At 42.7% G+C, this 471,173-nt stretch overlaps 4 protein-coding genes and 1 long non-coding RNA gene across 9 annotated transcripts; 2 read left to right on the top strand and 3 right to left on the bottom strand.

Annotated features, from left to right (window-relative positions):
- The first annotated feature begins 129,024 nt into the window (after positions 1 to 129,024).
- NREP (neuronal regeneration related protein) lies at positions 129,025 to 162,771 on the top strand. Its single transcript, XM_084833862.1, has 4 exons — positions 129,025 to 129,712; positions 130,968 to 131,030; positions 147,544 to 147,615; positions 159,429 to 162,771. The coding sequence occupies exons 2-4, from the start codon at positions 131,028 to 131,030 to the stop codon at positions 159,552 to 159,554; spliced, it is 201 nt and encodes a 66-aa protein (XP_084689988.1). The 5' UTR covers positions 129,025 to 129,712; positions 130,968 to 131,027; the 3' UTR covers positions 159,555 to 162,771.
- Positions 162,772 to 165,308: 2,537 nt separating this feature from the next.
- On the bottom strand, positions 165,309 to 209,366 carry LOC146352343 (uncharacterized). The gene is made up of 3 exons (XR_014787685.1): positions 209,218 to 209,366; positions 183,246 to 183,400; positions 165,309 to 167,769 (listed from the first exon to the last, which is right to left on the bottom strand). It is a non-coding gene; the product is annotated as an uncharacterized LOC146352343 (long non-coding RNA).
- A 6,113-nt stretch (positions 209,367 to 215,479) lies between these two features.
- Positions 215,480 to 228,664, top strand: STARD4 (StAR related lipid transfer domain containing 4). Its single transcript, XM_084833861.1, has 6 exons — positions 215,480 to 215,807; positions 217,661 to 217,778; positions 218,685 to 218,734; positions 220,125 to 220,251; positions 221,782 to 221,896; positions 223,762 to 228,664. The coding sequence occupies exons 2-6, from the start codon at positions 217,674 to 217,676 to the stop codon at positions 223,986 to 223,988; spliced, it is 624 nt and encodes a 207-aa protein (XP_084689987.1). The 5' UTR covers positions 215,480 to 215,807; positions 217,661 to 217,673; the 3' UTR covers positions 223,989 to 228,664.
- Positions 228,665 to 230,928: 2,264 nt separating this feature from the next.
- On the bottom strand, positions 230,929 to 373,320 carry CAMK4 (calcium/calmodulin dependent protein kinase IV). Of its 3 annotated transcripts, XM_084832089.1 has the most exons (12): positions 372,670 to 372,881; positions 312,190 to 312,268; positions 299,298 to 299,351; positions 296,413 to 296,475; positions 295,731 to 295,813; positions 280,672 to 280,744; positions 255,351 to 255,441; positions 249,627 to 249,701; positions 245,130 to 245,205; positions 239,137 to 239,263; positions 236,949 to 237,101; positions 230,929 to 236,621 (listed from the first exon to the last, which is right to left on the bottom strand). In XM_084832089.1, exons 1-12 carry the CDS (start codon positions 372,879 to 372,881, stop codon positions 236,406 to 236,408), a joined length of 1,302 nt encoding a protein of 433 aa, XP_084688215.1. In that variant the 3' UTR covers positions 230,929 to 236,405. The 3 variants fall into 3 exon arrangements, with proteins under 3 accessions (XP_084688215.1, XP_084688216.1, XP_084688217.1); XM_084832090.1 differs by lacking the exon at positions 299,298 to 299,351 and having other exon boundaries at positions 372,670 to 373,320; XM_084832091.1 differs by lacking the exons at positions 239,137 to 239,263; positions 299,298 to 299,351 and adding an exon at positions 239,294 to 239,360 and having other exon boundaries at positions 230,935 to 236,621; positions 372,670 to 373,177.
- Positions 373,321 to 400,593: 27,273 nt separating this feature from the next.
- On the bottom strand, positions 400,594 to 470,965 carry WDR36 (WD repeat domain 36). Of its 3 annotated transcripts, none has more exons than XM_084833859.1 (23): positions 470,652 to 470,965; positions 456,611 to 456,642; positions 454,454 to 454,554; positions 450,797 to 450,914; positions 450,563 to 450,695; positions 448,625 to 448,679; positions 443,877 to 444,009; positions 443,533 to 443,708; positions 442,231 to 442,351; positions 441,652 to 441,717; positions 440,638 to 440,721; positions 435,185 to 435,339; positions 434,623 to 434,737; positions 427,999 to 428,164; positions 427,479 to 427,587; positions 426,688 to 426,767; positions 420,958 to 421,065; positions 420,229 to 420,326; positions 414,841 to 414,983; positions 413,914 to 414,033; positions 412,983 to 413,064; positions 406,175 to 406,362; positions 400,594 to 405,682 (listed from the first exon to the last, which is right to left on the bottom strand). In XM_084833859.1, exons 3-23 carry the CDS (start codon positions 454,508 to 454,510, stop codon positions 405,533 to 405,535), a joined length of 2,457 nt encoding a protein of 818 aa, XP_084689985.1. In that variant the 5' UTR covers positions 454,511 to 454,554; positions 456,611 to 456,642; positions 470,652 to 470,965; the 3' UTR covers positions 400,594 to 405,532. The 3 variants fall into 3 exon arrangements, with proteins under 3 accessions (XP_084689985.1, XP_084689986.1, XP_084689984.1); XM_084833860.1 differs by having other exon boundaries at positions 456,615 to 456,642; positions 470,652 to 470,944; XM_084833858.1 differs by lacking the exons at positions 456,611 to 456,642; positions 470,652 to 470,965 and adding an exon at positions 455,242 to 455,321.
- Between the last annotated feature and the right edge of the window lie 208 nt (positions 470,966 to 471,173).

Below are 471,173 nucleotides of genomic sequence, written 5' to 3'. Positions count from 1 at the left end.
AATGAGCGCAATTGTGCGGTAGTTTGAACACTCTTTGACGTTGCCCTTCTTTGGAATTGGAATGTAAACTGACCTTTTCCAGTCTTGTGGCCACTGTTGAGTGTTCCAGATTTGTTGGCATATTGAATGCAGCACTTTAACAGCATCATCTTTTAGGATTTTAAATAGCTCAGCTGGAATACTGTCATCTCCGTTAGCTTTGTTGTTACTAATTCTTCCTAAGGCCCACTTGACTTCACTCTCGACGATGTCCGGCTCAAGTTCAATGACCACACTATCATGGCTATCAGGGACATTCAGATCTTTCCTGTATAAGTTCTTCTGTGTATTCTTGCCACCTCTTCTTAATCTCATCTGCTTCTGTTAGGTCCCTGCCTTCTTTGTCCTTTATCATGCCCATCTTTGCACAAAACGTTCCCTTGAGATCTCTAATTTTCTTGAAGAGATCTCTAGTCTTTCCCATTCTGTTGTTTTCCTCGATTTCTTTGCATTGTTCATTTAAGAAGGCCTTCTTGTCTCTCCTTGCTATTCTCTGGAACTCTGCATTCAGTTGGATATATCTTCCCTTTCTCCCTTGCTTTTCGCTTCCCTTTCTTCAGCTACTTGTAAAGCCTCCTCAGACATCCACTTGGCTTTCTTGCATTTCTTTTTCTTTGGGATGGATTTCATTGCTGCCTCCTGAACAATATTACGGACCTCCGTTCATAGTTCCTCAGGCACTCTGTCTATCAGGTCTAATCCCTGAAATCTATTCCTCACCTCCACTGTATATTCATAAGGGATATGATTTAGGTCATACCTGAATGGTTTAGTGGTTTTCCCTACGTTCTTCAATTTAAGCTGAAATTTTGCAACAAGAAGCTCATGATCTGAGCCACAGTCAGCTCCAGGTCTTGTTTTTACTGACTGTATAGAACTTCTCCATCTTTGGCTGCAAAGGACATAATCAATCTGATTTCGATATTGACCATCTGGTGATGTCCATGTGTACAGTCGTCTCTTGTGCTGTTGGAAAAGAGTGTTTGCTATGATCAGCGTGTTCTCTTGGCAAAACTCTATTAGCTTTTGTCCTGCTTCATTTTGTACACCAAGGCCGTGCCTGCCTGTTATCCCGGTGATTTCTTGACTTCCTACTTTAGCATTCCAATCCCCTATGATGAAGAGGACATCTTTTTTTGGTGTTAGTTCTAGAAGGTGTTGTAGGTCTTCATAGAACCGATCAACCTCAGCTTCTTCAGCATCAGTAGTTGGGGCATAGACTTGAATTACTGTGATGTTGAATGGTTTGCTTTGGATTCGTACTGAGATCATTCTATCGTTTTTAAGATTATACCCCAGTACCGCTTTTCCCACCCTTTTGTTGACTATGAGTGCTACTCCATTTCTTCTAAGGGATTCTTGCCCACAGTAGTAGATATGATGGTCACCTGAATTAAATTCGCCCATGCTTGTCCATTTTAGTTCGCTGATTCCCAAGATGTCGATGTTCAATCTTGCCATCTCATGTTTGACCACCTCCAGCTTACCTTGATTCATTGATCTGACATTCCAGGTTCCTAAACAATATTGTTCTTTACAGCATCGGATTTTCTTTTCACCACCAGACACATCCACAGCTGAGTGTCCTTTCGGGTTTGGCCCAGCCGCTTCACTCTTTCTGGCGCTACTTGGAAATATCCTCTGATCTTCCCCAGTAGTATATTGGACACCTTCCGACCTGAGGGGCTCATCTTCCAGCGTCATATCTTTTAGTCTTGTGATACGTTCCATGGGGCTTTCTTGGCAAGAATACTGGAGTGGGTTGCCATTTCCTTCTCCAGTGGACCACGTTTTGTCAGAACTCTCTGTCATGACTTGTCCGTCTTGGGTGGCCCTGCACGGCATAGCTTATGGCTTCATTGAGTTACGCAAGCCCCTTCGCCACAACAAGGCAGTGATCCATGCCCTCCACCCATGGAAATTGGGGGGGGGGGTGAGTCCCACCCAAGTAGAGAATACCTATAAAATATTCCATTAAAGGGATAATGAGACTGTTCCATCTGCCCTATAGAAGAAGATTCATGCTACTACTGAGTGTGAACTATTTGGTGTAGTTATGACATGGCAAGATTCAAAGGTGTAAACTGGGGGGGGCTGCAGGGCAGCTGTGGGACTCACCCCCCCCCCAATTTCCATGGGTGGAGGGCTTAGATCTCACACATACCCAGCTGCCAGTGCCAGGCAGCATTGGAAGGCTTATGTGCTGGGCCCAGTCTACTTTTCTATCTTCTCGCAATTTCAACAGCAGCTACAGAAAGGACAGGATGGCTCCACTTCAGGGAACTAGTGGAGTTTGCATGACACATCAATTCATTTAGGATTCGCCCTGCCACAAAGGGAGTTTCTGAAAAAAAAAACGCAAATTCTATCCTCTCTACCGCATGCTGTCTACCAAATTCAAGGGATCTGATTGGCCAGTGAGAGACCCTGAAGGGAAGCCCACCAAATGCTGAGTGTCTCTTTGACCTGGTTCGCGTATCATGGTGGCAAATCATGAATTAATTAACCCACGATTTGCTGGGACACATGGAGCATGCAAGAGCTGTTTCTGCTTTGAATAAACAACCTACAATACCCCATTCATAGGTTGTTAGTGTGATGTCTGAACCCAGACACTCTGGGTTGTTTATGGTTTAAACAATGCAGCGTTAACCTACGAATTATTGTTAGGTTAACTCTGGCATTTTTAAGCCATAAGCCCAGAATGTCTATGTTCAGACACCACACTAACTATCTATGATCGGGACGTTTGTAGATTTTTTATGCAAAGTAGAAATGGCTCGTGTGCAGCATGCATCCCAGCAAATTGTGGGTTAATTAACCCATGCTTTGCCACAGTGACATGCAAATTGGCCCTTCCTCTGTTGTCCAGATAAACCTAGCTTTGTTTATCCTTCCTACCCTTCTCTGCCTTGATCCTCCTTCTCCTCCTCCATGTTTGTTATTTTGAACCCTCAGTTCAAAAGTAGTCAGGGAAGGGGACATCACTAAAAGTCCCCTTTCCCAAACCTATGCTCCAACCCATTCAGGCCAGTCAAAGCCTGATGAAGCAGAAGGCATCCTAATCCAAGCAACCCTCCCCCTGAAGAATGGTCCTTCCTCTGCTGTGTATGCCTAGACATGGGAATATCTGGATTTAGTTCTCAGTCTTTTTATCCATCAACTTTATTTCCCAGCCCTTGCCACTTTGCAAGGAGTGACCCCTTTGCGCACAGGTCTCCATAGGTTATGCTATTCCTGTCTTACTGGAGGTCGAAAGTAACGGTCCTTTGATTATTTTGACTAACCTAACTAAGGGTTTTATAGGGATGCATCTCTTTCTCATCCTACTTAAATATGTTTGTTTTCTTTACCTGCAAAAGTGTGGGTGTGATTAATCCACCCCTCCCCCTTTTCTAGAAGTGTTCCTGAACAAAGGACATGCCCAGATGTGGCCATGCAGCCATAGACACCACAGTCTGTATGCCTACACATTGCAGGACCACCCTTCACCTCCTCCCATGACTCAGTGTTATGGTGGCTAGATACCTGAGGAAATCACCCGGAGATGTATCACCAGGGGCTCCACAAGGCAGTATCCCAATGTACTGGTTCATATTACTAAGGCTAGTGGACAAATAAGTTGGGTCTGTTGTATTCTGTCTCTTTAAAGGCTGCCAGCATGAGCAGGCCATGTAGGTGAACTGGAAGAAACAGATTCACTTTTGCAGCAGAAGCCTGAATGGGTGGTTGGGCCTGTATAATCTCTTCAAGGGCCAGAACAATCCTGGGCCTGGATGGAACTAGGGACAATTCTTAGTTAAGCTGCACTTGTTTCTTTTTCTCTAATCTATTTTTTTCTGCCCTGGGTATTCCCAATGAGTTGCAATATTAATAGGGAACTTTTGGAAGAAGTCTGGTGCATGCTGCTGATCTCACATATACAATGTGAGTATATTGAAAACGGACCTGGCTTTGGATGGGTTGGGAAGAGCCCTTAGCTTGATACAACAAAGCCTTACATGCCTGTCAGAGATGGAGATGTTGTGCCTGCCCCATCTGAGTGAAGCCATGCCCACTGGAGCCCCTGGCATGGCCTCTGCCATGGAGTTACATATGCCTTGTATTTATATTACTTTTCAGCCAATTTCAGTTTTTGTTTACTAATTACTATTTTATAGTGCTTTTTGTATGATTAAAATTTGCTTGCTGCAGTGCTGAATCGTCATGCCAAGTTTGGGTGAAATCAAATGGCATTGAAGCTATAAATATTTAAAAATTTCAATTGGCCGCCATTTTGTTTCAAGATGGCAGACACAATTTTGTATGGTTAAAATCTTGCTGCAGTGCTGAATCATGATGTGAAATTTGGTTGGAATTGATCAGCTGGTACTGAAGCAGTAAATCTGTTAAAACAAATTTGATTGGCCACCATTTTGTTTCAAGATGGTGGCTGAAATTTCCACTATGCCTAAAACAATCCCAGATAGAGGTAGAACAAATCCTAAAAGTTTCATAACAATCGATCAAATGGCATAGAGGCAGCAAGTGTCCGAACATTTTGGGCTGCCATTCTGTTTCAAGATGGTGGTCAAAATTCTCACTATGCCTGAAACCATCCCAGATAGAGGTAGAACAAATCTTGAAAGTTTCATTATAATCGGATGTACGGTTTTTGAGTCCATCAAGAACATACAAACACTTTCTTTTGTATATAACATTATAATAATATAATATAATATAATATGAAGATAGCTTTTATATATATAGATCACTCACCATTCACCTTCAGGGCGATGGCTTTACTGAGTCAAATAGGAAGCCTATTCCCAGAATTCCCAGCAGGCTAGCTAGAATGCTGTAGTGCTCTTTGGCAGAAGACTGTGAATTGGGACAAGCAATAGGAAGAGGGATGAGGATTAGACCCCAACTCTGCTTTGAGCTCTTTGCAGAAAAAAGAACCCCGGACTATAACTGTAATAATAAAATGCTCAGTTGCATCTCCACATCATTGCATCAAGTGAACATATATTTAGTAAACTGAAAGTAGTGAAGGACTGCCTAAGATCTACTACAGGCCTCAGTCTCTTTTGACTGGTTGTGCAATGAGCCCTCTGTCTGGAAGCAGCCAAAGTGGAGGGCCTGTTTCCTAAAATGCAGAACATAAGAGAGAATGTACTGATTTATTCATCTCTATATGCAGTAAATTGGACTGAATGTTATGCCTGGATCAGTGGTGCAGGAATAATTTGGGGTGGGGTTGGGGGGTTGGGAGGAGGAGTTCTGGCAATTTATAATTCATAAGTACAAATAAAAAGTTCATTATTTATTTATAGCATGCAGACTTTGGGGCTCCATCATGCCCTAAAGCAGCTTTATTTTTCTCTTCCCTTCCTCCAAAGCTCTGTTGTTGTTTTTACTGAGCTTCCAGCCTGAACAATAATTTTGGAGAACTTGAAAGTTTGCTCATTACTAAAAAAGATGCACTCTGTACACTTTTAGTTGGTCATAATAAAAAGGCATTACACTCCTATGGTCTTTACCTGTCAATGATGTGCATCCTGATGGTATATATGTTTACTTGGAATTAAGTCCCATTGAGTTCAATAGGACCTACTCCCAAGTAGGTTTGTGTAGGATTCTTGCCTTAGAACTGCACTCTGGAACTTTCAGCCTAAAATGGATCATTTTCAGATGGTAATGGCTAACTGAAAGAGATCAAGCACCATCCTGATCTGTATGCTTCAGGTTTTGTTGAGAAACCACCAGGTGTCTCCATAAGTCTAATAATTTCTATAACAAGCAAAGAAGGTTGTCAAGTGTTTTAAGGGCAGCTTTACACATGACTTTTTTTTTTCTGACATGACGGTAGGAAAAAATGTATCAAAGGTGGACTCTTATCATGTTGTGAAAATCATGCAAGACAAGAGTAGACTGTGCAGCAATTACGTTTATTTAAAAGTGCACTGGTTGTGCTCTGGAAAACAAGTGTGTTAGTGGTGGAAAAGCCAGTAAGTTGTCATTAAGCACTCCCAATTTTGATGTGATCCCAACTGCTGGTAAGAAAGTTTTAATTTTTTTTTTTTTTAAGTGGGAGGGATAGGGCACTTCAGTGGGCATCAAGAAAGGTGTCTGGAAGTGCACCAGTGCTCACAGGCACCACTATGCCCACCCCCAAAGTATACTGTCATTTTTCCAGGAATCACATTCAGAAAATGTGAAATCCTGATAAAAAGAATGTGATGGTGAGGAAAGACACAAGGGCTTTGCAAATAAATGTGACAGAAGCAAATGTACATTTATTGCATGTCAAATTGATTATATCTCCTGAGAAGTATTACTAATGAAAAAAACATACCTTGAAATCATTTAGTAGACGAAGAGCAGATTGTCCGCTGGGAAAGTCACTGAGTTGGAATGTCAGCCTTTCTGGTTTGTTTCCAGGCCCAAATTCCTGACGGGCATACCATCATGGGGGAAACCAGATGAAGCCGCTCCTGCTTTTGTCATGCAAAATATGGTTGGTTTTAACTGTGAGAAAATTACACACAGTTGTGTTGTCTACATTCTATCTGAGCAACATTTTGTAATTCACCATGGTAAAGTACTGCAGAAGTGATCTTACGCTTATCCCTTCTAGGACGCTCACCAAATGGTGGGAACAGGACTGAAAATGTGGCCAGGACTGAGTACATTCTTTCCTAGCTGGCTGGCTCATCTTTCATAGAATCATAGAATAGTAGGGTTGGAAGGGGCCTACAAGACCATCGAGTCCAACCCCCTGCTCAATGCAGGAATCCAAGTCACAGCATCCCTGACAGATGGCTGTCCAGCCTCATCTTGCATGCCTCCAGTGTGGGAGAGCCCACTACCTCCCTAGGTCATTGGTTCCATTGTCCTATTGCTCTAACAGTCAGGAAGTTTTTCCTGATGTTCAGCTGGAATCTGGCTTCCTGTAACTTCAGCCCATTATTCCGTGTCCTGCATTCTGGGATGATGGAGAAGAGATCCTGGCCTTCTTTTCTGTGACAACCTTTCAAGTACATGAAGAGCACTATCATATCTCCCCTCAGTCTTCTCTTCTCAAGGCTAAACATGCCCAGTTCTTTCAATCCTTCTTCATAGGGCTTTATTTCCAATCCCCTAATCATCTTTGTTGCCCTCCTCTGAACCCTTCCCAGCTTGTCTGCATCCTTCTTAAAGTGCGGTGCCCAGAACTGGACACAGTACTCCAGATGAGGCCTAACCAGTGCTGAGTAGAGGGGAACTAGTACTTCCCGGGATTTGGAAGCTATGCTTCTATAAATGCAGCCCAAAACAGCATTTGCCTTTTTTGCAGCCAGCATTTGCCTTTGTTGGCTCATATTCAGCTTGTGATCTACAACAATGCCAAGACCCTTCTCGCTTGTAATGTTGTTGAGCCACGTATCCCCCATCTTGTAACTGCATTTGGTTTCTTTTTCCTAGGTGCAGAACTTGGCATTTATCCCTATTAATAGTTTTCTGTCCAGTGCGCCAGTCTATCAAGATCACTTTGAATTTTGTTTCTGTCTTCCAGGGTGTCATCTATCCCGCCCAATTTTGTGTCATCTGCAAATTTGATCCGCGTTCCCTGCACCTCCTCCTCCAAGTCATTAATAAAAATGTTGAAGAGCACTGGGCCCAGGACTGAGCCCTGCGGTACCCCACTCGTTACCTCTCCCCAGTTTGAGAAGATCCCATTGATAAGCATCCTTTGAGTCCGATTCTGTAGCCAGCTGTGAATCCACCTGAGAGTTGTTTCATCTAGCCCACTTTGAGCTAGTTTGCTCATCAGGATATCGTGGGGCACTTGGTTGAAAGCTTTGCTGAAGTCGAGGTATATTATGTCCACAGCATTCCCACAGTCCACAAGGGAGGTTACTTGATCAAAAAATGAGATCAGATTCGTCTGGCAGGATTTGTTCTTGACAAATCCATGTTGGCTTCGAGTAATCACTGCATTGTTTTCAAGGTGCTAACAGATGGATTGCTTTATCATCTGCTCCAGAATTTTCCCAGGGATTGATGTCAGAACGACTGGTCTGTAGTTCCCATGTTCCTCCTTTTTACCCTTTTTGAAGATAGGGACAACATTAGCCCTCCTCCAGTCATCTGTTACTTCGCCCGTCCTGCATGATTTCTCAAAGATAATAGATAGTGGTTCTGAGGGTTCTTCTGCCAGTTCCTTTATTACTTTAGGGTGCAGTTCATCTGGCCCTGGAGATCTTTAATGAGCTTCTTTAATGAGCTTCCGCCGTGCATTAAAAACATGGTTGTTCAGGCAGGCATTTGGGGTGGGTTAGGGTATTTTAGAAAATGTTTTTATTGTAGAATTTTATTGTTTTAAACTGTTTTATTGTATGCTGTACATCGCCCAGAGTGGCTGGGTGACCAGCCAGATGGGCGATTAATAAATTTAATAATAAATAATAAATAAAAAATCTGAACTCATTCAAAGTAATTAGGTGTTCCTTGACCATATTCCTATTGATCTCAAGCTGCAGTCCTGCCCCTTCAGCCTGTACTTTGCCTTTGCCAGGGAGGTCATAGACCCTCTTTTGGGAGAAAACTGAGCCAAAGCAGGAATTGAGCACCTCTGCCTTTTCTTTGTCATCTGTTATTGTTTTGCCATCCTTATTTAATAGCTGAACCACCATTTCTTTCCTCTGTCTTTTACTATGCACATAGCTGAAGAAAGCATTTTTGTTGCTTTTAGCATCCCTCGCTAGCCTCAGCTCATTCTCATCTTTAGCCTTCCTGACGCCATCCCTGCAATTCTGTGCTACCTGCCTGTACTCTTCCTTTGTTGCTTGGCCTTCCTTCCACTTCCTGTATATGTGCTTTTTTGTTTTCAGGTCATCTCTAAGGTTTTTGTGAAGCCACATTGGCTTCTTCTGTTGTCTTCCACCTTTTTTTCTTGTTGGAATGGTTTGTAACTGTGGCTTGAGAATTCCCTTTTTTAAAAACTCCCACCCATCTTGGACTCCTTTTATCATTACAGTTGCTTGCCATAGGACCTTACTTATCATTGTTCTGAGTTTGTTAAAATCAGCTTTCCTAAAATCCAGGGGACGCGTTTGGCTACACTCAGCTTTTGCTTCCTTTAGAACCAAGAATTCAAGTACAACATGGTCGCTTTCCCCCAGAGTTCTTGTAACTGCTACTTAATCCACTAAGTCATCTCTGTTGGTTGGGATCAAGTCAAGGATAGCCGATCCTCTAGTTCCTTCCTCTACTTTCTGTAGGAGGAAGTTATCCGCCACACAAGTCAGGAATTTCCTGGAGCGGCCATGTTTTGCAGAATTTGTCTCCCAACAAGTATCGGGAAAGTCCCACATTACTACTACATCATGTTTCCTTGAAACATTGGCTATTTGCTTTTCAAAAGTTCCATCCTCGTCTTCTCCTTGATTGGGTGGCTGGTAGTAGACTCCGACCACCATGTTCCTTTTATTCTTTGCTCCATTTATTTTAACCCAGATGCTCGTAATGGAGCTACCAAGCTCATCCTCCTGTATTTCTGTGCAGAGATATGTATTTTTTAACATATAGTGCAACCCCACCTCCCCTTCTGTTCCTCCTGTTCTTTTTGAACAAGTTATATCCTTCAACTGCTGTATTCCAGTCATGAGAGTCATCCCACCAAGTCTCAGTTACACCTTTCAAGTCATAATTTCCCTCCTGTATTAAGAGTTCAAGTTCGTTCTGTTTGTTTCCCATACTCTAGGCATTAGTATATAGACGTCGAAGACCATGTGCTTCATAGTCTGGCTTTCTTCCTACATGTTTTTGAACACTATTATTGGGTGCTATTAGAGCTGTTCTCTCCATTGCAGTGCATGAGCTTTTGTCCATTGTTACCCCCAACTTTACATCTCCCTTCCCCATAGGATTCAGTTTAAAGCCCTCCTGATAAAGTTCTTCATGCTGTGGCAAAACACATTCTTCCCAGCCCTTGTGAGGTGAAACCCATCCCTTGCCAACAGTCCATCTTCCAGGAAGTATAGCCTGTGGTCCCAGAATCCAAATCTCTCTCGTCAGCACCACCTTCATAGCAGTCATTCACCCAGAGTATTTTTCTTTCCCTTTCTATCCCTCTTCTAACTACTGGAAGGATGGATGAGAAAACTATCTGGGCCCCAAAGTTCTTAGTTTCCTTCCCAAAGCTTCAAAGTCTGATGTGATTTCTTCGTAGCTCCACTTGGTGGTATCATTTGTTCCCACATGGATGAGAAGAAAGAAAGAGATACCTGTCACTGGGCTTTATGAGTGCAGGCAACCCTTTGGTCACATCTCTAATCCATCCTCCTGGGAGACAGCGTACCTGGCGAGTCCACAGGTCTTCGCGACATACTTGGGTTTCGATCCCATGCAGCAAGGAGTCTCCCACTACTACCACTCTTCTCTTCTTCTTGTTGTAGGCCTTGGTTTCATTGCCTCTGCTTGACTGACCTTCAGCCTCTTGCTCACTCTCATGCAGATCCCCCTGTAATTCTTCCTCTGCAGGCTGTCCTCCAGTCTCATCCTCAAGTACCTGGAAATGGTTCCATAGCTCCACTGCTTCCACTGGTGCAGAGTGGCTTCTAGTTCTTCTGCTCCTGTCACCCTTTTCCAAGGAGTATCCTCTACTGCATTTTACCTCACCTCAACATTTCCCACTTCTGCCTCAGCTTGGTGTTGCTCTTCAAGCTTCTGTTCTTCACTTTGCTGCTGTAGTTCCACCATTCTGTCCAAGAACTCTTCGTGTTCTCTTATTCCCTGGAGGGTCAACAGTCGCCGCTCCAGTCTTCTTACTTTTTCTTCCAGCAGCGTGATCAACTTGCACTTGTTGCAGGTGTAGGCCATGTTGGTCTCAGGCAAGAAAACAAACATTGCACACACCTTGCAGGTCACCACCACTGGAGAGTCTTGTCCTTCCATAGTCTCTTTTCTCTTTTTGTGTCTAGCTTTCTGATTGTTCTAGAGTTGCCTGTGCCTGGTCCTCTACTCACTGGAGGTTAAAAATAGAGTCCAGTGGTATGGAAGGGTGTGTTACAAGACAAATAATTTTTTTAAAAATAAAAAAAAGTTTTCAAAAAAATGTTAGGGGCCTCCCCCTTGACCTCCCCTGCCCAACTCCTGTGCGTTCCACCTGTTCACTCGCTCTGATCGTTCGCTCTCTGGGAGCTTGCTTGCTTCTTTAGTCCCTAGACCAGCTGGAGCAGCTTCCTCTGCTCTGCTCTGCTTAGCTGGGAGGCAGGAAACAGACTGAAACTTCCTGCCCACACAGCTGCTGGAAGTACTCAGCCCCCCCCCCCCCAGTTCAGTTGGAGCTCTCAGGAGCTTTCTTTCCCTATAACTGCTACTTTATCTGCACCCTTCCTCAGAACCGGGGAAGGTCAGTTTTGTCCCCCACGCTGTTCAACATCTACATGAAACCGCTGAGTGCAGTCATCCAGAGTTTTGGAGTGCGTTGTCATCAGTATGCTGATGACACGCAGCTCTATTTCTCCTTTTCATCTTCTTCAGGTGTGGCTGTGGATGTGCTGAATCAGTGCCTGGCTGTGACAATGGACTGGATGAGGGCTAATAAACTGAAGCTCAATCCAGACAAGACTGGTGGGTGGTTCTTCTGACTGGATGGAGGGTGCTCAACCTGTTCTGGATGGGGTTGCACGCCCCCTGAAGGATCAGATCCGTAGCTTGAGTGTCCTCCTGGAGCCATCTTTGTTACTTGAGACTCAGGTGGCCTCAATGGCACTGAGTGCCTTCTACGAACTTTGGTTGGTGGCCCAGCTATGCCCCTATCTGGACAGGGATAACCTGGCTTCAGTTGTCTATGCTCTGGTAACCTCCAAGTTAGATTACTACAATGTGCTCTACAGAGGGCTGCCTTTGAAGATGGTTCGAAAGCTGCAGCTCGTGGAAAATGCAGTAGCCAGATTGATATGCAGTAGCCATATCAGTGGCTACTGCAGTAGCCAGATTGAGAAAGTCTGAACATATAAGACTGACTCTGGCCCGCTTGCACTGGCTGCCTATATGCTTCTGAGCTCAATTCAGGGTGCTGGTTTTAACCTATAAAGCCCTGCACGGCTTGGGACCACAATACCTTATTTATGTATGTATGTATGTATGTATGTATTATTAAATTTATTAATCGCCCATCTGGCTGGTCACCCAGCCACTCTGGGCGATGTACAATATACAATAAAACAGTTTAAAACAATACAATTCTACAATAAAAACATTTTCTAAAATACCCTAACCCACCCCAAATGCCTGCCTGAACAACCACGTTTTTAATGCATGACGGAAGCTCATTAAGGAGGGGGCATGACGGAGTTCCCTAGGGAGGGAGTTCCACAGAGTGGGGGCCACCACAGAAAAGGCCCTCACCACCTGACAGCACGCCTCTCCCAGAATGACCCTACCCATATGCTACGTTCAGCATCTAGGGTCCTCCTCCGAGTGCCTCCTCCAAGGGAAGCTCAGAAGGCAGCAACGAGAGGGAGGGCCTTCTCAGTGGTTATCCTCCGTCTGTGGAACAAGCTCCCTGATGAGGTCTGCCTGGCACCAACATGATTATCTTTTCAGCACCAGGTTAAGACCGATCTCTTTTCCTAGGCATTTGGCAGCACATGATGAGTTTTAATCAGACCTGGATGTGTCTTTATTTGTGACTGACAGTTCAAAGTTGTTTTTAGTTATATGTTGACTTTGTGTATATTGTCTGTGTGCTTTTATGTAAATGGCTTTTAAATGATGTATACTGTATTTTAATGTTTTAACTTCTGTAAACTACCCAGAGAGCTTCGGCTATGGGGCGGTATAGCAGTATAAATAAATAAATAAATAAATAAATGACGTTGAGAACCCTTCCACTTGCCATTTCTTTGCTGCATCTCACCCCCTCACAACACTGCTTTGTACAGGAGAAGTGGTGGGTGTGCTTTCAATATACAGGGTGGCTCTGCAGTGTGTTGTTCTGGCCTACATCTATCCCACTGAAGTAAGTGGGACTTGAAAATGTTTAATTTTAGCTACATCTAAAATTAGCTGCACCTTACGCAGGACTGGCATCAAGGGTAAGCTTGGCTGAGCACTTGCCAAGGACCCACATCCGCAGGGGCCTACTGACCACAGCCCCCTGGACTTGCTCCTCCTCTTCACCATTGCAACCTGTTTGTTCACCTGCCTCTTGCTCCGGCCCAGACAACGGTGGTGGTGAGAAGGAGCAGCAGCAGATGCCGCTGCCTCCTTGCTCACTGGCTCTCTGCCTGTCAAGCAAGCAAGTGGTAGCAATGATGAGAAAGAGGATGAGGGGCAAAGCAGCTGGTGACAATGGCAATTAGAAGTTAGACTCACTGAGGGAGGGGTACATTGAGGGTGTCTTGGCCAAGGGCCCTCAGAAACCTGGAGCCAGGACTTATCTTATGTTTTAACCATTTACATTTAGTAAAATAAATGACAGCTGTGCCTGTTCAGTAAGTTGTACATTGTGACTAAGGTCAGTTGTCCATCCTCTCACACTTTTTTCATCCCTTGGTGGAATAACATACAGTATCATCAGCACCCATGTGCGAGCAGGAAAGAAAAGAACCCAGCTTAGCATTCTGATCCTCAATTATGTTAGCAGAGATGCCAGATGACAATCATAGTTTAAGAACCTGGCTTTCTGTAATCCTGGTAACCATAGTTTCCTGAATTGGATGTGAAAGGAATTAATGATGATTAATTGAAGAGTTTCTGGGTTACTCTCAGTACACTGAGGAGGGAAGGGGTGGTGCGAGGATGGAGCATGCAGGCACAAGACACGTTGATATCTCAGCTAATTTGTTTGAGATATGTACATTCAAAGAAAGGCGCAATATAATATAATAAACATAATAAGATATACATGTTATAAATAAACTGATGGCCATCAACTTCATTTTTATTGAAACAACATTGTATTACAATTGATTTAAAAAAATTACAGTGATACTTTCAAAAACATTGTGAACTTTGTTCTTTGCGACTTACATACCACAGCCGAAACATTATCCACATTATATCACAGCTTTGCTTTCATCCGGTACCCTCTGGGAAGGCCCAACAACGCCTTTACCAACACCTTTATATGGCATGAATTGCTGTTGTCTTCTTTTGTAACATGTTTGGATACCATACGGCATCTTAAACCACTTCTTAGGTTCCTGTTGCCTTGTCCATCTGTTGTTTTGGCATCTACCATATAATATCTTCTCTGTGTGGAAGTGGAAGTCAGTGTCAATAGGTTTCTGTTTAAAAAATAAATAAAAATAAAGAGGCATATGGCATTCCTGGGATAGAGGAAGAGATCTGTGGGGAAAGTGAGAGAGCTTCCATGCTTCTCTGTTAACTACCTGTTACAGGAACTGACATCATCTTGCAAGTGGAAGAGTCCTAGTGCTTTAACAGATGGGCATGCTGTAAATAGCCGAGGTGGGTTGTACAATGTAAGAACCAATGTGCAGACGGGGTGCATAATTCCCTGGAAGAAATGTGACAAGTGCTGTCATTAGGAGACCTTGTGTGAGCAGATGGCGGCTTCAAGGTTGTGGAGAGATTACTTTTTGTGAAAGGATACCCAAGTACTTCTATATTTATTTGACTACTTCAGAGTTGCTGGATTAAAGGGACATTCATTTTAAAAACTGGATATCCTGCAGCTTTTGTCAAAATGAAGCAAGCATCACTCTACCAGAGGCCCTTCTCCAGGCTCCCCTGCCTCATGAAGTGTGGCGGGTAGCCACTAGGAAAAGGGCCTTTTTGGTGGTGGCTTCCCAGTTGTGGAATGCCTTCTCCAGAGAGGTTTGCTAGTGCCTATGTTGTGGTCTTTTCAGTGCCAGGTGAGGACATTTTATTTTCCCAGGCATGTTTTTAGTGTGTTTTCAATCTTTGGCACTAATCATTTTACTCCATGCTAGTTTTTAGGATGGTTTTATACCATTTTTCTGCTGTCTTGTCCTAGTTTTTATGCTGAGCTTGGTAAGTTTTATGCTGGTTGTATTGTTTTAAATCTATTTTGATGATATTTATTTGTACTTTGTATTTTATTTATTGCATTTATATCCTGCCTTTTTTCCTCCAAGGAGCCCAAGGTGGTGTACATAATCCTCCTCCTCTCCATTTTATCCTCACAACAACCCTGTGAGGTAGGTTGGGCTGAGAATCTCTGACTCACCCAAAGTCATGCAGTGAGCTTCCATGGCCGAGTGGGGACTAGAACCCAGATCTCCTGGCTCTCAGCCCAACACTCTAGCCACTACACCACATTGGCTTTTGTTGACTTATATGTTTTGTAAACCGCCCAGACATCTTGGTTGATGGGCAGTATACAAATATCAAATCAATTAACTATATATAAATTGTTAATTCCTTTTGTGGAATTAGTCACGTCTATACACTCTGTATAACATTTAGAGATGAAGGATTTTCTGTCAGAAGCAATGGTTATGTCTTCTTCAGCAACTTAGCTGAAAAGGTTAGCTCTAGCTGATTCTCACTCTACAAACTTTTTGAACTGGTTTGTTTTGCAGGTACTTCCAACTTTTGTCACCTCTTGTAACATACCTTCAGCCAATATAATTATTAGTAAAACTTATTTGGCCAAGATCCAAAGCCATGCCTATGCATAAAACATAGCTCCAGGTACAGCCCATCCTTTATTTGACTTTGTTCACCAAATGTGTATGGTCCATGAAAGTACTTACTTCTTAAACTGAGCTGCAATTAAATATATGCAACCCAATTTACTATTAATCATTTTCTTTCAGCTGTACCTATTTCTGCTGTTTGGCAGGGACAGCTGATGCAACTGGCTTAATAATATATGTTGTAAGGGTAGAATCTGATTCTTGTTAATCTATGTTTTGTTGTAATGGCAATGTGAAGTCAGCCTTCTGGACTTCCCACCCTCTAACTCTGGAGTGTCCAATGTGGTGCCTGCCAGACTCCCAAACCCTTTTGATTTTTTTTTAATTTCTTAAGATTTGTTAAATTTAAATTTGTTTTTAATTGGGAGGGGGCTATGCATGCTGCAAAGCAAAGGGCTTCCCTCCAGTTCCATATTTGTTTGGGTTCAAAAGTTTGGTTCCCTGTTTTGGGGACCAGACCCCCACCTCTGCCTTGTATTTAGGTTCTTGGGCAAGTTACTTTTCATTAGGGATGTTGGAGAATTCCACCACCGATTCCAGTGAGGCCGGATTCTAAAGAGTCTGGCGGGCACCCTGGAGTCCGTGGTGGAACGGAGCAATCCCCACCACCACCCCGCAGAATCCCCCCAGGACGGCGGCTCCAGTGGCGGCGGCTCCAGCAGCTCCGGGTCGTCTTCCATCTGCTGCCGGGCTGCAGCCGCCATTTGTGGCCCTGCCAAGCCATGATAGGCTAGGCAAAAGGCAGGGACGCAAATGGCGGCCGCTACGCCATTTGTGGCCTCAGCCTGGCAGTGGCCGGAAGTCCGGCTGCGGCTGGCCGGGCAGGATTCTGGGGGGAGGGACGGATCACCTCCCCCCCACCACGGATGCCCCTCAGCGGAGCAAGGTAAGGGATTCGTACATCCCTACTTTCCATTAAAGGCTTCTCGACATCAGGTTTTTTATCCCGCAACTTTACTGGGGCTTCTGCTTCCAGATTCTTTGTGGGATTGAGCTGGGCTCCTTTACACACACTTCCTGGGTTGTTTTTGTTTTTGGAGGATTGGCTTTATCTTTATTATACAGCCACTAGATGGCCCTGTTATTATAGCGCCACGTCCTCTTTACATGGACAAATTCACCAATTCAAGCTGCTGCTTCTTATTAGCTCATTATTTCTGTTTCAAATTAAGCTGCAGAAATGGTCAGAAACCACAGGAGAGGCAATGGGGGTTGACAGTGTCATGTAAAGGACCAACAAACGTCCATGAGAAAGACCCACAAACTTCCATGAGTAACCAATCTCAATCGCAGGATAAAAGCCCCATGTGGAGAAGCCCTAAGTCTCAATAGTTTGTCTTTTGGGAAATAAGTGTTTTGTGCCTGGCTATACTCACCATTGGAGCCATTTTGTGAGAGTGTCCACAACACTGTCTCAACATTCCAAATGTGCCCACCAACTCAAAAAAGCTGGGGACCTCTGCATCTAATTTGAGTGCTGGTCCACGCATAACCGTTCCCTGTTTCCAGCCCTCTCCCACTTCATCAGCAGTTCCCCTGTAGGTAAAGGGCTATGCTGTGAACCTAACACCATGCATAACAGACCATTGGATAGTTACTAATTATAGTAACTATAAATATTATTGTAATGGCTTTTGGATTTCAATATATTTAATCAATTCATTGATGAAATAATTATGCTTTGCTCTTTATCCATCATTTGTGCATTAAAACAATGTTGTAGAGTAGTCCAGTGATAACGCATACTCAAGACAGAAACTGAAATAAATGTTAATCTGATTTCTAGTGCTTTTAAATACTGTCCAGTCTCATTTGTATAGAGATAATCATGGACCTACCTTTGTAAATCAGTAAGTAAAGATGTGGTGCAGTTATCACAATGTGTTTTTTTCCCTTTTGAGAGAGATCGTCTTGTGTGGTTAATAACTGGTCTTAACTATAATCCCTTTTGTGCTTGGATAGTCACCTGCATTCATATTTTGTACTTCTTTTTTATTTTGTTTAGTGCGGCCTCTGATTAAGTATTCAGCTACAGATTTCAGAGTATTTTGAATTAGTTATTATTTATTCGCTGCAGTCTTAACAAGTCTAGGTAATAAATAGGGCATGTTGTCATGGAAACATTAATCTAACTAATTTATTCAGAGGTGGTTGTATGCATCAAGTTGTACTGTGAATCCTTGAACACACAGGCGGTCAGCACATACAATAGCCTCATGTGGTGGATATGAATGCATTCCTGCCTGAATGTGCAGTGCTGAGAGGTGTCACATGCAGTGCATGCACATTGTTATGCAGATCTGGATGTGCATTCTCATGTGCTAAAAAATAATAATGAAACTTAGGCAGCACCAACAGAAGCATAGTGTCTAGAACACAAGAAGTGAGTTCCACTCTATTCTCTGCCAGTCAGACTGCATCTGTGTTCAGTTCTGGGTACCACATTTTAAGAAGGGCATTGACATGCTATAATATGTCCAGGGGTGGGTGACCAGGATGGTGAGGGGTCTGGAAACCAAGTCCTATGAGGAATGATTGAAAGAGCTGGGTAAGTTTAGCCTGGAGAAGGGAAGAGGGCTGTGGCTCAGTGGTAGAGCACCTGCTTTACATGCAGAAGGTCCTAGGTTCAATCCCCACCATCTCCAGGTAAGTCTAGGAAAGATTCCTGCCTGAAACCCTTGTGTGTTGCTGCCGGTCAGCGTCAACAATAGTGGGCTAGCTGGAACAATGGTCTGACTTGGTATGAGGCAGCTTCCTGTGTTACTATGATAGCTGTCTTCAGCTGTCTGATATCTGGCACATAGAAGATGGAGCAGACATCGGGCAGGACTAGAACTGATGAGTAGAAATTGCAAGGACGCAAATTTCAGCTAAACTTTAGGCGAGACGTTCTAATGGTAAGAGCTGTTAGAAAGTGGAGCAGGCTACCTCAGGAAATAATGGACTTTGGGCTTCTCTACACCAAGCTTTTATCCTGCAATCGAGATTGGCTACTCACAGAAGTTTGTGGGTCCTTTACATGATGTCATCAGCCTCCAGGGCCTCTTCCGTGCTTTGTGACCATTTATTTGTAAGGGGAAAATGCAGTATTTTAAAATGGCAGTTTGACTTGATCCATGTCATTATGGAGTTGCACTATAACTGCAGCTATACCACAGTTCCATCTAGTGGCTGTATAATGAAACACATAGAACTTGCAGAGAAAGGAAATCCCCGGGAAAAAAAGGGGAAAGTACATGTAAAGGGCAAATCTTAATCCTGCAAAGAATCCAGAAGCAGGAGCCCTGGTGAAGTTGTAGGATAAAAAGCCTGGTGTAGAGAAGCCCTTTATTTTGCTTGGCGGTATTTAAGTGGAGGCTGGACAGCTGTATGTCAGGGATGCTGTGGTATCCTGCATTAGATACTGCACTGAGCAGAGCTTGGACTAGATGACTACCAAGGTCTCTTCCCACTCTATAATTCTATGATTCTATGACCATGTTTTAGCAACTGTGTGCATCATTGCTGTGTATCAGGGGATTCATGCTCACAGTACCCTGATGCACAAGAAGATCCTGATCAAGCAAAGATATCTGTGCATGGAAGCCTGCTTCTGCTCATTCTTCTGCCTCTTAGAATCAGGTCAAGTGCTTTTAACATTCAGTTGAGGCTAATATTCTGTATCATGCAGGGCCAGCCTCACAGCATAAGTAACCTGAGTAGTTACTTGGAGTAACATTTTTTTTTAGAAGAAGAAGTGAGCAACCTGCCAGGTGCACCTGAGAATCCCATGCAATATTCCAATGGATAGCAGAATGCAACATAGTATTGCATGCTTCATGAAGAGCCCCGGGGTTCTGTTTGACATGAGTCAGTAGATGTAGGGGATTGCGCAGGAAGCAGATTGTAACACTTTCTATGTGGGGCTACCCTTGAAGACCCTTTGGAAATTTCTGCTAGAGCAGAATGCTGCTGTAAAAATGCTGACCAGCCCTTAATTTTGGGCTCATGTTACTCCTTTTCTATATCAACTGCATTGGCTGTCAGTTTATTCCCAAGTTCAATTCAAGGTGCTAGTTATTGTCTTTAAAGCCCTAAATGGCTTGGGACCAAGTTATCTTAAGGACTGCCTCCTCCCACATGAGTCTGCCTGTTCTCTAAGGTCATCTGATATGGTTCATTTCCATGGCCCACTGCCTTCTCATGTGGCACAGTTGGTGGCAACATCTGACAGGGCCTTTTCTGTAGTAGCACCCAGTACGTGGAGCTCTCTGCCTCAGGAGATTAGGCTATCTTCTTCTTCACATGTGTTCTGAGATCTTTTGAAAACTTTTTTTAACAGCATGCTTTTTATTTTTCTGCTGCTTAGATTTGTAATTTTTAGTCTAGCTCTCCAATGATTGTTTATTTTTTTTTATTGCTGTGTTTGATCTTTTGTTTTGATATATTTTATGGTTGACTGATGCTATCCATTTGGAGTCTCCATTTGGAGGGGCAAAGAAGAGTATAAGATCTACTAAAATAAAATGAAATACTGTTCACTTCAAGATGTATTATGTAGAATTTTATTTCATGGCTAAGTAAATTCATTTTAAATTAATCACTTTCACTATAAATGGTTGTTTCAGTGGAAGATGATTTTTGGCCAGTTCCTTGTGGATTATAGGCAGCTAAACTAACGATAGACTAATTAGTTGTTTTAACAGTAGAGTTATTCAAAGAGCTTGTTTTTAGAAAAGTTGAAACTTGAAAGTGCAGGCATTGCTGTTAAATGGTAAAAATTCAGTGTGCGTAGGTTGTATTGCAAACTTCTGTGTAGGAGTATATTTCCTCTGCTTAGTATATTTACTTGTGTCTTAAAATAATATTTAACATTTTTATTATTGAATGTGTTATTTAGTTCATATCCTTAGAAACAGTATTCTTATTCAAGCATCTAACCTGGATTGGTGTGTGTGTGTGTGTGTGTGTGTGTGTGTGAGAGAGAGAGAGAGAGAGATTGTAGACAGATGATAGATAGATAGATCACATTATTAATATGTTCTATTCCTACTTACCTATTAGTAAGCCCCACTGAACTAAACTGAACTTACCTGAGAGTAAGCCACACTGACCTTCTGAACAGACATATATGTTTAGTAATTAACATTGCACTGTTAATTATTTGAATCTATATATTTTCTGTTTTTCAAAGAAAAAAATATTCCTACAGCTATAGACATGGGTCTCTTCATTCTTTATTTGGGAGTGATCTATTAATGATATTCTACTTTCAGCTGTTTGGATCAATTGAGCTTAGTCATATAAAACCTGAGATACCAGTGGAACCCGCAACAAAACGTTTCAGTGTGAAGGGCTCCTGTTCAGGATCAGCTAGCCAGCCATGCCTTCTTCCATGATACACCGTTCTTGTACGAGTATATTTACTCTTGTATGAGTGTATATTTGCCATTGTCAACATCAAGATACATTTTTGAATTGCAATTACTTGTGAGGTAGATGCACCTTATTTTTGTTGACCATGATCACTTATTTCTGGATGGTAGATGTCACACCATTTGTATTCCCTAAGTTTGATAATCACCTATTATCATTTGAGACTCTGTGTTTGCAGTATTGTTATGTCTATGTTCTTTCCATTCTTGCTACACAGAGTTTTTTGCAGTTAAGGCCGCAATCCTGTGCTTGTTCAGACAGAAAAAAGCCCTACAACTCTCAGCATTCCCCAGCCAGCCAGCCCTTTTTTCTGTCTAAACATGCATAGGATTGCACCCAAATTGTATTGCTACCACACCTCGTTGTACTTTTCAGACACATTGGTCCAATGTCTACTTGAGACCTTGTGCTTCCACTCTCTACAGCAAGTTTTGTTTGGTGCAAATGTGCCTACATTTTTAATATATATATCAAGCTTATTCTCATCCTGAGTTTTCTCTGCTTGTTGCCATATTGAGGGCCCGTTGATCCGTTTGGTGCTCCTACACGATGCACCATTACATTCCCCCTCCCCTAGTTTTCAGCTTCTCCTCCCAACAGTCTGTCAGGATTCCATGCCAACTGAGCACGCTCAGTCTTTATTAACTTGTTTGGGGTTTCTTTCCCCACCTTTAGAGTTCTTTCTTTTAAATAAAGATTTTTTCGTGCATCTGGGAACCTTCGGCTTCCCCCAACAAGCCTGCTGATACCTGCATCTTGTGTGTTGGTGGTGCCATTTTGACTACATAACAATTGGAATGTGAAGAATTGAGTTCACTATTAGTATATATGATGTCAGTTTCAGATTTAAGCTACGTTTACAAAATAAATATCCATTCAATAGTGCTCTTCAATATAGACATCAAGAATTCTTGTACATCAAGAGAGTATGGATCCATGTCATACCAGGATACCATAGTATACCCTATTATACCAGAATACCAGGATATTCCGCTGCTTATTTATTGCCTCACCAGTTCCAAATGGTAGCCATCCCTGGGCTGGTTGGAATGATACTTCAGAGGTCCAATCTGGCCATATGAATGCAGTTGACTGTGTGATTTTGACTGACATACGCAGCATTTTGCAGGTGTAACCCTGTGCAGTGCCATTGGATCTGCTGGCTCAGGCTGATGGGAGTTGCGGGCCAAAACATCTGGAGGGCCACAAGTTGAGAAGCCTCAACTTGCCTTCAGAAGAGAAGACTGAGGGGAGATATGAGAGCGCTCTTCAAGTACTTGAAAGGTTGTCCCAGAGAGGAAGGCCAGGATCTCTTCTCGATCATCCCAGAGTGCAGGACACGGAATCATGGGCTCAAGTTGCAGGATGCCAGATTCCGGCTGAACATCAGGAAAAACTTCCTGACTGTTAGAGCAGTACGACAATGGGACCAATTACGTAGGGAGGTGGTGGGCTCTCCCACACTGGAGGCATTCAAGATGAAGCTGGACAGCCATCTGTCAGGGATGCTCTGACTTGGATTCCTGCATTGAGCGGGGAGTTGGACTCAGTGGTCTTGTAGGCCCCTTCCAACCCTACTATTCTATGATTCTAAGTTGCCCATCCCTGATTTATTCCCTTTTTGTCACTTAGGAGGGTGTACTGAGGCATGTACTGACAAGCAATACAAAGTTGCCAAACCATTAAAGCTAATGAGGCGTCTCTGCCCAGCTGCCACTGAAGCAAGAGGCAGGCAGCTGTACTAATGCTTTGACGTGCTTCTGAAGGCCCAGGATGTGCCTGCTGGGACAAAGCAAAGCCTAAGGGTGTGATGAGCTCAGAATGGGTCTGAACCACCTGCTTCACTCTTCAGACAAGTTTATGCAGCACGTCCCAGGGGGAGGAATAAATGAGTCTCTCCTACTAGTCCTGCTCCCGTATGCAAGCCTCCTCTATCATGGGAAGCATTCCTTTAAAATGCTGAAAGTCAGCTGTAGCCAAGGTTAAGGATCATTGGGAAAAGAGAAAACAAAAATGAAAGGCCAGAAGTCTAACACCTGGCATACAGGTGATCCTGCCAGGGTGTTAGCTTTCCATTCAAGTTCATGAAAGATCTTCAGGTCTTCCACAGAGGCAGGTTAAGACATGACATGAGCTTTTCCTTCTTAACAAGAAAGTTTCACATCAAATGCACATGAAAATGTGTAGCAGTGCCATCACTGTGTCTGTGAGTGCTTCCAGACAGAGGGCTTCTGGTGCTACCAGTCAAAAGACCTATTCCATCTTTTTCCTCCTTAATGGATTTTTTCATGGAAAGAAAAAAAAGATGGAAGAAGTAATGGGAAAACATGGGAGGGTTACAAGTGGAAGACGACATCGTCTAGAATCCCCATAAAAGTATGTGAATGAGGCAGTTCAGTTGCGCAATAAAAGCCTCATCTGGAAGCATTCCATGTCCACAATTATAGTGGTAGAAGTGATAATTTGCCAGTGCCTAAGCTCCATCAGTACACTCCCTAATAAGTTAAGTCATGCTTTGGGTTCACAGCAGTAATGATCCCATTATTACATGTCCAGTTGTTGTAAGCATTTAATATGATATGTTAATACACATTTAAATCTTTATTTTAAATCTCTGCATTGCTGCTAGGTTTTATTCTGGTTGTATTTTTATATTGTGGTTTTAAGCTTTCATATTTTATATTGTTTTATGTTGTACTTTATGGTTCTACATTTTGTGAACTGCCCAGAGAGCTTCGGCTATTGGGTGGTATAGAAATGAAATGAATAAATAAAAACAATAAATACATAAATAAATAAGGATGAAATATGCGATGGGAGACATGCTGAGAAATGGATTTACAAGCTATAGTTGCTTGATCATAGAAAGGTAATACATGTTTTCATAGTAGAAAATTTTTATTCCCCCCTAACTAAATCCAGTAGTTTGAGCACATATTAACAGTAAGTCTAAGGGGCAATGGACTCAGAATGATTAGAAAATGCATGATCATATTAAGGCTCTTTGAACTATGTGTAACACAGCACTTATAAATAAATAGCAACATTATACATCGGGGCTGAATTCAGTTTGGGAGATGTTCTCCGAGTGGAACATTCCATTCCAGTGATGGGTGGGGCTAAAGGCAAAAGGGGCAGGACCAAAGTACCAGCGTATTTTAGCTTAAAGCGCTTGTTGCCAGCAACTCAGCCTTAGGAGAGGCATTTCTACCTTTTACCCTGGGGAAAAACTGCACAAAAGCCAGGAAACCACCAAACAACGATGGCATGGATCAGGACCCTGAACCCTCATTCTCAGAGGACTCCAGCCGTGAGGACACTTGCAGACCACAGCCACATCGTCACAGCTTGAGGCTGCTAAAGCAGGCCAGGCTGCTTTAAGAGATGAAAGGCGCAAGCCTGGCTGGATCTACATGGGGCTTTCAATCTGACTGCACCACAAAGTTGATAGAGTCAGATGGCACATGCCCTTCTCTGTAGCCAGCGTGCTGCTTCTAGCTCTAAAACCCAGTGTTTCTGAAACTGCTTTTCTGATGGATTATCCCGTCGCTGCATCTTCACAGCACTTTTCAAGGTCTGTGTGAGCTGAACTGCCCTTGCTGTGCGCTGATGGCGTGGCGCTGATTGACAGAAGGGAACATGGGGGTGGGGTGGGCACGGGGACAGCAGAGTCATCTCTACCCTGAAGTAGCTTCAAATTGCACTTTGCCGAGTGCAGGAGCAGAGGGGTCAGGAGAATTCCTCTGCCTGTTGTTATAATATTTATTGAGTGTATGGATGTACGAAACACTTACCTTGTTCCACTGGGGCCATCCGCAGTGGGGGGAGAGGATCTCCGTCCCCCTCCCGGAATCTTCCCCGGCTGGCTCTGCTCCGCCATGACTCCACGGAGCCGCCAGCCGGGGCCGTCCGCAGCCAGACCTCCATCTGCTGCTGGGCTGTGGTCGCAAATGGCGGCCGCTACGCCATTTGCGTCCCTGCGTTAGCTGTGATAGGCTACATATATATTTATGTAGCCTATCACGGCAAAAGACAGGGTCACAAATGGCGTCCCTGCGTTAGCCGTGATAGGCTACGTAGATACTTATGTAGCCTATCGCGGCTTGGCAGGGACACAAATGGCAGCCGGCCGAGCGGCCGCCATTTCCAACCACAGCCCAGCAGCAGCCAGAAGATGATCTGCTGCAGCTGCCGGAGCTGCCGCCAGGTAGGCTCCGTCCCGGGGGGACTATGTGGGGGGGCAGGGAGGATTGCCCTGTTCTGCCACGGACTCCGAGGGGGGCGGATTCTAAAGAATCTGGCCTCACTGGAGTCCGTGGCGGAATTCTCCAACATCCCTAAGCGCAGGAATGGGAGTGGTGGAGAGCAAGCCTCAAGCCTGCCATTTTAAAACTACGCATCCCTACTTGGAAATAACTCGTCCTCTTTTGCAGTTCACCACCCACAAAGAGTGGGGGGAGAGTGGTGGAGAGCAAGCCTCAAACAGTGGGAGAGGGAGGGAATGGAAGGAGTTAACCTTCCGCTTCTCCCTATCTGCACCTTTGAATATGAATGCCCCCCCCCTTCTCTCCTTTCTCACTTTTTATTTCTTTGCCTCAAGGAACAAGGAGCTGGCATGAATAACCATGTCTACTCAGAAGCAAATTTGACTCACATTTTTTTCCAATGAGGCTTATTCCTGAGAAAGTCAGCAGGTTGCTTTGGGTTCCCTTTGTAAAAATAAATAAATAAATAGAAAAAATCTCCATGCAGCATCATAGTTTTACACTCATTCCTGCAATGCCCTTTTCCTCCCCGCTTCCTGATTCTCAGGTACACAGAGCTTTACTGATTTTAAGAGATGATGGCCCCCAAATGACCCCTAATCCCACCAGGACCATTATTATTATTATTATTATTATTATTATTATTATTATTATTATTATTATTTGCACTGCTGCTGCTCAGTCATTCACAATATTGCTTTTCCAGAGGAGTGTTGTTACGCACCTTTGCATTATTTCACTGGGACTTAGGGGCACCCCATACATAATAGCAGAAGTCCAATTTTTCCAGAATGGCAACCTGAGATGCCAACAAATGAGTGAGATCCATACTGCAGTGCAGTTAGCTTGACCATTCTAACTGCTTACTACAGCTACACTGTCATGTTTGGCTCCATGGTGGCTGGTGTGGCTTTAAAATGCTACATGACTGCTTCCTCACTTCTTTATTCCATTTCTGTGTCTCATCAGAGTTCTACAAGTTGACATGAGGCTGCATCTGATATGGGTAGTAGTTCTTGGCATAGCATCAATCTGTGCTCTTCCATTAATATGGGATACCAGGTTGGCTCACTATATGGATGCAGTGTGTTATAGCAGGATGGTATGGGTAGTCCTCAGTCCTTATTGTGAGTACTTATTTTCTGGTGCACTGGATCTCAGGATCAGCAAGCTTATATGCAGATGACATCCAAATGCTTAACGTTCTACTGAATAAAGCTGCTTGATAGCTTTTATTAAACAATAGCATCATATGTGCTCCCTAAAGGAAGGAAGGAACTCCCACCAGGAAGAAATGAACTACTCCTTTCTGCAGATGTATTGTGGGGATTGTAGCCAACTTACTCTGCAATCCTATAGATGTCTACTCTGAAGTAAATCCTATGAAGTTCAATAAACTTCCTCCCAGGTTAAGGTATATGCAGGGATCCCCAACCTTTTTGGGCCCAAGGGCACAATTGGGGATTTGAGAAACTACTGTGGGCACCATTGCAAAGTGGCTCCCACAGAGCATATGGCTAGTCACATAATGGTTGCCTCTGGGGGGCTGGCTAGTCAAAAATGAGCTAAAGCGGGGGGGGGGAGAAATAGTGAGCCTAGAGGCTGGGAGGAGGGGGGATAGAAAGAGCAAGGTTAGAGACAAGGAAGGGAGAGAAATACGAGGAAAGGGGATTGGAGGAGAGAAATAGCGAGGCTAGAGGCTGGAAGTGGGGAGAAAGTGAACAAAGGGGAAGGTCTGTGTGGGAGGAAGATTGTGGGGGGCAGAAAGCAACTCTTTCCTTCTCTGCCTGCCTGCCAACAGCTGATCTGAAGCATGTTCAGGAAGGAGAACCTGGAGCCTTCATGTTTTTCAAGGTTTTTTTAAAAAAATGTTTTGAAGGAGGCATGGAGTGGATTGCTCCCCAGGGGCATGTTGGGGACCTCTATTGTATAGGATTGCAGCTTCAATGTGCTTTTAAACTTTTTCTTCTTATTACTAGTAGCGACAATGTAATTGTTCTTCTAGGTAGCCATTCCACATCTGAAACCTTCACTAAATGTTATTTTATGTAATCCAATTAAAAGTTAAGAGAAGCAATGTATTTGTTTTACCACCCTGCAAAGTCTCGCTACGTAGGGTCATGTAGAGGCTAGGCAGGTTAACTGAATTCTCAAGCTCACGTTGCTGATAAATCTTAAGGCTTTATCTCCTGTCACATGTGAAAGCCTTGGATGCATTTTCATAAGGCTAAAAATATTGTCACACGCTCCCCACCTCCCTGAATGGTGAGATATTCCAAGGGCAACACTTACTTGGGTTTGGTTCCAAAGAGAGATCACTGGAGTCTTGAGGCATTTCTGTAATATGTGACTGTATTTACGAATACACAAGGTATGTATAGGCGGAGGCAAAAAACATGGCAATTCTATAGCCAACACCCCCACTGTTTCCACATCAGATACCCAGAGTGCCCCAGCACCTTTCTCTTCTTCCCCCTCTAGCTCAACCTGCAATTTTTTTTTGTTATTTTACACACCGCCCCCATCCCCAGATGACATCATACCCTTTCAGATTCCTCAAGGAAGATCCAGCTATTTCTTTTGCTATTGAGAAAATATCCACTGGCTAGTGGCCCATCAGCCATGCCACTTGCCTGGCAAAGGATCAGACCACTACAGATGAGGACTGTCCGTTAAGGACTTTAAGCAGTCCTTCTGACCCGGTTAACCTTTTTCTGTTCAAACCCAGACTCCTTCACAGCAATTGGATAGTAATCTTATGACATTATGTTCAGATATAATTTAGAAGCGTCACACATTTGGGGCTGTTTCAAACATGCATGATTGCAAGTGATCATCAAGTGGTGAATTCAGGGCTGGCCTATGACCTTTTGAAACCTGATGTGGAAAATCCAAATGCTGTCACCCCCACTAGCAAAATAAATAACCTTATAACCGACAAGTTGCTGCACTTTAATGGCACTCTGAATCTACTGCCTAAGGCAGCTGCCTCACTTTGCCTAATTATAGGACCAGCCCTAGTGTGTGACTTGCATGTGTGAATGAGCCATCGCAGCTCAAACACGATAAAACGTACGTATCATCTCACATCACTTCAAAACAAACAACATCTCTTCTATGAAGCCAGTTTACCCTTTCGGCTGTTAGTCATCCGGTGCTGTATGTGCATATATGAAACAGTCCACAATTAACACCTTTCAAGGCTCTTGCTGTTCCTGGTGGGCAATCTTTGATCTTCAATCTATTTTTACGTATTTTTGATCACATGATATTGAGCCACTGGGATGGCTCTAAACAGTGCACCCACCATGGTTGAACAGCATGGACATGTAATTCTGCTGTAATGCACACTGCAGAAACTTTTGCCTTTGACGCAGGTGTGAGCCACTGTGGCTCAGGATAAACAAAAGAAAATACTTATTTGCACAACATATAATTAAATTATAGAACCCAGAGACATAAGATCATAGAACAGTCATAGAATAGTAGGGTTGGAAGGGGCCTACAAGGATAGTTTAAAAGAGCGATTAGACAAATCCATGGCTATTAGCCATGACAGGTAAGTCGGACCTCTGTGTTCAGAGGCAGTACAGTTGTAAATACCAGTTGTTGGGGGGCAAGCAATGGAGCAAAGTGACTGCCTTCATGCTCTCCTTGGGGCTTCTCAGAGATATCTGGTTGGCCACTGCTCAAAGATGCTGGATGAAATCTGTCCTTGATCTGATTCATCTTGTGTTCTCCCCCCAACCCCACTACTGATAACATCAAAACCAGGGGCCAATCTACATGAGATTCCCCACCACCACCTCGTTGTAATGCCTGGCTCACTTGCACGGCCCCTGGCACACTCCCCAGACCATTCTTCTCATGCTATTTTTGCCTTATCTCCTGGATTTCTTCAGACTATTTTATGACATTAAAAAAAAAACACCTAACAGTTTCCATGAGGTATAAGTTCCGGTGTGTGCTAACCTCATGGTACTGTAACTGATGTTCAAGTATATGGGAGTAATTTCAGCCTAGGGAACCTGTTCAGCAACCTCTCTTCCTGCTTTACCTGCTCACCTTCAGTGGGGTGGAAATAGGGTTCTGTCTTCCAATTCCTGACTGTTGTTGATGTGGAAGCACCATCAGCCATTTTTTTTAACAGTATTTGTCAATGCTCACCTACAGAGATCCACAGCTGTGAAATGACAAGTTTTTCCTGTTAAATTGTTCCTGCACAGGTATGGAGCTTTGTAGCTGTGCATTGAAAAATATTTTTTTTAACAAATTAAATGGCTGGCTGTGCACTTTTGCAGTCCTAGAAGCAAAACAGCAGCAGCTTTGAGGATTTCTTGGCAGCTTCCCCACCTCCTCACTACTGAAGGGCTTTCTCCTCCTCCTCTCTCTCTCTCTCTCGATCTCTCTCCCCCTGCTTTGCCCACTGAAAGGGAGAGTGGAATGCTGCTTCCCCCCATGCAAATTTTGATCCACATCAGACCCACCACTGTTTCTGCGCTGCATCTGCCTAATACTCTCTACTCTTCAGCATAGAGAGGTACACATCAGTAGGGGATGATATGGCTGAAGAGGGACTATTCCCCCTATTCCCACTTTACTCACTTTGTTTCAGTGTTTCTGGATTTGGTCAAAATCTGCCCCAGAAGAAAATGTGATTGTGGTTTTCATGCTGTGCCTGTTCTTCTCTCTCTTTTTAAAATAAAAATGTTGTTTTTTAGATGAAAGGCGTGGGGTAAACAAATGTGCAGTTCAAATCGAAGTGGTGGGGAAGATGAGTTTGGGAACCAGAAGCTGTGCCCTCACATTCCCTGGAGCATCCCAATTTGTGTGTGACCCAGGTGGCAATAATGCAGTGCAAATTTCTTCTGCCTTTGCTGTAACATTGCATAAAGCAGAACTGGAGTTACTGGGAGGGTGCTGTTTCACTCGTGTCCTGCTTGTGCGTTTTCCACAGGCAGCTGGTTGGCCACTGTGTGAACAGAATACTGGACTAGATGGACCCTTGGTCTGATCCAGCAGGTCTCTCCTTATGTTCTTATGTCCTTTTACTGAGTGTGGTGCTTATACTTTTGTCGCTTATCACCGTTGATAGGGTGTTGGCTTGGCTAGCGGTATCTCTGATCTCCTCTGCTGTCTCATGCTACCATGCACCCTCATCTAGTTCAGCATTCCCTCCCCTGGTGCCTGCCAGGTACCAGTTACCTGGCCTCACCTATTGGCCTTGCTGGCTGGGGCTGATGGTGGTTGTAGTCCAATACATCTGGAGGGCGCCAGGTTAGGGAAGGCTGATCTAGTTAATATTTATGGATTGTTTAATTTATGAATCTGTCATACTGTTCAGAGTGTTAACAGCAGAGGAACTTTCCATATATTAGGAACATAAGAAGCTGCCTTATACCAAGTGAGACCATTGTTCCATCTAGCCAAGTATTGCTGGTTGGCAGCAGCTCTCCAAGGTGTCAGGTAGGAGTTTCCCCTGCCCTATCTGGGGATTGAACCTGAGACTGTGTGCATGCAAAGCAGGCCCTCTGCCACTGAGCTACAGACCCTCCCATTGGGACCAGTACTGCCAAAGTCCCTTGGGCAATGAGGATTTTCCCAGGTATAATATATGAGACTTCCATCTAGGAACAGTATATTATCAGTATATGAAAGCTGGTTAATGGGCAATGCCAGAGATTGAACTTGGGAGAGTCCCTGAGCTCCACTACTGAACTGGCTCTTCATTGTAGTTCCTTGACTGCTAATTTGGAAAGCAGGAAACAGAGATCTTACAGAATGTCTGCCTTTAAAATGCAATCTTATGCATGTCTTCTAAATCCCAATCCTATACACACATATCTGGGAGTAAGCCCCACTTAACCAAGTGGGGCTTACTTCTGAATAGTCATGCATAGGATTCCCCTGTAATGAAGTTGTGCTAGTTTCTAAACTGCCCTGGAAGCTCTGCTGAATGGTGGTCTAGAAGTCTTTTAAATTAAAGAAATACATGAATAATTTTTCTTCTTAGCTGTTATAAAATGAATCAAACCATTTTCAGGCTTTGATTTTTCATATTCTGACATTTTCCCTGCTCCAAAAAAACTTGCGGAAAGTGCTGTTTAAAAACAGGCGTGAAACTGGAGGGTCACATCGCTGTCTAAAGAACCTATAAACAACCATGAGTAGGGAATGATGAGCACACAATAAATGCCTTGTGTAGAAAACTCTACTTTGGCTCTGTTCTATTCTCTCCAGGTAGTCGGTTCTAGTGATCCACTTGCTATCTTTGCTGTCCTGTCTCTGGAACTACCGTTGCGTGCTTGCCTAGCAGCGAATAATAGGGATCCTTATGGGCTCTATTCATGCACAATGATTTTCTATGCAGATGATACTTTGGTACTGGTAAGAAACATTTATATTGTCATGGAGAATAAGTGCACATGCTTTTCTTATATGGAATTATATCCGTGTAGATGTGAAATGAATGTACACTTTAAAGAACATCACCAGGGCTCCATCGGTCATGGCAGACATCATGACTGTAGCTCACCTGACTCCTTTAAAGATCCCATTCATGTTTAGACAGAGAAAAGTCCTACAACTCCTGGCATGTTGGGAGTTGTAGGAGTTTTTTTTCTGTCTAAACATGCATAGGATCATTGTGCCCTAAGACTGCAATCCTAAACATACTTACTAGGCAGTAAGCCCCTCTAAACAAAGTGAGGCTTCCTTCTGAGTAAGCATGCACAGAATTAGATAGTGGTTTGTGATTCAGGCTGCTTCCATGACTTAGCACTGGGGCCTCCAACATGGTGCCTGTTGGCACCTCCTTCGGTACCATCTCCCTGCCCCTCCTGTGTTTTATTGTATTTAAGATTTTTATACTGTACTTATTTTCTTAACTGGGACACTGGTATGCTGCAGAGCAAAGTGCTGCCCTCCAGCACTATCTTTATTTAGATTCAAAAGAGTGATTTTGTATTTCAAAGGACTGCACCTCTGTCCTGTACTTGGACAAGTAACTTTTCTTTTAATCTCACCAATTTGCCTTCTGGGAAATGAGTGTTTTGTGACTGGCTGTATCATTTTATAAATAGGCGCACATGCACACACCCACCAGCAGCCATTTTTATGACAGCACCCATGACAAGCTCTCAACGTTCCAAATGTGCCCACAGACCCAAAAAGTTTGGGGAACCCTGTCTTAGCAGTTTCATCTCAAGCTTTTCCCCCCTTTTTTGCAAAGAAGTCCCTCAAAATAATTCCAGTATTTAGCTAGGTCATCTTACTACAAAACTCAAATCTATATTTATATGATATGTAGATTCAGCTGGCAGAGTTCAGTGAGGGCAGATCCACCTGTACACTGTTCATTAATGATTCAGAATCAATTGTTTCCCTGTTTGAGAAAACAAGAGAAAGAAGTACAAAGTACGCACTTTAGGGTCTGAGGGCTTCGCCACATGGGGCTTATATCATGTGATTAAGATTGGTTACTCATGGATGTTTGTGGGTGATTTACATAACATCGTCAACCTCCAGGGCCTCAGCTGTAGCTTATGACCTTTACACCACCTTGTAAAGTGCTAGGAAAGTCCAATTTTTCTCTAGGAAGCCCTATGAAGTGCTTTATTGCTGAGTGTACTTTTGGAATGGTGCTATAACAGCAGCACCATCTAGTGGCTGTAAAATGAAACAGATAGAACTTGCTGAGAATGAAAACAGCCTGTGTTAGCCTGTGTAAAGGAGCCGAGCTTAATCCTGCAAAGAATCTGGAAGCAGAAGCCCCGGTAAGGATGTGGGATTTTAGCCTTGTGTGGTGAAGCCCTAAGGCTGCAATCCTAAAACACTTACAAGGGAAGCCCTATTGAATATATTGGGACTTATGCCTGCATAAGATTGTGTTGCAATCAAGACATTCAAAAAAAGAAAAAGAAAAGCAAAGGTATACAAGGCCCAGAAATATTGCCTTTGCTTTGCAGATTTTGTCTGTCCATAGTTGTTATTCATAGGTTGTGCTCTCTGGCTGTAGTTCGATACTGTACCCAGGGCAGACAATCCTGAGTGTAATATATTCCATCTGTTATGAACATTTGGCTCTTGGTCCTGCCAAGTAAGCCTGTGTTTGCTGCCAAAATGTAGCATGTTTAAAAGGAGTGAAAATGGTTGAAGTTCATGATTCTCTGAGGCCTCAGAATGTGGCTTTTGGGAAGTGACTTTTAGAATAGGAAGTGTTTTGAGCAATTCTTCTCTACTTTTTCTCCTCCTTTCCTTGTTCAAATATCTGAATGGTTCCAAGAATAGCCCAAGGATGTTTGAGTGCTTGAGGTGGGAAATCTAAAAGGCATCCTCTAATAATTAAATCATTAATTATATATTACATTAATAAAATAGATAATAACCTAATGGCTATATGCGTGTAGTCTCTCTTCAGACTTTCAAATGGATAAACATTGGTTAAGGGTGGGGACAGTGCATACAGTTCCACTCCCCCTGGGCATGTTCATTATGTTGTCTGAAAAGGGCCATAGCATTTTGTGATATTGGGCAAAAGCCATCAAGAAGGTCTTCCATTGAAATGAACGGGAGCTACATAAGACAACTGCCATGCTCTTATTCATTTCAACGGAGATTGCACCAAAGAATGGTTTGCAATGTCTTGGTTTTTCCCTTGCTTTCTTTAATGGTTACCATTATCAAGTTTAAGGGCGCAATCCTAACTAGATAGGCGGCAGCTTCCAAACTTGGAGACTACCTATCCAAAGCAAGGCAGGAGAGGCGGGGGGGGCGGGGGGAGACCATTCTTTCCGCACCTCTCCTGCCTTGCTGTTTTTTGCTAGTCAGCCATTTTCGGCAATCTAGCGGCAGGGGGCCCAACTGGGAGAGGAATGTGTCATACACACAGCTCCGCTCTCCCCGCCCCAGAATGCCCCTTTTCAGTCGCTCCACTCTCTTCTTACGAGCGCGGAGGATGGGGCTTCTCCGCGCTGCCTCTGAGGCAGCATGGATGAGAGGGGAGGTTGGTTTTCTGAGAACTGACCTTGGAGCGCAGGCTCCAAGGTCGGTTCCTGGAAAACAGCATATCCTATGGCCCTCTAGACAGTGTCTAGTGGCCATAGGATTGCTCCCTAAATATCAGGAAAAATGCAAACAGAAAAAAGCAAACAGTGATTCAAAAGACAATAAATGTTTAGTACCATTTATAAATGATTCTTAGGCATATGGTTAACAGGCTGACCTGAATGAATGTACAGTGACATAAAATATGGAAAATATTTGTGAACATGTGTGAATAATTAGATTTTTTTTGGTATCTGTTATGAATTGAATTCTGATGCTCTACATTTGATTTGGGTTGGCCAAGCCTTTTCCTCCCTTTCTCTGTTGTCTGCTACATGGTGTGAGGAATGACAAAACTGCTGTGCAGAGAATAGCTGCAGTCCATTTTATAATGAAAAGACGTCAAAGTTGAATGCTACGGGATGGTAAAATAAGATGTTATTGAGCAAGTGCCGGCTCCTTTTAGTTTGGTTAAATGTGGAAACTTACAAAATACAGTGGATAAAGAGTTTTTATAGGTGCAGAATTCTGTTTCGTGATTATCCCCGTAGAAATACTGCAGGAAATCATATCTAGACTTTGAAATGCAAAAAGCGATTCTTGCTTTGGATGAGAACCAGAAATGATAATTGCCCAGACTTGATAAGCAAAGTAAAAATGGCACATTTTATTATTTTAAAACAATTTGTCATGATTGAGATGATATATCCCAAGGACCTGTTTCAGATCTTACAGATGTTGCAGGTATGCATGAAAATAATTCACAAGACTATTATATTATGTTTTCAACATATATTGACTCATGTTTGCATTTAGCATGAACACCACTCAAATCATGGTAAATTAATTATATAAGTGGTCATAGAAACAGAACATATTGAAGAAGTCTTTCATTGCCCATTTAGAAAAGGCCAAATATGAAGTCCTACAAATGCTAATCGAATGAGCAAAAGATATCCCGATAAAAAAGCCTTACCATTCCGTCAAGTATATATGTGGGAGAAGATGTACAGACTATTTATACCAGTGCAATGTCACAAAACATCGTATTGTGTTGATCTTGCAGGGATGTCACTGAGACGTGGCAGGCAGAGATGCCAACACAAATGTTCCGGATCAAGGATTCCTGTTTGCAATTGGTTGCCATGAAAGGTCAGCTTCCATCAAGTGCATGGTTACATGTACAGGAACGTCTGAAAGATAGTTCCAGAAAAATGATGAAAAAACTCTCAAATCGTGTATAAATATTTCATACTGAAGTCATGGATTCTGCAATGGACCCAGTGCTTGGCCAGTAACTGGTGCCATAAATAGATGGTTGGAATGTTCTAAGGAAAGGTTTGCATGAATAATTTTGCTTTAAAAAATGGATTAGAGGGAAGGTATATAAATTACTGAAGTTGTCAGTGAGGGGAACAACACAGTGTCGGTTGTTTCCCCTGCCCCCGCGCGCAACTGGGATTACCTTAATTACCCACACCATGTCACAGGTTGCCATGTTGTCTGAACCCTGCACGTGGTGCGGGAGTAATGAATTTTCACCCACCCTACAACCCCCACTGCAAGCCATGGGTTGTAGAGTGGGTGAAAATTCACTACCCCCACCTTGCGTGCCAGATTGAGACTCAACATGGCAACTTGCAGCATGGGTAATTAGGGTAATCCCAGATGCACAACCAGCACGTGCAGGGCAGGGGAAACAACTGATGCTGCATGGTTTCCCTCACTGATCGTCAGAATCCGGTCAGTATCTTGTAAAGTCAAGAATTTGGATTGTGATCTGTACTAGCAAACAACCACGGCTTTCAAACACAAACATTTAGGGTGTAATCCTTTGCATGTTTAGGCAAAAAAAAGAAGTGTTAGGACGATTTTCTGTCTAAGCATGCATAGGATTGTAGACCCTTTAAAACATTTCAGAAATGTCCATCTCCTCCCGTATGAGACTGCCTTCTCATTAAAATTGGTGGGAGAGGGTCTCTACTACACCTAGACCGTGGAACTCCTCTCCCTAATATCCTTCCTGCTAGCACAGAATCTTTACAAAATCTTTCCTTTTTTGGCAGGCAAATGGCTTCCCACACTGCTGACATTTTAAACTCCATTTTTTGAGTTGCTGATCTCTTTTTCTGGTAGTTTTATATTGTGTATTTCTTAATTTAATAATTTTCTAACTTGCCTTGAGCATTTTAATGGAATGGTACCTATTTCTGCTTCATTGACTACGCTAAAGCCTTTGATTGTGTGGATCACAACAAACTGTGGCAAATTCTTAAAGTGATGGGAGTACCAGACCACCTTACCTGTTTCCTGAGAAACCTGTACGAGGGTCAAGAAGCAACAGTAAGAACCGGACATGGAACAACCGCGTGGTTCAAAATTGGGAAAGGAGTACGACAAGGCTGCATATTGTCACCCTGCTTATTTAACTTATATGCAGAGTACATCATGAGAAATGCTGGGTTGGATGAATCAGAGGTCGGAATTAAGATTGCTGGGAGAATTATCAACAACCTCCGATATGCAGATGATACCACCCTAATGGCAGAAAGTGAAGAGGATCTCAAGAGCCTCTTGTTGAGGGTGAAAGAGGAGAGTGCAAAAGCTGGTTTGAAACTCAACATTAAAAAAACTAAGATCATGGCATCTGGCCCCATCACTTCCTGGCATATAGAAGGGGAAGAAATGGCAGCAGTGACAGATTTTACTTTCTTGGGCTCCAAGATCACCGCAGACGGTGACTGTAGCCATGAAATTAAAAGACGCTTGCTCCTTGGGAGGAAAGCTATGGCAAACCTAGACAGCATAGTAAGAAGCAGAGACATCACCTTGCCGACAAAGGTCCGTCTAATCAAAGCTATGGTTTTCCCAGTAGTAATGTATGGCTGTGAGAGCTGGACTATAAGGAAGGCTGAGCGCCGAAGAATTGATGCTTTCGAACTGTGGTGCTGGAGAAGACTCTTACGAGTGCCCTGGACTGCAAGGAGGTCAAATCAGTCCATCCTAAAGGAAATCAACCCTGAGTGCTCATTGGAAGGACAGATACTGAAGCTGAAGCTCAAATATTTTGGCCACCTAAAGCGAAGAGAAAACTCCCTGGAAAAGACCCTGATGCTGGGAAAGACTGAAGGCAAAAGGAGAAGGGGACGGCAGAGGATGAGATGGCTAGATAGCATCACCGATGCAATGAATATGAACCTGAGCACACTCCGGGAGAGTGCGCAGGACAGGAAGGCCTGGCGTGCTATGGTCCATGGGGTCACGAAGACTCGGACACGACTGAACGACTGAACAACAACAACAACAACAACAACTGTATAAATATTTTAAAAACAATGTATCATCATAAAATAATCCTCTTCCTCCCCCCCCCTCCTTTTTGGCCTCTTCAGTGAAACTGATGAGAATCTAATAGCTGCACTCTTCTGTTCTTCCTCCTCCTGCCCCCTCAAAAAAGCCAGAGTTTTGGGGGTAGGGAATAAGATGGAAAATGATGAACTTCCGGCAGGCTTTAAAAACCTAGATGTTCAGGTGGGCATTTGGGATGGGTTAGGGTTTTTTAGAGCAGTCTTGTTATGTTTTATTGTTGTTGTTCAGTTGATTATGTACATTTGTTATTAGTATTGTAAACCACCTACAGTGGCCGGGTAGCTGGCCAGATGGGCGGATAATAATAAATAAATAAATGGAAAAACACTTGGAAAAACATGGGAAGATAACAAATGGATGACTACACCATGTGAGTGAACGAGGCATGGTGATCCCACACCAAATACCTATCATGGGAGCTGCCACTGATGCTGTTAATCGGCTGTTAATCTGCTGTATCTACTTTCAGTTTCATCACAGAATTGAGATCCAAGCACTACATGAGGAGCATTTCCTTTCCTGCTACATAACCTCTAGGTAGCACTAGGGTACAGCAGAATAGCAGAAATACACAAGAGGAAATCGTGCTTTCTTTCGCTTTCACAATTAAGTGTTGCATTCCCATGCTGTTAAAAAGAACTCACCAAAAGTGCTGGTTAGGCACAGAAGTGAAACTTGAGATTCATGATGTGGTCTAAGGGAGCAATCCTATGGCTGCTAGTCTGCAGCTAGACAGCCATAGGATATCTTGTTTTCCGGGAACTGACCTTGGACTCTGCCCTTTGAGGTCAGTTCCCAGACTCCAAGGTTGGTTCCTGGAGAACCAACCTCCTCCTCTCAGGCAGCGTGGAGAAGCTCTGTGCTCTGCACTCACAAGAGGAGCACGGAGTGGGCAAAATGGGGCATTCTGTGGACGTTCCGGTGTGGGGAGGGCAGAAATGCCTGTACGACACATCCTACGTGTCGTATGGCAACCTCTTCCCCTGCTCTGCCCTCCCATGGCTAGACAGCCAGAAGCAGAGGGAACGATCCCCTCCGTGCTTCTCCTGCCCTGCATTGGATAGGCGGTCGCCTCCTAGTTTGGAGGTGGCTGCCTATCTGCATAGGATTGTGCCCTAAAGAACCATAAACAATTGTGAGTAGGGAATGACGAGTGCACGATAAATGCCTCATGTAGAAAAGCTCCCAGTCTAGGCATTTATATCACTCCACTGACTTATAGAGTAGTAGGGGAAGTGGCTGATAAATAGAAATTAAGGGCACAATCCTATGCATCTTTAGATAGAAAAAAGATGCTGCAGCTCCTGCATTCCCCAGCCAGCCATGCTGGGATTTATAAGACCTTTCTGTCTAAACATGCCTAGGATTTCACCCTAAGAAAATGAAGCAGTCTTTCTTGTTGGACCAAAGGCATCTCTACACCAGCCTGAAATCCTGCATTTAAAATGGGGCTTTCTGCTTCTGTTTTAAATGCAGGATCACAACTCTCCTTTTCACGTGCTTCCTTTCTCCCCACTCCTTCTCCCCGTATCTGAGTCTTCCATTATCTTTCATTGATCTTGCTCCTCTTCTTGCTGCTTTTACTCTTTTCACGGACAAAACTGAAGTGGAACACAGTGGGGTAATTTGATAGCTCATTATCTGTGATCCATTTAAAAATGGAACAAAGGGTATTTAGTGCAGGAGACACCTGGGATGATCACGGGGTCTTGTAAAGAGCCTGCAAACTTCTGTGAAGGAGCAATCTCAATCGCGGACAAAAGCCCTGTGTGAAGGAGCCCCAAGGCTCCCCACTTTCATTTAGGGGCAATCTACATTACAACTTTAAACTGGTTTCAAACCTGTATTTAGTGATTACGGCTACCAAATACAGGAATTCTGGGAATTGTAGCTCTAGGAAGAGGGGCCACATGGGCAGGGGACAGGGGTCTCTAGCAAAGAATTCTCAGTACTTTCGTGAAACTGCAGAATCCCTTTAGATAAAATGGTTTGAAACCAGTTTAAAGTTGTAATGTAGATTGCCCCTTAGACAGTTCTACTGATGAGGGATCAGAGCTGGTGCCATGTTAGCAGTAAGGTGGATGTTGCTTCTTCTCACATAATAATTACTTGTATACAGCCATTGAATAGCTAGCATTTGGGCACCAATTAGGATCAGATTATATCAGTGACTATTATTTATTTATTTGTTTGTTAAATTTATATACTGCCCAACTGGCAAATACCCTTGGAGTGGTTTATAATAATAAAAAGCACCCAATAAAATAACAAAAGAAAAATACATTTATAAACATATCAAAATGTTTATGGGCTGAAATGTCATCAGTATGAGGATGATACTCAGCTCTACCTCTCGTTTCCATCTGCACATCCCAGGGATGCTGTGGAACTCTTGAACCAGTGACTGGAGGCTGTTTTCGGATGGATGAGGGCGAACAAGCTGAAACTTAATCCAGACAAGACGGAGGTACTGTGGGTTGGGAAACCAACTACTTCAGATGGAGGTTTACAACTGGTCTTTGATGAGGTTGCCCTCCCTCTGAACAATTAAGTGCGCAGTCTGGGAGTCCTCCTGGACTCTGAGCTAACTGGGGAAGCCCAGGTGGCTGCAGTGTCCAGGCGTGCTTTTTACCAGCTTAGGCTGGTACACCAACTGCGGCCCTATCTGGAGAGGATGGACCTTGCCTCAGCTATCCACGCACTAGTCACGTCCAGGCTGGACTACCATAATGCGCTATATGTGGGGCTGCCTTTGAAGACAGTTCAGAAACTCCATCTTGTGCACAATGCAGCTGCCCGAGTGTTGGTGGGGACGAGGTGCTTCGATCACATAATGCCTATACTGTGCCAGCTGTGCTGGATACCGGTGTGTTTCCGAGCCCAATTCAAAGTGCTGGTTTTGACCTTTAAAGCCTTAAATGGTTTGGGACCAAGTTATTTGAAGGACCACCTTCACCCATATCAGCCTGCCCCACTTTAAGATCAGAAAGAGAGGCTCTTATCATTTGCCCACCTGTGAGAGCAGTCAGGTGGGTGATCACATGTGAGAGGGCCTTCTCTGCAGTGGCCCCACAGCTTTGGAACAAACTACCATCAGAGGTGCACCATGCGCTGTCATTGCAGGCTTTTAAGAAGTTCTTAAAAACATATTATTTTATTCTGGCCTTCTCTGACTGCTATTGTTGCTGTTACGGCTGTTAACATTGTCGCTGGTTTTATTGTTGGCTTTTATTGTTGTTTTTATGTTTTTATCACTTTTATTATTTTAACTGTTTTTATGTATTTTATTGCTGTAAGTTGCCTTGGGAGGGCTTCTGCCCTGAAAGGCAGCCAAGAAATGTTTTAAAATACATACATACATATATACATACATACATACATACAATATTAAAACATTAAAAATATTAAAACCATTAAAGAACCAGCAGTAAAATTAATAATCAGAGCATCAGGTTACAGGTTGAATATCTGCTGGAAGAGGAAGGTCTTAACCTGATGTCTAAACGTATACAGTGGAGACGCCAGGCAGATTTCCATGGGAAGCGCATTCCATAGATGGGGGGCCACTATAGAGAAGACACTTTCCCTGGTAGCCACCATTGTGGGCAGTGGCACCCAGAGAAAAGTCTCCAAAGATGATCTTAGCAACTGGACAGAAATGTATGGGAGATGGCTGCTAGTCATGATGGCTATATATTACCTCCAGTATCAGAAGCAGCATGCCTCTGAATACCAGTGTGTCTGGGGAACATGAGTGGGAGGGTGATATTGTACTCATTTCGTGCTTGTGGGTTTTCCATAAGCATCTGTCTGGCCACCATGGGAAAGATGCTGCTGGACTAAATAGACCTTTGGTCTGATCCAGCATGGCTGTTCCTATGCTCTTATGTTCAAGTTCTTAACAGTGAGATTTTCTACATGAGGCATTTTTGTGTGCTCGTCATTCCCTATTCATGATTGTTTAGAGGTTCTTTAGACACCGTCATGACTCTCCAGTTTTGCTTCTGTGTCTAACCAGCACTTGCCTTGAGTTTTTTTGGAGCAAGAAAAATGGGGAATTATGTCTGATGGTGAAAGAAAGCGCAATTTCCTCTTGTGTAGTTGTGCTATTCTGCTATACCACAGTGCCCCCTAGAGGTAATGTAGCAGAAAAGGAAATGGTCCTTGGTAGTGCTCAGATCTCAATTCCGCAACAAAACCAAAAGTAGATGCAGCAGATTAACAGCACACCTGTGTTCAGTTCTTGATTTACAGGAACATTCCGGTAAAGCAACAGTCTCAGCTTTAAATTAGCATGAGGACTCATCTTGTTGATTTGTCATCTAGAAACATCAAATTAGTGATTAATTTACCTTCATCAGGATGTTTGTGAAAACTTGATCAGAAAGAGCAGTTGTAAAATATTAGTTTTGTAGTCTCAAATCAAGCTAATATCATTCTTTTGAATTATTCAAAGCAATACTGTTGTATTTCTAGATGGCATGTAAATAAGTGAGAGCTTAGTGTTCCATTTCTCATGAAGGAAGAAAGCATTTTTACAGGAATCATGTGACTGAATGTGATTAGACTGAATACATTTATTGATGAAAGGCCTTGACACAATCTTTGGGCAAACAATGGTAGAGAGGGGCCACATTCACAGTGTGTAAGAGGGATGGTTTTTATGTTCCAGATTATTTTTCATTACATCCAAAAGAATGAAACTGCTGGTCCAAGCAGTTGGACCAGCAGTTGCTCCTCCCATCTCTTTAATAATTGTGTGTGGCAGAGTAATGTTCAGCAAATGTGGTTTTCCTGTAAAAGAAAAGCAGCAATAGGAGAAGCCACACCACCTGTTGAACATTTCACCTGCATCATTTTGCTGCATTGAATCTTACCAGAAAGGCAAACACGAAAACAGCAAGAATGCTAGCGGCCAACAGAATTGGCTAACAGAATTAGTGTCAGAAATTCATCCAAGCTACATCTGGACAAGACATCTACCTTATGCATTTTAAAGTGGTTTAAGGCTGCAATCCTATGCTGGCTGGGGCATGATGGGAGTTGTAGGACTTCTTTCTGTCTAAACAAGCACAGGATTGCAGCCTTAGTTCTCAGAGCTATCCTGTAAGGCAGCCTTCCTCAACTTGGCGTCTTTCAGATGAGTTGGATGGACTGTGCCTCATGCCAGGTTGGGGAAAGCTGCTGTGAGGAAACGTGGGAATGGCTGTGTTTTAAGGCATAAGTTGATCTCCCATGTTACGAATAGCAACCTGCCGGGTCAGGCACTGGCAACACAACCATGCCTGCAGTCACAAGTCCCCGCCCCCTCCCTCTCCCATTAATTGAATTCTGCCCCAGAAGTGCAGCATGGTATGAGGTTCACAGTCAGTTCCTGGCTGATCAGTTAATGTGTCCCCACAGCTGGCAATATTGTTGATTCATCTATTTATGTTCTCCTCTCTCTATGTTTTGAATTTTGTTCATCTTATTTCTCACCTGTCCTAAATTCTTATAAAGAGTGACATGGGGACAGATTTGCCTTATGTCTGGCCTCTACATTCTCAAAAGCCCTTTGCTCATGCTACCTAGAAAGTGTGCAGAGGAGGAGCAGGAACACCTATGTGATCCAACCCTCCCCACCACGTGTATTCCATGTAATGTAAAAAAGGACTATAGAGAGCTTTCTCTATCACTCTCTTGTCCCAAGAGGCCTTTATATAATTTAAACCTTAGCATATGGCTGGCCTGCTGCTTCCTCTTCCTCTTAAAAGATCTGCAGACAAGGATACACTGTAGTAGCAATGTAGAGGGTCAGACTAAGTAGCCTCATGCCTCATGTTCTTGCTGAACTCTTGCTCCCTGAAATATAAGTTTGTAAGCTGAGGAGACACAGGAATTTCTTATCTTGTCAACAAAGGCTAAGGTCATAGAGTTGTATATCATGTTCTCTGCTGTTCTCTGCTTATCATGCCCTATAACCCATTTCCTGGGATATAAACAATGGTGCTAGGAGAAGAAATGTTGGGACTGCAACCCCACACAGGAGGGAGAGGAGGAGCCGTTTCCTATGTGTCACAATACCTATAAAAACAATTTGCTGATGTAAATCGGGGCTTCTGGCTCTTTGGAAGTGATTCCAGCCTTAAGCCCGCGCGTTAAATAAAGAAACTCTTTTTCCTTCACTCCGTGGTCTCTCTGACTCTGAGTTCTGCAACATAAATGGTGCTGTGACTCGGAATGTGGCAGGCACTGAGACAGAGAGGTGGCAGTTGCCTGCTCTTAATTGCCACACCGGGAGGGAGAGCTCGGCGCACGCCTCTCTTTCGTGGTGCCACCGACCTTTTTGTCGGGTGAATGGGAGAAAGCCTGTGCCGGGACTGCCCGAACAGCTGTGCGCGTCAAGAGAACCTCGGGAAGCGGAGGAAGGAACTTGAGCCCTGCCCGTATCGCAGCTGCAATTAAGTTTAAACCCACATTGGAAGCCTTTGGGAGAAAGGCAAGTATATGGAATAAAAAGAGGGCCCCACCTTCGGAAGTAAGGTCAGTGTTAGTATACGTATACAAAAGGTGACCCACCCGATTGGGGGTGGAAGGGGGGACTTGATCACTCCCCCAAGCAGGCACTAATACTCAGCAAGGCGCTGGGAAAGCTGCTTCGCTCCAGTGGAAACGTGGGAAAAGTGGGTGGCAGGGACATATGAATGAAGTGATGAAATTGATGATTGTGTGAGTGGCTACTGTGGTTTCTGTTGCATACCGTTGACCGTCCGGGTGCCCAGGCCAGTAGCAAAGTGCGTGGTGTGAAATTCCTTTTGTGTCGGTCAGTGAGACCCCTTACTCACTGACCAATCCCCTTCCCTCTTTGTGTCCATCTTCATCTTAGGAGGGAGGCTATGGGAGGTGGGGGAAGCAAGACTTGCACCCCCTTGAGATGTATGTTAAAAAAAAAGGAAAAAGATTTTTTTTTTAAAGGATTCAGAATAGAGAGAGGAAACAGCAAAAAGCTCAAGGTCGAGCTGAGAGAAAAAAAACAAGATCTGAGGCTGTTAATTAGAGAAATGTTGCAGGACAGCCTGGTTTTTAACGAAGCGTGGGAGTGTGAGGCCGAAGAAGTAGCTGTTAGCCTAGTGCGCCGAGGGGGGGGGCAGGAAAATTGCCCACAACGTTCTGAGTTGTGCAACATCATCACCTCGCCTGGTTGGGATGAAATCCCTAAGAAATGGAAACTGAAAATGAAGACCCAGAAGATAAAGGCGCAAAACGGAGAATAAAGGTGAAGAATCAGCCCCCAGGGCACAGGCTAGACCCCTCTTCGAGTGAAAAGTGTGCCATAAGACTGTCCCAAGGCAGAATGAAGTGGAAAGACCACGATGAAGATCTCTGTCAAGGTAGCCGTGTTTAGCTTTGAACTGTCCTAGAATTTCGTAGAGCCTGTAGACCATCAGCTATATGATTTCTGAAGAGCGTAACCATTAAGCTTTTGCTGTTGGATTCCCTGCAATGAAGAAATCTCACTAATTTGAGTGTTAGACTGCCTGAGTGTGTGTGCTGAAGAGACCGAGAAACCAGACAGCATGTTCCTGGCCAAGCCAAAATCACGCTACTACCATGCTCCTGGAAGCTGCAATAAACTGTGTAAGCTGGAAGACCCAACCTGATTGAGAAGAAAAGAAGATATTAGAGTAACTGTCTTTAAAAAACAGTAAAATCTGTGTAGCTGGCTAGCTGACGCTGTCAGTAATGTTACAACTTTAAATGAAGACTGTTTTCCTGTTTGAGACCCCAGCGAAGAAAGCTGACCCGAGTTATTTGTTGCCCGTGCCAAAGCAAAAATTTAGCTGCCCTGTACCTCATCGTGTCCTGTTTTGAGCTTGGGATTTACAAATACAAACAAACTAAGAATCTTGCCCTTGAAGTCCTGCAAATCACCCCACCGCCTCCCCGAAGAAGATTAATGACTGCCTGAAAAATGCAAGTATAAGGCGATGCCCATCACCCCCCAGCGTCCTGAGTTTCAGCACTTTGCTTTCGTGTACCAAGTTAAAGGGGAAGAGAAGAAAAGAGGGGTGTGTGTGTGTGATATTGTAAATCCCTGGCTAGCTTGTCTAGTGATAGATAGCCCCGAGAGCTTCCCCCTCCCCAATTGCTGGATCTGCTCCATCATGCCTTACCATGCAAAAAGTGTTTTCCATTCATTGTGTTAAATTGCAGAAAAAGTTTGTTGTGTATATTTTATGATTTCTTAGATATCATAAAATATATGTGATATTTGCAGATTAGTGTTAGTTGCAACTCCAAATGATACTGAGTGTGGTTCCCAATGGATGACAAGAGAAAAGACAGAGACAAGTAGAGAAAGACAGAGGCAAGTAGAAAAAGACAGAAATGGAGAAAGTGGCAGACAGATAGAGAAGGGAGAAAAAAAAAGAAGAAAGAGAAGGCAAGAGGCAAAGAGAAAGAACATTTGTAGAGAAAAAGCTGGCCATAGTTGCCCCCAGGGTGAATTAGAAGCAGCTGATTATGCCTGGAGCTTATTACCTGGGGTAAAGTAGCCACAATAATGTAATAGTTCTTTAAGATGAGAAAATGTAACTAGAAGGAGAAGAAAAGCCTATCCCAAATGTGTGTCATTGGGACTAGTGTAAGGCAGAAAGGTTTAAGTAAGTGAGTTTAACTTGAAAAAAGACAAGTAAAGAGACAAGGCTGGTGCATGGAGTAGAAAGTTTTATATAGAAAGTTTGAAACATGATCTGCAATACAGGCAGATCAGCAAACGAGAGAAAAAGCAAGAGAGGGAGAGAGATTTCTCTCTCCCAACACACAAGCGGGGCTAAAGCGCCTCACCCAGTATCAAACCCTGCTGTTAGAAGCCATGAAAGCAAGTATGAAGAAGTCAATTAATATGACTAAAGTGTCTGAAGTGCTGCAAGGTGCCACCGAAGCCCCAGAGCGTACTTGGAGCGTCTTTTAGATGCCTACCACCAGTATACCCCCCTCGACCCAGAGGCCCAAAAAGACATGGGCGAGGAAAAGAAGAAGACCCGGCAGAGGCAGAAGATTCTTGAGAAAGAACCAGTGTGCCCAGTGCAGACAAGATGGACATTAGTGGCATGAATGCCCAAATGAAATAAATCAAATACAAAAGAGAAAACCAAAGGAGCCAGAACGGGCGAGAGAGAAGACAGCTTGAGAGGGGCCGTGACATTGACTGTGAGGGGCCGTGACATTGACTTCATGATTGACACTGGAGTGGCATCAAGAGCAAGCAAACGTTAGCCTTAAACAAGAAGTCCAAACACTGGGCAAAGTTCTTCAAGCCCAGCATCACTTTGTCTTAGAAAATAAGCCCCCAATTCCCATCACAGAAGTTCATCCTTTCCAACCAGGAAATGAAGTATGAGTTAAAGAGGGAAAAAATGACCCTTTAACTCCCAAGTAGAAAAGACCGAAAACTGTTATACTTTCCACCCCCACAGCCGTAAAGGTAGCTGAAATTAAACCCTGGATACATTGGACACGAGTCAAGAAAGCAAAGGGGAAAGTGGACTGTAGCTGAAAATCCTTTAAAAGTCATTCTAAAGAAACAGTAAGAAAACTCAGGCTAGACCCTACTGTGGGCGCACCTGGAGACCGCTCACCTAGCATACGGTCAGACCTGCAACTGGAGAGAATTGAAGAAGGGGACTAGACCCTACTGCAGCTAGCCAGGTGATAGCTGCCCAGCGTATGGTCAGATCCCAAAGAAAACAAAACATGCGGGTTGTAGTAGTAGTGTTGTGTTTTTTTTAATAACGTGTACTAACGGGGGTCTGCCCCTGGAGGGGGAAGTCTGTCCCAGCGATTCGCTGATAATTACTGGCTTCACCTGGCTAACGTCACGGAAGTAGAACATTTTTGTTTGCCAAGAGATATACCTACAAACAGGCTTTTTTTATCTCTTTCTCCTCCATCATTTAAGCTGTGAAGTACACCAAATGCTTTGTTGTTTTAATTTGACTGATAATAGTAATGCTGTAGATGTTCAAATCAATAATCTGCATAATATAGTAGCTGACATAACAATGGGACAAAACAATTGGCTAAATTAGTTAACCTTTTGGCTCCCAAATTTTAGCTGGCTTAAAGCATTGTTCATCCTAATTCTACCAGTGTTGTTCATAGGGGTACTGTTATGCCTTTGCATTCCTTGTTTTATGTGCTGTTTAACCAATCTGTTTTATGTCTCGGCTAGTAAAACTGCCGCCCTCTACACTCTAATAGCCCAACAAGAAATTAAGTAATATGTCTGTTATAAAAAGTTTTGTATTGTGCTTTGCAGACTATTATGAGCATTCGCTTATCAGAAATGCTATAATTGTAATAAAATTATGCATTTAAGGGGGGAAATGTAGTAGCAATGTAGAGGGTCAGACTAAGTAGCCTCATGCCTCATGTTCTTGCTGAGCTCTTGCTCTCTGAAATATATGTTTGTAAGCTGACGAGACACAGGAATTTCTTATCTTGTCAACAAAGGCTAAGGTCATAGAGTTGTATATCATGTTCTCTGCTGTTCTCTGCTTATCATGCCCTATAACCCATTTCCTGGGATATAAACAATGGTGCTAGGAGAAGAAATGTTGGGACTGCAACCCCACACAGGAGGGAGAGGAGGAGCTGTTTCCTATGTGTCACAATACCTATAAAAACAATTTGCTGATGTAAATCGGGGCTTCTGGCTCTTTGGAAGTGATTCCAGCCTTAAGCCCGCGCGTTAAATAAAGAAACTCTTTTTCCTTCACTCCGTGGTCTCTCTGACTCTGAGTTCTGCAACAACACTGGGCTTACCTTCTATTTTCCCCCCTTTAAAAATGGGTTTTTAAAAAATTCAGCCTGAGAAAGAGTTCTGTGATTGTATATTGTATTTGAATATTAATTAGTCCTAATCAAAGGCATTACTTAAATGTGCTAGATTAAAATTAAATTTCATAGCATTAAAAAAGCAAGTACCATGATTGTTTAAGGATGCAGTATGTAAATGCACTCTTTACATTTTGTCTTATCCTCTGTGTTGTTACAATCTCCTTGAATTGCACTGACTTGGCTATGAACCAATAATAATTCCAGTACATCCAAAATGACATCAGTGTAGAATCTAAGTACACAATATGTACAATTTGTTCCTTATAATTTGGCCCCTTTTGTGAGTTCCTCTTATACATCCAAATGACTAAACTCAAGCACATGCCTGGCAGTACTGTGCGTCTCTTGCATTTTTTTTTAATTCTTGCTGATTTTTTTCCAGCATTATTTCATTCCTCAGTGCTTTCTCTCTCCCCACACCTCAGACTATATCTGTTTTTACAAGCATCCATCATATTCAGTTCTAAATTGTATCTGACAGCTGTTCTTTATCATAATTGCCAATTAAGTTTAATCTCCGTCCTGGAAGATCACGGTAGAAATAAGTATCTAGAATTCCTGACGGCACTGAGCACAAATGATGCCCAAATAAATCTTATTCCACCATAGTCCTTGTTTATCTGAGTGACAGAAAGAAGTTTTGTCTCTTTCATGGCAGACATCTAATAGGTCAACAGAAAAAAAAGTATTTGATGAATTTTTAGTGATCTGTGCTAAACTGCATTGAGTAGAGAAAATTTGTATTGGCTTAAGTGACAGACTCATGTGGGCGGTTGTTGTGATTGTTACATTATGGAAGTATACAGCAAACACAATGTATTCAGAACACAGGAGCTCTTCAAGACTGCCAGCTTTTTACACACACACACACACACATATACATATATATATATATATATTTAGATAATGTAGATATTTAGATAATTTATCAAATATGGATAAATTATTTCTCAGCATGTAAAAAACCCATATGTTTGCTCTCACAATAGAGATGTAATATCATGTGATCCATCTTTTTTTACTTGGCACTTAATAATTTCACCCACTTTGTTTTGAAACATGAGATTGATGTGACAGTTTGTTTTGCAATATCCCATTTAACACACATTTGGCCTTACTCACACTTTTGTTGTGTAATACAAAATCAGAGCAATCACACAGCTCTGGCTTGTTAAGGAAATGGTGCTAGCTAAGGGATGATTCGCACAATGATTCTGGCATGGCATTCTGGCATAGCAAGTGATGAGCATTAAATATGGACATGTGTACAACCAAAAACAAAACAAAACCCCAGCCTGGCCCTATGAGCCTTTCTACACAAGGCTTTTATTGTGCACTCATGCTTGCTCACTCATGGTAGTTTGCAGGTCCTTTACATTATGTCATTATCCTCCAGGGCCTCTTCCATGCTTTGTGACCATTAATGCATTTTTTTTTTTTTTAACAGGGAAAGTGGCATTTTTCCTGAATGGCCTCTATTACACCATAGAAATCTCATGTAACTGTAATTCTATTATACCACAGCACCACCTAGCTGTTGTATACAAAAAGCAGAGAAAGAAAAACCCAGGGGGAAAAAATGTGTAAAGGAGCTGTCCTTAATCCAGCAAAGAAGCAGAAGCCTTGGTAAAGGTGTGGGTTAAAAGCTTTGTGTAGAAAAGCTCTGAGTAGAAGATCAGTTTAAATTAAACCTGATGTTGTGGGCAAATGGTCTGTTCCATACAGGGGTCAGACTGATTTTCAGCCTTTGATGCTGGGCAAAGTAAGCACCTCTTAGAATGAAATTCAATTTGGTCATGCAGATAATCATAGGGGGCACGCAGCTAGCCCGTTATATGTGTTGGATATGACCTTGATGCCTGGGTTGATTGTTGGTTGTGTGACTTGGCTTTGAGTCCATGTACCAAGATTGTGGTTCAAATCCTCAAACACATTTTCAATCAGTAAGGTGAGCAGCAATGAAAGTTTCAGGGTAGAGCCCTCAGATGACAGTTTTGGTTTGGACTGAGCATGCAGAATTTACCCAGTAGCTCACACTGCAGCATGGCCAAAGGGTGATGTGAATCCTCTCTGAGACGTCCTTCACTGCAGCCTGCCTGTTGAGTGGAGGATAATTTGCCCTTTTTACAAGCCCTGCCCGGAGCATCAATTTGCCAGCCATCAAGTGCATCTGCTGCCAGTGTTGTTAAGGTGCTTAACCTTTTCCCTGGCCCCTGCTGCATAGGCAGACCCACTCTTGTGGAAGGCAGTGATATAGTCAGGGCAGAAACAATGATAAATAAATCTGACTAAGAATTTAGGACATTTAGAATTTAGAAATTTAGAATTTAGGAATTTAGAATTTAGAACCTGAAGGACAGGTTCAGGAGAGGGCAGGGAGGAAAACAATAACCTGGAGGTCCCACCATCAATAGCCTCCAAGCCTTTCAAGATGACAATAGGGAATTTCCTCTCCTTCCCATACACACACTTGTATACTGCCAAGCCATCCAAATAAACACTTGCTTCTTTTTGTGTGCAAGACGTACATTTTTTGCAAGAATTTGCTCCGTGATCATCTGTACCATGACATGTCCCAACACTGCAATAGAGACATGTTCTTAAAGCTGGAGTTTTTTTGCAAACCCCTTGTTCAGGCAAGTTCCATAATCAACTAGTGGAACTTACAATATTTGTATGAATGTATAAATCTTCTTTATACTGAGGCTACCTTAATGGAAGCATAGTGTCAACATCACAAGAAGTAAATGTTCTACTCTGCTCTGTGCTGGTCAGGTGCAGCTGGAGTGCTGTGACTGTGCTGAGTAAAAGCCTTCTTGTAAGCAAGGTCCTCCTCAAGAGTAGACTTCTGGCAAAATGGCTGTGATGACCTGCAGCTGAGCCTTGGGTGGGGCTCTGGGAACTCAGGCTTATCAGCTCTCAGTTGAGACCTGCTAGAACAATGCTTTTATTTCAAGTCCTATCTTGCTTTTCCTTTGATTGATCAATCTCTCATGCTGCTGCTGATCTCTGGAGTCATGATAAAGCTCTTCATTTGGCCTGCCCTTTTTCTGTACAGGCAATGCTGTGCTTTTTACCTTTCTGTTTACCTTTGACCTTGCGGTATGGATTTGCACAGCCATAGCAGGACATGATGACCCTAGAATGTTCAGTCTATTTTTGTAATAGAATGTTCATTTCATTATTGCAGTTAATTGGGCTTACTTTCCTTACATTTCCTTTCCTTTTTTCATTATCAATATTTTTGATTTTTAGAAATAGCACAACAATATCCAGATGGTATACTCATTTTTTTTCTTATTTCTTGCTGCTACCTCCTGTTGCTAGCGTACGGCGAACATACAAAAATAATTATCCTAGGATGGTTGCCCAATTTCCACAAAGGTATACCATGCCTTCTGGACTGTCTGGCAGGGCTGGGCCTTGGGGGTGCTGTTTTGCAGTAGCTCTGGTAGTTTCTGTCAGGTTGGGTCCAGAAGGTGATGCTGGGGATTACTATTTGACTCCATGGCTGTTTGCCTATGGTGTCCCATGGGGATTCTATCTTGTCCCCCATATTATTTAATATTTACATGAAACCACTAGGAGAGGTCATTCAGAGCTTTGGAGTAAAGTGCCACCAATATGCTGATGACACCTAGCTCTATTGCTCTTTGTCACCTAATACCAAGGAAGCAAATGAAACCCTTGAATGTTGCTTGGGTTTGGTAATGGGCTGGATGAGGGTGAGCAAGCTGAGATTAAACCCAGACAAGATGGAGGTATTGTTGGTCAGTAGGAAGCCTGACTCTGGGACTGGGGTTCAACCTATTCTGGAAGGGGTTGTCCTCCCCCTGAAGGGTCAAGTGCATAGCTTGGGAGTGCTCCTTGATCCTACGCTGTCCCTGGATCTTCAGGTGGCAGTGGTGGCAAGGAGTGGGTTTAGACAACTGCACTTGGTGCACCAGCTGCAACCCATCCTGAGTTGGTCTGACTTGGCAGCAGCTGTTTATGTCTTGGTTACATCATGTTTAGATGACTGTAATGTGCTCTACATGGGACTGCCCCTGAAAAGTGTCCAAAAGCTTCATTTGGTGCAAAATACTAACTTCTGTGTGGCATTGGAACAATATTACAACTGTCTTGAAAGCTCTGCCTGCCAATTGCTTTCCAGGCTCAGTTTAAGGTGTTGGTTTAACAGTTTAGAGGATCTGGCTATCTAGGGGACCACCTCTCTCATTACGAACCTGTCCGGTAGTTAAGATCTGCAGGAGGAGGCCTTTTGAGGACACCTCTGCCCACAGAGGCCCATCTACCAGGCACATATGAAAGGGCTTTCTCCTATGTCTCTCTCACATGATTGAATGTATTCACTCAAGAACTACAACTGGCCCCCCACTCTCTTGGCTTTTAGAAAGGGTGTGAAGATGCGCCCTTTTAATTTAGCCTTCTAAATTATGACTGTTTTAATGTTTTACTGTTTTTAATATTCTTTTTTTATTGTGTTAAGGTTTTACTGTTTTAAATTGTGCACTGCCTTGATGGTTTTTAGCAAACAAGGCAGTTTATAAATGTTAATAAATAAATGAATTTTACACTCTACCATCATAAGCTTATCACCCACCTGTAATAAGCTCTAAGAAAATTGTTTCTGAGCCAAATTCAGTGTTCTGGTGATTACCCTTAAATTTCTAAATTAATTGGGCTCAGGATATTTAAAGAACCTCCCCCCCTGCCCCCAATTAAGATCATCTGGAGAGGCTCGGCTGTGGCTTTCACCTCCACCTGACATTCCTCTGGTGGGTATGCAGAACATGGCCTTCTCTGTGGTGGTGCTTAGGCTCTAGAACTCCTTCCCCAGGAGGCCTGTTTGTCCCCATATTAACATAGTCTTTCAAAGAAGTATGAGTTCAATTCTTTTTTTAAAAAATGTGTAATATTTCCTGTTTTATTATGGATGCTGTGTATTTTATTTAAATGATTTGATGATCTGATCCTAGTTTGATATCCTGTTTTATAGGGATCCTTTAAACCAGTTTCCTGGTTCAGACATCATGGGAAATGGTGCTTAAAGAACCTGGGAAGCTTTTCCAAAGCTAGTTATGCAAGGGGCAAGGAGGAAAATTGTTACCAGTCCATTAAGCCATATTTTTTTGGACCTGGATTGTTGCATCCAAACCGGGCCATAATCATTATAATACTAAATGCCATTTGGTCTAATTATGACTGCTATAAAAAGTTCTTGCTTTGAATGCACTGTTGGGCCTATGGCTGCTAAATAATAAAGCTGATAGGAAAGTGCCTTTAACTGAGATTTTAAACTGGAATAAGTGTGAGGGCAACCTGATATATCATTCTATACCAGTTCAGCCTTTGTTGGCTGACTGATTTCATCCATAGTCCATGATTCTGAACAGCTGATAATTTGGAAGTATCAGCTGAGAGATGCTGACCTCATCCTTCTGTCTGCACTCACCTTGTATCTTTTGATTTATGGGGCTTCATTTCAGTGAGCGATTCAGGGAATGAGATCTTACTATACCAGCATCATGAATATGAGAAAGAAGTAGCATCTATAGGTTACTGTATTTTAAAATTTGAGCCATTTCCTCTAGGAAGATATAATATGATGCTTTCTGAACATAATCCTAGATCATGGACCTTCTGAATTTAATTAGCACAGTGCGCTGCTTCTGCAGGAAAATGTCTGTTTAATCAGTCATAGCTCAGGATTAATTTGTCATGGATTATCATGCCCCTACAATTCAACTCTTTGGAACTGCCTCCTATACAAGTCAAAATGTATGTAACCAAGACATTTAGAGCTTTTCTACACAAGGCATTCATTATGCGCTGGTCATTCTCTACCTATGGTTGGTTGTTTATAAATTCTTTAGATGATGTCGTGACGCTCCAGTTTTACTTCTGTTTTTAAAAAGCATTTTCAGTGAGTTTTTTTAGAGCAGGAAAAATGCAGTGGTATTGTGAAAGCGAAAGAAAATGTTTTTTCACTTGTGTTTTGGTGCTATTTTGGTATGCCACCCAGCGGTTATGTAGCAGAAAAGCAGGAAAGGAAACACTCTTTGTGTAATGCTTGGATCCACAGTGCATTAACAGCCTTGTGTAGAAAAGCTCTGCATTTCCTTTATTGGTTGGATTGTGTGCCAAAGCAAGGGCTTCTCTGGGTCCTTATTATTTACACAGTGATCATTGATGCATGCTATTTCCATTAGTAATTATTTGATTAGGCTAAGCTAATGGATTGTTTTATTGCTGTGCTGCATTTTTGAAATTATGTATGAAGATGTCTGAATTTTGTGGTGTTCTTTTTTGTATGTCACCCTGAGAATTGCTATAAGGCAACTAACAAAACACATACATATAAGCTCACAAAGACAACATTTGTTTCATGGACCGCATCTGGCCATTTTGTCTCAATGTGCCAGTCTACCTCCCAACTTCTCTTGCTTTCCAAAGTCTGGAAGATGAGGATTGGACTCCCCTGTATGGACTGGCAAAAAAGCCTTGGCCAGTTATATATATGTTGCAGGCCATGGAATGCCTGCCCTTGATTGATATAAGTGCAGGCACTCTTGGAGGATACTGATTATCTAGACCCATTTCAGTCTGGGTTTCGTTCTGGTTACGGGACTGAATCAGCCTTGGTCGCCCTGATGGATGACCTTCATCGAGAGAGGAGCGGGGGGAGTGCAACCCTGTTAATTCTGCTCAATCTCTCATCGACTTTTGATACCATAGACTGTGGTATCCTCCTTGATCGACTCCGCGGGATGGGTTTTGGAGGCACTGTGCTACAGTGGTTCCGGTCCTACCTACGGGGTCGATTTCAGAGAGTAATATTGGGTGACTATTCCTCAGTGAGTGGTTCCTGGGTCTGGGAGATAGGCTCATTGCCTGTTCTGGATGGGGTGGCACTCCCTCTGAATGATCAGGTCTGTAGTCTGGGGGTACTCCTAGATCCATCATTGTCGCTGGAGGCCCAAGTGGTCGCAGCAGCTCGGAGTGCCTTTTACCAGCTTCAGCTGGTTCGCCAGCTATGACCTCTCTTGGACAAGGATAGCTTGACCACAGTGGTACAGGCATTAGTAACCTCAAGACTGGATTACTGCAATTCGCTCTATGTGGGGCTGCCCTTAAGGCTGGTCCAGAAGCTGGAGCTACTGCAGAATGCAGCAGCTCAGCTGTTTTTGGGAGCTGCCCCCTTTCAGCATGTTAGCTCCTTTGCTGAGGGAACTGCAGTGGCTGCCTATTCGCTACTGGGCCAGGTTTAAGGTATTAGTACTAGTGTACAAGGCCCCAAACAACTTGGGACCAGGATACTTGAGAGAGCGCCTCCTTCCTTACCAACCTGCCTGGTCACTGAGGTCATCAGAGGGCATGTTCCTGGTGGTTCCACATGGACCCTGGCCTGGTTGGAGTCCACCAGGAAAAGAGCCTTCAGTGTGGTGGTCCCCTTCCTGTGGAATTCCCTACCTTTAGAGGTCAGGCAGGCGCCAACATTGTGTTCCTTCCGGCGCCTCGTGAAGGCGTTGTTCTTTCAAGAGGCCTTCCTTGCATGACCAACCGTGGTTTGTTAAACTCCACTTTGTTGGGGCTTGTCTTTTTTAAAAAATGTTTTAACTCTTTCAACCATTGTTTTATTCTTTTATCACGTTGTTCACTGCTCCGAAATCTTCTGATGAGGAGCAGTATATAAATATTGTAAATCAATCAATCAATCAATCAATCCATGTATCCTAATATGAAGGTATCTTGGTCAAGAGCCCCTTAACATACTGAGATAGTTAACTTCATTTAACTCTCTTCAATCTCTTAAGGGCTGTTTCATGCATTACACAACAACAAACACAGGTTTGCCACAGGGTGCTGCAGCAAATCATGGTTTTCTGAACCCCTACTGCCTGAGGCCTAGACAGTGGAGGAAAGAAGGTAAGAAATGCTCCTGTGTTCAGTGTATGGAGTTTGGAGGCAGGGAGCTATACAAAATGAAGTTCCCACTTTTGTTAACTGAAATCAGTGCCAAACCCTTTCTGATTTTTTTTTTTTTGGCTTTTAGCATAAATTGCTTTTAGCATTGAGTGAGTTTTTCTGGAAGTCATGATGTCTAGAAATTTGAACGACCCTGTCCTAGTTACCTAGGGGTCATCTACACATCTGATTTAGTGCAGAAGGAGAGCACTTCAGGATCATTCATGACACATAATGTTGTCACCACCCCACAGCAACCTTGCTGCTTCCCCTTTGAAAATACGCATTTTCTGAAAGTCATTTTAGTGTGTGTTTTTCCTTAAATGCGGCCCCTGTGCACTTCAGCTGCAGTGAGCCTCGGTCACCCAGATTAAATCCTGCATACTGGGTGTTCCTAGGGGTGTGTCTGTGCCTGGCTGTGACCTTTGGTCAAGAGGTGGAGCTCCCCCCCCCCAATTCCTTATTTCCTGCCATGTGGCATCTTGAAAGGGTGGATGCAAGGCTATGGCTACTTGGATGTAACTCACTGCCTTCAGGTGCACTTTGCTGAGTATAGGAGCAGAGAGCAGTCAGGAAAATTTCAATGTCCAGATCAGCAAATGTGTGCCGACGTCTCTTGCCACTTCTGCCTTTCCTCAGCTGCCTGTCTTTCTTTCCAGCATTTAGACCACTGACCAGAGGGTGGGGATTGGAAGACTTGTCTTCTCCCCCTGCCCACCCTCATCCCCAACAGTTGGCTAATAATTCCCTGAAGTCGGTTGGGCAGTGGCAGGGGAGGGAATGCCACACACTCTCCTCTTCTCCCTCCTCTCACCTCCCTGCCTCTTGGCAGTTTCCTCCCTTCATTGCTGAGAGATCCTCAAAAGCATAGGGGGGGTGGGCAAGGCTGTTGCTTCAAAGTTCCACTCTTACGGAGCTATGAAAGACAGTAATGCCTCTTGGCAGTCTCAGTCATTCAGAATAGCCTCTTTTTCTCATCCACACTATTGGAGGAGCGCTGTTTAAATAATTCAGAATAGAAAAGTAGTTTCTTTACATTCACAGTAGCACTGTTGAGCACAGGCTTCTTCCCACGTAGCACTACTTCCCATTCACAAGCTGCTTTACCTTCTGAGATCATGTAGCAAAATCTGCAGTTTTGCTGTTCCAATCCGTCAGAATACTGCAGCAGCAGCTTTACTGATTCACAGAATGCAGCCTATTTTCCCATTCATAAACACCTAGTTTTAATCTTTAATCTTTCACAATATCTCAATGGTGGATGTGAGAGGAGAGGTGTGGGGTAAACTATGGGAGCTTAATTCAGTGCTTGCAGTAAACTTCCCCTGAGCAGAGGAGAGTGGACAGGGGTGGGGAACAAGCCTCTCTCATTCGCCGAGCAGAACCCACAGGGTTGATAATGTTCAGTTCTACTCTGCCCGCTGGACCCTGAAGTATGGGGGTTTCAAGTGCTGTGGGACCCATGAAAGCGGGTTTTTAGGTACTGTATACTCCACTTTTCTTGCTTTGAGTGCCCCTGACGGACCAAAGCAATTTCATGAAAATCCCACTATAACAGAAGTGCTTGTCATTCTGTTTCCATGTAGATCTGGCCCAGATTCTGTACAGGAAGGCATGCTGTGTAATTTACTGAAGAATCACAGCCACAGACTTTTTTGGCCTGCTAGATAGTATGTGCAAAACAACAGTAATTCATTCCTAGCAAGATGTTACAGTAGTAGATAAGCAGACAATCATTTAGTATATTTTCATTAATGAATTTGTTTGGTCCATTTAAAATAATGAAGGGTTAAAAAATTAGAAGTGGATATCATCAATGGAAATGATATTTTAATCATTCATCTACCCAGCTGTTGCTGAAACTATTCATAAATAAGCATGCATGGTTCCTAATTATTCCATCTGTCCTTACAAAATCTTAATCTGTAATTAAAATCTATTTTGATATCAATAGTAATTGATGATCTTAACTAGTATTATCAATGCAACTGCTATGTTTTCATTCCGTAAATATGAGATGACTAACAAGTCTAATTCACAAATGAGCTGGTGTGCTTGCATGTGTTGGTTTATAGCATAATCACTTGGCACTGTGGTCCCAGAGCACCTAAGCCTGTGTGCCTGAGTCCACTGCGGTTTTGTGCTAGTACAAGGAACTGGTCCAAGTCTTGTGGAAATGACTGCAGAAAGAGCTTTGCATAAAATGCTAAGTAAATTATGACTATATTAAAATGATGGCAAGCATAAGAACCTGCTGAGGTCAATAGAAGTTTGCTTGAATAAAGATAGAGTGGAATATCAACTATTTAATTAGGCTTTGGTCCTTGATTGCCACCATAATCACAAGAATGGTGTGGTAAAATGGCCTGAATCTACCCATTTCTATTAATTGAGGGAAATTCTAGATTAGCCATAAGAAATATATGGAAAAAGCAGTGAGAAAATATGGGGGCGGGCTGAAAAGTAGAAGACATCATTGACCTGGTTCAGATGATCATCATAGGCTAAACAAGTGACGGTGGCTAAGCTGTGGTGCATACTGGGTAGAGATGTGAATGCCGGCGGGGGAAAACAGCTTTTTCCCAAGGACCATTTTTGTTTTTTGGAAAAATTGAACAGCTTTAGATTATGAAATATTTTCTTTTAGAATTTACAACATGGTGTTTATATATTGTTACCCAGCCTTTACTCCCTCCAAAATGATTTCTAAGAATTGTGTAATAAGAACACTTTTATAGAAAGACTAGAGATGAAAAACGTCTGGAAATAATGAAGCCATGGGGAAATTTTTTTTAAAATCCTCTCTGTAAGATTCCTAGCATAGGTATTTCTTCCATTCCTTATTTCCATTCCAAAACTAAGTATTGCTTATTTTTCCATTTCCCCCAGAATTTCAGTTTCTCAAAAATAAACCCAGGACCCCCTCCCTCTTGGCTTCAACATTTCCAGAAATTTTACATCTCTAGTGCTGGGTGTGATTTGAATAATCACTTGCCTAGCCACAGTTGTCGGGTCATCTGAACCCAGGCAGCATGGCTTGTTGAGGGAGAAACAACCCTCCAATAACCCAACAAGCCATGCCTCCCAGATTTGGATGACCCAACAAGCTGCAGCCGGGCAGGTGGTTATGTAAATTGTGCCTGGGATGTGCTGCGACTTAAACAAGCCACCGTAGCTTCTTTAGCCCACAATCATTGTGTGAACCATCCCATTCTCTGGACCCTTATAAAACTCTGTGAATGAGGCAGGGTGATGGCATGATAAAAAAAAGTGATACAATATCACTCCTTACTGATTTAAGGAATTTTCTGGATGCTTTGCTACCCTCTAATGACCTACCAGAAAGTAGGTTAAAAGGTCATATGGCAGCACTCTGGCTAAGCAAGCTCTATTTGGGAGCAAGGGCACAGTGTGTGTAAATGCTGTCACATCAGTTTAGTCTTCCTTCTATTATTATTATTATTATTATTATTATTATTAAATTATTATTATTGAATTTATTAATCGCCCATCTGGCTGGTCACCCAGCCACTCTGGGCGATGTACAGCATACAATAAAACTGTTTAAAACAATACAATTCTACAATAAAAACATTTTCTAAAATACCCTAACCCACCCCAAATGCCTGCCTGAACAACCATGTTTTTAATGCACGACAGAAGCTCATTAAAGAGGGGGCATGACGGAGTTCCCTAGGGAGGGAGTTCCACAGAGTGGGGGCCACCACAGAAAAGGCCCTCTCCCTCATCCCCACCAGTCTAGCTGTCCTGGCTGATGGGACAGAGAGAAGGCCATCCGAGGCTGATCTTGTTAAGCGGCCTGTCTGGTGCTGCTGGAGGCGCTCCTTAAGATAGGCTGGGCCGGAACCATATAGGGTTTTAAAGGTCAAAACCAACACCTTGAATTTGGCCTGGAAAACAACTGGTAACCAGTGCAACTCCTTCAGCACTGGAGTGATGTGATCTCGCCGGCAGCTGCCTTTAATCAGGCGAGCCGCCGCGTTCTGTACCAGCTGCAGTTTCCGAACCGTCTTCAAGGGTTACCCCACGTAGAGCGCATTACAGTAGTCTAAAGGAAAGGAGACCAGGGCATGTACTACCGATGGGAGTAGATGGTCGGGAAGGAAGGGGCGCAGCCGCCGTATCAGATGGAGTTTCTACAGTCAGTGACAAATGCAGTTGAGTTTCTGAATTCCTGGAACGCTCTGAGAAAGCACAGTGGACATACATTTGCTAGTGTCAGCGTCTGACCTGAGTTTTTAATCTATCATCCCACTTTTCCGATATTTTCTCCCACAGTGGCTCACAACATGTAGGGCCCCTTCTCGCACATGTTGAACACATGGCTGTGGTGTGGCTGGGGTATCCACTGCCATTAGGGAGAAGCTGAACTGGCTCTGCCTCAGGAGTTCTTTGAAGATATGAGGAGGTTCGCCTAAACTTTCCTTGTGATGGGAAGGGGCGAAGTAAGCTTCTGGTTTCTGGCTGAGGCCAGCCTTGTCTCACTCTTGCTGTGGTGTTCTAGGGAGGAAGGGAGTGTAAGCTAACTCCCACAGTAGAATTTTTCTTTCCACAGCTTACATTTGTCTGGGTATCCATCCATTCTGGGTAGCTCGAAGGAACTGATGTGTAGATTAGTAGCTGTTTCATTCCTTTTACAAACTACGTTCTTTTGGAGTCTTTCCCAACCTGGGGCTGTTCCTGTGCTCTTAAGAGAAAAGGCAGCCTTGTTCTAATAACAGCTGTTCAAATAAGACTCCAGTATTTACATAAGTAGCATGATTCCTAACTTCTTCACAGATCTTTTATGTCTGTGTAAGTTTACAATGTTATGGGGTGAGATTGTAGCGGTACAGAAGGCACTCTTACTCAAATATCCTTTTTGCAATAACACCTTGCTTACTGTGTTTGGTCTAAAGTGCAGGGTTAGGGGTGTCTTGAAATATGCACCCTGTGCCTTTGTCCCTACTGCCTGCAGCCTCAGACCATTGCGAATTGAGCAGAAAGGTTTGAAGGGCAATCAGCTTAATACATATTGTCAGGCTCCCTGTGTGTGTGTGTATTTTGTGCTTCCTTTTTCAGTGATGCTTCATCATAGGGCTACTCAGATGAACACACATCATGTGTTGATGGGGGGGAATGGGGTTGTGGCAGCTGGTTATGCCCCCCAGTCTGTGTGCTGACCATATCTTCAACCAGCTTTGCGTACAGCGTGTTTGAGAGAGATCCCTACATTAGTCAGGTTACCAATGTATAGTACTGTGCAAAAGTCTTAGGCCACCATCAGATTTGTTGTTTTAGCAATGGTATAATGACCATATATAATTATTTCTCAGTCTCTTCATTAGAATACAACCAGAAAATACAGGAAATTTGTACACAGTATTCAACAATAGAAAAAAAAATCAGAAAAAACAGCTTCCATAGGCTAAAGTGGCAAGTATTTAGTGTGACCTCCCCTTACACTAGAGTAACAGCAGGCGCCTGGCCAGGAATGGTCTTCATGGAAGGGTAGCAGCCAAGAAACCACTTCTGCGGAAGGGGAACAGGGTGAAAAGGCTAAGATATGCTAAAGCTCACAAAGACTGGAATGAGGATCAGTGGAAAAGAGCATTATGGAGTGATGAATCCAAGTTTGAAATGTTGGGGTCCAATCGTTGACAATATGAGACAAGAAGAGTTGGAGAGAGATGGATGAATGAGTGCTTGCGGCCTTCAGTGAAACATGGTGGAGGGTCTGTCCTGGTTTGGGGATGCATTTCTGCCAGTGGTGTTGGCGATCTTGTCCGTATTGATGGGATCATGAATGTTGAAAAGTACAGGCAGGTTTTAATTCATCATGCCATTCCTTCTGGAAAGCGCCTGATTGGGAATGGTTTCATTTTTCGGCATGATAACGATCCCAAGCACACTGCTAATGCAGTGAAATCATATTTAGCGAGGAAAACAACTGATAAAACACTGACAGTCATGGACTGGCCTCCACAGAGTCCAGACCTGAATATTATAGAGGCAGTATGGGATCACCTGGACAGAGAAAGAAATAAAAGACAACCTACATCTAAAGAAGAACTCTGGGAAGTGCTGAAAGAAGCCTGGTATAATATACCAGAAGATTACTTCAGAAAACTTCAGGACAGTCTCCCCAAAAGAGTTCAAGATGTGCTTAGAGCCAAGGGAGGTCACACTAAATACTGACTTTTGCCTGTACATATTTCCTGTATTTTTGTTTGTATCTTAATACAGAACCGAAAAATAATTATGGATGGTCATTAAAACTTTGCTAAAACAACAAAGCTGGTGGTGGCCTAAGACTTTTGCACAGTACTGTACATCCAAGAAGGCTTAATAATGATAAATGTTTTAGAAAAAGGTTTGAGCACAGCCAGCAGATTCCCTTAGCAACTCATGCAAACACAAATAAATGTAGTCTTGGAAAACTAATATTTTGTAGCACTTCAGGACTACAACAAAATATGTTCTCATCATGAGTAATACAAAAAAGTAATTTCACTGATATAAAATTATGAAGGTTTTACTGTGAAATGAGCATAGCTAACAAACAAATGTATACCAGTAATGGTTACCAAAATGTGATTTTCTGTCAGTGAGATTTTAGATTTTTGTCCAGGAGAACTGAACACACAGGAACTCATTGGATATTTATTTAATATTTGTATATTTATAACATTGCTATCCCAGCTTATTCCCAAGGCCTCAGGGCAATGTACAATAATAAAAAATAAAATAGTACAATAGAAACAAGAGTAAAATGGTCCAAGGCATAAATAGATAAAACACAAAAAGTAGTTAGTTGAAAACTCAGAATAAAATATTAATGAACTGCAAAACTCAGAATACAATATCAACAAATAGAATTAAAAGGATATCAGACATTAAAAGCCATTAAAGCAAAAGGGGAATAGGGTAGAATTTGCCTGGCACCTAAAAGATAATAAGGAAGGCGTCCAGTATACATGTCTAGGGAGGGAGGGCCACAAGAGAGCTCCGGCTTTTGGGTGGTATAGAAATGTAACAGTGTAACTTAGGGAGCAATCCTATGGCTGCTAGTCAGAGGCAAGATGGCCATAGGATAGGTCGATTCCCGGGAACTGACCTCCACCCCCTCCCATGCTGCCTCGTAGGCAGCGCAGAATGGCTCCACACTCCGCGCTCAGAAGAGTGTGGAGTGGTGAAAATGGGGTGTTTCTGGGGGCGTGCCGGGGCAGGGAACTTGGAAATGCCGATATGACACATCTAACATGTCATCCGGCCGCTGCTGCCCTCGCTCCAAGGCCCCACGGCTAGACAGCTGAAATCGGTTGTCTAGCCACGAATGCAGGGCAGCTGAAGCACGGAGGGGACACTCCCCTCCATGCTTCTCCTGCCCTGCACTGGATAGGCAGTCGCCTCTGAGTTCAGAGGCGGCCGCCTACCCCAATAGGATTGTGCCCGAAATAAATAAAGTTGGGCGCCACCACTGAAAAGGCACCTGGAGAGAGGCCTCTGTGCAAATCTCAATTGGTGAACCGGTTGCTGTGGAAGAAGGCGGTTCTCCAGATACTCAAGTGCATTTGGGGCTTTAAAGGTTAAGAGACCATCAGCCTGGAAACACTGGTGTTGCTATGGCTGGACCTAGGGGGTGAAGACCTGTTACCAGTTGAAGATGATGCCTTCTGAACCCTCTGCAAAATTCTGTAAATGAGGCAAGGTGATGGTAACATAAAATCCTTATCTCAAAGCACCTGCAGTCCCTTTTAGCGTGTTATTTTCACATCCTAATTGCTCTTATGGTTAATTGCTAAAAGCATTTTAAACTCTTGTTTCCTCCCCTAGAAATTACATCACAAAAGCTGTGTAATTGGTGCTTTTCAAAACGTTGAATAAATACTAATTATATTGGTATTTTAACCTTGGGGATATGTGGGTATTTCTGATATAGGGCAGCCTGCACATCTAACCATGGGAGTCAGTGCAAAAGATTCTCTTCCGACATTAAGGAAGAGACACAGAACCTTTTGCACACAGAACCCTTCTGTGTGCAAAGAATGTGTGAGGGAGCTGCAGAACTGCACAGACTAGCCCCACCCCCTTCTGCACCCTGCGGTCATGCTCACCTCTGCCATACACCTGTAATGGCCCCAGGCCTGTAACCAGGTGACCAGTAGTTTTAGAGGGGCCTAGAGAGCCATAATGCTCTCTGCTTTGTCTTATTAGTGCAATTCTTCCGCAAAAGTGGAAGACCTTCCGCAAAAGTGGTTTCTTGGCTGCTACCCTTCCACAAAGACCATTCCTGGCCAGGCGCCTGCTGTTACTCTAGTGTAAGGGGAGGTCACACTAAATACTTGCCACTTCAGCCTATGGAAGCTGTTTTTTCTGATTTTTTTTCTATTGTTGAATACTACATACAAATTTCCTGTATTTTCTGGTTGTATTCTCATGAAGAGACTGAGAAATAATTATGTATGGTCATTACACCATTGCTAAAACAACAAATCTAATGGTGGCCTAAGACTTTTGCACAGTACTGTATTCTCTTTTATTTACTCATATTTTTTCCTATCTACTTTATACACATTTAGTGCCTTTTAATATGTCCTCCCTTCCTCTCAGACTAAAAGTTCATGTCATCATATTGCATTTCAATGTTTTTACCCTCTTCAGGTCACATAATTTGGAAATAATTCCTATCTTTCATTGATAACATATTAATCTAAGATTTTCTTGTGCTAGAGAGGCACTTGATTGGATTTTGTTGAACCATATGAGTCAAGCAAGAGTGGGTTCTCCAAGATTTCATCCCTAAAGACAGCAACAGCAGGGAGAAACTGACTACACTGAGCGGATTGCAGGATAGGAGATGTTGGTGTCTGTATCATATTATGGTGGAATGTGTAGCTGGATAGGCACCAACAAAATGTGGGCCAATGTATGTGCAGAGACATGGAGGCTTGGGCTCTTGGAAAGAAGAAGCATCACTCTCAGATTGGCAATTTTTTACTTGGGAGGGGAAAAAAGAACTAAGGCAGTTGGCTCATAGACAACTTGGAGCGAATTCTTGCATTGAGGTAAATTAGGGTCACAGAAGCAATAATGCTGGTTAACTCAAACAAAAATTAATTGTTGAAGTCCTAGATGAATAAAACTTGACCTCAGGGTAAAAATAATAATAACCAGAAAGTAGAGCTGGAAAGTTTCTGTTTACTTTGATTTCTTATGCCATTTTGAATACAAATGTTGGTGCTCCATGTTAAGCTGTGTTCCTTTATGAGGACTTTTGGAGAGAGATGTTTGGCTCTTGAAATATAACTAGGGAAGCAATAGTGGCAACCTATTGGAATCCATGTTAGGCCAGATTAGAGGCTGAGGAGTAGGACTTCATGCCAAGCAGCAATGTATACTCTTGCATCCTGCCTCCATTTTCCAAACAAGGTACATAGCTTTGCATATCTTTGTTTCTCGATGTATGCCAACATTCATGTGACTCCAAGAATCAAACACAATGGCGATCTCTGCTTCTAGTATGTGCTGTAAAGCCTATATGTTTACTTAAGATCCTAAGTTTTAAACACACTCCCTACCAAGATGTGGGGGAACCCAGAAAAATTGTCAGTGAAATTCAGTGATGATGCCATAGCACTCTACCATCTTACATGTTTAGAGTCAGCCATTTCAATAGCAAACATATAGATAATGGTCTAGAACTGTTTTCAAGATGGCCCTGTCATGTCTCTATTCCAAGCATATTCTCTATTGTATTTCAGGGGTTGGATCCAGATTTACTCTGGATCAACTGTGCTGGTGGGAGTGGATTTCCCCACTTGCTCCTTCCCATGGCAGCTTCTCTAGCCCCCTGAAACTGCTACACAGGGTCAGGAGAACCTGCTGAATGGGGTGAGCTGTGGTTCAGGGGGGAGGGCCCCCAAAATTGGGCACAGAGACCTAGAGCAGGGAGACCCCCCCCCATAAAAGGCCCATTCTTCTTGCAGAAGGCAGTTTCTGGTTCCAACTCCAAATGTATTTGTCCTTGAGCGCCTATGCATGAATATAAAGCAATAAATTTAATTCCATTCTTTTCCCTCTGAAGAACGTTTAAGAAAATTCAGATGCTACCTTTTTGACTCGCATTAGTTTAGTCAGCCACAGTACTGAGCAGCATGGTTACTACTTCCCTGTGACTACATCCCAAGCATCTCCAGAAATGTATACAATGAAGAACTGTTGGAGGGCTGGGTCATGTGGGAATTTCAGACATGAGCATCTTATCCAGTTGGGACAGTGGCACTGATCTAGGGACTTTACAGCCGAACCACTCCTTTCATGCAGTTTTCTCATTTCATATGTTATCAGAGCACCATAGGATGCATGTTGTCATGCTTGCTGGCTGACCTTCATTAGGTGAATTGCTGCTGCTCAGGGTAGTAGTTGGAGAATTATCAATGGGAGCGAATGATAACGGGTGCCTCTTGATAGCTGGGTCCCTGGCTCTCTCAAGTATTTGGAATGAAATGCCCTTCAGACCTTTGAAAAGGTGACATTCTTCCAGATGAGGGAAGAGAGCAGTGAAACAGAACCACCATCATCCCAAGTAATTTTCAGTTATGAATGAACAGAAGCAAAGAGAAAGAGCTGTACATTTTCAGCAGGAGCCATGTTGGAGCATGGCCAGCCCAATATGTTTTACTGCCTTAGGCAAAGCAGCAAATGCCCACCCATCCAGTCATGGTGCATAGTACCTAAGAGGATGGCCAAGTTATTTTGGCACTGGTGATGGAAAATCACCGAAGTGCCTCACCCTGGGAGTAAAAGAAAATATAATACAAATTACTTAACTAATGATTTGCTCCATTTTCATGATACCCAAAATCAACTGCCTGAGGCAGCCACCTCACTCTAATGGTAGAGCTGATCCTGTTTCAGAGAGCAACACAAGTTGCTCTCTGGGGATACGATGAAGGCTGAAGAAGTGCCTGTTGGCTTCCATTAGAGCCTGCTTGTATTAACCTGATAGCATCTTGCCTGGAATTTCTCACTGCTCAGAACTGGGAAGTGTGTAGCAATATGAGTCTGCTGAAAGCCATAGATGAGCTGGGAAATAGATGAGCTCAGAATTCATAGAACTGGGTTGTGTGGGTAGCAAGTACTTCTATAAGGTATCTTTCTGTTTCTTAGGCCCTTGTGCAGGCTCACATTTAGATCAGGCTTGTGGAAGAGAAGAAATAGGATGTGAATGAGCCCTTACTTTTTTCACCTCATGAATGATTCTACTGTTGCTCCTTTAAAAGTTTTTTCTCGCCTTTATTTCCTCTCCCTCTCTCCCTCCCTCCCTCCCACACACACACACACACACTTGTGTACTGCTTGTATACTGTTCCCAGTTAATGAAGTAATAATGTTAACAGCAGGTGACTGAATTTCTAAAGAGTTCTGGCACTACTGGGCTTACAGCAAATCATTCAATAGGGCATGGAACCTTTAGGCTGAAATCCTACACACCGAGGGTGGGGAAAGTGTGTGGCCGCCCAGATGATGTTGGATTGCAACGCCCATCAGCCCTAGCTAGCATAGCCAATAGGGAGTTGCAATCTGACAACATCTGAAGGGTGTCACATTCCCATCCGTGCTATACATACCTAGCTGGGAGTAAGATCCATTGAACTCAGTGGAACTGAATAGACATGCAAGGATTGCTCAGTTCATAAGCTATAATATTGCCTGTAGAGAGTAGTAACTATATTTAAATGTGAACCTGTATTGATGCTCCAAAAAAGATAGGAAAATTACTATTATACAAATTGCTAATAGAGAGGAGGGGCAACACCAGAGAATGAAAAAACAAGAGAGACAGAGGTTCAAACTGGTTCTCAAAAATAATAATTTATTAATACATTGCCAGATTTCAATACAAAAACATATTAAGAGCAAAGACATCTTAGTATATTTACAGTGCAGTCCAAATGTTGACATATGTCAGCTGGACAGGGATAGGATACAAAGGGTGCAATCCTATATGCACATATTAAAAACTCAGGCAAATGGGACAGATTTAGCCAGGACACATAGTTCATGCACTTTAAATACCTACCATCAGGGGCTTGTAGCTCACACCCCACCATCAGGTTCCTTGTACTCCTAAAATCCCCATATAGCAGTTTTACCATTATCATATTGCAATGATAACTACTGGTGCACAGGACACCAATGGGCACCAATAGTTATCACTGCAGTATGATAATGGTAAAACTGCTATGTGTAGATTCAGCCCTAGTTGCCATGAGTTCCTTCTCCATGCAGCTTTTCCAGAACAATAAGACATATTGGACAATGTGCTAGGGAGATAGATGCCAACAAAATACATATTTAAAAGCCACATTCGCTGAGCCTCTCAGTAACACCATAGTGTTGGCCACTGTTAGAAGAACCAGCAAATGCCCCCCTGCCACAGTAGATCACCCCATGCAGCCTCTGCCACAGGAACTAACGTTCCCCATAAAGAAAGCTATGCTGGTCCACAAGGGGAAAAAATCCACAGTTGGGCAATATCGTTTTTAAGACTAAGCAAAATTCCATAAAAATGTGCAAGCTTTCAAGTTATCCAGAACTCTTAATCAGGCAGGAGCTTTTATACACAAGGCTGTTAATCCACTTTATCTACTTCCGGTTTTGATGCAGAAATGAGATCCGAACACTATATGAACAGCATTTCCTTTCCTGCTTTTCCTCAACTGCTAGGTGACACCATGGTATAGCAGAATAGTGCAAATACACAAGAGGAAATCACGCTTTCTTTCACTTTCACAATTAAATGCTGTATTTTCCTTGCTCTAACAAAACCTGCAGAAAGTGCTGGTTAGACACAGAAGCGAAACTGAAGGGTCATGATATTGTCTGAAGAACCCATAAACAACTGTGAGAAGGGGATGATGAGCACACAATAAAAGCCTCGTGTAGAAAAGCCCTAGCTGGTACCTGCAGCAACTACCACAGTCTCATTCATTTAACTTGCAAATCTCCATTTTGAGAGTGGGTTTATCTAAACTAAAGACCTCATAGCCACAACACTTAAAATAGTTTTATATATACGTATGTTGTCTGTGTGTGTGCTGTCTGTTTATATGTTTTTATGTAAATGATTTTACGCTTTGTATAATGTATTTTTAATTGTTTTTAGTTTTGGTAAACCACCCAGAGAGCTTTGGCTATGGGGCGGTGTAGAAATGTAATAAATAATAATAATAATATTAATAACACCTGGCCAAATGGTTGGACTTTTTTGCTTCTTTCCTCCTCCCCTGCTTTTTATACCACCCAGCCTGTTGAAGAGTTCTGGAGTGCGCATTTTTGTGAAATTTTGTTTGGTTCCAATAAAGGTATTACCCAACTGTGGACTTTAGAGTGATGCTCCCCATGCATTCTTGTTTTTAATAAGTTTTATTGTCTTGTGGTGTGTGTCTTGTGCACAGTCCTTGTTGTTGAGATTCCTCTTTTGTGGGGGGCAATCTGGTATTTAATGCTGCCTTCAAAGTTCACTCCAGTGACATGCTTTGTGTTACAGGTCACCATGACACATAGTTGCCTCTCTTATCCACAGGTTGCAAAGCCCTTAACACAATGGAAGTCATTATCAGGGTTATCTTTGTCAAGCAACTGCAGAACTCACTGAATTACAGGGAGGTGGGAGACACCCCCACCTTCTTAGCAGGCTCCACTTGAAAAGGATGTGGGGGAAGGAAAACATCATAATCACTTTGTGACTGTGTTAAAATTCTGAATGCTGACAACAAAGATCACAATGACACATTTCATTTTTTTTTTTATGTATTGCATTTCTACCCTCTTTTCTGGAACCAACCAAGGTGTGTTACAAAAAGTCAGAAAACAAAGATCACAAATAGGGATGCTGGAGAAATTTGAGATGGACTAAAATGGGCTTGGATTTCTAAGAATCTGACCTGTGGAATCCACTGTGGACTGGCCTCCTCTGGCCATGCGGAGTCTGTGGACTTTCAGATATGTGGGGTTTTTTTTACTTTCCCAAAATGTATGCAAATTCATTTGTAGGAAAATATGCAGGTTTCTGCTGAGACTGGTAAATATATGCAGGGAAAAGTTGAATGGAATGGGGGACAATATGCTAAATGTTATGTGCTAACATAAATTACGTAAATTGTTTCAAACCCTCTTACGGAATTATTTAGATATTTTTCTGCATAACGGGGAAAAGAATTGAATCCGTCTGTGAACAGACGCTGGAATGAATGACACCGCACAATCCACAAAACACACACAAGGCACACTTCACAAAATCCATACATCCCTAATTACAAACAAATAAAAACATAGTAAAACATTAAATACAACTTTAGATCATATCAATGATTCTTAAGGGTGGGGGAAAGGTTTTCCTTCTCGCTCTCCTCTGTGGTGGTATACTGATTCTGTTTCAGAAGCTTCATCCCTAAGGTACTATGATGTAGTGTAGAGCAGGATGAAAAGAAGGTAGGTCAGGATCTACTGGTGGTTCTCCGAATGATCCATAGTAGATCTGCAAGGGTTTCTGACTGCCAACTGTTTAATAATAGCAACAAAAGCCTTTCCCTTTTAAATTGGTTGCTGAAAAAGAATGCTTGCGGGAAACCAGGAGTGGATTTATGAAATGACTTCTGACCTTGATTCTGGTACTGATCACAAATGCCTCAGCTGAGTATATGCTCAGAGGTACCCTGTTCCTTAATGTTTAGCATATGTCTACTCACCTGAGCCACTGTTTTGGTTAGTGGCTCTCAGGGCTCTAGTAAAAAACCGAGTAGATCTTTCAGACATTATGTCTGCCCACCCCTGGTGTAGAGAGAGGTCACAGGAAGAACTTTTTAATGTGCTGGGCATGAATGCAATGAGCTAAAATAATCTCTAGTGTTACTTAGGATTTTATGTAACTGTAACTGTTGTGAAACTTGATTTTGCATTACACCATACATAGTTTTTCTAAGATTATGTGGACAGCACAAATATGAGGCATACGTTTCATGGCCAGGATTAAGCCTCAGGAGACCCAGGTCTGCAAATCTGGGAAGGTTATTTTACCTGTGACAGCATGAAACTGTCTGAGCAGCCGTGGCTTGTTCCTTTGTTAGGATCCGCTCTGCAGAGCATTCCCATTTCTGGATTGTCCTGTGGCAATTATAATCAAAATTGTCTGTGCATCTCAGCATGATACTTTCCAGTTACGTTGTTTTCCTTTTGCAGTCTGAACATTGCTCAGATGACAATCTTGAAATGAAGTGCTTTTTTATCTGTAACCCCTAAAGCTTTGGTCGGCTAACTCTCTTTGCGAGAGAGGGGGTTGGGGAGTGAACTGCATGCTATTCTGCCTCATTTTTTAAGTTAAATCTTCTCTGAACCTTGGCTTTGAAATATTCATTTGAGACATCTGGGCTTTCTTTTTCCTTGTTTGCTAACCAGTTCTACAAGGAAGACAGAAAACAATCCATTGCCCCAAATGTGTAAACATAAGCAGAACCTAACAATGCCTTACTTTTTGAGTCTTTTAAAGCTTAAAAGAACCAGAGTTCTTAAAAATGAGGGGGAAATGGCAATATCTGTGTAGGTTCCATAGATGCTTGGAATGGGAGGTGGGGGCGGGGGGAGGAATTCAGTACAGTTTTGGTGGTTGTATTAACCCATGCTCCTGTACTGGTATAACATCAGTGCAATGCCGCAAGACGTGATATTGTGCAGTGTAACCATCCTTGCATTTAACTCTACCCACTTGTCAGTGCAGCAGTGGATAGGATCAGTCCTTTTTCCCATCTGAGAGACTCAGGGCTTCTCCACATGGAGTTTTTATCCTGCTATTGAGATTGGTTACTCACAGAAGTTTGCAGGTCCTTTAGATGATGTCGTCAACCTCCAAGGTGTCTCCTGCACTAAATGATCTTTATTCCATTTTTTAAAATATCAGAGATAATGAACTATCAAAATACCATGCTTGAGTTCCACTTGAGTTCACTCATGAAAAGAGGAAAACCAGCAATAAGAGGAGCTAGACCACAGCGCCATCTAGCAGCTGTATAATGAAACATATTGAAGACTCAGATAAGGGGGAAAAGGAGGGGGAAAAGGGGCGGGGGAAGCACATGTAAAAGGAGTCCATCATGATCCTTCATTTAAAATAGAAGCAGAAAGCCTCGTTTTAAATGCGGGATTTTAGGCTGGTGTAGAAATGCTCTTATATCTGAGAGTAACTTCAATAGGAGGTCTCCAATTATTAGTACATAAGGCTATAGCTCATGGTTAGAGTACGTGCTTCACATGCAAGAGGTTCAATCCCCAACTGCCTCTGTTTGCAGGGTTATGGAAATCCTCTGTTTGAGCCACTGCCAGTCAGAGTTGGCCAAGGTGACCCGGTATAAGGCAGCTTCAAATGATCTCTGTGTTAAATATTTTTGCTCATATGCTTGAGGAAGGCCATGGCTTAATTTAAGCCAAGAAACAGCCCTCTTGAACTGTTTCAGTTTCAGAGTACAGGACAGTATCCAGCACTGCCCATGCACTAATGGTACTTAATGCTATTATAACGGGAAGTTTGTAAATACACTTAAAGTACTCCTGTTCTCATGCCTTAGGGCAAGACATCCTCAGTGGGACCCCTCCCTCAATGAATCTGTCTACTCACTGCTGTTGCCACCAGCTGCTATTGCTTCTCATTCTTTCTCATCATTGCTTGATTGTCAGGCAGGGATTTGGTGTGGAAGTCAGTAGTGGCATCTACCTACAGTACTTGCTGGGCCCACAGTGAGAGTCAGGTGAACAAGCAGGTTGCACTGATGAAGAGGAGCAACTCAAGGGGGCTCTTGCCAATGGGCTGCTGTTGGGGTGTGGGTCCTTGGCAGGTGCCCAGCTATGCCTACCGCTGATGCTACCAGCTTAGTTATGCTTAACAGGCATTCTTGGTGAAAACTGGAGAAGGTGAGAGCAGAAAGTTCAGCGGCACTTAACAGTCACCAAAACAACCACTCAGCCCTTATGCTTTCACTGCATTGGGGATATGGCATTGGAACAGAAATTTATAACATCCTAAGCATGCAAAAACCGTACAGAAGCTTAAAAGCATCCATCAAAAAAGAGAAGACATATCACGAAAAAAGACAGTAAAGAGTACATAGATTTGCATCACATATATATGCTAATTTATATGTATACATGCACATTCTCAAATAATTACTATAATTCAAATAGAAATACAGTCTGCTATCCAGGTGCCAATTGTTGATAGGTAACATCAAGACCCCTGCTTCTCCCTTATTTATTTATTTTTACTTTAAATTGGAATTGGACTGGTCATTCCATCAAACAGAGGATGCCCCCAATAGAGGGCTGTCCTCTTTAAAGTAGGATACATGGCCACCCTATTCAAGAATTGTGAACCTAGAAAAAAAAAAAGGCCAGTGTTTGAGAAGTACCAATTTTGATGAGGCAGTGGGAATCTATAACTTCATTAATGAACTACGGCAGATTTATAAATGAATTGTCACTGTACTTTAGATAAGAACTACACATGCCTATGGAGAAACCACTACTGATACAGGGTATAAGCAAGGAGCAAAGCACGCTTTTTGTTCATTTGGCACTTCTTCTTCTGTTTAGGGCTTTTCTACATGAGGAATTTATTGTGCACTTGTCATTCCATACTCACCAATGTTTACAAGTTCTTTAGACAATGTTGTGACCCTCCAGTTTCACTGCCGTGTCTAAGCAGCACTTTTCATGACTTTTTTTTAGAGCAGGGAAAATGCAGCATTTAATTGTGAAAGTGAAAGAAACCACTTTTTTCACTTGCATATTTGTGCTATTCTGGTATACCACAGTGCCACCTAGAGGTTATGAAGTGGGAAAGCAGTAAAGGAAACACTCTTCGTGTAATGTTCAGATCTCAGTTCTGTGACAAGACCAAAATTAGATACAGCTGATTAACAGCCACGTGGAGAAAAGTTCTAAGTGTGGGGTGTCTGATGGGGCATTTGTGCATTTGGAAATTCTGCTTGGGATACTGCCCTCAGTTCTTTTTGAAATAATAAAGATGACAGTGTCTTTGAAGATGTGCAGAGTGCAATTAGTTCTTCACTGAATAATTACAACCAGCTTGTAGCTATTTGGGGGTGGGGGTGGGAGAAAGAGCTTTCAGGCCATAAGGCAAGTCTGATTCAGAGGAAGGGATGTGGTACATCACATTGATATGGAGGGCGGGGGGCAGTGGCAGACTTGAAAATGGTTACAGGAGGTTGCTGCTGGAAACCCTTCAGCAAAAGTCTTCCCCATGTAGAAACTGGAAACCTTATGCATCAGGGAGATGGTCTCCTAAAGGTTCCTATGGATGTAAGCGGAATTTAGAATGCCAAATGGTAGTCACTATGCAAAGCTGTAGTTTAAAATGCTTCAGCATATCTTTACTCTTTTTTTTGTTCATTCCTCTTCTCAGCAGCACAGAATGACAGCCTGCTGTGCCTTTATATGCTAAATGCCCAAATGGATTTGGACAGCCGGTCAGCTCTTTCTACATGTACTCTCGAGATACTTCTTGGAAACAGGTGCTATTTCTGAACTGAACTCTGCCCTTTTATCTCTCTGCCTTTAACCTTTTGATCGCAGCTACTAGTTAGCTAACAATGTCAGGTCTTGGAAAACTCTATGGCAGTGGTTTCATCTGTGATGCTAGGCAGGTCTATTTTTTTGTCTGTCTAGTCTAATTTTATGAAGTATGCAGATGCCTATTTTAGACACTGTTGACACAGTAAATTCTATAAATAAAAGCTACTGTGTCAGTTTTTATCACACCATCTTCAGTTTTCTTCCAAACCCATCATACAGAAGTTGGCGCTAAAAATATAGCTTATGGAAAATCTGGCATTCTAGGCACATCGCTATATTACAAATTTAAGTTACACTCAATCCTGTTTAACTACCAGATCATGAAACCTTAGCAATTGTAATTGTCTGAAGAGATGCTTCCATACAGATGGCTCCTTGTGCTAATAAATCATTGCTCTTCCTCTGTAAGCTACAAGCAGAATCACAACTTTCCACAATATCAGGGAACGTTGTGAATTTTCTGTGTGTTTCATCTACACCTGGGCCCTTAGCACTATTCTTCTGTCTTTTTTAAGGGGTGTAGTTTCGATAAGATAGTAGCAACTTATTGGGCAGCTGAACCTATCACAGCTCAGCACACCTTGGGCCAGTTCGCACGATCAAACAGTTTGCACGATCAAACAGATTGCACAATCAAACAAGCCACCGTGACTTGTTTTAATCAGCAGTGCATGCCAGCCACCATTTCCCTATTACCTGCCTGGGTCATGTTGTCCAAACAAGGGTGGCATGGCTTTTTTGAGGGGGAAACAACCCTCAAATAACCCTACAATAGGCCATGGATTTGATCATGCGAACTGGATCATTCACTGCACCCTTCATAACAGGCACCATTTTTATCATTTCAACTGTGCTAAAACACTTTTCAAGCTTTTAAGAAAATATTAAAATAGTGAAATGCCACTTATATGAAAGAGTGTTATTGTGCTAAACTGCTATAATATTATAATGCAAATGCCTAGCATATGGTGGTGTTACATAGATGACAATTTTGTCATCTGGGATTATGGAAGAGACAGCTTGGACATTTTTACTAAGTTTATCAACACTACCCAGCCAACGATAAAATTTACCAGTAACACTGAAAATGAAAACTCAAAATTACCTCCCTGTTATCCCCTTAATCACTGAAAACCATCAAATTGTCACAGACTTATATTGTAAGTCCCACCTGTACCTTAATTTCCAGTCATGTCATCCAAACCATCTAAAGAAGAACATTATATAAAATTTGGCTCTTAGGATAAAACACATTTGTAATAACAAATAAAACTTATCAGGAAGATGTAATTAACTTAAAGAACATCTCCAACAATGTGGATACCCTAGTCACAACACTTGACTACAACATCAACCGAGCATCAGTAATATCCAGGGATACCCTTCTTTGTGATGCAAAGGCTAACTCTTTGAAAGAAAATTGCATTCCATTTGTTGTCGACTGCTATCTCTGGAAAAGACCCTGATGCTGGGAAAGACTGAAGGCAAAAGGAGAAGGGGACGGCAGAGGATGAGATGGCTAGATAGCATCACTAATGCAATGAATATGGACTTGAGCACATTCCGGGAGAGAGCGCAGGACAGGAAGGCCTGGCGTGCTATGGTCCATGGGGTCACGAAGAGTTGGACACGACTGAACAACAACACCATCCTGTTGCCCCTAATTACCACAAGATAATTAAAGATAGTTACCCTATTATATCCTATTGTGCTTGTTTAATGGAAGCCATTACTTCTCCACCATGCATTTCATTCAGAAAACCACCCAATCTGCATAAATTGTTAGTTAGAGCTGCGCTTAAACAAGATACTTGCAACTCAGGATCATACCATTGTAAATGCCCTGTATTACCTGCAGTTACTCCCAAGAAACCACTTCTTTCAGGAGCACAGTTACTAACAAATCTTATTGCATTAGGCACTCATTAATATGCACTCCTACTAATGTGATTTATTTAACTGAATGTAAAAAAAACAAAAACAATGGATGTCGTATGCAATATGTTGGGAAAACCACAATGGATCTAAGAACAAGATTCCATAACCAAAACCTGCGATTCTTACCAAAAAACCTGGAGTAGCCTGTTGCAAGACATTTCAACTCACCTTCACATAGTCTCTTGGATTTACATTTGCTTCCAACGGAACAAACAAAAGACAATGACATGCTCGACAAAAGGGAAAACTTCTGGATCTACAGACTCAGAACTCTTAGAGTATTTCTACACCAGCGTAAAATTCTCCATTTAAAATGGGATTTTCTGCTTCCATTTTAAATGCTGGATCACCACTGACTGTGGTGAAAAAAATTCATGCTTGCCTGGGCTTGCCCGGGCAAGTGTGTGGAGCAATCGGGCTGGAGAAGCTACGATTCTTTGAAGATTAGTTTCTTTGAAGATTTGAAGATAATGCCTTTTTTTTTTTTAAAGCCAAAGCAGGGGATAGAAGGAGGTAAAACTTAGTGTCATTTGAAGAAATAGAACAACCCCTTGATCAGTAGGAAGGCTGATTCCCAGGTGGTCTCCCATGCAAGTACTGACCAGGGCTGACCCTGCTGAGCTTCCGAGATCGGACAAATGCGCGCACATCCAGCCCTCTGCTAGTTGGTGATAAAACTTCCAGTGCTGAGGAAGAACAAGATCTATCAGTAGCAGAAGACCGCATGGGGGCATTGAGAGCTGTGATTGGACAGGAGGGGAATATGAACTCCGCTGTATATGGGCAGGCATGGGTGGGGACTATGATGTTATATGGTGATGAACACGGAATAGCAGAGCACATGAATGGGAAATACCGGAATATCAGGTTATTGAAAGCAGTAGCAGGGAAGCGGGAAATTGCAGTTCCAATACAAACTGGGGACGGCACAATGTGAAAGGCAACGAAAGCTCATTGGAAGCATAAAAAAAACTTAAGTGTAGATCAGCTTGATGTAAGAGGATGACAGATGATGACTCAAAGTTTGTCTGTTTCATTTCATTCACCTTCCCGGATCAGAATAAGCTTTGACTGTCATACAACTTTTTAGAGGACCACCATAATATTCTTACTATATGTGAGTGTATTTAGTTTGTCTCAGCTCATGTGAATGTTGCCAAAGAAAGCTAGCTCCCCTTGAACATCTTCTAGAGGCAGAGGCAGGTATATTTCCACCACAACATTAGCATTTAGGTGCATGCCCAGGGTTACAGGTCTGTGTCTAAATATGGTGGTAGTTTTTGTAAGAGTCTAGGTCCTTTGCGAGGAATCTACATAAAACATAGAGCTTTCGATTTTGTCGCAGAATTGAGATCCAAGCACTACATGAGGAACTTTTCCTTTCCTGCTTTTCTGCTATATAACCTCTAGGGCTAGATCTACACTACTGCTTTATAGCGGTATTGAAGTGCACTGATAACTGTTGGGGCACATTACACATTCGATATACCACTTCTGTAGTGTTATTTCCTGCTTTTTATTTCACATTATCCAATATACCACAACAAATGTCACTGTGTGTCCTACGAGGTATAAATGTGTAAGAGGAATATAGCTCCCATGATGGGAGCGTAATGATATGACATTAGGTGTAGATCTGGACTAGGTTACACTGTGGTATAGTGGAATAGCACAAATAAACAACAGGAAATAGTGCTTTCTTTCGCTTTCACAATTAAATGCCGCATTTTCCATGCTCTAATCCCCCCCCCCCCGAAAGTGCTAGTTAGACACAGAAGTAAAACTGGAGGGTCACAATGTCATCTAAACAACCATGAGTAGGGAATGATGAGCACATGATAAATGCCTTGTGTAGAAAAGCCCATAGGCAGGAAAGTAAAGATTTCTGTTACGGTGGGGGATATGGTTTTGCTGTGCAATGAAGGTTCCATCTTAACATTTTCCTCTCTATTGGTATAGAGTATTAAGAGTATAATTTGACCAGTGGGACTATCAACAAAATGTTGCAATCTGTTCTCACTGTCTAACAACAACGATCCTATTAAGGATGTTAGCCAGCCAGCCATATCCTCCTTTAGGACAATCCATTCTACTCCTTTGCCCTGGTTTTCCATTTCTTTTCTAACTGGCATGCAATAGACCATAGCTACTGAGCACACCCAGTTTGAATTGGCTGTTTTGGGGGGAAGGTTTAACTCTTTAGGTTTGTTTTTTTAAACCTATTTTTATACTTCTGTGAACCCTGGGATTTACTGATACTTCCCTCTTGTTTCTTAGTTTCTTGGCTACAATCCTGTTGGCACTCACCACCTGAGTTCAACATTAGAGGGAATGATATATGATGTTGTATGCATTTGTTTGGCCAGAAGTGCTTTCGCCCAGCTTAGGCTGATTTGCCAGCTCACCCATTCCTAGAGCAGAGGATCTGGCCATGTTGACCTATGCCTTAGTTACATCATGATTAGATTATTGCAATGTGCTCTGTGCGTGGCTGCCTTTGAAAAGTGCCCAGAAACTTCATATAGTCCTAACGTGACAGCTGAAATGTTGATTGGAGCTGGTCTGGGGAGCATGTGGACTTCCCATTCACAACAGCTTCACTGGCTTGGTCCATTTCCAAATGCTTGTTATTACCTTTAAAATCATAAACAGTTTAGGACCATGGGGTTACATCCAATGGGTTGTGGCTAACCTAAGTCCCATTAATTTTCCATAGGTCTACTCTAAGTAGGATTAACACTGGATACAACCCATGATGCCTGAAGGACTTTCCCTTCCAAAATGTACCTGTCTTGTTGTTAAGGTCAACTAGAAAGGCTCTCCTTTGTGACTTGATAACACCTGAAGTGTGATTGGATGGGGCATTGAAAGATGCCTTCTCTGTGGTTGTGCCTAGAGTAGATTATAGCGTTCCCTGCTGATGGAGGCCTGCCTTGTGCGCTCTCTCTCTCTCTCTCTCTGATGATTTCCTACCATCTTGTGAACCCCTTTCTTTTCTTTTCTTTTGATAAGCATTTGTCCTCTTGGACTGTTAATTGTTTACACTTCTTGGAACATGAGGCTTTTTAAAAATTGTCGTATGCTGTCTCTAAGTCTCTTTTAATTTGTTTGATTTTTGTTTTGTTTATTGTTCTAAATGTTTTCTTCTAAGCTGCCCTGAACAATTTTTTTTTAAAATGAAAGACTAGGAGTTAAGTCCAGGGCATTGTGCAAATATTCCATCTTTCCTCCTTAATTGTTTTTTTTTGTTTGTCTGTGTCTGTCTGTCTATCATCTATCTATCTTTCTAAAATTATTTCTAGGGTTAAAGGTGCCTTTAAGGGTGGAAACTTTGTAGTAAGAAAAAAGATAGAAGAAGTGGCAGCAAAAACAAAGGAGGGTTGCAAATGGAAGATGAAAATGTCTAGATCCTCATAAAATTCTGTGAATGAGGCCTGGGAAGTGTCTCTATGAGTGATTTACTGCAAGTTGGCTGCATTTGGAGGTCATTTGGGGCACATGATGTTGTGCCCATCTTGCAGCCATCCCAGAGATTTTCATGGAAAAAACAGTTTCTCTGAGACTACTTTTGGTCCAAGTGCTTTCCTTAATTTGGCTTGTCTGTGCTTCTGTTGCAGTGTGTACCAACCCTCAGCATTTACATCAGCATGATAGCCCTGACCAGAGGTGTGACTTTCACCTGGCTGTGACCTCACTGACCCCAGTCAAGGGGTGTTGCCCCTCCCTGTGTTTCCTCAGTTTTTCTGCTGTTTTGCAGCTGGCCCTTCAGGAGTTCTGAGCTACTTCATGGTATTTACTTTGCCTTGCCTACCACTAACCTCTGGGAGCCATGCCCCTGAAAGCATAGGTGTGCTCTGCTCAGCAGCTTCTACCTTAAAAAAAAATTCCCCTTAAAAGTGCAATGTCAAAATAGTGCATTGCTGCTCCATCATGAACCCAAAGTAAGCACTCTAGGTTCACCAACCACAGCTGCCTGGGCGGAAGTGGAGCCTGGTTTCAATATTTAACATTCCCCCCCTTCTGTGCATGTTTACTCAGAAGTAAGAAATAACTCTCACTCCCCTGCAGTGAAAGGGTAAAAGTCTAACTGTAGTAACTAGCCCTAAAGCACTCTTTCGCTTCTCCGTTGCTCTCTTAAATCGCGATTGTGAAGTTGTGCTTCTTTGATGTTCTGTAGTTTCTCTGTTATGTAAAATCACTTCTCCGCTTGATCGCAGTAACAATCTTGCCTTCTCATTGCAGGGGGAAGGAGAAAGAGAGGGGGGATGGAAGCAGTAGGCAAAAGTGCACACATGGGGAAAAATGGGATGGGGAGCAGTAAGTCCGCAGCAGGTTGCTGGGATGTGGCAAAATTGGGGTGGATTGGGGACCTAGAAATGGGGAACATTGCAATCCTTTGCATCTCTACTCAGAAGTAAACAATGAGAAGGCAAGATTGTTACTGCGATCAGGCGGAGAAGTGATTTTACATAACAGAGAAACTACAGAACATCAAAGAAGCACAACTTCGCAATCGCGATTTAAGAGAGCAACAGAGAAGCGAAAGAGTGCTTTAGGGCTAGTTACTACAGTTAGACTTTAACCCTTTCACTGCAGGGGAGTGAGAGTTATTTCTTACTTCTGAGTAAACATGTACAGAAGGGGGGAAATGTTAAAGATTGAAAGCAGGCTACCTAAAGTGATTTGAGTGTCCCACTAATGCGGTAATGTGAGGGGTCACATTTAGTCCTGTTGCTATTGTGCTATTGAGGTTTTGGTGGGTACATACATTTTTAAAATGGGTGAGGGTGGGATCAGACATAGGTTGGGAAGGGTGAGGTGCTAACACACACACTGATCAGAGAAAGCAGAAGGGGCAGAACCAGGTGAGAGTGGGAGGGTGGGAACAGGCTCTGTAAATGATGACGGGGACCAGACTCCACCCAGTAGCCACCCAAACAATTTGCAGTAAACTGCATCTGACCTGCCTATTGCCCCAGGCCAGCTTTGGGATAATCCGGATTTTTGACCCCTGCATGTCCCCAGATGGAGCTGATTTGATTCCAGTAAAAACCACAACAAAGTGGGGAGCCAACTAAACCCATTGCCGTGGAGATTCCCCCCTGGTGACTGTACAATGAAAGTCTCATCTGGAAGCAGCCCTGATGAGTAAGAAACTTGATGGACAGTTCCTAAGTTTGAAAGTATATATTGATATTTACAACTTTATATTTGAAGAAACAAAAAATACTATATCGACTTAAGTTAGCTATACTGTGAATGGTAGCTGCAGCCTCTTATAATCCACTTATATTTATTTTGTGCATGTTGGAGGCCTATTTGAGACTGTAAGTGTAACTTTCAATTTGAGATGTCCTTCTTTGCAACTATGCAGCAATGCATCTCTTTTTGTTTGTGAATGTCTTTCCCATGTGGTTTATCACTGTGTGTCAAGTGGGGGTGGGGGACCGTGCAGCTGCTTTATAGGGCGCTCTACAAAGCTATTACGCTAGAGTTATTGAGTGGTGGTCCATTGGTCCACCAATTGGCTTAAAAGAAGATATCAAAGGACACTATGAGGAAGGAAATAACCTATCTTTGTCATATATTGCTTTCATTTATGAAACTTTCAATGGAAGCATGAATTGTTTATTTATTTATTTATTGCATTTATACCCCGCCTTTCTTCCCCCTCTTGCAAGGAACCCAAGGCAGCTTACATTATCCTCCTCCTCTCCATTTTATCCTCACAACAACAACCCTGTGAGGTGGGTTGGGCTGAGAGTCTGTGACTGGCCCAAAGTCACCCAGTGAGCTTCCATGGCCGAGTGGGGACTAGAACCCGGATCTCCCAGCTCCTAGTCCAACACTCTTGGCACTACACCACTTTTACTTCTTAACCAGCCTTCTCCAACCTGGATGTTCGGGACTACAGTTCCCATCGAACCAGCCAGCATGGTCAGGGAAGGCTGTTCTTAACCATTAGCTTGAATGAAAACATAGTATTTCTAAAAAACTTTCCTGCTCTGAAGAATGAAGGGAAACCTTCATTTGTGGTTTTAATGTTCTATATATTTTAAATTGTTTTATTGTGTGCTGTTTGGTTTTAATTTTTGTGAACCGCCCAGAGAGCTTCGGCTATTGGGCGGTATAGAAATTAAATAAACAAACAAACAAACAAACAAACCTTCTACAGTCACTGCATATATGTGTGATTATGCACCCTGTGCTCTCACATCCAAGGGAAAAAGGGGGAGAGGAGGGAGTATTACATCCTGTACATCTGTTTCATTCTTTCTCAACAGCTGGACTGACTTGGATGTCAATGCATTCTTACATTATTTCTTTTGATTTTGGACTTAGGAAATATGCCAAGGAAGAGCACTTTCTGTGTATTTTATAACATTTGTCCCTGAACTCTTTCTTAGCAAATCTGAGCAGAACAAGCAAAATCACATTGGTGCCTGCACAGATATGAATTGTGAGACTTTCACAAAAATGTGCAGTTAGTGGGTTTTTGGGGCAGTGTGGAGGCCTGCAAGGGGGAGGAGAGGGAGAAACTCCTCTAGCACTACATGGGATCACCCTCTGTGTTATTAGGATCCAGTTCTTTCTTTCTTTCTTTCTTTCTTTCTTTCTTTCGATCAGCTTGACATGTGTTGGTTGTAAATATTTTGATGATCTGTGGGCCTAAGATTCTTGATGAGGAAAGCAAAATCCTTTGAACTGTCAAGAGAATATGCCTGATATTCCATTTGTTTGCATATATGTTTGTCCTTCCTTGCACTCATTCTGGTTGTGTGTGTGTGCGTGTGTGTGTGTGTGTTTAAGCATATATATCCATTTTGGAATTATTCATGGCCAGATGTCACTGACTGTTATTAGCAGGCAAGAAACTAAGAATGAAGCTGGGCCCTTACTTTGTGTCTTGCAAGGGGCTACCCCAAATCAGAGGGGACTGGGCTGCCCCAAGACATTTTGCTGCCTGAAATGGAGCAGCAAATGGTGCCCAATGAGTTCAGATGCATAGTACCCAAGGCCAGTCAAATTATTTTGGCACCTGAGGCAGAACATCCCAGAAATGCTTCTCTCCCTCCATGCCACAAAAAAGATATCAATTAAAGATAAATAAAAACTAACCATTTGCTGTCCTTTCATGACCCCAAATCTCCTGCCTAAGGCAACTACTTTACTCTGAAGAGTGTATGGTAATCTGCCACAACAAAATACAATGAGGACCACTGAAGCTAGGTCTACAAATGAAGTAGAAAGAAGTAAGAATAAGGTGGTATATAATGGATTGTACCATTTCAGATGACAGGTGTGGAATACCAATTTTGAAAGTTCTCTATATTAAAAAAATAAACGTTCAAAAATGCCACACCCACCTGCAGGCTGGAGTGATACCAGGCTTCCCCACATGGGGCTTTTATCCTGCAATTGAGATTGGTTACTCCAGGCAGTTTGCAGGTCCTTTATATGGTGTCATCAACAGCTTTCTGGCCATTTCCATGGCTTTATTTGAAATGAAGATAATGAGATAATTAAAAAATGCATGTCCGTGTAAAGAGGGAGTTGTGCTATAACAGCAGCACCATGTAGTGGCTGTATAATGAAACAGATAGAACTTGAAGATAAAGGCAACTGCCGGGGTGGGGGTGGGGGAGAAGAAGTGTGTGTGAAGGAGCCAACTTAATCCTGCAAAGAATCCAAAAGCAGAAGCCCTGGTAAAGTTGCGGGATAAAACACCTGGTGTGGAGAAGCCCACAGTCCATCCAACCATGTCATTCTGTTCTGATGAAGGGCCAGCCCTACCATTAGGCAGAATGAGGCAGCCACATCTGGCAGCTGATTTGGGGTGCCATTAAATGGTAGCAAATTGTTAGCCCTTTAATTTATTGTTGTATTTTTACTGCCAGGGAGGAGGAGAGGTGCTTATGGGACTTTCTACCTCAGGTGCCAAAATAACTTGGCCAGTCTTAGGCAATATGCATTTTGACTTGGAGAAGTGGTGCCATTTGTTGTTCCACCTTAGGCTGGTCCTGACTAAGATGCAATATCTGTACATTGCTTCATAATTTAAATCCTAAGAGAGCATCCTCTAATATTCACTTGTACAGTCCTAGACTCAAATTCCTACTGCATTTAGCTGTCACCCACTCCTCTGGCATTCTTCCCACAGCAACATGGGACCTATTCCACAGGAATTGTTTCCCACAATTAAGCGGCACCAACTTAGCACTGGAGATAACACCACAAATTGGCAGTACACATTAGTAAGCCATTTTCTCTCTTCTCTGAAGTACATTTATAATCAGAACAATAAACTTTGGGAACATTACAAATCATTAGATACACACTGACTAGGCCAGCCAGTTTGGAACTGTGCACACGAAGCAACAAAAATAGCCATTTAGAATGAGATTCCTAGTTCTGGTTTTTGCAACTTCGTTAGCAGCACAAGAATCATTCGTGATTTTTATGGTGTTTTTAGAAAACTAGGAGCATATTTTGCAAAACAAATTAAGTGGGGGGATCAATATTGTAGGCCTGCTGGTAAAATGTAAATGTTTAAAGAAGGCAGTTTTAGCCTACTTTAATAAAATGGGCAAAAGTGTAGTATCAGCCCCTGTTAATGTTTTCACTATTTAAACAGAATGCATTCCTGTGTTAGGGGTGGAATTGTAGGGTACTGATATGCCAACATGATAACTGAACATGTGGTTAATTATTTTTCAGAAGACCTTTGGCCTGCCAGAATCCAAAGAACCATAATTCACCACAGGTCTTTTCACCCCGGCCCTACCCTCCACTACAGTCTTTCAGACTCTGAAAATGTCTTCTGAAGACTGGAAAACCCTCCAGGGGAGCATTTGCTGCATCCTGAAGGAAGAACCCATCATCCCCAGCTATGCTTATGTGTAAAAGCACTGTCCACGTATCAGGAACAAGTCTCCTTGTATCCCATCTTTTGTCACCACAATTCCATAAGCAATGCTTTTATTTGTTTTTTAAGACTCTTGTGGCACTGAAGATGAATAAATTTATTGTGGCATAAGCTTGTCAGATGTATCTAATGAAGTGGGCTCTGACCTATGAAAGGGCCATAATAAGTTCATTAGTTTTTAAGATTTCACAAATGGTTTTTGATGGTTTTGCTGCAAAAGACTAATATGGCTGCCTCTCTAGAATTTGCCAAATCACTCCCCTTTAATGCTGAACTCAGGTGTGCCATGCCAATGGCTTGGCATCCAAAACAGTCCCAGCACAAAACAAGAGGGAGATTGCATGCTCAGGAGACCCCTGAGATTTGCAAAAGTATATAAATTTAAATATATAGATGTACACAATAACAACAATAACATGGATTGTGTATGAGGTCCCAAACTTAATGGGTGGTAATGCATTCAGTGTATTGTTCTTACAGTGGTTCTTGCATGGTGCTCATTATTTCTGGGGGCTCTGAGTAGTCAACTGATGGATGTACTGTGAGGCTTCATTAGACTGAAGCCAGGTGGATAGATTTACTGCTTTCCAGAAGTCCCATGCCTGCTGAAGAGCAGGTGGAACCACTCCTTTAGTCTGTGACAGTAGAGGAAAGCTTGTATACATCCATATCTTATGGCCTGAGGTGAAGGAAATGGTACCACTGCCCCAGTTGCAGAACTCAACCACGGTGATAGCTGAGTTGTACTTCAACACTGATAATGGGATAGCATCCTCCACCACACCCGAGGACAGCAAGGTAGCTTAGCGGCAGGCTGCATAACGTCTATAGCTCTGTCCTTCAGCACCCCACTGCTGCTCCCCCAGCATCTGCCACCTGAGACTGCTGCTTCACTTTACCTAATGGTAAAGCCAAGCCTGCTTTAGAAGGTGACACTACCAGGAGAGAGTGATTGAATAGGCAGGGAAATTGTCTGAAGTTGAAATAGACAGAGACGAGAGCACAGAGAGGAAGAGTGGAGAGTTTCACAGCAGTTAGCTGAATTAGGGGAAATGAAATTCCTCCAGTCTTGGAGGAATGCACACAAGTAGATCTCTGAGAATCTACTGCCTGTTTGCTTCCTGTTTGCTTCCTGCCTGTTTGCTTCCACTGGTATCTGCTTGCAATTTTGTATATAAATCAAATATAATAAGGGCAACATAAGTCTTCAGGACTGTCTCATCCAAAGGAAATGAAAACCTGTAATTGATCAGATGGTTCAGATATCAGGCATAAAAACACCAATTTGTCAATATATGATCAATATATAAAAATGGATTCAGATCATACAGCTTCTGTATTGAAGCAGATAACATTTTTGCCTTAATTGGCATTATATTTTATCACACTACTCAACCTAAACTTGGAGTGCAGCGACAAGGTTAAGAAACAATCTGATGACATCTGTTCTAAAAGAGAGATGACAGGGGATTCCCTGTGAGGAGAAACAGCAAAGAGTCTTTTGGCACCTTAAAGACTAACAAATGTATTCTGGCAGACGCTTTCATGGACATTGTCTGCTTCATCAAATTAACCTCAAGTTGACAGATTTATATACACATGCTTTTGGGGGGTGGGGGGAGTGGAATAGTGTCCCTGTGATGGAATGATAGTTGTGGCACCACTATTTATGGAATTCTCCTTATATATACCTCTAAGCCCCAGCTAATCCCATTCTTGAAAATAATGTCTTTGTAGAAGGTGAAATTCTTTACTTGAAAAGGCTGACCTTCTCCTCTGGTTATCTTTTCACAATAATGTATTATGCATATCAGCCTGTTGACTAAAATATAATCATGCGAAGTATTTTTGCAATGTCTCCAGCTGTCTGCTTTGAATGCTCTTTTAAAGTGTAACCGTTGTGCAAACTGTTCCATGTTTGCAGTACAGTGCAGTCCAGTTTTTGTCAATGAAGATAATATAATGCCCCACAATAAACAAACATCCATATGGCTATTGTATCTGCTGCCCTCATGAGCAATAGCAGCTGCAAACAGGAAGTGTAGCAGGAAGTCCCTGTTAAAGAGGAGATTCTTGTTGAAGGTTCTACAGCTACTGTTACTGCTTTCAGTATGGTGGTAGCTCTGTCTGATTTTTTGCTAGCCCATGCGGACTAAGCTTGATCAGAATCAAACCCCCAAACATATTGGGCTGGTTCGCATGATCACCGCAGCCCACCGTGGTTTATTTAATTTTTGTGAACCACCCAGAGAGTTTCGGCTATTGGGCGGTATAGAAATGAAATAAATAAAGCCATGGTGAGTTGCAGTGCATGCTGGCAGCCATTTTGAATATTCAACCACCAGTGGGGGTTGCCATGCTTTGTTGTGTCATCTGAACCATAGAATCATAGAATAGTAGGGTTGGAAGTCCAACCCCCTGCTCAGTGCAGGAATCCAAGTCAGAACATCCCTGACAGATGGCTGTCCAGCCTCATCTTGAATGCCTCCAGTGTGGGAGAGCCCACTACCTTCCTAGGTAATTTGTTCCATTGTTGTATTGCTCTAACAGTCAGGAAGTTTTTCCTGATGTTCAGCCAGAATCTTGGCTTCCTGTAACTTGAGCTCATTATTCCGTGTCCTGCATTCTGGGATGATGGAGAAGAGATCCTGGCTTTCCTCTCTGGGACAACCTTTCAAGTCCTTGAAGAGCGCTATCATATCTCCCTTCAGTCTTCCCTTCTCAAGGCTAAGCATGCCCAGTTCTTTCGGTCTCTCTTCATAGGGCTTTGTTTCCAGTCCCCTGATCATCTTGGTTACGCTCCACTGACCCCTCTCCAGCTTGTATGCATCCTTCTTAAAATGTGGTGCCCAGAACTGGACACAGTACTCCGGATGAGGCCTAACCAGTGCTGAGTAGAGGGGAACTACAACTTCCTGGGACTTGGAAGCTATGCTTCTATTAATGCAGCCTGTGCATTATTTGAGGGTTGTTAAACCCTCAAACAACTCCTGCTGTCTGGGCATGCTGGGAGTTGTAGTCCCACACATCTGGAGGGCATCAGGTTGGGGAAGGCTGGTCTAGACTGTGTGATTAATTCCTGGGTTCCATCTGGGTTACTTAATGCACTGTTTGAACAAATGTATATTGGATTTCACACATACATATGCCATTATGCCCATATCTGGGTGTCTGAGGCATTGGAACAGATGCACCAAGTTGGTTCTTAGTCCTCAACCATACAGTTGGATAAATGTATTGTCTGATCTGGCTCCTTGATCATAGTCATAGGAGTCTTTCTCTTCCTACTGCTAGTTGTATAAATTCAAACCCTGCCTGGAAAACTCAAATCTAGTAATTCAATCTATCTTAATCAAGTTTCCATTACTATGCATTTAGATGTTACTGAGATAATAAAAGTGCCTGAATGTTGATATCATGTTTTCTGTGCTGGCTACGCAGAGGTTGGTTAAATGCCATAAGAGTATTCAAGACACAGGAGTCTTTCCTCCCATTAAACAAAGAGAGCTGAGAATAAAAAAGCTTGAACGGATGAAACCTTGAACGTTGTAGTTTGTATATTATACTGCTGCTGTCACAGTGTACATGAATGGATTCTCACTGCCATTATTTTCAAAGTTCAGCACCTTTGTGGGAAATTTTAAATGAGTCTGCTACAAGGCCAGCACAGAAGAACTGTGTTAGCTATACCATGGACTCCAGCTTGTTAAGAACCCATTCTACAACATGTTCAGCCTAATGGTTTGGCTTGGCTTCTTTTGGAACTGCAACATCAAATCTGAAATATTTGCACTGTTAATGTAATTTCTAGTATGCAAGCTGTAGCTGATTTCACCTATGGTGAAATACCTAGAGATGCTAGCCTTTCGTGATTCTGGAATTCTTACAGGAATTCTGAAATCAGAAAGATTCTAAATATTTTCAGCTCCTTCCATAAACTGGTTAAGGAGGAAAGTGTGGCCTCAAAAGTGATTTACCACACTGAATTAAACTGAATGGTTTTAACTTAAGCTGCAATTCTATGCACACTTATGTGGAAGTAAGTCCCATTGAACTTACTTATGTGGAAGTAAGTCCCATTGATACAAGGCCATCGAGTCCAACATGGGGGTTGGACTCAATGGCCTTGTAGGCCCCTTCCAACCCTACTATTCTATGATTCTATGAACTTAATGCGTAAGGCTGCAATCCTATATATGTAAGTGTGTATTTATGTATGTATACTTGCTAGGAGTAAATATATACACAGTGGGGCTTATTTCTGAGTAAACTGATCAGGATCAGACTGTGTACTTAAGAACTCAATTGATAAGTGGATTATAGTCTTTCTAAATGGGTTAATGGTTTCCTTCCTTCCCAATAACACTACCTGATTAATTCAAAACATGAATTTACCTTCAGTTACAAGGTAAAAGAGAAATGGGGCTAGACACCATATGGTTATCCCCTCTTCTGGTTCTTTCCCCAACCTGATGGTTCCTGGCAGCCTTACCAGTTTGTCTTTGGGTCTGGTGCTGCTGCTGCTGAATGCCAGGTCGGTCCAAAATAAAATCTCCCTCATCCATGATTTGATTGTGGATGAGGGGGCTGACCTGGTATGTATTACTGAGACCTGGGTGAGGGAACTGGGAGGGGTTACTCTCTCTCAGCTGTGGCCTCCTGGGTACTCAGTGCAGCACCAACACCGACTCGAGGGTTGGGGAGGGGGGGTTGCCGTGGTCTATAGGTATTCAATGCCTCTCTCTAGGCATCCTGCCCATTCAAGTGCAGCTCTTGAGTGCTTGTACCTTGTGTTGGGTACCCTGGACAGAATAGGGATTCTGTTGGTGTACCGTCCACCCCGCTGCCCATCAGACTCCCTGCCTGAGCTGAAGGAGGTGGTCTCGGACTTGCTGTTGAGGACCCCTAGGGTGATGGTCCTGGGGGATCTCAACTTCCATGCTGAGGCCGCTGTATCTGGGGCAGCTCAGGACTTCATGGCCGCCATGACAACCATGGGGCTGTCCCAACATGTCATCGGCTCAACACATGTAAAAGAACACACGCTTGATCTGGTTTTCTCGACTGGGCAGGAGGACGGTGATCTGAAAGTGGAGGAATTAACATCTGTCTCTTTCTCATGGTCAGATCACTTCCTGTTGAGGTTTATACTCTTGGCAGACTTCCCCCTCTGCAACTGTGGGGGACCTATTAAAATGGTCCGTCCCCAGAGGCTAATGGATTTCGATGGATTACAGAGGGCTCTGAGGGATTTTCCTGCTGGTATGGCTGGTGCTCCTGTCGAAGACCAGGTCATTCTGTGGAATGCAGGGATGACTCGGGCGGTTGACATGATCACGCCCAAGTGTCCTCTCCCTCTGAGCAGAGCCCGGCCAGCTCCTTGGTATACACCTGAGTTGAGGGCAATGGAGCAAGAGAGGAGACAGCTAGAACGCAGGTAGAGGAAAACTCATGCTGAGTCTGACTGAACACAGGTAAGAGCTCATTATCGAGCTTACTCTGTGGCAGTGGGGGTGGCAAAGAGACAGTTCTTTTCCACCAGCATTGCATCATAGAATCATAGAATAGTAGGGTTGGAAGGGGCCCACAAGGCCATCGAGTCCAACCCCCTGATCAATGCAAGAATCCAGTCAGAGCATCTTCTCATTGTCATCCAGTGGAGCTTTTCCAAGTGGTTCATGGCCTGTTACATTCTGGACCAGGGAGAGAGACTGTGGAACCCTCAGTTGCATGCTGTGACAAGTTTGCACGGCACTTTGAAGACAAAGTCGCTCAGATTCATCCTGGATTGGACACCATGATTAATGCACTTCCATTGGTAGAGGCGTTCAAAGCACCGTCTGGTCCAATTTTATTGGATGAGTTTCAGTTATTGAGGCCTGAGGATGTGGACAAGGTGCTTAGCCAAGTCTGATTGACCATTTGTGTGCTTGACCCTTGCCCTTCATTGCTTATTAAATCAAACAAGGAGGGGATGTCCGGCTGGGTCCAGGAGGTTGTAAATTCCTCCTTGAGAGAGGGAGTGCTGCCGGCCACTTTAAAAGAGGCAGTAACCAGACCACTCCTGAAAAAGCCTAACCTGGACCCACAGGATGTTAACAATTATAGGCCAGTGGCCAACATCCCCTTCCTGGGCAAGGTGCTTGAGCGGGTGGTTGCATGACAGCTCCAGGCACTCTTCAATGAAACAGATTATCTAGATCCATTTCAATCAGGCCAGGATTGGGACAGGGGGAGTGCGACCCTGTTGATTCTCCTGGACCTCTCTGCAGCTTTCGATACCATCGACCATGGTATCCTTCTGGATAGGTTGTCTGGGTTGGGAGTTGGAGGCACTGCACTGCAGTGGTTCCGCTCCTACTTGGATGGCCGATTCCAGAAGGTGGTGCTGGGGGATTATTGCTCTGTGCCATGGCAATTATGCCATGGGGTTCCACAGGGCTCTGTTTTATCCCCCATGCTGTTTAACATCTACATGAAACCGCTGGGGGAGGTTATCTGGAGGTGTGGGCTGAGGTGCCATCAATATGCAGATGACACCCAGCACTACCTCTCTTTCTCATCAAACCCAGGTGAGGCAGTGGCTGTTCTGAATCAGTGCCTGGGTACGGTAATGGGCTGGATGAGGGCCAATAAACTGAACCTCAATCCAGACAAGGTGGAGGTACTGTTAGTGGGTGGTTTGTCTGCCCAGCTAGGTGATATTCAGCCTGTTCTGGAGGGGGTTGCACTCCCCCTAAACACGTTTGTAGTTTGGGGGTGCTCTTGGATCCAGAACTATCACTCAAGGCACAGGTGAACTCAGTGGCACGGAGCACTTTTTATCAGCTTAGGCTGGTATACCAACTATGCCCTTATCTGGACAGAGATAGCCTTGCTACAGTTATCCATGCTCTGATAACTTCTCGTCTGGATTACTGCAATGCATTATATGTGGGACTGCCTTTGAAAATGGTCCGGAAACTTCAGCTGGTCCAAAATAGGACAGCAAGATTGTTAACAGGGACTGGCCAACGAGCTCATATTACGCCAGTACTTTTCCAGCTGCACTGGCTGCCAGTCCATTTCCAGGCCCGATTCAAAGTGCTGGTATTAACATTCACAGCCCTTAACGGCTTGGGGCCAGGTTATCTGAAGGATCGCCTCCTCCCATATGTGCCTGCCCGGACCTTAAGATCATCCTCAGCAGTCCTTCTCCATGAGCCCCTGCCAAAGGAAGTGAGGTGGGTGGCTACTGGCTACTAGGAGGAGGGCTTTTTCTGCTGTGGTACCCCGGCTGTGGAATGAGCTTCCTAGTGAGGTTCGCCTGGCACCTACATTGTATTCTTTCTGGCACCAGGTGAAGACCTTTTTATTTTCCCAGGCGTTTTAGCATTTTAGCTTTCTAGATTTTTAGCTTTGCTGTTTTAAATCTGTATTTTAAATCCCTGCATTGCTGCTAGGTTTTATTCTGGTTTCATTCTGGTTGTATTATTATACTGTGGTTTTAATGTTTTATATATTTCATATTGTTTTATTGTATGCTCTTTGGTTTTAATTTTTGTGAACCGCCCAGAGAGCTTTGGCTATTGGGTGGTATAGAAATTAAATGAATAAATAATTAATAAATACATTACAATTCACATTATGTGTCACCACTGCAGCATTATTTTTCCTTCAGAAATTACTGTTGACTTCTGTCTTTTTATTGGGGAACATTTATGTCCTGTTCTTTTTTTTAGACCCGAGGCTCATGGCGCAGCTAACAATAATTAAAAGAACTGTTGTACAGGCTCATGATTGCCTGTATAATTTCCTTACCCCTTATTAAGCTGGTGTGGCTTTACTAGCTTCTAGCAGAATAATATAAGCATTAAAGGTTATTTTATGTTTAGTTTCTTTAAGCTAATCCTGCTTCCCATAGTGGGAGACCCAGTAAACTCAATAGGGTTTTTGTGCTGGCTAAGACCTTTGGATGCTGGAGCCAAGATCTTGCTTTTTTCTGAACATAGGGTTAGAGGGGGTAGGTTGACAGCATACGTTACCTGTTCTTGCCCCAGCCTCATGCTGTGTATTCCGTTGCTGTACCAGGTTGTTCACAGCAGCCAAGGCTTCCTCAGGCCCCATCTTTATACACCCAGCAGCCTTCTGCTGCCCTTTGTGCTCTTGCTATGAGTAGGCTGTGTGCTGGAGGTTTAGGAAGGAGCATGTGAGGTCCAGGCACCTTAAACCAGGGACTCTGGCAGAAGGGCCCAGGTGCCTTACTCCTTGCACCACCAGAAAGACTTTGAGAGACAGGGAACTACTGGCCTGACCTTTGCTGTGCTGCAGCACCACCTGGAAAACAGCCAGAGAGAGGTAGTGCAGCTCATCAGTCTGGTCAAACCAGGTGGTTTGGACAGTAAGTAGAGACCTGGGGGCTTTCTATATCTATTGCTTCAGGCTTGGTTCCTAGGGTGGCCATTGATGAATTGCCAAAAAATGCATCACCAAAAAAGAGGACAAAAGAGGACTGTGATTTGCATAACATTTCATATGCTAATTTATATGAATAGATGCAAAGTTAGAAATCATTATAATTTAAATAGAAATACAGTAGATCTCACTATACCACAGAAGACTGTGATCAGATGATCTGTGTGCCTTCCTATTCAGTCTGCTAACCAGGAGCTAACTATTGATGGGCGACAGATCTTGTGGTTCTTTATCTTTAAACTGGACAGCCCTTCCAGTAGAGGGCACCTTCAAATAGAAGATGGTCCTCTGGCAGCCCTTCAACTAGAGGTCTGTTTTCTGTAAAAGAGGACACCTAGCCAACCTTCAAACTACACATATTTCCCTTCAGTCATAGCCACATGGGAAGTGCTGTGGCTGGGGAGAGAAGGGATGAACCTCCCCTCCCCATGGACTTGTTCAGTCGTTCAGTCGTGTCCGACTCTTCGTGACCCCATGGACCATAGCACGTCAGGCTTTCCTGTCCTCCGCTGTCTCCCAGAGTGTGCTCAAGTTCATATTCATTGCATCGGTGATGCTATCTAGCCATCTCATCCTCTGCCGTCCCCTTCTCCTTTTGCCTTCAGTCTTTCCCAGCATCAGGGTCTTTTCCAGAGAGTTTTCTCTTCGCATTAGGTGGCCAAAGTATTTGAGCTTCAGCTTCAGTATCTGTCCTTCCAATGAGCACTCAGGGTTGATTTCCTTTAGGACTGACTGATTTGACCTCCCTGCAGTCCAGGGCACTCGTAAGAGTCTTCACCAGCACCACAGTTCAAAAGCATCAATTCTTCAGCACTCAGCCTTCCTTATAGTCCAGCTCTCACAGCCATATGTTACTACTGGGAAAACCATAGCTTTGATTAGACGGACCTTTGTCAGCAAGGTGATGTCTCTGCTTCTTACTATGCTGTCTAGGTTTGCCATAGCTTTCCTCCCAAGGAGCAAGCGTCTTTTAATTTCATGGCTACAGTCACCGTCTGCGGTGATCTTGGAGCCCAAGAAAATAAAATCTGTCACAGTTTCCATTTCTTCCCCTTCTATATGCCAGGAAGTGAGGGGGCCAGATGCCATGATCTTAGTTTTTTTAATGTTGAGTTTCAAACCAGCTTTTGCACTCTCCTCTTTCACCCTCAACAAGAGGCTCTTTAGATCCTCTTCGCTTTCTGCCATTAGGTGGTATCGTCTGCATATCGGAGGTTGTTGATAATTCTCCCGGCAATCTTAATTCCGACCTGTGATTCATCCAACCCGGCGTTTCTTATGATGTACACTGCATATAAGTTAAATAAGCAGGGTGACAATATGCAGCCTTGTCGTACATGGACTTAGATCCCCCCCAACTGCCCCACTGCACCTATAGAAAGTAAAGAAAATCAGAGGACAAAGCTGCATGCTATGCAGTAGCTGTAACATGTAGTTTGGCTGTACAAATGCCTATATGTTCTTGTCTTGCTTCACCTCCCATTCTCTTCCCTTGGATTACCACCTTTTGAAACCTAACAAGCCACCCCTGAGCTTGACTATGTATTGTCCTCTGCCCCCCCCCCCCCAATCTTTGTTCACTGTTCTGGACCTTGACATTGGCCTAACCTGGACTATATACTTGCCTCTGGGACTTCCAACTGACTGTTTGCAGACCTGTCCTTGCAAGGCCCTGGCAGAGTGGCCCAGCAGATGCTTCAAGGTGTGGAGGGAAGTTATTGGCTTACCATGCCTGGATGTTGTAGTGTACCAAGCATAGCAGTGGCATGCCCAGTATGGTAGGAAAGGGGTGGGGGTGGGGGGACACAGGAAATTATGCTGCTGAACTTTGAGGAACCCCAGATGGTCCTTACTTCATGTCTCAATAATTCCTCAAGTTTGATGCCAACAATATCAGCTATGTTACACAATTTTTTATAACTGAAACGTAAGATATAATTTGTGTCAAAATTACAACACAAAGAGTTGAAATTTAGAAAAGGAAAGCTACTTAACTAAACCATCATCTTCACATTCGCTCTGTAACAAGTAGTGGCTATTTGCGCAGATAGGCTTTATTTATTTCATTTCATTTCTATACCACCCAATAGCCGAAGCTCTCTGGGCGGCTTTTATGTATGCAGCGTAAGCTATCATTCAGGCTGAAGCATTTCAGTTTAGTCTCTCGTCTCCTCATGAAGGTCTCTTGTTTTCCCACAGAGGATTTGTTTTAAAATAAAGTTAGTGAGCATGATATGCTTCCAATTATTTCTTGAGATGACTGGAACTGAAGGAATCTGACATGCTACTCAGAGAAATAGTAGCACCCACATTACCATTCTCATTAGGCCTGTCACTAGTTTAGTTGTGCTGTCTACAAACATTATTGGCTTATGTCACCGTCCTAAACAAGTTTAATCATTTCTAGACTTCTATAGGTAGTTTACTCTGGTGGAGCCGTAATGATGTATATGTCAGGAGCGCCCTAGCGGCCTCTTTCAGTAGACTCCAATAGCCAACTCAAGACACAGACAACAGGATTCTTTTCCAGGCTTTAATCCTTTTACAACTTAATGACTCTTTCAGATGCTAATCACCAGCGACTAAGCAAGGAACAGCAGAGTAGCCTATGCTCCGAGTAGGCAGTTGATCCCCGTTTAAAGGAGAGTCACTTGAAGACCCTGAACTTATGGGCTAGGGAGAGATCCCCCCTCTTTCCCTTGTGTCCACGGGAGGCGGCCATTGCTTGCGCACCAAACGGGCGCTACGCCTCCTTTCCGCGCCCTCCATCGCTCATCGCTCCCTGCGTCTGCGTCGAGCGTCTAGCAAGTCCCGTTCCCGCACTTTCTCACTGCTAGGATCACTATCTATCTCAGGAATGCCGGCAGGAGGAATCTCTGCCAGCTGCTGTGCCTGTGAGGGATGAGCTGGCTCCTCTCCCATGGATTGCTGATCCTCCTCAGAATCAGAACTGCTCTGGGGTTCTATCGGCTCAGTGTCCACCCTGACAGTATATCATGCACAAATGATTGTATTTAAGGTTGAATCTTGTTGTTCACTGGATGTTATGGTGCCTGCTGCAATTTCATCCAAGCATAGTAGATTTATTGATGCTGCATGGCAATGGGGCACAGTGCAGAGTGGTAGGCGGCAGTATTGCAACCGAAACTCTCTCTACAACCTGAATTCGATCCCAGCGGAAGCTGGGTTCCAGGTAGCCGGCTCAGGTCGACTCAGCCCTCCATCCTTCCGAGGTCGGTAAAATCAGTACCCAGCTTGCTGGGGGAAAGGTAGTCACGACTGGGGAAGGCAATGGCAAACCACCCTGCTATAGTCTGCCATGAAAACGCCAGCGCAAGCGGCGTCCCTCTAGGAGTCAGTAATGACTCGGTGCTTGCACAGGAGGAACCTTTCCTTTCCTTTCCTTTCCTTTCCTTTCCTTTCCTTTCCTTTCCTTTCCTTTCCTTTCCTTTCCTTTCCTTTCCTAAATCAGTGCTATGAGTGATCTGAGCTGTGCCATGGGTGTCTTTACTTTACTACCATGTGTGAAAGGAAGTGAGGGATCTCACAAAGAACAGATAAACTGAAAGGCAAGACTTAAAAATGCAAATTAATAGTAGTCCAGAGAGATGAATAATTTCTTATTCGAAAGTTTAAAAAATACATCATCCCAAGATTCTAATAATACTTTAGGTTTATTTTGCAAAACACTGAAGCTAGGCAAAGTAATTGCAAAGACTGGCTTCAAGATCGGTCACATTTTTAGTCCTTTGCAGTTATCATTCCATTGTATCTTTGGAATAGTCATTATTATTCCAAAATGTACGCCTTTTTTAGCAGTATGAAAAAAAAAATCTGCTATAGAAAAGTGACTGATGTGAGCTATTCAAAGGGACATATCTCAGCAATGGGTATAATCAGACACAGCTCTGCTGAAAGGTCAATTCAGCCTGGCTTTTCACAGTATAAAACACATAAAGCTATTCGACTTTCTAAATTGGGGCAGGATCTTCCCCCACCCCAAAGATTGCATTCCTTCAAAGATTATTATGTCTCGGACCACATGCTAGCAGTGTCTGGGGCTGTAGCCAAACATAGGAGTGGCCAGAGCCCAAAGTGGGCATGACCACCTCACACTTTTTCTCTCTCTCACACACACACCACCCCCATCCATCCATCCATCCATCCATCCATCCATCCATCCACACATGCTGACACACAAACAAGCATACCCATTCACCCATCACCCATTAGCAACAGTGCCCAGTCCATCTAGCCCAGTATTGTTGACACTGACTGGCAGGAGCTCTGCAGGGTTTCAGGCAGGATTGTTTCCTTGCCCTACCTGGAAAAGCCAGGGATCGAACCTGGGCCTTCTGCATGCAAAGCATGTAGCTCCATCACACTGAGCTATGGGCTCCTCTTTTTTCTCTCTCACGCACAACTCCACCCCACCTCCATTGGGGGAAAATATCTCCCATTTGATCCAATTAGATTTTTTTTCCCTCCGTCCAAATTGCAGGTGCTGGATTGGGAGCCTGGCGGAGGGATAGAGGGGTTTTAATCTCCCCCCCCCCATGATCTGATCCAGATTGGTCCCCCACACCTGCACTGTGCACTGGAAAAAATGCCACATTGGACTGGAGTGGATAGGTTTTTTCCCTGATCCAAACTGCAGGTGCAAGGCCTCCGGTGAGAACTGGGCAAAGAGTTGAAGCCCCCTTCTCCCTTTGCCAGAGCCCCGATCTGGACTGGGAGTGCAGTGCCTCTAATTTGCTGCTTTTCCGTGCTGGCTGGGGAGGAAGAGAAGCCCCTTCCTCTGCAGCCAGCATGGAAGCTGAGGAGGGGGGGGGGTTGAGGAGGAGAGGCCCCACAGGCCAAATGGGAAATATCCAAGGGGCCAGGGTTTACCCATCCCTGTTCTAAGCTAAATAATAATGGCAGATGTTTAGAATGCTCATGCTACCGACACTGAGCTAATTCCAAAGGACTAAATAGAAATAGGCACTCGTTGCTGTTGCTCCGAAGTGCTTTCTCACCTATTCCCATTAACATGCACAACACATGATGTGACATTATCATGCTGTGTTTGTGTGTGTCTCTATCATCAGCACCCCCAGCCAACTATACATGTATGTGTTATACTACATGTTACTGGGAAGATCTGAGCCCATTATGAGCATTTCTATATGAGGCTTTTATTGCACACTCGTGATTGGTCACTCACGGAAGTTTGCAGGTCCTTAACACCATGTCCTAATTCTCCAGGGTGTCTCCCGTGCTTTCTGACCTTTATCCCACTTTTTAAAAGATTGGCGATAACCCGATAAGGAATGTTAATCCAATATATCTGGTGTGTGTAAGGATGGAGTTGTGCTATAACAACAGTGCCATCTAGTGGCTGTAAAATGAAACATATAGAACTTGCTAAGAACTTGCTGAGAAAGACAGTCCCGAAAAAAAACAACAGCCCATGTCCACCCATGTAAGGAGCTGATCTTAATCCCGAAAAGAATTCAGAAGCAGAAGCCCTGCTGGTAAACTGCAGGATTGGTGTGGGGGAGCCCTATGTTTCGGATTGAGATGCAAGTGTGCTGATTTTCTAGCCTAATAACTTCTAAAATCCTGGTTACATTCATTCATTCATTCATTCAATTTATATACCACAGTGGTGGGAAATCTGTGGTTCTCCAGACGTGGATTAACTACTATCCGGTATCTGCATCATCCCTCACCACTGGCCAGGCTTGCAGGGGCTGATGGAAACTGGAGTCCAGGAACACTGGGAAAGCCACTGGTTTCCCAGCCTCATGCACCACTTACCTACCATATCTAAAAAATATATTGAAGCAGTTTACAAAATCAAACATTAAAATATATCATAATAATAAATACCAACACTCATCAGTTAAAACCTTTAAAACCAAAAACTCCAAACAGAATTATTAACAAAGAAATGGTTGCACTTATCATATGAAACGTAGCTACATGTCAGCCACGCTCTGACTGCTGAGCATTCTGAAGACTCCCCTGAAGAAAGGCAATAAAAGCTGGAGAGGATCATAGAGCTAGTGGTGCAGCTTTGGACTAAAGTCTAGAGCCCTGCAGCTGGGGGTGGGGGCAAATGACCACATAAAGTGCAGCAGGTGAAGAAGCAAGCCCCATTTTATTTCTGTAGTCATGATGGTGTTTTGATTTAAGTCACGTGACTTTAAAATCAAAATGTCTCAAGTGCAGAGTACTTTTAAAAATCAGGGTTGGCAAACAGTTTTGTTGTTTGTTCTATAACATTAGGAATGTAGAAGCAGTTTTAAACCATGGGATGGCAGTTGGAGAAGGGGCTAGAAAAATGTTAATGGTGTGCTTCACAACTGAAGTAAAACACATCGCTATCTAAAGCCCCAACCCCCCCTGAATCCATTAAGTCTAGGGTCTAAAATTACTTAGCTGCACAAATGCATAGAGCCGCTGCTGACCATCTTTCTCCCTAAGGGTTGGGAAGGGGAAGGAGCAGGAACACTAAGCTGCTAAGAGAACACGTAAGATAAGCATGCACAAACAAGCACAGAGAAAGGTGGCCAGAAACTCTATGGTCTTGTTAGATTTCTCTTCCTCTCTCTAGGTTACAGGGGATACTTTTGGAGCAGGATACATTTATAGGAGCCCACCTGCAGCAAGTTAACTTTGTGATAAATCCCAGAGGAACACATTTTTCTCAGAATTCTCAAGCTACTGCGAAAAAGAGAGCATTCAAACACCTTCGTATGCTCAGGTTCATTACATCAGGTGATACATTTCCTGAACAGTGGGCCATACTGCGTGGATTAAGACCAGCTTTCCCCAACTTGGTGTCTTCCAGATGTGTTGGACTACAACTCTCAGCATGCTCCAGCCAACCATGCCCCCAACACATTAATTGTTGAGGGAATGTGGCCTTCATTAGGTGTGGTGGGGAGGTCCTGCCCTGGCTTAGAAAGTCCAACAGTAGACCAACACATCTGGAGGGCACCAGGTGGGGCAAAGCTGGTTTGACTTTATACCTAGTAAGATGCCCACCAAATTCTGACAATGGTAGGGAGCTGTGGCATACACATGTGAAGGTCCTTGTGTAATATGTTGCTTTTAAAACATTTTTTAAAAACCCTTCTGTTGCTTGGCTGTATCCCTGGATATAGCCCTGCTGCTCCACATGCTGTGCTGTCACTCAAAGGTGTGTGGGGCCCTTTACAGACTGTTGCTTTCCAGTGCATGTCTATGTTCATTCTTATAATTAATTTCCATCTGTATTATCACAGCAGCTGAGCCTTTTTGATCCGAGTCTCTCCAACCATTACCATAGATATTTATTTTCCATTTCCTTCTCTTGGACATTGCAGCAGATCGATTAACTATTTTTGTATTTTTATTTTTGCATTTGCAGCTTAATTTTGTTATGCTTGTATTATGTTCTCCTTTGGATGTCATGGGACTGGCCACATGGTTGCCCTCAGAGAGGCTGCAGCAAATGTTAGCAGCTGTATCTGAGGTGAGGTTGAAATGGATAATAGAATTAGCATAACGAAACACACAGCAGCTGCTTGATAGCGTTGGAAGTTGTAATTATGCAAATAGATGTGAAAGGGTGGAGGGGAGAGATTAATGTAATGGCTGCTGCTATCATAATGGCAAGACACCTGCCTACAGAGATCACCCTCGTTCACAGTTTCTGCTCTGTAGTTCCTATAGGGAAGAGACATTTGGAGAGATTTCTTACAGGTAGACCAGATCTAGCCTGTAAACCTACCCTCCCACTGAGTTTCTCATGTATACTTCTCCTGCCTAGGCTGGTGAATCAGTTCAGGAGGAGAAAATGGTGCACAGAAGTTGCTCGGTCAGGAAAGAATGTTCAGTATTTGTTCTCCCAACCACTCCTGTTACCAGTGGGCAGTGCTCAGGCAGGAGAAGATTGTTCACAGTGGTTCTTTCCAGAAGCTGGAAGATTGATTTGGGAACATCACCCTGTAGCATGACCAAGAAGCAGAACCCGGGACAAGGCATTGCAGAGAGGAGTAGGGTTGATTCTCAGTGGTTGCAGTCAGCAAAGACAGGGATCAGGTTTAGCCTCTACACCAGTAGTGTCCTTGAGTTCACCCCCTTTATTTTCTCCCATGTTCATCAATGGTTGGTGTTCATCCTTACTGTGAAAAGTACAATGATGCACATGGAGATACAGTGCAGTATGGGCAAAACATGTCCTCAGTCCCAGAACTGGCAGGCTTGACTTCCTGGTCTAGGGGTTTTCTACATGAGGCTGTTAATACAATGTATCATCACAGAATTGAGATCTGAGCAGTACATGAAGTATTTCCTTTTCTGCTACATAACCTCTAGGTGGCATTGTTATATAGAGGAATAGCACAAATACACAAGTGAAAAAGTGTTTTCTTTCACTTTCATAAATAATACTGCATTTTACCTGCTTAAAAAAAAACTTGTGGAAAGTGCTCTTTATACACAGAAGCAAAACTGGAGGGTCATGACATCGTCTAAAGAACCCGTAAACAACCATGAGTAGGGAATGATGAGTGAACAGTAAATGCCTCATGTAGAAAAGCTGTAGGTCCAACCAATGTGTTTCTCTGCACAGAGCATGCAGGGCTCCTTGCAGTGCACCAGCTGTCCCTCAATGGATTCCTGACCCAGCACAATGACAAGCATTTTGCTAGTTATAAAGATTAGTAATAGTTTGAGTTTTAGATTCTGACAAAAATAAAGGCATTTCTTTTAATAAAATTGGTAAAGTCTCTTTAACGTATTGTTAGTGCGCAGTAAGTTAAAAGATTGCTTTTTATGTATTGTTCAGATTTTGGTTGTAAAATAACAACAACAACAACAACAACAACAACATTTCACAATGCCTTTAGGGCAAACCCTCACAGACCTTCAGACTTTTTAATATACCTCAGGCGCCTCTTCTCATAACCCCACCCCCATAAAAAGGGGGAGGTGTTTCCTAATGAACCTCTCTATTGTGGGGAGAATGAAAAACACACTTCGTACATTATCAGTGTGATACTGTTACTTATGCAGCTGAAATCATTTTGAGCTGCTGTGAAGTCTAGACTTGACAAGAAACCCAGACATTCTAGAGCTTTAAAGGCTTTGATAGAAGTGGAATTGCAAGTCCTGTAGAGAAATCAAAACAGCTAAACCGCTTTCCCTTTTTTCTGAAGCCATGGAAGCTGCTGTTTGTGTTGACCTTTTGCTGTCCCCTTGAGAAAGACATAATGGAAATAACTGTTTCCATTTTAAAACCTTCTGTCTAACAAAGTTTAAAACTTCCATCTAATTAAGTTCTTCAGCAGCTGCTTCCTTTTATGGTTTCCATGGAAAACATCCATGAATCACTCATGGGGAGAAGAAAACATCCCCCCTTCCCCACAAGAGCCCTGGTAAATACACACTCCCCTGATTTAATACCTATTTATATAAGTTAATAAAAGTGTGATGTTACAGACTCTGGAGAAGCCTACAGAGTTGGCGATACCTGATGTAATCCACATCCACCAGTCTTATACATTAATAAATGGGGAAGGGGGTATATGTCCTGGCCTGTTTTTGATGTGGACAGAGATGAGCCAGTCTTTATAACGGCCTTTACCAGGAAATCCTTTCTAGTTTAGTCTGCCTACACCTTCTGCATAACTTGGGGATTTCTGAATAAGAGTGGTGTTGAATTTTTTTCTCCTTACCTTGAACTCTTGGAACATTCTTCACATAGGATGCCTTGCTTAAATAGAGCAAAAATCTGATTGAAGAAGCACAAATGAGACTGATGGGCTAAGACCCAAATGGTTCCTAGTAAGTCATTGAGCCCTGAACTGCAGTGGTCTACCGAACCTCTAGTTCAGAGGTTCTGTAGACCACTGGGAGTCTACAAGCTTCATTCGGGTGATCTGGAGAAAGGTTGCAGAACAGTCAAGAACATCTGTACTTTGCACTGCCACACACACACCCTTTTTTTTCTTTTATTTTTTTTTACTGACAATGGAGATCAATGCTATTTTGACCAGGGCCCAATTATCAAACAGGCTAATAAAGAGCTTTTCTATGCAAGGCTGTTAACTCTCTGTATCTACTTTCGGTTTTGTCACAGAACTGAGATCTGAATGGTACACAAAGAGTGTTTCCTCTCCTGCTTTTCCACTACATAATGTCTAGGTGGCACTCTGGTATTGTGGAATAGCACAATTACACATGGAAAAAAGTGTTTTCTTTTGCTCTCAGAAACAATGAGCTTCTCTACACAAGGCTCATGGTGAGCTCATCATTCCCAACTCACAGTTGATTATGGATTCTTTAGACAACTTTGTAACCCTCCATTTTCACTTCTGTGTTTAAAGACCAGTTTCAGTTAGTGTTTTTAGAGCAGGGAAAATGCTGTATTATTTGTGAAAGTGAAAGAAAACACTTTTTCACTTGTGTATTTGCGGTATTCTGCTATACAACAGTGCCATCCAGAGGTTATGTAGTAGAAAAGCAGGAAAGGAAATGCTCTTCAAGTAATGCTCGGGTTTCAATTCTGTAATGAAACTAAAAGTAGATACAGTGCATTAACAGCCTTGTGTAGAAAAGCCCAATTATGCATTTTCCCTGCTCTAAAAAAACCTGCCAAAAGTGCTGTTTAAAAACAAAAGTGAAACTGGAGGGTCATGATGTTGTCTAAAGTATCCATAAACTGTGAGTGCACAGTAAATACCCTGTGTAAAAAAGCTCAAAGTCCTGGCCTAGAGCCTATGGTTTTGATAATATGGTGCTGGTTGTGACAATGATGCCAGCCTTGTAAAAAAAAAAAGTTATGTTTTGAGTTATGAGTCATGTATGTGCTTTGATTTGTAGAACTTTTTTTTTTTTTTACTAAGCAGTTCTCTAAGAGCCCAAGAAATTTTCAAGTGGTTTCCAGGGTGAAATATCGACTGACCTAATGGAACCCAGAGACTTTACACCTGTTAGACAATGCTAAGCTTATTTACACTTTTTTCATAATATGCCTCAGATTAGGAATGGTGTGCTTTCCTTTGTAAGGATGCAGTCCTATCAGGATGGTTTGGAGGCGGCTGACTATCCAATGCAGGGCAGGTGAAGCACGGAGGGGATCCTCTTCTCCGCAATCCGGAGCATTTGCAGTTAGATAGCCAATTTTGGCTGTCTAACTGGGGACTTCAGTGCAGGAAGGGGGGGGCATGTGGCACATAGGAAGCATCATAATGATGCTTCCGTGGTCACCTCCCATCCCTGCCCCCAGGAATGCCCCCTTTTCACCTGCTCTGCACTGCGTTTATGAGCGAGGAGATGGGGAAGAGCTGGTTTGTGGTAACTGGAAAATCCTATGGCAATCTAGACAGTGTCTAGTGGCCTTAGAATTGCTCTCCTCATATCCTTGTTATAGGTTTTATAGGTATATACCGTGTTTCAGATATAGGATTTCAATAAATGAACCCAGCAACAAACTGTGGGTTATGACTCTGGCTTGTCAGGGGACAGAGACAAGTCAGAGTTCCTGGTTCACATATAATGCTGAACAAACTATGGACAGAAGGTCTGTGGTTTGTTTAGCCACTCCTCCTTACAGTGGGAGTGATCGGGCAGTGTGTGCCACCACGTTGCCTCATTCACAATAACTAGCAGTTTTAAAAAACTGTGCAAACCAGGCCAGGTTCCCAGAGCATCTGCTTACAAAAGTCAGCTCTGCTGATGATATCCTGGTCTGATCTCTATGATGACTACATATAAGAGTTTATGACACTTGGAGCTGTCATAAGAACATAAGAAGAGCCATGCTGGATCAGACCAAGGGTCCATCTATTCCAGCACTCTGTTCACACAGTGGCCAACCAGCTGTTGACCAGGAACCCACCAGCAGGGCATGAATGCAACAGCACCCTCCCACCCACGTTCCCCAGCAACTGGTGTACGTAGGCTCACTGCCTCTGGTACTGGAGGCAGCACATAGCCATCAAGACTAGTAGCCATTGATAGCCTTTTCCTCCAGGAATTTGTCCAAACTCCTTTTAAAGCCATCCAAATTGGTGGCCATCACCACATGCTGTGGTAGCGAATTCCATAGTTTAACTATGTGCTGTGTGAAGAAGTACTTCCTTTTATCTGTCCTGAATCTCCCACCAATCAACTTCATAGGATGACCCTGGGTTCTAGTATTTTGAGAGAGGGAGAAAAATGTCTCCCTATCCACATTCTCCATACCATACATAATTTGTACACCTCTATCATGTCTCCCCTTAACCTTTTTTTCAAGCTAAACAATCCCAGCTGTTGTAATGTCTCACAGGGGAAATGCCCCATCCCCTTGATCATTTTAGTTGCCCTTTTCTGCACTTTTTCCAGATCTACAATATCTTCTTTTAAGGTGTGGTGACCAGAACTGTACACAGTATTCCAAGTGTGGTTGCACCATAGATTTGTATAGGGGTAGTATGATATTGGCAGTTTTATTCTCAATTCCTTTTCTAATTTTGTCTAACATGGAATTTGCCTTTTTTTACATCTTCATTGAGCTGTCCACCACAACCTCAAGATCTCTTTCCTGGTCAATCACCGCTAGCTCAGATCCCATCAGGTTATACTTGAAATTGGGATTTTTTGCCCCAACATGCATCACTTTACACTTGCTTACACTGAAGCACATTTGCCATTTAGATGCCCACTCTTCCAGTTTGGAGAGATCCTTTTGGAGCTCTTCACAATCCCTTATTGTTTTAACCACCCTAAATAATTAGGTGTCATCCGCAAACTTGGCCACTTCACTGCTCACTTCTCATTCCAGATCATTTATGAATAGGTTGCAAAGCATTGGTCCTAATACAGATCCCTGTGGGACCCCACTATTTACTTCCCTCCATTGGGAGAATTTTCCATTTATTCCTACTCTCTGCTTTCTGTTCTTTAACCACTGATCCACAAAAGGACCTGTCTTCTTATTCCATGATTGCTAAGTTTGCTCAGGAGTCTTTCATGAGGGACTTTGTCAAAAGCTTTTTGGAAGTCCAAAGTAAATAATGTCTACTGGATCACCCCTGTCTACATGTTTATTGACACTCTCAAAGAACTCTAAAAGGTTAGTGAGACAGGACGTACCCTTGCTTAAGCGGTGTTGATACTTTTTCAGCAGGGCTTGTTCTTCTATGTGCTTACTAATTTTATCTTTAAAAATGCGTTCAACCAATTTACCCGGAACAGACATTAAGCTAAGTGGCCTGTAATTTCCTGGATCGTCCCTGGATCCCTTTTTGAAAATTGGTGTTACATTGGCCATCTTCCAGTCCTCTGGTATAGTGGCTGATCTTAAGGACATGTTGCATATTTTGGTTAGAAGATCAGCAATTTCATATTTGAGTTCTTTGAGAACTGTAGGATGGATGCAGTTATTTGTTTACCATTTATCAATACGGTTGAGAACGTCATCTTTTGTCACCACTATTTGCCTCAGTTCCTCAGACTCCCTTCCTGAAAACATCAGTTCAGGCACAGGTGCCTGTCCTATATCTTCTGCAGTGAAGTTGGATGAAAAGAATTCATTCAGCTTCTCTGCAATCTTCTTGTCCTCCTTCAGTACTCCTTTAACTCCATTGTCATCCAGTGGTTCAACTGCCTCCCTAGCTGGTTTCCTGTTTCTGATATATTTAAAGAATTCTTTATTGTTGGCCTTGCTATCATTAGCAATATGCTCTTCAAAATGCTTTTTTGGATCGCTTATTGTCTGCTTGCATCACCATTGTGCGAGCTTGTGCTCCCTTTTGTTTTCCTCACTTGGGCAAGATTTCCATTTTCTGAAGGAAGCTCTCTTTTCTCTAATAGCTCCCTTAACACTGCTCGTTAACCATGGCAGCGACCTCTTGGACTTGGTACTACCTTGGTGCTGTGGCATATATTTTAGCTGGGCTTCTATTATTGTGGTTTTGAGCAATCTCCAAGTATTTTGAAGGGATTTAAATTCCTCTTGACTCCTTTTCACCAGTTCCCTCATTTTAGAGAAGTTTCCTCTTTGAAGTCAAATGTGACTGTGTTGGACTTCCCGGGCAATTTCCCACTTAAATGTATAATAAATCTAATAGCACTGTGATCATTGATTCCAATTGGAATTCCACTAAATACATAACAGTATTTAGTGAACTTGTTCTGTGCATATATCTTTGAGCCTGATCACCACCTGCCTCATTATGTAGCATCTCCACTGACTTCAAAACAATTTCATGACTTCATAGTCTTTGCTTATTTACATGTTATATTGGTGCAATGTCTGCTTTTCTACAAATTATCAGCAATGAAAAATGTAATCTGGCCTCTAATTCTCTGTGTGCAGGGGCCTCTTCACCACAGATTTGGAAATGCTGCTTTTCCAGGGTTCCTGAACATGGAACTCACGCTCTGTACATGTAGGAGGGGTGAGGACTGATGGGGAATCATTATTACACAATCCCCCAGGTTTCCATAGTTGCCCAGCAACAGGAGCTAGCCACAGCGAGGGCTAGCTGAGCAGAGGGGAGGGGAATCAGGACAAGGGCTCTTTAAATGGCTTAAGGGCTGGATCTACACTTACCACCTTTTTTTGCTTCCAATGAGGTTTCACCGCCTGCCTTTCACACTACGCAGTACCCACCTTGAATTGGAACCGGAATTTCCCACTTCTGTGCTCCCACTTTCAATACCCTAATATCTCCGTATTTCCCCTTAATACGCTCTGATTTTCCGCCTTCGCTATCATGCACTACCGTGGTTCCGCTCCTACTTGGATGGCCAATTCCAGAAGGTGGTGCTGGGGGATTATTGCTCTGTGCCATGGCAATTGTGCCATGGGGTTCCACAGGGCTCTATTTTATCCCCCATGCTGTTTAACATCTACATGAAACCGCTGGGGGAGGTTATCCGGAGGTGTGGGCTGAGGTGCCATCAATATGCGGATGACACCCAGCTCTACCTCTCTTTCTCATCAAAACCAGGTGAGGCAGTGGCTGTTCTGAACCAGTGCCTGGGCACGGTAATGGACTGGATGAGGGCTAATAAACTGAAACTCAATCCAGACAAGACGGAGGTACTGTTAGTGGGTGGTTCGTCTGCCCGGCTAGGTGATATTCAACCTGTTCTGGAGGGGGTTGCACTCCCCCTAAAGGATCAGGTTCGTAGTTTGGGGGTGCTCTTGGCTCCAGAACTGTCACTTGAGGCACAGGTGAACTCAGTGGCACGGAGCACTTTTTATCAGCTTAGGCTGGTATACCAACTACGCCCTTATCTGAACAGAGATAGCCTAGCTACAGTTATCCATGCTCTGATAACTTCTCGTCTGGATTACTGCAATGCGTTATACGTGGGGCTGCCTTTGAAAACGGTCCGGAAACTTCAGCTGGTCCAAAATAGGGCAGCAAGATTGTTAACAGGGACTGGCCTGCGAGCTCATATTACGCCAGTACTTTTCCAGCTGCACTGGCTGCCAGTCCATTTCCGGGCCCGATTCAAAGTGCTGGTGTTAACATTCAAAGCCCTTAACAGCTTGGGGCCAGGTTACCTGAAGGATCGCCTCCTCCCATATGTGCCTGCCCGGACCTTAAGATCATCATCAGCGGCCCTTCTCCGTGAGCCCCTGCCAAAGGAAGTGAGGCGGGTGGCTACTAGGAGGAGGGCTTTTTCTGTTGTGGCACCCCGGCTCTGGAATGAGCTCCCTAGTGAGGTTCGCCTGGCACCTACATTGTACTCCTTTCGGCGCCAGGTGAAGACCTTTTTATTTTCCCAGGCATTTTAGCTTTCTAAATTTTTATCTTTGCTGTTTTAAATCTGTATTTTAAACTCCTGTACTGCTGCTAGGTTTTATTGTGGTTGTATTGTTATATTGTGGTTTTAATGTTCTATATATTTTAAATTGTTTTATTGTGTGTTGTTTGGTTTTAGTTTTTGTGAACCGCCCAGAGAGCTTCGGCTATTGGGCGGTATAGAAATGAAATAAATAAAATAAAATAAATAAAATATCTGGTCTGTCCATATGCGGCGGTGTTTGTATTTCCCTCCTGTCCAATCACAGCTCTTGATGGCCCCATGTCTTCTTCTGGCTACTGATCACATAGCTTCCTCAGCAGCCCCCATTTCCTCAGCAACAAGCAAAGGGCTGTATGTGTGTGCACTTGTCTGATTTTGGAAGCTAAGCAGGGTCTGTCTTGGAACTCTTGGTCAGTGCTTGGATGGGAGACTACCTGGGAATCAGGCTTCCTGCACTAAGCAGGAAGCCTGATTCCCAGGCGGTCGCCCATCCAACTACTGACCGGGGCCGACCCCACTTAGCATCTGAGATCAGACAAGCGTGCGCAGGAAGACAGCAGGAAAACAGCACAGCACTCGAGTGTGAACCGAGCTCACACATTCGATGAAGCTCTGCAACGGGGAAAATGGGTGAGTGTGAATAATCACGTTTTAATGCAAGAGCGTTTAACCTGACGGGACACCGAGTTCATTGCAATGGCGGGCGCAATGTAGATTGGCCCAAGGAACCTGAGGGAGCAGGAGGAGGCATGGCAGAAGCAAAAGTTAAAAGGCTGAATGCTGGAAGTATGGAGGGGAGAGAAGAAAGATGACGCAGGAGTAAAGACGCTCAGGAGGAGTGGCTGGAGGGAGTAACAGAAAAGGAACATAGACCAGAAGGTACAAAAAGTGTTAGTAGGAATGGAAAGGCACCAGCTGGCCAACTAGAAGGGCTGAAAGGGACAGAGTCAAAAGGAGCCAAAAAACAGCACAAGGAAGAAAGCCAAGTGGGAGCAACAACAGGGGAAGTGGAAAAGGCCAAGGAACTGAAGCAAATGACTTGATGCTAGGAATGGTAAGAGAGACCTTCCAGTGCAAACAAGAAAATACAAGAATGAGTCAAAAAGAAAAAAACTTTCCCACTTTTACAGCAAATTTTTATACTCACAACAACCTTGTGAGGTAGGTTACGCCAAGAGAGGTGGATTGGCTCAAGGTCAAGCAGTGAGTTTCATGACTGAGTGGTGATTTGAACCCAAGTCTCTCCAGTCCTAGTCCAAATCCAACACCATGCTGGCTCAAGTTTTAAATTCCTGTCCTGCTTAATTCCCTTCCTACTTTTTCCTAGGTACTGAATGTTTCTTCTTATTCTTTCAGTGAATACTTGCCTAGATCCATGTCTAATTTTTCTTTTCCCAAACACTAATATCACTCCAAAGCATCGTGTTTTCGATGAGAGAATGAACATGATAGATAAGGCAAAGATGCTCCATGCTAAATTGCTGAAATATTTAGCATCCCTGATGTTCTTCTTGATGGACTTGCAGTTGCAAAGAAGTCATGTTCTGTCAGAGGCACCAGCTACTCCTGTTATAAATGTTCAAAGGAACTTTAACATGCCCAAGGAAGCTATTTTAATAAATAAAATGTAGAAATGATCCCAAGTTGGATTGTCCTCTTTACCTCCTACGCTGCTATGATTTAGATGCAGTTTTTAAAATGTTTACAGGTTTCTGAGACTAGCTTTTAGAGATGAGTTTGCCATCATTCTTGGAAAGATTGTGATGTCCAGGTTCACTCCTCTAGTATATTAAATATGTTGATTTTCCTCATTTTCTTGCATGTTCATTTTCTTAAAATAGTTTTTCTAGGATGGGAGCATCTCTGAGGCAACAAACAGAAAGATATGAAGTGCTCCCCAAAGGTCAATGCAATTGTCTTGAACTTCCTCCTGAAAAGTTTATGCCTCTTTGCTGAGCCAACAACTGTAACAATAGCAACAAACATTCTGGTAAACAAGGCTGCTTTCAATAAAGGTGGCATATGAGTCAGCAACATTGCTATAGTCTAATATTAATGATGGCCCTTGCTAATATGACCTGAGTAACTGTGAATAAGTTCATCCCAAGTTCTACAGTGGACCAAAACAGCAGAGGACAAAATAGAAGAACTAGGTAATGGCTTGACTCTAGGTATACATATGTGACTTGAGATTACACTCAGGGCCAGAAATATTGAAACAAGGATAACTGTTTTGGCAGTTGGCCTCTGTATACCACCACACTGAAGTTGAAAGGAAACACACTCAGATGGCAGCGAAGTCAGGACTTTCAGCTGTAATTCAAGGGGTTTGGCAAAAGTGGGGCACTAACCATTCAGGAAGGACAGCCAGTGGCATACACACACACACCCATCCTTGGTGGCTCATAAGTAATGGAACAAACCAACATCATTTCAAACTGAAGGATCGCCTTTAATACCTGGATGAAAATCCTTTGCAGTCAATGACTGCCTGAAGTCTGGAACCCATGGACATGACCAAATGCTGAGTTTCCTCCCTCGAGATGCTTTGCCAGGCCTTTACTGCAGCTGCCTTCAGCTGCTGTTTGTTTGTGGGTCTTTCTGCCTTCAGTCTTGTCTTCAGTAAGTGAAAAGCATGCTCTTTTGGGGTGAGATCAGGTGACTGACTTGGCCATTGACGAACATCCCACTTTTTTGCCTGGAGAAACTCTTGGGTAGCTTTTGCTGTATGTTTTGGGTCATTATCCATCTGCAATATGAAGCGGCATCCTATCAGTTTGGCAGCATTTGGCTGAATCTGAGCAGAAAGTATAGTCCTATACACTTCAGAATTCATCCTGCCGCTTTTATCAGCCGTCAGGTCATCAATAAACACTAGTGACCCGGTTCCATTGGCAGCCATACATGCCCATGCCATAACACTGCCTCCATCCTGTTTGACAAATGATGTGGTATGCTTTGGATCATGAGCTGTTCCTTTCCTTCTCCATACTTTACTCTTCTTATCATTCTGGTACAAGTTAATCTTTAATTAACTTCATCAGTCCAAATAATCTTATTCCAGAACTGGGCAGGCTTGATTGTAGATGTTGACAATGACATGCCTACCTCCTCAAGGGCGGTCTTGACCTGATAGATGTTGTGAAAAGGTTCCTCTTCACCATGAACAGAATTCTGCGGTCATCCACTTTAGTTGTCTTCCGTGGTCGATCCAGGCCTTTTGCTGTTGCTGAGCTTGCCAGTTAATTCCTTCTTTTTCAGGATGTTCGAAACTGTTGTATTGGCCACTCCCACTGTTTTTGCTGTCTCTCTGATGGGTTTATTTTGTTTCCTCAGCCTAATGATGGCCTCCTTCACTCGCATGGACACCTCTTTGGACCTCATGTTGGGGGTTCCAGTGAACAGCTACCAAATGCAAATGTAACACTCAGAACCACCTCCAGGCTTTTTTTCTGCTTGATTGGTCATGGGGCACCCAGGAAACAGGCCACACCTGGCCATGCAGCTGCTTGTCAGCCATTTGTTCCATTACTTATGAGCCACCAACGATGTGTGTGTGTGTATGCCACTGGCTGTACTTCCTGAATGGTTAGTGCCCCACTTTTGTCAAACCCCTTGAATTACAGCTGGAATTCCTGACTTCGCTCCCAACTGGGTGTGTTTCCTTTCAACTTCAATGTGGTGGTGTACAGAGGCCACCTGCCAAAACAGTTATCCTTGTTCCAATATTTCTGGCCCTGACTGTATATAGTCAGGCTTTTCAGGCTGCTATGATACTCATTTACCTGGGAGTAGGCAGCATTGAAATTAATAGGACTTACTTCTAAGTAGGCATATATAAGGATCAAGCACTGTCAAGGATCAAATGTCAGTGCCTACTATATGTAATGGCCCCACTGTACAGGAACGCACCACATAATGGGCTAGTTCACACATCACAGTAAGCCACAGTGGATTGTTTGTTTGATCACTAACCCATGTTACTCCCAACAGGCGATCATGTGCTCTGTGGCTTGCTGTGGCTTGTTTCCCCCTGCCCACTTCTGGCACATATCCCATGGGCCTTTGCAGCACAACCTCAATAGCCTACTCCACTACTCTGCTAATGAGTGCAAATGCACTCATTAGCATAGAAGCTTTTTTGTTGAATATTTTTTTCATGTTTTTTCATGATTTGTGCATGTTTAACGTTTTTGCCCCCAAATTCAGGGAGATTTGTGCAAATTTAACAGTTTTTAAAAGCTTTGGGTAGATTTGTGCAAATTTGTTAAAGCACAGTAGTTACTGTGAATAAATGCAATAGTTACTGAGTTACTGCAAATTTGGGCAAATCTCCCCAAAACTTTTTTTTTTTAAAGTTAAATTTGTTAAAATTGAAAAATATCAAATTTGCACAAATCTCCCCAAATGTGGGGAAAAAAGGTGTCACAGTCTAGGGAGGCAAGGAAACGGAGGAGTAAATTGACAAGTGTCATTTCAAGATGTAATAGGAAGGATGGAGGCGGGAGGCAGCACTAGCAAGATCATGAGGAGTGGGTTTTTTGCCTTTCTTACCAGGCATCTCTGTAGCCCTTTCCAACAAGCCATGCATAAGCCACCCGCCAGGTTTGCACATTACAACAAGCCAATCTGGAAACAAGCCACTTCAAACAACTGAACAACAACCCATGGGTTCTCAGCGTGACTTGTGCGTGATTAACAAACTACACTGAGGAAACTGTGCTGGGTTTGGACATCACGACAAGCCACCCTGAAACAAACAAGAGTGACAACCCATCATGGGTTTCTGTGTCATACAAACCAGGTCACAGAAAGTGATAGAAGCATTCATGCTTTGTGTAATACAGACACACACACACACACACACACACATATATATATATATATATATATATGTCTGTATGTATTACACAATATACCCCCTTCATGGATCACTGCCTTGTTGTGGCAAAGGGGCTTGCGTAACTCAGTGAAGCCATAAGCTATGCCGTGCGGCGCCACCCAAGATGGACAGGTCATGGTGGAGAGTTCTGACAAAAAGTGGTCCACTGGAGAAGGAAATGGCAGCCCACTCCAGTATTCTTGCCAAGAAAACCCCATGGAATGTATCACAAGGCTAAAAGATATGATGCCGGAAGATGAGCCCCTCAGGTCGGAAGGTGTCCAATATACTACTGGGGAAGAGCAGAGGGAATGTCCAAGTAGTGCCAGAAAGAGAGAAGCGGCTGGGCCAAAGCCGAAAGGACACTCAACTGTGGATGTGTCTGGTGGTGAAAAGAAAGTCCGATGCTGTAAAGAACAATATTGTTTAGGAGCCGGGAATGTAAGATCAATGAATCAAGGTAAGCTGGAGGTGGTCAAACATGAGATGGCAAGACTGAACATCGACATCTTGGAAATCAGCGAACTAAAATGGACAAGCATGGGCGAATTTAATTCAGGTGACCATCATATCTACTACTGTGGGCAAGAATCCCTTAGAAGAAATGGAGTAGCACTCATAGTCAACAAAAGGGTGGGAAAAGCAGTACTGGGGTACAATCTCAAAAATGATAGAATGATCTCAGTACAAATCCAAGGCAAACCATTCAACATCACGGGAATTCAAGTCTATGCCCCAACCACTGAGGCCGAAATGGCTGAGGTTGATCGGTTCTATGAAGACCTACAACACCTTCTAGAACTAACACCCAAAAAAGATATCCTCTTCATCATAGGGGCTTGGAATGCTAAAGTAAGAAGTCAAGAAATCACCGGGATAACAGGCAAGCATGGCCTTGGTGTACAAAATGAAGCAGGACAAAGGCTAATAGAGTTTTGCCAAGAGAACATGCTGATCATAGCAAACACTCTTTTCCAACAGCACAAGAGGCGACTCTACACATGGACATCACCAGATGGTCAATATCGAAATCAGATTGATTATGTCCTTTGCAGCTAAAGATGGAGAAGCTCTATGCAGTCAGTCAAAACAAGACCTGGAGCTGACTGTGGCTCAGATCATGAGCTGCTTCTTGCAAAATTTCAGCTTAAATTGAAGAACGTAGGGAAAACCACTAAACCATTCAGGTATGACCTAAATCATATCCCGTATGAATATACAGTGGAGGTGAGGAATAGATGTAAGGGATTAGACCTGATAGAGTGCCTGAGGAACTATGGACGGAGGTCCGTAACATTGTTCAGGAGGCAGCAACTCAATCCATCCCAAAGAAAAAGAAATGCAAGAAAGCAAAGTGGCTGTCTGAGGCGGCTTTACAAGTAGCTGAGGAAAGAAGGGAAGCGAAAAGCAAGGAAGAAAGGGGAAGATATAGCCAACTGAATGCAGAGGTCCAGAGAATAGCAAGGAGAGACAAGAAGGCCTTCTTAAATGAACAATGCAAAGAAATCGAGGAAAACAATAGAATGGGAAAGACTAGAGATCTGTTCAGAAAATCGGAGATCTCAAGGGAACATTTTGTACAAAGATGGGCATGATAAAGGACAAAGAAGGCAGGGACCTAACAGAAGCAGATGAGATTAAGAAGAGGTGGAAAGAATACACAGAAGAACTATACAGGAAAGATCTGAATGTCCCTGATAGCCATGATAGTGCGGTCACTGAACTTGAGCCGGACATCCTAGACAGTGAAGTCAAGTGGGCCTTAGGAAGCATTACTAACAACAAAGCTAGCAGAGATGACAGTATTCCAGCTGAGCTATTTAAAATCCTAACAGATGATGCTGTTAAAGTGCTGCACTCAATATGCCAACAAATTTGGAACACTCAGCAATGGCCACAAGACTGGAAAAGGTCAGTTTACATTCCAGTTCCAAAGAAGGGCAATGCCAAAGAGTGTTCAAACTACCGCACAATTGCGCTCATTTCACATGCCAGCAAGGTGATGCTCAAAATCCTACAAGCTAGGCTTCAGCAGCATGTGAACCGAGAACTACCGGAAGTACAAGCAGGGTTTCGAAGAGGCAGAGGAACTAGAGATCAAATTGCCAACATTCGCTGGATCATGGAGAAAGCAAGAGAATTCCAGAAAAACCTCTATTTCTGCTTCACTGACTACGCTAAAGCCTTTGATTGTGTGGATCACAACAAACTGTGGCAAATGCTTAAAGAGATGGGAGTACCAGACCACCTTACCTGTCTCCTGAGAAACCTGTACGAGGGTCAAGAAGCAACAGTAAGAACCGGACATGGAACAACCGATTGGTTCAAAATTGGGAAAGGAGTATGACAAGGCTGTATATTGTCGCCCTGCTTATTTAATTTATATACAGAGTATATCATGAGAAACGCCGGGTTGGATGAATCACAGGTCGGAATTAAGATTGCCGGGAGAATTATCAACAACCTCAGATATGCAGACGATACCACCCTAATGGCAGAAAGCGAAGAGGAACTAAAGAGCCTCTTGTTGAGGGTGAAAGTGGAGAGTGCAAAAGCTGGTTTGAAACTCAACATTAAAAAAACAAAGATCATGGCATCTGGCCCCCTCACTTCCTGGCATATAGAAGGGGAAGAAATGGAAGCAGTGACAGATTTTATTTTCTTGGGCTCCAAGATCACCGCAGATGGTGACTGTAGCCATGAAATTAAAAGATGCTTGCTCCTTAGGAGGAAAGCTATGGCACACTTAGACAGCATAGTAAGAAGCAGAGACATCACCTTGCCGACAAATGTTCGTATAATCAAAGTTATGGTTTTCCCAGTAGTAATGTATGGCTGTGAGAACTGGACTATAAGGAAGGCTGAGCGCCAAAGAATTGATGCTTTCGAACTATGGTGCTGGAGAAGACTCTTACGAGTGCCCTGGACTGCAAGGAGGTCAAATCAGTCCATCCTAAAGGAAATCAACCCTGAGTGCTCATTGGAAGGACAGATACTGAAGCTGAAGCTCAAATATTTTGGCCACCTAATGCGAAGAGAAAAGTCACTGGAAAAGACCCTGATGCTGGGAAATATTGAAGGCAAAAGGAGAAGGGGACGGCAGAGGATGAGATGGCTAGATAGGATCACCGATGCAATGAATATGAATTTGAGCACACTTCGGGAGAGAGCGGTGGACAGGAAGACCTGGCGTGCTATGGTCCATGGGGTCACAAAGAGTCAGACACGACTTAACGACTGAACAACAACAACAAATATATATATATATATATATATATATACACACATACATACATACACACACAGAAGGGACAACTATGTTCTACATGTCAGTGAAAATAAAGGAGGGTAAATACTTTCCAACTGAAAGCATATGCACTAGCATATTTGACTGTGATGTTATTGTCTCACATACATACACACACACATGATGTGAGCTTAAGATATTTATTGTGGTACTGAAATGGTATTGCTGTTGGTATACTCTAGGAATAATGCACTAGTACAGCAAGTCATATCCTAAATATCCTAAATCATATCCCTGATGAATATACAGTGAAGGTGAGGAATAGATTTCAGGGATTAGACCTGATAGACAGAGTGCCTGAGGAACTATGGACGGAGGTCCGTAACATCGTTCAGGAGGCAGCAACGAAATCCATCCCAAAGAAAAAGAAATGCAAGAAAGCAAAGTGGCTGTCTGATGAGGCTTTACAAGTAGCTCACAAAAGAAGGGAAGTGAAAAGCAAGGGAGAAAGGGGAAGATATACCCAACTGAATGCAGAGTTCCAGAGAATAGCAAGGAGAGACAAGAAGGCCTTCTTAAATGAACAATGCAAAGAAATCGAGGAAAACAACAGAATGGGAAAGACTAGAGATCTCTTCAAGAAAATTGGAGATCTCAAGGGAACGTTTTGTGCAAAGACGGGCATGATAAAGGACAAAGAAGGCAGGGACCTAACAGAAGCAGATGAGATTAAGAAGAGGTGGCAAGAATACACAGAAGAACTATACAGGAAAGATCTGAATGTCCCTGATAGCCATGATAGTGCGGTCACTGAACTTGAGCCGGACATCCTCGAGAGTGAAGTCAAGTGGGCCTTAGGAAGCATTAGTAACAACAAAGCTAGCGGAGATGACAGTATTCCAGCCGAGCTATTTAAAATCCTAAAAGATGATGCTGTTAAAGTGCTGCATTCAATATGCCAACAAATCTGGAACACTCAACAGTGGCCACAAGACTGGAAAAGGTCAGTTTACATTCCAGTTCCAAAGAAGGGCAACGCCAAAGAGTGTGCAAACTACCGCACAATTGCGCTCATTTCACATGCCAGCAAGGTGATGCTCAAAATCCTACAAGCTAGGCTTCAGCAGTATGCGAACCGAGAACTACCGGAAGTACAAGCTGGGTTTCGAAGAGGCAGAGGAACTAGAGATCAAATCGCCAACATTCGCTGCATCATGGAGAAAGCAAGAGAATTCCAGAAAAACGTCTATTTCTGCTTCATTGACTACGCTAAAGCCTTTGATTGTGTGGATCACAACAAACTGTGGCAAATTCTTAAAGTGATGGGAGTACCAGACCACCTTACCTGTCTCCTGAGAAACCTGTACGAGGGTCAAGAAGCAACAGTAAGAACCAGACATGGAACAACCGATTGGTTCAAAATTGGGAAAGGAGTACGACAAGGCTGCATATTGTCACCCTGCTTATTTAACTTATATGCGGAGTACATCATGAGAAATGCCGGGTTGGATGAATCAGAGGTCGGAATTAAGATTGCTGGGAGAATTATCAACAACCTCCGATATGCAGACGATACCACCCTAATGGCAGAAAGCGAAGAGGATCTAAAGAGCCTCTTGTTGAGGGTGAAAGAGGAGAGTGCAAAAGCTGGTTTGAAACTCAACATTAAAAAAACGAAGATCATGGCATCTGGCCCCATCACTTCCTGGCATATAGAAGGGGAAGAAATGGAAGCAGTGACAGATTTTACTTTCTTGGGCTCCAAGCTCACCGCAGACGGTGACTGTAGCCATGAAATTAAAAGACGCTTGCTCCTTGGGAGGAAAGCTATGGCCAACCTAGACAGCATAGTCAGAAGCAGAGACATCACCTTGCCGACAAAGGTCCGTCTAATCAAAGCTATGGTTTTCCCAGTAGTAATGTATGGCTGTGAGAGCTGGACTATAAGGAAGGCTGAGCGCCGAAGAACTGATGCTTTCGAACTGTGGTGCTGGAGAAGACTCTTACGAGTGCCCTGGACTGCAAGGAGGTCAAATCAGTCCATCCTAAAGGAAATCAACCCTGAGTGCTCATTGGAAGGACAGATAATGAAGCTGAAGCTCCAATATTTTGGCCACCTAATGTGAAGAGAAAACTCCTTGGAAAAGACCCTGATGCTGGGAAAGACTGAAGGCAAAAGGAGAAGGGGACGGCAGAGGATGAGATGGCTAGATAGCATCACTGATGCAATGAATATGAACTTGAGCATGCTCCGGGAGAGAGCGCAGGACAGGAAGGCCTGGCGTGCTATGGTCCATGGGGTCACGAAGAGTCGGACACGACTGAACGACTGAACAACAACAACAGCAAGTCAAGCAACTTAGGAGGAAACAAAATGCTTTGGGAGGAAATTTTTTTTGGAGAAATATGTTGACAGTTTTCTAGTGTTATTTAGTTATTTTATTTATTTATTTAATTATATGGCTGCCTTTCATATTTTCTCTGAGCAGCTCACAGAAACAAAGAATGAAATACAATCTTAAAAAATATAATAATGAAAATACAACAACAGATACAATAAATGCAGTATAAACACTTTCCTTCAGTAGCAAGAGGATCAAATAGGGTGATAATTTAAGCAAATATGTCTTCTGCTCCATTGGTTATTTCTGGGCACAGATATGCGTGGAAACTAGAATAAAACATAAAGATAGACCACAGCAATCCAAGCAAATAAATATAAACAATTTTATACAATCATTCTTTGCATAATATGCAACATTATGATGAGGTTTTACAGAAATGACATTAGTCATGATACTCCACCCAGTGTTGTGAATAAAGCTTTGTCATTGGTTTCACAAAGGAACAGAACTCAATGAAATTATTATTCGTATGGTGAAGCGAGAGATTGTTCAGAATCAATTTTATGACACTTGGCACCCTCAAAAGCAATCCTTCTCAGAACTTGGGCTAAAATCTTAAGCAAAATATTATTAGTCTTTTATCATTTATATGGCCCTTTTCTTTAAGCTGGGGACCGCGGTGGCTTAGTGGTTAAGACGCTGAACTGCAGACCGGAAGGTCGGCAGGACAGCAGGAGTGCTGCGTGACGGAGTGAGCTCCCGTCTTCAGACCTAGCTCCTGCCAACCTAGCAGTTTGAAAGCAAGAAATTGCAAGTAGATAAATAGGTACCGCCTCGGCGGGAAAGGTAACAGTGATCCGTGTACCTCAGTGTTTAGTCATGCTGGCCACATGACCACGGAAGCATCTTTGGACAGCGCTGGCTCTTCGGCTTAGAAACGGGGATGAGCACCGCACCCTAGAGTCGGACACGACTAGTTGGGGACACCTTTTACCTTTTTTCTTTAAGCTGCAAAGGTCTATGCACTTTGTTCTATGTTCTGAACTCCATGTTCAGCCTGCAATAACCCAGCTAAGAGGCTAACTAGACATGGCATTAAATTTGTCTTGGCATTTAACACACAGGTTTTTAAAAATGCAAATAGCAATGACTAGGGGATGGATGATAATTATCAGGATCAGAGAAGGTATATGAGGATTTAACCCTTTCCTCTCCTGCTGCAGTCCTAAGGAAAATCCCTCCCCTGAAACTGCTATTTGCAATGAGAGGAGTACTCACACCCATAGCTTCAGCACTGCATCAAGAGAGGTAAAAGTTAAATCCCACCCCCACTCCCATGCACCTGCTGCAATCCCAGTAACTATCAGCTTCCCCCAGCCACCAATCATTTTGTGGTTTCCTGGCTTTGGGCAGCCCCCCCCCCCCCCGGTGCCCTATTATAAAATTATAAAAGGGTTATAATTATAAAAATTATAAAATTATAAAAGGAATGTGGCGCCCAAGAGCTTATCTGAAATGGAATTCAGCCCTCGAGTTGAAAGAAGTTCTGAACCCCTGGACTAAATTAATGATGGCAAATTATTCATTCTATTATTAAATACACTTGATCAGAAAAATCTTATTTTAGAACAGGCATCATTTAATAGAAATTCATACACCGGGTCATTAATGTATGTAAAATTGTGCTAGCTATGTTTTCTTGGTCAGAGTACAGGAAATAGCTGGGGTCTTTTGTATCCTTAAAGCATTTTTGCCAATAAGTGGCAGGCAGAGAATACATAACAGAACTGCATTTTGGAGGCTTGGATTCACTGCTGTTTTACATAGCAAACTAACTCAAAGCAGCAGAAGCAATTCCCTTGTTTGGAATATTATATTAACAGACAAGAAGCAACAGATGAACAAATACTCACATAGAACTAAACATAAAACATCTGCAGGAGCCCAGAGAGAGAGAGAGAGAGAGAGGTGCAAAAAAGGTACAGCAGACTAGATAGATTATTCATTTCATTGCCCTTCATCTTGAAGGACCTCTGCTATGTGTTTATGCTATAAAGCAGTGCCTCTTTCCTCCAGTGATAAGTCCATATGAATCAGAATGTACACAATCTCATCTTGCTGAACTGAGCAGATCCTAATTTCCTGGCATGCAGAAAATTCCTGGAATGTTTTTGGCAACCAATCTGTACAAGTAAAGCACTTATCAACTTCATGGAGAGTGCAAGCTCAAAGCCAGAGAAAGTGCTCATCGTTTAGTTATGTGGCTCTTCATAACTTATGTGATTATTGAACTTCTTTCTCAGTTTTAAAGGCTTGACCTGCAATGCTAATAATTTAAGGGATTACAGTAATGAAATGTTGTTGCTGTTATGCATACCAGAAAGAGCTATGAAGTCCAAAGGGGTATTCTTCAGGCCAGACTAAAAGTTCTGAGTGAAACATAGGATTCCTAACTTCACATTTCCCTTGTTATGCTTTTGCAGGAGTGAGGTGGGAGGAAGAACTTGCTGGGGAGAACTGGTGGATGGGAGGAAGGTGCTTAATCCTTCTCCTGTTGATTCTCCCCTGCAAATCACACCCTTACCCCCTGCAATTATTATTTTTTTCTCCTCCACCTAGAATCTGAAATGAATCTGCTAGAGAAAAACAGGGCAGAACCGGTGGGCATTTATTTATTTTTTATCCTGCCAAACATGGCACGGGAGGCATTATGTGGCAACTGTAACCTGCAAATATCTCTAGCCCCTATATTCTGGCTATCATAGCAAATGTGCATTTGGGACCACACACTTGCCAGCAAAACATCTATTTCTGCTCTTCTTCCCACCAAATACTGTGAAAAATGACTTGACAAAGTTTATTTTGAACCTAGTCTCAGAGCATGCAAATGCCCAGAACTAGTGATAACATTATTATCTGGCCCAATCCATTTGAAAGACTTAAAAGTAGGTAACACTTTATTTATTTACACAGAGCCAATTCTGACATCTGGTCACATCCACCCATCCAATTGTCTCAGGAACAGATGGAACTAAAAATGGAACCATTTTGTAGGCATGCAATTGGGTCAGAACCATGACCTCAAGCCAGTGGAGGAGGGTGGCTCCAATTTCAGTGAAGCTGTGAATCTATTCTGGGTTTCAGTCAAAACCAGCCAGAACTATAAAAGAGCTACCCAAGCTATCCTAATAGATTCAGCACTTCGGATAGCTCCTTTAGAATTCTAGCTGAAACCCAGAATTGATCCACAATTGGAGCCACCAGCCTCCACTGACTCAAGCATGTTGTACACGTAACTAAACCCTTTTTTATGATGGTGCTGGTTCTTTTTGGTGGTGACCACATTTGCCACCTCCTTGTAACACCGTGTGAAAACTGGGAAAATCACAGAATTAAGGGAGTGCATGTCACTTGCCCTCTTCTTTATTCAGGATCTTATCAAGGCTGGAGCAAGAGATGGGGCCTGTTTCCCTAGAGTTGGCCTTGCTTTATAATCATTAGGAGAGGGAGTTGGGGAATATAGAACAGGCAAGGGAGATTATAGTGAGTGTGGGCCATATCACTATTGATATCTCCCTGAATCTTCCAGTCTTTCAGGTCTTTTTTTTTTTTTTGACATATCCACCTGTATTATTTCAAGAACATTCCTAGGACATTTTGTCTTCAGTTAGGATGTGTCCGAAGGTAAATAGTTTGAGCAGTGGAACTGCTTTGGAAACACACTCATCACGTTTTGATTATACATACAATCTATTCCCTAGGACTGACCTCAGGGAAAACCTCTTTTGCAACTGCCTGTTTGGGGCTAGCAGCCCAAGTATGCATTGTGTTGGTTGGTCATAAACTCAACTCCCTCTTTCCCTTGAAGCAATTTTTCCAACTCTTTAAAAAAGGAGGGGTTTTGTTTTTTTTAAGGCAGTGCTTTAAAAAACAAAAAAGCGGACAGCCTGCCGGAAGCATGCTGATTCAGTGTTCAGTTTGCTGGTGTCTGGCAAAAACATTACAAAGGCAAAGGGAAGTTGGGCTCACCCTGTAGGAGAAAAGCCATGGTGAGCCCACTTTTTAAGGTATGTGTGTACATACCTTTACATCACTAAAGTTCTTGTCCATGCTACTGTTTACCTTTTCCAATTCCCTATATTACACATTGACCTTCGGAGAGGAGTTCAAAATGTCACCTGGTCCTTGTTTGCCCTTTGTTGCCCTTTATTTATTTATTTGGAATATTTATATACCACTTTTCAATAAAAAGATCTCAAAGTGGTTTACAGAGTGGGAGCTTTTCTACATGGGGCTGATAATCGGCTGTTAATCAGCTACACCTACTTTCAGTTTTGTCACAGAACTGAGATCTGAGCACTCCATGAGGCGTGTTTCTTTTCCTGCTTTTCCTCAACATAACCTCTAAGCGGACTGTGGTATAGCAGAACAGTACAAACACACAAGAGGAAATTGCACTTTCTTCCACTTTCACAATCAAATGTTGCATTTTCCCTGCTCTAAAAGAACTCACTGAAAGTGCTTGTTAGACACAGAAGTCAAACTGGAGGGTCATGTCATCATCTAAAGAACCCATAAACAACCATGAGTAGGGAATGACGAGCACACAATAAATGCCTTGTATAGAAAAGTACTAGAAGGTGGCTTACAAATGTCTTTCAGTAAAGTTGCTTACAGTCTCAGCAGGGGTGGGCTTTAAGATGAAGACTTCCATCCTTGAACAAAGAAACTGACTCCCTCAAAAGCCCTATTCATGTGTTTCTAAGAACACGTGAGGGTTCAAATTGGGGATGAGGATGGGGCCATGCATGCTGGCCTTGCTCCAACATCCCAGTGCACACAGGCCCCCACCCTTTTGCTCCCTGACTGAATTGAGGTTCTACTTACTCCACACAGAAGGTTGGATAATGGGTGGGTGGGGGCCAGTGCACAGAGAGACATTGGGAATGGGCCAGTGTGCGTGACCCCATCCTCATTCCTACTTTCAGCTCTCACATGTTCTGCACTGACCCTGATATCTACTTAAGTTCTGGTGTCTTGGAAAGCAACTCATCCCAGAAACATCTGTTCCATCCCCAAGACCAAATTCAGGAATGATCAGATAACATCCAGGAGAGAGGACAGGGCTGGCCCTGATGTCAGCCAGTTCTTCCCTCAGACGCTGAGCTGATGGCCTTCAATTGAATTTCCTTCATCATTTCCCAACATTAAATGGAATTTTATTGTCCCACCTTTTTGCAAGTCTCTTTTCTCACTCAGAATAGTGTTCTCTTCTCTAACAAGTACATTTAATTTGCCATGTCATTGGTTCTACAGGCACAAATGAATTAGAGACACTTCCATGCACCCTAAAATTTGATACTCTGCCTTTGCCTTTGTCATTTCTATCTATTAGATTCCTAAGAATCAGTACAAACTGGCTACAAAATACATTCTTAGTCTTCGAATGCCATATTTAAAGGAAGAGAAAGAAGATTCCTCAAACTTTCAGGGGTGGACCCATAGTTGAGTGGCAGTTCTGTATTGCATGTAGAAAATCCCAGATGCTGTTCATGGCATTTCCAGTTAAACAGATCAGGAATCTGATGATGGGAAGACTTCTCTCTGCCTAAGATAAGGGTGGCTGCCAGTCAGAGTAGACAGTACTTGGCTAGATAGACAAATTGACCTGATATAAGGCAGCTTCCTCTGTCCTAAAATTAAACATATTCCTAAATTCCAAGCTGAAGGCCTTACAGTTTATTTATTTAGGGCACAATCCTATGCAAGTTTGGACAAAATAAAGTCCTGTAAAAGTTGTAGGATTTTTTTCTGTCTAAACATACATAGGATTGTGCCCTAAATGTATTAAATGTTTCATAAAATAAGTTTCTCTAGGCATTTTACAATTTAAAACATGGTAATAATAATGATACAAATAATTTTCCTGTTATGTTAGTATAACTTAGCTTTTTTATCCTCTGATCATTTTCAGGGCCTACATCCAGAAATGGCATTAGCAGGTGCATCCCATTTAAAGAAAGGTGTGTCTGTACCATTTGTTTTCCCCAATATTTATCCCATTAATCACCTGATATTTATTTTGCTTAACCCCAACACATTTGATGTTTAGAATGGTATGTTAGTAAATCTAACATTTACTTATTTGTGAGTAAATCTAAATTGTAGTTTTGAGTAGCAAGGTAACAGAGAGTTGCAGTCTGAACACTTGCAAACAATTGTCTAACCACCTCTCCCCCTGCCCCACTCTGTGGTTTCTATTCTAGTTAATGTCACTGCTGTGTGCGAGGAAGGTTTCCGGCCTCCTGCATCAAGTGGCAGACGCCAGGCCCTTTTAGCCAGCAGATCTACTTGTGAGGAAGTACCAAAGCTTGCACATGATTAGGCAAGATGGGGGCACTTGGAAGTCATTCCTGTGCTGTGTTTCTTGTCTATGGAAGCTTATGCCACAATAAATCTGTTTTGAAGGTGCCCCAAGATGAGACTTGAAACTAGGACCTGGAGTGCAGCTTTTATATCCACTGGCTCTCACGTGTTTTTCAAAGGTTATCAAGGTTGCGATGGGAGGGGTGGGCAGCAAAGGCCGCCCCAGATAGGATGCTCATATTTGAACTTGTAGCATGTCCAAAGGGAACTCTATAGTTGTCATGCCCCCCATTACTCTTTAACACTCTTTGCATTACTTCAACTGAGCCAGCATGGATGGGTGTGTATGTGTGTGTGGTTCCAACGTGATTCACTGTGCCCTCTCTTTGCATCTTGCTGTTGGCAGACAGACAGGTGACGGTGTTTCTTTCAGAGTTGAAGGCAGTTTGAAAGAGGGCTCACTGTGCTTGGCATATACACCCTACTTTAGCCTCTGATAGACAGGATTTAGTATTAAAAACAACAAAGAGTCTTGCGGCACCTTAAAGATTAATGAATTTATTCTGGCACAAGCTTTCACGGACTATATCCCACATCATCACATGCATGGGGTATTACAGAGAGTTTCAGATTTTTATATAGTACATATGTATTAAAGTAATGCAGCTACTACCTTCTGGGAAGGATTATGTATTTCAAACACATCTTTGACTAGAGGGGACAATTGGACATAAAAGTATATGTGCATATGTGGGCATGTGCACATATAAAGGGAAGCCTCTTTGCATTCAAACTTCTCTGAACTCACAGGGCCTGCTCTACCATTAGGCAGAGTGAGGCAACCATAGAGGAACTGATTTGGGTTGTCATGGGAGGGCAGCAAATTATTTTATGTATTACTTATGTATTTTTACTCCCTGTGAGAGAATCTTGTGTGATATTCCACCTGAGGTGGTAAAAGAAGTTGGCTAGCCTTCGGTACTGTGCACCTTCACTTGGGGGCAGCTGAAGGGAGGACCCTTCTGTGTTCCTTCCACAACAGAATGCCAAATGCCTTGGGCCGCCCTGTCTCCAGCCTCTGCTGGGTTTTCCCCGGCGTGATCTTCACCCGCCGCCGGCCCGCCCGCCCCCGCTTTCTAATTGGGTGTTTTCTGTCCGCGCCTCTTTCTGTCTGGGTGTTTCCTAGCTGCTGCGCCTCTCTGAACGCTGTGTGCGCGGTGAGCAGCAGCGCCTCTTATCTGAGCGTATTTAGGGGTGTGTGCGTGTGTAAGACAGCCCGAGTGACTCTGTGTACGCAGCCTCCCAGGGAGCTCTGTCTGGTTTTCTCGGCTGTACGCACCTCACTCCCCCTGTCTCTCTTCTCCGGCCTCTGTGTGTGTTTCTCTGTCAATGCGCGCGGTGTCCCCTCTCCCCGCCTTGTGCACCATTTTCTCTCCTCTTCATGACAAGCAGAGAAACAGGCAAAACGGTGCAGCGGATACTGCCGCCGCCTCCCGCCTCGTCTCCTCAGATGCCCTTTGCTGCCGCCGCCGCCGCCGGTGTATTATTACAGTATGTGGCTGCTCTCCACAGCCTCCTTCCCCCCACCCCGCTCCACTCAGGGTTGGCGCCGCGCCGCGGCTGTGCAGATCCTTGGCTGTGTTTCATGCCTGGCATCCCTCCCACCAGCGCTGCTCTTTATTATTTGTCTGGAAAGCAGCAGCAGCAGCAGCAGCAGCGGGTAAGGGGGTGGTGGAATAGGCGGGTGACCGACGGCTGAGTTCACCAATAGCTGCCCTCCACTTGCCCAGACTTGGGCTCGGACGGAAAGGCAGTGTAGCGCCTCGGGCACAGAGCAGTGACAGGGGAGGAGAGAGGGGTGGGGGAGACCAAACTAGCGCGAGCCCTCCGCTCCCCCACCCCCTTGCCATTCCTGCCGCTGGGTTTCCAGCATTCCCCGGCCTGCGCCCAGTCATTGGTCGGGTAGTTCTCCGGCTGCTAGACGGGAGACGGGGGACCGGGGGGGGGAGGGTTACTTTGAGCTACAGATTATTGCAGACTAAGCAGTCTGGCTCTGCAGCAGCAAAAGGGAAGGGGGAGGGCGTGTGCGAGTGTGTGCGCCAGCGCGAGGAGGGGAGAGGGGAGAGCTTGGCACCCAGCCAGCTACCATCAGAATTAGCTCATTGTTCAATATAACTAGCACAGGCAACCAAAGCCTGAGAGAGGGGGTGGGAGAGAGAGATTCCCCCCTCTTGCTGCTACCTCCACCCCCTTTCCTTTTCTCTCTCACTCTCTCCCCCCACCCCGTTTTCCGAGGCTGCACTCTGAAAGAGTTGCAGTCATTCCTCCCCACACCCCCCGTTACCCAGCCCACTCTTTCTCTCCCCCCCTCCCCCCCTCTATAAATTCTCTTCTGTAGCATGCTGCCCTTTTAAAATTCACATTTGTGTTCCAGATCATGTAGCAAAGAGAGAAAGTGAGAAGGGAACAGGGGCTTTTGTCTGTAAGTATATACATTTCCCCCCAATGCACAGCCTTTTAAGAAGATTTCTTCCCTGCTCTTTGTTTGGTTTCCTGTCTTTTCAGTGTTCCCCCTCCCTTTTCTTCTTTTTCTCTTCTTTGCTTGGGCTCTGCTGTAGCAGAGACGCTGGGATTTTTCCCCCCCTTTCATTCTTCTCGCTTGCTTCATGTTTCCAAAGAAGGCTGTGTGAAGAAGGAGAAAGTGCAGGAGAAATATGTAGACTTAACTCTTTGTCTTTCTGCGCAAAGGGAGGATTTTGAAGCTTGGGATATTAATGGTTGCCTTGCCTTGGGTGTATTTTTAGAAACAGACATTCTTCCTGCAACAGCCTTGCACAAATTTACATGTACAGTAGTTAAGTCTGGAGTGGATTTTATTTTTTAAATTATGCGTTTTTTGTGCATATTCTACAATCTTTGTTTTGATGAAATGTGGTTTGCATTGTGTAAAAATAAAAATTATTATGTAGTATATATTTTTAAGTGCATCCTTACATTTATTTGCTCATACTAACGTTATCCCTATAATCTTTTGCTTAATGAAACTATGCATATGGGAAAATAGATGCTTCAGACTGTACATTTTTTAAAAAAAAGCAGAATCATTTTGAGGGCATTGAAGCTACATTTTGAAAACAGTAAATCAGTTGATTCTTTTTGCAGGAAATTAAATTGAACTCTCTGGCAAAATTTTGTTAAAGTTAATGCTAGTTTCTCAGAGAAGAGGTGTGAGCTTGTGTTTTGTGCTTGAGAGAGCTAGAGGTTATGTAATGCAGTGCCATTTCCAAAAATATCCCTTCTCTGGGCTATTACGTTGTGCAAGTGTGACTGTAATACTGCTGTCTTCAATGAGGACAAGAAAAAAACCCAGCTGGTAGTATGTCTGAGAACAATGGACAAACTATGCAGTTGGCATAGAGTGCACTATTTTTTGCCTTGTCTGATTTTTAAAGTGGGTTAGTATTAGGTATAGTGCACTTCAAAGAGCTAAGAATAGCATGGAGGTTTTCCAGATTCAGGTATTGGGGATTCCTTTGTCCTATATTTAAGCCTATAGACCACTGAAATGCAAAGAAAGTGATGGATAGAGCACATGTGGGTAGATTGATTTGCAAGTCTTTGATCTTGACCATCAATTTAATTTGTTTGACTTCCAATTTGGCGAATTGCCCTTTGTATTTTGTGACATGATTTGAGTTCTTTTTTCTTTTCTTTTTTTAATTTTTAATCCTTTGCAGAGTATTCTCTTCACGCTGCCAGAGAAAAAGTGCAGTCCTAAGTCTTAATAGAATCTGAGAATGGTAAGAATTATTTTAGCAAATTAAAAAAAATCCGTTAAAATAATTTGACATGCTTATTCCAAGACATGTTCACAAACGTGATCTTTAAAATTCATCTATTGGGATTTTGGGGATCTGCCATACAGTGAATAATGCACTTGAAAAGTCCTTGTGAGTGAGATTTTCCATTTTCAGGCCTTTTGAATGGAAACCTGACGTCTCTCTTCCTGAGTTAAGGATTACTCAGAACAAAAGGAATTCTTTAATGTAGCATGTACATTAGAACATGCAAAGATTAAACAAACAAAGAAGCAAAATAGCAGGCCAGCATATAGTATACGATACTTTAAAAAAGTCATTATAGCTGGCTGAAGAAATATTAAATATTGTGTATGATATATTTTTGCTACACATCAGCTTAATGGCTTAGTCTTTTGCAAACATTTATTTTGCCATTCTTTTAGAGAAAGCAGTTTTAACCCATGAAGTTACAACAAATGACCCCTGCTTATTATCTGTAGTCACTGAATTCGTGCACAACAATTACAAAGTAATGTCAGTTTGTTTCTCTTTTCACTATTGTTTATGACATTAGTATTTCTTATAGTCTTATATTATTTTTTCACATTAAAGAAATCTGTCATAATAACCTCTAATTGTAATCTTTGGTGGCTAGATTCTAAACAGAGGAAATGGGATGGGGGTGGCCCAGCAGTTGGTACTACGTATACCCAATGCAATGGGAATAGGCTATTAAGTAATGAAAGAAAGTCTGAGTAAAGTTTGATGGGCCATTGTTGAAAAAGTTGGAAATCATGACAGGTGACTCTTTTGTTATATTCCAACCACCCCCACCCTCCCACACAAAGTTATTCATTATCAAAGGAAGAAACAGAATTAAATGACTGCAAGCCTGTCAGTTTAACTAGAGTTACATTGTATTTATATTGTTACAAAATTTGATCTAAAATAATAAGTAACAATTAGGAAAGATTTTGGGAAGGTTTTTGATAGGTATTTGCATGTGGGGAAACAATGGCACTGCAAACCTATGCATACTTAATTCTTTTGTTATCTATTTTTATCTATTTGAATTTTGTTTTTAATGTGATCAGTGTATTTAACTGAATTTTGGGAATGTATGTTAATTTTGTTGTAAGACATCACAACTGCAGAAAAGAAGGACATAAATAATAAATTTCTTGCTTACTAATTACTTACAAGGAATAAGCCCCATTGAACACATGGGCCTTGCTTCTGAGTAAACGTGCACTGGCTTACACTATGAAACAATTAAACTGAGAAACTAAGAAACAATGGTACTTTCTCCAAAACGTAATGGGCCTGTTCATATGACCAAATAAGCCACCATGGCTTATTTAAGCCACAGTGGGCTGCAGCACAGGTCGGTGGGTGTGGGAGGCCATTTTGAATATTCAAGTTGGGGCTTGTATTGTCTGAATCCAGGTGGTGGGGCTTGTGCAAGGATTAAACAACCCTCGTATAACCCATGGCCTGCTGTAGGGTTAACCCTTGCACAACCCCTACCGCCCAGGTTTGGACGATATGACAAGCCATGGCCACAGCTTGAATATTCAAAAACTGCCTTTGTCGCAGCCCACCATGGCTTAACCAGGCCACAGTGGGCTGCAGTGATTGTACGAACCGGGTCAGAGGGTTATATCCAGTTTTAGCCATACTTAAATTACACCCATTAAAATTAAGTCCTATTGATTTCAGTGTGCCTACTCTTAAGTATGACTAAACCTGAATCTAACCTAATGATTAGTACTTTTCAGAACCTCCTGTAAATGCTTTTTCCATTATCTATGAAGCATTTTTCTCATCTTTATTAAATGATTATACTCAAGAACTAAAAGCAGAAATAATCAAGAAGTCTGTGAATATTGTTTACTTTAAGGATAATTCAGTTTATATAGCTGGAAGTTATTCCATTAAGCACACATTATTCTTAGTTTACTAAAACCTAAAAGAAAAGCTCACATTTTATAATAAGGAAGATTACTTCTCAAGTAGCAAACAACTGGTTATAAATGTCAGTTGAACCACATATGTAACAAAACTAACCACAGCTATGCACCTGTCACCACAACTGAGGACACCGAAGAATCATCTTGTGTATTGGCCAATGCCACACAGCTTTCTTGAAGCTGTAATTTGTCAAGCAATTTTCCCTTTTAAATCAATCAATAAATCATACTCTCATGTTTTAAGCATATTTACTTGGAAATAGGGCTACTGATTACAGTGGAATTTGCTTCCAGTTAAGGTACAGTGCAATCCTAATCATATCTACTCAGAAATAAGCTCTATTGAGTTCAGTGGCACTTACAATGGGGAGAGGTAACGAGCGGGGTACCGCAGGGCTCAGTCCTGGGCCCAGTGCTCTTCAACATTTTTATTAATGACTTGGATGAGGAGGTACAGGGAATGCTTATCAAATTTGCAGATGACACAAAATTGGGCGGCCTAGCTAATACCCTGGAAGACAGAAAAAAAATTCAAAGTGATCTTGATACGCTAGAGCGCTGGGCAGAAAACAACAGAATGAAATTTAATAGGGATAAATGCCAAGTTCTGCAACTTGGAAAAAGAAACCAAATGCACAGTTACAAGATGGGCGATACTTGGCTAAACAATGCTACAAGCAAGAAGGATCTTGGAATTGTTGTAGATCACAAGCTGAATATGAGCCAACAATGTGATGGGGCTGCAAAAAAGGCCAGTGCTATTTTGGGCTGCATTAATAGATGTATAGCTTCCAAATACCGTGAAGTACTAGTTCCCCTCTACTCAGCACTGGTTAGGCCTCATCTGGAGTACTGTGCCCAGTTCTGGGCACCACACTTTAAGAAGGATGCAGACAAACTGGAAAGGGTTCAGAGGAGGGCAACAAAGATGATCAGGGGACTGGAAACAAAGCCGTATGAGGAGAGACTGAAAGAACTGGGCATGTTTAGCCTTGAGAAGAGAAGACTGAGGGGAGATATGATAGCGCTCTTCAAGTACTTGAAAGGTTGTCCCAGAGAGGAAGGCCAGGATCTCTTCTCCATCATCCCAGAATGCAGGACACGGAATAATGGGCTGAAGTTACAGGAAGCCAGATTCCAGCTGAACATCAGGAAAAACTTCCTGTTAGAGCAATATGACAATGGAACTAATGACCTAGGGAGGTAGTGGGTTCTCCCACAGTGGAGGCATTCAAGATGAAGCTCGAAAGCCACTTGTCAGGGATGCTTTGACTTAGGTTCCTGCATTGAGCAGGGGGCTGGACTTGATGGTCTTGTAGGCCCCTTCCAATCCTACTATTCTATGACTCTATGATTCTACTCCCAGGTAAGTGTATGTAGGATTTCAGCATAAGTGTATTTAGGATTGCAGATTAAATCTACATCTTCACAAATGGCATCTATACTATTACTAACTGTCTTAAACATGAGACTTTGTTCATACCCTTTCTAATTCTACATCTATCACAGACACTCCCAATTACTTACCACTTCATACAAATGCTGAGTGAGATCCAAAGGGCTCAGTAGGTCATGGAGCCCCTGAGGCTCCCTTCCTACATGCCACCTGATAAACTAGTCTTCCCTAACCTGGCGCCCTCCAGATGCGTTGGACTACAACTCCCATAATTCCCTGCCAGCAGCCTGGGAATTGTATTCCAACACATCTGGAAGGCCCCAGGTTAGGGAAGGCTGTATAAACCAGTCCTGAAGTCTATGGGGTTTGAGGAGCAACCTCCAATATGGTGCACAGACCTGTATATCGGAGCTGGGGATGGGTAGGAGAGGAACCTGGGGAAGCCCCGGTGCACAGGTAATAATTATTGTGTATACCTAAGGAGCTCATTGTATACTTGCCCTAGTTTTTCAAGTTAAGTTTATAAAACTTACATACTTACATACTTATAACAACCTGCTTGTACTTGGCAGAGGCATTCGTATCTTTAACCAAGGTGTAGCTTTATTGAAGGAACTTATCCTGAAATATTGGGCTGACTTTATTATATTTGCCTTGGAACAGCAGGTGTACAGACACCTTTAAGCTACTCTGTGTCCTAGGCCTCACCTTTGATCTGCATCTTGCCCTCAGATGTCATGCTGGCTTTGCTCCAGATCTTAGCTCCTCTCTTTGACCCTCTTCTCCAATTACTCAGCTGTGCTTCGCCCTGTACTTTGGCTTTGGTCCCTGGATTCTTACTCTCTGGCACTGGTATTTGTCTGGCTAGTAGTCTCTGATTATATCTTGTGCCCTAACTCTGCTGTTTGACTAATTTTTGTGCAGCCCGGTCATTCCCATGGTTCTTGGTCCTTCATAGGGCTGATTTGGAGGGGACCCAATGTAAATCACGACTGATCATATTCCGAGGATCTAATAGGAGGGGGGAATGCATATTGTGCAGTGCCCCTCTCCCTTCACACTGCTACTACATTCCATTGGTCTGCTGCCTGCCTTGTTGTGGAGCCAAATCTGCATTCAATGGCATGTTAAATGCTGAGGCATGCCATTGCCCATTGAGATGGTTTGGTATTTCTTATGGGCTGGGGCACAGGGTGATGAGATGCGCTAATTTAGCACATCCATTTCCTAAAAGTCACATGGCTTCTCTGTGGCACCTCTGCTGAACCTTTATGCTTTGTGAGGCAGACTGGGGAAATGGCAGGATAAATGAGTTCAAAGCCTTGCAGAACCTGGTATTTTCTTTTGAAATGCTGCTTTTCATGCTATATAAGAAATTCTGTAGCAGCACTGTGCTGTATAACTTCAGGTTGTGAAGCAGCTCTGCCTGGTGGTTTGCTCCACCACTCATGAACCTGAAAACGTTCTTAGAGCTTTGCACAAAATGAAGCTTAAGCTGTTTCTTTGACATGCAAACTGAAGGAGTTACTCATCCTGTTTCAGGAAGAGTGACCTCTACATGGAAACACTTTGGCAAGTTGATCCCCTAGTTGGCTAGGGTCATGCATCCGGTACCCTATGGCTGCTTGCACATGTTGGATTAGGTTCTCACACACACATCCCCTTACAGTTGGATTGTGCATTTGAAATGCCTTTATCTATTTGGGGGATGGAGAATCTCCAGCCCACTGACCTAATCCAGGCCACAGTGGTTCCCCATCCAGCCTGCAGAGCCACCTTGGAATCCCACCTGTTATCTCTTATCACTGACTGGAGATAACAGAAGGGATCCAGCTTTGCATGCTGTTTGATTTTCCATTCAGCCCCCACACCAAAAGAGATTATCTTTGATCTAATTGGATGGTGGAGGGAACTGAACCCTGTTCTCTTCTCAACCAGATGCTCTTCAGCATTATCAGAGCCTATTTAATGGATATGCACAGATCACAAGATATGTGTGCTCTGTGCGTGCGTATGTACAAGGGCCTTTGATTTAGAGCCATTTTATCAAAACAAAACATCATTTTCATTCATATATATATATATATATATATATATATATATATTCTTTTTGTTGGATCATGGAACACTGCATAATAAATGCACTACACTTATAGACCAGCATTTGGTGAAATTAACATCTATAATATCTGAAAGGATATATTCAATAATCTATATGAACATATGAAGCTTCCTTATACTCAGTCAGTTTATTGGATCATCTAGCCTGGTATTGTCTACCCTGATTAGCAGCAACTCTCTAAACCTGGATGCAGACAGAATTCTTTCTCAATCGCTGCTAAACCTAATCCTGGCTGTACTGGAAATACCAGGGATTGGATTTGGGATCTTTGGCTTGAAAATCACATGCTCCACCACTGAACTACAGCCCCTTCCCTCAAGTTCAGTGTTTGTGTAGAAACTTGTAACAAGAGAAATTTTCACTTACCGATCCTAATGGACCCCTGCAAGAAAGTTTCCTAACATGGGCCAGTTTGTTGCAAGTGTTATAGAACTGATATACTGCAGAAGCAGTTCATTTAAACCAGGGGTGGGGAATATTTTCTGATGGAGTAGAAGACATCAGGGGGCAGGGTCTGCCCATAAAGTCCCTCCCCTGGCATTATCTGGCCCCACCCATTTTACCTTTCGCCCTGCCTCTGTCTTCATGGAAAAAGAGACTTTGCCAGCACTTGGAGGAGCAATTCTCATGTCTAAAATAGATGTTAAAAAGCTGTAATCAGAACATGCACCTGTAATCTTTTGACTGCAGGGCAAAAATGCTGCCATGTCATGGTCACTTCAGCTAAACCAAGTGTATGGGATTTTAGTTCCACCTACAGATTCAATATGTATTGACAATGGCTACAGTTGTGGATAAGAATAACTTTTGGTAAGGGCACACAGACTGATGTGCTGTAGCCTAACCAGGATGGCATATCTTGTAAAGAAAATCACCAGTGGAAATCACTTTGGATGGCAGACCTACACATATGTACTCTGAAAATAATAATACTGAAATTAATGGAAACATTTGGACCACAGCCTAAAATATTTTGTGGGGCTCACTGATAATGGAGTAGATAGCTTAATGTCCTCTAAATGTCAGTGTGTTGAATCATTCCAGGGAAAAAAGTGGCATGGTGGGAAGGCTTGTTGAATGAATCTAATTTATTTCTACAGAGTGAGGAGGGTGGTGTGTTGGGGGGGGGAGCAGGGAGGGTGTTGTAATGGGGCAGGGGGGGATCTATATGTTCCATTTAGGTGTTTCCAGTCTGGTAATGTTTAGTGACTTGAATAATCAGATGTAAGGGAATAAAGAAAAGCTATAGAAGAGTACAAGTGAAAATGCAGTGTCAGAGAAGATGGAGCTCTGGAAACAAGAGAGGAATTCATCATAGGGGCTTTAGCAATGATATTCACTGTTACCAGCTCTCCTTTACTCCAAAAATCACTAGCCACACACTGCTGGGCATTGATTACTACTATAAACTAGTCAAGTTGAGCCAAAAAGTACACTGGCCTAGGTCCAGAGAGGAAAACTACAGAAAAGCATACTTGTCCACAAATCGTTGAAAGCCAGCTGTCAACCCACACACTTTATACATTTATCCTGGAATCACAGACACCTCAACTTTTGCTTGCTTTGCTCTCTAGTGATTCTGGCCCTCTCCAGTTGCTTAAAACTGAACCTTGCTATACTAAGGAGTGATCCATATAAGATGGGTGCTGTGTGTTGGAAAACCTGCTGATCTGAATAGAGGTAGGAGATGGGTTTTGGATGGGGTTGCACTTCCCACTGAAAGACCAAGTATGCAGCTTGGGGGTTTTCTTGGACTCGCTGTTAACTAGGGAGGCACAGGTGGTATTGGTTACTAGGAGTGCCTTGTAGTAGCTTTGGCTGAGTTGCCACTGCACCTCTATATGGAGAAACCTTGCTGCTGTCATTTCTGCCCTGACTACATTCAGACTAGACTACTGTAACACACTCTACATGGGGCTACGTTTAAAGAAGGTTTTATTTATTTATTTATTTATTTAATTTCTATACCGCCCAATAGCTGAAGCTCTCTGGGCGGTTCACAAAAATTAAAACCAAACACACAATAAAACAATTTAAAATATATAGAACATTAAAACCACAATATAACAATACAACCACAATAAAATCTAGCAGCAGTGCAGGAGTTTAAAGTACAGATTTAAAACAGCAAAGATAAAAATTTAGAAAGCTAAAAATGCCTGGGAAAATAAAAAGGTCTTCACCTGGTGCCGAAAGGAATACAATGTAGGCGCCAGGCGAACCTCACTAGGGAGCTCATTCCAGAGCCGGGGTGCCACAGCAGAAAAAGCCCTCCTCCTAGTAGCCACCCGCCTCACTTCCTTTGGCAGGGGCTCACGGAGAAGGGCCGCTGACGATGATCTTAAGGTCCGGGCAGGCACATATGGGAGGAGGCGATCCTTCAGGTAACCTGGCCCCAAGCTGTTAAGCGCTTTAAATGTTAACACCAGCACTTTGAATTGGGCCCGGAAATGGACTGGCAGCCAGTGCAGCTGGAATAGTACTGGCATAATATGAGCTTGCAGGCCAGTCCCTGTTAACAATCTTGCTGCCCTATTTTGGACCAGCTGAAGTTTCCAGACCGTTTTCAAAGGTAGCCCCACGTATAACGCATTGCAGTAATCCAGACGAGAAGTTATCAGAGCATGGATAACTGTAGCTAGGCTATCTCTGTCCAGTAGTTAGTATACCAGCCTAAGCTGATAAAAAGTGCTCCATGCCACTGAGTTCACCTGTGCCTCAAGTGACAGTTCTGGATCCAAGAGCACCCCCAAACTATGAACCTGATCCTTTAGGGGGAGTGCAACCTCCTCCAGAACAGGTTGAATATCACCTAGCTGGGCAGACGAACCACCCACTAACAGTACCTCCGTCTGTCTAGATTGAGGTTCAGTTTATTGACTCTCATCCAGTCCATTACCGTGCCCAGGCACTGATTCAGAACAGCCACTGCCTCACCTGGTTTTGATGAGAAAGAGAGGTAGAGCTGGGTGTCATCTGCATATTGATGGCACCTCAGCCCACACCTCCGGATAACCTCCCCCAGCGGTTTCATGTAGATGTTAAACAGCATGGGGGATAAAATAGAGCCCTGTGGAACCCCATTTATTTATTTATTTATTTATTGCATTTATACCCCGCCTTTCTCCCTCTCGCAAGGAACTCAAGGCGGCTTACATTATCCTCCTCCTCACCGTTGTATCCACACAACAACAACCCTATGAGGTAGGTTGGGCTGAGAGTCTGTGACTGGCCCAAAGTCACCCAGTGAGCTTCCATGGCCAAGTGGGGACTAGAACCCGGATCTCCCGGCTCCCAGTCCATCACTCTCACCACTACACTACACTGGCTCTCACAATTGCCATGGCACAGAGCAATAATCCCCCAGCACCACCTTCTGGAATCGGCCATCCAAGTAGGAGCGGAACCACTGTAGTGCAGTGCCTCCAACTCCTAACCCAGACAACCTATCCAGAAGGATACCATGGTCGATGGTATCGAAAGCCGCTGAGAGGTCCAGGAGAATCAACAGGGTCGCACTCCCCCTGTCCCTCTCCCGGCAGAGGTCATCCCACAGGGCGACCAAGGCAGTTTCCGTTCCAAAACCATGCCTGAAGCCTGATTGAAATGGATCTATATAATCCGTTTCATTCAACAGTGCCTGGAGCTGTCATGCAACCACCCGCTCAAGCACCTTGCCCAGGAAGGGGATGTTGGCCACTGGCCTATAATTGTTAACATCCTCTGGCTCCAGGTTAGGCTTTTTCAGGAGTGGTCTAATTACCGCCTCTTTTAAAGTGGCAGGCACCACTCCCTCTCTCAAGGAGGAATTTACAACCTCCTGGACCCAGCCAGACAACCCCTCCTTGTTTGATTTAATAAGCCATGAAGGGCAAGGGTCAAGCACACAAGTGGTCGATCGGACTTGGCCAAGCACCTTGTCCGCATCCTCAGGCCTCAGTAACTGAAACTCATCCAATAAAACTGGACCAGATGGTGCTCTGAACGCCTCTACCAATGGAACTGCATTAATGGTGGTGTCCAATTCATGACGAATCTGAGCGACTTTATCCTCAAAGTGCCGTGCAAACTTGTCACAGCGTGCTACCGAGGGTTCCACCGTCTCTCTCCCTGGCTCAGAATGTAACAGGCCGCGACCCACTCGGTAAAGCTCCGCTGGACGACACTGAGAAGATGCAATGCTGGTGGAAAAGAACTGTCTCTTTGCCACCCTCACCGCCACAGAGTAGGCTCGATAGTGGGCTCTTACCTGTGTTCGGTCAGACTCAGCATGAGTTTTCCTCCACCTGCGTTCTAGCCGTCTCCCCTCTTGCTTCATTGCCCTCAGCTCAGGTGTATACCAAGGAGCTAGCCGGGCTCTGCTCAGAGGGAGAGGGCGCTTGGGCTCGATCGTGTCAACCAATCTCTGCATTCCACAGAGCGACCTGGGCTTTGACAGGAGCACCAGCCATACCAGCAGGAAAATCCCCCAGAGCCCTCTGGAATCCATCGGAATTCCAGGTTCGGGAGTTTCAGCTGATGCAGAATGCTATTGCCCAGTTATTTGCAGGGGCTAGGCAGTCAGAGCACATACCACTGATTCTGTACCAGTTGCATTAGTTGCCAGTGCAGTTCTGGGCTCAGTTTAAAGTGCTTGTGATAATCTTTAAAGCAGTAAATGGTTTGGGACCAGGTAATTTGAAGGACTGCCTGGACCTGTAGGAACCTGCCTGGGCCCTAAGACTGGCCCTGTTCATGTGCCAATGAACTCTCAGATCTCTCAGGTTGGCAGGCACAAGAGACAGAGCCTTTTCTGTGATGGCCCTATTCTTATGGAATGCCCTTCCATGGTAGGTACGCCACACTCCCTCCCTGGCTACTTTTAAATGGGCCTTAAAGGCCCGAATGTTTCAGCCTGCTTTTAAGTGATGCCAACCCAAATTTCATATTCTACATTTTATAGTGTACTGTTAACCTGCTACTTATTTGTATTTGTATTGGGATGGCTTTTCAGTGCTACTTTTAAAAATGATTTTATTTTGTAAACATCTTGAGAAGATTTAATCTTTGAGAATCTTTAAAAATTGTATAAGAATATTGTAAATGCTAATCCACATAACTTTTTATCTATGAATAGATTTAGGTGGAGTAAATATTTATACCTTATGGCATGCAGACTGGTGAAGTGGGAGTGATCAAGCACCAGTTTACTATGACACCAACTCAAGTAAAGATTTACTTCTATGCACAGTGGATCATATGAACTGGCCTTCTGGAAACAATACAGGTTGTCAAGTGATAACACTTGGTACAGGATACCTCTGGCCAAGGGTGTTTGTTCTTGCTACCAGCTGGGCACCCTCCGCATATTCAGCCTTGCATCTTGCTCTGTGTCAGAACATGTCTTTGTAGTTCCCTGTCTCCCTGAGCATCTAGTTCTGAAGCTCCAGTGAGAGGCTATAGGGGCCTCTGTAGGCTGACAGCTAGTTCTTCTATTTATATATTTAGTAAGATGCAGCAATCAACTGGGACACTAGAACAACAGCAATTTCTGCCATGTGGAGGAGACATAGCATACATCTTATTGTTTGGAGAATTCTACAAATCCATTTTGATTGTACTTTATTAAACAAGATTTCTATCATTACTCTCCATGCCTGCTACCCTGCACCCTGGCAAATGTTGGTTTCCTTTGTTACCTAGCTAGTTTATCCATGTAGAAAAGTCAAGGAGGTTGTCATGTCTGACTACCTGTTAATGACGATCACAGCCTTTCCCAACCTAGTGCCCTCCAGATGTGTTGGAATACATCTCCCACCACCCATGAGCATTTGGCATGCTGGCTAGGGCTGATGGGAGATGAAATCCAAATCATCGGGAGGGCACCAGGTTAGGGAAGCTGAACTATGAGATAGAAAGGAACGGATGATTTTAATTGTTGTCATGCCAAGCTAGTTCATCATCTAATCCATTGTATCTGAAAGAAATGACTAAGGGACCAGACTGAATGATACATGAAATACATTTAGCATTTATGTAGGGGTGTATGTGTTCAAAGTTGAAGGGCAACTGCAGGACTGGGACTATACTATGCCAGGAGTTAACCCTTCTCCTCAGGTTCCACACTCCTGGTGAAAGTCACCCCTGAAGCTGCTTTTTGCCCCAAGAAGGAAGCTTTCATTGGCACAAAGAAGCATGCGTCCTGGGCACAAGGACTCGTCCTTTATCAGTCTCTGAGTCTGGTTGTATTAAAACGGGTGTTGACCCTCAGGACCATGGGCCAAACCCAGCCTACCTGCAATCCTATTCTGGTCATCCGGGGGTCCCCGTATGTCCACACCCCCTCCCCCGATTCCTGATCATTTGTTATTTTTCTGGCTTTTGCACACACACACACACACACACCATTCTAAAAGGCTGAAATGCCTCTCTAAAGGCTTCGTTACTGGCGGTAAGAGCTTTGAGCTGAAATATGCTGGTGTTTTGACCCAACCCCTCTTGCCTTTGGGCACTCCCACCAGTGGAATGTGGCCTCTGAGAGCTTTTCCAAGATTCAATTTCACCCTTGGGATGAAAGAAGTTTGCATTAAAATTACCTTTAACCATGAATAAGCCATACTCAGTGTTTTTAACAGAAGACTGGCAAGTGAAAGGTACGATGGGCTGCCTTACATTGAATTATGTCAGTATTTTTGTTTCTGTGATTTAATTGTTATGACTTGCCTCAACATTTACATAAAGCACATGTAATGAATGAATGAATGAATGAATGAATGTATGTCAACGTCAATGCACTCCAGCCATGGTAGGGCTTCATATATGCAACACATCTACTTTAGCTATAGCCCGTCATAAATATTACACTTTATCTTGACCACGTATCCTCCTGTACCGCCTGGAGGGGTTGGGCATTGGAGACACCATATTGCAGTGGTTCCGGTCCTTCCACTCCAGCAGGTACCAGAGGGTAGCACTGGGAGAGGAGGTTTCAGACCCGTGGCCACTCACTTGTGGGGTGCCACAGGGTTCCATCCTCTCCCCGATGCTATTTAATATCTATGTGAAGCCGCTGGGGGCTATCACCAGGGGTTTTAGGGTGCGGTGTCATCAATATGCGGTTGACACGCAGCTCTACCTCTCGTTCAAATCTTCACCAAGGTTGGCTGTAGAATCCCTGTCCAAATGTCTGGAGAAGGTGAGTGGCTGGATGGGGAGGAATAAGCTGAAGCTGAACCCTGACAAGACCGAGGTACTTTTGGTGGGAGACAAGAGGAGGCTGGGGGATGTTGACCTGGTGTTGAATGGGGTACGGCTACCGTTGAAAGACCAGGTCCACAGCCTGTGGGTCATTTTGGACTCCCAGCTGTCCATGGAGGCTCAGGTGTCAGCTGTGAGCCGGACAGCGCTGTATCAACTCCATCTGATATGGCGGCTGTGCCCCTTCCTTCCCGACCATCTGCTCCCATCGGTAGTACATGCCCTGGTCTCCTCTTGTTTACACTACTGTAATGTGCTCTACGTGGGGTTACCCTTGAAGACGGTTCGGAAGCTGCAGCTGGTACCGAACACGGTGGCTCACCTGATTAAAGGCACCCACCGGTGAGATCACATCACTCCAGTGCTGAAGGAGTTGCACTGGTTACCAGTTGTTTTCCGGGACAAATTCAAGGTGTTGGTTTTGACCTTTAAAACCCTATATGGTTCTGGCCCAGCCTATCTTAAGGAGTGCCTCCAGCAACACCAGACAGGCCACTTAACAAGATCAGCCTCAGATGGCCTCTCTGTCCCATCAGCCAGGACAGCTAGACTGGTGGGGATGAGGGAGAGGGCCTTTTCTGTGGTGGCCCCCACTCTGTGGAACTCCCTCCCTCGGGAACTCCACCATGCCCCTTCTTTAATGAGCTTCCGCATTAAAAACGTGGTTGTTCAGGCAGGCATTTGGGGTGGGTTAGGGTATTTTAGAAAACGTTTTTATTGTAGAATTTTATTGTTTTAAACTGTTTTATTATATGCTGTACATCGCCCAGAGTGGCTGGGTGACCAGCCAGATGGGCGATTAATACATTTAATAAATAAAAATAAAAAAATCTTTCCATAAATTGCTAATCATACATTTACATGGGATTAATGGTTTTGGGGGACGCATTTGCAGTCTCCTTACTGTTAAAAGTTGGCTAAAAATTCTTTGTTCTTCAATTTGCATTTTCCGTTTGATCTCTTGCCATGCTTATATTCTCCCTAAGAGATGTAGGCTTAGATGCAGGAAAACACAAGAATTCCTCTGTATTTATTTATAGCATTTTTCATACCATTCTTCAGCTGAGAAAGTTTCCCAGAGTGGCAGACAAAGATCAAATATAATACAGTCCCTACCCTCAGGGTAGCAATCTAAAAGAGAAAAAACCCCAAAGGAAAATGAATTGGGAAGGAGGAGAAAAAAAGCACTCAGCCACTAGTTCTTCATGACAAGTTGATAGCAAGAGTTTGCACTCTCCATTATACTACTTATTGTGTTGGAAATTCAGCCAAAATAGCTTTAATGTTGATAAATAACATAGAAAGCAGGCAGAATTATATAGATGAAGAATATAGAAAAAACAGTATGGCTGCTACCCATAAATGCACAACTGAACTGTTATAAGAGATTTACCCCCAGAGTGATGGTGGTGGAGGACTTCACAGAACGATAGAGAAAAGAGCACCTCTTTAGGGATAGCTCAGTTTGCCTGAAAATGCCAAACTCTTGTTCAGGCAGTTTTTGTTTCTAATTTGAGAGCAATGGAAAATGGCAGTCAAATACAAGTAGGTAGTAAGTAGTGTAAGCAGTGATGAAAGAGAAGGGAATAAACTGCACTGGAAAGTATTGTCTATAAAGGTGTGTGTATCTAGGGTGGTGAGGGAATCATGATCATGCCAGCTTGCCTTTGTCCTTTCAGTGTCTATGGATTGTATAGCTTGTGTGCATTATGGCCTATGGAGATAGGCCCTGACCAGGCAACCACTACACTGGGGGGAACTGGTATACAGTTTGCACAGCTGGAACGTATGTGGCAGGGGTGGGAAACCTTTTTCAGCCCAGAGGCCAAAATGCAAAACTGGAAAGGTCTTGGGGACCACATTCCATCTGTGGGCAGGGCCAGAAGCAGAGTGGGTTGAACCAAATGTGATTATTGCCATTTTAAGCCTACTCAGAAGTCAGCAAGACAAGGCTGCTGCATGTCTACTGTAAAGTAAGCAGGACTGAATCACTCAGTAGCACTTCTAAATGGCACCCCATGTACTAAGACTGCATGTCTACTCACAAATAAGCAGGTCTCCTGCTTGCAAGATGTACACCTCAATTCTGTGTAACAGCTCTCCTGACTGCAAAATGAATAGTTTAAAATTTTTGCAACAGCTCAATTCTTTGTAGGGTATTTAAAAGATTAATTCAAAGGTTAATCAGTGATCTGAGATAAGAAAAGAAGCTTGAGGAGGGATGAGGCTGGGGAGGCGCATTCAGCCCTTGCTATATGGGTTGCAGTCTCCACTCATAAACTACTGTATGTACATGCTCTCCCTGGAGGTCAGGTGCACCAAGGGTCCCACCTCCCCCCATGCATAGATTATGCCATCTGCACAGGTCTCTCCTGTTGCCTAGCTTATGTGATAAATAAAACTTACTACACAAAATATCCCTTTTCTGAAAGCATTGGAGACTACTTTGAACAGTTCTGAGATCTTAATAATAGGCATGGAAATCTTCCTAGATACAGTGATTGAAAGGTAATAGTTATTTCATGAGCTAAGATGCTATATGCTTCATACATATTTGAAGTTGCCCACAGCATGACTGAGATTGTAAAGCAAGGCCAAAATTTATCATATTGCTCCAGTTTATGTTACTTTTATATGGTAAATTCTGAACATGCACCAAACACAACTGGTTCTCTTAAACTAACTATTCAATAAATAACAAGAGGGAATAACAAAGTTGGAGGCTTCTTTCATACACGCAGACCCATGTAGACTGAGGGCTTCTATATGTTTCTGTCCCATGTATCAACACAGAGGCAAGAAGGATGAGTTCACAGAATAGTGGTTGAGGTCATGGGACTTGACAGCGGTTCACTGTGGATGGTGGTGGTGTAGCTCTAATGGGCCTTCCACTAAGACTATTTGCTGACCCAAACAATCTAACCGCTCTCATAGATGGCAACAAGCAGAATCAGTTCTATAAGATGCATACCTCATTCATAGTGTTCTAATATATCAGTCAAAAGTTCTTAAAAATAAACTTAGTTTCAGTATCGGCAGAAGTGGTATTAGAAGTGATCAAAATAGTGCATAGTTAACACATAGAAAACACTACTGGAACATATGAAGCTGCCTTGTACGAAGTCAAATCTAGCTCAGTATTGTCTACATCAGGGGTAGGCAGAAGGTAGATCTCCAGATGTTTTGGACTTCAACTTCAAGAAGCTGCTGCCACCATGGCCAGTTGTCAGAAATGTTGGGAGCTAAAGTCCAAAATATCTGGAGATCTACTATCTGCCCACCCCTAGTTAACCGGTAGCATCTTACCAGGGTTTAAGACAGGGACCTTTCCCAGGCCTACCTTGAAAATGCATGGAAATGAACCCGGAACCTTTAGTGTGGAGAGCTTGTGCTCTACCACTGAGCTGTGGCCTTTCCCTAATTACAGATTAGTGCAGCAGTAGAGGAGAATGGAGAATAGGATACTGTTGAACGGTAGGTAGTGCAGGGGCATTGGGATTTGTCTCCATGAAGAGAGACAGGGAATGTGAGGAGTGGAAAGACCGCCAATCTAGGAGATTCCTCTTAATGTCTCTGCAGATGTTGCCTTCATCCCTTAAAGTATTCTTTGTAGTCAAAAGAACTACAAAGTTCCTTTTTAAAAACCCCGGGAATCTCAGGACCTGGGTGGATCAGCTGGGTGCCAGTGTGGACCCTGTTTGCACTCTGAACCCAGTTATACACTAGGTTCCTGCAAATGATTGCAATCTTATGATAAATATTTGTTCTATTCTCTTAATATGCCTGTAGGTTTATCATCCAAGACTGACAGCCAGCCAGAAACACATTCCAATCAGCCATGGACATGGAGGATTTCTTAAGGTATAATTATTTACATACTTTAAAAAAATCTCTCAAAGGGGCTTTTAAATATAGAACTAATGGGGATTGTTTTATTATTGTCCAAAGAATGAAGGCAGAAAAATAAGTCACTATTTTGAAACCTCTCTCTCTTTGTCTGTGTGTGTATGTACACTTAATCTTAGGAACTAACTGCATGTTACACGCAAACATGTATAACAAAATCCCCAAACCATTTTATTTTAATTGCAAAAAGGTTTGGGAGAGTGGAAGAACAAAATTGTGGCTCTGATGCATGCAGTTGCATCCTCTAAGACAGGAGTAGGCAAACCGGTGTCCTCCAGATGTTTCAGAGTATGACTCCCATAATTCCTAACCATTGGCCATGCTTGCTGGGGCTAATGGGAGTTGTAGTCCAAATCATCTGGAGGGCAACAGGTTGCCTATCCCAGATGTAACAAGTAGTTAGCCCCCCTCTGGTAGTATATGTTACCTGTGTTTAAAGCCTCCAGTGGAATTAAATACATGTTTGTGGTTGTACTGTAGATAAATAGTAATCATAGTGTTAAAATGACTACCGATATGTTGGTCTTCCTGGCAAGTTTAAACACAGTGGGCAGTATCCAGTATTGCCGGTGCATGCCCACCATTACTGTTGCACTGGTGGGACCCATTGCTTGCATAACAGGAACTAGTGCTTCTGCTAGTAATTCTGGAAATGAGTGGAAATGCTAGTTTCTGGAATAGGATGGGTCAGTTGAGCTCCATTCTGAAAGCTCCACTGACCTGCCCCGTTCCAGAAACTAACGTTTTGCTCATTTCCAATGACAGAAGGGTCTGCTAGCTTCCTGTTGAACTAGTGGTTGGGTCCTGCTAGCATGCAGTAGTACTGGTAACTGCCCTTTATTTCTGTTTTGGTATGTCCAAAATGGGACATGACATTTGCATAGAGTAAAATACTTTTTCCAAAAGCCACAGAACATACTGGTTTCATTTCCTTATCCCTGTTTACTAATGACTCAAACATTTGGCAGCTAAATGGGCAAGTAAGCAAAATAGTGGACCAAGTGCAAAAGAGTTTCAGTACTATGCCTAGAGCTAACTTAAGAAGGTTCCCATGAACAAATCTGTAGTTCAGATAGTAGCACATTTTCTGTACCCTTTATTGAGAGGAGTTTCTGAGCAGCATACTTAAGAGATGTCAGTTTCTTTTACAACATTTAGAAGTGGTCTTGGTTTTACAGTAACATGGTATTAGGCTAAGCTGAAAACCTTGGGTGCTTCCAGACGAGGCTTTTATGGCACCGTAGCCTTGCCTTATTCTTCGAGGTTTACAGTGGGTCCAGATGTCTCCAACTTGCAGTCCTCCCATATTTTATTACTGCTTCTTCCATATTTTTCCTTAACACAGAACATCCATTAAGGAGAAAAAGACAGAACAGCTGCACAATGCCTTCCGATAGCTAGGAGCCCTCTGTCTGGAAGCCCCTTCATTATTATAAGCCTCACACAGAATGGTGTCAATAGTTCAAATGATCTAACACATCAAGCTCAAATGGAAATTAGTGTAGTACTTAATTATAGTGAATCCCATAAGTACTATAATAAAGTACTATAATTATTCAGGTATGACCTAAATCATATCCCTTATGAATATACAGTGGAGGTGAGGAATAAGATGTAAGGGATTAGACCTGATAGAGTGCCTGAGGGACTATGGACGGAGGTCCGTAACATTGTTCAGGAGGCAGCAACTCAATCCATCCCAAAGAAAAAGAAATGCAAGAAAGCAAAGTGGCTGTCTGAGGCGGCTTTACAAGTAGCTGAGGAAAGAAGGGAAGCGAAAAGCAATAGAGAAAGGGGAAGATATACCCAACCGAATGCAGAGCTCCAGAGAATAGCAAGGAGAGACAAGAAGGCCTTCTTAAATGAACAATGAAAAGAAATCGAGGAAAACAACAGAATGGGGAAGACTAGAGATCTCTTCAAGAAAATCGGAGATCTCAAGGGAACGTTTTGTGCAAAGACGGGCATGATAAAGGACAAAGAAGGCAGGGACCTCACAGAAGCAGATGAGATTAAGAAGAGGTGGGAAGAATACACAGAAGAACTATACAGGAAAGATCTGAATGTCCCTGATAGCCATGATAGTGTGGTCACTGAACTTCAGCCGGACATCCTCGAGAGTGAAGTCAAGTGGGCCTTAGGAAGCATTACTAACAACAAAGCTAGCGGAGATGACAGTATTCCAGCTAAGCTATTTAAAATCCTAAAAGATGATGCTGTTAAAGTGCTGCACTCAATATGCCAACAAATTTGGAACACTCAACAGTGGCCACAAGACTGAAAAAGGTCAGTTTACATTCCAATTCCAAAGAAGGGCAATGCCAAAGAGTGTTCAAACTACTGTACAATTGCACTCATTTCACATGCCAGCAAGGTTATGCTCAAAATCCTACAAGCTAGGCTTCAGCAGTATGTGAACCGAGAACTACCGGAAGTACAAGCTGGGTTTCGAAGAGGCAGAGGAACTAGAGATCAAATCACCAACATTCGTTGGATCATGGAGAAAGCAAGAGAATTTCAGAAAAACGTCTATTTCTGCTTCATTGACTATGCTAAAGCCTTTGATTGTGTGGACCACAACTCTGGCAAATGCTTAAAGAGATGGGAGTACCAGACCACCTTACCTGTCTCCTGAGAACGAGGGTCAAGAAGCAACAGTAAGAACCGGACATGGAACAACCGATTGGTTCAAAATTGGGAAAGGAGTACAACAAGGATGTATATTGTCGCCCTGCTTATTTAACTTATATGCAGAGTACATCATGAGAAACGCCGGGTTGGATGAATCACAGGTCGGAATTAAGATTGCTGGGAGAATTATCAACAACCTCAGATATGCAGACGATACCACCCTAATGGCAGAAAGCGAAGAGGATCTAAAGAGCCACTTGTTGAGGGCGAAAGTGGAGAGTGCAAAAGCTGGTTTGAAACTCAACATTAAAAAAACGAAGATCATGGCATCTGGCCCCATCACTTCCTGGCACATAGAAGGGGAAGAAATGGCAGCAGTGACAGATTTTATTTTCTTGGGCTCCAAGATCACCGCAGACGGTGACTGTAGCCATGAAAGTGAAAGACGCTTGCTTCTTGGGAGAAAAGCTATGGCAAACCTAGACAGCATAGTCAGAAGCAGAGACATCACCTTGCTGACAAAGGTCCGTCTAATCAAAGCTATGGTTTTCCCAGTAGCAACGTATGGCTGTGAGAGCTGGACTATAAGGAAGGCTGAGCGCCAAAGAATTGATGCTTTTGAACTGTGGTGCTGGAGAAGACTCTTACGAGTCCCCTGGACTGCAAGGAGGTCAGATCAGTCCATCCTAAAGGAAATCAACCCTGACTGCTTATTGGAAGGACAGATACTGAAGCTGAAGCTCAAATATTTTGGCCACCTAATGCGAAGAGAAAACTCTCTGGAAAAGACCCTGATGCTGGGAAAGATTGAAGGCAAAAGGAGAAGGGGACAGCAGAGGATGAGATGGCTGGATAGAATCACCGATGCAATGAATATGGACTTGAGCACACTCCAGGAGAGAGCGGAGGACAGGAAGGCCTGGTGTGCTATGGTCCATGGGGTCATAAAGAGTCGGACATGACTGAACGACTGAACAACAAAATAATAATATGGTCATTTTTTCATGACATGATTTTGGCCATATCATCGGTATCTGTAACAGAAAAGTTACCCAGTGCACACCCATGTTGTTCTAGCAGTACATTCACATGAAGAGCATAGCATGGGGTCTCTCTGGCTTAGGCAGCTGGAGGGAAAGATCACCAGTGTGACTATGGAGAGTCCCAGAGCTCCTTCCTTCTCAGTCTCCCTCTTCCTCTTAATATGAGGATCTTCCCTTATGAACAGGCCTTGCTCCAGGTCAAGATAATTGCTTGGGCTGTTATAGTGGGAGTGCCTTGCTCCCTTGCTGCTGGCCCAGCTGATGGGGTGGTGAACTGGCTGGCTGCTATGGCAGCTGGCAAACTATGGCAGTGTTGCTGTTCCCCTGTGATTCTTCTCTCTGTTCTCCCGCCACCCACACACACACCTTCTTCCTCCCCCTGAGTGGTGGACCCCGCTTCTGTACCTGGGTGTATCGGCAAGATGGAAGTGCCCCCTCGGCTGTAAAGCTGAACAAGCATTGACGCAATGCTACAGTAGTGACAGCTCAGTAAGATCGAGTTGTTGGTTAACTTCCATAATGAAGGTTTTGGTTAACTGTTTGGGCTTAAAAAGTTTTTCATGGACCACCAGGCTTTCAGCCTCAAAAGTAGTGCCTCAGTTTAAGGGGGGTGAATGACAAGCATGTAGTGGAGTTTCAAATCCCCCCCCATCACTTGCCCCCCCCCAAACACAATTAAAGAAGCCACCTCTGAAACTTGGGAAACTTCAGAAGCAACCTCCTTGATTGCAGCTATTTGGTTCAGACTCCTTCACACTGAGCTTTTATCTTGCGATTAAGATTGCTCCTTCAAGGAAGTTTGTGGGCTCTTTACATGACGCTGTGATCATCCCAAGCGACTCCTGCACGAAATGCCCTTTGTTCCATTTTTAAATGGATCACAGATAATGAGCTATCAAATTACCCCGTTGTGTTCCGCTTCAGTTTCCTCCGTGAAAAGAGTAAAAGCAGCAAGAAGAGGAGCGAGATCAATGGAAAATAATGGAAGACCCAGATACAGGGAGAAGGAGGGGGGAAGGGGAAGCATGTGAAAAAGGGCTTGTGATCCTGCATTTAAAATGGAAGCAGAAAGCCCCATTTTAAAAGCAGGATTTTAGGCTGGTGTAGGGGTTAGGGTTTTAAAATACAACCCCTTCCCTCACAGAAATGAAGGAAGAAGCTTCCGGTGCACACCTACGCATGCTTTCTTGGAAGTAGGTCCCACTGTGTCCAGTGGGACTTACTCCATATTAAGTGAGTTTAGGGTGCTTTATGCACTTTATTAAAGACTTTAAATCAGTTCAATCTGTCTTTCTGGATATTATCAATATAAGCTAATGTAGAAACAGTGAACCTTTATAATCCCATTCTTACATCAGTTTAAGACAGTCAGATACAGCAGAACATCACAGAAGACTGTTGAAAAGAGCTCAGTCTTTCAGTTTTATGAACTCTTCTTGCTAATCCAAAACAGCCTTATATAATGAAGGAGCAATAAAAAATGAACAGATTTTTGAATTAAGAATTCCAGACAAAAAAGCCCTGTCTCTTTCTCACAGACTCGGCAAATGTAAATGGCTGCATGGAACAGAGAAATGTATTAGCAGATCCTAGAATGGTCACATGGGATTTTTATCTTATGATTGTATGGCAGAATTTCAGGGTTGAATTGTTTTTACAGCTGAAAAGGAACTGCACAACACAATGCTTTTGGCACCCTGCCCAGAACTGTGTTGCTTGCATGTTTAAGTTTTCAGCTTTCTTCTTATATCCTCTAAGTTAGGGGTAAGCAACCCAGTGCACTCCAGATGTTTTGTACTACCACTCTTATAATCCCTGACTATTGTCCATGTTGTCTGGGGCTGATGGGAGTTGTAGTCCAAAACATCTGGAGGGCACCAAGTTGTCTACCCAGGCTCTAAGAGTAAAGAAACCATGGCAAGGGTGGTGCAGGGGGAAGCAAGAACAAAATAATAATTAAAAAACCATTAAGGAAATTCTTGTCGTACTGCAAGGGAATGTCCCAGTGTTTTCTAAATATAAAAAATGTAGATTTTAATTCTCAGGTTCTCAGACCAAAGTCTCATAAACTGTATACCAAAGCTTTAACTTAAATGTATATATTCTTTTAGGTTTGAAATTGGTCTGTGGGTTTTCATCTCAAGGGTAGAATACTATATCAGGAAACTTAGCCCTCAGGGAGCCTTAGTGAGTGAGAAATTGCTCAAGGGCATTATGTGCCTACTGTTTTCATTAGATTCCATGTTCATATTCCTTTCTCTCTCTGTTCATTTTCCCTCCTTCAGAGACCTGCCCTGGTGAGACAGAAATATCTGGAATAAGAAGCATAACTTTTGGGCAGGGGAGGTGGGGGGAGGGGGCATTGCCTATAATTGTGCAACACCAGAGTGGTTTTGAGTTAGTGGTGTAATGATGGCAAAAAGAATCCTCCTAGGTTGTGCACCAGCTGATGATCTCCCTCCACCAGCACTATGTGATTGGACTGGGCTGTTCCCTGTTCTCAAGTGTGTGTGTACTGCTGCAAAGATTGTTTGAACTGATGGTATATGACAGTTGGATTTGAGCTTGAAGCTAGCTTTGCTTCAACAAGCTTAGTGGCAGAACCACAGAAAAACTGAATTCTTAACACAGCTGAAAATGCTGACTGTGGAAAGTCTTGAATATATGAAACATGGTTGTGGGCTTTTTCTTTGTGCTTGGCATAGAACATAGGAAAATATTTTGTAGCCTGTGTAATTATTTTTTCCCAGTCAGGAGACTATAGTTATTTCTTAAATCAAAAGTTTATCGTTTTTCAGTTAAAAAAAAGAAGATGGGAAACAAATTTGGATGAGGGGAATCTGAAACTTATTCTAGACAAGATGGAGGTGCAGTTGGTTTGGAGTGTTGCTGATCAGGATGTATGTATGCAACTTATTCTGGATTGTTGGCACTCCCCCCTGCTCCGAAGAATCAAGTACATAGTTTGGGGATTCTCATGACTCCAACATTTTTTCTGGATGTGATGGTGGACTAGGGACTTCTTCACATGGAGCTTTTATCCTGCTATTGAGATTGGTTTCTCATGGAGGTTTGCGGGTCCTTTAGATGACGTTGTGAACCTCCAGGGCATCTCCTGCACTAAGAGACCTTTATTCCATTTTTTAAAAGATTGGAGATAATGAGCTATCAAATTACAGCACTTGAGTTCCACTTGACTTCCCTTGTGAAAAGAGGAAAAAGCTAGGGTTGGCGGAGAATTTCTCCCTGAAACATCGGGGGGCCGAGCGCCAACGTGTTCGGCCCCCCGAACAAGTTTCGGGGAGAAATTCTCCGCACACACCCCGCACCCCGCCCCCCCCCCCGGGACGGGACTTACCTTTGCCGAATGTCCCTCCCGGCGGCGGGTCCGGCCGGCGGTTCGTCAGGTCTTCGTCCGGGGCGGGAGCGGCAGCCGGTCTTTCGACCAGCTGCCGCCGCCACCATTCCAATCAAAGAAAAAAAAAACCAACGCCCCCGTGATAGGCTACGTGATGATTAACGTAGCCTATCACGGCTAGATTTGCAAAGTCAGCCGTGATAGGCTACATAAATCGTCACGTAGCCTATCACGGGTGACTTAAAAAAAAAAATGCGCGTACGGATAATGGCGGCCCCCATAGGGAGCTGCCATTCCCGTTCCTTATTTGGTCGCTGTAGTCTACGTAAAGATTTACGTAGACTACGGCGAAAATAAGGGCAACGCTATTTGCGTTGCCCTTATTTTCGCCGTAGTCTGCGTAAAGATTTACGTAGACTACAGCGACCAAATAAGGAACGCGAATGGCGGCTCCCTATGGGGGCCGCCATTTGCCTACGCGCTTTTTTTTTTTTTTTTAAGTCACCCGTGATAGGCTACGTGACGATTAACGTAGCCTATCACGGCTGACTTTGCAGATCTAGCCGTGATAGGCTACGTTAATCGTCACGTAGCCTATCACAGGGGTGTTTAAAAAAAAAAACAAAAAAACTTTTTAGTTCGTGGCCAGGCGAGGCGAGGCGCCTCCTCCCCGGCCTGAATTTCGGCCGGGCGAGGCGGGAAGCCTCCTCCCCCCGGCCTGAACTTCGCGGGGGAAGCAGCGAAGCGCCTCCCCACCACCGCGAAAAGCTTCGAGGACAGGTAAGTGACTTTCGTCCATCCCTAGAAAAAGCACAATAAGAGGAGCTGGACCACAGCGCCATCTACCATCTGTATAATGAAACATATCGAAGACACAGATAAGGGGTAAAAGGAGGGGGAAGTGGAGGGAGGAGGCCGTTGTGATCTTGCATTTAAAACAGAAGCAGAAAGGCCCATTTTAAATGCGGGATTTTAGGCTGATGTAGAGATGCTGTAGGAGTACCTTTTACCAGCTGGTTTGCCAACTGTGACTCTACCCAGGGAAGGCTGACCTAGCCTTTGTTATTCATGCATTGGTTAAAAACATAAGAAGAGCCCTGCTGGATCAGACCAAGGGTCCATCTAGTCCAGCTTTCTGTACACACAGTGGCCAACCAGCTGCCTGTGGGAAACCTGGTTACATCCAGGTTGGACTACTGGAATGCTCTCTCTGCGGGGTTGCCTTCAAAGACTGTTCAGAAATTTTAATTTGGTTTATAGTGTAGCTGTCAAGATGCTGGTAGGTATGTAACAACAATCTATCACCAGCTGTGCTTGGCCAGCCTTCCCCCACCTGGTGCTCTCCAGATATGTTGGACTGCAACTCCTAGCATCTTCCAGCCAGCCAGATGGGGGATGCTGGGAGTTGCAGTCCCAACACATCTGGAGGACACCAGGTGGGGGAAGGTTGTGTTTGGCTATCAGTTTCAAGTGGTGTTATTAACCTTCAAAGCCCTAAATGCCCTAGAACCAGGTTATCTGAAGGACCACTTGTATTCATGTGAACCTACCTAACCCTTGAGATTGGCATCAGAGGTCCTACTCTCTGGTCCACGATGAGTAAAGATCAGATGTGCAAGTACCAGGGGAAGGCCTTCTTGGGGGAAGCACTGCAGTTATGGAATTTTCTTCTCTGGTGAAATCCACCATGTTCTCTCTCTACCATTTTTAGATTATATTTGAAATCCTTTTAATTCTGCTTTTTTATTATTGGTTTTATTGGTTTTTCCCCCTCTTCTGGCTCTTATATATCTTTTTATGATGATGAGTTTTAACTCTTTATTTTTAATTGCTATCTTATTACTTTATTGCTCCCTAATACTGTAAGCCACTTTGGGGGAAAAGTTATTTTTAAAGGCGGGGAGACATGATTTAAGAAATAAAATAGCAAACAAAAAGACTGAATCCAAATATAGTGGTATGGAAACTAATTTTTGATGCAGCATTTGGACAAAATAACTTTTTTGTTACTGGAATGTATGTCTTAACTTCAAGACTAATGAATTTTGCCCATTTACATGTAGCCACTGAAAGGCAAAAACAGATGTTTAACTAACTTGGCTACACTTCTGCACACAGTTGTCAATGGGAGCTAAGCCCCATCTGTATGCTGGATTTCACCCATTATGATCAGTGCTTCATAGGATTTATTGTTAGGGCCCTATTTTCAGCGGTATGTTTCTGTTCAAGAAAAGGTATCATCATGGTCTTAACTTTAAATTTCATAGTAAACAGGATAAGCATAGGTTTAAATTTAAGCTCATGCTTCCTTAGTATAGGAACTCAAAACTAAATGTTAGGGCTGCTGAAATACTGGCAGTGTGGGAAAGAAGGTATTAGCAAACCAACCTAGATAGTAAAACACAGTCTCTAGCAGCATGGTATGCTACCATTCCTTACCACTTTGGGGAGAATAAATATCCCTTTCAGTAAATTCTTACAGAAAAAGGGTTCGTTACTGAGTGCCAAAAGCCTAAGAAATAAGCTATTTAAGAAGGCAGGAAAGCTAGGCAGCAAAAAGGTACACTTCAGTAACAAGGCAATTTTTTGCAGCTCAAATGGATTTTATTATTATTATTATATTTATTTATATCCCGCCTTTTTCCCAATACTGGGACTCAAGGCAGCCATTTAATGCATATTTTCTGTGCATTAAATTAGGCGTGCCAATAAAAATGGGGCCTGTGATTAAAACTCCAGATGAATTAATTGACAGGCAAACTGATTAACATTAATGTTCTGTGCCTTTGGGTGATGGTTTAAAACAATCTTCTTCGTGCTACTATCAGGAAGTGTTCTCCCATAGATATATATTAGTTGTGCATAAAGGTTACATTTTCAAAATGACCCCCACCTAGTTTGTACATTTATGTAAACAGATTTTACATGGATTGTTGTTTGCACACTTGCTTACACTTGAGAATTAGTGGGCAAAACATGCAATTTGGAGCCTAACCACCTTTGTACTTGCACAAACAGATATCTTGGTGCCCAAATATATCAAGTAGTTTTAAGCAGAGTAAGGGGTTTACTGGGTAGTCTTCTTAGGTGTATGGGATGGAGGCTTGCAACTACATTAAGAAAAGGAAGTCTTCCCCTCTTTTATGTTACCTTGTGCAAAGAATATCTCTACTTTCCTTGGTTAGAAAAGCCAAAGGACTGCTCCTTTGGTTTTTCTATCCAAGGAGAATAGAGATATTCTTTGCAACACTCAAAGGACTCTGTGAGTTTGTTGAAGGTATTAAGGATTGCTCTTTGACCTCAGGAGAGGTTTGTGTGATCTTGGAAGTTGTACAAGGTGCTATTCAACAGATGTGGCTTTACCCTTCAGTGATGCAGAGAGAGGAGCAGCTGTGCCTCCTTCTCCCTGACAAGCAACTGTGAAAGCCGTGCAAGAGTTCCCTTCGGGCTAGAAGTTAGAAACCCTATACATTCAGAAAAACCCACATACATTGCTGTGAGTTCCTTGGAAGAAGGATGTGATGCAAATGAAATAAACAAAATTGCCCCTCCCCATTCCAAAAGGTAGGGAAGAAAGAGCAGTGTTGTACTCTACCACCTGATTTACACTAGCCGAACAGCCTTCTCTGCACCCTGAGGTTACTGATGTTATCATTCTTAGGAATGGTTTGTACTATATTAATACAGTGACAGCTAAGGTGGAATCTTTTTTCCAAGGTAAGGCATCTCAACCTGTCCTCTCAGACTCAGAACTCTAAAGGTGTGCTATATGTTGTAATGCTGGAAGTTTTATGCATTAATCATAGTACCATCGATTACTGGCAGGACATGATGGTTGGAAAACACTGTCTTAATCAATATTGTTTCATATATAGGTACAGTTTGAAATGGGCTGCTGCCCAGGTGAATTAAGTGCTGGATGTTAGAGTGCAAGTTACACAAATACTTTTGGTAAACTCACTTGCAAGAGCTGATTCCTACAACCACTTTGCTTACGGTCGGACAACCCCCTCCCCACATCGATGGCAAATGGGGAATCCAAATTCTTAACCACAAACACCAGCCAAAATTTTACTTACCAGTCTACAACCGATCCAAATATTGCAGCTTGTGCGCATGCGTCTCTTGAACCAAGCACCATTTGCTGTCAGCCTGGGTCAATTTGGATAAGAAAATTGCCCCTGCCTATGTCCAGAGTGGAAAATCAGTACTTGGAAGCCTCATAACTTACTGTCATATGTGAACCCCACCCCCGAAGGACCTGTCCAGAAGGCCCCAGTAATTGTGAGGTTTTAAAAAAGTATTTCCTTTATCAACCTAGTATTTTATTTGTGAAGAAGCTATGAGAGCCAGTGTGGTGTAGTGGCAAGAGTGTTGGACTAGGAGCTGGGAGATCCGGGTTCTAGTCCCCACTCGGCCATGGAAGCTCACTGGGTGACTTTGGGCCAGTCACAGACTTTCAACCCAACCCACCTTACAGGGTTGTTGTTGTGAGAATAAAATGGAGAGGAGGAGGATAATGTAAGCTGCCTTGGGTTCCTTGCAAGAGGAAAAAAGGCAGGGCATAAATGCAGTAAATAATAATAATAATAATAATAATAATAATAATAATAATAAAATAAATGTTTAATGTTTCAACCACATTTACAAGTCTGTAACAGGCAAGTGCATGCAAGGGGAAGGGCAGATTTGTAAAAATGCAACTAACTCCTCCCCTCCCCCGCTCTTATGTATAGGACAATCTTCCCATCCCAAAGGAAGTCAATCGCAAAAAGAACGAGAATTCCGAAGCTCTGTTCCTGACACCACCGAATGGCTATGGACACCATTTCACCAAAATCAGTTACCTCTCCTCTTTTTAGTCATAACTCCTCATTTGTATTAAATATGGTGTATGGGTGTTGATGAGGTCATCGTGGTGTCATATATCGGGAATTGTTTCTGTGTAAATCATAAGAAGAAAACTATGGGACTCTGAGCCTTGCTTTAGAGAATTACAGTGGGGGAAAATATGTATCATAAAACTGGTTTTTAACATTCTGACTCAAGTACAAGCTCTCAGAATTTCACACTGTGAATCCAAGTTTACAAACATTACAGGTGAGCCTTCAGGCCTGGTTCTGCCACAGCAATGTCTTCCACTACTCAAACTCAACTGACCACATGCAACTGGTATACTGCTGCCTCTCCATTTCCACGATTCCGAACTGCTTCTTGCAGAGGCTGAGAGTCCCCCTTTTATTTCATTTTAGACGTAACAAGCCTAGTAGTTTATTTTCATCAATTGTCTGTATATCTCTATATTTTATCCATGTACTCTTTTGATGTATAGAAGTAGTATGAAACTCATGGTTTCCTTGTGGTAAGTGACTGAGATGCTGCCACGGGATTTGAGACACTGATGAATGGTGCTATTTTGGACTTTGAACATACTCCTTGGCAAGGTAGCTCTGATGGAGTTATTTTTAATTTCCATGTTCTAAGAAGGTATTGGTACTTTGTTCTCGTTCTTTAGACTGGACTGACTTGTTTCTTTGTGTCTTCAGTGTGGCTTTCTTATTCAGTGTTGTAGGGTGAGTAATTACTAATACAGCAAGTGAGGAACTGATTCCCACCTGGGTGTGCTCACAAACTTGCAATGGTAGTGGGAGCAATCACAAAACTGTAATTTACTACAATTTTCCTTTTTGCCATTCTGCTTGCATAATTTGGGTAAAGTATAGCAATAATTTTCATGTGGTCTTTAGGGATTGTCTTTTGTCTTTACTTTTTTGATCCATTATGAAGGCATATTATTTTTAAAAGGGGGTTTAACATGTTTTAAATGTCTTTTAAAATTGATTAAATTGGCTATATATATATTTGAAAAGCATAATTAATTGTTCCTTTAAATGTGTAGAAAGATGAACTCTTAAAAGGCAGTGAATATAATTCCACAGTATTTCCAGCGTGTGCATTTTACATTTTTGTTCTTGCTCCCCGGGGAATTAGGAAACAAAATACAAAACAGAAAAATACCATCTACTCATGGTTGTTGTGTTAGACACAGTCTGGAAGCCCACCTTAATTTTTTTATATAACTCTGTCTTTCAGCTCTTCCTTTTACTGGGCAGGCTTTGTCCTGAACTATTTAGCTTTTGACTGTTAAAATACCAATGCATGCAATGCACTTCTTAGTTTTCTTCCCCACCCTCCCTAATTTTTGTGCACTTTCTTTCTAGTAGACTAGATAAGTCAGTTGTGCTGTATATACATATAGCAAGAAACCGTATTCAGCAGTTGTGGCATTTATGTATAGTTGCAGTTGTGTGCTGCTGAAAATGCAGGCTTTTGTAACAGTGTGATCTTTAATAATGCACTACACGTACCCAATGTATTTTAGCTCTTTTAGTAGGATTTGTTCAATAAATATGCAAGCTCTAAGAGTAACTATGGTCTTTTTTCTTATCCAACATGGAATACGTTATTTATTTATTTATTTATTTCCCAATAAACTCAAAGTGGCTTACAAACATTAAACAACAGCAACAACAATAAAAGAGTAAAATAGCAGCCACAGACTTTGCAGAAATTACATGGCAGAATTCCTAATAGCTAGACCAGCCTTTCCCAACCTGGTACCCTCCAGATGCTTTGGACTTAATGGGACTTAAGTTAGTCATGACTAACTTAAGTCCCATTTATTTTAATGAGTCTGCTCTGACTAAATTGGGATCCAGCCCCTTATCTGGAAGCACTCTGACTATTGCCAGGTGGGGACGGAGGGAGGAATCCTGAAAAGGAGCCCGCCAGGTGCCACTTGTCAAGGAGATGAATCAACAATCAAAAAGACACCTAAGATTATGCAGAATCTTACTTAACCTAGTAAACAAACAAACAAACAAACAAACAACAGAAAAATTGGAAATGGTGCATTCACCATCCAGATTTCCCACTGCTGTCATAATAATTTGTACATGGTACATAGTTTAAGACTGAGTGCTTGAATCATATTACCATTTAGGCATGTTGGACATGTTTCTGCAGTCTCGTCATTTATGGTGCTAATATGAACTTGCAGCCTTCCAGTGAAATTCCTCCCTGTGTCCCTTCCCTAGTTTCCCAGTGTGTGGCATTCTCAGTATTTTATACAAGGGTTTGTTTTTTAGAGCTCAGCCACCCAAGCATCTTGTTATCAGGAAATCATTTAGTGCAGGGGTATTGAACCTCAGGCCTGTGGGACCAATCTGGCCCTCGGGTTCATCAGATAGCCATGCTCCCTTCTCATGGCCACACCTCCTTTCTCCCAAACATTTGGTGGTTTCCTGGCTTTTGCACTGGTTGAAATGCCTCTCCTAAGGCTTAGTTACTGGCGGCAATAAGAGCTTTAAGCTGGAGTAGGCTGGTATTTTGGCACCACCCAACACTGGAATGCAGCCCCCTAGAGGTTCATTCATTCATTTCATGTATTATATTTCTATACCGCCCCATAGGTGAAGCTCTCTGGGCAGTTCACAGAAATTAAAAAGCCATTAAAATACAAAGTATAAAACCATGTAATGACATAGAACAAATAGCACACAACAACAACATATATCTAAAACAATTTAAAACAATCAGCCAGAGATAATCAAAGAGACTCATTATATGCTGCCAAATGCCCGACAGAAGAGGTTCTCTGAAATTTAATGCAGCTCTTGGGCTGAAATGGGTTCAACTCTCCTGATTTAGTGAATCTTTATCAAAGCCAAACAACATGTGATGTGGGAGATCCATGATCAGATCTCCCAATGTCTTAATTTTTCTTTAAAAGCAACCACAGGGAGCTCTGAATTGCATTGGAGGAGAAACCCTAGGCACTCTTTTCACACTCTACATTGCCCCCCAAGGCTATTACACCTGCAGCAGAAATGGAGCACATACCTGCATTATTTCTACTAAGTGTGTAATAACAGCTGAGGAGGAGGGAGATGGTAGTAGCAGGAAATCCAGACTCAAAACACAACAATCCATTGATTTTTGAGGTCGGTTGAACTGGAACAGAAGAGTGCATGCTTGTCACCCAAGTCTCAACTGTACATGTATGAATTACATGCTATCCTTTCACCAGCAGGAATAACTGTTTGATTACACTTAATTCAAAATGACTGATGTGGTGAGGATATTGCCTTATCCTAAGTTTTGTGTGGACCATTTTACGCATTGCAAAATGGGTAAAATGTGGATGGGGGATTATTTGGATGCCCTTATGAACAATAAACACTTTGTGTAAGTTAGGTTTAATGCTGCCCCCACTGACAACTGTGGACATCAGTTGCTAATACAGTGAAGTTTGTTAGCAAGTTCTCACAGCAGTCAGTTTTATTTCCCTCTGAGTCATTTTGGCTCCTTCACCATTCGCCCCTTCCTGTTTGCTCAAAGGCAGTGCTTCTGTCTATGACTCACTAGCTCCATTTGTAAAGTCTTGCTTACTTTGTCCAAGTCCACCAGTAGCCTCAGTAGCCACATACATTTCCTGCACAGTCCTAATTTCCCCATTCAGAACCACCTGGATCCTCTGGAATTCTTAGAGCCAGCTTATTTATTTTTTTAAATCCTGCATAGATTCTCAAGCAGGTCATACACATCTGCAGTCAGAACTGTTTATAAAGAAGCATCTGGGAGAAGAAAAGGCTTTCAGAAAGTTTCAGAACATGGTAGATATCTGTCTGAATACCATTCTTCTACGTAAACAGCAGTTATCTGAAACTGCATGTTACTGTAGGAGCAGCAAAAAAATTCCATTGAGTTCTGGAATGTAATTTAGCCACAGCAGGAAATTATTACACACCCTGTAACCCTGTTAGTATGTGAGATTTTAGCCTGCAAAGTAAGGAGTCGTTTTAGGTGAATTTGTGTTGACCTGTGTATTGAAATATTGTGAATCCAGGAGTTTGGAAAAGACCTTTTCACTAGGACATCAAAGTGGCTCATGAATCAATATGGTAAAAATGTCTCCAACTTTCTCAAGAAACCTCATGTCCCCCACCCAGGCAGCATGGTGACTTGCCCAGGAAAGCAGATTTTATTTACTTACTTACTTACTAAATTTATTAATTGCCCATCTGGCTGGTCACCCAGCCACTCTGGGTGATGTACAAGGTGCGTAATAAAACAGTTTAAAACAATAAAACTCTACAATAAAAACACCATATTTCTAAAAATAACCTAACCCACCCCAAATGCCTGCCTGAACAACCACGTTTTTAATGCGCGGCGGAAGCTCATTAAAGAGGGGGCATGGCGGAGTTCCCTAGGGAGGGAGTTCCACAGAGTGGGGTCCACCACAGAGAAGGCCCTTTCCCTCGTCCCTGCCAGTCTAGCTGTCCTGGCTGATGGGACAGAGAGAAGGCCATCCGAGGCTGATCTTGTTAAGCAGCCTGCCTGGTGTTGCTGGAGGCGCTCCTTAAGATAGGCTGGGCTGGAACCATATAGGGTTTTAAAGGTCAAAACCAACACCTTGAATTTGTCCCGGAAAATAACTGGTAACCAGTGCAACTCCTTCAGCACCGGAGTGATGTGATCTCGCCGGCGGCTGCCTTTAATCAGGCGAGCCGCCGCGTTCTGTACCAGCTGCAGCTTCTGAACCATCTTCAAGGGTAACCCCACGTAGAGCACATTACAGTAGTCTAAATGAGAGGAGACCAGGGCATGTACTACCGATGGGAGCAGATGGTCGGGAAGGAAGGGGCGCAGCCACCGTATCAGATGGAGTTGATACAGCGCTGTCTGGCTCACAGCTGACACCTGAGCCTCTATGGACAGCTGGGAGTCCAAAATGACCCGCAGGCTGCGGACCTTCAAGGGTCTTTCAAGGGTAGCCTTACCTCATTCCACACCAGGTCAACATCCCCCAGCCTCCTCTTGTCTCCCACCAAAAGTACCTTGGTCTTGTCAGGGTTCAGTTTCAGCTTATTCCTCCCCATCCAGCCACTCACTGTCTCCAGACATTTGGACAGGGATTCTACGGCCAACCTTGGTGAAGATTTGAACAAGAGGTAGAGCTGCGTGTCATCCGCATATTGATGACACCGCACCCCAAACCTCCTGATGATAGCCCCCAGTGGCTTCACATAGAGGTTAAATAGCATTGGGGAGAGGATGGAACCCTGTGGCACCCCACAAGTAAGCAGCCATGGGTCCGAAACCTCCTCTCCCAGCACTACCCTCTGGTACCTGCCAGAGAGGAAGGACCAGAACCACCGCAATACGATGTCTCCAATGCCCAGCCCTTCCAGGCAGTCCAGGAGGATACCGTGGTCAACGGTATCGAAAGCTGCTGAGAGGTCGAGGAGAACAAGGAAGCTGAGTAAATACTTGGAAAGACCCACTCATTTCTGAATGTGACTTCTCTGCTTTGACTTTAATATCCTAGTTTGCAGTTGTGCTCACAGTTACAATTAGGCTTGACACAGATGAAATTAATATTATAGAGCCACTGTTAACCATATATATGTACATGCACGCATGCATATATACACGCACACACCTTTTGTCCCACTGTTACTTCTGGTTAAGCAGGTGTTGCAGGTTTTTGAAATGCTACAAAAACTTCCAAAACCTATTTATCAGAGACAATAGGTAGAAGGATCATGCTATATACCACAGGCATTGATGCCTGTCATAACACTGGCTGTGGGGGAAAAAACCCTACCATCTATGTGCAGCCTTACATAAGACTAACCAAAATCAGTAGGAGCTATTAGTGGATAAGTGTTGTAGTATCCCAGACCTAGCCTTATTCTGTAATTACTTCCTTGTACAGGTGGGCTTACATTGTTTCAAAATGGCCATCTGCAAGAATATTCCTTACCAGCCCTTGTTAATGAGGTCTGTTTGTGTTAAAATGGAAATCAAATGAATTTATCCCCCATCTGTACTCACAGACAGAGTGGATCAGGGGCATAATAATGGTCCCAGAGCAGCGGCATTATAAATCACGTTCTCTTCCCTTTGATATCCATTGATCTTCCTCTCTGTCCTTTGCTGCTGTCCTTCCGAGCATCCCTTTTGTATAAGCCAGAGATTCTGCATTGGAGGGAATTTAGTGCTATTGTCAAATAACCCCTTCATGGATCACTGGAAAAGACCCTGATGCTGGGAAAGATCGAGGGCAAAAGGAGAAGGGGACGGCAGAGGATGAGGTGGCTAGATAGCATCACCGATGCAATGAATATGGACTTGAGCACACTCCGGGAGAGAGCGGAGGACAGGAAGGCCTGGCGTGCTGTGGTCCATGGGGTCACGAAGAGTCGGGCATGACTTAACGACAGAACAAATTGTCAAATAAACTTACCAGCTGCCCAGTGTTTGTGGAAAGCTCCATTCAAGTGGGTGGGGGAAGGAAAGAGAGAACAATTCTGACCAGGGTCTGACATCCCATAAAACCGTTGTGCATTCTGTATCAATGAAGGAAAGAAACAGTTTCTACTGTGGAACTCACATTTATAGGAATGGACACAGTTGCTACAGTTCTCCACCCCAAAGTGCAGAGAACCCCTGCTGACGTCCATATGGCTGCTTCAAACATCCAGCAAACATTGCTGGATAATAAAGAGTCATGAGGCAGCTTAAGGACATTCAGTCCACCGGACAGCTTTGCCAAAGAAAGGAACCTGCAACGCTGCTGCTGTAAAGCCTTTGATGCAATTCTGCACATATTTTAGGCTGCTTAAATCCCATTGAACACAATGTCCTCAACCTGGCTCAACGGGCATGCAGCAGCTGGGGATAACCGCTTAGAGATATATTTAAATATGCCCAATAGTATATAAACCCATTGAATAAATAAATATTGTTGTGGCCCCTGCCAGATACTTGCATTAACAATATCCAGATCCAGAGTTCAGCTGGAAGAGGGGAACGGAATGTGCAGCCCCATTTTGTGGATTTCATTTCATTCATTATATTTCTATACTGCCCCATAGCTGAAGCTCGCTGGGCGGTTCACAAAACTTAAAAATGATTAAAATGCATTATATAGAGTATAAATCCATTCACGTAAGGACACAAAACATTAAGCTGGGGAACTGAGTGTGCAACACCCATTTGCATCTGTGATTCATCATATAGCGAGAAATATATCACACATGGCCCCATCGTATAGCTAGGGATATCACATATGTGGCTCCATCACATATGAAGGCAAATATGATTTAGGCTACAATTCTATGCACACTTTCCTTGGAGTAAGCTGTGTTGAACGCAGTGTGGCTTACTTCCAAGTGAATATGCATAGGATTGCTCTGTTAGGCAATCTGAGGGTGCAAAATGTTTCAGTATTTGACTCAATAGTTCAGGCTGCCAAGATGTATCACTTTTGTTTCAGAGGCCTCATGTTTAATCCCTGGCATGATGCCCTCAAAGTCGACCTCTATTGTTAACTATTGTTATATCTTTTTGTAACATATTCCTGTCTTGACAGGTTGCTTTTAAGAAATCATATCCACACAATCTGCATGTATTCCTTTATATTGGTTATTCGTTAAATTTCTAACTCGTCTTTCCAGCAAATGGTGCCCAAGGCAGCTAACAACAGTAACTTTCAAAACAAAAGACAAAATAACAATCAAAACATAAGAACGGAATGACTTCTTTATATTAATGAAACCAGAAAAAAATGTGTTCTCTTTCTCCATTAATAGAGGAAGGAAGGGAAGGATTAAAAGTTTAAAATTCTTTCTTCAGCTCTGAAACTCATTATAGTTTGGATGCAAACAAAGAAAAATGCATGAGAAGCAGTATTAACTGATATTATTTGTGAGAATTGCCAAGAATTTTTTCCCTCCCTTTCCTTTGGCACCAGTCTTCCGAACACTGCCGTTGACTTGAACGTAATTAACCTTGTGTTCATAGATTTCTCAAACTAAATGAATAATAATTTGGCTAGATGGGGACGTCAGTGTCCTACGATGGCATATCTCGCTAACTAAGCGACTGTTCTGCTGCTTGCTTTGGTAAGTGTTGAAGAAACTCAGCCCTTGTTTGGAAATGCTGGTGACAAGACTATCCTTGCAATGCCGCTCCAGTTACAGTCTGTGGGAGTTTGGGTACTGATTTCTATTGAGAAAGAATTTTTTGTTACAAATTGTGAGGAAAGAGCATAAAATGAAGAAATGTATCATGGATCTCTTAAACAATCTAAGGCATTTTTACTCAGAATTAAAACCCACTTTGTTCAGAGGCAGTATACCTCTGACTGCCCAGTGCTCGGATCAAACACAGCATGGCTAGCACCATCATGCCTTGCTTTTGAGCTTCCTAAAATCATCTGACAGGTCACTGTTGGAGACAGAATAATGAACTAGATTTTTGGGTCAGTGGGCACATTTGAAATATTGAGGGCATGTTGTGGGTGCTCTCACAAAATGGCTGCCATGAGGGGGCATGCCCATTCATAAAATGGCTGCCATGGTGAGCATAGCTGGTCGCAAAATACTCATTTGCCAGAGGAAAAACTGGTGGGACTGGTGAAACCTAGAGAGAAGTAACTTGCCCAAGAAACTAAATACAAGGCAGAGGTGGAATCTGAGCTCCAAAACATAAAACCACTCTTTTTTTTAAACTCAAATAAAGATGGCACTTTATGGAGTGGAGGGCAGCACTTTGCTTTGCAGCATGTATGCCACACCATCCCAGTTAAAAACATCATCATCATCATCATATTGTAAGAAATAAACTAAAAATGAAGAGTGGCAGGGAGCTTGGTGGGCACCAAGAGGAGCATCCATGGGCTGGAGAGCAGGCCTGACCATGCCTATCCTTGATGCCAGCAAAGGCACCATGTTGGAGATTCCAGAACTAGATGGACTTTAGGTCTGATCCTGCCATGCATTTCCTAGTTTTTATGTCCAGGTAGTATACACAGTGATCTATAATGATTCATTCATAACGTGTATATTATCTAAAGAAGATTCCTTCCACGTCAGGGAAAAATTGGGTCTAATGTTTCAGCATTGTTTGGCTGTGCCTCATTAAGGCTATTACCTATTTCGTTATTTGTTTCTTATGTAACAATAAATACTGTAAAAGCTAGAATAAACACTGTCTGCCCTCTGACCATTTTTCCAAGAAACAGTTGAAGTACTTTCCAAAAAAGCAACAGTAATGTAGGACGTTTGCCAATTTGGCACTGTTAGCATGAAAGACATGCCAAAGGTTTGGTGCTATTTGCTCTAAGGTCAGAAATACACACTGTACATGGGCACGTTACCATTGCTCCAACATAGTTTATATAAGCCATGTTTTGTCACATCTGAAATTCGGTAACCATAAAGCTCATAGCACTTCAGATAAATACATTAGAATCTTCCTGTTGTCAAAATCAATTTCTTCCCACTGATTATAAATGCAACATTTCAAATGTCTTAAATATTATTATAATCTGTCATTTATATAACACTTTTAAAGTGCAATCCTATCCATGTTTAGACAGAAAAAAATCCCACAACTCCCATGCTGGCTGGTGCATGCTGGGAATTGTAGGACTTCTTTCTGTCTAAGCATGCATAGAATTGCACCATTAAATATGCAACAGATTTCTACCATCTTTACTGCTTACTCTCACTACAACCCTGTTAGAGGATGGTACTGGCCAGGGCTGGCTTCAAGGGTTGGCATGGTCAAGCCCATACCCCTGGAGGGACCCACTGACCAGAGCCCCCTGGACTTGCTCCTCCTCCACCTTTGCACCTTGCTGGCTCACCTCCTTGTCGCACTGGCCCAGGCAACAGGGGTGGTGAGAAGGAGCAGCAGCAGATGCCACTGGCTCACTGCCTGGCATGCAAGCAAGTGGTAGCAATGATGAGAAAGAGGATGAGGAGCAAGCTGGTGACAATGGCCGTGAGATGGTAGATTCACTGAGGGAGGGGGTCCACCGAGGGTGTCTTGCCCAAGGGCTCTCAGTAGCTTGCAGCTGACACTGGTATTGGCTACCTTGGGGTGAGGGAAGTGTGGGGAACTAAGAGCAGTCCCCTTCTCCTCTCCCCAAGCAGAGGGGAGGTACTATCACCAATGATCTCTCTGGGGCTATGCCTGCTGGATCAAGCCAGGATCTATATGTACAGCCCATAACAGTGCCCTCAGGGCAGGACTTCGGGGCAGAAGTCCAGGGCCCCACTCAACAGAATGGGCAGGAGGGCCCCCAAACACAGCAGGGCTGGCTTACCACATTTTGAAGTAAGTGAAATAATACATATTTTTTATGTATTTATTTTAAAGAATTCATAGAATCATAGGGTTGGAAGGGGCCTACAAGACCATCGAGTCCAACCCCCTGCTCAGTGCAGGAAGACTGATTCCCAGGCGGTCTCCCATCCAAGTACTAACCAGGGCTGACCCTGCTTAGCTTCTGAGATCAGACAACATCAGGTGCATCCAGCCCTTTACTTGATTTCTATGCTTCTTTTCAGGAATGATATCTTCTTGAAGTGGTGTATGAGCAACAAACTATCGCCCCAAAATGGAATGGACATGCAGGTGAATTGAATTCCCCGTCCACCTGCAGCCCCTCATGCACCCCCCAATTCTGCTCTAGAGTGTTGGGGGACCCTCCAGAAAAGATTTGGGAGGCATGCAGGGGGCTGCAAAGGGGGAAAGGGGAAGGGAAGTCCACCCACATAACATAACATCAGATTTAGTCCAATGGTACAATAAATCAACCAATATTGAAACTGCAAACAAATTAACAATTATCCACAACTCAAATAAACAACTCAAATAGACGTGTACAAAATTATGCATGGTGTGGAGAATGTGGATAGGGAGACATGTTTCTCCCTCTCTAAAAATACTGGAACCCCGGGGTCATCCCATGAAGCTGATTGGTGGGAGATTCAGGACAGATAGCAATGGTATTCCCCGTAGTAACCTATGGCTGCGAGAGCTGGACCATAAGGAAGGCTGAGCGAAGGAAGATAGATGCTTTTGAACTGTGGTGCTGGAGGAAAATTCTGAGAGTGCCTTGGACTGCAAGAAGATCAAACCAGTCCATACTCCAGGAAATAAAGCCAGACTGCTCATTTGAGGGAATGATATTAAAGGCAAAACTGAAGTACTTTGGCCACATAATGAGAAGACAGGATACCCTGGAGAAGATGCTGATGCTAGGGAAAGTGGAAGGCAAAAGGAAGAGGGGCCAACCAAGGGCAAGGTGGATGGATGATATTCTGGAGGTGATGGACTCAATCTTGGGGGAGCTGGGGGTGACGACGGCCGACAGGAAGCTCTGGCGTGGGCTGGTCCATGAAGTCACGAAGAGTCGGAAGCAACTGACCGAATAAACAACAAACTTCACACAGTGCATAGTTAAACTATGGAATTCGCTACCACAAGATGTAGTGATGGCCACCAATTTGGATGGCTTTAAAGGGGGTTAGACAAATTCATGGAGGAGAAGGCTATCAATGGCTACTAGTCCAGAGGCAGTATGCCTATGTACACCGTTCCTGGGGAACATGAGCGGGAGGGTGCTGATGTACTCGTGCTCTGCTTAAGGGTTTCCAGTCAAAAGCTGGTCGGCCACTGTGTGAACAGAATGCTGGACTAGATGAATCTTTAGTCTAATCCAGCATGGCTGTTCTTATGTTCTTACCATCTAAAGCTGGGGACTTTCATAAGACTATCTGAAATAAGTGAAGGTAAGACCATTGTCCAGAGGGGCTCTAAAACCATTAAGTCCAGATTACTTTCCTGAACCACTGTGTACAGCATCAGTTTGAATGAAGAGTTCCTTACCCAGCTAGGGATATACGTCTGAAAAAGCATGTGCCCTTGTGTGTATGCCCCTGACTGGATTGGGGTTGATGGTGAGAGCAAGATCTAATCAACATTGCAAGCAGGATATGAAACTCAAAATATTACATGCTATGCTTTAAAAATATTCTTTCAGGAATAGAACCTCCAGTTAATGTGCAATAAAATGTCACAGAAATAGAACATATTTTGATAGTTTAAAAAAAAATACTATTAAATATGTACAAAACTTGGTTTGGGGTTGTTTTTGTTGCTGGACTTGGCTTTTTTCTTTGTGCAAGTCTCCTAGATAAAGGCATGTTCTTGTTAAAAGTTAAATCTGGGTAAATGTGTTTGCGTGATTTGAAACTCAATTTGTGACATCACTTGGAGGGCTATTGTTCAAAGAAGAAAATAAAACAAATTGCTGGTGGATGAGAGAACTTCAAGTAACCCCCAGGGCTGTAGCCTAAGTATACAGGTACAAAACAAAATACTATTGTTAAATATTATTTCAGTGTTTGCAGATATACTTATGTGTAAGGTAAGTTATTAGGACTATACAGTGTGGCATTATACTACTGGATGACCTTATACTGCAACTTTAAGGGCATATGGTGCACTCTCCTATGCATGTTTACTCAGAATTAGGGGCTGTTCAAATGAACACGACTCCTGCATAGATTGGGGGAGTGGGGCTGTGCCCATCATTCCTGTTCCCTGCTGATGTGGCCAAAGGCCCCATGTTTGGCAAACATGAGACAGAGGCCCACCACATGTACTGACATATGTAGACAGAGCTCCTCCACACAAAGGGGAACCGCATTGGCCCAGGAACAGCAGTGCTGTTGTAAATGCTGAAGCGCAGGCATTCGTCATGAAAGTCAGTCCCCGTAGCCACTGCCACAAGCAGAGTCCAAAGAGGCAGGCAGCAGTGTTGATCGGTATCAACAAACCAGTGAATGGGTCTTAATTGCCCATTCCAAACCAAGCCACCCCCAAATACTTTACATTACAACAGGGAACAATATATTATTCCTGGGAAAATTCATTCCCCCTCCCAGCTACTGTGAAGATTGCAGGTAATCTCAGAAGGAATGGGAAAGACTGGGGGTGGGATGGCAGGAGATGGTGGCATTCCTGCTAATAAAAAAGTGCTGCCACTGCATCCCCATAAGCCCTGCTCCATTGCACTGCTGTCCAGGGGCTCATCTACATCAGGCTTTTACTCTGGTTCTGCTCCACCCCAAGGTCGATCACGTCAGATGACACATGTCCCTCCCCGAAGCTAATGTAGCGTTTCTTGTCCTAAATCCAGTTGTTGTTGTTTTTTTTAAAAAAACTTTATTTGTGATGGGTTTTCCAGTCACAGCGGCTTCAGTGCACTTTGGGAGTCCATGTGACCTCAGCTGGCTTCAGCATGGGCTGGTGGAAGCAGCTCTGATTTGTGGAAAAGTTGCATGGGGAAGGGGCTTATGTCTACCTGGAAGTAACTCATTGCCTTGGGAATGGGAGTCAGCCCTGCTGCTTTGAAAGGATGCTGTTTTGACTCTGTGCTCAATGACTGCCTGCCCCTTTAAATATTCACTTGTACAGGAGAGGGGAGGGGAGCATAAGGAGACTGTTATGTATGAAATGCAAAGGTATGCAGAGCCTTACTAATTTTAAAAGCTTCACTGAGTGGGGGAGGTGGGGAGAGCAAGCCTCACTTTGTCACACCTACCCAATTGATGACATTCAGTTCTACTCATTTGCCCCATTTTTTTTAATGGATACACTGCATTACTGGCTACCGTTTGCCCCCGGAAGAGCTAACCCGATTTCATGAAAACCCATATTTAAACAGAACTGCCTCAAACCCCGTTTCCATATAGATTGGCTCTAGGAACCACCCCCCTCCTTTAGAACATAAGAAGAGTCGGGCTGGATCAGACCAAAGGTCCATGTAGTCCAGCATTCTGTTCACTCATTGGCCAACCAGCTGTCCACAGGAAACCCACAAGCAGGATATGAGTGCATCAGCACCCTCCCGCCCAAGTTCTCCAGCAACCGGTGTACATAGGCTTACTGCCTCTGATACTGGAGGTAGCATATAGCTATCAGGGCTATGTCTATGTCTAACCCCCTTTTAAAGCCATCTCAAGCGGAGGCCATCACTACATCTTGTAGAAATGAATTCCATAGTTTATCTATGCGCTGTGTGAAGCAGTACATCCTTTTATCTGTCCTGAATCTCCCACCAATCAGCTCCATGGGATGACTCCTGGTTCTAGTATTGTTAGAGAGGGAGAATGCCTCCCTATCCACTTTCTCCACACCATGCATAATACAGCCCCCTTAAATGCCACCCTCCTTGAATGCAGGGGCTGAATGTGTGTGCGGTGGTGTGTGTGCAGGGACCCTTCTAATGCTTCTTAAACCTACAGCTAGTGGGCTTCAAAGCCAGCAAGTGTGCTGGCTGGGAGGTGGGCCTGACAGGTGTGAACCTTCTCTTCCTCTTAATTCATGAGGGGGAAATGATCTTCAGAGCTATTAAAGATAATTTCCCCAAACGTTCACAAAGTAGAAAGTGAACTTGAAACCTTGACCCTGATCCAGAAGGCCATGGAGCAGCTTGGATAAAAATGGATGATTTAGGGGGAAAATAGTTTTGCATCATATTTTTAAAAACCCTAAAACAATTTGAGGCAGGTCACTGGTTGTCATGGTGGTCTTGATATCCCGAGCTGCTCCAGACAAGACAGCTTTGGCATGTATGTTAAAGTCCTCCAAAAGCAAAAGCCTTGGGGTCCTCAACACTACCTCCAAGACCACCTCCACCAGCTGGGCAGCAGGGTGGAATAGTACACTACCAGACCCCAATCCTGTTTCAAATTCCCAAAGCACTGACTGTTGGATATGCTTTCTGACCAGGGAGGTGGTTTGCTTGCCACCTTGCTTTTCAAGTCGTGCTTGGTGTGCATGCCACATCTGATGCCCTGGTGGACATGTCAAGGAAAGTTTTACACCTTCCCCTTCATCCAACAAAGTTTCAGTTCTACAGAGCAGGTCAACATGCTCCAGCTCCCTTTACATGCAAGAGGAGAAGAGTGAAAGCTCTGCTTTCATTTTATAATAAAGCAACCATACTTCCACATTATGTTCGAACTTGGGAAACTGTGGTTTGTTTTAACCAAAGTTGCCTAACAACCTAGAATCTGAAACCTCGATTAGATTCTTATTTGTTTAAACTAACTTTGGTTACTCACCACAATTCTCCAAGTTTAGATGCCATGCAGAACTGTGGTTTGTTATAAAGTAAAAGTGGAAGCTTTGACTCTCATAGGCTCATGTGCAAAGGAGGCCGTGGGAGATGGGGAAGTATCCATGATGAAGGTTCACCACAGCTTGTTTTCATCACCTAAATGAGGGGTGTCAAACCAGTATCAGCCAGGAAAACAGAAAGGAAAAGTCACTTTGTGGAGATACTCCCAATCAACACATGGTTATGTGAATCAGCCTTTAATTTGTGGCCAAGGACAGGAACATAGGAAGCTCCCTTACACTGAGTCAGACCATTGGTTCATCTAGCCCTGTACTGTCAACACTGACCGACAGTGGCTCTCCAGGGTTTCAGGCAGGAGTTTTTCCAGCTCTACCTAGAAATGCCAGGGATAAGACTGGGACCTTCTGCATGCAAAGCAGGTGCCCTGCCACTGATCTGTTATCCGTAGGAGCTAGGCTGAGAGGGAATCCTGTCAAGTGGTAAGACAAGCACTGTATTCTACATGAGACAGATGGTGAAAGACCTAAAGAATCCTGTCTTGTCTAACTGCACCCACAGTGAGGGGATCTTTCATTAGGGATGACAGTCACAGAGGAGTAGAGCAAAGCCCAAACTGGTCAGCTGTTTTCTCTGTTGGGACCCCACCTAAACCCCCGAGGTCGTTACTAGACAACAGTAATATTATGTTGATTAAAAACGTTTCAAACTCAGCTTCTTGTTGCAAAAAGCAACACACCCCTGGCAGCTAATACCTCATAAAACATAATAAAATACACAGTTACAAACTAATAAAGACAGCAACAAACAAATGCAAAGCAGTGTGACAAGGCAGTAGTAATAACAAGGGAGCAGAGAGGTGGCAGGTCTCAGTTGGCCCTTCAGGAGGACCACCCTCCAGTTGGCTCATCGCATAGGGCACAGACTTGGGAGACAGGAGGTCTGAGTTCAGGCCCTACCATTGGAAATGGGGGGATCCAGGCCTCACCTTTTGGGGAGGGGCCATAGATCAGTGGTAGAATCAATATATTACATTTCAGAAGGTTCCAGGCCCAGTCCGTGGCATCTCCAGTTAAAAGGATCAGGTAGCAGATGATGGAAAATACCTCTGCATGGACTTTGGAAGGCTGTGGCCAGCCAGGGGAGTGTCTCCATGAGTGATTTACTCTGAGCAGGCTCCGTGTTGAGGTTGTTAGGGACACATGATGTCATGGCCATCCAGCAGCCACCCTGGAGCTTATCAGGGAAAAAATGGATTTCCTGAGACTACTTAAAGTCTGATTCTTTTCCTCAAGAAGGGTTCTCCACGGTATAGTTGTTGTGTGCCCCAACTCCCGCATTTACTTCAGGTATGCTAGCCCTGCCCAGGGGTGTGCCTTGACCCCAGTTTTTCTGTCCCGTGTTTCCCTGCACAAACCAGTTAGTGTCTATGCAGAAGTAACTCCCATTGTGCTCAATGAGGTTTGCATGCATCAGAATTTACAGTGATCCCCCGACTTGAAATACAGATTTTAAAGCACTGATTCCCTGAAGCCTGTAAGTGCTTTACCGAACCTACAATTCTCCGTGGCTTGGTTTATTGCCTGTGGAAGTAACCAATTCACACACCTCCCTTACAGTGATCCTGTGCAGCATTGGGTTACAATGGGGGCTGGTTTCCCACTTTGTGTTTACTGCTCTCTTTCCCACAACAAACCCATTGCTGTCTCCTCAGAAGTAGCTCCCATTGTACTCAATAAAGCTTGTTCCCGAAATGTGCACTCCCGGAGTTAGTGAGATTATCAAGACACAGGAGGAAGATTTTATTGAAGGAGAAAGCAAGGGGGAGAGCCTGGATGGGGGGAAGCCTCTCTTATTGGTTGAGTAGCCCCTGCCAGTCAGATGATGTTCACTGCAACCAACCCCCCCCCCCTCCGGAAGTACATTCTGTATAGTGACTTAGAATGGTGCAATTCACACGCCTGTGGAACCTCGCATGGACCAAAGCCGGCTCCTTGAAAAATGCGGGTAAGCCACTCCTTCCTTCTCCTTCTGTTGTCGTGAAGACAGAGCCCAGGATAGAATACTGGACTAAATAGGCATATAGTCTGATCTGATATCAGACAGCTTCCTATGTTCAGGTGCATGCCAAAGGAAGAGCAAAACAGAATATTTTTTTTACATGGCATCTGACAGGGCCAGCCCTAGCATCAGGCAGAGTGAGACAACTGCATCATCAGGTGGCAGTTGCTAGGGGACAGCCCCCCAGTCACTCCTCCTGAGCCACCCAGCGACTCCTCTCTCTTGGAGAACAGAGCTATGTGTGCCACACAGCCTATCCTGCACCCCTTTAACTAGCCTTTTGCCCTCAGGTAAGGGGAGGACATTGTCCCATCACTAGTGCTGAAGTAAGATTCAGTTGCCAGTCCAGTCAGCTTCTGTACATGGAATGCAAGGGAGAGCGGTCACCCTTTGCCTCAGGCTGCAAAGTGTCTTGGGCTGGCCCTCGCATCTGAACACCAGCAGAGGGGGGACCAGATGAGGGTCCCCAGGTAAGGAGTTCTATAGTCTGGATGCCACAACAGAGAAGGCCCTGTCCGTCATTCAGTGGCAAGACCTAGAACAGGGCGTCTGTTGAAGACCAGAGCTGGTGAGCTGCTTCATGAGGGAGAAGACAGCCTTTTACACTTTCAAGATAGAGAAAGAAAAATCTTGTCATGGCCCACCTTGCATTCTGGAAGAACACTGAGAGAGCCAGGTAAAGATTCTATCCACATTACTACCAAAATAAAAAAGACTTGATAATTATAAAAATAAGAAAAAAATTGCTGTTGCTTAAGAGCCACATTTTGGATCTCAATTTCTTATGCATAATCAAAAAAATGTAGGCTGATTTCTTTATCTTGTTATGAACACTGTGAGTACCAGGTAGTTGTGCTTCTTAAAGATGTTTCTACTTAAAGCCTAGGCTGATGCAAAGGCATGTCATAGGAGAGAATGAAAAGGAAAGCTGGAAAGCCCTTGAATCAAATACATTAACTATTTTAAGTACGTCAGGAAATGTATTAGGTTTTTAAAGGAATGTTGGATGTAAACATTAGTTTAGAGCTTGGCAAGCTTGGCTTGTGTTAGATTGGACTTTGAAGGGAAGATATAACCATTCTGTAAATAATACAAAATAAAGCCTCACCCTCCATACTACTATCAGTATGTTAGCAATGGTCCTGAATTAAAGACGAGGCACATGGCCAGTAACCCATCTCTCTCTCTCTCTCTCTCCATGCTAAAAAGCTTATATAAATTGGCCCAGAGATCTTGGAGGGTTGTAGAAAAGACCACTGCAGAATGAACACTGGAGAACTGTTTGGATACTGCAGCCTCCCACAACTTTGTGCCCTCCAGATGTGTTGGCCTACAATTCCTAGCATCTCCAGTCAGTCATGGCTAACTGGGGATGCTGGAAGTTGTAGATCAACACATCTGAAGGGGACCAAGTTAGTATTGAGAGATGGTGGAAGACAGAATTCTTCCCCGCCCCTATCTCGTTTGCAATATATGCTCTCATGGAGCATATATGGGGCATTTTGTTGCTGTTCAAGAACCCAATACTTTATATTGTTGCATGCTCAGTTGCTGTTAGCAATCACATCCTTAAGAGCAGCTTGCACTGTTTTCAAAACAATTCACAAATGCACAGAATGGTGTCTGCTGTCTGTAACTTGACCAATAGTCTAGAACAGATAATTTTAACACACATCAGTTTGACATCTGTTATTCGAAGAGGAGTAGATTCAAAAGCTGCAGTGGTCTCACAGTACAGCTTGCAGCTATGCATGTTGGGTTGTGTAGAACTGCTAACCCTCAAAGCCCTCCCAGAGAGTAAGAAATGGCAAGACACACAACCAATGAGGCAGAAGAAAAAGCACAATCAATATTATTACATCATCAGAACTTATTTTCATTGGCTGATACTCTTTCTGAAAGCAGCATGCCATTACCTAGCAACATCTGAGAGATGCAGGCTATGATGAAACTCTGTTTTAGCACTTTCTGCTGTGTTTTGTAACAGTGACCCAATTTTGTTTTATACGTTATTAAAAAACTTGCATTCCAATTGAAATGGGATTTTTTAAGCTTTGCATATGCACAGTATGACCCAGTTTGCACGTAACAGCAATTCCTGGGTTGTTTAACCCAAGAATTGCCATGGCCAAGTAGAGCAAGCGAGCAGCTGCCTCCCCTGTGTTCATCACTTCTCATTTCAATCCATTGTTATCATAACATCCAAACCCAGGAACCCTGGGTTGCTTAGCAGTTAAACAACCCAGAGTTAACCCAACAATCACCCATGGTTTGTTGTTGGGTTAAACTTTGGGTTGCTTAACCCCTAAATAACCCAGAGTTCCTGGGGTTGGACATCATGATAACAAGACCAGGAATGGGGCATTCCTGGGTTGTTGACTGAAAGTGGAAGCAATGAGCACACAGGAGGCAGCATGCTCATTCACTCCTGCTTGGTCATGGCAATTCCTGAGTTAAGCAACCAAGGAATTGCTGTTATGTGTGAACCATCCCTATGTATTAGAGCTAAGTTTAAAAGAAATCTTTGTAAGTCTGAATGCTGGCATCAATAACCGGTGATAAAGATTTGATCCTGTAGGACCGGGGAGGGGGGGTTGGCGGAGGGGGAGGACCTATGGCCTTCTGGCCAATGGTCAGGGATGATGGAAGTTGTAGTCTAGCAACATTGGATGGGCCCCATCCTTGATGTAGGAGGAGTAAAACAAGTTGAACGCTCTTTCTTTCACCCTAAAGTCAAACTGTCTCTCCTGAGGCTTGTGAACTGCATAATAATTAAGCAGCATTTCATCAACAAGGGTAACTCAAGGCACATAATTTTTGAAAAATGCCCCTGAAACACAAGAAGCCTGTTGCGCCATGGTTTTATGCACACTTTCAGTGCAACTTAAAAGTACATAATCTAGCACTGAAGTATTCTTGTATTGGACCAAGATCCTTAGAGGGCATCTACATTTGTTAGCATTGTACAGAAGTGGGAATTTGTATCAGAAACTATGTTTTCTGAGGGTGTTTTAGTAATGGAAGCCAACACACCTGGTGAAATTCTCCTTTTTTTAATGTAACTCTTACAGGTACAGGAAGGACCCTAACTGAGCCAATGCTGGTCACAGTAACATGTCCCTTAGTTACATCCAGGGTGGATTATAGTAATTTGCTCTACATGGGGCTACATATGAAAAATATTCAGAAACTTCAGTTGCTCCAGAATGGGGCAGCAAGAATGTTGTGGGTCATGGTGATCATATCATACCCTTGCCATCATATCATACCTTCTCAGGAACGCTGGCCCTGAACTGAGTAATCTTTAAACAAGAAGTAAAACTCCATAATACCCATTCAAAAGCAGGGTAAAGGGACTTACAAAATTTGCAATGCCAATTAGAGGGATATCAGTGCTCACTCTTTGAAGCACCATCATGTGAAGAACAGACAAGGCCAGCATCAAGGCTCAGCATGGTCAGGCACCTGCCGAGCCCCCCCCCCCATAAGGGCCTATTGGCCAGTGACTCCTGGACTTGCTCCTCCTCTCACTCTGACCCAGACAATGGTGGTGGTGAGAAGGAGGAGCAGGAGATGCCACTGCCTACTTGTTCACTGGCTCTCTGCCTGTCAAACGAGCAAGTGGTAGCAATGATGAGAAAGAGGATGAAGGGCGATAGCAGCTGGTGGCAATGGAAGTGAGAAGGTAGACTCACTGAGGGAGGGGAACCCATGGAGAGTGTCTTGCTCAAGGGCCCTCAGAAACCTGGAGTCAGCAATGAGAACAGACATTTTCTCTTATTTAGAGCAAGCCTTCTGAAGTCATTTTGGTTGCCCTTCTCTGCACTTTTTCCAGCTCTACAATATCCTTTTTTTAGGGGGTGTGGTTACAGGGACTGTCATGATGAGCTCCTGCACTTCAAAATGTGCCACAACACCCCTGCTTACCACCTTTGATAGAAAGGAGAGATAACGATACTTAAAACAAACCAGTATTGTGGTCTGTGCAGTACATATGGTTCGCTTCTCACACTCACCATAGTAGTATTTTGGGATAAAACAGATACTGGTTTTTCCTTTAAAAACATTCTGCATTCCTAGTTGCAATCTGCAGTGCAGGACAGGTGAGCATTGTTTGGGCTAGGCCTAATGATGGTTTATGTGCAGCAATATGGTGCTATGCCATTCCTAACAGAGATTCCATTTGTTTGTTTGTTTGTTTGTTTATTTATTTAATTTATGTCCCACCTTTTTTCCTCCAAGGAAATCAGGGTGGTGTACATAATCCTCCTCCTCTCCATTTTAGCCTCACAACAACAACAACAACCCTGTGAGGTAGGTTGGGCTGAAAGTCTGTGACTGACCCAAAGTGAGCTTCCATGGCCAAGTGGGGACTAGAACCCGGATCTCCCAACTCCCAGTCCAACACTCTAGCCACTACACCACACTGGCTCTCTTTTACTTTCAGTTACTGTCAATACAGATGACAAGGGCTCTTGTATGCAGACAGAGCGGTTCTGATGTACATTACAGATTATTCAAACGGGCACTGATCTCTGCCAAAAAAAGAAGAAGTGTTGTGCAATATGCCCTGAGTCCCACTGAAGTTGCACAACATACTCCCCCTTCCCCTCCTTCTTTAAGGGCTTACTGGATTATGGGCACGCACTGAGTAATGGGTACCTCTCATCTCTGTTAAAACCTGCCTTGGACAAGACAGGGCAAATTAGAAGGTTTGTATTTGCAACACCAAAATGTATGTAAATGGGAGTCTGCATTAACTAATACAAACAGACTCACAGCTGAACATGTCAGTAGAGACAGCTGTTCCCTTGAGTTTCTTTGCCCTCCTTATTGTCTAGTTTTTGGTTTGAAAGTGTTATGAGTGCCTGGCTAATGTTTTCCCAAATGGTTTGTCCTTCTCCCTCTCCCTTGTTCACTGCACAATCACACACCTGCCCGTATTTGTTGCACTAGCACAGTTCTTGTAGAAGACTGACAATGCAATCCTCTACATGTCTGTTGAGAACTATGTTCTATTGAGTCCAGTGCACTCCCTGGAATATGGGCATAGGATTCGGTATAGTATAGCCTGAAGTTAGATTCACACATGCTTATCATTCGATATCTCATCATCCAGGGATTCATCACTCAGTAAATCACAGCTGAATATGCAAAGCATGTCTCGTTGCATTCAATCTGCGATGCAAACTATCTCCATTGAAATGTAATGTGTCAGATGATGTGAGGTGATATGAAAGCTGTGTCTGCCATAATTGATCTGGGAGCGCTGTTTCACACATGCATGTCTTTACTTGATATTCCTGGCTTTGAGTCATGAACAGACAGCATAAGAAATACTGAATCCGACCAAAGGCCTACCTAGGCCAGTATTCTATTCATGCAGTGGCCAATCAAATGCCTATGGGAAGCCCACAAATAAGGCATGAGTGCAATAGCACCCTCCTTCTTGTGTTCTCCATCAACCAGTATACAGAGGCTTATTGCTTCACATACTGGAGGTAATATACACTATAGCCATCATAACTAGTAGCCATTGATAGCCTTCTCCTCCATTAATTTATCTAACCCCCTTTTAAAGCCATCCAAATTGGTGGCCATCACTACATCTTGTGGTAGCAAATTCCATAGTTTAACTAAGCACTGTGTGAAGAAGTACTTCCTTTTATCTGTCCTGAATGTTCCACCATTCAACTACATGGAGTGACCTTACTCTAAGGAAATTTCTTCCAGGAGGTTGACAGAGAAGCACACAGACAAGCAGATGATGACAGGAAAATGTAGTGTGACGAATACAAACTACCACCACAGACCTGGAGCATGATCCCAGCTGCCACAAGGCAATGATGCACAGGCTGAACTCCATGCAAAATGTGCCATGTTTGCAATCAGCATATGAAGCTGTGTGAGTTCCTGGGATTATGGGAATTTGTCAGCTCATTCTCCGGTTGAAGGAAATCTGCTTTCACCTAATGCAGGTGTGCACAAATATTTTGGCCCCGAGGGCATGTGATGCTGGGTGATGGGTCAGGGGCTGCACACGTACATGCATCCTCAGAGGTAGAGATTCAATCTTGGTTTCCCCCTCCCGGCCCCTATGGAAATGTCTGCATGCCTTACCTCCCCGATGTTGGAGCTCCAACATTAGGAGAGCTAAAAAGGGGTGGATCAGGTGGCATGAGCAGATCAAAGCCCCAACATGGGAGGAAATTTACACCAGCCCTGGAGCTGGCGTAAATTATTTCTCTCCCGTTAGTTGCAATGGGAGGGAAACAGTTAAACCATAATGGAAGGGAGGCAACTGCTGCTCCTTCCTCACTTCCGCCCTGACAGCATGAGCCAATAAGAGCTCTGTATGTGGTGGTTTAGTGGTTTGTCAAAAGGTTGTGTGTGTGTGTGTAATCAATAAACATGGTCATAAAAATAATTAAAAAATTACGCAAGCATGGTATTAGATGGACTATAACAGGCTCCAGAATACCTCATATTTTCTTGTCGTATGTTTGTTGGGCTGGCCTCTTGGCCTTGGTGTTTAACACGGAATGACCTTCTCCTTGAATTCGAATTCCACTTCTGGCTCTGTCCCCAGATCCCATCCACACGGTGCTTCAGCCAGGTAAGGCCAGTGAGCAGAGCCTGAATTATGGAGAGAAAGGTAGGGGAGGCCCTCCAATTTAAGCCAAATCATGCCCTATCTGTAGCCTTCTAATAATAGTTGCTACAGGAGCATCACGAATAGTCATGGGGCAAGGCCTTCTCATAATTCAAGCACTGATAAAGGATACAATCCTGGCCCCTCCTCCTCCATGAGTTAATTGGTTTAAGAACATCTGCCCTTTTTACACAAAATGATTGTTTAAGGAAAGAGTTGATTATATGTAGCTTCTGAAAGGCTCTTATTCAGCGCACATGTTTCTGATGTTAACCATTCACGTGCTCAAAAACCAACATAGATACCTGAATTTGGATTATAGACATTTCTGTTGGCTGTGAGAGAAATGACTGATTTTCCATTCATTTATTTAAAGCCCCAGTTTGGAATGCGACAGCCCTGCACATTCCCAGCTAGCGAAGACCTAGCACCAGAATATTTGAATTCAAGATTTGGAAACCAATCTGATAGAGAGATCCTTATCCCCCACCTCAGAATTACAGTTTCCAGAGAAGAGGATATGACTCTTTAGCAGTTAAGTTTGTGGTGTAGATATGCAATTGATTATTGTACAGTTTGTCTTGAAGGAAAAGAAATATGCGTGCATGAAAAAAATATCCATTTTGAAAGAACCACAGATTATCATAAACAATTTTTCAGTAAGGTCTAATATTAAAGCTGTAAACTTTATGTCTGTTTTCTGACAGCTGTTCTGCATCATCTCAGCAAAGCACAAACTCTGACATGTGAACACATTGTTTACTTAAAATCCTGAAATGCTGCAGTGAAGAGGAAAACAGACAGGAAATGTATGCTCAGGAATATATGCTTTGAATGTTTGGCCTCAAATAGCAGCATTTGGTTTTGTGCACAGCACAATGTGACATTTAAAATGGCCCTGATTTAGGGAAGGCGTCTTCTGAAGAGAAGGCCTTGCTACAACTTAATAAGATGGACACGTATGGTGTCTCTTTGGTACATTGTGGACACATGCAATATGATTCCCTGAGCACATTTACTCAGAAGTAAGATCCACTTGAGTTCAATGGGGCTTGCTGTGCATAGGATTGCAGCAACTGAACTCCAACTGCCCCAAAGGTTATTGTCTTGGATCCTGAGATCTTGTGACTAGAGCTCTGTTCATGGGACGCTCTCCGTGGCGGAAGGGGTAGGGAGGAGAATTTCACCAATTTCCTCTTCCCCTTGCACTGCCTATGTCCCAGAGGTTGGGGAACTCTCTGGAACAGCATGGGAACTGTCACAGGAGACTGCAGGGGAAGGGGGAATCAGCAAAAATTGCATCCCCCTGTCCCGGCTACCCTCCTGCCTATTTGCTCATTGGCTCACTTCTATTTGTGGAAGGACAACTCAGGATCCAAATCTATATATTTACATTCAAACCTTAATCTCCCCAAGGAACTACTGCATTTACCCTCACAATAGCCTTGTGAGGCTGGTTAGGCAGAGAGATAGTGGCAGATAATGCTAACTTATGGTGTAGTGTAGTGTAGTGTAGTGTAGTGGTGAGAGTGACGGACTGGGAGCCGGGAGATCCGGGTTCTAGTCCCCACTTGGCCATGGAAGCTCACTGGGTGACTTTGGGCCAGTCACAGACTCTCAGCCCAACCTACCTCACAGGGTTGTTGTTGTGAGGATACAACGGTGAGGAGGAGGATAATGTAAGCCGCCTTGAGTTCCTTGCGAGAGGGAGAAAGGCGGGGTATAAATGCAATAAATAAAATAAAATAAATAAATATTTAACCCATGGTTGTTGAATTCTAGGCTGTCGTGATGTACGAACCCAGCCATGCAAACATACCATGGTTTGTTAACCACAAACAAGCCAGAAAGAGAACCCATGGTTTGTTGTTCAGTTATGAATTCTGGGTTGTTTAAACCATAGGCTGTTTGAACCCAGAATTCTGGGCTGTTCATGGGTTGTCTTGCCAGGCTACAGAGGTGACGGGCAAAAGTGATTAAAACAACAACACCCAGCTGCTCTATATACCAGTATTTCTGAAAACATGTATGCGGAAAATGCTGTTTCCAAAATTGCCTGCAGAACAAAATGAGCAAAGTTTCTGTGTTTAACTATCAGGCCAATGCTCAATGCACTCACGGGTGAGAGCCTAACTGAAATGAATGGAGCTTGCTTTGGCAAGCAGTTGGATGATTGCAGCCATGATCTTCCTCAGGCAATGCTTTAATAAATTGTTCAAAATCTCATTTATCCCAACAGATAAGCCTTCTCGGGCATTATATTACACATTCAGCCAGCCAGACTGCCAGATCTGAGTGCACATTAGCCAGTTATTATGAAAACACCGCAATAATTTGGACAGAGTGCCTCTAAACAGGTAGAAAATATTCCCAATTTAAACAGTGAAGTAAAATTTGTGTTTGCTTGAACAAACAGTTAACCATTTTTTGCTCAAAATGGCAATGTTAAAAATAAAATATAGAACTGTTTTGCCTGAAGACGAGCTGCACTACACTTAAAAAACTAGCAACTGCTAATACATAATTGTTGATCTAGCTCCTATCCTAATTCCTTGGTATCTTGCTGGAATTACTCTGCAGACCATCTTGCTCCAACAGATAAGGACTTGTTCAGACATATCACCCAAGATGCTTTTATCCGGAGATAACTAGCTGCCTTCCTCAAGACCTTCAGTTAGTAAGAATAAGTACTCCAAGCAAGCAAACAAACAAACTTGTGCTGGGAGCCTTGAAACTTGTGTCTACATTATAAACAAAATGCAATGACTGGATATTCTGCATATTATCCAGATAAATCCAGATAAATCCAAGGAATTGCCTTAAACTGGAAATACTGGAGTAGTAACTGTAGTGTGCAATGCTTCTCTCTAACCATAACATTAGCCCCATTAAGGAGGGTTTTTAAAAAACAAACCAACAAACAAACAAACCATGGGTTGTCATACCATGCAAACTGGGCCAATAAGCTGTTGTGAATGCATCCAAGGAGATACCATATAATCCAAAACTTCCAAATTCAGTATGATGCTGAATTTATCACTATGTGTACATGCTTCTAGAATAAAGTTAGCAAAGTATGATGAACAATAAAAGTGGTGAACAATAAAAGATAAAATGAACAAAGTGGTGAACAATAAAAGATAAAATGAACAAAGTGGTGAACAATAAAAGATAAAAAGAATAAATCACCACATCAAAAGTTTTTAAAAAACAGAATCCCAATAAAAACATGGTTGGTCAATCAAGGAAGGCTTCTTGAAATAAAGATGTTTTCAGGAGGCTCTAAAAACAACACATTGTTGGTGCCTGCCTGACCTTCAAAGGCAGGGAGTTCCATAGAAGAGTGGCTACCACACTGAAGGCTCTTCTCCGAGTGGATTCCAATCGGGCCATAGGTCTATGTGGAACCACCAGGAGCATGCCATCTGATAAGCTGAGTGACTGGGCAGGTTGATAAGGGAGAAGGTGCTCTCTCAAGTATCTTGGCCCCAAGTTTTTTAGGGCTTTATACGCTAGTACCAGACCTTAAACCTAGCCAGCAAACAGGCAGCCAGTGCAGTTCCCTCAGCAAAGGATTAGCGTGCTGAAAAGGGGCAGCTTCTGACAACAGCTGAGCTGCTGCATTCTGCGCTAGCTCCAGCTTCCAGACCAGCCTCAAGGGCTCCACATAGAGCACGTTGCAGTAATCCAGTCTTGAGGTTATTAGCAACTGTACCACTGTGGCCAAGCTATCCCTCTCCAGCAGAGGCCATAGCTGGTGAACCAGCTGAAGCTGGTAAAAGGCACTCCGAGCTGTCATGGCCACTTGGACCTCCAGTGACAATGATGCATCTAGGAGTACCCCCAGACTATGAACCTGATCTTGCAAAGGGAGTGCAAACTCATCCAGAACAGGCAATGAGCCTATATCCCAGACTCAGGAACCACTAACCCACAGGTTTTCCATCTCACCAGGATTCAGCTTCAATTTACTGGCCCTCATCCAGCCCATCACAGATTATAGGCACTGATCCAGGACTTGCAAAGCCTCACCTGATTCATATGTCACAGGGAGATAGAGCTGCGTGTCATCAGCATACCGATGGCATTTAGCTCCAAATCCCCTAACGACCACTTCCAGTGGCTTCATATAGATGTTAAACCACACTGGGGACAAGATGGTACCCTGTGGAACCCTGTAGCTCTGCCAAGGGACCAAGAAATAGTCACCCAAGATTGACCCCACAAGTAAGACCAGGACCACTGTAACGCATTCCCTCCAATGCCCAGCCCATGGAGTCAATCCAGGAGAATACCATGGTCAATGGTACCAAAGGCCAATGAGAGGTCGAGCAGAATTAACAGGGTTGCACTCCCTGTCCCTCTCTTAATAAAGGTAATCCATCAGGACAATCAAGGCTGATTTAGTCCAGTAACCAGATCGAAACCCGGACTGGAATGGGTCTAGATAATCAGTATCCTCCAACAGTGCCTGCAGTTGCTCTGACACGACCCTCTCAAGTACCTTCCCTGAGAAAGGGGTATTTGCAACTGAGCAATAGTTGTCAAATACCATTGGGTCCAAAGTGAGTTTCTTCAGGAGTGGTTGCACTACTGCCTCCTTAAGGACAGCAGGAACCATGGCTTTATGTAAGGATGTGTTTACCATTCCCTGGTCCCACCCAGTCATATCCCCTCAGCTATCTTTTATTAGTCAGGAGGGGGAAGGATCGAGAGGGCACGTGGTCAGTCACATTGTTGCAAGCACCTTGTCCATGTCACTAGGTTGCAACAACTGAAATTGATCCCACCAAACTGAGCAAATGCTGGTGACAGACACCTCGAGTGGAGCTGCACTAAGAACAGCATCAAGCTCGATGCAGAGACACGTGATTTGTCCTCAAAGTGCAATGTAAAAAGGTCACAGAGGGTCAGTAGTGTAGTGGCAAATTCAGAAGTCCCTCCATGACAGTCTCAGCCACGCCCCCTTCTAAGATACAACCTTATAAGATACACAGCCTTCAACTGGGATCCCAAAACAGTGCAGCTGAGAGTAAGGCAGTGGTATTTCAACTGGACATATGAGAAAAAATGAAGAGGTGTTAAACTCTTTTTCACTCACTCACTCACACACAAACATTTTAGGTTTTCAAAATATGATACTCTATGGAAGCTTCACCCTCTCAACTCAGCCCTAATGGACAAATCCCTTCTCATTTAAAGAGCCCCCTTGCACACTCCCTTAGTGCCCCAACATTACCCATTAGCCTTCCTTAAGCTCCTTCATTATAACTCCCCCTCCTCCTCCAACAGAAACGTCCACACACCCGGCTGGATTGAACTACACACGCATGCGCGCATGCACACATACAGTGGTGTAGTGGTAAATTTGGAGATGCAGGAGCTCATTGTGACAGTCTCCAAGGGCAGTCCAAAAATTTCAGGCAGCTGTGTCGATCCATATCCACAAACCTGCTCTAGGAGTTTTCATCTCCACCAGGAGCATGTCTTTGGTAAAGCAAAGTGGTCTTAATTGCCCATTCCAGACCAAGTCATCCCAAATATTTTGCATTCCAACATGGAACAATATATTGTTGCTTGGAAAATTCCTTCCCCCCACAGCTACAGTGAGGATCACAGCTAAGTTCAGAGGGGACAGGGAATTCCGAGGGGGGTGGCATGTGACATCAGAGTCCCTGCTAATGAAAAAGTGCTGGGGCTGCGTCCCTGCGAGCCCTGCCTCCACTACATTGCTGCAGAGGGTCCTTGAAGGAACCAGGGCTCCATTCACTGGGGAGAGTGTTAACAGACCCTGGGCCCCTGAAGGAGCTCTGCTGGACAGCTTCTCAAAGACACAATGTAGGCAGCAAAGTAAGCCTTCTTTGCTGCCTGCACTGCTGCACAATAGGCATGATTATGTGCTCTAGAGCGTGCTCGGTCATCTTCACTTCAAGTCTTATGCCATTTGCACTCTAGCTGATGTCCAGCCTGTTTCATTGTCTGCGGCTCCCCAGTATACTAAGGAGCATAGCAAGCTCTACAGTGCCAGAGGGAGCACTCAGGTGCAATCAAGTCGATGGCACTTAACACCTCACTGTTCCACAGTGAGAATAAGGCGTCAGCTGGATCACCAGCTCTCTCCACTGGAAAATCCCCAAGAGTGCTCAGAAATCCACTGGATTCCAGTCTCCTGGGGTGAACCTGCATTGAGCAGGGGGTTGGACTCGATGGCTTTGTAGGCCCCTTCCAACCCTACTATTCTATGATTCTATGACCATCTGAATGAGACCCCCACCCCTGCAGGAGGAGAGTAACGACATGTGTTCAAATCTCACCACAAAATGGTCTGACCATCACAATGGAATTACTTGCTCCCCCAACCCCCAATTTTCAGACTACTCATCTCACAGCCTGGAGCAAAGACCAAATCAAAGGTATGCCCTGCTTCATGTGTTGGGCCTATGACAAACTGAGACAGCCCTATGGCGGTCATGGAGGCAACCATGCCAGAGCTCCAGAGAGTGCCTCAGCATGGAGTTAAGCTCACCCAGAACCACTGTCCTGGGTTTCATCAACACCACACTTGAGACCACCTCTTCCAGCTAGGTCATGGAAGCTGCTGGGCATCAGGGTGGGTGGTTCACCAGCAGCATCCCAATCTGTCTCTATGGCCTGACACCAGGTGCAGCCCCCTCCAGGCTACAAAGTGGAGTCATTTCCTGGTGACAGAGATGGAAGTTCTCTAAACCGCAGTAACTCCCCCCACCCCACCCCACCCCTCCAGCCTATGTTGGTGCTGCACTGCATACCCAGGTGGGCAGAGCTGAGTCAGGTCAGCCCCATCCAGCTGTCACCCACCCAAGTCTCAGTAATACATGCCAGATAGGCCTTCTCATCCATGATTAAATCGTGAATGAGTGCAATTTTATTGTGGACTGACATGGCATTAAATAGCAGCACCGCAAGACAGGAGGGCTCAGTGGATGAGCTACCAGGCACATGAGAGTAGGGTGAGGGGGTAGAAGGGGGGTATAAACATCTGTAACCCATTGTACTCTGATGACCCAACCCCCTTCTCCTACCATATCTCCTTGTGCCCCAAGTCACTGGAATAGAGGTACCACCTCTATGGGTCCCTGAGTCAGAATTTTCCAAGCACATTCTTACCACACCAAGACTTCCCACACACTTCCCACTCTCAACAGCCATTCACAACTCAGACATACCTTCAGACACTCAGAACCTCAGACACTCTATTCATCCAGCCAATCATGCACAACCAACCCAGCATAATCACAGAGTATGCCCACTTGGGTACTTAGTGCAGCACCAACACAGGCTGGAGGGTTGGGGTGGGGGAGTCACTGTGGTTTACAGAACTTCCATCTCTCTCACCAGGAAATGACTCCACTTTGTTGCCTGGAGGGGGCTGCACCTGGTGTTGGGCCATAGAGACAGATAGGGGATGCTGCTGGTGTACCACCCACCCTGATGCCCAGCAGCCTCCCTGACCTAGCTGGCAGAGTGTTGGAGAAACCCTCAACAGCCACTCACAACTAAAACAGACCTTCAAACACTCAGAACCTCACACACTCCATTCATTCAGCCAATCATACACAACCAACCCAGCATAATCACAGATTATAGCTTGTGGTGATAACCAGCTACTGGTCACACGTAGGACATCAAGCTTGCAAACCCACCAAGCAACAGAGAGAACAACAAAAGCACGTATTTCCTAGCCATTCAAACCTACTTCAACTAGTTCATGCTCATTCTATCTCTCACCCGGAGTGTTGCAAGCACTTCTCCCCACTGGCTCTCACCCTGAGGGAATCCTGCTTCTAGCCACCACAGGCTCCCACCCTGCAGCAGCTCTATCTCACAAAACTCCTAACTGCTGTCTCTCTCCCAGGGTGGACAATAGCTCATAAATCCTAAAGGCAGAAGACAGATACAACTATCACCAGGTGGTCCCTACTCTCACCCAGAAACACCTCCCCCCACCCCCCAACAGGTATTGACCTAAAGAAACAGACAAATAAACGGAAGAGACAGAAAAGGGGGGGAAGAACAGCACCCTCATGGGCCTCTCGAAGGGGCAAACCAAAGGGCATGCCCCCTTTGGCATGTCTCCCTTCAGGGACATCCCTACAAGGGCAGCTTGCCAACCTGCAGAAGGGCTGCATATATCTCTAAGGGGCCTGAAGGTCTCAAACGGCTCAGGGATAGCGCTCTGCCTCGACTTGGTGGTTTCTCCAGCAGGTGTTCCCACTCAGCAAGGGATGATTACTGGGAGGTGGAGGTGGGCAGCTTTAAAGCAGTTGTTTAAAGCAGTGAAACACTCCTCTTCCTTCAGTTCCAGCTCTTCCCACCAGTCGCAAAGTGCAGTGTCCAGTCCAGCGTCCTTCCAAGCCTCAGCATTGGGGCTGTTTATATCTCTAAGCGGCCTGAATGCCTCAAACGGCCGAGATAGCGTTAAGAATTTCCCAACGGTTTGGTAAAGCAAGCCTCTACTTCCTCAAACTGAATTTTATCTCCTCGTCGTGAAATTTCCTTTTGAAAAAACAATCAACTATTCTCAAAGGTTTTGAGATTAGTACAGAAACTTTTCTTAATGTTAATTAAAAGTGACAAGCTCAATTTAAATTTCACATTTTCACAATGTAACAAGCAGAAAAATAATTTTAATTACAACATTTCTGATTCTTTCATAACCATAAATTACCTGCTTCAAAGGAGAACAAAAGGGAAGAAATGGCATTGTGTTTGGAGAAAGTGGACATGCAAGAAAAACAAATCCCTTGTCATAAAACATAATCCTTTGTCAACAGAATTTCTGTTTTGTTTCATTTGCTAAAAGTATAAAGCAATGAGTTGCACATAGGTTCAGCCATGTAGTTTTGTTCCATATGTTTGGGTGATGCAGCAGCACCAGTATCTTTTGTTTTAATCCATATCATTTCTTCAAATTGGTGAGCCATAGTTTTAGGGAGAGCCTTCAAAGTCCATCTATCCTTTATGAAGACTATGGGAGACAGACTATGTGACTGAGTGGGATTTGTAGCAAAGTCTTTTGGTGGCCTGCCTTATAGAAGTGAAGAGGGAAAGAGCATCATAAACTGACAGTGAAGAAGGGGGAGACAGGCTCCAGTGCTCGAGAATTTTTTTAAATTGTGCTCAATGCGTTTTGGAATGCTGCCTTCCTCAGGAGCTGTTAACAGTCTCTTGTTCTGAAATCCCAAATATTCTTTCCTCTGGAAACTTGCAAATGCTATTACTGAGGTCTATTGCTGTCATTCAGAGAGCAATAGACCTCATTGTGAGGTCATGGTGAAAAGCACACCCCTGGGCAGGGCCAGCATAACCAAAGTAAATGCAGAGGTTGGGGCACAGAACAACTATAGTGCAGAGAACCTGACTTAAGGAAAAGAATCAGACTTAAAGTAGTCTCAGGAAATCCGCTTTTTGCATGTAAAGCTCCAGGGTGGCTGCAGGATGGCCATGACATCACGTGTCCCAAGTGACCTCCAAATGGAGCCTGTTCACAGCAAATTTACCATGAAGACACACCCCTGGTGATCTAGGTGCTAACTGCTGACAGGCAACTTCAAATCCTTAACGCTCTCTTCTTATGGTTAAACCGAACTTGAACTGGATAACCCTTCAAATAGAGGATGCCTTCAAACAGGAGACTGACCTCTGACAGCCCTTCATGTACAGGACTGTAAAGTAGGACACCCTAATCATTGGAGATCTGCCTGAGCCCCGATACTGCAGCTGAGTCATAAAAGCTGCAAACTGTTTTCATGTTAGGAATGAACTCAAATAGATCTAAGGATAAGATGGATTGCCTAGTGAGCCAGCAGCATGGGAAGAACAAAGAGCTTGGGTGGGTCATTACTGCATAGGGAAACAATGGACTGAGCAGTCACAGGAAGTTTACAAATGCTCAAAGTTACCCCGGTACCTTGATCTGATTGAACAATGTTAAACATGGCACTCGTCACTACTCTATAAGCTTGCCTCAAACTTCATTGGTTACGGATCTTTTTCTTCTTTTTGCTGATGAATGGGATTAATTTAATAATAGATACAACATGTTCTGTACTCTTGTGCCACCTTGTGACTGTTGCTTAGATTGCACCACACACCATAAATTATCCTAGGCATGTTTATGAAGTGGTCTGATTTTTTTTTTAATTCTTCAAGTTCATTCTTTTCAGTGGGTTGGATCTAGATTAAGTTAGTCACGCTTTAGTCCTATTGAAATGAGTGGGGCTTCAGTTAGTCATGATCCAAACCAATGTTATCTAGAATTAAATATGTAAAACAATTACGCTCTCAAGTATTGAGGAGCTCAGTGACAACAATGTACAACCTGATCCCAGGAGAAATATCTCTGATATAGTTGGTCCAATACATGCATAAATACATGCTTGATTTCTTCAATTGTTGCAAGGAAAGTCTGATATCCAGGCCCTATGCATCTGTTCCAAGTGTAGTTAATACAACATCTGTCTAAATAAGAGTTAGTAGCATACAAAATAATAATATTTAAAAATAAAAATTAACATATAAAAGTATTCTCTCTTAAAAAAAATAAATCAACCCTTCCCAACATATTTATCTCATCTATAGCTTTGTTCCATAATGGACTGCAGACTGCAAACCTGTAGTTGACCTAGAAAAACTACCATGAGCCATCTTAGAAATGTATTTCCTCCCTTTTCTTTAAGAGTTCTGTGTAACTTAAAAGCATACCTGCATCTAGCTCGCTTGCTCTATGTTTGTTGTTCTGTGGGGCTAATCTGCTTTCTAAGTGCTGCAACCAGTGTTACATGAGCAAGCTTTTGCTTATGCATCGGGATTTCCCCTTTTTCTCCTGCCCCGTGCACCCCCACCCAATCTGCTCCAAAGGGTCCCCTAACCCTCTGGAGCATGTTTGGGGCCCATGCAAGGGGCTGCATGGAGAATCTATTCCTCCAGGGGGTTCTGTTCCACAGGCAGGGTAATACAATTGGATACAACTCTTATGGCTTTAATCTGCCATGGAAGATATCAAATTAGCTGTTCCTTAAAGGGGTTCTACAGTGGAAGAGGGAAGCAAGATGAATGTGTATTCATCAGTATCTACATAACACTGAGAGTTGGATGGGACTTTATTCACGACCTTGTGACCAAACCCTCCAACACCATCACATTGCACGTCATGATAAGGCAGAGTTCTGGATAAGGCAGTAAGTTCTGGCTTACTGTTTCCAAGCAGCATGCTTTGCACACTGCCCAATCACTCCTGCTGCAAGCTGGAGTGGCTAAACAAACTATGAAGCTTCTGTCCATGGTTTGTTTAATGTGACATGTGAACCAGCCAGAGAAATAACCCAAGAACAAACAATATTAATCTGGAGGCCTGATTTACTCAGGGTCCAGTCAAAATAGGCTCTTTGGATTACCAAAACAAAACTAGACCACTTGTGAAAGGAATGACAGTTTATTGATAGAGAATGGATGCAGAATAAATATGCAAAGAAAGCTCACACGTCTGTTCAGCTGATGAAGCTGGCACCTTCGTCACATCTGAATGTATGCCAGGGTCCACAGTCAACAGCATATGAGATGTCGTTCCTAGGATCAGAGTTGTCCAGGCTGGTTGTGCACGTTTTCCCCCATGGAGTGAGACCAAATTGGTTGGGCCTTAGCCCAGTCCTTTATACTTTTTCCCAAAATTTTAGAACATGCTCAAAGCATCACAGCCTCACAGGAAGGTAATGAATTGCCTTCTGTATGACTAAGAGATCCCAACATTCCAACTCAGGGTGGGGGAAGAAACCCTCCTCATTTCCTCAGTGAGATAAAAGATCATGGCCTCTAGGCAGCTGCATAACTGTTGACTTGAGGATCACACCTTTATCAGTGTCAGACAACTAGGAATTGTTAACATATGGATTGGCGCCTGCTCAATACCAATCTCCCCATGTGAGAAGCCTATGGAAGTTGCCCAATATATGTGGCGCCTACTCTAACAAGCAAGAAAACTGCCTTTTATTCTATACCTGACAGGCTTTTATACATTTAATAAACAGCATATAGGACACTGTGTCAGTTCAACACCTGACCTGACTCCTCAAACTCACTACACAAACTCTGGGTTATTTCTCTGGCTTGTCAGGGAAGCGGCGAGCCAGAGGTCCTGGTTTGAACATCATGCTTACCACGAGCATGCTGCTCATAAACAATAAACCAGAGTTTACCTGGAACCCTGGTTTATCATCACATGTGAACTAGGCCATTATTGGGATTCTTCTACTTGTTGTAGAACTCGTGTGCTTTCAAAATTAATTTATATCTTTGTTAATATAAAGATGACTACATGTTGGAGCTTTTCTAGTCTTTGCTTTCCAAAAGCACTGTAGTGACTGACCAATGTTAGAGAACAACACATCACCTAACAACTAGCATTCACATTTCCAAAGGTAACTTAAAAAAAAAAACACTTTTTTACACTTTTACCTAAAGCTCCCTTTAGGTAACTTGAATTACAAGTTTGGTAATCTCAAAGCAATACTTCTTGACATCTGAAGTCCTAGGACTGTATGTTTTCAAGGGCTCTGATCAGGAAAATTACTTAAAAACAAAAACAAAAAAACCCTGAGGACAACTGATCTGAAATTATGGAAGATGCAGACACAAAAAGCTACACTTTATTTTTATAGCCAACATTTGGCACAGTGCAAGGGTTTGAAAGAAAACAAAGGATACAGCGTCTACATTCTAGACAATGGCTGCTGATTGGTGGTGGAAACCACTGCTGCTGATCTTTCCACCCATTCCCTCTAAAACCAAACTGGTTCCATGCCTCTCAGTTTGGAATTGAAATGGGGCCACCCAGCATAAGGTAATAGTTTTGTCAGACTCAGGGAACTCCTTGGGTATGCAGAAATTTTATTTATTTATTGCATTTATATCCCGCCTTTTTTCCTCTTGCAAGGAACCCAAGGTGGCTTACATTCTCCTCCTTCTCTCCATTTTATCCTCACAACAACCACCCTGTGAGGTAGGTTGGGCTGAGAGTCTGTGACTGGCCCAAAGTCACCCAGTGAGCTTCCATGGCCAAGTGGGGACTAGAACCCGGATCTCCCGACTCCCAGTCCAACACTCTAGCCACTACACCATGCTGGCTCTCATTTCTAAATAAATGAAATATATATTTATAAATGAAATATATTCATTTATAAATTATAAGAAATTAAATACCTCAAAGAGCCCAATAAGGGACATTTTTCAGTTATTTCCAGAACATATGGGATGTTGAGGATTGGTAGGGAAGAAAAGGGAAAATGAGGGCTAATCCGTCTGCTTGACCCCCTAAAAGCTTACAGTATTCTGGAGGCCATTTTCACGGCTGATTTAGTGCAGAGTGGGAGCACAGAGTGGTTCACATCACATGACATCGTCTCCAGTCCGCAGCCATACAGCAGCTTCAGTCCCGAAAAGCTGCATTTTACACGTGGTCCTGCTGCTGTGTGCCCTGTACCCCGCCCCCGCCACACATACACATTAAATCCTGGACCTGCCTCTGTGACGCGGCTGTGACCTGGCAGTGACAGGGTCAAGGGGTGGGGCCACCCCTCCCCCCCATTACCCCTTTTTTTTGCCATTCTCAGTAGGGGGGTTGGGAGGCTACCTTTCCCATTTCCCGCTGTAGCCTCTTTGCCCATTCACAACAAGCAGCCTGCCTGTCTGGAATAATCTGGGAGCCAGGGAGGAGGCAAGCAAGCGAGAGGCAGCAGGGACGGTGGGTCCAGGGAGTAGCAGCTCTACTCTCTGCTGTTTCTCATTCATAAATTGGGCAGGGGAGGAGGAAGCTGCCATCCCCCCTCCTCCTACAGGAGGGTGGCAAGTCCCATTGAAGTAAATCGCCATTCTGAAGGGGAGGAATAGCACTGCGGTGCTTTTATTTATGAGCAAGGCAGGCTAGTCTGTCCCATTGAGGTAAATCGCCATTCTGATGGGGAGGTATAGCGCTGTGGCGCTTTTATGCCTGAGCGAGGCAGGCTAGTTTGTCCCATTGAGAAAAATTGCCATTTTTGACGGGGAGGAATAGTTAGTCTCATTAAAGTAAATCACCATTTTGACAGGGAGCTATAGCAGTCTGATGAATGGGCAAGGCAGGCTAGTTACAGAACTGGTATTACTTGCTCTCTGATTCACAAGAGCCAGGGAAACTACGGGTAGGAAACAAGCCTCTCTCATTGGCTGAGTGGCACTTCCTGGCTTGATGACGTTCAGCTCTCCTCCCAGACTCCACCCACCCAACCCGGAGGTTTCAAGCCACATAGGACTGGGAAGGCATTTCTGGGGTGCTGTATAGTCCACTTTTCTTGCTGCATGCATTCCTGACAGACGAAAGTGGATTATATGAAAATCTGGATAATACCCCAATGCGCTTCTCATTCCGTTGTCATTTAGGTACAGCCCAGGTGGGAAAATTAGGGTCAGAGGATGCATTCTATGAATGTAAAAAACCCCTCCGCTCCCTTTTTCCTGTGCCACTTTCCAGAAACCTGCTACCACCCATTGATGTAATTAGCAATCAAGAACTCAGGTTCAGAGCTTGTAGCCAGTCTCAAACCTGAGCCCTTTAGTACTATTCAGCACAGTGGGGGAAAGTTTCAGAGGAGGCAGTAAGGAAAACTTTTATTTTTCCTTTCTCCCCTCCTGAAACTCCCCCTTCCCCATGAGTCTTGTGCAGCACTAAAAGGATCCTGTTCCAGTCCGGCTGGAGCCCTGAACAGGTGCACACCTGTTAGGGACTGGAGATATACTGGAACATTTTGTTGCAGGCCTCCACTTGTCTTCTACAAATACAAATTTGTTTGAACTTTCCTGTTCCTAGTTATTACCCCACTCATTCAAAATGTTTTGAACAGAACTTTAATAGCAAAGAGTTCCTGTTTCATAACTATTTGATCAGACCATGTTGACATGGGTCTTATTTAGCTGCAGAGCTGTGTGGGTGGAAAAGTTAAATTAATGTGTTCTTAGAAATGCTAATGGCAATGCACAATTAACATCCTTTGCAGCTTCTAGACCTCTGTGCATCTGTAGAACAAATGAGTAGACAAAGTTTGGAACAAAACAAGAATAAAACAACAATATTAGGCATTGACCTAGTCTGACTCTTGAAAATGTTAAGGGATAAGTAGCAGAGGAACTCCTACTCCCAGGGCCCATGGGGGAGTCCTATTCATCAGTCTTTCAAAACTTTGTGAGTCAATACAAAGAATACTGGATGCAGTTATCCGGGGATCAAGACCAATTAGACTAGGTAGAATAATAGGGAGCAGAAAAAACACCTTCCATGATCTCATGAAGAATTGTCCTTTTCAAGTAGCAAGCATATTCAAACGTAGTGTCTATGCCATCTTTGAAGTATCCATAATGCTCTGAATCTGTCCATTGAGGGATTTTTAATGAATACTTTTTATTTATTTTGTTTTTATAAATGAAATAAACAATACCAACAACCTGATCAATAACTACAATTTCCCAGCAATACAATATTCTTACGAGGATACAACAATGACAAAAAGAAAAAGAAAGGAAAAGAAAAGAAAAGAAAGAAAGAAAGAAAGAAAAAGACATTTCTTCCCCCCCTTTCTCTCCCCCCCCCTTTTTAAAGAGTTAAATTTAAACTCCAATACCCACGGGCCTCAGATGCCACTCTACTTTAAAAACTATACCTATAACATTAGCAATATTACACTTTGATAATCAACCTTACATTTCAATATCATATCATCAATCTTATAGCAAGGAAACAGGCCTACGATTCATTCCCAGTAACCATATATTGCACTTAAGTTAAAATATAATAGTAATAATAAAGCTTAACAATTCAACGAACCAAAAATCTTACTAAGTAATCTTATAGTAATGATAATAATAATGATAATAGTAATAATGATTAAAGAAAGGATGAAATTATGTTATATAATAATAAAGCTTAAAAGCAACGTTACAACAATCAGTAATATATTTTATTTGTTGTTGTTCAGTCGTTCAGTCATGTCCGACTCTTTGTGACCCCATGGACCATAGCACGCCAGGCCTTCCTGTCCTGCGCTCTCTCCCGGAGCGTGCTCAAGTCCATAATCATTGCATCAGTGATGCTATCTAGCCATCTCATCCTCTGCCATCCCCTTCTCCTTTTGCCTTCAGTCTTTCCCAGCATCAGGGTCTTTTCCAGAGAGTTTTCTCTTCACATTAGGTGGCCAAAATATTTGAGCTTCAGCTTCAGTATCTGTCCTTCCAATGAGCACTCAGGGTTGATTTCCTTTAGTATGGACTGGTTTGACCTCCTTGCAGTCCAGGGGACTCGTAAGAGTCTTCTCCAGCACCACAGTTCGAAAGCATCAATTCTTCGGCGCTCAGCCTTCCTTATAGTCCAGCTCTCACAGCCATACATTACTACTGGGAAAACCATAGCTTTGATTAGACGGACCTTTGTCGGCAAGGTGATGTCTCTGCTTCTTACTATGCTGTCTAGGTTTGCCATAGCTTTCCTCCCAAGCAGCAAGCATCTTTTAATTTCATGGCTACAGTCACCATCTGCAGTGATCTTGGAGCCCAAGAAAATAAAATCTGTCACTGCTTCCATTTCTTCCCCTTCCATATGCCAGGAAGTGATGGGGCCAGATGCCATGATCTTCGTTTTTTTAATGTTGAGTTTCAAACCAGCTTTTGCACTCTCCTCTTTCACCCTCAACAACAGGCTCTTGAGATCCTCTTTGCTTTCTGCCATTAGGGTGGTATCATCTGCATATCGGAGGTTGTTGATAATTCTCCCGGCAATCTTAATTCCGACCTGTGATTCATCCAACCCGGCATTTCTCATGATGTACTCTGCATATAAGTTAAATAAGCAGGGCGACAATATGCAGCCTTGTCATACTCCTTTCCCAATTTTGAACCAATCAGTTATTCCATGTCCAGTTCTTACTGTTGCTTCTTGACCCTCGGACAGGTTTCTCAGGAGACAGGTAAGGTGGTCTGGTACCCCCATCCCTTTCAGAATTTGCCAGCGTTTGTTGTGATCCACACAATCAAAGGCTTTAGCATAGTCAATGAAGCAGAAATAGACGTTTTTCTGGAATTCTCTTGCTTTCTCCATGACGCAGCGAATGTTGGCGATTTGATCTCTAGTTCTTCTGCCTCTTTGAAACCCAGCTTGTATTTCCAGTAGTTCTCGGTTCGCATACTGCTGAAACCTAGCTTGTAGGATTTTGAGCATAACCTTGCTGGCGTGTGAAATGAGCGCAATTGTACGGCAGTTCGAACACTCTTTGGCATTGCCCTTCTTTGGAATTGGAATGTAAACTGACCTTTTCCAGTCTTGTGGGCACTGTTGAGTGTTCCAAATTTGCTGGCATATTGAGTGCAGCACTTTAACAGCATCATCTTTTAGGATTTTAAATAGCTCAGCTGGAATACTGTCATCTCCGCTAGCTTTGTTTTTAGTAATGCTTCCTAAGGCCCACTTGACTTCACTCTCGAGGATGTCCGGCTCAAGTTCAGTGACCGCACTATCATGGCTATCAGGGACATTCAGATCTTTCCTGTATAGTTCTTCTGTGTATTCTTTCCACCTCTTCTTAATCTCATCTGCTTCTGTGAGGTCCCTGCCTTCTTTGTCCTTTATCATGCCCGTCTTTGCACAAAACGTTCCCTTGAGATCTCCAATTTTCTTGAAGAGATCTCTAGTCTTGCCCATTCTGTTGTTTTCCTCGATTTCTTTGCATTGTTCATTTAAGAAGGCCTTCTTCTCTCCTTGCTATTCTCTGGAACTCTGCATTCAGTTGGCTATATCTTCCCTTTCTCCCTTGCTTTTCGCTTCCCTTCTTTCCTCAGCTACTTGTAAAGCCTCATCAGACAGCCCCTTTGCCTTCTTGCATTTCTTTTTCTTTGGGATGGATTGAGTTGCTGCCTCCTGAACAATGTTACGGACCTCCGTCCATAGTTCCTCAGGCACTCTATCAGGTCTAATCCCTTAAATCCATTCCTCACCTCCACTGCATATTCATAAGGGATATGATTTAGGTCATACCTGAATGATTTAGTGGTTTTCCCTACGTTCTTCAACTTAAGCCGAAATTTTGCAAGAAGCAGCTCATGATCTGAGCCACAGTCAGCTCCAGGTCTTGTTTTTACTGACTGTATAGAGCTCCTCCATCTCTGGCTGCAAAGGACATAATCAATCTGATTTCGATATTGACCCTCTGGTGATGTCCATGTGTAGAGTCGCCTCTTGTGCTGCTGGAAAAGAGTGTTTGCTATGATCAGCGTGTTCTCTTGGCAAAACTCTATTAGCTTTTGTCCTGCTTCATTTTGTACACCAAGGCCATGCTTGCCTGTTATCCCAGTGATTTCTTGACTTCCTACTTTAGCATTCCAAGCCCCTATGATGAAGAGGACATCTTTTTTTGGTGTTAGTTCTAGAAGGTGTTGTAGGTCTTCATAGAACCGATCAACCTCAGCTTCTTCAGCATCAGTAGTTGGGGCATAGACTTGAATTCCCGTGATGTTGAATGGTTTGCCTTGGATTCATACTGAGATCATTCTATCGTTTTTAAGATTGTACCCCAGTACTGCTTTTCCCACCCTTTTGTTGACTATGAGTGCTACTCCATTTCTTCTAAGGGATTCTTGCCCACAGTAGTAGATATGATGGTCACCTGAATTAAATTCGCCCATGCTTGTCCATTTTAGTTTGCTGATTCCCAAGATGTTGATGTTCAATCTTGCCATCTCATGTTTGACCACCTCCAGCTTACCTTGATTCATTGATCTTACAATCCAGGTTCCTAAACAATATTGTTCTTTACAGCATCGGATTTTCTTTTCACCACCAGACACATCCACAGCTGAGTGTCCTTTCGGCTTTGGCCCAGCTGCTTCACTCTTTCTGGCGCTACTTGGAAATACCCTCTGCTCTTCCCCAGTAGTATATTGGACACCTTCCAACCTGAGGGGCTCATCTTCCGGCGTCATCTCTTTTAGCCTTGTGATACGTTCCATGGGGTTTCTTGGCAAGAATACTGGAGTGGGCTGCCATTTCCTTCTCCAGTGGACCACATTTTGTCAGAACTCTCCACCATGACCTGTCCGTCTTGGGTGGCCCTGCACGGCATAGCTTATGGCTTCACTGAGTTACGCAAGCCCCTTCGCCACAACAAGGCAGTGATCCATGAAGGGGAATATATTTTATACAAGATATATAAATGCATGTGCACAATACACCCTCAAACAATATATTTAAATACAGCATATCATATCTATTTTGGAAAACAAGAATTTAAAGAAAAATGAAAAAGAGGAGAAAAATGAAAGAAAATAAACAAATATATGTATAATCAGGTATCTTTTGACCTAGCCTGAATCATGTAGACTAAACATAAACAGTTAACAAAACTTGTTTAAAGATTCCAGTTCATGAGGCAGTAACAGAGATCTCATGCATTTTTACATTCAGCCATGCCTCCGCCATTTCATGATTTAGAAACTTCTTCATCTGACCTTCAGACACAATGCAGAATGTAGCAGGATATTTTAAGTGATATTGTAAGTTCATTTGTTTTGCCATATTTTTTGCCTTGATTAATTGCCTTCTTTTATTCGCCACCTCTTTGATGTAATCTGGAAATAACACAACTTTATCTTGTTTCCAAAAAAAACTTCCAACCTCTCTTGCCAAATGCAGGATATAATTCTTTGTGGAGACTCTTGAAAATTGGACTATAATCGTATAGTTAGTCCCTTTAGTATTTGGCACACAAAATGCCCGCTCAATATCAAGAAAATAATCAGATGGCACAGGGAGTATCTCATGCAAAAGCTTGTCCACAAAAGTAGGCAAATTTACATCACTAGTCAGATTTTTAATCCCAATAATATGTACATTGGAACTGCGCGTGAAGGCCTCCAGTTGGGAAATTCCGTCAGAGACATTTTAGAAAAATGCTTGTGTCGTACTTTCATTCCCTGCCACCCGATCTTGTAGCTCGTTAACCTTCATCTCCATTTTTTGCCAGGAAGCATTAATTAAATCCACAGCTCCTTGCAGGGCAGTGATGGAATTTTGGATTAAATCCAACTTTTGGCTTGCTCTGCAAATTGTGAAGATAAAGTTTTTATCAAAGTAAATAATTCCCCTATATCTTCTGTTTTCGGAGCCTTTGGCAAAGGAGGTATGGGAGGAGTGGGCGGAGATACAATCCCCTTTCTTCTCACTGTAGCCATGTTTCTCTTCAAACAAATCTTGCAGGTCCTCAGATGTTCTCAAATATTGTTGATATTTCTAAAACCATCCCTCAGGTGTTGTTGATATTTCCTAATCCATATATTACAATGGAACATGTCAGCCCTGTTTTCTCCTATAAAATAGGAGTTTCAAAACCCCTTTTTGCGATGGTTAAGCTCTGGGGAGATAATCTTGGAATTCAGCCCCCCCCCCCCGCTGCCTCATGGGGAGTACTTTTCTCCAAGATGTTATCCAGATGCTGCCTTGCCCCCCCTTTTAATTCCAGGGGGGAGATGAAAAGGTTTTTCAACCTTTTAAAAAGCTGTTTGAGATAGCATCCCGCGGAGAGTCCACGGGATGCTGCGGGGGTGACATTGGTTCCAACCAAAGTCAGAATCTGTCCATGGAGTTTAAAGCCACCTTCTCACTTTATTCCCTCTCTATGATTCTCTTGGTGGATACCCTCTGGCTTGTTTTTAATTATTTATCCCCCTTCAAAGAATAATTTTACAATGGGGAAGCAGGTAATATTATATTTAGGCCTACCCTACACAGGATCTCCACAAAAGCCAAGACAGCAGTACTAAACTGAGGCACCGGGGAAACAGAGGTGAAGTCAATAGGAGCATAAGGAATGCATATATGAAAATGTCTTATACTGTTATAAGCCCCAAATATTTTTATTATAAAGCATACTGAAAACCATCTCCTTAAAATATTGTGGATGCTCAGTGTATTTCAAGGGAGAGACTCTTTATTAGATTAAAAGTTAAACAGGGAGAATTACTCTCTTGAAATGCTGAGGCCTGAACAGGGCTTCTCCACACAGGGCTTTTATCTTGTGATTGAGATTGGTTACTCATGGAAGTTTGCAGGTCCTTTACATGACGTCGTCAGCCTCCTCTCTCCTACACTAAATGACCTTTATCCCATTTTTTTAAAAGATCGGAGATAATGAGCTATCAAATTACAGCGCGTTGAGTTTCCTTGTGAAAAGAGGAAGTCGCGCAATAAGGAGCTAGAACACAGTGCAATCTACTGGTTGTATAATGAAACATATAGAACACACAGATAAGGGGGGAAAGGGGGGGAAGGAAGCACGTGTAAAGGGAGCCTGTCGTGATCCTGCCATTAAAATGGAGGCAGAAAGCCCCAGTAAAGTTGCAGGATTTTAGTCCGGTATAGAAATGCTCCTTGACACAGTAGCTCAGCCTTCCCAAACCTGGTGCCCTCCAGATGTATTGGACAGTAACTCCCATAATTCCCTGGCCATCTAATACATCTGCAGGGCACCAGGCTGTGGAAGGATGCAGTAGATTAACAGTAGCTTCAAGGATTTGTGCAAAGGTCTTGTTAGGCAGAGGTTGAAGAGGTTCCAAGATATATGAGCATGCAGGACTTTGCAAGGCCAATTGATGAAGCCAAAGAATTCTTGAAAATTAAACTACAGGCTGACAATCACAATGAAAATGTACATCAGATAGAATGGATCTGTTCACAGATGACACAAAAAAATGCAAGAAGCTAGAAATGGCAGTTGTAAATCTACCTTACTGCCTGGCCATCAATCAATTAACCCTAATCCAAACACATTTAAAACTGAAACTTTCTCACATGTAAGAGAGAGGCTTAGAAGTGTGTTAGGTGCATGTGTGAAATTGGTGTGGTGACTGTCCCAAGATCATCCAGTGACTTTCACAGCTGACCAGGGATTTGAATCCATGTCTCCCTGTAGGGCCAATACTACCAACTACACCACCTTGGCTTTCCTTTGCGGCTGCTCCCCCTGAGGGTTTTCTGATGCCAACTTGCCAACAGATACTTCATCTTACACAGCACATGTTTAATTATCTGATTTTCATGCCTCTGTTAAAACCTTATTGATTTTTGTATAAAGATGAAAGCTTGGTTAACAGCACAGAAAATTGCAGGGATCAGGAAAAGAAAGAGGGCCAGTGGTCTTTCAAATCGTTCATCGTTATTGATTTGTTTGTAAAGCAGAAATCTTCAGAAGCCTGACCTTCAATAAACCTTTCTATTTTCAAAACTAATATTTTCAAGAAGTGGTTCTTCTCTAAAGAGAAACTATTTTTAAGGACATCCTGAGAAGAGACAAATGAAGGCTGCCATATTTTTAATCTGGTGCAATTATTAACTGCCTAAAAGCCCAAATTCAATAGGTAAAGCTTTAAGAATGTAAGAACATTAAGAAGAGCTGGATCAGACCAAGGGACCATCTAGTCCAGCATTCTGTTCACACCATGGCCAGCCAGTTGCCCATGGAAAGCCCACAAGTAGGACATGAATGGAACAGCACCCTCCCTGCCCATGTTCCCCAGCAACTGGTGTACATAGGCATACTGTCTTTGAGAGTGGAAGTAGCATATAGCCATCAGGATAAGTAGCCTTTGATAGCCTTATCCTCTGTGAATTTGTATAACCCCCTTTTAAAGCCATCCAAATTGTTAGCCATCACCATGCCTTGTGGTAGTGAATTTCATAGTTTAATTATACATTGTGTGAAGAAGTACTTCCTTTTATCTGTCCTGAATCTTCCACCAATCAGCTTCATGGGATGAGCCCGGATTCTAGTCAGGGACATCAGAGGAACCTGGTTTGGGGCTTGAGGTCAGCTAGTTGTTGCCAGCTCGGCCCCCAGATGCCAGTTCGGCCTCCTGGACACCAGCTCACGGACCTCTGAGCTTGCTCAACTTAGCACGCGCAGAATTGGACAAGCTCACAGTTCCCCGCTTGTCCGCAAGCTGCCATTTTATGCAAAACCATGGGCAAGTCTTTTATCGAAATCACCATTTTGCACCTGCAATATTTACCATTCATGCCTGCAATATTGTGTAAATCACGCTATTTACTGCCGCCATTTTGCCCAAAATGGTGATTTCCATAAAAGTCTTACCTGCGATTTTGTGTAAAATGGCAGCTTGCAGGAAAGCAGGATGCTCTGCACTCCTTACCAGGAACCTGTGGACCATCTGGCAGCTTGCCCCATGTCCCTGCCAGGGTCAGGCAAGCAGCGGGGATCCAGTGAGCGACGTGCAAGGCAGGCATAGGAGAGTTCACCCATCCCTCATTCTAATATTATGAGAGAGGGAGAAAAATGTCTCCCTATCCACTTTCTCCACACCATGCATAATTTTGTACACCTCTGTCATGTCTCCCCTCTCCTTTTCTCCAAGTGAAACAATCCCAGCTGTTTTAACTAGGGCTGTGCAGGGACCTCCCGATCCAGCTTGGGCAGATTCAGGGAGGCCCTGACCCGCCTCGGCCCTGACCCCAAAGCGGGGTTCAGATGGCGAACCCCGCTTCAGGTCCCCCTCGATGCCCTTGTGCAACCCCACAGCTCCCTACCTGGGCCGCCTTCTCCTCTGCTGCTACCACAGCCGTTACCTTCTCCGCCACCACATTACCGCCTTCTCTGTTGTGCCACAGCTGCCTTTGCCGCCACCGCCTTGGCTGCTGCTGCTGTCTTTGCTGCCACCATCTTCTGAGGCCTGGATGCGCGGTGACTTGTCTTCTTCCAGGAAGTCACCATTTTAAAAAATGGCGACTCCGTGGAAGAAGATGAGTCGCCATTCATCCAGACCTCAGGAGATGGCAGTGGGGAGGCAGAGAAGGCGGCTTAGGTAAGGACCTGGAGGCACCGGGGGGTCAGGGGGGCTGGGCCACGGGGGTTGAGCCAGGGGCCAAAGCTCCGAAGTGCACTGAGTGCTTCGGTGAGCCCCCAACCCGCTCCAAGTCGCTTCGTGCCCCCTATGCTTCAGCTCAGAAGGGGCACAAAGTGACCTGAAGCAGCCCGCTTTGACTCGAGGTTAGGGCCTCAGGTCGAAGTGGTGCACAGCCCTAATTGTAACCTTCCCTCATAGGGGAGTTGCTCTAGCCCCTTGATTATTTTAGTTCCCCTTTTCTGCACTTTTCCCAGCTCTACAATATCTTATTTTAGGTGTGGTGATCAGAACTGTACACAGTATCCCAAGTGTGGTCACACCACAGATTTGTATAAGGACAGTATGACATTGGCAGTTTTATTCTCAATTCGTTTCCTAATTATGCCCAACATGGAATTTGCCTTTTTCACAGCAGTTGCACACTGGGTTGACATTAGGGCTGTGCACCACCTCGTTACAAAGCCCGACTAACGAGGCAAAATGGGCTGTTTCAGAGCAAAAGCCTCGTGATACGAGGTGGTTCAGAGCAGTACCGAGGCTCCCTGGGGCGAAGCGTCCCACCCCCCATGAAGCACCTCCTCTGCCTCGTGTATTCAGAGCTCTACTGAATGCCTCAGCAGTCCAGACCGGCTGTCTCCAAAATGTATCAACTTCTCAACGCTCACGTGGAGGGGCATGAGGAGGATGAGGAGGGAGGGAGGGGGAAGGAGAGCGGAGGCGGGAAGGCAAGCACAGGAGGAGGAGGGAGAGTGCTTTGGCAAATAGGAGCCCTTAGCCAGAACCGATGCTAGCAGTCTCCAATCAGAGAGAGCAGTGGAGGAAGGGGGTATATATACTAAAGCGAAAGGCTGTGTTCGGTCATTGCGCTAGCTGTGTCTTTGGGAGAGAGGGCTGGTGTGGGTAGATGATCGTTTGTGCGTGTGTTTGCATGTGCACGTGAAGGAGTTGTTCCTTCAATTTATTCAATTTTGATTGCCATTAGGCTTTCCTTTGAATTTAAATTAAAAGGGAACAGCTTGGTTGTACTGGGAGCATTCCCCTCCCTTGCTCCTTGATCATCCATCCCCATTGGGTCGATGTCTTTTGCAGCACCTCGTCCAGCCACTTTCTCCTATATCTTTGTACCTCCAACTCGTTTGTTATTTGTATTTGATTAGATTCAACTCTCCTTTCCATATTTTTTCAAACTAACATAGCTTTTCCTTGCAAGTTGCTGCTATGCTCCCCCACCCCCGCCATTCCTGTGTTTGTTTATCTCAATTTTGGACTCTGGAAAAGGCTGCGTTTGTTGTTTAACGTTGACCCTTACTTCTGCTTTCTCCGTTCTATTTCTCTGTCGTTTTTGTCAATCAACTTTGTCTCTTTTAGATTTTTACAAACCCGGTCTTATTTCGATTAAAACAAACATTGACTTCGGGGCATGTCCCCCCCCCCCCTTTTAAGCATTCAAGCATTTAGTTTTCTTTCTTTCTAAATTCTTAAAGAAAGGCATATTATAGCAGCCTATGTGTGTAGTGCTTGTCCCTTCCCCCGTCCCTGTGCTGAAGTGAATCATCTGTGTCTTCTCTGCATTGATCCTCCCCAAACAGAGATTAAAGAAGGGTTTTTTTCTTATTAGTTAAGAAAGCTATTCTGCCTTCTATAAAAGAACACGAAATATAAAAAAATAAATGAAAGACACCCATCATTTGCTTAGGTAGTTCTGCTTTTCTTTAGCTCTTGTGTGTCTGTGTCCACGTGTGTGTGCGTGCTAGGTTGTAGTTCCACCAACACTACACATCCAAATGTCAAGGCAGTGTTGAAAAAGCATGAGACAAATAGCATTCATATTAATTACCTTCTTCTTCCAATAACAGTCCACTGTGTGGCAAAGCAATTCAGTGCAATATGAGGCATCTTCGGGGTATTGACGGGGGCAGAGGTGGGGAGAAGTTACAGCTCTTTGCTTGGAGAGTTTCTTTGGAAAACCTCAGATTTTAACTCCGCCTAGCAAAAAAAACATTGGGCCAAAGTGTCTGAAATTTTGCAGGTGGCCTCCTCTCCAGGGGGTGGAGAGCTCCCCAGTTTTCATGCCTATATCCTAAAAACTGGAAAAATTATGACCGTTTGTGTTTTCCCATGCAAGTCAATGGGAAAACGCCAAAACTTCACTATCTGGATATCTGAATCTCACTTTGGATTCAGTTCCGAGGCAGATCGGGGGGGGGGGGGGGCTCCAAATCAGTCTGAGGCAGATTGAGGTCACTTCGGATGATCTGAAGCAGATCAGGGGGTCCATGCACAGCCCTAGTTGACACTTTCACTGAGTTGTGAAAGATCTCTTTCTGGTCAGTCACCACTAGCTCAGATCCCATCAGCTTATATCTGAAGTTGGGATTTTTTGCCTGACTGTGCATCACTTTGCACTTGCTTACATGGAACTGCTCTTGCCATTTAGATGTCCATTCTCCCAGTTTGGAAAGATCCTTTTGGAGTTCCTCACAATCCCTTTTTGTTTTAATCTCTCTAAATAATTTGGTGTCATCCATAAATTTGGCCACTTTACTGCTCACTCTTAATTCCAGATCATTAATGAATAAGTTGAAAAGCTTTGGTCCCAGAAAGCTGGGATTTTGTTAGACCCACCATGAGGTTAGGACTCATGGGAGTTGTAGGCCAAAACATCTGGAGGGACACAAGTTGCCCTCCCCTGGTTTAGAGTATGTGCTGATTCTACAGTGGTTCTTCTGTCTGTGTAAATGTATAGCATAAACGTCACTATTCATGAAATGTTTATTATCTGGACAAAATAGAAGGTTTTTAAAATCAAATCAAATCAATTAGATCAATGCCGAATAAGGTTCCACAAGTTCGAAGAGAGCTTGATACATTATTAGAGTTGAACAAATTCTGTTAAACTAGACTACCTATTTCAAACCTTGGCGTCAAACCATGAGGGACTCAGCAAACAGTTTGATTAGCAAGAGAGGAGGATCCCCAGGGAATTTTCACCTACCATCATGTTTTCAGACAAAAAAGACCGAGGGTAATCTAATCCAGCATCCTGTTTCTAAGAGCAGCCAATCAAATCCTTCCAGAAAACTCACTGCAGGGCATGAAGACAAATATTCCCTGTCTCCCCCCCACCTCCCACCCTCCCTGCCGCTGGTATTCAGAGGAGCAACAGTATGTTGGAGTGTGAAGTGCTTCTGTTTGCTTATTTGGGGGGTTCCAGCCACTCCATTCTATTCCTCGTCCACTTGGTTTTCCTATTTTCTTCCACCAGCATTCAGTTCACTAGCATTCCAAGTTCACCGAGCATGCTCAGTTGTCACTGGGTTGTTTGGAATTTGTTTACTCCATTTTGGGTTCACTTGGGGTAAGTGGGGTGTACATAGTTGTGCCCAGTCCTAACTACACTGAAATCTTTGTTTTCTCCATTAATGTCTACAGACAGCTCTCACGTCTGAGGATATTTAAAAATAGCTTCTTAGTGTGAACTTATCCACACAAGATGTTTCATTTTACTTTTTTATATCTGTGTGTCTCCTCTTCTCCTTTTCCAACTATTCCATTCCCTGCCCTCATCTAGGTGGTCAGTCCCCTACCCACAGTCAGTCAACTTTTGCTGCCATTGGGGCTGTTTCCTACCCTAGGGTTTTTCTCTAAAAGATTTTTGAGCATCTGCAAACCTTGAGGTCTTTTTGAGCATCTTCAAATCTCAAGCCTGCTAATAGTATCTTCCTCATGCGAAGGTGGTGCTGTTTCGGCTACAGCTCCATCAGCATGGGAAATACAGAGAATTATGATACTGCCTCTAAACCCACAGATTCCCATGTAGCAGCCTTTCCTAACCTAGTGCTCTCCAGATGTGTTGGACTACAAGTCCCAACATCCCCCAGACAGCCATTCTAGAAATCATGTAATTTGCCTACAATGTCAAGATAAGTACTAAGTGAAACAAAACTATTTGCACACCAATAGTAAACCATGTTGTGATTTATGCCCAAGAAGAAGCTTAACATTATTGGAGGAAGCAGCAGGCTCATTCACTTTCCTTCCCGCTTCCCCCATCTTTTCGCCCCATAAATCGAAGTAGGCAAGCCGTTTATCAGATTTTACTTCTTGCATTTTTATCCTGCCCTTCCTCCATGGAGCGCAGGGTGGCATAAATGGTTTCCTCTGTTACCCTCACAACAACCTTGTAAGGTAGGTTAGGTTGAAAGAAAATAACTGCCCCAAAGTCACCCAGGCTGAGCCTCATGGCTCGGCGAGGATTTCAATCTGGCTAAAGACGAGATGACCCCTTCATGGATCACTGCCTTGTTGTGGCGAAGGGGCTTGCGTAACTCAGTGAAGCCATAAGCTATGCCGTGCAGGGCCACCCAAGACGGACAGGTCATGGCGGAGAGTTCTGACAAAATGTGGTCCACTGGAGAAGGAAATGGCAGCCCACTCCAGTATTCTTGCCAAGAAAACCCCATGGAACGTAACACAAGGCTAAAAGAGATGACGCCGGAAGATGAGCCCCTCAGGTCGGAAGGTGTCCAATATGCTACTGGGGAAGAGCAGAGGGTATTTCCAAGTAGCGCCAGAAAGAGTGAAGCGGCTGGGCCAAAGCCGAAAGGACACTCAGCTGTGGATGTGTCTGGTGGTGAAAAGAAAATCCGATGCTGTAAAGAACAATTTTGTTTAGGAACCTGGAATGTAAGATCAATGAATCAAGGTAAGCTGGAGGTGGTCAAACATGAGATGGCAAGATTGAACATCTACATCTTGGGAATCAGCGAACTAAAATGGACAGGCATGGGCGAATTTAATTCAGGTGACCATCATATCTACTATTGTGGGCAAGAATCCCTTAGAAGAAATGGAGTAGCACTCATAGTCAACAAAAGGATGGGAAAAGCAGTACTGGGGTACAATCTTAAAAAAGATAGAATGATCTCAGTATGAATCCAAGGCAAACCATTCAACATCATGGGAATTCAAGTCTACGCCCCAACCACTGAGGCCGAAGAAACTGAGGTTGATCGGTTCTATGAAGACCTACAACACCTTCTAGAACTAACACCAAAAAAAGATGTCCTCTTCATCATAGGGGCTTGGAATGCTAAAGTAGGAAGTCAAGAAATCACCGGGATAACAGGCAAGCATGGCCTTGGTGTACAAAATGAAGCAGGACAAAGGCTAACAGAGTTTTGCCAAGAGAACACGCTGATCATAGCAAACACTCTTTTCCAACAGCACAAGAGGCGACTCTACACATGGACATCACCAGATGGTCAATATCGAAATCAGATTGATTATGTCCTTTGCAGCCAAAGATGGAGAAGCTCTATACAGTCAGTCAAAACAAGACCTGGAGCTGACTGTGGCTCAGATCATGAGCTGCTTCTTGCAAAATTTCGGCTTAAATTGAAGAATGTAGGGAAAACCACTAAACCATTCAGGTATGACCTAAATCATATCCCTTATGAATACACAGTGGAGGTGAGGAATAGATTTAAGGGATTAGACCTGATAGACAGAGTGCCTGAGGAACTATGGACGGAGGTCCGTAACATTGTTCAGGAGGCAGCAACTCAATCCATCCCAAAGAAAAAGAAATGCAAGAAGGCAAAGGGGCTGTCTGATGAGGCTTTACAAGTAGCTGAGGAAAGAAGGGAAGCGAAAAGCAAGGGAGAAAGGGGAAGATATAGCCAACTGAATGCAGAGTTCCAGAGAATAGCAAGGAGAGACAAGAAGGCCTTCTTAAATGAACAATGCAAAGAAATCGAGGAAAACAACAGAATGGGCAAGACTAGAGATCTCTTCAAGAAAATCGGAGATCTCAAGGGAACGTTTTGTGCAAAGACGGGCATGATAAAGGACAAAGAAGGCAGGGACCTCACAGAAGCAGATGAGATTAAGAAGAGGTGGAAAGAATACACAGAAGAACTATACAGGAAAGATCTGAATGTCCCTGATAGCCATGATAGTGCGGTCACTGAACTTGAGCCGGACATCCTAGAAAGTGAAGTCAAGTGGGCCTTAGGAAGCATTACTAACAACAAAGCTAGCGGAGATGACAGTATTCCAGCTGAGCTATTTAAAATCCTAAAAGATGATGCTGTTAAAGTGCTGCATTCAATATGCCAACAAATTTGGAACACTCAACAATGCCTGCAAGACTGGAAAAGGTCAGTTTACATTCCAATGCCAAAGAAGGGCAACGCCAAAGAGTGTTCAAACTACCGCACAATTGCGCTCATTCACATGCCAGCAAGGTGATGCTCAAAATCCTACAAGCTAGGCTTCAGCAGTATGCGAACCGAGAACTACCGGAAGTACAAGCTGGGTTTCGAAGAGGCAGAGGAACTAGAGATCAAATCGCCAACATTCGCTGCATCATGGAGAAAGCAAGAGAATTCCAGAAAAACGTCTATTTCTGCTTCATTGACTACGCTAAAGCCTTTGATTGTGTGGATCAAAACAAACTGTGGCAAATTCTTAAAGTGATGGGAGTACCAGACCACCTTACCTGTCTCCTGAGAAACCTGTACGAGGGTCAAGAAGCAACAGTAAGAACCGGACATGGAACAACCGAGTGGTTCAAAATTGGGAAAGGAGTACGACAAGGCTGCATATTGTCACCCTGCTTATTTAACTTATATGCAGAGTACATCATGAGAAATGCCGGGTTGGATGAATCAGAGGTCGGAATTAAGATTGCTGGGAGAATTATCAACAACCTCCGATATGCAGACGATACCACGCTAATGGCAGAAAGCAAAGAGGATCTCAAGAGCCTGTTGTTGAGGGTGAAAGAGGAGAGTGCAAAAGCTGGTCTGAAACTCAACATTAAAAAAACGAAGATCATGGCATCTGGCCCCATCACTTCCTGGCATATAGAAGGGGAAGAAATGGCAGCGGTGACAGATTTTACTTTCTTGGGCTCCAAGATCACCGCAGACGATGACTGTAGCCATGAAATTAAAAGATGCTTGCTCCTTGGGAGGAAAGCTATGGCCAACCTAGACAGCGTAGTAAGAAGCAGAGACATCACCTTGCCGACAAAGGTCCGTCTAATCAAAGCTATGGTTTTCCCAGTAGCAACGTATGGCTGTGAGAGCTGGACTATAAGGAAGGCTGAGCGCCGAAGAATTGATGCTTTCCAACTGTGATGCTGGAGAAGACTCTTACGAGTCCCCTGGACTGCAAGGAGGTCAAATCAGTCCATCCTAAAGAAAATCAACCCTGAGTGCTTATTGGAAGGACAGATACTGAAGCTGAACCTCAAATACTTTGGCCACCTAATGCAAAGAGAAAACTCTCTGGAAAAGACCCTGATGCTGGGAAAGACTGAAGGCAAAAGGAGAAGGGGACGGCAGAGGATGAGATGGCTAGATAGCATCACTGATGCAATGAATATGGACTTGAGCACGCTCCGGGAGAGAGCGCAGGACAGGAAGGCCTGGCGTGCTATGGTCCATGGGGTCACGAAGAGTCGGACACGACTGAACGACTGAACAACAAAAAGACGAGATGTACAGATGAAGTAGAATGAGGTGGCAGAAGCAAACTGCGGGTGGGTGGTTTAATTTTTGTAATGCTGTTCTTATGTCAAAAACGCCCTGAAAATAGAAAATACATATATCTGGCAAAGGGCTGAGATAGAAGCTCTCTCTCTTTCGTGCTAGGTTTCCCTTTGCAAAGAGACTTGTTTTTAACGTAGAGGAGCGAGCAAGCTCGGAAAACTCCCCCCCCCCCCGCGCGCTCTGAAATGGTATCGTCAATTCTACCACCTCAGCCTTCTGCACACGCAGAGCACATCTGAGCGCGACGCTCCCCAGCCACGACGGTCAAAGCCGGCCATCATATCTGCATAACCCTGACCACAGGGAGCATCCACGTGACGTGCTCTCACCCCTCCAACCGGAGAGCTCCAAGTTCCACCTCACGGATGCTCGGCCGCACCCCCGGGGTTGGGTTCTTCTTTCCCCATTTTGTCACTCCATCTTCATGTTGGCCAATCATCGCGCCACCCTCCGCCTTCCTCCAGCCAACAGCCAATGAGAAATGGCCGTTTGTCATCCGTTGGGCAGATGACGCGGAGAGAGAAGAGGAGGGGTTGACGGGGAGGACGGAGGCGAACGGCGGGCTTGGGGGCGGGGTTTACTTCGTGATATATTTGCATGGGGCGATGTTGTTGAGCTGGCGCTGGAGGGAAAAAAGAAGACGGCCCGGACGATGGAGGCGCTGCTATTGGCTGCGGCGGGGAAGCCGGCTGAGTTCTGATTGGCTAACGGGATGAGCAGCTCGACCTGGTGAGGGCGGGAGAAGGAACAGAAACCGGGCTGCGGAGGAGGGCAGGCGCGAGGCGTCGGGCGTGCCGGTGTCGGGGAGCCGTTCGCGCCCGGAGAGGAGCCCGTCCTGGAAGAGCCCCTCCTCGCAGCCCCGGACCTGGTGAGTTGAGGCGGCGCTCTGCGCGGCGGCAGCCTCCTCCTCCGCGCGGGACGGGGCTGGAGGCAGGTGCGCCGAGCGAGGCTCCGGGCTTGAGGCATCTCTGGCCTCGGGAGGTGTTCCCGCGTCAGCCTGACATCGCCCCCGACACTCTCGCTCCGTTTATGGCAAACTCGTCGGGCCGTGGCGTACGCGGACGTGGCCATCCGGAAGGCCAGGCGGGCTGAGGCAGGTTTCACGGCCGCCCCGCGAACCCCGTGGAAGCCTCACGTGTGGAAACGTGTTATCACGTGTGAAAAGGGAGGCTGATCCAGTGGAGGCTGGTGACTCCGATTGCGTTGGGACGGTGGGTCCATTCTGGGTTTCATTCAGAACCCTAAAGGAGCTCTCCAATGTGCTGAGACTATTTTGAGGATTGGGTCCAGCACCTTGGATAGTTCCTTTGGAGTTCTGGCTGGTTCTGATTGAAACCCAGCATGGATTCACAGGCCTACCGAAGTCAGAGCCACCAGCCTGATCTTGTGACAACCTAAATGTGAATGAGTGTCAACCTCTCTCCCCCCCCCAGCCCCATATTATCTCACATGTTTACAAGTCAAAGAGTTGGGCTCATTGAAATCCATAGTCAGCCTGATGACGGCACATCATTTATTTATGATTTCATTTCTGTCCCACCCTTCCTCCGAGGAGCTCGTTAGTGGCGCCCATACAAGGTTCTTTCCCCACCCTCCATTTTATCCTCACAACAACCCAGTGAGGTAGGTTAGGCTGGATAGGCAGTGACTTGCCTCGGGTCACTCAGGGTGCTTCCAGACGGCGGGATCCTAGCTCTAAGAATCAAGAAGGTACTGTGAAGCAATTCTGTTTTTTTCCTTCCCTTAATGGATTTTATTTTATTTATTTTTTATTGCATTACAAAGCTCTTTTGTGGGCAGTTCACAAAAATTAAACCCCTAAATCTCAACATGACATAATATAATATAAAACCCTTAAAAGGATGAAACAGAATAAAGCCAGAATAAAAAACTCCCACAGCCATGTAATGATTTAAAAACACATGGGATGTTACTAGGAACAAATGTGTGTTGATTTTTTTTTATGTTTTTGTCTAAGGGTCCAGACTAGCCTTCCCCAGTTCTTTCCAGATGTGTTGGACTATAATTGCCACCATGTGTTGTAGTCCAACACAACTGGAAAGCACCAGATTGGGGAAGGCTGGTCCAGACCATCAGTATAATGGGTTGTGGGTGTTGGGCCTCTCATCTGGCAGCCCTCCTTGTCCACTTGCCTCCTTTTGTAGTCTCCTCTTGGACCTCTTTGCTGGTTTTTGGCTAATTTGGTCCAATATCAGAGGTGGCCTGTGTTGGCACAAGCCACACAGCCCCTCTATCATTTCCTTAGCTGCTCTGAGGCCACAGAACCAATGCAGCAGTTTAAAGATGGACACTGGAAATCTTAGCACCTATGTGTTAAGGTCTATATTCAATCTCTGAACCTGGACTATCTTTTCTAGGTTATTGCACTACAGCCTAGGCTAGGAGACTTTGTTAGTGGAGATGGTTTGATGATCAGAGCCACTCTCCAGAAGGAGAAAGGCAGCACTTGCAGCTTGTGTGTGCAGTTCTTTAACTGTGAATGTTATAACTGTGGGACACTACGATAAGAAATTGTTGTCTTGTTCTGTTGAGCCAAATGCTTGGTACTTCTTTCTGGTGATCCTTTAAAAAAGTCATGTAGCTGTGCAACTTGGGAGACCAGCGGAGGCTGATCAGCTTATCGTATTAATGCTGAACAGGAAAGTGAAAAAAAGCAATACGTTTCTGTCTTGTAAGTTTTGCATCTTGTTTTTTCTGTAGAAAAGTAAATAGAATGGCAGACTTTCCTGATGTAGTTTCTCTGGCTACAAAGCTAAAAAATACAGTAATCCAGTACTACAGCACTGAAGATGGTGAATGGAGAGTTGCTAAGAAAACAGTAAGTTACTGAGCCATAAATGTTGCAGATTCTTTTGTTTGATAACAAACCGGTGTGGTGATTTCTATTATACCTTGGGGTACTAGGTGAGAATATTTGGTGTTATGGTATTTGAAGAATAAAATGGGGGCGATTCCTAGTTTCCCCACAAACTGTGGAACATTGAAGCAAAAAGGGCAGTGTGACATATATACTTTCCAGGAAACACATTCTTGTTACCATCAGTGGAGGCCTGTTGCTCACATAAGTGTAAATATTCTTTTTCCTGGTTTGCAGTAATCTTCAAAACTAAACTTCCCCTATTTTGTTTGAAGCTGGATATCAAAGTAACGCAAATTTAACCCAACACCTGTAATCCTAGGTATTTGCACCACTTGTATTAGTTGTGACGTCCACACAACTGTGAATCATTATTGCTGGTGAAATGTGATGTCGTGATAGCGTAGCTATTGATATGCCCCATTCTATGTCTGTATCTGATGGGGATTTTTTTTCTCTTTTGTATATTGATTTAAGCCTACATTTCATATGGTTGTGTCTTGAGTTGTGATTGGTGAATAGGGAGAGATAAACTGAAGAATTCATTTTAAAATGTGTTGTGTGGTGTTGGCTTTTTAAGTACAGTTGAAATAATGTAAATGTACTAACAAATTTCTGAAAGATGCACATTATTGGAAAGATCCCTCAGAGATCTCTGTCTTCAATTTATTTTTACTTCATTTACTTATTTCATTAAAATATTTCTATTCTGCTTTTCAGTCAATAGACTCTCAAGAAAGTGTACAATATATTTTAAAAACTTTTTTTTAAGAACACAAACCAATAAATACACACTTTCAGAGGTCTGAAGCGAGTGAGGCATTTTAATAGTGTATAAATACTGTGATCCTTCATTTTCTTTCACAGAAGGATACTACGGTTTGGCGTAAGCCGTCAGAAGAATTCAATGGATACCTGTAAGTTAAGGTCTTACAAATATTATTTCTAGTGAATAGGTGTGTGTATATTCAATACTGTATTGCAAGGGGGCTCAATCTTGCTGAATTAGAGCCGAAGTGGATTACTCTATAAGTCATTTGCTTGGCTCTCATGACACAACAGCCCATTGAGGGTTAATTTACCCTTGAGGAGTTCCAGCACATGCTGCCCCCCCCCCCTATGAATATGCAGCCCCCAACGGGGTTGCTGTGAGTTGTGTCTTGCAAACCTGGTGGAGTGATGGTGGTGGTGATTTGAGGGGTAAACAACTTTTGCATAACTGTACAGTTGTTTAACCCTCAAACAACCCCTGCCGGCCGAGTTTGCACAACACGGCAAGCCACAGGAACCACCACTTGGAGATGCATATTCATAATGGAGGGCGGCACATGCTGTAGCTCCTCGAGGGTAAATTAACCCTTGATGGGCTGTTGTGTTGTGTGAACTGACCCATTATATCCTCAATGCCATGACTGACATTGCTGAGTGCTACTGGTGAACAACTGGCCATGAGTCAGACTAACATTCTCTACCTTTTTTTTCATAAGGAGCTGGGGACATACAACCAGTTGAGCTTCTCTATAAGTACTTGCTCACCAAAATACGTGGTGCAATATCATCCTCCTTCAGCAGTGAGGATTTCTCAAGAAATGAACAGTTATTGTTTGGGGATCCTAATGTCTTTGCTATCTAATCCAACTGTTATGGCAAATTGGCATTTTCAGAGTGCACAAACAGCAATAATTTGTCCTTGGGAAATGCGGTACATCCCAGCCTGTCTCTGCTAACCTCTCTATTACCGTTTGGAGTGCTTTGTGGAATGGAGATGTCAAGCTCTCCTAGGCAGCAGTGGGCCAGCATCCATCATGCAGCTGGTGACAAACAGCACCTCTTACGTTCCACTTAATTTCTTTTTGTTTGTTTTAAAAGGAGTATTGCTTTATTTGCATTCAATTTTTGTCGTTCTCTGAGGCTCAATAGGTCTTTGTAGTATCATTTTTGGGGAGTGCTTGTGGGGGAGCCTTTAAAAATAAGATATGAAACAGAAAACCTTTGTCAGACAGATACAAGGCAGCTCCTCTGCCTCAGAGGAACTGAACGGAAAACAGCATGTTACTCTCCCACGCCCACACACACACGTTCAAAGATCATAGAGTTTCCTTTTGCTTGGAAAGAGGAGGATGTGGAATCTGAGGAACTGGAAATAAAATTTAACCTGGAAGAAAATGCTCCCAAGATTCCTAGGTACTGAAAATAAAAGAGACATTAGATGTATATCACCTATATGTGAGCTACTTCAAACTGATGGATATTTATTCAGGGCTTTAACATTTTCTAAGCATCCTTGTCTTACATCTGGTTCTGTAGGTACAAAACGCAAGGGATTGTGGAGGATGTCGCCAACAGAATAGTAGATCACATACGTCCAGGACCTTATCGGCTACACTGGGACAGCCTGATGACCACAATGGACATTGTTGATGAGTTTGAAGAGGTAACACTTTGTCCATATATATTATCCATTCACACAGCTAGGAGTTCCATTCATATGTTGATTGGGCTTTTGGCATAGAACTCGTGATGTGTTTTAACGTGTGTGTGTGTGTGTATGTTTATGCCTTGTTTGTAATGCTCGGAGCGATGTTCTTTTCTTGTACTAAAGAATGCTCAGCTTGGTGTGTGTTGCATTGGAGAGAGTTCTGATAACAATGCTGAGATGACAGGGTGGCAACATTGCCATAGCTCTCACTTTTGAGGATCTGAAATATCAGGGCATGATCCAGTAAAGGCAATCAGATTTAAGCATTCATTTTGATAGGACTGTCAATGGGACCTGATCAACCCAAAGTGAAGCAGTTTTAAGTCCCATTGCCCCCCATTGCAATTGATGGAGTTTCAAACTCCTTAACTTTGGTTGATTCATGCCCTTAATCCAAGGGTGGTGAACCTATAGCCCTTTAGATGCTGGTGGATTACAACCCCCATTGTCTGCTGGCTGGGGCTCATGGGAATTGGAGTCCAACACCATCAAGAGGGCCACAGCCTTGCACTTTAAGGCCTATATTTTTTGAACATTGTATTTTTTTTTCTAATTTGCTCAACTGAGCCTTTTTGAAAAAGTTATACAAAACCTTGCAGTCTGTTCACTTTAATGTGGTAAACTGAAGTCCTCCCTGAGCAGGGAATGTTGAGAGGTGGTGAGCACATCATGATCTTCAAAGCCTCTTTGCTTGGGCAAGGAGTGACCCTCAGCAGGACTCTCCTGGTTTCAGCCCAGCATCTTAATGAGTCCTGGAACCTGAACAAAGGACACCCCCAGCCTATAGATTCTACAGTTCTGTACCTTTGCCATGCATCATTAGTTCTGACTTGTGTGGTTTTTAAGCCAGTTTTCTTAATTATTTCTTAATTATTAAGAAAAATTGGAGAGTTAAATTCAGCATGCAACAAAACAACCTTTATATTAAAAGTCTTTTTGTTACATGCTGAATTTAAGTCTTACCATGAATCTAAAGCTAGCTTTCTTAAAGATGGTTCCTATTCAGCAGAATGCAGAGGATTAATCTCAGCAAGTTTGGCTAATCGTGATCATTTTTAGGATAACCTGATTTTTTTTTTCTTCAGTTAGGAGATGTGGACATTTCATTCTTTGTGTGGGGAGGTTGGGGTGGCCAGGGAGTCAGTTGAATTCATATCAGCCGTGTTGTTCGATATCCTTGTAACTTGGACGTATGGGTACGTCATCTTAAAATTGCTTCATCCTAACTACAAGTAATCTAAGGTGCCTTACAGAATCAAGCTAAATGGGATGAGAAATTCATAATTGCATTTCTGTCTCTTTAAATTTGAATTATGACTTTGAAACGGATAGCTTGCCCAGTATTGAATTTGCAGTTGGCATCCATTCATTGTACCTAATGAATGTCTGAAATGGAAATTGTCCGTGGAAAAATTTCTGCCCACATCACTGCTTCTGGTATACAAAAGATACTCCCTGAACTAACATTTTGTGATGGCTCCACAGAATTGCTGTATAATGCGTTACACCACAGCTGGCCAACTGTGGAACATTATTGCACCGAGAGAGTTCGTTGACTTCTCCTACACAACAGACTATGAAGGAGGGCTTTTGTCATGTGGTAATTTCTCATTAAACATCATTTTTTTTCCAAACCGACTTATCATGCACACCTGAGCCTGCTGAAATCAACTGTACGTAGGTTTTGGTTGATGTTCGCAAGCAATGATTGTATTGTTGCCATTCACATCTACAAAGTTAAAAATCGAAAGAAATTTACTGTTATGAAGAAGGATGTCCTGGTGATCACTTTGCAGCTTGAAAGTGCTGTACAAAAGTTGATTAGTGCAAAGGAGAGTTGAATTCATGTAACTGGGATAATTGTGGTGAGCGAGCTATACTAGGCCTCTGACTAGGATTGCCAGGCTGAACCTGGGGCAGTGCCTTTCAGAACTGCCTAAAATGGATAACTTTGGGAGGTGCTGCTTTTCCCCATGGTGGCAGCCACGGATGGGAGAAGGAATTCAGCCTTCTATTGGGGGGCAGGGGAAATCCAGGCTTGTATTTTGCTTGAGAGATTGGATAGTGTATGGCTGGAGTTAGGATATGGTAAATCCAGGGTGAGTAACCTCCAGCCCCTGAGAGATCCCCATCTGACCCTCTGGTTTCCCTTGCCTTCATCTCCAATTACTGTTCAGAGGTAAGGCAGTAGCCCTGCTCCCCCACACACACTGCATTGCAGCCTTCCAAAAGCCTCCCTGGATTCCAAGATAGGCTTTAAAAAAAGCCTATTTGGGGGGGGGGGGAGGTGCTGAGAAGGGAAGGACTAATCCACAAACATGGCTGCAACAGTGTTGAGGACCCCCCTTGAAAAATCCCCCCTCCCCTGCTGCAGTTGGACTTTATAATGCTGTGGTGGTGGTGGGGCAACATATGACTGTTTGTGGGAAGGTAGTTGCGTTGTGGTCCCACATGCAAGCAGTGGGGTAGCCCTGCCTGCTGTGGGCATGTGGCTCCACCCACATGCTTGCTCAGAACCAATTTGGTCCTTGGGCTGAAAAAGGTTCCCTACCCCTGTGTTAAATATTGAGTGTTGACTCCACAGATCATGCCTGTCTCAGGGGAGAAGGGTGGTTTGGAGAAGACAGGGGTATCCTCTGATATCCAGGGCCAGCTGGTGCCTTCTCTGCTCAGTATGTGGGCTGGGCATGTTCCTACATGGTCACTGGGTACTACCTTGAACATTGATCCTTCAACTAATAGTAACACGATCTGAAGATGAGCACTGTTTGCATAAGGGACTTGAATGGTGCATTGAGTTTTTAGAGTACACATTTCTTGCACTAACAGGAAGCACAGGAAGCTTTTGTTCAGATGTGCCCTTTGTTCCCCTAAAGGTTGTTTGCAGATAGTGCTTTGTCCCCAACCCCTGGTGCTTCAGTCATTAGCACAAACATTTTATTATGAATATAATGTTCAATATTCCTGCAAATCCACTGTGTTTTGAGGGCCACTTCACTTATTATAATTTCCCTGCATGGCAATGATTTCTGTGTAGGAAAAGAAGAAAAGAGGCTTAATGACATTGCCAAGGATGCAAGGAGCTCCTTAGGCATTAGGCTTGCCAGCTGATCTTAAAAAGGCCCAGCTTTTCTGTTCTTGTGCATCTGCATGTCAAGCTGCACAGAGGCAAGGGCAGGCTGAATGGTTGGCAGCCCTATTAGGCATGCAGCAATGCTTCTGTACATGCAGTAGACTTCCCCATTTATCTGTCTGAGTTACAGGTTCTCCTGCTGCATCGGTGGATGCTGAAATTGCAGGGCCCCCCCTTACTTTGGGGGTTTCAGTTGTTAGATGGAAGCCTCCCCCACAAGTGCCTTTGGATCCTGGCCCTAACAAGCTCTTAAAGATGCCCCATGGACAAAAATAGGTGCATTCCTTTTGTATGAGAGTTTTAACCCATTGCAGTATCTTATTTTACTACAGGTATTAGCCTGGACTATGGTGAAGTAAGACCAGGTTTTGTCCGAGGATTTAACCACCCCTGCGGCTGGTTCTGTTTCCCACTCAAGGACAATCCTAGACACAGCCTTTTGATCGGCTTTATTCAGACGGATCTGCGTGGCATGCTCCCCCAGTCTGCAGTGGATACAGCTATGGCCAGTACACTGGCGAATTTTTATTCTGATCTCAGGAAAGTTCTGACGGCATGATTTCTTGCAATTCTCTTCTGCTCCACGAAGAAGATTTCTAAAAGTTAGGGTGGGTTAGAGGCTTCCTGCATGAAGATTTGTAGTGCTTTCCTTATTGGTGCCAGTAATCCTATTTGCACAGGTGAATTGGAAACACATGTACTCTGAAGTAAGAGTTGCTGAGCTCAATGACATTTAACTCTTTGGCAAGCATTTTTTTTTTTTTTGGATTGTAGCCCAGAAAAAATCATGACTTTCCTAAATAATGTGTTGGATCCAGATTTATATCATGCTTTGAGTAGACCTATTGAAATCAATTTCTGTGGGTCTACTCTTACGCATGACACAAATCTGGATCTAACCCACTGCCTGGGAAATGCACATGCCCCAACTGGATTGTGTTCATTGCTTTGCTGTCTACAACATACACCCCTTTCAAGCTGAGGTTGTAGGAAACATGTTTTCAAAGAGACTATATTAAGAATGCAGGGAGAGTCCTGCTGGATGAAACAGCCCACCTGGTGCAGCATCCTGTTTCGCACAACGGCCAACCAAATACCTTGGCTTAAATTCAGAGCTATCTGGACTATGAATTTGTCCTTATGATCTTTGAGCACATACTCTGGTCCAGCAGGGTTGATACCTTTTGGACATCCTGTTGCTGGACTGGTTACGTTGTATGCAGATGCACATCTGCGCTGCACATGGTGCTTAGACATCCACTGTGGGTGGAGGATGTGTATGTTCATCCACATGGCAATGTGAACAGGAATGCACATTCCAAGTCACTGTCTTGGGCTGTACATGTGCTGTTAGCTGCAACTATATCTGGATTGAGGCATAAGTATTTTTATTGTTTTAGGACCAGACAACCCAAATGAAGCCTCATACTGCAACCAACCGAGTGACCCCAAGGACTTTTGAAGACTTTTGAAGTAACCTTGTTACTTTCAGATTGCTGCATACAGTCATTTAAAATCTAGGGTTAAACGAATTCTTCTACATTTAGAATGCTTACCTCAGATCTTGAGAATTTTACATGGTTTGTGTAACCGAACGCCTGAATTTTTAAAATGTCATCTTCATTTAGTAGTCTCTCGGTGTTTAAACTCAGTTTATGATAGGAATATGAAATGCATATGATGTGGGTGAGCTACACATGGCAGGATATGTATATGTTTGCAAATGTTTTTTTAAAATACCCCACTTATGCTGTCTTTGCATCTCAGGCTGCAAGGGTGTGATAGTCTCACTTTTATCCCAGAGCAGGAGGGGACATAGTGTTATATTTGAATCTTGTCTTGGATTGAGATTGGAGTAGATGCATGCAATGTTTTCAGGTACAGAGAGAAAACAAGGGTTACCAGCATTGCTCTGGTTTGTATTCTAGAACAAACTTAGACCATAAACATGGATTGTTAAGGCTTTTAAATGGTAGCTGTGAGATGGAAGCTGTGGGTGCCGCTTTACTCCACCTTGTGCACTGCAATCATGTAGTAGAACAAATGTGTCCCAATCCTTCAAGGTCCAGTCTGCGCATAAAAAGAGGCTTCCCACATGATGCAGATTTCAGCTAGTGCATGTGTACGAAGCTGCTGCAGGTGTGATCGCATCGTATGCAGCCAGTGTGATTGTACCCACAGTTCTTGTCCTGGGTCACAGAACTAGGAATGCGACAGAAGTCTTGTCAGATCTCTCCATCAGTCTAGACAGCTCACCCCAAAGTATCATGTGGTGGTGACCGTTCAAATGCTGTCAGATTGAGCTGACAAGGAACAGTGTTTCATGCAAAGCTGGACTGAAATAAACATTGGAAGCCTAACTCTATTCAGTTAGGTGAACAATTTGCATTGAGTAACTGTTCACTTTAGAGCGATTCTGAAAATCAGTGTGACAAGGATTCTGTGTGTGTGTGTTTAAAGGGGAGATTATGGGGAAAGTGTGGATTTACACGAGCAGCATGTCCATTTTCTAAGCTTTAATGCCATATTTTCCACTTGCTTTTTAAAGTTGAAGGGGCTTAAAGGGAAGTTTGGTACCTAGGGGACCTTCTGAAATGCCCACCACTGAAAATGTGTGGCGTGTGTGATGAGTTTTGCGTTGAGGCTAGTGAATTTTGGCTCTGTAAGTTCCCACTTTGCAGTCATGAGGAAGGTTATCATTAGTGATCTCATGGGCACTGTCCAGTGCTTGCCTATGATACTCACTCAGCCAGATTCCAGATGGAACTCTGAATTACAATGTTCCAGCAAGTTTGAGAAAGCACCTCCTCTTCCCAGCAAAAACACATTATGGTGCGAGGGCTGACCCACACTAATTTCCACAGCTCCCAAGAATGCTGCCATCAGCATGCAAGTCACAGAGATCACAGCTACAGCATTCAACATGAAGATGCTGGTTCACACAAATAATGGCTGTGGAATTGGAGAGCAGCATCAAGTTGTGCACACTGTTCCCCAGACAGCTAGGAATGTCCAGGGACCTGCTTCTGCATGTATCATGTGGAACATAATGCATCATAAGAGCCCTGTTGGATCAGGCCAAAGGACTATCAAGTCTAGCATCTTGATGGAACTAGCCATCCATAATAGCCAACCACATGCATTTGAGAAGCCCACAAGCCAGGCTTGAAGGCATTATCCATCTTCTGTTGTTCCCACTTGTCTAGTATGTGGAGGCAGCCTGTGTCTGATTCTGGTAGTAGCCTTTAGCCATCTTGACTAGTATCCATTGATGGTCTTATTCTTCATGAATTTGTTTGACCCTCAAAGTGAGTGGCTCTCTCTTCTTGATTAGTGAAGATGTTGCTGTCTGATAGTTCATCCTGTGTTTTCTGTTATGGGATGGCTGGGCATGTACTTGTGCAAAGTGGCCCTGTGTCACCCAGGGTTTGAGGACAGAATTAAAATGGCCTTGTCTTTTTCAGTGTCTTTGCAGTGTTTGGTAGCATGCCAAATGCATAATGTGTGCTTATGATAAATGTTGGAGAAAGCCTTTGATTAAACTCAGGAAAAATATTGTACAGGGCATAACAATGTTAAAATAACAGTACCTTCTGCAATTATATTCATGAACCATTGCTTCCAAAGTAAATCTGGAAAGTTGGTCTTGGGGAGTTGTCTGTGGTAGCAAAAAGTACTAATTAACTACATACAGTCTGGCTTGTGCCTGTGCAATGTAGCCCCTCAGGTCAAAATGCATACTCTTATGTTTGGCTAGACAGTGGTTAAAGCAACAACCCAGCAGAACATTTTGCATTCTTCCAAGCATCTCTGTAACAGTATTAGAATACATTAAGGATCAAGATGTAGAACTTCTAGTTTAATGGTGTTAGCATTAACTTTCCTGCCTCTTGATCAAGCTTCCTTCGCTTAGGCTGTGTATGGAATATTGCTTCTGAAAAGCTATCAGAACCGTCGCTATCCAGCATTGGTAGTTTGTTAACTGTAAAAATGTTCTAGCGGTGGAAGGAGGTGGGTGGTAGGGGGAAAAGCTTGTTAAAGCCTAATAAATAAATAAAAGGTTGTTAAGGCCTAATAGATCCCTAATTTTCTATTGCAGTTGTTTCCTCAATACGAGAAAGGTCGTGTGCATGTGTGTGCGCGTGCGCATGAAATCAGCAACAGTTCCTGCTGTAGTTAATTTCACTCCTAAATGAAACTAAGCAGTGGTAGCAAAGCCCTGCCATTCAGGACTGTTTAGGATTTTTGCAATCCTCAACATACTTACTAGGCAGTAAGCCCCATTAAACACATTGTGATTTCTTTCTGAGAAAACCTGCATTGGATTTGGGCTGTAAGAGAGAGAGCAGCCTTGCACTGTGTTTTTCCTTTTTAAAGGGCTGAACTTGTGTCAATATGTAAATATGCATCCTCTCATGCACTCTGTCTTGCTTATTAATTCTGACCTAAGAGGTTCTCTTTCAAAATGCTGCTATCCTCAGTACTGAAAAGTTTGATGCAATAGAAAGAATCCTGTAGTCCTATTTCCATATTTCAATTCTTTTTAATCCTTAAGAGGGCAGAGAAACATATCATTGGCTATGTTGTAGCCGAAATGTGAATTATTAGCAGCAGCAACAAAAATGTTAGTATTAGTAACTATTATAGGTAACAAATAGTGAAGCATGTGGATATATTGAAATCTCTTATGCTTATTATCAATAGATGGCCATCAACTGTCAGATAGTAAAATCAGCTAAGGGAGCTATTCTATGCATGTTTAGACAGAAAAAGTCCTAACAACTCCCAGCATCCCATTGCTGGTGCTTGCTAGGAATAGTAGGACTTTTTTTCCTTCAATGGGAGTTAACAATGCATATCTGTAGCTGGATGGTATGATGGTATTGATCCAACATTTTCTGTAAGAACAGTTTGATTTAAGTATTTAAGAAACTACCATTATTTTCTCATGATTCCTCTTTTATTACGTGTCCGGAAAGAATTCATTTGAGATCTCTGGTAGAATGCAATCTTCTGACTGGTTAAATTGACAATATGGTTCAATTTGAACAGATTTTTAAAAATTCACTTGCTGGCACAAGTGACCATAGTTCTCCTGAAAGTAAATTGTTTCAGGTTATCAAGATAATGCTTATGCTGGAAAAATGTATGAAAATTGTGACATATTTCTGTTCTGTATTATAACTGAGACTATTTATATAAAATGTTTATGATGTATATTAAAGTATTAAGTTCAAAATATTTTATGTTCTTTTTTGAATAAATAAATAGAATGATTATTTCCTCAGTCATACAACCATATGAAGCTGCCTTGGGTTGAGTCAAACCATGGGATCTATCTAGCCCTGCGCTGTCTCCTCTGGTTGGTTGGCAGCAGCTCTGCAAGGCCTTGAGCAAACAACTTTCCTCAGCTGTATTATCTGAGAGTCTTTTAACTGGGGGGTTTCTCCACGACAACAGAAGGAGAAGTGAATGGAGGGTTATCTGGATTTTCCTAGGAATCTTGACTTTGGTGTGCTTTGGTCCATGCAGGGCTCCACAAGTGAGTGCACTGCACCAACATAAGTCACTTCACAGAAGATACTGGGGGGGGGGCGAACGTCATCTGACTGGCAGGGGCTGCTCAACCAATGAGAGAGGCTTCCCCCAGCCCATCCAGGATCTCCCCCCCCCCCCGCCACTTTCTTCTTCTATAATATCCTGGGAGGTTTCCTCCTGTGACAAAAGCACTCTTCTCTTCCCTCCCCCCCCCTTTGCATTAATGACTTCCTTACAGGACAGAACATTACAAAACACAGCTGTAGATCCTCCCTCCTTTAAATCTCCAGATGCTGTGACTGAGTGAGACTCTGCTTTAACTGCTCCCTTACAGCTGGGGAAGTGCTTCACAGCCTTTAGGAGATTTAACCCTGTGAATACTTGAAGCACCCTGTCTCTTGAAGCAACCAGCCCTTTTTCTAATCTTCTTTCTCCTTTTCCTTAAAGCTCCCAAGGCTGCAAAGGAGCAAAGCTGTGAATTACTTACTTCCAAAAAGAAAGGAAGGAAACATCAAAAACAAGCCTCACTGAACACAATTGGACTTACTTCTGAGTAGACACACACATGTTTGTGGTGGGAAAGACGGGGATGGGAAAGCAGCCCTCTTTCTAATGTGCTATTTTAATTAAGGGGGATCTCTCTAAATTCTGAAGTGCGCATTCAGGACAAGTCTCATTGAACACAATGGGAGTTACTTCTGAGTAGACAGTAATTGGCTTGTGCTGGAAAACACGGGATGGGAAGCACAGGGACAGGAAACACCCCTTGAGAAGGGTCATGTTGAAAGGCACACCCCTGGACAGGGCTAGCATACCCGAGGTTAATGGGGGGTTGGGGCACACAACTATACTGTGGAGAACCTGGACCCAAGTAGTCTCAGGAAATCTGGGTTTTCCATGAAAAGCTTCAGGGTGGCTGTGGGATGGCTATGATGTCATGTGTCCCGAATGACCTTGAAATGAAGCCAGGTTGCAGCAAATCCACCGTGGAGACACCCCCCTGGAGAGAACTGCATGCATTCTGACACTTTGGTCTGATGGTGGCTATCGGCCATTTCTGAGATGAGAAAAGCAAATGTGATGCAAGCAGGACCCTGCTCTATCTTTTCCTTCCAGCTCTTGTTCCTTGCAATTGCAGCACCTTCATCTGAGTTTGCTTTACGTTTTGCCAAACAGCCTCCCCTCAACCCTAGTGCCAGTTACACCACCAGCAAATATTTTCCTCCCCTTATCCTTCTGCTCTAATGACCAAAGCTTTACCTATGAGCTATTCTGAACTTGTCTAGTAGTCTTTTCTTTGTTTCCCAAGCCACATTTCTGCTCCTGTTGTAGCTCTTGTCTCAATGAACATGCATCCTATATCTGCCTTGACAGCAGCTGTATCTCTGTTATAACAGCCTTAATCACATAAGTCTCTTTGGCTTGAACTGAAGTCTTGCTGGGATGCTGGGCAGACTTTTAACCCCATGGCTGTCACAATAAGGAAATACTGAATGCAATCTCTGCCAGCATATTTTTGAGATTTCCTCCCTAACCACAAGTCATGGATCCATAAGAGTCTATAGTGAGTGCCATCTCCCACAAGGCACCCTAATCTGGTATTAGATCTCAAGAATTACTAGGTGGAATTTTGCACTGCAGGAAGAGACCCAGAGGTTCCTCTTATTGCTATAGATCTCTTTTCCCTGTCAGTCTTCAACCTTCTCACAGAAGGAAGCAGGCCTCTCTTTACAAGGAGAACTCTTCAAGATCCCATCCACAAAGCCTCATCCACCCAAAGGGATCCCTGAGCATCCTAAGTCAGAACGCTGCAAAAATGTGGGCTAGCTTTTGGGATTGTAAATGCATTTTCATTCTTAACAGACACATGGTGCTTTTCCCAGAGCAGATGCTGAAATAAGATCTAACCTCTCAAGGTTTCTATCGAAGACTTAGACCTTGCAGAATAACAGCACAGCAATCCTGGGCATACTTGTTTATTTTCATATGGTACATGCAAATCACATTTTTCAGCATCGAAATGTAACCTTTTTATTCTGCAGATATCGGTCTCTGTATTGGCATACAAAAGGCTAGGTAAGTTCACTTATAAAAGTTGCAGAAAAGGCAAACAAATGTCTAGTTCTGAGACCTCTATAATATTTAACTTTGAGAGAGGGAAGTTACGCAAGCTTGATCAGTCTGATCCTTGTTTACACTTCAGGCATTACCACAAGCAGGTATTTCTTGTTTCTGTTTATAATACTGTTATTAAAAAGTAAAAGATTTTTGATAACCAAATTAATAAAAAGGTGCCAGGTGTTTGGAGGAAGCAAATAAAGCAGAGATGGAAACATATACATGGAATACCATTAAGGTAAGCACACAGAAATGTTGGCCAAAGCAACCCTAAAGGCCCTTTGCTAATGCTACTTCTGTAAAATACATCTTGCATTAACCGTATCTCATGGTTACATATTTCGTTAACTGGAAGAAGAAAGCTGGGCCTTCATACTTAAGCCATGCACCATAGGCCACAATCTTAACAGGCATGCTAAAACCAATTTGATTTTAATAGCCTTCCATCTGCAATCCATACTTGCTTGGGAGTAAGTCCTGCTGAACTTAATAAGGCTACCTTCTGAGGATGTATGTATAGGATAGTGCTGACTTCCTTTTAAGAGTCAAGAAATACACATTCCAGTAGTGTATTTGGAGTACGTAAAGTAGATCCAGTGAAATCAATGAAACTTAAGTTAGTCTGGATCTAACCATTTGTATATTCAAAGACGCCCCCTGCCCCCGTCCTTTGTGGTCAAAGTCCTCCACATCAATGTCTTTCAAACATTTTACTAAGGTCATATCTGCATTGCAAATTATACACTGGCCCTTAACCAGTGTGTTATTTTGGGTCATCTCTTTCTTTCAGTACTCTTATACTAGAAATGCATTCTATATTGCACTCATGGGATTATTCTGGGGCAACATGTTCATGGTTGGGTTTCTGCCATCTTCCCTGATCTGCCTTGCAAGGTCAACCTTAAGAGAAATATTCAGTAGCCACACCTATCCTGTTTCCATGTCTGTGTCCTCTTTACCTGCTGTTGTCAGTGGTTATGCTTGGTGACTCTGAAGACTTGACTGTCAGGTTATTTACAGACACTGCGCAAGTATCAGTAATGCCATATTATTAAGCAATGCAAATTATTTACATGTATCCACATGCAGAATCAGATAAAATACAGCAGCAGAGACAGCTACATGCCACAGTACATGACTGCCTATCATATATACTAATAGGGAATGAACTCAAGTTTGCTGAGTGCCAGTCCTACATAGCCAAAATAGTACCATCTACAAACAAGAGGGAAGTATCAGGATACTTGGGGAAATCCCAAGGTTTGCAAAAGTTAAAAAAAAAATCTTCAGAAACAAACCAACCAAGGGGGGAACCCCTCTTCTTCGTAACAGCCCCAAAAGAACTGAGCATGCTCAGTGGGCACAGAATGCTGACTGACTCTTGGGGGTGGAGAATGGAAACTGGTTGGGATGGCGAAATGGCAGGAACTTGAACAGGCACACTCCACACTGCAACATTTTGTTGCAGGTCCCATTTGTTTCTGCCTGTTAGCAAGGTTAGCCCTAGCTTTACACATTAACCATTGATGATGGGTTTGCTGTGGCTGTAGTCTGGGGTAGCAATTCAACAGAAATTTAAGTGCACTCAAACCAGTTGATAGATTTGCTTATGTTTTGCAACCAGGAACTGTTGAACTGGCAAGATAAGTTAGCCTTCTAGTACTAGACTTTAATCTTAACTCTCTCAATACTAAAAGCATCCTTGTCTAATTAACACCACTAATAGCATGCATTCAATGTACATCTACATCTCATTTATTTTCTGTTACAATAAGCTGCTTTTGTGTTATCATATCAAATGGCAATGCTATCCCTTAGGCAACTACAAAATCAAAGTCACATTTTAAGGCTCCAATCCTATGCAAACTGATTTGGGAGCAAGTCCCACTTGAATTCCATGGGGCTTAATTCTGAGTAAAATAACTCATAGGATTGAACTGAGAGACTTAAACACTGGAATTTCAGTGACCCACATAAGAATTGGATATAATACACTCCCTTGATTTGCCATGGTACTTAATAATTAGAACATACAGTCCAGCATGACAGAGTCCTGGAGACGTGTGTACATGTACGATGGAAAAACTTACTGAACTGGATTTAGTGAATGGATATAAGAAATTTCCAGTCTTTTGAATAATTGTGGAATAGTGGTTTCTGAATCATACTGTCATTCTGCAGCCATCCCCCATTACCCTGTTTGGGTTTAGCATTATGTTGTCTTTTAAACATTGGATCGCAAATCTCTGCAAAAGCAGTATTCCTGTGACATAAGAAACAATAGTAATAAATCCACCCTAACAAGCAAGGGTATGAAGATTATGAGTTAGCTCTAATAATTGCAATTTCATTGCCATGGAAGAATGGTAGCACAATCTCAGTGTGGCATCTTCATTTTTCCAAGTGTACGAATACTTGGACATACCTGATCAAGCACTCATATCAAGCTGACAAACATGATCAAAGGCACCTACTGGAACAAAAGCTGTAGGTTTTGGAATGAACTTCAAATTGCCAGATGTTTTGCTTGCCCTCCAGACCATATTGGTTCTAAGATGCTGAAATTCTTAGGTTTTGTGCGGTTCACAGCAGTAGTGACTTCTAGACTTTTGCTAATCTGCTAGTTTATGACCTGGTTTGCACATAATGCTAACCCATGGTTTATTTAGCTCAAAGTTAACTCATAGTTTGTTGCCCTACTCAGGGTTTGACTGAGAGACAATCAAACAAACCAGAGTTTGTTTTCTCAATCCCTGAGTTGTTTCTTTCCTTCCTCCTTTGGCCATTCTTTCCCTGTATCCCAAATGCCTATGTAGCTCTATAGTACTGGCATGTAGAGCAGCTGTTGTTTTTTAACCACTCTTGCCACTGCCTCTGTGCAAACCCTGTAACCCTGTAAACCCTGGCAAAACAATCCATGAACAACCCACAGTTCTGGGTTCACACCTAATGTTAACTCATAGTTTAAATAACCCAGCGTTCACAACCCAACAACAAACCATGGCTTCTCTTTCTGGGTTGTTTGTGATTAACAAACCATGGTGTGTTGGTGTGGCTGGGTTTGCACATCATGACATTCCAGAAGTCAACAACCCATGGGTTAAATAGACTATGCGTTAGTGTTATATGCAAACCAGGACATTGTCTCGTAAAAGGCTAGCTTTCTGGATCCCTGAAAGGAAAGCATGCACCATAATCTTACAATTGACTAGTAAAGCAGTGTACATGCCTTATATTTCTACAAAGGCTAGGTGTTTAGAAAAACAGTTTTGTTCCTAGCAATGATACCCTGGACTATTAATAATGTAAGTCATGGTGTGCAGCTGAGAAAGTAATCTTTGATTCATTTCATTGGGACATGCACAGAGGTAGCCCGTTCTCTTGTATACGTAACAGAACTAGTATCACATGCAATGGGGAATCTCTATGCATGTCCAGAGCATCCTGCTCCATTGAAGAAAAAGAACTACCCTTATATATCAAGTGTTTTGGATCATGCTGTGTTTTTCTAGTTATGTTCTCTGAATTCTTCTATTCTCTAGGCAAGAGGGTACGTTGCCAAAACAAATATAAAATCCACCTCTACTTTTCCTTCCAACAATAATACCTTGGAATGTGTTGAATTCTTGTGCTTGGGAACAATGATTCCTTGTGCAAAATAAATATTCTTTCATGTAAGTTCTAATAATTCATGCTTCAAATATGTGTCAAAATATCGTTTTTTTTTTTAAATTCACATAAGATACTTTCACTGTAAACACAAGGTATTCTATTCTGTAGTAACCAAAGTAGTTATTTACCAAGCCTAATATCAATAATATTCCATTACCCTTCATTTTAACTGCAATAGAACAGAAAACACAAAACTAGTCATACTCTTAGCTGATGTGCATATCCTTGCCTTAACTAAGATGTGTTGTCTCTGCAAGAAAATACTACTGAAAATGCAGATACCAAGGTAAGACATAATGGCCTAACCTATTATGAAGTTAGGCGAGTACCTGAAAAGCAACAAACAGAGGCTGTATATGTAAGTGTATACTCACTTATCTGGGATTAAGCCCCATTGAACTGAATGGGCTTAATTCTGAGTAGACACGTATAGGTTTGTGCTGTAAGATCATTATCAATTGCCAGGTTTTTTGTATCTTTTTTACATATACATTAAGAAATTCAAGTGTTATAAAATGACTTACAAACAAATGTTTGCTGCTAGATATCCATTCTGATTATTCTTCAGTTAACATAGGCTACACCTGGCAGAATAAAGATTGTAACAGTTTTTTACACAGGTGCCTGAATCTGCCCTTATTTGGTCTTTATTGGCACACCCATACTGATCAAGCCTACCCTGACAGGTAAAGAAATGGTTGTACAACTCTCCTGTATCTCCAGCCTGCAAGCATTTCAGTTGTTTACTGGAGTACCGTGACTGCTCTCCTACAGGAAAAGTATCATGCTGTTTAATATCTTCCTTGCATCACAGTTCTATAATTGCAGACTGATAATCCCCATGCCTATAAAGAGGTGCACAGTTTCACAGTCATGGCAAATTCCTTGACAATGGCACGCACCTTTTTGGCTTGTGCACTGCTCTTAACATTGCTTTGTCAAAGTTGTACTAGATACTGAAATGGCAGAAGTCCAAAATACCTTTTGGTTATCATTAAAATACTGTATAGAAATGGTTACTTGATAGAAGTAAGGCATTCTTAACGTAAGCTTCAGGAACATACGGTTTCATAGCCATCTGAACAAACCTTTCAATCTTATACAGGAATCTGTGGAATGTTTTTGCATATAAATCTCTAAGTTCTCAATTGTAAACAGTTTGTACATTATCACTGATGAATGCAAAATGTTTCATATGATGTTTTAAAACACTGGGTGGCCTTTAGTGCCTATCAACCTACTGGGTGATTGTGAGTTTGGAAGGAAGCGTATCGAAGAAATGCCATGAGCTCTAGAAAATGCCTATCTTGTATTAAGCCATAATCATCAGTCATTTCAGAGGTCACCTATAAACGCCCTACATGAGATATATGTGCCGACTATAAGGAGTGCCCATACACTCCCTGGTCTCCATTTCACTTGTTGGTATTACTGTAAATATCACTTTATCCATGGCATGCCAATAAATGACGGTTTACTCCCCCCCGCCCCCGCAGAAGCAGTCACATGCATTGAAGTCCAGGTCACCAGCTTGTAGTGCATTTTGCATCTCAAAGCAAAGCCAACCAGAGTGACCCTGCTTGCGATTCTTTCTTGCTGAATGGTAACTTGGCTGGTGCATGAAGTGACAGATCTTAGCTGAAATAAGCTATCCTAAGGTGTACAGCTCTCCTTCAAAGGCTTCTGCCTGAGAATCCACTTCCTGAGTTTCAGCGAAGTTCACTGCTTCATCTTTCTCCACATTTTCCTCCACATCGCCTTCTGGGCCTAGAGACTGGTTTTGGCTGGGCTTGTTGCCGTCGTGGGTGCTGTGGGAGCTTGCACTTCCAAGACGCGTTGATGCAACAACAGCTTTCACTGCAGCCTGTTTTTTTTAAAAAACAAACAACAAGAAAAGTGGTTATATTCCTTGGCACGTTTGCTGTGGCTCCTTTGCATTGATCCGGAGCTAGCGGCCATTCCGTTTGCACCACTGACCAAAGCAAGGCTCCAGCCACTTCTTAGCAGATTCCCTCTTACATAACGACTGGTACATAATTTCCCAGTCAATACATAATGACTCTCTTACATAATTGCTGTTAAATTTCATAGCAACGCTGCAAAATATCACTAGACCAAAAGTTTTCAGTGGCAGTGACAAAATAAAACAACAACAAAAGAGCTATTTAAAATAGCTTTCCCAGAAATGTACCTTAAGTTTACGCCGAGCATTGAATTCTTGGAGTTTCTTTTGGGCTGTGTCCATATGAGCAAAATTGGCTGCTTTCCCTGTGACCCAAGGATGCTGTAAAGCTTGAAATGTGGTAAGACGTTTCTTGGGGTCAAGCACAATTAGCTTCTTCACCTGCATAATAAGAAAAATAAAATGTAAGATAAACTGTTCTATTTCTCAAAACATATAGGACCCAATCCAAGGATACATGTACCCAGCAGATGCTGTTGCACACCTTATCTGCTGTCATCAACCTATTCAACAGATGATTGGTACTGTCAGAGCTGACAATGTCAATCAATTGTTTGACAGCAATGTTTGAGTTGAATTTGAACAACTTCTCTTTCACCACCCCTGCAACTCTGATGGGAAAGGAGGGATGGAACCAAAGATTCTATCCACTACCAAAGATCAGCTTTGAGAAAGCTGACAGTGCCCAACTTCTGACATGAGATTCTTCATCCAGTTGCAGGAATCACACACGCAGCCTTTGCATTTCTGCATTCATCACTCTTGCTGATTTGTGGCAATAATAAATGAACATCATGGCATTTTGTTGTATGGGAACATCTAACTGATTAACATCAAACTGCCTGTAGATCCAAAATATCAACTGTGGCTTTAAAAAAGAAATGGAAAGGGGAAAAAACAAATTATTTCGGTCAGGGGCTCTCCAATTTTATTGCAGCAACCCTCATCAAGTCAAGAAATAACTGGTTTGGCCCGCCTCAAATATAGCTATACTTGCAATTGTAAGCTTCACTGAAATCTGTCAGACTCAGTTGCATAAATGTATTTATGATACCAAAACAAAGACAAATAAGTAATGCCACCCCAACTTTAAAACACTATAAATATAACAAATATTATAATAAAATATAACAAAACTACTGAATTTCTAATTCTTTCATGCCATTATAATACATTTTCATTAATGTAACTTTCTCATGGGGCCATATTTTAAGTGATTTAAATATTTTAAGTGATTTAAATATTTAACCAAATCTTTAATGCAGTAACTAAATTGTGCAGACAACATTAACCCAACTGTGCATGTTTATCTTAGCAGATCGGTATAATAAAATGACGGGATGCAACTAGTGCTCTATCTCTGGGTGGCCTAGAAATGGGACACACTTAATGCCCAATGATCTTGCCCTCCTCTGCTGAAAATAGATTATAGAAAGCTCTTGCATAGAAATAATACTGTAAGTCAGCAACAGTTGGGACCTCATTCATTTAATGTCTTAAAAGAAAAATACTTCTATAGGAGCTTTAGAGGCTAATAACAGCAGGGCTAATAGTAGGTGTGTGTGTGTGGTGAGGGGAGGGAGAGATTTAGTCTGCCAAATGGTACCCAACGCTACTTTCCGTATCAAGTTTGCACCCACACCCCCACTGCATGAAATAAAAAACCAAGCAAGAGATCCAATTACGGATCTCCTGTGTCACATCTGTTTTCACCCTCAGGGTCAAACTACATGTTACGCTAATTGCATAGCATGTATCTGAGGATAATCTACTGTTTAAAAACTCAAGAGTTAGTGTGCACAGCCCTGATTAGAATCTGGACCACCATGCACTGGGCGGGAGGATTAAATCTTCCACCTGTTTTTTTCCTGAAATTCCACCTTTGGCTTTTAATAAAGGGGGGGGGGGGGCGCCTCCATGGACACTAATGGAGATTTCTTTTTTTAACATCCCCCCCGCCCCGCTGCAGGGGGAGAATTTTGGGGGGAAATGATGTGTGTGTATAGGTTTAATTCTCCTCTCCTGGTGTGTGTTGGTCCCAATCCAAATCAGGGCCATGAACACTTACTCCAGAGAAAAAGCAAAGATTATCCATGGCTACGCAAGTAGTGCAATGTGTAGTTTGATCCTCAGATAATTAGCCGAGTGGTGACAAACTTTGCAGAGCAGTTTTTGTGCTTGCCTCCCTTCCGTTGCTACCCATCATTTATGATGCAGGTGCTCCGCCCGTACGTCCAGGTGCACTGATAGAAACCCAGTCATGTTATTCTTCCCGCTCACAAAAGGAGGCAGAAAGGAGGGGGCAAGCTTGTGACTGAAAGAGCATCTGAATACAGTCAAGAGTCAAGTTCTCATTCCAGACTGATGGTGCTATGCTGATTATCCCGAAATCAATGGTAAAATTTGCTGAACATACCAAATCCTTGGCATTGAGAGACACATCATCCCACCAGGGAGAAACAAAATCATATTCACAGTTCAGAATCCTCTTGAACATGTACTGGTCTCCCCTTTCATCATAGAATGGTTCGAAGCCACAGAGTCTAGAGGCAAATAAGAAAGGAATTTCTTACATCAGTGAGGTAGAGCTTGATCATACAGGTCAGTTGTGGGTTCCTTGACAGAAATGATACTTTATGCCTGTGAAAGCAATGCAGAAATACAAAAGTACTGGGTGTTACCCTTTCCACTCATCTTGGATGTTCAAAAATAGCAACTTGAATGTAGAAATACAGAGAATGTAGAACATAGAGTAATTTGGGACCTTTGGGATAGTACCATTTCAGAATGTAGACCTGTTGGTGACATGCTGATTCCCCCCACCCCACCCCACAAGTTTCCCTACACAGGCCAGCCTTCTTCCTGATGTGGTAACTTTTCACATATGGTCTCATAGGCTAGTGGGTCATGTTCAGCTAAGGGCTCAAAGGATCGAGACATAAGAGATTAATAGAGCAAGTAGGAGTTTGCAATTGACATGAAGGATTCTAAATCTAGTCATTTTTCTTCAGAGTGCTTTGGGAGACTTAAAAAAATCTAGAAACTATCTCACATTGGGCTGTAGGTGGAAACATTCTATTGCGGCTGGCACAGCAGGAAAAACTATAGGTATGAAGTCTGCCATCTAGTGGTCTATATGAGAAAAGGATGCAGAAATAGGTTTAAAAACAGCTGTCAGCATTAGGTTTGTAAGTATCCTAACTTTATCGTTTTAACATCTTATACATCTTGGGTATGATATAATAGTAAAGGATGTTCATTAAATAACATTAAGTAGTACAGATGAATATACAATACGAGTCCTTTTTTTTACCTTCCAGGGTTTATCATCCTGGAACAAATTATATTCTGGTGTTGGGAAATAGGAGACATTATAGTTAGCACGATCCTAATGGGGTGGGGGGTGGGGATGTGCAAATTCTGTGGTAGATCTACTGCCAAAGCAGAAATGAAACCAGAAAATTTGGAAGTATCCCTTCCCACTCTCTATATAGCACTCTTTACAGATTGAAAATCATTTTGCTAATTTAGGAACATAAAACGTATTATGCATAATTTGGTTTGGTCATAAAATTGTTATTAAAACTAAAAAGGTTTAAAAGTTAACTCAGTAAATGTGTAATTACTGCCTGAATAAACTGTACTTTTAAACATAGTATACCAAACATGATAATTTTATGAGCAAACCAAGTTATACATAATACATTTTAAGGCGCAATCCTATCCAGATACCTGCCAGCCGCTGAAATCTGAGGCTGCCGACTATCCTATGCAGGGCGGCTGGAGCACGGAGGGGATCTGGCTGCCCTCCATTATTGCCTAGATGGGCACTTTCGCCTGTCTAGGCATGGCTTCGGGGAGTGGGAGGAAAGGGCTTGGAGACTCGATAGGAAGCTGCATAAAGCAGCTTCTGTGGTTTCCTCCCCTCTCCACCCCCAGGACCACCCCCTTTTCCTCGTCTCCACGTTTCCAAGCATGGAGATGTGGCCGGTGCGGAGAGAAGTGCACCAGCTATGAGGGAGCAGAGGAGGGGGCAGGGAGTGTGGTTTCTGCCTTCCCTGGCTCTGACCTTGGTTCCCAGAAACTGAACAATCCTATAGCTTTCTAGACAATGTCTAGTGGCCATATAATTGCTCCCTTAGGTTCCTATTTTATGTTTTTAACAGAGAGAAGTTCAACAGGTAGCCCCTGAAACATCTGAATCATCCTAGAAGCCAGAAGAAGCAGTAAGAGGTGGAGGCAGAGGAGGACTGATGTACAGCATCTGTTCCTGTTTGTGAGGAATTGGCTGGGGTGGAATTCAGGGAAATCTGGCCTGAAGGAAACACTATTGGGAGCTTATTTCACTAGGGAAGACTCTCTTACCTATTAAGAATGGTAATGAAGCACATTTAATTTAAGAATCTTTAAGCAATCTCAACCTATTATTTGAAGAGTGACACTTTGTTCCCTTTTGTAAGTATTTCTCCTTAATAAACTACTTAATTTTCATTCATTTTGAATGGTTGTCTCTGGTGGAGGTGTCAATCCCATGCCTACGCCATAGGAAGCAGAGTACTGAATTTCGGGTATAAATGTTTTATTTTGGTGGCAGTTGTTAAAGGTTTTATAGTTTTATGGTATGGTGACTCTAGTCACATGCTGGGAAACTAAGCATGACTTGGAGCATCCCTAAATGTATATCAGTAAACGATACTTTAGATCAATAGTTTTAATAAGGAATCAAAGAAATCACTATGCTGGGAATATTATAGACAGGATTAAAAAAAATCCTCCCCATGTCTTCAAAATTTCCAGACATTTTATATCTATAGTCATCGTATAAAAGTCTTCCTACTACGCCATTTTTAGAAGTCATTCTGGGGGAATAAAGGCAAGGTGGCAATATATGAACACCTTGTCTTAAAGATTGTATTCATCATTCTAAAAGAAAATATTTCATAATCCAATATTGTTCAATTTTTCCAATTGGGGGAAAAAAACAGGAAAAAAACATTTCCCCCCAAATTTCTCCAGTTTTTTTCCCCAAGTCTTCATATCTCTAGAACAATGGTGGCGGTAGAGCTTTCTACCACCACCTGAGAACCTCGCCCACAGACCTCCCTCTCCACCCACAGGGAGGGAGATCCACCCCATCCAGCAGCTCTTCCTGGGAGTGCAGGATTCCTCCCCTAATTTACTTGTGCTCTGCAAGAATTCACAAAGCCATTGGAGCCTGCAGGAAACCTGGAAGAATATATCTAAATATCCCTCAGTATTTTTTTGCAGCTCTAGAAAATGGAACAGAAAATATTTTAGCACCAGTAAAGCTATTTGCTTTCCCAGTATTCTTCAGATGCATTTCAATAGTTGTATCTTAATAGTTTAGACATTGTTCAAAGTGTCTAAACAACATTCAAATTAACCCAATATTATATAATTTCACTGTGACACACAAATTGCAGGTTTGTAGCTTTCATTCATAGATACCTTTCAGAACTTGCATATGATGGATGCAATCCTGCCATCAGTTATGTATGAGTTAAAACAATGATCTTCAGTGGCATTTAGATACAAATAACTAATTGCAGCATGGCAGCCAGACTCTCCCTGCTCACCAGTTTTAGATTTCCTACAGCTTATCACTTTACAAGGAAGTAAAGCACATCACTATTTATACCATACTTGGATGAGTTAATCAGTTTTTCAGAATATTCAACTAGGACTGAAATTATTTTAAAGACAATTGTAGTTATACTTTCCAGAACATATAGAATGAATGTCTGTCTGTCTGTCTGTCTGTCTGTCACAATCCTCGGAGGCTGATGCCAATTCCAGCTGCCCTCCATTTTTGGCTAGTCATGCGATTTTGTGCATCTAGCTGGGGACTTCGGAGCAGGAGGGGGGAAGGCTACATGGTGCATAGTAAGTCTCATGAGGTGGCTTCCGCAGTCTCCTCCCCACCCTGTCCCCAGTAGCGCCCCCTTTTCACCCTCTCTGCGGTCTGTTTCCGAGCCCAGAGAAGATGCTGACGTGGAAAGAACCCTACCGGCTATGTGGAGGTGGGCGAGGGGGCAGGGAGCGCAGTTTCTGGGAACTGTGTTTGGAGCCATGGCTGCGACCTCGGTTCCCAGAAACTGAAAAATCCTATGGCCCTCTAGACAGTGTCTAGTGGCCATTGGATTTCTCCCTCCATTAATTAATGTATTTTAAAATCCTCCTTCTACAATCTAAAAGGATTCTCAGAGCAGATTACAGTATAGATGAAAAACAGTAAAAGCAAGAACCAAAAACCATTAAATATGTGAGCAATACAGTGCACAAAAGCCAGTGTAGGCTAAAAAATAAAATTCAAAGCTGAAAAGCCTCAGAACATAACCAGGTTTTCACCTGGGCCAAAACAATGTCATGCTCTGTGCCAGGCAAACCTCCCGGGGAAAAGAATTCTAAAGCTGGGGAGCCACCACTGAAAAGGCCTTTTCTCTAATGGTGGTGGGACATGGAAAAGAGCCTTTGAGGAAGATCGCATACATGAGCTGGCTCATGTGGAAGAAGGCAGTCCTTAAGATACCCATGTCCCAATCTGTTTAGCACTTTAAAGATTAACATCAGGACACTGAATTGTACTCAGAAACAGATCAGTTGTTTGATGACTGATGATTTATGTTCCCTTATACTCAGTTCCAGTCAATAGACTATCGGCTGTATTTTGTACCAATTGAAGTTTCCAGACACTTCAAAGGCAGCTCCATCTATGATGGATAATTTTGGCTTGGCGATCTCTATTCAGGAGGGGCTGTAGCTAGTGCGCAGCCTATGCTGGTGGAAGGTGCTTTCTGCCCTTGCCTGTGATAACCTCAGCTGGGATATCCATTCCTTCTCCCACTCAGTTGCTGTCACCAAGATCTCCCAAGCACATGCTAAAAACCAAGATCCCCCAAGCACATGCTAAAAACCCAGTTGAGAGCAGATTAGAACTCAGCACCCTCTAGAGTAGTAGCAATAGAAAACCACTACCCAGATGGTGAAGTGTAACTGTGCCGAGGCAAAGTCAGAATCCCTCCCAGTGTTGCTTCTCCATGCACAATGGTGAAGTCAGGTCATCTCATTGATTTTCTGGGGCAGCCAAACCAGAGCAAAAGCCAGTCGAGATTACTGGCAGTTCTCCCTGCAGTCCCAGAGGCAGGCAGCCACCTTCTCCCCCCAGAAGTCCCCTCAGGATGTGAGGTGATGATGGAGCATTCTTCTGTGGGGACTTATGGGTTAAAAAAAAAATGCAGCTACAAGCATGAGGAGGAGCTCCACTATTGCAAAACCTGCAGTGGCAGTGAAAAAGGGTGAGATGGGGCAGTTTTGGGGTCCTCTTTTCTGTAGACACCTTTCAGATCTGCCTTAATTGAAATGACACTGATTCAACAAGAGCAGCCACAATACACGTGCACAGAGGCTGATATTGCCAAATTATAATTTAAAATCAATAAAATTATCCAGAGCAGCATAAAGTGCATAGACGGTCAAATGCGATAGTGTCAAGATATAAATTTTAAAAATCACATGTTCTAGTGCAGCAGCATTAGCAAATAAAATGAGCAGAAAATTAAAATGCAATTGATTTTGAATAACAATCCAAGAGAAGCAATCTAAAGTATATCAAGCTGTTCCTCAAATCGTCATTACCTACACCCCCCACTTGTATCTAATGCAAGTAGTTTCCAAAAAACATTTTACCTATCATGGTCAGCAGCCCACCTCTCATCCAGGCTCTCTAGATCTGCATCGTCAGCTCTCCACCACCACTGCCGCTGCCCCAGAGTGTTACCTTCAACAGGTTCCTTCTTCTCACACCAAAAGGGCTCAAAGAACCAACACCAGAATTCCTCCCACAAACTTGAGCCAAGCAGGGTGGCAGCCTTGCCCTCATCCCAGCCCAGAAGAGGCAACACCCAAATGGAGGACCATCTTTTGTGTCACCCCTTTCTGGCTGCCCGCACTGGCTAGTGGCAGTGCCACAGTAAGGTAGTGAATAAGAATACTGGCTCTAGATAAGGGAGATGTGCAGTGACATTCTGGCACATTTACTCAGAAGTAAGTCCTACTTTGTTCAATAACAGGTTGTTATTTTGTTGGGAGTACTTTGTTTACTCCCAGGTACATGCGCTCAGGATTGCAGCCAGTATGAGCTACCATGAAAAAAAAAGATATAAAGAGAAGCAATGCCAAATGACTACAATTTAGGGGAACTACATATTTTAAAATGTATGATTTTAATCATCAGTGGATCTTGCCTCCTTCAAACCATTAAAATACAAATAGGATGAAGTAAATTGGTCAACAATTCTTGTTGACAGAGTTCACAACAACAAGTGGTACCTAGAAAATGAACAATGAAAGAATCACTTTTTGTTCCATAATAATTTCCTCTAAACTTACAGGATGTAGGTGATTATTCCCAAGGACCACATGTCTACTTCTGGGCCATACGCACATCCCCGTAGAATTTCCGGTGCTGCAGATGATAAAAACCTTGTCAATAAAACAAAAGTTAAATGTAGAAATAAATAAGTGAAGGCGGCCAACATATATGGGATTAACTCACAGGCAGAGGGAAGAAAAAGCATAATTCTAAAAATCCAAAATCGGACCAAATCCCTATGTAACGGGATAAAATAATATAAAATAAAGGAACTTATGAACTGCAGAAGTGAGCACATTTTTAGTGAAATGTGTGCATTAAGTATGGTCTCAAACCTGCTAGAAGAATGTATTTCAGGAATGGGATTCAAGTTTATTACAAATAAGCTTTCCAAAGTGGCTGGGTTAGTCGCTTGCAACAAACAAACCCAAAGAGTTTTGTGGCAACTTAAAGACTAACGAATTTATTATGGCATAGGCTTTTGTGCACTGTAGTCCACTTCAGCAGATGCATGATATTCAATTAATATCATTTTCCACTTAGAGTCTGTTTCGGACCTTCATATGGGCTTCCCCCATACTTCCTAAATCTATTTGCTCAAAATGTTCTCATACTTGCTCCCAAGCAAGGTTATGAAGCCTCGACATATATGCTTTTCCATGCTGTGATGTATAACAAATACTACATTTACTTGGATACTATAGAAAGAAATCCTCAGTATCTGACCCCATTCAGAAACTACATTTTCCCTTGAAAATAATTGTTGGGTTCGCCTTGCACACATGTAAAGCTTTTCCGGAAGCACAGGAGAGAACACAATCCCTTCAAGTGTGTGCCTCCCTTTCTTCTACTGTCTCCTGAGCTTCGTTTCCTTGCTGACTCCGCAGCTTATACTGTGTAAGCTTTTGTTAGAACCATTAATAAAAATATAATCTGGATCAGAGGCTCAGACTCTGAATCTGAGTTCTACATTCTGAAACACTGCTACATTGTGCAACCATTGTGAAACAGGAGAAAGTGCATGAAATAAGTGATATCGCTAGAGCGCTAAGTCTGGGTTTGCAAAAACGTAAGTCTGAATATGTAATTTTCTTCATCTGTCACAGGTCAACCTGTGCATAACAGGAATAGCATGGATACATAACTATGTAGTACTTTGAATGTTTGCTTTTTAAAGCACTATATTAGTTTAAGGTATGTATAGGACTACTTTGTATGGATTTCAAGAAAAATGCACATTTTATATAAATACATGCGCAAATAACTACAAAGTCGGTCCTTGCCTCTACCACTTCTCTTACCTTTAGCTCTTTGCAGCTATCTGCTACATCCTCTGCCCCCTTCCTCTGACTCTTACCTCTCTCCCAACCCTTGGTCTGACTCTCCACTTGTTTCATCTCCTATTAATTTCAGCTAGCTTTACCCCAGTTTCTCTTTCCTTTGCTCTGGATTCCTTCAGTTCTTTCCTATGCCCCCACTGCTATCCAGCCTCTCCCCTTGCCACTTGCCTTAAGTCCATTTTGGGTGCATTCACAATAGATTCCTTTAGTGATGCTGAGGCATTCTTTCTCTGCAATTAGCAGGAAGTGGAATTAAAACTTATGTACCACCCAGCATTTAATATAGTGCTATATTAATTAGCAACGTCCTTTCTAGTGCCAACATCTTTCTATAATGCCTACTCAGAGGTAAGTTTCATTCAGCAAAGGTTCCTAGCAATTTCAAATAAAAGTTTATTGCTTGCAGGTTCAATCTGTTTTATTGCTTTGTGTTTATTATGGCTGGGGGATTAGTGAGTTATTTCTCTTTCAGTAGCATTTCTGTGAATTGCTCCAAGTCAGTTTCTATTTCTGTGTGAGAAAGGAGTCTTTAATACTGATTTCCTTTCATTCTTTTCTTTTTTTAAAGTAGTGAAATACAGGAAGCAGTAAAATAGGCTGAACTTGCAAGGAGGAAGTGTTTAATTTCATTTAAAGGCTCAGGAACCCTGAACAGCCTTAATAGTGCTTTGTCTGTGTCCATACTGGATTGATTGGAGATGTAGTTCCATTTTATCACTAAAAAGGTCACCACAAATCAGAAATTTAAAAAAAACAACACCATGGGAGCGGGAAGTAGAAAATACTGGAGGTCAACAACCTGGAAATGACATTGTCTGGAGATTCTATAACTAGCGAGGGAGCAAAAGATGACAATTCTAGAGAAAAGGGCTAATGTGGAAGCATCTTTAGTTGTTCAGCTAGGTTTCGGGAAAGGGCAAAAGAGAAACAAATTTGGCTTCAATGGCGTGTCCTCCAAACAGGTTTACTTCACGGAGGAACAGATTTTTTTATGAGTCAAATGGGGCAGGGCTTTAAAAAGAAATAAAAGAAAATATCAGCAAAAGCTTCCCCTTTTCCTCTTATTTAGAATGCAGTCCTACCAGATTGATGCTCTTTAGATGGTGGGCTTCGAGACTGGAGCCTCTGCCCATCCAAAGCCCTGCTGGCAAGAACCAGCCAGGGTGTGTGGAACAACAGAGACATTTTTACCTCCCATTCCACCTTAAAAATAATGTTCAGCTAGGTGGGCCTCTCAGCCCAGGTAGCTGACTTCCTTGCTGAGGGCAGGATGAGCCACGGAGAGGTTTGTGGATTTAGCAGATCCACATCCATCCTGTCCTGCTTGCTGTCACATCCCCTCCCTCCTTAAGCCTCTTCCAAGGCTGCAGCAATGACCTCAGAAGAGGAGCCACCACAGAGCTTCTCATGGCAGCTGGGAGGGGAGGGTGCGGGTGGGGAAATTCCCATTTGGATTTCCCCCGTCCCCCACCAGGTTGTGGCTTTCTCGCAGGGATGCCCTCCCAGGGACCATAAGCTTGCTTTGTTAATGATCTATATTTTTGAATGTCCTTGTAGTTATGAAACACTGAATTTGTATTCTCTGCATATCTTGATCAGTGCATTATCTATTATTTTCATTTTGTAGTTGACTGCTTTGTCACCCTAAGGCAATGTATGACTATTTCCAGAACTTAATTATTCATGAACTACTAACACCACCATTTCTCATTGGATGTAGTAGTTCCACATCTTTCCAGTGTGGGATCCCAATTTTGTCTAGACATTATTTTTGTTGCTCTGGTTAATTTTTGAATCCTCTGCCTTCTCTTTTCTTTCTGAGGTGCCTCCGTTATAAAAAGCCCCGAGGGCAGTGGTGTATTAAAACATAAAGATTTACATCTTTCTATCAAAATGTGAGATAATCTAATCTGAATACTTGCTAAACTCTTTAAATATTTAATGTTACATTAAAATATTGTTCGTTGGTCATAAAAAAGCCCCAGATGGAAGGAAATATCCAATACCCTTTAAAAATGGTCTAAATGTCAATGGTGTTTTTCTTATGTAAAGCTACATATTATTCTGATGTTCTGCCACTCAGTGTTTGAAAATAAAATGCAGCCACATGATCATTAATATGTGGTCTGCTCTGATAATGTAGTTTGAAAGGTATTCATATTTGACTTCCTGATGACATAATCCACAATTTCAGGAAAGTGGCCTCATTTGCAGAGGTGAATGTATCTTGCACATTGAAGTCGGTAATATAAATAACCTTGGTCAGTATTAGTTGATTTCAGTGGCCTATAAATAATAGCTGTATTGTGCATCTCCATGTGCAAATAAAGGTTCTATCACAAACGGGCTCCAGTCAAGCATGAGCATTCTGTGTAATTTAAGGTTCTTTCTTTAGACGTCTTGGCTTTGGAGGGTTTGGCTAGGACTGAGGCAAGCAGGTAAAGGGCAAATTGTGTGGCTATACTAGTAGTTTGATGCAGTTTTTTTTTTACTGCTACATAGATTATATTAGTAATATTTTATCTAATATTCTAATATTTTATCTTATGAATTGACACACCAATCCAGTAAGGATGATCCATGCACACAGACATCTGCATGTGGATATACCTCCTGTGCACTCAAAACGATGCTGTGTAGGGGGGAAAAACAAATTGTACATACCACGCATGCACCAATCACCTATTTGGAGGGAGAGGACCTTAAGTTACACAGATGGTTCATGCTTGACTGGAGCCCCTTTGAGGTAGAACATTTATTTGCACATGGAGAGGGAGTTTCTCACACATACTATTGTGTCTCAGAATCTCTGCTGTGGGCCAGACCCTTCAATGGGTTGTATCCAATGGTGTTTGTGAAATGGATTGCTCTTCCCACCTGCAGCCCCTGCATACCCCTAAATGTACTCAGGAAGGTTGGGGGGCCCTCCAGTGCAGATTAGGGTGGCACATGGGGGAGCTCAGCGGGGAAGAAAGCAAGGGAAGTCCTGTTGTGCAAGCAAAAGTCCATTTACCTGATGTTGGATGTAGCCCACTATATTTTAATGTGAATTGCATTTTTTTGCTATTGTGGGTCTGGGTGCAATATATGTTAAACCCAGAAATTATAAATTTAAATTATATTATTTAAACACAGATAAAGAGATAACACAATATAAGCAATAAAGGAACATACCACAGTACCCTGGAGTTCCACAGACTGTCTTCATAGTCACTTGGTCTGCAACAATCTTGGAAAGTCCAAAATCAGCTGTTGCACACAAATAAGAAATGGCTGTTAATTTTTTTTTAATGTTTCTTCTTCTTCACAACATTTGTATATCGCTCCACATCTAAACAGATTCCGGAGCAGTGAATAACAAGAGATAAAATGAACAAAAGATAAAAAGAATGAAACGTGATATTAAAATTATTCTTTAAAAAACAAAGTGCCAATAAAACTGAGGCTGATCAACCAAGGAAGGCATCCTGGAAAAGAGCTGTTTTCAGGAGGTGCTGAAAACAACGCAGTGGTGGTGCCTACCTTACCTCCAAAGGTAGGGAGTTCCACAGGAAGGGGGCCACCACAATGAAGGCTCTTCTCTGGGTGGACTCCAGTTGGACCATAGGTCCATGTGGAACCACCAGGAGCATGCCATCTGATGACCTCAGTGATCAGGCAGGTTGGTAAGGGAGAAAGTGCTCTCTCAGGTATCTTATGACATATATTTCTTATGACATACTTTGGAATTAAATGAGTAGAATATTTTGCCTCTTGGGAAATGTTATACTAAACTCTTATCACAGGGCAAGATACAGAAGTGAACTTTTGGGCAGATTAATACATCCTATTCTAAACTTACAAAAATATGGCTTGAATCCAAAGATGCCATTACTTCAGTGGAAGACACTTCTGCTGATTCGGGGGGGGGGGTATCCCTATTTTTTGTTGACTTGCCTTTCCTGCTGCAGCTGCACACCATATCCCATGCTATTCTCCACCAACCCTCTGCAGTGGCCTTGGGGGGGGCATAGGGGGCTTTATTGGGGAGGCCGAGATGGAAAAGTCCCCATTCCTTGAGCAGAACTTTACTAGGACCCAAACCTATATTATTAACTCCAACTTAATGTAGCATTTCAAAGGCAAAAGAATGGACAGTAGGTAGAAATCAAGGATGAAATATTACTCAACATTTCTAAGCAGAGGAAGTGTGTGTTAAAAAAAGGGTGGGAAAGGTGACATTAAAAGTGCTTCATGGCATGGGAATATGTGCTGGTACACACACTGAGAGCATCTCTACACCAGCCTAAAACTGCATTTAAAACAGGCCTTTCTGCTCCCGTTTTAAATTCAGGATCATGACGGATTCCCTTTACACGCGCTTCCTTCCCCCCTTTCCCCCCTGCTTTTCCTCCTTATCTGAGTCTTCCATATATTTCATTATACAGCCACTAGATGGCACAGTGGTCTAGCTCCTCTTATTGTAGGTTTTCCTCTTTTCACGAGGGAACTCAAGCAGAACTCAAGTGCTGCAATTTGATAGCTCATTATCTCCGATCTTTTAAAAAATGGAATAAAGGTCATTTATGGGTTCATCACATGAAGCATTTATCCTGCTATTGAGATGGCTCTCTCTAGGAAGTTTGCAGGCTCTTTACATGATGCCGTTAACATCCAAGGTGCCTCCCGCAATTTTCCCCAGCCTATCTCGTGTTTTTCCCAAATGCAAAAAATGTGGTATTTTTTCCAGCCCACAGAACAGGAGCGCCATGACCTCCCCATGAAATTCTCCAGTAGAGGAAGAAACTGCTGTGTCTGCCTGCTGTGGATGTTTGTTTTCAGTTGTTGGGGGCATGGTCAGGATGATGAAGGCATTGAGGATGTGTCAGGATTCCTTTAGCCCCCACTTTATTCAACACCAAAAACAAACACAGTCAAGAGGCTTCAGTCTACAGCTTTTAATCCATTACTTCACAGGGTCATACAGATGCAAATTCTCAGTGACTCTCAGTGACTCTTCAGGGAAATTCAAAAGGAAGTTACGAGAGTTGCCCACCGTTTGAAGAGGAAGGCGGTCTCACTAGTCTAACTTGGGGGGGGGTGTCCCTCTCTCTTGTGAGGCTTCTAAGCGCAGCTCCTCATGCAAGGCTAATTGGATAGGTTGTCTAAATTCCGCCCCTGCCTTCTCTCTCTTTGCTCTGTGCCTGGCATCTGTTAGATCAGACTCCCCAAACCTCCTTCTGTTCGCTGTCTCTCACAGGGGTGTGTGAAGAGGGACCCTCATCCTCAGCCAGCTGGGCATTTGCAACCTGAGAAGCTGGCCCAGTCATGTCTGGACTAGCCTGGGAAAACACCTCCCCCATGTCTGGTGGTTCTCCTCCAGAATCTGAACTGCTATCCCACTCCCTGCACTCAGAAACACCCCTAACAAGATGGGAGTGGGGTTGCACAGAAGGAGACTGAGCAGATTTGACAGGCGTGAGGGCAAGAATCGCCAGCCAATTGCGACTCCTGCCTCCGCATTTCTCAATTAGAGGGAGAGGAGGGTAAAATGCCTCCCTGCAAAGAAGGGAGACACATCTGATCTCCTACCCCACCAAGCTCAGAAGCAACGGCCTCTGTTGTTTCAGACCACCCTATTAAGTTGAATGGGGCTTGCTCCCAAGTAAGTGTGCCGAGGGTTGCAGACTTACACGCTGATCTTATGTCTACTCAGAAGTAAGTCGCATTGAGTTCAATGTGGCTTACTCCCACATAAGTGTGTGAAGGGTTGCAGACTTACAGCACAATCTTACATTTTATGTCTACTCAGAAGTAAGTCAGAGGTTTCCTGGGGCTGCGAGAAAACAATACAGCACAAGTTAAGCTACAAAAACAAGACTCCCCTCCCCTCCTTTGCACACATGCCAGGGAGGGAGGGAGGCACTCCTGCAGTTCAAACCATGTGGCTGCTGTGTAAAGAAGCCCTTCCTAATCCCAAAAGAAACCGAAAGAAGGACGCTCCAGAAAGGATGTGCATTTTTGCGGGTTTTTTGCTTAATGTAGAGACACCCTTAGTGCGGCAGATGTCCTGGAGGTTGACAACGTCATCTAAAGGACCTGCAAACTTCTATGAGTAACCAATCTCAATAGCAGGATAAAAGCTCCGTGTGAAAAAGTCCTGAGTATTCCTGAATACAAATATAAAACAAGCACCCGTGGTTGTTAAAGAGAGTCTGGAGCAGAGGTCAGACAAAAAATTAGGGGAAAGAAAAATTAATGAAAGTGGCAAGAGGCAAAGAAGAAACAGAAAAGAAGAAAAAAGATAGAACCTTGACAGTACCCACATTTCTATCTGATAACATAAAGTGATGTTAAGTCATTTAGATAATGAACATTACTTTTTACTTGCACTTGTTAGTGCAATATATTTTATTTATTAAATACATTGCACGAACAGTAAAATACAAGATAAAATACAAAATTATAATCAAAACATAAAAGTAAATCAGTTTTAAAACACACCAATAATTTTTTTAGACAAATAAACAGCATCCACCAGTTAAAACCTATTTCAGCAAGGGGACAAGTCAGCTCAAAGGCCAAAAGACTGTTTGAATAAAAACATCTTTGCCTGCTGGTAGAAGGACTTAAAAGTTGAACCTAGCCTAGTTTCCTTTGACTGGGAGCTCCAGAGCCCAAGAGCAGCCACCAAGAAAGCCCTCTCTCCATTTCCCACTAAACATGCCTCTGATGATGGCAGGACAGAGAGAAGGATTTCTTCCAGTGATCTTAAAATCTGAGCAGGCTCATATGGGGAAAGTGGTCTTTTAAACAGCCTGGTCCCAAGTCATGTAGGACTTTAAAGGAGTCTTTACTACCTGGAGATGTCAGGGCTTATTCCAGGAGTACACCTGAACTTGAGTCTTCACGAGGAGTGTAACTCCATCCACTGCAGGTTAAATCCCTAGTCCCTGATCTGCCTTTTGACTGACCAGACACATCTCTGGCTTTTCTAGATTAAGCTTCAATTAGTTTTCCCTCATCAAGTCCATAACCAACAGCAAGTCCTAACTGAGAACTTGAACAGCTTCCTTGGATTTAGATGGAAAGGAGAGATAAGAGCTGGATGTCATCAGCATACTGGTGGCACCAACCCCCCTCCAACTCCAAGCAACCTTTCCCAGTGGCTTCATGTATATATTAGGGCTGTGCAGGGACACTCCCCGCCCCCGGAAGCTTCATGGCTTCCAAGGCAGGCCCAATCCGGCTCAGGCAGATTTGGGGGGCTCAGACCCACCTTGGCCCCAAACCCGAACTGTGTTCCCCCCAATGTCCCCATGCAACCCCCCAGCTCCTTACCTGGGCCTCCTCCTCCTCCTCCTCCTCCGCTGCTGCCTTCTCCGTTGTGCTGCCTTCATCGCCGCCGCCCGCTGCTGCTGTCTTTGCCACCATCTTCACCACCGTCTTTGCTGCCTCCGCTACCTCCTGAGGCCTGGATGCGCGGCGACTCTTCTTGCAGGGAGTTGCCATTTTTAAAACGGCGACTCCCTGGAAGAGTTGCTGCATGTCCAGGCCTCAGGAGGCGGTGGGGCGGTGAAGCAGCAGAGGCGGTGGCAGCATGGCGGCAGCGAGGAGAAGGCGGCTCAGGTAAGGACCTGGAGGCACCAGGAGGGGGCTGGGCCAGGGGCTGAAGCACACCGAGCCCCCGACCCACTCCGGGCTGCTTCGTGTCCCCTCCGCTTCACCTCAGAAGGGGCACAAAGTGGCCCAAAGCAGCCCGCTTCGACTCGGGGTTCGGGCCTTGGGCTGAAGCGGTGCACAGCTCTAGTATATATTAAGTAGTATGGGGACAAGATAGAACCCTGAGGGATACCATAGGCCAACGGCCACTGTACCGAACAGAAGTCCCCCAGCACCACCTCCTCCAAGAAGGACTGAAACCACCATAAAATGGTGTCTCCAAGTCCCATCATAGCCAGGTGGTCCAGAAGGAAACTATAGCCACTGGTATCAAACGTCACAGATAAGTCAAGGACAACCAACAGGGACACACTCCCTATGTCCAGTTCCCAGTGTAGACCATCTACCAAGATGATCAAATCCCTATATAAGCCCTATTCAGGCACTATGGTTGAGTGTTTAAGGAACACAGAAGGGGGGAGAGTGAGGCTGAGCACACAAGCTTGTCCCTAGCATGGTCTGAATGCACATGAGGCAACCACCTTGCTAAACTAAGCAGGTCTGGGTCTGGTAAGTGGAGGGAAGACCACCTGGGAATCCCATGTAGCCACCTTGAGTTCCACAATGGAAGAAAGGTGGGATATAAATGTAATAATAAAATAACATTTAAAAAGCTCTGCCCACCTCCATGGTGGATCCCATTTTGCAACCATGTACGTTCCCTGCATGATTAAGAACTGTGGGGAGCCTGCACAGATAGAAAAGGCTCCCCCTGCAGGAGTTTGCCTTCGACATGTGGAGGGCAATGACAACAACAATGGAGGAGGGCAGGGCTAGCATGCTCATTCTCATTCTCCGCACACGCACACACCCTCTGTGTGTTCCTTAAACACTCAAGCACAATGCCTCAACGAGGCTATAATACATATACCTAGTAATCTGTATTTCTAAAACACAATGCACCGGACTGTAGGGAAAGAAGAACATGTGAATCATGGAAAATACTGTCATACAAAAGCATGTGTTGAATAAGGGTAGTTATGTAGGGATGGGGATCATTTAATCCAAACTCCAAAGGGTTTGGTAGTGCATACTGAGATCTTTGAAGTAGAGGTTGCCCAGTTCAATGCTGTGGAATGCTCTGTGCACAATGGGAATGTAGTGAATGTAGGAGCATTCTCTCCCCAGCATTGAAATGAACGGAGCAGCTGCATTAGAATACCAAAACCAAAACTGGTACTGGAGAATGGCATTTACCTATTTTTAAAGGTGCATCTGGAGCCGGTGTTGCGTACAATAGATTTTCTGGTTTCAGATCACGGTGAACAATTCCATTGGCATGTAGATACTTGAAGGAAGAAGTGAAGATATGCAGTTTTAAACTTGTATTTATGACAGTTATATTTTTTTCATAATATGTTGTACTTATAGTTCATTGACTACAATTCGACAATTGAGAGTATAAAACCAAGCATTTGAAAAAATAATTTGTTTTCCTGAGACCTTTGAATACAACTTGCAATCTCAAGAGGAAGTGAAAATGTAAGAGGAAAGAACAACTCTATTTTAAGCAGTTTTTAAGCAGAAAGACGGATCTGAGGACATTAATCACTCTATTTTAAACTACAAAGGTTACTTCTATAGGTTTTTGGATCTGTATTAGGTATAAAGATATCAAAGAGAGAATTATCAAAACAGCATCAAGCAGGTGTGACAAGACAGATTATTCTGAGTTATTGCAAAATTATATTATTTAGATTTATGTCCACTTGTTATTGTCACATCTATACAATCTGGACAGGCTCACACATGTGCTACACTAAAAACAAACCCTCTGAAATGGTTTTAAAGAAGAAATTAAGATTCTAATATTGCACACATGTTTATCCTTTCCATTTTACTTTTCTTGCTGGGACCATACAATGTGACTTCTATAGCATGTCTGAGTATCTTTCAGATGCTACCATTTTAGGAGACAGATTGAAATTCAGGGACCAATGTTTGACGATACAAAAAAGAACTAAACCATTACTATAGCGAAGAAATCTCTATAGACTATGGCTGCATTCGGATGTCATGATAAACAATGATATACCATGATGGGAATGAGTTGCTGTGAGCCTCAGGCTTGCATGCTCCCCCCTCCTGCACTGCCATGAGGAGATCAGAAGCTTTTGCTTCAGTTTTTCCTTATTTATTTATTTATTTATTTATTTATTATGTATTTAGCTATTGTACATCAAAACTGACAAATAAATGAAGTTTTCTGGGTGGTGTACAGTACACTGATTAAGGGCGCAATCCTATGGAGATAGTCGGCAGCCTCTGAAGTTGGAGACTGCCGAGTATGCAATGCAGGGTGGCTGGAGCACAGAGGCAATCCTCTACTCCGTGCTCCAGCCACCCTGCGTTTTCACTAGACGATTTCACCTGTCTAGCCGCAGAACTTCCAAGCAGGAGGGAAAGAGGCTGGGTCATGTATAGGAAGCTGTTATGCAGCTTCCCCAGTCTTCTCCCCTCTCCCAGGACTGTCCCCTTTCCCCCATCTCCGCCCTCCATTTCAAGCACACAGACATGGTTGGTGGGGAGGGAGCTTGCTGGCTCCGATGGGGAGGGGAGCACAGTTTCTGGGCTCCGAGGTCAGATCCCAGAAACCGAATGCTGTCTAGGGGACATAGGATTGCTTCCTCCCTGTTGGAAACCTATCATTTCACCCAAACCCAAGAAACTGCAGTTAATCTTAACCATGGTTTGTTGAAATAAGTCAACTTCAAACCATGGATTATGAAGCTGGCTTTTTTCAACAATGCATGTTAAGATTAACCACAGTTTAGGGTTCAGTATTACTGTATTTGTTGACTATCATCTTGTTGTACTACGCACAATAATTGAATAAAACAACATTTAAAAAAACACCTTTAAGAGGATTCCAAAAAGAATGTCCCCAAAGATATAAAAATATCTTTTTATTGAAATAATAATATAAATTTTATATAATTTTAATTATTCAAGAAACACTTCCATTCATTCCAAGAGAAAAGCTGCCTTTGGTGTTACTGATAGCTTCCCTCCCAAGGGAAATAGCAGTTTGGGGGGGAGGGTTTTTTTCACCAGGACTGCAGCATGTCATGGTCCGGATCCTGATCCCACAGCTGGTGGCTCTGATTTTAAAGTTGTTTTTTTTAAAAAAGACATGTTAAATGCATTCACAACTTGAATGAATCCTCTAGTGTGGTGCTTGGTTTTACCAAGTAATGACAGATTACACTAGACTCTTTATATTCCTCACATTTATATTCCTACAAGAGCTCTAGGTGGTGTATGTAACAGTACCGCATTTTGTCCTTACAACTACCATGTGAAGTAGGGTATGTCAGAGTGGTTCAATGGCCAAGGGTCAGGTTTAATGGCTGAGCAAGGTATTGAATCTATGACTTTTCACTTAAACTGTAACACCATAACCACTGGGCCACACTGTTTCTACTCTGCTGTGAAGAATCTGAAGCATGCATGGCAAATTTTTGTTCAATCCAGTGTTCTATGCTCAGTGCCTTTTCAACAGTAGCTAATTTCATTACATGAAAAAATGTATTTCTCTTCTTTACTCTGTAATATGAACATTTAAAATTATGTGGAATAGATATTATGCATATGGTACAAACTTTTCACCTGGAAAAGGAATCAAGGCTGCAATCCTATGTACACTTACCTGGGAATAAGTTCCATTAACCTCAGTGGGGCTTACTTCTGAGTATACATCTATAGGATTTGACTGTAACCTTACCAGACTTGCATCCCAGTTCTGTACCCAGTTCTGTACTTGGCTTATATTGCATTGATTTCAGGATAAGTTATGCTGAAGAATCATGTTTAGGACCAGGATGTAAATTAAGAACTGTGTATCTTCCATTACAAAGACTGAAGGCAAAAGGAGAAGGGGACGGCAGAGGATGAGATGGCTAGATAGCATCACTGATGCAATGAATATGGACTTGAGCACGCTCCGGGAGAGAGCTCAGGACAGGAAGGCCTGGCGTGCTATGGTCCATGGGGTCACGAAGAGTCGGACACGACTGAACGACTGAACAACAAATCTTCCATTACAAAAAGGATGTTAGAAAACAGAAGCTAGAGGCACAGTCTCTTTATATTATACATGCAGCCTACTTCTGTGAACCTTCCCCTCCCCACTTTAAATGCCACATGAATAAAATGATGTGTTTTTGCTAGTGAATGCTGGGTGATTTCTGAATGCTTCTGAATGGAAGAGAATAATTCACATCACACCAAGTGTTAGCAAATTCAACAGCCTTATTAAAGTCCTTTTTAATGTCTAAATGATACAAGGTTAGAATTCTAAATAGTTAAGATGTGAGCTTGGAATACTAAGCACAGGAAAATGTTCTGTCTTTTGAATGTGGATTTTCACTGGATCTATGAATGTGTCAGGTGACATGAAGATCAAGCATTTTTTCATTAAAGTGTTTGTTTACTTAAGGTATTTATACAGCACTTATCAGGTGAAGCTCACAAAGTAGTTTACATGCAAACATTAAAATAATAAGCAGCAATAAAAGTACATATGAAAACAGTAAATGTAAGTTACAAGGTGAGAACCGTTTGAAAGCCGGCTTTCTTCTTCTCTCAGGGTAAGACGGTACTTGGGTAGCCCTGTAGCACAGTTGGGGTGGAGGGGGCAACCTCAGCTGGAGCACCAGCAGCTAGAGGGTGGCCAGTTCATGAGGGTATTATGAACCTAGGGAAGTACCTTATACCCAGACAGACCATTGGCAGTGGAGGCTGGTAGCTCTGATGGCAGTGCGGCAGTGAATCCACTCCGGGTTTCAATCATAATCAGTCAGAACTCTAAGCTGCTTTTCACCTTCGACAGCTCCTTTAGAGTTCTGACTGGTTATGACTGAAACCCAGAGCAGATTCACTGCCCCACTGACATCGGAGCCACCAGCCTCCACTGACCATTGGTCTACTTAGCTCAGTATCACCGACTGGCAGTGGCTCTCCAAGCTTTTAGATGGGAGTTGTCAGGGATTGAACTTTGGACCTTTTACATTCAAAACACGTGCTCTACCACTGAGCTACAATGCTGTTGTGGCTCTCTCTCTTCTCCTCAGGGCAAGATGGTTCTTCTGTAGCCTTGAGGTAGCAATTGGGGAGGGAGAGACCACCACACTGGGACACCAGGAGCTAGATGATGGGCAGCTGACCATGCTGTTCTGTAGTTCCTCTCACTCTCCCCTCACCCCAGGGCAGAATCTCTTAATAAACATTCACCTTGGGGCACAGTTCAGATGACCCTCTGTACATTGAAAGAACATATGAGGGGGCCACACAAACTAGCTTCTCCTCATGCCATGGACATGCCTGGCAGCTATGCCCTCCGCTGTGGATATGCCTTATGGGCACTCCCCCTGCTCACTCACTGCACGTTTGCGCAACAATGGAAGAAGACTGATATACATACTAACGTATATGTGTGGCACTCTATGCATATACATCAGGATATGCTGGCCATATGCACCACCAATGTGTGAGTATGGGTGGGTGGGGGGGTCACTTGTGACAGAGCTAGCCTGTGCAGCCCCGTGACCCTCCTCACACATGTTTTTAATGCATGAGTGGGATCCTTTGGATCTCATGATATATCAAACCTTTGTGTACTATTGCTTGCCGGTGGTTACAAAGCTTGGTTTTCGCTCCTATAAAATATGATGAAAAATGCAATAATGTATATGTTTAGTAATAACATTTTCTAGAACTACTTCCAATTAATGCCTTGCCCAATTTATCATCAAGCTGATATCCTTTATTTGTCTATGAGTCTGAAAAGACCTTGAAAGTTCATATCTAGTACGATACTTATTGTTGCCCATATTTTCTCATCCTTTTCTTTCAGAAGTTTTTGAAACCATTTCATCTTAACCAAATAATAGCTGCATGAATCTGAAACCTTGTTATTTTCTCCCCACCAATAAATTGCTCCACTAGGAGATACCATCTTAATAGGCTCTAAAATCCATTTCAGGAGAAGCACTGCTTCAACAAAGGTCTGCAATAAACATGGAGCTTTGGCCTCTGTTGATAGCCACCCAGAAGGTTGTGAGAAACACTTTAAGAAAAGAGTGGCCTACTGCCAAAGGTTGATGGTTTATAACCTCATTTTTTTTACTTTAGTCCAATCCTATTCTTTATCTCTTAAACAGCTCTTTAAACCTTTAATTTTCTTCCATGTCGTTCTGTCAAGGCTTTGCCTACTTCTTTCTTTAAAAAAGTCTTCTATTCAGTGCCTGCAGTGGGAGGGGAAGGAATTGTGATGGTTTCAAAGTGGGCGAAAAAAAAGGAAGTAGGAAACTTAATTATGTCTGCCTGAAAAGACATGGGATAACTCCACTGGACTTCAAGCACTGATTCTATTGATACTATTTCCCTTTTCTTCTAACATCTTTATCAGTCTCTATCTTAGCTAGCTCTGCCCTAATTTTCTTCCTGTCTTGCTTCTTTTCCTACTGTCTGATCTTTTGCTCTCATTCTAATCTACAACTTAACACACTTCTTGACCTTGAACCTCCTCCTCCTCCTCAAAATCCATTGCTCCCTCATCATTTCTCAGTCTATCTACCTGTATCTGTAATCACTGTCTTCTGGCACAGATGTAACTGAGCTTCTCTTCGGCAAATGAATTTCTTCCATGAAACATGTCTGATGAACCTAAAGGAAATTATTAGCTGACACTTCCTGAGTACTGCATTACATAGCACCTTTGCTTCTCTCTGCTCCAAAAGACTACTTTTATAAATCTGCTGAAGGTACTTCACTATTTTGGACTGTGGTATCTTATTTGGTTTAGTTCACCTGTACTTTGGTTTAGTTCATTTTCCTGCTGCATGATGCTGGTACAGGGCAAAAACCTGTTCTGGTTGGGAGGTATTATTCTTTCTTCACTTGCTTTGTTTTCCCACCTTTTAAACAACTTATCACCAGACCACTGCAATCCAACAATGGAAGCAGGGTTCACATAATTCTCCACTAATTAATCACTGTAATGCTACTCTTGCAATGTAGATATAGATGTTTGTCACCACAATTGTACTTCTCTTTTGCTGACAAAAGATTTCTTAGAACATGATAAAGATACAATAAACTTTTTTTTTTAATCAATTCATCAATGTCACTATGCAGCTTTCTAACAATCCAATCAAATTCAAAATAAGGGTGATGAAGACAGCCATTCTAAAGAGTGTTGGAAGTGGTTTGAGCATACACTTGCTGCATTCGGAAGAATTTATTTAAAGTGATTTATATCCACCCTCACAAGGTGGATCTTTTAGCCTTGTATCACAAGGCTAAAAGATATGACGCCGGAAGATGAGCCCCTCAGGTCGGAAGGTGTCCAATATGCTACTGGGGAAGAGCAGAGGGTATTTCCAAGTAGCGCCAGAAAGAGTGAAGCGGCTGGGCCAAACCCGAAAGGACACTCAGCTGTGGATGTGTCTGGTGGTGAAAAGAAAATCCGATGCTGTAAAGAACAATATTGTTTAGGAACCTGGAATGTCAGATCAATGAATCAAGGTAAGCTGGAGGTGGTCAAACATGAGATGGCAAGATTGAACATCGACATCTTGGGAATCAGCGAACTAAAATGGACAGGCATGGGTGAATTTAATTCAGGTGACCATCATATCTACTATTGTGGGCAAGAATCCCTTAGAAGAAATGGAGTAGCACTCATAGTCAACAAAAGGGTGGGAAAAGCAGTACTGGGGTACAATCTTAAAAATGATAGAATGATCTCAGTACGAATCCAAGGCAAACCATTCAACATCACAGTAATTCAAGTCTATGCCCCAACCACTGAGGCTGAAGAAGCTGAGGTTGATCAGTTCTATGAAGACCTACAACACCTTCTAGAACTAACACCAAAAAAAGATGTCCTCTTCATCACAGGGGATTGGAATGCTAAAGTAGGAAGTCAAGAAATCACCGGGATAACAGGCAGGCATGGCCTTGGTGTACAAAATGAAGCAGGACAAAAGCTAATAGAGTTTTGCCAAGAGAACATGCTGATCATAGCAAATACTCTTTTCCAACAGCACAAGAGGCGACTCTACACATGGACGTCACCAGATGGTCAATATCGAAATCAGATTGATTATGTCCTTTGCAGCCAAAGATGGAGAAGCTCCATACAGTCAGTAAAAACAAGACCTGGAGCTGACTGTGGCTCAGATCATGAGCTGCTTCTTGCAAAATTTCGGCTTAAATTGAAGAACGTCGGGAAAACCACTAAACCGTTCCGGTATGACCTAAATCATATCCCTGATGAATATACAGTGGAGGTGAGGAATAGATTTCAGGGATTAGACCTGATAGACAGAGTGCCTGAGGAACTATGGACGGAGGTCCGTAACATTGTTCAAGAGGCAGCAACGAAATCCATCCCAAAGAAAAAGAAATGCAAGAAAGCCATGTGGCTGTCTGATGAGGCTTTACAAGTAGCTCACGAAAGAAGGGAAGCGAAAAGCAAGGGAGAAAGGGGAAGATATACCCAACTGAATGCAGAGTTCCAGAGAATAGCAAGGAGAGACAAGAAGGCCTTCTTAAATTAACAGTGCAAAGAAATCGAGGAAAACAACAGAATGGGAAAGACTAGAGATCTCTTCAAGAAAATTGGAGATCTCAAGGGAACGTTTTGTGCAAAGACGGGCATGATCAAGGACAAAGAAGGCAGGGACCTAACAGAAGCAGATGAGATTAAGAAGAGGTGGAAAGAATACACAGAAGAACTATACAGGAAAGATCTGAATGTCCCTGATAGCCATGATAGTGCGGTCACTGAACTTGAGCCGGACATCCTCGAGAGTGAAGTCAAGTGGGCCTTAGGAAGCATTAGTAACAACAAAGCTAGCGGAGATGACAGTATTCCAGCCGAGCTATTTAAAATCCTAAAAGATGATGCTGTTAAAGTGCTGCATTCAATATGCCAACAAATCTGGAACACTCAACAGTGGCCACAAGACTGGAAAAGGTCAGTTTACATTCCAATTCCAAAGAAGGGCAACGCCAAAGAGTGTTCAAACTACCGCACAATTGCGCTCATTCACATGCCAGCAAGGTGATGCTCAAAATCCTACAAGCTAGGCTTCAGCAGTATGCGAACCGAGAACTACCGGAAGTACAAGCGGGGTTTCGAAGAGGCAGAGGAACTAGAGATCAAATCGCCAACATTCGCTGGGTCATGGAGAAAGCAAGAGAATTCCAGAAAAACGTCTATTTCTCCTTCATTGACTACGCTAAAGCCTTTGATTGTGTGGATCACAACAAACTGTGGCAAATTCTTAAAGTGATGGGAGTACCAGACCACCTTACCTGTCTCCTGAGAAACCTGTACGAGGGTCAAGAAGCAACAGTAAGAACCAGACATGGAACAACCGATTGGTTCAAAATTGGGAAAGGAGTACGACAAGGCTGCATATTGTCACCCTGCTTATTTAACTTATATGCAGAGTACATCATGAGAAATGCCGGGTTGGATGAATCAGAGGTCGGAATTAAGATTGCTGGGAGAATTATCAATAACCTCCGATATGCAGACGATACCACCCTAATGGCAGAAAGCGAAGAGGATCTCAAGAGCCTGTTGTTGAGGGTGAAAGAGGAGAGTGCAAAAGCTGGTTTGAAACTCAACGTTAAAAAAACTAAGATCATGGCATCTGGCCCCATCACTTCCTGGCATATAGAAGGGGAAGAAATGGAAGCAGTGACAGATTTTACTTTCTTGGGCTCCAAGATCACTGCAGACGGTGACTGTAGCCATGAAATTAAAAGACGCTTGCTCCTTGGGAGGAAAGCTATGGCCAACCTAGACAGCATAGTAAGAAGCAGAGACATCACCTTGCCGACAAAGGTCCGTCTAATCAAAGCTATGGTTTTCCCAGTAGTAATGTATGGCTGTGAGAGCTGGACTATAAGGAAGGCTGAGCGCCGAAGAATTGATGCTTTCGAACTGTGGTGCTACAGAAGACTCTTACGAGTCCCCTGGACTGCAAGGAGGTCAAATCAGTCCATCCTAAAGGAAATCAACCCTGAGTGCTCATTGGAAGGACAGATAATGAAGCTGAAGCTCCAATATTTTGGCCACCTAATGCGAAGAGAAAACTCCCTGGAAAAGACCCTGATGCTGGGAAAGACTGAAGGCAAAAGGAGAAGGGGACAGCAGAGGATGAGATGGCTAGATAGCATCACGGATGCAATGAATATGAACTTGAGCACGCTCCGGGAGAGAGCGCAGGACAGGAAGGCCTGGCGTGCTATGGTCCATGGGGTCACGAAGAGTCGGACACGACTGAACGACTGAACAACAACATATCCACCCTAAGGAGATCAGAGCCGCATACAGTAAAACAGTATAAACAAACAATAGCAAGCAACAAAACTCACAGCAGCCAAAATATCTAGGAGGGCTCAAAAGCCTCAGTATAGAGAAAAGTTTTAACTGCTACTAAATGCAAAAAGTGAAAGAGTCACCACATTTAGGCAGTTAATATCTGTCCCAGGCTAGATCTACATTAGTGCTTTTTATCGGTATTGAAGTGCACCGAACACTGCTGGGGTGCATTTCACATTCCATATACTGCTTTCCTAGAGTTATTTCCCACTTTTTATTCTGCATTATCCAAAATACTGCAGCAGCAGATGTCATTGTGTCTGCTATAAGGTATACATGCAAAAGAGGGATACAGTGTCACCATGACGGGATTGCATCGATATGGCATGAGGTATAGATCTGGCCTCAGTTGTATCCAATGCTGGCCATCCACCAGTGGAACAGAAACCATTCGCAGAACAAATTCCCCTCCCCTTGCAGTCCCATATGCCCCCAAATCTGCTCCTGTTGTGTCAATGGAAGTCTACTCATGCAATGTTGGATTTAACCCACCAACTCCACTCTAATATTTCTGTAGATATTTCATTTCAAGATGAGATTCCGTTAATCAAACCCTAATTTTAAAATGCAGGTATGTTCCCTTAAAGTAGAAGGCATATCTGAAACAGAAATTAAGACTGCATTATCAAAACATTAAAAACATAATGACTTACAGTGCATGCTCCTTAAGAGGCAGAACCTAGTCTTTGGGGAATCAACAGGGCTGAGGCGACAATATTTTAATGAGGTGCTGATTTTAAAGAAAGGACCTTACAAGAATGTTAGAAAAGCAGCAGCTTGTGGACTGCTAATAGTGAGAACTGAGCCTAATAATAAGCCATGTGAAGTGTACATCAAGTATGCATGGGAAATACACTGTGGCTGAAAATGTAGTGATTAAAAGCAGCCTAGTTCTTCCAAACTGAACCTCCCATGACTGTGTCATTTCAAAAACAGCAGCCACAAATCTAATTACCTTGTAATATTACACACATGCAGCATAGAATTCAACAACAGCATGACAGCTTGCCAAAGTGCAAATAAAATTCTCAACAACGGCATGCTTAAAATAGATGGTGGTTTCAAAACAAATTGGGCTCAGTATGAATGGTAAGTGAAGAAAAAAATATGCAGCATTTATTTATTGAAAAAAATATGCAGCATGTTAAGTGGGGCATGAAATATAGCACATTGGGTTTGCAAGGAAGTTTTACCAAACCTTGAATCAATAGCAGGAGTAAAGAGCTGGATCCAGGGAAAGTTAAGATAAGCAGGAGTAACCAATCAGGGAGCCAAAGCAGCAACAGGATATGACTTGTAACATAAGCTGTGATTGGGATTTTTTCTAGACCGCTGTAGCTTCATCCCTGTGGGCCTTTCCATCTGCTGCATTCCCCCTCTGCAGTTGAACCAAAACAATATGACTAAAAGCTTTCCTTTTCATCCCTATTTATGCATTTTACTTCTACATATGTTAATGTTTGTGATACTCGTGAGCTGCCAGTCATTTTCTCATGACAAAATACCCAGACCTGTACATGTAAAATTAGTGGTAGAGCTGTCTTACATGGACTGCTGCACAATTGCAAGCCTTTATTTGTCATTCATTTCATGCACAGAAGCAAGCGAGAGGATGAGCATGCTGGGAATTTAAAATGATCAGAGGCAAATAGTCCTGAAGCCCAATCTGACAGGACTTAGTGTCCAAACAGTTTTCATTCTGCTTCTTCCTCTGTAGAAGGCAAGCATCCTTTAAGGTTAGAGTCCCACTTCTAAATAATTAATGCTTTCTATATGTTGGTCTAATGTTAGCATTTTAGGTGGAAGACAGATAATACTTGTGAAAAGAGTTGAAGGTAGTTTGACACATATTGCCCTTAGGGTATTCACTCATTTTTTCGCCTAGGAACACAGGAAGCTGCCTTATACCACCTCTCACTATTTCTCCATCTAGTCCAGTATAGCCCAACTGTGGCTGATAGAGGCTGTTCAGGGTCTCAGACAGAGGTCTCTCTTATTGCCCGCTAGCTGACCCTTTTACTGGTGACTGAGCCTGGGACCTTCTGCATGCAAAGCGTGTACCTTATGTACATGCATGTACCAGACTGAGCTACAGTCTGCCCGGTGATGCTCTCTGATCAAACAGGTTTTGCAAATTTTAGAAGTACTGCCAAATCTGTTTTATCAGAGATGATCGTATGATACTGTGTGATCATCATGGGCAACAATTATTTTATTGTGCCACTTGGAACACTCTGGGGATTTTTTTATTATTGCAGAAACTAAGTGCAGTATTCCTATTAACACTCTTTAAAAAAAGCTATGTCAGCATTCTATTAGCCTCATGGATAATTTAGCTTAAATATTTTAAAACAGGAACCATGCTGACCATTATTTTTTAAACTTGGAAATGTATGAAAGGGAAGGTGGCACCTATATCAATGTCTGTAATTTGTAATGGTTGCAATAATCACTGTGTGCACGTTTGATAGTGTTGGACTAGGACTGGGGAAACCCACATTCAAAGTCTCACTTGGGCATGAAGCTCACTGGGTGACTTTGGGCCAGTCACTGACGCTCAGCTTAACCTACCTCACAGGGTTGTTGTGAGGACAGGAACATAGGAACATAGGAAGCTGCCTTATATGGAGTAAGACCATTGGTCCATCTAGCCCAGTATTGTCAACACTGATTGGCAGCAATGGCTCTCCAGGGTTTCAGGCAGGAATTTTTTTTCAGCCCTACCTGGAAATGCTGGGGATTGAACCTGGAACCTTCTGCATGCAAAGCAGGTGCTCTACCACTGAGCTATGGTCCCTCCCATAAAATGGAGGATAAAATGGAGAGGAGGAGGATCATGTATGCCACCTTGGACTCTTTGGGGTAAGGTAAGATACAAATGTAACAAACAAACGAATGAATAAAATCTGATGCTGCTCTCCTTCCCCTCTTCAACACACTTCAGATATTTGTAGTTCATTTGCTTCCTTAGATGTAGGAGCATGACCTACTTTATTCAGATGTGGGAGTGTGTCCCACTTTATTCAGTGGGATTTCCTTCCAAGTAAGCATAGGACTGACTGATGCCTTAGAGTTAGAGGGGGCAGGGGATTTAATTAGTCCACAGACTTTAGCAATGTTATTGTGTTGCAGCTGATTTTATATGACCAAGTCCACAGAGACTCAAAACAGCTTCGAACCAAAAGAGCTGGCATGGCTTGTTTGGTGGGTGAATTTCTGTGAAAACTAGATGGCCACAACTCAGGCACCATTAAGAACGTCCAATGGCAAAGATTTGAGCATGTGTTTATTGATTTACACTGAAAGCAGTGGGGCTTATATCTACAAACCTTTGCCTAGATTGTGCTCCAGATCATGTTTAATCAAGCAGGCATTTTGTTATCATGCATGTAATAGATATTATGCATGTCAGAAATTCATCCATATATTTCAAGAAAGCCTGTACCATTTTGGATAAAACCAAAAGCCAAGTAGAGTTGTGGTGCCCTATCAGCACAATCATCTATTTGTCTGCTCAGGAGTAAGTCTTATCGTGTTCAATGGACTTACTCCCTGGTGTGTATATGACTAGACTCCAAAGACACTTGCGCATGCCCACAAATGCATTGCTGCAACTTCTTCTATCCTGTTGAATTTTTATTTTTGCAGAGTAATATACAGAGATTTAAAATGCATATGACAACTTGATTTTGAAATGTGCAACTTGCTATAAAAAGTAAAAAGACATCAGTGTTTCTCTGAAAAATCTCAGTGATTTCTTCTCTTTATGCAGATGGCAAACTTTAATTTAGTTTATATACAATATCTCCAAATGTACAGAAGTGCTAATAAAAGGAAAAGGTCAAGAGCAAGAAAAGAGTAATTTAAAATATATAGTAATTAATAAAACATTATATCTGAGTTGAATAACTCATTTTGAAAATACAAAGCCTCTTTTTGGGGTATACATTTTACTAAGTCAAGTATATCAAACTTGAAGAGTTTCAGAACGGCTGTCTTCGCTTTCACAGATGAAAGGCTTCCTGAGGAAGCGACAGTATTTGCACAGTTACAAAGGATGTTCATTTAAATCAATTTGATGCTGTCTCATATCTAAAGGCAGACCACAATGGAACTGGCACACTGCCAACTGAAGCAGGATGTAGTCAACAGATACTAAGATTCAACCTTGCATGCCTATCGTTAGAGAATGAAATCCTGATCCATTCAAGAATATTAGCTACATAAGCAATACTGAATTTTCAGACTTATAGAGGAACCATTTTGGGGGTATTACTATGCTAACTATACTATATTACTATAGCTAGCCTCGGGACCAGCCCACCCATGAGATGGGGTGAGTCCCCCACCTCAGGCAGTGGATTAGAAAGGGAGGCAGATCCCGCACGCTCACCACTGGGAGTTCTGATGCTGCCGCTGCCCGCTGCCTCTTAAAGTGAGGTATAGGGTGGATGGGCACTCTGGAGAGCCCCAGGCCACTCTTGTGCTGCAGCAGGAAAGAACTCATTGCCACTCTGAGTAAGGCACAGGCAGGTGGCACCTCTGCAGTGCTTAGCTGGCCACTCCCTGCTGTGGCAGGGGTTCAGCTAGCCCAAATGCCTCACTCTGAGGGGTTCTTCCTCAGAGTGAGGCATTGGCAGGGAGGTGACCCTGCAGCTCGCCTGTGCTGCCATGGTGCAGGTGCTTTCCACGGCCACCACCCCACTGATGCCTCCCTCTGAAAAAGGAACCGTCAAATTGAGGTACTGAGGGAATGGCAGGTGGCAGGACGGCTCACGCTCCCTCCTGGCAGTGGTGCGCAGTGGCAGCTCATGCTTGTCCTTGGCAGCGGCATGCGCTCCCCCACCCCTACATGGCAGTGGCTCATGCCCTCCCCAGCAACGGCAGCTCACGCAATTGACAAATTATAGTTGTCATTTAATGTATTTAATATTTGATAGCATGTGATAGACAACATGCAATGTTATGTTAATTGGTAGCTAACAGCTTAATGAAATTTCATATTTGTTTTGATTTTGGCAGGCTTCCATTAGGAAACCCATGACATCTAAAGCGTCTGAATTCAAATTTCTGAGGTAAATATTTCACATTCAAAATGTGAATTTCACATTCAAAATGTGAATTTGAATTTGTCATTCCAAATTTGAATAGAGAAGGTGGAAAATTAAGTGAATTCTGAATATTTGCTCAGCTCTTATTTTAGTAGCTGATATTATATACATACACACACCCCAACCAACCCCCATGCTGAACTGGACCTATGATCCATGTAGCGCACTACTGTCTGTCCTGATTGATAAGGGTTCAACTGGAGATATCAAGGACTGAACTTCAGACCTTATATATTCAAAGCATGTGATCTACCACAAAGATATGTCTCCTTACCTGCTCTAGTCTGCTTGTTGTTCAGTCGTTAAGTCATGTCCGACTCTTCGGGACCCCATGGACCATAGCATGCCAGGCCTTCCTGTCCTCCGCTCTCTCCTGGAGTGTGCTCAAGTTCATATTCATTGCATCGGTGATGCTATCTAGCCATCTCATCCTCTGCCATCCCCTTCTCCTTTTGCCTTCAGTCTTTCCCAGCATCAGGGTCTTTTCCAGTGACATTTCTCTTCGCATTAGGTGGCCAAAATATTGGAGCTTCAGCTTCAGTATCTGTCCTTCCAATGGGCAGGCAGGGTTGATTTCCTTTAGGATTGACTGATCTAACCTCCTTGCAGTCCAGGGGACTCGTAAGAGTCTTCTCCAGCATCACAGTTCGAAAGCATCCATTCTTCGGCGCTCAGCCTTCCTTATAGTCCAGTTCTCACAGCCATACGTTACTACTGGGAAAACCATAGCTTTGATTAGACGGACATTCGTCGGCAAGGTGATGTCTCTGCTTCTTACTATGCTGTCTAGGTTTGCCATACCTTTCCTCCCAAGGAGCAAGCATCTTTTAATTTCATGGCTACAGTCACCATATGCAGTGATCTTGGAGCCCAAGAAAATAAAATCTGTCACTGCTGCCATTTCTTCCCCTTCTATATGCCAGGAAGTGATGGGGCCAGATGCCAAGATCTTCATTTTCTTAATGTTGAGTTTCAAACCAGCTTTTGCACTCTCCACTTTCACCCTCAACAAGAGGCTCTTTAGCTCCTCTTTGCTTTCTGCCATTAGGGTGGTATCATCTGCATATCTGAGGTTGTTGATAATTCTCCCGGCCCGACCTGTGATTCATCCAACCCGGCGTTTCTCATGATGTACTCTGTATATAAGTTAAATAAGCAGGGTGACCATATACAGCCTTGTCGTACTCCTTTCCCAATTTTGAACCACTCGGTTGTTCCATGTCTGGTTCTTACTGTTGCTTCTTGACCCTCGTACAGGTTTCTCAGGAGACAGGTAAGGTGGTCTGGTACTCCCATCTCTTTAAGCATTTGCCACAGTTTGTTGTGATCCACACAATCAAAGGCTTTAGCGTAGTCAATGAAGCAGAAATAGACGTTTTTCTGAAATTCTCTTGCTTTCTCCATGATCCAGCGAATGTTGGCGATTTGATCTCTAGTTCCTCTGCCTCTTCGAAACCCCGCTTGTACTTCCGGTAGTTCTCGGTTCACATGCTGCTGAAGCCTAGCTTGAAGGATTTTGAGCATCACCTTGTTGGCATGTGAAATGAGCACAACTGTACGGTAGTTTGAGCACTCTTTGGCATTGCCCTTCTTTGGAATTGGAATGTAAACTGACCTTGTCCAGTCTTGTGGCCACTGTTGAATGTTCCAAATTTGTTGGCATATTGCGTGCAGCACTTTAACAGCATCATCTTTTACGATCTTAAATAGCTCAGCTGGAATACTGTCATCTCCACTAGCTTTGTTTTTAGTAATGCTTCCTAAGGCCCACTTGACTTCACTCTCTAGGATGTCTGGCTCAAGTTCAGTGACCGCACTATCATGGCTATCAGGGACATTAAGATCTTTCCTGTATAGTTCTTCTGTGTATTCTTTCCACCTCTTCTTAATCTCATTTGCTTCTGTTAGGTCCCTGCCTTCTTTGTCCTTTATCATGCCCGTCTTTGCACAAAACGTTCCCTTGAGATCTCCAATTTTCTTGAAAAGATCTCTAGTCTTCCCCATTGTATTGTTTTCCTCGATTTCTTTGCATTATTCATTTAAGAAGGCCTTCTTCTCTCCTTACTATTCTCTGGAACTCTGCATTCAGTTGGCTATATCTTCCCCTTTCTCCCTTGCTTTTTGCTTCCCTTCTTTCCTCAGCTACTTGTAAAGCCTCATCAGACAGCCACTTTGCCTTCTTGCATTTCTTTTTCTTTGGGATGGATTGAGTTGCTGCCTCCTGAACAATGTTATGGACCTCCGTCCATAGTTCCTCAGGCACTCTGTCTATCAGGTCTAATCCCTTAAATCTATTCCTCACCTCCACTGCATATTCGTAAGGGATATGGTTTAGGTCATACCTGAATGGTTTAGTGGTTTTCCCTATGTTCTTCAATTTAAGCCGAAACTTTGCAAGAAGCAGCTCATGATCTGAGCCACAGTCAGCTCCAGGTCTTGTTTTTACTGACTGTATAGAGCTTCTCCATCTTTGGCTGCAAAGGACATAATCAATCTGATTTCGATACTGACCATCTGGTGATGTCCATGTGTAGAGTTGCCTCTTGTGCTGTTGGAAAGGAGTGTTTGGTATGATCAGTGTGTTCTCTTGGCAAAACTCTATTAGCCTTTGTCCTGCTTCATTTTGTACATCAAGGCCATGCTTGCCTGTTATCCAGGTTATTTCTTGACTTCCTACTTTGGCATTCCAATCCCCTATGATGAAGAGGACATCTTTTTTTGGTGTTAGTTCTAGAAGGTGTTGTAGGTCTTCACAGAACCGATCAACCTCAGCTTCTTCAGCCTCAGTGGTTGGGGTATAGACTTGAATTACTGTGATGTTGAATGGTTTGCCTTGAATTTGTACTCAGATCATTCTATCATTTTTGAGATTGTACCCCAGTACTGCTTTTCCCACTCTTTTATTGACTATGAGTGCTACTCCATTTCTTCTAAGGGATTCTTGCTCACAGTAGTAGATATAATGATCACCTGAATTAAATTCGCCCATGCGTGTCCATTTTAGTTCGCTGATTCCCAAGATGTCGATGTTCAATCTTGCCATCTCATGTTTGACCACCTGCAGACACATCCACAGCTGAGTGTCCTTTCAGCTTTGGCCCAGCCACTTCACTCTTTCTGGCGCTACTTGGAAATTTCCTCTGCTCTTCCCCAGTAGTATATTGGACACCTTTCGACCTCAGGGGTCATCTTCCGGCGTCATATCTTTTAGCCCTGTGATATGTTCCGTGGGGTTTTCTTGGCAAGAATACTGGAGTGGGTTGCCATTTCCTTCTCCAGTGGACCACATTTTGTCAGAACTCTCCGCCATGACCTGTCCATCTTGGGTGGCCCTGCACGGCATAGCTTATGGCTTCACTGAGTTACACAACCCCCTTCGCCACAACAAGGCAGTGATCCACAAAGGGGGCTCTAGTCTGCAGTTAGCACTAATTACCATTCATCTATTTCATTCATTTAAAAAACCCAGCTAGGATATTTGTGTTTAAAGCATGCATATGACACAATTAAGATTTCTACAAAATTAATGTATATGGTTGTATCCAATTGGTTTCACTCCGCTGATAGAATGCTCTTTGATCCAGAGGAGGCTTTAATCAATGGAATGGGGAGGAAGGTGATTTTTGGTGATTCCCCCTCCCTCCTGTGGCACCTCCCATGCTCTTCCCAAGGGTCTCCCAACTCCTTGGAGCAGATTTGGGGGGGGGGGGGTTCTTCAAAATGAGAGGGAATTACTGAAAATCACCTTGCTCTCTGTTTCACTGATGGAAGCCTGTGCAGGATCAAAGAGCATTACATCAGCAGAGTGACCCCAATTAGATAAAACCCGTGTGTGTGTGTGTGTGTGTGTGTGTATACACATTGACACACACCAAGCATCCAGAGTCCACACTAATATTTTTGTCCAGACTTTGTTATAGAACTAAAGACTGCTTTGACTTTCATGTAAGGCAATACAAATCAAAATTTACTCCAAACAATAGGTTAATGATCAGAATACTCCGTATTTCATGGAAGAAATATTGTCAAAAGTTCAATTTCTGAATGGACACTGAATAACTGCCCAATTTTTCACATGAATTTCAAACCACTGGCAGAAGGCAGTGCTCTAGGAATTCTAGCTTGTTGCCCTAGGTTAATTAATGTGTTTTCTCTTTTTATATTTTTCTTGATTTATCAGTTTTAAAAAGGGATCTTAACACAAGCAAGTAACAGAAAATAAATCTGATTCTACCTTTAACGTATATACTTTGTCCTAAAGGCAGAATTGGGAGGGATTTTTTTTGTATTGATGATGTTACGTAATATTTTCTTGTATATTTGCTAAAAACATAAAAATAACTGCTCAAAGCTAAAACCTTTAAAAAGTTGTGCTTTGTTAGAACAGGAAATATATCTAAAGCACAGTTCATTAAAACTGGGAGCTTTTGATCCCTTCCTTGCCCCCAAATAATAATAACATGCATATGATGCAGCACTGGGACTGGGACTTCTTTTACCCCAGAACTTCCAATTAGGTATAATATTAATTACAGGTCCAATTATGACCCATCTGTGGGTCATTTCTACTATAGAAACTAGGCTCCAAAAATGAATAGGATTTAGGAAGCATGACAGAGCAAACTGGCTACTCCATTCCTGACCAGGTTCATGACATGTCTGGTAAAACTCACTCTGGGGAATTATATCCAGTTCAATCTGGAGTTAGATGCACTGGAAGAAGCTGAGTTAAAGGGAGGTGGCAGTTTATGGGGTAGGAAAATAGATTTTGACAGAAAGAGGTGCATGTAAGCATGAGACACTTCAGGGAATGGGTGAAGTATAATAATCATTAAGTTCAAAATGAGATTAACTGACTAGGCATATGGAGAATTAATCTATGACATGGAGCCAATGCTGATGCAATACTTTTCATTGCTCAAGCATGAGGTCATGCCCCATGACAGCCAATGGCTATGTACAGGAGCTAAAAATGGAAGTATATTCAGCTGTCCACCTGGCACTAGTCTCTGAGCTGCTCCAACACACTATTCATTACATTTATATTCCACCTTTTCTTCAAGGAGATCAAGGATGTATACATCGTTCCCCGTTCAGTTTGTCCTCACAACTGTGCTGTGAGGTAGGCCAGGCTGAAAGATGGTGGCTGGCCCAAAGTCATCCAGTGACTTCATGGCTGAATGGGAATTTGAACCTGGGTCTCTCCCTTCTTAATCTGGCATGTTAACCTCTGTACCACACTGGCTGTCTTTTCCTAAACATTATATTTATGAATTTATATTCTGCTTAGATTTATATTTTGTGTTGGTATACAATCAAAGCATTAAGATAAAATCTCAACAATTTTAAGGTGAATTAGGGTGCAATCCTATGCATATTTTGATAGAAAAAAGTCCTACAACTCCCAGCATTCCCCAAGCAGCATGGTTGGTTGGGGAATGCTGGGTTTTAGGACTTTTTTTCTGTCTAAACATGCATAGGATTGCACCTTTAGTGGCTGAAGCTGTGGCCATCACAACAATTAAAGCATCACAAAAGAGGACACAGACTGTCAGAGGCCGTGTTTCCATGACAATGGAAGGAGAAGCTAATGGAGGAGTACCGGATTTTTTGAAAGGAATCAGCTTTGCTGTGAGCACAGTTCCACAAACAGATTCACCCCACCAGTAAAAATCACTTCACAGAACATACTTCCTGGTGGGGGTTGGAGTGAACGTCATCTGACCGGCAGGGGCTGCTCAACCAATAAGAGAGGCTTCCGCCCCTCTCTCCCTACATTCTCCTTTCCCCTGAAAGTCCAGATGCACCTGCATTTCAGGAGCAAGCCTCATTGACCACAATGGGAGTTACTTCCGAGTAGACACACATATGCTTGTCCTGGGAAAGTCGGGGGGGGAGAACACAAAGAGGGAAACTAGCCCCCATTTTAACCCACAGGACCTCGCTGACCACAATGGGAGTGACTTCTGAGGAGACAGTAATAGGTTTGTTGTGGGAAAGAGAGCAGTAAACATAAAGACAGAAACCAGCCTCCATTGTAACCTGCAGGATATCTATAATGAAGCTGTGAAGTACTTTCTTCCTAAGGCAATTAATCACGCTTAAGCTTAATTGCACTTAAGGAATTGGGCTTTAAAATGTGCCATTTCAATTGAGGGGGAACCTCTGTAAATTGTGATGTGGGCATTCAAAGGCAAGCCTCATTGAGCACAACGGGCGTTACTTCTGAGGAGACACTAATGGGTTTGTTGTGGGAAAGAGACAGAAACCAGCCCCCATTTTAATGCACAGGAACTCTATAAGGAAGCTGTGAAGTACTTCCTTCCTAAAGCAATGAATCAGAGCCTGGAGAACTTGCTTAATCGCACTTAAGGAATTGCACTTAATTGCACTTAAGGAACTGGGCTTTAAAATGTGCAGTGTCAATTGAGGGGCTTCTCTGTTATTTCTATGGTGATTGAGAGGGAAAGCCTCATGCAGCACAATAGGAGGAAACACCTCTTGACTGTGGTCATAGTGAAAGGCACACCCCTGGGCAGGGCTAGCATTAGGGATGGACGGAAGTCCCTTACCTGTTCTCGAAGCTTGCTTCGCGGTGGGGGGGAGGCACTTCGGTTCTCTCCCCAAAGTTCAGGCGAGGCGGGGGAGGCGCCCCACCTCGCCCGGCCGAAATTCAGGCCAGGGGGGAGACGCCCCATCCCTTGCCAGCGAAATTCAGGCCGGGTAGGAGCGCCCCGTCTACCCGGCCGCGAAAAAAAAAGTAAAAAAACAAATAAAACACACACACACCCGTGATAGGCTACGTAACGATTTATGTAGCCTATCACGGCTAGATTTCCAAAGTCAGCCGTGATAGGCTATGTAAATCATCACGTAGCCTATCATGGGTGACTTTGAAAGAAAAAAAAAAGTGCATACGCAAATGGCGGCTCCCATAGGGACCGCCATTTGCGTTCCTTATTTTGACACGTCTAGTCTACGTAAAGATTTACGTAGACTACGGCGAAAATAAGGGCAACGCAAATAGCGTTCCCTTATTTTCGCCATAGTCTACGTAAATGTTTACGTAGACTACACGTGCCAAAATAAGGAACGCAAATGGCGGCGCCCATGGGCCGCCACCATTTGCATACACGCTTTTTTTTTCCCCCAAACTCACCCGTGATAGGCTACGTGACGATTTACGTAGCCTATCACGGCTGACTTTGGAAATCTAGCCATGATAGGGTACAGAAATCGTTACGTAGCCTATCACGGGTGTGTGTGTTTTTTTAATTTACTCTTTTTTTTTTGCAATGGCGGCGGCGGCGGCAGCCGGCCAGGAGACCGGCCGCTGCCCCCACCCCCGACGAAACGCTGCCGGGACCCGCTGCCGAGAGGGACATTCGGCCACGGTAAGTCCCATCCGGGGGGGGCGGGGGGCCGGCAGAGAATTTCCCCACCAATTTCGGATGCGTTGGCATTCGGCCTCCCAGAGATTTGTGGAGAAATTCTCCGCCATCCCTAGCTAGCATACCAAAGGTCAATGAGGGGGTTGGGGCACACAGCAACTACACCAGGGAGAACCCAACTTAAGGAAAAGTATCAGACTTTAAGCAGTCTCAGGAAATCCGGGTTTTCCCTGATAAGCTCCGGGGTGGCTGCTGGATGGCCACCGCGTCATGTATCCCTAATGACCTCAACACGCAGCCGGCTTGGAGTAAATCATTGGTGGAAACACCTCCAGAGTATGACATTTATTCTAACACTGACTGTTTAATTCATGCTCGACCACAATTCGTAACTGCCCTTCCCATTAACCATCTTTTTTAAAATTAACATTTTTTTCTTACATTGGTACAAACATATGAAGAAAAGGAAGTCGTTAACCAATCATATTTTTCCTATATATATCAGTTCAGTATGTTCTGTATGAGTCATCGTATTTCAGCTAGCATAATCATGAACTCGAGTCTAATGAACTTCATTTAAAGAGCAACAGAAGATCAATTAGTTCTGTAATTCTTCAGTTCCTACAGAATGGAACAGAATATTCTAGCACTTCATGACCTGACATTTGTAATATAAACAACCATATAACCAAGGCAATGGAAAATGACACAAGGCTTCACATTTTTCTAGTTAACTAGAGCGTAATCGATTCTAGATCTTTGGCTAGGTCAAATGTTTTCCCCACATTCTGGGGCAATTTGTTTTACTGTCCTTTTATGACAGCTTCTTACTCTCTGGAAATTCTTAATTTCATGTATTTCCAAATTAATGCTTCTTTAAGGTTCAACCATTTAATTATAATTTAGGTTTCAGAATAAAATTGTACACGTTGAGGCATATTGATAATTAACTTGAATTCATTCCACATTAAAGCAAAGAAAACACTGGTAATAATCCTGAGGCATAAACCAATGTGGTGATTAAAATACAGCTCCTTAATCCTTAAACCTGAAAAGTCTTCCACATTCACTTCAGTGTCACGCATGTACCCACTGTGTATGCAGAACTGTTGCTGACCTGACAACGAACAGGGAAGCTTGTCATAGACCAGGATCAAGACACAGACTTGAGAAGCTCCTCTACTTACGAGTAGGAAGAACCTGAAGGGGTAGGGGGGGAGGAGACTCCTGAGCAACCCATGCCTATGTCATCCTGGGAACTGGATTATATTCGTTTGCTCATTTCTCCATTGAAGAGGAGGTAGAATCAGTCTTGAAGATGTCCACCTACCCTTACTAATCCCAGGACAGCCTCCCTTCCAGCATCCTCAGGTGCCAGTGAATTCTCTGCAGCAGCACCACACCCATACCATCTTCATTGCCACATTATATCTAGGGGCAGCAATAGGCATGCTAATATACCAGCTTCACCAGCATGTGTGATCCAGACTGATGCTGCTTTGATTGTAAACTGAGCTTTCCCAGAGAGGCTGCCTTGAGCTATGGGTCCCCTGGATCAGTATTTCAGAGCACAGTCATCTCTTGGCCAGTGCTGTGCTGGAGGAGCACCTAAGGCTGCTTGCTAACTTTAGCCCTGCATCATGCTCCCCTGTACTTTGTCCAGGGTCATAAAACCTTGCCTATAATTCTGACCACTGACTTTTGACTTGTCTGCTCAATCCTGCTTCCAATTCAATCCAAATACAAGCTGATATTACATTGAATGTACTTTCCATTAGGCAGCAGCTCCTCTGTGGACGTTTGTTTAACTGTCCCATTCTTGTTGCAAGCTTTCAGTAACAGCCATGGAGGAAACTACATATTTGTTAATGCATATTCAATTAATTGTACTCATACAGTTGGGTTGTAGCAGCTTTTGGCCACTTTTTGTATGAGTATGAGATTTGTACTCATCCCAATATTTTACACAAATCAGAAGAATGCATTTTTGGTAGGGATGTGCATCAGATTTGGCTGCAGCCAAATGCCCAAGCCTAACCATGCTCCTTCAGACAATTTCTAGTGCTTCCTGAGTGAAGCAGGCTTTAAAGTGATCAGAACTGAAGCTGGATCCTGCATGAGGCTTTGTTTGAGCTCCGGAAAGGTATGTGTTTCCAAAAATAGCACCTTTTGCTTTTGTTTCTGTAAATGCTGAGTGGGGAAGACAGGGAGTGGGGCTCAGTGACTGACAGGTCCACCTTCTAATAATAGGGCACATTTTATCAGAGGCTCTCAAATCACTGTGTTTCTATGATGTGTGCCATTTTCATGCAAATTGCCCCCCCCAAAAAAAAAATCACAGCAGGAGGGGAGGGGAAGAGAATCACCCAGCCCTCTCACCACCTAATTTGAGAAGTCACCTTCTACATAAACCACTGCACTTTTCCTTCTAAACCTTTGCAGGTTTCTTACTTAGGGCCAGCTCTATGCTGTCTGTCATTTTCAGAAGAATAGTTACAAACAGCATAAGGGGATAAGCACACCCTTTTTTGGATACTTTCAAAATATAATGGCTGCACTTGTACAAAACATCTTAGACCTATTCAACTGAAATTTGGCAGGCATTATTCCCTCAGAACAGGCAAGTATTCCTACACATTTCATCCAGTTACGCCCAGAAATAAAAAAGTTATTTGCAGGTCCCTAAAACAAAACAAAAAATCAAAATATAAAGGTGTGTAGCATAAAACCCAGTGCATGCAGGTTCAAGGTTCCCCATTAAGGGATCTGCCTCGGCATTAACCTACAGTTATTTAGAACAAAATCTAAGTCTTGATTCATATATTAATAGGCAATACAATAGTGGTTAAAAAACAAACAACCCCACTTGTGCATGGTTTAGACTCCACATTGCAGTGATAATGCATGCAAGGGCCTGTCCTGTAGCTTGCCTGATTGTATAGTTACTTTGCATGCTTTCACTGGCAATGGCTAAGATATAAGCACAGGCTAAGCTTTCACTATTGACCAGCCATCTTTTCACCACGTGCACAGACACACATCAAGAGCATGATGAGTCATGTGAATTTTTACATATAGTTAATCACATGGTGGCTAGGGATGTAGGTGCACAGAAGACTATCTTGTCGCACATTGTAGGATTGACTCGCCATGTACCACTTCACATCCATTCTCCATCTGAGAACAAAGCCCACCACAGAACTTGAACATGTTCAGAACATTTTGCTAATGTAAGTAAGACTGACAAATGTCAATTATGTCTTTAGCTTGAGCAGACCAAAAAAAATGTACTCCCTCCACCCCCACCCCTGAAAATAATTCTGGAAAAATTACCAGAACAAGTAGTCTGGTGGTAGCTTAAAGTGCCACTGCTAAAACTTTCTCTTCATTCTTGACATAAATGACCAAGAGTGAAAATGAAAAGATTTCACAGAAAGTGGGCTGTGATGACAATCATTTAGGTATGTAGCAAGAAAGACAATGAGATGCCACTGATTTAAATGGGTAAACAGAAAACCAGTCCCAGAACTGTAGGGAATTTACTTTTGATTATCTAAATCATTCCCAAGTTAGTGAAACATTATTCGGAGTCTGTAAGTCTAGTAAATACTTACAGCAACTGCCTCCAGGATTTGTTTCACAGCATCAGCAGCATCTCGTTCACTGTAATATCCTTTTTCCACAATCCTATAAAGAAATCAGAAGATGCTGTTCAGACTCAAGGAGACACAGCTGCTCAAGCTGTTCAGACTCAAGGAGACACAGTCCTAGATAAATGTACCATTAAATATTAATGGCAGAGTAATCACGCACACACATCTTATAGTCTATGACGTCTCCCATAGAATAAAAAGCACCACTCATACCAAAAAATACATTTATTCTTCACCACGGCAACTGATTCTCAGCTAATATAAAAAAAAGATACTTTCAAGATATAAATATCAGTGCTGTGGAAATAAACACATTTGTGTTAATAAATATTATATGCTTCAAATGCAAGCTATTATAACACTTGTACATAATTATCGACTCCAACATCAGAGGGTAGCTGCATAAACTCCATACCAGAAATAAGCCCCACTGAGACCAATAATATTTACCCATGAACAGGTGTGTAGCCATGGCTTGGAAACCTAACCATGCTAGTATGAAATAAAAGTGATTTACAGGTAAGTGTAGGTGCCTGTCATTGTATAGTGCATTCTTGATAGCTTTCAGGTCGAGATGCTTCCTGTATTGCCTTATTTTGTGAATAAGAATCTCAGCATTATCACCGCTAACTAATGAAGAGCTAGGTCACACTGCTGGTTTCCCAAACAATGACACAGGTGTGGCTTCTCTCTGGATACAGCTCATGTGGGAAAATATGAACCTGAACTATATGGGTATAGCTGCAGCAATTTCAATTATTGTGGCTGCTAGACAGGCACGTGGTTGAGGATGGGCAGTGCTCCTGATATGTAGCACACTTGATGAGTTAGTCCTAAGTAATCCATCCCTAGGAAGCTACACCTCACATGGAGACTTCTGCGGGCAGGATGGAGAGGACAAGTGGGGCTACTGCAACCTAAGGCCTTTTGAAGTACATTCTAAGGCCAGCAATACATAATAGGAAAAAAGTTTCCCAGGGTTTGTACAGGATGCTACTTTAATTCATAATTTTGTAGAAACCTTAGATTGTAGAGCAGCAGTGAAAATTGCAGCATAGGCCCAAATATTTACATTGTTAACACTCCATTGCATAGGATGATAGTTAAAAGGAATTATCCTCTCACTTTTTAGCCTGGGGCAGTCACACTGAAATCAACAGGTCTACTCCAGAATACATGATTTGAAGTCCACAGAAGAATCTGTTATCGTACGTCTAGAAACAGCTTTTCTTTTTAAGAGCACAATCTTATGCATATATAAACAGAAACAGTCCTACAACTCCCAGCATCCCCCTGGACTTTTTTCTGATTAAGCATGCATAGGATTGCTCTCTAAATCATTCAACACTGTTCACTGGTTGTAGAGGCAGTGTGAGTTAAAGTGCGATCAATCACAGTATAGCTCCTTGCAAAAAGATAGCTATAAAGATTGCCATGCTATAGCAATGACCATGTTACAGTTAACATAATATAGCATAAAAACCTTGAGCAATCAATTATTGTGAAGTGCTTCTGAGTTAGAAGCAGAAAGAAAAAAAGTTGGTATATTTAGAGGCAGTGATGCATTCAAGAATACACTAACACCAGCAAACCTTTCCCATTTCACTTTATTAGTGTATTGATCCAAAAGGAAATAAGATATTAATCTAGCTCTGCTCAAAACTTTTTATAGCACAGAAAAAGTAGTTCAGTGCACAGATGCCAACTTCTGATTTAAGAAATCCTGGCTGCCTCAGTCAGTGGAGAGAATCAGAGCAGGCCTGGAGTGGCACTTGGCGGGTTGAGGGTATGAAGCAAATGACACAAAAATAACTTTGTAGGGGCTTTCTTTGCTATTTACTGATTTTTCAGACCCTGCTACCAGAATATCTTCCAGAATATCATTTTACTGGGCGGACCAGTAAAATAATAATGGGTAACTGACAACATTACTTGAACAGAATGTGAGAATACTGGAACACATACAAGCATATGGAATGTTGGTCACGGAAGAAGAAATGCAGTACCAAGGATCTTGGCAGGGGAGAAATACATAACTACTACAAAACAAAATAAGTCTAGGGTATTTATAAGTGTCCTGACCCTCTTGTCATTCAACCTTTTCAAACTGTTAAATTAACTAGATTTACTGATATTCAAAATATCTCAGCAATACAAAACATTAATGCTATTACTTATCCTCCTACGTGTCAGTTGTGAAGCAAGGAACGAAAAAGCTTCTCTGCATAGTAAAGGGGTCTCCTTGTCTTTTTTATTAAACTGTGTCCCCAAAATATAGTGTGCAAGGTAGAGCCCCTAAGTTTTGCCAATCCCCCCAACCCACTTAACCTCCTCCCACTCACCCTGAAAAGCTGCTCCTGTGGGTTGGGGTACAGAATGAGTTATGGCATGGAGGGCTGCAGTAAATAAGTGGGATAAATGAACATTTGGAGTCCCAATTTGTGGGACAGGAAGTGCTTTCTGCTAAGGCAAAGTCACCTCTGATACAACCCAATGTGAGTGATAGCTAATTGCATGAATTGCATATTGTCTAATACAGCAACCACCAAACCTGGGAGGGGGAGAGGGCCAGAACACGGTTTGGCTGTTGAGTGTCTGGGCTGTGTTCCCCTTACCTGGCTAGTCCTCCTCCCAATGTCATACCTTCCTCTACCCATCACCACACTAATTGTGACCGCCTCAGATCACCATACATCTCCCCATATCCTCTTTCCCAGGCACATGTCAGGTCCTAAAAGGGAAGCCACCCCCCAACCCCCCATAAAAGCCAGTCAATCTGATGTTAGAGGGCTGGCCTTTGCCCTTTCATCTCCCCCAAATGACTCCCCCTCAAATCCCCTTCGGTGTCACCCCCTTTGGGGTCATCATTTCCCAGCCTCAGGTCCTGGCAGTAAGGCCTTCCCAGGAGACAAACACAAGTGGCTCATTGGCAATCAGCGTGGGAGAGTTTTTCTCTTCCTTGCAAGGCTTTCCTGTTTTAACCCAGTTCTGTATATTTCTGTACTTCTAAAAGCATTTTCCCCCTCAAAAGGAAACTATTTAATTAAAAAGGAAACCCATGTGTAAGATTCCAGGGTGAAAATCACAACATTCCACATGACCATTCAAACTGTGGTACACACAATGTCAGTGAATTACATTTTTCCCAGTATAATGTTCCGGCCTGACTCAAAGTGCTGCAATTAACATTCAAAGCCCTAAATGGCTTAGGGCCAGATTATCTGAAGGCTTATCTCCTCCCACCTGCCTGGACCCTAAGATCATCTTCAGGGGTCCTTTTGTGGGAGCCCCTGCCAAAGGAAGTGATGTGGGTGGCTATTAGGAAGAGGGTATTTTCTGCTGTGGCCCCCCAGTTGTGGGATGAGCTCCCTAGGTTGTACTCCTTTCGGCGCCAGGTGAAGACTTTTTATTTTCCCAGCATTTTAGCATTCTAGTCTTTTAGCTCTGCTGTTTTAAAGCTGTATTTTAAATCTCTGCATTGCTGCTATGTTTTATTCTGGTTGTACTTTTATACTGTAGTTTTAAGCTTTTATATTTTATATTGTTTTATGTTGTACTTTGTGGTTTTAATTTTTGTGAACCATCCAGAGAACTTTGACAGTATAGAAATGTAATAAATAAATAAATAAAATATTACTAGGGAACACATTTTTCTGAATTTAAAAAGTGGAAAATTCCATCTCTCTCTACACACAGAAAGGCTGCCCACACTCCTATCCATTGAATGAGGCTGCAAAATCATGCTACTGGTAGTCTCAGGGTTAGTGTGAGCATAATGATAAAAGAAAAAAATTGTGACTTTTAATTGCCTGAAAAGATGTTTAAAAACTATCTGAACCCTGCCCTAAGACTAACAACTCTACATTTTTGGCAAGAAAAAAAGACTTTGATCCTGATTTAACTGGATATGCAACAGCTGGAGCTGCACACGTATAGCCTTTTCAGAAAATTGGCAATCAGGCTGATTATTTGCTCTTATGGAGGGAAATATATCCGATCCCTTCCCCTCCTGAACATCTGGCCAACAATACTAATATGTTCTGAAAGGGTTACGTATGCTGTGGTGTAATGGTTCCTTTTGAAGGGCAGGCACTATGACTGTCCCCATAACCATACCCCCAAGGAAAATCTAAAAATGCAGGTAACTGTGTAGATCCATATCTGTGTGTGTGTGTGTGTGCGCGCATGCATGGATGTGATAGCTCACAATATATTGTTGCCAGGAAAATCCCACACACACCCCGGTGAAGATTGCACATAAGCTCAGAGGGAACAGCGAAATCTAAGTGTGGGGGGGGAGATAACATAATTATCTCTGCTAATCAAAAAGCCCAGGCGCTTTGACCTGAAAACCTTAGCTCTGCTACAACACTGTATGTATGTATAGTCCTAGTAGGGAGAGACCATGAATGTACCACCTATTGTTTGCATGTTTTCTCAACCAGCTAGGGGGACACATATGGAAGCCTGCTTCTTTGCAAGTATACTCCCTAGCTGGGTTGGAGTGATAGTTTGCAAATGTCCAGACTGTAACTATCTTTAATTGTAACTCTTTTCTAGAGCACCTGGATGAACAAAGCATGGGTTCCGGTTTTGTTGGATAGATGTATTCTGCTCTCTCTGGCATAACATCAGTTGTGTTAAGTTCGCTACAACGCTAACATCTGTACCTTCCCAGGGTAATCTGACATTTCTAGCAGCTGATTTAGCATTACATTTATGCATAGACTTTATTTCATGCTTCTCTCGGGCTGATTAGTGAAAATGGAAGTTTATGCAAATGAGCCCAGTCAATTAATGCCCAATTTGAATCGTGTGCCTCTTCAAGGCCATCTTCACCTCCTGACTTTATTTAATGCTGCTGACAAGCATTTAAAATGGCCGTCCCATTGGTTTTAATTTGTAAGCAGATAGTAGAAAATGCTTAGTAGCAACACCATTCCCCAGTATGGTACTGGATTCCACTGTTGCTCAATGGGATGGATTAAATACTCCAAATCAATATATTCCCATTGGTGTCACTTAAATATTTTCCTACATAATGTGAAGAATTTAGTGCTATGTTGAGTAAGCATACTTCTAGTCTAGTCTGCCATATGTGTTGGCTGGGTTGATGGGAATTGTAGTCCAACACATTTGGAGGACACCACATTGGGAAAAGCTGTTCTAATCTCTTAAATACTCTAAGATTTTATATTTGCTAAATGATGGTTTGCTTGAAGCAGGGATTAATGTGTAAGTCAATAATTCTATAAAGCAAGCATTTAAAAATTAAAGATAACCTGCAGAAATTTCCTCCAAAATGTAAACATGAAAAGAAAATTGGATCTCTTTGTCTCTCATAAAACTAGTAGCGTGGAATGCTTTTTCCAGTGTCTGGCATCAGCATTGATGCAGTTCCAGTTTCTTGTTGCCAGGATATCTTTAGATAGTTACAAAGTGATGTATCTTTGAAAATGAATCTGGTATGTTAGTTTTGCAAATACATCAGAGTTTTAGCAAGCAGCATTAGCTGCCTCTGTACAGACCAGAATATGATGTCCAGCCATCATGAAGGAATTGTGCTTGGTAATGTTGCTGTCTCCCATATTTGACATTGTCCATATAGTTGACCCTGTCTCAGAATCTGGCCACTCCATATGCATACTGCAGTGATATTACTCCACAGAACTGAGAAGAGTGCTATGTTTCCAGCATTCATCATCATCTTCATCATCAGTATAGCAGTTAAAGCACTTCACAAGCAGTATCTCAGTGATCCTTAGAAAAATTTTAGAGCAGTATTTATCTCTATGTGGCAGATGCAAGGTCTGAAGTCAAGAGACCCCAGCTTGTCTAAGGCCCCCTTGGAGTTCATTGCAAAGATGAAATCTGAGTCAAGGTTTATAGTTCAAGCCACATTCACTGCCCAAGCTTTCATATAATGGGTATTCCTGGTCCCTTGGGGATGGGGTAGGGAGGGAAAAAGGGGAAATACATGTTCCACTAATAACACTACAAAACAATACCCAGGAGTGGGGACTGGCTCTGAGACCATAATACTAAGCACATGTAGGGTCAAAACAGACATTAAATCTGTTAAAGCTGTTAGACATTAAATAGACTTTAAATCTATGTCTAACAGCTATGTCTTTGGTTCATTTTTATTCTTATTTATTATTAGATTTGGATTAGGACCCTAGTATAGGTGGTAGGAGGACTTTTAAGATCCAGACTGGGAGGCCCTGTGCCTACTCTTGAATAAAAATCAACAGGAGACATAGCTCAAGGGTGGGCAACTTTGGGTACCAAACATCTGGAAGGCCACAAGAAAGCTATCAGTAGAATACCTCCCTGAATATATGGGCAGGTTATGAGAGACATGGAACCGTTACCATTCTACATCTCATTTTCTCATTTCTTAATTTCTAGTTTAACACAGCACATAACACAGCATTATCATACTGTGTCTTGTCCAGCCCCACTTCACATGATTGGCAGTTGACAGTAGGAGCAGGGAAGCACTCAAGTGTAATGATGTTGGGGGTGGGAAAAGAGACAGAGGGCTCCTTCACACAGACCTTTTATCCTGCTATTGAGATTGCTCACTCACGGAAGTTTGCGGGCTCTTAGATGACATCATGAACCTCCAGGGTGTCTCCTGCACTAAATGACCTGTATTCCATTTTTAAATAGATTGGAGATAATGAGCTATCAAATTACCCCACTTGTGTTCTGCTTCAGTTCCCTCCATGAAAACAGGAAAAGTGGCAAGAAGAGGAGCTAGATCAATGAAACATATGGAAACTCGTATAAGGGGGAGAAGGTGGGGGAAAGGGGATGGGGAAAAGGAAGCACATGTAAAGGGAGTCCATTGTGATCCTGCATTTAAAATGGAAGCAGAAAGCCCCATTTTAAATGCAGGATTGTAGGCTGGTGTAGAGATGCTCAGAATGGTGGCAGCTCTGTATCTCTCATAGCATCAAGTTCTACCCTCAGCTGATTTCAATGGTATTTACTTTTTGGTAAGTATGCTTAGGATTGGGACTTACATCCAAATAAGGCTGCAAAGTGTTTAGGACTAGAGCAGCCCTCCCCAAACCTGGTGCCTCCAGATGTGTGGATGCACATGCGCAGAATGTTCCCCTGTATTTCTAAGAGCAGCAATAGTTAGTATTTGGGTACTGGACAGAGGTGGTGGAGCAGAGCACCTGAAGGGACCGCTCTGTCTCTCTCCCCTATGTGGTCGTGATCTGGCTGCACAGCGCCAATCAGGACCACAAATTTGACATGAAAAGGAGTGTCAATAGGCATCTATTGACCAATCCTGTTAGAACTCTTTACAAGCAATGCTATGCCTCCACAGAGAAAATTAATGGCTGGCCAATCCCAGGAAGTTGTTTTTCTGCTGCTCAGGAAATCAGAATGTGGCAAGAGACAGTGTAGCACAGACAGGGTATATCTCAGAGCCTTGATCTTCTTCTTAATACAATAACCTTAAGAGCCAGCCATCTAAAATCCTAAGACATTACAATAGTACAATATCAAAGCTGGCTAAAATCTGCATGAAAATATACAATGCCATCATCATACGTAGCTGGCTAGGAGTGCTTGAAGTAAATGTTCACCTGCTAGTGGATTCCCTTGGTAGGACATTCCATAAGGTGGGCGTCATCACAGAAAAAGCCCTACTTGGTGGCTTAATCTCAGTAAGTGAAAGGACATGGAGCAAAGCAGGATCAACAACTCTCTAAAGCTGGGAAAGAACTCCCAGAAGCAAGTGTTTCCTAAGGAACACTCAATCCAGTCCATTCAGAGGTTTAAAAGTGATCACCAGCACTTTGCATTGGGTTTTGAAGTGAAATGAAAGCCAATACAGATGGGCAAAAATCAATATAATGTGCTCTCTGCAACCCATCCTAGTCAAAGGATGGACCACAGACCTTTGCATGAAAGAACCCTAAAAATCTAACATGTACTAGGAATAAAGCAGGGAAACTTCAGTTACAAATTGTTCAGCACACAGAGACATGGACCTGATTAGCACGAGTCTGTTTTACCTCTAGGAACATACAGCACTCGAATCAGAAAAAAAAATAAGAATATCAAAATGTTCAAAATGGGCTAATTTTACATGTATGCTAATGATGCAGCTCTACATTATCTTGCTGATTAGATATTCTATCTCCTATTTCCTTTTCCTATTAATGGTCCATCTGTTTCTTGCATACTGCTCTCCCCCACTCCCCAATCCCCTGCAGATCTGGCCAGATGCACTTGCTGGCAATCCTCCTACATTCATCTTCTAAAGTTCTCACTGTTCATTACTCACTATTGTTCTGTTGACCATCAGTTAATAATAAACCTGTTTGACATACTGTAATCAGTGTGTTCATGACCTAGACTGCATAGTGTTGTCAGTATATTGGAGTATGTGACGTATAAAACTTCCCATAAACAATACTCATAAAATATTATCTTAGCAAGGCTACAATGGAAAGGACATGTCCTTTTCATATTTATTTGATATTTTCTTATCCCACCCTTCCTCCAAGGAATTCAGGGTCGCCTACATCATGGTTCTCCCTCCCCTGCTTTATGCTCATAACAGCCGTGTGATGTAGATTAGGCTGAGAGAGTGATTGGTCCATGTTCAGCCAGTGAGTTTCAGTGGCTGAGTAGGGTTTGGAATCCAGGTCTCCTAGTTTTATTCCAAGGCTCTAACCTAGGGGTGGGGAAACTCAGACCCATGAGCCAAATCTGGCCCTCCAGTTTTCTCCAAATGACCACACCCCTTCCCTGGACTCCTCCCCTTCTACCCACAACAAACTGTTCTGTGGTTTTCTGGGTTTTGTGCACTTTTTCCTCCATTCCAGAAAGTTGAAATGCCTCTACTAAGGCTTAGTTACCGGCAATAAGAGCTTTAAGCTAAAATACTCTGGTATATCTGGTGTTTTAGGGCCCAACTCTTTTGCATTTGGCCCCGCCCACCACTGAAATGCAACCCGAGAGCTTCTCTGAAATTGAATTCAGTCTTTGGGTTGAGAGAGGTTCCTCACCCCATGCTGTAACCACTAAACCATACATGTGCTCCTATTCTAGGATATATGAAACTATTTCAAAGAACTAGAAGTACTGAGTTTAAGCACTAGTCATAACACAAGTCAGAGACAGCAAATGTTTGCAGGATCTGACCTACATCCTTTGCAAGTCTGCACAGGGTTGGGTTCAGTAAGCACCAAATGTTGGAGTATCGCCAGTCCAGGAGTCACAGCTACGGATTAAGGCCAGAGAAGCAGTTCTCTGGAGTCCAAGCCAGGGTCCAAAGAAGGAGTGATAATCTTGCGGTGATGGGACTCGAATGAACAGGCAGGAACAAGAATGTGACTGAGTACTGGTGCAGGAAGAAGCAACAGCAAGGCAGTCTCTAGAAAGTCTCTGGTTTGTGCAGACCAAGGTGGGCATGGAAGAATGGAAGTATATGGAGTCCAGAAGTCAGGATTTGGGGGTTTACACGAAGAAAGAGTCAAGAAAACGTTAGTCGAGTTCACACAGAACATAGGAATTTCCAACAGTAAAAAGACATGGCTCTGACTTCAAAACTGAGGGCTAGCCATGGTCAGATGTGTCATATTGATGTCAGGTTTATCATTAGAACATACTTGTTTTTCCTACTGAAATAAAGTGCTCCAAATATCACTCCAAGACGTCACTTGCCTGAAATTAATGTTTACAACAAATACCATAGATCAGGCAATTTGGTGTGCTCCAGATGTTTTAAGCTACAAGTCCTATAATCTCTGACCAATGGCTATGCTAGCTGTGGTTTATGGGAACTGCAGTCTAAAACATGTGGAGGGCACCAGACTGTGGCTGTGTTTCCACCAGTGATTTACTCCAACCTGCCTGCACTGTGGGGTCTCTGTGATTCCATGACATTGTGGCCATGCAGCCCCAGTGTTGCGTTTTATCACTGAAAAACCGCTTCTTCTGAGACTGCTTATAGTCCGACTTTTACCGGTTATGGCGGCTCCATTACTGACCTGTTTCCACAATCACACTGGGTTCGCTGTCTTAGCCCTGCCCATGAGGTGTGTAGTGGGTGTGTCGCTCTGACCTCAGTGACCCAACCCTTTCCCTCCCTGTTTTCCAGAAGTTTCACTGCCGTTTTGGAGCAGGATGCCAAGGGACCAACTTTTAAAACATCACTGAAAATAAGCACTAGAACACAGCCCATGACCCCAGTCAAGGGGTGTTTTCTCCCATTGTGCTGGATGAGCCTTGCCCTCTCAGTGACCACAGAAATGTCAGAGAAGCCCCTCAATTGACAGGGCACATATCAAAGCCCTCAGTTCTTGAAATGCGATTAAGGCAATCTCGAGGCTTCAGTCCATTGCCTTAGGACATAGGTTGAGTCTGCTTCAGTCCATTGCCTTCACAGCTTCCAAATAGAGATCCTGTATGTTAAACTGGGGGCTGGTTTCGGTCTCTTTCCCACAATAAACCCATTACTGTCTTACCAGAAGTAACCCCTATTGTGGTCAATGAGGTCCTCTGGGTTAAAATGGGGGCTAGTTTTCCCTCTTTGTGTTCTCGCCCCCCCTTTCCCAGCACAAGCATATGTGTGTCTACTCGGAAATAACTCCCATTGTACTCAATGAGGCTTGCTCCTGAAATGCAGGTGCATCTGGACTTTCAAGAAAAAGGAGAAAAGGGAGGAGAAGGGGAAAGCCTTTTTAAAAATCCCATACTCCTCCATTAGCTTCTCCTTCTGTTGTCCTGGAAACATGGCCGAAGAGGCGGGAACACTGAAGTTGTGTGAAGGAGAGGGGGAAATGATCCTGGAGGGAGCAGTCAGGCAGAGATGAAAAGATGCACACATAAGCACCTGTTTTAGGGGCAAGAAAGAAAGTGTAAAGGGGTGTGGGATGCTCCAGACACAGCACTTTGATTTTTCGCTCCTTCTCTAAAGCCAAACAAAAGGGCTGGGAAGGCAAGGAGGAGACTGGCCAGAGTGAGAAACTTCACTGGGGCAGAAGGGGTGAGGGAGGGGGGGAATTGGAAACAGGAGGAGGTGGGGAAACAGACGGGGTAAGCAGACTCAACCTACTCCAAAAAAGCTCCACCCAGCCATCAAGAGAATAACATGATTCTGTGGCTCTGTGGAAACAGCGCAGCCTGCCAGGGTACAACGACGATAGACCAGGCAAGAGAAAATGTGCTTGGAGAAACAGAGCAACAAAGTTGGAAAAGAAGTGAAGGCAATAGTGTGGAAACACACCCTGTGTGCCCCTGATATTAATTAACTGCTGGACTGAAATCCTTTGAGAGCTTGTGCACTTTAAAGGGGAATGTTTGGGAGGGGGAAGAGTGTTTAGCAAAAGGCAACTGTTCCCCCCCCCACACCTCCAGTATCTGCTTTAGTCTGGGTCTTTACAGCATACATCAGTCTGCATGTAAAAAAAAAAAGCCATGTAGATGAACACCTCAGAAACTTATATCTAAAGCACTATTTGGGTGGGTGCAATAATTATGAATGTATATTCAAAGGCCTGGATTTATCATATTTTATTTTTAAAAAATGAACATCTACTACAGTGATTTTGCATTTCCTGTTTAACCAAAGATTCAGAGAGATGATCATTTGGGGCTTGCATTGGTGGACACTGACATAGACATAGAATCATAGGGTTGGAAGGGGCCTATAAGACCATCGAGTCCAACCCCCTGCTCAGTGCAGCCTACAAGGCCTGTGAGAAATCGCTACTGCAAGATGCTGCTACTGCTTTAATAACTACCACTGTCTGGGGGGAGGCAAGAATGGTAAAGCAGATGTTCTTTCTTTCTTTATATACTTATATCCTGCTTAATATAATAAAATCTCTAAGCAGTTTAGATTAAAAAAATACTAAAATCCACAGTTAACATATACATATAATAAACTGTTAAAATTTAAAATAAATAAATACAATAAAACAGAGCAGCAGCATCCTCAATTACAAGCCAAGGAAAGGTGGTGTAAACATGTAAGTTTTTAGAAGATGTTTAAAAATCACTACATTTTCTGTCTCCCTTACCACATGGGGGAGGGTATTCCGGAGGGTGGGCACCAGTATCGAGAAGCCCTGCTTTTGTGATGTTACATGGTGTGATGAAAGTTTTGATGTTTAATTGTAGGTTTGGAAGTTTGTTTGCATGATTGATGTATTCTAACATATCCTTTCTCCTAAAGGCTATGGTAAGTAGGGGGGAGGGGGAAGTTAGAATGTTCAGGTTTTAAATGGTGTCTCCTGATTGGCAGTTCCTTTTTCAGTTGGGAGAGTGAGGGAATAAGAGGCAATAAGAGGCAGTTAGTTTTCTTTAGAGGGTTAGACAGGGATTGGCTTTCTGAGGGGCAGGGGTAGGGCACTGGGCTGTAGCTTTGGGGGTGGTCAGATTCCCCTGGGAGATGGAGGGAGGTATATTTATAATTTTAAAGCCTTACTATGACAAGAGGTAGAGTAGGTAAGGGATTAACAAAAACAACTTGAAACAATAGTTTTACCACATAAAATTCAAACTGCACTGAAATATCTTATACCTTGTAAATAAAGTTTCATTTTTTATTTGTTCTTTCGAACCATGCCATTCTGGGTCTCGTTTGTTACCAGAAAAAGAGTTAGATGAAAATATGAAAGAAATAAGACAGGGTCTATGAATTTACACCCACTCACATACACAAAAATTGAAGGTTCTCTCCTCATGAGGAGGAGGGTGGTGGCAGTGTCCTAATAAAGGTTTATAAAAAGATTTTTTTAAAAGGAGAAAAACAACAGTAGTGGTTGCTACAGTCATAGTTGCTGTATTCCTTCCACACACACTCACTCTAAGCTATTATCTCAAGGAAGAGTATAGAGGTACTGAAATTCTGGAGCTAGAATTTGTACCTGGTGTTGCAAAAATATTTATGAGGAGTGGTGATGATATAATAATCACAAGTAGGGGAAGGGTGATAAGTCGCACATGGCAACATTCTTTGGTTGTGGAACGGCCAATAAGGCTTCCTCTTGCGATCTTAAAAGTCAACTGGCTCTATATAAAGGAAGGCAGTCTGCTAAGTATCCTGGTCCCAAGTTTTCTAGGGCTCTATATTTCAAAAACAAAACCTTGAACATGGATCGGTAGCTCATAAGAAGCCAGTGTAATTCTTTTAGCATAGGTGTAATATATACATAGCTGGTTGCCCCACTGAGCACTGTAGCTGAGGCATTCTGAACTAGCTACAGCTTCCAAACCAAGCACTGGGGCAGTCCCATATAAAATACATTTCAGTAATCTAATTGTGAGGTTACCAGTGCATGAACCACACTGGCTAGGCTATCCCTATCCAGGAATAGGTGTAGTCGTCACTGAAGTTTGTAATGGGTGTTCCGAGCAACTGAGGTCACCTGGGCCTCCAGTAAAAAAGTTAGATCCAGGAGTACCCCCAAACTATGGACCTATTCCTTCAGAGGGAGTGCTACTCATCTGGAACAGGTAAACAATTCAATTCCCTGACCTAAGAACCACCCACCAAAAAGGTGTCTTTCGTTATGAGAATTCAGTTTCAGTTTATTGGCCCTCTTCTGGCCTATCACTGCATCCAGTTACCAGTTCAGAATGTACATGGTCTCTCCCAACTCAGATGTTACTGAGAAATAGACCTGGGTTTTTCTCAGATCACCTAAAGCCACCCCCCAATGGTTTTATATAGTTCAGGGGTGCAGAACCTCTTCCAGCCCAAGGATGGAATTCCACTTTGAAGAAGCTCTCAAGAACCACATTCTATTGGTGGGCAGGGCCAAAGGCAAAAGGGACAGGGCTAAAGCATAACATAGTTTAGCCGTAAGCTCTTACTGCCAGTAACTAAGCCTTAGGAGAGGCATTTCAATCTTTTAGAATGGGGGAAAAACTGCACAAATACCGGGAAACCACCAAATGCTTTGTGTTTGGGAGGAAAGGGGTGTGGCTTTTTGGTGAATCCCAGAAGACCAGATTGGAACCTCTGGAGAGCCAGATTTGGCCCCTGAGCCTGGTGATCTGCACCCCTGATATAGGCTGCCTTTACACCAAAGAAATCTCCTGCAGTCCTCCCATTTTGGAGACTTTCTGCGTTAATCACAGGGTCCCTGACATGACCACATGATTGCTGAGAGGGGAAGCTTTTAATTTTCAATGTTCCATAGACCTCAATGAAACAGTGCCATCTAGGGGCTGTTTTAATCGCGTTACATTCCGAGTTTAAGAAATGGTTCATTAGTTCTGGATCTATTTGAGATTAAAAAACCAGGAAATACCTCTGGGTGTGCCTTGGAGGTTAACAACATCATGAAAAGGATTCGCAAACTTCTGTGCGTGAGCAATCTCAATAGTAGGATAAAAGCTCTGTGTGAAGGAGCCCACAGCTGTTAAACAACACTGGGTACAAAATAGTTCCCTGTGGCACCCCACAGTTCAACTGCCAGCAGACTGAGGCATAGTCACCCTGAGGCACAATGTTATTTTCTGGAACAGACCCTGTAGGTAAGACCCAAACCACCATTAAATGGTGTCCAAACTCATGGTCTAGGAGGATACCATGGTCAATGGTATCAAAAGCTGCTGAGAGAATGGGATGAAGTGATAGGGTCACACTTCCCCTGTCCTTCTCCTGAAGGTAATGCACCAGAGCGACCAAGGCTGATTCTGTCCTGAACTCAGACCTGAACCCAGAATTGAATGGGTCAAGGGAATCTGTTTCATCCAAGAAAGCCTGCAGCTGCATCACCACTACTCCCTCGAGCAAACAGATCTGCAGCCAGGTCTACCCTAAGAGCCAACGCATGGTGTAACATTAGCCATCGGAAAGCAGGGCCACAGCATTTCACAGGCCAGAATAATGGGGCTGAAGTCCCACCACATCACCCTCAGCCTCTCGATTTCCCACACAGCCAACACAAAACTAATCCCCACTTTATAGCAAGAGTCTTCATTATGATCATATTCCTACACGATACATGGTTTAATTTTCATACATCACCTACCTGTCAAACAGCTCTCCTCCTGTGACCAGCTCTAAGACAAGGCTGATTTCTGTGGGGGTTTCAAATATCTCCTTCAGTTTTATCTGAGAAAGGCACAAAATAAGGAATTTTCCATTTTTCCCCTCTTCAGAGTATGTATATGCTTTAAGACTAACTACAACAAGGAAGTTACTATGAAAGACGGATGTAATGTTTATCCCATCTGCTCTTAAGGATTGTTTGACCTTATTCTAATTCTTAATTTCTTTCTAAAATTTCATTCTGTATTTCATTCTGCCTACAGGCTCCACATTCTAATGGCTCAGCAGCTCATAGTAAAACAGAGCACGTACTAAACACTACTCCAAGGATTCATGAATGAAATCTCTTGAAAACCCAATGGAAATTGAGTGGGACCAGGAGAGGAAGGTATGGCCTAAAAATAAAATAAAAGGGGCCATATATTAATAATCTGTTAAAAATCCTTGGTCTTGTTCAGTCATTAAGTTGGACAAAGACTATTAATATTTGTTAACTGCAGCTTGTTTTCCCTTTTCCTGTTAGTTGGGTGGCTGAGTTTCCTATTCCTCTTACGTGTGGCAAAACAGGACATTATGTTAGCACTGAAAGATGTCAGATCTGTATTGCAGGCAAACAAGCAAGTACACATTCTATGTTTGGTTTGTAGAAATATCCAACTTACAATGTTTGGATGTGAAAGTCGAAGTAGAACACCTATTTCTGTTCTGACAATCTTCTTGTCTACCTAGTTAAAAGAAAAAGTATGTAATAAATTGTTAACAGTATTCATCTTGGACAGTTTTGTTATAGCAATCCTTAGCATACTCAAAGGAAGCAAGTACCATAGAACTCAGTGGGTCTTACTTCCATGTTAATATGTTTAGGATCAGCCAGCAAGTTAAGAAATTGATATATGATCATAGTACTAGCATTCCTAAAGAAAATTCAAGTATTTCAGAGAGGTAAATAATATACATGATGGAAATTTGATCAAAAATGACCAAATATTCCAAACTCAAGGGATAAACTGTACTGTGCTTCTGGTGCATCCAAAGTAAACATCTGGGAAAAAGTATCCACCAATATGTTATCAAGATGAAACGAGGCACCAAATTCAAAAATACAGTATACTTATGAAAGCGCAAGAAACAGAAGGCAGTTTAGCCATGTTACTAATATTTAAGGGAGATGTTGAAACCAATTTTCAGATGCTATTGAAGATGGATTGAGGAGAAGGGGACGGCAGAGGATGAGATGGCTAGATAGCATCACTGATGCAATGAATTTGAACTTGAGCACATTCCGGGAGAGAGCGGAGGACAGGAAGGCCTGGCGTGCTATGGTCCATGGGGTCATGAAGAGTCGGACACGACTTAATGACTGAACAACAACAACAATAACAATAATTTAAGCATATGTAACATTCTGGTTTCTAATTATGCTTTTGATGAATAACAGGCAACATATAATGTAAAGAGTTTTACTATCTTTGGTCAAATGAAGTTGTAAAGGTAAACAGGCGAAAGAAACAGTGGGGAGGACTTGCATTGGGAGAGTTGTGGTAGCATTCCAATCCACACCAGACACAATTCATGGCCTTGAGACATTAAGCAACATAATTTGGTCCCCCAAGTTATTTTTAATGCATGCTGGAGGGGATCCACCCAACACCAACATAATCAACCAGTCTCATTCAGTACACTTTTTAAAATCCTGCATTACCATTCAAACATTCTGTTTATGCAGTGCATTTACACAAGATGTTAGAAACAGAGAACCACATTCTGATAGCTGCCTTGTTTTCATTTTTCCATGGTCCCAGAGACATCAGCATGAAGGAGTCTGCAAAAATCAGCATGATAACCAAGGCACTTTCCTTGCCCTGAACAGTTTAATGCCTAAACAAAACACAGTATGTTGCTACAAGACAAGAGGATGACAGCAGGGCATTGGGAATATAAGGAGTTGTTACTAATGATAATAATTGAAGGAAGTTTGCTAGTACTGGTGAGCTGAGAAAATATTTCAGGCACTGAGATCAGCTTCACTAAAGCCTAGATATGGAAAATGAGAAAAGCCATAAAAATAACATTAGTGGTAGAAGAGATCAGGAGCAAGAAGAGGTCTGAAGTCTGAAAGGAAGATAATCTTTATCAGTTATTTTAGACAGATTTGATAATATAACAAGATAGTGGGTATACAAAGGAACCAAAGTTTACTCGAGTCCAGGAAAATTATCTACGTTTAGTGGATAGAAGCAATGTGTACATTGAGCAAGACTTTCCTTTGTTTTATTAGCTTTAAGAGGCACTCCTTTTGTATACATCAGTGCCCACAAACTACATCTGTATGAGACTGCAGCGACCCTGAAGTGCCAATATGTCACAGAGGATTCTCTTTTTTATAGCACTAGAAAGTTACTTTTAGAAATGTACTCCAAGACAGAATTTTATATTCCTTGTTTAGACATTTGGGAGAGAAGTTGCTATTTCTCATAAGATAAGGTCTCCTCCATGCTCTCAAAAACCCCAGCAAGCTGGTTAAAACAAGAGAATAGGGAGTAAGTGCCTAGAGTGTAAACAAGAGAAAAAGAAAGGAAGAACAGGGGGAAATGTCTTATTGATTTTTAAGCTTCAGTGGCTTTTTAAAAAGTTTCTCTCCACTTACGCAGGATATTGTATGTCTCTGTAGAACTCATCACACAATTTGATAAACTACAAGATTAATTACACATTGGCCCTGTTCATACAGCACTCAAAATTCCATTAGGCAGCTCCCAACTTCTATTTACCAGAGGAAAAACTCTGTATACATTTTCATACAATGGAGTCAAGGTTTCTGAGCAAAGTGATTGGCTTACCTGAAAATTATATGTATCTCTCTCTCTCTTTTACATTGTTATGCCCCTAATTATGTACTTATTACTTTAGTCTTCATGTTCAAGAGAGTTATATTGAAATGAAGAATATAACCATGGTCTGGAATTAATAACCAAAGTTAGCAAAGAATGTAATCTACCAAGCTGCTGCAGAAGTACCATTCATTTCTATATGGCTTAAGTGACTGGAGAATGTGCAGCATAAATGCTAGGTGAAATGCATTCTTCATTATTATAATCAACAGGCCATCATCTCAGGTCAAGGGGCAATGTTCTCCTTACAGCTATAAAATGCAGCCAAAGCAGCAAAACCACAGACTGATTAGCAAGAATATGAGGGCAACTTAACCAAGGTTTTGTTTAACAGTGTTCCTGATTTGTAACTCTGTGTATACCAGTGCAGACATTCCTGTGTGAGCAAGACTTCCACTTCAAAGACAGGAGCAACCCAACATGTACATCCATTTGTACATGCTAGCCCCTCCACTGAAGAGAGTAGGGAAGCGCTTGCAGAAGTTACTCTGCAAGCAGAACAAAGCTCCTATGCTTGAATGGAATTACTTAATTGGGCAAGTATATTTTGTGGTTCTTGTTTTTCTGAAGCCACTTAATAGTCTTCCTATTATCATATATATATATATATATATATGTATGTATGTATGTATGTATGTATATAAATACGGCAATACCTTTTCTTCAAACAACTTCTTTAGAGTTGCACAGAGCTCTTCAGCGGGCAACTCCTGAAACAACATTTTTTATATATATATTACCAAAACACCATAACAGAAAGTGGTTTTCTGACCCCCTTTGCCTTGGCCCAATGAATGCATTGGAGATAACTGAACTAGTGGTATCAACAGTATGCAGTATATGACGGGATTAATTTTTTTAGTAAAACTTTATTGTATACTGATTAAAGCAAGCCTAGCTAGTCTTTCTAAAAATATACCTAACTGAACTCTTAGACTTTATTTGCATTTGTGAATTAATGTCTGAAAAATGTGCTCACTATCTAATGTGACACAAATTTAGCTACAATGGCTTTTGTGAGCTTTTCATGTCAGGCTGACTACTCAGGTAAATGTTTATGATTGTTTGTTGGTATTTCACATTACAGTGTTTCTGTTGGTCAAGGTCAAAGGCCAAATGTATTTAACAGTTATATAAGAAATAATAATGTATAAATGATAAAATATGCCATCACTGCTAACAGTCTCAAAAGTTTGTGATAAACCCGTATGCGTAAGGGTGGGGAGAGGGGACTTCTCTACTTTTCTAATTAACTGGAATAATTGGAATAAACTGGGAGCAAAGCCACATTTTGTATGCTGGACAAAGTGACTACCATTCTTGCTGCCTGCCTACCTGCTATCAAGCCCTGCTCTGGTGCTGCTCTAGTGGTCAAAGAAACTAGTCTCAGCTGCATCTTACCTGGTTTAGTTCCAGCAGTCTGGTCAACTGTTGGTATTGCAATATATTTCTGGCTATTGTGTGCTTTGCTAACCTTGAGCTTAAGGATTCCAGGTGCGTATAAAACCCTGCAGGGTAAAAGCAGCTTGTGTATGGGAGTGGGAGGAACAGGGTGATAATTTGGAGTAGAGAAGATGTGGACATGGAAAGGGTTAAGTATCCCCCCCCACACACACACGTACTACTCCGCTCCAAATTCCTCTCACCGAAATCTGCTTTTCTTTATAAAGGAAGAAAAAGAGAAATTGTGCCAAAGCTTTGTTACATGCATTTACAACATGATGTGTAGTTAGCTCTACAAAAAAGGGATGGCATGTAGCTCAGTAGTCGGGCCCCTGTTTTGAATGTGGAACATTCCAAGTTCAATCCCTGGCATCTCAAGTTAAAAGGTCAATATTAAGCTAATCTGTTTAAAATCTTGCCTGAAGAAGAGCAACTAAATTGGGAAAAATGGAATCATAGCACCACTGGCTTTACTTGTTGGAGAAATCATGAGTTACATCCAGAAACTGCAGAATTATTGCATGCTACAGTAATAATATAAAAAGGCCTTTCTTCCCCTATACAAAGGACAAACTTCTAAATATTTTTAGAAGTTCTCATACTTAAACTAAGCTACATTTGACATTTTAGCTTCAAGGCAAGTCTCTTCCACAGAGCCAAACTTCATATTACATACACATGTGTGTAATATATCCCTGACAGCTGGTTTTTGTAATGAACCCTGTTTCAGCTCTGCCTTTCTCCTCTGAAAGAGAAAGGGTGGACAGGGAATGGTGCTGAAATGGGCAGACAGGCGATCACCAATCATGCCATCAATCACTCCCCCGCACCAGTGTGGCAATAGAGCTATGCCTATTTACACCTGAAAGGATTATGCTGCAGGAAGTGAATTGTGCTGCAGGAAGTGAATTATGCAGAAAGTGAAATATATTACTGTAACTCAGTGCTGAAAAGAAACAGTACAACAACACCAGGGATGGCTCAAAATGGCACTGATAATTTTGAAGCTGTTCCACTCACATCAAAATTGGGTTTGATTCATTGTTTTTTCAGTTAAATAGCAAAAAATATATATCTGGAGCAGGGTAAGGAGGAAGAGAAGGGAATCAGAGATTAACACTGCAATTGTATGCGTGTCTGATCAGAAGTAAGCACCACTGAATTTAGTGGGACTTGTTGTTGTTGTTCAGTTGTTCAGTTGTGTCTGACTCTTCGTGACCCCATGGACCATAGCACGCCAGGCCTTCCTGTCCTGCGCTCTCTCTCGGAGTGTGCTCAAGTTCATATTCATTGCATCGGTGATGCTATCTAGCCATCTCATCCTCTGCCGTCCCCTTCTCCTTTTGCCTTCAGTCTTTCCCAGCATTAGGGTCTTTTCCAGAGAGTTTTGTCTTCGCATTAGGTGGTCAAAATATTTGAGCTTCAGCTTCATTATCTATCCTTCCAATGAGCAGGCAGGGTTGATTTCCTTTAGGATTGACTTATCTAACCTCCTTGCAGTCCAGGGGACTCGTAAGAGTCTTCTCCAGCACCACAGTTCAAAAGCATCCATTCTTCGGTGCTCAGCCTTCCTTATAGTCCAGCTCCCACAGCCATACGTTACTACTGGGAAAACCATAGCTTTGATTAGACAGACCTTTGTCGGCAAGGTGATGTCTCTGCTTCTTACTATGCTGTCTAGGTTTGCCATAGCTTTCCTCCCAAGGAGCAAGCATCTTTTAATTTCATGGCTACAGTCACCGTCTGTGGTGATCTTGGAACCCAAGAAAGTAAAATCTGTCACTGCTTCCATTTCCTCCCCTTCTATATGCCAGGAAGTGATGGGGCCAGATGCCATGATCTTAGTTTTTTTAATGGTGAATTTCAAACCAGCTTTTGCACTCTCCACTTTCACCCTCATCAAGAGGCTCTTGAGATCCTCTTCACTTTCTGCCATTAGGGTGGTATCGTCTGCATATCAGAGGTTGTTGATAATTCTCCCAGCAATCTTAATTCCGACCAGTGATTCATCCAACCCGGCGTTTCTCATGATGTACTCTGCATATAAATTAAATAAGCAGGGTGACAATATACAGCCTTGTTGTACTCCTTTCCCAATTTTGAACCAATCGGTTGTTCCATGTCTGGTTCTTACTGTTGCTTCTTGACCCTCGTACAGGTTTCTCAGGAGACAGGTAAGGTGGTCTGGTACTCCCATCACTTTCAGAATTTGCCACAGTTTGTTGTGATCCACACAATCAAAGGCTTTAGCGTAGTCAATGAAACAGAAATAGACGTTTTTCTGGAATTCTCTTGCTTTCTCCATGACCCAGCGAATGTTGGCGATTTGATCTCTAGTTCCTCTTCCTCTTCGAAACCCAGCTTGTACTTCTGGTAGTTCTCGGTTTGCATACTGCTGAAGCCTAGCTTGTAGGATTTTGAGCATCACCTTGCTGGCATGTGATATGAGCGCAATTGTGCAGTAGTTTGAACACTCTTTGGCGTTGCCCTTCTTTGGAATTGGAATGTAAACTGACCTTTTCCAGTCTTGCGGCCATTGTTGAGTGGTCCAAATTTGTTGGCATATTGAATGCAGCACTTTAACAGCATCATCTTTTAGGATTTTAAATAGCTCAGCTGGAATACTGTAATCTCCACTAGCTTTGTTGTTACTAATGCTTCCTAAGGCCCACTTGACTTCACTCTCAAGGATGTCCGGCTCAAGTTCAGTGACCTATCATGGCTATCAGGGACATTCAGATCTTTCCTGTATAGTTCTTCTGTGTATTCTTGCCACCTCTTCTTAATCTCATCTGCTTCTGTTAGGTCCCTGCCTTCTCTGTCCTTTATCAAGCCCATCTTTGCACAAAACGTTCCCTTGAGATCTCCAATTTTTTTGAAGAGATCTCTAGTCTTTCCCATTCTGTTGTTTTCCTCGATTTCTTTGCATTGTTCATTTAAGAAGGCCTTCTTGTCTCTCCTTGCTATTCTCTGGAACTCTGCATTCAGTTGGCTATATCTTCCCCTTTCTCCCTTGCTTTTCGCTTCCCTTCTTTCCTCAGCTACTTGTAAAGCCTCATCAGACAGCCACTTGGCTTTCTTGCATTTCTTTTTCTTTGGGATGGAGTTCGTTGCTGCCTCCTGAACAATGTTATGGACCTCCGTCCATAGTTCCTCAGGCACTCTGTCTATCAGGTCTAATCCCTAAAATCTATTCCTCACCTCCACTGTATATTCATAAGGAATATGATTTAGGTCATACCTGAACGGTTTAGTGGTTTTCCCGACGTTCTTCAATTTAAGCTGAAATTTTGCAAGAAGCAGCTCATGATCTGAGCCACAGTCAGCTCCAGGTCTTGTTTTTACTGACTGTATACAGCTTCTCCATCTTTGGCAGCAAAGTACATAATCAATCTGATTTCGATATTGACCATCTGGTGATGTCCATGTGTAGAGTCGTCTCTTGTGCTGTTGGAAAAGAGTGTTTGCTATGATCAGCGTGTTCTCTTGGCAAAACTCTATTAGCTTTTGTCCTGCTTCATTTTGTACACCAAAGCCATGCCTGCCTGTTATCCCGGTGATTTCTTGACTTCCTACTTTAGCATTCCAATCCCCTATGATGAAGACAACATCTTTTTTTTGGTGTTAGTTCTAGAAGGTGTTGTAGGTCTTCATAGAACTGATCAACCTCAGCTTCTTCGGCATCAGTGGTTGGGGCATAGACTTGAATTAATGTGATGCTGAATGGTTTGCCGTGGATTCGTACTGAGATCATTCTGTTGTTTTTAAGATTGTACCCCAGTACTGCTTTTCCCACCCTTTTGTTGACTATGAGTGCTACTCCATTGCTTCTAAGGGATTCTTGCCCACAGTAGTAGATATGATGGTCACCTGAATTAAATTCGCCCATGCTTGTCCATTTTAGTTCGCTGATTCCCAAGATGTCAATGTTCAATCTTGCCATCTCATGTTTGACCACCTCCAGCTTACCTTGATTCATTGATCTGACATTTCAGGTTCCTAAACAATATTGTTCTTTACAGCATCGGATTTTCTTTTCACCACCAGACACATCCACAGCTGAGTGTCCTTTCAGCTTTGGCCCAGCCGCTTCACTCTTTCTGGCGCTACTTGGACATTCCCTCTGCTCTTCCCCAGTAGAATATTGGACACCTTTCGACCTCAGGGGCTCATCTTCCGGCGTCATATCTTTTAGCCTTGTGATACTTTCCATGGGGTTTTCTTGGCAAGAATACTGGAGTGGGTTGCCATTTCCTTCTCCAGTGGACCACATTTTGTCAGAACTCTCTGCCATGACCTGTCCGTCTTGGGTGGCCCTGCACGGCATAGCTTATGGCTTCACTGAGTTACGCAAGCCCCTTCGCCACAACAAGACAGTGATCCATGAAGGGGATCATGGATCACTTATGTTATATAGTACTGTATCAAGTACTACGTTGAGCCATCACTTTAATGCTGCTTACAGCTAACAGTGGAAGAGTGATGCCTCAGCAGTGCCAAAAGATCCTAGTGGGGACTTAGGCCCAAGTAAATGTGCTGAAGAACCTGTAAAATCAATCAGCAAATAAAAATAGGGGCTGGGGTGGGAAGCCACAAAACTATTTTTCCTCAAATTACTGGATCAATTTCATTAATTTTTGATTGAATCACTGTTTTTCACCAGCTCTAAACAACATAAAAACACTGTAATGCAATGGTTTAGCAGTGTCATCAGCTGGATTCTTTGCAATAACTAGGCCAATGAATTGTATTAATTCCAAAGCCTGGGTGGGAATGAAGGGGAGGGGATGGAAGGGCATGTGAGTCTCATAGCAGGATGAATGCTGCTTCTGGCTGCTGCATCCTGGAGAGGAACGGGTGGTTCCAACCTGGTCCGCTTTGCTGTTTCCAGTTAACTCAACTCTGCCCGCTGTGCAAAGTCTTCTGCCCTTCCCATTTCCTTTCTCCTCCTTCTCCCAGGTAGGGGCTGCATTCCTAAATCCATGTTCTCTGAAGTAAATCTCACAGAATGAAATGGGATTTACTTCCAAGTAAACATAGGCTCTTAGCCTGTGATGATGGATATTGTGGGGATTGTTATGTTATATAGTACTGTATCAAGTACTACGTTGAGCCATCACTTTAACGCTGCTTACAGCTAACAGTGGAAGAGTGATGCCTCAGCAGTGCCAAAAGATCCTAGTGGGGAAGCAGCTCAAGAATAATTCCTCCCCCAAATCACTGAAACATTATTGTACTTTTGTTAAATTAATAAGGTGATGAATAAACAGATAAATGCATAAACATTCATGTGGTACTCTTAAAAATAATTACAGACAAACAGCATGGGAAGAGCAAGACTGTTGGCTGAGCCAGCCTTCAACTTGCTAGTATGCACATGTAAGCAGTGAGGCCATAAGATCTGATCCAAGAGGAGGAGCCAAGATATGGTAAAACTGCCTCACACAGTCTCTCAACTTGTATAAGTAGAGAGATGTTGAGTGAGCAAGTAGACTTGGTACCATTTTTGGAGATTTTAGCTGTAAACATTACTACCAACTTGGCCATAGATGTAGAATAAAGTATCTATTATTTAACTCTTGCTCTTTGTGGAAATTAGTATAGTGCTTTTCTTAAGGATCACCACCTGGCTCTTTCCTTTTATGCGACTAATTTAGCAGACTCTCATGGCAATCATGGGATCAGCTTTCATTTATACATGGTGGAGGCATCAACAATTTATCCCAAAGGGGGTTCACCATCACAACACATTTATCACTTCAATTGCAAGGCTGAGAAGAAGCCAGGATCAACCTACAACTAAGGGCTGTGAGATGAGTTCTCTCTTTATACTTGTCTTCACCCTTAGATAAGCAAACATCTTCTCTCTATACCCTTGATCTCCCTGGCATGTCCCTCTCAGCAGCTCCACTTGCCTTCAGTTTGTGAGGGACTCCAAACAAGGCATGGAGATTAAGAAGTAGTAGAGGACAAACTGTACAGAACTACTCAGTACAACTTTAGTCTTCTTCAATTCAGTACTTTTATGTAAGTCACCTATCACACCCTCCCTTTGCCTCAGCCTTCAGAAAGATCACATTAGCAGGCAAACTTTGCAATCTGTATAAACTCTGGTCTTTAACGTAATATCATATGATCTACTGAAAAATAAAGTAACATAAACATAGTAACTACAAGGTGGTGTATGCCCAATTTTGCATTACTCCAATCAATGTCTTTGGCATACTATGAAATAAGGGTTATTTTCTGCTATTCTGCCTGGTCCTCTTAAATTGGACTTTCAAAATGGAAAATACCATCATAAAAATCTTTGACCTATATGGATTTGCTGAGTCAGCATGCCTGTCATTTTTTTTAAAAAATCCATCTAAAAGCACCCATGTTCACCTGTTTTCCAGGCTAATGGGTCTTAATCTGGACTTTTTTATGAAGAAAACATTATATACCCTTGCTCCTTTTCGCATATCAACCAATTCTCTCTGTTATTAAGACGAGGAGGCTAGAGCTACACAAGTAAACTTTAGACAGATAGCTGCATAACGACTTCAGTACTACTTTTATTTCCTTTGTAATAATTGCTAGGATTCTGTTTGCCTTTTGATACCTGCATTGCATTGTGTTTCTACTTTAAATAGTTGATGTCGAGATCTGTTACTTGAGAGTCAATAGTTAATCTGGGGCAAATGATGTACATCTAATTAGGATTATATCTCAAATATGCATATCTTTGGAGTAATCTATAATGAATTTCTTGCTTGCTTCTCTAGTTCAAGATTCTTCAGTAAAAATTGTGAGGTCATAGACCAATGCATTGCTAGCACATTTTTAAGTTTTAAGTAGTAAAACAATTCCAGACTCCATGAAAGAGCATGAATAAGTGGTGATTGTCCTTTCCTGGTGGAATAAGAACAGCCAAAAATTGTCCTCTTATTTGATGGAATAGGCTGCCTACACTGTACAATGTAGGGATACAATAAAGGAAGGATGAGGATACCCCTCCAGCCTTTCAGATCACATGTGATTATTCTTCAAGGGTACTTATATCCCTATCTGTGAATCGTATTCTTCTCTATTGAGATGTCTCCTTTCACCTGCCCTCTAAAACTAAAATGGTGCCCCTTGTAATATAGCTGGATCTTAAGATTATTGATGAAAAGGATGGATATGTGGCTTGGCCTCTTTTGTACCGAAATGCTTCCATTCTCTTGCCTCTCCACACTACTTTTTAGTACTTTGAAAATTCCTTCACATTTTTGGAATCAAGTCTAATATGTGATGTTCAAATAACAGCAACCACTTTGAGGCAATTTAGACATGGACATTAGTGTTGTGCCAAACCCTGCTCTCTACTTCTGAAAAATTCTTCCCTCCCTGTGAAGGACATTGTTTTTTCAGCCTCTTTTGCAGGGAAGGGGTGAAATGAAAAGAAACTTCTAACTAGCCATGGGCTCCATTTACCTTATTAAAGGCATAATCCTACGCATACTTAGAAAAAGTCCTACAACTCCCAGCATGCCCCAGCAAATGCTCTTAGTATCCAAGGGGGATTCTATCTATTTTTACTAGTAGAGTGCCCCCCATGAGATCATTCACAGTGCTGCAGGGCTTCTCTCAGACAGGCTTTTAGGCTGCAGCAGTTCCTGGGATGCCCATGTGACCACATAATGTTGCATAGTCACACCGGCATTCCAGGAACGGCTGCAGCCTAAAAGCCTGTCTGAGAAGAGCCCTCTGATGCTGTGAGTACAGGGCATTTTAATAGTAAAAAATAGATTAAAGATCCCTTCAACAGTTAACAAAGTAAATGGAACCCGTGCCTCATCCACTTCCCAATTTAAAATTGCATCAAAATTCATCCCCTTCCCAGCCTCTGTTGCAACAACTCTTCACTTCACCCCCAGTGCCACACAAATTGCTGAAAATTAAAAGGAAGAAATATTCAGCACAGCACTAGCTTACATAAGCACTAACTCTGGATGGATCTCCTGACTGTACTTCTTTTGAATTTTTAATCTTAATGCTATTTTTATAATGCCATAAAATCTTCAGTATCCAGAGAACATGTGACAAAATGCACTTCTCAAAGTACCGCATACTAGCAAAGTTGAAGGAGTGCCTACATTAAGCTACTTGTGGTACAAATGTCCTCTATAAACAAAAATAGTTTTACTCTGGTTTTATATTATTCTGAATTTCAGATTGAAATTCAAATGCCCCTCTGACAGGAAAACTAGAAACTAATCAACTAAATAGAGTAATTGACCATTTGCTGTCCTTCAACAGTATTGCAAAAGCTCCTGCCTCAGGTACTCTGTTGTTTTTATGCAGAGGCTGTCAGAGCCATACCCAAACTTCAGCTGTGAGCTGTTAGTGACCGCAGCCAAAAAGATCCTCTTGTGAGCAGGTCTCCTACATGTGAGGCTTTCTCACAAGGAGGCCTCTGGCTCAGTCTAGTACTCCTTCTGAGTTCCTGTCTTTTCAGGTGGCATCTCTCCTGAGGGCTTGGGGGCTTCTCTGCCTCCACCTCTGAGGCAGTGTCCTCATCCTCCACACGTGATACGCTCATGGTAGTCACCCCTGAGGGCCAGGGCTTCTCCTGGTCTACTGGGGGATCCTGAGCATTGCTGGTGGCGAGTGGGTCCTGGTCCTCCAGCTCTTCATCTGAGGAGTCATCTTCCAGCGGGGGCATGACAGTTGTCCTACCCAGGGTTTGTCTGACAGATGAAAAAGCAAACCATTGTTTGTTTTCTCAATCCCTGGGTTGTTTCCCTCCTTCTTTGCCCACTCCCTCCCTGTATCCCAAATGCCTTTGCATCACTGTAGTACTGTCATGTATATGGCTGGGTTTTTTTTTACCACTCTTGCCCACTGCCTCTATAGCCTGGCAAAACAACCCATGAACAACCCACAGTTCATGCATAACAACCCATGGTTTAAACAACCCAGAGATCACAACCCAACAACAAACCATGGGTTCTCTTACTGGGTTGTTTGTGGTTAACAAACCATGGTTTGTTAGCATGGCTGGGTTCGCATGACAACCCAGAATTCAACAACCGATGGGTTAAATAAACTATGGGTTTAGCGTTATTTGCAAAACAGTGTCACAGTAGACCTAACAGGATTGCATCTAAGATGTTTCCTCTGCTGATATGGGGTGCAATTCTTTTTTCCAAGGGGTGCTTATTTTCTATTCAAATGGGGATTAAGTCCCATTGACAGGAAATATTATATATATACTCTTAAAATTTAGTAGGCATTTACTTTTATGCATGAGCAACTAGATGCAGTATCATAGACTTGCAGTATAATCTACTCAGAAACAAGCCGCACTGAGTTCAATGGGACTTACTCTAAGATAAGTGACTATAGGATTGTAGCCTTAGAGTGCAATCCTACGCATGCTTATTCAGAAGGAAATCCCGTTGTGTTCAATGGTGCTGTCTCCTTAGTAAGTGTGTTTAGGATTATTGCCCTAACCTATAACCTGTTTCTTAATTTTGTTTATAGAATCATAGAATCATAGAATAGTAGGGTTGGAAGGGGCCTACAAGGCTATCGAGTCCAACCCCCTGCTCAATGCAGGAATCCAAGTCAGAGCATCCCTGACAGATGGCTGTCCAGCCTCGTCTTGAATGCCTCCAGTGTGGGAGAGCCCACCACCTCCCTAGGTAATTGGTTCCACTGTCGTATTGCTCTAACAGTCAGGAAGTTTTTCCTGATGTTCAGCCGGAATCTGGCTTCCTGTAACTTGAGCCCATTATTCCGTGTCCTGCACTCTGGGATGATCAAGAAGAGATCCTGGCCTTCTTCTCTGTGACAACCTTTCAAGTACTTGAAGAGTGCTATCATATCTCCCCTCAGTCTTCTCTTCTCAAGGCTAAACATGCCCAGTTCTTTCAGTCTCTCTTCATAGGGCTTTGTTTCCAGTCCTCTGATCATCTTTGTCGCCCTCCTCTGAACCCTCTCCAGTTTGTCTGCATCCTTCTTAAAGTGTGGTGCCCAGAACTGGACACAGTACTCCAGATGAGGCCTAACCAGTGCTGAGCAGACAGGAACTAGTACGTCCCGGGATTTGGAAGCTATGCTTCTGTTAATGCAGCCCAAAACAGCATTTGCCTTTTTTGCAGCCACATCACATTGTTGGCTCATATTCAGCTTGTGATCGACAACAATTCCAAGATCCTTCTCACTTGTAGTGTTGTTGAGCCATGTATCCCCCATCTTGTAACTGTGCATAGGGTTTCCTTTTCCTAGGTGCAGAACTTGGCATTTATCCCTATTAAAGGTCATTCTGTTGTTTTCTGCCTAGCGCTCCAGTCTATCCAGATCACTTTGAATTTTGTTTCTGTCTTCCAAAGTATTAGCTATCCCGTCCAATTTTGTGTCACCTGAAAATCTGATCAGCATTCCCTGCACCTCCTCCTCCAAGTCATTCATAAAAATGTTGAAGAGCACTGGGCCCAGGACTGAGCCCTGCGGTACCCCACTCATTACCTCTCCCCAGTTTGAGAGGGTCCCATTGATAAACACTCTTTGAGTCTGATTCTGTAGCCAACTGTGGATCCACCGGATCATTGTTTCATTTAGCCCACTTTGAGCTAGTTTGCTCATCAGGATATCATGGGGCACTTTGTCGAAAGCTTTGCTGAAGTCGAGGTATATGATGTCTACAGCATTCCCACAGTCTACAAGGGAGGTTACTTGATCAAAAAATGAGATCAGATTTGTCTGGCAGGACTTGTTTTTGACAAATCCATGTTGGCTTCGAGTAATCACGGCATTGTTTTCAAGGTGCTTCCTGATGGATTGCTTTATCATCTGCTCCAAAATTTTCCCAGGGATTGATGTCAGACTGACTGGTCTGTAGTTCCCAGGTTTATTTATTCTCACAGCTTGTTTATGAATAAATTTGAAAATAGTCTAGGGCTGGTAGTTCTTTGTTACATCTTTCATTGAGATCACCTGTTTAAATGGTGCAACATGTGTGAATTAATAAATACATTGAAGAAGACAGATTTCATAATAATCCTGAATTAGTTTCATTAACATTTTATTTTTGGAGGGGAGCAAAAGGTGCTGTGTGGGGCAGCTTTGCAAACTGACTGTGAAGTGAGAGACTAAACTCATTTCCCCCTTAAAGTCAGATCCAGTAGGCTTGGGTACAACTGCACCATGCTGGCATGAAATTTAAGATAAGGTTGCCACCTTTACAGGAACAAGGATATGGCATGTAGTCTTGAGGTGTTCAGACTCTTCTTCCCTTACCCTCATGCCTTTATAGATTCTGCTCCCCACAATGTGCTGAACTTGAATGAGGAAGTCATATGTGATACATGTATTATTTTGCAGTACTTCTCTTATTTTTATATTCATCTTATGGTTTTCTACCTCTTTGTTCTGGTGCTCATGCATTGGATATCTTCCACCTATATGTTATCTTCTAGCCATTTTACAATATACAGATAGAACAGTAAAGTATACAAAAGATAGGTAATATTGTACTCCAGCTCCCCAGATGTGCTGGCTGAAGGGGGTTATGCTGCTGCAGAGGTCTCTCTCCATTGGCGGGGGAGGAATCTATCCCAAGGCACCAATTATGCCCATAGAAATAAAGCTATTGCTGGAAGTGTTCCCACTGGCAGTACTCAGTAGAAGACCCCAAAATGGCTGGATCCAGAGCCCCTTCATTCCCCAGTAAAGGCTCCAGGATCAGACCCCTATCATGGTTATTTTCCTTCTCAATTAGAGGTGGAAAAAAGAGGCTGAGATCTGCTAAAGAAAAAATAGTGACATCCCCCCCCTCCCCCATACACATTCCTCCTGCGCTGGCTGCCTGTGCTTTTCCAGGGCTCTGGATATAGCAGTAGCTCCACAAAATATCTCCTCGCTGACCCATGTCAAGATTGCTGTAACTACATACCAATTCTTTGGGAACAGATTCACTCTAATGGGTGCAGATGGCCATATCATTAATTTAAATTAAAAGGAAGCTGACCAGACTTTAGTGGTCAGACTGTGGACTTAAGAAATGAATATATCTGTCTGTATTTTATTACACATCCTCTGAAGCCAAAATCCATGGAAAAGAAAAATGAAACTCACCGTTTTCTTCAAGATTTTGACAGCAAATGGTTTTTGTGTTCCCTTCTGCCTGCATCTATAGACAACAGATGTAGCACCCCTGAATGAAAGATAGCACAAATTCATATTCAGGTAGGTGAAATATATATTTGTAATATTATATATTAGGTTACATATTGATTTCTCTCATGACCAGGTTTACTTCAAACTCTGAAATTAAAAGATAAAAAATTTCACTACGTGAATTGAAATTTTATTTTCAATTTTGATCCGAACACTTGCTTTAGATTTATTTCTATTGTCCTCTATATTTTTATTTCTTTTTTCCTCTATTTTCACATCTCTGCCAAGTGATTGTGCCCACAACCACAATCCCATTGGCCACCTGTATTCAGTTTAGCAGTCATCAACAGCAAAAAGGCTCAAGTGGTAGTGACATTGAAATGCTTCTACAGAACAGAAAACTATTTCCTTAGTAACTTTTCTGTTCTGCAAGAGAGTTATAATTTCACTGTCGGAATGACTTTTGGCACATTGGGAAATGTAATCTTCAACTGTCAGTTGTGATAATGTCTTAGTTATTTTCAGTCTTCAACTTTCATACAGGCCTCAAATATATAAAAAAATGATGACAGAACTAGGTGAGATGCTTTCTTATATGGAATATTTATGCTCCAACATTATAAAAGTTGTTTGGTAGAATTCTTTGAACATTCATACAACATGGATGTATCCACCACTTCTCTAATGAAGAATATGTTGATTTATAACATATTTTAGCAAGACTTCTAATTGCCATTGGTGCATCCACACTCCTTATTAAGCTGTTCAGATATTTTGAAAAAATGTGGGGAAGTGATGTAAATATGCCTTAATCCTAGGCATATGTTCACTGAGTGAATGACATTCATTTCTATTGAAACATTTGAGATGGTTATACAGAAAGAAGGTGAAAGGGAACTGAAATCCTAGAACTAGAATTAAGGTCAAGTAGCCCTGACACAGTAACACAGTAACTACATTCTAAAAGAAGCTGTAGCAAAAAGCAGATGTCAAAGGAAAGAAATAAGAAAAAGGAGCTTTGAGTAAAAGTCCCTTCAATAAAAGTGAAGGAATCAATAATACTTTGGCCATTCAACAAATTGTCAGAAATGGCAATTGAGAAAAATCCTGTAATAATGGCTGTCCTTTCTTCCATTCCCATCTACACTTTACCCTTCCTTCCTCAAGTCAGTGTTTGACAGACAAAACTCTTCTCTCAAACTATTCTACAGGACATACATGTCTCCCTTGTCCCCTGTTTCAGCACCTCTGAGAAGGGTGTGCAGGAGGAAATGGGGTGGCAACAGCTACAAAAATGTAATACCTTTGGATTTGGGAACTAGGGTACATGTGAAGTTCATATGAATTAGCTGCAAAAGAGTCACTGGCCCCAGCAATAATGGCACACAGTCATTATCCTGAATCAAATGCTAGCTCAACTGTCAGTTTTGTCCCTACCTCCATGCTTCAAGCCATCTGTCTGCCGTATTTTTAAAAGCACCACATGATGCATTTCTCTGTTCATTTGTCATCTTATTAATGTTTCTAAGAACTTTTTTTAAAAGTGCAAGATGCTCCAATGGAGAACTGAGGAAGTTTCCTTGGTGATATCATAAGAGGCCATACACAGTTGGTTTCTGCAGCGAACTTGCAGTACCTATTTCAGTCGAGAGTGACAATGAAGAAGAAAGGTACGTTTGGACTGAATGTAGTGATGGAACTTCCAGAGTTGCCCCACTGCTCTAAAATTTCAGATCTGTCTTCACTTTGTGTTTCACAAACCAGACCAGCACATTCAGAAGGAAAAAGCATTTTGCTTGGAAAATCATCTACAATTATACTTCACATCTTTAAAAAGAATTGGAGCAATTCTGTACTGCATTCCAAATTCATGCATGCATGCATTCGTTCATTATCATCATCATCACCATCACAAATCTAATCCTGTCTACATTTTTATCTGGGTAAATTCTTGCAGTCTTATCTAGACTTTTATAAATAAATATATTTCAATATAAATCCTATTTCATCTTATCAAAGAGATGCTCCCAAAATAAAAATTATGCAAAAGAATGGAAGTTCAAGGGAAAATACTTTGCACAAAATAGTGCCCTTAAACCAATCACATGGACAAGTCAACAGATCAAATCTTATAAAACCTAATTTTTAGAAAGCATTTGTACATGCTTAAGAGATTTGGTGTGTAATTTTGTGAAAAAGTGGGGCGATACGAAACTGATATCCTGCACCTCACAGTATACAAAGTTTTAATTTGTGGGAGAGGCAGTAAGCCTCCTCACCACCAAAGAATTCATAGGATGGAAACATTTGGTTTGGGGAACACTGGGTTCTGGTTGTTCTTTCAGACTTCAGTTCTGTTTGTTTTCCCTTTTTTGATCAATTTGCTTTTTTCTTTTACTTTTATAAATTCCTCTTGCCTTATTCCTTCTCAGGTAAAAGTAGACATGATGTGGGAGATCCAGGAACATAATCCCCAATTAAAAACAATACACACACACACACACACACGTTAATAGAAGCCGTAAAGGAGTAAATAATTCAGATAGTGTCTGTGGTGCTGGGGAGGGTGGGGTTAACCCTTTCTAAATGCCATTTTGCAGACTGATAAAATCTCTCTCACACAACCAGATGCTATTTGACCTGTAAACAGAAATGTGTTAGAATTTTGTCTACTTTGATTTTTGACAAGAAAGAAAACCTCGTCTTTTAGATTTTGTATCTATGGCTCTTAGCTCCTAGATTTTTAAGTATTGGTCTGACAGATAAACTAGCATCATCATAGCTTAAATGTGCCACATTTCTATGATAAACCATGCCTAAAGCAGCTCACATTAATTAAAAATCTAGTCTCATCTGTTTAGACTTCCAAACAATAAAGATGTTCTGAATTTACTGCACATCAAAGAATCCCCACCTAGAAAGCAGAACATCCAAAATAGTTTGTTTATTTATTTGCAACATTTGTATACTGCTCCACAACTAAACAGATCCCAGAGTGGTGATCAACAAGAGGTAAAAAGAAGAAAAGATAAAAAGAATGAAACATGATATTAATATTATTATTTGAAAAACAGAGGGCCAATAAAACCAAGGCTGGTTAACCAAGGAAGGCTTCCTGGAAAAGAGCTGTTTTCAGAAGGCACCAAAACAATTGTGCTGCCTCCATCTCTCTTTGCAATACCAGCTCCAAAACATGTTAGAAACTAATCAGTATAGTACATTTCTTTCTTTTTGAAAATCAGATGGTTCACCAAGCCAACTGTTTCACCATTATAACCTAATGTATGGCCAAGATCCAAATGTATGGCCAAGATTTTAAAAAAGGAAATTCTAAAGGCAGATTTAGAAACAATTCCAACAAGAAAAAAGGTGGAAGACAACAGAAGAGGCCAATGTGGCTTCACAAAAAGCTTAGGGATGACCTGAAAACAAAAAAGGACACATATAGGAAGTGGAAGGAAGTCCAAGCTACAAAGAAAGAGTACAGGTAGGTAGAATTGCAGGGATGGTGTCAGGAAGGCTAAAGCTGAGAACGAGCTGAGGTTAGCAAGGGATGCTAAAAGCAACAAAAAGGCTTTCTTCAGATACATGCATAGTAAAAGACAGGAAAGAAATGGTGGTTCACCTATTAAATAAGGATGGCAAAATGATAACAGATGACAAAGAAAAGGCAGAAGTGCTCAATTCCTACTTTGGCTCAGTCTTCTCCCAAAAGAGGGTCTATGACATCCCCCCGCCCCCCGGCAAAGGTGAAGTACAGGCTAAAGGGGCAGGATTGCAGCTTGAGATCGATAGGCATATGGTCAAGGAAAACTGAATTACTTTGAATGAGTTCAAACCTCTGGGGCCAGATGAACTGCATCCTAGAGTAATACAGGAACTGGCAGAAGAACTCTCAGAACCACTGTCTATTATCTTTGAGAAATCATGGAGGACTGGTGAAGTGCCAGATGACTGGAAGAGGGCTAATGTTGTCCCTATCTTCAAAAAGGGCAAAAAGGAGGAACCTGGGAACTACAGACCGGTCAGTCTGACATCAATCCCTGGGAAAATTCTGGAGCAGATGATAAAGCAATCCATCTGTAAGCACCTTGAAAACAATGCCGTGATTACTGGAAGCCAACATGGATTTGCCAAGAATAAATCCTGCTAGAGTAATCTGATCTCACTTTTTGATCAGGTAACCTCCCTTGTGGACTATGGGAATGCTGTGGACATAATATACCTCGACTTCAGCAAAGCTTTCGACAAAGTGCCCCATGATATCCTGATGAGCAATCTAGCTCAAAGTGGGCTAGATGAAGCAGCTATCAGGTGGATCCACAGTTGGCTACAGAATCAGACTCAAAGAGTGCTTATCGATGGGATCTTCTCAAACTGGGGAGATGTAACGAGTGGGGTACCGCAGGGCTCAGTCCCGGGCCCATTGCTCTTCAACATTTTTATTAATGACTTGGATGAGGAGGTGCAGGGAATGCTGATCAAATTTTCAGGTGACACAAAATTGGGCAGGATAGCTAATACCTCAGAAGACAGAAAGAAAATTCAAAGTAATCTTGATAGATTGGAGCGCTGGGCAGAAAACAACAGAATGACATTTAATAGGGATAAATGCTAAGTTCTGCACCTAGGAAAAAGAAAGCAAATGCACAGTTACAAGATGGGCAATACTTGGCTCAACAACGCTACAAGCAAGAAGGATCTTAGAATTCTTGTAGATCACAAGCCGAATATAAGCCAACAATGTGATGTGGCTGCAAAAAAAGGCAAATGCTGTTTTGGGCTGCATTAATAGAAGTTTAGCTTCCAAATCCTGGGACGTACTAGTTCCCCTCTGCTCAGCACTGGCTAGGCCTCATCTGGAGTACTGTGTCCAGTTCTGGGCACCACACTTTAAGAAGGATGGAGACAAACTGGAGAGGGTTCAGAGAAGGGCAATGAAGATGATCAGGGGACTGGAAACAAAGCCCTATGAAAAGAGACTGAAAGAACTGGGCACGATTAGCCTTGAGAAGACTGAGGGGAGATATGATAGTGCTCTTCAAGGACTTGAAAGGTTGTCACAGAGAGGAAGGCCAGGATCTCTTCTTGATCATCCCAGAGTGCAGGACATGGAATAATAAGCTGAAGTTACAAGACTTTAGATTCTGGCTGAACATCAGGAAAAACTTCCTGTTACAGCAATATGGCAATGGAACCAATTACGTAAGGAGGTGGTGGGCTCTCCCACACTGAAGGAATTCAACACTGGAGGCATTCACTGGACAGTGATCTGTCAGAGGTGCTTTGACTTGGATTCCTGCATTGAGCGGGGGGTTGGACTTGATGGTCTTATAGGCCCTTTCCAATCCTACTATTTTATGATTCTATGAGATCCAAAGAGCTGGTTAGGCTTGTCCTAGCCTGAAGGAATGTTGTTTTTTTTGCTTTGAATAGCCCTGCCCACCATCATACCATACTGCAAACCACTTTTGAAACTCCACCCAGTGTCAAGAACTGTTTGCCATACAGCATGGGGGATGCTGACCTCCCCCCGCCCCAGGCAATAGCTCCTTGGGGTCACAGAATTAGTTTCATAATTCTATGGATCCTTGCTTATATCCTGACACAAGTTAATGCCTGCATTCCAACAGTCAAAAAAGAAATGATGACCTATAAAGTTCCAAAATTTTGGATCCAACCATCTCCAGCCACATATTATATAATGAACTTTAAGATCAACCAATAATTCTGTTGTGATTATATTGGCTGCATTTAGATGATTGCATCTCAGTTCATTAAGCTGAAATATGCACAAGCCTTTTGTCTGTGCACACCATCCCTTGGTGATGTGCCTCAATAAGCCAAGGAGCTTCTAATTAACTATAATTTCTCATTTAATTCAAACCAGGAAAGTATGGTTATCAGCTTCAGAACAAGCTAGGATCTTAAATCATGGTTTGAAGTGGACTTAAGTTAGTAGCCATATTTTCTCAGTTTGGATGAAATGGGAAACTATGGTTAATTAGAGACTTGGTTTATTGAGGCAACAAAGGGAGGAGTGAAGATTCTGTGGGGTGGGGGGCAAAAGACTTGTGCATACTTTCACTTATTAAGCTGAGATATGGTTGTCTGAACCAGGGCAATGTCTATGCAGCAAGTGTAGGAAATAAGGAACATATTTATGCAGTAAGGCTCTAAAAACGATATTGTAAAAGCTTGGAAAGCTGCTCCATTTTGATCCACTGGGAATTCAATTATTTTTCTTCTGGTTCTTTGTCACATATATGCAAACCTATTCTAATAGACTTCTCAAATGACATGCATCCTATGATCATTTTACAAACCAGGGATATGTCATCACCATCAATTACTGTTCCTGATATTAACAATAATATCCCCAGGCAAATTGGCAACTATGCTAGAGAATGGCACCTCAAAATTATGAAGTGCAGACTGATCAACCAGTGACAATTGATAATTTCATTGTTAGTGAAGCTGCCAGAGAATCCATGGCAAGTAAGAAGTAACATTAGATTAACATTTTTTATTGTATGTCAACCTGAGTGCTAGCTATAGGGCAACTAATATATCTTAGAAATAAATAAGTTAACATAATTCAGTGTGTTGCTCACTGTGGTTGCTGGGAAACAGGACTTCCCATATAATCATGGGTTCCCTTGCCAGGAAGCTAGTTACTTTCTCAAAAGATGTATCAGATTAGTCTGGCATGATCCACCTGTCATAAATTAATGATACCATACATTCCATGTACACTATTTAGTTTCAGATGTTTAACTGCTTTTCTTTAACACTTGTTGCCTGTCACCAAATTCAGCAAAGAAGCCTATGGTTATCTGGGTTGCTTTAATTTCCTTTTTCAAGTATAGTTATTTTCCATTTGTCAGGTATCATCCCCAAACTAATGGAGTTTGTAACTGTCCCACACATTTAGATTTATACCAACTCCAAAGAGGTACAATGTATCCCCCCCCCCCGCTTACCTGTGTAACTTTACACTCTATATATTCTCATAATAAGGGAGCAATCCTACGAAGATAGTCAGCAGCCTCCAAACTCAGAGGCTGCAGAGTATCCAAAGCAGAGTGGCTAGAGCATGGAGACGATCTTCATCTCCACTCTCCAGCTGCCCTGCATTTCTGCTAGATGGGTGATTTCCGTCTAGCAATGGTGCTTCAAAGAGGGAGAGGAGGAGGCTAGGGCAGCCATAGGAAATGTCGTATGCCACCGCCCTAGTCTCCTGCCCTCCCAGCCCCCAGGACCACCCCTTTTCCCATCTCCACACTCAGTTTCCAAGCCTGGAGACGCAGCCAGAATAGCTCTGACTATGAAGGGGAGGGGAGCACAGTTTTGGGCCTTCAACCTCAGAGCCCAGAAACCAAACAACCCTATGTCCCCCCAAGTGCTGTCTGTGAGACACAGGATTGCCCCCTAAGGGGATCAATTTCAGCCATCTCCCATTGTGCTATTTTTTAATCCAGAGGTTTCACTAAAAGACCATTGGGGTCAGCAGGGAGGAAAGTACTAGTGTTCAAATTATTCTGGGTCAAAATGACCCAAAACACATACTTTAAAAAATCATGCTGTGAATTAACACACAACACCTCAAAAGCTGCATTATTGTTGCAGTAGTTAACTGCTGTTGTTGCAACCGTTATTCTTACTCATTAATTTATTGTTTAACATTGCAATAACACTACACATGCAGTTAAAATCATAATTGAAAGTCAAGGAATATCATATAAGGTTTTACAGAGAAAACAGAATAAAACACATGCATATCTCGAACATTTACATTTACTTCAAGATATTTCCATCTAAACTTCTCTCCTGTCACTGGAAATCTGGCCACCATTTAAGTAACATAATCCTTTTGGTCACCTAACAGATACATATTTTACATAGATGAACATTAGACACAGCAGTTACAAGTATATACTAGCAGTATATACTTGCTTTCACTGAGGCAAACTGAAGAGGAACTAACATTGTAAAGCAAGCAAGGTTAGGGGTAGGAAACTGAAAACCAGATATACTCTATTAATTCATGGCTGAAATTTACTTAACCTTATAAAACAATTTTGCCCCTCTACTGTCACCCCCTTGCATATTATCTTTCTGGTCCTTAGAAACGGTGAATACTCATACAAATATGATTTGGCCAAATATGTTCACTATGGAGTGGCAGTACACAAGCAAGCAGGACAGAGCAAGCTACCAAATAACTTGGCAACAAGCAGGGCTTTTGTTGTTGTTGTTGTTCAGTCGTTCAGTCGTGTCCGACTTTTAAACACTTGTAGAAAATCCTCTCTATTACAAAACTAATCATTTTCTGTTTCCCAGAAGCATTTAGACCCCCAGGCAGTGCATTTCAATAGCATTTGTAACACAAGACTTTAACATCATCATGCAACCATGTTAAAGTTCAGCCTGTACATACTTTTAAACAGGAGTTATAGAGATGTCATTCAATTGCGTTTAAAACCTTTACTGGTCTCATTTTAAGAAGGAGAGGTTTTTAATTAATGTTAAATGTTTGTAATAAATTGCTTGTATGTTTACTAAAATATTTATTTATTACATTTATATCCTGCCTTTTTTCCTCCTTACGCAACCCAAGGTGGTATACATAATCCTCCTCCTCTCCATTTTATCCTCACAACAACAACCCTGTGAGGTAGGTTGGGCTGAGAGTCAGTGACTGACCCAACGTCACCCAGTGAGCTTCATGGCTGAGTGGGGACTAGAACCCGGATCTTCCGAGTCCCAGTCCAACACTCTAGCCATTACACCACACTGGCTCTCAACCAGTAACCAAGCATATAAACCAGGGGTAGGCAACCTGGTGCCCTCCTGATGTTTTGGACTACAGGTTCCATAAACCCCAGCCATCAATGTTTTTGGGAATCATAGCCCAAAACAGCTGGAGAGCCCCAGGTTGCCTACCCCTCAACCAAGATCTTCTAGCAAAAAGCTAAATATTTTTGTTTGTCCAATAGTGTGGTAAAGAAAATTACAACAAATGAATATTATTTTCTAAAAGGCTGTCTCACCAAATGTAAGAACCATACCATGATCCATATCCAACATTATTGGAAATAAGGAACTATGAAGAAGCATACCACCTCTTTCTCCCTTAAAAATCCCTTTCTTGCCAGAGACTCTTTTCCATCTATCACAGCCAGCAGGTGAGCTTTTGCATGAATATACAAAAGGGTATTTCCTCTTTCCTTAAACCTGTCTGGCAGGACACCAAAAGGGAATCCTGCCTAAATCACATCTCCCTTTCCCTAGTTCCTGTGAAGGACAACATTTCAAACATCCATCTCTGGAGATCTCCAGCTTACAAACAGGCACCTGACACATCCTTCAACACCTTTTGATTGGCTGGGTGCCCCCCACCTGTCAATTACAGAAAGTACCATCTGGTGTTTTCCATCTGGAAAACACCATAAAATTGAGTTATTTCTGAGTAAGTCTCTCGTTTGCATGACACAACAGCCCACCATGGGTTAATTTACCTGTGCGGGCTGCCAGGTTGTGCTGGGCATCTGCAAGCACCACTTTTGCATGATGCCCACAGGTGTCCGGCTTGCTATGGCTTGTTGTGTTATGCAAACCCAGGCAGCAAGGGTTATTTGAGGATTAGACAACCCTCAAATAACCCATGGCTTGTTTTAGGGCTATTTGGGGGTTGTCTAACCTTCAAACAAACCCTGCTGCCTGGGTTCACACAACATGTTAAACCAGGCACTCACAGGTTCCATGCAAAAATGTGCCAACAGATGCCTAGCCCAAGTTTAAAACCACCATGTGTAGATTAAGCCACGCTAGACTGTCACTTCATGTGAACCCTCAAATTACCCCACAACAGCCCATGGGTTATTTGAGGGTTGTTCACCCTAGAACAACTCCTGCTGCCCAGGTTTGGATGACACGACAAACAGTGACAACCCCCTGCTGGGGCTGAATATTCAAAATGGCCACTAGCACACAGACCAACCCACCATGGTTTTAAAAAGCAGTGATCATGTGAGTCAGTTCAATGACTGCCAGCTTGGTGTGCCTTTCAAGAATGGTGTAAGCATGCCTTTCAATACAGTAAGGCTATGGCCTTCATATTTTACTCTTCATCTTTCAGTTTTAACAATAAAATGGGCTGTGTGCAAAGTCCCTGAAATATGTTGTCAGCACAGATACTACTGGTGAGATGAGCTAAATATGTTGTCAGCACAGATACTACTGGTGATACCTGAAATATGTTGTCAGCACAGATACTACTGGTGAGATGTACAGCATCGCTAGATGAGCTAAAAGGGCTAAAAAGTCCATTTGGTGAAATATGCAGGGCGGCAGGAGAAGATCACCTCTGCCACTCCTCCCACCCTCCACTGGATGATCAGAAGCTTCTGAGTTCATGGGTTTCCAATGATTGAGGGCATAATAGGTAGTATTACACCCTAAGTAATAGTTTAATGTTTAACAAATCTGCACAAGTTGAAATGTTCACCTGATTGTCATCCATGTCCTTGAGCTGTTGAGCACTTGGATCAGGTGTAATATAAATTGGATATTCTTCTTTTTAAGATGCCATCGCCTATCGGAGGTTAGCTATCATTACATCTATTTTTGTTTTTGACACCGCTGCTCTGAATAGTTGTGTGGAAGTACAGCTGAACCATTCCCTCACATTCTTAAACCTGATATAGCATTCTTATATCTGTATTTGATTGAAGACAAGGAACAAAACTTGTTACAGCTCTGGGATGGTGATGGTAGTGGTGATGTAAATGTAAAGCAACTGCAAAACAATTCTGTAATAAGCTAGTAGAATCCATTTCATTTCTGAAGACAGTAAAAACTCCAGGTTGTCTCCCTCTGAAAGATACAGATATATTCCACAGTATTCATGACAGTTATCCCAGAATCCCATGTTTTAGCTCCTTAATTATGTGGGAATGTAACGCACTAGTTTTAAAAGGAACAAACCTGAAACAACTGATTAAAGATAGTTTGCAAACATTGCCACTACGTGAAACCAATTCATTTTTTTCTGTCAGGCAGTTTTTCAAAATCTGCATTTTTTCTTTTTAAAAATAATTGTATAGAACATTTCTCCCAAACTTTTGATAGCTGGAGCACAGGTGGGTTTTTTTCTGGAATAAAAGTGGAAACATGCTTCAACTTTGCTCTTAAAATGACAGATATTTTTCGCTATATAAGACATTACTTTAAATACATACATAGTAGCTATACCCTCCCCCAGTTCATTATTCTACAGTAGGCACAGCACTCCCAATATCGATCTTAAAATCCCCCTACGCCCCTCCATCCAGATTCCCCCCACATCTAGTCTAGAATAATGTGGTGTTTTTTTTAAATGTAGCAATGGATTTAAAGTGACGTCTGTTTTGGCCCTCAGATTCCAGATCATTGGGAAGGCATCCTATGTATAGCTGTGGGTTAATCTCTGAGTTAACAGTGCCTCCCAGTATCTTGCCCATCTTTCTCCTCTATCAGGTCAGGGCATAGGGATGGGTGTATTTCAGAGAAATGGTGATGCTTCTGCAGTTCTCCCACATGTTAGCTACAGTGGTATGAGAGAATTCTGATGCAACCTTGTTCCCTTTCCCTTGTATAAACTGCCCATATACAAATGGGGTGTGTGGTGATGTGTGTGAAATCAAGGCTGCATGGGGCTTTTCTGCTCTAGCAGACATAAGAGTGGGATATGCATTCAACCTGGAGGTACACGTTTTCAAAAGACACTTCAAACTTTCACATCACAGAGTTGTGCCCCAGCACACAGTTTGAGAATCAATGTTTTCAAAGATCAGATTATGAAAACATGTTATAAAAACTACTGCAAAAGCAAAATATAAATACCAAAAGATTAGCATCAGGCATGGTTAGCTCAGGCAAATACTACGAAGTTTCTCATTTTTGTCACTGAATTATTTCACTCACATTTTTGTTACAAAATGTGTAGTAATAATTATCTTCTCACTGCACTGCACCATGTCAAACTCAAAAATGTCCTCAGGCATCTTATTAGTATACAGACATAATTATACTAATCAAACTATTTTTCTACAGAAATTTTTTGAATATTCTGAACAAACTATTACAATGACTCCAGTGTTTTAAAATCTGTTGCCCAAGAGGCACATTACCAACCTCCATGAGCTCTCAGTTAATGCCAGAACTCTGCAGCATTACAACAAAGTTGAGTCAATGGCCAAGGCTGCAATCCTAGGCACATTTTCCTAGGAGTAAGCCTCACTGAGCACAGAGGGACTTAATTCTGAGTAAACAGGCATAGGATTGCTCTGCACATGGCTCTTTCTAAATGGTTTTTAGAAAAGGATAATTCACAGACATTTCTCTTAAACCATCATTCAAGTAATAAATATTAATTCTAATATTAAAGTAGTGGGGGGAAAGATGCAGTGTAGAGGTATTAAACACTTTCTTCCCCCCCAGGATTTAACCTTACATTAGGAGTTACTTCACACAACACTGCACTGTGATAACTTCCATGTAAAAAAAATCATACAACAGCATATGTGAAAACTGTGTGGTTATATATTTTGCTGCATACATATATGTGGAAGCTACAGGATGCATCCATTTCTCAACCACGAATTCACATAACAAAATAAACTACTTCATGATTTTCATACATGATGGTCCATTTTTTTCCTAGATACTTCCTTATATCAGAAAAATGATATGCAACATGATTTTAAATAAACCTTCTTTGAGGATTACAGAGGTTTCTGTGTGTTTTTCAGACTGAATAATTCAAATAACAGAAGTTGTCAAAAATAAATGACTTAACCTGGATAATTACCAATCGTTAAAAAAAACACCCATTCAATGTTACAATAGGATTTTTGTGACAGCACTAGCTTCTCTTAGACAAGTGATATGATTAAGCTTGAAGAAGAGTGACTCCAGGGTGTTATTTTCTCTGAGATGGGAAAGTAGAAAAGCTGCACCTTCCAAAAAGGCATACATTACATTAAAAGAAGTTACGATTGTACCACATAAAAGGTCTGAGCATTGACTACCCACTAGCTTTTTTGTAAATAATCTGGCCATATGGAGATACCCACATGCTAGGGAGAAATGAAGTCACTTGGCCATATGGAAAAACTCTCCATACAGAAAAGATGTAAGACAAAATCCCAAAAGGTCACTCTGACATAGAATACTGGCACATTTCCAGCTGATTCATATGGGTCATAAAACAGATGTTGGCTTGTATTGTTTGATTGCTCTCAGTGGGCAAGCAGGTGTGAAGGACAGATATGATAGAACTGCACATGGAGATGGCATAGCTCAAGAGGGGAGAAATGTGGAAAGTTATTAGTTTTACTTCGTATTTCATGTAAGAAGTTAGAAAAACTTTGTATATACTTTTCATCTAGTACAGCGGGAAAGAGAAAAGAAATAATTTGCATGATCTGAATTCCTTGCTCAGAGCACTATTTATTTTATGAAAACGTAACTCCACTTTAAGCATCAAGTTGTAGACTTGCCACATAAAATTGGACTTTCTTGTATCATAACTAAGATGCCAAACAGAATTTGGATCTCATGTCTTTCTGAGGTGGTTTTTCTGAGCCTATTTACCTACCTACTGTTACATTAATTTATCATTTTGGAGCCAAATGCTAACTGGCTTTACTCAGAAATCAATATCAATGAGATTTACTTCTAGGTAAATATGTTTAGTACTGCAGTTTAATTTAACAAATTTTAATTAATAAGCCCTTGTGCTGTTTTGCTTAAAAAAGCAACACACAATGCATAGGAGTAAATCAGCAATTCTAAATAACTAAATAGTATGCTTATCACAAATAATGTGATAAATACTTGGTAATAAGCATCTTTAAGGACTGGAATATAGACAAAATTAGCAAAGGGAGAACTGTATGCCTGGACAAACAGCCCCGAGGCAAAGAATACTATCAAACAATGGGGGAACCCTCTATGTGGTAAGCATTTGGATAGCTACTCTGGTGTTAGGGTCAATGGATAGAATATTACTTGTTCCTTGCACATTAAGAGACCCCACAACTATATTCATGCTGGATACTGCTGAACAATAAATTCTGACACGATCATCATCTATAGTCAGGAATTAAACAGGCCTTTGGCACAAATAAGTTATCCCACAAAGCAAAATGGGTTTAGGAGAACTTATGAAGTGCAAGATTAGGATGGAGCTACCATTAAATAAAATTTTAATAAATTAGATAAAATGACAAATCTGTAATACAAAGTGTAAAAAGTAGTTATACAAAATTATTTCAAATCATTCCTGATTTGAAATAATAATGATAAAGAATGCAAAATCATGCCATCTTAATTGTCCTTAAAAGGTGATAACACAGCTGCACAGGGCTCTGGCCTTGACTGGTATTTAACAGACAAAACCTCAAAGAATGGGATTACGGCTCCCAAAACTGCGGTGTATAGATTTTTCATATGCAGGACTTCTTCTAAAATTTGATTCATGCTTCAGGTCGGCATATGCAAACCAACGATTATAGTAAGAATACTTCCATTTGGATTGCCTCTAGATTATTTGATCTTTGACCAAGTTATTTATAGACAACTAATATGGCATGCCTTTGCGTTAAGAACATAAGAACAGCCATGCAGGATCAGACCAAGGGTCCATCTAATCCAGCATTCTGTTCACACAGTGGCCAACCAGCTGTCAACCAGGAACTCACAAGCAGGGCATGAGTGCAACAGCACCCTCCCACCCACGTTCCCCAGCAACTGTGTACATAGGCATACTGCCTCTGGTACTAGAGGTAACACATAAGCCATCAAGACTAGTAGCCATCGATAATCTCCTCCAGGGATTTGTCTAACCCCGTTTTAATGCCATTCATTCTTTATATACTTCAGAGATAGAAAAGAATGGTGTTCCTCCCCAATCTCCCTGTTGTATCCAGTAACTGACCAAAGTAGATGAAACAGACAAGCTATGCAAGAGTGATTTTCAGGTAAATGTATCTTTATCAGTTTAAATTTGTGTGTTTAATTAAATGAAAGGGGCAAAGAGTGACTGTAACCTGCTGTCTTGTCTTTGTTTTTTCCTTGCAGGTCTGATTTTGAAAATTAACTTAACAAAACTGAGTGTTTTGGGGTTATGGTTATGGTAACACTTTTTATCCCACTGACAAAGAGCCTTGGGGTTGAAACACATCTGGGACAGCTTGATGTGCATTAGTATAACCTACTATATGATTACTTCAAATCAGGAATGTTAAATAAGTTTTGGTAAATTTTATATGGTTTGTTATGATTAAATTTTTATAACTACTTTTTACGTTTTGTATTACAGATTTGTTATTTTATCTAATTTCATTAACATTTATTTAATGATAGCTCCATCCTAATCTTGCATTTCATAAGTTCTCTTAAACCCATTTTGCTTTGTGTGTTGATTTTGCTTTAAGATAAGATCTTTATTAATACTTGTTACAAATAAGTTATCCTACAAGGGTGTAGCTCCCATGAACTGGTTGATTTAGCCCAATATGGGCAGAGTAGGGATGTACGAAACCCCTTACCTGGAGTTCGCAGGGGGTCCGTGGAGGGGGGCGATCCGTCCCTCCTGCCCGGAATCCTCGCTGGCTGGCTCCGCTCCACTGCGAGTCTGCGGAGCTGCCGGCCAGCTCCAGCCGCTGGCGGACGTCCGGCCGCTGGGATGCAAATGGCGTCCAGCATAGTAGACGCCATTTGCATCCCTGCTCTTTGCCGTAATAGGCTACGTAAATATTTACGTAGCCTATCATGGCAAAGAGCAGGGATGCAAGCGGCGTAGCTGATGCCTTTTGTGTCCCTGCTCTTTTCGGTGATAGGCTACGTAAATATTTACGTAGCCTATCACTGAAAAGGGAAGGGACGTAAATGGCGTCCGCTACGCCGGACGTCATTTTCTTCCGCAGGACGGCAGCAGACAGACCAGATCCGGCCAGTGGCAGGTAGGATCCGTTCCGGGGCAACTTCATGGGGTGGCGGAGGTGGGTGGTCCATTCTGCCATGGACTCTGAGACTCATTGGAGTCCATGGCAGAATTCTCTAACATCCCTAGGGCAGAGTCATCAGGGCTCTTTGCATGATACGACAGCCCACAGTGAGTTATTTAACCCATGGTGAGGCTGTGGTGCATGCAGGGCATGTGTGCCTGCCATTTTGAATATGCAACCCCCACTCAGAGGTTGTTGTGTCGTGTGAACATGGCAAGCGTGGGTTATGTGAGGGCTGTTTAATCCATGCTCACTAGGTTCACACAACACAACAAACCATGAGCAGGGGTTGCATATTCAACCTGGTGCCCACAGGCACCATGGCTCATTATGGGTTAGATAACCCACGATTTGCCACAGGGTATCATCCAAACCTGGTCATTTAGGAAAAAACTAGCAGGAAAAGAGTCACCTAGTTCTACTGGAGAATAATAATTATGGGTCTTGTATAAGGTAAATAGATACTTGGTCTGGAAATTTGTGCTAGTTTATCTCACATTGAAATAACATGTGCTGGAGCAGCTACATATATGATTTTAATCTGTGTTGTCATTTGCTTCTTGAAGGGTTTTAAACATTTGATCCAAAGAATATATATATATCTGTTTGTTATTGAAATGTACTCCTTTCTACTAAATTAAATGCCTGATTTTTCAAAACTACTTTTGCTAGAGTTAACAATAGTTTATGCTTGTAGCAATATAACTCATGCTGTTCTGTAAGCTTCTTTCTGTCAGAACTACTTCTCTGAGATCCCATCAACAATCAATGATTGTTGATGGACTGTGAAACTACAATGGGATTATTTATGGACTGTTAGACAACCTCTTCCTTGTCTTCCTCCTTTCACTTGACATACCTCTTTGTTCAAGATATGCTGCTTAGGGTAGTTCATATCATGATGTATTTATCTTCTGTTTAAGTTCACATTTGGGGGGGAAAAAGTTGTGTACGTAGAGTTTGGGAAATGCTGATCACAAAAAGAAAACTACTGAGTTTTCAGCAGCTACTGAGCAGTTAAGTTGGAGCAGTCATCATACTATTTATGTTATTAAGAACTTGAACTAAAACTTTCAGGTTAAATAAGAGAAAAACACATATTGTTTGGGATCAAAACTGTAATGATGAAATACTGGTCCACCCTATTCATGTGGGTAATATGTAGGCTGCAAGTCATATCACTGCAGAAAATCCTTAAATACTGACTGAAACACTTAGGTTGATATGGCAAATTAGGATCTGGGCACTTGGTGGCACACTTGGACGTCCACTTCACACCACAACCACTCCAGGCTGCCTAAAAAAAAAAGTCAGCAGGAATTGAAAATAGCCCCCCAAGTGATTGGCCTTCATTTGTACCTAACTACAGTACGCTCTTATTTCTACTACTGAGTTTGAACTGCAGAAGTAAGTTTCTAGCTCTAAGGTAGCATGCTGAAAGGATATTGGAAGGAGACTAATACAAAAGTAAATAGTTGCAGTTACATGTTATTTATTTATTCATGTCAGAAGCATCACAATTAAAAACATACTATAACACATAACATTTAAAGTATAAAATGTAGAAGCTAAAATATATAAAAATTAGACAACTCTTGCCCCAAAACTAGCAACATTAATTGCGTTCTGTCATGCTATCATAAGGCCCTCATGTGTGCACTGGTCAGGGCACAAAGGGCAAGTATATGTATGTGTTGTTGTCTGCAAGTCTCTGCAGTCGCATAGGGCAGAGATCTCCGGATAGCCCCATTTATTCAAAGTATCTCTAGATCTTGTTGCGCCCGTGTGCAGTCTGTTCAATGAATTCCAAACTTCCCAGCTTTCATCGGAACCGGGTGCCAGCTTCTACGCTGGTTCCATCCAGTGTTGATTCTTTGTAGCTTTCCATAAGTCCATTCTACTTTTAAATTCATCAAAGTCTTCCATTGATCTGAGGAAGCTTTTCCTGAATTTTAATCTCTGAGGAGCTGGTTGTAGGCCGTAAAGAGGGTGTTGTTTGGATATTGAAGATTTAAGTCTCTCTTTGTATGCTGCTGCTTCTCTACGAACAGCAGGCTGGGCAATGCCAGCTATATGATAGATCTTATCTAGAGAAGTAGGTTTTAGACATCCGGTAATGATGCTGCTTGTTTCATTAAAGCAACATCAACTTGCCCAGCATGTGCTGATTTATACCAAACTGGGCAGGCATATTCACCGGCCGAGTGGCACAGGGCTAATGCTGTAGTCTTAAGAACCCTTGGTTTAGCACCCCAAGTAGTGCTCATTAATTTCCTAATGATGTTATTTCTTCCACTGACCTTCAGTTTAGTGTTGATGCAATGCTGTTTATATGTTAAGGCCCTATCCAAAGTAACCCCTAAATATTTAGGGTTAGCGCAATGCTCCAATAACACTCCTTTCCATGTAATTTGCAGCTTCCTAGCAGCCTGCTTATTATGTAGATGGAAGGCACATGCCTGCATTTTTGCTGGATTTGGCCTTAGCTGGTTTTCACAGTAATATCGGTCCAGCTCTTCCAGAGCTTTGGTTAATTGTTGTTCTACCTCCTCAAATGTTTTACCTTGTGTGGCCATTGCCTGATCGTCAGCATATATATAATTATTAGTACCTGCAGGAAGCGGTTGATTGTTAGTATAGATATTAAAGAGAGTTGGAGCTAATACACTTCCCTGTGGTAGACCATTCCTCTGATTCCTCCACCTACTTCATCTTCCCTGGAATTCCACAAAAAACCTACAGTTCTGAAGCAGATTCCTAATAATGTTTGTAAGTTTAAAGTCTTTAGTTATGTCATATACTTCCTGCTTCAGTCTCCTAAGGTTAACGGCCCCCCAAGTGATTGGCCTTCATTTGTACCTAAATACAGTATGCTTTTATTTCTACTACTGAGTTTGAACAGCAGGAGTAAGTTTCTAGCTCTAAGGTAGCATGCTGAAAGGATGACTAATACAAAAGTAAATAGTTGCAGTTTCATGTTCAAGCATATGTGCTGTAAAAGACAAACCAAAAGTAATTTTATGATTTTACATTAGTACATTGAGCTAAAATTTAATCACCAAAAGTCAATAAACATGGAATAGCAAAGCCAGATGATGCCCCCATGGCCACTTTTACAGCCCCCCTGCCCCCAAGAAATTTGCTGCTGCAGTGGGTGCAAAAAATGTAGCAATTTGCAGGGAAACAATCATGCTAACAAAAGTCTCCTGCAAGCGTGATTCTGCTTGCAAACAAGACATGCTCTCCATGCACCTTGTCTCTTTGAAAATTGCCCCTTTGGGGCCACAGCAGCAAATTCAGCAGCAATTTTGGCAGCAGCACCAATTTTGGCGGCGATGGGTTGGGTGTGGTCCCTGATGGACTGGGGTGCAATGTGCCCCGCAACTCCCCCCAGAAGTTGCCTACCCCTGATGTAGGTGAAGGCAACCCACACTCCACCTCCCCACAACTCACTGTTCAATTTATCCTGAAGAAAACAGTCAATCTAAGCAGGAGTAAAATGCATCCCAAGGCTTGCAACAACATTTTAATTTGAGGTGCTAAATCAGGTGTGCTCACACAAGCATCTTACAGTATAAATCATTTTTGTTGCGAGTGAATATATGTACCCCAATGTTTCTTTTGGAATGGGTCACCAAACTTGTTAATGTGCCTCTCACCTCTAAAAGATTGACATTTTCATACCAATTGCCCATAAAACAACTGGAGGGGGGAAGCTGCCCTTGCACAAATCTCACAGCAATTATCTTCCTGAAATTTGGCAGGCATCATTCCTTCAAAAGGGGCAACTATGCCTGCATATTTCATGCAATTCTGTCAAAACATTATAGTTTTTTGTTCACAGTCAATGGGCAAACGTATGAAACCTTGGATTTCTGAAATGAGGTTCTGCTTTGGATCCAAGCCAAAGCAGTTTGTGCCTGAAGTGATCTGAGCCTAACTGGCCCACTTTCCAAAACAGGGTCTGTGTCTTGAGTGCACACCCCTACCCTCTTAATTTTTTCATTTAACTGTTTAGTGTGTTGTGGGAATCTATGCCTGTGAACATGACATTGTAAGAATTAATTTCATTAAACATACACATGACAGAGACTCAAATTTAATAGGCAAGGAAATTCATTTTGATCATGAAAAGCAAAAGAAAAGGGGTACCAGGAGGTCACATGCATTAAAATAAAGGCCATGGTAACCATCTGTTCATAGTAATTGAATTGCTACTAAAAAGGAAGGAAACAAATCAGTTATAATAGACAGCATTTCCATTTTACCTATTTCAGAAATACAAATGGAATCTTCATCGGACTTAATTCTTTCGTGTTTTACATCTAAAACGTATATAATGTTTCCTTCCTCTGATATTTTGTTCGACACACAACTGGGAAACAAAAGTTAGAAGCAGGCACACTCTCTTCATAGAAAGTAATTCAATATAATCTTGGTTTCTTTTCTTTCTCTTTTTCTTAAGTGGATCTTATGGAATTTTTACATGTCACAAAATTCATACAATAAGAGAGCAATTCTATGCCCACCAGACAGTGTCTGTGGGATCATAGGACAGTTCGATTTCCTAACTCTGAGCTTGGAGACAAGGCTCTAAGCTCAGAGCTAAGAAACTGCACTCCTCAGCCCCTCCCCATCCCTCGCATAGCCAGCATGGAGAGAACTGCACCAGCTACCTCTGCACGCTCAGAAACAGGGAAAAGGGGGCATTCACAGGGGCAGGGAAGAGACTGGGGCAGCTGCGTTATGCCATTTCCAATGGCCACCCCAGCCTCCTTCCCTTCCCCTCCGAGGCACCACTGCTAGATGGGCAAAATCACCCATCTAGCAGGGCAGCTGGAATGCAGAGCCACTGCTCTCCTCCCAACCTGCATTGGATACTAGTCTCTTGAGTTTGGAGGCTGCCAACTATCTGGATAGGATTGCACCCTAAAGTATGTGCTATCATATAATGCAGTGCTGGTGCAAGCTCTCCTGCTACCTGAGGTGGAAGAGCACACACGTGCCACTACCACCCACCATTGCCACTGCTGCCAAGTCCACCCCTTTTGCTGCCGCATCTCCCCCTACCCACCTCACTCCATTGCTGCCGCTGCTAGTTCTTTCGTTCTCAGAGGGAGCCCGCAGGTGAACGAGCAGGTAGGCAGGTGCTCTGAAGAGCCAGCCAGGCCCAAATGCCTGGTTTTGACGGGTGTCCCTGGAGATTGTCTATACCACAGGTGATCCCCAAAGACACCTCCTTCCATAATGCCAGGCTCTGAGGAATGACCCCTTAGAGCCAGGCATTTGGGCCTGGCTGGCTCTCTGCAGAGTTGCGCTGGCTGCCTTTTACAGCTGATACAGCTCTTCAGCAAGTATGCCCGCTCTGACCCTGGCTCACTCTGAGACAACCCTCAGAGCAAGCCGAGGACAGGTAGTGGCTGCTGCAGAGAGCCCTGCTAGACACTCTCACGCTGTGGCACTTGCCACAGTGGAAGAGTGGGCCCAGCAGGGCTGTCTGGAGCACCCACTGTAGTGCCACTGGATGGCAGTTCTGCAAAGCACCGTCAACTCCACTCTCCCGCTATGGGAAATGCCACAGTCAGAAAGCGGCTGGTGGGTCTCTCCGAAGCACCTGCCCTGTAGCATTCACCCATCCACCCAGCAGCACTATGTGCAATTTGCCACTCCTCCCTCTCTGCCGCCTGAGTCAGGGGATTCACCCCACCTCAAGAGAGGGCTGGCCCTGTCCAGGAACACTGGGGGGTCTGGAGGATTCCACAGAAAGATAAATATTTGAGGGAAACAATGTGCTGCCTACTTCTGCAGCTCAGGTGCAGGTGGCACCATGGCAAAAGGTGGTAGCTCTGGTCTAGCAGCACCATTCAGTCCTCCAGCAACAGATAGGCCACCTCATATGTGACAGAAGCACACACATCCCCCTGCCCCAAAGTAGCAGCTGCAAGACCAGAACCTAGCCCAGGAGGAGAAGCTCCTGTTCCAACAAGATGCACAGCAGCCTGAAGCGGGGCAGTCCAAGAAATCTTTCTCACTTGATTCTGCTGTCTGTATAAAGTGGCCCTTTGACCACACAATGTAAAAGTTAACTAATAATCAATTTATAATATAATTCCCTTTGTTACCAAACATGGGTAGTCTGGGGCCTAGCATATCTGAAAACAAAAGACGGCCACCCAAAAATAAGGACATGGTTTCTACATACTCCAGAGACCCCCCAGGTATGGAGGAATGTATTCATTTCAAAATTAAATGAAAACAAATTTCACTGCCCACTACCCAATAGCCTGTCTTCAGGTATCTCTGAAATGTCGAGGGCAACTGAGCTAAGGACTGTTAAGGTGAGGAGGAAATTGGTTGAGCCCCTAATAACATCCTGGATGCATGCCATGAAGTGTGTATGTATACACACAGAGACACACACATGTCTTTTACCTTACCCACTCTCCAGAAATCTACTGCCATACAGTAATAACACATTCTGGATTGGGGTTGGTAGCCTGATCCAAATCAGAGCCCTTTAGCACTTCATAGAACAGTGGGGGAAAGTTTCAGGCTAGTGGGAAAGAAAAAAAGGGGGGTTCCTTTCCACCTCCTGGAACCTCCCTCCCACCATGAGCCTCAAAGAGTGCTAATGGGATCCTGTTCCAGGTTTATATAATCTGCTCTGGTTACGGAAGATGAGTTTTTAAAATTATCTCAAGTAAAGGAAGCTTTAAAAGTTTGAACACTTTATGTAGTCATTCCTTATTAAAAAGAAAGATGTGGGCACACCCATCAGTAGGCTATATGGAAATGTTTCTAAGTTTAGTAGAGTTATGATTATTTGGAATGACGGGTAAATAAATAGTGCTACACTTCACAGTAGACCTCTATTGCTACCCGGCCTCCTCAAAACCACCTCCATGCAACTATTTTAAATAACTGATCTGCTTTCTGAACCACACACCTGCAGTTGCTCTGACTTTTAAATCTCACTGTCTATTTAAAAACTTCTGTGTTTAAGTATGTAATTCCACCAAATTATCTTTCAGCTCAGAGAAAGAAAAGCAAAAAGTGAAACTTAAAAATCAGCAAAATCATAGATAAATGCTACTGAAAACTGCAGCTGGCTCTCTTTTTAAGAGAATGTTATGCATATAAAACTACTCAGAAATCAAAACCATACATTAATTTAATAAAGTTAGCTTTCCTGGACCAGAATACATTTATTTGCTGCAATGTTGATAAGAAAGAGTGCTTTCACAGTAGACAATGTGTTCACTTTTTATGAGGCATTCAGATGATGCTGTCATTCAATAGTTATCCTCTTGTATTTTCCATGTAGTTCTTCCGTCTTTTCTCAGACAACAGACTATTTTTGAGGATAGAAGAGTTGTGCAATTTCTACAAGTGTAGATGTCCTTAATGCTACTCTTCTGTTGTTTTTAGAGATGTCACTTTAACGTGGACAGTGATGTCAGGCAGGTGAACAGCAAAGCACATACTCACTATAACCTTTGTGGTGGGTGCTATTTTATCACGCCATTATTTTTAATCAATATTTTAATTAGTGTCAAAATGGTTTCACTGATTTTTTTAAAATTAACTAAATCCTGTTTAAATGAAGGAATTTTATAGTGTTTTAATGCTAAGATTCTAATTTGAAAATTATAGAAGAACAACCTTTCCAGTCACTGCCATTTTATCATTCTGGGTTTGTTTTCTAATTAAATACTTGAATGCAATCCAAAACAAACATTAAACACAGATGTTTGGTTTGCACTTTTTTTTGGCATGCCATGGATAGCAATCACACTTAAAAAGTAAGTGCTTCATGCTAAATAATTGTTTATTTTTTTAAGGATTGCTCAGAATTTTTTTTTCTTCAAATGGCCATTCAGGTGAATTGGACTTTTCCCTTCTTCCCTACAACAGCTATGTCACAACCACTGGTGTTCCATACACTGTGGAACACAGCAGGATAAACATACAGAAAAAATGCAATATACCCATTGGTGTAGAAAGTCAATTGCAATTCCACTTGTAGCTTACATTGGAAGATCAATTACTATTAGGACTATGAACTGCCAGTATGGAAGCAGCCAAACACATTGCTCCCTTACATCTTAAAAGATAATAGTTCAGTCTGTTTCAACTGTATCACTCTTGTCTGTGGGATGATTCATACATGCTTCTACATCACTTGCTCTCTCTATTACTCAACACTGTGATCATTCCCAATGGAAAGGTGAACCAATTCAATTGAAAAAAATATTGTGTTTGCAAGCTGAGGCAATTTTAAAGTCCTATCCGTGTCAATTAACCTGTGATGGTTCCTTCACATTTGTACATCACCATTTTATGCTGCACTCATCATGTGAACATGCATATGTGAACTAGTCCCGTCTCTCATCAAATATAGCCAGTGTTTACTCAGAGGTAAAAACGTCTATTTGGAACACTGACTCTTTGTGGGGTGGGGTGGGGCGGGGAGTCCATGTCTATTTCAGCCTAGTTTGATCATCCTTATAAGAACCTGGTCTTATCCCATAAAGCTGAATGGTGGGAGCTTCAGGAGACATTAAAGACACTTCTGGTTGGAGTGTCACCAGCACTGTGATCAGCTCTTCACTGTGTCTCTCTCAGATTTCAACTTTAAAAATACCTCTTTGAGATCGTTGCGTTATCTGGGTATTTACAATTAAACTTGCTTAAGCTTTTGTTTTTTGTTTTCTGTGCTTTTATTCGCTTGTTGTTTTCGGAGGTGAGAGGAACACTGCCTACCCCCTCGGTTGGCCCCCTGGCAAAGGTTTCTAACAAAACGATAGGGGGAGAGGAGTTGCTTGTCTTGATAAAAAATATGTCTTTGCAGTTATCTTGTCAGTCAAAGAAGGTCAAACAGTTTGAAAAGTTGAAAACGATTCAGAATTCCATTGTTACTCTTCAAGGGTCTGTGGACTTAATGCATGTTTGTCTTCAAAAGATGGAGTCAAAAGTTAGTGCACTTGAAGACCGGGTTGCTCCTCATGAAACTGCAAGGGATGCCTCTCATAGTGTACTATCTGCTCAAATTTCTCAACTAGAAGCCTTCACTCGGAGAGCTAATCTGCATATTCTCGGCCTCAGAGAATTGGCTACAGATCTCCATCTTGCTGAGTTTATGGATAAATTTCTGCATGAGTTATTGGCTTTGCCTTCTGATTTTCCACTTGATATTGAGCATACCTATTGTGTTCCTGGTTCTACACAAGGTTCTAGAGTGGGGCCAGTTATCGTTCAATTTCTACGGGCTCCACTAAAGAATATCTGCTGCGTACAGTGAGAGATAGAGGAGAGCTTTGGAGGGGGCCAGCCAATGACAAGATTATGCTCTTTCCTGATTATAATAAAGAAGTCGCCGATAGAATAAGACAATTTACCAAGGCGAGAAATCTGGCAAAGCAAATTAATTTGCAATACCACATCAAATATCCTGCTACATTTTGCATTTTTTGAAGGACAGGTGAAGACGTTTTTAAATTCAGATGCTGCAGAATAATTTCTCACTGGCATTAAAATTAAAACATAGGATCTGTCTTCTTCAGCTCCTTGAATTTGGAATTCAGACATTTTTTTTCTCCCCCCGCTGCTCTCAGTATTATCATGCTTTGTTTGGGTTTTTGCATTTGATAAGAAGTCTGGGTGACATGCCAGACCAAATTGCATTGAATACTACTGCTTCTTCTTCCTCGCCCTTTTCTCTTTTTCTCATCTTCCCCCCCTCCTTTTCTTTCTCTTTTTGCATATGTATAATCATGTATATATAATTTCTGTTCTTGAGTGTGTCTATTTACACATTTTGATTAAATAAAGGTTACATGTAACTATCACATTAATAAGGTTATGTAGGTGTACACGTACGCACACACACGAGCGTACATATATATATAGATATATATATATAGATATATACACACACACATGAATATAGATCCAGATAAAACGTTACTGCAAATACCCATCTGTTTATTATTATTACTATTATTATTTCTGTTGGTTAAATTTGCATGTTTGTAATTTTGCTTTGTGTATGTATTCAATATGTGGGAAGGGCCTAGCTGAGCACTGCGGTTGCACGTTGGTCCAAACGGAAGGCAAAAGATTTTATTTTTTGTTTTTGTTAACGTTTCTTTGTTTTGGTTTGTTAGAGGGTTTTGGGGCACTTTTTTGGTATTAGATAAAAGAGGTGAACACAATTTGGATTATTTGACTTTTATTTTTTTATTTTCAATTATTGTTCACATTTTTGAATAATTTTAAAATTTATCTCTGTTTCTTTGCAATAAGAACTATTTTGATGATGTCTGAAATGGTCAGTCCTAAATGTAAACTCAGGATGTATTTGTGATACCACTTAATTCATAAGCAATTTTCTATTTCAGTTCAACAGGTGATTCTTGATATTGAGGGGCATTTTTTGATTCTGGTAGGGAAGTATTTGGGTAAATTAATTGCTATGATCAATGTATATGGACCAAATATTGATTCTCTGACTATGTTTCATGACTGTTTTTGCTAAACTGGTAGATATCACCTATGATTATTTGATTGTGGGTGGGTATTTCAATGAGGTCTTAGATCCTTTGTTAGATAGGAGTAGATCTTCTCCTAAGACCTAATCTGCTGTGAGGCTCACACTGCAGGCTTATATGATAGAATATGGTTTAAATGATGCTTGGAGAATTTTACATCCTGCTGATAGAGAGTATACTTTTATTTCACCAGTTCACCATATATTTTTTAGATTAAACTACTTTTTGATTTCTACATCTTTAGTATGTCAAATCAAATATTGCAAGATTGACACATTGGTAGTGTCAGATCATGCCCCAGTATGTTTGGAACTGCAATTTTCTGATACTCCTAGGGCCCTGGTCTTTGGTGTTTCAATGTTTCTCTTCTTAATGATGAGAAGTTTAAAACTCAGATGTTAGCTGATCCAACAGAGTACTTTAATATTAATGAGGATACAGAGGGTTCGTTACCACTGAATGGGAGGCTAGTAAAACTTTTATAAGGGGCTGAATTATCTCTTATGCTTCTTATCAAAAGAAGCTTTAAAAAACTCAACAGATGCTTTTACACAAGAAGCTGAAATCTTACCACTTCCCCCACACCACAACTTTTGCGCTACAAAATATTAAGCATGAGCTCAAGAATATTCTTTCACAACAGGCGGAACTTGCTCTGACCTGTCTATGACAGAAATATTGGGAAAATGATGAATGTCCTAGTAAAATCCTTGCACATCATCTTAAACAGCACCAACATCAAAATGTTATTTCAGCCATTAAAGATGAGAGTGGAAAAGTATATACTTCTCCCACAGACATAAACTCACAATTTTTAAAGTTTTATTCTGATCTGTATAGTTCTGGTAATAAAATACCAGAGCAAGATATGGATGCTTTTTTTCTCAGATTAATCTTCCATATTTAAATTTTTCACAACAGCTCCTTTTAGCTCCACTGCGTTTAGAGGAAATTATGAGTGCAATAAATGAAAATGAATACTGGGAAATCACCCGGACCAGATGGATTCCCAACTGAATGGTATAAAACATTATCTAGTTTTTTAGCCCCAAAGTTGTATTGCCTATATAACCATATTTTTGAGGCAGGCTCCCTTTCTTCATCGTTAAATGATGCTTATATTGCTATGATTCCTAAGCCAGGCAAGGATCATACCCATTCTGCTAACTATTGACCTATATCATTAATTAATGTAGATATCAAAATATTAACAGCAATCTTGGCCTATGGATTGCAACAAGTCATGGCCGCATTGGTTAGACCAGACCAGGTGGGATTTATTAAAAATAGACAGGGGGCTGATAGATGAGTTGTTATCTAGTTGCTTTAAACTCTGAAAGAACTGACCATGTGGCCATCATTTCCTTGGATGCAGAAAAGACCTCTGACAAAATTCATTGGAAATTCATTTTTATTACATTGATTAATTTTGGTTTTCTTATAGAATTTTTTGAAATGGGTTAAAATCTTATACTTGGCTCCAAGAGTGAGAGTAACGACTAATGGTTTATTTTCAGCTTTTTTTTTTACTCAGGCGGGGCACCAGACAAGGTTGTCCACTCTCACCACTGATATTCAACTTATGCTTGGAACCCCTGGCATGTGCTAATAGACAAAATAGTAATATTTATGGATTTGTCCATTTTGGTTTAGAATTTAAAATTAGCCTTTATCTGATGATCTTTTGTTGTTTATCTTGAAACTCCAGTCGTCGGTTCCAGCTTTGATTAAAGTGATTAATACCTTTGGTGAATTATCCAGCTATTCAGTTAATTAGTCAAAGTCAGAAATAATGCCGACTGGAGACAGGGTATACTCTAGTGTATTAGCCAATTGGCAATTTCGACAGTGCCCAGACTTTATTACTTATTTGGGAATAATTCTCCCTAGAGATCTATCTCAAATGATTAGGTTAAATTTAAACAAGTTGATTAATGATATTTCATGAGATATAGATAGATGGGCATCTTTAAAGTTGAGTTTATGGGGTAAGGTGAATACACTTAAGATGAATACCGTACCTCGAATTATTTATGTTATATGTAGGATCCCTATACTTATACCCGGCAAATATTTCCAAAAACGTAATGCGTTGTTTCGTAAATTCTTTTGGGGTTCCTTTCCACCAAGAATATCTTTAAAAAGGATACAACTTCCAATTAATGAAGACGGGTTCGGTTTTCTGGTTCTAGCTATGTAGCATTGGGTCTATTTGCTGACTTGTACTAAATTTTCATCTTTTCTACTTAGATTAGATTTTCCACCTTGGACAGTATTGGAATCTTCTTGTCTGGAGCCTCTCTTTAAATGGATGGCATTAGGTTCTCGGCATATTAAGGCAGACAGAGCTCCTCCCACAAATTTGGCAGTTAGAGAAGTGTGGCATATAATGTCACGTCAGTTACAGTTTGACCCATTTTCCCATACTAAATTGACTGCATGGGGAAATCCAGATTTAAGAATTGGAAAGAAAAATGTTTTTATAGCAGACCTGGACAGATAAAATGATCTTTACCCTGGATCAATTAGCGGCGGTTGATGATGAGTTCTTGTGATTTTCAACTTTGTAAGATCAATTTCATTTGCCTGCTACAGTGGAATGGCAGTACTTGCAATTGAAACATTTGCTGGTATCTAGATTCGGTCCTGCTGCTTTTCCTGCTTCGGAATCTCCTTCACTACTGGAAATACGCATTGAAGCTGATCAGATATTGACTGGATTCATGTTTATAAATATTTATATCAATGAATAAATATGATACAAGTAGTTTACAACAGGAATGGAACAGGGAATTGGAATGTCCTATTTTGTTTAATCAATGGACTGCCGTTTTGGTGTCTCTATCAGACATCTGAACAGATCTTCCGTTATGCCTTATTCAGCACAAGCTTTTGTTTCAGGTCTGTTGGACACCACAATGCCTTTTTAATAAAGGTTTGTCAAATTCAGCTAATTGTTGGAGGTGTAATGCAGTCAATACTTCTCTTATTCATATGTTTTGGAAATGCCCAATGGCTGCCTCCTTTTGGGAGGAAGTTATGATATGGATAAATTTTGTATTGGAAAGCTCTTTAATACTGACTGATGTAAATGTTCTTTTAAATTACTTACCTGCTTCTTGGAATGTAACACATGGTCAGTGTAAATGGATCTTTTGTGCCCTTTTTGTTGCTAAAAGACTGATACTACAATACTGGAAGGATAAAAGCTCACTGCCTATAATGCAATGCACTGAAGACTTAATAAGGCTAGCAACATTTGAAAGAGTGGTATATAAGCGTAACTTGCAAATGAACTTATATGTGGATATTTGGTCTGCTTTGACTGAAGTTTACGTGTAACTTATTTTTTTCCTTTTTTTCTCTTTCTAGAATATTGTAATAATTCAAAACTAAGGGTTTAAGAATATGTTGTTATTTGGGGAGGGTTATGTTTTTTGTTTGTTGAAATTCACAATAAAAATGATTAAAAAAAGAGATTAAAGGAAGCACCTCTTCACACAGCACATAGTTAAACTATGAAATTTGTTATTTCAAGGTGTAGTGATAGCCACCAACTTGGATAGCTTTAAAAGGGGATTATAGAAATTCATAGAGGATAAGGGTATCAGTGGCTACTAGTAATGATGGTTATATATTACCTCCATCATCAGAGGCAGTATGTCTCAGTACACCAGTTGCTGGGGATAATGAGCTTGAGGATGCTATTACACTCATGTCATACTTGCAGGCTTTCCATAGGCAGCTGCTCAGCCACTGTGTGAACAGAATACTGGGCTAAATAAACCTTTGGTCTAATTCTGCATGGCTCTTCTTAGGTTCTTATGTCATGCTGGACAATAAAACAGATAGTGTATATTAGTCTCTCCCTTCCCATCAGGCTTTCTGGGGGCTTTTGGCTTTCCTCCAAAGCTCAGAACAAAATGAAAAAATAAGACTCTAAGGATCCCCTCTTTGCTGTGGGTTAAGGATAAGGATACTCACTTTGTCAGGAGACCTTCAGTAGTGGCTGCCCTAAGACCAAGAAGCAACAGGGCTCCAGAGTTCAACAGGAAACTTTTATTAAGCTACAGCAGTAGAACAGCAATGAGCTGTTCACCATCTAGAAGCAGCAACAGACTGAACTATTCCAGCCACTGAGGGAGGGGAGTAGCTCCAAGGAATCGCATGTCTCTTAAAGAGACAGGCCATATATACCACAAAGACCCCTCCACTCACCAGAGTTCTCTGCATACGCCAAGGGATGGAGCTGATCTCCTGGCATAAGTGAGAGGCTCTCCTTTTCTGAATTCTCCAATTCCAAGGAGAAGTAGAATTAGAGTCCCTCATTTTGTGCTGGATGTGAGGGAAACACTCTTCAGAATTAAATGTAAGGTTGCCACTGGTGTATTTGTCAACTCCTGGATGAAACACTGACATTCTGTAACACAATTTAAAGTTGTATTACATTTGCGTATATTCTGACACATGATGCCAGAGCAATAGAAGTTTATAAAGATTTTTATGAAGAGGTTTTACAGAAAATCCAGTGTCTTAATATATACACAGTGTCAGTTAGAAGAAAGATACATAACACGAATGTAATTGGGTAACCATAATCTGAAAATGGCAAAAGGAGAAGGGGACAGCAGAGGATGAGATGGCTAGATAGCATCACCGGGCTAGATAGCAATGAATATGGACTTGAGCACACTCCGGGAGAGAGCGGAGGACAGGAAGGCCTGGCGTGCTATGGTCCATAGGGTCACGAAGAGTCGGACACGACTGAACAACAACAACAATCTGAAAATAATTCCTTATACATCATACAAGCATGTGCTTTTGGTGACAGTCTTTTTGAGCATAACTGGCTATTTTAAAATGCAACAAACTGTTTACATGCAGTGCAATGTTCTCTTATTAACATATGGTCTTTCTAACAGTTGCTGTGCTGGGCACAGAAGAGTTTGTTCCCCTTTAAATATAGTATGTTATATATATACACTAATAATAATACTAACACTTACAACAGATAACTATGTAACTGACACATCTAACAATAAGAATATGCTATGTATGTAAAGAAATATCTTTATAGTCTTCTAGAAATGTAAGTTAGAACACAACAGTAGAAGAATGGTCATGCTGGGCCAGTCAAAACTGTTAATCTGGACCGGCTCTCAGCATTGAGCCAGTGGCTCAGTAGTAGAGCACATGTTCTGCATGCAGAAGTTGCAGGTTCAATCCCTGGCATCTCCAGGTAGGCTGGAAAAATCCCTGCCTGAAACCCTGGAAAGCCATTGAAAATCAGTGGCAACAGTACTGGACTAGATTGGACCCATGGTCTGACTCAGTATGAGACAGCTTCCTATATTTCTCATATTGTCAGCCATAAGTCCCAGGAAAGCTTACCACTGCATGGTGGTGACAGTCCAAGGATCCACAAATTGAATGCTTGGGCACAACAGTAATCCACCATAATGGATACATCCACCACTAAAAGCCAATCAGAGCTTTTACTCTTTTTAACTTTTTTTTAGCTGTAAGGTAAATACAGGTGTATACATATTTAAATCAGAAAATGTTAAATATCTAAAGGCTCAAACCTATGGCTGCTGGTCAGCGGCTAGATGGCCATAGGATAGGTCGGTTCCCTGAGAACCGACCTCCACCCCCTCCGGCACTGCCTTGTAGGCAGCGCAGTTCGGCCCCACATGCTCATAAGACCAGTGAAAATGGGGTGTTCCTGGGGGTGGGGTGGGGTGGGGAGGGCAGAAGTTCCTTTACAATGCTTCCTATGCATTGTCCAGCCTCCCCCCCCCCGACTTCCCATGGCTTGTTGTTCAGTCGTTAAGTCGTGTCCGACTCTTCGTGACCCCATGGACCATAGCACACCAGGCCTTCCTGTCCTCCGCTCTCTCCCGGAGTGTGCTCAAGTCCATATTCATTGCATCGGTGATGCTATCTAGCCATCTCATCCTCTGCTGTCCCCTTCTCCTTTTGCCTTCAGTCTTTCCCAGCATCAGGGTCTTTTCCAGAGAGTTTTCTCTTCGCATTAGGTAGCCAAAATATTTCAGCTTCAGCTTCAGTATCTGTCCTTCCAATGAGCACTCAGGGTTGATTTCCTTTAGGATTTACTGATTTGACCTCCTTGCAATCCAGGGGACTTGTAAGAGTCTTCTCCAGCACCACAGTTCGAAAGCATCCATTCTTCGGCGCTCAGCCTTCCTTATAGTCCAGCTCTCACAGCCATACGTTACTACTGGGAAAACCATAGCTTTGATTATATGGACCTTTGTCGGCAAGGTGATGTCTCTGCTTCTTACTATGCTGTCTAGGTTTGCCATAGCTTTCCTCCCAAGGAGCAAGCGTCTTTTAATTTCATGGCTACAGTCACCTTCTGTGGTGATCTTGGAGCCCAAGAAAATAAAATCTGTCACTGCTTCCATTTCTTCCCCTTCTATATGCCAGAAAATGATGGGGCCAGATGCCATGATCTTCATTTTTTTAATGTTGAGTTTCAAACCAGCTTTTGCACTCTCCTCTTTCACCCTCAACAACAGGCTCTTTAGATCCTCTTCGCTTTCTGCCATTAGGGTGGTATCGTCTGTGTATCTGAGGTTGTTGATAATTCTCCCGGCAATCTTAATTCCGACCAGTGATTCATCCAACCCGGCGTTTCTCATGATGTACTCTGCATATAAATTAAATAAGCAGGGTGACAATATACAGCCTTGTTGTACTCCTTTCCCAATTTTGAACCAATCGGTTGTTCCATGTCCGGTTCTTACTGTTGCTTCTTGACCCTCGTACAAGTTTCTCAGGAGACGGGTAAGGTGGTCTGGTACTCCCATCACTTTAAGAATTTGCCACAGTTTGTTGTGATCCACATAATCAAAGGCTTTAGCGTAGTCAATGAAGCAGAAATAGATGTTTTTCTGGAATTCTCTTGCTTTCTCCATGATCCAGCGAATGTGGGCGATTTGATCTCTAGTTCCTCTGCCTCTTCGAAACCCCGCTTGTACTTCCGGTAGTTCTCAGTTCACATGCTGCTGAAGCCTAGCTTGTAGGATTTTGAGCATCACCTTGCTGGCATGTGAAATGAGCGCAATTGTACGGTAGTTTGAACACTCTTTGGCATTGCCCTTCTTTGGAATTGGAATGTAAACTGACCTTTTCCAGTCTTATTGAATGTTCCAAATTTGTTGGCATATTGAGTGCAGCACTTTAACAGCATCATCTTTTAGGATCTTAAATAGCTCAGCTGGAATACTGTCATCTCCGCTAGCTTTGTTGTTACTAATTCTTCCTAAGGCCCACTTGACTTCACTCTCTAGGATGTCCGGCTCAAGTTCAGTGACCGCACTATCATGGCTATCAGGGACATTCAGATCTTTCCTGTATAGTTCTTCTGTGTATTCTTTCCACCTCTTCTTAATCTCATCTGCTTCTGTTAGGTCCCTGCCTTCTTTGTCCTTTATCATGCCTGCCTTTGCACAAAACGTTCCCTTGAGATCTCCGATTTTCTTGAAAAGATCTCTAGTCTTTCCCATTCTATAGTTTTCCTCGATTTCTTTGCATTGTTCATTTAAGAAGGCCTTCTTGTCTCTCCTTGCTATTCCCTGGAAATCTGCATTCACTTGGATATATCTTCCCCTTTCTCCCTTGCTTTTCGCTTCCCTTCTTTCCTCAGCTACTTGTAAAGCCTCATCAGACAGCCACTTGGCTTTCTTGCATTTCTTTTTCTTTGGGATGGAGTTCGTTGCTGCCTCCTGAACAATGTTACGGACCTCCGTCCATAGTTCCTCAGGCACTCTGTCTATCAGGTCTAATCCCTTACATCTATTCCTCACCTCCACTGTATATTCATAAGGGATATGATTTAGGTCATACCTGAATGGTTTAGTGGTTTTCCCTATGTTCTTCAATTTAAGCCGAGATTTTGCAACAAGAAGCTCAGCTCCAGGTCTTGTTTTTACTGACTGTATAGAGCTTCTCCATCTTTGGCTGCAAAGGACATAATCAATCTGATTTCGATATTCACCATCTGGTGATGTCCATGTATCGAGTCGCCTCTTGTGCTGTTGGAAAAGAGTGTTTGCTATGATCAGCGTGTTCTCTTGGCAAAACTCTATTAGCCTTTGTCCTGCTTCATTTTGTACACCAAGGCCATGCTTGCCTGTTATCCCGGAAGTATTGACTTCCTTCTTTGGCATTCCAATGCCCTATGATGAAAAGGACACCTTTTTTTGGTGTTAGTTCTAGAAGGTGTTGTAGGTCTTCATAGAACCGATCACCCTCAGCTTCTTTGGCCTCAGTGGTTGGGGCATAGACTTGAATTACTGTGATGTGGAATGGTTTGCCTTGGATTCGTACTGAGATCATTCTGTCATTTTTAAGACTGTATCCCAGTACTGCTTTTCCCATCCTTTTGTTGACTATGAGTGCTACTCCATTTCTTCTAAGGGATTCTTGCCCACCGTAGTAGATATAATGGTCATCTGAATTAAATTCACCCATGCTTGTCCATTTTAGTTCGCTGATTCCCAAGATGTCGATGTTCAATCTTGCCATCTCATGTTTGACCACCTCCAGCTTACCTTGATTCATTGATCTGACATTCCAGGTTCCTAAACAATATTGTTCTTTACAGCATCGGATTTTCTTTTCACCACCAGACACATCCACAGCTGAGTGTCCTTTCAGCTTTGGCCCAGCCGCTTCACTCTTTCTGGTGCTACTTGGAAATACCCTCTGCTCTTCCCCAGTAGTATATTGGACACCTTCCGACCTGAGGGTCTCATCTTCCGGCGTCATATCTTTTAGCCTTGTGATACGTTCCATGGGGTTTCTTGGCAAGAATACTGGAGTGGGTTGCCATTTCCTTCTCCAGTGGACCACATTTTGTCAGAACTCTCTGCCATGACCTGTCCATCTTGGGTGGCCCTGCATGGCATAGCTTATGGCTTCACTGAGTTATGCAAGCCCCTTCGCCACAACAAGACAGTGATCCAAGCCCCTTCGCCACAACAAGGCTGTGAATGCAGGATGGCTGAAGCAAGGAGAAGATCCCCTCCGCACTGCTCCTGCCCTGCATTGGACAGGCTGACATCTATCTCCATAGGATTGTATCCTAAAGGATTCAACTGTAAAATATAACCAGTCATTCCTGGCATGATTAAGAAATGATTTCCAAATTTTTATAATCTTAGTGCATGTCCCATATATATGAATACTTGCTCATATAGGGTTACACTGCAGAGTTTTCACTCTTTTCAGGCTGCAGTTCTAAACACATTTCCCTGGGAACTCTAAGTGGTTTTCTTCTGAGTACATACAGATTACACAACATGAGCATTTTTTTAGATGTAAGGGAGCGATACCTTTCCTTCCAGTCTTGCTATGCCATGTATTGTCAGTCAGTTATTGGGACTTTTCCCAATATGTTCTGCAGTTTTGATCATTGTCTTGTGTTCATTGTCTGTTCTATTTTTAGGTCAGATGATACCACGTTTTGTGGCAGATTTTTGTTTAATATTTAAGTAAGCTTACACTTGTTGGGTAGGTGCAGCATAGCAACAAACAGTGTACATGCAAAGACAAATATACCACCAATTGCAACGGACATTACTTATTTACATTACGAAAGATCATCATACATAAATTAGAAATTCAGTCTTCATGCAGCAAGTAGTTATTTGGAAATACATAAATATTGAAGGAATGAATAGATGGTGATTGCCTAATAATACATGCTAATTTGTGTTGCATGCTTGGCCAACAAAGGCAATTTCTGTAGACACTAGCCTAGAAAAAATAAATATGAAAGCTGATATGATCAATATTGTCACAGCTATGGGTTTCAATCATGCAAAGCAGAGAAACTTCCTTCTCTATTGGTCATGGTGGAAACTTGTAGGTTATGGGCAAAGATAATTAAAGTTAATGGAGACATCCCTTTCCTTGTCTACCTATTCGACAACCACATCCACCTGTAGAGATGTACAAATTAAGCAAATTTTAATGACAGCTTTTGCTATACATGATGAGAGGCACTGACTTCTGGAAATCTTGCTTACCTCTTCCACAACCATTGCCCCCACCATACGTACACCCCCCTCCCATAACTTGGACCATTGTCATGCCTTAGTTTTCATAAGCATACTGCTGCTATATACATATACTACAGCTAGCTTGCTGTGGTTTTCCTATCAGATTTCTGTGAGTAGAGCTATCAGTGCGGGTTGCAATATCTGGCCAGGACCTTGAGAAAACAATGTCAATAGCCCAGCAGTTGTATTTCCATGGGAACTAATTGTCAGACTGTTTTCCTTACGTTTTCTGAATGGCTAGGACATTGGCTAGGAAGGGCCATAGCTCAGTAGCAGAGCACACGCTTTGCATGCAGAAGGCTCCAGGTTCGATTCCTAGCATCTCCAGGTAGGGCTAAGAAAGAATCCTGCCTGAAACCCTGGAGAGCCACTGCCAGTCAGTGTTGACAATACTGGGCGAGATGGACCAAGACCCTGACTCAGTATAAGGCAGCTTCCTATGTTCTTATGACATAGCTAAAAGGTAACAAAATGTAGACCTTCCCTCCTCCTAGCTAAGGATGTTGTAACTTAGGTGACTGTATGTGAAGAGACTGTAGTTTGAGAGAGATGGAGAGACAATTAGGAGCTAAGTTTGGACTCTGTAAATATCTTAATGTGCTGGATATCTCCCTGGTAATCTGATAAAGGAGCCTTGGGCTTTTGCTGTCTGTTGGAGAGTTTAAGCTGTGCCTCCACCTATGCTCCACCTGAACATTTCTAAATTAATGCAAATATTGCAAAACACCAATAAGCCTCCAGTGACGTCCTTCCAAAGGAAACGAAACCTGAGTAAGTGCTGCGCCCCTGAGTGTCTCATCACTCAGAGAAGTGGGGGTGAACATAAAAAAATATTTTTATGTATTCTGCACTTCCTCAAGCAGTGAGAAGTTCCATGGGGAGATCAATTTGGGTTTGGTTTCTTTTGGCAGAGGCAGCACTGGAGACTTATGCCATTTTTAAAATATTTGGTTTCTTTACAAATATACAAGTAGAACATAATGGGAGGCAAGTAACCTATTCCTGTCAGGCAGCAGATTCACTCACCCACATCAGTTCCCAGAGATACCCAGCACCCCAAGATGCTTCCAGCCTTAAACATACAGCATTCTTTCTCTGTGCTCTGTCTCTCCCAGGGTTATACCACAACTGCTTCTTTTGTTACTTCTCAATCAGAGATATGTGCAAGTACACACACACTAAGTTTGCACAACATAATAAGCATGGTGGGTTGTGAGTCTTGTTAGTGTAAGTGTGGCTTATCGTGATGTGTGAACCCAACATAGATTATTCAGCATGGTTTAACCATGCACAAGCCACCCTGGGTACCCATGGCTTGTAGCAGAGTTGTTGAGGGTGGCTTGTTCTCAGGGTGGCATGTGTCATCTGAACCACGCTTGGGCGTGGCTTGTCCCAAGCAGCTACAGAGCTGCCTGGCAAGAGCAGCAAAAAAGCCCATGCTACTCCTTCCAATCTTGGCAGTGCTACCTCCAGTCTCCTCCTCCCTATCCAGCGATGTCTGCCCCTCCATCAGTGCTGAAATGGCACTTTGGAAAGACTGTAACTCAGTTGCCACCTTATTTTTGGTGCTTCTGAACTGTGTAAATTGGTTTGTAATTTTTTTTTTTTAAATTCCCCCAGTCCTTTGCAAGTGCAGATCCTCCTGTCTGCTCTGTGCCGTCTCACCTTGTACAATTTCCTTGTATATTACCTACTCCACTTCAGCATCTCCCAAAGCTATAATATACAAGGAAATTGACAAGGCGAGACTGCACATAGCGGACAGGCTAATCTGCACACACTTCCAGGCTTATTATGCCTTGAACTGACACTTGTCAGTTGCCTTCCCCATTCAACACTTTCCCGAACAGGACAGAGTGATTGGGGCACCCTCCGGCCCCAACTGCTCTGTCCCAGTCAGCAGCTGCTGTTGGCATTTGGGGAAGTGTCACATGGGGGGAGGCAACTGGCAAGTGTCAGTTCAAGGTGTAGTAAGGAGACGATGACATTCACAAGTAGGAGTTATTGCCCCCCCCCTTTGATGCTGCTTTTCAAAGCACTTACTGTATTTCACTGAATTTGTGCAAATCTCCCCTCCATTTACTGCCCAGCCTTTACATTTCTGTATGTATATTTGACAGTTAGCAGTGAAGGAAAGTGACAAGCACAAAGGGCGAGGGGAGCTGAAAATGGAGGATTAAACAGACCAGGACATTGACAGTACTAGGATACCATTCTGCTGGGCTAAATGCAGTAGGTGGAGGGTGAAATAGACCAGGACATTGACAGTATAGGGAAATAACGCAAAATTCATGGCAGAGCAGCAGAATGGAGGGAAAGTTTGCACAAATTTTATGGCAGAAAAAAATAATTTTTAAAAGCTTGAAAATGCCTTCCCAAGGGTGTTGTTACTTCAGTGTAAGGGAAGTGCAGAAGTGGAGGACATTGACAAGAGGTGGATAAGGGAAGATTGGCTAAATAGCAGACAGGTGGTCTTTCCCTCTTCCATAAGAGCCCAAAACAGGGTGTGTGTGTTTTAAAAAAAGCTTGCAAATGTGTTCCCTCATTCATAAGGGCTTGGAAAATTATTTCCTTTTTTTTTAATCTGATGCGGGGGGGGGGGGATTTCCCTTGTCAACCAGCCACTGCATCGGACCAATTGCAGAAAGGATGCTGACTTTGGGAACCAGGAAACAAGGATTTCTGTTGCACAGCTTGCTGGGATATGTGCTGGAAATGAGCTGGAGGACTGAGAGGGAATGAGGGAGAAGTAAGCTGCAGAGGTGCAGAGTGAGCTATCATATATTGGGAGTAACAGACAAGGCACCCACCCACTGTGGCTTATTCTCAGGGTGGCTTAATGTGATATGTGAACTGGCCAACTTTCTCAAAACTCTGATGGCTTTTACATTTGAAACATTTCAGAGAGGACTCTATATCAAGAAACAACCTTGTAATAATTAGCTTCCATTAAGGAACAGACTAGTCATTTCAGTCCATTAACATGCAATCCCCCTAATAAAAGAATGTTACCTCCAGTCATTGTAACAACATGAAGAAATGTTCTGAGATAGATTCTGGAGCATTCTGAGAACCTTCTTCTCCCCTACCCCAACTCATCCATCAGTTAAATACTGTATTAGAAAAAGAAACCACACTGCTTTGCAGGATAGCTGCATTCATTCCTTTTTCAGTGACAAGTAGTAACTGCAGTGGGGAAAAAGTAATTTTAAAAGTGTTTGTTCTTAACATTATATTACACTGCAGTACTCAAGATTTAGCAATGATGGCATTAGCAACATTACTGTGAACTGCGTAGATAGATACAGTAGCAGTTACATTGCTCTGGAACTATTTCAGGAAATAGCTATTTACCAAATACCACAAAATGCCATGTGGATAGTTGCAGCCTTTTATTCGCAAATGAACAGCTATTCCTCTTTCCCCTATAGCTTGCCGAAGGAAAGGTGGGTGGAGAATTAGGCCTGAGGGAATGGGCAAGGGAAGTAGATGATCGATTATGTTTGAGAATATTATTGAGATGAAGTGAGAAGGGGAAAATCAGGGAAGGGGGCCTGAAAATCCTCACATCAGGAAAGGGGAGATAGACATTTAGGGAAACATATAGCCCATCACAGCTATGACTTCACTCATTGGCTAAAAAGATGGGAGCAGGGAAGCTTCTTACAAAATGAATGGGTAGAATAGTGCCTGCACATTTTGCCTCATATCTCAGGTTCTAAAAGGGCTGGATACTTGCTTTAAATAAAATAAATAAAATAAAACTTCTTACTCTCCAAAATTGGGACAAATGGTGCTACATTTGATTTTTGCTTTTGTAGCTTTTCATTCACAATGCTAAGCTATACACACTTGATCCTCTGCAAGCCCCCAATTAGGGAAAAAAAATAAGACTCAGAAACTTCACTGGACTTGAAATAAAATCCTTCCAACAAAAGATGTGCAAATGTATTTTGGTTGCATTTTCATTTGAAAAGGCTTCCACATGAGCAGTTCCTTAAAACTGCTCATTTAGAAGTTCCCCATTCAGAGAGCTGGACACCTGCTGTAACTAATGGGGGCAATGGGAAGCTAGTACACATGATCACTTGGTGCATGCATCTACTTCAGTCTCATTAGCACATGGCTTTCCTCCTTCCTTGATCAACAAAGCAGAAGGTTTGCTGGCTGATCACACTTTCCCACCGCTGCTGCTGCTACAAAAGGACTCATCCTAGTAGAGAACTGGGCTGTGGCTGCTGCTTTTTTTTAACAGAGATGGTTTGTTCAAAAAAAGAAAGAAAAGAACAGAAAAAAGCAAGGTGAACTGATTGTGGAGGCCAACAGTTTAGGGGAAAGTGCTTTTCTAGACTGGGGAACTTGTTTCCTTAAGTATTTGTTTAAAACCTCTACAGAGTGGCTCTGAGCCAATGAAGTTTTACAACAGGATTCAGAAGGAATATGTGACAAAATGTTTCTCCACTCTAAGCATCTCTAGATCCTCTATGATCATCCTACTCCATTTCCCCAAGCCACTCTGCTCCTCTGCACTAGCCTTTTCTCCAGAACCCACAGCATGGGCCCTTCTCATTCTAGCTCCACCTGGCAGCAGAAGGAGAAATATTTCCCCCAGATCTCACTTATCTTTTATAATTTCCTATCCCAGTAAGTATGGATCAGGCATTACACACCTACGCGAGGCTGAAACCAGACAGGCCTTGCTAGTTCCTGATTGGTGGGCTTCTCTCCTCCAGCCAATCAATACCTCCCTGACGAGACTGAATAAAGATAGTGTGTGTTTTTATTGTACTGTGTCATTTTCAACCAGACACCTGAAAAACCTAATGCTGGTACACATGTAAGGTGAAACAGAGCTTGATAGTTACTTGGTGTAGGTTATGTAGAAACTACTTTGATGCATTTTAACTTGAATCATGCTTTACCTTTCTATCTGATCCCCTTTTCCTTGCATTTAATAAAATCTCTCTAAACTGGATACTGGGGTCAATTATTTTCTAGAGCACCCAAAGGAGATATCTTCCACTTGTCTGGCTACTTAAATCATGTTTCAGGCTTTGCAGTTAAGGGGATAAGAGAGGGGGAAACAAGCAGAATCCTCCCAGCAGTGACTGAGGTTCAGATGACAATGCCTGCTTCCCAAATTAAATTCCCATAAACTGTGGGAATTTCCTGAAACACACAGGGAGAAAAAAGAAAGCTTGATGACAGTATAAATTAAAGGAGTGTTCCTGACAGATGGCCGCCTTACAGCTACTGAACACAGAGGCTCCTTCACTGTATGTTCATAGGAAGCTGCCTTATACCAGGTCAGACTATTTGTCCATCTATCCCAGTACTGTCTACTCCAGGGGTTCCCAACATGGCACCTGTGGGTGTCATGGTACCTGCAGGGACCTCCAGCAGTGCCCACTAAGCTCTCCACTCCTTGGCCCCTTCAAAGCAAAATGTTTTTTTTTAATAAAAATGTTGGAAAATGTTATGGCAGTCTTCTTTCTCTCCATTTCTAGCCTCTCGCCTTGGTCTTTCCCTCCCCGCTACCCCTTTGCCTTGTTGTTTCCCCATCCTTCCCAGCCTCTAGTCTCGTATTTCTCTTCCCCGCCTCACCTTTAGTTCACTGTTTCTCCCCCTCCTAGCCTCTAGGCTTGTTCTTTTTCTTCCCCTTTGTCTTGCTGTTTTCCCCTCCCTCCCAGCCTCTAGCTTCACTATTTCTTTCCCCATGTCTTTACCTTGCTGTTTCTCCCCCAATCCAGCCTCTAGCCTTGCTCTTTCTCTCCTCCCAACTGCTTTAGTTCATTTTTGACTATCCAGGCCCCCATGGCTGTCATTATGTGACTAGCCACGTCCTCTGTGGGAGCCATTTTGTGATGGTGCCCACAGAATTTATCAAATTCCCAAATGTGCCCATGGGTCTGAAAAGGTTGGGGAGCCCTGGTCTTCTCTACCTGGAAGTGGCTCTCTCCTGTATCTCAGCTGGAGGTCTTTCACATCACCTGCGACCTGATCCTTTTATCTGGAGATACCAGGGATTGAACCTGGGACCCTCTGCATGCAAAGCATATACTGTATCACTGAGTTATGGTACTGCCCCACTTCCATAGAAGGGTTGCCTCAACAGACAGCAAAACTGGAAGCCATGTAAATATGTGCAAAGGCACGCAACACACATTGCAGACTCTTACTAAGAGATAAAGATAGTTCATTAACATCCATTCATCTTTACATTTTAAGCTGATCATTCTCTAAGGGCTTGTTCATTCACTTCTTAATATAGTAGCAAGAATTGTGGTTCCTAATATAATGCTGGCCCAGTTTTCCAGGCTCCTTCAAGAGATACTGAAGAGCTTGTACCAACTGAGACCACAATGGGATAAAACTGTGGGAATAGTTATGACTATCCTTATCTTATGGCCATTCAAACTCTTCTTTTTATAGTTGTCTTGTACTAACCCTTTTATAACTGTGCTGTGTTGTACAAGTAGGAAAAATCAAGAAGACTGTAACTATGGCAGCCACTGAGCTTTTGCAAGCTATGTATGGAAAGCATCTAACATCCTAACGAACTCAGTAGTAAAATAGATGGTAACTCACAAGAAAATGAGAACCACTTCTAATATCACCATGGTGTGCTGAATAATTTTATCTCCCTCTTCATTTTCCTTCCAATAATGTTTACAAAGTGTTCAACATCGCCTCGTTACAAACACAGATACTCAGAGGTACCACATATGATAGGGAATATATATTTGTAACTAGACAGAAAGTATGTTAGATGGTCAGAAGTACAATTTCTTAGTCCTCAAAGCACCAGCATCCTTCTAAGAGTCCTCTTAGGATGTCCCATGGGCACCCATGAGCCTACATATTCCTCCCTTGGTGCCCATCGGGCTCCCTGCCCCTCCTAATTTTTTAAAAAGTTTCTTTTACATAATTCCATTTTTAAACTGGGAGGCACATATGAGGCAAAGGAAAGTGCCGGTTCCAGCACGACCTTTATTCCCAAAGAATGCTTTTGGGCCCCACATGGGTCCTAGCAGCTTTCTCAGAAAATAAAAATGGCACGTGGGTACAGCCAGGCACTTCATTTTAAAGTGTGCCCAGACATCCAGAAGAAGAAAGAAAGAAAGAAAGAAAGAAAGAAAGAAAGAAAGAAAGAAAGAAAGAAATGCTGGGGAATGGTAGGGAACGTCCTGGGGGGCTTGACAGGTTGGTGTGGAATGAAAGGAAGTGTTTTGCTTGTGCTGTGTATGTGCATTTTGCCTTTTGGGGGCTTGTGTTAGCTTGCTTGCTTGTTTGTTTTGGCGTAGTGTGTGTTTTGTGTGTGTGTTGGCGTTGTGCCTGGTTTTTTGTAAGTAGGTGTGTGTGTCATCTCTGAGTTCAGACCACACTTTGGCCATGTATTTTGGTTCCTGGGCAAGTTATTTTTCATTTTGTGACTGGCCATACCTACCATAGCACATTTTGTGAATGGGCAAGCTCGCCCACGACAGACATTTTGTGAGAGTTCCCATGAGACACTTGCAAAATTCCAAATGTGTCCATCAGCCCCAAAAGGTTGGGGACCACTGCTCTAAATCACTATATAAATTATTTGTCATTATTATCCCATTGTGTCACTTTCTAAAGGCTTATATGGATCCCAAAGAGACATTCCTTTAAACAGAAAATTATCTTCCCTGGCAATCAGCAAAATTAACTGAGAGAAGCTCCAGAGAACTCCATGAATTTTGTAATAGAACTAGCTTTAAGGAAAGGGAATATTTCACCCTGCCCACCCACTACCCCTTTTCAGTTTTATCTCTACATATCATTGTTCCAACTGTTAAGAGTAACACATTCAAACTTGGGAGAAAGTCAGAGATATTTTAAATCTCCCAACACATGTCTTTTCATCTGTACAGCAATTATCTGTAGAATTGCTGCCATAATAGTATCAGAGGCAGTAAAGAGGTATCCTTTACCAGACCAACTTTTTATGGTGAGAATGTGCAAGAAATCCAGAGAAAGGCACCACTTTATGTATAAACCTTCACTGAAGTGAGTGACTATCCCTTTGGTCATAATTTAGAATACCACAAGTATATAAAGGAAGATCTCCATGTATCTCTTGAGAGTGAAGTGCTTTGCCTTTTCATAACCAACAGGGGAAACACCATGGATACATGCTTTTCTGGACTTCTTTGTCAAAACGACATCTGCTACTGCTAAAAATAAGACGAATTCGGCTGTTGTACACATTCAGCAGAATGAGGTGGCAGAGTCCTCAGACAGTAGAACGGAGAGCATCAGAGACAATGACCAACTTTACACAATCAAACAACCTGTGATTTCTTAACCATGGATTGTTTGTGAGCTTGCCAGAGCAAGCAAATATGCTGCTTCCTGCCTGTCACCCACTTCCAGTTAGCAAGCCAGTTTCCTGGGTTGTTTCGTGATGTGCGAACCCAGAAACCCTGCATTGTTTAGGGGTTAACCCAAAGTTAACCCATGGGTTGTTATTAGGTTAAGTTTGGGTTAACCCTGAAACAGAGTTTCAGATGTTGCACATCACAAAATTGAAAGTGGAAGTGGTAAGTGTTTGGGAGGCAGTGTGCTTGCTTGCTCCCCCGCTAGTTCTTGGGTTAAACAGCCCAGAAATTGGCTGTGACATGCGAACCAGGTCAGTGGTTCTAGCTCAGCCCCTCTCCCTGATGTCTTACTGTTCTACCTGTAGGGATTTGTTGTTGTTTTTACATTAGGCAACATCCAGAATTGTATCTTCCCATCTGAAGACTGGCATGGTAGCTCACTCCTCCACCACATTCTGCTGCATGTATAGCTCCACACTTAGGGCTAATTCACACAATAATTTTGACATGCATATTAAGCATTAAGACAATACCTCCGCACACAAAATTTTTACTTTAACTTGTGTAAACCCATTCACAGCAGACCTTGTGTAAAGCACATGCAAGTTGTCTTTGTATTTAGTGAACATAGAAGCCCTATACAGATGTTCAGTTTACAATCATGTAGAGGGAACTAGGGATGCATGCTCCACTCCCCAACCCATCCACTCCCAACCTTGCCTGTTGACAGGGGAAGGTCTGCAGTGAAAGTGGGTAATGAATGCAATTACAAAGATCCATGCAACCAGGAACTCTTCCTTATTAGAGAAAGCTATGTAGTACTATGCTGCTTCTCTTAAAAGATGGAACTATTAGCGATTTGTGTTTTTTACCACACACACAAAAATGTATGAAGGCTGTTAAATGTATGTATGAATAACTGTTTGCAGAAAAAAGCCAAGAAAAAAGGACTCCATTTGTCAAAAGGCTAGCCCTGAAAAATTAACAGTAATTGCCTACTTAGCCATGCTGTGTATATATCTTTTATATTCTAGTAATGACTGGATTAAAGGAAAATATTGTCAAGCAGCAAACATGAAATTCCTAATTAAGCTATAAGAAGAAGAAAAATCTTTCATTCCACTGCCAGGAGTGAACCAAAGCTGACTTGCTGTATATTATATCATGAACAATCTTGTATTTTAAAAGCTATTCAGTGACCACCTACTCTTAAGAACTGTGCAAATAAGATCAAATATAGCATCACAATCAACTTGGCTCCTACCTATAAATTCAGGTTCCAGTTTTTCTTCAAATACTGACTTCTCAAGCTGTTCTCTTTCTAATGCAGTGATCAAAACAAGACATGAGCTTAGTCAGTATGCAAGTTAAAGTATGTAAGACAGTATTTCCTATTTATACTGATACCTGAATTAAAGAATTAACTACACATTATGTTAAATACACAGTATGTAGCTTATTGTACACAGCAGGTACAGTTAGCACGGGGCCCTCAGTCTGGATTGGGACTACAGTACATGGGGAGGTGAATGGGAGTAAACGGGAACTTTGTTTTTCTAACGGGTGCATGACGGCTGATCTTTGTTGGGAATGTGACTGGGGATTAACTCTCCCCTCCCCACACACTGTAGTCCTGATCTGAATCACTCCTGCACTTACTGGTAAGTAAAAATAACAACAGATGGACCTGCACACTACATATTTAACATAATCGCTTCTTTGAACCTTATCAACCAATCCTCTGAGCATCAGCAGCACCTGTAATAGCTGTAGAGAATAGAGAATTTTAGCAGGTGACAAGCAACACCTACAGAAATTCCCTTTTTTGCACAAAATTACAGGTGCAGGAGACCACAGCATCCTTTTTTGCATCTGGCCACCCTATTAACATGGCATGTGAGAGTGGAATTAGGGTTCTCGATTAGCTAGTTCTGTGCTGTTCCCTGCTCAGGTACAAAGGCATAGCTCTGCAAGTGGTTTCCCATTTGCCAGAGGTATAGAACTAGACCTGCTCTTAGTGTCAAGGCTGTCCAGTCTTTGCCAACTCTGGCCTATTATAAATACACAGTACTTCTTTCAGATCCCACTTCAGTAAGTCTGTGTAGTATACTGTGCTGCTAATTTTTTCTATCACTTCTCGTGCATCCTGATCTTTTGTTGCCCTTGTGCCTCCATGGACTTTCTCCTTGTTGCCTTCCACATCTTCAGATCTCATCTTATCATTTCTCTCTCCAAATCCATCCAACACCTCTTCCTGACCATCACTCTTTTTCTCCTTCAGAAAAATATGCCAGGTTTAATCTCCAGCCCACCCTTGAATAAAGCCCCCACCATCACTCTTACTGCCTCTTGACCTCTTTGGACAGATATAAGAGAAACAAGTCGGCTTGTGTTTGAACATTATTATTATATCTCTTTTCCAAGCAGCAATCTCTTGCTGCTGTACACATTGCCAGTTTAGCTCTCTATTAATGTGGACACCTGTCTGTCCAGTGTCGCTTATGTTTCATAATATGGCCATTTGAAGCCAGTCTGGAACTTGCAACAGTATGGGACAGCTTTATGACACAGTCACCATTGTTAGATACTATGTAACTGTGGTATGCAAAGGAAAATCGTATCATACAGAACTGGGTGGCGTGCAACACAGCAATTGTCAAGTACAATATAGCAAAACATTACTTTAGAACTAGGAGCTGATTACTCTGGAGAGAACCAGGACAGGATTAAGAATGATACATTCAAGGGCAACTGTTCAGGTTAAACACTAAACAGCACAGATACACACAAGGGTCCTGATTGCATTTTAAAGAAAAGCTGCTTGACACATTTGGTTATTAGTAGCTCCACTGCAAGTTTATCACTTGTTTTCACAGTGAACCCTTTAATGAATGAGGTAGCTACATGCATATATATTCGACCACCTAAACACAAAGTGAAGCGCTGTGATTTTCCAAGCTCTACTCACTATGATGATGCTTTTGCTGCTTTCATGCTAAAATCTTTGTGCATGGAAGAGGGTTTGCAGTCAACAGCCATGCTGCACAGATCAAAATGACCTCAGTATACTGAAAGTTAAATTAAGCTTTGTGTGGGTTTACCAGCAGGCAGCAGCTGTTTCCATGAGTTCTCAAAGAAAGATGCCTATCCCCAGCATTTCCAGTATAAACATTAAACGAAGATTTCAAAGCTTAATGTTTATGTTCTGTCTATTTAATCATCTTCTAGCAAAAGTCCAGAAAGCAGCATAGAATGGAGCTTATGAAAAGAGCAAGGCTGTGTATTTTCAAACGATCACTCTTCAGTTAATGTACATTACCCACTGTTCACAAGTTATGCTCTTCCTACTTCCTTGCACATCCCGGCACCTGGGATACACAAGTGGGGAGAAGACCCTCTCCCCACTTGTGTATCCCAGGTGCTGGCCCATATGATCCAGTGAGACATAACAGGGCTGGCAACAGTCTGACAGTGGGCATGTTCACACATCATGCTAAGTCACCCTGAGAAGAAGCCAAGGTGGGTGGTTTCTCCATTACTCCCAACAGATAATCACCCACTTGGCGGGTTGTCATGGCTTGTTTCTAGCTCAGTCCCTCTCAATCCTCCAGATCACTTGTCACTTGCCCAGGAGCTTTGTGGCAGAAATCCTCCTTCCCTATGTCAGCACCTTTCTGCAATTGGTCTGCTTCACTTGCCAGATGACAAGGAAAACTCCCCCCACCCCTCCCACATCAGAATGCTAAAAGAAAATAATTTTCCGAGTCCTTATGAATGTGGGAATGCGTTCACATGCTTAAAAAAAAAAAAAAATCAGGCTCTTATGCAAGATGCCTATCTGCTATTTAGCTAAGCTTTCCCTTATCCCCCTTTTGTCAATGTTCTCCACTTTGGTGCTTCCCTTACAGTGAAGTAGCAACAACCATGGGAAGGCATTCACAACCTTTTTTAAAAAAAATATTTTTCCTGCCATGAGATTTGCACAAATTTCCCATCCATTCTACTGCTCTACCATGAGATTTGTGCAGATTCTCCCTCTTTTCACACTACTGCCACTGCCATTCTCCCTCATCCCTTCTTGGCCTCATGATGGATTTTTTTTTGGTAGGGGTCATGAAGAAAGGATACCAGAGAATGTCCCAAATATGTTCACATTTTTTAAAAAATTTGTTATTTTCGCTGCTGGGCACTTTGCACAGAATTCCCCTCTGTTTTACTGCTTTCCCTTGAAATTTGCACAGATTTCCCTTCCATTCTACTGCCCTGCCATGAATTTTGCATAATTTCCCCACACTGTCAATGTCCTGGTCTATTTCATCCTTTGCTTTGGGTTCCCAGCCCTCCTTCCTGCTTCACTACAGAGCAGCGCTGGTGATCATAAACATATGCAAATATAAAGGCTGGGGAGTAAATGGAGGGGAAATTTGTGCAAATGTAAAGGCTGGGTAGTAAACAGAGGGGAGATTTGCACAAATTTAAAGGCTGGGAGCAGAGGGCTGAGGGCACTGACATTGATGAAGGACAATGGCAGCACTGGTGGTGGTGGGAGCTGCCGCCACCATTCTCCATCATCCCCTGTCAGGAGAGAAGGCACTTGGGATGGATGTGCTTACTTCAGTGTAATGTCAAAAATAATTTACATTTTAGAAACAGCTCAGCATAGCCCCACTAATGGTTCTACATATGTTATGCCTGGTCCTTTTTGATGTTTTAGCATCTCTGTGTGTTATCAATAAAAATATATTTTCGGTATTCAAGTGTTCTCGCCTGATGTGAGCAGCCCAATTCCAAAATCCCACTCCTGTTCTATTAGCTGCTCTGCAATATTACTGATCTCTCAGAGTGGATGGTTTGGAAGCCATTGTTCCCAGAGAGGGAGAGTGTGTGGGGGCGGGGGAGGTCAGCTACTTTACTAAGGGATGTACCATCCTAAAAAGACCATCTGCAAGTGCTTGTGGCAGGTCAGGGGGTGTCAGCTGCATCATGATGTGCATAACCCTGTGTAAGCATAATTGCTCCCAACTCCACAGGTGAGCTTCCCAGTTGCTGGAAGTCCTTTGATTTCTGAGACTATAAAGTGCAACTCATCCCTTTCTAAGATTTGTTTGTTTGCTACATTTATATCCTGCTCTTCTGCCAAAGAGCCCAAGGTGCAATACATGATTCTCCTCTGCATTTTATCCTCACAACAACCCTGTGAGGTAGAGTCAGTGATTGGCCCAAGGTCACTCAGTGACCTTCATGGCAGGGTGGAACTAGAACCCGGGACTCCCCATTCCCAGTCGAACACTCTAACCACTACACAACACTGGCTCTCAAATTTAGTCTCCAAACAAGAGAGGGCTAGAGACTTTAGGCTGCTTCACACTTGACAAAACCTCAGAACATGTAAGGCAGCATCAAAAGCACACTATTAATTCACTGCAGCTGAGTGTAGCTAGAACATTCAAACTCTCACATGTAATTCAATATCTTAGAATCATAGAATAGTAGAATAGTGGGGTTGGAAGGGGCCTATAAGACCACTGAGTCTTAAATTAGTTCACCCTAATTTAATTCCTAGCTTAGGAAGTGGGGTTACACTAGTATGGTTAAACTCACTGCAACTGTGTGGGAAGCCACCTCACAGAAACAGCTTCTCGATGGAATAACATTTACTAAATTCAGCTTCAGGTGGATATGAAAATTTATGAAATGGACCTAACATGTAGAACTTGAACTTTCCCCATATCTGTCTCTCTGATAACACCAAGTCATCAGCCACCTCCAATTTACTCCCAATATGCATTTGGTCTCTGTGAGGTAAGTAACAAGACACAACAGCAGAGGCATTACAAGCTGCTATCCTGCTATTGAGTTTGGTTACTCAGGGAAGTTTGAGGGTCCTTTACATGATGTCATCAACCTCCAGGGCATCTCCCACACTAAATGACCTTTATTACATTTTTTTGAAAGATCAGAGAAAATTAGCTATCAAATTATAGAGCTTGAGTTCCCTGTGAAAAGAGGAAAACCCACAATAAGAGCTAGATCTAGTGGCTGTATAATGAAACATATTGAAGACTCAGATAAGGGGGCAAAGGAAGGGAGAAAGGAAGCTCATGTAAAGAGAGTCCATCGTGACCCTGTTTTAAATGTGGAATTTTAGGCTGGTGTAGAAATGCTTGAGGAGTCATCTATAAAATAGCTGAATAGTTATTTTTCAAATCAATAATAGCAAACCCTTTGTCATATAGCCTTCACAACTGGCAAGCACTTCAGTACCAAACTTTTTGGTATTGGGAGAGGAGCAGCAGGAAAGCAAGCAACTCTTTTCACTGAAAAATAGTATGAGCTAGGATCTGAAAAGATTTTTCTTTGGAAAAAGGACAGGTAAACATGAAAACAACTTGGGTGCCACTTAAGAGTTGCAGCCTCTCCCAAACTAACAAAAAAGGTTACTGGTCATTCATATGCATGTGTCAAGCCATATCAATAGCTTCTTACCTGACATTACCTAGCTAATAAAAGAGCAGGTTGGAAACTAGCCAGAAGGCAACTCTAACAATGCCAAAAGAAGGTAAAAACAACTTATCTCTATTTGCAAAAGATGAAAGGGGTTGTGGTTATTAGTGAGTCACTTTTAAGAGGCATCATGTATTAATAGCAGCCTTCCCCAACCTGGTCCTCTCCAGATGTGTTGGGCTACAACTCCCATTATCCCCAGCCAGCATGGCCAATGGCCATGTAAATTGGTAATGTAAAGTAGTAAATTGGCCAGTAGACTTGCTACTTCATTTATCTCATGGAGACCAATTGCACTTTTGGAGTAAATTGGCCAATAGCCATGCTGGCTGGGGATGATGGGAGTTGTCACCCAAGACATCTGGAGAGGACCAAGGAGGAGAAGGATAGGGCATCACAGAAAAGTTGCAAAAGTTCATTAAAACCTCTGACTACTACTCCATATTGCTTATTCGTGTGGGTACCGATGTTGCTTCAAGAAGGAAAACAGAAGGGGTCTTAGCCCAATGGTAGAGCACATGATTTACATGCAGAGGTCCCTGGCTTTTCCAGGAAGGACTGAAAAAAACTCCTGCCTGTAGCCCTGGAGAGGTGCTGCCAGTCAGTTTCGCCAATATTGGGCTTGATGGACCAATGGTCTGACTCAGTATAAGGCAGTGTGCCGTATCCACCCTTTCCCTATATGTGACTACTATCTCATCACCACTCCTCATGAAAACTCTCCACAGCATCAGGTACCAATTCTAATTCTAGAATTCTTTATATCTTTATATTCCTTCAACCTCTTCCTTTAGGGAAAACCAGAGAGCAAATGTGTGAGGAAGGGGTACAACCATAATAACCACAAAGTCCACTAGAGAGCTGTTTTTCTCCTACTGCTGAAAAAAAACCTCTTTTCTTCTACAAACGTTTGAACCTGTTGCTGCCACCACTCTCTTAGGACTTTTTTACATGGAGCTTTTATCCTGCTATTGAGATTGCTCATTCACAGAAGTTTGTGGACCCTTTAGATGACACTGTTAATCTCCAGGCATCTCCCACAGTAAATGACCTTTAATCCATTTTTAAATAGATCAGAGATAATGAGGTACCAAATGGCCCTGCTTGTGTTCAGCTTCAGTTCCCTCCGTGAAAAAAGGAAAAGTCGCAAGAAGAGGAAGTAGATCAATTAAACACATGGGTGGCTCAGATAAGGGGGAGAAGGAGGGGGAAAGGAAGCACGTGTAAAGGGAGTATGTTGTGATCCGGCATTTAAAATAGAAGCAGAAAGCCCCCTTTTAAATGCGGGACTTTAGGCTGGTGTAGAGATGCTCTGAGTTAGGAAAGAACCTTCAGTTTCTCTCTCTCTCTCTCTCTCTCTGTAGATCTGGTGACTCTATCTTATTACATTCTTATTATCATCAACCCTTTTCCCTGTTAATAATGAGACTGAGAATGACATGGTTGGTATTAACAAAATAAAAATTAAACTTTATTTACAAAAGATAAGATGTTTCAAGTTAGTTGGTATAACATGTGGTAAAGAATTGTTTTACATTTTATTAAATCCTTGCTTTCTCTACCCCATCTAATCATAGTCTTTAAAATAGTAATGAAACCTCCCTCCACCTCCCAGGGAACTGATCCACCCCCAAAGCTAGAGTCCAGAGTCCTTCCCAACCCTCACGCCACTAAGCCCTATCTAACCACTCAAGGCAAACCCAGCTCCTGTTATTCTCCCTCTCTCCCAGCATTAAAAAACAATCAGGAAAAGTACTTAAATTCTGAACATTCCAATTCCCCCTTCCCACGTACTTACCAAAGTCTTAAAGAGACAAGACATGTTATAATATATCAACCATGCAAACAGACATTATAGTAGACAATGAAACCATAAAACAATATACCATTTCGTCACATCAGCTTCCTATGAAAATGTTTTAGAGAAGCTCTCGGAGTGAAACTGAAAAATACTGAGCCCTTGGTGCTCTCATCAATTCTCCAGCAGAAGGAAAAAGTCCTTGAAAAGACAATACACCTTCTAGTATGCAAACAGATGGCTACACCACAAGGACACTCTAGCAGCAATGATGAATAGTAGTGAAAAATAGAATTTAGTGTTTCTGAAACTGAGGTGAAATTGTCAACTTCTAAATACATACAGTTCTTACAGAGGGAGGGGAGGGATGGGCACAGAACCTCAATTCAATAATTTGAAATGAGCTGGTTCGTTATTAGTAGAACCAATAGCAGGACAGTGACAGGACTGCCGGCCATGTCATCTGAAAAATCCCCAAGAGGTATCAGGAAACTATATGTGTCATCAGGCTCCAGGCATGGACCATTCTAATATCCCCCTTTCCCAGGAGAGGGTAAAACTCATCATGAGTCCAAATTTAACCAGACAATAATCTGCCCATGAAAGAGAATCCCTTCTGGATCCCTATAGATCACCTTCTTCCTGCCCAGAAAAGAAAACCAAATAGAGAGTAAGAAACACCACACGTGTTAGGCCAGATATAATCTGATACATACATACATGCACAGCCATACACAGCAGCTAACTAGGAGCATAGGGAAAAGAAGGAAGACAAGGACTCCCCAAAGGTACTGATTTTGTGCACCACTGATGAGTGCATGGCTCTGTCTTGTGCCAGAGATTCAGATATAATAGACATCTCAAACATCATTTGTGACACTAAAAATGAAGCACATTGTCCATCCCAGCAAAAGTAGGTTTTACCTTTACATTAGGAGCCAATGTAACTCTAATGTGCAAAAACAATCTATATTTTCCAAACCTTTGTCTGATAGTTAAACACTACTATGTTGTGACTCAATTGACAATACGCTCCAAAAGAAAATAAATTAGAACTTTTGATGCATTCAGCAGTTCTAGAAAGCATTGCTACAATGTTTTGCAAAAGGAGACTTAGCTAGCAAGAAAGCTGTATAAGATAAACATGAACTCTAATGTCTTTACCACTATTCCCAGCACTCCATGTTCTTTAAATATTAACATCATATTATAAAAATATAAGACTAAATTATGAAACCATGTAAAACATTAAAATATGAGCTATGGAGCTCTGCAATCCTCACTCATGAACCTTTAATCTTTCCTTGAATGAGTAAGGCAAGCAGGATTTTCCTTGCCCACAGAAAGATGTAAGTATTTAACAATTCCTCAGCTTATTACAAATAGATGACAGAAGTGTGTGAATTCACATCAGTTACATTGCTACTCTATCTGACACAGACATTTTCAGCAGAACTGTTTACAGCAAGGACGGGGAATATGTGGTCCTCCAGATGTTGTTGGACTACAATTCCTATCATCCATCACCATCTCTTCTATATAAATAAAAGTGCTTGTTCGTATGTCCTCGATGGACTTGAAAACCGTACATCCAATTGTTATGAAACTTTTCGGATTTGTTCAACCTCTGTTTGTTCAACCATCTCAGGTTTTAGGCACAGTGAAAATTTCAGCTGCCATCTTGAACCAAAAAGGTGGCAAATCAAAAAATTTAAAGTTATACTGCTTCAATACCATTTGATCGATTTCAACCAAACCGCATCATGATTCAGCACTGCAGCAAGCAGACTTTAACCATACACCATTCATGTTTTTCATGTTTTTAGACATTTTAAAAAACAAAACATCCCCAAATATTGAAAACAAAAAACAAAAACAACAACCATGTTAAAGTATGAAAAAAGAACAAGTACAGTTTGAAACCAGGGAAGATTAGTAGGCTGAGTTATAGGCCTGCCCCCCCCCCTGTGGTGGGGCAGCTCCCTCTAAGGGGCATGGAGTGGACAGACCTCTCCTGTGGGGGCTACAGGGGTGGACCATGGCAGGGGCCATGCCTAGGGGTGCCAGCAGGTGTGCCTTCACTCACATGGGGCGAGCACAGTGTGTCCAACTGTGGCAGCTGTCTAAGCTTGCTTGAAGGCTTCTCTGTATCAACCTAAAGGCAATCCTAACCCATGCAAAGCTGGCCCATTTGTTAGTTGACTATATATTGGCAGTTGAAGTCCAACAACATCTGGTGAGCCACACATTTCCCACCACTGGTACAGGGGTTATTTTCACTAGTAACAGTAGAACAAAGCGTACTGTTGACAAGGGAGTGTGAGTGGCTTCCCCAGCACCTTGACTCAGTGGTCTTTATTTTGCCTAGGAAGGTGAGCTACCACAGGACTGGTCTCAAAGGGGGGGCAGGGAGGGGAGCACCCCACCCTCTATTCAGCAAACATGGGACCTCCAGAAAAGTGCAGAGCACAATATTTTATTTATTTAAAACATTTCTATCCCACCCTATATCATTAAGATCTCATGGCAGCATACAGTTAAAATCAATTTAAACAGTATAAAACAATAAATAATTTAAAGACCTAAAAACATATTAAACTATTAAACAAGATAAAACCAGTTAAAATCTAAAACAATAAAACAGTTAAAACAATGGCTAGGGGATGCATTTAGCCTTCAAAGGCTTTGGTAAAAAGCCATGTTTTTACAATACAGTGCAATATATGGTTAAATAGTTTGTTTTCAGTTCTTTTCAGTTCTCCATCATCAAAACACTGCTTAAATGGCTTTTTGCCTAAGTTATGTGTCCATATCTTATTATCATTATCACATCTTCAAGTTTCATTTAATTATTCAGATGTATCCTATCGATGGCCTTGTAGGCCCCTTACAACCCTTCTATTCTATGATTCTATTAATTTTGTAAAGGTCTCATTGCTTTTTACTACTTCATAAATCCTAAAAGATGATGCTGTTAAAGTGCTGCATTCAATATGCCAACAAATTTGGAACACTCAGCAATGGCCGCAAGACTGGAAAAGGTCAGTTTACATTCCAATTCCAAAGAAGGGCAATGCCAAAGAGTGTTCAAACTACCGCACAATTGCGCTCATTTCACATGCCAGCAAGGTGATGCTCAAAATCCTACAAGCTAGGCTTCAGCAGTATGCGAACCGAGAACTACCAGAAGTACAAGCTGGGTTTCGAAGAGGCAGAGGAACTAGAGATCAAATCGCCAACGTTCGCTGCATCATGGAGAAAGCAAGAGAATTCCAGAAGAACGTCTATTTCTGCTTCATTGACTACGCTAAAGCCTTTGATTGTGTGGATCACAACAAATTGTGAAAAATTCTTAAAGTGATGGGAGTACCAGACCACCTTACCTGTCTCCTGAGAAACCTGTACGAGGGTCAAGAAGCAACAGTAAGAACCGGACATGGAACAACCGAGTGGTTCAAAATTGGGAAAGGAGTACGACAAGGCTGCATATTGTCACCCTGCTTATTTAACTTATATGCAGAGTACATCATGAGAAATGCCGGGTTGGATGAATCACAGGTCGGAATTAAGATTGCCGGGAGAATTATCAACAACCTCCGATATGCAGACGATACCACCCTAATGGCAGAAAGCGAAGAGGATCTCAAGAGCCTCTTGTTGAGGGTGAAAGAGGAGAGTGCAAAAGCTGGTTTGAAACTCAACATTAAAAAAACTAAGATCATGGCATCTGGCCCCATCACTTCCTGGCATATAGAAGGGGAAGAAATGGAAGCAGTGACAGATTTTACTTTCTTGGGCTCCAAGATCACCGCAGACGGTGACTGTAGCCATGAAATTAAAAGACGCTTGCTCCTTGGGAGGAAAGCTATGGCAAACCTAGACAGCATAGTAAGAAGCAGAGACATCACCTTGCCAACAAAGGTCTGTCTAATCAAAGCTATGGTTTTCCCAGTAGTAATGTATGGCTGTGAGAGCTGGACTATAAGGAAGGCTGAGTGCCGAAGAATGGATGCTTTCGAACTGTGGTGCTGGAGAAGACTCTTACGAGTCCCCTGGACTGCAAGGAGGTCCAATCAGTCCATCCTAAAGGAAATCAACCCTGAGTGCTCATTGGAAGGACAGATACTGAAGCTCAAATATTTTGGCCACCTAATGCGAAGAGAAAACTCTCTGGAAAAGACCCTGATGCTGGGAAAGACTGAAGGCAAAAGGAGAAGGGGATGGCAGAGGATGAGATGGCTAGATAGCATCACCGATGCAATGAATATGAACCTGAGCACACTCCGGGAGAGTGCGCAGGACAGGAAGGCCTGGCGTGCTATGGTCCATGGGGTCACGAAGAGTCGGACATGACTGAACGACTGAACAACAACAACACCATTTAGATAGATTATAAAAGTGGCCAATCTATACAGGCCATTGAAAGCAGGAATTGTCCCATGTTATGTTTTCTGCTTAAAGCAGGGTTGGAGAACATGTGGACCTCCAGATGTCCTGCAACTCCCATCATCCAGTGCCATTGGCCATACTGGCTAGAGCTGATGGGAGTACAAGTCCAGGAACTTCTGGAGTGTCACACATTCACCACCATTGGCTGAAAGTGTTTGAACCTGCTTGACCTTTTGCTTTAATTATGTGCCTGGTAAATACCTTTTGTGGGGGAGATTGCCTATCCCCCACATCCTCTGTTTATCTGGGCTCTTTCTCCATTCTTATTTAGCTCCATGGGCTCCTACTCAATGACATCTGTTTCTCCCTTCCTGCCATTGTTCCCAGTGCTCTATCCTTATGGTGAGTGCTACTCTGGTTAGAAGCAATTGCAGCAGCAAAAAGGGATGGGTAGTGAGCAGCAGCACAGAGATGCCACTGAAACAAGTGTCTGAAGCAGGGATGGGATACAGGTACAGCATGTCAAATGGTTGCTCATTGAAGCCTTTGGTCCCTTATCCCGTATTTAGTAAGGAAATGGAAAATGCATGAGTGACTCAATGGAGTCTTTGGCTACTTGCTTTCTCAATGGTTTGAAGTGTCAGATACTAATGACATGTATGTTTACAGTATAGTCAAGTATTTTCAGCTGGTATTTCTAGATGCATATTACTAAACATAGGGAACATGCTGTCAGATGATATTTTATCTTCCCTTCTCGGTTTTCCATGCCATTCCCATGCCAGTATTTTTGCCCATCGGTAATCATCCTTTACAGCCACAGGCAAGGAAATACTCCACTCAAGACTCCTCCTAAACTTGTATCAAAGTACATTAAGAGGAAGCTCACACGACACCACAGTCTCTCCCATATCTTGAGTGGGGTTACTGGGCTCATACCTCCACAATTATTTAACTAAAATATTGGTTCTTTCATTGTTCCTCTAGCTAAGCCAAATACTGGTGTTTTCACAGCCTCTCCAAAATTAAGTAAAATGTTGCTCTCTGAGAAACAAACTTTTGGATTGGGGGACAGGTTGAACATTGTTCCAAACAATTTTTACATTAAAAATGGTTTAAGTTTCAACTTAGAATGACCATTGTTCACTATAAGAAAGCTATATGCAACTATGAGATTTCTACCTCTGTACTGTCACCTATCCAGTTTGCAAGCTGATCTAAATAGCATTAGGAACACAGAATTTACAGAAATGCTCTGTCAACACAAACACAAATGATCTGTCAAGCCATAAGTACTCAACAGCTGCTACCGCTGAATAATTATCCTGAATAATGATGCTCTTGAGATGTTATTTGCAAAACATTTCTTTATGTTTCAGAAGATGAGCTTAGCCTCTTCCCAGATAATTAGTGCGAGGCTGTTTGTTTCTTTGAACCAGGGCATCAGTTTATTATTCTTGCTTTCAACTGTTTTAAATGATTCATTCCCCCTCTCTAGCAACTACTGGCAGGACCACAACACCAAGCTAGTATTTAAATTCAGTTTTCAATGTAATTTGCCTCATAGAAGAAGTTTAACATGGCTGAAATAATAATTCTGATTACTCTGTGTGCGCGCGCGCACGTGTTTTTTAAATTAAAAAACATGCAGATCTTCATCTCCTATTAGAGCACTACAGATGGTGCACCTTTCAATACTGCCTCCTACACATGTAAAGAAAAGGGGCATCAGCGAACTGGAAGGAATAGCTCAGTTGTTTTCAGCTTTTTCTCCTCAATACAGCGTGGGAAGGGGGCTGGGGAGTGTAAGAATTTCTCCCAGTATGACTGAACAGAGGTGTTGAGATACCAACCTAGCACATTCACCCACATTTCAATCCATGCTCCACAGCATCAGCAACTGCAAATGAAAGGTACCCGTAGCCATCCCATTTTGCACAGTGATGTCCCACATGGCAGTTTCACCATAACCATAACCTTGTCCTCTACCTTGCCACATTCCTGAATTAATCCTCCTTTGGCCAAGCATTACCATCCTGCTTTCCTACCCCGCCCCTCGCACACACACATACTGCCCTATACAAGTCATCTTTACCCTCCCCAAATATTGTTCTAAATACAACTACATTCTTGGCCATCCCACTGGCACTGCTGTCTAGGAATAGAACCTCTCTCTCCCTCTCTCCGCCTGGACCACTACCCCCTACAAACACCTCCCTCCACACAATCCATTGCACTGTACAGGAATTTGCCCTCTGCTCCCCCCGCATTGCCCCGCCTCCGTTCGTATCTCAACCGGTGCATCGTTCTGCGCCGGATTGTCCCTTTCTGCCTGGCTCGCCGGCACTCGAATCCGCCACGGGCACCGCTTTGTCTAGGGCTGCCTCTGCTCTGCGTACGAAGATGGTCTCTCTGCCTTGACATGCCCAAGAACTGTCCGGCGCCTCCGAGCCTAAGGATCACACCACCACCACCACCACCACCCCTCCCCCGCTATTCACCCTCCCCCGCGCTCCATCCTGCAGCACCAGCGCCTTGCCCAGCCCAGGATGCATTTTGTGCCCCAGAATCGCGCGCTGCATTGCTCTCTCTGTCTCCCCGCCGCCGCCGCCGCCTCCTGCTCCCCCCAAGCTGGCTTTCCCCCCAGCCTTCTTCCTCCCCTGCTCTGTTCCTTGCGGCGCCCGCGCAAAGCTCTCGCCTCCTTACCGTCCCAGCTCTGACTCCAGCTCGTAATAATCGGCCAAGGTGTCTCTGTTGGAGCCGTCGATCCAGTAATCCGGGACGGCGGCGGCGGCGGCAGCGCCCCCCACCCGGCCCGCGGCGGAGGCAGCGCCAGCAGCAGCCGCGCCGGTGGCGGTGGACGAGGTGGAGGGCGACGACGACGGCGACGGCGACGAGGGCATGGTGACTTTCAGCATGCTGCGGCGGAGGGCAGCGGCGTCGGGGTCCGCCGGGCTCGCCGGCTCTTCACGGGCTGGGAAGGAAGAAGCAGGACAAAGCGGCTAGCGAGCGGCGGGCTCTGCACTTCCGCCCCCGCCTCCGGCGGCTGGGCTGGGCAGCTCTCGCGGGCTGCCGGAGGAGAACCGGAGCCGCCAGCCAAACTTCCAGCCGGCCGCCGCAGCAACCGGAGCCGCTCGGACTGACTGAACCAGGAGGCGGCACGAGGCGGCTGCAGGAGGAGCGCGCGCGCTCGCGCGCGCCCCCCTTCTCTCTCCTGGCTCAGGCGCGCGCGCTCAGACACATGCCCCCCCGCCACACGCACAGAGTGGGTGGGTAGGGGGGCGTCGCCCCGCAGCCAGCGGCCAGGCAGAAGCCCCCTTTCTGACGGCCTAAGGAGGGCAACCCGGGCGCGCTGCCACGTGAGCGGGGGGTGCGCGCCGGCGGGCGGGGGTGAAGAACGTGTGCCAAGGGGACGGACGGTGGAGGGGACGGAGGTAGCCAAGCAAGCGCCGGGCTTCGGAGGAGCATTTCGTCGAATGAGAGGGCGGCTGCCGCCGCTGCCATCGCAACCCACGGAGGAGGCAGCTGCTGGCAGACGTCCCAGGCTCAAATCAGCGCAGCTCCAGCCCCGCCGCTGCCTGCCAGCCTTCCCCCCCCCCCCTCCTCGCGCGGGCGATGTGTATGTGAGGCACATATGGTAGGACGGGGACCCCGGGCGCCTCTGCCTTCCCGCAGGGCCCTAATGCGCCCTGGCTTCCTCGCCCAGGTAGAAGAAGGCGCGCTCTTTGTGAACACGCCGACTCTGGCTTCTTGTCTTCCTTCCCGACCTCGCGCCGTCACCTCATCCGGTTCCCCCTCTCCTCTAGTGTTCTTCCCTGCTTTAACTGCCCTTCCCCCGTATAAATGGGCTGGGCTGGGCTGGGCTGGGGGCAAGATGTCCCTTGGTATCCTTGAACGGGTTGACATACTTCTCTACAAGGTTCATGTTGCAAACTACAGCTAAGCACAAGTCAACCATGTGCAAAAGGTGGTTTCTTTTGCGACTTAAATACAATAAGACAGTGGAATTCTAAACTTATCAATCCATCCGTAGATAATAATGTGCTTTAAAGAGGACTGCAGTATTATTCAATTTTGGGCCATTTCACACATTACACTGAAGCAAACCCATATTCTCATTCAACAGGGAACCAATCACGACTGCCTAATGAATGAATATGCTCCGTGTGTTGCATTCACCCTACATTTTAAGGTAAAAAATAAAGAGTTTTGTGCCTTCAAAGGCTTACTTTGGCATAAAATTTCATGGACTAGAGTCCACTTCATCAGGTGCATGAAGTGTTGTCCTCAGTTGGGAGATATATCATAAACACACACACACACACACACACACACAAGAGAGAGAGAGAGAGAGAGAGAGAGGTAAACTGTGGGGTCAAATGACAATGAAATGTAAAAAGTACAGTCTGTAACAATTCTATTTAAAGCTGAAAATGAGCTGTGACCATTCACAATAGCAGTAATTGATGATAACAATCATTCTAGCATTGCTAAGTTAATTAATGCCTGTAATGATAGTGGGACAGGAAACCGTTATCTTGATTCAAGCTTAAATGGTTAGAATCAAACTTCTTGATGAGTTTTAATCCAGCAATTTCACATTGGAGTCTCCATTTTAATTACTTTGTTGGAGAATGGCAATTTTTGTTGGAGAATAACCGCTTTCAGTGACATGTTCTGGAAGACTGAAATGACCTCCCACTGGTTTTTGAATGTTGCTATTTCCAATATCAGATTTGTGATGATTTAGTCTTTTGCATAGAGCTTGATACTGCTTTCCTATGTAGAAAGGTGCATACTTAAAATATTTGAAGTGTACACTTTCACATTTTCAAATGTTTGGGTGTGGAATTAGAACATCTTAAAGTATACATCTAAAGAATATAATGTGTAAAGTGCTCCATAGCTCATATATATTTTAATGCATGGTCAATGGGGGTTAGAAATAATGCAGTATAAGGGGATGAAGAATGTAATGTTGAGGTTAAGCCATAGGTGTGATTTCTGGAGTAAGGGGAAGGTTAAAGAAAAAAGGATGAATATGATGATGTATCAAAAGTCTGAGAACTGCTGATTTATAGTGTTGGCTTGGAACTATTCAGTATTTCTCTGTAAATCTATGCCCCTGATTATGAACAATGGAAATTATAGTGTAAAGATCTGGTAGTGTTCAGTTACTTTGGTGAATTAACATAGGTCGTAGCATAACCTAATGGTAAGACCTAATTTGACCCCAATCTGAATCAAGCCCAAATTGCCTTGTTTTAGGTGAGACTGGGGAAAGTAATCTATCACTGGTTTTTAAAAAAAATCTGCTACACTCACCCCACTGTTGTTTCTGTCATCCTTGGATTGTGGGGCCCTTGTTCTTTCAAGACACCCAGTTTATTCATTCATGCCTCCACTGTGACTTTCTGCCTGGTCTGGAACTTTTCTTGCCTGCACTTCCTGTTGCTAGGTGACATGTTACCTGTTTTTTGTGACATGTGGTTATTTTGTGAGAGCAGAGATACAGAAAAATCTAAGGACAGCCGCTGAGCCTTCAAATTAGTTTAAAACAATGTTGACATTAAAAGTTGTAAATATAAAGTTATTTTTAAGTATGCATTTGAATAAGCAAAATCATTAACAAATTGTATGACCTTTAACAACAACAAAAGGCCGTTGTAATATTATAGTTAACTGCATACTTGAGTATGGCTACATTAATATTCTGTCACCGATACACAGAAATTATTTTGTATCAAAGTAGCAATTTATTATTTAAGCCTCAGACATCCCGTTATATTAAGACACATAAAATATCCATTGTGTTTGACATTGCTTTGAGTCCATTTTCTAATTAGGTCATATTGTAGCAGCCATATCGGGGGTCAGACTAAGTAGCCTCATGCAGTCTCATGCTTCATGTTCTTGCTGAGCTCTTTCTCCCTTGAATATATGTTTGTAAGCCGATAAGACGCAAGAATGTCTTATCTAGTTAGCAAGGCTAAGGTCAGAATAGTGGATATCATGTTCTTGCATATTATGTTCTTTGTTTATCATGGCCTATGACCCAGTTCCTGGGATATAGACAATGGTGCTAGGAGAGGAAATGTTGAGGACTGCAACCCCACACGGGAGGGGGAGGAGGAGCCGTTTCATATGTGTCACAATGTCTATAAAAACAATGTACTGATGTAAATCGGGGCTTCTGGCTCTTTGGAAATGATTCCATCCTTAAGCGTTAAATAAAGAATCTTTTTTTCCTTCACTCCGTGGTCTCTCTCACTCTGAGTTCTGCAACATAAATGGTGCCATGACTCGGACGTGGCAGGCTCTGAGACAGAGAGGTGGCAGTTGCCTGCTCTTAATCGCCGCACCGGGAGGGAGAGCTCGGCGCATGCCTCCCTTTCTTGGCGCCACCGACCTTTTTGTCGGGTAAACGGGAGAGGGCCTGCGCCGGGATCACCCAAACGGCAGCGAGCAGCAAGAGAACCTTGGGAAGCTGAGGAAGGAACTTGAGCCCTGCCTGTATCGCAGCTGCAATTGAGTTGAAACCGACATTGGAAGCCTTCAGGAGAAAGGCAAGTATATGGAGTAAAAAGAGGGCCCCGCCTTTAGGGAGAAAGGCCACTGGGCAGAAAAAAAGAGGGCCCCACCTTATGAAGAAGGTCAGTGTTAGTGTACGTATACAAAATAACCTACTCCTTGCGGGTAGAAGGGGGGCCTGATCACACCCCCGAGCAGGCGCCAGTACTCAGCCGGCCAGTACTCAGCAGGAAGCTGGGGAAGCCGCTTTCCGCTCTAGTGAAAAGTGGGAAAAGTGGGTGGCAGGAACATATGAATGAAGTGATGAAATTGATGATTGTGTGAGTGGCTACTGCGGTTTCTGACACATACCATTGACTGTCCGGGTGCCCAGGCCAGTAGCGAAGTGCGTGGAGTGTAAAATCCTCTTGTGTCGGCCAGTGAGACCCCTTACTCACTGACCAGTTCCCATTCCCTAATTGTGTCTGTCCTCAATTTAGGAGGGAGGCTATGGGTGGTGGGGGAAGCAAACCTTGCACCCCCTTGGGATGTATGCTAGCAAATTTTAAAAAAGGTTTTAGTGGAGATTATAGTGAACCCCCCATGAATCCTCAACGGTTGTGGACTTTGTGTGAAATAGAGTGGCCGTCTTTTGGTGTAGGATGGCCTACTGAAGGCTCTTTGGAGCCCAGCAAAATCAGCCGTGTATATGCCATTGTGGTTGGGAGACCTGGGCACCCCGACCAATTTCCCTACATAAACTCGTGAGATTCCATAGTCCGCGCTTCTCCTCCATGGCTAAAGAAATGCCTAGAATCCTAGGCAAAAGTTTTGGTGCTCAGAAAAGAAAAATTGGCCAAGAAAGTACAACCAGTGTTAGAAGCCCCGTATGAAGATCTGGCAGAGCTAACGGCGTTTTCACCTGCTTATGCCCCGCTTCCACCATGGGCCCATGTTACTGTAAGACCGCCCCGTTGAGATCCAAATCCGGTGGCTCCTGAGCCCCTGCCATCCCCCCTGCAGAGGCATTGCCCCTCGCTTTGACTTAAAACTGTCACCATCAGTTTCAAGCCCCACCGGCAGTAATTCGCCGATTTCAGCTACGGTCCTTAACCCCCAGATATTGCCTGCCAAGACTTCCATCTCTACGGGATCGGGAGGTTCCCCTCTTACACCTCAATCAGCATTAAGAAAAGAAACTAAAGAATTGAAGTGTTGGGCAGAAGATTTAATAAAATCGGCGGTGACCTTTAAAAAGATGTGTTCTCACAAAAAAGAGGAGGCGAGCTCGTCTACTGCTCATCAGTCATCGTCTACTGCTCAAGACTTGCACCCCCTTGAGATGCATGTTAAAAAAAAAAAGGAAAAAGGTTTTTTTAAAAAAAGGATTCAGAATAGAGAGAGAAAACAGCAAAAAGCTCAAGGTCGAGCTTAGAGAAAAAAAAGAACAAGATCTGAGGCTGTTAATTAGAGAAATGTTGCAAGACAGCCTGGCTTTTAACAAAGCGTGGGAGCGTGAGAGTGTAAGGCTGAAGAAGTAGCTAGTGCGCCGGGAGGGGAGCAGGAGAATTGCCCACAAAGTTCTGAGTTGTGCAACATCATCACCTCACCTAATTGAGATGAAATCCCTAAGAAATGGAAACTGAAAATGAAGACCCGGAAGATGACGGTGCAAAATGGAGAATAAAAGTGAAGAATCAGCCCCCAGAGCACAGGCTAGACCCCTCTTCGATTGAAAAGTGTGCCATAAGACTGTCCCAAGGCAGAATGAAGCGGAAAGACCACGATGAAGATCTCTGTCAAGGTAGCCGTGTTTAGCTTTGAACTGTCCTAGAATTTCGTAGAGCCTGTAGACCATCAGCTATATAATTTCTGAAGAGCATAACCATTAAGCTTTTGCCGTGGGATTCCCTGCAATGAAGAAATCTCACTGATTTAAGTGTCCAGTGTTGGACTGCCTAAGTGTGTGTGCTGAAGAGACCGAGAAACCAGACAGCATGTTCCTGGCCAAGCCAAAATCACGCTACTACCATGCTCCTGGAAGCTGCACTAAACTGTGTAAGCTGGAAGACCCAACCTGATTGAGAAGAAAAGAAGATATTGGAGTAACTGTCTTGAAAAACAGTGAAATCTGTGTAGCTGGCTGGCTGACGCTGTTAGTGATGTTACAACTTTAAATGAAGACTGTTTTCCTGTTTGAGACCCCAGCGAAGAAAGCTGACCTGAGTTATTTGTTGCTCGTGTCCTGTTTTGAGCTTGGGATTTACAAATACAAACAAACTGGGAAGCTTGCCTTTGAAGTCCTGCAAATCACCCCACCGCCTCCCCAAAGAAGATTAATGGCTGCCTGAAAATGCAAGCATAAAGCGATGCCCATCACCCCCCAGCGTCCTGAGTTTCGGCACTTTGCTTTCGTGTACCAGGTTAGAAAAGAGAGGGAAAAAAAAGAGTAAGTTTTTAAAATGTCTGTGAGAACCTGACAGAAGTAGAATAAAATTTACAGAGGAGTTGCCCAGGTTACAGCGTCACGGCTAGAGAGCTGAGCTGTGCCACTCTGTTTAGACAGAGGCCTTGCTAAAAAGTTAAAGGCCCTTGTCTGTCGGAAGGGGTGTAGGGCCACACTTACCCTTTTTAAACTGATGCAAAAGTGGGGAGCCTTTGCTGGAAACATCTCATCTTCATTGCCCAGAGCCTTCTCTGTTTGCCTCCATCATTGTCTGGGCTTTTTAGAGACACTCTGCACATGGACTAAAATTTTAAATTGTCAAAGACTTGCCATGGACAGTGCTGTGAAGCTTTTGATAAACTTGAACTCTCATCGCTGTAGACCGTGTGTCTGTGTTTGTAGTTAGCTCAGTGTACAACAGGCTAAGTTTGATCTATGACTTTTAGATTTCCTTCTGCCAGAACTCATGCAGCATAGAGTTGCCGATGCAAAAATGGTGACCTAGAACTCTTTGCGTGTGTGAGTATGCCCATCCCTTGATTTTGATGAGCCCTGAGCTTTCAGCCAGAAGAGCAGTATAATTGTTGGATCTGCTCCATCATGCCTTACCATGCAAAAAGTGTTTTCCATTCATTGTGCTAAATTGAAAAAAAGTTTGTTGTGTGTATTTTATGATTTCTTAGATATCATAAAATATATGTGATATTTGCAGATGTTTTTACTGTTAGTTGCAACTCCAAATGATACTGAGTGTGGTTCCCAATGGCTGACAAGAAGAAAGAGAAAGAACATTTGTACAGAAGAAGTGTGGCCATAGTTGCCCCCAGGGTGAATTAAAAGCAGCTGATTGTGCCTGGAGCTTATTACCTGGGGGTAAAGTAGCCACAATAATGTAATAGTTCTTTAAGATGAGAAAATGTAACTAGAAGGAGAAGAAGAGCCTATCCCAAATGTGCGTCATTGGGACTAGTGTAGAGCAGAAAGGTTTAAGTAAGTGAGTTTAACTTGCAAAAAAGACAAATAAAGAGACAAGGCTGGTGCATAGAGAAGAAAGTTTTATGTAAAAAGGTTTAAAATATGATCTGCAATACAGGCAAATCAGCAAGAAAAAGAAAACAAAAGAAAGAGAGAGAGATTTCTGTTCCCATACTAATAAATGAAAGTGTTATCAAGCACTTTGGGAAGCGAAGTCTGTTTACAGGAAGCTGTGCCTGAGAACTAAATACTTCTAGCCTATGCTGAAAATGCTTGCTAGTGTTATGCTGCCTCATGGGTAACATGTATGGTATAAAACCCATTTAGCCCAATAGCTCGTGGTTCAGAGAAGCTGTCTGATCCAACCATTAGGTACGCCTGTGTGCTGTAAGTTACCCAATAAAGTCTCCTTGTAAGTATACTCCCCCCCCCCCCCGCTGGAATCCTAAAACACAAGCAGGGCTAGAGCGCCTCACCCAGTATCAAACCCTGCTGTTAGAAGCCATGAAAGCAGGTATGAAGAAGTCAGTTAATATGACCAAAGTGTCTAAAGTGCTGCAAGGTGCCACCAAGGCCCCAGAGCGTACTTGGAGTGTCTTTTAGATGCCTATCGCCAGTATACCCCCCTCGACCCAGAGGCCCAAGAAGACAAAGAAATAAAAGAAGAAGACCCGGCAGAGGCAAAAGATTCTTAAGAAAGAACCAGTGTGCCCAGTGCAGACAAGATGGACATTAGTGGCATGAATGCCCAAATAAAATAAATCAAATACAAAAGAGAAAACCAAAGGGGCCAGAATGGGCGAAGAAGGAGACAGCTTGGTTGGCAACCACACTGGCAAAAGCAGGGGTCTATAAAAATGTATAAAGAAGCCCCCTTCATTAAAATGGCTAAAGCCAAAAGTCTTAAATAAGACAGATCGGGCCCCCTTAATCTCAGCCCTGGGAAGCCCCTGGTCACTGCCACTGTGAAGGGCCGTGACATTGACTTCATGATTGACACTAGAGTGGCATCAAGAGCAAGCAAACGTTAGCCTTAAACAAGAAGTCCAAACACTGGGCAAAGTTCTTCAAGCCCAGCTTCGTTTTGTCTTAGAAAAAAAGCCCCAATTCCCATCACAGAAGTTCATCCTTTCCAACCAGGAAATGAAGTATGAGTTAAAGAGGAAAAAAATAACCCTTTAACTCCCAAGAGGAGAAGACCGAAAACTGTTATACTTTCCACCCCCGCAGCTATAAAAGTAGCTGGAGTTAAACCCTGGATACATTAGACACGAGTCAAAAAAAACGAGAGGGGGAAAATGGACTATAAACAGAAATCCTAAAAATCCTTTAAAAATCATTCTGGAAAAGCAGTAAGAAGACTCAGGCTAGACCTTAATGTGGGCACACCTGGAGATTGTCCACCCAGCGTACGGTCAGATCCCAAAGAAGATCAAACATGCGTGTTGTAGTGTTAGTAATGTTGCATTGTGTTTCCTTAATAAGGTGCAAAAAGGGGGGTCTGCCCCTAGAGGGGGAAGTATGTCCCAGCAATTCGCTGATAATTACTGGCTTCACCTGGCTAACATCACGAGAGTAAAACATTTTTGTTTGCCAAGAGATATACCTGCAAACAGGTTTTTTTTATCTTTTTCTCCTCCATCATTTAATTTGACTAATAATAGTAATGCTGTAGATGTTCAAATCAATAATCTGAATGCATAATATAGTAGCTAACAAAACAATAAGACAAAACAATTAGCTAAATTAGTTAACTCCTTGGCTTCCAGATCTTAGCTGGCTTAAGACATTGTTCATCCTAATTCTACCAGTGTTGTTCATAGAGATACTGTTATGCCTTTGCATTCCTTGTCTTACGCGCTGTTTAACCAATCTGTTTTATGTCTTGGCTAGTAAAACTGCCGCCCTCTACGCTCTCATAGCTCAACAAGATATTAAATAAAAAAGTTGCTATAAGAGTCCTGTGTTATGCTTCGCAAACCAGAATGTCTATTTGTGTAATGAAATGCTATAATTGTAATGAAATTATGCATTTAAGGGGGGAATGTAGCAGCCATATCGGGGGTCAGACTAAGTAGCCTCAAGCAGTCTCATGCTTCATGTTCTTGCTGAGCTCTTTCTCCCTTGAATATATGTTTGTAAGCTGACAAGACGCAAGAATGTCTTATCTAGTTAGCAAGGCTAAGGTCGGAATAGTGGATATCATGTTCTTGCATATTATGTTCTTTGTTTATCATGGCCTATGACCCAGTTCCTGGGATATAGACAATGGTGCTAAGAGAGGAAATGTTGAGGACTGCAACCCCACACGGGAGGGGGAGGAGGAGCCGTTTCATATGTGTCACAATGTCTATAAAAACAATGTGCTGATGTAAATCGGGGCTTCTGGCTCTTTGGAAATGATTCCAGCCTTAAGCCCACGCGTTAAATAAAGAATCTTTTTTTCCTTCACTCGTGGTCTCTCTGACTCTGAGTTCTGCAACAATATTTTTTAAATCTGAAGCTGATGTATTCTCACAACTGTAACCAAAATATGAACCTAGGCTGTGGTCCAAGGAAGCCATTTATGTGTGTGTAAAGGAATAATGTGTACAGAGCCAGAGGTTTCCACATAGTTTCCACTGCTTCAGTTCCCAAATCTAATGAACCACACTGTTGTTCAGGTTTAAAAGTGTCATCCTGCCAGCTGTAAGAGCTTGAGCAGTGAATAGTACAAAGAAAGCCCTAGTTAAATGGCGTTATATTCATAAATAGCTTCAACAGCTCATGGCTCATCTGTAATCCCTGCATTGATCACGGCCTGAATTTACAGACATTTTGAAACATAGGTATTAGATATATTGAGCTCCTTTGTTGATTGCAAAATGGGTTTCATTCATTCATTCTCTGGAACCCTGGCTTATTATGACATGCAAACTCTCCCTATGTTACAGCAGTAATTTCAAGATCAGTTTTAAAACATGATTACTCTGTTATTGCTATCTGTAGGAAAGGTTTGTATTATGAAGGCTGCCCCATACCAAAGGGCTACAGCTCTGCTAATTCAGACAATGAATGCTGACATGGGAAGTCAGAGAAAATATATAGCGGTGACAAGCTTTGCTCACTCATCACTACTGATCTTGCTCTGCAATGTGCAGCTTCAGGGAACTGATGGGTGTATTTTGGGGGTGCATTCTCAGTTCACATTGAATATTGTTGAAACACTACAGACTGTGAACACAGTGTGCATTCTAGAACATACTTCAGAATCCTTTGCAATGTCAAGTGGTTCCATGGTAGACACTTAGACATGCCATGGTGGCAATTCCTGGGCTGTTTAATCCAGGAATTTAGGGGACAAACAGAACACATGAACCATGTGCTTATCATTTCCACTTTTAATCAACAACCCAGGAATTCCCCATTCCTGTGTTGTTTCATGACATGCAAACCTGGAAACTTTGAATTGTTTATGGGTTAACCAGCCCAGAGTTAACTCAGCAACAAACCATAGGCAATTGTTGGGTTAACTCTGGGTTGTTTAGCCCATAAACAACCCAGAGTTTCTGGGTTCACAACCCAGGTTCCTGAGTTTTGATTAAAAGCAACAAGCATGCAGTTCACATCCTTTGCTTGTCCCTGCAATTCCTAGGTTAAACAACCCAGGAATTGCTGCCATGCTGTGCAAAAGAAGTCTTAGTTCGTCAGAACACTCATCAGTGTAGTAGAATTCCATATCAGTAGAAAAGTTGAAAAATATGGTATTGGTAAATACCAATATTTACCAAATATTTTACCAAAAAATATGGTATGGTAAAAATATGGCATGGTATTTAAGAACAAAAAAAGGAAAATTTTTCACCGACCACACAAGACAAAGATATGTATGTATGTATGTCAAGAACCATAAAAAATACAGTCAAAATGTATTTGGCAATTTGGACTGTTATTTACTCCAGCTATGGATGGCTAGCTACATCTTCCTTTGCCTTGGAATAAATAGTTAATTTGATGGTTGTGCTGAAAACGGTTTGTACTTCAATTTTTAAAATAGTTTTAACAATATATTGAGTAAAGCATGCTGTAGTGCCAAGTAATGGAACTATTTTTACAGATAAAGTCCCCATGAGTTACAGTTGCAATCAAAATTATTCAACCCCCATTGCAAATCAAGTTTATTGTCAAAATTTACAGAATTTCAGCTGTTTGCAATGAACAAATCAAACAAAAGCAATTGGAATAGCTCAACACAATGAATGCTTCAAGTGGTTTCCCCAAATTCAACTGAAAATGCAACTTATAATGACTTCTCCGGTCTCAAAATTATTCAACCCCCTGAATAGAATCCTTCACAACAGCACAAATATGCAAAACAGGTGTTGTCTCAAGCACACCTGATGCAACTAATCAAGGGCTTCATTAGTTGTGACAGGTGTGCTTGAGCTGGAACACATGAAATACCTGAACTGGCTAGGGGTTTGTCGAATGTCATGTTTGACTGCATGTGAGAAATATGGCTATGCCAAAAGAATGGTCCAAAAGGTTAAGAGAAGAGATCATCACCCTTCACAAACAAGGAACAGGATACAAAAAGATAGCGAAGGCACTGAATGTTCCTAGAGACATTGGAAGCATAGTTCACAAGTTCAAAGTTAAAGGAACAGTGGTCACACTACCTGGACAGGGCAGAAAAAGGAAGCTATCAACGGCTGCAACCAGATTTCTGAGAAGGCAGGCTGAGAAAAACCCTTGAGTGACTGCAAAAGACCTGCAGCAAGACTTGGTGGCAACAGGCACTGAGGTTTCAGTGAACACAGTAAGGTGTGCACTAAACGCAGAAGGTTTCCATGCCAGAACTCCAAGACGTACACCACTACTGACCGAAGAGCTCAAGAAATGTCGGCTCCAATATGCTCAAAATCATATAAATAAGCCATAGAAGTTTTGGGATTCTGTTCTGCGGAGCAATGAAACAAAACTGGAACTTTTCAGCCCGATGGATCAGCAGTATGTCTGGAGGAAGAAGAATGACGCATACCTGAAAAGGACACTCTGCCTACAGTTAAGCATGGTGGTGGCTCGGTGATGCTCTGGGGCTGCTTTGCATCCCCTGGCACTGGACACCTGCACTGTGTGGAAAACAAGATGGATTCATTGAAGTATCAGGAAATCCTAGGAGAAAATGTCATGCCATCTGTGAGGAAGCTGAAGCTTGGGCGTCATTGGACCTTCCAACAGGACAATGATCCCAAGCATACCTCAAATTCCACCAAGGCTTGGTTGCAGAAGTAGTCCTGGAAGATTCTACAGTGGCCATCACAGTCACCTGACTTGAACCCCAAAGAAAATCTCTGGTGGGATTTGAAGAAGGTGGTTGTGGCACGCAAACCCAAGAATATCACTGAACTGGAGGCCATTGCTCATGAGGAATGGGCTAAGATTCCTCAGGAACACTGCCAGAGGCTGGTGTCTGGCTATGCATCTTGTTTGCAGCAGGTCGTAACAGCAAAAGGGTGCTCTACTAAGTACTAAAGATGCTTGCCATGAAGGGGTTGAATAATTCTGAGACTGGAGAAGTCATTATAAGTTGCATTTTCAGTTGAATTTGGGGAAACCACTTGAAGCATTCATTGTGCTGAGCTATTTCAATTGCTTTTGAGTTGTTCATTGCAAACAGCTGAAAGTCTGTAAATTTTGACAATAGACCTGATTTGCAATGGAGGTTGAATAACTTTGATTGCAACTGTATGTAACGATGTGTAGATGAGGCCAGTTCCTGTGAATGCTTTGATGGCAGGTTCACAACTCACCATTAAGGTAGCCAGATGCCCTACATTACAGAGTACCTGGTCAGCAGAATGAGTAGGAACACAGGTCACCTGGTCTCAGTCTTCCCCCACTATGGTGAGATATACTGTATTTCTATTTAAATTATAGAAATACAGTTATGCATGCCTTGACTTCCTGTTTAGACTACTGTAATGTTCTCTATGGGGGGGCCGCCTTCGAAAACTTCAGAAATTCCAGCTGGTCCATAACACTGCAACCAGACTGTTGCCCTGGGCCAGTTACAGGGAGCATGTAACAAGTTACAGCAGCTTCACTGTTGTGTTCACAGCTTCTCTTGTTACAGCAGCTTCACTGGCTAATGGTCTGTGTCCAGGTGGAATTCAAAGTGTTGGTTATGACCTAAACGGCTTGGGACCAGGCTACCTGAAAGATCGCTTTCTCCCATATGAGTTTGCCTGGTTCTTAAAATCCTCTGGAGAGGCCCTTCTTTCAAGACCGCAGCCTTCAGAGGTACATTTGGTGGTGACCTGGGAGAGGGCCTTCTCAGGGGCTGCTCCCTGCCTGTGAAACTCCCTCCACAGTTTGCTAAGTTTGCTCCTTTTATGTTGTCCTTTGCTGGCAGGCAAAGACCACCTTATTTAAGGAGGCCTGTTGTATAGGTAGTAGGAATGACTGCAAGAATCAGCACGCCTCAAACACAGCCATTCTTTATTCAGCACACAGAGGAGTGAAGAACTTAGCAGAAACTCCACCCACTGTTGCTACTCCCAGCTCTACAGAAGCTGCCAAGGTTCAAAAGCAATAACTCACTCACAGTACTACCACCACCCCCGGATACATAACAAGGCCTTTGGTGTGTAAGTGGGTCTGTTGCATTGGGTGCTGTTATGATTTTTTTATCCTGTAATTTTTATATTTTTATTTACTTTAATGTATTTCGTTTTAATCAGTTTTAATTATGCTTGTAAACCACCTTGAGTGTCATTTTTTGATAGAAAGATGGAATACAAATCACATGGATGGATGAATGCAATTATCTCTAAATTTGCATCTGTACATATACATTAGCATATGTAGTTTATGTGCAACCTTATTTCCTCTTTTGTCCTTTTATTGCACTGTGTAACTGCCCCCACCCCCTAATCACTATGTTCTGAAAAACTTAGATGTGCATTGAACCAGGAAGCAGAGAGAGAGAGAGAGATCATAGTGTCATGTGAGGCACCAGGGGGATTGGGCCATGGGCTCTCATGGCAGGACCCAGGTGCCCCTTCCCCTCATGTTCCTTCAGAACCTGCCCATTAGCTCAACTTTGACCACATCCTCCACATCTGGCCCTCATATCCTTATTTGCAATTGCCAGAATCAGACTTCCCAGCGGTCAGGGTTGGATCGGAGTCCAGAGAGCCCCAAAGCAGTTCTGATTCTGAGGAAGAGATAGAAACCACGGGAGAGGAACCCGCGTGCGTTTCAGAGGAGCAGCCAGGGGGAGAGCCCCTCGGTACACATTCCTGAGAGTGATAGTGACCCTGGCAGAGAGAGGGAGGCGCAACAGCAGTTTCTGGATGCTAGGTGCTGGCGCAGCGTCAAGCAGGAGATGGTGGGCGCTGAGAGGAGGCGCTCAGCCTGCTTGGTGCAACAGCAACAGTGGTGCCCTGATGCCCCATGGGAAAACGGTGGACTCTCTCCTCCTAGCCCATAAGTACAGAAGTTTCCCACCTTCCCCTCCAAATGGAGACCAACTGATTCCTAAGGTTAGAACCCCCGAGTAGGTAGCTCTCTTAAGTCTCACTTGTAAGATCAAGCAATTAGCATCTGTAAGCGTCATTAGGCTGAATGGGAATAAAGCCTTGGAAAAGAGCCCTATTGTCTGCGTGTTGATTCTGGCTACCTGAGGATTTCAGAAGGCGGCAGGGGCGACCTCCTGACACCAGCTACAGCCAATCTTTGAGCTTGACCAGGGTCTGTTAGGGTCTATATATTAGACTATTCAAAAGACTGACAGATTTTGCTAGGAAAAACCCTAATGTGTGGTAATTACCATGTAACGAACATGTTACACTTTGAAAACTAGCCCTTTCCCTCAAACAGAGCCAGGGTGGTGTAGTAGCTAGAGTGTCAGATTGGGAGCCAGGAGATCCGGGCTCTAGTCCCCACTCAGCCATGGAAGCTCACTGGGTGACTTTGGGCCAGTCACAGACTCTCAGCCCAACCTACCTCACAGGGTTGTTGTTATTGTGAGGCTAAAATGGAGAGGAGGATTATGTACACCACCCTGATTTCCTTGAAGGAAAAAAGGTAGGATATAAATGTAATAAATAAATAAATAAATCCTGCAACTAAATTCTAAGCAGGTCTTCCATTCCCTTAAGAGGAGCACAGACAGATCTTCATTGATGACTACTGGAAGATGCCTTCAGTGCATTTCATGGCCACCCTTTTCCATTGCTTTGATTATGTTGTTTCTCCCTTCGCTGGAGGCTGTCTATAGAAGAGGTAAGAAAGATGTCAGTGTATCTTCTAATTCCACCTAACACCAAAACTATTTACTGAGAGGATCAAGGCGGGCTGCTTCACTCAAATATATTGAGAGAGCTTTCTTGTAATATTTTATCTTCAGTGCCTTTTATTAATCATTTCCAGTGTTGTCTGGTGATATAGCTAATCAATGTGCAGCCCGATGTAATGTGTGTTTACTCTGAAGCAAGTCCCATCAAATCAGTGGGGATTATCTCCATTTATATGTTGCAGCCTCAGGGGTAAGCTACACACATCAGTGAGACCCACATCTTTAAGCACACATCTGCTCCTCTCAGAAAGGAGGGTGGGCTGGGATCTGAAACACAAAAGGTCATGGAGGTGGCTACTGGAACTTTCCCAACCTGCACTCTCCCTTTCTCCCAACTGGGCATTGTTATAGTATTGGAATCCAGTTGGAGGAAAAATGACCTTAGATGATGGTCAACCCCCCCTACCCCTATGTACTGTATTAAAATCCTGATAGTTCACAAAAGCTTGTGCAGGAATACATTTGCTAGTCTTTAAGGTGCCACAAGACTCTTGTTTTTGCTGCAACAGACCGACATGGCTACCATCTGGAAGTTGCTCTCCCTTCATGAGTGGCCTCAGCCACAAGTGTACCTGTGTTTGTTGGAGGAAGGATGCACACCCTTTTGCCAAAATGGCTCTCACCTTCCAGAAGAGTCTCCTGCTATTTCCTAGTCCTTGTGGGTCATTTACCTGTAATCACCCTAGCAAAGGACAATACTTCTGGCTCCATTAACCCTCTCCTGTCCAACCCCCCATTTTTATGGCACTAATTTAAAAGAAGCAAGGAGGGCGGTGGGAGGGAAAGTGAAGTGGCTGTCTGAGGAAAATGTCCAAATAGTGTCTCATTACCAAAGACATTACTTGGAAGTACAGCCCACTGAAACCAGTGCAATAGACTTCCAAATTATATATTCAGATTTGCAGTGTAAGACAGTGCAGAGGAATACAAAGAATGGGATTGTGTCACATACAGTGGGAGTGGGTATTAAAACATATAGTTACTGTGTACATAAAGACTCAACTTTTTGAAAAACAAACCAAACCCTAGTGTTTAGCTTTGCTGCCTTAAAAAGGGAATCTAATATGAGACAAGACTGCCAAATTTGCAAATGAAGATTTTGCTTCTCTGGCACTCAGCCTGTATCAGCATGAATAAGGTAGCCTCCTTGCTAATGTGTTTGACACCTCTGCTTTATATAATTTCTAAGGAGCTGAAGTATCTATTAGTTTCTGTATGCTTATATTCTAGCTTGACCCCAATGTGTCAAAACACAAACAATAAAATTTCATGGTTTATACAAACATTTCATTATTTGTTCCTTACTCACCAGGTTAGCAACAAATGAAAGCTCTCTTCCAAATAACACTGGTTAAGCCATTGGTGTGCTGCTATTACCATGTGCTCCAGGAAATGTTTAATCTCTTTTAATCACTATAGTTCTTTTGTTGTGGTTGTGATTATACTGGAAATATTTATACAGGTTTGTCCTTTGAGAAAGGTAGGTATGGTTGCTGCTGCTGCTGCTCTTATCCAGCCTTTCGTTCAAGTAACACAATAGGAAAGAATAAGGGCTGTCTATGCATTAGGTGTACATTATGCCTCAGGTGGTGACTTTGCCATGCAGTGGTTTTTGGCTAAAGTATGCTTCCCCTGGATGACCAACAGCAGCTGCTGCACGAAGGCAGGCCAAGGTCACTGGTAGGCCCTTCTAGCGCCTGGGCAACTGCCCAGTTATGCCAACCCCTGATGCTGGTCCTAGATATACAGTCAGGGCCAGAAATATTGGAACAAGGATAACTGTTTTGGCAGTTGGCCACTGTACACCACCACATTGAAGATGGAAGGAAACACACTCAGATGGGAGCGAAGTCAGGACTTTCAGCTGTAATTCAAGGGGTTTGACAAAAGTGGGGAACGAACCATTCAGGAAGTACAGCCAGTGGCATACACCCCCCCCCCCATCGTTGGTGGCTCATAAGTAATGGAACAAATGGCTGACAAGCAGCTGCATGGCCAGGTGTGGCCTGTTTCCTGGGTACCCCATGACCAATCAAGCAGAGAAAAGGCCTAGAGGTGGTTCTGCGTGCTACATTTGCATTTGGTAGCTGTTCACTGGAACTCCCAACATGAGGTCCAAAGAGGTGTCCATGCAAGTGAAGGAGGCCATCATTAGGCTGAGGAAACAAAATAAACCCATCAGAGAGATAGCAAAAACAATGGGAGTGGCCAACACAACAGTTTGGAACATCCTGAAAAAGAAGGAATTAACTGGCAAACTCAGCAACAGCAAAAGGCCTGGAAGATCCCGGAAGACAACTAAAGAGGATGACCGCAGAATTCTGCTCATGGTGAAGAGGAACCCTTTCACAACATCTATCAGGTCAAGAATGCTCTTGTGGAGGTAGGCATGTCATTGTCAACATCTACAGTCAAGAGACGGCTTTATGAATGTAAATACAGAGGCTTCACAACAAGGTGCAAACCACTGTTAACGCTCAAGAACGGACAGGCCAGATTAGCCTTTGCCAGCAAACACCTAAAAAAGCCTGCCCAGTTCTGGAATAAGATTCTTTGGCCTGATGAAACCAAGATTAACTTGTACCAGAACAATGGGAAGAGAAAAATATGGAGAAGGAAAGGAACAGCTCATGATCCAAAGCATACCACATCATCTGTCAAACATGGTGGAGGCAGTGTTATGGCATGGGCATGTATGGCTGCCAATGGAACTGGGTGACTGCTGATAAAAGCAGCAGGATGAATTCTGAAGTGAATAGGGCTATACTTTCTGCTCAGATTCCACCGAATGCTGCCAAACTGATAGGACGCTGCTTCATATTGCAGATGGATAATGACCCAAAACATACAGCAAAAGCTACCCAAGAGTTTCTCCAGGCAAAAAAGTGGGATGTCCTTCAATGGCCAAGTCAGTCACCTGATCTCAACCCAATAGAGCATGCTCTTCACTTACTGAAGACAAGACTGACGGCAGAAAGACCCACAAACAAGCAGCAGCTGAGGGCAGCTGCAGTAAATGCCTGGCAAAGCATGTTGAGGGAGGAAACTCAGCATTTGGTCATGTCCATGGGTTCCAGACTTCAGGCAGTCATTGACTGCAAAGGATTTTCACCCAGGTATTAAAGGCGATCCTTCAGTTTGAAATGATGTTGGTTTGTTCCATTACTTATGAGCCACCAACCATGGGGGGGGGGGCGTATGCCACTGGCTGTCCTTTCTGAATGGTTAGTGCCCCACTTTTGTCAACCCCCTTGAATTACAGCTGAAAGTCCTGACTTCGCTCCCATCTGGGTGTGTTTCCTTTCAACTTCAATGTGGTGGTGTACAGAGGCCAACTGCCAAAACAGTTATCCTTGTTCCAATATTTCTGGCCCTGACTGTAGCTAACCAGAGGGAGTGGTGCAGGGACCAGTGGCCTGGTTTCATTCAGGTAACTGTCTGAACCAGTCACATCCCAAGATGCCTTCATTTTGCCTTGCACTCTTCATCCCATCCAACCGCCCTCCTTCTCTTTTGGTTGATTGTTGGTATCTGGTTTGTTGCCCAGAAGACATTAATATCGGCCCTTTCTATGCAAACCTCTGTTTGATTTCGTAGACTAGTAAGAGTTATGAGGTGAGTCAGAAGACCATGGGTCAGATCCAGACTTAGTCATGCTTACAGTAGACCCATGGGAATCAATGGAACAAGTTAGTAACTACTAATTTAAGTCCCATTGATTTCAGTGGGCCTACTCTGAGCATGACTAAGTCTGGATCAAACCCATTGAGCAGTTCCCTTACTCCACCCTTGTTTGTTCTTTGTGATAAAGCCAAGATGCAGAATCCACGTCCTGATGGGATATTGTAGAGCAGAACAAATGGCCAAGTGAGAGAAGTATGATGAGTTAAGGGTAACAGCTGGAATAGATAGTATTGTGTGACTGACAATAAGTGCCATCATGTAGGTGCTCCTTTATGCTGCACGCTCCAATCAGCTCCCCACTTTCCTGTTGATGGTCACCACAAGGGTCTACATTTGGGGATCACCTGTTGTGGAAGATAATGTGGTCATTAGGACAATACTTAGCCCATTCAGAGAATCAATTTGGAACTCTGTCTACACTGATTGTTTATTCTGCTCAGTGTATACTGCCTCATATACTGAAAGGAGGAATGTTTCATGAGTATTTGGCCAGCAGTAGCAAGAGGCGGAGCAGACTGAGCTCTTCATCGTCTTCACTGGTGAGGTTCTTGGTGGTGCATGTATCTGGAGCCCTGAAAGGCTGCCATGCTCCCACTGCTTGCGTTTTACCCCTTGTGCTGGTGGCGCCCCACCAGTGCTGGGCACCACCGGCAAGGATTTCTTGTGCTACCTTATCTTTGGGTTTTTCTGGCATAGTGGACATAGAAGCCATTGACCCAGTATTAAAATTGCTCTGCTGGACGTGTTGTATGTTGAACTGCAACTGGGGATTATGCTAGTTGCAGTCCAACACATCTGGAGGGCACCAGGTTGAAGAGGGCTGTTTGGTTGCGGCGGCTGATATGTGGCTCTAAAATGTAAGCCTCCAAGAGGGCTTGGGAGCGCGTGGGATGTAAGTTTAAAAATAAACATAAAATAAACATGTTCTCGTTCAAAGTGTTTACCTCTTCACAAATATGTGGAGATAGTTTCTTTAAAGATAAGCATCTAGACGTCATTGAAAAAGGAAGGAAATGCTCTATGCATACGTTTGCAGAACACATTCTCAGCTGCTGGTGGTAGCACAATGTTTCCATATGCAAAGCAAGATTTTGCCTTTTTTGTTAGTCTTTTCGCCAGCATAAGCATCAAATATCTGCCCGGAGTGGGGGGATCTTGTGTACTCAGGGGTGTATGACATTGAGGGGATGATGACCCCAACACTGGAGCAGGCTCCTGCATGGCAAGTGGGTTGTGTAAAGGTGAGATTGGTGTGTCTGCCATATCTTTAGGTTCCTCGACAGATTCCAGCGCCCATTTCCAAAGTGCAGCTTTCAGCCAATCTGACCTATTTCTTCTCGCTTGCCTCAAGAAGGTTTTGCAATGAGTCTCAACAACATGCCCATCACCAAGGCAGAGCAGGCAGAGAGATGCCCATCTAAGGGCAGCAGCTTTGCCCTGCAGTGGGTGAGCTTACAAAAAGGTGCTCTGAAGGCCATACACCCGTGAGGGTAGGGATGTACGAAAGTCACCTTTTGACAAAATGTGATTTGAGGTGGGGGGGAGGCGCCCCGTCCCTCCCCCCGAAATTCTGGCCGGGGGGGAGGCACCATGTCCCTCCCCCCCGAAATTCTGGCCGGGGGGGAGGCACCCCGTCCCTCCCCCCTGAAATTCTGGCCGGGGGGGGAGGCGCCCCGTCCCTCCCGCCGTGAATCCTGGCCGGCTGGGTCTGCAAATGGCGGTGGCCATAGCCACCGCCATTTGCATCCCTGCAGTCAGCCATGATAGGCTACGTAAATGTTTACGTAGCCTAACACGGCTGAGTAAAAAAAAACAAAAAACTCGCGCGTACGCAAATGGTGGCGCCCATGGGCGCCGCCATTTGCGTTCCTTATTTTGGCACGTCTAGTCTACGTAAACATTTACATAGACTACGGCAAAAATAAGGGGAACGCAAATAGCGTAGACGCTACCCATGGGCGCCGCCATTTGTGTATGCGTGGTTTTTTGTTTTACTCAGCTGTGATAGGCTACGTAAACATTTATGTAGCCTATCACGGTATTTTTTAAAAATCTAGCCATGATAGGCTACGTAAATCTTTACGTAGCCTATCATGTTGTTTTTTTTTACTGGAAATGGCGGTGGCGGCGGCCGTTCAGAAGACCGGCTGCCGCCGCCACACCGCCTCTGGAGCCGCCGCCAGGGAGATTCGCCCAAGGTAAGTCCCGTCCTGGGGGGGGCAGACCGTTTTGCCACCGATTTCGGGGGGCCAAATGTGCTGGCATTAGGCCTCCCCAAGATTCGTGGCTAAATTCTCTGACATCCCTACGTGAGGGTGATCACAAAAGTTGTGAAAAACTAAAGAAAACTAAAAATATAAGGAGAGAGAAAAACTTTAGAAGAAGGAAGAAAGAAAGAAAGAAAGAAAGAAAGAAAGAAAGAAAGAAAGAAAGAAAGAAAGAAAAGAAAACCTCAGCTTTTTGACCAAAAATGCTTGGAAACAGCAAACGAGAAGAGAAGCTCCCTACGAGGCACATGCAGTGGCAGTCGAAAGAGAACTGAGGGAATAAGCAGGAACCCACTAGGGACATGTACCCGGGAGGCTGGGGGAGGGGTTCCCACCAAAACTCCTGCAGAGCCAGAGCCCATATATGTGATGCACAGAGACCACGAAAAATACTACTGTATGCGTGCTTCCCTCTCGCTCATATGTATGCGATTGCCAAGAAACAAAGAAACTTCTATAAAGTGTGTCTGTGTGTGTAGGGTGAACTTGTGGCCTTCTAGATGTCTTAGCCTCCCATCATCCCTCACCACTGACTCTGCTGGCTAGGGCTTTATGGGAGTTAAAGAATGGCTTTATGGGAGTTATAGACCAAAACATCTGGAGGGCCACAAGTCCCCACCCGCCGTTCACCCCTCCTATTAATGAAGACAAAGGGATTTGTGCTTCATGATCGGGGGAGAAAAAATTGCAAGAAAACGCTGCGATCCTTTTCTCATTTACGTGGGCGTTAACCCAATTGAACTCAGTGGGACTTGTTACTGAGTAGACATGTGTAGGATTGCACTGTAAATGGCATTGAACTTAGCAACCAGACCTCTAGTCAGTGGCTAGAGGGCCATAGGACTGGTCAGTTTCCAGGAACCAACCTCTGAACCTGCTCTCCTTGCCCCCTCCCCACCGCCTTGCAGGCAGCGCAGATCATCCCTGGGCTCCGTGCTTGGGAGAGCAGTGTGGAGTGGGGCAAAAGGTGGTGGTCCCAGGGTGGGGAGTGGGTAAGTGCCGGTACGACGCTTTTTATGCATTGTCCGGCCTCCCCACCCTTCGCTCTGATGTCATGTAGCTAGACAGCTGAAATCAGTCATCTAGCCACAAATTTAGGGCAGCTGGAGCACAGAGGAGACAATCCCCTCCATGCTTCTCCTGCCCTGCATTGGATAGGTGGTTGCCTCTGAGTTTGGAGGCGGCCGCCTCTCCACATAGGATTTCTCCCTTATTTACATCTGTGAAAAGAAAGGGATGAGGTTGTGTGAAAACCACAAAATGTGAGGGTGAAACTACAGCAGCGGTGTAGAACCTCAAGCCCGGGGGCCAAATCCAGCTCACCTGGGGTCTCAATCTGGCCCTCTGTGGTTGCCCAGAGGTCCATGCCACCTCCCCCTGGCCCCACCCCTTTCCCCCAAACCATTGGTGGTTCTCTGGCCTTTATGTGGTCCCCTTCCTCACTCCAAAGGCTGAAATCCCTCCCCCCAAGGCTTCATCACTGGCAGTAAGCGCTTTAAGCTAAAATACATGGGTGTTTTTTGCCCCACCCCTTTTGCCTTTGGCCCTGCCCACCACTGGAATGTGGCCCCCAAGAGTTTCTTCAAAATGGAATTCAGCCCTCAGACTGAAACAGATTCTGCAGTCCTGAGTGACAGGTTTGAGTGGAGCTGCACTGGCCAAGACTTCATAACTCATTGATCCTTGTGAAGGACATGAGCCAGGACATCTGGAGCAGAATACCACTGAAGACAGAGTTCCGCAGCATTTCCCTGAAGAAGTAATTGGTGAGCATTGTTGTATTTACCAGATTATCTCCTCCAGTTGACTTTTTAAAGGAGTACACTGGCACAGGGCAAAAAACCTTTGGGCAGTACAATCCTATGCATGTAAGTCTCGCTATGTTCACTGTAGCGTACTCCCTAGGAAATGTGTTTAGGTTTGCAGCCTTAACCCTTTTATAGCCTGAGCTATGAGGATAATTGCCACTACTCTTGGTTTATGCAGTGGTATGTTTATTGTTTGTGATGAGGATTAACAACTGCTTGCACACCAAGGACTAAAACACTTTCCTATCACACCTGCCCTATTATTTTCCTGTTGAAAAATCATCTCCTCTACAGCTGTTTTTCACCCATTGGGGAAAGAATACAGCTGTCCATGCCTTTTCCCTTTAAGGGAAATAATCATCATAATTCTAATTATCTTGCACTACTAAACAAATGAATAAATATGCTAACTTATCTATTTGTGAAACAAGACACCTCTATTTTCAAAATAGACTAGTTTTTCAAAATTTAAATTATAATACAAATTGTGGCTTTTTAAAATCAGAGTTTATAAAATATGCAATAGATTTCCCTGAGTTTATTATGTATCATGGCACAGAATAGATCAAAACACTGTAATTTTTCATGTTTGTTTCTAATGTTTTGATAAATGACTCTAATTCTATTTGTGTAATGTATTGAAAACTACTGCAAAAAGTCCCTTGAATAAATATACAGTAGTACAAGCCAATTTTTACTGTTCCGTTTATATCTTACCTTTCTTCAGTTATGTTTTTTTTTTACTTTGCATTTTATTAATGTTGTGTATTATTATTGTTACTTGCCTTGAGCACCATTTGGTGGAAACACAGGGCACAAATTTAAATTAACAATAAAATAACAACAACAACATATTTAGGGTATTTTGCAACGTCTGTCCAAAAGCCTCAGTATAATAATCTTATACATGAACAACTAGTTTTGGCAGAGCCCTCATCTGGCTGGTCCTGCATGTTCTGTCTCTTTCAGCCTGAACCACAGAATTAATAAAAGTTGGACTTTAAAATGTGGATTTGGACAGAGTAAATAGAGGGTAGGGGAGAATCCAAGGACTGCATATGCTAACCATTGGGTTGTTGGCTTGCTAGACAGCTTTCAGAACCATATTTATTAATTCAGGTCAAACCTAATAAATTAAACCCATAACGGAATAAGCAGCAGTAGTTAAAATATTTGAAGTACAGGAAGATCTGGTTTTTCCATTAAAAAGTCACTTTGCAAATGGAAAACAGCTTCTGAAACTCAGCCATTGATACTAATTACTGAAGAGGGGAGAGATACGTGATCATGGGAAATGTATTATCAATAATAAAATGCTGTTTTAAAATATTTCAGTCAGAAATGGCAGGGCTGTAAAATTTTGCTATCAACACAATTGCTCCACATTAATTTACAGTTATTCTATATACAGCAGAGGTGCAGAACATTTGGCCCTCCAGATGTTGTTGGATTGCCCCTCCTGTCAGCCCTACCCAGGGCAGCCAATGGTGAGGGATGATGGAAGCTGCAATCCAACAACATCTGGAGGGTTACACCTTTCCCACCCCATAGAGGCTGTGATGAAACTTTCTGGTAAATCATAATCCCTCTGGCCAGGGACCTTGTCACTTCTACACCAGTCTTCCCCAACTTGGTGCCCTCTAGATGTTTTGGACTACAAAACAGGATTCCTGACCATTGGCCATGATGGCTGGAGTTGATGGGAGTTGCAATCCTAAACACTGGGGGGCACCAGATTGGGGAAGGCTGTTCCACACTATGCACCAACTCAGCATGCTTTTGATGCCAAGTAATGGCACAAACCAGCCTCTTCTACACATGGAGTGGGGTGGGGAGGATCACTGCATAGGGAAATATAATCCCCCCCCCCCGTGCTGTACTGGGGATGCTGCAATGCACTCTTCCATTCATAGTAGGCCAAAGCACACCTGTGCCTCACCTACAGCCTCCAGCAGCCTGCTCCTCCTGAGTGGCGCACCTGGAGTGGAGCTGGCATGGTGGAGGATGCCAGAGTTATGACGCATTTCTATGCAGCGCCCTGTGCCAGTGGGCTTGTTTTCTTCTCTGGTGCATGCCAGCACGTGCCAGGCGCCATTTCCCTAATCGCCTGCCTGGGCGTGGCTTGTCTTGTCATCTGACCATGGGTTATGTGAGGGTTGCTTCTGGTGGAGGCAGGAGGCTCTGATGTCAGTGGGGCTGTGAATCCACTCTGGGTTTCAATCAGAACCAGTCAGAACGCTAAAGGAGCTGTCCAAGGGTTAAGGCTGCAATCCTAAACACATGAACTAGGGAGTAAGCTCCACTGAACATAATGGGACTTACAGGCATAGGATTGTGCTGCCCGAAGCATTTTTTCCCTGTGTCAGCTGCTGTAATAAGGCATAGTTGATTAAATTTGTAACTGTTTATTGTGGAGATTTTCCGGCAACAATAACTGGAGAACCAGCAGCACGTCATTCTCTGATTGAACACAGGAACTGAGCAGAAGCTAGCCTAGTACAACCTTCCCCAGCCTGTTGCATTCTAGATGTCTTCAGCTACAACTCTCACCATCCCCAGCCAACATGATGGGAACTGTAGTCCAACACATCCAGAGGGCACCAGGCTGGGGAAGGCTTAGTTATTGCATTCTTTTCCCTTACTAAAGCTTAATGCAAGGATATATCCTATATCTCAAAGCTCATGGAGCAATCTCTCAATTTTTTTCTTTTTCCATTTCATCAAAACATAAATGTAAGTGCCATTTGGGGATATTGAAGGAAGTGTGATCCAGTAAACAAAAGCTCCCACACTTTGTTAGAAGGAAAGACCATCTTCAATATTTTTCTTTTCATTCTGTCCTACATTAATTCACAGACGTAAAGCAGCATAAAAAATTAAATCAATGTGCTCCCAAATCTTAACCTCAATGATGAATCTACCAAGTAAAGCAATTAAAGCTTGCTACTAAAAACCATAATGAATTTTAAAAGATCCAGCAGGCTTTGAAGCAAATCCTGGCTCTCAAACAGTAGACCAGTTAGAATGCCTTACATCTTCTTTGAAAGATATTCTGCTCTAGCCTTTGGTGTTTACCAGCCTACTCCCTGACATGCACCCTAAACATGTGTAAGGGATTTAAAAATTATTCTTTAAAATGGCACTCAAATACTAGAATGACGAGGAAGACAGAGACCAGGACTTCAAAGGAATATGCCATGTGTTAGGAATTAGAATTCTTAACACATGGCATATGTGAATAAGAATAAATAAGCTGCCTATCTTACAAGTATGAAAATAAGAGCCAGCATTTATAGGGTTAGCAATGGCCTCAGCAGCATGCTGAACTGCCACCCCATAACTGTTTTTTTTTTAAAGAAGAAGAAAAAAGAGCCTCCTTCTTGACATGGCCTGCTGGGGTGGGGTGGAAGAGTGATAAGCAACCAGAGTGATGGAGCAAGGAGAGAAGGAGGGCAGCTACGGAGGTGACAGCACCATATGGTGAAGTGGAACTGGAGGGAACCTTGCCAAGTTCCCCTTCAAACCTAGCAACATCACTGGCTCAGAAGTTTTTATCTACTTATAATTAATAACTTCTTTAAGGGTGCAATTCTATGCATGTTTAGACAGAAAGGTCCTCCCAGCATTCCCAAACCAGGGCTGGCTGCGGAATGCTGGTAGGCGTAGGACTTTTTTCTTTCTAAACATGCATAGGATTGTGCCCTAAATAACTTAAGTTACCCATTGCCTACTTCAAGCACCCTGCCACTGACGTAGGCTGAGGGAGGGCATCGGTTATTTGGGTAGAACAGTGCACCCGTGATGGCTGCAGCCTTGGTTGCCAGGCTGATGGAGGCTCAGAAACATGACAGCATGCATTAGACCCTGAACCTGGATTATGTCCCTCCTGCACTTTCCTCAAAGAGAATTTGGAAATAGTGCAGTCATTATTGGGAGTATGGGAAACGAGCTTTGAATAAATGAAAACTCGAAACAACTGCAGTTTTATGGACACTTGATACTACACCCCCATATTGTCAGGTGGGGTGGAGGAAGAGGTCTAGGTTAGTCTTGCTCATCAAGAATAGGAGCAAGAGGAAGTATGGCATATCCTTCAGTGGGCATTTACACCTTACTAAGATAAAGCTTTTAAAAATGTCTTGGAAGAGGCATGCTATGTTGTACCATTCAGCAGAAAGGGCTAAAGATTGCCATTAAAAAGTTCTAAGTGAGCAGATAAGACAGATACAGTAATTGTGAATTATCCCTTAGCTATAACAAAGATTCCTTTGCCTCAGTTTGGCAGATTTCAACAAAGAATTATTGAAGATAAGGAGGCAACTATCAAGAACAGAGGTAGTGCAGCTGGTTTAGCACTTAGTTTGTGGACCTTCAGCCAACAATACATGCCCCCCCCCCTCCCCAGCACTCAATGGCTGTGTCCACATTATATGGACACAATCTGGATCCCTCCAGATGTTTGCTTACAGCTCATTTCAGCCCCAGCTAGCCTAAGACTCACCCTGGGTCATTCCTGTAGCTCTAAGCTATGGTTTAGCATTCCATACAAACAGTCTTTGTGTGTGATTATTGAAAATATATTACGTCTATTTAATTTACACCCCTTTAATATTTGCCTCCATGATGACATCTTGACTGGCAGTCTGTAATTAAGTTCGTAGTAAGAACTAAATCCAGAACAGATGCCTAGAAGGATGCAACTTAAAATTGTTTTTAGGTAAACTGGTCACATCATGACGATGATATACAGATTACCACATTTAAAAAAACCTCTAAGCAGCTTACAAGATTTAAATACATTAAAACACTGTGATATACATTAAAATATGATTTAAATACATAATTGCTAAAGCATTTATATAAAACATTGATAAAAACATTAAAACCAATACAACACCATAATTAACAAACAAGGTGGACAGCACATGCACTCAGGGAAGCCCAGGGTTTTAACTGGGATCTAAAGCATGCTACAGTTGCTGCCTCCCAAACACTAGCAGGGAAGTCTTTCTTTCTACAGGGTGGGTGCCACCACAGACAAGGCCCGCTTCTGGGTTGCTGCAAGATGGCAATCTGCAGGTTGTTGTACAACCAGCAAGGTATCCTCGGATAATCTTAATGATTGCATGGGTTTGTACCAGGGATGGCAATCTGCCAGATAACCTGGTCCCAAGCTTTATATGCTAACAGCTTATATACATGGCTTGATAGCTAATAGGTAGCCAGTACAGTTGCTTCAACACTGGTGTTGTATGTGCATGGCCAGGTGCCCCACTCAGTATCCTGGCTGCTGCATTCTACACCAGTTGTAGCTTCTCAGCGAAGCACAAGGGTAGCCCCACATAAAGCACATTACAGGAATTTAAACGTGAGGTTACCAATGCATGGACTACTGTGCCCAGTCTATCCAGAAAAGGGTGTAGCTGACATACCAACTGGAGTTGGCGATAGCTGCTCCTTACCACTGAAGCCAATTGGGCCTCTAATGACAATGAAGAATTCAGGAGCACCCCTAAGCTAAGTACCTGTCCTTTCTGAGGGAGTGCAACCCCATCTAGAACAGGCAGACTTCTCAATGCCAGTATCTGGGAAACACTGATCTGGGAAACACAGGATTCAGTCTGTTTGTTGGCCCTCATCGAAACTATCTTAACCTCATCCGGGTACCAGTTCAGAATCAGGACAGCCACAGCCTCTCCTGATTCAGATGTTACAGAGGAAGAGAGCTGGGTTTCATCAGTATGCCAATGATACCTTGCCCCAAATAGCCTAATGATCACCTCCAGCGGCTTCATATAGATGTTAAATAGCACTGACAATAGTCTGAATTGTAAGTTAGGAGTGTGTGTATTATATGGTTTACTATCATATCTCAATCCTACATTTGGATAAATTATGCCAACTTGTATTTACTAATTTTTGCAGTATATTCAGCTTCTGGCAGAAGCCCCTCTTGAGCAAGAGATTACTCGCTCAGCCACTCTTTCCCCTCCGCAACTTCCAAGTTTTCTTTCTTTCTTAGCAATTCCAAAAGATGCTGAATTCTATGCAACGTGTGTCTGTGCTTGCATGGTGCAATAATAGAACTGTGTGATGCATGTTGCTCTGACAATCACTTTTAACCAGAAATAAGGCAACATCAACCTACTTGGGTATTGCATATGACTTGAAATTCAGCACATGACCCTATGATTTTAAAAAAGATACTTGCTGTCATCTTTGGAGAGATGAATTACTTTATTCACAAATTGGTACCCATTTTAGAGAGCAGTGTTTGGAACACGCCTTCTCCTCATAATTGTCTATTCAGTACCGTAATGACATGCACAAAGATTCCTTTGAAGCCTGGATAAAGATCTTGTCACTAAGATACTCATTCTACTCAATGCAGAGAGCACTGTAGTCATCCTTCATTTTAGCTTCTAATGGAAATTTAATTTCCATACCCATTTAATGTGTGGCCTTTCCCTAAAGACTATTCATAAAAATATCTTTTGGAGTCCCAAGGGAAGTTCTCTTAAAGTAATTCATCCCTGTGTACTTCTGTACTATTCAGTTTGCACATTATTGAATAGCAGACCAGGCACCTTTCCAGAGCTGGGGGGGGGGGGGGAGAAGACAAAGGGGAGTTAAGACTACCTAAGAGTTAGAATTTCAAAGTAGTCATCATGGGAGAGAAATAAATCTTTCTGTTTAGGATGCAGCTGCTCAGAGGTTTTCACGTATGAAGTATGCTAATATGACTTTTTCCTCAGTGAGCAAGCATTTTTTCTTTTATCTGGTTTTTAATCTACAACACTTGAAAGGTTACTTTTGTTAGATGTTGATGAATTCTGGAATTCTGAGCAACATGTGTGCTGCCAAATGAAATAGCTATTCCAACTGCCCTTAACTGCCAGGGAGAACCAGCATAAGAATCAAAGGGACGCGACTTCTTTATTTGGTCTGGGGCACTTTTCAGATTTGTACATTGGACAATATACTGTACCTCAGGGCAGCAAAAATAGACATGCCATCTGGTTACCAGAAATTCTCTTAAAACTTGGCCTGGTGAACGCATGAGCAACCAGCAGCTGCGGGTATTAAAACTACAGAAATGAAGGATGAAAGGAAACGCTGCCTAGCCTGGTGTGTATAATTCTATTCTCCTTTAAGTACCTTCTTCCCAGAAAAAAGAATAAAAGGAAAGGAGCAGCAGAAGAGAGAATGAAATCTGCCAAATTCTTTGTGCATCCCAGAATAGCTATTTACTGTCGCAGAAATCTGAGTTTGGATTGTATTTTGCAGGAAGTGATTCCATGTTTTAAAATCAATGTAAAATTAATTCAGCTCTATCATGGAGGTGATGTTTTATAGTTACAGATGGATTTTTCCAAAATTATAATTCTGATGTCAGATATTTGAGGTTTTTATGTTAATAAGTCACTTCAGGCTCACCAAACCTGATTTGACATCATCTAGTTGGCTCCCAAGATTTGCAAATATTTTTGCGTCCTCCTTATTCATATTATGAATTGGCAAACAAAAGCTGAAAACAAAAGAAAATTTATTTCCTCAACTCATTCATCCTTCACACAAGGATTTACATTCTTCTTTATAAAATAATTACTAACTATAGTCAGCAGCACAGCACAAGCACTGCAGCTGCTGTGCTTCTTTTGATGTTTATCACTTAATAGTTGAATACTGGATGCTGAACCAAAATCAAAACCCAAGGAAGTCATCTTTTGAAGAACTATCTGCCCCAAGCTTTTAAAGGGTCAATTACAAGAATATGGCACAAATTATAAACACTAATTTACAATAACATGAAAACGTAGTTCTAATTTACACTTTAGAACAAGTGTTGAAATAATGGGTTTCACTAGTTACCTCTTAGAAGGGTGTCAAAATATAATTGTTAAGGAAAACATTTATTCAGAATCATATTCAAGTTTGTTTTCATCTTGCTTGTAGTTGCAAATTTTTAATACTGGCAGTATTTTAGCCATCAACTTTCAGACATAAATAATAATGAACTAAAGCAACTATAATTTACTGTCATTTTTAGTTTGTGAAGGAATAAAAAGTTTGAATGTGATTAAATTACTTGCAGTGATTATGCATTTGTCAGTATATGAAGCACACACCTTTGCTACGTCACCCACTTACTCTAGGAAGGTCGTTAAGTTCTATAGGGTTATACAAAAGTAAATTGAAGTGTAACAGCCCATTCCTATTTCCTGCTGTAAGATGTTACAATGCACTCCAGTAGGTATTGTCTCAGGATGGTGCTAGCATGGGGAAACCCCCTAGATAAGACAGCTCTCGACTAGTTTCAGCTGGGCCAGCATGAGGAGTTTGGGGGTACTCTGGTGATCTGGTTAGCAGTGGCCATGCCTGAAAGCTTTCTTTATATGGTGTTCTGTATGTAGAGGCCTTTGCTGTGTGCAGAGCATAGCACTGGACTCCAAGAAGCTTTTTAATCTAAGGTTTATGTAGTTTGTAACACAATAATGTTGCCATTTGCTGTAGGAAAAAACAGCAAAACACTAAAAAAAAAAAGTCCCACACCATTCCAAAATTGATTTTTCAATGTTCTTTCCAGACAGTATTTTGATAACAATTAATGATTGAAAGTATTATCCAATGAACACTTTTAAAAAAGGTGGAGGGCAAAGACAGGGGCAAGCCTATGGTTGATACTCTCAGATAAGCATTTTGAGTTTATGAATATGAACCTGAATTAAAAATATATACAAAGCTGATATATGACAAGTGATGTGAGATGGACATTTTTTCAATGCTTTCTTTTTATGAGGAAATTTTTCCATTTCTTAAGTTCATTGGTAAAAATGAATATATTCCAAATGCAAATACATTACGCAAGCTCAGCTGTCTCAAAGTTGTAATTAATGTTTTTCAGGTGATTATCCCTAGCAAGTATGTGAGAGAATAAATGTATGTCACTGGAATACATATATGTTTCAGAGTGAAATGGAACTAATAAAAATGACAGTGAAACTGAAGGCCTCCCATCAACATTACTGGAAGAGATCTGAACTCCCTTGAAATAGATGAATGGTAGTCAGCATATCATGCACAGTTCTTTGGGCTGCTAAAATTAACTAGTGTGTCAACAGTTTTCAGTACCTTTGGTTTTCTTCTTAAATATTTTTTCTTAAATGCAAGGGGAGTACATGATATTGGGCAGCATCCAATGTTGCCACTCCGTTTGCGCCATTGATGCAGTGCTAGCATAAGCAACCTCTAGCACAACCCCAATACTGTATGCTGGCAGGTTTCCCCAGAAAACCCATTGTGCCAGCATACACTATTGGTATTGTGCTAGAGCTTATGAGCTAATTTAATTTTATTTGCAGTTATTTAAATATAAAATGCACACTGTAAATTCATGAAGATAGCACAGATTTGTATTTAAAAATGAACAAAATACAGTTTCAACGCCCCCCCAGGATACACAATGTCCATCGTTAGACATGCTTTATACAAGAAACTGGAGATTCAACACCTTGATTTTTACAGAACAAAAGGTACTTTATAACAAAGCTGTCTTCATGTAATTTAAAATGCAAAGGCTTTGGTTGAAAAGAGTCTGTAAATGGATCCAGATTTCCTCAAGTTGGGGTGACAGCCTGGATACTTCTGCCAGCAAAGATGGCTCTGAGGAAAGGATTTTAATGTGCAACTAAAATGGAAACATAAGATATTTATTGTTTAAATATAGGGATCAAAATGTAAAAAACAGACTCCCTGACCAGTGTGTTAAAATCACCACATCACTATTGTATTTGCATTAGCAAATACAATTCAGCAGATACTCTCCTGAACACAATGTCAACACTGCATAAATTAAACAAAATGTGGGCGTCTCCATCTTTCCAGAGAGCAGTAACCTTATCAGTAACCCCTGGGATGCAGCACCACTAGGGCGAGCCATGCTCAAAGCTATACAGATCACACAGTCCTTGTTTAGGCAACTGAAGCATCTAACAAAATGGTAACATAAAATACAGTGGAAAAAACTGCTGCTGCAGAAAGGAATGGATGCTTTCAAACATTTCTCCTCCCTCTCCAAGCAGCTCCCCTCACCCCAACGTCTGAAGGGAATACCATTTATTCCTGAGCAAATTGGGCTTCACAGAATACTATTGGCAATTATACAAAAACATGCATTTACCTTTAGAAACAATGCAAGGTATGCTTGAGCCAGTTCAAAGTCACGCTTTGATTTCAGCATTGCCTCAATCATTCTTAGAAAGCTCTGCATCACCTCGATAGAGCCACCACCATCAGGTGACAAGCCCCTCAGTTCTGTCTCTATATTAGATGGTCCCATGTCCTTCAGAATACTATGTGGAGATGAATCTGTAGGATGAAAATATGGTTACAGACTATGGTTACAATTCTAGAAAACATTTTGGAGATTTTAGTTATCACAGTGTTTTAAATAGTTAGTCTACCCTGCAGCATTCGGTTCAAATCCAAGGCATCTGTTCATAATCCAAAGCATGCATTTCATGCAAATAAGAGAGCAACACATGCTAGTAGAATTTTCTTTGACATTTTCTGTGCAAAAAAAGAATCCTACTCCCAAGTGGCAAGCCATTCAAGACCTTGCCTCTTTGGTAGCGGGAGGCAGTGAAGAGAACACTTCAAGAAAGCTCCGGCTGTGCATGTGACTCCCTTACTTCTATGTAAATTACATCTTTGGATCATGGCTTTTGTGCTTATTCTCTACAGACTACCATGGGCACAGTCCTTCTCTGCAGGAACACAAAACACCTGCGTGCCAAGGAATCCCCATAGAGCTGAAGAGAGCCGTTTTTCTTCTCCTTGCAGTTGGCACACACACAGGCAGTGTATTAGGTCATTACAGGGAATGGAAAGTGTGTTCACGCCTCCCACATTCCCCTCCAGCCCTTCCCACACACCCAGTCAAGCTACTCAACCATGTATTTGTTTTAGTATTAACTTTATGCTGCTCAGATGGTCCATGTATAGTTTTTAAGTTGCACTTTATAGTTATATAATAATAAAACTATATTTTATTATTTTGTATTTTTAAGATGAATTTTCTTATTAACCTCCTCAGAAGCCTTGTCTGAGAGCCAGGCTTGTACAATTTGAGAAAATAAGTAAGTAGGGCTATATAGATTTGTGGCCAAATCTCTTTGGGGGGGGAGAGGGGGGACTTTAGTCATCCCACTCCTGACCTATAGCCAATTTGTTACCCTGTGAACACCCGAGCTTCCACGCAGTCAACATGGAGAGCTGCATACAAAGAAAACTGCAGCAAACTAGCCTTGTAGAAGTTACAAACTGCCTTTTGAGAGGATGAATCTGGGCTGTTTTGTTTTGTTTTTTTTTTAAGAATTCCTGGCTTTTGCAACCACATCTGCCAAAATGCCTTTTGTACTTGGAACTGTTTAAGGTTTGACTGATTCGGTTCTAGAAAGCTGCAAATGAACAGTGACAAACTTGTGCTTCTGTCCCCCTCTCCCAATGGACTGCAGCCATTGAAGTATTTTCAGACATCTGAAATCAGCTAATTCAGTTGGAATTCTTCTTCTTTGGGCATGGGTAAATGTATTTGTTTTAGTCTCATATTTCAAACCACTAAACTGATTTTATTTTCCAGAACATTCACCTTGAGATACCAAATGTAATCTAGAATGTAATTATTAAGAATGCGACTACAAAGAGAGCTATTCTTCATCTGTTCCTGCTGTTGTTTACCTGCCAGCTTATGCTGTGAACCTCATTAAGGTACACTGTAGCCTGCAATAAGAATGATGAGATGAATAGCATTGGGCATTCATTCCTCCCAAATACCAGAGTAAGTCTTTTATCTCCACTTATTACATCCATGTGGGATCGTATCCAATGGTGTCCATCCACCAGTGGAATGGACACAGCTGGTGGAACAAATTCTCTCTGTGTGCCCCTCAAATCTACTCTGGAGGATGGGGAGAGGAACTGGGGCACGCACGGGGAATGCAGAAGGGAGGAGAGAAAGTCCTGTTGCTTGAGCAGCAGTCCACTTCTGTGATGTTGGATGGAGCTCATAAGCTGCCTTCACACCGTTATACTGAAGCAGGGTTGCAGGGCTGATGCAACCGATGACCTCTGTGCACTGAGTGAAAGGGGAGCTGGCTGTACTTCTGGAGGCTCCTCCACATAATTGGGAGCCCAATTCCATGTAGTAGCTTCCACAGCTGACTCCCCTTCTGACTTTTGCTCAACATGTGGATATCTGGGGGCACAGTCAGCAATACAGTGCAGTTCCCCTTTAATTGCCTGAAGGGGGCTACGATCACCCACAAATAATTTTCTAACAAGTACTTACTTACTCATACTATCATAAACCATTAGTAACATCTCCTAAAAGCCTCCTTGAAAATGGCTGGGGAAAGTACTTCAATCAGTTTAATAAGTATTCCTCACTTTTGAGGTGATTCATGGTGTTGCAACTTCACAATGCATAATGCATCAAAGAAAGCTTAACTGAAGCTTACCCAAGGATTCTCTTTAATGGTTTTAATTTAAACCTTATTTTGAGAATAGTCAAATCAAATCATAAGTGATTACTGCTATAACCAAGATGTCTAAAAGTAACTGTTGAAGAGATACGACTAGATTTTCGTAAGACAGAAATTTAAATGTCACAAGTCTACATGTTTATGGGACCCATTTTAAAAAGAAAGCTGGGCAATGGAGAGAGATGCAAATTTATGTAGTTTTTTTCCTTCACAGTAATTGGAAAACATTACCAGTAAAATTCCAAGTGAAATCATAGACAAGGATGGCAGAAGAAGGATGAAATTTACAAAATGTAAGCCTTGAGGGACTAATAAGCACTCTTGCTATCTGTGTAACTCATCAGCCACAAACCACTAGTCAATTATTTGGTCAATGCTTTTGTAGTCTGACTAATCCCAATTCCTTTTCGATACTCTCAACTATTTCTAAGCCAATTGGTGTATGTTCTACTCAAACCTGTCTGCTTTTTCTCTGTTCCAAACAGGACAAAATACGAACAGCTTACTATCTTTCTCCTTATGTTTTATTTTCCTAATCCTGACAAAGAATGGGTAGTTTTAAAGTTAATGTTTATTTATTTTAAGGAGGGGGACTAACTAACCTAATAAAGGCATTTCTTGTATATTGTTTTTACCAAGTTACTGATTATGAGATGTTGTTATTAGTTCTATTATTATTTACAAAGGCTAAATAAAAATTCTAAAAATAAATATATGCAGATCTGCATCTGAAAATGCTATGGCCAATTTTGGTCATCCATTTTCAAGGTTGAATCCATTCTAAATATTTTTCCCAGTTCACTAGAAATGTCACTGTCCTTCAGCCTAACAGATAGCTCTGAGCACTCCGGATAACATTATACAGAGTCAAACCTTTGGTTCATCTGGCACAGTATTGTCTACACTGACTGGCAGTGGTTTTCTGAGGTTTCAGAGAGGAGTCTTTCCCAGCCCTATCTGGAAACGCCAGGGATTGAACCTGGGATATATTCTGCATGCAAAGCATGAGCTCTACTACCGAACTGCAGTTCTTCCCTACATTTGGACTGATTTCAAATATAACAAAATATAGGTCAGCATCAGTACAAGAACAAATGTCTACAGTATATATTAAATAAGTTTGATATGCATGTACACTGAAAAACTTCGGTGTAACATCGCAGGAAAAGAACATTAGAAATTAGTAAAACAGACTCAAACTATGAAAGGCTGGAAAACAATCCAGAAAAAATGGGATGGCGTGGGAGATAGAATCAGAAAATTGGGGGGGGGGGGTTCTTCCTGTTCTCTCCCCCCCTCCGGATTTTTTTATTTCCCCCATTTTGTTTGTCTTCCCTCCAGCTTTTTTCTGAGTCTTCATATCTCTACACAGACTGCATAACTTGTGCCAATTAGATTATTCTAGGAACTTTTCCTTTTTATTTAGCTTGCTTGATCAGCCATTTAAGTTCTTCTGATGCAGAGCACCTTACACGCTCCTGTTTTCCCCTATTGTATGCTCACATTAAAAATGTAAAATAGCACACACCAGTCTATTGACAATTCAGGAGATCTGGCATAAACAATGTCAGGTAGATAAAAATTGATGATTAAAAAAAAACTAAAAACATCTGTTATTTTTATTTCAATCTTCTTTTTTAAAGAAACATTATATTAAACACTAAGGGCACAATCCTATGGCCGCTAAACAGCAGCTAGAGTGGAGCCTGTGCTCTGAGATCAGTTCCCAGAAAACTGCCTCCCTGCCCCTGCCACCTCATAAGAGGCACAGATTGTTCTGGGCTCCGCTCCCCAGGAGTGGGGAGGGGCAGGGACAGCAGAAGTGTTGTTACAATGCTTCCTATGTGCAGCGCAGCCAGAGTGCGCAAAGGATCCCCTCCATGTTCCACCCACCCTGCACTGGATAGGCGGTCGCATGCAAGTTTGGAAGTGGCCGCCTATCCCCATTGCATTACTCGCTAAATTTCTCTCTAACTTTATAACATAGTTTCAATTAAATCTCATCATAAACATGCTAAACCCACACTTACACTCTCATAAAAATCGATAAACATGGGAATTGATTTGTTTTTCATATCATGGAAATGGCTCTTTTCCAGCCTAACAGCTTTTGCTTCTTCAAAGTTCTGGGCTTTCAGTTTCTCTGGCGTAAGTCACATGGGCAAAGACTCAGGCTAGACAGGATTGTTATTCTGTGCTTCTGTGTTGGTACACTTAGACCATGCAAGGCAGAGGAGTTATGACAGAAATAGAATACAGCAAGGTGAATAAAAATAGATGTTCTTAAAATAAATTGAAAAAAATGGATTATAAAAAATTGAAATTGGATTTTTTTCAGCCAAGTAACTATCAAATCCTGCTTTGACCTATCAGTCATGGGCATTTCATTTTTGCTTGCTATTTTGTTTTTTGTAAGGCCAAGACTGGGGCAAGACAGAGTGAAGGAGAAAGGAGCAACACTGGAAAGAAAAAAACACAAAATTGTCAGGTGTGCACCTTCCTATATTCTCATACCAAGGCTGCAATCCTATGCCCACTTACCTGGGAGTAAGCCCCAATGAACTCAATGGAACTTATAGACATGTATAGGATTGTGTTGTTAACCTCAAACTCATGGGTGCTGGTTATAAGAAAGATCCTAGATGGGAATATTTTAAAGTTGTTGACCTAATTTGCATGACATGCTGCAGCTCAGTGTGGGTTATTATCCTACAATGAGCCATGGTGCCCACGGGCGCCACTTTGCATATTCAACCCCAGTCGGAGGTTGTTGTGTTGTCTGAACCCAGCCACTGGTTCAGGCAACACAAATAACCTTTGCATAACCCAATGGCCTGGTTTGGATAACACGACAACTGGTTGCACATTCAAAATGGCCCATGGCTCCTTGAGGGTTAATTAACCCATGATGGGATGTTGTGTTGTGCAATTTGGCCCAATCCCTCTATAGGTAAAAAGGAAAGTATGCAAAATATATACAGTGAGACGAAGAGATAAACCTGCTTATAAGAATGAAACAGTGTTAATAATATTCTATTTAGTTGTAAGTTAACATGGCTTAGTGGTCAGATTTGCACCATTGTTCAGAAAATAAAAGAAAAAGTTGGAAACATTTCAGGAAGTTTTTCTTACTGATTTAAATCATCTTGGCTTAAATAAATCCATCCTGAACAATGTCTAGTTGATCTACACCCATACAGTGGATGAAGATTTCATGCATCACAAGGAGTTTACTGGAAATTACAGAAACCAGTGATCTGACAAGTTTACCTCCATTTCAGCCTTATTTTTATAATCAATAAATTAAAACACGCTTAAGAATATCTATGAAAAATCAAAAGGAATTATGAAATTTCCTGAAGGACTGCTTCAAAAGGTCAGGGGCTGCCAGGTATGTACTGCCATGAAACAAGGCCTCCCTCTTTTGCCACAATGGAAGTGCAACTGCTTTGTGGGAAGGCACCAGGATAGAGTAGGATAGGAACACATATAGACAGAAAGCACAGCAGGAGCAAAATCATATTGCACCAAAGGCTGGTATCTATTTAGGCAAGCATTATAGTGACCCGTGACTTAAAAAAGAAGGCTCAGTTTGAGCCTAGTTTGGATAATGGGCACTGAATGGGTCTAGAGTGTTTCAACATTTTCTTAATGACTTATACTGAGTTCAGCACATGGTCTGAATTTGTGAATTTAATGGGTTGTATCAAACTCTGTCATTCCACTGATGGAAACAGTTCTATCAGAATGGTGGTGGTGAGGAAATTCCCCTTCCCTCCCGCATGTGCCCTCAAATATGCTCCAAAGGGCTGGGAAACTTTCCGGAGCAGAATTTCAGGTGCTGCAGAGGGCTGCAGGAGGGAGGAAAGGGGGAGGAAGTCCAGTTGCACTAGCAGACTTCTGCTAGCGTGACGTTGGATTAAATTCGTGGTCACCTTGGGGAAATGCCCTGCTAAAGAAGCTAACTGCTCAAGGGCTCTTCATGGACCGTACTATACTGAAATGGTATTCTCTAACAGACTGGGATATAATACTGCTCGTCTCAGTATCTGAAGACAGTTTGTTCCGGCCTTAAGTAGTTCATTTCAGTTCCAGTGTAATATTCAGTCCCCGGAGCAAAGGAAGGTACGTACATTTTCTCTCACCTTTTTTTCTACTTCTTAATACCAAAGTGTCAGAATATACATCAAGAGCCAGAGTGTTGGACTGGGAGCGAGAAGATCTGGGTTCTAGTCCCCACTCAGCCATGAAAGCTCAGTGGGTGACTTTGGGCCAGTCACAGACTCTCAGCCCAACCTACCTCACAGGGTTGTTGTGAGGCTAAAATGGAGAGGAGGAGGATTATGTACGCCACCTTGGGTTCCTCAAAGAGGAAAAAAGGTGGGATATAAATGTAATAAATAAATAAATAAATAAATACATTTGTCATTTCATACTATAACTTACAGTTGCTGCTACTCAGGGCTTCTTCAAGCTGTAAGTGGAATTCAGATTTTTGTGCCAGTATGCCAAGATTTACTAGTTTTGACTGGAATAAAAAAATATGAAAAAATACATTTAGATGAATTTTTTAAACAACATACTTAGAATAATTTAACTTTTGTGGAATCTGAAATGTCAGATTCATTGAATTATGTACCCTTAAGTTACTAGATCATATTGAAGGCTGGCTGGATTTTACTCTCATTATTAGGAGAAATGTCATCTATTAAGATGAATATCCTTTCCTAAGTTCTTCTCTTTTTGTTACAGGCCATATGCACACAAATGAGAACACACAGCTCATAAAATAAATGAAAAAGGTGTATTTATCTGGAGAAAGCAAAACAAGAATTTCTTTGAGCACTCTTCAGAAAGCTAAAGATACAGGATCAAAAGTCTGTATGTGTTGTCAGGCTCTGTAATATGTAGCGGTGTATTTATGGTTAGGATAATGATGCCAAGATAGCAGCGAAAGAAAATATATAGTTTACTGAGGAAAAGAGGTAACAAGACAGTAAGTTCTCTACATTTCATGAAGGCGCTCAATAGTTAATACCAGTTTCAAGTATTTGATAGAAGATGAGATAATTATATTATGTTAATACCCAGTAATTGTGCTGTTGTGCTCCATCAAAGATATTGTAATCGAGAATCAAATCTAGCATTTATTTAATTAATTAATTTCTGTACTGCCCAATAGCCCCTCTGGGCAGTTCACAAAAACCAGGTAATTCAATCCACCCCTGATGAAGCGTCTAAGCCCCCATGGACAAAAGGAGGAAGATATATGATACATTACATCTGAAATACCCCCAGGAGGCACTCACAAATCCTGAGAGAGAACAAAGAAGGTCTACATAATGAAGATGTTTAGTACAATAAGCTCCCTTTTTACCTGTTGTCCATTGTTTTCATGTTCAGCAGAAGCATATCGTGGTATGAGACCAGGAACTGTGGGGATGAAGAACGGTGCGGATTTTGGCACTTTTGGTGGCTCTTTGGGCTTATTCTTTTGCTGTTAATGGGAGATTTTATATCAACACAAAGGAATTTCCATATGGATATTATAACTTGAAAACAAGACTTAGTAACTTCCCAGCTATGAACACATTAAAAACCCATCTAGAATATTAAATGGAGATTAATCAAACAGCAACCCCCCCTAACAAATAGTTATAGCTATATTTTACTCTCCCAAGTCAAATTCAAATGTATCTTGGGGTTGTAAACTTCTCATATATAGTTACAGATGAACAGCATAATATTCTGCTTCTCTGAATCAGTGGGACTTCTTTATCACAACTGGTCATTTTTAAAATCCTAACACTTTCCACTGCCTGGGACAAAAAAGCACCCTAATGGCAAAAATTAATGTAAGTTATTGAAATATTTTTGTCCCAGGTACATTTTGGTTTCCAGAAAGAAAACTTTGTATGCGCACTTAAACCTGCTTCCTTGGATCAGTTTTTGTTGGAAACCTTTTACCCCAATATGTACCAAAAAAATCCCAAATGTAAGATCAGCTTGGGACTTTTGGGGTGACAAAATCTACGTGTAAATTCTGCAATTAAAAGAGCACCCAGGGTAGAATTCTACCCCTAGTCATTGGAAGGATGTTTAATCATCTTTAACTTTGGAGCAGCTTTTATCAGAGGATTTTCCAAGTACTTCTGATTTCTGTGAGCCCTAAAAGCATCCAAGAAGCTATCCCAGACCACTCTAAAGACATTTTGTTGATTCTTTGCAGTCTACTATAACATAATCACATAATGAGGGACAGGTTTGATTAGAAGCTTATTAATATATGGCATGAACATGTTACCTTAATAATATCCAGACTGAGCAGGTTCTTCCATCTAGATTCTGGCAACATAGAAAGGGTCACTAATGCTTCTCCCAACTGCTCTGGAGAATCGTATTCTATCATCTCATAACTTGTTTCTTCCTCTTCTGTGACTTCTACATCTTTCAATGGTGACAGACAAATATATGTGACTTTATATAATTCATATATCAACACTGAGATAAACACATTATAAGAAGATTAAATCCTAAGTGTTCAGGGAGCCACCTGAACATTCTGACAAACCAGGTGTCCCCAGTGCCGTCCATGGAGTTCTCAGCTCCTTGCCCCCTTCAAAAAATGTTTTTTAATACAAACTTTGAAAAACATTAGGGTGCCAGGTTCTCTGTTCTGATTCTACTCCTGCTGCAGATCAGCTGTTGGCAGGCAGGGAGAGAAGGAAAGAGTTGCTTTCTGGCCCCACCGAATCTTCCACCCACACAGACCTTTCCCGTTTGCTCTCTCCCCCCACTCCCGGTCTCTAGCCTTGCTGCTTCTCTTCCCACATCCCCTTTTTCTCGCTATTTCTCTCCTTTCCTTGTCTCTGTCCTTCATGTTTCTCTCCCTTTCTAGCCTTTCACTTTCTCTCCCCTTTACCTTGCTGCTTGCCCCTATCTCTTTGCCCCTGGTATCACTATTTCTCCCCACACTGCCTCTTTACCTCACCTTTGACTAGCCAGGCCCCCACGACTAGCCACATCCACTGTGGGAGCCATTTTGTGGTGGTACCCACAGCAGTTTCTCAAATTCCCAGATGTGCCCAAAAGGTTTATGGTTAATTGCATAGCTACATAGGAACTATAATAATGTTAAATCTGTACAGAGCACAAAATAGCAACAATCCAGATACAGCTGCTCACAACAACGTGCACACAGCCAGAGACGGAGTCTGAGGATGCACCTTCCAATCTTTATTGCAGCATGAATGGAAATACATCCATGTAATTCCCCACTTGAGGCTTATAACTGACCTCGGTGATGGGTTAGCCAAGGCTTTCATACCTGCAGGGACTACATACCTGGCTGTCCCATTCTGTCCCTGCCACCCAGTCTCTCCTTCCTGGCAAAGACTGGTAGAAATAAAGTATGCCAAATACTTACTCTGAGCGCTTTACTCTCACTTCTTGAACTAATTGTTCTCTACTACCATCAGAAACGTAAAAAAAATAATAATCATGCAGTACTACACAGCTTCTAATTGCCTCCTGAAATAGCAGTGAGCTCTACATAGAGCAGCAAAATGAATCTGAAGGTATGAGGGTGTCAGCCACATTGGGAAGAAAAGTTTTCCACTCCTCTCTGGTAATTTCAGTTTGACCTTCACTAAACAAGGCAAGTAAGAATATCAGCTTTTTAGAATCAAAGGCTTAAAATGAATAGTTACTCTGAACTTTAAAATATTTTCATCGCACCTTTCCATATATTTGCTGGGTTTGGACATGAACAATCCCTGGGTTTATGTACTCCCTTCCCCTCTGGTGCAGTCAGGAGATAGGAAATGTTTGCTTCTGTTTTGAGTTAATTATGGTTTATCTTTATGTGTGAACCTGGAACTATGGTTAATCTTAACTATATTTTACCTGAACAAGTCATGGCCATCAACCATAATTTAAAGTTGACTTCTTTGGACAAACCACAGTTAAAGACTAACCACAGTTTGGCCACATTCAGATGTCACTTTAAGCTATGGTGGCTTAATAAGCTACTCACAGTAGCTTATTTAGACAATAAGCTACTGCTATCCCCCACACGATCAACCAAATACACTACTGTGAGTAGCTTATTTTCCCTGCCCTCACCCCTCCTCCCTCTCCAGCCCCCCTGCTCTGTGTTGCAGTTTTCATAGAAGACTGAGCACCGTCAATCTCATCATGGAGGGCGGTAAATGCGACACTTCACAGTAGCATGATCAGGAGAGGCTGTACTGTACCGCATGCTTATGTTCCCTTATTCCACAATTGCCTTTTCCTTTTCCACAGCAGTGATCAGGGAGGTCTATCACTGTGTGACTTAGCTGTAGTGCTGCCCCGTGATAGCACATTCAGGGAGGCTGTCATTGTATTGGGGAAGCCTGTACTGTACTGCCCGACTTTGCTTTTTCACAGACCTAGGGAAGAAATTGGAAGCTTTTGCTTCTGTTTTATACTAACTGCAGTTCACACATTATGTGCGAAGAAAAAGAAAAAGGGGGTTGGAGCTATAATTCCCTGATAGTTTGCTGGATTGGGGCAAAATTGCACAGGGGGGAACTGCTCATGGGGAGCCTCCACATGCTGTACTGGATAACTGCACAATTTCACTTCTTCATGGAAAAGTGAGCATTCCCCCCATTCACCTATTTTCCCCTATTCCACAGTTACCCCTTTAAAAAAGAATCCTTTCCACGCTTGTGCATTTTCACGGTAGCAGTCAGGGAGGTCTGCTATTACTTGACTTCATTGTAGCATGGTAGCACAATGGTGAGATCAGGGGAAGCTGCCATTGCCGGGGGGGGGGGGGACGACCTGTCAGTGTGTTCCTTCATTGTAGCAAGGTCATGCAATAAGAGATCAGGGAAGGCTGTAATGTACTGCAGACGGCCAGAACAGAAAAAAGGGGGTGGGAGCTCTAGCTCCTTGACAGCTGGAATGGGGCAAAAATGCACAGCTGAAATCCCCTCATGGGAAACCCTGAAATGCTGTAGTGGATAATTGTGCAATTTTGCCCCTTTATGGAAAAGTGAGCAGTGCTTCCCCCATTTCTCAAGTTGTGCAGTTTCAAAGTAGCAATCAGGGAAGCCTGTTGTGTAACTTTGCTGTAGCGGTGTAGTACAATAGCGCACGGCTGTCACTGTACTAGGGGAAAGCTGTCATTTTGTAACTGTAGTGCAGCATCAAGGAAGGCTGTGCTTATTTGGCTGTGGTTGTCCCTGGGCTACTTGCCAAATCTTGGAAAAAGGGCTCTGTAGGCTGGAGCAGAGCCGTTTCGGCTGCTCTTGCCAGCTGATGCTCTAGGCAAACAGAATAAGCCACGGTGAGTGCCAGATGACATGATAACCATTTAACCCATCATGGGTTATTGTGACGTTCAAACCCAGTCACTGTCTGGTTCACACATAATGTGGAACTGTAGTTAGTATAAAACAGAAGCGAAAGCTTCCGATTTCCTCCTCAGGACTGTGTTGGAGTAGAATGCAGTCATTGTGACCAAAGTGCTTTACTATACAATAATTGTCGCTGATTAGATGTTTGAATAATTTAAATAATTGTTAAGTTAAATCAATTATTACTTAAATCAATTATTTAAATTTAATCAATTGTTACTGCTTAAATTTAAAACAAACCTGTTGTATAAAATAAATACTTAACCAACCACAAACACAGAACCACCAACAATGAAGACATAATTTTTACACCTCTTCTAAGAGATAGAGAATCATAGAATAGTAGGGTTGGAAGGGGCCTACAAGACCTTCGCGTCCAACCCCCTGCCCAATGCAGGAATCCAAGTCAGAGCATCCCCAACAGATGGCTCTCTAGCCTCGTCTTGAATGACTCCAGTGCAGGGAGAGCCCACCACCTCCCCAGGCAATCGGTTCCATTGTCATATTGCTCTAACAGTCAGGAAGTTTTTGCTGACGTTCAGCTGGAATCTGGCTTCCTCTAACTCACAGAAAATGAGTTACTGCATGAACCCATAGCATCAATTACATTTGAACTTTTCTGTGTGAACCTGAAACTGGATTGCTTCCAGTTTCGTTACACACCTTTCTTGTACTTCTTGGGGCATTGCATAACTTTGCTTTCAGTAAGAAAAGATCAAGTTATGGGAATCCTGATATCAGTGTCCCAGTCACTACCACTGCAAGATGTTCTGTATGGACTCTAGGTGTCGCTGACACCCCAGAGAGCTGCATATTATAGGCGAGTACCTTTTCCCTACCTACCACAGAATGTATTTATTATCTGTAGCTCTCTGTGGCAAATAGCAACCTATATAAAATATTAAAAATATCAACACATATTAAAATATAATTAAAAGCAGAACATGAATGTATACATTTGCAGGTCTTCAACGTGGGGCAAGGGTACACAGTGTTAGCATGCTTGCGGATCCAAAGCCGCACCTGGAATAGCAGCACCTTCTGCCAACCCCAGCTTGTGAGAATGAAATCTTTTCATTAGATCAGGACTTTGAAGATGTTATGCCTACCTTCTTGACCTCAACACTAGACAATTTCAATGTGTTCCTGAGTGGCTGACCTTGATGACTGTCTGCTGTTACAGTATTCACAGCCTGCCTGTGATGGCGTAAGTCACCAAACACACCTTATACCAGTGTTTCAGTGTAGATGCTGGCTTCTCACCATCCCCTTAACACAATTCAAAGTGTGGACTTAAATGTTTAAAGGCCTTAATAACTGTACCCTACCATGGCTTGGAGGATGCATCTTCCCCTGACAATCACCAAGATTTACTGAGAACATCCTCTTGACTGTACCATCTGTGTTTCAAGGTGAAACAGTAAGGATACATAGAGGTGCTCTCAGTGGCTGCTCTATAATTACCTAACTCCCTTTCCTTAGAGATTTGCCAAAGCCTGTAGCCAAGCCCAACTGAAACAGTCACATGTTCTTTCCCTGTCTCCCCCTCTGTCCACTTCCCTCCCCTTCCTCTGTTGTTTCCCCCATGTTGAATTCTAGACTGTAAGCTCCTTAAGGGCAGGGAACTGTTCACTTGTCCTCTGTAAAGTGCCCTGCACACTGATCAGGATATATTAAATGCTCTTGTATAGGCTAGCCTTTAACAGCAAGGGCTAAGCAGAGGTGGGCTAATAACTTTTATACCACACTTTAAATTGGGTACTTAAAACTGGTTTTAATATGGTGTTTTAAATTGTTATCTGCCTTGCCCTAGTTAATGGGAAAGAAAAATCATAGTAATATTACACTTACTGTAATATTGACAGACACTGACCTTGTTTGGATGTAATACTAGCAAATCGTGGGTTAATTAACGCGCCCATTCTAAAACTGGCCTTGCTGACTGTCTCCTAACTAAGGCTTCAAATATAGGCTTATTAGTAATTGCAGTTGGTTACATTCTTCAGGGCTTTCCATTTGAAGATAACACTGGTGCACTGGAGCACAAAGGAGTTAAAAACTTTTATTAGGTCAACTTTCTGCTGGTGTAAGAATATGTAGGCTGTCCATTTACACAGAACTCAATATTCTGAATAAATGGCTGTTCTTAATTATGTACATGTATATTTAGGATAAAACTAATTTGGCCACACACAAAGTAGTTCAAACAATTATGGTATATTTTATATCTTCCTCTGGAACCAATATGGCAAAAAACAATGACAACACCTTACACACTTTATTACCTTGAGCTGGAGAGGTTCCAGGAAGCATTACCACAGAAGGCTCATAATCTACTGGAAGTGGGTGCAAGGAGACAAGCGAATACAAGGAACGGTTAGACCTGAAAAATCAAGACAAATGCTATCGGTATTTGGAGGGAAGAGAAGCACTCTGCATTCTTGGCAGTTCCATTTGTATAGCTAAGAGCACAGCAATTAATGGAAATTTTAGAAGTAAAATTATTTCCAGTCCTAAGGATACTGATTGGGATCAAAAGAACCACACAATTAGCCTCTCTGCTCCAAAGAGGGCTTTGGACTTGCTTCCAAAACAGCAGCATTCCCTGCTCCTCCTGCCCATGTCACAAAACAATCCTCATTTGATGCTAAAGAGAATTTCAGAAACACTTTTTGACATGCATAGCAAGCTGCTATTCAAAAGTGGATGGGAGGAAAACTCCTACTGGGCCCACTTAAAGAAGCCCTTTGAGTCTTGGTCAAACAAATCTAAGTGATGTAAATGGAATTCACTTCCAAGCAAATATGTTTAGAATTTAGTTATATTAAGAAGAAGGTCTCAGCATGCTTAATCGATCCAGTTGAAAAAAATATGTTAGAAAGGAATTTTCCAAAGGGCAGAACTTCCACCTTTTGGAAATGTACCATGGAACAATCCAACAATACAAACAGGAACTCTTGTCTTGTATTTCTGCTCTAAAATGGACACATTCAGAAGACATTTCGTGGACTTACCATAGGTAAATTCCAAGATCATCCACATGGGAAGAAGCTAAGAAATCCCCAGTAGGGGACATAGTAATGCTTACTGCTGCTGAATCTAATAGAAAACAGTCAACAAGACTGCAAAAGAAAAATAACATATTATCCATCACATAATATATAAGTTATATTTCCATTACTGATATTTAATGCATACAACTAGGCACAGTCACAATTATTTTTTATCATGCTTTTTAGACAAATAGGGTCTAACTTCAATTAGGAGGGAGGGAGAGGGAGAGAGAGAGGCAGGCAGGCAGGCCATGCCCTCCGGTTTACAAACTAAGGGGGAGGGGGACGGCACACAAAGGAAGGGCAGCAGAGGGAAAAGGTAGAGATGGGAGATCATTTTGATAATGCCAAAAGCAAGTGGTGAATTGTGAGCAGCCATTTATATCCAATTTGGGGCCAGGGTGATTTTCTCTTGCTGGTGGTCTTGCTTGGATAGAGGTGCTATAACTGACCCAGCAAGTCCTTAGTCCTCTGGCTGATGGATCTGGACAGAGGATGCTTCCCTTTGGTTGGGCATTCCAAAGGCAGCTGGAGCTGAATGTTCTTTCTAGGGAAGGGGCAGGACAGAAGTTCCCTGCAACTGCTCCTCCTTTGGCCAATGGATGGGGCCAGGCAGATCTTCCCTTTGCTGCGATGTTCTGAAGTTCTTCCTGGGAAGCAGGGGGTGCAGGCTTTCCCAGTGGCCTCTGGTCCCCTAGCTAACAGCAGAGGCTAGTGTGTACACCGTACGTGAGATCTTTTATAAACAGTGGCTGGAAACCTAAGAGCTATTTTAAACACTCTGGAATATATAAAGTGAGGTAAAATTTGGACACACGGGAAAGAATTATTGAAGAATTTTCATGATAATTTTAATGCCTTTCATCATACTATCAACCTTAGCATTACCTACTCCTACACAGATGTAATTTTTCTGGGTACTACCGTCATTTTGAAGAATCAACACCCTCACGCTACTTTATATAGAAAACCTGCTCACCAATACACATATCTACATGCAAGCAATTAACATCCTCATCACATTAAAAAAGTCCATTGTATACAGCTAAGCCATGGTCTGATAAACAAGATCTTGACAATCAGCTGAATACTTCAACGACTATTCTTAAAGTTAAATATCACCTGGTAAATAGCGAGATTACTAAGGTTAAATTATTACTAGAAATAAACTGCTCCAACTCCAGTAAGATAAAAACCTTAATACAACACCTTTAGTGGTCACCTACAGTTCACATTTAAGGGGGCTGCAACACATTATCAGAGACCTATAGCCTACCCTGGAAGATGAACCCGCTCTCAGAGACATAATAGGAGGCACCCCTATGTTAGCTTATAGGCAACTACCTAACTCAAAGCAATTTTTGACCAGGGACAAAACCTCATCACTGGACTCACAGCAAGCTTACCAGACCTTGCAATAAACCTAAATGCCAATTGTGCCTATTAGTAAGAACCAGCAATAATGTAAGTGGACCCAATTGGGCTATATACTGCATGACTGAATGTTGTGTATTTGATCTCCTGCATCAAGTGACCAAAGGTCACTTACATTGGCCAAACAGGACTGTCCTTAAAACAAAGATTAAATGGGCACAAATTAGACATCAAATGTAAGAATATGAATAAACCTGTCACTGAACACTTTAACCTCCCTAGACATACCATCAAGGACCTCAGGGTAAGTTTTAAAGAAACTGAAATCAAGGGCTCATTGGAATGTAAGACTGCCGAACATGACATAAGGATATTTGATTGTGTTCATCAGGGACTCAATAAGGACTATGGGTTCTATGCAAATTATAAAGACTGTTAATGCACTTTGTGGTTTGTAACTGTTGGTTTAAGAGAATAAAATGCTTCCTGCAGATCTACTTGTTTAACTGTCTTTTGAGACTCAAAGTGCCTGCTTCCACTTAACCCTTGAATTTGTTTGTGATGTGTTATAGAAGAACCAATGTGCCAATTAATTACATTTATAAATCCCTTTGTCTTTTGACATAATAAACCCACTTTGGTAGGTATACATTTTCCATGAGTAGAATGAACACAGAGTATCACAAATGAGGGGCACTACAACTCAGCTCCAGACAATCTGAACAAAAGCTACACATTTCCCATTAGTTGCTATGCCTGATGTCTCTGAGAGAGAAAGACTGCCTGGGTCAAAAAGGAATAATATCCTAACCATTCAAACTCAAATTTCAATAAAAAAAGATCAGAACAAAAACTACAAACCATGCTGAACTAATGCTAAAATCTATAGAGAAAATATAAATGGATATATAAACATACATAACATAATAATACATAAAAGATATACAATGATCAAACACTGTGATAAAACAACTCTAAAACTCCACAATCAGCCTATAAAATATGAAGAACAAAAAAGGCTACTTGTTGTAACCGCCCCCCCCCCCCCAACATATACAGTTGGGACATATGCATATATTTACTTCAACATATTGCTTATATCCATGTTATTCTTTAAAAAAATAACAATTTAGTAAACCATTTAAAATGTAATTTTTAAAATACGTTTGGTGACCCTATATTACTTTGCTGTATTGTGTTATGTAAGACCTTCGCTCTTTAGGTAGGTGTTGAACTTTTAATCTGTTGCTTTAATAATTTTACTGTGGCTCAATGTTTTAAATATTTTTAAAAGTCTTTAATGTTTAATATTGTATTATTTTATACTTGGTATTGTTGTATTATTTATTTATTTATTGGTTATTTTGCTATTTGGTTTTATTATTGTAAACTGCTCAAGGGCATATGCCAGTTGGGTGGTTATAAAAAAATAGTTGTGTGTACATTTTTCATTATTTCAGCAACTTTTGTCGTTTTTGTTCTTTCTACACTGAAATACAGAAAGACTGCTACAGTTCCATCAAATAAAAGTTAATCATACTATAGGAGTTAAAAATTGTTCACATGGTGGGTACACTCAAGAACAAAACAGCTCAAGCTCTTTAGAACTTTACTACATCCATGAATTTTCAACCCTTTCTACTTCTACAATCAGAAATAAGGGAAAAGCAAAGAACAGATACAGGCTGGACTCTTAGGAAGGGAAATATAAAGCAATTAACCTGCAGGTAAAATGCAAAAGTGCAATGAGCGTGTGATTGTGAACTCTGGGTTTCTGACTTGTCAAGAAGCTTTATCAGACTGGACAAGAATTGATTACAATTACAAGAATTACAAGAAACCTTTCATGTTAGGTCAATTATGACACTGTTTTTAATTTTTGGTAGTAGTTAATTTACTGGTTTAGTATTATTATATTTTATTACATTTTGGAACTGTAAAATTGTCAAACTGAATTAAGAACTGCATCACCACAGGTCTAATGTCTTTAAAAAAGGCAACAGAAAATCCGACACTAGAAGAGCAATGAATAAGTGTGCTACGCAAGACAAATACTCTTACAGACAATTCAGCAAGACGTCATTACATATACAATACCATTTATCATTTCTATTTGATGGCAAACATGAAGCTTCTAGTACTGCTGTCTGAAAGATGTTATCATAACAAGAAACCTTTATGTCTTTCAGCTACCACCAAGTGATGTAATATTTAAATGTCAATAGAGTATTCAAGGGTGGCTGAGAAAATGACATGTTCAAACAAGAATGCCTGATGTAGCCAAAGGCAAACTATTTTAAATAAATCCTTTAAGTTAGGCCAGCCTTCCCCAACTTGGTGCCCTCAAGATGTGTTGGACTACAACTCCCATCACGGATGGAGTTGAGAGCTATATTCCAACATATTTAGAGGCACCAGGTTGGAGAAAGCTGGATTAGGTTATGCCTACAAACAAGAAGTCAGGAGCAACAGGAGCAACTCTGAAAAGGAAAGAGAATTTTGCAAGCAAGCAACAAAAGGAATTTCAGCCATGAGAAGCATTACAAATTACACAAATTTAGAACACACAAACTGGGATTACCAAGCAAACTATTTTAACAGCTCACTAAACACGACACTGATAATGAAGACTGTCCAATTCCAGTCTACGTAAAATGGATGACAACAAATCATCCACTTTGTAATACACTGAAGTATAACAGAAGCTATTTAAAGGCTACAAAAGCAGTCTAAACCTTAGGGAATTCTGTCTTAAGTAACAATATTAACAAAGGTACTTTCATGAAGCAAAACAAGGAAGCAAACAAATATCAGGCAGTCCTATCACAGTGATGATCTGCTGAAAGGGCCGCTTGTTCTGACCTCAGGGACCCTTTCCCCTGAATATGTGAAACAATCTGCTAATAACAGGATGACTCTGTAACTCCCTTTACTCCTAGCATATAAATGATCAGTACTGTAGCATAATAATTCGTTGGAAAGGGGAGAATAGATTAAATCTAGGTGCCACCCCCTCAGCAGATAAAACACTGCCTTAGGGTGATCATCACTTACCATGAATCCTGTTGCAATAGCCACTACAAGCTCTGTGATACATTTAGAGGTGTATTTTTTATCTGTAAAATCCACTTAAGCCTTCATTTATCTAGGATGCCAAGAAGTATTCCAATGTCATATTCATACTTGGGGAATGAGACTGAATAAGACTATGACCTGGTTCACATGTAATAGTGGCATTTGGCAGCAAATCCTGGGTTACATAGGTTTGTTCTTTGGGTTGTTTAACCCATAAATAGCCCAACATGTCCAGTTCGGATGTCACACTAACAACCTAAACAAATGGCGAATTACTACTGCAAAGAAGTTGTTGCAAACTGGAAGAAGCTCATCAAGAAGCCCTGCAAATCAAAGGTTAATTAACTCACAATTTGCGACCAAATGCCACCGTTGCATATGAAAAGCCCCAGAGATTAACTTTTGTCTGTCTTTGGAAGGGGGATTCAACCCTCAGACATTGTTGTTCAGTCGTTAAGTCGTGTCCCGACGCCAGGCCTTCCTGTCCTGCGCTCTCTCCCGGAGTGTGCTGTGGTCAGAAAGTATTGTTCATTGGACTCAAATTAGAAGCTAGATATGTATATTGGTAAACACTTGATTGTGCTCTTGTCAGAACAGATTTTTAGGGAAATAATAAAATAGCTCTTCAAAGGAAGAGTCCTTCCTAAGGTATGAATTTAGTCAACTACTAATGAGAGTCTTATCTCAATATTACCAATTCTGAATAGGTTGGGAAGAGGCAGAACGCCAACTTGCTTTCTCCAAATCAGCGTTCACTGACTTGTAAACAGCAGTGCCAAGGGGCAACGCAGAAACTCCCCACCACCCTAATATCTTGTACAGAGGTGCCATAAAGCTTGTATAATCTCCGTCCTTCCCTTTTCTTATATTTTACTTTATACTGAGGATTATAGTGAGCATTTTTAGTTAGCTATGATTTTGGTTAATATAATACTTTGACTATGACTATTCCAGCACATCTTCATATATATCAGTTTGACAATCACTAATACAGTTAACAACCATTTCTGTAACCACTGAGGCACTTGCCCCATTAGGATAGTTTGAATAGCTATGCACTTGAATAATTTCAATAGCCCCCTTAATCTAAAAATATTGCTAACTTGTCAAACAGGCTGCAACTTACTTTTGAATACTTACAGTATCTCTTGAAGACAGATCTTCAATACCACAAATTTTCCTTGTGGTTTAAAGTATAGTATACATTGTTAGCATATAAAAGTGATCCCTAAATTTACTTACCATCCAGATGGTAGATCCCAAGTCCTAATGGTACAGTCCATAGATGCAGTTATTAGCCAACGGCCATCAGGACTGAAAGTCTACAATAAATTATCATGCATCTTTTATTGGGTAACAACAGTTCACCAAGTGATCAATGAACGTTTTATTTTGGATCAACTTGGCAATTTTATCTTAGCCCTTATAAATGATTACTGTGGTAAAGCTGAAAGCCAGAATACCAAAGTGACTGAGAATATCAGTTATATAAGATAGAAATCCAGTGGGTCACATTGTGCATTATTCACCTTTGTACATACTGAAATGCACAAGATTGCACATACTAAAATGCACAAATGCTACATATGTATAGACATATGTAGAAAGAGAGGCAGCTCTTATTGGTTTTTCAGGAAATAGACTCAGTGTATCTTGAGAAAAAAGTAACTTACAAAAACCCTGATAAAATGCAGAGATTTCACCTGTACTGCCTGGAACAGCAGAGGAGATCAACAGGCTAAGTAAATGAGTACACACATAGCAACTATATATGTTAACCTGATATGTCCCTGCTCTTCCTTTAACAAGCTCAGAGCAGCTCACATGGGATTCCCAGTCATTCAGGCAATGACCAGGGTCGATGCATTCTTAGCTTCACCACTGCTACAAGATTAAGGCTCCAGACCAATGGGCGCATATACAAGACAAACATTTACTTGGGCATAAATCACAAATAGCAAAGTCTAACATAATGTAGATGCACTCTGGCAGTATGCAATCACACAATTTATAGTTTATAGACACAGACTTACCATGTCATTTATCTGGCCTTGGTGCCCTGAAAACTTCCTCACAATTTTTCTTGTTTCTATATCCAGAACCATAATGCCAAAGTCATCCATTGCAACTCCCAGAATGCCACTGGTGAAATTCAGTAGAACATAAACATTTTAAAGGGGACAAAAATACATTATAATTGCTTACAACTGACGCTCTTAGGAACACCTCCATTTTTCTAAGTGATTATCTTAGGGGAAACCTCAGGATGGATTTTTATGGGTAAAGCTATCCTAAACACTTTCATGGAGAAAAAAGAACGAGGGGTTGGCAATAAAGATACAAGGAGGACATATGGAGCAAAATGGGCAGCTGAATGTAGGTGGTCCTATAAACGGCAAGAACATAAATGAAGTGGGGGGATTACTATTTTTTTGATGCCATGAGGAATGAAACCCTGTGTTCTGTAAATAGGACTTATGAAAATGTCTACTGAAATACTGCAAGGGTTTTACTCCTTTCAGACCTTAATTTAACACATCTTGTCAGTCTTACCTGTCTCTGTGAAGCAACATTTTACTTGGAGAAGTAGAGAGATCAGTAGAGTGAACAAGTTTTGTGGTCTTGAATTTCCAGAATTTGATCAATCCTTCACTTCCCGCTGTGATTGTAAGCTGGTTTAATCCATCCACTGCTACTCCTCTTATGGCGCCTTCATGAGCTTTAATCACAAAAAAGTACATTAATATTCCGTTTTCTTCCCTAAATTCCATCATTTTATAGGTCCTGTGAAGAAATGGCCTGTATATAACTGTTATTCTGTAATGTTTATTTTGTGTGGCCTCTGAGAGACTATAATGTATCTCAGTAGGCCTGAGGCCTTGCTTTGTTGCTGTCAAAGGCCTGTACAGTAGTTGCTTAGTGACATTCTGAAGGGGACAGAAAGACAATCAGTTGTAATATTTATAAATGGGGCCTGGATTAGGTAAATTAAATTTTGACTGGTTGGGCATTCCGGCTAGGTGGAAAGAGCAGTCAGGAAATGACAGTTAGCAGTTACGAGTTTAGTCAGTCTGTTGGAAGTCAAGGAGGGAGAAGATCTGCTGGTGGGTTCATGGGTATTAAAGAAGGAGCAGGAGAAAACTGAGGAGAAATTGAATAGCTAAGGCCTGAATATTAAGCTATTCCTTGGGACTAGTGAAGATCCAGAGTAGGGAGCAGGTGGTTGTGTTATGCCAGAAGGCTGCTCTAAGATCTTGCCAGAAGGTTAAACAAGCAAACAGTAAAATCCCAGGTAAACTGTCCAAGCAGCCACAAAAACAGGAGCAGCTTTGGAAGTCAGAGGAAGCCTGTACTCAAGAGCTGGACCTGGTTGTGAGTGCATTTTGCTGGAATGGAGGTTTAGGGAATTTGGCCTGAGGTAAAAGAGGTCATTAACAGGCTTGTAGTAGTAACAGTCTCTTGAATCTTTAAGAACTAGTGTAAAGCCCATGTTGCCACGGGCACTAGTAGTCTGAGAATGACTGGATCAAAATACGTTTGGCCGTTTCTGTTGCGACGAGAACAACATTCAGGGGGCATCTCTTTCTTTCCTTTCCTTTTCCTCTCTCAACTTTCCAATTATGTCCCACATCAGCTTCCTTTCAATGAGCACCCCAATAATATGGCCTCTTCCCACTACATTAAAACAAGTCTCCCCCCATCATAGCAAATCTTCCAACCCACTTCCCTCCCTCTCATTCACCCATACAATTAACCTCCCTCCTTCCAATAAGAACCCTTTCCCATTACATGAAAGCACAGACAGACCCACCCCTTTGCTGTTGCAGGGAAAAGGGGTGTTCCAAGCCCCCACCCAGGCCTGGTGAGACGGGGGGTGGGGGGAGAGAAGAAAAAACGCTGCCTTTCTCTCACCTCCCCTGAGCCAGAGCCATCTAATATGTAGCCACTTTTCCACCCCATTCACTCCTGTTGCACTGCCCCACCACTACCCTCCCACACACAAATCCCACCCGTGTGCAGGGCATAGAATCACAGAATAGTAGGGTTGGAAGGGGCCTACAAGACCATCAAGTCCAGCCCCCTGCTCAATCCAGGAATCCAAGTCAGAGCATCCCTGACAGATGGCTGTCCAGCCTCATCTTGAACGCCTCCAGTGTGGGAGAGCCCACTACCTCCCTAGGTAATTGGTTCCATTGTCGTATTGCTGTTAACAGTCAAGAAGTTTCTTCTGATGTTCATCCGGAATCTGCCTTCCTGTAACTTGAGCCCATTATTCTGTGTCCTGCATTCTGGGATGATCGAGAAGACATCCTGGCCTTCCTCTCTGGGACAACCTTTCAAGTTCTTGAAGAGTGCTATCATATCTCCCCTCAGTCTTCTCTTCTCAAGGCTAAACGTGCCCAGTTCTTTCAGGCTCTCTTCATAGGGCTTTGTTTCCAGTCCCCTGATCATCTTTGTCACCCTCCTCTGAACCCTCTCCAGCTTGTCTGAATCCTTCTTAAAGTGCGGTGCCCAGAACTGGACACAGTACTCCAGATGAGGCCTAACCAGTGCTGAGTAGAGGGGAACTAGGACTTCCCAGGATTTGGAAGCTATACTTCTCTTAATGCAGCCAAAAATAGCATTTGCCTTTTTTGCAGCCACATCACATTGCTGACTCATATTCAGCTTGTGGTCTACAACAATTCCAAGATCCTTCTTGCTTGTAGTGTTGTTGAGCCACACATCCCCCATCTTGTAACTGTGCATTTGGTTTCTTTTTCCTAGGTGCAGAACTTGGCATTTATCCCTATTAAATGTCATTCTGTTGTTTTCTGCCCAGCGCTCCAATCTATCAAGATCACTTTGAATTTTGTTTCTGTCTTCCAGGGTATAAGCTATCCTGCCCAATTTTGTGTCATCTGCAAATGTGATCAGCATTCCCTCCACCTCCTCCTCCACGTCATTAATAAAAATGTTGAAGAGCACTGGGCCCAGGACTGAGCCCTGCGGTACCCCGCTCGTTACCTCTCCCCAGTATGAGATGATCCCATTGATAAGCACTCTTTAAGTCCGATTCTGTAGCCAACTGTGGATCCACCTGATAGTTGTTTCATCTAGCCCACTTTGAGCTAGTTTGCTCATCAGGATATCATGGGGCACTTTGTCGAAAGCTTTGCTGAGGTCAAGGTATATTATGTCCATAGCATACCCACAGTCCACAAGCGAGGTTTCCTGATCAAAACATGAGATCAGATTCAACTGGCAGGATTTGTTCTTGACAAATTCATGTTGGCTTCGAGTAATCATTGCATTGTTTTCAAGGTGCTTACAGACTGATTGCTTTATCATCTGCACCAGAATTTTGCCAGGGATTGATGTCAGAACGACTGGTCTGTAGTTCCCAAATTCCTCCTTTTTGAAGATAGGGACAACATTAGCCCTCCTCCAGTCATCTGGCACTTCACCAGTCCTCCATGATTTCTCAGAGAGAATAGACAGTGGTTCTGAGAGTTCTTCTGCCAGTTCCTGTATTACTCTAGGATGCAGTTCATCTGGCCCTGGAGATTTGAACTCATTCAAAGTAATGAGGTGTTCCTTGACCATATGCCTATCAATCTCAAGCTGCAATCCTGCCCCTTCAGCCTGTACTTCCCCTTTGCCAGGGGGTGGGGGGATGTCATCGACCCTCTTTTGGAAGAAGACTGAGCCAAAGCAGGAACTCAGCACTTCTGCCTTTTCTTTGTCATCTATTATCATTTTGCCATCCTTATTTAATAGCTGAACCACCATTTCTTTCCTCTGTATTTTACTATGCATGTAGCTGAAGAAATACTTTTTGTTGCTTTTAGCATCCCTCGCTAAACTCAGCTCGTTCTCAGCTTTAGCTTTCCTGACGCCATCCCTGCAATTCTGTGCTACCTGCCTGTACTCTTCCTTTGTCCCTTTGCCTTCGTTCCACTTCCTATATGTGTCCTTTTTTGTTTTCAGGTCATCTCTAAGGTTTTTGTGAAGCCACACTGGCTTCTTCTGTTGTCTTCCACCATTTTTTCTTGTTGGAATTGTTTGTAATTGTGCCTTGAGAATTTCCTTTTTTAAAAACTCCCAGCCATCTTGGGCTCCTTTTCTCCTTAGAGTCGCTTGCCATGGGACCTTACTGATCATTGTTCTGATCAATGATTAAAATCAGTTTTCCTAAAATCCAGAGTACACATTTGGCTACACTTGGCTTTTGCTTCCTTGACAACCAAGAACTCAAGTATAACATGGTCGCTTTCCCCCAGAGTTCCCGTAACTGCTACTTTATCCACTAAGTCATCTCTGTTGGTTAGGATCAAGTCAAGGATAGCCGATCCTCTAGTTCCTTCCTCTACTTTCTGTAGGAGGATTTATCCGCCACACAAGTCAGGAATTTCCTGGAGGGGCCATGTTTTGCAGAATTTGTCTCCCAAAAAATATCGGGGAACGTCCCCCATTACTACTACAACATGCTTCCTTGAAACATTGGCTATTTGCTTTTCAAAAGTTTCATCCTCGTCTTCTCCTTGATTGGGTGGCTGGTAGTAGACTCTGACCACCATGTTCCTTTTATTCTTTGCTCCATTTATTTTAACCCAGATGCTCGTGATGGGACTACCAAGCTCATCCTCCTGTATTTCTGTGCAAATATATGTATTTTTCATATATAGTGCAACCCCACCTCCCTTTCTGTTCCTCCTGTTCTTTTTGAACAGGAGGAATCATGGGAGGAGCATCAGAAAACCCTCCCTCCTCGCTCTGATTCATCCCGCTCTGATTCATCCCATTAGAAACAATACAATCCGGGGTGGGGGAGTGTGGCCATTGCCCTTAGCAACTGCCCCGAGGCCTAGCGGTGCCTCATGAAGACTTCCTGTGAAGCAAAATGAATAAAAACAGAAACAGAAAAAAGGAAAGCAGGAAGATGAAGGTAATGGAGGCCGAAAACAGGTTATGCCAGATCAGGTGCTGCTTGGCATGGAGCAAATAAACCAGCATTGAACCTTACAGCAATAGGCGACTGTTTGGCTCAGTGCAAATACATACTGTTTTGCTATTAAAGCTCAAGGTTTGAACTTTTTCGAAGTTTAAAAATTTTCTGCTCATCTACACTGCTCATGCTTGAGTTTTTTAAAAAATGAGCAAAATCTGTCTGATATATATTATCAGCAAGCAGTCTTTTGAAAACCCCAAAGTAAATATTAATATTCCCTTATGTGCAAAATATCCCTTTAATAAATTAACCTGATTAATAGTTCATCTTGTCACTAGTGCTGGTGCCCATCTCATGCCTAAGCCTCTTATACTGAGCTACTAGGAGATTATAAAGTATTCCAAGAGAATTGGTGGCAGAGGAAAAGTGTAAGCTTGGCGAACTCTTGAGTTATAGTGGCATAGAGTTCCTTAGGCCCTGAAATATAAGCATTTGCTAAAAATAAGGAATACCATAGTTGGGATTACCCAGTGAAGGAGCAGTTTCCTCATAGTTGGTGGCAGTGCTGGAGACTGAATACCCCCCACAGACCGTATAAAAAGGTAAAATTCTGTGTCTACCAACTATTACAGTAAAGTGAAGCTAGACAGATCCTTTCAAGAACAGGTAGATATGTCTGAGGATAGCTGATCGAAATCAGTGTTCTTTTTCCTGTAACAGCATACATCATGTCCATTATGGGACTGAGGTTTGAGTTCAAGCAGTCAGTAAAGCTTCCCTCCTCACTTTGTATGGCAGTACCATGCCACCAAATACACTAGCGAAATGTTGTCTTATAAAATTGGGATGTCAAGGTTATGATTGCAGAGGCAACCTAACAGCTTGTGTAAGCAGAAGACAGGAAAGTGCATTAGAAGCTAGAAGAATCTGCCTTCTCTAACATTAAGTAACAATATGCACCTTTACTATGGCTCTTCTCTTATCAGAAGAGCCTCGTGTGGTGCAGAGTGGTAGGCGGCGGTATTGCAACCGAAACTCTCCCCACAACCTGAGTTCGATCCCAGTGGAAGCCAGGTCCCAGGTAACCGGCTCAGGTCGACTCAGCCTTCCATCCTTCCGAGGTCGGTAAAATGAGTACCCAGCTTGCTGGGGGAAAGGTAGTCACGACTGGGGAAGGCAATGGCAAACCACCCCACTATAGTCTGCCATGAAAATGCCAGAGTAAGCAGGCGTCCCTCTAGGGGTCAGTAATGACCTGGTACTTGCACAGGAGGAAGCTTTCCTTTCCTTTTGCTCTTATCAGAATACTTTACAGGCATACAATGTTTGCCTGTAAACTGCTCTGTTGGGCTATAGCCAGAGATCAGTGTTGTGCTAAAGCTTCTCTGTGAGCTCATCTCTCCACCTCCTTTTTGCAACATGTCAAGTCCAAAGGCTCAAATCAACTTGCTGGCAGCTTTCATGTATTTGTAATTGCAGCCACAGATTTGCCACACAGTATACACTATGGTCCAGTTCACACAGTGGGATACATAAGAGCAAAGCATGGGCTCATGTCCAATCCCCTGGAACACAGGAATGTGGTTTGCAATTGGACAAGTTATTTTATAGCCCTGTGTGTATATGCCTCACCCACGTACAGGGATATATGGGCATATACTCCAAATCATACAGCGCATATTACACATGCACCTGGTTTGCACAAACAATCCATGGTTAACAAACCACGCATTGTTTGTGAGTGCGTCAGGCTGAGCAAGCCTGCTCGCCTGCTTTGCTTTGTTGTTGTGATGTGTGAATCTTGCACTGAGCTTTAACCCATGATTTGTAGTTGGGTTAAAACTCTGCGTTGCTTAACCCTAACAATCCAGTGTGCTGGGGTTTTCATGTCACAACAACTGGACTGAGAAAGCCAGTGACATGGTTAGCATGTGGGAGGCAGGGCGTGCGCTTAGGCATGGCCATGGCTAACTATGGGCTATTTAACCCATAGTTAGCAGTTACATGTGATCCAGGTCAGTGTTACTTATAAGTTTTTACAAGCCCAAGCCTGGCTCCCACACATGGTGTTACGTATATCAATACTGGGCCATAAGGTTACAGGAAAATGTTATGATAAAGCAGCATCAAGTACTTCAGCTCCAGAATGCAAACTTCAGGTCCTAGATACAAAGCATTTTTTCCCCACAGAACAGAATATTGAAGCCACTGTTAGAAAAAAAAAAAATTAAAGCCCAGATTTTCACCTTTTTCTTTGCCATAACATCCTCTGTGAATACCAGACTGCATATTGTATATATCCACGTGTCCGGTCGTAAGTCCAACTACGGCAAAATTTCCACAGGAAGTGATATCTACTGCCTTTCAGGAAAAAGAGAGAAATTAAATTATTTTGTAGAAGAAAATCTCTGAAGCTCTTTCTAGCATGATTTTCTTGCTGCTTCTCAAAAACAAAAGAAGAAATGTGTCCCATCTGAAAAAGCTTACTTTCCCATTCATAAATATGTACTTTGATACTGTGACTAACAATGCTGACTTGTTTAGATAGCTATTATTCAATACAAACCAATTCTACTTTCGCATAATGTTGATATGAGATGTTCGGATATATAAGCTTGTGAACATCAAAAATGCTATCCTAGGTAAATACTTAAAAGTATGTTAGCAAGTTTATGTTGCATATATTTTTGCTTTAAAATGTAGATTCCCCTGAATTATGAGTTTCAGATAGGCAGATTTTATGCTATTCTTTAAAGGAAGAGCTACCCCCCCCCCCACCAATTATACATACTAAAAGAAAACCCTTACTGTTGCATATACACCAAGGGGTTTATTTTTGCTGAAATCCTTTGGTTTCAGTTTATGGATTCCCATTGAGGTTTTCTGATAATTCCAGGTAGTACAGGTTACATAACCTTGATGGCAAGCGATGATCCCATCCCAGTCACTTTGACGGGCCACCTCTGCAAAACAATCAAAACTCATTAAATGCAAAACTCTTACTCAAAAAGCAATTATCAATTGTAAAAGAGGTTTCACGCATATTTTATGACAGTTCTTTAACAGAATATCATTTGATTACAGTAACTCAAGTAAAATGTTTCCAAGTTTACCGTTATACTGATTGTATGGTGTCCAGCACAATGAAGCTCTTGAAAAGACAGGTTGCTTACTTGTAACTGTAGTTCTTCAAGTGGTCATCTGTGCCTGTAGAGAGTCCCATTACGGAAATTTCTATTTCTATATAAGGAAATTTCCTCCACCATCCCAGTATGTATGTCCTTAGCAGGTTCCTGCCTGTTCCCACAGTTCCCCGAGACCACCTGTTGCAGCCTTGGTATCAACATCAATACAGGCATCGAAGAGGGGACAATGAGTGGGGTTGCGTGACTGCATAGATGACCACTCTAAGAACTACAATTACTGGTAAGCAACCTGTCTTTCTTCTTCATGGTCTCCATGCATCACACATATGGGCCAGTAGCAAGCTGACTTACCCGTGAATCAGTGTCCTTCTGTAAGACAGCGGACAGAACTGTGTGGCCAAAGGAGCAGTCTGCTCTGGCCCACACACCAAGTTGGTAATGGCTGATAAAGATCAATGGTTTCGACCAAGTGGCCGCTCTGCAGAGCTCAGGAAGAAGACTCCTTTTCTAAATGCCACTGATGTAACAATAACACAAGTCGGGTGTGATCAGGTTGGATCAGAAAGGTTGACACCAGCCAGCTCATATACCAATTTGATAGTGTGAACCACCCAGGTTAAACAGTCTCCAAGATGACACTGGGAGTCTTCACCACTTGCCAACATAGGACACAAATAAATCTTTAACTTATAGAAAGCTAACACCCTCTGAATGTCCAGTGTATGAAGAGTAGATTCAATTGGACAAGGACACTGAAAGAAAGATGGGAGTACAATGCCCCAATTTAAGTGGCACTCAAGACACCACACTGGACAGGAACACGATGTTGGAATGGAGCACTACCATATCACAATGGAAAGTCATATAAGGTGGGTCTATACACAACACACACCATTTGCTGAATTGGCAGGCTGATGTAATAGCCATCAGAAAGGTAGTTTTCCACTATAGGAGGTGGCGCTCTGTCATTGTAAATGGTTTGACCGACTTGGCAGTCAAAGTCTGCAGAACAACCAACAAGCTCCAAGTCAGTACTGGGAGCTGAACTGGAGGAACTAGATTCCATACACCCTGAAGAAACTGCTTGGCAAGTGGATGTGAAAAACGAGAGAAACCATCCACCAGAGTGCAAGAGGCAGAGACAGCTGACCGATATACCCTCAGGGAAGAACATTTTAAACTCTTGCCATAAAGAGACAAGATAAACTGCAAAACGGTGCAGCTGGTACTGAACAGGGTCAAAGTCATGAGTGGCAGCAAGGACCAAAAAGATGCCCACTTACTGACACAGGAATGTCTTGTAGATGGCTTGTGAACAGCATTCCAGAATGCGTATTACCATGTCAGGGAATGAACAGTCAAAAAGAGCCAACAGACGCTCCACACCATCAGCCATAGCATGTTGAGGTCTGGATGCCATATCTTGACTCGATTCCATGTGATCAGGTCCAGTATCAACAGAAGCTGCAGACACTCCCCATGGGAGAACTGAAATGGAGGGGCGAACCAAGGTTGTCTCACCCATCACAGCATGCGCAGGATACAATTCGTGCCATTCACTCTTATCTTTGTGAGCTCTTTCATTATTAGTGGGGAAAGATAAAATAGTGTTCCTGCCCACTGGAAGACAAAGGTGTCCCCTCGTGGACTCCTTGTCCATCCCTGCTCTTAAGACATGCTTGTCTTAAGGGACAAGCATGTCGCCTTAAGGCCACAGATCCGATAATCACCTTGACATCACAATCGGCCTGATGCCTAGCCATGTTGATTTGCTGGGAGGAGAACTGCATAGCCTCACTCTGGAAAAGCTTTGCCAGGTACCTCTTGTTCTTACGAAGGTGCTCAAAGAGGGCTCCCACTTTCTCCCCACAACCAATAGTTGGTAATGCAGCATTGCTGCCTGATAGATATGTGCAAACTGAGTGCTGCTGAGGAGGAAATCCAGCGATCCATGAGATACAGGCATCTACTATCCACAGGGAAAGAGTAAACTTTTTGTAACTTCCCTTGAGAAGCCTCCACTATGGTAGAGTTGGGAGGTGTGTGTGTGTGTGTGTGTGTGTGTGTGTGTGTGTGAAGAGAACTCCAGCATTCTTCTCTTGCACCCAATACATATTCTCCAGTCTTTTTGACGCTGGAGTTATAGATGAGGGAGCCTTCCAAGGACGGGACATGATGCTTCCTTAAGTACTGTGTTGATCACAGGGTCTTTCACACTCACAACTGACTACTGCGTTTCCAGGCCAAGGGACTGTGCCATACAGGGTACTTGCCCCCCAAATGGGCCCATGTCCTCTGAAGGAGAAGCAGGGTCCAGAATGCTTACCACTGCTTCTAGTGATGAGGTGGACAGTGCTAGGGAAGAATAGGATGTCGGGGCCAACTGGAAATCATCTATCCTTGACCATGGAGACAACCCTGAAAGTGGACCATTTGTGCTGATACCATAGGTGCCTGCAGCGATGAGGTGGTCAGACTGATAGCCAAACACAAGCACAGGAGTAGCATGGAGAGCAGTTGGATAGACGATACCACAAGTTGTGCTTGCTGTGATGGTAGGGTCAACGATGGCAGAAGAGACATGATTGCCCAAGGGACTGAAGTTGGTATTGGCTGTTGTGTTGGTGGTACCATGGTTTGTAGCGGCCACAGGAGTAGGACCAAAGGAGCCAGGAACAAGCCCTGCTCTGGCAGAGGCTGAGAAACTGTAGTCAACAGGGTGTGTCAGTACTGATGAGGCAAGATAGGTCTTGGATAGCAAGGACGATCTCAGTAACATTCATCCAGTGTCTCTGCTCATCATATCCTGGTAAGGTGGGCCAGATGCAGTAGTGGAAAATTGATCATCGGTGGAGGAACTGGTATGGTTGACAGTACGACAGGTACCAAGATGGGCAACTGTGCCATCGGGTCCGTAGCCGGCCTGACCACTGCCTTCTTTGATTTCTTTTTCTTCAGCTCCAAAGAAGACTGTTGCGTTCTGGCCTTTTTTGATAGCTTCTTTGCTACTGCAGCTTCAATTACCACCCCGGTGTAGGTGGGGCAGTATGGCCCAAATTCAGGGTTTGATTGGAGGAGGAATGAGTCTCCAAAATTCCCAAAGGCCACGGTGAGTGAGAAAGTGTCTATGATGCCTCCTCAGGGTGTGTGTGTGTGTATCTTCTGACACCTGTGCCACAGCGATCTTGTCCGCCAACAACTCCACTGCTTCAAGGGCTTTCCTCCACAAGCAGCCTGCAGCCTACCAGATCAATTACGTCTCGCTTGTTTTGCAAAGGCTTGACGTGAGTGCAGACCTCCACTTTGTGCCCCTCTCCCAGGCAGAAAAGACACGAGGAATGCCTTTCAATAGGAGGCAGTTTATTACCACAACAGACACACTTCCAAAATGGCTCCTCATGGCCATACGCCTCTAGGCGATCACAGTTATCCCTAACACAAAAGAAACAATCCAAAACTGTAACAGGGAGAAAAAATGAGAGGACAGAGAGACAAAGCAGAAGGAAAAAACACCTCAGCAGTTGTACTACAACCAGCGAACAACAAGAGAAGTTCCCTACAAGGCTACCGCAATGGCAGTTGAAAGAGAACTGAGGTAATAGGAGGGAACCCACTAGGGACATGCACACTCAGATGGTGGGGGAGGATCCCCCCCCCCAATTCCTCAGCTATAGAAGTTTCCAGAATGGGGGTCACCACAGGCACAGAGCCCATATGTGTGAAGCACAGAGACCACGAAGAACTAACTACTTGACATGCTGCACAAGCATGTGAGTTTAGAGTAAGAACTTAAGAGCAGTCCTGCTAGATCAGCCAGATATAACAGGCTCTCCCCTGCTGTTTTGTCCCCCAGTTACTGGTATTCAGTGGCACACTGTCAATAAATATGGTGTTGTTATTTTTCTGATGAACCAACATGTCTTTCTCTGCTTTTTGTATATCTTGGAGAATACTGGATTTAGTTAACCAGAAGGGGGATCCTGAAACTGGAGGAAGATTAGTTTTAACACTTGAAAATGGGGCTTTACTTGTTCTGCATCCGTTAGATAATGCTACCTAATTTGGAAGCTATTGACCTTTTACCTAGAGTACCACTTAAAGCTTAATCTACAGCTTTGCTAATATAAACAGTACCATGTTGCTCTTTATTTTCATTCTACCTTTTAAAGGATGTGTGTGCATTCTGATTGAGGCTTGAGGCAGAACTCCCAAGATTTTATATTCTCAAAAAACAATAAAACCCAATCCATTTTTTGTTTTTTTGTTCCAATAAACATGGATGCATCTTACAATTCGTCACTTTGAGAGGTTAAATCCAATTAGCTCTACAAAGAGTTCTGAATAACTTGAAAGCTTGCTCATTGTACTGCAAAATTTTATATTGCTTTTAATAAAGGCATTGCCCTATTGTGGATTATGGAAAGTAAAGAAAGTTAGGCAGTGATGAAAACTACCGAATGCAAAGTCAGTCTAGTGAGTTTCATAATAATTACGGGAAAGACTCAAATGTAAAGTGTTTTTATTTAATAGAATGACAATGTGTACATTAATTTTGAAATTTCTGAAACTGCAGCTACAGTTTCTGATCTTTTGGTACAACAAAGGATCGAATTACCAGTCTCAATGCTCTATGACGAAAAAATATATGTGTATTTTTTTGCACGCATCAGTGCCTCTGAAACACCTTCTGAAAAGGGCATCACAGAAGCTATTTCTCAATGCTAAACCATGGACAATGTCTTCTAAGTGCATTAATAAAGGACAGGATTCTTGATTCATGTATTTAGAGTCTGAGCCTGCAGACATATGTATTTTTATTTAAGTTCAGCACCTATACGTACTAGATGCATCTACAGGTAAGTAAGGGTGGTGACAGTGAATGTGCTTCATGGATGGCCCCATCTCACACACGTTCTTCTTTGCACTATGGTTGGAGGTGGCGGAGGTGAGAATGAAGAATTCACCATAAGGATCAATCATTACAGTGAAAGTAACGTTTAAGCTCATTCTCAATTGGGCCAGGAGAAAAGGTATTTACTGCTCACATACACTGAGCCAGTTTGCACAACTGAATAAGCCACCTCATTCCTTCAAATCCAGTGAAGAATTACATACCTGCTGCAAATGTTGTAATAGGTGGAAGTGCCATTGTATCATACTGAAGGCCTTTCTTTTTTGATTTCTTTTTATTTATGGAACCTTTAAAATATGAGAAACATAACAGAAATGTATGTTATGCAATGACAGCTTGGACATTTTATATCTTAGGGAAAGCTCTGTTTTCTATCCCTAACTTTACCGCCAACCATTTCTAACTATGTTCTATCAAAGTAAATTTCACTGAAATTAGGAGACTGATACATTTCAAGAAATAAGCTGAAAACACCTTTAGAGCACAATCCTATGGGGATAAGCAGCCGCCTCCAAACTCAGAGGCAACCGCCTATCCAATGCAGGGCAGGAGAAGCACGGAGGGGATTGTTCCCTCGCGCTTCTCCTGCCATGCATTTGCTGTCTATTTTGGCTGTCTAGCCATGGGAAGGTGGAGCGGGGGAGGAGGCTGCCGGACAACACATAGGATGTGCCGTACTGGCATTTCCACCTTCCCCAACCCAGAATGCCCCATTTGGGCCGCTCTGCGCTCCTCTTCCGAGCGGGGAGCGTGGGGCTGTTCCATGCTGCCTGTGAGGCAGTGCAGAAGGGGAGGAAGGTCAGTTCTCCAGGAACCGACCTTGGAGCATGGGCTCCGAGGTCGGTTGCCGGAAAACCACATACCCTATGGCCATCTAGCCACTGATTAGAGGCCATAGGATTGCTCCCTCCATTGCTTAAATTAAAACACCCATCTCAAACTTTCTTCCCTGGATACAATTTCCACTAGTTCAGGGGGACAGTTATTTCTCTATGCCAAACCAATCATCAAAACAAAATTTAAGTTTCTCTCCAAAGCCTATAATCAAACCCTTCACAGGAAGTGTACATCACTTCTTGAACAAACAGAAAGAGTAGACTGAAGTCACAAGTAAACTAGGGCATGCTAAAGAGGTACTGAATATTTTTTAATATTCTTCAAGTTCTGTATATCAAAGTACTTTGATATTTGATTATTTGCTGTATAATCACACTCACCATGTCCTAAACTTTTATTGAATCTTTCATGTACTGTGGAAAATGACTGCAAGGTACCATCTTGACCTATAATAAAATATTGTAAAAAATGTATCTATGCAAAAATAATCTTAGGCATGCTCATTAACCTTTAAATTTAAATCAGTATAAAAAGTATTAAATACAACTTTGCATTTATAATAATATCAGCTAAGTTATGCTTATCAAACAACTTTTGAAGTTATCCCCAAATCAAAAACTACAATGGTAAGGTTCTGTGGGCAAGGAAACTTTTACAACAAAGCCAGCTATTCAATCTGAAGTGATTGCAACCCTCCTAATATTTCCTGAAATGGAAGTAGTAGAAAATTAAAAAGTGAAAAGAAGGTCAAAATACATTCAAGATACAACCTGTATTTTGAAGCATTACCAAAGTGAGCTCACAAGAAATAATTGCCAAACACTGACTAATGCTTACTCATTTGAAACTGAACTTTAAAATCAGACATACTACAAGTAGTAAGCTGTCAGGCAAGATCACGCCACTTGCTCCAAAACATTGTTACTCATTTCAACAGAAGAAGCTGAATAAATTCTTACCAGCACTAAGAATTTGCTGCCCATTTTGCCCATGATATCTGATTTTTGTTGGAGGTGCACTATGTCCCATTCGGTACCTCAGCAATCTACCACTTCCTCCAGGGCCATCAAAGATCCATACCTATTCAAGAATTGACCAAACTTAACAAAACAGTGGAAAGAAAAGCTGTACAGGAGAAGAATGTTTAAACACAAGTCACCACTAAGTAAATACACAGAAATAAACTAACAATGAATAGCAGCTCAGTACGTGGCAACACACATCTGTTATATTTAGGTATATGCAAAATCTTCCCTGTTATTTTTGTGGCTATTTCTACATGGATGAAAAGAGACACTGCATGTTTTGGTGTATTTATCTCCCCAAATAGCTGATTTTGCAGCTTGTTGCTTCAGATTCTAATGTTAGTCTGCATTCTTCCCTGCTCACTTAACAAACCCCCAAAGACATACAGTTATTTTCTACAGAAGCACGTTTTACGTGCATACCTTTCTTGTTAAAACAAAACCCTTGTAAGAGACAGAGATAAGAAAGAAGTAACATGGGATGTGCAATTGTCCATAATCTACTGTGGAAGCTGGAACAAGGAGCTCTCGGAGAGCTGATAACCCAGCAAAAATCCAGAAGAGACTGAGAGCTTTAAATAAACCCAGCTAGCTCCTCCTCTTCCTGGTCCTCTGCTGGTTCATCGTTCACAGCTTGGTCTGTCCCCCCACTCACCTTGGGTAAACACCATCTCCTGAATAGCCCTCTCCTACTGAGTAATCTCCTAGCAATACAACGGATGGGCAGCCAGACAGGTCTTCCTCTGGTTGCTCTGTATTTGCCACTAGGTCTGCTATTATCTTTGCTCTGGAAACTAGGAAGATGAGGGAGGCAAGCCAGGGATTGAGGCAGGAGGCAGGCTAGGTTCAAAGGGTTATTGGGAGGGGGGTGTTGAGGCATCCTCAGGCTGCCTTTAGTTTGATGCCAGTTCCTCTGGGACTTCCTTGAGGGCAGGGTCTCAATGGAGTCAAAACCTTCTTGTTATAGAGATTTGTTGATTTGCCCATCATAGTTAACAGACATCTTATGGATCCCCCGTGCAATTGTTAAAAATCTTGTTGCTATTCTTGGGACAGTTATGCACAACTGTGAGTAGGAAAACAAAGAAGCTAACTACTGTATGAGATTTCTGTTCTTGAGAACAAAGATCATGGGTATTCATTGCATTTGTAGGTGCATTATATATGAATCTTAGGATCATCAGTAGGAAAAATGAAAAGAAATAAAAATCAGCTCACATAACAAACAAAACTTACTCTTATAGCATTATCCGAACCATTAGTAATGAGAAGTGGCTCTCCCTGGACAAATGACATGCCTGAAATTGCTGTGGAATGTGCATCTCTCATCTGGCCCAGAAGTTTCTTTTCTTCTAGGTCCCACAACCCAATATGTCCAATAGGACTTCCAGCAGCCATAACCGGATGCCCATCTGTTCACGTAAAGGAAAAACACACACATAAACAGTTGACAAAGGGGATTATACTTCACACTGTGGTTCAACTCGTAGTTTTAGCTCAAGTCTGGGATTTAGCTGATAACTTATCTTACTTGAACTTTTTCCAGCTGTTATACATTTTCAGTATATACTGACATTTACCTGTTCGGAATGATATTGCTGTTATTGGTCCCCAATCCTGTTGAAATTTCATCAGTATTTCATCAAACTTAATGTTATGCACTATGATATGACCAGACACAAGGCCTACTGCAATGACATCCACTGCTGGTGCCTGCAAAAAAAGTGAGTATGATCAAACAAAAAAAATACTTTTTAGATTTTAAAATAGAGCAAAATATCCTGTTAAGAACACTATTCAATGGGGTGCAACTGTTAATGTAAATTATGTTGTGCCAGCACAAACTACTCTAGTGCAATGCCAATAGCGTTAGCTGGTGCACCAATGTCCTGAGGAAAATGGCATGGCAGTTAACACTATTGGAAATAACACTATTTCTTGCAATTGGGCCTCTGGGCTCATAAGATGATTCAAAGGCCAGTGTACTGCCCCTTCAGCACATTCCAGAGCGAACGAGCTCTGGTACCGTTTATCTTATCAGAGCCTAGGTGGTGCCTGAGAGTAAAGCTAAGCCACAGGTGTCTATGACCAAGCACTGCTAAGCTATGTCTCAGGGTTGGATCAGAGCCCAGAGAGCCCCAAAGCAGTTCTGATTCTGAGGAAGAGTTAGAAACCGCAGGAGAGGAACCTGCGCGCATTTCAGAGGCGCAGCCAGGGGGAGAGCCCCTCCCAGTACACATTCCTGAGAGTGATAGTAACCCTGGCAGGGAGAGGGCGGAGCAACAGCAGTTTCTGGACGCTAGGCGCCAGTGCACCCTCAAGCACGAGACGGCGGGCGCTGAGATGCAGTGCTCAGCCCGCTTGGCGTGATGGCAACAGCGGCGCCAAGATACCCCACGGGAAAGGTGTGGACTCTCTCCTCCTAGCTCATAAGTACAGTGGTTTCCCACGTTCCCCTCCGAATGGAGATCAACTGATTCCTAAGGTTAGAACCCCCGAGTAGGCAACTCTCTTAGGTCTCACTTGTAGGATCAAGCAATTAGCATCTGTAAACATCATTAGGTTGAATGGGAATAAAACCTTGGAAAAGAGCCCTGTTGTCTGTGTGTTGATTCTGGCTACCTGAGGATTTCAGAAGGCAGCAGGCACGACCACCTGACACTATGCTGGGAACGTTGTAGATGAACTCTAATTGATGTTTGCACCTGTCGTATTTCCTCACTGCTATGCCTGAATAACATGTATGATATAAAAGTCATCTTGCAGCACAGCTCTTTGTTCAGAGCGTTGTCTGATCCATCCATTGAGTATACCTGTGCGCTGTAAGTACTCAATAAAATCTCCTTGTAAGCAAACCTGGATCTGACTTATCACTTTCTCAGCACCTCTAAATCTTGGAAGCCCACAGCTGGGGCATACAGTGGGGAGAGGTGCTTGGATTTTAACTGACTTCCTCTCCCAACTGCAGCCCCATATACCACACCAAATGCCATTCCAGATGGTCCCTCTAATTCTCAGGAGCAGCTATTCAGAGGTTGCAGGGGGTTGCAGCAGGAGGGAGGGGGCATGACATCCTTGTGCTGTGGGAAGTCTGCTTGTGGTTCACAGGATCTAACCCTCTACCTCTCAACATACAGCAAATTTTGGTTCTAACAGGCTATGTAACTTATTCACCAACACATACTCAACTTTTAGCACTCTGTAAAGCCTTTCTGCTAGCTTTTAGGTAACACAGACCAGCCACGTTAGGAGGTCTTTGATATCAAATATATGCATACATGGTGAGTATAAATCCAGATCTACAGTGGTGAGAAAAAAATTGTGAACCCCATTGATAATGATGGAAATTCCATAGTTATACCATGATAGCCTTTGTGAATCAAAACCAGTCCGTTTCTAAATATCCTACAGGGTTTCTATTAACCAATTCCATGTCTTGTGAAATAAAATAATGTATAAACTAGGCAAACAGTGAGTACTTAAGAGTCAGGGTGTATGCAAAAGTAACTGAACCCCTGGTTGCATCAGCTCTATCATCATCATCTCCTCTGTATCGCCCAATAGCTGGAGCTCTCTGGGAAGTTTACAAAGACTAAAAACATTAAAAATACAATACTCAGAGATTGAAAACCATTTACATAAAAAACACATGAACAGACAATGTACACAAAAGAAACATATATCTAAAACAACTTCAAACAACAATCTCAAAAACAAACAACCATAACCATAAGACATTCCAGGATCGATTAAACACTTATCATATACTGCTGAATGCCTGGGAATAAAATTAAAGGGAATAATTAGAATCAGGTGTTTAAGTACTTAGGTAGATCTTCATGAGTGAGTTTGGGAGGCTCTACCCTATAAAAGGATCAGAAACTTTGTGAGTTTGGTCTTCACCATATGGCTGTGTGGAAACACATCATGCTAAAATCAAAAGACATCACTGAGGACCTCAGAAAAGCAGTTATTGCTGCTCAGCAGTCTAGAAAGGGTTACAAAACCATTTCTAAGGATTTGGGGCTCCACCAATCCACTGTCAGGCAGATAGTCTACAAATGGAGAAGGTTCAAGACCAGAGTCACTCTACCCAGGAGGGGTCATCCTACCAAAATCTCTCCAAGAACAAACTGGCGCATCATCCAGGAAGTAAAGAAGAACCCCAGAGTAACATCCAAGGATCTGCAGGCCACTTTTAACTTGGCTAATGTGAGTGATCATGACTGAATGATCACAAAAAGACTGAACAGGAATGGTGTTCATGGCAGCATAGCCAGGAGGAAACCACTGGTCTTTAAATAAAGAACACTGCTACCCATCTGAAGTTCACTAAAGGTCACATGGATGATCCTCAAGACTTCTGGAACAATGTTCTCTGAATAGATGAGTCAAAGGTAGAACTCTTTGGCCTCAATGAGAAATGTTATGTTTGGCGAAAAACAAACACTAACTTTGAATAGAAGAACCTCATCCTAACCATCAAGGATGCTGATGGGAATGTGATGGTTTGGGCCTGCTTTGCTGCCTCAGGACCTGGATGGCTTGCCATCATAGACTTCAGAATTCTTTTTTGTGTCAATCAGAAGATTCTAGAGGAGAACGTCAGGCCATCGGTCCGTAAGCTGAAGCCGAACCGAAAGTGGGTCATGCAACAAGACAATGATCCTAACTGTATAAGCATATTTACAAAATAATGGCTGCGGAAGAAGAATTTCCGTGTTTTAGAATGGCCTAGTCAAAATCCGGACCTAAACCCCATCAAAATGTTGTGGCAGGACTTGAAGCGAGCCATTCGTGCAAGGAAGCCCTCAAGTGTCACTGACTTAAAGCAGCTCTGCAAGGAAGAATGGACCAAAATTCCTCAAAACAGATGCAAGACTGACCAACAGTTACAGGAAACACTTACCTGAAGTCACTGCTGCTCAAGGGGGCACCACTAGGTACTGAATTTAAAGGTTTGCATACTTTTTCACACATGGATATTGCATATTAAATCAGTTGTGGATGAATAAATGTAAAAAAACCCATCATGTTTGTGTGCCATTTGTTTAATCAGGTTATCGATTGTTCTTTGCCTAGGATTATGGGGTTAGATTAAGATCTAATAACATTCTATGCATTTAAACATGCATAGGATTGTGGCCTAAATTTATTTTTTTAAATCCTCATTAAATTGCAACAGAACTGACTTCTAGATAAGCATACGTAGACCTGCAGTTTTACTTTGCAACCTCTCAATCTTCATTCCAAAGCTAATTTTTGACACAGACCTTCTGAATTAATTTTTCACCATTTGGCAAGAATTGAACTTTTTATTTACTGAAAGCAAAATTCCCTTTAATTTTTATATGATGAAAAGCCTGTAGCAATATAATATAGCTCAACTAATGGGCTATATTATATTGCTATAATATAATATTTTATATTATATTATAATATATAATATGATGTAACTATATTTTACATAATTATATTTTTAATTATATTTTTAAATTATATATAATTTTAATTTTTGGTCAGCAGTTCGAGACCCGAGTGCTGCGTGACGGAGTGAGCTCCCGTCTTCAGTCCCAGCTTCTGCCAACCTAGCAGTTCGAAAGCAAGAAATTGCAAGTAGATAAATAGGTACCGCCTCGGCGGGAAAGGTAACAGCGTTCCGAGCACCTCGGTGTTCAGTCATGCCGGCCACATGACCACGGAAGCGTCTTTGGACAGCGCTGGCTCTTCGGCTTAGAAACGGGGATGAGCACCGCACCCTAGAATCGGACACGACTGGTTGGGGACACCTTTACCTTTAATTATATTTTACATCATCAAAATGTAAATCGATTTTACTTATTGGAGCCAGTCACAAGAAGATTTCAACTAAATGATCAATTCTGAACAGCCTGACATAGGAATTCTTCAGAATTCTGCAGAAACAGTAGGATTTCTCCTATTCTGGAGTGTGTGGTGGTTAGAGTGTTGACGACACTTTGGGGAGATCCACATTCTAGTCCACATCCTGCCATGCTGGGTGACTTTGGGCCAATCACTGAGTCTCAGCCTAACCTACCTCACAGGGCTGTTGTGAGCATAAAATGAAGAGAAGGAGGATCCTGTATGCCATCCTGGGCTCCTTGGAGGAAAAGGCAGGACATAAAGGTAACGAACAAATAAAGTAATTCTGAACTGGTAACTAAGGGAAAGGCATAGAAGTATACTGTACCTATCTGACCTAGCCAAAAACATTCATAAAAAACGGTGAAAAAATATCAAGGAACAAGATATAATTGTTGCCATGTTTTCATTAAAAAAATAAAATAAACCCACAAGTCACACTTACCTGTTGAAGGACTGTCACTCCTGCACCCCATCCTGGAAATGTATATAAAAGTTTGCTGGGGGGTGGGGGGGGGGAGAGAAAGGTTAGCGATGTTTAATGTCATGAAAAAATTGCACAAAGAAGAATATTAAGCAAAATACAGCATTTGCAGAAAATGTTTGTAAAGCACCGGGCACGAAGGGTCATGAAATTGATCCCCACCAGATAATCAGCTGAGATTAAGCCCTCTACTTACAGCTGCCATTGGGTGCTGAGATGCAAGCTAAATATGTGATCATCTCAACACCTCCTAGAGTGGCTGAACTCTTCCCACTGTGGGGTCTCTTATGTCATTCCACCTGTTGGGGTCTATAAGCAGTGACCCACCCTATATCCACCGGTGATCTTTTCCTTCAGGTATCCCCTAGCATTCTCAGTCCTTTTATGTTTCTAATATTCTAGAGTGAAGGAAAATGTCATACTTCTTGAAAGCAACACCCCTCCTGCCCTAGCTATGGTAATCAAAAAAAGAATGAACACCTAAGTTCTGAAACTCTTAACTGTCTCAGAGTTGCTAGACAGTCCTGTTTACTTGGTGAAGGCAGGATGTAGGGACCTCCAACCAGAGAAGCTGGGTCTCCTCCCTTCACAATAATCACTTTAAAGACCAGATGTACCAAGCATTATAGCTATTTTTCTAATAAACATTCCATCAGGTCACTCTATATAGTAGTTGTGATTTATCAGGGAAAGAAAAATACCAGCATTGCCTTCGACCTTGAGAACTATAAGAGGAAGGAAACTCCACTCATACAAGGTACCCATGCCCAGTTTTGATCAACTCCCCCTTCCTCCAGCAGCCACCGCCCCCATGCCCATCTCATGACATTCAGAAAGATCCCATGAATCTCTGGGAGGCTTTTCAGCATGTACAGGAGGCTAAGGCGGGGGGGGGCGGGGAGAGAAAGGGACAGGAAAGTTGTAGTGATTCTTCGCACTCTTAGTTCTCAGGGTTCTAGCCAATGACTGCGTTCAGATGACACATCATGGCTCATCATGGCTTTTTATTTAACCCAGGTTGGTGCCATTTTGAATATGCAACCCCCACTCAGGGGTTGTCATGTCATGCAAACTTGGCAAGTGTGGGTTATGCGAGGGTTAAACAACCCTAACGCAGACCATGGGTTAAGTGAGGGTTGTTTAGCCCTTGCATAACCCATACTCATTGGGTTCACACGACATGGCAACCCCCCCAGCGGGGGTTGCATATTCAAACTGGCCGCTGCACACATGCCACACACACTGCAGCCTCACCTTGAGTTTAAACCACAAGGTGTTCTGTTGTGTGAACAGCCCCATTGTCTCTATGCACATCCACCCTAAAGATAACATTTAATGTCACTGACAGCTACACTGTGCTAAATTACATGCATTCGTCCCAGTGATTTCAAGGAAAATTGAACAAGGGCAAGGGTGTTCATGTTTAAACCCAAGTTTAAGTTTAAACCACTTTAAACAGACTTAAGAAAAAGCATGTTTTGCACCACAGATTCACTGCAGTTACTTCCACAGTAATCTGAACAACAGGCTGGTTGCTATAAAACCCCTTTGATCACCAGAGCTTCAGTTAAAGAACCAACAATAGACAATCTATTTAAGAACTGGCTGTCTGAAGTTCTTAAACAGATTGTCTACTATTGATTTGTAATCAATTAAAAATACTGCAGTAGCTTTATATTGTTATAAAATACCTTTTTGTTTAATATCTTCAGTGTAATAGCTTCCCTTATGATCACAATTTTATAATTCATTCTGTCAGAATTAAATAATGGTTACCCCAAAATCCATCAGCACTCTTCCCTCTATTCAATCCCACATTTTAAAACTATAAGAATAAATAATTGATAACCAGGTCAGTTAACGATTTAAGTCTCTAACTTGAAAAAAATAAGTTCTTACTTGGATTTTATGTTCCACAACTGTAGATTTCCTTGTTCACTACCAAGAAGAATTTTATTCAAATAGGTACTTGGGTGCATAATTGAAGAAACGGCAAACACAGTCTTATCAAAATTTAGCTGCAAGTATTCTTCTGCAGAACAGAGAACAGAATTAGGTCCATGTCCACTACAGATACGTGTAAAGTATTTATTTCTGCCAATAGCTATTACTTCAAAAAGGGTCACATCTCACCTTCTGACTGCGTATCCCAAATAATAAGAATGTTATCATTATCCACAGAGATCACATGATCCCCAAATGGCAGCACAAGATGAATATCTGTCCTGTGACCTTTGTAACTGTGAACCACCTACAATTCAAAATACCGTGGTTATTTCATTAGAAAAATGAAATCATACTTCAACGGTGATTGTGTCAAACACCCACCAAATTGCTTTCAAGAGGCATGTGACCTATATAACATCTTAACTGTATGGATTTCAGCATCATGAACAAATACAGAACACAAGCCACCACCTTCCTCCCCCGGCTCTCAGTTGGAGGGTGAGGGCAGGGATCTCCCTGACATCATGCTGAGCCTTGAAACACAGCAAGATGTCTCTGCTTTCTTATGCTCTGAGAGACTCAATGTGAGGTCAGGGACATCTCCCTCCCTTCTCCAAGATCAGAGAAGTAGGGAGAAATCCTGTTAATTTTTTTTTTAAGCATTCTAGTGATGAATACATTTGTGTAGATTTGTGTAAAAGGATGCAACTGCAAGTAAGTTGAAAGTATAACGGGTTATTGTCAGGTTTCATTACTCTTTTCTAGCTGTCTATATTCTAGATAAGGGTAGGGAACCTTTTCCAGGCAGAGGACTGCATTCCCTAAAGGATAACCTTCAGAAGCCACATGCCAGTGGTGGGTGGAGTTAAAGCCACATACACATCCTGTTCACACACACTGATACATCCACACACTTTCTCCGCTCCTTTCTCACAAAGTGCTTTGAGCAAACCATTCACCTAACTGAATTTTTTCATGCTGTAACTCCTACCACCCTTTCTTTTAAAAGGCATGTAGTAACACTTCATCCCCCACTAAAGAAAACCATTCGGAGGGCACCTTCGAAACCTATTCTTTAGACAGGAGCAACCAAATATAAAAAGCATGCCTTGTTTTCCTGACTGCCCCTGAAGAGCTAGATGGAAAGGGAGAGGCTTTGTTTACATACAAGACTCCACTCACTGCTCGGACAACCATTTATTGGGACTGACACCAAGGCTGCTTTGGAGTGCCATGTTTGTGGGGCGCCATGTTTGTGGGGCTTCAAAAAAAAAAGAAAAAAGAAAGTATATGGGGAAAAGATTTAAAATTTACTTTAAGTACAAGTCTTAAAGAGAATTTTTATAAGGTGATGTATAGATGGTATATGTCACCGCTTAAATTGTCTAAAATGTATAAAGGTGTTTCTGGAAAATGTTGGAAATGTGAAGACCAAGAGGGACTTGTAAAAGTCTTGTAAAAAAGACTTGTAAAAAAGCTAAAACATTTTGGAAACGAATACAGTATTTAGCTCAAAGAATATTAAAGATTACTATAGAACTAAAGCCAGACACTTTTTTATTGGGACTAACAGATAAACATGTAAAAGAGAAGGGGGGAACCCTCTTTCTCTACATGACAACGGCTGCAAGGTTATTGTATGCACAAAAGTGGAAGAATGAAACAATACCAACTGTGAGCGAGTGGATCATGAAAATGATGGAACTGGCAGAGATGGCAAAACTTACTATTATAATTAAAGAAGGGTCAACAACTAAATTTATGTTAGATTGGAAACCTTTTATAGAATTTTTACAAGGAACAAAGAAAAATGATATCTATGTATGTGGATTTTGAATTTTGAGATGGTTGCTTCTCTTTTTTTCTGTTGTTGTTAACATTAGGAGAAAAGGGATAATGTCTGTGAACTCAATGTATGATATACAACTAAGATAAGAACTAGAGAATAATAATAAGCATTTGTTGTGTAAGGGGAGCCAAAGGTAGATATCTTACAAGATATTTTAGTGTTTGTGTATTGTTGTTGTGTTTCTGTTTCTGTTGCTGTTGTGTTTTGTTTTTGGAAAAAAATAAAAAAATATTATAAAAGAAAATAAAAGAAAAAAAATATTCAAAGCAAATGTATTAAATTGGGAAGGAAGGAGTTAGTCAGTTTCAATTTTCACCCATGAAGGACCAAAGAGGTCAACGTGGGGAAGAAAAACAAAAATGGAAAATCCAGGCAATGTAATAGTGCTATCTGAAACCTTCTCATGTAGAGATCTTTGCTTGCAAAGAGGAGGAGGAGGAAGGGGTCACGGTTTAGCAGGCTTTTGTTGTTGGCTGACCACTCTACTTTTGTTGTTCCCTCAGTTTTCTGGGGAACCAAAGGAAGCAACTGGGCAGCTGGTCATTTTCTCCTGCTCGGCAATGTTTAGAGTGGGAAGGAAGGCAGAACAGGAAAGTGCCAGACAAAGAGGAGACCAGCAGCCATCAGGGTGGAGCTGGCAGCAGCAGAAAGGAAGATGGAGGAAGGAATTGCTGGCCAAAGAGGAGGACCCACTGGGGAAGGCGAAGGAGTGTGAGCCTCAGGAGCCACTGGTCCCTGTTGCCACTGCCACTGCTCTGAGGTAGGTAGTGACAAGGGAGCCTCACTTGGCTACAGTGGAAAAGCAGAAGCTGCTGAGTGGGCTGCCATGGAAGGGCCAAGGATGAGAGCAGATGGATCGGATCCATTGTGGCTGGAGCCAGCCTGGCACTGGTGATTCCCCATGTCTGTTCTAGATGTAGAGTATAGCTTTTCAGATATACACCACCCAAATAAAGTTGCTACTTAGGCAGTGTTTCAACCATTTTGAGCTTCAGGATTCCTTCTACACTTATTCTTCCTCCTGCTGCCATCATTATAACCCAGCATCGACCTTCTGTTCCATAGTAAAACATGGATGTCACGCAGTTATGTGCATGTAGTATGCTGAAGTGTACAAAGGCCTGCGGATTGGAGTACTAATCCAACATTGGCATTACAGAGGGAAATAGAAAAAGACACCTCTGGCCCCTCTTAAATACCACACACAGGAAAAGCACCATTAGAACAAAGCAACTTTTCCCAAAACAGGTTGGGTCAATGAGGTAACTGTTGGAGAGTTCACAAATCCAAATCCAGTGAGTATCAATTAGAGTCTTCTGCTAGAAGGTATTCAACCAATCCATGCGTCTTAGCTAGCAGGGGAGGAAGGCTCCACCTGCTTCAGGATTCTATCCCTCCCTGGAACGTTGTGCTCCCTCCCTCTGCCAGGGGTTCCATGCCCCCCTGGGGAGCCTACCCCATAGTTTGAGAATTACTGTACTAAAGAATCAACTAGTGAAAAGTTACAGTGGTACAAGTAGTTTTCTCATGTACACAGAACAGGGTTGCACTCCCAGAAGCATCATTTCCAAGGCATGTGAACCAGTACGCTTAACCCTATGTGATCAGTTTGAGTTCTACAATTTTATACTCCAGTATTGCAAATCAGACATAAATGGAAGCCACAATCTTCAATGAATTAAAGGCATTAATATATACTTTCCCGCTAATATACACAACTGGTGCAGGAGGAACTTAACAGACACATCTGTTAAACCATTTATTCCTGCAGTTTAACTAACAGAACCCAACAATGTTTTCTTGGATATGTTCTGTTGATTTCAATGGAATTTACTTCCACATATGTATATTTAGGACTGCAGTTTATATGCTCAGACATTATTGATTCTAACTTAAGTTTGGATACCACTAATGCCCACATCTTGAATACAAATGATTAACTACTTTTAGGATTAGATACAAGTCACTGCATATTATTTAATAATGATACAAACCTCTTTGTTCCGAGCAAAAGCACTGAGAAGACTGCCACACGATGCGAATACCAACATTCTGTCAGCTGCCAAACATGTAATATTCTGTGGCAAAGCATTACCTAAAAGATAAGGGGAAAACAAAAGAGAAAACAGCAAGCTGTCAATTTTTAGGAGCAGGTAACAAAGAGGTCACCTTCTGTTGTATCTACAATTTTCCTCAACCTTACAGCCTATACACTGTTACTAGAGAATGTTTTGCAGCACGCTTAGAATTGATTCAGACAAATTACAAGCTACATCATTAACAATCACTCATAAGGAACACTCATCTGGATCCTGTTAAAAACTGTAGAACTTACAGCACAATCCTACGCACGTTTACTTGGAAATACGTCCCTCCACATTCAATCATATTCATTCCAAGTATGTTTATGATTGCAGTCTCACTTCCATGAAAATGTGCTCAGAACTAGCATCGCTAATATGCAGAAAATATGCTACAATAGGATATGAACCATATTGGCCAGAAACCAGAATCCACGCTTACATGAAAACACCACTTTTACAGCTGTAATTTTTCACCATCGCTGAAGTTCTCACTGCTCCAAATAGACAGGAAGCTTTTTAAAAAACTGCACAGCCATTTGACTACTTGGCAGTGAGAGCTGTTGTAGAAATAGTAAAAGGAAAGTTCTGGCTATGGTTGACATTCCACACCTGCCTGGGCCACTCCCCATCAAAAAGAAAGAAAGTCTTGGTGAACTGACCAGTCAAATAACACTCATATATTTACAGCATTAACATACCTGGTGATAATCTTAACATTTGTGCATTTATGATTTGTGCTGCTGTAATGATCAATCATGTGTGGTTGCTTCATGCTTCCTTTTGAACCTGTTCAGAGATGCCAGCAGAACTTGTGGCTTAATCAGTATGGGGGAAATGACGGAAATCTTCAGAGAAAGTAGCAGGACAAAGGGTACCCATCCCTCAATGGGGGTGCATACATGGGTAGCCATGATTCCTGCAGGCACAGGAGTATGGCTCTCTCTTTTAAAACTATTATTATTCAATAATAAGATGCAATTTAAAAAACAGCCTGCCATTTACACGAAGGCATTTCTTGAGTGACATCTTTTCCACAGAAATGAGAAGAGAGATTTAAGTGGAATAATTCTGTAAGAAGTATAGAAATGGATAGAGCATCTAATTTAATTTGGGTAAAATCTGAAACGTTCTATAACATTCAATTTGTGCTATTTATGACCATGTAGGCTTTAAAATAAATTGATTAATTGTGTGGCAACCTGCCAGTGGCTTTTTTACATAAATGGTGGCGCTGACCGTCCTAGGATCCAAATATACTGGCATTCCCTAATACGGCTCATTAAAGATATTGCTAAATATGATACCCAACTGTCTTTTTATCTATGCTTAAGGGAAAAGTGTGATGTACAGTTCATATCTAGTTTGATGTGGTGCAAAACTGAATGTAGCAGCTAGCTGAAAGGAACTGTCTAAATCCTAAAGGATGTTTAGAAAAAATATGGCAAATTCTGGAAATGATGAGATGTGAAGGCCCAGGGGGAGGGGTTTTTTTTAACCCACATTTCTCTCTCCTGCCCAGCCCCCCCCCCCCCCCATCTCTAGAAATGACCAAACTGACTAATCTGATTAGGATAAAAGAGTATGTCACTTAGAAAATAAATTAACTACAAACAGGGCTCTTTTGATAGTATATTAGAATCAATAGTTGAATTTTCTTGTTTATTCTTTATTCCTATGTTATAAAGCAAAATGTTCATCTCTGTTGTAAAGAGTTTATTTTTAACAATGTGGAGAGCCAGTGTGGTGTAGTGGTTAGTGTTGGACTGGGAGTTGGCAGACCCAGGTACTAGTCCCTACTCAGCCAGGAAGCTCATTGAGTGACTTGGGGCTCGTCACTGACTTTCAGCCTAACCTACCTCACAGGGTTGTTGTGAGGATAAAATGGGGAGGATTATGTGTATGCACCCTTGAGCTCCTTGGAGAAAAGGTGGGATAGAAATGTAACAAATAAATAAACAAACATTACACCATTTTATAATGACCTTTTTGTACATAAAGGCTATTTTACCATTCATACAGAAAAAATACAGCAAAACCCACATTAAATGTATATATGTGACAACATACTTACTAACAGCAACTATGCCCAGTTTCTTCACCTGCAATAAAAAAGACCGGGTTTTAGTAGACAGCTTGATAAATGTATTTATTTATTTGATTTACACCCTGCCTTTCCACCAAGAAAATGGCATTCAAGGGGCCCCAGATAGTTTTCTCTTCCATCCTTCCAGTATAGAATCATAGAATAGTAGGCTTGGAAGGGGCCTACAAGGCCATCAAGTCCAACCACCTGCTCAATGCAGGAATCCAATTCAGAGGTTAGATGAGGGATAGAAAGGGAAAGAAAAATACTCTGGGTGAATGACTGGCTACAAAGCTGGTGCCAACAAGAGAGATTTGGATTCTGGGACCACGGGCTATACTTCCTGGAAGATGGATTGTTGGCGAGGGACAGGTTGCACCTCACAAAGGCTGGGAAGAATGTGTTTGGCCACAGCATGAAGAACTTCATCAGGAGGGCTTTAAACTGAATCCTACGGGGAAGGGAGACGTAAAGTTGGGGTTAACAGTGGACAAAGGCTCATGCACCACAATGGAGAGAACAGCTCTAATAGCACCCAATAATAGTCTTCACAAACATGTAGGAAGAAAGCCAGACTATGAAGCACATGGTCTTCGATGTCTATATACTAATGCCCAGAGTATGGGAAACAAACAGAATGAACTTGAACTCTTAATACAGGAGGGAAATTATGACTTGATAGGTGTAACTGAGACTTGGTGGGATGACTCTCATGACTGGAATACAGCAACTGAAGGATATAACTTGTTCAAAAAGAACAGGAGGAACAGAAAGGGAGGTGGGGTTGCACTATGAGAAAAATACATATCTCTGCACAGAAATACAGGAGGATGAGCTTGGTAGCCCCATCACGAGCATCTGGGTTAAAATAAATGGAGCAAAGAATAAAAGGAACATGGTGGTCGGAGTCTACTACCAGCCACCCAATCAAGGAGAAGACGAGGATGAAACTTTTGAAAAGCAAATATCAGGGGACTGGAAACAAAGCCCTCTGAAGAGAGACTGAAAGAACTGGGTATGTTTAGCCTTGAGAAGAGAAGACTGAGGGGAGATATGATAGCACTCTTCAAGGACTTGAAAGGTCGTCCCAGAGAGGAAGGCCAGGATGTCTTCTCGATCATCTCAGAGTGCAGGACACGGAATCATGCGCTCAAGTTGCAGGAAGCCAGATTCCAGCTGAAGTTCAGGAGAAGCTTCCTGACTGTTAGAGCAATACGACAATGTGACCAATTACCTAGGGAGGTGGTGGGCTCTCCCACACTGAAGGCATTCAAGATGAGGCTGGACAGCCATCCGTCAGGGCTGCATTGAGCAGGGGGTTGGACTCGATGGCCTTGTAGGCCCCTTCCAACCCTACTATTCTATGATTGTAACCATCACAGAAACATTTTAAAATATATTTAAAAACAATAATAAAACAAACACATTAAACCCAAACATAAAACACACCAAAAACCACTATCAGGAAAACAGTATTATTTTGAAATACAGGATTCCCCTCTATAACTCTACATGTAGCTTCTAAACACCCAGAAAGTGGGGGTGGATGGGGAGTCTCAAGTAAGTACCTCTTTTTGTTTTATGTAATGGAAGCTGGGAATTTTCGTAAGTGGTTTTCCATAATTACTTGTCCGATTCATCAAATTTGGAATGGATCTTGTAATCCAGTCCTGTAGCTGGAATCCTTCTTACAGCATCTTTTAGCCAGTTCACACAAGGCATGTTCATCAAAGAACTGATGTGTGTGAATGAGATAAAGCAGATCACTACAGTTTACCCCATCAATTCAAATAATACTTTTTAAATTAGATGGTACATAGAAGGGGTGATCAAATGACACCCATCAATTGTTCAACAAAAACATGAGTGGGGAGCAGTATGTCTGCTGACCACACTCCCAAAGAACAATGTGCTAGCTGGCTGTGCCCACTAGCGTTAGTGTGAAGAGGCCTTATGCAGATATATCTGTACACACTCAGAGCCCCTTCTCACTAACACTGAAGACACAGCTGCTGGGAAATATGGCCCACAGGTTTAATCCTAACCCCATCCCCATGTTCATTGACTGCAGGAGGGGGCGTTACGTAAGCACCCCTACAATCAGCTGCATATCATCCAATGCTCAGCAATCGGATGAGCACAGCTGAACCAGCTCATGGTTCATTTACATCACCAGTAGCAGAAAAAAAGAAAAAGGTCTGAAAGTGACCTAGCTGCTATTCTGGCTATATGGACTGCAACTTGCCTCAAAGACCTCAAAAGGCAATTACTATAGCCTTGTAAGTCTATGGACTATACTGTGCAAAGTGTTGAACAGGTACATAGAAGACAAGCTAGAAAAAACGTACCCATTTTACAAATGCTTAAGGAAGCAATCTTATGGCCGCTAGACAGCGGCTAGACGGCCATAGAATATCTGGTTTTCCAGGAACCGACCTCAGAGGCCATGCTCTGAGGTCGATTCCCGGAGAACTGACCTCCCTGCACTTCTGCGCAGCGTGGAACAGCCCCATCCCCTGTGCTCACAAGAGGAGTGTGGAGCGGCCGAAAAGGGGCGTTCCAGGGTGGGCGGGCAGAAATGCCTGTACAACACATCCAATGTGACATACAGCAGCCTCCTCCCCTGCTTAGCTCTCCCGTGGCTAGACAGCCACAATCGGCTGTCTAGCTGAAAATGCAGGGCAGGAGGAGTGTGGACGGAACGATCCCCTCCGTGCTTCTCCTGCCCTGCACTGGATAGGCGGTCGCCTCTGAGTTCAGAGGTTGCCACCTATCTGAATAGGATTGTGCCCTAACTCCCTTATAATATACCATTTCTATGCATATTGTAAGTCTTGTGACGTGATATGTAAACTGTAGATGTGATCATGTGCTTGGGTTATTTGCTCTGTGGATATTTCTACTTCTTGCTTTGTGTTTCTGGCACACTGTACTAGCTAGGATAGACTGTTGGGGACTAATATCATCTATAGGGTCCTTCCTGAGTTAGAATTCAACTCCTGCTTATTAGTGTATTGTCCGCAAAGGGGAAGGGGGAAACACTATGATAGGAAATAATGTTGTCTGGGCACTGTTATTGTTGAAACATGGATAGAAAGTAAGAATGAAAGCAATAACTGCTATTATAATTTATTTAAAATTAATTTATTAATGAATACATGATGTCTGATAAAGTGGGTCATTCTCACAGCTACTTTTGGTATGTTATCTGCAGTGCTTTTTCCACCCAGGAGGGCTGTACACTTAATGTGGTTGTTCAAAGGACAACATCAAACTAAAACTCTGTTGACTGATTTTTCACATGCTACTACAAAAATAAGCTTTTCAAGTGCATGTAACAGCATTTGAAAAGCCAATTTGCATGGAATCGCATATAGTGCCTGCCTCCACACAAGACCTACAACTGGAAGTCAGCGTGCACAGCAAAAACTGGTTGAGAGAATGAGCCAGCACAAATATTTTACCATCCTAGAGCCAGTCACAGTTATTCGTTATTTGTGAGGAGAACTGGCATATAGCACTGTTGATAGTTTCATTATTCTTACTAACAAAATCAAAGGTCTGATTTGAATTAATCGGAATAGCTGCATATTTTAAAATCTGTACGATTTTCTATTACAAGAGAAAACTAGAAGCCATTAATTAATTAATTGCCCATCTGGCTAGTCACCCAGCCACTCTGGGCGATGTACAACAATAAAAACAGTTTAAAACAATAAAATTCTACATTAAAAACATCGTATTTCTAAAATTACCCTAACCCACCCCAAATGCCTGCCTGAATAACCACGTTTTTAATGCGTGGCGGAAGCTCATTAAAGAGGGGGCATGGCAGAGTTCCCTAGGGAGGGAGTTCCACAGAGTGGGGGCCACCACAGAAAAGGCCCTCTCCCTCGTCCTCACCAGCCTGGCTGATGGGACAGAGAGAAGGCCATCCGAGGCTGATCTTGTTAAGCGGACTATCTGGTGTTGCTGGAGGTGCTCCTTGAGATAGGCTGGGCCAGAACCATATAGGGCTTTAAAGGTCAAAACCAACACCTTGAATTTGGCCCAGAAAACAACTGGTAACCAGTGCAGCTCCTTCAGCACTGGAGTGATGTGATCTCGCCGGCGGCTGCCTTTAATCGGACGAGCCGCCACGTTCTGTACCAGCTGCAGCTTCCGAACCATCTTCAAGGGTAACCCCATGTAGAGCGCATTACAGTAGTCTAAACGAGAGGAAACCAGGGCATGTACTACCGATGGGAGCAGATGGTCGGGAAGGTAGGGGCGCAGCCGCCATATCAGATGGAGTTGGTACAGCGCTGTCCGGCTCACAGCTGACACCTGAGCCTCCACAGACAGCTGGGAGTCTAAGATTGTCAGGGTGGAAACTGAGCCAATAGAATCGCAGAGCAGTTCTGATTCTGAGGTGGAACAGCAATCTGTGGGAGAGGAGCGCGCTGGCACAGCAGCTGGCAGAGATTCCTCCTGCCAGCATTCCTGAGATAGATAGTGACCCTGGCAGCAAGAGAGTGCTGGAGGGGGGCTTGCTGGATGCTCGATGCCGAGAGCGACGACAGTTGGAGGGCGCGGAAAAGAGGCGTAGCGCTCGTTTGGCGCGCCAGCAACAGTCGCGTCCCAAGGACCCAAGGGAAAGGGGGAGGATCTCTTCCTAGCCCTTAAGTTCAGGGTCTTCCCGTGATTCTCCTTCAAACAGGGACCAACTGCCTAACCTGGAGCATAGGCTACTCTGCTATCTTTTCCCCAGTGCAGTTCCTTGCTTAGTCGCTGGTGATTAGCATCGGAAAGAGTCATTAAGTTGTAAAAGGATTAAAGCCTTGAAAAGAATCCTTTTGTCTGTGTCTTGAGTTAGCTACTGGAGTAGACAGAAAGAGGCCACTAGGGCGCTCCCGACAAAGATGACCCCCAAGCTGCGGACCTGGTCTTTCAAGGGTAGCCATACCTCATTCAACACCAGGTCAACATCCCCCAACCTCCTCTTGTCTCCCACCAAAAGTACCTCGGTCTTGTCAGGGTTCAGCTTCAGCTTATTCCTGCCCATCCAGCCACTCACCATCTCCAGACATTTGGACAGGGATTCTACGGCCAACCTTGGTGAAGATTTGAATGAGAGGTAGAGCTAGGTATATTTTTATATACCTATTTATTTATATTTATAGAGGTAGGTATATTTTTATGAAGTATTACTCTAAGCACAATTCTGTGCATACATTTATTAGTCAAGCTATAAATGTTTTAGCTCAAAGAAACCAATGTATGTAGAAGGTATGATTTATGAAAAAATTAGGGAAGAGTTACATTAGCAAGGTAATTCCCCTCATTGAAGTCAATGGAAAAATGCCCATTTATCTGAATGAAACTAGACTGTGCCATAGGGCAAACTTTACAATTACCATTGGTGCTTGGTTTGCATGAGTAATGACAAGAAAATGTCTAGACTGACGTAACTGTAAATTCCAGAAATTTTGGAAAGGATATGGACAGGACACTTGGGCAATACACAAGCATTTATTTCATTTAGCTCTACGTCATGTTTCTTTCCATCCTACTTGAGGGGGTGCCTTTTCTGCTGTGGTATCCCAGCTATGGAATGAGCTCTCTACAGAGGTTTGCCTGGCACCTACGTTGTATGCCTTCAGGTGCCAGGTGAAGACCTTTTTATTCTCCCAATATTTTAGCTTCCTAGTTTTTTAGCTTAAGTGTTTTAAATCTGTATTTTAAATCTCTGCATCGCTGCTAGGTTTTATTCTGGCTGTACTGTTATATTGTGGTTTTTAGCTTTCATATTTTATATTGCTATAATATATTTAACAATATTTTATATTGTTTTATGCTGCGCTTTCTGGTTTTAATTTTTGTGAACCACCCAGAGAGCTTTGGCTATTGGAAAGTATAGAAATGAAATAATATTAAAAAAAAGTATTATGCTATCTCTCCCACTATTTCTTCTTTTAGCAACACAGCGGCCAAATCAAAATTTCATCAAGGTTGCCAATACTTACCCTCCATTAATTTGTCTAATCCTTTGTTAATTTTTTTAAAAAAAACATGTTCTGAATAATAAGTAAGATGGAGGGGACAAAATTATTTTGCTTGTAAAGTGGGCAGAATGCATTAGATATACTGGCTCTTGGACCCTAACACATACTCTGTCAGGAGGAGTGCCCTCTTAAAGGAGTTATGCTTGTGGAACACTCCTGCCAGCAGAAGAGGGGAGGCAATTTTTGACAATTTCCCACTCAGCCCTGTGCACCCCAAAAAATGTGTTCCAAAGGCCTGGGGTACCCACTGGAACAGTGTGAGGGGTGGCACCGGGGAGGGGGAATCAGTTAAGATTATCTTCTCCCTTCCTCCCATGAGGGAGTGGAATTCCTTCTGCAGAAGGAAGGAGGCCTTCCATTAACAGGACATTAGTGGGGATCCAAGCCACTATGTTTATCCTACAAATCTCTCTATTTTGAAGCTTTCCTTCCAGTGTGGGCAGTTTCTTCTTTTTTAAAGCTATCTAAGCTGTGGAAGCAAATTCCAAAACCTGATTATACATTGTGTGAAATACTTTATTTTTTCTGTCTTGAACCTTTTACCAATCAGTTTCATTGGGTGACTAACAGAGCAATCCTCTGGCCACCAGACAGTATCTAGAAAGCTGTAGGATTTTTTGGTTTCTGAGAACCGAGTTCAGATCCAGGGCTCAGAGCTCGATTCCCAGAAACCACACCCCCTGCCCCCTCCCCCACTGTCTCATAGGCAGCACGGTTCTTCCCCTTCTCCACGCTCCTAAACGTGGCGTGGAGCAGGCGAAAAGGGGCGAGTTCTGGGGGGAGGGGAGGAGACCGCAGAAGCATTGTTATGATGCTTCCTATGTGCTGTGTGGCCTCCCCTATCCCGCTCCGAAGTCCCCAGCTAGACAGCCAAAATCAGCTGTCTAGCCACAAATGCAGGGCAGCCAGAGTGCAGAGGAAAGGATCCCCTCTGTGTTCCTCCCGCCCTGCATTGGATACCTGGCCATGGCTGGCTGGGGAATGCTGGGAGTTGTAAGGCTTTTTTCTCTCTAAACATGCATAGGCTTGTGCCTTAAAAGTTGTAATATTATGAGATAATTGTCTTCCCACACTATTCATAATTTTATAAGCTCCTATCATAGCCACCCTCAGTTGCCTTTTCTGTAAAATAAAAGACCCAAAATGCAATAACCATTCCTTGTAGGAAAGTCATTTGAACACCTGGTAGCAGTGATGTGGGGCAGAAAAGTTTCCACAGCTTAATTTTTCTGTGACAAATTGTCCATTTGATAACTTCATTAGTAACTATGAATGGATGCCACAGTATTAGGCAAGCTTGGCAGTTTCAAAGCTGTAATTAATGTTTTTTTCCTTAGCAAGCATATGAGAGAATACATAAACATCATTGAAATACATGTATGTCTCAGTGTGAAATGGAACTAAGTAATGACAGTGAAACTAAAGGTGCCCCAACAATTGTAGCGGAAGAGAATTCTGTTGAAAAAGATGAGTGGTTCCCAGCATATCATGCAGTACTTTGGGTTGCTAAAATTAATTAGCGCAGCACTCCCCAAGCTGGTGCCCTCCAGATGTGCTGGACTAGAACTCCCAGCATCCCCAGCCAGCTATGCTGACTGAAGGATGCTGGGAGTTGTAATCCAAAATATCTGGAGGGCACCAAGTTGGGGAAGGCTGAATTAGTGTGACAACAGTTTTCAGTACCTTTCTTTCTTATATTTAAACAACGTACTGGACATATGTGCTATTGTCTTTAAATGTTTACAACTATTCCAATATATAATATAATATTTAAATCACATTAGGTGTGCTTTAACTTTTTCCCTCAAATATTTCAGGTCAAATATCTGTGGTGCACTGAGACAAAAAATTAAAGTGGGGTACTTTTTTAGCTTTATTTTACTTGTGTTTAACTGAATTACCCTTCAGTGAGTTTCCAACAGAAATGATACTATGCAAAGTAGCCTAATCTGCATTGGAAAATTTTCCAGTTCAAACTTTTCCAGAAAACCCTCATCACTGCCTTATAGTTTTAGTTGCTCTTTTTTGAACATTTCAAGCTCAATACCCTTTCTAAGTTGGAGTAGCCAAAGCTATACACAGGCATAATGTAAAACATCACAGAGACTGTAACCGGTCAACCTGCAGTACACATGCCACGGGAAGCAGTGGTCTGAGGTCACAACTGGATAGAACCTGGGTGGCCTGCAAGCCTGGCTACAATCAGAGCCAGGTCTGCTGCCTCACTCTCCTGTGATTCTGTGAACTTGAGCTGAGGAGACTAACGGCAAACCACACTATGACATGGCAGGCTCACAAGTGTACAATAGTATGCACTATAGCCACAGTCTCTCACACTTGGGACTGGACTTATCGCACATGTGCTTAAAACTTTGGCTACTGCCAATAAGAGAACAAAGTGACCACATAACTTCCATCTGAAACCAACACATATTTTGAACTTGCCTGATTACAGCTGCTTTAAAAAGAGAGTGTGTGTGTCCATGTACCGTCTAACTACATATAGGAGATTTGGTGACAGAAAATAGTACCCTATTTTGGCACCATCCTCTGCGCACACATCCCCCCGCAAGGTTTATCATGCTGAAATTGCTACATCTCCATACTCTCTTGGCTAGTTTTCTGTACCTATGCAAAGGCTTATACATACAGCTTGAGAACAGGGGTGTAAACCTGCCCTCAAAGTAACCTGAGAGCTGGCTCTCAGCTATTGCAGACCACCTCCACCAGAGGCGTGTTCTCTGGAGCAGTAAAAAAAACCCCAAACCCTGCCACCACTGCTTCTCCAGCAGCAGTAAGGGGAGTGGGGGTGGAGGTGGGGAATGCTGGGGCAGACTGAATGAGGTCTTGGATCCACAGGATCCAAAGCCTCCTCATTCCTGCAGGTATGCCCCCAAAACACACAAAAAACTTACTCCAGCCCTGGAGTTGCTGCAGGGAATTTCCCTCTCCTAAGAACAGGAGGGATTTTTTGAACTTGCCTAATTACAGCCCATTTAAAGAGAGACTGACTTCTGTCCATGTACTAATGACATATGGGAGCTTTTGTGGACAGAGTACAATGCCCTACTTTAGCAGCATTCTATGCCCTCACCCCCTGGTTTTTAAGTTTTACTATGCCAAAATTGCTACTTCTCCATACTCTGTACTATATTGGCTACCTCAGCGTAGTCTGCCACACATAGCCTGGGATCAAGGGCGTAAACATGCCATCAAAGTAACCTTATAGTTGGCTCTGAAATAGTTAGCTGTCAAATGAGGGGACAGCTATCATGTTCTATGTTTCAGAGGAATGGTCAGCTTTCAAAATATGCAGTATATCTTAGGGCGCAATCCTATTTAAATAGGCAGCTGCCTCCGAACTTGGAGGCAACCACCTATCCAATGCAGGGCAGGAGAAGCATGGAGGGGATCGTTCCCTCTGCACTTCTCCTGCCCTGCATTTTCAGCTAGACAGCCAATTGCCACTGTCTAGCTGCGGGAGGGCTGAGTGGGGAAGGGGGCTGCTGTATGATACACTGGATGTGTCGTATAGGCATTTTCAGCCGCTTCGCGCTCCTTGCGAACACGTCGCATGGGGCTGTTCCACACTGCCTCCGAGGCAGCGCGGAAGAGGGAGGAGGTCAGTTCTCCGGGAAGTGATCTCGGAGCGCAGGCTCCAAGGTCGGTTCCTGGAAAACCAGATATCCTATGGCCGCCTAGCCACTGTCTAGCGGCCGTAGGATTGCTCCCTTAAACATCTTTGGAATTGCCAGCTGTGCAGCAGAATGTATTCTGGATCTCATTTTTCTAATAGTACTGCTGGCTTAATATGTTTCATATAAATATTTGTGGCATAAGTTAAGCCTACCTTACAAGCTGCTCTCATAAACTGTGTACTATGAACTGACCTGATCATTTTAGGGCACAATCCTATGGTCCTAGCTACAGTTATCCATGCACTGCTACCCTACCACCTGGATTATTGCAATGTTACGTGGGGCTACCTCTGGAAAACGTCTGGAAACTTCAGTTAGCGCAGAATAGAGCAGCAAAGCTGCTTACTTACTGGGATTGTCCATTTCTAACATATTCCTCCAGTGCTGCATTAACTACACTGGTTGCCAGTCAGTTTCCAGGCCCAATTCAAAATGTTGGTGCTGACCTTTAAAGGCCTGAATGGCTTAGGACCAGTCCACCTGAAGGAGCGCCTTCCCACATATGTTCCTGCCTGATTGCTAAGATAGCCTTTGGAGGTTCTTCTCTGGGTGTTGCCACCCACAATAGTGCGATGGGTGGCTACCAGGGGAAAAGCCTACTCTATAGTGGCCTCCTGTCTGTGGAATACACTTCCCAGGAAGACCCACCAAGCATCTTCATTGTATACATTTAGACCCCAGGTTAAGACCTTCCTCTTTAACTGGCGTTTAATCTTTAATCTGTTGCTTTAATTATTAATTTTACTGTTGGTTCCTCAATACTTAATTTGTATTTATATTTATTTATTACATTTCTAATCTGCCCAATAACTAACATTCTCTGGGTGAATTACAGTTTAATGTTTTATATGTTTGATGCTGTATTTTTGATACTTTTATCACTGTATCATTATTTTTTGTTACTTTGTTCTTGCTGTTTTGTTTTATGATTGTAAACCACCTTGAGGGGATTTGCCAGTTGGACGGTATACAAATGTAATGAAGAAATGGTTCCTGGAAAGGTATCCCAGGTGCAACAGAATATTGCAGATCTCCCTTCCTATGTTTGGAGAGGGAGGTCCTCCGCCTGAATTATCTTCACTGGAGTGGTAAAAACCCCTGCCACAACTCCTTCTCCAGCAACAACAGCAGAATAAAAGACGTGCAGGGGCAGATTGACGGAGGCCTCAGATCCACAGGATCAAAGCTTCTTTATTCGCCAGTATGTCCCCAAACCCCTTCATGGATCACTGCCTTATTGTGGCGAAGGGGCTTGCGTAACTCAGTGAAGCCATAAGCTATGACATGCAGGGCCACCCAAGATGGACAGGTCATGGCAGAGAGTTCTGACAAAATGTGGTCCACTGGAGAAGGAAATGGCAACCCACTCCAGTATTCTTGCCAAGAAAACCCCATGGAACGTATCACAAGGCTAAAAGATATGACGCCGGAAGATGAGACCCTCAGGTCGGAAGGTGTCCAATATACTACTGGGGAAGAGCTGAGGGAATTTCCAAGTAGCGCCAGAAAGAGTGAAGCGGCTGGGCCAAACCCGAAAGGACACTCAGCTGTGGATGTGTCCGGTGGTGAAAAGAAAATCCGATGCTGTAAAGAACAATATTGTTTAGGAACCTGGAATGTCAGATCAATGAATCAAGGTAAGCTGGAGGTGGTCAAACATGAGATGGCAAGATTGAACAACGACATCTTGGGAATCAGCGAACTAAAATGGACAAGCATGGGCAAATTTAATTCAGATGACCATTATATCTACTACTGTGGGCAAGAATCCCTTAGAAAAATGGAGTAGCACTCATAGTCAAAAAAAGGGTGGGAAAAGCAGTACTGGGGTACAACCTCAAAAGCAATAGAATGATCTCAGTACGAATCCAAGGCAAACCATTCCACATCACAGTAATTCAAGTCTATGCCCCAACCACTGAGGCCGAAGAAGCTGAGGGTGATCGGTTCTATGAAGACCTACAACACTTTCTAGAACTAACACCAAACAAAGATGTCCTTTTCATCATAGGGGATTGGAATGCCAATGTAGGAAGTCAAGATATCACCGGGATAACAGGCAAGCATGGCCTTGGTGTACAGAATGAAGCAGGACAAAGGCTAATAGAGTTTTGCCAAGAGAACACGCTGATCATAGCAAACACTGTTTTCCAACAGCACAAGAGACGACTCTACACATGGACATCACCAGATGGTCAATATCGAAATCAGATTGTTTATGTCCTTTGCAGCCAAAGATGGAGAAGCTCCATACAGTCAGTAAAAACAAGACCTGGAGCTGACTGTGGCTCAGATCATGAGCTGCTTCTTGCAAAAATTTCGGCTTAAATTGAAGAACGTAGGGAAAACCACTAAACCGTTCAGGTATGACCTAAATCATATCCCTTATGAATATACAGTGGAGGTGAGGAATAGATTTAAGGGATTAGACCTGATAGATAGAGTGCCTGAGGAACTATGGATGGAGGTCCGTAACATTGTTCAGAAGGCAGCAACTAAATCCATCCCCAAGAAAAAGAAATGCAAGGAAGCAAAGTGGCTGTCTGATGAGGCTTTACAAGTAGCTGAGGAAAGAAGGGAAGCAAAAAACAAGGGAGAAAGGGGAAGAGATATCTAACTGAATGCAGAGTTCCAGAGAATAGCAAGGAGAGACAAGAAGGCCTTCTTAAATGAACAATGCAAAGAAATCGAGGAAAACAACAGAATGGGAAAGACTAGAGATCTCTTCAAGAAAATCGGAGATCTCAAGGGAACGTTTTGTGCAAAGACGGGCATGATCAAGGACAAAGAAGGCAGGGACCTAACAGAAGCAGAGGAGATTAAGAAGAGGTGGAAAGAATACACAGAAGAACTATACAGGAAAGATCTGAATGTCCCTGATAGCCATGATAGTGCGGTCACTGAACTTGAGCCGGACATCCTCGAGAGTGAAGTCAAGTAGGACTTAGGAAGCATTACTAACAACAAAGCTAGCGGAGATGACAGTATTCCAGCTGAGCTATTTAAAATCCTAAAAGATTATGCTGTTAAAGTGCTGCACTCAGTATGCCAACAAATTTGGAACACTCAACAGTGGCCACAAGACTGGAAAAGGTCAGTTTACATTTCAATTCCAAAGAAGGGCAACGCCAAAGAGTGTTCAAACTACCGTACAGTTGCACTCATTTCACATGCCAGCAAGGTGATGCTCAAAATCCTACAAGCTAGGCTTCAGCAGCATGTGAACTGAGAACTACCGGAAGTACAAGCGGGGTTTCGAAGAGGCAGAGGAACTAGAGATCAAATTGCCAACATTCGCTGGATCATGGAGAAAGCAAGAGAATTCCAGAAAAACGTCTATTTCTGCTTCATTGACTACGCTAAAGCCTTTGATTGTGTGGATCACAACAAACTGTGGCAAATTCTTAAAGTGATGGGAGTACCAGACCATCTTACCTATCTCCTGAGAAACCTGTACGAGGGTCAAGAAGCAACAGTAAGAACCGGACACGGAAGAACCGATTGGTTCAAAATTGGGAAAGGAGTATGACAAGGCTGCATATTGTCGCCCTGCTTATTTAAGTTATATGCAGAGTACATCATGAGAAACGCCAGGTTGGATGAATCACAGGTCGGAATTAAGATTGCTGGGAGAATTATCAACAACCTCAGATACACAGACGATACCACCCTAATGGCAGAAAGCGAAGAGGATCTCAAGAGCCTCTTGTTGAGGGTGAAAGTGGAGAGTGCAAAAGCTGGTTTGAAACTCAACATTAAAAAAACGAAGATCTTGGCATCTGGCCCCATCACTTCCTGGCATATAGAAGGGGAAGAAATGGCAGCAGTGACAGATTTTACTTTCTTGGGCTCCAAGATCACCGCAGACGGTGACTGTAGCCATGAAATTAAAAGACGCTTGCTCCTTGGGAGGAAAGCTACGGCAAACCTAGACAGCATAGTAAGAAGCAGAGACATCACCTGCTGACAAAGGTCCGTCTTATAAGCTTGCCCCAGCTTGCCCTAAAAGGCAACCTAGGACTACTTAAATAACCGGCTCACCATGCACATGCAGGCCGTTATCCACCACTCTTTTGCAGGTGTACTTTCGCCCACCCAGGAGGGATTTTCCCCGTCCCGCAGGGAGAGGAGGAGAAAGAGCTGAGGCCGTTTCGGCCTCGGCGAGGGGGGAGCGCCCCTTCCATGAGGGCTTCCACCCGCTCGCGCCCTCCCTCGACAGCCACGCGGCGGGCGGAGGGCGGGGACGAAAGGGGCTCCGGGCTCGGCCCGCCTGCCGGACTCACGTTGTAAGTGTGGAAGCTCCTCCCCGCAGCGGTGACCAGGTAGAACTCCCGGTGACGGCGGTGGTAGCGCAGCACGTGCGCCAGGTGACTGGAGTAAAGGCCGAGCGCGCGGAAGCCCGCGAAGAGCGCGCTGCCCCCGCCCGCGCCGGGCCCCCCATGACGGGCTTCGCCCGCCCCCGACATCGCCTTCTCTTCTCCGCGGGCGCCGCCGCCGCCGCGCTGCCCGAGGAGGCCCGTGCGTGAGAAGCCGGAGACTTGAGGGGCTTCCGGAAAGCTCCTCGGCTGCTTCCAGCGCGTATCCTGCCCCCACCGGTGCCGCCGTAGAAATGGGCCGCCTTACTGCGCTCGCGAGACGGAGGACTTCGGTTCCGCATGTCGGGATGAAAAAGCAAAATCCAAGAGTGAACCCTCCGAAATGAATGGGACTTAAGTTAATCATGACTCACTTAAACTCCATTTATTTCAATAGGTCAACCCTGAGTAGGATTTGTGTTGGATTTTGCCCGAAGCGTCTCGTTCGTC

The sequence above is a fragment of the Heloderma suspectum genome, chromosome 2 (genome assembly GCF_057233095.1).
Source record: "Heloderma suspectum isolate Gila_16-S chromosome 2, 16-S_ref, whole genome shotgun sequence".
In the NCBI taxonomy this organism is placed as follows: Eukaryota; Metazoa; Chordata; class Lepidosauria; order Squamata; family Helodermatidae; genus Heloderma; species Heloderma suspectum.
Note: the sequence above shows the minus strand (reverse complement) of the source record. Positions and strands in the feature narration are given on the sequence as shown.

What these genes read in the sequence shown, in the direction of transcription:
- STARD4 (XM_084833861.1), top strand. Translation starts at nt 217,674, where the DNA reads ATGGCAGACTTTCCTGATGTAGTTTCTCTGGCTACAAAGCTAAAAAAT. An exon ending in GGAGAGTTGCTAAGAAAACA is followed by an intron (nt 217,779 to 218,684) that starts GTAAGTTACTGA and finishes TTTCTTTCACAG; the next exon opens with AAGGATACTACGGTTTGGCG. An exon ending in AGGAGGGCTTTTGTCATGTG is followed by an intron (nt 221,897 to 223,761) that starts GTAATTTCTCAT and finishes ATTTTACTACAG; the next exon opens with GTATTAGCCTGGACTATGGT.
- NREP (XM_084833862.1), top strand. An exon ending in GACATGGAGGATTTCTTAAG is followed by an intron (nt 147,616 to 159,428) that starts GTATAATTATTT and finishes TCTTATGTATAG; the next exon opens with GACAATCTTCCCATCCCAAA.
- WDR36 (XM_084833860.1), bottom strand. Translation starts at nt 470,834, where the DNA reads ATGTCGGGGGCGGGCGAAGCCCGTCATGGGGGGCCCGGCGCGGGCGGG. An exon ending in GGAGCTTCCACACTTACAAC is followed by an intron (nt 456,643 to 470,651) that starts GTGAGTCCGGCA and finishes TTTTTATTGCAG; the next exon opens with GTGAAGAAACTGGGCATAGT. An exon ending in CAATAAAAGTTTAGGACATG is followed by an intron (nt 440,722 to 441,651) that starts GTGAGTGTGATT and finishes CATATTTTAAAG; the next exon opens with GTTCCATAAATAAAAAGAAA.
- CAMK4 (XM_084832089.1), bottom strand. Translation starts at nt 372,881, where the DNA reads ATGCTGAAAGTCACCATGCCCTCGTCGCCGTCGCCGTCGTCGTCGCCC. An exon ending in AAATCCTGGAGGCAGTTGCT is followed by an intron (nt 255,442 to 280,671) that starts GTAAGTATTTAC and finishes TCTTCCTTCAAG; the next exon opens with TATCTACATGCCAATGGAAT. An exon ending in ATGCTCGGCGTAAACTTAAG is followed by an intron (nt 236,622 to 236,948) that starts GTACATTTCTGG and finishes TAAAAAAAACAG; the next exon opens with GCTGCAGTGAAAGCTGTTGT.